We start from the raw sequence: 576716 nt of genomic DNA on the forward strand, positions 1-576716 counted from the left end.
CTTATGACCACGTGATATTTCAGTTTTTCTTTTTTATAAAATTTGCAAAAAGTTTCTACATTTTTTTTTTTTTTTCTGTCACTATGGAGGATGGGGTGCAGAGTGTACATTAATGAGAAAAAAAATGAACGTCTTTTGAATTTACCAAATGGCTGCAATGAAACAAAGAATAGATGATGAATTATTTAAAGGGGTCTGAATAATTTTCATACCCACTGTATATGTAAGATATGTCCACCTAGCTTTGTCCAAAATATATGTTCGAGGTTGTCTACATTGATGGCCTATCCTTATGCACCCCAGCTAATTAGCCAGTCTATGTGCCACCACCGGCAGCAGTCGGCTGGAAATGCAACGTTCTGGAGCCCTGTCTCATGATGGCGGTCGGGTACTGCACATTCGCCTCCTATTGATTTGAATGGGAGACAGACGTAGTATCTGGCAATGTCCACTATTAGTTGACGGGGCAGCTCCAGAACTGAGCATTTCCGGCCATCTGGTCTGGGAACAGTTGATCTGTAGGGTGTCGGACCCTGATGGATTAGACATAAGGATAGGCCATCAAAGTTTAAGAAGTGGACAACCCCTTTAAATTTAAAAATCAATTGGTCTGGATTAAAAAATTATACAGTTTTGTGTCTATAACTCCCATATAGGCCAATGTGTTGTACAAACAATTCCGGTGTGCAGTCTATTGACGTTATTGTCTTCTATACTCTGTCACTTCTACAATTTGTGTATAAAGTATTTTTATTTTAGAGATGTGGAAGCGACACAAAACAATAATGCAAACTGCACACAACCATATAGCCCTGTGTGCGAACAACACATTTTTAAAATTTTGATTTTTACCCTAGATATCCATGATTAAAATACTGCAATTTTCGTTTTGGCCACTAGATGTCACCAGAGTAACCACTTATCTCTTCACAGCAGGCTGTAGAACAAGATCTATGTTGATTAAATAAGGTTTGAAATATTTTTTTCCTTCCATTCTTAATTGAGGCCTTTTATAATGAAAAGAAAAAAAAATCACTGATAAAATACTTCAGTTTTCACACTGGCCATTAGATGAAATCCCTCAGACCTTGTGATATCAAAATCTGAGTTATTGTGTGGCCATCTAGTGGCACTTGTGAAAACTGCAGTATTAGATTTATTATATACTAGCTGTACGACCCGGCTTCGCCCGGGTTAATAACTGCTGTTAACAAAATAGAATGTATTAACAAAAATGTATTCTGCACACAAAAACCACAAAACAAATAGAAATGTAATTATAATGTCTGTCTCCCCCTCTGTGTATCTCTCTCTCTCTCTCTCTCTCTTTCTCTATCTCTTTGTCTGTCTCTTTCTCTGTCTGTCTCTGACTGTCTCTGTCTCTTTCTTTCGCCGTCTGTCTCAATCTCTTTATCTCTGTCTCTTTCCCTATGTCTGTCTTTGTCTGTATCTTTACCTGTCTTTGTCTGTCTCTTACCCTGTCTGTCTGTTTCCCTGTGTCTGTCTGTCTCTTTGTGTCTGTCTATTTACCTGTCTGTTTGTCTCTTAACCTGTCTGTCTCTTTCCCTCTCTTTCCCTGTCTGTCTGTTTCCCTGTGTCTGTCTCTTTGTCTCTTTACCTGTCTGTGTCTGTCTCTTAACCTGTCTCTCTCTTTCCCTGTCTGTCTCTTTCCCTGTCAGTCTGTCTCTTTGTCTGTGTCTGTTTTTTTGTGTCTGTCTCTTACCCTGTCTGTCTGTTTATTTCCCTGTATGTGTCTGTCTCTTTCCCTGGCTGCATTGTGACATGCCAACATTCCAATTAAGTGTGTGGCTGCGCATTCTTCTGAAGCTCTGGCTGCATTGTGGCTCCCAGTTCCATTCGCATTAATGGAGGCAGGTTTTTTGGTGAATTACTGTAAAGCACACCCACATACATACATACACACATTCAGCTTTATATATTATACCGTATATATATATATATATAATAATAAATATATAAGGAAAATATTTTTGCAAATCTTTGCAGAACACTGTAACACAAAATCAAACTTTGAAACATAATTTTGGATCCCTTATTTATTTGTGCCCTACATGGAAAATCGATAGCATGCTGCAGTTTTAATATTGGCCACTAGATGTCACCAAAGTAGTTTAGTGCTTCCTTTACTGCCTGCTGTGAAGAGTTCTGTTGATGATATTTAACCAGATGAATCGCGCACAGTAAGGACCAAACAGCCACCGAGTTGTACGATAAACTGACATTTTATTTTTGTACAATACTTTTTTTCTTTTATATACGATACTGAAAAAGAGTTAGAACTTCAAAGCCTTAAAAATGGGCGCGCTGTACACTGCACAGCATTGATCTAGTCCCTGTATTAGTTTGTATATACAGAAAGCGTCTCCAAAAGTTTTTGCACACAACCCTCATCACAAAGTCATGTAATTCTACCCTCTGCCCCTGTGCAAAGTACTCAAACAGAAAAATCGATTGCACAGAATCAATAAAGTGTAAAATATAATATATAATCTCTATATCCCCTCCCCCCCTCCGCGCGTACAGTAAAAGCAGCGTTCAAGTTCAGTAAATTTTCTATACTTCGAAAACGTGTAATACATTCACAAATTATTGGTGTGAAGCGGAAACGTCGCCGCTGTCACCGTCTCGGCTTTATTTACATCCATGTAATAGAAAGTACATTGGTCTTTATTTTCATATAGCATTTCTGAAACACTAACAAAATGACAAATCTTCAGATTTAACCCAAAAACATTTTTTTTTTTTTTGAAAAAATTTTTTTATTTTTTTTGCCTGCATCAGTGTTACACTTTTTGTACATTTTCTTTCCTACTTTATATTTTGGAATTAATCTTTTAAACAAATTTCAAATAAATTCTGATCTGGAATCTTATTTATTTATTTATTTTTTTTTTTTTTTCAAACCTCTTAATAAAAAAAAAAAAAAAATTGGGGCAACTTGTGGTTCCAAAGACTTCATTAATTTAGGATTACAAACAAAAACACAATTGTAATAGGCTTAGCAAAGACTGGCCTGTTGGCAGGATGGAGGAGAGGACTAGTCCGCTCTGCACTTTGCGATCAGCAGATGAAATGCTGAAGCTCTTTCATGCAACGATTAGCAATGTGGGAGATCTGAAACCTACAGCCTGTCTTATGTCCTTATTCTATGTTGTTGACTGCAATCTATTGTTCTCGGTTATCAGCCAGCAGTATTGCGTTACTCCCTGTTATATGCCCCCTCTTATGCTATGTGTATAAGAGCATGCTTAAAAAGCAAACTCTAAGACAATTAGGTCATGACTCATGAGCCCAAAATGGCCACTTTGGTGAGTTTGCCAATCCCTCCCTCTGTGCCCAGGACTAACGCGGTAATATCAGAATGTTTGGCAACTATAAAAGATGGAGCAGAGTAAAACGGGCTTTACATGCGACATCGCTAGCGATGTTGCGAGCGATAGCACCCGCCCACGTCAGTGGCGCATCACGGGGTGATCGCTGCCGTAGACAACAATATCGCTACGGCAGCGTCACACGCAATTACCTGTTAACCGACGTCGCTGTGGCCGCTGAACAATCTATCTCCTTTAAGGGAGCGGTTCGTGCGGCGTCACTAAGCGGCCGCCCAATAGGGGCGGAGATGAGCGGCTGGAACATCCTTCCTCATTGCCGGCAGCCGCAGGTACGATGATGTTCGTCATTCCCAGGGTGTCGCACATAGCGATGTGTGCTGCCGCAGGAACGACGAACAACCTGCGCTCCAAACGAGGAACGATTTTTTTAAATGAACGACGTGTACACGACAAACGATTTGACACCTTTTTGCGATCGTTACTGATCGCAGAAAGGTGTCACACACAACGACATCGCTAACGAGGCCGGATGTGCGTCACCAACACCGTGACCCCGACGATATCTCGTTAGCGATATCGCAGTGTGTAAATGGGCCTTAAGGCTATGTGCGCACGTTGCGTACAGTCACTGCAGAAATTTCTGCAGCGATCTGAAGAGCACACGTGCGCTTTAAATCGCTGCAGAAATGTCCGTATTGAAAAAAAAAAAGCCGATTCCATGCGCTCTGCCTGCAGCTCCTGCCATAGACAGAGCAGGAGCTGCCGGCAAAGCGCACGGAAGAAGTGACATGTCACTTCTTAGAACGCAGCGCTTCGGCAGTAGCCGAAGCGCTACGCTCTAAAACGCCACGTGCGCACGGCCCCTGCACAATCTCCATAGACTGTGCAGGGGACGCAGGACGCATGCAGTTACGCTGCGCTACAAAGCGCAGCGTAACTGCATGTATTTACGCAACATGCGCACATAGCCTAACACGTGAGTGCAGGATCAGACTACAGAAGGTTTGCTTGTGATTAGCAATGAGTGAGCACTATCATGCTCGGGTGCTTGGTACTTTTTAAGATCAGTTGAATGCTCAGATGGCACAACTAGAGTACCAAAATATATTGGAAGGCAAAGGGCAACTCGAGCGTTTTTCCAAAAGATCTTCTAGAAAAATGCTTGACTTCCCTATTGACTTCAGTTATGATAGGTACTCTAATCGAGCCTGCACAAGCGTCCAACTGCTTGTTACGAGTACTGAGCACCCGAGCATGGTAGTGCTCGCTCATCACTAGTTACGAGTACTGAGCACCTGAGCATGGTAGTGTCCGCTCATCACTAGTTACGAGTACTGAGCACCTGAGCATGGTAGTGCCCGCTCATCACTAGTTACGAGTTCTGAGCACCTGAGCATGGTAGTGTCCGCTCATCACTAGTTACGAGTACTGAGTACCCGAGCATGGTAGTGCCCGCTCATCACTAGTTACCAGTACTGAGCACCCGAGCATGGTAGTGCCCGCTTATCACTAGTTACCAGTACTGAGTACCTGAGCATGGTAGTGCCCGCTCATCACTAGTTACGAGTACTGAGCACCCGAGCATGGTAGTGCCCGCACATCACTAGTTACGAGTACTGAGCACCTGAGCATGGTAGTGCCCGCACATCACTAGTTACGAGTACTGAGCACCCGAGCATGGTAGTGCCCGCACATCACTAGTTACGAGTACTGAGCACCCGAGCATGGTAGTGCCCGCACATCACTAGTTACGAGTACTGAGCACCCGAGCATGGTAGTGCCCGCTCATTACTAGTTACGAGTACAGAGCACCCGAGCATGGTAGTGCCCGCTCATCACTACTTGTGTTCTGCATCCATGAAGACGTACAGGTCTGCAGAGAGGCTGTAGATGAAAAATGGATAGCGATATCTAATCAAAATAATTCTGGTAAATTGTTGTTATTTTTGATGCGTCGGACCAGTAGAACTAGTAGCAAACTTTTCACATGTTCTTTAAGATCCTGAAAAAAATAAACCTCTTTTTCCATCAATTTAGCCCTGTGGGGGCGGCTGTGTGTAAATTAGCACAGGATTACTTGGGCATCTGTTTCGGTTTTATTGTCCTCCTGAGTCAGTGAGAGTAATTGAGTCTTAGTTGCTATGAGCAGGTCTGGCCGCCCGTGCCATCTCGCCAGCTTCATCCACCTATAGTACACATTAGTGATGCCCAATACCTGACGTCACAGTATGACGGGCGGCAGCACAAAGCCAATATGCGGTTTTCTTTTTTTTAGTGTTCGGTTTTTTGAGGCAGCGGATGGTAGTGCTCATTATGGGCCGTCTCCTCCGCAGGCGTCTTCAGGTGAATTATCTGCGTCTTCGGTGGCCTCGTTCAGACCTTCTGTTGTCTTTGTGAGAAAATGCCTCTTAAACCGGGCACCGGTCCATAAGTAAAGTGCAAAGTGGTCCAAGAGCAGTGACAATACGCACAGGGAGAGGCCACATTAATTTTGGATACATTAAACTGCTCTGACCTTGGAAGGGAAATGTATCCGGGGAATATAATAAATGATCTTTTCTATATTGGTTTCTCTATATAAAGTGGAATCATTTTGTAATTACTTTGCATTACTGGTCTGTCGGGTGCCGTAGGAATGGAGCAAGGACGAGCAAAAAGCACCCAGCTCTCTGGCAGTCCCATAGGCAAAGGGAGTCTTGAGGGCCCCGCGGATTGCTGGGGGCCCCACAGATCCTGACGTAACTAAAAGCTAAACAAATCACAGATTTCTAACTTTTTAACTTTCTTCTTGCCTATTTGTATGACAAATATATCATTGCAGGAGATTATACAAGCAGATCTGTCACCCAGTTTTATGATATAAACTGCAATCCTAATTCTTTAGCCCTTAGACCAGATGCAGCTGGTGTGTTCACTATGAAAATTTGGAACGACAGTATAATTTTTCACGTTTGGTCTGATTGGCAGCTCCTCACTTTCCCTCCTGCTGCGACTTGTTCTGCGCAGAGTATTCATCAGTCTCTGGCTATAGCATGACATCTCTGCCACCAACTCATAAAATTATCATTTTAATATCTTAAAATCCGTAATCAAAAATGTCCTTATAATTCAAAGTAAGGACACCTGGCTCATCAGGTCTAACTATATTTAGCATATAATGTATGCCGCTTCGCAGTACCTCAAAAAAGTATTCACACCCCATAAACTTTTGTACATTTTTTCACTTTACAACCACAAACTTAATTGTAGTTTATTGGTATTTTATGTGATATAATAACACTAAGTAGCAAGTGTTTGTAAAGTGTAAAGGAAATAATTAATGGTTTATTAAATATTTTAAAAATATAAATTTGAAAATTGTGAGGTGAATTAGTATTCAGCCCCCCTGAGTCTATATTTTGTAGGACCACCTTTCTCTGTCTTTTGGGGTCTGTCTCTCCAGCTTTGCACGTGTAGAGGTGACATTGTTGCCCCTTCTTCTTTGCACACTCTATCTCTGTCAGTGAGATTGGATGGAGACGTCTGTGAACAGCAATTTTCATGTCTTGTCTCAGATTCTCGCAGGGATTTCGTCCTGTCCTGTGACTGGGCCACTCACACACATGACTATACACTGATCTAAGCCCTCCATTGTAGCGCTGGTAGAATATTTAGCGTTGTCATCGAGCTGGAAGATGAACCTACACCCCAGTGTCTAACATCTTAACCTCCATCATTTTTACTGTATTTAGCTCCATCCATCTTCTTATCACCCCTAACCAGATTCCCTGCCCCTGCTGAAGAAAAGCCTCCCCACAGCAGGATGCTGCCACCACCATGGAGCAGAAAAAAAGCAAAAAACAGAACCTACAGGGAAAGGCAAAAAGCCTAAAGGCTAGAGGACAAACTTCAGGACATCTTCACTAGGAGCAGAAACTATTATCAAAGGGATAGGTTAGCTAGAGACTGTCTTCCTATATCCCCCCCAGGCTGGACGCCATAGGCGTCCTGAAACAGCAATCATCTCCCACACCTGTCTGAGCGACAGATGCAGAATCAGACTAACTACCAGCACTAGCCACCAGAGGGAGCCCAGAAATAGTCCCGGGAACAGCACCATCTCTGATGATATTCACAACACATGGGCCTCTCGGCTGCTTCTTTCATTAAAGCTCTCCTTGGGATGTCTGTGTCTGTGGACGGCCGTTTCTTGGTAGATCTTGCAGTTGTCATACTCATTCCATTTTTGGATGATGGATTTAAGTGCTCTGAGATATTCAGAGATTGGTCTACTATTTTTTTTTTTCTAACCTAACTCTGCTTTACTCTTTTTCCACTTTATCCCTCACCTGTCTGGTGTGTTCCTTGGCTTTTATGACACTGTTTGATCCCTAATGTTCTCAAACAACCCTCTGAGGCTTTCACAGAACAGCTGTAGGTGACTCAATGAACTAATTATGTGACTTCTGGAGACAATTGGTCACTCAGGATTTTATTTAGAGGCAACAGATTACAGAGGGGCTGAATACAAATGCACCTCACAATATTCAGATTTATATTTATAAAATATTAAGAAAACCAGGTATCATTTCCTTTACACTTCACAAATACTTAGCATTGGTATCACATTACATCCAAAAAATTAAAATGGGATTTTATGTGGAAAAGTTCACAGGGTATGACTGCTATTTCAAGGCACTGTATATTCTGAAATATGGTGATAAATCTGATTTAAAGGGGTTATCTCAGCAGGTAGAGGATAAATGTAAGATCAAGGGGGAGGGGGTCAGATCTTGAAAATGTGGGTTTCCTTCCCATTTGAATGCAGTGGTAATGCACATATATGACCACTGCACTATTTACTCCTATGGACGTGTTATAGTGCACATGTGCCCTCTGCTCCCCTAAACAGTGATTTGAGCAGTTGTTGAGTATATGCTTTTTGGGGGGGATATTGCTAGAATGTATATGGGGGTACATGTAGCACTGTGTTTGATGGGATTTGTAGGGGGATCGGCAGCAATCACGGGTCTCGGCAGCAATCCCTGGTCTCAGATGTAGATTTATTTGCATCCTGTAGTTGTCACTAATGGGGGGAGCAGATGCCTATAAGAATCCCTCCAGTGCTGCACAATGACTATTTCATGCCTTGTAGCTGGAGATGGGGTGGCTACATCTGAGACCCTCATTATGTGGTCAGGATCCTACAATCAGGAGCTGTGATAGAAAAGTAACTATAGAAAATGAAAATCAATCACCGCTGCGATCACTGAAAAAGGCTCCAGGAGAAAACGTAAAATCCTCGGCCGGCATTGTAATCCAGATTCAATGACAAATTCAGCCGTCTCAATAACAATTTGCAAGAGAGGGAAAAAAAATCTAAATACAGTTGTCTTCCTCGTCTTCTGAAATTGTTACCACGGTAACCGCTGCAGAGACAAATGGTGAAATGCGCAAAGCAGCGAATGCAATTTCAATGTTAATCTCGGTTGTTTAAGAAACAGAACCTTCCAATATACGAGCTGACCGTTCGGGGCGGCCGCCAGATAATGTCACACCGCCTCATAGCTCCGCGCTGCACAGCGCATTTCATCTTTAACGTCTTCTGCTAAATGAGAAATATTTCAAGAAAATGAGTGATATCCTGGGGGGAAAAAAATCCTATTTTTCTCTGATCACTTTTTTTTTGCGAAAAATCAGAACCCAAAAGTAAATATCAGAACAAGAAGAAGATCCATCTTTCATTAAATATTCTTGACGTGTTTAAATTACTGGAATATAGAAATGAACATGGAATTACAGAAAAAGTCACATCACTTTCTACTGATCCTGAGTTACATCCTGTATTATACTCAAGAGCTGCACTCACTATTCTGCTGGTGGAGCCATTATGTAATTATTTTATTAAAACATCAGATGACTATACAGTGTCTAAATAAAGACTGCATTTCCTAAAATGCGTAGTATACTGTGCAGATGCTGAACAGCAGGAAATAAGAGATTTCCACTCTAATTCCTGCAGAATATTGAGGCTGGAATAAGTTCAGAGTAAGTAATGTCATGTATATACACAGTAACTGCACCAGCAGAATAGTGAGTGCAGCTCTGGAGTATAATACAGGATGTAGCTCAAGATCAGTAATGTATGTACACTGTGACTGCACCAGCAGAATAGTGAGTACAGCTCTGGAGTATAATACAGGATGTAACTCTGGATCAGTAATGTATGTACACAGTGACTGCACCAGCAGAATAGTGAGTACAGCTCTGGAGTATAATACAGGATGTAACTCCGGGTCAGGATAAGGCTAATCAAGCTATGAAGACCGACCATAAGTAAATCCAAAACGCATTGCTTTTTGTACTTTTGTGTGTGTTCTATTTTCTGTGGAATTTATAATAAAGCTTAATGGAATTTTGTTGGACTGTGGGAGCTGGATTTCCTTTACTTTCAGTATTATAGTAGTTATATTGTTGTACATAGAGGCAGTATTATAGTAGTTATATTCTTGTACATAGGAGTAGTATTATAGTAGTTATAATCTTGTACATGGGTGGCAGTATTCTAGTAGTTATATTCTTGTACATAGGAGCAGTATTATAGTAGTTATATTCTTGTACATAGGGGCAGTATTATAGTAGTTATATTCTTTTACATAGGAGCAGTATTATAGTAGTTATATTCTTGTACATAGGGGCAGTATTTTATATTCTATTTATAGATTCCAGCCTACAGAGTTGATTGGGGGTCCTGTATTAATGACATTTCAGAATATTTATAATCGGGACTTTATTACGTTAGCGTTAGGCTTAGTTCAGTTGTTAAAGATAGGGTTAGGTCAGAAATTAGGTTTAGGGCGGAGTCACACTTGCGAGTAACTCGGTGAGTCTCGCATCGGCATCACCTGGCACGGTCTCGCTCTCCCCTGACAGGACTGGGTCGGATGCATGTATTTCTATGCAGCTGAGACTCTCCTCTCTGGAGAGTGTGCAGCCGCGCAGGGTGATGCCGATGCGAGACTCCGGCCTTAGGGTTAGCTCCTGGGTTAGGGTTAGGCCAGGGTAGTTACATCAGACCTCATTGTGCTGATCAGGACAGTCATGGACACTTGTGATTTTCTTTTGTAAATTCACTACATCAATGAGAAAATAATATATAAACGTGAATCTTATAGAGAATCTCAAGCGTCTTGAATCTACCCTCAGCTTTTATGCCCCTTTTTCTTTCCATCTTTATACCCTACTACAATGTTGTTGGTGACAATTTAGCCTTTTTTTTTCTAATCTCCTATAACCCCCTGAACATTTCCATTTGGAGTCAGATCCCCACGATCAGATATTGATGGCCGATCCTAGAAATAAACTGGCAAAAAAAAAAAAAAGTCTGTGTCAGACAAAGCAAATGATAGTAACAGAAACTGCAGTTAGAACAATCGTGGACTCTTCCACGGAGTCACTAATCTCTGCAGACGGCGCTCACCGTCATATGTAGACCCCACATGTTCACAAATTTTCACCCTTTGTTTTATAGAAGAAAAAAAAAAGACCTAAAATAGACAAAAGATAAAAAAAAAAAAAAGCAGCCTACAACTTTCTGTCTGTTACATTGTTACTAAAGATCTGAATTAATTTTATTCAAAATCTTCCACAGAAGCTTCAAAGCATGGAAAAATATCCTAGTAATAAACAAAGCCAAAAGGGTAAAACAGATCACATGCCGTCGAATAGCTAACAGTCCTCGGTGCTCCATCTTGCCACAACATAAAAAATATACAAAGTTTTTATAAACATTAATGAACTCGATTTCACCCTGAAAATAAATAAATAAATAATTCTGAAGTCTTAACATTCATTGAAGTTCATAGGAAGTTCGGGGAGAGAAGAGGAAGCAGAGTCCGTACATCGGTGGGAAAGAGATCTGAACAGAGTTCGATTCTTGGGACTGAAGCAGAGGACGACGGCTCCGGTGGTGACGGTCCACTGATTCGTTGCGTCTTCCGGCTTTTATTTCTGGTGCGTTTTTTGGGTCATAAAATTATTTTTGTATTGAAAAGTAAAAAAATGATAAAGGGCGTACACTTCATCAAATATCTTCTGTGCCATTGCTCCTTCCGTCTGGTGTTCCCCACCAACATCGTCCTATTGAATAATGGTGCGCCTGCCCTTTTAAGGGGCTTTTTTTTTATTTAAAATAAACCATTATTATGATGTCCCATAAAAAAAAAAAAATTATATTGTAGCCAAAAAAATCTATATAAGTGTAATTATGCAAAAAAAAAAGACAAAAATGAGCCCGAAAAATTCTATATAACTTCTATAGTTAGCCATTAAAGCGCACCAATCACCAGGATTTTCCTATACAACATAAAGCCTATGCTATACTGGCACTATCAGGCTGATTCTCTACATACCCTTAGTGGTCAGCTCGGATGTATAGGTTTTGAAACACAAGCAAGTAAAGTTTGTAAAATGAGCAACTTTTTTTTGCCGATCAGCTGATAGCTGGGGTGGGTATTCATAGTGATTCCTGCCCTCGTGCCTGTCCGTCCACCCCCTATCTGTTATTTATGCTAATTCTATTATAGAATCGTTTTACTAAGTGACTAGAAGGACCTGTGCTGATGTCATACCCATGTGACCATTAGGGGTGTGGCCTCAGCCAACAGAAAAATAATGTTGTTTCCTGGTAACAGCTATGTTGGCTGATGCCCCGCCCCTTCTGGTCACATGGGTATGACATCAGCACAGGTTCTTCTAGTCAGTTAGTAAAATGATTCTATAATTAGCATAAATAACAGGGGGAGGGGATAACTATGAATACCCCCCCCCGGCTATCAGCTGCTGCCATTCAAAAAGCTGCTGATTTTACAAACTTTACTTGCTTGTGTTTCAAAACCTATACATCCGAGCTGACACCTAAATGTATGTAAAGAATCAGTATAGCACTGGCTTCAGGTTACATAGAAAAATGCTGGTGATTGGTGCACTTTAAGATATCACTGCTTGATTAGTTTGCCTTTTTGTGGCATTATTATTATGTTATTTAGAAAAAAAAAAATGCTTTTAAATTTAGCTCCTTATTGGTCCAGTTGGTGATTATTTAATATGTCCGCCCCAGTTTTTGGCACTATGGGTGAATTAAGGGTCTTCTGTGTGCATCCGGGCATTAAGTCATGGGCCACTTACTAACCACTATGACCATGACATACTGTAACGTCTATGGCCCTGGTGGTCCGCAACTCCGATCGAGGGGGGATAAGTTGCTGCTCATTTTTGCCAGCAGCGGCCACTAGAGGTGAAATGTAGTATTGCACGTGGTGATTTCCCCATTTAATACATGAATGGAGTGGATCTGTCACAGTGGGCGCCACTGCCTGTTTGCGGCTATGTGAGTTAATTAAATATGTTGTCTTATCTCAATATTACCCTTCAGGCCGTGGATTAATGCCCGAATAATCAGTCCACCCTATTGAGCACCCAGCTTTCCTAGAATCCCGAGCAGCAACTTTGGCTGATCAAGACCCAGGCCAGGGGGAGTTGGTTAACACATTAAATTATCAACCAAATGTTTTTGTTATTTTTTGGGCTTGTCCATTTTATGCTGAGCCCCCCAGATCCAGGTCCTATTCCCCTAACCCCACCCTGTACACGTGAGATGACCTAACGAGCTTTCCTCCATGTTTTAATGAAGTCAAACTAATTAAACTCAATTAAGTCTAGACATTTAAAGTGTTTTCCATAAGGCATACGTCTCTATTGTTTTATTATATATATATATTTATATGTATAAAAAAGGGAAATATTAATTCAGCGTAACATCTACATCTTTAATAAATACTTTCTTATCAATTTCTTCGTAAGTTAAGAAAATATTCTTCTGTTTTGTAATTTTTTTTTGTATAGAAGTCAAAATATGACTTGCGTTTCCTTCTAGATAATTTTTTATGTTCTGTATAAAAAGCATATACAATGTTGAGGCAGTGCTTCATGGCGGTTTTTTTTTTTTCAGGAACCAGAAGAGCAGCTCGTGTGCTTCCACGCTCTCGATACGGTAAAATCCGCTTTGGGAAGAAACATTATTGGTTTTATAAAATTGCACCAAATGCTCAGCCTCAGGCTAATGGTAAAACAAACACTCTAGAATCTCAGAATCCGCATTGGGTTTCCTACGTGTCTCGCCTCGTCACGTGTCAGTCAATAGGCAACATTTATCCTACATTTGGCACTGAACTTTGCCATTGATCCAGCAATTGGCAAAAACAAAAAAAAATGTCTTAGAAGAAGGAGATCTGTCTGATATCATTACCAATTATAAAAATATTTAGACAGTAAGCTCACGTTGAATTACAAGGTCCACTGTGGTTGGAAAGTTCTTCAGGAGCGAGACGGCCATCTCGTGCTCCATATGTACAAAGCTGTGTCCGTTCACCTGGAATGGAAAGGAAAAGTGTCAAAAACGTCCCACACGTCATATCTCGTTATTTATATCCTATCGATCTGATCTCCTAATTACCCACTGATCTCATAGATATCGTCTATACTAAATCATCAGGTACCAGGACTGTCTGGTGGAATGAAACCACTAAAACAATGGTCCGAATTGACTCTAGACCAGAGCTGGGCAAAGTGCGGGCTGAGGACCGAGACAGGTGAAGGGCTGAAAACCGTGGTCCATGGGCCGCACCGTGTCATCTGCAACCTGACATCACCGCTATCCGCATTCTGGGACTGTGTGGGAGCTCATGCTGTATATAGGGGAACTGTTGGGGGCATTCCACTGTATATAAGGGGACTGTGTTGGGGCTCATACTGTATATAGGGGGACTGTGGGGGGTCCTCAGTGTATGTAGGTGGACTGTGTTGGGGCTCATAATATAGGTGTACTGTGTGGGGGATTAAACTGTATATAGGGGGACTGATACTGTATACAATGGGACTGTCTGGAGGCTCATACTCTATATAGGGGGACACTGGGGGCTCATACTGTATATATGGGGACTGTGGGGGCTAATACTGTATATAGGGGGGACTGTGTGGGGGCTCATACTGTATATAGGGGGGACTGTGTGGGGGCTCATACTGTATATAAGGGGACTGTGTGGGGGCTCATACTGTATATAGGGAGACTGTTTGGGGGCTCATACTGTATATAGGGACTGTGTAGGGGCTCATACTGTATATAGGGGGACTGTGGAGGCTCATACTGTATATAGGGGGACTGTGGGGGCTCATACTGTAAATTGGGGACTGGTGGTTAATACTGTATAAAGGAGGGGCTGTATGCAGGCTCATAGTGTATATAGGGGGACTGTGTGGGGTCTCATAGTGTATATAGGGGGACTGTGTGGGGTCTCATAGTGTATATAGGGGGACTGTGTGGGGGCTCTTACTGTATATAGGGGGTCTGTATGGGGGCTCATACTGTATAGTGGGACTGTGTGGGGGCTCATACTGTATATAGGGGGACTATGTGGGGGCTCATAGTGTATATAGGGGACTGTGTGGGGGCTCATAGTATATATAGGGGGACTGTGTGGGGGCTCATACTGTATATAGGGGGACTGTATGGGGGCTCATACTGTATATAGGGGGACTGTGTGGGGGCTAGTACTGTATATAGGGGGACTGTGGGGGCTCGTACTGAAAATTGGGGACTGTGGTGGTTAATACTGTATACAGGAGGGGCTGTATGCAGGCTTATAGTGTATATAGGGGGACTGTGTGGGGTGTCATACTGTATATAAGGGGTCTATGTGGGTTCTAGTACTGTAAATTGGGAAAGTGTTTGGGTCTCACTCTGTAGGGGCTATATGAGGGTTCATAAGTATATAGGGGGTTGTATGTTGACTCATACTGGATATAGGGGCTATGTGGAGGCTTATACTGTATATAGAGGGCTGTATATGATCTCATACGGTCTATACGCGATGTCCACATATTTTATTCTGCTTAATATTAAGTGATACGATTAATATACAATTAATGTTAATATTGAGTAGGATTAATTTCAGGCTATTGGTTCGGCCTCCACATCAGTCACGTTCTCTCATGTGGCCCCTTGGAAAAGTGAATTGTCCACTCCTGTCCTAGGCCAATGGACATCAAAGATTGTGAAGCACTAAACCCAGGGAATATGGAAGACTAAGCAGCAACAGCACATCAGGGATGGTGGGGACACAGGAGATAGTCCCTGGCATCCAGTGGTTTAGAGCCAGTACTATCTGGGGGAGGGAAATAAACTGCTGGAAACCAGAAACTGTCTGAAGTGTGTTAGGACAGGACACTAGAGGCTGGATCACTGAATAACAGCTGACCTCCTGGACCAGGAGAATTAATAATAATAATACAAAATTTATATAGCGCTGTTAATTCCACAGCGCTTAACATACAATGGCATCACTGTCCCCATTGGGGCTCACAATCTAGGTTTCCTATGAGTATGTTTTTGGAGTGGGGGAGGAAACGCACGCAAACACAGGGAGAACATACAAACGCCTTGCAGATGTTGCCCTTGGTGGTATTTGAACTTGGGACCCCAGCGCTTAAGACTTCAGTGCTAACCACTGAGCTACCATGCCGCCCTGGCAAGAACTCACTGGATACTGAAAGTTCAGCTCCATTATCAGTCCAGTAATATTTCTATATCTTCTGCATGCCTGCTATAGCCGAGCTACACTAATACTGACTTATCTATATGTAATTGTGTATGTTGTGTACAAGATATCAGAATTCATGAAAAGGAATCATTGGGCTCAGGACGCATAGAAGCATAAAAGCAAATGTGCAGCCAGCAATATTAGTTACGTACTTTGCTCATTGAGATTTATTTTTTTTAGTGCTAATTGAAACCAGCCTGAAAAGTCTACTATCTATCCATCCATCCATCATTTACAGTGACATGCAAAAGTATGGGCACCCCTACTCAAAATTACTGTTATTGTGAAGAGTTAAGTTGAAGATGAAATGATCTCTAAAGTTAAAGATGATACATTTCCTTTTGTATTTTAGGCAAAAAATTATACATTTTGATCTTTTACATTTGTAAATTAACAAAATAAGGAAAATGGACTGATGCAAAAGTTTGGGCACCCTGGATGGTTAGTACCTAGTAGCACTCGCTGTGGCCAGTATCATAGCTTGTAAATGCTTTTTGTAGCAGCCAAGAGTCTTTCAATTCTTGTTTGAGGGTTTTTCATTCATTCTTCTTGCAAAGGTTTTACAGTTCTGTGATACTCCTGGCTCGTCTTGCATGCACTGCTCTTCCTTAGAGACGTCTTCTACACCATGTGCAGAATTATTAGGCAAATGAGTATTTTAATCACATGATACAGTACTTGTTATACATGTTGTCCTACTCCAAGTTGTATAGCCTTGAGAGCCAACTACCAATTAAGTAAATCAGGTGATGTGCATCTCTGTAATGAGAAGGGGTGCGGTGTAATGACAAAAACACCCTATATAAGGTGTGCTTAATTATTAGGCAACTTCCTTTCCTTTGGCAAAATGGGTCAGAAGAGAGATTTGACGGGCTCTGAAAAGTCCAAAATTGTGAGCTGTCTTGCAGAGGGATGCAGCAGTCTTGAAATTGCCAAACTTTTGAAGCGTGATCACCGAACAATGAAGCGTTTCATGACAAATAGCCAACAGGGGCGCAAGAAGCGTGTTGGGCTAAAAAGGCGCAAAATAACTGCCCATGAATTGAGCAAAATCAAGCGTGAAGCTGCCAAGATGCCATTTGCCACCAGTTTGGCCATATTTCAGAGCTGCAACGTTACTGGAGTATCAAAAAGCACAAGGTGTGCCATACTCAGGGACATGGCCAAGGTAAGGAAGGCTGAAAAACCACCACCTCTGAACAAGAAACATAAGATAAAACGTCAAGACTGGGCCAAGAAATATCTTAAGACTGATTTTTCAACGGTTTTATGGACTGATGAAATGAGAGTGACTCTTGATGGGCCAGATGGATGGGCCAGAGCCTGGATCAGTAAAGGGCAGAGAGCTCCACTCCGACTCAGACGCCAGCAAGGTGGAGGTGGGACTGGTATGGGCTGTATCATCAAAGATCAACTTGTGGGACCTTTTCGGGTTGAGGATGGAGTGAAGCTCAACTCCCAGACCTACTGCCAGTTTCTGGAAGACAACTTCTTCAAGCAGTGGTACAGGAAGAAGTCGCTATCGTTCAAGAAAAACATGATTTTCATGCAGGACAATGCTCCATCACATGCATCCAACTACTCCACAGCATGGCTGGCCAGTAAAGGTCTAAAAGATGAAAAAATAATGACATGGCCCCCTTGTTCACCTGATCTGAACCCCATAGAGAACCTGTGGTCCCTCATAAAATGTGAGATCTACAGGGAGGGAAAACAGTACACCTCTGGGAGCAGTGTCTGGAGGCTGTGGTGGCTGCTGCACACAATGTTGATCATAAAAAGATCAAGCAACTGACAGAATCTATGGATGGTCGGCTGCTGAGTGTCATCAGAAAGAAAGGTGGCTATATTGGTCAATAATTTTTTGGGGTTTTGTTTTTGCATGTCAGAAATGTTTATTTCTAAATTTTGTGCAGTTATATTGGTTTACCTGGTGAAAATAAACAAGTGAGATGGGAATATATGTGGTTTTTATTAAGTTGCCTAATAATTCTGCACAGTAATAGTTACCTGCACAAACAGATCCTCCTAAGATGGCCAAATCTAAAAAACCCCACTCCAACTTCCAAAAATATTAAGCTTTCATATTTGAGTCTTTTGGGTTGATTGAGAACATAGTTGTTGATCAATAATTAAAAAAATCCTCTAAAATTCAACTTGCCTAATAATTCTGCACACGGTGTAGTTCTGTGAGATTCCTGGCTCATCTTGCATTCACTGCTGTTTTGAGGTCTAGCCACAGATTTTAAAAGGCCATTGCAAAACCTTCAGCTTGCGCCTTTTGAGGTTGTCAATTGTGGAGTTTGACGTGTGTTTTGCCTCATTATCTATTTGTAGAATATTAGTTATTTAATAAAGGATGAACTGTTTTTATACTGAATTGAGTCCTTGCACTTCACCTCCGCCTTTTTTGTTTTCTATTTGTTTAGTGTGTATGGGGACATTATGCATTAGACTTAAGTATAGGCAATTTTATTTATTTATTTTTGTTTTGTTTTGCATCACATTGTCATCCGTGGATGCATTTTCACCATCCGTCATCAGAGTTTTCATGGATGGATAAAGAAATATATAAATTACAAATCTTCTCCTATACATCGCAATGTTAAACACGTACAACACACGGATTGTACACTGATGCCCTCCGTGTGCTGTATGTGTTTTTCACAAACCCACAGACTTGTGTTGGTCTTTTTCATCCGTGATACCGGAAATAAACGGACATGTGAAGAGCAACATAGGTTATAATGGGTATGTGTGGCATCAGTGAAAAATGTTGATGCAGCAAAGACATCTGAATATTTAGATACAGCTGCAGTTTGAGGCCTTAAAATCAGCAGCGCTACAAACAGGAGCAGTGTAGCCCAAAACGTAGATACGTACTAAATGCTGAATGTCTCCTTGATGAAATCCAGAGACGTCACCTCTAATGACACAAGAACACAAGAAAAAGGCAGATGCAATGTTCCCAAGCATCTAAATTTTCACAGACGTTATAGAATTCTATTCTGTAAAGCGAGGAAAAAAAACTGGAACTTTCCAGGCCTGTTGATCAGCGTGTTTGAAAGAGCATGTGCTTAAGCATCCACTGACAAGAACACCATGCCTACAGTGAAGCACAGTGTCGGCCGGGTGATGTCTACACTGAGGCAAAGGGGGTGGCTCAGGTGTGGCGATGCCTACAGTGAAGCACGAAGGAGGCTCAGGGATGCCTACGGTGACGCAATGTGGGAGCTCAGTGATGCCTACAGTGAAGCACAGCGGGAGCCCGATTGATGTCTACAGTGAAGCACAGTGGGGGCTCAGGGTTGTCTACAGTTAAGCACCGTGGGTGCTCAGTGATGCCTACATGGAAGCACTTTTATAGTGCTTGGTGATGTCTACAGTGAAGCAGGGCGGGGCCTTAGTGATGTCTACCGTGAAGTACTTTGAGGGCTTGTTAATGTCTACAGTGAAGTATGGTGGGGGCTAGGTGTTGCCTATAATGAAGCATGGGAGTGGCTCAGTGATGCCTACAGTGAAGCATGATAGTGGCTCAGTGATGCCTACCGTGGAGCACAGTGGGTGCTTGGTGATGAGTAAAGTGATCCACAGTGGGGCCTTGGTGATGTCTACAGTGAAGCATGGCAAGGGCTCGGGGATGCCTACAATGAAACGCGGCGGAGTCTCAGTGATGCCTACAGTGAAGCATGAAAAGGGCTCAGTGGTGCCTACAGTGAAGCATGGCAGAAGATCTATGATGTCTAGAGTGAAGGATGGTGGGGACTTAGTGATACCTACAGTGAAGCAAAACAGGGGCTAAGATGACTACAGTGAAGCGTACTGAGGGCTCAGTGATGTCTACAGTGAAGCATGGCAGGGGTCAGTGATTATCTAAAAGATCTGTTGCACTCAGGTAAAGGGAAGGAGAAAAAACAAGTATGTAGATGGTGAACATTGGAATAAGTATATGCATGTTTCCCTAAAATGCTGCAAAATTTGCCCCCAAAACCATAAATCTATAAAATCACTCCAGAGGAGGGATGGGGGGGGGGAGTTTTTTAAAAGTTGCAATTGATGAATCAGCAAAAAACATCTGGAAACGTCAGACCCGTTCACAATGATATACATAAAAAAAGGTAAAAAAAACCCCAAAAAACAGACTTTATAAAAGATGCAAATTAACAGAAGAATAATGCACAAATGTAACAAAAAAAGAGCAAAAAACACTCAGGGCTGATTCATCATTTTCAAAATATTTAAGTCACTTTAGTTTTTGTCTTGTGCTTTTCACTGACATTTTTGAGCCAAATTCTTCAAAATGTCAAATGAATTTTTGCGTAAAGTCAATTATTGTCTATATTTTCATCTTTTATCTTTAAACGCACATTTCTAAAAATTTGAAAAAACTGCGCAAAAAAAATTCCGTTGTACATAAAAGCCCTACCGGTTTCCATTTTGCGATAAGTTTTATGACTTTTCAAAAAGTCACAGGTGCTGAATCAGACGGAAATATCTGTAAACCCTAAACTCTGCCCTTGATGTCAAGCATAAAAAAAGTAGATTTTTTTTTTTAAAAATGCAAATTAAAAAAATAAGATGGAAATGAAAATTGGGCAAAAAAACACACCAAAAACTAGGCAAAAAATGGTGCAAATGTAAAAGTGAATTCCACCGTTTGATTGGAGCTGCGTTCGATGTTTTGCGGCTTCTGCTGGATACTGCAGTTCTCCTATGAACGTAAACTGTTCCGCAGGACCGGCGGCTGATCAATGGAGGGTGGGGGGCGGCCACCGATTTCATATTGATGACCTGTCGTATGAATAGGTCACAATATTCTGCTCCCGGACAAGCCGTTAAAGGAGTCAGCATGAATCTGTCCGTCACTCTGCACTGATACATTGTAGCAGGAGGGGAGCTGCTTTTCTTATTCCTGAGACTTTTTTATTTTTGTGATATTCCGGACTACAGGATGCCAGATTAAAGGCTTTCGCCGGAGCTCTTCAAATCCATAGAATAAATGGACCTAGTAAAAAAATGACTTTAAAGATGTGACTTTCTCAGGCAGGGCAGTAAATTAGACGCTGGTCTTTGCTGCGTCCTATATGCGCTGCCAAGAAACTGCAGAGCTCGGGCCGGCTGTTTAATGGCTGTAAACGGATTTAATATGCGTTACTGCTAAGCATAATTGGCAGAATAAGGTGGTCGGATCGGATACTGCGGAGGAGCCTTCTGCCGCGCGCTGATTTGCATACAGTATTTTACTGTATAAACAGTGCCGGGCGTCCGCCTTAGGAAAGCGCACCGCATCCAGGGGGAGACGCGCTGTTCAGCCTTGAAGGTCGCGCTTATTTCACGGTTCACCTACGCAACGGAACAATATACCACTTACATCGACGGAGAGAACTTTTCAAAAGAAATAATGAGCTCAGGCGTAAAAGCCGCTCGTCTCCGCTTAAATGTTATTTCCACGTAACCTTGACACATTTCAAAAGGAACGCCATCAGTCAGCCATGTTACCTAGCAACTAAAACCCTCGCACCGTCCTGTTTTCTGAGGATTTATAAAGACGGAACACGTTCTGTGTTTACTAACACACAAATAAAGAGATTAACCCCTTCTGGGGGCTCACCTTAACCACAAATCAAAATGTGCTTTCTAATTTTACTGTGAAATTATTTTGCGCTCATGATGTTTTCTAATATATCTGCATAGGTGTGAGGGCGTCTTTTTAAATCTCATACACAGATAGGAGTAGTTATTTGAAAAATTGTGTCTTCCTACAGTCACCACTAGAGGGAGCTCACTGCACAGTTTTTTTACATTGGGCTCCATAATAACACAGTATGCAGAAGGCTCCTGAGCACCCTCTACTGGTGACTTGCAGTACATTGGGCTCCATAATAATACAGTATGCAGCAGGCTCCTGGGCTCCCTCTAGTGTTGGCTGATATTATGGAATCCAGTGTACTAACACAGTATGCACAAGGCTCCTGAGCTCCCTCTACTGGTGACTGGCAGTACATTGGGCTCCATAATAACACAGTATGCAGAAGGCTCCTGAGCTCCCTCTACTGGTGACTGGCAGTACATTGGGCTCCATAATAACACAGTATGCAGAAGGCTCCTGAGCTCCCTCTACTGGTGACTGGCAGTACTTTGGGCTCCATAATAACACAGTATGCAGAAGGCTCCTGAGCTCCCTCTACTGGTGACTGGCAGTACATTGGGCTCCATAATAATACAGTATGCAGCAGGCTCCTGGGCTCCCTCTAGTGTTGGCTGATATTATGGAATCCAGTGTACTAACACAGTATGCACAAGGCTCCTGAGCTCCCTCTACTGGTGACTGGCAGTACATTGGGCTCCATAATAACACAGTATGCAGAAGGCTCCTGAGCTCCCTCTACTGGTGACTGGCAGTACATTGGGCTCCATAATAACACAGTATGCAGAAGGCTCCTGAGCTCCCTCTACTGGTGACTGGCAGTACTTTGGGCTCCATAATAACACAGTATGCAGAAGGCTCCTGAGCTCCCTCTACTGGTGATTGGCAGTACATTGGGCTCCATAATAACACAGTATGCAGCAGGCTCCTGGGCTCCCTCTAGTGTTGGCTGATAGTACACTGGATTCCATAATAACACACTATGTAGCAGGCTTCTGCCCTCCTCTAGTTGTGGCTGGCAGTACGTTGGGCTCCATAATAACACAGTATTACAGAAGGTTCCTTAGCTGTGTGGTGGCTGGCAGTACATTGGGCTCAATAATAACACAGTATGCACAAGGCTCCTGAGATCCCTCTCCTGGTGCCTGGCATTACATAGAGTTCCATAATAACGCAGCATGAAGAAGCCTAATGAGCTTCCCCTAGTAGTGGCTAACAGTACATTGGGCTCCATAATAACAGTATGGAGAAGGCTCCTGGGCTCCCTCTAGTGGTGGCCGGCAGTACATTGGGCTCCATAATAACACAGTATGCAGAAGGCTACGGGGCTCCCTCTAGTGGTGGCTGGTAGTGCACTGGATTCCATAAGAACACAGTATGCCGAAGGCTCCTGAGCTCCCTCTAGTGGTGCCTGGCATGCAACCAGAATTTTATATATTTTATTTTTATAATTTTTTCCTCTATATTTAATTTGGCATTGGCTGGGTGATCTCAATAAATTACATTTGTTCTCCCTCAATATTTGTATTACCTTTTTCTCTAAATGTGTATTTCCCAGACCATTTGACATTTTGTTGGCTTCTCTGCCCCTTCATCTATATGTGGAAATTTCTCAAAACACACTACAAACATTTACATTAGGTGTTGAAAACTACTACTCCCATGATGTCACACAGTACTGGATGCAAAAACTGAAAACATCCTTTCCAGCGCTCCATGGATGTAAATGTAAACTATGTATAGACTATACGTGTGAATGCAGGTACTTTGTGTACACACTGGCTAATTCTATGTGCCCACTGGCCAATTCTATGTGCCCACCAGCCACCACAAGGCGACCTTTATTGATGGAACCTCAACTCTTTCCATCAACATGACTTTCCTGACCAAAAGCCTTTAAATTTTATAGGTCAGGTAGAATCCAGCGTCAATTAAAAACAACTTAGGGGTTCATTTACACTGCGTTTTTTTTTTTCTTACAGCCAAAAACGTCAATTTTTCAAGCAGATGATGCTCCTTATTTTGCCATTTTGTATCGCTTTTTTTTGTTTTTAAAGATGTTTTTGGTTTTTTTCCTTAGTGCTTTTTCACATTTTTTCTGTTTCTTATTTAGTTGGGTTTTTTTTGCATTTTTGTCACCAAATATGAACAGCAGGTCATTGTTTCCATTGAGTAGGACGATTTGAGCCTTTTCTCAATGCAGCAGCAGAAAAATATGCAGTTTGAACTGAACATACCTCATACTGATGGCCACCAACTTCAGGAGTTACTACCTCCACGTGTAACCTACAAACTGAGCGGCGCCTCCTAACAGCTCCTACTGGAGGGGGGTGACTGCCTCTGGTTTGGTCACTTTCCCCTTCCATCAGTCTAATGCCTGCTTTACACGAGTCGACCGATCGTGCGATTTCACGATCGATCGTACCCGCCCCCGTCGTTTGTGCGTCACGGGCAAATCGCTGCCTGTGTTGCACAAAGTCGTAAAACCCCCCGTCACACGTACTTACCTGCTGAGCGACCTCGCAGTGGGCGGCGAACATCCTCTTCCTGAAGGGGGAGGGACGTGCGACGTCAAACAGCCGCCGGCCAATAGAAGCGGAGGGGCGGTAAACATCCCGCCCACCTCCTTCCTTCCACATAGCCGGCGGGAGCCACGGGACGCAGGTAAGCAGTGTTCATCATTCCCGGGGTGTCACACGGAGCAATGTGTGCTACCCCGGGTACAATGAACAACCGGCGCCATTTTAATTAAACAATTTTTTTAAAACTGAGCGACGAGTACACGACTCACGATTTGTGAGCAATACTGCGTCGCTTGGAGGTGTCATTTTATGAGCATTGGCTCATTTTGCCAATAATCCAGCCCATAATGTTACCTCTAGGTCCTAGTACAGGAGTTACCTTCAACTTGCAGTTTCAGAATGGGGCCCATTATTTTTGAGGGGTCTCGGCCCACCCTTGCATACACTCACCATGTATGCTCACCCAAGCCCAATATACCAATGCACTATCCTTCACATCTTAGGTTGGGACGGACAAGTCTTGGCAAAACGCTGCCTAAATGTGAGAGTTGTGGAGTCATTTCCGGATGGACCGGAGACGAGGTTTACATTTTCCCTTGTAATCGTTGGTAAGTATGAATAAATCCAGAGAAGTAAGTAAGGAGAATCCTACCTGTAGGATCTTATCCCCGGGCCGGAGCACACCGTATGCTGGTCCATCAGGTTGAACCCTAGTAACAAAGATACCCTATAAGTCAGAAGTAACAGAGGTTAGGAGTCTTTCACTAGTCCTCTACACTGAATACTACTCAAGCTTGATGCCTCTGGGTGTCCAGCAAAAGAAATGGAGACTGCGAATATCAGAAGATGTGATGTCAGGAGAAGGGTCAATGACACGGACACGATACACGATGGCGGCCTTCACTGCACACAGATGGTCATTCACATGGGACTACCATGGACTGATGATCATATGACATATCAGTTCCCATCCCCCATCACCATGCGTGTGGATCCTGGCTCAGTAAATGCACTCAGACCCAGGATTTATGTAACCATTCACTCTTAGGGACCACATATAGGGTCATTAATGGCTATGTCCACCTTTGTAGCTTTTAGTATTGTTATAGTGCACCAAGCATAAAAAATAGATAATTTTGCAAGTGGTTTTACTTTAATATGACCTACCGTTTTGTATAGACAGCTCCTATGCAGACCTATGTGTCTCCATGGTAACAGACTACAAGGAGCCCTGTGTAGTCTGATCCTGAGGGCATGTGTGATTCTTCTTTTCTTGATACATTACAGGCTGTATAAGAGGAGGCAGAGTATATCCAGCAATGCAGGATGGTAGGATCTGACTACACAGGGTTTGTTTGTGGTCTGTAACCTTGGCAAAACATGAGTCTGTAGAGGAGCTGCAGTCACAGTTAAGCAGACTATCAATGTTGCTTGATATTTTATTTCTGTTGCACTGGAATAATAACAAATTGGATGCAAACACTTAAGGAAAAAACATGTCCAAGACATCAAAGAAAGACGTGATCCAAAAACAATCATATTGAAAGTTACTTTCTATGGTGTGAAGCCTGCCCTAGAATAGGGGCGACCTGATCACTCTACTAAACATAAACCCGTCCTTAATCTTTAGATTCCTTATCTGCAAACCAGGATCATAAGGGTACTGTTTCCTTAAGGGGAAGGACGACTGAACCGGCCATATTGATTGTACAGGTTGACTGATCGTGTCCCCTAACCTTCACCAACTTTCTTCTTATAGAACTAATTATAAACCTGTTGAGTTGACAGATTCGTAAAACAAAAACAACTGCAAAAACATAAAAACACAAAACAAAAACAACACAAAACACAGTAGCTCAGAAGAATAAGAACCTGAAAAAGAAATCTGCCTTCTTTGGTTCTGCTGAACAACCATCTAAGGAAGGGGAAAGGAGAGAGTCGCTCCGCTCGAAGGGTTTACACCCGCTGTTGCTGGAGCTTATAACATCTGATCATGGGGGTCCCAAGGGTAAGACGCCCACGGTCGGATATCAGTCTATCAGTCCAATCCTACTCGTGAGTCATCCATATGCTGTGACCCTTTTAAGAGGCTCATGGGAGTTAATATCAGGCTGCAGAATCAATCAAAACGACTACTATGTGGACCACAGGGTGTTTTTATGGGAACTTGTTACGGTCTCCACTTACACGGGTGCAGGGGTCTCCAACATGGAAAGGAAGTAGTGAAGGGGCAAAGTTTACGACCCCATGTTTGAATCGTTACAATTTACGCTTCTCTATTTAGGGTGGATACACCACGCATTTCGGACACTATCTGCTAATGGTAATGATGAAGTTCTTTACCTGCACATACAACAGCAGGATCCCTTTAAGCATCAGGATTAACCCCTTAAGTGTCCAGGTCTGGGAATACAATGAATACTCGTGGTGGTGATACAGTGACGCCCCCACTCACCTTATCAGACGGTTTGAATGGGTTCCCTTGTCCACTTAGTCCACCGCTGATACTGAAGCCGAGGCCGGGGTTCTTCTCTATCCTCACACAGTACTGGGGAGAGATGGGGGAGATAGTCACACACAGGGGTGGAGAAGAAGAAGCCTCAAGAGGACACGGGAACTTACCACACCACAAATTTCACTAGATGTAATGGTCTGGAAAACTCTTACATCACTCCAAATCTCCGCCATAAAGGGAGAGGATGGAGCCCTGTTTTCACCAGACTCTGAGGCTCCCCCTAGTGGTGGCTGCAGGAGGCCAGAATCTTCTCATTTATCGCTGTGTGAATTATAGCAGGAGATTTGGAGCTCAGTGCTAGCTCCCTGACAATGGGATTTTGGATTTCCCATAAATACAGTCATGGCCACAAGTGTTGGCGCCCTTGAAATTGTTCTAAAAAATGAAATATTTCTCCCAAAAAATTATTGCAATTACACATGTTTTGTTATACACACTTTTATTTCCTTTGTGTGTATTGGAACAACATATAAAAAGAGGGGAAAAAAAAGGCAAATTGGACAGAAACTCTAAAAATGGGTCGGACAAAATTGTTGGCACCGGCCTCAACTTAATATTTGGCTGCATACCCTTTGGCATAAATAACTGCAATTAATCGCTTCCTATAACCATGCACAAGCTTCTTACTCCTCTCACCCTTTGAACGTGCAGTTGCACACTGCAGTCACTGCTGAGCGCTGCATGCATGTGCACTGAAGTTCATCTGTGGGCGGAGTCAGCACACAATGGGGTCCCATCCTACAGATGAAGAGAGGAGCCGCAGCACCACCCAGCACAGTGTATGGGCCCCCCAGAGGATTCATTTATGTTTGTGGGGTTTAGAATTGTTATTTTCTTACAAAGAGCTCCAAACTCCCTGTTATGGGTATAATTTTTAAAAGATAAAAAATTTAATACCTATGACCACCACTAGGTGGGGCTCACTGTACTGTTATTGATTCTAATGTATAAACAATATGCAGAGAGCTCCTTGTTGTGAATACATTTTCCAGTTTGGGACTCCCTCTTGTGGTCAGTGCTGGCGGTGCAGTTGATTTGTGGAATGAAATCCACACACCTGTAGAGGACTGGCAATCAGGGTCAGACTGGGACTATATAACTGAGTAGTTTTCTCTTGTTACTTGCCGGTGCTCAATGGTCTTCTGTGTGTTAAGGATATTCTGTAACTAGCCCTGCTCACAGCTAGAACTTCTCTCAGATAAGTGGTCTTTGTACCTCTGCTGTTTGTTTTCCACTTTCTTGTTTTTTCTGCTTAATACTAATGCTTGATTCCTATTTTGTCTGTGTGGAGTTCTTTGTGGAATGGGATCATTCCCTGCTGGGAGTGTTTGTATACTTAGCTCAATGATTCTGCAAGGTATTATGTTTGTCATGCTTGGTATTAATTCAGTCCCTCATCTGTATTAGTGCTTTTGGATCCCAGTAACATTTGAGTGCTGATACAGTAGGGGAGAGGTTGTGTGACCTCAGTATTTTTCCATAGCAGAAGTGCTGGTGTATATTAGAGTTTTTACGGCTGCAGACAGTTGCTCCTTCCTATCCTCTCCTATAAAGATAGTTTGGGCCTCACCTTTGCTGAATCTGTCTTTACTGGCTTTGTATTGTGTTTTTCTATATCACTGTAGCCTTTACATGTAGGGGGCTATCTATCTATCTTTGGGGACTGCTCTGAGGCAGATTAGCTTTCTTATATTTCTATCTGTGAGAATATTTAGTTCTCCGGCTGTGTCGAGACGACTGGTCATCGTAGGCTCGTCCCACAGCTACTTCTAGTTGTGTGTCAGGATTAGGTCTGCAGTCCGTTAAGGTTCCAGCCACTCTGTTACTATTAAGGGATTCTGCATTTTTTGATCCTCCCCGGTCCCTGAATCATAACAGCTCCCCCTAGTGGCAGCTGCTGGTATTAAGAAAGTTTTCATTTAAAATGATGTAATCACTGGGAATTAGAGGCGCCGAATTACCAAACAGTATAATAAGAAATTCAATCGATCTATTTTGTGGGTGCACATTCAGCCAAAAATGTATCTCTGGACTACGCTACTATTCTACAGGAATATCTTTAAAAAAAAACCCAGAAACTAACAGACAATATAAGAATTAAGTCCAAATATGATAAAATACTTTTTAGGGTTGCAGACATAACAGATTTTTGTGGCAGAATTAAAAAGATATGAAAGCATAAATCAAGAGAAAACTGTCAATTTTATGGGATTTCCTATAGTATCATCAGGAGGTAATAAAGCGGATTGCCTGAGTCTTAAGTGCGGTCAGTGTCTTTGCCCTGGACGGCTGATTTATGGCTTTGATAAAGTGTGTGATTACACCGCACAGCTCGCAGCATCTGCCCCTTATATTAAATAAAGATATAACGACATCATATACGTATATAAAATCAAAAGCAATGGCATCTAGAGAGGGAAACGTGAGCGGCCGAAAGGAAAAACGGAAGGAAAAACAGCAAAAAGAACAAATAAAGGGAAAGTAAACAGCATGTTTTCGTTATGTGTAGGAATGAAATGTTCCTACCTGCTCGGGATATCCGTCCATACTCCTCTGTCCTTTAGTTTGTATCAAGCAGCGTCCGGACTGAGGGCCTCTTTGTGCGGCTGGGATCTGGATGGGCAGTGGAGATTGGTACTGCTGAATGGTCACTTTGTTCATGCCACCGTCGTAATGCGGCTGCTCCCTTGACCGGTGCTGCAGGCTCTGCGATCCCATCAGCGTCTGGATATGGCTACCTGCCTGTGGGTAATGTAACCCGTTAGGCAAAGCTTCAGGAAGCTGAAAAGAAGCAATTGTTACAGTACATCTCACTCCGTTCCCATAGAAGAGGACCTCCCGTGTGTATGACCCTGACCGGCATCCGACCCTGCACACCTCTATCAACGACAGAAGACCCCCTATCTTTGAATGTAATGGAGGCTATGCTACCTGCAAAATAATTGGCCCAGGAAACACTCAAGAAGGACCTGAGCCATAGCTGGTTTTTCACCCATCCCAATGTTGGGTTTTTGCTGAAGCGACCTCTGTAAATGGAGGGGATTTCTTATTTTATCAAGGTAAATTTGTAATACCAGTGAACAGGATTGTAATTAGGGGTGCAAAGTCCTAATTCCATCCACAACCAATGGAAAGAGGCATGAAACCCCATCCATGGTAAGTCCTAATATCAAGGGGACAATCAATGGAAAAAAACAAGAGATTTCCTAAACAAAGTAGAAAGTTGAGGCCCTTGGGGTTCTTAGGAACATTGATCCAACTTTTTGGGTTGGCCTGGAGACAGAGAGCTGGTTACTAGTGGTAAGCGAGCTTGTTACCAGATTGAGCCTTCAACATCGGAGTTTGAAAATGCTCGAGTTTTCCGTTGACTTCTGTTTCGGTACTCGAGTTGCGTCGGAGGAACTTGATGCTCGATCATATAACGAGCATTGGCGAGCACGCTCACCTATCACTACTGGTTACCTTTAAAGGGAACCTGTCCCCAGATTTGGCGACTATAGGCTGTGGCCATCACCGGTGAGCTCTTATAGATACAGCATTCTAGAATGCTGTATATAAGCGCTCAGGCTGTGCTGTAGAACGTAAAAAACACTTATTACACTCACCTAGGGGGCGGTCCGGTCCGATGAGTGTCACTGCTCTCTGGTCCGGCGCCTCCTCTCTGCGGCGATCTCTGTCCTTCTTCTCAGCCCAGTGTGCATGACACGTCCTATGTCATCCACACAGACCGGCATTGAGGTCCTGGACAGGCGCACTTTGGTCTGCACTGCTGAGGACAGATCAAAGTACTGTAATGCGCAGTCGTGAGGAAAGATTACAGACCGCTCGCACATTCGTACTATAATACTTTGATATGCCCTGAGCAGAACAGATCAAAAAGTGCGCCTGCAAGGACCTCAATGCTGGCCAGGGTGGATGACATAGGACATATCATGCACACGGGCCTCAGAAGAAGGAGGATGGTGATCGAGGCAGAAAAGATGTGCAGAACCGGAGAGCAGCGACACCCACCGGACCGCCCCCTAGGTGAGTATAATAACTGTTTTTTACGTTATACAGAGCGACTTGAGCACTTAATACAGTATTCTGGACTGTGGTATATAAGGGCTCAATGGTGGTTGGTGCAGGTTATAGTCCACAAATCTGGTGACAAGTTCCTTATAAAGGAGTTGTCCTATAAACAATATTTATCCACAGAATAGATGATAAATGAATGGTCGGCTGATGAGACTCCTACCATTCCCAAGAATAGTGGTCCCAAAGTCCCCTACGTATGGGACAATAATGAGCATGTACGACCAGCACTCCTATGTCCAAATGAATGGAGCTATTGTCATACATGCTCACTATCAACCTGAAGAACGGGGGTCTCAAAGTCGATATGTGAAAGGAGCAACAGTGAGCATGTGCGACCAGCACTCCTGTGCATGGGGTTGCCGCACATGCTCACTGTCGCTCCATTCACACAGGCGACGACAGGACCTCACATTGTAATATTTGTGAGGGTCTCCAGGAAAGCATACAATTATCACTGATCTATAGGTGATATAGGTTATTTAAAACATTCTGTAAAACTAGTGACCCCCCTGTGACTGGAGAAGGTGGTACGGGATAAGGTTTAAAGGGACCCTGTCAGGTCCAATATGCTCCCAGAACCACGGGCAGTTCTGGGTGCATATTACTAATCCCTGCCTAACCGTCCCTGTATACACTCGCATAGATAAAGAGATCTTTAGAAAAAGTATTTCAAAAGATCTTATATCGTATGCTAATGAGCGAGGATGTGCAGAGTCAGAGGATGGTCGCACATCTCCGCTGCCATCACCGCCCAACTCTGGATTTCGGGTCAGTGCGTATGACCCCGGAGTTTGGGTCATGCGCACTATGAAGCCGGGTCTACGCGTCCTGGCTTCAAACTGAAGTAGTGCGCATGACCGAAACTTGGGGGTCATGCACACTGAGCCGAAATGCAGCGTTGGGCGGCGATGACAGCGAAGAGGTGATCATCCTCTGAAGATGCGCATTCATTAGTATGATAGCACGCACACAGGGGTGTACAAACATGCTAATGGAGCCACCTAACCAGGGGAACTAACACCCAGGGGACTAGTCCCCTCACTCATTAGCATACAATATAAGAGCTTTAGAAATACTTTTTCTAAAGATCTCTTTATCTATGCTAGTGTATACAGGGACTGTTAAGCAGGGATTAGCAATATACACCCAGAACTGATCGTGGTTCTGGGTGCATATTGATCCTGACAGGTTCCCTTTAGGGGTACTTTGCACGTTGCGACATCGCTACTGTGATATCGTCAGGGTCAAATCGAACGTGACGCACATCCGGCGCCAGTAACGACGTCGCAACGTGTAAAGCCTAGATGCGCCGATAAACAATCGCAAAAGAGTCGAAAATTGGTGATCTGTGTAGTGTCGGACATTTCCATAATGTCGCACCAATAGGAGATACGATGTTGTTCCTCGTTCCTGCGGCAGCACACATCGCTGTGTATGAAGCCGCAGGAGCGAGGAACATCTCCTACCTGCCTCCACCGGCTATGCGGAAGGAAGGAGGTGGGCGGGATGTTTACGTCCCACTCATCTCCGCCTCTCCGCTTTTATTGGCCGCCTGCCGTGTGACGTTGCTATGACGCCGCACGACCCACCCCCTTAGGAAGGAGGCGGGTCGCCGGCCAGAGAGACGTCGCAGAGCAGGTAAGTGCGTGTGAAGCTGCCGTAGCGATAATGTTCACTACGGCAGCTATCACAAGATATTGCATGTGCGACGGGGGCGGGGACGATCGCTCTCGGCATCGCTAGCGATGTCGCGATGTGCAAAGTACCCCTTAATTGTAATATTGACCCAACTATTAACATTAGAAATTATCTACAAAGCTGGAACTCTGTTCGTAAATGGGAATAATGTTTTTTTGTGGAGTAACTTGGGAGTAAAATCAGTAGCACATCTGACCCCATTGCAGCGATGAAGGTGCCGTATGTGTTACCACCCAAGATATTACCATCCATGAAGGCAAATCCCACTTTATGCATTAGTTGATGTTGTTTGTGCTATTTTTGAAGATGCCTTTGAATAGACCGGGCACTTGATGTATTTCAGCCTGCACACAATCTGCAGTGAATTAGAAGGACTTTTGTATTGTACGGGGGCTGCACCCTGAGGGTCGGAGTGAAGCTATTAATTCGGATGCCCGCTGATGGTTCTCAGCGGCAGCGTTACAGTATAGACCTCATGCAGTCAGTGCATTACATGGGGCGATGCACTCATGTGCCACCTGTAATTAGATTGGTCACGGCTCACGCAGAGCCAGAATAAATAAGAAAAAGAAACACAACATGGAGAAAATCCTGCACACAGCACCATAGCGCACAAAACTGGGTTTTCATTGCTATGCAGATTGTTTTGCAATCTGTCCTCTATCGGGTGAACTGATTTTGTTATTTGTTTTCGTAGAATTAAAGCATTTTTTCAGCTTTAGCAAATAAGCGATATTCTTATTATAGGGTCTTCCAATATTAATGCATCGGTCCTGGCCATGGGATGGGTGCACAGATATAAGGCTGCACAGAACTCTTATGGGGGGCGCTGCTTATTAATCGTACCTTTTTAGCGACCGTTTCTGGTGGTACGTCTCTTCGTCCCAGTGGATACGGATTCCACTGACTGATGGATATATCTTCTTGCCCGTTGTCTAGGATGTTGCTCTGCTGCGATGGAGTCTGCGAGTGAGAAAAAATAACCAGTCACCGACTGCAGAAATATATCAATAAGAAAATCAGAAGGAACGTATAAACCAAGGCAATATATAGGTACTTCATCAGTACTTACCAGATACGTAGAAAATATAGATAGAGAGATAGATAGAGAGAGAGATAGAAAGATAGAGGGATAGATAGATAGAGGGATAGATAGAGGGATAGATGGATGGATAGAGGGATAGATAGAGGGATAGATAGAGGGATAGATAGAGGGATAGATGGATGGATAGAGGGATAGATAGAGGGATAGATAGATAGATAATAGATAGATAGAGGGATAGATAGATAGATATATAGATAGATAGAGGGATAGATAGATAGAGGGATAGATAGATAGATAGAGGGATAGCTAGATAGAGGGATAGATAAAGGGATAGATAGATAGAGGGATAGATGGATAGAGGGATAGATGGATAGATAGATAGAGGGATAGATAGATAGATAGAGGGATAGCTAGATAGAGGGATAGATAGAGGGATAGATAGATAGAGGGATAGATAGAGAGATAGAGGGATAGATAGAGGGATAGATAGATAGATAGAGGGATAGATAGATAGATAGAGGAAAATAAGTATTTGGTGATTTGTTGCACTGCCGATTTTGCAGGTTTTCCCACTTATAAAGAATGGAGAGTAATTTTTATTATACATACACTTTCAACTGTGACAGACAGACCCCCCCCCCCAAATCCCAGAAAATTACATTGTATGTTTTTTAAATACTCAAATTGCATTTTATTGCATGAAATAAGTATTTGATCATCGACCAACCAGCAAGAATTCTGCCCTCACAGACCTGTTAGATTTTCTCCTACTCTGGACTCATTACCTGTATTAACCTCGTTACCTGTATATAAGACATCTGTCCACACTCAGTCACTCTCCAACCTCTCCACCGTGGCCAATGCCAAAGAGCTGTCTAAGGACATGAGGGACAACTTTGTAAACCTGCACAGGCTGGGATGGCCTACAGGACAATAGTCAAGCAGCTTAGTGAGAAGGTAACAAATGTTGGTGCAATTATTATAAAATGGAAGAAACACATGATGATTGTCAATCTTAGTCGGTCCCAACCACACCTCACATCAAACCTGTCAGACACACCAGTGGGATGGTCAAGCTGGAGTAGGGCCACCCACCTAGGGGTCAGGCAGACTGGTGGGAGGGAGGACATGAGTTGAATAGTAGCCCTCAAAGAGTGAGGAGCGGGGAGTAGTAGCTCCCGAGGAGCTAGACCGAGGTTGGGTCGCAGACGGTGGTCCGGGACCATAGGAGTCGGGGACCGGTAGCAGTGACATTGGAAAGGGGTGCGACGGACATAGTCTTGGAGGACTGTCGGCATCAGCAAGCCCAATAAACGGACCGATACTGAGCTTGACGGGGTACAGGACCCTAGGTCAGGAACCGATTAAACGTCCTGATAATTAACCTGGGAGGGAGAGTATCTTTATGATCTTCCCTAAAAGCTCAGAGATTGAAGGCATCAGCACAACGCGGGGGATAGGGTTCTCCATATAAAGCAACCCAACTGAAATCCCAAGTGCCAGCCATCAAGAGGCCCCAACAGCTCCACGCCAAGGGGCCACAACAGACAACTAAAATTGTGCACGGAGGCAGGATCGGGATTACCAAGTGAAATTGGAGGGAGCGGACACCTGGACGGGCTCCCCGTAGCGACTGTGATGCACAGAGACTTTGGTTTACCTTCAGTGTGAGTGTCTACTTTATAATCCTCATCCAGCACCACGACTACCACAGTGAGTACCCTGGTCCCCTGCACTCCCAAGCAACTCATCAAACACCCCAGAGTCCGGGGCCTTCTCTACCTGCGGAGGGACTGACACCTTGCTGCCCCACACCATCTGCTCCAGTACTCCCTCCAGCAGTGGCGGTACTCCCATTACCGCAACCTGCAGGTGGCATAACGAACTTCTCTCCTGTAAATACCTCCTTTTCAAGGATCGGAGTGCTAGCCGAGCCCGGGTCCGAACCCCTCGAGCCACGACCATCCCGGATCCGAGCACCCCGGTCTACGACGGGGCGGCACACCGTCATGGATTAAATTCCTGCAAGGCACAAAAAGTCCCCCTGCTCACTCCAGCACATGTCCAGTTTGAAATTTGCCAATGACCATCTGGATGATCCAGAGGAGATATAGGAGAAGGTCATATGGTCAGATGAGACTAAAATAGAACTTTTTAATATCAACTTCACATGCCATTTTTAGAGTAAGAAGAAAGGAGAGTACAACCCCAAGAACACCGTCCCAACTGTGAAGCATGGGGATGGAAATATACTTTGGAGAGGCTTTGCTGTAGAGCGGACAGGACGACTGCATCATATTGAAGAGCGGATGAATGGGGTCATGTATTGCGAGATTTTGGCCAACAACCTCCTTCCCTTAGTAAGAACATTGAAGATGGGTCATGGCTGGGTCTTCCAGCATGACAATGACCCGAAACATAGCCAGGGTAGCTAAGGAAGAAGCATTTCAAGGTCCTGCAGTGGCCTAGCCAGTCTCCAGACCTGAACCCAATAGAAAATCTTTGGAGGAGCTGAAACACAATGTTGCCCAGCGACAGCCCCGAAACCTGTAAGATCTGGAGAAAATCTGTATGGAGGGGTTGCCAAAATCCTTGCTGCAGTGTGTGCAAACTTGGTCAAGGTTTCTACCAAATATTAAGTTCTGTTTTTCTATTGTATCAAATACTTATTTCATGCAATAAAAAGCAAATTAATTATTTATAAATCAGACAATGGGATTTTCTGGATTTTTTTTTAATCTGTCTTTCACAGTTAAAGTTACAATATCTACAATAAAAATGACAGATCTCTCCATTTTTTGTAGGTGGGAAAACTTAAAAAAAAAATCAGGAGAGGATCAAATACTTATTTTCCCCACTGTAGATAGATAGATAGATAGATAGAAGGATAGATAGATAGAAGGATAGATAGATAGATAGAAGGATAGATAGAAGGATAGATAGATAGAAGGATAGATAGATAGATAGAGGTATAGACAGATAGAGGGATAGACAGATAGATAGATAGAGGGATAGATAGATAGAGAGATAGATAGAGGGATAGATAGATAGATATTGGGATAGCTAGATAGAGGGATAGCTAGATAGAGGGATAGATAGATAGATAGATAGAGGGATAGATAGATGGATAGATAGAGGGATAGATATATAGATGGATAGATAGAGGGATAGATAGATAGCTGGATGGATAGATAGATAGATAGAGGGATAGATAGATAGATAGATAGATAGAGGGATAGATAGATGGATAGATATATAGAGAGATAGATAGATTTGACACAAATCTTTATAAATATCTATAATTCTGTTTTGGTTTTTTTTACAGCTTTCCAATAAATATTGTCCCATGGAGTAACGGCTACATTATTCATCTACTATAATGAACCCCCATCTATGTGCTGAATCACAAGGCGAGGAGCGAGTCGCACCTCACACCCATGTGTCATTCGGGGAAGGTTATTTTTAATTTCTGGTAAATTTGCTAATGATTCAACACCTCCCCCCACATGACTGTGAAAAAACTCGATAAAAAGCATTGAAGAACACGTCCCTCTCTAATATCCAATAAATCTGGAAACAAAAACCTGAAATACTTATATCTCCAACATGACCACAGACCCAAATATCTGCATTGGTGTAGATAGGGGTTGAATAGTTTTGCAAGGCACTGTACTCCCTGCAGCACCATTACATTACATCTCCTGGGTGGCAGAATGTGACCTTAAATAAAGCATTAAGCAGGACCTGATCGGGTTCATGATGATCCGTGGTAAGGAAATACAAGGGCTAAGTAAAGGGCTGTTGTGACCCGTGAATCTGAGACGAAGGACTAACAGCCCCTGAGCCGCTAAATTACTGCTCGCTGATTCATCCCATTCCCAATTACAGATGACAGCGGCAGCTTCTGCCTCCTACACAGGATTATTACAACTTGTGTCACGCTGAAGTTTCATCTTTCCCGACCAGAAGCATTTTTATGGCTTTTCAATTTACAATATATCCTCACAAGTCATTTTTAGAACAGGTCGACATAGTGAATGATTCTGACACAGAGCGACAAATCCCCTGCACAGACACATCGTTAATATTACACATGCTGCATGCAGCCACCACTAGGGGGAGCTCAATACACGCCTTTGTCCTTGCCACCAACCTCCTTCATCCCAGCACAGGAATGGCAGCACCTTCATTTCTCCCTTTTTCCATCCTTAGTAGAGATTATGGACTGCACAGGGCTTCATTCACATAAGGACAATATGTGAAATCATAAAAAGCAAATCATTGGCCTGGAAAATGCCACCAACCCCCATTATCTCAGAATACAAATGTCTGCAGCTTCATTATCCCTTCCCTTGCATGCCGCACCATCACTCATAAGCCATGTGTCCAATAGAATAATCCAATAATTTGTCCTTCAGTTTAGATTATGTAACCAACCTTCATTATTATAGGAAGGGGCCAGGATAGGGGACAATATTATAGGAAAGGGCCAGGATGGGGGATATTATTACATGAGTGGCCCATGATGTGGCCATTATTATAGCAATGGGCCAGGATGGAAGATATTATTATAGGAAGAGGCCAGGATGGGGGACATTATTACATGAATGAACCAAGATGGGGCCATTATTATAGGAAGGGGCCAGGATAGGGGACAATATTATAGGAAAGGGCCAGGATGGGGGATATTATTACATGAGTGGCCCAAGATGTGACCATTATTATAGCAATGGGCCAGGATATTATTATAGGAAGAGGCCAGGATGGGGACATTATTACATGAAGGGACCAAGATGGGGCCATTATTATAGGAAGGGGCCAGGATGGAGGACATTATTACATGAAGGGCCCAGGATGTGGCCATTATTAGAGGATTGGGCCAGAATATGGCCATTATTATAGCAAGGAGCCAGGATACAGGACAATATTATAGTAAGGGGCCAGGATGGGAGACATTATTATAGGAAGGGGCCAGGATGGGGGACATTATTATAGTACAGGGCCAGGATGGTGAACATTATAGGAAGGGTCCAGGATGTAGAAAATTATTATAGGAAGGGATCAGGATGGGGAATATTATTATAAGAAGGAATCGGTATGGTGTACATTATTATTGGCAGGGGCCAGGATGGAAAATATTATTATAGGAAGGAACCAGGATGGTATACATTATTATAGGAAGGGGCCAGGATGGGGAATATTATTATAGATAGAGGCCAGGATGGGGGACATTATTATATGAAGAGCCCAGGATTGGGTCATTATTATAGTAAGGGGCCAGAATGGGGAACATTATTACATGAGTGGCACAGATTGTGGCCATCATTATAGCAATGGGCCAGGATAAGGTCCATTATTACAGGACAGGGGACATTACTACAGGATGGAACTTATTACTACAGGGGCCCATATATCTGACCAATATACTGGTGGTGGCCCTTGTTCAAATCTTACCCCGGGTCCCATGGCACTCTAGAATCGACACTGACCCCATTGCTTGTAGAGATTATGGCCTGCACAGGGCACCATCAATCATAATAAGCCCTTATTCATGCCACCAATCTCCTTCATCCCATGAGAGGAATGCCTGCAGCATCATTACCCATACTTCCGCGTTCCTGGTGGAGAGTATGGCCGCTAAATCCTTTCTTCCTATTACAAGGGTTATGTCATTTTGCACAAATTCACACTTTTTGCAAGCAGAATAAATATGGAGGGTGAGTATGTGCTCTGGCACCAGTCTATAGGCTTCCTATGTATACTCAATTACCAATATTCCCACGCAGAAGAGGGTCCGGATCACAAAGTTATTAGGCTTCTGACATACAGTTCACCTTCTCTGGCATCTGTTACTAAAGCGTGAGAGAGCGCTAGATATGAGGGCATCTTGGTGAAAACGTCCTATTAAGTGATAGACCCCATTGTTCCTGTCCTGGGTCTCCTCTCCCCCGTTTATAAGATTTGTCCTACTTGACCCAATATGAGATTCCTATACATGGCTATGGTGGTTCTTGGGCATCTGAATAGAAATCTAAAAGACTGGTCAGCACATCCTATAGGTGTGAGCAGGTGCAGCTGAAAATTCAATATAATTACAAAAGTATACAGCAGCACTCTGAAAAGCTACAATATGCAAGCATTGAATATGGGAATTTTGGTACTGCATTACTTCTATTGGAACTATGTTTAAATTGGCCAATGCACGTGAGCCCAACAGCCAACGACAAGGCGTATCTCTTTGCCAGAGCCTTAAACTAATATGCCTCTATTGAGGTTAAAAAACCTACAAATTATGGGCAGGTAGTATCCAGCTAAAATGGAAATGGAAACGCCGTGGCTGAAAGGCGCAGTGCTCAGTCACAAAGGAATGGAATACTAATATAAAAGACTGACCAGCACATCCTATAGGTGTGAACAGGTGCAAGCTGAAAATTCACTCCAGGGCATTTCCATTTTAGCTGGATCATACCTGCCCATAACTTGTAGGTTATGGGCAGGTATGATTAGTATGGGGTCAAGGCAAAAAGATACGCCTTAACCAAAAATATACGCCTTGTCATTGGCTGTTGGGCTCCCATGGATTGGCCAACTTATAAGCTAAGTATCTCATTTTTTTAAACATAGTTCCAAGAACAGTAATGCAGAACCAAAATTTCCATATTCAATGTTTTCATATTTTAGCTTCTGGGCATCTGAGCTCCTACACATTTGGTTGGACAGATGACATAAGAGTGATACATTGATGATACATTAGCTTTGATCACGGGCTCCATACTGTAACAGACAGACCACAGGTACATTTATACAGAGGTTAATACGAGTATACAGTGTAACTGTTTACCATGACCTGGGGGTCTCTGGGGGGGTATAATAAGCTACACACATAGACACACAGTGCAGAGACAAAGAGGGTCCAGGGAAGTAAGTCAGAATTCTGATTATATACATATAATATACACTCCTCAACAATGAAATTGCAATAGCAAGAAGGAAAAGTCATGGAGTTGTAGAATTCCTCATGACGGATACACGTCTTACTGATCTGCAGATGATGAAACAATTTTTTAAACATCTCATTTTACTCAGTCTGGAGTCTGAGCCACGAGCAGAAATCCCGGCACTTCCAGCCTCAGCTGTTATCACTGAGGTTATTAATGGTTGTCTGAGGAGGGTTCTGCTGCACAGAAAACACTTGGACAAATCATCAAGATCCTCCGCTGGCAGCTTCTGCGTAATCACCGACCTATGACGTCTCTGATGCACTCAATGGAGACAAGTCCAGAGACGCTGCAGCCAGGGGAGCAGGTTTAGGCCACACAGGCTGCTCACAGAGCACCAACCATATTCAGTCTGGTGTTATGTTGAAAAATGGCTCGTGGGAGACTTTCTGGTTCCCTTCATGGCATGGCCAATGTGGTCTCCAGGCCAATCTTCGCCTTTCATTGCATCTAAGACAAAAGCGGGACTCATTGTTGAAGAGAAAAGACTTCCAGTCCAGCCTCCATGGCTTTCGTGCTCTGCACCATGATGGCCTTTGAGAGTGGTGGCATGAGGTCAATGGACCTCTAGCTGGATGTCTGGCTGATAGGCCCATGTCATGCAAACGCCTTGTGATGGTTTGTCTAGACTCTGTTTAATGACTTAGTATGTGATGTTTGATGTCACTTGTAGTACATAATTAGATCCCTACATTCCTCCAGTCTTCAAATTTGACGAGACCTTGTGGTTAATGCCATGAAGATCCATTCATGAGGGAACGTCACACCAGTTCTACTCCCGGGATTATGATGTTTGGTGGCATAATGTACAGTAACCAAACTTCTCTAGTCTTTGTTCGAGGTAAACTAGCAGCTCGGAGTTACATTAAGTCATAAAACCAATAGTACGGCCATGTCTCCAATGTGTCCAAGAACCCGGTTTTGAACATAAGAATCCCAGGCCGCATTCTGTAACCTAAACATGCTCCCATGGCCTGAAGTATCTCCAGACTTGTCTCCCATCGAGCACATCTGGGACATCATTGTTCGATGATTACACAGGAGCTGCCAGCAGTGGATCTTGATGATTTGCCCAAGTTCATTCAGCACGGTAGATCAATCCTCCAATGACTATTAATAAAGTCACTATCAGCAGCCAAGTCTATAAGTGCCAGAATCTCTGCATGTAAATCAGACTCCAGGCTGAAGACATCTAGACGTGAAAATTTGTTTTCCATATTTTCATCATTTGCAGATCATAACGTCTGCTTTCTTGGTGTTGCAATTTCAATGTTGAGGAGTGCATATATGTATAATATCACCTATCCAAAGAATATGGGGAAAATGCATCATTCTTGGGGGACCTGCAAGTCCCCCATTAGCACAGCTTGATGGCACAGTAGAAGTTTAAGAGGAGCAGCGGCTGAAATTGGACTCTGTTGCTTAGTCTGTCTGTCTGTCTATCCATCTATCTCCGCAATATAAATATCCATCTAAGCACTCTGCAGAAAATGAACATAGATGTAGGTCACATTTTTCTATTTATTAATGATTGCTGCTGAACTGAAGCTAATTAGGCAGTATGCTTTCAGTCCGGCTAATGGAGGACAAAGATAGAGTCCAATTTATCCAAAAATGCCTGCAGAGAAGATTCCACGTGGCTGGACGCCAATGCTCCACGTCTTTCCCAGAGTAAGAGGATACAGCTTAGAAGGAAATTAACTTTTAATGTAAAAATATATATTTTTTGTATGTGTTGAGGTATTGTCAGTATGTTTGTGCACTGTCCTACTATCCTTAAGATACCGATGTACTTTCACACTTTTGAGTTATCTATCAGACATTTTTATTGTGCAGAGTATTCTGGATATTAGAAATTCTTGAAAAAATAAAAAGTTTCCAAATATTAAAAGTTTGCTAAAAGTATTTTTCACTTTAAGACAAGTAGTTCCCAAAAGCTTTGATACTTGTAAAATAACAGTCACCTAAAGACCTGTCCCAGGTCACCCTCCAAAGCTCCTGGGAGGTGCTCAGACGCTGCTCCTGTCACCGTGATTTTGGCTGCAGTAGTGACGTCATGCTGACAGTTCACATCAGCTCTGCAGCCAATCAGTGACCTCAGTGGCTTGAGCAATCTGAATAGGCAAAACCGCTAAGCTGACTGGTTGGCTGCAGCGGAGAGGTGCTTTGCCAATGTGTTGTCACTCCTAAACACAAAACACAGGAATTGGAGCAGCAGTGAAGAACAGTCACTGTACCCAGGAAGGCTGAGAACCTGCCTTGTATGGTATTTTACAATTATGAATGCTTTTGGGACCACTTTTCTTACAGCAGAAAACCCCTTTAATGCTACTGGGCCTTGGTGCAGCAGATATTTAGCTCACCCTCCATAATATCTCTTCTTTCGCAGCCCCTATACTGCACATATTCTTATATCACAGAGACAATGTGAATTCATTGCCTACACTAAGGCGGGCTTTGCACGTTGCGACATCGCAGGCCGATGCTGCGATGCCGAGCGCAATAGTCCCCGCCTCCGTCACAGATGCGATATCCTTGTGATAACTGCCGTAGTGAACATTATCGCTACGGCAGCTTCACATGGACTCACCCATCCTGCGACCGTCGCTCTGGCCGGCGACCCGCCTCCTTGTTAAGGGGACAGGTCGTATGGCGTCACTGCGACGTCACACGGCAGGCGGCCAATAGGAGCGGAGGGGCGGAGATGAGCGGGATGTAAACATCCCGCCCACCTCCTTCCTTCCGCATATCCTACGGAAGCCGCGGTGACGCCGGTAGGAGATGTTCCTCGCTCCTGCGGCTTCACACACAGCGATGTGTGCTGCCGCAGGAGCGAGGAACAACATCGGACCGTCGCGTCAGCGTAATCATGGATTACGCCGACGCTGCACCGATGATACGATTACGACGCTTTTGCATTCGTTAATCATATCATCGAGCCTTTACACACTACGATGTCGCATGCGATGCCGGAAGTGCGTCATTTTCAATTTGACCCCACCGACATTGCACCTGCGATGTCGTAGTGTGCAAAGCCCGCCTAAGTCTCTCTCACTGTGAGCCAAGCATTGACGCATAGCTGTAGCCTCTAATCAATTTTGCTTACAGTCAAATAAAACAGGGCATATAATTACCCCCATAGCGGTACCTTTAAAATATATAAAATTTAGCAAGTACTTGAGTTTTGATGTACTTAAATTACTGATATAATCTAGATAGCTGAATGTCCCAAGTCAAAATGGGAGGGGGATTATACACTTTGAAAATCTGTTACTGAGTATTGTAAAATCTTATTTCTCTCATTCGCTCTTCTATGCCGCCTTAGTGGCAGCTACTGATCATGTTAAGTGTCGTTATTAGCAATATATCTACATATTAAATTAGTAGCTTAGTTTAAAATATTTAACAACAATTATGGGGTGAATGCGGATCCCATGGTTTTTCCTGAAATAACATGGTATCTGCCAACAAAGAAAAATCTAAACACGCCTATACACACTATTATATGGTGGGTCTGGCCTACTGAAAATCTAATGTGAATGAGCAGCTTAAGCTTCTGATCACATCTTTGTGGTGGCCTCTATTTATAATGGCTGCCATGCCACTTTTCCACATCCATTGATTCTAAATACAAACAAGCCCCCGGCCCCAAAAAATTAACTTCTAAATGGGGAGAATTAGGGTTCAACCTTTTTGATGGCAAGAATAGCACTTTGTGATGCTGTATTTTTGTCATGAAATGTTAGGGAGTAGTCAACAGAGCATCCTAATGCATTTGTGAACAAAATCTTACTTCAGTTACACCTATTCAGCAACTCAACAACTTAGGAACTCTCTACTTACTAGTCTCAAAAGCTTTAAAGCACTGTCCCCAGGAGCAAGCTTCATATTTGGTCATTAAACAGAAGCTTACATTAAAAGAATATGCTACAACAATGAGGCAAATTCAGCCCCCATGGATGTCCCTAAAATCATCACTACATACAATCTAGGGTATATACTGTCCCCATGGCGGTCCCTAAAATTACCATGTGCAACAGTGAATAGCTGATACCTTGCACAATAAATCTGTCAGATGACCTCATTGTATGATATTGTTATGTGTAAGGATTTACAAAAAAAATTGGACGAATATGTTGTAATCACAGTGAAATAAAAAATTACAAAGTTTTAATATGTCATCTCTAAAATCTCCCTTTGCTGTTTCCAAATAGAAAAAATATTTATAGTCAGAAGCTAATTTATATGTCATAAACCTTTCTCGTACCAAAACCCTACAGTGGAGTAAATAGCAAATGATCACAATGCTGCTCACTAGCAGACACAAATGATCTTATTTGCCATATATCTGACTTTAGGCAATGTTTTGCAGAATTATTTAGGTCTACGCTCGTTCAGCAATATACTTACGTAGTAGAGAGGTATATCTTGGTAGTTAGCTGAGTGAGGCATGGTATAAGTCATGCTTTTGCCATCATGCATTGCTGGGAGGTTTCCAGTGTGCAGCATGCCAAGGCTTATGGTGTTGTGCTTATAAGCAGCATTCTGAATGGAGGAGACAATGGGGTGACAGGGTATGAACACACATGCTGCACTTCAAACTACACAAACAAAGCTAAAAGAGTTAACAGAGGTGAAGCACATTCTGGGTTAGACATTAGCAAACAAGGATCATAACACAATGATACATAACAATAAGACTGATACACTTACAGAACTGACATAGAGAGATCCATTCTGTTTAACTGCCTGGAAAACCACAATGCAGGATTTAGTGTATACTGATGAAAACTCACACTCACATTACAGAAAAAAACAGTCCGGTTATAAGAATTATATGGAAAACGTAATATAACTAATAAAGCAAAGCTTATCCCAAATTCTAGTAGTGATATATTCTCCATTTTCCTATTACACAAAACAGTTCATAAAAAACATTCCAGTACATAGGGGCAGTATTATAGTAGTTATATTCTTGTACATAGGAGCAGTATTATAGTAGTTATATTCTTGTACATAGGAGCAGTATTATAGTAGTTATATTCTTGTACATAGGGGCAGTATCATAGTAATTATATTCTTGTACATAGGGGCAGTATTATAGTAGTTATATTCTTGTACATGGGGGCAGTATTATAGTAGTTATATTCTTGTACATGGGGGGCAGTATTATAGTAGTTATATTCTTGTACATAGGAGCAGTATTATAGTAGTTATATTCTTGTACATAGGAGCAGTATTATAGTAGTTATATTCTTGTACATAGGCGCAGTATTATAGTAGTTATATTCTTGTACATAGATGCAGTATTATAGCAGTAATATTCTTGTACATAGGAACAGTATTATAGTAGATATATTCTTGTACATAGGGGAAGTATGACACTAGTTATAATATAGTCCATAAACATCCACTAATATTTGAAGCATTTGTCTCGTGTGTGTGTGTGTGTGTATATATATAAAACTAGCCTTAAAATGATAAACGTACATATTAGATAAGACAAAGTAAGTTGTTCTGTCTCTGTCATTCCTTCTTATAATGTAAGTCTTTCTCATCTGTCATGGTCTCCTTCCAGGTTACTGTTATAGTCAGATTGAAAATAAATCATCTTCATATTCAATATACATGTGTGATAATAGTAATGATATAGTAAACATTGTGAAGTCTCCGCAAAGCGTTACTTATTGTATTATCATTGTGCTTGTTAGATACTTTTTATTCCCTATGAGACAGTGCTGAGCAGTTTCTTCTATGTAACTTCCATTGTCGGGCGATGACTAATACACAGCTACATTACATAAAAACTTGTGTTGGGCGACCAGTAATTTGGCCTGTAATATATCCCTTCTGGTATAATATGGCACGGCATTGTCAGCCCCAAGAAGACAGAGAGCGACTATTTCATCAATCAATCTGACTGTGGACTGGATGGAACAACCTTACGAGAAGTCACAGGAATGAGTTGCAGAGACCCCCGACTGATCAGTTCATCACCCATCAACAAATTGGTGGACCCTTTAGTCGAATGTTAGATGTTCGTACTCCTATTTCCTTAATGTCACTTACACAAAGTCCTACTGGGAAATAATGTATTCGCAGTCACTGAAACATTGTTATTCCTTTAACCATATTTGTAAGATGCTTTCTTATGAATTTAGGGGTTTTGCAGTTTGGCAACATCTATAAAGTTACAGGTTTGAGACCACCGAGGTAAGTGCATTAGACTAAGTGGTTGACATGACCGCCGTAAGTGGTGGAATACATGGAGTCATCTCCAGTTATGGCATCATACCCCTGGTGTCCATATGTTCTCTTCAATAACATATAAAACTTTGGCCCTTATCTGCTACCAAATTAATTGCTTTTAGGAGCCCTGGACAACATACATCTTCCAAAAAAAACAAAAACGTTGAAAAATGTATCTGAACTTCTCGAAAGAACAATTACAAGAGCCTATTGTCATTGGATTTCCAGTAGATCCACCAAAGTAATCAATATCTTAACCTGGAATGATTACTTAAAGGGAACTTCCCAACTTGAGAGGTTTTCACCTATCCGTCAGATAGGTTTCAGTTTACTGATCACTGGGGTCTGACCACGGGGGCTCTCATTGCAAGAATAGGCTCTAAACTGTCCCATTAGAGTAGAGTGATACTAGTGGAACAAAAGTTCAACCCCCAGCAACCAGAAAGTTAGTTCCATTCCCCTGGATAGGTGATAAGTGTTACGTCACCACCGGAGTCCACTAGAGCGACTTCTGCTCCGATCGCCAGGCGACGCCGTGTTCCTGGCGTGGATAGTGCTGGTGATGGGAGAGGAGTCGATGCCAGCGGCGCTGGTGGGTGCAGGCTCCGCTCATCCACTGGTCTGGGTTTCCTTGGGACCTGCAGTACCACTGGCTGACTGTAGGTGGCCTGTGTCTTCCAGCTGAAGTTACCATCATTCAGCTACAACCAATGGGAAGACACCACACCCTTAATTCCCCTCCTGTCTGCTGACCACTGCCAGAGATAGTTCTGTATTCCTGGTTCCTGTCCCACCCTATTCTGTTTAGTGATTCTGGTGTTCTGACTTCTGCTTGTTTCCTGATTACCCTCCTGCCTGCTGCTTATGTATCTCGCTGCCCAATCGGGATTTGACCTCTGGTTTCTGATTACATCCTTGCCTGCATAATTCTGTCCCTGTTTTGCATTTCCCAGTTCAACCCTCCCTGGCTACTACTCTCATCGGACTGTAGCCTTCCACAGGTAGTGATCACCTTGGGCCCTGTGTAATTCCAAATTCCTGTGTAGGGGTTAAAGGGTTTCAGGGTTCTAGGAGTCCTGCTTGGCGAGTGGCTTCCCTCTAGCCTGTCGATTACAGCCCATCTGAGTCTGTGGATCCAGGCAGGCGTTACAATAAGTTGCCAAGCTGGGAATACCCAATTAACCCCTTAACGACCGCGGGCCGTAAAATTATGTCCTAGCGGTCATAACGTTGCTGCCGGCGGTCTCCTGGCAGCAGCTTGCTGCGATCGGCGCACATCTCAGCTGATTTTCACAGCTGAGATGTGTGCCTGCTAGGCACGAGCAGAATCGTTATCTGCTCATGCCGTTTAACCACTGTAATGGCGCTGTCAATATGTGACAGCGCCATCATAAACGCGATCGCGGTAAAGTTTTACTTACCGCCCGATACCGGAAGTCACACGTGACATGATCACGTGACTTCCGATGGTTGTCATGGTAGCACAGGGTCATGTGATGACTCCTGTGCTAGACATGAACTACTTTCACTTTCGCTTTCCACGGAGGCCAGGGAAGCAGAAAGTGCACGTATCTGCTGTTTACAGCTGTGTAGCTGTGATCAGCAGATAGTGCAGAGCAATCGGATTGTTGATCGCAATAGCCCCCTAGGGGGACTAGTAAAATAAAAAAAAAAGTAAAAAAAAAAGTTTTAAAAAATTAAAAAATAACAAAAAAACATAAAAGTTCAAATCACCCCCCTTTCGCCCCATTGAAAATTAAAGGGTTAAAAAAATAAAAAATATACACACATTTGGTATCGCCGCGTTCAGAAACGCCCGATCTATCAAAATATAAAATCAATTAATCTGATCAATAAACGGCGTAGCGGAAAATAAATTCCAAACGCCAAAATGACGTTGTTTTGTCGCCACAACTTTTGCACAAAATGCAATAATAGGCGATCAAAACGTAGCATCTGCGCAAAAATTGTACCATTAAAAATGTCAGCTCGAGTCGCAAAAAATAAGCTGTCACTGAGCCTCAGATCCCAAAAAATGAGAACGCTACGGGTCATGGAATATGGCGTAAAACGTGCACCACTTTTTTCAGACAAACGTCCGAATTTTTTTTAACCCCTTATATAAAAGTAAACCTATACATGTTTGGTGTCTACGAACTCGCACTGACCTGAGCCATCACACCCACCCATCAGTTTTACCATACAGTGAACACAGTGAATAAAATATCTCAAAAACAATAGTGCTATCACACTTTTTTTGCAATTTTTCTGCATTTGGAATTTTTTTGCCATTTTCCAGTACACTATATGGTACAACCTATGGTTTCATTGAAAAGTACAGCTCGTTCCGCAAAAAATGAGCCCTCACATGACCATATTGACTGAAAAATAAAAAAGTTACGTCTCTTAGAAAAAGAATGGCGAAAAAAAAAACGGAAAGCGAAAAATCGTCCGGTCGTGAAGGGGTTAAAGGGATTGTTCATAAACAACACTGATCACTTATCCACAAGATATAATAAAGATCTGATCTATGGGGTTCTGGCTGCTGGAAGCTGCACTTGTCTTGAGAATAGGTCCTAGTTGTCAACAAAGTGTTAGTGAGCATGTGCGACCACCACTTCTATATACAGTTAATGGAGCGGTGGTCGCACATCCTTTACTAATGCATAATTCCACTTGAGGGAATTGACCCATTTTTATATACGACATTACACTGTTGATTGTTACCTAACAAAAACAATATAATGATAATGAACATGTGAAAATATGAATACGTTGCATTAATGAGACATACCCTGTCCAGTCTTCTCGCTTCTATGTGTCTGAGCAGTTGCTGTCTCCAGTCTGGCGGCATTTTATTACAGATATCGTCTACTTTTCCCTGATTCTGCCTTTGCTTCATGTCGCTGTCGGAGGTTTTGTCGCCATAGTTGACCAAGTTGTAATCAGACGGTATTTTTTCTAGCAATGCTGCCATGGTTGGCCTAGCAGAAACCGGACGGGTCTGAGCAGTCCCATAGGTCTCAGTGCTGTAGCTTCTTGCAGACAATGGCCGTCTTTGCGTGAGAGTTTTCACTTGGTAGCTGTTTCCTTGAGACTTCATGTCTGGGTAGGAGCTGTGATCATCCTCGTAACGACCATTTCTCTTCAGAAACTGAGATTCAGCCACCGACATGCTGCTTTGTCGTTCAATAGCCCCAAGGAACGGAGGCCTGCCATACCGGTCAGTCTGTGGAAGTTCATGTGGCTCGCTCACCCTTCTATACATTTGCATCTCTGTGGCACTTGCCAAAGAGTCTGCCCTTTTCAAGAATCCTGGCCTTGATCCTTGACTTGTAAACTGAGGAGGAATGGAGTCTTCATTGACCGAAGGTTGAGAAAAGGAGAACATCTGTTCCATGGGTGGGTATCCTCTGTAGGCTCTCGGGCTGATCAGATCTTTTACCATGGTCTTCGCTTGCTGAGAGGAGTAGTCAGGGTTGTATGAAAACGGAGGAGGTACTCTCTTCTCTGGCTTTACTTCGACTGCACCTGTTGGGTTAAAACTTTGGTCAAACTGGTAGACTTTCTTGGTGGAAGGCTTTTGTTGTTGCCCTCTGCTGGTTCCGTAGCCTAACATTTCATCATCGAGCATTGGCACCGACTGACTACGAGACATACTGTGCTCCTGTAACATACCCAAGTCTGGTCTGTCATGGCTTCCTTGCATGATGTTTCTTGGATCATAGTTTTGTAAGGGTATGTTGTACACTTTGAATGCCCCGATATCTATTTCATCTATACTCTGAGACTTTTTGAACCTGCCCGTCTTCAAGTCCTTCATTAACGGTGAGAGTCTTTCGGTACTTTTGCTCACTGATATGGTATTTTTGGCAGACTCAGGACGGCAATGGCTATGTGGAAATACATTTCCCATGTTCCGGTTAGAGCTGGTGTCATGAAACTCCCATGATGGGCCTGAAGAGAATGTGCTTGGGTTTTCTAATGACTGTGGCTTATGTTCTTTCCGTTCCGGCAATGGACTATTGACGGGGGTGGTTTCAAGTTTAGAAGGAAATGCTGTCCTGTCTTCAAATGGACTTGGAGTCCGAGTCCAATTTTGCCAAGGATTGCCTGGTGAAGCATCTGCTTCTTGAGAGTTTCTCTGTGATGGCTGCTCCAACTCCAGCGGTATTCCAATAATTCGGTCTTGCCTGATTAATGGCCGCCTTCCATGTGATGATGTGCTCCTTGATTTTGATGACAGCATTGGGTTACCTCCTGCGTTCTCCACTGTGTTTTCTTCGGCCACAAATCCGGTGTTGTCATAGTGCGAGCTGTTGTTCCAGTTTTCGGTGAACGAGTCATTGAGGTTCTGGCGGTCATTGCGCTGCGGAAGATTTCCTATAGGAGCTGTCTCTCGCTGGCTCAGCAATGGCTTTGTTTCAAGGGGTTGTGGGAAGGACTGAGTCAGTCTACAAAACACAGAAGCAAATATGTATCAGTTCCCATTGTGGTGTTATTATAAGATTAACGAGTCAGATATAACATGCTAGATTATAGAGAATACTATTCTATCTCCCCGCCACTCTTATCTGTGTGGCCATAGCTGATATTGCTTCTGCACAATATTTTTAAAGGGTTGTTCTAGCAGAGGAGCAGCACTGATGCCATCCTATTGACAGGTTCCGGCCAGGACATGCGCACAGCTGGCATGAACTGTGCATCGGTCCTATTCATTAATATAGGATGCATGCACGGCATTGTTCCTAATCAGATAAGATGCTGGTGAAGCCGGCAGGTAGAAGGTTTCAGGGGCCACTCACTACTGATGTCCTGCAAATCATTTTGCACAGCCCTAGTACATTAGACAGCCAGTATAATGCTCCTGACCTATTCATTTGACTAGGATGCATGCACCGTACCTGCTGAGAAATTCGATCTAAAGACAGGACATAATCAATACCGCTTACCTCCCAATGTGGAAGGGAGAGGCGCCGGAGCAACCCTTTAATTGTGAGTGTAAGGTCTTCTCTTGACCTGCTGTACATTTATAGCACTTTCATGGTGTAGGTTTAGGAGCTGAGCATCTACAGAGGGGGGTCGTCCATTTTTTCAGCCATGATCAGAGCTAGTCCTATCCTAGCTGTTAGAGCAGAGTCGCTCGCTCTAATGGCCAGGATCAGAGCTAGTTCCTATCCTAGCTGTTAGAGCAGAGTCGCCCACTCTAATGGCCAGGATCAGAGCTAGTTCCTATCCTAGCTGTTACAGCAGAGTCGCTCACTCTAATGGCCAGGATCAGAGCTAGTTCCTATCCTAGCTGTTACAGCAGAGTCGCTCGCTCTAATGGCCAGGATCAGAGCTAGTTCCTATCCCAGCTGTTACAGCAGAGTCGCTCACTCTAATGGCCAGGATCAGAGCTAGTTCCTATCCCAGCTGTTACAGCAGAGTCGCTCGCTCTAATGGCCAGGATCAGAGCTAGTTCCTATCCCAGCTGGTACAGCAGAGTCGCTCGCTCCAATGACCAGGATCAGAGCTAGTTCCTATACCAGCTGTTAGAGCAGAGTCGCTCGCTCTAATGGCCAGGATCAGAGCTAGTTCCTATCCCAGCTGTTACAGCAGAGTCGCTCGCTCTAATGGCCAGGATCAGAGCTAGTTCCTATACCAGCTGTTACAGCAGAGTCGCTCGCTCTAATGGCCAGGATCAGAGCTAGTTCCTATACCAGCTGTTACAGCAGAGTCGCTCGCTCTAATGGCCAGGATCAGAGCTAGTTCCTATCCCAGCTGTTACAGCAGAGTCGCTCACTCTAATGGCCAGGATCAGAGCTAGTTCCTATCCCAGCTGTGAGAGCAGAGTCGCCCACTCTAATGGCCAGGATCAGAGCTAGTTCCTATCCCAGCTGTTACAGCAGAATCACCTGCTCCAATGGCCAGGATCAGAGCTAGTTCCTATCCCAGCTGTTACAGCAGAGTCGCTCACTCTAATGGCCAGGATCAGAGCTAGTTCCTATACCAGCTGTTACAGCAGAGTCGCTCGCTCTAATGGCCAGGATCAGAGCTAGTTCCTATCCCAGCTGTTACAGCAGAGTCGCTCACTCTAATGGCCAGGATCAGAGCTAGTTCCTATCCCAGCTGTGAGAGCAGAGTCGCCCACTCTAATGGCCAGGATCAGAGCTAGTTCCTATCCCAGCTGTTACAGCAGAGTCACCCGCTATAATGGCCAGGATCAGAACTAATTCCTATCCCAGCTGTTACAGCAGAGTCGCTCGCTCTAATGACCAGGATCAGAGCTAATTCCTATCCCAGCTGTTAGAGCAGAGTCACCTGCTCCAATGGCCAGGATCAGAGCTAGTTCCTATCCCAGCTGTTACAGCAGAGTCGCTCGCTCTAATGGCCAGGATCAGAGCTAGTTCCTATCCCAGCTGTTACAGCAGAGTCATCTGCTCTAATGGCCATGATCAGAGCTAGTCCTATCCTAGCTGTTAGAGCAGAGTCGCCCGCTCTATTGGCCAGGATCAGAGCTAGTTCCTATACCAGCTGTTAGCGCAGAATCACCTGCTCCAATGACCAGGATCAGAGCTAGTTCCTAACCCAGCTGTTAGAGCAGAGTCGCTCGCTCTAATGGCCAGGATCAGATGTAGTTCCTATCCCAGCTGTTACAGCAGAGTCACCCGCTATAATGGCCAGGATCAGAGCTAGTTCCTATCCCAGCTGTTAGAGCAGAGTCACCTGCTCCAATGGCCAGGATCAGAGCTAGTTCCTATACCAGCTGTTAGAGCAGAGTTGCCCACTCTAATGGCCAGGATCAGAGCTAGTTCCTATACCAGCTGTTAGAGCAGAGTTGCCCACTCTAATGGCCAGGATCAGAGCTAATTCCTATCCCAGCTGTTAGAGCAGAGTCGCTCGCTCTAATGGCCAGGATCAGAGCTAGTTCCTATCCCAGCTGTTACAGCAGAGTCATCTGCTCTAATGACCAGGATCAGAGCTAGTCCTATCCTAGCTGTTAGAGCAGAGTCGCCTGCTCTATTGGCCAGGATCAGAGCTAGTTCCTATACCAGCTGTTAGAGCAGAGTCGCTCGCTCTAATGGCCAGGATCAGAGCTAGTTCCTATCCCAGCTGTTAGAGCAGAGTCGCCCACTCTAATGGCCAGGATCAGAGCTAGTTCCTATCCCAGCTGTTAGAGCAGAGTCGCTCACTCTAATGGCCAGGATCAGAGCTAGTTCCTATCCCAGCTGTTACAGCAGAGTCGCTCGCTCCAATGACCAGGATCAGAGCTAGTTCCTATACCAGCTGTTAGAGCAGAGTCGCTCGCTCTAATGGCCAGGATCAGAGCTAGTTCCTATACCAGCTGTTACAGCAGAATCACCTGCTCCAATGGCCAGGATCAGAGCTAGTTCCTATACCAGCTGTTAGAGCAGAGTCGCCCACTCTAATGGCCAGGATCAGAGCTAGTTCCTATCCCAGCTGTTACAGCAGAGTCGCTCACTCTAATGGCCAGGATCAGAGCTAGTTCCTATCCCAGCTGTTACAGCAGAGTCGCTCGCTCCAATGACCAGGATCAGAGCTAGTTCCTATACCAGCTGTTAGAGCAGAGTCGCTCGCTCTAATGGCCAGGATCAGAGCTAGTTCCTATACCAGCTGTTAGAGCAGAGTCGCTCGCTCTAATGGCCAGGATAAGAGCTAGTTCCTATCCCAGCTGTTACAGCAGAGTCATCTGCTCTAATGACCAGGATCAGAGCTAGTCCTATCCTAGCTGTTAGAGCAGAGTCGCCTGCTCTATTGGCCAGGATCAGAGCTAGTTCCTATACCAGCTGTTAGAGCAGAGTCGCTCGCTCTAATGGCCAGGATCAGAGCTAGTTCCTATCCCAGCTGTTAGAGCAGAGTCGCCCACTCTAATGGCCAGGATCAGAGCTAGTTCCTATCCCAGCTGTTAGAGCAGAGTCGCTCACTCTAATGGCCAGGATCAGAGCTAGTTCCTATCCCAGCTGTTACAGCAGAGTCGCTCGCTCCAATGACCAGGATCAGAGCTAGTTCCTATACCAGCTGTTAGAGCAGAGTCGCTCGCTCTAATGGCCAGGATCAGAGCTAGTTCCTATACCAGCTGTTACAGCAGAATCACCTGCTCCAATGGCCAGGATCAGAGCTAGTTCCTATCCCAGCTGTTAGAGCAGAGTCGCCCACTCTAATGGCCAGGATCAGAGCTAGTTCCTATCCCAGCTGTTACAGCAGAGTCGCTCACTCTAATGGCCAGGATCAGAGCTAGTTCCTATCCCAGCTGTTACAGCAGAGTCGCTCGCTCCAATGACCAGGATCAGAGCTAGTTCCTATACCAGCTGTTACAGCAGAGTCGCTCGCTCTAATGGCCAGGATCAGAGCTAGTTCCTATACCAGCTGTTACAGCAGAGTCACTCGCTCTAATGGCCAGGATCAGAACTAATTCCTATCCCAGCTGTTACAGCAGAGTCGCTCGCTCTAATGACCAGGATCAGAGCTAGTTCCTATCCCAGCTGTTAGAGCAGAGTCACTCGCTATAATGGCCAGGATCAGAGCTAATTCCTATCTCAGCTGTTAGAGCAGAGTCACCTGCTCCAATGGCCAGGATCAGAGCTAGTTCCTATACCAGCTGTTAGAGCAGAGTTGCCCACTCTAATGGCCAGGATCAGAGCTAATTCCTATCCCAGCTGTTACAGCAGAGTCGCTCGCTCTAATGGCCAGGATCAGAGCTAGTTCCTATACCAGCTGTTACAGCAGAGTCGCCCGCTCTATTGGCCAGGATCAGAGCTAGTTCCTATACCAGCTGTTACAGCAGAGTCGCTCGCTCTAATGGCCATGATCAGAGCTAGTCCTATCCTAGCTGTTAGAGCAGAGTCGCCCGCTCTATTGGCCAGGATCAGAGCTAGTTCCTATACCAGCTGTTAGCGCAGAATCACCTGCTCCAATGACCAGGATCAGAGCTAGTTCCTAACCCAGCTGTTAGAGCAGAGTCGCTCGCTCTAATGGCCAGGATCAGATGTAGTTCCTATCCCAGCTGTTACAGCAGAGTCACCCGCTATAATGGCCAGGATCAGAGCTAGTTCCTATCCCAGCTGTTAGAGCAGAGTTGCCCACTCTAATGGCCAGGATCAGAGCTAGTTCCTATCCCAGCTGTTAGAGCAGAGTCACTCGCTCTAATAGCCAGGATCAGAGCTAATTCCTATCCCAGCTGTTAGAGCAGAGTCGCTCGCTCTAATGGCCAGGATCAGAGCTAGTTCCTATCCCAGCTGTTACAGCAGAGTCATCTGCTCTAATGACCAGGATCAGAGCTAGTTCCTATCCCAGCTGTTACAGCAGAGTCGCTCGCTCTAATGGCCAGGATCAGAGCTAGTCCTATCCTAGCTGTTAGAGCAGAGTCGCCTGCTCTATTGGCCAGGATCAGAGCTAGTTCCTATACCAGCTGTTAGAGCAGAGTCACTCGCTCTAATGGCCAGGATCAGAGCTAGTTCCTATCCCAGCTGTTATGGCGGTGTCACACGGTACGATATATCGGGCGATATGTTGTCGGGGTCACGGATTCTGTGACGCACATCTGGCATCGTTCGACATATCGTAGCGTGTGACACCTCCGAACGACTGTGAATGAGCAAAAATACTCACCTTATCGTTGCTCGTTGACACGTCGTTCATTTTCAAAATGTCGGTCCTCCTTCTGTGCTCCGGTTGTTCATCATTCCCAAGGCAGCCGACGTCGCTCCGTGTGACACCCCGGGAATGACGAACACAGCCTACCTGCGGCTGCCAGCAATGCGGAAGGAAGGAGGTGGGCGGGATGTTATGTCCCGCTCATCTCCACCCCTCTGCTTCTAATGGGCGGCCGCTGAGTGACGTCGCTGTGACGCCGAACGTCCCTCCCCCTTCAGGAAGAGGATGTTCACCGCCCACAGCGAGGTCGTTTGGATGGTAAGTACGTGTGACGGGGGGTAAACGACTTTGTGCGACATGGGCAACAAATTGCCCGTGTCGCACAAACGATGGGGACGGGTACGGTCGCTTGTGCAATTGCACGATAGATCGTCCCGTGTGACGCCGGCCTCAGAGCAGAGTCGCCTACTCTAATGGCCAGAATCAGCTGATTTTAACTTCAATCAAAAAGAAGAGTCAGTGCAAAATAGATATTAAAAAATGGGGGAATTGCTGTATTTTTTTCATTCTCCTCCGGAAAGAGTCAATAAAAGGTAATCAATAAGTTATATCTACCACAAAATGATGCTTTTGAAATGCACAACTACTTCCGCAAAAATACAAAGCCCTCGTGAAGCTCTCTCGGTGGAAAAAAAGAGGTGGCGATGAAAAGTGGAAACACGAGGTTTGCCAGGGATTAATGCCGATCCTGGACACATCCCTCGCTATATACCTGCTCCGGGCTGTTAATGTGCCCGCATCAATAAGCGTAGTTGAGGATTTGACAGACCTGTTACCCCACAATGAGCTATTTACAGCCTCCTTAGCGGTAATCTGCACTTTCACACGCGCATTAGATGATCCAGAAGACGCTTGGGAAGGTGAGTAGTCGGAATAGGTCCCCGATGACACGCTGTTATGATGGTGCTTATCCATCTCTGACTCATCTGTGGACTCTGTAGATATAAAAAACGTGGTGTAATGAGGACGCGTCAGGCAGGTTTTGGGAACCTCTCATTGGGAAATTCCATTATTTGTCTCCATAGAGGTTCATACAGAAGAAGGGAAAGAGGGAACAAAAGCAAATACGGTATATTAGGCTTCTTCTGGTTAGATCTTCCCATACATAGGTGTTTTCCAGGATTAGAAAAGCACAGCTGTTTTCTTCCACAAACAGTGCCACATCTGACCACAGGTCATGGCTGGTATTGCAGGTTAGCTCCATTCACTTCAATCTCACTGAGCTGCAATACCACAGACAACCATTGGGCAGGTGTGGCGCTGTCCTTGGAAGGAAGCGGCTAGGATTATCTGATACTATACTAATCTTTTAATGTGGCGTTAAATGCTATGTTTGTATAAAGGACTTATTCAATAAGGGGGAGATTTTTTTTTTTGCATGGGGCTGATTATATCCTACCCACTCTTTTCCAATACCATGAAGGATACTGATGTTTCTGAAATCGTTCTTAGATATCATGTCCAATTCTAGTTGGCATATATCTCCTCTCCATGATGGCGACTTTGCTCATATCCCCCAAGTATAGACAAAGTATTCCTCAAGAATTGGATCTACTGGGATAGTTAGGTCAGTCTGAGTAGATCACACAGAAGATCTAATTTTATAGAATATATTAATATTTTTAATATTTTTTAATGTTTATAGTTTAATGTTTTTTAATTAGCTTAGAACATTAGATTTATGTGCCGTGGGACACCATTGGGAAAACTGGGGAAAGGAGACAATAAATGGAAGCGTCACCATTCCTGAAATCCGTCATAAATATAAATCTGACCGGGCACATAAAATAATTGTACGTCTTGGTTCACACAATCTTACTCATCTCTCCTCGTTTATGACGTGGTTGAGGGTATCTGAATATAAACAGAATAATATGGTATAAATAGAATTCAGGCGTATCCCTGATGGAGTTGAGGTCGTTGGCTTTGTTCCGGGCTTCAGTCTGAATACGGAAAGATTGTCGTGATCGGGGACCAAGATATGGCGTGAACCGGCCCAATGCGGGCTTTACACGCAACGACATCGCTAACAAGATGTCGTTGGGATCACGGAATTCGTGACGCACATCCGGCCTCGTTAGCGACGTCGTTGGGTGTGAAACGTACGAACGACCGTTAACGATCAAAATTACTCATCTAATAGTTGATTGTTGACCAGTCGTTCCTGTCCCGATTATCGTTGCTGTTGCAGGACGCAGGTTGTTCGTCGTTCCTGCGGCAGCAAACATCGCTATGTGTGACACCGCAGGAACGAGGAACATCACCTTACCTGCGGCCGCCCGCAATGAGGAAGGAAGTAGGTGGGCGGGATGTTCGGCCTGCTAATCTCCGCCCCTCCGCTTCTATTGGGCGGCCGCTTAGTGACGCCGCTGTAACACCGAACGAACCGCCTCCTTAGAAAGAAGGTGGTTCGCCGGCCACAGCGACGTCGCTAGGCAGGTAAGTAGTGTGACGGGTCCTAGCGATGTTGTGCACCACGGGCAGCAATTTGCCCGTGACGCACACCGACGGTGGTGGGTGCTTTCACCAGCGACATCGCTAGCGATGTCGCTGTGTGTAAAGCCCGCTTAAGAGTTTTTTCGCCAACATTTATTTTTCCTGACTCCATAACAAAGCAAGTGGAGCCCAATATATGTAGACAATTCTGCTTATTTAATGGGGAGAAGCAGCAGCAGATCTCTAGTTTAGGTAAAGTATTGGTCAAGCTCAAATCCAACATGCCCAATTCTTTGTGTTTTCTGACTTCTGCACAAAAAGACTGACGGCAAAACTGCAATGTGAACAGGTACATAACTGAACATGACATAAAATGACAAAAAAAAGAGACAGTTGCACACTGAAATGCTAAAGCATGAAAACCATAAAGATATACATTACTGCTAAAGGAAATCTACCGGTAACAAAAAAATGAGATATTAAGCATACAAAAATGGCCATTTGAATATCTGCCCAGTAGCCACGTCAAGACTTACCTCGTATACTGAGTACCTACTCTGAAATGAAGCCTCTTTCTGGGTTTAAATCCTTCTGTCTATGGGCAAATAGGAACCTGCTATGAATAAAATCACCTGTGGCTAGTGGGGAGGGGTGCACGGTTAGAAGGCAAGACTCCCATTAAGCTAGACAAAAAGACTGATGATCTAGATTAATGGGGGTCATACCTTCTGACTGTAAACCCCTCCCCCACTAGCTAAGGTGATTCTATTCTCTATACCATGTTTCTACTTGCCCATACACCGGAGGTTTAAAAACCCAAATAGAGGCTTCAGTTCAGAGTAGGCACCCAGTATAAAGGACTGCCTTGACGTGGCTACTGGGCAGACATAAAAATGGCCAAATGCTAAACATATCAATTTTTTCTTAGATTTCCTTTTGCAGTAATGCATATCTATATTCTTACATTCATGGTTTTCATGCTTCTGCATTTCAGAGTGCAACTGTCTTTTTTTGTCATTCTGATTTCTGCAGTCATGGGAACATTGGATCGCCACTATAAAGATTAGACTGTTGGCCAATCCTACTGAAAAAGGCCAATTTGACCAAACTTTGTCTCAAGAAGTTGGGAACAATTAGTCAAATTTCCTGATTTTAAGGTCACAGGAGCTGGGCTAACTGTAGATGCATTTTGACCAGAATAATGGACACCTCTGAAAATTAGACATCATCGATGTATCCAGTGTAGTGATTGGAAACTTGTGAGCCTCAATGCAAAAATTTCAACAGGGCTCCAACTAAAATTAATAGTATTGGACTTCTCAGGAGGACCTTCTGGGCCCCATAGGCTCCTAAGCCAGTGTGCGACTGTAAGCCCCGCACCCACTATAGTTATGCCCCTGGATGTACTTTGCGATAAATGTACCTTTCTTATCTTTTCCCAGTAGCACCAGTTTTGGTGGATACAGTGGGGTCTCGATCAATGATGGACGCAGTTCAGCCATGCGCATTTCAGCCGGGCGATGTACAAAGGGCTCCTGAAAGACAAAAATGGTTCTTAAAAGGGCAAGGCGCTCAGTCTGGGGCCTAAAATTACCTGGCAATGAGACTAAGGAACAATTGGCAGAGGTCATAACGAGCTTTTATCCCACTAATGTAAAAACCCTTACATATAAGACTGGATACGGAATTCATTACCATCTCGCAAAAAAAACCTTAAAGCAGTAACAAATTGCTCTGAGAATTTTGAGCTCACGCATTTTAATCCCCAATTCATACTTAGTCTGCATTCACATGTTGCGGGTGCAGTGTTGTTTTTTTGTGGGTAGGGTTGCAACATCTTTTTCCACGTTTTAGGAAAAAACACAACGACTGAATGCTGCCTCGTAGTCTGTATCATTACTCGAGGGAGGAGAGGTACCTCTGATCTTTCTGAGTGCTCTTCCTTCTCCTTTCTCTTTGGGACTTCTAGGGAATAACTTCGGATATTTCCAGCGTCGGATATCTGGGTCTTTTGGAATTCTTTATGTTCCCGAGTTGAAACCTGAAAATAAAGTCAAACAAGTAGAAGTGAAGTTTGCAAAATGTAGTCAAGTTTCACATAGGTCAAAAAGTTGAGTAAGAAGATGACACCATGTAAAATCCTCATAGGAAACTGGATCCTTCACTGGAACGGTGACCAGCAGGAAACCAAGTGGCCGGTGGTTAAATTGGCTACACTGCCCCACTATGCTCAGGGCCCGTCATTAGAGTCATTTGTGCAGTACGTGGCTTGTGTTTTTAACACACAAAATATTTTGTAATCACCTCGGACTTCATGTCTTTTGTCGACATCGGCCACTTATGTTCATATTTTTCCTTGAGATTCTGCTCTGCGGCTGGTGGGGGGATGGAGTTTTCCAGGGACGAGCTGTGACTTCCTTTCCCGACCATGTTCTGGACTGACTTCACCATATTTTTTAGATCTTCTGGGTACGGCGTTGGGTATCTCTTCAGATTGATTTCGACCTGAATTTGGAAATAATCAATAGCAGTAAAATGAGGTTTCTTTTTTTGAAAGCCAGAAGCATCGTGTCACCTACTACATTCCACCAGAAGCGAGCCAATCCCTACCGACGCCAACACTAAATCATTGCTGCGGTTTTATCCAATTCATGCTTAGGCGAATCAAGAGCCTCAAAATAAGAAAAAAAAATATGCAGCGTTCCTTCTGAGAGGAAACTTTCTATTGGGATAAGCTGGAGGTAGGGGGATCACAAGGGTCCATTAAGATTTTGAAATTACCAATTGAAAGACCACGTTTCACTTCTAACATGTTATTAAAAAAATAAAAAGACTCGCTTTCTCAATCAAAGGGGTTGTGTAAGATTATAAAAAACTATTCTGCTGCTTAGTTCCATGTATTTTTTGTAAACTGCAATACCAGAATAAACCTGTCGATAAGAGGGGTGCTGTTTCTAGGAGAAAAAAACAACAACAACAAAAAAACCCCAAAACAATCAAGTCACTCAATCGTCACTACAAAAATGTGTATTGTTATACATGTAACCAAAAGCCTTACAACATGTACTGAATCTTAGATCTTTTGTCAAATGATTCATGTTGAACTGGAGACATGATGCAATAGCAACTGCAAAGAGGAATACATTATTTTATTTTCACCTCTCCCATGTGGACATATTAGCAATTAAAGTATTTGACATCTAATGAGTTGACTTTTGTTAATTCCCAGCGAGTGTTCTCACATAAACACTGAGAAATCTGCTCTAAGCTGTGGTGGGGGGTGTGTTCTTTTTCTGGTGTGTTGCTGCCTGCTTATGATTGGTCAGCGTCATACAGGATGAAGAAGTACACGCCCCCAGGAAAGCTACCTGATAACACACATTTGAATGTAACAAACCTTAACTCATTAGGTGCCAAATACTTTGATTGCTAATATGCTATACCTATAATCTGCCTATTCAGCTATGCTGCCACTATTATATTGTGTGTCCAGTTCAACATGAAACATTTGGTGAAAGATTCTGTGTAAAAAAAAGTTAGAACTTTGTAAAAAATAAATAAATAAATTGGTTTGTGCTGCTAGTTTCCGAGACCAATCACTTTTCTATTTTTCCAATAGGGCAAATTTATTTGGGCATCCAATTCCATCAGCCACAACAGTGGTCAATGGCCATGGCACAGGAGTGGGAGAACCTCCTCTGACCCATTGGCATTCACAGATTTCCTTTTGATTTGTTGACCTGACACAACATCATTATTGTGGATAATATCAGGTAAGAGGCGACTTTTTGCTCCCCTACGGCGGCTACAGACCGACGGAATGGGATGTGCAAATTGTTTCGCAACAACTCTATAAATGACCATTGTAAATATGTAAGGAGTGAAGTAAAGGGTGATAAAGCCGAGCAGCTCATCAATACATTGCTGCACAGGTCACTCCTACACATCGATTTATAGTTGAGTCTGAGTTTTATTGTTGGTATTTAACAAATGTCAAATCTGACGGAGGATTTAATGCAGAAAGACTTTCCTTGTTGTGAGGGAATAATCATGAGCCTTAAAGGCACATTGTAAATATATGACCATTTGAGCAATACCCACAAGACCGACCCGACCTCCTGCCTATGTGCCTGACTTCTTTACCAGTATTGATTGGTAAACTACACTGCTAAGGGCCTGTGCACACAGTGCATTTTTTGAGAAATCTGCACCAAAATCTACATGCCTATCCTGAAGCCAGCAAAGTCTATATTTCTGAAGTGCTGTGCAGATATTGCTTTTTTTTTTCCTTGCAGCTTTGGTGCAGATTTTGGTGCAGAAAAAATTTTGCAGCATGTGTCAATTGTTGGGGCTTTTTTCCTTTTGTTTTTTAGCCCTGTGAGCCATTGAATTCATTAAAAAATGCACTGAAAAAAAACTCACCAAAAACAGATGCATTTTTGTGTTTTTCTGACAAAAAATTTCTGCACCAAATCTGCAGCGTGTGCATATAGCCTAATAACGGCTTTTACACCTCTGCATGTCACATCCATGACATTATAATTCCCATAGTAAAGGAATCCTGTTATTTGCGGGAGATTTGTGAGCTCTACCCAGAGTCCAGGAGGTCTCCCCTTTTACTCAGAAAGCCTCAAGGATATTCCAAGAGAGTTGCTTACAAAAATGTCAACATTTCTGACCTTCCGATTGGACAGCTGAACGATGCCCCAAGCTCATTAAGATGTGTCAGGCTCATAGCGACTCTGTCACCAGGTTTTTTCCACTTAATCTGAGAGCAGCATGATGAAGGAAATGAGACCCTACACCCTGCAATGTGTCACTTACTGAGCTGCTTAGTGTTGCTTTTATAAATCACTGTTTAATTAGCAGGAGATTATCATTAGTCCAGCAGCTGCATTGATTTTATTAAATTCTCAGCAAGTGACACATTGCTGGAATCAGGGCCTCCGTCTCTACATTATGCTGCTCTCAGATGAGGGAGCAAAAACCTGGTGGCAAATTCCCTTTAATGAATTTGGAACATCATAATGCCTATCAAGATTGGCTATGTACAAGCCAATGGGGGCGTCATTTAGTGGCCTGTTTAGATTCCGATCAAAGGTTGATATGCTGTGAATGATGATTTAATGTTGGCATAAACGATCTAATCACCCGACACATGAATTGTGATGCTAGTCACTTCTTACGGATAGTATAGACGGAAGGGTAGTCAGACAAGCCGGGGTCAGGAAACAGGAGGGCACGACAGGACTCATGGAGTAAGCATAAACGCAGTAAAGTCAAAGGCCAAGTCAGGATTCCAGGAGAGTATGTATTAGATTTAGGGAGCAGACAGAGACGTGGTCAGGTAATGGTCCGAGGTCACAAGCCAGGAGGTAACGACAAGAACAGGGAGCGGGCAGAAACGTGGTCAGGGAGCAGACAGTGACGTGGTCAGGTAGTGGTCCGAGGTCACAAGCTAGGATATAACGACAAGAAAACGGAGTGGGCAGAAACATGGTCAGAGAGCAGACAGAGACGTGGTAAGGTAACAGTCCGAGGTCAGAAGCCAGAAGGTAATGACAAGAAAAGGGAGCGGGCAGAGACGTGGTCAGGGAGCAGACAGAGACATGGTAAGGTAACAGTCCGAGGTCAGAAGAGAGGAGGTAATGATAAGAACAGGGAGTGGGCAGAGATAAGTTAATGAACCGTGCAGGGTCAAGAGATTTAGATCAGAACACAAGCACAAACACAAGCCAAGAGCACAACTGTAGAACCAGAGAGTACGACTGGCGAGGTTCTGGGAGACCATGCCCAGTAATGAAACAGAGCAATTATCAGGAAGGTGGAACACCTGAGTAATCAGCACCTCCCAGAACCTGCATGGAATCCTGCGCTGTCAATCAACCTGAGCTAGTGCTCAAGAAACACAGCAGAGCATCTCCAAATGCAAAATGCTCTGCACAAAGGAAACACGTCACCATTGGCTCTGAAGTTCTAGAAGGCGCGGCAGAGCATCACGTGTGTGCAAGATGCTCTGCACAGAGGAATCATGACACGAATGTTCTGCATATTTACAAAACAGATTATGCGCTCGTCTAAATTGTCTTCACTTTGGCACATAAATCGTCGCTCCTAATGAATCCCCACCCCCGTTATCTATTGATCGTGCAGATCTTTCTAATTGATCATTTCAGTTCCGTCAGGTGAAGCATCGGCAGTGATAATCATTACGGTGTTATAAGTATGGCAGGTGTACATCGCTCGTCACTCCATCAGGATGTATTCCGCCTGAAGAGCTCAGTAATAAGTCTCAAAATCCTCAGATTAATGATATATTTAAGAAAACGAGGCACGAAGGCAGAGTGCGCCGCGTCAGATTGCCTGAGACACACTTGAGAAATTAAGAAATGTTAAGGGCTACGTGACATTGCATATTGGAATCCAAATTAGATTTTTTTTTAAATTTAGTTTAATTATTTTTTGGTTAAAAAAACCCCAGTATAATCAAACTAAGAAAAAAAAAACTGAAAAAGATTCTGAAAAGTTTTAAAGAAAAAATTCAAAAAAGTTTCAATAAAAGTTTGGTAAAGTTTACAAGATCCTGAAATGTTATTGTCCACAGTATCTTACAATGTAGATGGAATAGGAGGAGCGGTACCAGGCGCAATACTACTATTGTTATAGCGGGGGGGTTACAAGTAATAATTTATCATACATGTCAGTTTTGCCGTATCCTTACCTGCGGATGCCAGACACCGTCCTCATTTTTCTCATATCAACGATAGCGCCATATAATGCCATATGCCAACCTAGTAGCACCACTCACAGTTAGGCTGCTTTCACACTACGTTTTTTTAACATGCGTCATGAACGTTTTTTTTATTGCAAAAACGGATCCAGTGCAAATGTGATTTCATTTCAATGCATTTGCAATGGACTCGCGTCAACATGCGTTCACCTGCGTTTGCGTGCGTTATAGTGAGGATCCAGCGACTTGCAGTTTTTTAACTATTTTCAAAAACGCTACTTGTAGGGTTTTTGAGCTGCGTCCAAATACTTCAAACTGCTGGATCCTGACTATACTGCATGCAAACGCATGTGAACGCTGGCGTGCTGATAGACAGGATCCTGCTTGGCCAGAAACCAGCCTTGCGTGATCACAGTCTCTCTCTTTCTCTCCTCTCTCTCTTCTCTCATCTCCCTCCTCTCTCTTCTCTCTCTCCTCTCTTATCTCTCTCTCTTCTCCCCCTCTCCTTTTCTCTCTCCTCTCTCCTCTCACTCTCTTCTTCCACGCTCTCTCCTCTCTTCTCTCTTTCTGCTCTCTCTCCTCTTGCTCTCCTCTATTCCCCTCTCTGCTCACGCCTCTCTTCTCTCTCCTCTCTTCTTTCTCCATTCCTTTCTCTTCTCCTCCCTCCTCTCCTCTCTTCTCCCTCCTCTCTTCCCCTCTCTCCTCTCTGCTCTCTTCTCTCTCCTCTCCTCCCTTCTCTGTCCTCTCTTCTCTCTGCTCTCTCCTCTCTTTTCCTCTCTTCTCTCTCTCGCCTCTCTCCTCTCTTTTCCTCTCCTCTCCCTCTCCCCTCTCCTCTACTCTCTTTGCCTCTCTCCTCTCTTCTCCTCTCCCCTCCTCTCTCCTCTCCCCTTCTCTCTCCTCTCTCCTCCTCTCTTGTCCTCTCGCCTCCCTTCTCCTCTCTCCTCCTCTCCTTTTCTCTCCTCCTCTCCTCTCTTCTCTCTCTTCCTTCTCTCTCCTCTCCTCTCTCTTCCTTCAGTCTCTAGCTCTCTCCTCTCTCTCTTCCTTTCTCTCTCTCTTTCTCTCTCCTCTCTCTTTTGCCCCCGCTGCGTCTGAATTCCTAGTCTGTCACGTTCAGTTCCCCTCACTCCCGATGACATGACTCCAATGCCCGCCCATCAACTTCAAGTGACAGGATCCGGCAAAATAACACTTCCGTTTGCATGCGTTTTTCTTTGTAAAAACAGGATCCACTTTTACAGTAAAAAAACGTTCATGACGCATGTTAAAAAAACATAGTGTGAAAGCAGCCTTATTCTTTTCATTGTGCAAACGTTGCTGCCTACACAATAGGTCACAAAAGGTGACGTAACGCTAAAGTACTACCGCCATACACCATTCATGTAATACCAATAAAACAATGCCAGGTACTGAAATAATAAAGACCTAGTGCTGAAATAATAATGCCACACATTATATAAGTAACATCGAGATGTGCTGAATTAATACTCTGATACAAAGTATAAATAATGCAACCACAGACGGTATTATTAATAATATCATACAATGCCCAAATAATATTGTCATAAAGTGTATAAGTAATAAGTGGAGTAAGTAATACTGCTATACAGTGCTCAGAAAAGAATAAAACAACCCAGTCATGTATAATTAATAATACCATACAATGCACAACAAAAGCGGTCAGATTGTATATGAATAAACCTGACATACAGTGCTCACAAACATTCACCACACTTAATACAACATGCAGTTTAGAGTAAATGAAAACTACATATATGTCCACCTCTATAGAGGCAAATCCATAATGCATCATCAGCATAATCATTATGTAGATACACAAACCCACACATTCACTACATACAGGCATACACACAAGATCCCTGCACGCACACGCAAGATCCCTGCACGCACACGCAAAATCCCTGCACGCACACGCAAAATCCCTGCACGCACACGCAAAATCCCTGCACGCACACGCAAGATCCCTGCACGCACACGCAAAATCCCTACACGCAAAATCCCTGCACGCACACGCAAAATCCCTGCACGCACACGCAAGATCCCTGCACGCACACGCAAGATCCCTGCAGGCACACTTACTGCACATTCACTACATGCACACAAATACAAAATCCATGCACTCGTGCAAGCACAAATAGGTGAACTCACTAAACACAAGAACGTACATATACTACACACTAACTACAGGCATAGACAACACATGCGCAAAGGCATGCACACACACTACATAGAGGCATGCACACACACTACATAGAGGCATGCACACACACTACATAGAGGCATGCACACACACTACATAGAGGCATGCACACACAATCCCTGCACACTTACTGTACAGTCACCACATACAGGCATACACACAAAATGCATGCACTCATATGAACACTAAATACAAGCTTCTACATATTCTACACATTCAGTACATACAGGCATATACACACACACAATACCTGCACTCAGGTACGCACATATATGCACACAAGCATGCACACTCATTTCACACAGGCATACACACAATCTGTGCACTCATGTACACTCACTACACACAATCTGCGCACTCACTATACATGGTCATGCACACATGCTGCACAGTCCCTGGACTCGTGCACACACACACACACTCCCTGGACCTGGACTCGTGCACACACACACACACACTCCCTGGACTCGTGCACACACGCACACACACACACTCCCTGGACTCGTGCACACACACACACACTCCCTGGACTCGTGTGCACACACACACACACACACTCCCTGGACTCGTGCACACACACACACACTCCCTGGACTCGTGTGCACACACACACACACTCCCTGGACTCGTGTGCACACACACACTCCCTGGACTCGTGCACACACACACACACTCCCTGGACTCGTGCATACACACACACACACACACACACTCCCTGGACTCGTGCACATGTGTCGCCCTGGGCAAGCCAGGGGACACAGGTCACACACCACCACACCCTACATCCCAGGTAGGAACATCTAAGCTAACCAAAAATCCTTGTTGCCTTCCTCCAGAGATTGATGATACACACCAGGGGGTGGGCCAGGCGGTTGGCTCCGCCCACCGAGGAGTTCACAGCTCTGGAGGCGGGAGGAACCAGGCAGTTGAAGAGAGTCTAGTCAGGGAGGAGGAAGTGGAAGGAGTGGAGGAGTAGCCCAGACAGGGCTAAAGTAAAGAGCTAAGTGAAAGTGAAGGAAGAAAAGTAGTAAAGGAGGAAAGCAGGAGTGGTGACAGAACAGAAAGAATGTGCAAAGCCTGAAGAGTCCAGCTGTGTGCAGGACAGGTCAGCAAGGTCAGCAACGGCGGTGACTGTCTGGAGGGGGACCGTTTGGAAGTTCCTGGAAGGACCCCGTAGGCTTTGTGCCCGGCGGTCTGGAGCAGTGCTCCGAAGGACAGTCAGCACCAGGGCAGGGGCCTCTCGGACCCCGGCAAGGCTTGGAGTCGCCATAATTTGCCGAATCCGTCAGTGAAGGGGACGTAGATCCCCCAACAACCAAGTCCCGATTGAAGGTAACAGCCCAGCCAGTGTAAGAGAGACACTGCCACCGCCAAGGCACCAGTTTCTTAGGGCCAGCGCCTGCGGGCAAAGAGTAGAGCTCCTCCGGCCCAGCTTGAAGCCGGGGAGCGGGTTACCGGTGGGGACCCATCGCAACCAACAAGTACACAAAGGTGCTAGGAAAAGGGACATCACCGTCACCTACCGGGAGAGCAAGTGCAGCCGTCCGTGGGACCGTCTTACCAGCCGTTTGGTTTACCGTAAAAACTGTGTCAACGTCTCAGGCTGAGTGAGTACCACAGTGCCGCAAGGCACAGCGCTGCCCCCGCGTCCCTGCGCCCACCAGGCCCTGCACCTCCCAAGCCATCACCGGGCCCCGGGATCACCAACCCCTACCCACAGAGGGGCAACACAACACCTGGCTGCTCCGCATCACCATCCCCGGGATCCCCATATAGAGCAGCGGTGGTGAAATCACCACAACCGTGGGTGGCGTCACGGACAATAAACAATCCCCACACCCAACCAATCCCTTTCACTCACGGGCGAGGAGTGCCGCTCGAGAAACCCCCGGGATCCGGCCCACCGCTCGAGCCACCACTGAGCAGCAGCCGCCGGACCCGAGCAGAAGGGGTGAGCGTAGTGTGCTGACACCCTCCTCCCCGCCCGCGACAACTTGGCGTCACGAACAGGATCTTACCGCTCTGCCGTCTGGTAGAGGTGCGCCTTGTTACCGCCGGAGGTATCCGGCAGAAAAATTTCAGAAGCCGCCATCTTTGGCGCGAAAAGTTCCCGCTCGAGCGTCTTCTCGAGTAGTAGAGGCGCGAAGGCCAAAACCCCGCCCCGAGAGAGGAGGGGCCGGAAAGAGCTAAGGGGGACGCGATGGCGGCTGGACGCATGTAGCTGCAGCTATAAAAGCAGGGACGCCAGGACTCTGCAGCAATACTGGGTTCCTGGAAGGCACGATTGCCAAGATGTACGATCCAACTCTCAACGAGGAAGCCCCCGCGCCCGGCACGGCGACGTGGTTGAGGGACCGGACCGTCCCGCTGAGTAACCGTCTGCAGGCTCATATGCAACTCCTCCTGGAGGAGTGGGAGACCGACATGGCGGACGTGGTGGCTGCTATGTGGAGACGCGAGGCAGAAGAGGATTTGGAGGAGCGTGTAAGCGACCCACGCTCCTGTATTCCTGAGGGATCGGCCGTTGGAGCTGAGGGGCCCGGCCGGCTTCCGCTCACCCTACCTCTCTCCCTGCTACCCGTAATAGCTGCTGCCGCCCCACCATTAGGCCCGCTACCTGCCCAACCGGTAGCGATACCCTGCCCAGCCGCTCCGGCGGACCAGCCGGCTGCAGACGTCCGGGACGTCCCTGAAGTACACCAAGGGGAACCGCTGGAGCCGCGGCCCCATAACAGCATGGTGCCAGAAGTCCCAGCAGTGACTGGGCCAGACCCTGAGCCTGGAACCGTGGCCTGGATGAAAGCCCGGGTGATTCAGTTCCACCAGCGTCAACAGGAACAAATCCTCCAGATGATGGAGCAGTGGACCAGCGAGGTGGAGATGCTGACTACGACTACCCCGATGTACGGAGGGGGAATGGATGTAGCAGAGTCGACTGGTGACCCACGTCCCTATGTCCTACCTGGACCAGCCGCTGCGGCTGAGGGGCCCGGCCTAGTCTCGGCCTATGCATCGCCCTTGCCGTTACTTATGGGGCGCCTCAGTATGAGCTCGCCTACTCTGCTGCTCCATGCTACCGCAGAAGGGGCTGAAGTGTTGGATGCTGGAGGCCAGGAGGCTGCGACAGCTGGCGGCAACCTGCCTGACGCAGGAACAAGAGGTGATGACTCCTACCCCAGCCACGGGTTTGCTGTTGAGTTTGAAGAAGCAAGTGAGCGTTCCCGCTATGTAGGAGGCCCCGTGGTTGTCCATACCCCGCGTACCGGTGGAAATGGGTACCGGGTGCCCCTGTCACCGCAGGCATGTCAGTGCATGTTTGATGTGCTGGTGGCAGAGGATGGGTCCGCCTCAGCAGAAAAGTACGAGTAGGGCAGCGGATGCCCGTTGCACCGTCCCCGTTGGGACCACCACTTTGTTTGTTTAAAAGTTTGAAAGAATGATAAGAAAAAGATGATTACCGAAGTTTAACCTGATTTGCTTTGTGATTTGCAACCGGCTGGAGCCGGCACTGTTGTCCCCGTAGGGACCGTTTAAAAAGTTATTTTGCATGGGAACTATCCATGGACAAGCCCGTGAACTTGCAGGGCACCCACAAACGTTAAGTGGCTTGTAAATATGTTGTTTGCCGTTACCGTTTTCCGCAATGCCGCCTCCGGAGAGGCAGGTTGGAGGGAGGGCCCTCAGCAGAGCAGGCTGGGGCCCAGCCACCAAAGGAACCGGTGGCTACCCTCTGGAGGGAAGGACAGATCCCGCTCGGGTACCGTGTGCTGGACTGTGGGTCAAGGGGTGCTGCCTGGGTTTTAGGGGCAGCATCAGGGCCAGGTTGCTTGGGTGGGAGAGAGCGGAAACCGTAACCGTAAACCGTTATGCAACGTTTAAGAAATGTGCCTCCCGTTTTGGGAAGAGTTATTAAAAATGTACATATGTTATTTTACCATGTTATCTTTTACAGAAAAATAAAACCGGTGTTGGACGGCAGCCCGCGGACGGTCTGCATTTTGCTAAGGGGGAATGTGTCGCCCTGGGCAAGCCAGGGGACACAGGTCACACACCACCACACCCTACATCCCAGGTAGGAACATCTAAGCTAACCAAAAATCCTTGTTGCCTTCCTCCAGAGATTGATGATACACACCAGGGGGTGGGCCAGGCGGTTGGCTCCGCCCACCTAGGAGTTCACAGCTCTGGAGGCGGGAGGAACCAGGCAGTTGAAGAGAGTCTAGTCAGGGAGGAGGAAGTGGAAGGAGTGGAGGAGTAGCCCAGACAGGGCTAAAGTAAAGAGCTAAGTGAAAGTGAAGGAAGAAAAGTAGTAAAGGAGGAAAGCAGGAGTGGTGACAGAACAGAAAGAGTGTGCAAAGCCTGAAGAGTCCAGCTGTGTGCAGGACAGGTCAGCAAGGTCAGCAACGGCGGTGACTGTCTGGAGGGGGACCGTTTGGAAGTTCCTGGAAGGACCCCGTAGGCTGTGTGCCCGGCGGTCTGGAGCAGTGTTCCGAAGGACAGTCAGCACCAGGGCAGGGGCCTCTCAGACCCCGGCAAGGCTTGGAGTCGCCATAATTTGCCGAATCCGTCAGTGAAGGGGACGTAGATCCCCCAACAACCAAGTCCCGATTGAAGGCAACAGCCCAGCCAGTGTAAGAGAGACACCGCCACCGCCAAGGCACCAGTTTCTTAGGGCCAGCGCCTGCGGGCAAAGAGTAGAGCTCCTCCGGTCCAGCTTGAAGCCGGGGAGCGGGTTACCGGTGGGGACCCATCGCAACCAACAAGTACACAAAGGTGCTAGGAAAAGGGACATCACCGTCACCTACCGGGAGAGCAAGTGCAGCCGTCCGTGGGACCGTCTTACCAGCCGTTTGGTTTACCGTAAAAACTGTGTCAACGTCTCAGGCTGAGTGAGGACCACAGTGCCGCAAGGCACAGCGCTGCCCCCGCGTCCCTGCGCCCACCAGGCCCTGCACCTCCCAAGCCATCACCGGGCCCCGGGATCACCAACCCCTACCCACGGAGGGGCAACACAACACCTGGCTGCTCCGCATCACCATCCCCGGGATCCCCATATAGAGCAGCGGTGGTGAAATCACCACAACCGTGGGTGGCGTCACGGACAATAAACAATCCCCACACCCAACCAATCCCTTTCACTCACGGGCTATGGAGTGCCGCTCGAGAAACCCCCGGGATCCGGCCCACCGCTCGAGCCACCACTGAGCAGCAGCCGCCGGACCCGAGCAGAAGGGGTGAGCGTAGTGAGCTGACACCCTCCTCCCCGCCCGCGACACACACACACACACACACTCCCTGGACTCGTGCACACACACACACACTCCCTGGTCTTGTGCACACACACACACACACTCCCTGGACTCGTGCACACACACACACACTCCCTGGACTCGTGCACACACACACACACACACACACACACTCCCTGGACTCGTGCACACACACACACACACTCCCTGGACTCGTGCACACACACACACACACTCCCTGGACTCGTGCACACACACACACTCCCTGGACTCGTGCACACACACACACTCCCTGGACTCGTGCACACACACACACACACACACTCCCTGGACTCGTGCACACACACACACTCCCTGGACTCGTGCACACACACACACACACACACACTCCCTGGACTCGTGCACACACACACACACACACACACACACACACTCCCTGGACTCGTGCACACACACACACACTCCCTGGACTTGTGCACACACACACACACACTCCCTGGACTCGTGCACACACACACACTCCCTGGACTCGTGCACACACACACACTCCCTGGACTCGTGCACACACACACACACACACACTCCCTGGACTCGTGCACACATACACACACTCCCTGGACTCGTGCACACACACACACTCCCTGGACTCGTGCACACACACACACACACTCCCTGGACTCGTGCACACACACACTCCCTGGACTCGTGCACACACACACACTCCCTGGACTCGTGCACACACACACACACACACTCCCTGGACTCGTGCACACACACACACTCCCTGGACTTGTGCACACACACACACACACTCCCTGGACTCGTGCACACACACACACACACACTCCCTGGACTCGTGCACACACACACACACTCCCTGGACTCGTGCACACACACACACACTCCCTGGACTCGTGCACACACACACTCCCTGGACTCGTGCACACACACACACACACACACTCCCTGGACTCGTGCACACACACACACACACACACTCCCTGGACTCGTGCACACACACACACACTCCCTGGACTCGTGCACACACACACACACTCCCTGGACTCGTGCACACACACACACTCCCTGGACTCGTGTGCACACACACACACACACACACACACACACTCCCTGGACTCGTGCACACACACATACACACTCCCTGGACTCGTGCACACACACACACACATTCCCTGGACTCGTGCACACACACACACACATTCCCTGGACTCGTGCACACACACACTTATACTGTGTATGGAAACAGCTTCTAAATGTATTCTGTGTCCTGTGACTTTATTCCGGCTTTCATGTCCCTCACACCATCAGATCCGGTATCTCCTTCCTCTAGGAAACCAGTCACAGCTTGATGCTGTTAGTTCAATGCAGCAGATATTTCCATACTGTGACATATATACATGGCAAGACTCATTATACAGGGACGTATGAGCCCCAGACTGGATGCGCTCCTCTCTGTGGGGAAATGGGCTAATCTGAGATTTTCTTGGTTGCATTGGTAATTTCTTACAGCAAGAACTACATTTGTCTGGACTGTATAGAATAAAACCAGGAGCCATGGAAAATGTGTGTCCTATTTATAAATGCAATGCGTCCGTTCACACACAGAGAACATTGCTGGTCTCGAGAATGAAAAAGATGGCGGGATACTAGATATGGCACCATCTATGAGTCGTGCCTCTATAAAGGGTCTGCTATGGATGATCCCTACTTGCTAGAAGAGATTCTTGTGAATTAGGCTAGTTTCACACTTGTGTTGGGTTGAATCCGCTGGGTCTGTTGCTGCGTTATTTTGACGCATCCGTTATTTTTGTGGTGTCAATGGATGCAACGGATCCGTTATTTCACAGGAATCCGTTAGCTGATTCCTGTGAAATAACGGACCCGTTGCATCCGTTTGGCGTCCGTTAGGCGTCTGTCTAACGGAATGCGTCGGCTGTTTTTTTTTTTTTTTTTCATTTTTTTCATTCTGTGCATGCTCAGTAGAAATTAGCAGAATCCAGCAGCGGATTCCGTTGTAAAACACTTTGCAACGGAATCCGCTACCACAGGGAGCCATTATAAATTTTAACGGATGCAACGGAATCCGCTGCTCGGCGTAATTTTAACGCAAGCAATTATCGGCGGAAGCAACGCAGCGTCGGCCAATGGAAGCAATGCAGGTACTTTTGGCACAATCCGTCATCCATACAAGTCTATGGGAAACAGCGGAATCCATTAACGGATTCCGCTGTTTTCCAAAAGGGCGGATTGTGACTGAAGGAAAACAACGCAAGTGTGACAGTACCCTAAGGCTACATGCGCACACTGCTTTTTTTGCTGCTTTTTTGGCTGCAGTTTTGTCAGCTGAACTTTCTGACATCTGACTTCCCAGCAAAGTCTATGAGAAGTCAGATTTGTCATGCGCACATTGCAGTTTATTTGTCAGCGTTTTTTTTGTCAAAAGTTTGTGACAAAAAAAATGCAGCATGTTCATTCTTCCTGCGTTTTTGTCAACATTTGTCACCCATTGAAATCAATGAGGGCATCAAAAACGCAGGAAAAATGCATGCTAATCAAAAGTGGTGCATTTTACCTGTCTTTTACCTGCGTTTTTGGTACCAAAAACGCAGGTGATTTGTCAGGAAGTGAGGTCAGGCAAGTGGTCCCGTCCTTTCCTCCATGTGTTCCCCGAAGTACCGCTGTCCCCAGGGGAGATGATGTGGAGGACGGGACCATCAGCAGCGGCGGCAGCGAGAGGCAGCGAGAGGGAAAAATCAATGTTTTCAGCTGCCAATGTCCATCCCCCTCTCGCTGCCGCCGCCGCTGATAGTCCCGTCCTCCACGTGTTCCCCGAAGTACCACTGTCCCCAGCGTGCACGCACAGGGGAGATGATGTGGAGGATGGGACTATCAGTGGCGGCGGCAGCGAGAGGGAAAAATCAATGTTTTCAGCTGCCAATGTCCATCCCCCTCTCGCTGCCGCCGCTGATAGTCCCGTCCTCCACCTGTTCCTCGAAGTACCGCTGTCCTCGCACAGGGGAGATGATGGACCCCTCTCACTGCCACCGCTGATAGTCCCGTCCTCCACGCTCCTGTCAGCTCCACGCAGTAGCGCAATCAGCTGAGCTGTCACTGAGGTTACTCGCGGCCACCGCTGGATTCAGCGGTGGCCGCGGGTAACCTCAGTGACAGCTCAGCTGATCGCGCGGCTCTCTTCAGTTGCTGCGTGGAGGTGACAGGAGCGGCGGTGTCTGCTGCTTCTCCGGTCACCTCCATGCAGCAGAGCTGGACGCGACGCTGGACCATCCTGGATTACAACGGACATGGAGGGCTTTGTTGTGGGTAATAAATTGGTAATGAGGGAATGTGTTTGTGTTTTTTATTTCTAATAAAGGATTTTTTCGGGTGTGTGTTTATTTACTGTAATTTACAGATTAATCATTGAAGGTATCTCATAGACGCCTGACATGATTAATCTAGGACTTATTGGCAGCTATGGGCTGCCATTAACTCCTTATTACCCCGATTTGCCAACGCACCAGGGCAAATCGGGAAGAGCCGGGTACAGTCCCAGAACTGTCGCATCTAATGGATGCGGCCATTCTGGGCGGCTGTTGACTGATATTGTTAGGGTGGGGGGCTCCCCATAATGTGGAGCTCCCCATCCTGAGAATACCAGCCTTCAGCCGTATGGCTTTATCTGGCTGGCATTAAAATTGGGGGGGAACCGCACGCCAGTTTTTTTTAATTATTTATTTATTTCTAATTTTTTTTTTTCAATTCAACAAGCTTTATGGGCTTGTTTGAACTGAAAAATACATGAAACAATTGTTGACAAAACTGCAGCCAAAAACGCACCAAAAAAAGCAGCAAAAACGCACCAAAAAAGCACCTACATTTTTTGTGACATTTCCAGGCTCTCTCTGACAAGGTGCAGTTTTGGCTGCAGTTTTGGCTGCAGTTTTGGCTGCAGTTTGTGAACACGAAAAAGAAGCAGCGTGCGCATGTAGCCTAAGGCTCTGATCGCAGCCAATCTTTGAAGCTCACAGCAAAGGGAAACATATAGGAAGTGTTTAGTTTCCCTGCAGCGCCTCAACAGGAGAACTAAAGTATTACATCTTCTCCATTCATATCTATGGACTGACTATATGATACAGGACAGGTGCTGTATGGCGAGGCGTGTGTGCTGCAATGGATAAGGGGGTTGTATGGCATTATAAAACTATGGCTGCTGTCTTCCAGAAACAGCGCCACCCTTGTCCACAGATTGTGTCAGATATTGCAGCTGCACTCAGTTGAAATGAATGGGGATGAACTGCAATACCCCACACGGCCCATGGACAAAGGTGGCGCTGTTTATTGAAGAAAGCAATCATGATTTCCATTGCAGTGTAAACACAATACTTGTGCATAAACATTCAGCGGCTGCTGATGTCAGATTTACCCTTGAACTGACCTTGACTTTTCCCGGAGCTTCTTCTTCCTCTTTTTTGTCTTCAAACTCGAATGCCACCGTCATTCTCTGCTGTCGCTGCTCCTCCCAGAGCGTGGGGTTAAAACTGTCACTGTCAGACTGGAAATCTGCACGAGAAGCAAACATTGACTCTCTCACATGTGACTGACAGATAATGATTAGGACTGTCACAAACAGATTGCCGTCTCCCAACCTTTGCTGGCCCAATTATGAGCGAAACACTAGATGGGAAAAAAAACCACTTCCTACCATATGTTCTCATCATTAGCCTCAGTCAGTTGTTAACCTCGCGGATTAATATTAGTCAGCAACATATGGATACAGATTATATCACATTATTGCTATGGGCAGAAAAAGTCGCCAGCAAATATCACTCCTTGGTTTGTCCTCTACTCCCAAGGTCAGACAAAGCTTTGGTGGCGTGAGTTGCACACATGCCCTGAATCAATGCCCCCTTTGAAACAATTTTTATAAATGGCAAATTTTGGGTGGAGGCCCTATCAGGGGCGGGCAGAGACCGATGAGGGCCAAATGCAAAAACAGAATGTGGGCCCTTTGCAGTGCACTGGATGATAATAATGCACTGCTGGAGGTGGCAGTGGCCCCTTCACCTCTAGGGTCCGCGTGTAGCTGCAATGTCCTATCGGGACCTGAGCAATTTGTACAGATTTTGCATTGGGGGTAAAGTGACGCCTCTGGGTCAAAGTGTCAACATTTATACCATCCCCAAAGTCTCTTGATTTTTCTACAACAAACTTTTTGGGTTGAAAATTAGCGAGATTTACACAAGTACGCGTCCCATCTAATTTGAACAATATCGCTACGGCAGCGTCACACGCAATTACCTCTTCACCGATGTCGCTGTGGCCGCCGAACAATCTCTCCTTTAAGGGAGAGGTTTGTTCGGCGTCACTAAGCGGCCGCCCAATAGAAGCGGAGGGGCGGAGATGAGCGGGCGGAACATTCCGCCCACCTCCTTCCTTCCTCATTGCCGGCGGCCACAGGTAAGGTGAGGTTCCTCGTTAGCGATGTGTGCTACCGCAGGAACGACGAACAACCTGCGTCCTGCAACAGGAACGATAATTGTGATTAGAATGACGTGTCAACGATCAACGATATGGTGAGTAATTTGGATCGTTAACGGTCATTCGTGCGTTTCACACGCAACGACGTCGCTAACGAGGCCGGATGTCCGTCACGAATTCCGTGACCCCAACGACATCTCATTAGCGATGTCGTTGCGTGTAAAGCCCGCTTTAGGCTTTCATTGCATATTCTAAGTCTGTAAGGTGTGGGTCTCACCCCTGGGACCTGTACCACCCTAGCATGGAGGTCTTCACCCCCATCTTTTGGTCACTGAATGGAGAGGTGGTCATGCATGTGCATTTTTCTCAAAATACTTCTAAGGCCTCCTTCACACATCAGATGTGATGTTTTGCACTGATGAGGAGCAATATCCCAAAACACTGGGTCTATAAATTGAGATTTTGGTTTGGTTTAATTAAATCCTAAGTCATATGACAAGGCTTGTTAAAAGGTTGATATTGACTTTTAGGATTGCTACTTCCACTACGTGGCACTAGAGTGCAAGTCCTCTTCCTTTCTGAAGAGGCAAGTTGCATATCTAATTTCCCAGAGGAGCATTGCAGGTGTTTAATTCTCCTCATACTGGTATGTCAGATCTGACATGTCACTCAGACCTCAGATCCCCTGTAACTAGTGATGAGCGGGCACTACCATGCTCAGGTGCTCGGTACTCGTAACTAGTGATGAGTGAGCACTACCATGCTCAGGTGCTCGGTACTCGTAACTAGTGATGAGTGAGCACTACCATGCTCGGGTGCTCAGTACTCGTAACTAGTGATGAGTGAGCACTACCATGCTCGGGTGCTCGGTACTCGTAACTAGTGATGAGTGGGCACTACCATGCTCGGGTGCTCGGTACTCGTAACTAGTGATGAGCGGGCACTATCATGCTTGGGTGCTCGGTACTCGTAACTAGTGATGAGCGAGCAATACCATGCTCGGGTGCTCGGTGCTCGTAACTAGTGATGAGGGGGCACTACCATGCTCGGGTGCTCTGAATACGTAACTAGTGATGAGCAGGCACTACCATACTCGGGTGCTCTGTACTCGTAACTAGTGATGAGCGAGCACTATCATGCTTGGGTGCTCGGTACTTGTAACTAGTCATGAGCGGGCAATACTATGCTCGGGTGCTCGGTAGTCCTAATGACCAGGTCAGACGCTTGGATAGGCTTGACTTGAGTACGGACTATAATGGAAGCTGAGAACCAAGAGGAACAGAGTCTTTAAATTCGCTTAATAACGAGCCCATACAAGCAAAATTATGTGAATATTAGATATTTTATTGTATTAAAGTGCTGTTGGGTACAAAAATATATAAATACATATGGACCAAGGGAGCGGTGCTGAAGGGGAAAGAACCCCACGTGTCCCAGAGAGGAGGGAGGAAGATTCCTCAGCAAAGATCTTTAGAGGGTTAATGAGGGGTGGCTAATAGCTAAGAGTAAGGCTGCAGCACAAATAGTGGGAACGAATATACAGACTGTACAAGTGTTTCCCCAAATACAAGCAGCACAACTCACCTCCTCAAGTCTATTCAGATCACTGCACCACCGGGGTAACCACGTGGGGACCAGCGTCTCAACACGTGTTTCGCGTGTAGCTTCGTCGGGAGACGGGTCTCCCGACGAAGCTACACGCGAAACACGTGTTGAGACGCTGGTCCCCACGTGGTTACCCCGGTGGTGCAGTGATCTGAATAGACTTGAGGAGGTGAGTTGTGCTGCTTGTATTTGGGGAAACACTTGTACAGTCTGTATATTCGTTCCCACTATTTGTGCTGCAGCCTTACTCTTAGCTATTAGCCACCCCTCATTAACCCTCTAAAGATCTTTGCTGAGGAATCTTCCTCCCTCCTCTCTGGGACACGTGGGGTTCTTTCCCCTTCAGCACCGCTCCCTTGGTCCATATGTATTTATATATTTTTGTACCCAACAGCACTTTAATACAATAAAATATCTAATATTCACATAATTTTGCTTGTATTGGCTCGTTATTAAGCGAATTTAAAGACTCTGTTCCTCTTGGTTCTCATGATATATGAGTTGTTGCTAATGATTGATTTGGTGATTTTCCATGCGCCTGCATGTCTCAATATAATGGAAGCTGATGGGAAACTCAAGCATCTTTCATTGGCTTCCATTATATTCAGTACACAGGTTGTGTGGCGCCCCTGAGGCTCTGGTCGCCACAGGGTACTTCAAACCAATTACGGTGTGGTATCTATCTCAGGTAAGGGGGTGTTAATCACTGGTGTTCCACATTCACACACTAGACACAGCTCAGGAGCCTTCACACAGGGTGGGGTGGCTCAGGGTAGGCAGGGAGGTGGTTATACGAACATGGACTTCCCGGTCACTGAAGCCAGCCTCCTGGGGGGCGGGTTCCACCTGGAGTAGAAAAAGGCAGAACACACGCACTTCAAAAACAGACTCGTCAGGACCATAGTTCTGGCAACACATCTCTGGAGAACTTGGACTTTACTGGGCCCAGGGACTTTGAGCGGGAGCTCAGCCGGGGTACCTAACTGTGGAGGGGGAAACCCTAGAAATAGGACTCTCACTCCTTCTCTCTCAAAACACCGGTGGTGACCCTTTACCGGATCTGGGATTGATTGGAGCCCATCACGGCAGTGACCAGTGTCACCGGGCTGGCAGCTGAAGGTGTGAGTAAACTACACCCTGAACCTGTAGAGACTGTGTTGGCTCGTCCTTACCGGCGCCACCGCCCAGCGCTTAGGCACCAACTGCCATTACTACCCTCATCAACCACCTAGGGCCCGCTCCGCTTGTGGGGAGCGACACCATCCCGGCTGCCCCAAAGAGGAACCCAGCAGTGGCGACTACTACTGGCCGCGTACCACAGGTGGCATCATGATAAACATTTCCCAATACTCCGCTTCCCCCGTCATTTAACTGTATTTCTCGGGGCAATGGAACCGGGCAAGGCCACCCTGTGACAATGCCTGACCCGACCCGAAACGGCCCAGCGTTGAGTAGGCTGACCACCTGCCCTGTGGGGCGCTACACTTGCATCCGTCAGAAGCATCCAACCTGCTCCTTTCAAGTACCGAGCACCTGAGCATTTAGTGCTCGCTCATCAGTACTAAGGAGCATTGGCAGCTGTAGAAATCGTTACCTTCGTCCCCACGTGGCTGCTGCGGGAACATGTAATTGGTTAATACTCTCTGCTTGGTTTCAGGATGAGCCTCCGTCTGTAGAGGAATGAGAGCTTTGGACTGAAAAGAAAAAAGGAGAAGTTATTGGTCACGTTCAATTCTAAACCTTCCTATCTCTTTACTGTGGAGAGATTCATCCTCAATGGGGTGACCTAAATTAACAATTACCAATCGTTGCTAATATTATTTGATAAACCTATAGATAGAGCATAAAACGTGTCCTAATTAAAATTTGGAGATGGCACTCCGATGTACAGTCTCTACAGTATTGTGATGGAGTAAAAATAACAACACGCAAGCAGTCCATGTGAAAAGAGACGGAAGGCACTCACCAGATATGCGGTAAAAAAAAGCTGTTTTATTCGACCATCAGGTCAGGGGGAAAGGCGTAAAGGAGGTGAGTACACACAATCAGTCGGACAACGGCTGTTTCACGTCTTTACAACCGACGCTTCCACAAGTCCATGCGATGGACTCGTGGAAGCGTCAGTTGTAAAGACGCGAAACGGCCGTCGTCCGACGTATTGTGTGTACCCACCTCCCTCATGCCTTTCTCCCTGACCTGATGGTCGAATAAAACAGCTTTTTTTACCACACATCTGGTGAGTGCCTTCCGTCTCTTTTCACGTGGACTGTATGGATTGTTGTCTTTTTGGAATGAGCACCGTGGCCAGAATGCAAAGAAATTTACAAGCCATATAATGCGTGTATAAACCTGAAATAGGAAGATTGAGCGGTTAGCTCGCTGACTGGTGCCAGTGTTTCCTCCTTTCTTTGTTTTGTCTTAACAACACGCAAGCAAGATGTCTCCACAACATGTATACATGGCTGCCTCTTACTTAATAACAAGTATATTACTTTTCCCAGTATATAAAGGGGTTTTCTAAAAATTACAAACACTACATCTAGGGGCTTCCAATCTACCCAATATCTACTGCTAAATTCTGTAATGTTTCATAACCTCTGAGCCATGTTTATGCCTGCAGTCAGGAATGTATATAGAGGTACACCTATATCTCTAATCTCTGTATCCTCATCTATACCTGTATCCTATATATCCTCTTGATGTACAGCGGGGGAAATAATTACTAACCATGTCACCAAATTTCTAAGTAAATATATTTCTAAAGGTGCTATTGACATTAATTTTTTTTACCAGATGTTGCTAACACATCTAATCCACAAAGGCAAAGAAATCAAACAATAGATGTCCATAAATTAAGTTAACTGTAATAATGAGGGAAAAAGTATTGAACAAATGAAGAACGAGAGAAGTCATGATACCAGCTGAGATCTATCAGTAATTAGAAAGCAATCCTGCCACTTAGTGAAAAATTATCTCAGCTGGTTCAACTGATGGTCTGTACAAAAGGTGTCTCATTACCAAGGTGCCACACAAAAAACATCTCATGATGGGTAAAACCAGTGAGCTGTCTCAATAACTTTATTATTGCAAATCCTTACTAATGGCATTGGTTTCAGAAGAAATTCTAAACTTTTGAAGGTTCCAGTGAGCACTGTCGAGGCCATAATCCAGAAGCGAAAAGAGAATAATTTCACGATAAACCAAGCATGACCAGGTACTCCCTGTAAGAGTTCAGACAGAAGAGTGAAAATAATTATCAGAGTTGTCCAAGAGCCAAGGATCACTTGTAGAGCTACAGAAAGACCTTGAATCAGCAGGTACAATTGTTTCAAAGAAAATAATAAGTATTGCACTCCCCCTCCATGGCCTGTATGCATGCTCCTGTATGCACGCTCACCATGCAGGACTCCCCTGCTGGACAAAAAGCAGGTTCAAGAGAGTTTAAAGTTTGCTCAACAACATTTAGACAAGTCTGTGAAATACTGGGAGAATATAGTCTGGTCAGATGAGACCAAAATTTAACTCTTTGGAGGCCATAATACACACCATGTTTGGAGGCCAAAAGGGAAATCAGCTCAAAAACACCAACAGCAGTGAAGTGTAGAGGTGGGAGCATCATGGTGTGCGGCTGTTTTTCAGCATACGTCACTGGCAAAGTTCATATAATTGAAGGCAGGATGAATGGACAAGTGTACTGAGACATTCCTGATACAAAATCTGCTGCCGACTACCAGGATGATGAAGATGAAACAAGGGAGGACATTTCATCAGACGATGATCCCAAACACACAGCCAAGGAAACTGTCAACTGTTTTCAGAGAAAGAAAATAAAGGTACTAGAATGGTGGAGCCGATCACCGGAGCTGAACCCAATAGAAAATGTATGGAAGGAACTAAAGGTCAGAGATCATAGAAGGAGCTAAAGCTTCAGAGCTCTTGTGTGGAAGAATGGGCCAAAATCTCATCTGAGCAATGCAGGCGACTAGTGTCTCCATACAGGAGGCGTCTGGAAGCTTCATCATCAACAAAGGCCTTTGTATAAAGTAAATCTCAGTAAGCATATTCGATACTTCTTGCCTGTGTAATTTCCCATTATTACATACAGTATAAACCTAATTTATGGACATCTAAGGTTTAATTTATTTTCCTGTGTGGATTGGATGGGTTGTTACTGACATCTGGTGAGAAATTCATGTGAATAGCAATTTTAGAAATATATTTACTTACAAAATGGGTGACCTGTTCAAATACCTACTGTATTTCATCCGTGGTATCTGTATTCTATGTATCCTCCTCTATATGTGTATCCTATATATACGCTCATCTTTATCTGTATACCATACATGAATATTTTACCTGATTGTCAGAAAGCCACAGAGCAGCAAGTTCTTTAAGTTTCGTAAAGCTGAAGGGCAAATTCTTTAACCTGGAAATAAAAATCCCAAAAATACAATGGTAGGAGGCTTGCACCTGACTGGACGACATTGGAGTCCCTGCTCTCCATACTGGTTCTGACGCCACCTTGAAGCATAAGTCCTACAGCTGTCACTATGAATCTCATCTGCATACAGCACGGCGCTCAGCTATATACAGCACGGCGCTCAGCTACATACAGCACGGCACTCGGCTAAATACAGCACGACACTCGGCTAAATACAGCACGGCGCTCAGCTACATACAGCACGGCGCTCAGCTACATACAGCACGGCACTCAGCTACATACAGCACGGCGCTCAGCTACATACAGCACGGCGCTCAGCTACATACAGCACGGCACTCAGCTACATACAGCACGGCACTCAGCTACATACAGCACGGCACTCAGCTACACACAGCACGGCACTCAGCTACATACAGCACGGCACTCAGCTATATACAGCACGGCACTCAGCTACATACAGCACGGCACTCAGCTATATACAGCACGGCACTCAGCTATATACAGCACGGCACTCAGCTATATACAGCACGGCACTCAGCTATATACAGCACGGCACTCAGCTACATACAGCACGGCACTCAGCTACATACAGCACGGCACTCAGCTACATACAGCACTCAGCTACATACAGCACGGCACTCAGCTACATACAGCACGGCGCTCAGCTACATACAGCACGGCACTCAGCTATATACAGCACGGCACTCAGCTATATACAGCACGGCACTCAGCTATATACAGCACGGCACTCAGCTATATACAGCACGGCACTCAGCTATATACAGCACGGCACTCAGATATATACAGCACGGCACTCAGCTATATACAGCACGGCACTCAGCTACATACAGCACGGCACTCAGCTACACACAGCACGGCACTCAGCTACACACAGCACGGCACTCAGCTATATACAGCACGGCACTCAGCTACATACAGCACGGCACTCAGCTACATACAGCACGGCACTCAGCTACATACAGCACAGCACTCAGCTATATACAGCACAGCACTCAGCTACATACAGCACAGCACTCAGCTACATACAGCACAGCACTCAGCTACATACAGCACAGCACTCAGCTACATACAGCACGGCACTCAGCTACATACAGCACGGCGCTCAGCTATATACAGCACGGCACTCAGCTACATACAGCACGGCGCTCAGCTACATACAGCACGGCGCTCAGCTATATACAGCACGGCGCTCAGCTACATACAGCACGGCACTCAGCTACATACAGCACGGCACTCAGCTACATACAGCACAGCACTCAGCTACATACAGCACGGCACTCAGCTACATACAGCACGGCGCTCAGCTACATACAGCACGGCGCTCAGCTACATACAGCACGGCACTCAGCTACATACAGCACGGCACTCAGCTACATACAGCACAGCACTCAGCTACATACAGCACGGCACTCAGCTACATACAGCACGGCGCTCAGCTACATACAGCACTCAGCTACATACAGCACGGCACTCAGCTACATACAGCACGGCACTCAGCTACATACAGCACGGCACTCAGCTACATACAGCACGGCGCTCAGGTACATACAGCACAACGCTCAGCTACATACAGCACGGCACTCAGCTATATACAGCACGGCACTCAGCTATATACAGCACGGCACTCATCTACATACAGCACGGCACTCAGCTATATACAGCACGGCACTCAGCTACATACAGCACGGCACTCAGCTATATACAGCACGGCACTCATCTACATACAGCACGGCACTCAGCTACATACAGCACGGCACTCAGCTACATACAGCACGGCACTCAGCTACACACAGCACGGCACTCAGCTACACACAGCACGGCACTCAGCTACATACAGCACGGCACTCAGCTACATACAGCACGGCACTCAGCTACACACAGCACAACACTCAGCTACATACAGCACGGCACTCAGCTACATACAGCACGGCACTCAGCTACATACAGCACGGCACTCAGCTACACACAGCACAACACTCAGCTACACACAGCACGGCACTCAGCTACATACAGCACGGCACTCAGCTACATACAGCACGGCACTCAGCTACACACAGCACGGCACTCAGCTACATACAGCACGCCGCTCAGTTACATACAGCACGGCGCTCAGCTACATACAGCACAGCACTCAGCTACATACAGCACAGCACTCAGCTACATACAGCACGCCGCTCAGTTACATACAGCACGGCGCTCAGCTACATACAGCACAGCACTCAGCTACATACAGCACAGCACTCAGCTACATACAGCACAGCACTCAGCTACATACAGCACAGCACTCAGCTACATACAGCACAGCACTCAGCTATATACAGCACGGCACTCAGCTATATACAGCACGGCGCTCAGCTATATACAGCACGGCGCTCAGCTACATACAGCACGGCGCTCAGCTACATACAGCACAGCACTCAGCTACATACAGCACAGCACTCAGCTACATACAGCACAGCACTCAGCTACATACAGCACAGCACTCAGCTACATACAGCACGGCACTCAGCTACATACAGCACGGCGCTCAGCTACATACAGCACAGCACTCAGCTACATACAGCACAGCACTCAGCTACATACAGCACAGCACTCAGCTACATACAGCACAGCACTCAGCTACATACAGCACAGCACTCAGCTATATACAGCACGGCACTCAGCTACATACAGCACGGCGCTCAGCTACATACAGCATGGCGCTCAGCTACATATAGCACGGCGCTCAGCTACATACAGCACAGCACTCAGCTACATACAGCACAGCACTCAGCTACATACAGCACGGCACTCAGCTATATACAGCACGGCGCTCAGCTACATACAGCACGGCGCTCAGCTACATACAGCATGGCGCTCAGCTACATATAGCACGGCGCTCAGCTACATACAGCACAGCACTCAGCTACATACAGCACAGCACTCAACTACATACAGCACGGCACTCAGCTATATACAGCACGGCACTCAGCTACATACAGCACGGCACTCAGCTATATACAGCACGGCGCTCAGCTATATACAGCACGGCGCTCAGCTACATATAGCACGGCACTCAGCTATATACAGCATGGCACTCAGCTACATACAGCACTCAGCTACATACAGCACGGCACTCAGCTACATACAGCACAGCACTCAGCTACATACAGCACGGCACTCAGCTATATACAGCACGGCACTCAGCTACATACAGCACTCAGCTACATACAGCACAACGCTCAGCTACATACAGCACGGCACTCAGCTATATACAGCATGGCACTCAGCTACATACAGCACAGCACTCAGCTATATACAGCACGGCACTCAGCTATATACAGCACGGCGCTCAGCTATATACAGCACAACGCTCAGCTACATATAGCACGGCACTCAGCTATATACAGCATGGCACTCAGCTACATACAGCACTCAGCTACATACAGCACGGCACTCAGCTACATACAGCACAGCACTCAGCTACATACAGCACAGCACTCAGCTACATACAGCACGGCACTCAGCTATATACAGCACGGCACTCAGCTACATACAGCACTCAGCTACATACAGCACAACGCTCAGCTACATACAGCACGGCACTCAGCTATATACAGCACGGCACTCAGCTATATACAGCACGGCGCTCAGCTATATACAGCACGGCACTCATCTACATACAGCACGGCACTCAGCTATATACAGCACGGCACTCAGCTATATACAGCACGGCACTCAGCTACATACAGCACGGCACTCAGCTATATACAGCACGGCACTCAGCTATATACAGCACGGCACTCATCTACATACAGCACGGCGCTCAGCTACATACAGCACGGCACTCAGCTACATACAGCACGCCGCTCAGTTACATACAGCACGGCGCTCAGCTACATACAGCACGGCACTCAGCTACATACAGCACGGCACTCAGCTATATACAGCACGGCACTCATCTACATACAGCACGCCGCTCAGTTACATACAGCACGGCACTCAGCTACATACAGCACGGCGCTCAGCTACATACAGCACGGCACTCAGCTATATACAGCACGGCACTCATCTACATACAGCACGGCGCTCAGCTACATACAGCACGGCACTCAGCTATATACAGCACGGCACTCAGCTACATACAGCACGGCACTCAGCTATATACAGCACGGCACTCATCTACATACAGCACGGCGCTCAGCTACATACAGCACGGCACTCAGCTATATACAGCACGGCACTCAGCTATATACAGCACATCGGTCAGTTTTCACTTTTTTTTATAGTAGGACTCATTTAAAAGAAAGAAGATCCTAATGTTACAGCCTACAATGAGGAATGCGCGGTTAATTGCTGAAATCTGTAAATGAGATGGAGGATGGGATGAGGTTCCCTCAGATGTGCTCAGTCCTTCACAACAACATGGCGGTTTAATTTCCCTTGTGCACTATTTAATGGCCACATTATGACTGTACCTGTTATCACTCAGATTCAGGACTCTCAGTTTCTGCATTTGGCCAATTTCTTCAGGGAGAAACTCCAGCTTGTTGGACCGCAGTGACATCACCGTCACATTCTTACAATTGCCAATCTAGCGTGAAAAGATAATAACAGACATTCAATTCATTGCTACTTCCAGGATCTCTGCTGGCTGTCAGTGAATGAATCATTGTCTGTTATGCTCGGCAGCATCTTGACATTTTGTTTCAAAATATCACAGAGGGAAAATGTATCATGCTGGAGTCCAGTCTGTGTCCCTCCCAGAGGCCGAGGCGCCATAATGGCCCCATACTGGTATACATGTCCCCATAATGGCCACATCCTGGTCTATATGTCCCCATAATAGCCCCATCTTGGTATACATGTACTCATAATGGCCCCAGCCTGGTTTATGTCCCCATCCTGGTACATATGATATTCCCAGGCGCCGCACAAAAAAACCCTAAAAACGATTATACTCACCTTCCCCCTGGTGTCCTCCTCTGATGATGGCATGGCACAGCGCATGATGTCACGGTCATGTGCGGCGCCCCCACTCACAGTACGGTCAGCTGCCTGGTGCTGGCATATTCTCTGCCTCCCATGCCCTGGATTATGGGTGTGGGGAGCAGTGAATATTAATAGGCTTAGTTGGTGGCTGGCACATTGCAGTGCATGGTCCCAACGGGTCTCTGTGCTGCGATGCATTTCAGCTGGATGTGTGCCTCCAATGAACATCCAAATGAAATAGGCACTAGGACCAATGGCCCCCCTGTACCTACGGGCCAGGTCACAGTTACAATCGCTGTAACCGTGATCATTATGCCCCTGCATATTTTTACTTGCGAAAATGCTGCTTTGTTTCTGCAAGTGTCTGCACCAAATTCCGCAGTAGCAGTCTGTTCTGATTATTGTTTTTGTTGCATTTTCACCTTTTTTGAATGCAGGTTTTTTGGAGCAGATTTTAAAAGTGTTGTTTTGTACAAACTATGGGATTTTACATGAATTTTTCAAGTTCCCAGTAGAATCCTATATAACAAAAATGGACCAAAACAACCCTGTACAGATTACCAGATGGATTATTTGCATAATGGGCATGTGTTCTTACTCATGGGTGGGACCAAAGGCCTATAATTCCTTGTATACACCCCTGAGATACAAATCCAGTAGTCCAGGCAAGGTTATATAGTTACATGTGAAGTATTAAACCTATTGAAAGATAGGCCAATATTAGGTACTGGAAACCCCCTTTAAATAATAGGGCAACCAATAAAATGCCAGCATTAAACAATTAGATACATATTAACAGATTTCTATATTTTCTCCACCATGATTTTAAAGATACTTTAACTCAAAGGAATACATATATCATCAACAAACAGAAATCAGAGTATATTGTATCAAAATAGTTTTATTTTGCAAAAAATATTTTTTTTAAAAAAACATTTATTTACTCCAAATCACTAAATAGTCGGATTTTTTTAGAGCCGACTATTGGCTGATGAATTGTATAAATAACCAACCCTCCTGCCTCGACTTCAGCCTCCTGATGAAAAGGTTTGTCTTGAAACGTGCGTCGAGGTTCTGAGGGTTTCTTTGACCTTATACTAGGCAAGTATGGCACAGTAATTTATGCTATATTTAACTAAGAGCCTCTGTTATAAAGCGATTGATTTAGTCGTGTTTGGGTATAGTGGATATTCACATCCAGCCCGAGTAGACAAGTCAGTGAATAGGCTGTGTCTTTCCTCCCTATTAACCCCTTGTACTTCTTACAAACTCCATAGCTATAATCTAATATTTCTAAGGGGGAATCTATATGTTTGTAGATGAGATCCCTCCTATATTGGTTTTTACAGATTTATATGAGAGTTGAATTTGTTCCTTTGGGGATTGAATATTTATATACAGAGGCTATTATATGTATTTATTGATGTAATATCTATTTATTAATATAATATATGTATCAGTGTTGTTTTCTAATATTGGTGAAAGGGCAGAGGTGATGCTTTAATGATATAAACTTTTGATATATTTTCTTTATGAACTAAGTGTAACCTCCTTCTGCTCTCCTAATAATTTTTGCGGGTCAAAGAATCCCCTTTGTCTATGTGTTTTTTTCTGGTGATGTTTTTCTTGATGTTGTGATGTTTTTAGTGATTTGGAGTAAATAAATGTTTTTTTTAAAAAAATATTTTTTGCAAAATAAAACTATTTTGATACAATATACTCTGATTTCTGTTTGTTTGTTGATGACAGCATTAAACAATGCCTGGAGTGATATCTCCATTGGAAAGGAAACATTCCCCTCTCCCACCCCTGAGTCTCTAATTTGTTTGCTGCAATCACAATGATTTTTTTACAAAGTTTTTTAACTTTTCAAAACTTTCCAAAAACAACATCTACTAGAAAGTTCCTGAATTTAGTGCAAACACTGAAGCCACGGCCCGGACCTCAGGGATCCTCAGGGATCCAGCTCTTATATGTCTTTTGCTTCCATGTCTTCCAGGTAATTTGGAGAACATTTTTTATTTCTCACCTCCCGAGGAAGTTCTGTCAGGAAGTTCTCGTCCACGGCCATGGTGCGGAGACTGTGCAGGTATCCGATGGTGGGGGGCAAACTCTCCAGTTCATTACAACTGCAATCAAACTCTTCTAACAAAGATAAACTGAAAGTTTAGAAGAAGATTTATTCAGCAACTCCTGCGGCAATACGCCGACCTCCACATGTATCACGACCAGACGGCACAATCAGGACACTCATTCAATCAGCACTCATCTGTTTAACATTTAATAGATATTTGGGGATTTTTGACGCCCTTTTAAAGTTTAGTAGAAGTATAATGACGGATGCACACAATGCCAGTTCAATATAGATTTTCTGTTGTGGATTTTTTTGCACATTTTGCTGTGAATTTCCCATTTTTAAACCCGCACAGCAGGCAAATTTTTGCAACGTGTGGATTAGGATGTGGGGATGCAGCAGGAAATCTGCACCGAATCCGCAACGTGTGCATCCGGCCTACCAGTTCAGTCGTAGACGTTATATTATTTAAGATGTGCTGCTGTGATACCATAATTTCCCACGGAATCAATAAAGTGCATCGTATCGTATCGTATCGTTATAGGTTTTTTTTTCCCTAGAAACAGTGCCACCTTATGGCTGTGACTGGTATTGCAGCTCAGATCTTTGACAAAAGTGATAATAAGCCCTCATCTAACAAAGCCTCGGATATCTGTAGCCCCTCTAAATTTGGGCATTCACAAGCTACACTAACAGACAAGACACATTCAATTGCCTTAAAGGGGTTCTTTAATTTAGAAATCAGTTTTTCAGATAAGAGCATTTCTAATTACTAGATTCTTACGAGGCGACCCAGTAATTTTATTACGCACGCTCGGATGCTTTATTTCTCCTCTGGGGGAGTTGTAGGGAAGTTAAACATTTGCTGTCAGGCTTCCATAGAGATCACAGTCTTATTATTTTTGGTAGACACTTTTACCAAAAAGGGATTCTCCAAAAATCCATAGTGGAAGTGCAGTGATTAATGTCTGAAAATAAGGGGGGATATAATGACGATTAGCAAATCAGTTCCCATAACGGCAGCAGAAGTGTGTGCTGATCAGTAGACAGTATCTGTAGCGCCCCCTGAAGCCATCAGGGAGCTACAAGGTTCTGCATCCCCACCAGGATGCAGGGCCTACCCCCTAGGGCACCGAAGACCAGTGCCGGTCACACACAAAAACTCCAGGTAATCCCAGTTTTCCCCAACAATCCCCTATACAATGGTACATGGCTAGGGTTGGACCAATGGATGACTGCCTAGAGGTGGAGCCAGTCCAGTCCACTAGTTGACCAGGCCGGAGGGGCGGACTGAGGACAGACAGTCAGTATAGAGTAGAGAGTCGAGGAGTGAACGTGGACAGGAGGAGAAGCACTGACGCGGGGTTGACAGTAACCTGGTACCCAGGAGGGTTGTTGCTGGTGGAGTACGGTGGAGTACTCCTGGAACTACGCACCAACGGGGTACAGGACCCTAGGACAGGAAAGAGCTCCAAGCCGGCCTGTTAACACCTGCACAGCGAGGGGACCATCAAGGACCTCACTGACCCTAAGAATCCGAGGACTCAGAAGCACAGGGAGAACCGGGGACAGGACCAGAGACTCCAACTCCACAGGGGTCACTCTATCGTCAGGAGGACAGAAGCGGACAAACCACCGGATGGGGACCCCCAGTTGCTCTACGCCACGGGGACCCATTAACCAGAGACAGTTACAGGGAAAGAAGGTACCAGATTACTACATTGGCACTGGAACGAAGGGATCTAGAGGTGAAACCAGCCGGCCTTGGGTAACCAGTTACCACCAACAAGCAGTGAGTAAAGACCAGTTGCATTAAATTACTGTGTGGACTACCTTCTTCTGAGGCCCGTTATATCACCCATCCTCTGGGGCCCGGCCCTGCTTGTGGAGGGCCTACCATCTAGGCTGCAATTAACACAAGCCCCAGTAGTGACATTCTGCAGCAGCGGCTCCATACCTATAGCCGCAACACCGCAAGTGGCGTCACGTATGAACACTAATCTAATCCCCTGTAAATCACCTCATTACAAAAAGGGCTCAGGGCACAGAACCGGGCAACGGCCACCACCGTGACATTCCCAAGATAAACATTGCCCGGGACCGAGTACCCCATATCCCTGGACGCGACATATCCTTTTAGGCTATTATCGTAGTGAGGACAGGGCAAGACCACGATACAGACATAAAAATAACTGGGAACTGCTAATCTCGGCAAAGTAATGAAAGAACTGCAGAATCAGACTGTGTTTATCTTGGTGGAAGAAAGTGACCTGAATTCTCCTACGATTATTAGTGATGGCCATGCCTTATGCGATAGACCAGTGTGATTAAGTGACTGGGAATAGAATAACCTTAAGAAACCCAGATGGTGGAAGTGATGACAGCAGCAGGAGAGGAGTGTGTTGATTATGGAGGAGACAGTGACCTGACTACTCCAAGGGGGGGGCAGCAGCATGAGGTGGGCCTGGAGAGAGCCCCAGTCAGGTAATAATAATGATAACAGCAGGAGACAAGTGGGCTGATTTTGTGCTGATTTTGTGGAAAATAGTGACCTGACCAATCATGTACTTATGTGACTCGGGTGCACGGCTACAGATATATAAAGGATATGGAGGGGCAAGGTAAAGAACACATTTACCGCGTGTTTAATTACTAACAAATACTGGAAGAAAATCAACCGATATTAAATTATCACCGAGACTTAGTCAGCCCATATACACGAATAACATGGGAGTAACAATAGAGACAGATCCAAACAGCAAAGCCACACAAAGGGAGCATTTATTTTTGATGTATGAATTCAGGAGCGCTCAATGCCCAAAAGCAAAAGCAATTCAAGTTCCACTGAAAGCTTAAAAAAGAATCCGCTGTGACTTTATATCAAATAATGGAGCGCTTCTTCTGAATTTCTGCCGTGGCATCTGAAAGGAATGTGGGGAAATCCAGCGTCTATCGCTTCACATTCCAAGACGCAAGATGCTGCAAAAAGCTTTCATTCCTCTCTATCTTAATACTCAGCCTTCATCTATTGTATGTGCTCAAAGGCAATCAGAGCAGTGACATGATCACCAGCAAAATAGAGAACATGTCTAATGTGCCCAGATGGCTGCGATGCATTTATCAATCCATCTATCCATCCATCCAGATCCAAAAAGCAAAGGCAGCACAACAAATTCAATGCAAAAAAAAATTAGCCCAATGGCTAATAAAGTCCACACTTTCATGCATTGAATTTGGAGCGCTGCCTTTGCTTTTTTGGATTTATATGTGGCAATTTTTTGGATGGTTGGGGGGGGGGTTGCACCCGGTATTTGAAAATGTGATGCAGTTCTACTTTATCTCTCCCTCTATTATCCATCCCTGCATCTCTCCATCTAACCATCTCTTCATCTCTCCGCTATCCATCTCTCCGCTATCCATCTCTCCGCTATCCATCTCTCCGCTATCCATCTCTCCTCTATCCATCTATCCATCTATCCATCTCTCCTCTATCCATCTATCTATCCATCTCTCCTCTCTCCATCTATCTATCCATCTCTGCTCTATCCATCTCTGCTCTATCCATCTCTCCGCTATCCATCTCTCCGCTATCCATCTCTCCGCTATCCATCTCTCCGCTATCCATCTCTCCGCTATCCATCTCTCCGCTATCCATCTCTCCGCTATCCATCTCTCCGCTATCCATCTCTCCGCTATCCATCTCTCCGCTATCCATCTCTGCGCTATCCATCTCTGCGCTATCCATCTCTCCGCTATCCATCTCTCCTCTATCCATCTCTCCGCTATCCATCTCTCCTCTATCCATCTATCCATCTATCCATCTCTCCTCTATCCATCTATCTATCCATCTCTCCTCTCTCCATCTATCTATCCATCTCTGCTCTATCCATCTCTGCTCTATCCATCTCTCCGCTATCCATCTCTCCGCTATCCATCTCTCCGCTATCCATCTCTCCGCTATCCATCTCTCCGCTATCCATCTCTCCGCTATCCATCTCTCCGCTATCCATCTCTCCGCTATCCATCTCTCCGCTATCCATCTCTCCGCTATCCATCTCTCCGCTATCCATCTCTGCGCTATCCATCTCTGCGCTATCCATCTCTCCGCTATCCATCTCTCCTCTATCCATCTCTGCTCTATCCATCTCTGCTCTATCCATCTCTGCTCTATCCATCTCTGCTCTATCCATCTCTGCTCTATCCATCTCTGCTCTATCCATCTCTCCGCTATCCATCTCTCCGCTATCCATCTCTCCGCTATCCATCTCTGCGCTATCCATCTCTCCGCTATCCATCTCTGCTCTATCCAGCTCTACTCTATCCAGCTCTGCTCTATCCAGCTCTGATCTATCCAGCTCTGCTCTATCCAGCTCTGATCTATCCATCTCTGCTCTATCCATCTCTGCTCTATCCATCTCTGCTCTATCCATCTCTCCTCTATCCATCTCTCCTCTATCCATCTCTCCTCTATCCATCTCTCCTCTATCCATCTCTCCTCTATCCATCTCTGCTCTATCCAGCTCTTATCTATCTATCCATCTCTCCTCTATCCATCTCTCCGCTATCCATCTCTTATCTATCTATCCATCTCTCCTCTATCCATCTCTTATCTATCTATCCATCTCTCCTCTATCCATCTCTCCTCTATCCATCTCTTATCTATCTATCTATCCATCTCTCCTCTATCCATCTCTTATCTATCTATCTATCTCTCCTCTATCCATCTCTTATCTATCTATCCATCTCTCCTCTATCCATCTCTCCTCTATCCATCTCTTATCTATCTATCCATCTCTCCTCTATCCATCTCTCTTCTATCCATCTCTTATCTATCTATCCATCTCTCCTCTATCCATCTCTCCTCTATCCATCTCTTATCTATCTATCCATCTCTCCTCTATCCATCTCTCCTCTATCCATCTCTCCTCTATCCATCTCTCCTCTATCCATCTCTTATCTTTCTATCTATCTATTTATTAAGATAACAGGAGCATCAGAGACTTCATCTTTTTTATACTCACTTTCCAATTGTATTTGGTAGTGCTACAAGTTGATTGTCATCTATTTTCAAAGTTGTGAGTTTTTTCAGCAGACCTATTAAAAGCAAAACAATAAAGTTCAGGGAAAGTCAAACTAATTATCAGCGAGGAAGAAAAGGTAAATAAACATGAAACCTGCCCTTTAGCATGAGTGACCGATGTGCTTTGTGTGTCCGCAGCCCTAAGTCAAGGTTCATTACTGGACGGGTGGAAGGATCTTATGCTGTTCTACTGTTACGTGGGGTAAAGGGTGCAAAATAATTTTTCTTCTGTGGGCACTGTCAATCCACAGTACACTACAGGGTCCACTGGAGAGTTTTACTGCCTTCATGTGGATTTAATAGGGGTTGATCTCCTATAATATCCAGAGCGGAGAACAGCCACAATAATCATCTGCCTCTGTCTCTGGAGGACTGCACACATCCATATTACATTTCCAAGTCATTGTGTTTTTAATGGGGATTGTGTAATGCTTCATTTGTCCTGTGGAGGCAGTGCAGGGAATATAAGTGTTTTTGCACTGATCGCAGTTGATCATTAGAGGTCGTTGCACTAAGATATATGATCAATGTATAGAGAGGAATCACGTCCAAGTAGTATTTTCAATGGAGCTTTGAATGTGGCGAGGGGAGGCAGTATGATCAGAACAAGGGAAGTATACGGCTAATGTGCACACATTACAGATTTGGTTACAGACAATCTGCACCTAAATCTGCATGTTCTGGCAGGAAAATCGCTGCATAAAAAATATATGCTTTTGCAGCGATTTCCCATGTTCTTTTGTGCAATTTACAGCGTTTGTTTATGCATTTTTTTGTGCGTTTTTCATTGCTTTCAATGGTGAAAATGACACAGAAAGAATTGACAAGCTGCAGATTTTTTTCTGCAAGAAAATCTGCAAGGAAAAGATCCTGAACATGTGCACACTTCAGAATTCTCATAGACTTTGCTAGCATCAGGATATCCTTGCAAATTTCTGAAAATCTTCAAGAAAAAGATGCATCAAAAAACGCGGCAAAAACACACTGTGTGCACCCAGCCTAACACAGGTATATTTAAAGGGAAATCTGCCTCAATGACATAACTTCTTCAGCCTTCTCTTAACTTCTCATATTAATTTTCGTTTTTTATCTGCACTCACTGCAAAAAAAACCCAAGTAAACATATAAATCTAAGGCAGGCTTTGCACGTTGCGACATCACAAGCCGATGCTGCGATGTCGCACGCAATAGTCCCCGCCCCCGTCGCAGCAGCGATATCTTGTGATTCCTGGCGTAGCGAACATTATCGCTACGCCAGCTTCACATGCACTCACCTGTGCTGCGACGTCGCTCTAGCCGGCGACCCGCCTCCTTCCTAAGGGGGCGGGTCGTACAACGTCAGAGCGACGTCACACGGCAGGCGGCCAATCAAAGCGGAGGGGCGGAGATGAGCAGGACGTAAACATCCCGCCCACCTTCTTCCTTCCGTATAGCCGCCGGCGGCAGGTAAGGAGATGTTCCTCGCTCCTGCAGCTTCACACACAGCGATGTGTGGTGCCGCAGGAACGAGGAACAACATCGTACCTGTCACGGCACCGGCATTATGGAAATGTCGGAGAATACACCGATGATACGATAACGACGCTTTTGCGCTCGTTAATCGTATCATCTAGGATTTACACACTACGATGTCGAAAGTGATGCCGGATGTGCGTCACTTTCGATTTGACCCCACCGACATCGCACGTGCGAAGACGCCCTTACAGTGTCACTATCATCTCACAGCTGTCTGGCAATTTATTTTTATTTTACTTCCTTATATAGCGCCAACATATTCCGCAGCGCTGTACAGACACTGTCATCACTCTGTTCATTGGGGCTGACAAGCTACGTTCCCTATCTGTATGTCTTTGGAGTGAGGGAGGAAAGTGGAGCCCCTGGAGGAAACCCACACAAACACGGGGAGAACATACAAACTCCCTGCAGATGATGTCCTTGGTGAGATATGAACCAGATCCCCAGCGCTGATCCACAGCACTCATTCCATCCTTACCTATTGAGTCAGGCAAGTGTTGCAATAAATTGGAGGAAAGGAGAAGATCTTCCAAGGACTCGCAGCCGGACACCTCCATTTCTATGCTCTCGATCCGATTCTTCGACATGTCCAGGTAGATGAGCTGTTTCAGTTTACCTATAGACTTGTGAGACACACAGAATTTTTTTAGCCGGCCATAGGTCTGGGTAGTATATATTCACATTTATAGTTTCATCGTTTTTAAGGTTGATGGTGGTAGACTCGAGTCCATCAAGTTCAACTTACAGTCTAAAAAGTGGATGATGGTGGTAGACTCGAGTCCATCAAGTTCAACTTATAGTCTAAAAATTGGCTCCAGAAGAAAGCAAAAACCCCATGCGAAAGCCAAGGTAAAGCAGACAACGGAGGGTTGCAGCCTGCCGTTGTCTGCTTCACCTGCACTGGTTATCAAATATAAGGGGAACCAACATCATTTTCTTATTTTATTTATATCTGTATCCATATTTGCAGGGAAATTGCCCCCGTTTTACTTCCTTTTGAAGCCCCTAGCTCTTGAACATTTTACAGCACCAAAGTTTGGGTCCTTATTTAGTTATATGGGTTCGGTTCAAGTTCAGGTCCCAAACCGAACTTTTAACGCTCATCCCTAGTTATAATGTAATTCACAGTTGTAATAGAAAGGACAGTGCTGGATCTGTAAACAGACAGAAAGATGACCAATCTATCTATCTAGAGATAAAAAAAAAAAAGTTTCTATGAAAAGATGGGTGCAAAGCCCCAAGGCTATCAATAACATTTCTTGTATACAAATGCTTGAAAAATGCTCTGCTATTTTGAGCCAAAAAGTCCCATGGGCTATATAGACAGACAGACAGACAGACAGACAGACAGACAGACAGATAGATAGATAGATAGATAGAGCCCAATAAACCGCCAGCAGAGGACTCCACTGTGTCAGCCACATGCTGCACTTCTCCTACATTAGTCAAGCGAAGGTTTTAAACACCCAAATCAGCACGGACACAATATAAAATGATTACCCCAGGCATCGTCTGAAGAGAATTGTTATCTATCCACACTTCTTTCAAATTCTGTATTAGTTCCAGGCCCTCGGGCTGCAAGAGATGAGGAACCCTGGATATTACATGTTTATACAACAGACGTCAGTAAATACATGAAATACAAACAAGTTCGATATTAGTGTGGACAAAATTACATTGTAGCTGTATTATAGTAGTTATATTCTTGAACATAGGGGCAGTATTATAGTAGTTATATTCTTGTACATAAGAACAGTATTATAGTAGTTATATTTTTGTACATAGGAGCAGTATTATACTAGTTATATTCTTGTACATAGGGGCAGTATTATAGCAGTTATATTCTTGTACATAGGGGGCAGTATTATAGCGGTTATATTCTTGTACATAGGAGCAGTATTATAGTAGTTATCTTCTTGTACATAGGAGCAGTATTATAGTAGTTATATACTTGTACATAGGGGCAGTATTATAGTAGTTATATTCTTGTACATAGGGGCAGTATTATAGTAGTTATATTCTTGTACATAGGGGCAGTATTATAGTAGTTATATTCTTGTACATAGGAGCAGTATTATACCGTAGTAGTTATATTCTCGTACATAGGGGCAGTATTATAGTAGTTATATTCTTGTATATAGGGGCAGTATTATAGTAGTTATATTCTTGTACATAGGGGGCAGTATTATAGTAGTTATATGCTTGTACATAGGAGCAGTATTATAGTAGTTATATTCTTGTATATAGGGGCAGTATTATAGTAGTTATATTCTAGTACATAGGAGCAGTATTATAGTAGTTATATTCTTGTACATAGGGGGCAGTATTATAGTAGTTATATTCTTGTACATAGGGGCAGTATTATAGTAGTTATATTCTTGTATATAGGGGCAGTATTATAGTAGTTATATTCTTGTACATAGGAGGCAGTATTATAGTAGTTATATTCTTGTACATAGGAGGCAGTGTTATAGTAGATACTTTTGTTGTGCATAGTGTGATTTATTACAATTATTTTATGCTTGTACAAAGGGGGCAGTACTAGTTCAGGTGGCATTATTGGATATACAACACAATTCCACACAGTAAGTAATATACTAGAGAAACCAATATATATATATTATATATATATATATATATATATATATAATATATATATATATATTATATATATATATATCGTATATATTTTATATATATATATATATATATATATCTATATCGTGTATATATATATATATATATATATATATATATATATATATACGGGTTCCTAACTAAAATATTAACTTCTTAACCTATATGAAGCGATACTGTTGTCCCCCCTATAGTACATGATGTTGGAGCTTCCTGGCTACCTTCTTTCTTTCTCCTTTTGACATGTACTTACAAACTATGGCTAACGTATATATACAGTATGTTTTCAGTAGAAGGAATGCCCATCCACCATCTCAGGGCACAAATGATCCAGTACTGTTTCCAGAACAAGATAATCACTTGTCTTCTTACCAGCTCACTGAACTCATTATTGCCCAGGTCAAGTCTCTCAAGTTGGGCCAGCTTGCTCATTGACCTGAAAAGCAAGTGAGAAAAAGGATGAGTTATGCAATACCATGAAATATGCCATTTTAAGCAAGATTCAAGTATATAATATACATGTATATACATACACATACATACAGTTGGTAAAAAAAAGTATTGGACACGTCACCAATTTCTAAGTAAATATATTTATAAAGGCATTGACATGAATTTCTCACCAGATGTCAGTAACAACTCATACCAAGTCCACAGGCAACGAAATCAAATTATAGGTGTCGATAATTTAGTGATGTGTAATAATAAGAAATGACAGAGGAAAAAAGTATTGAATACATGCAGGACAAGAGGTGAAAAAAGCCATGGAATGTAATGACACCAGCTGAAATCTATCAGTAATAAGAAAACAATCCTGTCACAAAATGAAAAATAATCTCAGCTGGTTCAACTGATGGCCTATAAAAAGGTGCCTCATTACCAAGGTAGCACATAAGGAAACATCTCATGATGGGTAAAATCAGTGAGCTGTCAATCTGATTGTTGTAAAACAGGAATTTCTAAACTACTGAAGGTTCCAGTGACTGTTGGGGCCTTAATCCAGAAGGGTAAAAGACATAATTTCACCATAAACCAACCACGACCAGGTGCTCCCCGTAAGATTTCAGGTAGAGGTGTCAGAAGAACCAAGGACACTTAAGGAGAGCTCCAGAAAGACCTGGAATCAGCAGGTACAATTGCTTCAGAGCAACAATAAGTAATGCACTCCCCCTCCATGGCCTGTGTGCACGCTCCTGTACGCACGCTCACCACGCAAAGCTCCATTGCTGGACAAAAAGTAGGTTCAAGGGCATTTAAAGTTTTCTCAACACCATTTAGACAATTCTGTGAAATACTGGAGAATATAGTCTGGTCATATGAGACCAAAATTGAACTCTTTAGAGGCCATAATACACACCATGTTTGGAGGCAAAAGGCAAATCACTCCAAAAACACCAACAACAGTGAAGTGTGGAGATGGGAACATCATGGTGTGTGGCTGTTTTTCAGCATACGTCACGGGCAAACTTTATGTAACTGAAGGAAGGATGAATGGACAAATGTACCGAGACATTCTTGATAGACATATGCTGCCATCTACCAGGATGATGAAGAGGAAACGAGGGAGGACATTTCAGCAGACGATGATCCCAAACACACAGCCAAGGAACCTCTCAACTGGTTTCAGAGAAAGAAAATAAATCTGCTAGAATAGCCAAGCCGATCACCGGAGCTGAATCCAATAGAAAATGTCTGGAAGGAACTAAAGCTCGGAGATCATAGAAGGAGCTGTGATCTGCAGGATGTAAAGAGTGCTTGTGTGGAAGAATGGGCCAAAATCCACCTGAGCAATGCAGGCGACTAGTGTGTCCAACCAGGAGGCATCTGGAAGCTTCATCATCATCAACAAAGGCTTTTGTATAAAGTATTAAATACTTTTCAATAACATGTTCAATACCATGTGTCACTTCTCATTATTACAAATCACTTAAGTTATGGAAATCCAGTTATTTAGATCACTTATATAGCGCTATTAATTTCACAGCACTTTACAGATTATCACTGTCCCCATTGGGGCTCACAGTGTAAATTTCCAATTAGTCTTTGGAGTGTGGGAGGAAAGCAGAGAACCCAAAGGAAACCCACGCAAACACGGGGAGAACATACAAACTCTTTGCAGATGTTGTCCTTGTTGGAATTTGAACCCAGGACCACAGCGCTGCAAGGCTGCAGTGCTAACCACTGAGCCACCATGCAGTGCTAACCACTGAACCATCTATAGTTTGATCTCTTTGCCTGTGTGGATTGGATGGGGTTGTTACTGACAACTGGTGTGGAATTTACACCATTAGCACCTTTAGAAATACATTTACTTAGAAAATTAGTGAGGTTTTCAATACTTATTTCACCCACTGCATATACACTCACAGAGCTAAGCATAAATAAGTACACCCCTTTAAAATAGAAGAATGAATGCAAGAAGAATTTGTAATATTCTGACAAGACTGAGTTTCATATATTTTTTTTAATCCATAATATGAAGGAAAGGCTAAAAATTGAACATTCATTGCAAAATATTCAGTTTTACTCAAAGTAGTTGATGCAAAATGAGTACACCCCACATCAAAACTGCAACATCTAGTATTTTGCATGACCTCCATAATTTTAAGGACAGCACCACGTCGTCTCGGCATGGCATCGTCTCTTTCAGAGTCCGGATGCTGGATGGAGAGGGATGACAACTTGTCTCCTCAGAATTCCCTGTAGGTTGTCAGTTGGGCTGAGATCAGCAGACACTTCTCCACTGAAGACTTGGTGCTGTCCTTAAAAATCATGGCGGTTATACAAAATATTAGATATAGTAGTCTGGACGTGAGGTCTGCTCAATGTTGAATCAACTAATTATTTCACAGTCATCCTTATATGATTTTCCATTGAGGGGGAGCTCATTCTTTAAAGGGAATGTCTGCAAGTTTTTGCTGTGTAGTCTGGGAGCAGCATGATGTAGGGGGCAGAGACCCTGATTCCAGCAATGGGTCACTTACTGGGTTATAGTTGCAGTTATGCTAAAATTACTGTATTTTCTGCTTCAGATCTACCAGTTCTCTAAATGCTGAGCTCTGTATAACCCTGCCCCTACCACTGACTGCAGCTTTCTGTGTGCACTGTGCATAGGCAGAAACCTGCCAATTAGTGTAGTAAGTTTACACAGAGCAGGAGGACTACAAGGCACAAGACAACTAATCCTGTAGTGATAATCTCCTGCTGATAAAACACTAATTTTATTGAAACAACACCACACATCCCTACCGCAGTAAGTGACACATTGCTGGAATCAGGGTCTCCTGTCTCTATATCATGCCCTTCTCAGATTAGATAGCAAAAAATTTGACAGATTACCTTTAAGCTGGGTTCACACACAACGACAACGACGTCGCTGTTACGTCACCATTTCCTGTGACGTAACAGCAACCTTACATGATCGCTAGTTGGCTGTCAAACATGTAATTTTAAGCAGCGACGGAGCAGCGATCATAGCGACCTCGACGGTCGTTGGGACGTGTCACACGCGTCGCTGTGCGACGACTCAGACCTTGAAAAAGGCGTGGTGTTTACCCCTAGACATGTTTTGCGTTGCCTCTTTTCACGCCCCTCTGTTCCGATTGGTGATCGCTACAGCGCCTTTGTGTTGCCTTTTTCATGCCCCTTTGTTCCGATTGGTGAGCACTACAGCGGCGCCTGATTGGGTGACCGTGCCAAACAAAGGAAGACACAAAAAAGAACGACACACCAGACAGAGACGCTACTACCTGGAACAAAGAATAGAACTTAAAGAATTAAATCACTGTAACGCCTTCGGCAAGTTACCCAATCGGAACGCTGTTGTAACTACCAATCGGAGTCGTGGTGGCGTTGTAAAATACACCGCAAAAACACGCCCTTGTCCTGCCTTCAGTCCTACGTCACTGCCTTCAGCGTCGTCGCGACCGTCGCTCTGCTGCGGTGTCAAACACAAGGATGCATGGGACGCAGCGGGATAGCAGCGATCAAAAAATGACCTGGAATATTCAAGAGCGAGCAGTGATTTCGCAGCAGGGGTCTGATCGCTGTGTCACACACAGCGACATCGCTGTTAAGGTCATTGCTAGGTCACAGAAAATGGTGACTTAGCAGCGATGTCGTTGTCATCGTCGCTGTGTGTGACACCACCTTTAACACTAGAACTACTGGACTCGGGACACCTATATAGAAATACATAGAAGAAACAGAAGTTCCAGGCGGCACACAATCCTTCAGGGTGCACGTGTCCAAGGAAGGCATCCACAGTATATAGAAATACATGGTGCAAAGTAGTCAAAATGACTACCTCAGAAGTTCTAGTGGGACTTGTGCATTTAAGATTGCAGGAAGGTCGCTCAGATGGCTGGTCGTCCATGTTGTAATACAATGGCTAAAATCTACCACAAAGGAAAGAGCTCAAACAAAGCAACTCTCATCTGTGGCTTATAAAGGGTGGTCCCGGGCAGGCGGTCTGCTTTTAAAACCCATGTAGAAAATATGGACAAGAGTTGTCTTCATGAGACATCCCCTTTATGTATAAGGGCCTGGTTAGCCCATATCCCTATTGTAAGGCCATTGTTACATTATATCTGTGCATTTATCCATATTTCACTATTTGGGTTGCGCAGTAGTCAATAATTCATACCCGGCTCTGCTGTTTGGCCTCTACATACCAATCCTATAGAAAACTGTACATGAAACAGATCAAACTGATCCAAGATCAAAGGCAGAGAAGGGATAAAGCGATCACAGCCGTCCCCCGACTGCGGCGCTGCCTTTGTGCAGTAGTAGCTGCGAGTGGATGAGTAGAGAAGGTCAGTATAGGATTATAACAACGTGAGAATGTGACGGCGAAACGAGATTCTGCAGGACGACAGATTAGACGGCCACGATAACAATAAACTTTACAAAGTTTCCAGACATCAGCATGAGGACGTTTTGATATGTTTAAAGAATAACCGAAGTTTTGATTTTTATTCCAGAAATCAATAGTGCATGTGAATATAAGCAACTTTGTAACATATCTCATCAGACAAATCTGCTTTTTACTCAGCCAGAATTGATCAGTCATTATGGAAAAAATTCTGAATTCTGAGCTAAAATCTGAATTCAGTGCAGACTTTTCCATTACTGAGATAGGAGACGGCGACTGGTGCTGATGAGATTCTATGTAGATAGAAGAGGGAAGAGGGGCAGAGCTCTGCTTCTAGATATTCCCTCTGTCTCCAGCTCCTCCCTCTGTCTCCAGCTCCTCCCCCTGCCTCCAGCTCCTCCCCCTGCCTCCAGCTCCTCCCCCTGCCTCCAGCTTCTCCCCCTGCCTCCAGCTTCTCCCCCTGCCTCCAGCTTCTCCCCCTGCCTCCAGCTTCTCCCCCTGCCTCCAGCTCCTCCCCCTGCCTCCAGCTCCTCCCTCTGTCTCCAGCTCCTCCCCCTGCCTCCAGCTCCTCCCCCTGCCTCCAGCTTCTCCCCCTGCCTCCAGCTCCTCCCCCTGCCTCCAGCTCCTCCCCCTGCCTCCAGCTTCTCCCCCTGCCTCCAGCTTCTCCCCCTGCCTCCAGCTCCTCCCTCTGTCTCCAGCTCCTCCCCCTGCCTCCAGTTCCTCCCCCTGCCTCCAGCTTCTCCCCCTGCCTCCAGCTTATCCCCCTGCCTCCAGCTCCTCCCTCTGTCTCCAGCTCCTCCCCCTGCCTCCAGCTCCTCCCCCTGCCTCCAGCTCCTCCCCCTGCCTCCAGCTTCTCCCCCTGCCTCCAGCTTCTCCCCCCTGCCTCCAGCTTCTCCCCCTGCCTCCAGCTCCTCCCTCTGTCTCCAGCTCCTCCCCCTGCCTCCAGCTCCTCCCCCTGCCTCCAGCTTCTCCCCCTGCCTCCAGCTTCTCCCCCTGCCTCCAGCTCCTCCCTCTGTCTCCAGCTCCTCCCCCTGCCTCCAGCTCCTCCCCCTGCCTCCAGCTTCTCCCCCTGCCTCCAGCTTCTCCCCCTGCCTCCAGCTCCTCCCTCTGTCTCCAGCTCCTCCCCCTGCCTCCAGCTCCTCCCCCTGCCTCCAGCTTCTCCCCCTGCCTCCAGCTTATCCCCCTGCCTCCAGCTCCTCCCTCTGTCTCCAGCTCCTCCCCCTGCCTCCAGCTCCTCCCCCTGCCTCCAGCTCCTCCCCCTGCCTCCAGCTTCTCCCCCTGCCTCCAGCTTCTCCCCCTGCCTCCAGCTCCTCCCTCTGTCTCCAGCTCCTCCCCCTGCCTCCAGCTCCTCCCCCTGCCTCCAGCTCCTCCCCCTGCCTCCAGCTTCTCCCCCTGCCGCCAGCTTCTCCCCCTGCCTCCAGCTCCTCCACCTGTCTTCCTATTCTTGTACATAGTAGCAGTATTATAGTAGTTATATTTTTGTACTATAGTAGTTATATTCTTGCACATAGGGGCAGTATTATAGTAGTTATATTCTTGTACATAGGGGGCAGTATTATAGTAGTTATATTCTTGTACATAGGAGCAGCATTATAGTAGTTATATTCTTCTACATAGGGGGCAGTATTATAGTAGTTATATTCTTGTACATAGGAGCAGTATTATAGTAGTTATAATCTTGTACATAGGGCGCAGTATTATAGTAGTTATATTCTTGTACATAGGGGCAGTATTATAGTAGTTATATTCTTCTACATAGGGGCAGTATTATAGTAGTTATATTTTTGTATGGGGAGCAGTATTATAGTAGTTATATTCTTGTATATAGCGGCAGTATTATAGTAGTTCTATACTTGTACATAGGAGTATTATAGTAATTATATTGTTGTACAAAGGGGCAGTATTATAGTAGTTATATTCTTGTACATAGGGGGGCAGTATTATAGTAGTTGTATTCTTGTACATAGGGGGCAGTATTATAGTAGTTATATTCTTGTACATAGGAGGCAGTATTATAGTAGTTATATTCTTGTATGGGGAGCAGTATTATAGTAGTTATATTCTTGTGCATAGTGGGCAGTATTATAGTAGTTATATTCTTCTACATAGGGGCAGTATTATAGTAGTTATATTTTTGTATGGGGAGCAGTATTATACTAGTTATATTCTTGTATGGAGAGCAGTATTATAGTAATTATATTCTTGTACATAGGGGCAGTATTATAGTAGTTATATTCTTGTACATAGGGACAGTATTATAGTAATTATATTCTTATACATAGGGGACAGTATTACAGTAGTTATATTCTTGTACATAGGGGGCAGTATTATAGTAGTTATATTCTTATACCTACGGGGCAGTATTATAGTAGTTACATTCTTGTACATATGAGCAGTATTATAGTAGTTATATACTTGTATATAAGGGGCAGGATTATAGTAGTTATATTCTTGTATATAGGAGGCAGTATTATAGTAGTTATATTCTTTTACAAAGGGGCAGTATTATAGTAGTTATATTCTTGTACATAGGAGCAGTATTATAGTAGGTACATTCTTGTATATAGGAGCAGTATTATAATAGTTATATTCTGGTACATACTGTGCATGCAGTATTATTGTAGTGCTATTCCTGTGCACATGGAGAAGTACTATAGTGAGTTCAGTCTTAGTTTTCGAATTATAATTCCTATCCAAATTACAGTATGTACAGATTGAAAAATCACCGGAATATTTCTCCAGATGTGAGCATAGCCTTAGGAATGTTTACTGTATAGCTGATGGTAGATGTAATTATAATTACTGCTGCTCATCCAGCAGAAACACAAAACGAAAACAAATAAAAAAAAAAATAAGAAGTAAATATGGATCAAAATGTGGTTTCAGGTTGTACAAAATATAACAGCTACATTGACTTAATAATTCTTACATGTCGCGCTGTTTTAGTAATGTAGAAAGATGCTGCATTTATAATAAATGTAGGAAAATGTCTTTGCAGCATCGGCCAGTAACTCAGCTTTGCTGTAAAACCTGTTGCTATGGAAACTTTCAGTTCGGAATCCTAAATCTTAAGATCTGTCACATTGACAAAAGCAATCCAAATATCTCAGCTGGGAGCCTATGTCACCTGTAGACCGAGGCGGAAATATTCCATACGTCTATATATTGTATGGCTTCACATTAGTCATAGTGATGGTTAAACATCGCCCCTTCCTCACATCAGCCATAGTCACTGTCAGTCCCAAAATCGTTCCTGGTGTAGTGTAATGGTCAAATAAACACGGTACCAAACACCAATCAGTATGTGGTTAAAAATGATCCGAGAACAATTACAGCAATAACAAACTTTTTTTTTTTCTCTTCAGATTTTCAAGAAAAAATAAAAAAAAACTGTCACTTTTTTCTTTGATCTGTAACTTTTTTGTTTTTCTGTCGATGAAGCTGAATGAGGATTGTTTTTTCTTTCTATTTTTTTTTGTTTGCTTTTCGGCGTTTATTATATGTGTAAATAAATTTTATATTTTAATAGATCAGACGTTTTCGGATAGGGAGATACCAAATATGCTTTTTATTCTCTCTTTTTAATTTAAGCATACAGGGTTTTTGGGGTCTTTTTTTTTAATATTTGTTTTTTACTTTTCATTGTCTTAGTCATTTCAGGGGAGCTGATGGCACCCCGTGATTGCATTGAACGGTGATCCATGAGCACCATACTAGCACCCCAGATAGACTGCACCGCTTAAATGCCGCTGTTAATGTTTGATAGCAGCATTTAAAGGGTTTTTATTTTTTTTATTATTATGGACCTAAGAACTAACAAGTAGGTATTTGCTAACTACCTGTCACGTCCCCACCATAGTCCGCTCCTGCGTCTTCTGCTTCGGTCACCAGGCGCCACTGTATTTCCTCCGTGGGTGAAGCTGGTGATAGGGGAGGAGTCGTGCCAGTGGCTCTGGTATGTGCAGGCTCCGCCCATCCACTAGCCTGGGTTTCCCTGGGACCCGCAGTACCACTGGCTGACGGTGGTGGCGTGTGTCTTCCAGCTGAAGTTACCATCTCTCAACTACAGCCAATGAGAAGACACCACACCCTTCTTATTCCCCCTCCTGTTTGCTGGTCGCTGCCAGATATAGTCTTGCAGTTCAGTGCTTGTCTCTGGTTTTCACCCAGCTCTGTATATTGATTCCTGTGTTTGACCCATGCCTGCTCGCTGACTACTCTCCTGCCTCCTGTATTTGTACCTCGCTGCCATCTCCGGTTTTTGACCTTAGCCTCATTCCTGACTACACTCTTGTCTGCCGATTTTGTCCCTTTTCTGTATCTCCTGTTTTGACCATGCCTGACGACTACTCTTCTTGGGATTGCAGCCTTCCACAGGTAACAATCTCCGGGGCCCTGTAGTAATTCCAAATCCCTGTATAGGGCTTAAAGAGTTTTGGGGTTCTCGGGATCCTGCTTAGTGAGCGGCTTGCCTCTAGCCTGTCCTTGACAGCCATCCTGAGACCGTAGTTCTAGGCAGACGTCACACTACCTACCTGTTGTGCCCGACGCAGAGCGTTCATAGACCTCTCCTGTCAGTGAGTCTGTGGACTCCACTGATGTCAACAGCTTCTCTTCTGCTCTGTTGAATGGATGTTACTGCAGACGTCATGCTGACTGGTACTAGTCTTCCCGATGCCTCCCTGCGGAGAGCCAGCGGTCAATCAGCATGATGTCGGCAGTCTCCCCCAGTCGACAGAGCAGGCCAGAAGAGGAACAGGTTCTCTGACAACATGAAGCAGCAGAATCACCAGAAGGAGCAGTCCGTGACCTCTGTGACCCAGTTGCTGGGTAGAACAGATAGGTAGTTACAAATTATCACCCGCCTGTTGGTTCTTAAGTTCATAGTTAAAAAATAATATTGTTCCGGACAACCCCTTTAAGTGGTTAAAGAGCAGAGATCACCGCTGACTCTATTCTCTGTTGGTAGAGGTAGGTGCTTGCTGTATAACACAACAGGCAGTCGATGAGTTTGGAGCGGGCTCAGCTACTGAAGCCGCACAATACAACTAAACACAAAATAATCTGTATGTATGATGGCTGTCGAGAAGGGGTTAAGCTCGGCCATCAGCTTTAGGCTAGTTTCACACTTGCGTTGAACGGCATCCGTTGCATTGCGTTGTGTGACGGATGCAACAGATGTGTTGCATATAATGGCACAACGGATGCAATGGATGCTGCAAAACAACGGAATCCGTTTTGAATTATTTTTTTTTTTACAGTTTTACCGGCGGCAGACTATTGTGAACAATCAGCCGATCGCTCACAGCAGCCGGTCGCCGGGTGATCAGCCGATCGCTCACAGCAGCCGGTTGCCAGGTGATTAGCTGATCGCTCACAGTAGCCGGTCGCCGGGTGATCAGCTGATCGCTCACAGCAGCCGGTTGCCAGGTGATTAGCTGATCGCTCACAGCAGCCGGTCGCCGGGTGATCAGCTGATCGCTCACAGCAGCCGGTCGCCGGGTGATTAGCTGATCGCTCACAGCAGCCGGTTGCCGGGTGATTAGCTGATCGCTCACAGCAGCCGGTCGCCGGGTGATCAGCTGATCGCTCACAGCAGCCGGTCGCCGGGTGATCAGCTGATCGCTCACAGCAGCCGGTCGCCGGGTGATCAGCTGATCGCTCACAGCAGCCGGTTGCCGAATGATCAGCTGATCGCTCACAGCAGCCGGTTGCCGGGTGATTAGCTGATCGCTCACAGCAGCCGGTCGCCGGGTGATCAGCTGATCGCTCACAGCAACCGGTTGCCGGGTGATCAGCTGATCGCTCACAGCAGCCGGTCGCCAGGTGATCAGCTGATCGCTCGGGCCGCCAAGAATGTATGCGGGGGGCTAAGTTCGGGGTGCGTGGAGCCGAGCAGGGGCCATGGCGCTGAGGAAAGGAGAGTGTGTGTGCGTGCGTGTGTGTGTGTGTGTGTGTGTGTGTGTGTGTGTGTGTATACATGCGGAGTGGAGTGCGGGAGGGGGCGGAGCCAAGCGGGGAAGTGTAGGTCTCCCTGCACACGTAGCCAGGGTAAATATCGGGTAACTAGGCAAAGCACTTTGCTTGGTTAACCGATATTTACCTTGGTTACGGGTGCAGGGAGCCAGAGAAAGCATGCGCAGTGAAATCCTAAGGATTCCGCTGCTCAAACAAACGTTACATGCTGCGTTCCTCCCACTGGGCGGAAGCAACGGAGCGTCACCTAGCAAAAGCAACGCAGGTCCTTTTGGCACAATCCATCATCCATACAAGTCTATGGGAAACAGCGGAATCCGTTAATGGATTCCGCTGTTTTCCAAAAGGGCGGATTGTGACGGAAGGAAAAAAACGCAAGTGTGAAAGTACCCTTACCCATAAACTATAATACACAGGTCCGTTTTGGTCAGGTTACAACTAACCCTTTGGTCATCTGCTTCTAGACAATCTCAACAGCTTTGAGCATGTATCAGATGGGACAATCACAGCAGATTTGGGACTGTCGGCGGCTATCTCCCATCCCCCCTCGTGGATATTGACACCTGACAATCGCCGTAGACCTTTTGATATATGATGGCAATAATCAATGTTTGCTCTTCCATCACAGCTTTTCTTTATCTGCTTTTGTTATGCTGCTTTGTTTATAGATGAATAAATCATATGTTTAATTTCCCTTCCGTAAAAATGTTCCCATCAACCCTTCAAAAATCAACACGGAAATATGCCGAGATCTGACAGGACATTAACATTATGAGGGAACTTGATGAGATCGTAAAAGAAAGTGAAAAAGCTGAGCGCACAAGGGTCGATATGGAAAGGCGAGACAATAAAGATATATAACAGCGTTTAAGTGCCGGGGTAAAATCCTGACAAAGCTCCTGAGATCGTTCACCAATTAGGGTTTTATGATTGTTATAAAAATGTAAATGACCTTCTAAGAGTCAAACACTTTATTATTTTCCAAAAACTTGGCTCCTCGGGTTCTGAGCAAATACAACAGCAGGAACTGGGCGATCCGTCATCCAGACCTAAACTACACTGGAGGATTCCTGTGGAGCAGCCGAGACTGTGGCTGAAGATCTCCGATGTGTGGACTATTCCACAGCATGACCAGACACAAGACAGCTATCAATTACCCTGTATACATGAATAAAAGCTATAATACAACACTGTGCACAAGAATATAACTGCTATAATATGGCCTCTATGTACAAGAATATAACTACTATAATACTGCCCCTATGTACATGAATATAACTACTATAACACTGCCCCCATGTACAAGAATATAACTACTATAATACTGCTCCTATATACAAGAATATAACCACTATAATACTGCCCCTATGTACAAGAATATAACTACTATAATACTGCTCCTATGTACAAGAATATAACTACTATAATATTGCCCACTATGTACAATAATATAACTACTATACTACTGCCCCTATGTACAATAATATAACTACTATAATACTGCCCACTATGTACAATAATATAACTACTATAATACTGCCCCTATGTACAAGAATATAACTACTATAATACTGCCCCTATATACAATATAACTACTATAATACTACCCCTATGTACAAGAATATAACTACTATAATACTGCCCCTATGTACAAGAATATAACTACTATAATTCTGCTCCTTATGTACAAGAATATAACTACTATAATACTGCCCCTATATACAGGAATAAAACTACTATATTACTGCTCCTTATATAAAAGAATATTGTTTTTTACCTAGGATGAATAATATTCACAGAGACATAATGACGCGCAGCACAGATCTATACTTTTGCACGCTGCGCTATGTTCTATGATTCTGGGCCCCCTTTAAATTTTGTAACTAATCTTTCCAATTGCTCTCTGATAAATGAGTCTAATAAAACAAGAGAAGACGTGGCAGCCAGAGAAGCGTCTTAATCTAATTAATCTTCTTGTGGGTCACACTGTAAATAGAATATCCTCAAACAGAAATGGGAAATTGATTAGATGCTTGAGCTACAACATGTCCATCACCGCAAATGATTTATAAGGGGGTCACCTGCAAGGTCAACGAAGAAACCAATTCCTAAAAAGTCTCTTTATGCCAATTTTTCAAGTAGAGTCCTGCCTGTGAAAATGACATTTTATACCTAATGGGAATCCATACACGAAAATCCACTGTCTGAAATCTTCTGGATTTCCATGTAATAACATGTAATGAGATTCTGGGTGACAACGTTTAGCCCCCGTGGCACCTCCAGATTTGCTCCTGATTGGGGAGTATTTTAATGGTCTCACTGAGAGCAAAAAAACAAACAATGTTACCGTATTGACTTACTTTGGTAACGTTTTCAAATGATTTTCTCTTAACTCCAATATTCGCAATTTGCTTAGCCTGCAAAGAAAAGAGAAACACTGAGTTATACAAAAATACAAACCCGTGTCTGTACAAAGAGGTAAGAAGGATACAAATGTAACAAGAATGAAAAGAATAGTACAAAATCTTCTATACAAAGTGAACGGCATATGTGGCTTATAAAATGAGGATTTATACCATAGACAAGTATAGAAATTAGAGTTGAGCGCGGTTCGTGGTTCGTGGTTCTCCAGTTCGCGGCTCGAGTGATTTTGGGGGCTGTTCTAGATCGAACTAGAACTCGAGCTTTTTTGCAAAAGCTCGATAGTTCTAGATACGTTCGAGAACGGTTCTAGCAGCAAAAAAAACAGCTAATTCCTAGCTGGCTTTCCACTGTAATAGTGTAATTCACTCTGTGACTCACACTATTATGAAATTTCAATGTATAGTGTGCGGGAACAGCACATTCAGATCACTGCTGTATGTATAATGGCGATCGCCATTTTTTTTTTTTTCCTTGTCTTCCTTCCCTAAGCGCGCGCGTGTAGTGGGGCGGGCCAGCATGTCAGCCAATCCCAGACACACACACAGCTAAGTGGACTTTTAGCCAGAGAAGCAACGGCATGTGTGATAGGATGTCCATGTCACATGTCCCTGCATTATAAAAACGAGTATCTGCCCGTCCGGACGCCATTATCTCTTCTGCGTCCTTGGTGTCAGACATCACTGGCGCAGCTCCTATCGCCGATACAGCTGTATTACGCTCCATACACAGCGCTGGACAGCTTAGGGATAGCACTTTCTATCAGTCCTTTTAAGGGCTCATACCGGCAGGGTCAGAGCCATAGGTGACAGGTCCTGAAAACAGAGTTTAACAGCTACACAAGATGACAGCGTCTGTGTAGCTAAGGTCAGGGATTTCCTCGCTGCATTTCCCCATTAGGAGGGATAGAAAGGCAGGCTTCCATTCCTCTACCCAGAGACCCACAACCCTGCCACTGTACCCCTCCTGCCCTTTGCACACTCCAACTCATTGTTACTAAGCCATTATACTAGCAAACACTGAGTGAACTTAGTGGCATCCTAAACGTGGCTATTGGACTTCTGTATAGTCCCACTAGTGCACATATATTTGCAGCACGTCTACCTGCATTGCACACTCCAACTCATTATAACTAAGCCATTATACTAGCAAACACTGAGTGAACTTAGTGGCATCCTAAACGTGGCTATTGGACTTCTGTATAGTCCCAGTAGTGCAAAGATATTTGCAGCACGTCTGCCTGCATTGCACACTCAAACTCATTATAACTAAGCCATTATACTAGCAAACACTGAGTGAACCTAGTGGCATCCTAAACGTGGCTATTGGACTTCTGTATAGTCCCACTAGTGCAAAGATATTTGCAGCACCTCTGCCTGCATTGCACACTCCAACTCATTGTTACTAAGCCATTATACTAGCAAACACTGAGTGAACTTAGTGGCATCCTAAACGTGGCTATTGGACTTCTGTATAGTCCCACTAGTGCACATATATTTGCAGCACGTCTACCTGCATTGCACACTCCAACTCATTATAACTAAGCCATTATACTAGCAAACACTGAGTGAACTTAGTGGCATCCTAAACGTGGCTATTGGACTTCTGTATAGTCCCAGTAGTGCAAAGATATTTGCAGCACGTCTGCCTGCATTGCACACTCAAACTCATTATAACTAAGCCATTATACTAGCAAACACTGAGTGAACCTAGTGGCATCCTAAACGTGGCTATTGGACTTCTGTATAGTCCCACTAGTGCACAGATATTTGCAGCACCTCTGCCTGCATTGCACACTCAAACTCATTGTTACTAAGCCATTATACTAGCAAACACTGAGTGAACTTAGTGGCATCCTAAACGTGGCTATTGGATTTCTGTATAGTCCCAGTAGTGCAAAGATATTTGCAGCACGTCTGCCTGCATTGCACACTCAAACTCATTATAACTAAGCCATTATACTAGCAAACACTGAGTGAACTTAGTGGCATCCTAAACGTGGCTGTTGGACTTCTGTATAGTCCCACTAGTGCAAAGATATTTGCAGCATGTCTGCCTGCATTGCACACTCAAACTCATTGTTACTAAGCCATTATACTAGCAAACACTCAGTGAACTTAGTGGCATCCTAAACGTGGCTGTTGGACTTCTGTATAGTCCCACTAGTGCACAGATATTTGCAGCACGTCTGCCTGCATTGCACACTCAAACTCATTATAACTAAGCCATTATACTAGCAATATATGCTGCCAGTTTAAGGGCCGTAGTTGCATTGTCAGGGATATTTATTCTTTATTATTCTGCTGTTAATAAAGCTAGACCACCGCTGCAATCTACACCACCTCTCAATTTTTACTTACCACCATTTTCAGTGCACAATCTTTTCGCAATCAACATGAGTGGCAAAATGACAGATGCTGGTGGAAAGGGGAAGAGGCGTGGTGGAAAAGGAAAAAAAGGGTTTGTCCGTGGGGAAGGTGGCAAAGCTCCATTATCATCTGCTGAAGATAGACCATCTACCAGCAAAAGTAAGATGTCTACTACTTACCGTAGACAATCCGATGTGCTCCCTTTTTTACGGACACGAACAACAGGAACAAAGGTAGATGATGGCCAAAAAAGGAAAATGCTTGAATGGATCTCAAGTGGTCCAACAAGTGCCCTCTCAGCCACTTCAAGTACCGCAATCCAAAAAACACCAGTCCTCTGAGTTGTCAGCCCAATCAAACTTGCTTTCTCCCAGCTCTGAAGTCTCCATCAGCCCTGCACAGTATGGTGGAACTGAGATGGCTGAGTCTGCAGAGCTCTTCAGTCACACTATAGCCTGGGAATCAGAGGTCTGCTCCCAAGCTACAGTGAGTACAGACCAGGAAATGGTCTGCAGTGATGCCCAGAACCTTTGTGACTCTGATTCAGGCCGTGAGGACCAAGTTTCTGAGCATAATGTTGACCCTTTGTCACAAACTGTAACACCTGTGGTTATAGACAATGAGGAACATACTGATGACGATGAGACGCAGATACCAGATTGGGATGACAACTTAAATATTCGGTTAGGGCAAGAAGAGGCTCGGTCTGAGGGGGGAGGGGAGTGCAAACACAACAATTGATGATGAAGTTCTAGATCCCACCTACTGTCAACCCCCAGTCAGGCACTCGAGGAGGTCAACAGAGGCGGTGGAGGAGGATGCAACCGACGACGAAGTTACCTTGCGCCTTCCTGGACAGAGTCGGAGCACTGGTAGCACGTCTACAACTGCATCATCAGCCACCACTCTGCCTCTGAGCACTAGTCGGGGGGGCTCAGCAGGTCGCATGCCCTCTAAGCCTTGCCTAGCCTGGTCCTTTTTTGACATAGAAAAAGATCGCCCAAATTATGTGATGTGTAAAAATTTGTCGAGATTCTGTTAGTGGAGGTCAAAACCTCAGCAGTTTGACAACTTCTTCCATGAATCGTCACATGAATAAATATCATAGGTCCCGGTGCGGAAGCTCACCGTGCTGCAATGCGGCCTAGTGGAGCGAACCATCCACGGCCTGCCCCTTCCAGTGCATCTGCGCGCTCTTCATCTTCTAGGACTGTGGGGACAGCTGTCACACCTGGTTTTCCACGCACAACTTCCACCACTGTAACCGCAACAGGCAGTTTGCTTGGTAGGTCATCAGTTGGTTTGGAAGGGGAAACAAGTGAGTGTGTACAGCTCTCTCAGACATCGATAGCACCAACGTTGGATGAAGGCAACATCATGTCTCCGCCTGCACTTTCCTCACAAACCTGCATTTTTCCAGGGACACCCTACTCAACACCGGTCTACAACACAGCAGCCAGATCTCTGTCCCTCTGATGTGGTCAAATAAAAGGCCATTTCCTGCGACCCATGACAAAGCTAAGAGGTTGACTCTATCCCTCTGTAAGCTCTTGGCTACCGAAATGCTGCCTTTTCCGCCTAGTGGACACACAGGATTTTAGAGACCTTATGTCTGTCGCTGTGCCCCAGTACCAGATGCCTAGTCGCCACTACTTCTCTAAGAAAGGTGTGCCCGCGCTACACCAGCATGTCGCACACAACATCACCGCTTCCTTGAGAAACTCTGTGTGTGAACGGGTGCATTTCACCACAGATACTTGGACCAGTAAGCATGGACAGGGACGTTACATGTCGCTGACTGGGCACTGGGTAACTATGGTGATAGATGGTGAAGGGTCTGCTGCACAAGTCTTGCCGTCCCCACGACTTGTGTGTTAATCCTCTGTCTGTCCAAGTTCCGCCACTGCTTCTGCCTCCTCCACCTCATCTGGGTCTTCCACCTCCGCCCCAAGCCTGCCTGGTCAGGCCACCAGCGTTCTCACTGCGCAGAATGAATCACGCACCCCTCATTACTATTCTGGCAGCAGAGCGCAACGGCATCAGGCGGTCTTTAGCTTGACATGTCTTGGGAATAAGAGTCACACAGCTGAGGAGTTGTGGTCAGCTCTGCGGTCTGAGTTTAATAAATGGTTGTCTCCACTCAACCTGCAGCCTGGTAAGGCCGTGTGCGACAATGCTGCAAACCTGGGTGCGGCCCTTCGCCTGGGCAAGGTGACACAGGTGCCTTGTATGGCTCACGTGTTGAACCTTGTTGTCCAGCAATTTTTAACACACTATCCCGTCCTAGATGGCCTTCTGCACAGGGCACGAAAACTGTCTGCTCACTTCCGCCGTTCAACCGCCGCAGCTGAGCGACTTGCATCGCTCCAGAAGTCTTTCGGCCTGCCGGTTCATCGCCTGAAATGCGATGTGGCGACACGCTGGAATTCAACTCTCCACATGTTACAGCGACTGTGGCAGCACCGCCGAGCCCTGGTGCAATACGTCATGACGTATAGCCTGGGCCAACGAGATGCAGAGGTGGGGCAGATCACCCTGATGGAGTGGTCTCAGATCAAGGACCTATGCACCCTTCTGCACAGTTTCGACATGGCGACGAATATGTTTAGCGCTGACAATGCCATTATCAGCATGACAATTCCAGTCATTTACATGCTGGAGCACACGCTCAACACTATTCGGAGTCAGGGGGTGGGACAACAGGAAGGGGATGAACTACAGGAGGATTCATATGCGCAAGGGACAACAACATCACCAAGGTCCAGACGTTCATCATCACCAACGCGGCAGGCATGGGACCATGGGGGACAGGGATCAACAAGGGCACATGGTAGCAGGCGAAATGTTGAGGAAGGTGCAGGAGAACATGAAGAAATGGAGGACGAACTGTCCATGGACATGGAAGACTCAGCGGATGAGGGAGACCTTGGTCAAATTTCTGTTGAAAGAGGTTGGGGGGAGATGTCAGAGGAAGAAAGAACGGGTAGCACCTCTATGCCACAAACACAGCGTGGACTTGGTCCGCATGGCTGCGCAAGACACATGAGTGCCTTCTTGTTGCACTACCTCCAACATGACCCTCGTATTGTCAAAATTAGAAGTGATGATGACTACTGGATTGCCACACTATTAGATCCCCGGTACAAGTCCAAATTTTGTGACATAATTCCAGCCATAGAAAGGGACGCACGTATGCAGGAGTATCAGCAGAAGCTGTTACTCGATCTTAGATCCGCTTTTCCACCAAACAACCGTGCAGGTGCAGGGAGTGAATCTCCCAGTTGTAACTTGACAAACATGGGACGGTCTCGTCATCTTCAACAGTCTACCCATACCAGTAGCACCGTATCTGGTGCTGGTAACAGCAATTTTATGGAATCTTTTCATAATTTTTTTAGACCCTCCTTTGCAAGGCCACCAGAGACAACAAGTCTGACACATAGTCAACGGCTGGAGAGGATGATACAGGAGTATCTCCAAATGAACATCGATGCCATTACTTTGCAAATGGAGCCTTGCTCATTTTGGGCTTCAAATCTTGAAAAATGGCCAGAGCTCTCCACTTACGCCTTGGAGATTTTGTCGTGTCCAGCTGCCAGCGTTGTCTCTGAACGTGTCTTCAGTGCTGCTGGGTGTGTGCTGACAGATAAGCGCACGCGTCTGTCCAGTGACAATGTGGACAGACTAACGTTCATCAAAATGAACAAGTCATGGATCCACCAGGAATTTACTACCCCTGTGTCATCCTGGGGAGAGTAAATGCTTGTGGATTTGGAATGTGCTTGATGCAAATCTAGCTGTGAAGTGTACAACTAGGGCACAAGTGCTGCCACTGAATGGGTGGGTGTGTGTGGGGCACAATTTTTGGAAAAAAGGGAGACTCCGCTTGGAGTAACCCTTGCTTACATTGTTTTTAAAAGGAGCCAAGATGAACAGAGCTGGGATCAGGAAAGACTTAGCTACCTACCCCGGTGTCATCCTGGGGACGGATAAGAATGGCGTATTTTTGAATGTGCTTGATGCAAATCTAGCTGTGAAGTGTACAACTGGGGCACAAGTGCTGCCACTGAAGGGGTGTCTGTGTGGCCCAATTTTTGGAAAAAAGGGAGACTCCGCTTGGAGTCACCTTGCGGTGTTTTACATGATTTTAGAAGGGTATGCCATGCCTATATCTGTGTCTCGTCCTCTTTTTCCTCGTAACGCTGTTTTGTTTTCACATGAGAAATTGTCCTTGTCACTTTCCCATGTGTTTGTGTTGTGTTGTGAGTTGTTTGTCACCTTTTGGACACCTTTGAGGGTGTTTTCTAGGTGTTTTTATGTGTTTGTGAATGCCTGCCATTGTTTCCTATGCAGTTTGAGTTCGGTTCGTCGAACGTTCGACGAACCGAACTCGAACGGGAGCTCCGTTCGGCGAACCGACCTCGAGCCGAACCGCGACCGGTTCGCTCATCTCTAATAGAAATACATGGTGATTGAAAAGACAGATATGAGATAGACATGAAAGTATTGATAGATAGATAGATAGATAGATACAGTAGATAGATAGATAGATAGATAGATACAGTAGATAGAAAGATAGATACAGTAGATAGATAGATAGATAGATAGATACAGTAGATAGATAGATACAGTAGATAGATAGATAGATAGATAGATAGATACAGTAGATAGATAGATAGATAGATAGATAGATACAGTAGATAGATAGATACAGTAGATAGATAGAGGGATAGATACAGTAGAGATATAGATAGATAGATAGATAGATAGATAGATAGATACAGTAGATATATAGATAGATAGACAGACTATTCATCTATCTATCTCTCTATCCCTCTATCTATCTACTGTATCTATCTATCTATCTATCTATCTGTTTACAGATCCAGCACTGTCATCTAATATATAAAGCTGAGTGTATATATGTGTGCATGTGTGCATTTGACTTATTTGACCCAGGGAATGTCGTACACTATGTTTTGAGGGGAAATTGTAACCACTCAAATATTAACAGTTATTTGCAAAAAAAGACCCAAAACGCTTACTTACTGTTTGGATGTGTGAGGTAATATATTGGCTATTTTGACAGTTAGTCTGGATATTTATCAGGTGGCCTATAGCAACCAATCACAGCTCTGCTTCTATTTTGCTACAGTCATTAATAGAAGCTATGATTGGTTGCTATAGGCAACAAAGGACATTCTTAGTATAAGACAGCTTATGTGTCAGTTAATATGATTTCAGTGGTGAGAGGGGAAGTGGGAGAAAGACAAAGAGAGGGAAGGTGGGAGGGAGGGGGAGGAGGAGAGGGAGAGTGGGAGAGAGAGAGCGAGAGAGAGAGAGTGGGAGAGAGAGGAAGAGTGGGAGAGAGGAAGAGAGGGAGAGAGGGAGAGTGGGAGAGAGGGAGAGGAGGAGTGGGAGAGTGGGAGAGAGAGAGAGAGAGAGTGGGAGAGTGGGAGAGAGGAAGAGAGGGAGAGTGGGAGAGAGGAAGAGTGGGAGAGAGGGAGAGGAGGAGTGGGAGAGTGGGGGAGAGGAAGAGTGTGGAGAGAGTGATTGTGGGAGAGAGGAAGAGTGAGAGAGAAAAGAAGAGTGGGAAACAGGAAGAGTGGGAGAGAGGGAGAGTGGGAGAGAGAGTGCAGGAGAGAGGGAGAGCGGGAGAGAGGAAGAGTGAGAGAGAGGGGAGTGGGAAACAGGAAGAGAGGTAGAGTGAGAGAGAGGGAGAGCGGGAGAGAGGAAGAGTGGGAGAGTGGCAGAGAGAGAGGGGGGAGAGAGGGGTAGAGAGGAAGAGTGGGAGAGAGGAAGAGCGGGAGAGAGGAAGAGGGATGGAGAGTGGAAGAGAGAGAGGGAGAGAGAGGGAGAGAGAGGGAGAGTGGGAGAGAGGAAGAGCGGGAGAGAGGAAGAGCGGGAGAGAGGAAGAGGGATGGAGAGTGGAAGAGAGAGAGGGAGAGAGAGGGAGAGTGGGAGAGAGAGGGAGAGAGAGGAAGAGTGGGAGAGAGAGAGGGGGAGAGAGATGGAGAGTGGGAGAGAGAGAGGGAGAGAGAGGAAGCGTGGGAGAGAGAGGTAGAGAGGAAGAGTGGGAGAGTGGTTGAGAGAAAGAGAGGAGAGTAGGAGAGAGGGAAAGTGGGAGAGAGGGAAAGTGGGAGACAGGGGAAGTGGGAGAGAGGGAAAGTGGGAGAGAGAGAGAGTGGGAGAGAGGGCGCTAGAGGAAGAGAGGAAGAGTGGGAGAGAGGGAGGGTGGCAGAGAGGGCAAGAGATAGAGAGAAGGAGAGTAAGAGAGAGACAGAGAGAGGGAGAGACTTAGTTACTATCCCAGGCAACACCGGGTACTTCAGCTAGTTTCTATTATAAATTTTTACTAGAAGCTTCTAAATATTGTAGCATCAAAAATGGCATCAATGATCCTATTATGATAAATTTAGCCACTGAGTAGAAAGCAATACTGTAATGATCAGTGTGAAAATAGCTCATACTAAATGTCACATAGAAAAAAAAAACAATTGTCATACTATCACAGAGATCAAAATTAAGAATCAGCTCACCTTCCAAAATTGGCTGGAAGATACTCAAGAAAGGCATCATTAAGGTACAGCTGAGTTAAATTAAGAAGCTGCGTAAAGCCATCCGGTAGCCTGAGAAAATGAAGCAAACGAAGGTTATCAGATATAACACAAATATTCAGCATCAGAGTCAGTAACTGCTCCTATATTCATAATCCCTGTACTGACATCACTGTGTGCATTTTCTCTGTGCTGTGACATCACTGTGTGCATTTTCTCTGTGCTGTGACATCACTGTGTGTATTTTCCCTGTACTAACATCACTGTGTGCATTTTCTCTGTGCTGTGACATCACTGTGTGCATTTTCTCTGTACTGTGACATCACTGTGTGTTTTATCCCTGTACTGACATCACTGTGTGCATTTTCTCTGTGCTGTGACATCACTGTGTGTATTATCCCTGTACTGACATCACTGTGTGCATTTTCTCTGTGCTGTGACATCACTGTGTGCATTTTCTCTGTGCTGTGACATCACTGTGTGCATTTTCTCTGTGCTGTGACATCACTGTGTGTATTATCCCTATACTGTGACATCGCTGTGTGTATTATCCCTGTACTGTGACATCACTGTGTGTATTACCCCTGTACTGTGACATCACTGTGTGTAGTATCCCTGTACTGTGACATCACTGTTTGTATTATCCCTGTACTGTGACATCACTGTGTGCATTTTCATCTGTGCTGTACCATGATATATATGTTCAGTGCAATCCATGATTCATTATCAGAGAAGGGGGGTGTCTTACTTTGAGATAGGATTCACGCTGGCCTCTACTATTGTTAAACATTTACAGCATTTGATATTATCTGGAAATTCTTGTATACCTGGAAGAATAAAGAAACATGATATGAACATTAGAAGGATCAAACACCGTCTTATCAATTGCAAACTATTATATGAATTTCCTGCGTGCCGGTCCCCTCACATCACATACATTAGGTACTTGCGGCTGTAATATATTCTGATTGTTGTCACAGTTGATAGAAGAACAGAATTAAAGCACAATACAGATTTTGATTGTTTGGTAAAAAATAAAAAATATCTCAATTTTTTCTGTATATTTAGTGTGTTAAATACATTTTCAAAATCCATCTCCCTGTCAGTGAATGGAAACATTCCTGTTTTTTCCCCTAGTGTCTGAAAAACTTCCTTTTTATATCCAAGTGGTACAAGTGCAAGATTGAAAGAATCCGGCCGTTTAGTGATCAATTTCCACATATCTCTAGTTCCACAAATGGTGAGAAAAACGGTTATCGCTACTGTTACAAGTGCACGATCAGACAGATTATCCCAGCTCTCGAGTGCACATGTCCCCAAATGTTTGGCTTCTGTGTCACTGAATGTCTAGACAACGTTGCTAAGTTCGTGAGCACAGCTTTGGAGATGCCTTGGTGGCATTATTGGTGGCCACACAGCTTTCCCAGAATGGCATTATTAAGAGGGAAGATGTAGTCACGTTGTATCGCAATCGTACCATTTACATTAATCTGTTGGAGGCATTTACATGGTTAAACAGCAATAATCTGGGCTTATTGAGGTCACTGTAGGTGCAACAGACTTTTTTTTTGCTAGGTAGGGTGCGAGGTTGGGCTCCTCCATGCACCCTCTGCACCCACAAATTTACACCATATTGTTACAAAAGGCTTAAAGGGGTTGTCCTCTACTTTTACACTGATGGCCTATCCTTAGGGGTACTTTGCACATTGCGACATCGCTACTGCGATATCGTCGGGGTCAAATCGAAAGTGACGCACATCCGGTGCCGGTAACAACGTCACAACATGTAAAGTACCCCTTAGAAGAGGTCATCAATGTCTGATTGGACGGGGTCCAGCACCATGCACCTCCGCCGATCAGCTGTTCTTGGTCCCGGTGGCGGCAGCAGGCAGCCGGAAATGCTCAGCTCCGGCGCTGCTCCATATTTTGCTAATAGCTGCGGATGGGCACTGCACATTCGCTTCCCATTCATATCAATAGGATGGAGCAGCACCGGAGCTAAGAATTTCCGGCTGTATGCTGCCACTGCCAAGAACAGACCAAGAGCAGCTGATCGGCGGGGGTGCATAGTGCTGGACCCCGGCTGATCAGACATTGATCACCTATCCTGAAGGAAAGCCATCTATGTAGAAGTAGTGGACAACCCCTTTAAAGAAAGAGACAGAAAAATAACTAAATCCATCCACTTCGGCTCTGATTTTATAGAGTGGTTAGAGACTTTTGGGATATTTAGAAAGGAAAGGTGCAATAGTGGGAGAGAAAGTGGGAGAGAGGGAAAGTGGGAGAGAGGGAAAGTGGGAGAGAGGGAAAATGGGAGAGAGGGAAAGTGGGAGAGAGGGAAAGTGGGAGAGAGGGAAAATGGGAGAGAGGGAAAATGGGAGAGAGGGAAAATGGGAGAGAGGGAAAATGGGAGAGAGGGAAAATGGGAGAGAGGGAAAGTGGGAGAGAGGGAAAATGGGAGAGAGGGAGAGAGAGGGAGAGAGAGGAAGAGAGGGAGGGAGGGAGAGAGGGAGAGAGAGAAGGAGAGTGGGAGAGGGAGAATGGGAGACAGAGGAAGAGTGGGAGAGAGGAAGAGTGAGAGAGAGGAAGAGCGGGAGAGAGGAAGAGCGGGAGAGAGGAAGAGCGGGAGAGAGGAAGAGCGGGAGAGAGGAAGAGCGGGAGAGAGGAAGAGTGAGAGAGAGGAAGAGCGGGAGAGAGGAAGAGCGGGAGAGAGGAAGAGCGGGAGAGAGGAAGAGCGGGAGAGAGGAAGAGCGGGAGAGAGGAAGAGAGGAAGAGCGGGAGAGAGGCAGAGCTGGAGAGAGGAAGAGAGGAAGAGCGGGAGAGAGGAAGAGCGGGAGAGAGGAAGAGCGAGAGAGAGGAAGGGCGGGAGAGAGGAAGGGCGGGAGAGAGGAAGGGTGGGAGAGAGGAAGGGCGGGAGAGAGGAAGAGCGGGAGAGAGGAAGAGCGGGAGAGAGGAAGAGCGGGAGAGAGGAAGAGCGGGAGAGAGGAAGAGCGGGAGAGAGGAAGAGCGAGAGAGAGGAAGAGCGAGAGAGAGGAAGAGCGGGAGAGAGGAAGAGCGGGAGAGAGGAAGAGCGAGAGAGAGGAAGAGCGGGAGAGAGGAAGAGCGGGAGAGAGGAAGAGCGGGAGAGAGGAAGAGCGGGAGAGAGGAAGAGCGGGAGAGAGGAAGAGCGGGAGAGAGGAAGAGCGGGAGAGAGGAAGAGCGGGAGAGAGGAAGAGCGAGAGAGAGGAAGAGCGGGAGAGAGGAAGAGCGAGAGAGAGGAAGAGCGAGAGAGAGGAAGAGCGGGAGAGAGGAAGAGCGAGAGAGAGGAAGAGCGGGAGAGAGGAAGGGCGGGAGAGAGGAAGAGCGGGAGAGAGGAAGAGCGAGAGAGAGGAAGAGCGGTAGAGAGGAAGAGCGAAAGAGAGGAAGAGCGAGAGAGAGGAAGAGCGAGAGAGAGGAAGAGCGAGAGAGAGGAAGAGCGAGAGAGAGGAAGAGCGAGAGAGAGGAAGAGCGAGAGAGAGGAAGAGCGGGAGAGAGGAAGAGCGAGAGAGAGGAAAAGCGAGAGAGAGGAAGAGCGAGAGAGAGGAAGAGTGAGAGAGAGGAAGGGCGGGAGAGAAAGAAGGAGAGAGTGGGAGAGGGAGAATGGGAGACAGAGGAAGAGTGGGAGAGAGAAAGAGCGGGAGAGAGGAAGAGCGGGAGAGAGGAAGAGCGGGAGAGAGGAAGAGCGGGAGAGAGGGAAAGTGGGAGAGAGGCAAAGTGGGAGAGAGGAAGAGTGGGAGAGAGGGAGAGAGGGAGGAGAGGAAGAGTGGGAGAGAGGAAGAGTGGGAGAGAGGGAGAGAGAAGAAGAGAGGGAGAGAGGGATAGAGGAAGAGAGCGGAAGAGAGGAAGAGTGGAAAAGAGGAAGAGAGAGGAAGAGAGGAAGAGAGGGGAAGAAAGGAAGAGTGGGAGAAAGTGAGAGTGGGAGAAAGTGGGAGAGAAGGAGAGTGGGAGAGAAGGAGAGTGGAAGAGGGAGGGAGAGTGGCAGAGAGGGCGAGAGATAGAGAGAGGGACAGTTGGAGAGTGGGAGAGTGAGAGAGGGAAAGTGGAAGAGACTTGGTTACTATCCCTGTCAATGCCGGGTACTGCAGCTAGTTTCTATTATAAATGTGAAATACATTATCATGATAGATGACAAGGCATTTTGACTAGAATCTTCTGAATATTCTAGTATAAAAAATTCTATGCTATGCTCACTGAGGTAGAGGGATAAGAAAACAAGAGGGCAAGAGTGTGGCCTGAGATTAAATCTGCACCCAGTTTATGATGTGTAGATTTCCCTTCCAATCCCTTGGAGATAAGTGGCTCAGGTTGTGTCTCTCGCCTTCTTTTCTTCGTCCTCCAAAAGCCTTGAGCAGAATATTTCCTCGGCGTGCCGTTCTGTCTACGGCCATCTTTAGGCTTTCTTTTGCTTTAAGCCAGATATAACCAGTCTCGGTTAAGTGCCTGCTCTTATAATTTCCATTTGCAATTCCTTAGTAGGCTGCAATTACAGTGAGCGGCGGTGGCCTGAATAATCCCCTTCGACTTCACATGTATTTTGTTAGGATTGATCGTTGTCTAAAAATATCCGCATTAAAATTTAGAGCGTGCCGACTCATAGCCGGGTAAAAATAAGGCCGTGTGTAAAGAAGAAAAGGACAGATTAATCCATTATTATGACACAGCGGAAGAGGAGCAGGAGACGCCGGAGACGCCGCGGCTCTGCCGAAACGATGCTGCTATCTGGATCCTGCGCTAAAATCAACATCTTCTCTTTGTTCGCAGAATGATGGTTGTTCAATCAAAGCCAAGATTAGATCAGCAACTAATTAAAAGTGGGACTATTAATTATCTCAGCTATTAGAACTAAACAATTATATTTCCTCCTCTGAACTGCCGGCTGCAATGTCTGCTACATGTGTTGTATCAGGGAATCATTATCTCCCAGGATACAAGAATGATTTACTTTGTATCAGGGCTGAAGTGATACATTATATCATCTAATGATACAAAACAAGGACCATAGAAGAAGCCTATTAATAAGAGCAAAATAGACAATTGTGCAAGGCCCTTACTTCCTGGCAGCATTGAATTGCAGTATATGGCAGCATTATGTGTTTATAACCCTTTATGGTGAGCATATCATCAAAGACCTGTCAGTCCAGGACAGAGGGTGGGGAGAAGCCGCCGGAGACCCGTATGTTCAGCTATAGGCTATGTGCCCACAGGAGATTAAACCTGCGGATTTATCTGCGGAAAATCCGCGGATTTTCTGGTTTTCCAGATAAATCTGCAGGTTTCAGCATGTACAGACACCCCCCATGTTATCCTATGGGATATGGGGAGTGCTGTGTCCATGCTGCGGATACGTGCGGCTGCGGAATGTGCTGCGGATGTTCCGCAGCCACACGTAATTGCATGTCAATTCTTTCTGCGGAGTTACCTGCGGAAATCCCGGCCCTCCACTATGGAGATAGGGCCGGGACTTCCGCAGGTAATCCGCAGGAATGTCCGCAGGTTTACCATAGCTATTTCGCTGTACTACCGCAGCTATAAATATCTGTGGATTCCGGCCAGCAGCTGCGGGAAACCTGCAGCCGTACCTGCGGATATATCCGCAGCTTTGAGCTCCCGTGGGCATATAGCCATACAGGCGTGTCCACAGCACCACAGGTAGAAAAAACTTTTCATCAGGTAGGAGGAAAGCAGGTCAATTCAAGGGATTTATTTGGCCAAATCATACCAAAATAGCAGACAGCATCCCATGGGGTATTTTCAGTGTGGTTTAATTCATCAGAATAAATGTGATGTTTCGCCCTACAAATGGGCTTTTTCAAAGTTTCAAGCTTGAAAAAGCCTATTTGTAGGGCAAAACATCACATTTCTTTCGGATGAATTAAACCACACTGAAAATACCCCCTGGGATGCTGCCCGCTTTTCTGCATGTTCAGTTATTCTACAGGGTGGCCCGGTTTGTTTTCCGCTTCATTTCAGAGTCAAACATACCTGGCTGAGATAATACCGCTGCTCACAGATTGGGCAGCATGTATCAGCCATCAGGTTCCCTTTGGCTATGTGCGCAGGCTGAGTATTTGGTTGCAGAAGCTTCTGCACCAAATCTGCATCTCTTGGCAGAAAAAAACAAGTATTTTTGAGATGCTTTTTTGAGGCGTTTTTCCTTTGTTTTCAGTGTTTTTTTGATACGTTTTTTTGCCTGTGTTTTTCATGCAAAAACACTAAAAGAATTGACATGCTGCAGTTTATTTTCTGCACCAAATCTGCAAGGGAAAAAGAAGCAAAACTTAATGTCTATCCTTATGCCAGCAAAGTCAATGAGAATTCTAAAGTGTTGTGACAATACAACCCAAAAATGCTTAAAAACGCATCAAAAACGCAGTGTGTGCACATAGCCTAAATGTTAGTTTTCTATGAAACATTGCAGCACTTCAGTATAAGACATAGCCAGTTGCAATAAAGCGCCCATACTCCAGATGCACACCTAGATTCTCACTGTAATCTATGGATGCCAGATTTTATATGCAATTTCTCATAATCCGTCAATTGTTTTCTAATAATCTTACAAATCTGTAATAAATTGTCAGCATTTGTTGTGCACTTATAGGAGATTTCATGTCGCCTGGAATATGGAGATGACAGATGAATGTTATCTTCAAAAAATAGTAAGCTGGTCTGACACATTGACAGGACGCACACTGACAGTCCGTCACATAAATGACAAGGGGGAACGTACCATTTTTACTGATATCCAACTCTTTCAGATTCACTAAGCTGGCAATGGTTGCTGGCAGATTGGAGAGATCGTTGTCAGGCATGCTAAGCTTCCGCAGAGCCTGACAACTGAACAATTGCTGAAAAGGAAACACATGTAAAGTTAGTGCAAGGGAAGGAGCACAGGGAATGGGATAAGTCACAAAGCAACATTTCATGTATTCAGCCAGTCATCCTTTATCTGTGGTTTTCTGAAGGTAGCGGAACTATAAGTGCCAGCATGCCCTCACAGCAGCTCTCTGCTCTATAAAATGGCAATAAGACCTTAAAATAGGAGCTGACACTGCCAATATTACCAGTATCAAGTGCCTACTGGGAACAGTCAGAGCTTCAGCCGATAGCGGCAATGCAGGAAGCGAAGTCATAGAAGGGGGCGCTATTAAAGGGAACCTGTCACCAGATTTTTCCCTATTAAACCAAAAATATCGCCTTCTGCAGCTCCTGGGCTGCATTCTATGAAGGTGCACATAGTTGCCGAAGTTTCGCGCAGGCGCAGTTAGCAGAGAGGCCACTATCGCGGGCCTGAGCAGAAACTATCCCTTTCATCATGTATTTGTGCAGGCTCGAGATTAGGCCCGCGATAGTGCCCTCTGCTAACTGCGCCTGCACGAGACTTTGCCAGCAGCGTGGAGGATGACGGGGCCGTCGTCATCCATGCAAATCAAGACTGGGGGACGGCAAACAGCGGCAGGAGGGGGGACAGAAGGTGAAATAGAGCCCACCCATCTGGACAACCAAACTAATTTGCATGCGAAAAGGTAATATTTTATAAAGTTGTTTTGGAGGTCTGAAAGGGGGGCCAGCAACAAGGTGCACCTTCATAGAAAGCAGCCCAGGAGCTGCAGAAGGGGATATTTTTGACTTAATAGGGAAAAATCTGGTGACAAATTCCCTTTAAGGACATGAAGATTGATAGAAAAAAATCGAAAATGGCTCCAAACTCCTCTATTGCACCCATTATTTGGGCAACGTCTTCTGTATAACCCAGTAACATAGTTAAATTCCGTGGTCTTACAATGAATCAGTCACCACCTTTATGTATAGAGGAATGTAGGCACTGACTTATTAAACAATTTTTGTCAAAATTCTGAAGTGAAGCTGAAATAGTGAAACTCATAGTTGCCCAAAAGTTTTGCAACTTTTGGAATTCTGGAAAGCAAAAAAAAAAAAAAGCAACTTTCCTGGAAACTTTGTGAGCCAGTATGGGATGGGGCAAATTCATAACAATTTACTACACAAAAGTGTCAAAAAATTAAGACCACTCCAGTCCCTGACTAGTATAGATTTGTTGCAGTTGTGCAATAGAAAGATGTGCCGAATTTGTTTGGAGGCGTGCACAGTGCCAGTCTTTAGGACTCGATACATTAGTTTATTAGTTGCATCGTTAGAGTCCCCTCAATATAATGCACAGCCCCAAATCCCATCGTATAACATTTGACATTTCATAAAGGAGCGTGAGTCTGAGATCACTTCATATTACTAAAATGAAGGGGTCAAAAAAGCACAGTAATCATCTCAGTAATTCCAACCCTTGGTTTAAGAGATCAATGGGGGTCTCAGGACCTGAATCCCCACCAATCAAAACTTCTTACATATTATGGCTTCAAATGATAACCACACCTGGAATCCGTGCAAACACCTTGTTTACTTCTGATCTTAAAGGGTTGCTCCATACTTTTCCATTTCCATATAAAGGCCTGAGGCCGAAACGTCAAAAACTGTTTACGGACTGTTTTACACCTATTTCACTGAATAAAGAATATAAAAATATCTATTTTCTTATTGGGGTTCTATGAGTGCCGGAGTTCTTTTTCTTTTTTATTCTAATTTTCTCCTGAGCACCTACTTGGTGATGCGGGGTCTCTCCAAAAAACTTTTCCATTGCTGAGCTGTCCATAGGATAGGTCTGCAAAATCAGATCTTATCATATTAAATGAGTGAGGGTCTGATATCTGAGACCCCAATGCCGACAGCAGCCGCATGTTCAGCCGCACAGCTCTGTCAGCTGTATAGTGGCCGCTGTTGGGTATTGCAGATCCACAACTGATCAGGACCGCTGATCTGTGGAGGTGTCAGGTATCAGACCCCCAACAACCCAATATTTATGAAGTCAGGAGGAGTCGGATAGGTTATAAATAAAAAATTATAGTTCCAGCAAAGTAGATGGGATATATAGAAATCTCCTGCCCACTTTGCTTTTTTTTACGCTGCGTAAACTTCCCTGCAGTGCGTTTTTTAAAATCTGCAGCATGCCAGTTTCTCTTGCAGGTACACTGAGTTTTCTGTGCAGATTTTCCCTATAGACTTGCATTAGATGCGGAAAATCCGCAGGTAAAAATTGCACGGCAGAAACAAATCAAAAACCCATGTAATCTACACCCAGGAAGATCCATAAAGTTTTAATCAAAGCTACATACTAGGAAGCTTAAAAAACAAAGCAGCTTTATTTTAAGGCTATGTGCCCACGGGACAACGTACCCGCGGACTTTGCCACAGGTATGTCCACAGTTTTCCGCAGCTGCTCCCCAGAATCCGCAGTTATCCATTGCTGCGGGATTCGAGCATTTTTGTTGCGGTAAATCTGCGGGACAAGTGCGGAAATACCTGCGGAATTCCCACCCTGTATCTCCATAGTGGAGGAGCGGGAATTCCGCAGATATTTCCGCAGGAATAATTGACAGGCAGTTACTTGCGTCTGCAGGAAATCCGCAGCATATTCCGCAGCTGCACATACCGCAGCATGGACACAGCACTACACAAATTCCATAGGATAATATGGGGAGTGTCTGTACTTTCATAAACCTGCGGATTTATCTGTAAAATCCAGATAAATCCGCGGGTTTTCCATGGCAAAATCCGAGGGCACATAGCCTTAAGGATGACAAATAAAAAATAGACAAAAAAAACGCAACGTCAAAAACGCATGTTAAAAAAACCACAATGAAAAGCTGCAAGTAACATAATTTATGTAACAGGTGCAGAAATTCTGCAATATCAAAAACTCATCATTGGAACGTAGCCGAATGGATCAGTTCTGCTAAGAGTGATCCGTACAGTGGCAAGGTGAGAAGAAGAGACCGCACTTCTCCGCTGTGCTGGAAATCTTTTTATTCAATAACGTGCAGGATAAAAGGCTGGAGGTAACCTGTACGTCAGCTCCTAGAAGAGGACGACGGACGTTTCGCCTATTGATTAGGCTTCCACGGGTCCACCAAGTGGACCCGTGGAAGCCTAATCAATAGGCGAAACAGCCTTTTATGCTGCACATTATTGAATAAAAAAGATTTCCAGCACAGCGGAGAAGTGCAGTCTCTTCTTCTAACCTTGCCGCTTCATGGATCTTGCTTTGTGATGGGCAAACCGCGCTGGATTTGGACAGATCACGGCTTGCCTCCCGGCACATGCGATACCGCAGGTAACACGCAGTGGTGCAGGACCAATCTTCCTCATTTGTTAGTGATCCATACAGTACTTCAGAAAGTGTTCTCTAAACTACACCGAGATCCAAAGCAGTAAAGGTAAAGAGTCCCAACCACTGAGTGATATGTTACATGATCCTCAGCACACGCAGAATACAGTATACAATATATCCCCCATGTGCAGCACATAATCGCTCCTCAGTTATGAGTGTCACTTTTAAAAGAAAATTCAAAATTATCCTTTGTTTTTTTCCCAAGAAAGATTATGACGGTGCAGCATTGTGGCTGTACTAGGGCCTGCTGCTCGCTGCGCTACATCCCTAATGAGAGCCGCAGGCGGCAGCGCGTTGGAAGAATCCATTGTGTAAAAGCTACCTCCATAATGACATACTGATAATTCACTGTTACCTAACCAGGTTCCAGATAGACATGTAACTGCACTTTGAGGCTTTGTGCCCACAGTCAGTGTTTGGTGAGTTTTTGACGCTGCAAATACATAGCGTTTTACAGTCCCAGCAAAATGGATGGATTTATAGAAATCTCCTGCCCATGGCGCTTCTTTATTACTCAGAGTAAACTGATCTGCATTGTGTCTCAAATCTGCAACATGTACATTTCTCTGAAGCTGAGTTTTATGTGCAGATTTTCCCTACAGAATTGCCCTAGATGCAGAATAAAACGCAGGTAAAAACTGCACGTGTTTTTAGCGCTTTTCTGCTGTGGAGACATATCAAAAATGCATGTAATCAGCACATATAAATAAAGTTTTGTCAACGCCAAACACAGGAAGTATCGAAAACAAAGCTGTATTGTTTAAAACTTGACATACAGAGAGAAGGCAAAAAAGACAATATCAAAAATATGATAAAATGCTTGAAAAATCTGCATACAAAAAAGCAATGAAAAAATGCAAGTTACCTAATTTATATAACGGGTGCAAAAATTTTGCAACATCAAAAACTCACCAAAAGTTCATCATGTGACCGCAGACACGTTTTTTTATGCAGATTTGGTGCAGTTTGTTGCCCAAATCTGCGTGTGTCTCCTTATCCCAGCAAAGTCTATGGGAATTCTGAAGTGCTGTGCGCACGTTGCTTATTTTTTCCTTGCAGTTTTGGGTGCAGAAAAAAGAAGCAGCATGGCAATTGTTGGCGCATGCTATTCAACCCTTCCAGGGAATGATTTCACACAAAAAAAATGCATGTTACAAAAAAGCACCAAAAAACACATGCGTTTTATTGGTGCGTTTTTCTGCAAAAGGGTGTATTTTTGGTGCAGAAAAGTTCTGCATCTAATCTGTGCACATGGAAAATTTTTCAGAAGTCATAGAGACATTTCAGAATTTTATATTGGCAGAGGCCAGGATGCCGAGAACTCAACTGATCGCTAAACAGAAGTGTTCAGCCAAGCGCTGCCCTGACTCAAGTCAAGACGGTTCATAGACTTTCCCGCTTTTCTTAGGCTAGGGCCCCACGTTGCGTTCTCCTACTTGCAGTTTAGAACGCACGTTTTGGGCTTAATTGATTTGACCAAAGTTGCCTTTTTCAGAAATTTAGCGCAGAAAACGCATGATTATTTATCGCGTTTTAGATGCGTTTTCAGCGCTTTTTACCTGCTTTTCCACCTGCGTTTTGATAGATGCGTTTTGAACATCATGACACTGCTAAATAAAGTTTAAATAGTCAAATTCAATGAAAAAATTGGAAAAAAAGAAACAAATCTATATTTTTGTGAAAAATAATTAAAATAGGTTAATTTAATGAAATTATAGTGGTAATATGATATTTAATGGAAAAATTGCAATAATTTATTAAAATTCTTATTTTTAATTGTCGGACTATGTGTGTGTGTAAAGGGACATATGAAATCATTATTTTGAAGTCCAAAACGCATGTTTTCTGCACTGGAAAAGCAGGTAAAATGAAGGAATTTGCTGGAATCTTGGTTTTTGCCATTTGTCATTGACTGCAATGTTAGCAAAACGCACCCAAAATGGCAAAAACAATTGACATGTTGCTTCTTTGAACGCATGGTTTTTGCCACAAAATATGCAAATTAAACGCAGCGTTTTAAAACGCAAAGTGCGGTCTAGAAATCCACATTTTCCATAGACTTTCTGTAAAATCAAAACGCACGCCTTTTGGCATGAAAAAGGTGCTTCTCAAAACGGACCTAAAAAGCACCAAAAACGCAGGTAAAAACGCAAAGTGGGTCCCTAGCCTAAAACTGCTTTTTCAACTGCAGCGTTTTAATGCCAAAATGGATGTGTTCTGCTTTTCAAGCATAGTCTATGGGAATTTGGGTTTCTTGTCCGCACTATGCTGTTCAAAATGCTGCCTTTTTGTGGCAGAAATTTGGGCAAAAACTCTGCTTTTCAGTTCAAAACGCAAATGGCAAAAACAATTGACATGTTGCTTCTTTTAGGCTATGTCCGCACTTTGCGTTTCCACCTGCGTTTCAGCTGCTTTTTAGGTCCGTTTTGAGAAGCGCCTTTTTCATGCCAAAAGGCCTGCGTTTTGATTTTCCAGCAGTCAATGGAAAATGGTGATTTTCAGACCGCACTTTGCGTTTCTAAACGCTGCGTTTAATTTGCATATTTTGTGGCAAAAACCATGCATTCAAAGAAGCAACATGTCAATTGTTTTTGCCATTTTGGGTGCGTTTTGCTAACATTGAAGTCTATGAGAAATGGCAAAAACCAAGAATCCTTCAAATTCCTGCATTTTACCTGCTTTTTATGTGCAGAAAACATGCGTTTTGGACATCAAAATAATGATTTGATATCTCCCTTTACACACACACATAATCCGACAATTAAAATTAAGAAAAATATGCATTTATTGCTATTTTAGCGATAAAATGTATATTACCGATATAATTTTATGAAATATATCTATTTTCATTATTTTTCCCATTAATATAGATTTCATCCTTTTTTTTCTCTTCTTTTCATTCTGTTTGACTGTTTAAACTTTATTTAGCAGTGTCTTGATGTTCAAAACGCATCTGTCAAAACGCAGGTGGAAAAGCATGGAAAAAGCGCTGAAAATGCATCTAAAACGCGGTAAATATGCATGTGTTTTCAGCGCTAAAGTTCTCAAAAAGGCAACTTTGGTCAAATCAATTAAGCCCAAAATGTGCATTTAGAACTGCAAGTAGGAGAACGCAAAGTGCGTTCTTAGGCTATGTGCCCACGGGACTCTGTACCCGCGGATTTTGCCGCAGAAAACCTGCGGATTTTTCTGGATTTTCCAGATAAATCCGCAGGTTCTAGCATGTACAGGCACTCCCCATGTTACCCTATGGGACATGGGGAGTGTCTGTGTCCACGCTGCGGAAAGTGCGGCTGCGGAATCTCCTGCGGAGATCCCTCAGCCGCACCTAACTGCATGTCAATTATTCATGCGGATTTACTTGCGGAGATCCCGGCCCTCCGCTATGGAGATAGAGGCCGGGATGTCCGCAGGTAAATCGCGTGAATCTCCGCATGTTTCCCGCAGCTATTCCGCTGGAAACTCGCAGCTAAAAATAGCTGCGGCTGCCGGCGGGCAACTGCGGGAAACATGCGGCCGTACCTGCGAATATATCTATAGCCTTAGCCTAAAAAGCAGAGTTTTTGCCCAAATTTCTGCCACAAAAAGGCACCTTTTTGAACAGCATAGTGGGCACAAGAAACCCAAATTCCCATAGACTTTGCTTGAAAAGCAGAACACATCCATTTTGACATTAAACGCTGCAGTTGAAAAAGCAGCGAAAAAGCAGGTAAAAAGCAAAGTGCGGACACAGCCTTAGGCCCGTTTCACACGTCAGTGAAAAACAGTGACGTTTTTCATTGGCGTGTAAAACACGCACATGTCCCTGCGTGTACCGTGAATCACGGCACACGTGGGTTGTCTAAGTGCAATCCGGGCTCCGTTATCCGTGGCCCGTGATTGCACTTAGAAATCAACCCACCTGTGCCCGCTCCCGCTGTCCTTGGTGCTGATCGCTCCCGCGGTGCAGCATCCGGCCGGCGGTGACCCCCGCAGCAGCTGCTTCCGGGTCGGCTGTGTCGCGCATAATGAATATGCACGACAGTAATCAGCCGGCTTAGAAGCAGCAGGGAGGACGGGCTGCAGAGGACATCGCTGGACGCCGGGTGAGTTAAAATGTTTATTATTTTAAATGCACGTTTTTTTCTGGCACGTGTTTCACGGATCACACCACTGCGTGGTCCGTGGAACATCAGTGATGCCAGAAAAAAATGGATATGTCTCCGTGCGGCAATCACACACACGCGGGTACGCCGCACGGAGACACGTGCAGTGACAAATCACTGACGTGTGAGCAGACCCATTTATTATAATGGGTCTGCGTATGTCAGTGATTCTGGTATGTTTAAAAAAAAGCACAAACGTACCAGAATCACTGACGTGTGAAAGGGGCCTTACACTTTTCTCTTATTTTTTGGTAATCACTCATGCTCACCTGAAGAACTCCAATAGAATAGGGATTCCCAGGAATAGAGTGTCCCTGTGAGACATGGGATTAATTGCATTGCGACTTTCCTCATCATCTCACAGTTTTTCTATGGGAAAATAAATAGCAAATTTGCTAACTGCAAAAAATAAATGAATCCAAATGCAACATGACAACTTTCCCCAGTTGCACATTTCTCTCCGGTCTTGATAGTTTTTGCTACAATTTATCAATGCAGGTAAAATAGATGATCACTCTTCAATCCGGCTGAATGTTTAGACTAGATACAATTGTTGCAAAACACAGCTGTGAGAAATATTCCACCAACCTCTTGTAACCAATAGGCTATGTGCGCAGGTTGCATTTTTTCATGCGTTTATGCAGTGTTTTAAACTGCAGCATAAATGCATGCGTTCTGCGTCCCCAGCAAAGTCTATGAGAATTTAGCAAATTCCATGCGCACGTTGCGTTTCAAAATCGATGCGTTCTAAAAAACAACATGCCACTTCTTTTGTGCGTTTTGGATGCTTTTCCCACTCTGTCTATGGCAGAGCAAGCATCCAGAACGCATGAATTCTGCATTCACAATGCATCCAATATGCAGCGTTTTGGCTGCGTTTTGAAACACGGTGACAAAACGCTGCAGAATATTTGTCACGGCAGAAAGCAACGTGCACACGTAGCCATAATGTTCCCAAAAAAGGTGAACAAAACAAAAACTATTAACGAAATTGTCATTGTATGTATACAATATTTTATGCCGCTACTCTAAATAACAACTAAAGATCAAGAATATTGAGTGGCCGCGCTCCCAGTAGGTAGATAAAATGTTCAGGTTCAGGTTGTCACCAACTCAGAAAATCCGAAGAGCCGACCAGACCGAGCTCAACCAGCCATCCCCCGACCATAGGACTGAGACCACCGAGCATAGATATTCTGTTCTAGAACCATCTAGGGAATATAAATCAGGATATTTGTGGCACTTTATAAGGGGAACAATCAGGCACTAAAGTTCAGTCTTTTATATTAAATGTTAGATTACCCTTGCTGTCATAATACAGCAGGCAGCCGGGACAGACATGGAAATTCATTGTCACAGCTGTTATCCAGAAAAACTGAAAAAAATGTCATGGCACAGTATGATACACAGATCAATATATACTCAGACCTAGAAAATGAAGTGCTCTGAGGCTCATATCTACCGTGTAATTATAATATAGCACAACACATGCTCTACAGAACAGAACGGAGCATTGCTGATACCATGGGTGGTGGAGGGGGCAAGACATTACTTAGGAGTATTTACAGTAAAGGAGAAACTTTAATTGTTTTGAATTGATTAGAAGTTGATGGAAGAACATCATATTTTTTATTTAAATGCCACAGCTTTTTGTTATATTAAACTTTCCTGGAGGCAGATGTATTGGAAATACACTAACTTATGCGTACAATGGATGTGTATCCTGACTAGTGATGAGTGGGCACTACCATGCTCGGGTGCTCGGTACCCGTAACTAGTGATGAGCGGGCACTACCATGATGGAGTGCTCAGGACTCGTAACTAGTGATGAGTGGGCACTACCATGCTCGGGTGCTCTGTACTGGTAACTAGTGATGAGCGGGCACTACCATGCTCGGGTGCTCAGTACTCGTAACTAGTGATGAGCGGGCACTACCATGCTCGGATACTCAGTACTTGTAACTAGTGATGAGCGAGCACTACCATGCTCAGGTGCTCATAACTAGTGATGAGCGGGCACTACCATGCTCCGGTGCTCAGTACTCGTAACTAGTGATGAGCGGGCACTACCATGCTCAGGTGCTCGTAACTAGTGATGAGCGGGCACTACCATGTTCGGGTGCTCAGTACTCGTAACTAGTGATGAGCGGGCACTACCATGCTCGGATACTCAGTACTTATAACTAGTGATGAGTTTATGTGTACAATGGATGTGTATCCTGACTAGTGATGAGTGGGCACTACCATGCTCAGGTGCTCGGTACACGTAACTAGTGATGAGTGAGCGCTACCATGCTCGGGTGCTCGGTACTCGTAGCTAGTGATGAGCGGGCACTACCATGCTCAGGTGCTCTGTACTGGTAACTAGTGATGAGCAGACACTACCATGCTCGGGTGCTCAGTACTCGTAACTAGTGATGAGAGGGGACTGCCATGCTCGGGTGCTCAGTACTCGTAACTAGTGATGAGAGGGGACTGCCATGCTCGGATACTCAGTACTTGTAACTAGTGATGAGCGAGCACTACCATGTTCAGGTGCTCGTAACTAGTGATGAGCGGGCACTACCATGCTCCGGTGCTCAGTACTGGTAACTAGTGATGAGCGGGCACTACCATGTTCGAGTGCTCAGTACTCGTAACTAGTGATGAGCGGGCACTACCATGCTCGGATACTCAGTACTTGTAACTAGTGATGAGCGGGCACTACCATGCTCGGTACTCGTAATTAGTGAGGAGCGAGCACTACCATGCTCCGGTGCTCATTACTCGTAACTAGTGATGAGCGGGCACTACCATGTTCGGGGGCTTGGTACTCGTAACTAGTGATGAGTGGGCACTACCATGCTCGGGTGCTCGGTACTCATAACTAGTGATGACCGGGCACTACCATGCTCGGGTGCTCAGTACTGGTAACTAGTGATGAGTGAGCACTACCATGCTCAGGTGCTCAGTACTAGTATCTAGTGATGAGTGGGCACTGCCATGCTCAGGTGCTCTGTACTTATAAATAGTGATGACCGGGCACTACCATGCTCGGGTGCTCAGTACTGGTAACTAGTGATGAGTGGGCACTGCCATGCTCAGGTGCTCTGTACTAGTATCTAGTGATGAGTGGGCACTGCCATGCTCAGGTGCTCTGTACTTATAAATAGTGATGAGCGGGCACTACCATGCTTGGGTGCTCAGTATTCAAAACAATCAGGTTGGATGTTCGGACGGGTGCCAAGTATAATGGAAGTCAATAGGAAACTCAAGCATTTTTATGGAAGCTCTTGTGGAAAAATGCTTGAGTTTCCCATTGACTTCCATTATGCTTGGTACTTGAGTAGACCCTGAGTACGGCAGTACTCGCTCATCGCTAATCTTGTTTTTGGGCATCTAGAAGAATAATAAAGCTGTCATTAAATTCTGGACCCTGTAATGTTGATAAGATGTTTGTGCTAGCTCTGCCATCAATGATAATGATGTGACTCAGTCTACACAGTAAAGCTGAAAAGCGAGATGCAAGAAACAACATACTGCGTGTGCTCTAGTGGCCATTGTGAAACTGGAACATGTTGTTATATTTCACACCCATAATAAAAAAAAGTAAAAGCCATATAACAAAAGAAAACAATAAAAAGAATCTTAAATGATGATAATTTGTCTTTAATGAAGTATGAGCTCCGTCTGACTGCTAAAGACGGCGAGAGTTACGCTTTCGTAGCTATTTAAAGCAGTGAAGAATCAATGAAGATTGAAAGTAATCACAATTACCAGCAAATTCTCAGCTAAATTATTTTTCAGAGGCCATGAAAGGCTTATTGTAAGTAATCTGGGCAGTTTATTAGGCAGTAAACTGGATCGATCATTATTTATTGGATAGGAGGGCGCAGGCATGAAATCACGGCGAGGCTTTGTTCACATCACATTTCTTTTACTTAATACCGTTTTTTAGGAATAGCGCAGACGACTGCATTACTCTGAACAACAATATACAGTCAATAATATAGAGATACGCTTTATTTTTAAACATTTTTCGGCCTTGATGAACACTGCTGTATAGTGTCCTACATACATATGTAATGTTTACATCGGCAGAAATGTATGTCTGATCATCATGTCAGCAAAATAATAGTTCTTTTTTTAATAATATTTTTTTTTCTATAGCGCTGACATGTTCTGCAGCAAATTCAGAGGGCACTTGTACAAAAAGATAGGACATTACAGAGCAAACACACAATAAAGCATACCAAGAGGAGTGAGGGTCCTGACCGCAAGTTTACAATCTATTATTTTATATATACAGCACCATTCATTATATTCTGTGCCACTTCACAAATCAGAGGGGATAGGTGCAATCAATAGACAGAGAAACACATAATTCTACAAGTTATACAATAGGAGTAAGGCTATGTGCGCACGCTGCGTTTTTTTGATGCTGCGTTTTTTTATGGCGCGTTTTTGGCCGCTAAAAACGCACAAACGCATAAAAACGTACCCGCAGTAAAAACTTGCAAAAAACGCATCATTTTTATCGTGTTTTGCTGCATTTTTGATCTCTGCGTTTCTCTGCGTTTTTCCAATGCATTGCATGGGGGGGAAACGCAGAAAAACGCAGGAAAGAATTGACATGTCCATATTTTTTTAAGCTCAAAAACGCAGCTTAAAAAAAAAGTTGTGTGCGGACAGCAAAAATTAAAACTCATAGACTTTGCTGGGGAAGCAAAGTCATGCAGTTTGGAGCCCAAAAACGCACCCGGAAAATGCGCAAAAACGCACTGTGCGCACAAAGCCTAGGGGTTCGGAACATAAAGATACGAGGGATACAAGAGCAAAAAAGTGTTTGTATTGTATTTCCCAGACATCACTATTATAAATAGGGGGATTCGAGTAAAGCTGCACTGTGACGGGGTCCTTCTCCCATATCACACAATCAACAGAGCGAAAGATGGATGACCAATCCAAAGAACATTTATTACAAGAAAATCAGACAGTGCATAACATAATCCACCAAACGGAGGGTAAAATAGTCCATAAACACGAATATAGTCCAGTAAGTGATAAATGTCCAGGTCTCTCTGAGAAGCTGCAGCTTCCCCCCCCCCCCAGAGGATCAATCTAAGGCCTCTTCTCCACTGGCGTTTTTTTTCTCCAAATCCCATCACTTGAAAAAACGGATTGCAATCTGTGTAATGATTTCCTATGAGGCTGTCTCCTTTTACCCGTTTTTTTATGACTCTACACGGTTTCACCTTCAAAAGAACCTAAGGCCTCTTCTCCACTAGCGTTTTTTAAATAACAGCGATACTCAGCTCAAAATGTGAGTCGAGTATCCTTCGTTTGATCTGCGTGTGATATGCGTACAGTGTGTGTTTTTTTCCTCACATAGCATCCATATGACATGTGAGCGTCATGCGAGTGCTATGTGAGTTTTTAGGTAAGCAGTGTAGGGCTGGTTAAGGGAGAAATCTCCTGTAAAACCAGTCCTGGCCGGGGTTACCTGCACTCAGCTCCAGAGCTGTAACCTGAGCTCCAGCGATCTGCCTGATCTGTTTGCAGCTGTGCTGACCTGAACAGCAATCGCCGGGGAATCCATCACTCGGCGCTCACTGTTCAGGCTGCACTCCGGAGCTCAGGTGACAGCTCCGGGGTTCAGTGCATGTAACCACGGCCAGGACTGGTTTTACAGGAGATTTCTCCGGGACCAGTCTGACGCGGTATGCAAGTGTCAGGATCCGTGTGACATGCGCATGCCACCCGGATTCTGACTTGCATGGGGGTGAGAGAGCTGAGAATCGCATCAAATTGCAGCATGCTGCGATTTCAAGGAGAGCCCGTGTATCGTCTGAGAAAAACAGGGAAATGGAGACAGCCTCATAGGAAACCATTTGCAAGATTGCAATCCGTTTCTCAATGCGAGGGAATTTGCAGGAAAAAAACGCTAGTGGAGAAGAGGCCTAAGGCTGGAATCACACTTGCGAGTGTAAAATCAGTCCGAGTCTCATGCTAGAAAGTAGCATGAGCTCTGTCCGAGTGTTGATCAGTGTGCAATGCAACAGCAATGCGATTCTGTGATTTTTCGCTTGATTGTAGTCCGTGTGCAATCCATGTTTGATGCGTATGTGATCCGTTTTTATTCTCAGCAGCTATGTCATCTGTCATTCAGCTCTGCTACATGGCTGCTGAGTGCTGACAGCAGACACAGACAGAGCCGCACGATCAGAATGAAGTCGGATGAACTTCACCTGACTTCATAGTAATCCCGCGGCTCTGCCTGTGTGTCATGGCCTGATTTTCGGTCACTGGTGAAGGTCTCACCGGTGACCGCAAATCCCCTGAGTGACTTGAGTGATCTGCGTTATCAGCGGTGCCATCACTGAGGTTACCCGCGGCCACAGCTGAAGTCCTCCCGCTGAGTTATGTGGCCGCGGGTAATCTGAGTGATGTCATAACTGATAGCGCGACTCAATTCAGTTGCTGCGGGGAGCTCACAGAGAGCTGTCAAGGTCTGTGACTGCTTTCTGTCAGCTTCTGATGTAGCAGAGCTAAAAGCGTCGTGGGACCTCTGTGGATTACGTCGGACCTGGAGGGGTATTTGGGGATTTGAATAAAGTGGTGAAAGAGGGTGGTTTGTTTTGTCATTTATTTCAAAGAAAGAATTTTTTCGGGTGTATGTCTTTATTTTCTTTAACTTATAGGTTAATCATGGAAGGTATCTCGGGGAGATGCCTGCTATGATTAACCTAGGACTTAATGGCAGCTATGGGCTGCTACCATTAACTCATTATTACCCTGATTGCCACCGTAACAGGGCAATTCGGGATGAGCCGGGTAGAGTCCTGAGACTGTCGCATCTAATGTATGCGGCAATTCTGGGCGGCTGCTAGCTGATATTTTTAGGGGGGAGGGCTCCCCATAACGTGGTGCTTCCCATCCTGACAATACCAGCCTCCAGCCGTATGGCTTTACCCTGGCTGGTATGAAAATTGGGGGGGACCGCACGCCGTTTTTTTTTAAATTATTTATTTAATTTACTGCACGATATAAACCCACCCACCGGCAGCTGTGATTGGTTACAGTGAGACAGCTGTCTCTCAACGTGGGGGTGTGTCTGACTGCAACCAACATAGGCGCCGGTGGGCTGGGAAAGCAGTGAATACTAGATGGAATAATGAGCCGCCGGCTTTTTCAAAAGAGAAAAAGCCGCCGGAGCCTTGTGACAGCCGTGCAGCGCCGCGCTTGTGATCAGGGATCGTTGAGTATGAGAGTGGGGGGAGAGGGATAGACCGACAGAGAGAGAGAATAGAGACCGAGAGAGAGAGACCGACAGAGAGAGACAGACCGACTGACAGAGATAGAGATTGACCGACATCGAAAGTGTTGTGTCCCATGAATGGGAACAACCTGTTGTTTATATTTCTTCATTGCATATTTTTCCTCCTATCAGGAAATTCCTTTATTGTTACTAGGTAGATTAGACTGTATGAAGTTTGTCCCTATGTTCCTCCCTTAGTTGGCTTCTGTATAGAAAGCTCCTCCCTTCTCCTTCAGTTTAGTCTAGAGAGGAACCATTGCTGAAGACGTCTACAACCCTGTACAGATTATTCCTTGTCACCTGCCTTTACTTTGTACTTAATACAAGATTCTAGAAGAAAACTACAGCGTTTCTCCTTGTCTTCCTACAAGTCATCGTTTGGGCTGAGTTGAACTATCTGTTGATGCTTTGAAGAGTGAGTACAATCATACAGTTATCTAAGGGACTGATAATTAGAGCAGTTGGATTCACAGCTTCTAGGAAGAGACAGAATAGAAAGACCTCACTCATGTCCAGTGTTTTCTGCAACATGCGATAAATGTATTTAGAAAAACGCATGTCACTAGGATGGTGTGTGTGCTGTCCGTGTGACATCCATTTTTTTCCACGCACCCATAGAGTTTCATTGGGGAGACACGCGCGATAAACTCACCAAAACGCAGCATGTTGCGATTTCTTTCTCAGTCCGATATGGACTGAGAAAAAAATAGCAGATGGGAGCTGCATCATTGATTAACATTGGTCCGAGTGCAATACGAGATTTTCGAGTTAATCGCAAGTGTGACTGCAGCCTAAGGCTATGTGCGCACGTGTGCGTAATTCATGCAGTTACGCTGCGCTTTGTAGCGCAGCGTAACTGCATGTGTCCTGCGTCCCCTGCACAATCTATGGAGATTGTGCAGGGGGCGTGCGCACGTGGCGTCTTAGAGCGCAGCGCTTCGGCTGATGCCCGAAGTGCGCGTTCTAAGAAGTGACATGTCACTTCTTCCGTGCGTTTTGCCGGCAGCCCCTGCTCTGTCTATGACAGGAGCTGCAGGCAGAGCGCACGTTCTCTGCCGGCACCATGCGCTTCAGAACGGAGCTTTTCAGCTGCGCTCTGAAGCGCACCTTTTAGGTGCAGTGCAGAGCGCACACGTGCGCACATAGCCTTACTCCTTCTCTCTTGAAGTTCTCAAACAGACTGACTAATCTCCCAGGTAAACAGAGAGTTTCAGTGGATTCCAAACCCCCTCCCCCACACCTAGGGACAGAAGCACTGCAGGGGGATATAACCTGACTTAACAGGACAAACAATATATCGAACAGACAGTCCACCACTCCCAAAACATGAACCCACACAAAATGGTACATAATCCACAATATCACACCATCACATGCACAAACCGGTCAGTAGACACTATCCGCATGCGTACAGATATACAGTACTACTAGGTGCATAGAGGGTGGGGAATAGATTCTGAGGAAAATTAAGGAAGGAAAAAACTGAGCAGTTAGTTTGTTGCAGTTATGTTATAGGCAAGTCTAAAGAGATGTGTTATTAGGGCAGACTAAACTTTGGATACTGGAAATTAGTTGCATTGTCTGGGGTAGTGCATTCTAGAGAACTGGTGTAACACAAGAGAAGTCCTGGAGACAGGAGTGGGACCTTTGGATTATAGAGGATGTTAATCTTAGATCATTACCAAAATTGGGTAGGGTGATAGACAGAGATGAGGGAGAAGATGTACGATAGTGCAGAACTGTGGAGAGATTTCTGAGTGATAAATATATATTGTACTCTGTATTGGCTGGGCAACCAGTGCAATGACTGGCACAGGGTGGAGGCATCAGTATAGCAGCAGGACAGAACTATGACCCTGGATGCTGCATTCAGAATAGGTTGGAGAGGGGTTTAATAAGAGGGAGACCAATAAGTAGAGTTGCAATAGTCCAGAAGGGAATGAACAGGAGTAACAGTAAACGTTTTTGCAGATTAAAAGGAAATGGCAGATTCTGGAGATGTTTTTGAGGTACAGGTCACATGAGTGAGTGAGTATAGGGAGTGACGATCCGAGTCAAATATAAATAAGTTAGTGAGCGTGCAGCTTTGGAGTTATGGTAAAACTACTAGGGATGATCGAATACCTCAAATATTCGGCTTCATGAATATTTTCCGAATAGGTCGCCGCTATTCGACTATCCACGAATATTCGGTGCGCAATGTAAGTCTATGAGAAACACGAATTACAACTATTCGGAACTATTCGGGCTTCCCATAGACTTACATTACGCATCGCATATTTGCATATCGGCGACCTATTCGGAAAATAATCGCAAAGCCGAATATTTGAGGTATTCGATCATCCCTAGAAAACTACATATGGAAACGGAAATAACAGGTAGGTTAGTAGAGGGAGGAAACACAAGGGAGATTCAGTGTCAGATACTAGGACATAGAGACAAAGCACAAATAAGCACTGTCAGGGCAAAGGCTCACACTAATGGTCCCCTACAGGAAACCTGTCAGACATCACTATTCCTGAGTGTCGATACAATTTGTAAAGGGTCCGTACAGCACCTAAAATGGCCTTTCTAAATATCTATCTTTACACCTCAACTACTTTTGTAAGCTGCTTTATTATACATTACCCTACACTTCCCTTTATCCAGTAAATTCCTAATTTATTTATTTTTACTGCGCTTCCTGTGACATTTCATTTGAGAAGAATCTCAAATGTGAAGTCACAGGAGGCTGGGGCTGCACTCAGTCCCCACAGGCCTATCGCCTCACGTAAAACAGGACGTCATCAGGGGGCAATGATGCAGTTACTCACTATTGTTTTGTATTGCCAACCCCTCTGAAGACATCCTGCATCCATAATGATAGATGCTGTGGGAAATGTGAGTGCAGCGCCCGCGCTCTGCTTTTATCTCCGGCGCCGTAGCTTCTGTAAAAGAAGACGTCATCATGGGAGATATAGAACAGGGGAAATAGAAGCAATGAGTGATACCAGCGCCACCCGCTGATGATAGTTTGTTTGAGGGCAATACTGTGGGGTGGTGCTGGTGACAGAAGCTATGGTGGCAAAGATAGGAGCAGAGTGCCAGCGCTGCACTCACATCTACCACATCGTCTGTCTTTATGGATGCAAGATATCTTCAGAAGGGGCAGTGATGCAAGAAACTAGTAACTGCAGCTCCGTCCCCTGATGACATCCTGTTCCAGGTGAGGAGATAGCTGCTGAGGGGAGTGAATGCAGCCCCAGCCTCCTGTGATGTCACTTTTCAGACTCCTTTTAAACGAAACGTGCAGGATAAGGAGAAGTGTAGGTAATTGTGTAATGAACCAAATACCAAAATTGGTTAGGGTGTTCAGATAGATATTTGGGAATAGCATTTTATCTACCAGACCAACCCTTTAATGCCCTGAAATGTAAAGGCATATATCTCAATAATTATGTAAATATAAATAATATATATATATATAAAGACATTTTAAAAGTTTTGAATACTGTTATGCAGAAATGTTTTAAAATGTATTTCTTAAAGGGGTTTTCTCCATGAACAAAGTTAATTTTAATCAATAGATCTTGGAATAATAATAATTTCCACAATTGGATGGTATATAAAATGTTCCTGTGCTGAGATAATCTTAAATATGTGCCTCTGCTGTGTGCTGTGTAATGGCTTTATCTGACCGTATGATATGGTCTGACTATACCACATTCAATTGAGGGTCTTATTAATTTTCCAAGATCTATTGATTAAAATTAACTTTGTTTATCGAAAAACCCCTTTAAATGTAAAGTTAAGCAGCTTTCTAAATAGTCTTCATTAAAAATGTCTACCAATTTGCTTCTCCAGTGTCTGTACAACCAGCTATAAATACTATACATGGCAGCTACCGGACCGATGATCAATCTGCTGAGATAAGTGCACGGCTGGGGGCTTCAGCCTGTAGCCGTATACTTTATCTGTGTTGCGTATCATAATATGTGGGGACCCTATGCCAATTATTTATTTTTATTTTTACACCACGCTAGGGACACACACAGCATATGTGATTGCAAGCAGTCACACATACTGTCATATAGGGTGAGGGCACTGTCTGACTGCAATCAATCAGAGATGCTGGCACTGCCGGTGTGCAGGAAATGCAGTGCATATGCATGAAGGATAATGAGTAGGGATGATTGAATACTGCAAATATTCGGCAACGCGCATATTCGCCGAATAGGTCGCCGCTATTTGACTATTTGTGAACATTTGATGCGCAATGTAAGTCTATGGGAAACCTGAATAGTTGCCGAATAGCAACTATTCGGGCTTTCCATAGACTTACATTGCGCATCAAATATTCGCATAGCGGCAAAGTATTCGTCGGATATTTGCGAAGCCGAATATTGCCGAATATTTGTGATATTCGATCATCCCTAATAATAAGCATCCCCAGAGGAAGTAGTACGAGCAGCCCCGGAAGAAGCTTTACAGCCGCGCAGGACACTGGTAAGTATAATGCCCCTTCTTTTCCCTTTTTATTCTTTATTTTTTTGTTATTTTTTTTTTTTATTTCCTAGGTGGCCATATTCGGATTGGTATCCGGAGTGACTTGAGAACCCCGGGCTTGGTACTTTTGAGCCCGAGCGGATCTGGACCGTTACAGTCCGGGTCGGCCCATCAAGTCGTGAGCTCTCTCACTCTTTTTTATTTTAATATCAGGACTCTCTGAAATGGCATTTAACACTGAATATACCGTCCTCATCAGGTCTAACACATCCATCTAATATTGTATGGAGTTGATACTGTAAAATTTGGTCACATATTTGCTTGAACATCTGTCCCATAAGAACAAAAATAATCGAGTTTCTTTGCACCTTGGGGTAATTTTGTCTTGTTGGGTAAGTTCGTTATCAATGTGGCGCAAATCATTCAATATTATAACAAAATCGTGCTTTCTATTTGCAGACGATGAAATTGGGAAAATAAATGAAATTTCTGCTACATCCTGATCTCTTTCAACCCGGCATTATTTTATGTCCAAACAGAAAAAAAAAATCTTCAAAGCAAACGATCCAGCTCCTAAAAATGTATAAAACATGAAGGAGGCAAACAATCAGGATGGAAGATAAGAGTTTCCTGCCGTGGAGGAAACGCTGATTTGTATGCAGTGTCGTGTAATGTTTATTCAGAGACATGTAAATAAATTAGAAAAACTTGCTGCGCCCTCCATATGTGTTAGTGTTTAGATATTAGATTTTGTTTTGTCGCAGGCTTCAGCCGTGATGGCCAGCAGAGGAGATGGGGACCTGTGGGTGCCCCGGGGACTGTGGCCGCCCCGGGGACTGTGGCCAGGTAATGACAGTGCAGAATGTAAGATGTCTCTTATTAAGCGGAGAGGAGGTCACCTTGGAAGTTGGTTTCGTGTCTTGTCGGCATTTTATTTTTTCTATCTGCGCTGTGGCTTCAATTCAGCATAGACGAGGGCTTACAAGTTTAATTACCTGGAGGCAAAAAAAGGAGCAATAATTTCATTTCATGGCGAGATTGTACTTCAGGGAACACTTTGGGAATGTCATGTGTATAGGGACAGGTTCTGGGCTAGTTCTCACCTTACATAGAATCATAGAATCAGAATGGTAGAGTTGGAAGGGACCTCAAGGGCCATAGGGTCCAACCCCCTGTGAGTGCACGTTTTCCTAAATCATCCCACATATATGTTTATCCAGTTTCCACTTGAAGATTTCCATTGATAAAGAGCTCACCACCTCCTGTGGTCACCTGTTCCACTCCCTGACTGCCCTCACCACCTCCCGTGGTCACCTGTTCCACTCCCTGACTGCCCTCACCACCTCCCGTGGTCACCTGTTCCACTCCCTGACTGCCCTCACCACCTCCCGTGGTCACCTGTTCCACTCCCTGACTGCCCTCACCACCTCCCGTGGTCACCTGTTCCACTCCCTGACTGCCCTCACCACCTCCCGTGGTCACCTGTTCCACTCCCTGACTGCCCTCACCACCTCCCGTGGTCACCTGTTCCACTCCCTGACTGCCCTCACCACCTCCCGTGGTCACCTGTTCCACTCCCTGACTGCCCTCACCACCTCCCGTGGTCACCTGTTCCACTCTCTGACTGCCCTCATCACCTCCCGTGGTCGCCTGTTCCACTCCCTGACTGCCCTCACCACCTCCCGTGGTCGCCTGTTCCACTCCCTGACTGCCCTCACTGTCAGAACGTTTTTCCTAATCTCTAATCTGAATCTCCTCCCTTTGAGTTTCACCCATTGCTTCTTGTACTTTCTTGTGCTAATGAGAATAGGGTGGTTCCCTCTGCACTGTGACTACCTTTCAGATATTTGTAGACCGCTATTAAGTCTCCTCTCAGCCTTCTCTTTTTCAAACTAAATATCCCTAGTTCTTTTAGCCGTTCTTCATAGGGCATGGTTTGCAGATCTTCTACTGCTACTGGCTGCTCTTCTCTGGACTTGCTCCAATATATGGATGTCTTTCTTGAATTGGGGCGCCCAGAACTGTACATAGTATTCTGTACACAGTATATAGCTTACCATCTAGACCATGCACTTTAAACGGATTTTTACCTTTTGGCACTGGTGGGGTTAATGCACTTTCTTTTGTAGCAGCAGACTGGCGCAGTTGGCGGCAGTTAAGCAGTTGCCGGCCGGGATATAAGCCCTCTGCTTCCTGGACTTGTTGCTGGTTATTCATTCAGTTGGAGCTAGCCAGGGAGTATAGTGGACCTGTCTTACTGTTGCTATTATGTGATTATTGTAAGTGGTTTCTTCTACCTCCTTTTTGGTTATACCCTTACCCTTATTCCTTGGTCACCCCCTGGTGCACATTATTGGTGTGTATAGGTTTTTGTTTACCCCCGTCTGTTTCTGTGTTGGTAGATAGTTGGGCCTCATCTGGGTCATTCCCCTGGGTGGGGAGGACTTAGTTGTTAGGGCTAAGACAGGAGACAGGGCTACGTTGGAGGCTCGACCCTGACTACCTCTAAGTCTACCGTTGGGATAAGGGACAGCGCAGGGTGCCAGACTTAGGGTCAGCCTAGTAGCCCAAGTTTCTATCTATACTATCCCTTTGCAGGGAGGTTTCTGGTAGGAACATAACTTTAGTTGGTGCAGGTCTGTTGTCGCACACGGGCCCTGGAGCTTGGGGGAACCGCAACGTCCGTTTAGGCCATAAGAAGAAAAACAATACTATGAAAAACGTGATATTTGGGGGCCCTTTCTGGAGATCTTCCATTAGGGGCCGTGTTTTTCAAGTAAAGCCCCCTCTCTGGAGATGTGTTATGTCAATTGATGCATCTTCTATATTTCCAGGCTCAGACACAAAGTTCTTGCAAACTACTCTGATGATAGAGGTGATGGAATTACGAGGTTCTGTGGATGATGTACCTAAAAGGGCAGATTCACTAATCCGGTCCAAATCTTAGTGCAAACTTGGATAAGACAGCTGCTGCATCTAATTAATTTAAAAACTGACCCATGGTGGTTAAAAAAATGTACTAAACCCCTGCCTATCCTCTGTACAGCTGCATGTGCCTCCAATGGTCACGTTCCATCTGAGCCAGTGAAAAGTCTCCTAGCTTTTCTGTCCTTCTCAGGCAGATTGTGACCACTCTCTATCATCTGATTGGCTGCAGGGGTTACATGATGCTCTTAGTTGGAACCTCAAGCCAGGAAACTGTTGGGGGACACTTACAGCAGTATAGAGGAGCATCAGGGGTTCGGTAGGTGAACCGTGAATATATAGTGAAGGCAAAAGGGCCAACAAGTGCTAAGCATCTCTGGGAACTCCTTTAAGACTGTTGGAAAACCATTTCCGGTGACTACCTCTTGAAGCTCATCAAGAGAATGCCAAGAGTGTGCAAAGCAGTAATCAAAGCAGAAGGTGGCTACTTTGCAGAACCTAGAATATAAGACTTATTTTCAGTTGTTTCACACTTTTTTGTTAAAGGGAACCTGTCAGCAGAAATTTCGCCCAAAACCTAAAAGATTCCCCCTTTGCAGCTCCTGTGCTGCATTCTAGCAAGGTTCCTGTTGTTATTGTGCCCCATGTGAGACCAAAATAAAGACTTTTATAAAGTCTTATCTTTTTGTATAGCAATCTTTTTTTATAGTCACGGGGGCGGGCTTTCTGGCGTCCGTTATTCTCCCTCCTGGTCCTTTATGCCGTCCCCCATCGCTCCTTTCCATACCTGATGACGCCGCCCAGTGCTCCAGCGGTCCCCGCGCATGCCCAGTGCCAGTCTCACGGGACCGAGCACTGAGCACTGTGTGACCGCGGGTGATGTGTTGTGCGGGCAAGAGATTATGGGCGGGTACTTGCTGATAAAATCTCAGCGCCGCCCATAATCTCTTGCCTGCGCAACGCGTCACCAGCGGTCACACTGTGCTCAGTGCTCGGTCCCGTGAGACTGGCACCGGGCATGCGCGGGGACCGCTGGAGCACTGGGCGGCGTCATCAGGTATGGAAAGGAGCGATGGGGGACGGCATAAAGGACCAGAAGGGAGAATAACGGACGCCAGAAAGCCCACCCCCGTGACTATAAAAAAAAGATTGCTATACAAAAAGGTAAGACTTTAAAAAGTCTTTATTTTGGTCTCACATGGGGCACAATAACAACAGGAACTTTGCTAGAATGCAGCACAGGAGCTGCAGAGGGGGAATCTTTTAGGTTTTGGGCGAAATTTCTGCTGACAGGTTCCCTTTAAGTATTTCATTCCACATGTGTTAATTCATAGTTTTGATGCCTTCAATGTGAATGTAAAATTTTCAGAGTCATGAAAATAAAGACAACCCTTTGATTGAGAAGGTGTGTCCAAACTTTTGGTCTGTACTGTATATATTTTAATTTTGGGATCTGCACGAGTGCACGTACCCATTTTTAAACAGTTCAAAGAAGTAGACAATCCCTTTAACATCTGCCATTTTTCATAGGAATCTCTGCTGAACAATGCATTTGGTGCATATTGAAATATTTTTAAGCCATAATGTCAAAAATTAAGAATTGAAACACTTTGCACCCAATGGGAGCCAGAATCTGAGCTGAGGCATTGATAATAGTAAATTTGCTCTAACATTTTGATAAAACAGATAAATCCACAAAAAAAATCAGTTTGAAGCAGTCATTGCATGAATCTAGACCAGAATGGACCATGAGTTATAGCTAGGTTTTCCTAAACACATGTACAGTACAGACCAAAAGTTTGGACACACCTTCTCATCTCTAGAACAACTGTTAAGAGGAGACTTTGTGCAGCAGCCTTCATGGTAAAATAGCTGCTAGGAAACCACTGCTGAGGACAGGAAACAAGCAGAAGAGACTTGTTTGGGCTAAAGAATGGAATGGACATTAGACCAGTGGAAATCTGTGCTTTGGTCTGATGACTCCAGATTTGAGATCTTTGGATCCAACCACCGTGTCTTTGTAGAAAAGGTGAACGGATGGACTCTACATGGCTGGTTCCCCCCGTGAAGCATGGAGGAGGAGGTGTAATGGTGTGGGGGGTGCTTTGCTGGTGACACTATTGGGGATTTATTCAAAATTGAAGGCATACAGAACCAGCATGGCTACCACAGCATCTTGCAGCGGCATGCTATTCCATACGGTTTGCGTTTAGTTGGACCATCATTTATTTTTCAACAGGACAATGACCCCAAACACACCTCCAGGCTGTGTAAGGGCTATTTGACCAAGAAGGAGAGTGATGGGGTGCTACGCCAGATGACCTGGCCTCCACAGTCACCAGACCTCGAGATGGTTTGGGGTGAGCTGGGCCGCAGATTGAAGGCAAAAGGGCCAACAAGTACTAAGCATCTCTGGGAACTCCTTCAAGACTGTTGGAAAACCATTTTGGGTGACTACCTCTTGAAGCTCATCAAGAGAATGCCAAGAGTGTGCAAAGCAGTAATCAAAGCAAAAGGTGGCTACTTTGAAGAACCTAGAATATAAGACATATTTTCAGTTGTTTCACACTTTTTTAAGTATTTCATTCCACATGTTTTAATTCATAGTTTTGATGCCTTCAATGTGAATCTACAATTTTCAGAGTCCTGAAAATAAAGAAAACTCTTTGAATGAGAAGGTGTGTCCAAACTTTTGGTCTGTACTGTATATATTGGCCAAAGCAGAGTGGCTTGTTGGCTCCTAGGGAAAATGGAACACCGGCTCTAACCTTGGTAGTCGGAAAGTTACCATCCAGGCTTCTTAATCATGAAAGCTTAAAGGAAGCAAGTCCGAGTGATGCCAATACTTCCTTAAATTTAGTCTGAATTGCAGAGCCTAAAGTCTACACAGGGTACCTGCAACATGGAGCCACCACAGTACAGTGTCCATACAGCAGTGAAGGCCAAATATTAAAGCAACAGATTAGCCGTGGCACATACTTAATCTAAAGCATTGTCCGCACAATCCATTATTACCAAATCAAAAATGAGTCAGCTACAGTTCCCGGTATTACCACACACCTCAGACTGCGCAGCTCTCCAGTCTCCACCTCTAACAGGAGTGATAAATAAAAGCAGGCAATCAGGAGCCACTCACATGTCTCCCTGTGTCATTATGTACTACGTGGCTACTAAATTGCCAGCCATTTATAATCAAGCTTAACCTCCACAAATCTGCCATGATGGACCTCCAGACACCCTGTATTTATAGGATCATACTCCCGAGGAGCCTTGTATAAGAAGTTCTCCAATCTGCATGGCCATCATAGATCTGCTCCAGAGATCTCCGATCTGTGGCTCTCTAGTTGTTGAAGGACTACAATATTTTTTCTTTAAAGACCAAGATTAGAAATTCCAAATTAATATGATGGATGAAAAGTTCACTCGATAATTATATATTTAAAGTTGAAGGCTACAAATATTGAATATGACGCAGCCAACATCTGAGACATCAGTTTCCATCATTTCAAGTCAATTATTTTGACCTCCTTTTCATGGAGGTCTAGAGAACACCGTTTCTCCTTGTGGAGACTAATAGGCTACTGCTCCCTGGAGATAAAAAAGTAAGCACCTTCGCTCCTCCAGGAAAAACAAAGCAATGTCCACCTTAGGCTAGGGCCACACGAGCGTATGGCATCTGATGTGAGAGCATCGGATGTGATATACTAATGACACTCGCCTCCCGCGTGACCCAAGGGTCATGCAATCCTGCGTTCAGATCACAGCTGCAGAGGAGAGGCAGGGATTATTGTCAGCTGATGCGATTATCGCACTGCACTCCGGGGTCATCCAAGTGCAGTCCGATGTTTCACTTGCACCCATAGGCTTGTATGGGTACAAGTGAACAGTTACTTGCAGCATGCTGCGATTGTTTTCTCAGTCCGATTAGGGGGAAGAAAAAAAAAACCACAGATTGGAACGGCCTCATAGAGTAACATTGGTCTTTTGGATTTTTTTATCGCATTCCACTAGTCCAATTTTACTCACCGTGTGTCCTAGCGCTAATGGAGGCATCTACCCTGTAGCTCAATGTGTTATCTTTTTATGACTATGGATAAGAGCATGACCAGCTTCTCTGGACTGACAGGTCAGCGTCTTTTTTGGTAGGAGAGTAGCCACCTCCAATAAGTGACACTACAAAAAGGTTTTTTTCTTCCCCTTTGGTGGGAGAGACCATTTTAATTATTGGTTGGGCAAAAACTTGGCCACGTAATTGATCTACAAGTATGTCTGGAAGAAAGGACGGAATTATTTATTACCTTGGGTAATTCTTCAATTTGATTGGCATCCAGGTAAAGTTCTTCCAATGTTCTTTCAAAGCTGAACACCTCCTTTGGCACCTGCTGTAGGCTGCAGTGGGAGTAATCCAGAACCGATATTATCTCCTCTTCTCCTCGAAAACATCTGCACGGGACGAGCCGCCCGATGATCTTCCTCTTGGTCGTCATCTCCAGGCACTGTACTGAAAAGCAAACAAATAAAAATGTTACTTTTTGCTTCTGTTCCATACATGGTACAGGGTGGCTTTATTGTCTTCTAATAGTTGATATTTATAGTATATTGGATGTACCACACACTACATGTCACTGATGGTCACATGTAATTTCAGCCTGGATGCTGTGGATGGCAGATGCCTCGGTGGATCATGCAATTATCGGGGGTGCAGACGTGGCACATCCACCCTCCTGCATATCTATGCAGGCTGAGCAGAAGACCTTTGTCACATCAACACACTCTTCTTGCATAATGATGGAGAAAACATTACTCAGCCATGGTGTGTAAGCCTATAACACTGCATAACACAACAGGTGAATGTGCTAATTTTGCTACCGTAAAAAATATCGCGTTGCACTGGCAGCAATGTTAATCAATGAGGCAGTGCTGATCTGCAATTAGTTTTCCTCAACTGTTTTCGGCCTGAGGAAAAAAATCTCAGCATCCTGTGTATGGCCGCCGTGTAAAACGGCTGAGGCTCGCCAATGCAAATCTATTTTTATAATATGAACATCCCCTTTAAAAACCAGTTAAAGCGTATGGCTTTACATTAATAAATAGCTATCCTTCAAAGAAACAGAGGGTTCCGAGTCTGAAACTTCCAGATCTATGCCAGCATCAATGAGTTGTCCGAAACGTGTTTTGATATCAATATCATCAATATTAGATTGGTGGGGGTCTGACACATGACTCCCCCACGGCTCTTCTGTTCGCTGTTTGTTGGACTTACACAGTGTATGGAGCTGGAAAACCATAGCAAAGAACATTATGTAGTGCCTTTACTCAGCGCCGATTGAAGTGAATGGGATCTGAGCTGCAGTACTGAAATCGGCCATTACATGGTGTACAGAGCTGTGAGGAGCTGCAGTACTGAGAATGGCCACTACATGGTGTATGGAGCTGTGAGGAGCTGCAGTACTGAGAACGGCCACTACACAGTGTATGGAGCTGTGAGGAGCTGCAGTACTGAGAACGGCCACTACACAGTGTATGGAGCTGTGAGGAGCTGCAGTACTGAGAACGACCACTACACGGTGTATGGAGCTGTGAGGAGCTGCAGTACTGAGAACGGCCACTACACAGTGTATGGAGCTGTGAGGAGCTGCAGTACTGAGAACGGCCACTACACGGTGTATGGAGCTGTGAGGAGCTGCAGTACTGAGAACGGCCACTACACAGTGTATGGAGCTGTGAGGAGCTGCAGTACTGAGAACGGCCACTACAAGGTGTATGGAGCTGTGAGGAGCTGCAGTACTGAGAACGGCCACTACACGGTGTATGGAGCTGTGAGGAGCTGCAGTACTGAGAACGGCCACTACATGGTGTATGGAGCTGTGAGGAGCTGCAGTACTGAAATCGGCCATTACATGGTGTATGGAGCTGTAAGGAGCTGCAGTACTGAGAACGGCCACTACACGGTGTATGAGCTGTGAGGAGCTGCAGTACTGAGAACGGCCACTACATGGTGTATGGAGCTGTGAGGAGCTGCAGTACTGAGAACAACCACTACACGGTGTATGGAGCTGTGAGGAGCTGCAGTACTGAGAATGGCCACTACACGGTGTATGGAGCTGTGAGGAGCTGCAGTACTGAGAACGGCCACTACAAGGTGTATGGAGCTGTGAGGAGCTGCAGTACTGAGAATGGCCACTACACGGTGCACAGAGCTGTGAGGAGCTGCAGTACTGAGAATGGCCACTACACGGTGTATGGAGCTGTGAGGAGCTGCAGTACTGAAATCGGCCATAACATGGTGTACAGAGCTGTAAGGAGCTGCAGTACTGAGAACGGCCACTACATGGTGTATGGAGCTGTGAGGAGCTGCAGTACTGAGAGCGGCCACTACACGGTGTATGGAGCTGTGAGGAGCTGCAGTACTGAAATCGGCCATAACATGGTGTACAGAGCTGTAAGGAGCTGCAGTACTGAGAACGGCCACTACACTGTGTATGAGCTGTGAGGAGCTGCAGTACTGAGAACGGCCACTACACGGTGTATGGAGCTGTGAGGAGCTGCAGTACTGAGAACGGCCACTACACGGTGTATGGAGCTGTGAGGAGCTGCAGTACTGAGAACGGCCACTACAGGGTGTATGGAGCTGTGAGGAGCTGCAGTACTGAGAACGGCCAGTACATGGTGTATGGAGCTGTGAGGAGCTGCAGTACTGAGAACGGCCACTACACCGTGTATGGAGCTGTGAGGAGCTGCAGTACTGAGAACCGCCACTACACAGTGTATGGAGCTGTGAGGAGCTGCAGTACTGAGAACGGCCACTACAAGGTGTATGGAGCTGTGAGGAGCTGCAGTACTGAGAATGGCCACTACACGGTGTATGGAGCTGTGAGGAGCTGCAGTACTGAGAACGGCCACTACATGGTGTATGGAGCTGTGAGGAGCTGCAGTACTGAGAATGGCCACTACACGGTGTATGGAGCTGTGAGGAGCTGCAGTACTGAGAACGGCCACTACACAGTGTATGGAGCAGTGAGGACCTGCAGTACTGCGAATGGCCACTACACGGTGCACAGAGCTGTGAGGAGCTGCAGTACTGAGAACGGCCACTACATGGTGTATGGAGCTGTGAGGAGGTGCAGTACTGAGAACGGCCACTACATGGTGTATGGAGCTGTGAGGAGCTGCAGTACTGAGAACCGCCACTAGACGGTGTACGGAGCTGTGAGGAGCTGCAGTACTGAAAATGGCCACTACATGGTGTATGGAGCTATGAGGAGTTGCAGTACTGAGAACCGCCACTAGACGACGTACGGAGCTGTGAGGAGCTGCAATACTGAGAACGGTCACTACACAGTGTACGGAGCTGTGCTGTCCGGACTCCTTATACCAGGGGTGGGGAACCTTTTTGCTGCCAGGGGCCATTTGGAAATTTCTGCCAACCTTCGGGGGCCGCACAAAATTATCAATGTGAAAATGAACCAACTATATTTGGTCAAACAGTTAATTAACTCACCCCTATTGTGGTGGCCGGAGCGGCTTCTCTTTGGTGCAGCTGTGATGTTCGGTGATACTTATGTTGCTTCTATCTTTTCCAGGTTTGTCTCGGTCTGGAGCGCAGGCAACTCTTTGTGATAATAAGATTGGTAGACTATATACATCACACAACAGACACAGGGACTGGAGTATATAAATCACAGGACACATACATCACTGAAGGGGCTGTTGGCATATACATCACATAGGAGACGCAGGGACTGCTGTATATACATCACATAGGAGACGCTGGGTCTGCTGTATATACATCACATAGGAGACGCTGGGACTGCTGTATATACATCACAAGAGACACCTACATCACAGAAGACACTGGGGGCACATACATCACAAAAGGGGCTGGGGACATTTATATGCTCCCTCCTGTGATGTATATGCTTTCAGCCCCTCCTGTGAGGTATATGCCCCCAGCCCCTCCTGAGAGGTATATACCCCCAGCCCCTCCTGTGATATGTACAGCCCCAGCATCTCCAATGTGATGTATATACCCGAGTGTGTGATGTATATATCACAGGAGGGGTTGGGGCATACACATCACAGGAGACACTGAGGCATATCCATGACAGGAGGGGCTGGGAGCATATACATAACAGGAGATGCTGGGGAACACACATTACTAGGTCACAGGGAGGCATAAGCATTGCTGTGGGGCACACACATCACTAGGGCGGCACAGAGAGCACTAGGGGGGGCACAGGCATCACTAAGGGGGGGCACACAGACATCACTAAGGGGGGCACAGAGACATCACTAAGGGGGGCACAGAGACATCACTAAGGGGGGGCACAGAGACATCACTAAGGGGGGGCACACAGACATCACTAAGGGGGGGCACACAGACATCACTAAGGGGGGGGCACACAGACATCACTAAGGGGGGGTACACAGACATCACTAAGGGGGGGGGGCACACAGACATCACTAAGGGGGGGGCACACAGACATCACTAAGGAGGGGGAAGGGGCACACAGACATCACTAGGAGGAGACTGGGAGGCACAGACATCACTAAGGAGGGGGGCACACAGACATCACTAAGGAGGGGGAAGGGGCACACAGACATCACTAGGAGGAGACTGGGAGGCACAGACAGAACTTGCAGAGCACAGACTTCACTAGGGGGTACACTGCACTTGGGGTGGGAAGGAGCACTGGAGAGAACTCAACAGTGGGGGTGATCCACATCGCTGGGGAGTCTGCACACAGCACTGCAGGGGGCACGCTGCACCGGACAAGGGGCAGAGAGCGGGCAGCACACAGCACGTGGAGCTGCACGCTGCTCCGGAGAAGGGGCAGAAAGCGGGCGGCACACAGCGCCGGGGAGCGGCAGCACACAGGACGTGGAGCTGCACGCTGCACCGGAGAAGGGGCAGAGAGCGGGCAGCACACAGCACGTGGAGCTGCACCGGAGAAGGGGCAGGGAGCGACAGCACTGATTGAGGCACGCTGCATGGGAGAAGGGGTGTAGAGCGGGCGGCACAATGCAGGAAACGATGAAGCTGCTGTGGGACTAAACCCGCCCACAAAGTCTGTGCTGAGCATGCTGGCACCTGCCAGGAAAAGAGCTCATTGGTTCGCGCTAGCAGCGCCTGTGAAGCCTTAAAGGGCCGGCGCCCGATAAGATCACAGCAGTGGCCGGAGCACTGCCACCCCCGGGAATCTGCCCAGGGGCCGCACAAAAGGTCTTGGCGGGCCGCATGCGGCCCGCGGGCCAGAGGTTCCCCACCCCTGCCTTATACCGTGTACATGCAGAGGTGGAGAGACCTAAATACAGTTGATACAGAGTGTGTCGGACCCCCGCCGATCTGATATTAATGCCCTATCATAAAGACAGGTCATCAATTTATAAGTCCTCGACACCCCATTTAAAGCCATGTTCACACTTGCGTATAGCGTTGCATTGCCGCTTCTGTCAAGGCTTAATCCCACCTCCCAGTATAGAGTTATAATACCTAAAACTTAACCTTTAAACCCCAACAATATAATATAAATGATTCCCAGTCTGAGTCTATAATGCCCATTGGTGGCATTTAGATCTCCTGAATGATGGATCTGGAGATCCAATATGATCCTACAGACAAATCCCTGATACGCGGAACAATACAGATCCCTCCGCCATCCAGTGTGCGCTAACGCTAATTGGGACTATTAATATTTCTTTTCTAATTATTGTGAAAGTGCAGGAGTGCTTATATAACTCTGTATTAGCTGAGAAGGATATGGACAGGATTTACTAAGGGGATGTCTAATTCACAGGCATTTTGTTGTTTTGGGGGGAGGAGTGTGTTATTTGCTCAGTGCCGCTAGTCTTCATTAGTGATTGTTCTTCTCGTCTGACATTTCTCACCCGACCTTCTAAACTATGACTAATTACAGCAAATCATCGCCAGAGCTAAAGAAGCCTGAAAACTGTGATTAGAGCCAGAATAAACTGCATCAAATGAAGCCAAAAGAGCGAGGTCAGACGGGGACATCAGTGAATGCCGCATCAGCTGCCTCAACTTTACTGCCAAGTTTCAAAAGGTTCAAAATGGCCGAAACAGTCCAACGAAGGTCATCACCTAACTTTTATATTCCGGAATGTCCAGTCATCACACCAGCTTCCTACAGTCCTCCCACCTCTGGAGTAAGCTCCCACCAGCTCCCCACAGTCCTCCCACCTCTGGTGTAAGTGAAGCGCCCCTGAGGCTTTAGTCGCCACAGAGGGACTGCAACTCAGCCAGAGGTGCGATATTCCATCTCGGGTAAGGAGGAGGTCCACACCGGTTCACATAGAAGCTCCAGGCTCAGAAACACCTCATCAGATATGGCAGAGGGCGTGATTATTTATACCTGAAGCCAGGCTGGGGGGGGTGGAGTCATAGGATTGGGAACACAATAGTACAAGTGGGAACACAATGTGAACTGGGGAGAGAGAAAGAGGAACAGAGGAGGAGCTAAGACCCGCGGCCTGGAGCAGGTACCGCTCGGCCCGGGGACCGACAGAAGGGGTGCTAGAGCCCACGGGAATTAACCTTCCGTGGCCTTGTTCCACACATAATCTACAGGTGGAAGGACTTGGTTGCAACTCGGGAATTGGTCCCTAGTCTAGAGGAGAAGAACCTGCGGTTCTTGTAAGTACCTCCTAACTAGAGGCAGCGCCCAATACATCAATGTCTGATGCTTCAAGGAGCCTTGTACATGATAATGTCCAACCCAGAGACTCATCGACCCCTAATCATGGGGGTCGGATATGAACTACCTCCTAGTGGCATCTGCAAGAGAAGTCTCTTCTAGATAGTGCCAGGTAGCACAAAAAGCAGCACCATGGGGCGGACACTGCAAACATCACTACGGGGCAGACACTGCAAACATCCCCACGGGGCGGACACTGTAAACAGCCCCACGGGGCGGACACTGTAAACAGCCCCACGGAGCAGACACTGCAAACAGCACTACGGGGCGGACTCTGCAAACAGCCCCACGGGACGAACACTGCAAACAGCCCCATGGGGTGGACACCGCAAACAGCGCTACGGGGCAGACACTGCAAACAGCCCCACGGGACGAACACTGCAAACAGCCCCATGGGGTGGACACCGCAAACAGCGCTACGGGGCAGACACTGTAAACAGCTCCATGGGGCAGACACTGCAAACAGCCCCACGGGGCAGACACTGCAAACAGCACTACGGGGCAGACACTGCAAACAGCCCCACGGGGCAGACACTACAAACAGTACCATGGAGCGGGCACCGAAAACAGCGCTATGGGGCGGACCCTGCAAACAGCCCCACCGGGTGGACACTGCAAACTATCCCACGGGGTAGACACTGCAAACATCACTACGGGGCAGACACTACAAACAGCGCTATAGGGCAGACACTGCAAACATCACTACAGGGCGGACACTGCAAGCAGCGCAACGGAGTGGACACTGCAAACAGCGCAACAGAGTGGACACTGCAAACAGCGCAACAGAGTGGACACTGCAAACAGCGCAACAGAGTGGACACTGCAAACCGCTATAGGGCAGACACTGCAAACAGCGCTATAGGGCAGACACTGCAAACAGCGCAACGGAGTGGACACTGCAAACAGTGCTATGGGGCAGACACTGCAAACACCACTACAGGGCGGGGACACTGCAAACAGCCCTACGAGTCGTTGTGGAGGTCGTAGTAAGGAGATTGCTGTCGGTGGGAAAAACAAAATAATAATCTTGTCTTTCTGACAAATTTTAATGGCTAATACAAATTAATAAGTTATGTCAACATTGTAGCTTTTGAGACTCCTCAGGTCTCCTCGTCAGGCATGCTTGTAGTAGTGGGAGTCGTATGACAGCAGCGGAAGAGCCACAGTTGGACCATTGATTGCCATTAGTCATGGCGGGATCCTGATCACCTGCACATTGCTTTATGTCTCTGCATCACTTTCTATGGAGCGCACCATGACATTCTTAAGGGCCAGATGCTGAATGGGAGTATACATTTACTGCATTCATCTCACCTGAAGCAATTATGGCGGCGTCTTAAGAGCCCCTCTCTCCTCATTGTAAAGCTCTTGGAGTAGATGTTACAAATTAGCATGACAGGATTGCAATCTCTCCCTAAGACATGATGTAGGACTAATCATAGACACTTCACCTAATGAAAATCGCCCCGGAGCATTGATGTGAACTCCGTGTACCTGTCGCAGCGCACAATGATGTCCCCGGTGACAAGTCGCAGGATAATTGCATGACTCAAATACTGTAAGGAAATCACAGGGACGATGTGAATGGAGCAGGTGCATGATCTATACTTACTATGGGAAGTTAAAAAGCATTGTGCTCCATAATGTCATCTCGGCAATGAGTAAATCCCTTAACCCATTACTCCCCTGCTCCAACTCTAAAAAGGAGAATGAAGGTGGTTAGCAGCTGAGACTGGCCACCTCTGATAGACTGCGGAGGTGGCCGGTATCCTAGGCAACGAACAGTAAATAGAATGAAAAAATCCTTCTGTTCTTAAGAATGGGGAGGATTTTTAATAAGAGGTATATCGCAAACTTCCTTGTTTTTACAAGTACTTTGTACCCATGTAATAAGATGAGACAATCCCTTTAATTCCAGCTTTGAATATTTCTGATCGCTGCTATCATTCAGGGCCTCCCTGGTTTCCGGTTGGCCTTTTCCCTTGTGGAGTCTCATGGCAGCGCACATTGGGTGCTCAGTAATGTGATGGCTGCGGTTATCCAGCCTTTACTGATTAGTTTAGTTTACCCATTTAAGTATCACTGTCTTTTTCCACGTCATCACACTCGAAGAAGCTGCGTGAAACGCGCGTCGGAGTGTGAGGAGGAGTAGTGTGATACAACCACCATTGCTCCTGGTCTGTATTTTTTTCTTCATGATCTAGTGTTTATAGGTACATCCAAATCCTATACTTTCCTACACCTCTTATATATTTATATATATTTATATTATATTTATAGTACCACTGGTTATTCTATAATGATGACAGTTCTGTCTACTTTATCCTAAACCCTATTAATTTACTCCTTCTACTTGCAATGGCTGCCTGTTTCTACATGTATTTTAATTCTTTTTAGGCCATGTACACAATGTGGGGGTTTTTTTTATGTGGTTTTTGGTGCAGTTTTGTCACAAATCTGCATGCCTATCCTTATTGCTTATTTTTTCCTTGCAGGTTTGGTGCTGAAAATAATCTGCAGCCTGTCAATTCTTGGTGAGTTTTTGCCTGCGTTTTTCAGCCCTTACACCCATTGACTTCATCATGAAAAATACATGGAAAAACATGCAAAAAACGCGGCCAAAATGCAAATTTCTGAACCAAATGCCCTTAGGTCATGTGCTTACGTTGCGTAATTACATGCTTTTACGCTGCGTTCTGCACCGAGACATAAAAGCATGCGTCCTGCGTCCCCAGCATAATCTATATAGAGTGTGCAAATTCCATCCGCACGTTGCTTTTTTAGAACGCAGCGTTTGGCATGCTGCCAAATCGCTGTGTTCTAAAAAGTAACATGTCAATTGTTTTGTGCGTTCTCTGTCTATGGGAGAGGCAGCATCCAGAACACACAAATTCTGCAGGAATTCTGCAGCCACCAAACTTTCAGAACGCAGCTTTTCAGCTTCTGAATCGCACAAGCAGTGACTTTACGCTGCGGTGCAGAACGCACTTACGTGCGCACATAGCCTTAAGGCCCCGTCACACACAGAGATAAATCTTTGGCAGATCTGTGGTTGCAGTGAAATCATGGACATATTGTTCCATTTGTACACAACCACAAATCTGGCACTGATTGACCACAATTTCACTGCAACCACAGATCTGCCGCAGATTTATCTCTGTGTGTGACAGGGCCTTTAGGGTATGTTTCCACGTTGTAGTTTTGTGTTCACCCTGTGGCCACAAAAACACAGCGTGTGGCCACAAAAACACATCAAAAAACGCATTTTTGGTGCGGTGTTTTTATCACTAATGGGTGAACAACACAGGGAAAAACACAAAAAGAAGTGACATGTTGCAGTTTTGTTGTCATCAGAGAACTGCAGCCCAAAAAATAAGCAACGTGTCCACAGCAAAACTGAAATCTCATAGACTTTGCTGGGGAAGGAAAAGCATGCAGTGTATAATGACATAAAGTCACTACAAACTGCCCCAAAAACGCATCAAAAACTGCAGCGTGCGCATGGGGCCTTATATAGTATTTATTGATCTTATACATTTTTCCATGGGCAGCTTAGTTACATTGTATCCTGTTGTTCTTCAATATCCTGGATTTAACTAATGTTTTGAACAGTCACTTTGTAACCAGTAAAGTATTTTTGTTTTATTTTATAATCTCTAATTACTTTTTTTCGGATTTTGGATAGTCGCTTTTTTTAGTTAGTAATTGGCGATAGGGACTAAGGGGACTAAGGGGGTACTTTACACGTTGCGACATTGCTAGCATCGGCTAGTGATGTCCAGTGCGATAGCACCCGCCCCCGTCGTATGTGCGATATTGTGTGATAGCTGCCGTGGCGAACATTATCGCTACGGTAGCTTCACACGCACATACCTAGTCGACGACGTCGCGGTGAGTGCCGAACAATCCCTCCTTCAAGGGGGAGGTGCGTTCGGCGTCACAGCGACGTCACTAAGCGGCCGGCCAATAGAAGCGGAGGGGCGGAGATGAGCGGCCGTAACATCCTGCCCACCTCCTTCCTTCCGCATTGCCGGTGGAGGCAGGTAAGGAGATGTTTGTCGTTCTTGCGGCTTCACGCACAGCGATGTGTGGTGCTGCAGGAACGACAAACAACAGCAGCAGCTGGAGCGACATTATGGAAATGAACGACGTGACACAGATCAGCGATTTTTGACTGTGTTGCGCTCGTTCATCGTCGCTCCTAGGGTTTACACATTGCGATGTCGTTACTGGCGCCGGATGTGCGTCACTAACGACGTGACCCCAACGATATCTCAGTAGCGATGTCGCAACGTGTAAAGTACCCCTAAGAGCAAGTGACCAATTCACCTGCAGCGCCACCACAGGACTGAAAAAAGTATTGCACAGTAAGAGGTATAATCAGTGGGCTGTGCCTATGAAGCGTGAACGTGTTGGGTTTTCCGGAGCTCCAGCTAATTAAGGTTGTTTTATATAGGCCTCATTAACTCAGAATTTCTCCATTAGAGGACGGCTTCGGCAGACTTACCCTTTAATTTGCACTAGTTTTATAAATGGTCCTGGGCTGTGTTTACCAGAATTCTGAGTAGGACATTTCTCCTCCGCGGCCCCCGGCTGTTATCATTATTTAGAAGGTGTAAATCCGGCTCCCGCGTTATTCGGGCATCATTCAGGAAGGGATAATGTATAGTTTTATGTGTATTAGTGTTTCCTTTGTTTGCATCGCAGCCTTCACAAATAATAATAAACTGTGTAAAGGCTTTTTAAATTATTGTGCGCTGACATGTTTACTGTCCCGGAGATGCCGCTATTTAATGCGCGGAGAGGAGAGGATCTTGTTACAGCAAAGTTTTACTGTGTATCCATACATCAACTTTACAGCTCAGAAAAGGCGAATACTCTGCCGCCACGGAAATGAAACAAAGCCAGGCAAAATAAATTCATGGGAAACTTTATGCCGTGCCTTCCTTCAGCTTGGTAAATTGTGCACATAGCAGTGCCGGCTGTATGAGATGTGTCGAAGCGGAGTCTGGTACATAATTAGTGGCAATGCCATTATTTCTTGTAAATATGTAGAAAAATTCCCAAAAAGTAGCACTGTCACTCATGCTAGATGTTAAGGCTATGTGCACACTAGAAAATGGACTATTCTTAAGAAAAATCCGTACCCTCTGGCAGAATACCGCACCCGCGTTTTTGCCGCGTTTTTTCCTGCGAGTTGGTCCCTGCGCTGTTTTTACCATTATCTATGGCAAAAACCACAGGTACCTGCAGAAAAGAAGTGACATGCACATTTATTCCACAGCAGAAATTCCGCAGGTAAATCCGCAGGTATGAAAAAAAGCGCAGTGTGCGCACAGCATTTTTTTTTATACCTATAGGTTTTGCTGAGGAATGACTGGAGAAATGTTAGACATGTTTTCTGCAGCAAATCCGCGGTAAATCCGCAGCGTGCACACATGGCCTTATAAAACCAGAATTTGCACAGTTAAATAAATGTATTAATTTGTTTGTGCCAAAACTTTGTAAAAAAAAAAGTGCAAATATTTGTTGTATTTTGGGGCAGACCTGAGTGCACTTTGATTTTCCAAATTTTGTTTTAGACCAACTTTTTAGATACTTTTTATACCTAATTTTAATAAGGTGGAGTTAAACAGAGAGAAGGGACGTGGGTTAAAAGAAAAGGGTAATGGCTTCAGATGCATTACCATGCTCCAAACTAGATGAAAAATAGGTGCAAAAATGTGTCACAAAGTAAGCTAAACAAGAGGTGGTGTAATATTAGATAAAAGTGCAACCAATTTAGGCTATGTGCGCACGCTGCAGATTTTACTGCGTATTTGCTGCAGAAAATGTGTCTAACGTTTCTGCAGTCATTCCCCAGCAAAACCTATAGGTATAAAAAAAAAATGCTGTGCGCACACTGCGTTTTTTTTTATACCTGCGGATTTACCCGTGGAATTTCCGATGCGGAATTAATGTGCATGTCACTTCTTTTCCGCAGGTACCTGCGGTTTTTGCCATAGATAATAGTAAAAATCTGCAGGGACCAACCTGGGGAAAAACCGTGGCAAATCTGCACCAAACCGCGGCAAAACCGCATGCGGATTTTGTTGCGGTTTTGGTGTGTTTTTTGCGGGATTCTTTCGGGGGTCCGTTTTTTCCTTAAGAAAAAGTCAATGTCTAGTGCGCACATGGCCTTACACAGGACTGCAAGTAAACCATTCAGGGTCATAGTAAAAAGAGTGTCTCTACACTTAGGCTATGTCCGCACGTTGCGTCGGAGTACCTGCAGTTTATTCTGCACGTTTTCCTTCCCTTGGTTTTTGACCAAATGGCTTTTGACCATTTTTTAGCGCTAAAAACGCATGCGTTTTTACCGCGTTTTTAGTGCGTTTTTACCGCATTTTTAGTGCGTTTTTAGCGCTTTTTACCTGCGTTTTCACCTGCGTTTCTGCAGATGCGTTTTTGAGATCAAGACACTGAGAAATAAAGTTGAATAAGTCAAAAAGAATGAAAAAAGATTAAAAAAGTATAAAATTAACTTTTAATAAAACTATATGGGAAATTATCATTTGTAATGAGAAAATAGTGGTTATGCACATTTTATCAGAAAAATAGGTGAAGTTTCTAATTTTTTAACATTTAAATTTTCGGTTATTGTGTGTGTGTAAAGGAACATTAGAACCCATTAAATTTTGTCCAGAAAAGCATGCGTTTTTGGAGCCAAAAACGCAGTGGAAAAGCAGGTAAAAAGCATGATAAACGTAGGAATTGTGATTTTGGTTGCGTTTTGCCATTTCTCATTGACTCCAATGTTAAGGAAACGCTGCAGAAATGGCAAAAACAACTGACATGCTGCTTCTTTTTCAGCATGGTTTTTGACCACAAATATGCAAATTAAACGCTGCTGAAAAAAAGCAAAGTGCAGACAGGATTTCTGCTTTTCCCATAGACTTTGCTGGCAATCAAAAACGCATGCATTTTAGCGCAAAAACGCTGCTGCTAAAAACGCTGCAGAAACGCGGAAAAAACCGCAACGTGCGAACATAGCCTTAGGGAGTCCCGACATGTCCATGCAGGGCTGGGCTGGCAATTCTGGCACATGCTAGATGGGCCGGTTTGGCAGGGGGCTGCATGGCCCACTATGCTTTCAACAGTATCCACATACTCATAATGCTGGTAACCACTGTAGTAGAGAGGACATTACAATTAGTTCCCAGGAAAGCTCCAGTCTAAACAAACTATCAATCGCCCAACCAACGAGCAAAACGGTGCGGTCTGCACAGAAGATCATCGCTCTCAGCACCTGTCTAAAAGGACCTGTGCTGCCGAGAATAATGGCAGCGTATATGTACCGAACGATTTATGACAGGATATTAAATAACCACCGGTTGGTAAATATTTACCCATCATAAGAAGACACAAACACGTCTGGTGTAAATGCACCCATAGAGCAGATAATATTTATGGATTTTAGATGCAGAAACATTTTAAATTTCAGTTTAGAAAATCCATAGAAAATACGCGACAAGTGAACCTAGATTCTTCAATGAGCTTAGATCAAGTTCGTATGTTACGTATTTGGAGCAGATTTTCTAGGCAGATTTGAATCCCGGCATAATATATTACCAGCTAAGAAGATGAGATTTCACCAAATCTTACTTATACAAAGTGTTTTATTTTGTAAGTAAATTGAACTCTGGTGCAGATTTTTAAATCCATCAATTATACAGATTCAGGGTGGATTTCACCTTTTGCAATGAAAATGGCGAATCTGCACCAAATCCACAGCGAAATACGTAGCAATACCAGCAGTCAAATGTGCATGCACCTGCTGATTTGACTGCAGAAAAGCTGCGGAAAAATATTCACCAAAGATCCGTGTGAACGTAGCCATACAATTCTAGATATCATTTCACTGTCAGACATATGAGACTGTATGAAAAGGAAAATATAATTTTACTGCAGCTTTGGAAGTGATTGGAGGATAAAACCCAGGATCAGCACAGGATCAGTAATGTATGTACACAGTGACAGCACCAGCAGAATAGTGAGTGCAGCTCTGGAGTATAATACAGGAGGTAACTCAGGATCAGTACAGGATCAGTAATGTAATGTATGTACACAGTGACAGCACCAGCAGAATAGTGAGTGCAGCTCTGGAGTATAATACAGGATGTAACTCAGGATCAGTACAGGATCAGTAATGTAATGTATGTACACAATGACTGCACCAGCAAAATAGCGAGTGCAGCTCTGGAGTATAATACAGGATCAGTAATGTAATGTATGTACACAGTGACTGCACCAGCAGAATAGTGAGTGCAGCTCTGGAGTATAATACAGGATCAGTAATGTAATGTATGTACACAGTGACTACATCAGCACAATAGTGAGTACAGCTCTGGAGTATAATACAGGAGGTAACTCAGAATCAGTACAGGATCAGTAATGTAATGTATGTACACAGTGACTGCACCAGCAGAATAGTGAGTGCAGCTCTGGAGTATAATACAGGGGGTAACACAGGACAAGTAATGTAATGTATGTACACAGCGACTGCACCAGCAGAATAGTGAGTGCAGCTCTGGAGTATAATACAGGATCAGTACAGGATCAGTAATGTAATGTATGTACACAGTGACTGCACCAGCAGAATAGTGAGTGCAGCTCTGGAGTATAATACAGGATGTAACTCAGAATAAGTACAGGATAAGATAACACTTGCAAAGTATTTGGAAACATAGATGATTAGTCAGGCTATGGAATACAATGGGTGCAGGTCCCACAGGGGTACAGGTGAATGCAATATTTGCATATAGCTATGCCCCCAATGTTATGGCTCGCTCACCGTGTACAGCATCTGATGAGTCTCTCATGTGAGCGTGAGTTGAGTGTCATTCACTGTGACCTGATTCTTTCACATGTGAGAATCGGATCCCAGGTGCGGAGAAGATGGAGAGATTAATTTCTCCACCTTCTCTCGTCTGTCTCAGTGTATATTGGGCTGCACTCAGATGATCAGCGCAGTCCGATGTTTCACACTCCTCCATTGACCTGTGATATACGCTGCCGCTCACAGCATGCAGCGATTTTTATTTGTTTTCTCATGCTGACTTGGAATGAAAAAAAATGCAAGTCGACACCACCGCATAGTATAACATTAGAGCGAGTGCCTACCAGTAAAACATCGCATAGCACTCGGCCAAGTTGTGCGGTACCTATACGCTAGTGTGAGCGAACCCCTACTGATGGGCTCTCGCCACCCCAATCCGGCACTGAAGGGTTCATATATATTATTTAGCCCAATCCACCAAGATCGATCACACAAACTTACTGAATATTTTACAAAAGTAATCTAAGGAATACTGGAAAACTCTAATGTTTCCCTTGAAATCTGGGGTAAGAGAGCGTTGTATTCATGAAGAATAGCAGCATTGATTCATTGCTGTAGGATTGACAGATTTGCAGTGAAACCCATTTGAGCAGCGAGGCCTCGGCAGAGATCAAACTGGGACAAGCCTCTCTCCATTCAACGCCGACCTATCATCGGGCGCCACTCTTTAATATGACAGCGCTATTACAGTGATCGATATGCTGTATTATTTGTTTCCCTCTGTGCTATGCTCATTTTAGATAATACCTTTTTAGATTCGGTACCTGTGCCGTACTAGAAGCAGACGTCGCTGCTATCGAAGATTTAAAGGGGAATTCAATATTACCTGATGGCACCAAGAACCATCTTAAAGGTAATGTGTCATGTACTTATCTTTTAATAATAACTAATTATAATTTTATTTCTGCAGCACTTTACAATTCGGAGACAGATGAACAGGAGGGAGCAGATTCTGATTAAAATTTAGAAAGAAGGAAAAGGGGAGAGTTACATTAGTGCGTTAGGGTGATCGACCTGTCTAAAGGGACGTGAAAGCACGATTCAAAATGTGGGGCATAGCCATTAATCGGATCATCTAAGGTAGTGCATTCCAGAACAGTGGGGCAGCACGAGAGAAGTCTTGGAGATGGAGGTGCGACGTTCGGATTATAGAGGATGTGAGTCTGAGATCAGTTACAGAATGGAGAGCACAGGTAAGATGAGAGACAGAGATGAGATGTTGGGCAGTGCAGAACTGCGGAGATCTTTGTGGGTGAGATATGTACGTTTATATTGTATCCTGTAGCAGATGGGTAACCAGTGCAATGACTGGCATGAGGTGGAGGCATTGGTGAAGTGCTGGACAATAATATGACCCTGGCTGCCCCATTTGAGGAGAAAGTTTGGTTAGAGGGAGACAGATCAATAGAGAATGGCAGTAGCCCAGATGAGAATGAATAAGAGTGACAGTGAGTTTTTGCAATATCAAAGTTATAATGGTTGAATTCTAGAGATGTTTTTAAGATGCCGGTAACAAAATCAAGTGAGTGATCGAATATAGGGAATAAAGGAGAGTTCTATCAATTGTAACCCCATATACCGAGCGCCCCGTTGGTAAGTTATGGTTAAACCACCCAAAGCAATTATGTTCCGCCCTGAACCCCTCAGGGCACTACTAGGTACTGTATCCTGACTAAGATGCAGGGCCTACCCCTAGGGACCTGGAAGACCAGTGCCGGTACCAACAAAACACATATCATCCCCAGTTTCTTACTCCCCATTAGGGATGACTGACTAGTCCGGGACCCAATGGATGGCCGCTCAGAGGTGGAGCCAGTCCAGTCCACTAGAAGGCAGCCCGGTGGGAGGGGACAAACAGACACAAACAGACACTGAGACGGGGAGTCCAGTATTGACAGTTGAAGGGGACGGACATGTAACAGTGTCCTAGGGAGCAATGGAGAGTGGTTGCCACGGAGGGTACAGCCAGGTACCCCTTGAACCAGAGCACAGACGGGGCACAGGGCCCTAGGTCAGACGGCAGCTTCAGGCAACCTGACAAACACATGCACAGTGAGGGGACCTTCACGGACCTCACTGACCCAAGAATCCAGGGGCACCAGCAGTAAAGATTGAGCCAGGGAGCGGACCGGAACACCAACCATACAGGGTTCGCACTGCCCGCCGTATGGACGAGAGACTGCCGACAGACAGTAAGGGACCCGCTCCAAGCTACGGGATCCCACCAACCAGTGAGAGGTGACGGGGAAAGAGACTACCAGGTCACCACACTGGCACTGGGACAAAAGGGACCAGGGGTCTGAACCAGCCATCCTCAGTGCTTGAACTCAACATCACCGTGAGTAAAACAGAAGTTGCACTCCATCCCCACCATGTGGTCTCCCTTCTTTCTGCGCCGGATCCCACCATTCACTCCCTGGGGCCCGGCCCTACTTGCGGAGGGCCTAACACCAGGCTGCCACCACCATCAGCCCCAGAGGTAACAGACTGTGCAGCGGTGGTTCCATCACCATAACCGCAGCCCGCCAGTGTCGTCATGATACAAACAAACTCTTTCAATTCCCCTGTATATATTCCCCATTAAAAGCATCCCCAGGGTCACGGAACCGGGCATGGGCCATTACACAACTGTGACACAGCATCCCCTTACATATACGGCCCGGGACCTAGTACCCCATACCCTGGGCGACACAATTATGATATCAGGTATTGGTAATTTAGAACAGGAGAAGACATGAGAAACTCAGTCTTTGAGAGATTCGGTTTCAGAAGAAGGACATGATGTTGGAGACAGCAGACAGACAATCCCTAGTATTTTGTATTAATTGGGGGTGATTTCAGGAGAAGAGGTAAAGTCTCAATAATTAAATTCAATCTGTACAAGAGAAAAAAAAGGGTTTTTTTGTATGTTGCAGCATATTATAATTTTAAGAGCTTTTGTATGTCGACTATATGGAAGGTACACACCACTATCTATAGAGCCAATACAGTAAGGTGGAGAAGGGTGTTTGTGCTTTAGGGCTGTTGAAATGAATGAGCGCTAATGAATAAAGATGTGTCCGTAGACTGATACAGTCCATAAGAGGTGATGGAATCCAACCCCACTAAGCTCTATAGAACACATAGGGAGAACACACACAAGGGAAAGTAAACAAATAACGTATCTCCAGATGACTCAGGGAGAGGAACAGCAACAACAAAGTTTCTCCAGATGAATACAAGCCGGCTGCTTGCACTCAAGACTTGTAAAGGGTTGTTAAACCTATCCACCAGCGGGGAGCAAGGGGGAATGAGAGTATTTAAAGCCACAAAGGAAAGTGCTGATGATTAATAACTGAAACGGTGAGGAAATCCACAGGCTCATAAAGAGAAAGGGATTAACCCAAACCAAGGTATTAGGCTATGTGCGCACTTTCCGTTTTCACCTGCGTTTCAGGTGCGTTTAGGGTCCGTTTTGAACTGCAGCGTTTTTGTGCCCAAATGCATGCGTTTTGGTTTTCCGTTAAAGACAATGAGAATTCATGATTTCTTGTCCGCACTTTGCGTTTCAAAACGCATCTCAAAATTTGCATAAGTTTGGTCAAAAACCATGCGTTCAGAAAAGGACCCTGTCAATTGTTTTTGCCATTTGTGGTGCGTTTTGTTAACATTGAAGTCAATGAGAAGTAGCAAAACGCAGGTAAAATCAAAATTTAAGCGTTTTACCTGCTTTTTCAGTGCAGAAAACATGCATTTTGGACATCAAAATAATGATTTGTTATGTCCCTTTACACACACACATAGTCCGACAATTAATTTTAAGAATAATATGCATTTATTGCTATTTTATCGATAAAATGTATATTACCGCTATAATTTTATTAAATATATCTTTTTCCATTTTTTTTCCCCATTAATATTGATTTTTCCATTTTTTTCTCTTTTTTTCATTCTGTTTGACTGTTTAAACTTTATTTAGTAGTGTCTTGATGTTCAAAACGCATCTGTCAAAACGCAAGGGAAAAAGCATGCAAAAAGCGCTGAAAACGCATCAAAAAGCGGTAAATACGCATGCGTTTTCAGCGCTAAATTTCTGGAAAAGGCAACTTTGGCTAAATCAATTAAGGCTAAAACATGCGTTTACATCTGCATGTAGGACGACGCAAAGTGCGCACATAGCCTAAGGGCTATACGCCGCAGATGGCCTCCTTCTCAGGTCAGAGTCAGGGTGCCCACTGTCTCTCTGTTGCCCAAGGCTCACTCTGCGGGTACAGTTCCACCTCGGCGCCGTTTTCAGCATTTCGCTCAATCCTCCGCTGTGTTATGAGTGGCAGTGCAGGCGCCAGAGTCTAAAGGGGGCTTTACACGGTAGCGATATCACTAGCAATTTCTAGCGATAGCGACCGTGTAAGTACCCGCCCCGTCGCGCATGCGATTGTTTGTGATCGCTGCCGTAGCGAACATTATCGCTACGCAGCGTCACACATACTTACCTGGTCATCGTCGTCGCTGTGACTGCCGAACAATCCCTCCTTCAAGGGGGAGGGACGTTCGGCATCACAGCGACGTCACCGCAATGTCACTAAGCGGCCGGCCAATCAAAGCAGAGGGGCGGAGAGGAGCAGGACGTAACATCCCGCCCACCTCCTTACTTCCGCATTGCGGCAGGTAAGGCTGGTTTCACACTACGTCTTTTTAACATCCGTTGAAAACGTTATTTTAGCGGAAGTACGGATCCAGTGCAAATGCGTTTTCATTTCAATGCATTTGCAATGGACTCGCGTTAACATCCGTTCACCTGCGTTTGCGTGCGTTATAGTGAGAATCCAGTTACATAGTTACATAGTTACTTAGGTTGAAAAAAGACCTAGGTCCATCTAGTTCAACCTTCCTCCACCAGTTGTACATTTAGTCACTAAGTCATTTATAACCAACAATGTTTTGTGTACTGAGGAAATCATCCAGCCCTTTTTTAAAAGCTGTTATAGTATCTGCCATTACTACCTCTTGTGGTAGGGCATTCCACAGTCTGACCGCTCTAACTGTAAAGAACCCTTTCCTATTTTGGTGTCGGAATCGCTTTTCTTCCACTCGCAGTGAGTGCCCCCTGGTCCTCAGTATTGTTTTCGGAAGAAATAAGTTATGTGCCAGTCCTTTATATTGACCACACATGTATTTATACATATAAATGAGATCTCCTCTGAGACGTCTTTTTTCTAAGCTAAACATATCTAACTTTTTCAATCTGCCATCATATGGGAGGCCTTCCATTCCTTGTAATAGTCTAGTTGCCCGCCTTTGAACTGACTCTAACTTCTGAATGTCCTTTTTAAAATGTGGAGCCCAAAACTGGATCCCGTATTCCAGATGTGGCCTTACAAGTGATTTATAGATGGGTAACAATACGTTGGGATCACGGGATCTAATCTCTCTTTTTATACACCCTAGAATCTTGTTTGCTTTAGCAGCTGCTGCCTGACATTGAGTGCTGCTGCTCAGCTTATTTGTAATGAGAATACCCAAGTCCTTCTCCTGTTCTGTAGTCCCGAGTTTACTTCCATTTAATGTATACGCAGCTATAGGATTACTCCGTCCTAGGTGCATTACTTTACATTTATCAACATTAAATCTCATTTGCCAAGTATCTGCCCATTCTGACATCTTATCCAGATCTTTTTGTAATATTGTACTATCCAGGTCAGTTTTTAATATCCTACATAGTTTGGTGTCATCGGCAAAGACTGACACTGTACTATCAATCCCATCCACAAGGTCATTAATATAGAGAGTAAAAAGAATTGGTCCTAGCACAGATCCCTGCGGCACCCCACTGCTGACTATAGCCCATTTAGAGAATGTAGCATTTATGACTACTCTTTGTTTCCTATCTTTTAGCCAATTCCTTACCCAGTTGCATATTGTGTCCCCTAGTCCTTGCTTCTGGAGCTTTAGTATAAGGCTATTATGTGGTACAGTATCAAATGCCTTTGCAAAGTCCAAATAAATCACATCAGCTGCATTACCAATATCCAGGTTTGCACTTACCCCCTCATAGAACCCCAACAGGTTGGTTAGACACGACTTATCTTTCATGAATCCATGCTGTTTGTCAGTTATCATATTATTTTCTGCAATATATTTTTGCATGTCATCCCTTAAAATGCCCTCAAAAACTTTGCATACTACTGATGTCAGGCTTACTGGACGGTAGTTGCCTGGATCTACCCTCTTACCTTTCTTAAATATCGGTACCACATCAGCAATCCTCCAATCCTGAGGCACCAACCCTGTTACAAGTGAGTCTAAAAAGATGAGATACAGCGGTCTGTCGATTACGGAGCTCAATTCCCTCAATATTCGTGGATGAATGCCATCTGGCCCTGGGGATTTGTCAATGTTTAATTTACTCAGACGTAGGCGTACTTCATCTTGTGTTAAATTAATTATATCGGGTGGTGGACTTTGATTTTTCACTTGTTGAATGATCCCTGGTACAGTCAGTTCCTTGGTGAATACAGATGAGAAATGCCTATTTAATATCTCAGTTTTTTGTTTGTCCTCTATAACTAACTTGTTATTATATTTTAAGGGTCCGATACTATCCTTTGTTTTACTTTTGGCATTAATGTATTTATAAAAGATTTTGGGATTTATTTTAATGTCATTGGCGATTTTTGTTTCAGTAGCTAGTTTTGCTTGTTTGATTTCTTTTTTGCATTGCCTATTGATATCTTTATACTCCTGCAATGCTATTTCTGTATTCTCAGCCTTTAAGATGTTAAATGCCCTTTGTTTTTGTTTTATTATACTTTGTACAGTCTTATTTATCCATAGTGGTTTCTTTTTATTCCTGGACATTTTATTACCAGAGGGTATAAGTTTTTTACAGGACTCTAGCAGTATATCCTTAAACTTACCCCATTTATGTTCGGTATCCCCAGTTACCATGACTCTGTCCCAATCTACACATTTAAGCTCTTCCCTTAATTTGTTGAAATCAGCTTTCCTAAAATTCCAGGTTTTAGCATACCCCCTTTGAAATGTTCTATTGAATATTATGTCGAAGCTTACCATATTATGATCGCTGGTGCCCAAGTGCTCCCGGACCTGTAGATTTGAAATTGTATCCGGTCTGACTTGCAGTTTTTTAACATGTTTCAAAAACGCTACTTGTAGCGTTTTTGAGCTGCGTCCAAATACTGCAAATTGCTGGATCCTGACTAAACAGCACGCAAACGCAGGTGAACGCTGGCATGCTGATAGACAGGATCCTGCTTTTGTACTGAGCATGCCCAGAAAGTACTGAGCATGCCCAGAAGCAGTCTCGCGTGATCTGTCTATCTCTCTACTCCCTCCCTCACCCTCTCTCTATCTCTGTCTTTCCCCCTTCCTCCCCCTTCCTCTCTCTCCCACCTGAGAGCTGCGGACACTCGTAACCAAGGTAAATATCGGGTAACCACTTCTCTTAGTTACCCGATGTTTACGTTGGTTACGTGTGCAGGCAGCCCTGCTCCTAGCAGCTGCAGACACTCGTAACCAAGATAAATATCGGGTATCCAAGGCCGATGTTTACCTTGGTTACCAGCGTCTGCAGCTGTCAGAAGCCGGCTCCCAGTCTAGTTCCCCTCACTCCCGATCACATGACTCCAATGCCCGCCCCTAAACATCCAGTGCAGGATCCTGCAAAATAACAGATGCGTTTGCATACGTTATTTGCTGTAAAAGCAGGATCCGTATTTCCGCTAAAATAACGTTTTCAACGGATGTTAAAAAGACGTAGTGTGAAACCAGCCTAAGGAGACGTTCCTCGCTCATGCGGTGTCACACATAGCGATGTGTGCTGCCGCATGAGCGATGAACCACAACACTAAACAACCCTTACCGATTTTTGACTTTGGGACGACCTCTCCATGGTGAACGATTTTCACCATTTTTGAGGTCGCCTAAGGTCACTGGTAAGTATTACACGCTGCGATATTGTTAATGACGCCGGATGTGCGTCACTAACAACTTGACCCCGGCGACCAAACATTAACGATATCGTAGCGTGTAAAGCCCCCTTAAGGCCATGTGCGCATTTGCCGGTTGTTTTTGCCATTTGAGTTTTGAACTGCAAAGCTGAGTTTTTGCCCAAATTTCTGCCACAAAAAGGTACCTTTTTGAACAGCATAGTGTGTAAAAGAAACTCAAATTCCCATAGACTTTGCTTGAAAAGCAGAACACATCCATTTTGGCATTAAACGCTGCAGTTGAAAAAACAGGTAAAAAGCAACGTGGACACATAGCCTTAGGGAAAAAAGCGGGCATGTGCGCATGCATGGGCCAAGTTTTTTTCTATGTCTGGCTTTTTGGCCACTCACATGTGCATGACGTGGCATCTCCGGATTGGCCGTTGCCTGCTTGTAGACGTCAGCTACACTGATTGGAGTGGAAGCTGAGGCTAGGAGGTACTTAACTGATCTAGGGACGCTGCGGGCGCCGGGACGGTGCTCAGTCTTTACTTGCCTTGCGGCGACAGGGTCTTTTAGGCAGGTTTCTCTACTAATCCACTACTTAATAATTATAGCCGGTGTCAGCGCTGGTAAAGCGTACGGATTACCGCTATCCTCCCCTTCCTATCCCTAGTAACTGCGCAGGCTAAGTGAACTGTTGCTAAATCCTTTCTTATTTAATGGCAGTGACAGTGCTGGTGAAGCCACTGTTATCTTTGGGTCTGCCTCACCTCTAACTGTATAACAGCGCTGGTTAAGCGAACTGTTATCTTTTACCTTTTACTTTGTTAGGCAGCAGTGCTTGTTAAGCTAGTGTTACATCAGCACCAGAGTCCGCTCCATCGACTTCTGCTTCAATCACAGTGTTCCTGCCATGGATAGTGCTGGTGGTGGGAGAGTAATCAGTGCCAGCGGTGCTGGTGGGCGCAGGCTCCGCTCATGGGATCTGGGTTTCCATGGGATCTGCAGTACCACTGGCTGACTGTAGGTGGTGCGTGTCTTCCAGCTGAAGTTACCATCATTCAGCTACAAACAGTTCGTAGACACCACACCCTTCTTATTTCCCCTCCTGTCTGCTGACCACTGCCAGAGATAGTTCTGTATTCCTGGTTCTTGTTCTGTATGCATAGTGATTCCTGTGCGCTGACCTCTGCTTGTTTTCTGACTACCCTCCTGTCTGTCGTTTTTGTACCTTGCTGCCAGTCCCGGATTTGACCTCTGCTTTGTTTTCTGATTACACCCTTGCCTGCCGATTCTGTTCCTGCATTGCATTTCCTGGTTTTAGACCCTGCCTGACTACCACGGACTATAGCCTACCACAGGTGGTGATCTCTGGGGCTCTGTGTAATTCCAAATCCCTGTATATGGGTTAAAGGGTTGCAGAGCTCTCGGAGTCCTGCTTTCGAAGCGGATTTCCTATAGCCTGTCCATTACAGACAGTCTGAGTTTGTGGCTCCAGGCAGGCGTTACAGTTAGCTGTAGTCCTGAACCATATGATTTGTAGCAGGTGCTACAGCGCAGGTGTGCGTGTTGTGACTCTACTTTGGTTTTGCGAATTGGCGCTTCATTCTCAACTGTGGTTTGGTCGCCTTGACCTCACAGAAGTGTGAGTGTGCAAATAACACTGATTTTTTTGCGCCCTTCTAATTTAAACCCAGTTTTTCTGAAGTCTGTTGTTGTCCGTCCAGCTCTCAGGGCTCTTAGCAGCTATATCCATCCATAGCACCATGGACCCCGGGTTGAGCTTAGAATTGTATTTTTCCATCTTTTCTCTAAGCTGCCAACCCCTAACATAACACAGGGAACGTCAGAGAGCAACTTGTATAGCCAATTCTGCGCCCTTCTACAGGCAGATACTACAGGACTATCTGTCAAGCATAATACTAAAGGATAACTGAAGTGAGCACCAATATGTATATATGTATACAGAATGCAAGCCAAAAAATACATACTCAATAAAGATGAAGGCTGCACATCCAATAATATGATAATGGTATAGTGCTACAGGCATGCTGACAATTATAATGAAAAATGCAATTTGCTAACTGGAAAGTGAACATGTGAATCATGAAATGCATACTTGCCGAGACTATTAGGATAAAAGAGATATTTAGCAATTGCATTGATTAATGTAACCGAGCCCCAATACCTCGCCAAGGTATATCTCTATATTGGGGACCCTAGCTCTGTGACCCTAAAGCGGGATTTACACGCTACGATATTTCTAGCAATTGCTAGCGATATCGTACGCAAAAGCACCCGCCCCCGTCGTGCATGCGATATCGTGTGATTGCTGCTGCAGGGAACATTATGGCTACGGCAGCGTCACACGCACTTACCTGGTCGTCGTCGTCGCTGTGACTACCGAAAAATCCCTCCCTCAAGGGGAAGGTGCATTCGGCGTCACCCCGACGTCACTAAGCTGCCGGCCAATCAAAGCGGAGGGGCGAAGATGAGCGGGCGGGACGCAGGAAAGGTGAGGTTCCTCGCTCCTGCGGTGTCACACACAGCGATGTGTGCTGCCGCAGGAACGAGAAACAACATCTTTAAACAACCATTAACAATTTTTGGTTTTAGGACGACCTCTCCATGGTGAATGATTTTCACCACTTTGAAGGACGTTTAAGGTCGCTGGTCAGTCTTACACGCTGCAATACCGTTAATGACGCCGGATGTGTGTCACTAACGACGTGACCCCGACGATAAAACATTAACGATATCGTAGCGTGTAAAGCCCCCTTTACTCTCTGTCATCTCATTGCACAGAGTTAGGGTCACAGAGCTAGGGACCCCAATATAGAGATATACCTTGGCGAGGTATTGGGGCTCGGTTACATTAATCAATGCGATTGCTAAATATCTCTTTTTTCCTAATAGTCTTGGCAGGTATGCATTTCATGATTCACATGTTCGCTTTCCAGTTAGCAAATTGCATTTTTCATTATAATTGTCAGCATGCTTGTAGCATTATACCATTATCATATTATTGGATGTGCAGCCTTCATCTTTATTGAGTATCTGTCAAGCATGACATACCCTTGACAGTAGCCCCCACTTCTACGAGTGGTCTCCAGACACTCAGGACCAGGCTTATCCAGTTAGGAAGCAAGAAATGAATGAACCAACTTTGTGGCGTTCACATTCAATGCTGGAACCCATATCCTTTCTTCTGGATCGTAACCCCTCTAGTGCAACAACGACATAGAAAAAGGGAGTCAACATTCTTAGCTATTTGAAACTCTAAATTGCCATCAACTATGACTGGGGCCAGCGGCAAGGGGGGAGGCACCAATGGTGCCACATATTTTTTGAGCAGTGACCTGTGGAACACTTTGTGGGTCCTAAGAGCCTGAGGTAACTCCAGATGAAATGCTGCTGGGTTAATGAGGGAGCTAAGAGGGTGGACTTGTAACGTCTCTCCCTATGAACATATATACACCGGTTCATCCATTCTGTTTGTATTATCCTGTCATTCAAAATTGTCCTGAGGAAGGGGACTGAGACCCTTGAAACAAGTAGACCTGTATATGCTTTTTGAAAAAAGGGCATGGATTAAAAAGCATCTGGTTCTTGAATGGTGATAAGCGCGGCATGAGACCCAACTTTCTACACTAACATTGAAACTGGGTTAATGACGGCAGTTATTTTATAGGGACCAAAAACCTATATTCCAACTTCCAGGAAGGAATCTTCAACCTAATATTCCTGGTAGACAACCACACATAGTTATTTACACTTAGGTCCGGACCTGGCGAGTGTTTTTTGTCGGCCATATGTTTGTATCTGTCTCCAATCAACTTCAAATGACTCTGAACCCCTTACCATACAGAAGAGAGGTTGCAACCCGAAGCAACCCTTACCACTAAAGTTACTAGGTTGTGGATGAAACGATATGCACCATACAATGGTGACTTGCCAGTAGACTCTGATGGTGATTGTGTAAAGCAAATTCGGTCAAAGGTAAGTAAGATGCCCAATCCTCCTAGTTCATGTCATGCTAGGTACGGGAACGTACCAAACGAATGGCGAAATGGAAGGGAAACCCTGTTTCTAGGGAAGGGATAGATGGTGATCCTTGACAAAACCAACCACTGGCCCCTGGCTTCCCTCACCACCCTAGGTAGGTTCTGCACCTATGCACCGAGCAGGATACCTGAAACTGGCTGACCCTGAAATAGGTCCTAGGTGGAGAACGATGTGATGAATGCTTAATCAACCCCACTAAGCTCTAAAGAACACACAGTGATAACAAAGGGGGTAAAGTATATGAATTACTTATCTTCAGATGACTAAAGGCCCCGTCACACTAAGCAACATCGCTAGCAACATCGCTGCTAACAAACAACTTTTGTGACGTTGCTAGCGATGTTGCTGTGTGTGACATCCAGCAACAACCCGGCCCCTGCTGTGAGGTCGTTGGTTGTTGCTGAATGTCCTGGGCCATTTTTTAGTTGTTGCTGTCCCGCTGTGAAGCGCAGATCGCTGTGTGTGACAGCGAGACAGTAACAACGAAATGTGCAGGCAGCAGGAGCCGGCTTCTGCGGAGGCTGGTAACCACAGTAAACATCGGGTAACCAAGAAGCCCTGTCCTTGGTTACCCGATATTTACCTTTGTTACCAGCCTCCGCCGCTCTCACTGTCAGTGCCGGCTCCTGCTCTGTGCACATGTAGCTGCAGGACACATCGGGTTAATTAACCCGATGTGTGCTGTAGCTAGGAGAGCAAGGAGCCAGCGCTAAGCATTGTGCGCTGCTCCCTGCTCTGTGCACATGTAGCTGCAGCACACATCGGGTAATTAACCCGATGTGTGCTGTAACTAGGAGAGCAGGGAGCCAGCGCTCAGTGTGCGCTGCTCTCTGCACGTGTAGCTCCGTGCGCTGGTAACCAAGGTAAATATCGGGTTGGTTACCCGATATTTACCTTTAGTTACCAAGCGCAGCATCTTCCACGCGGCGCTGGGGTCTGGTCACTGGTTGCTGGTGAGCTCACCAGCAACTCGTGTAGCGACGCTCCAGCGATCCCTGCCAGGTCAGGTTGCTGGTGGGATCGCTGGAGCGTCGCAGTGTGACATCTCACCAGCAACCTCCTAGCAACTTACCAGCGATCCCTATCGTTGTTGGGATCGCTGGTAAGTTGCTTAGTGTGACTGGACCTTAAGGGTGGTGTCACACACAGCGACGACGACAACGACGTAGCTGCTACGTCACCATTTTCTGTGACGTTGCAGCGACATCGCTGTCGCTGTGTGTGACATCCAGCAATGACCTGGCCCCTGCTGTGAGGTCGCCGGTCGATGCTGAATGTCCAGCTTCATTTTTTGGTCGTCGCTCTCCCGCTGTGACGCACACATCGCTGTGTGTGACAGCGAGAGAGCGACGAAATGAAGCGAGCAGGAGTCAGCACTGGCAGCTGCGGTAAGCTGTAACCAGGGTAAACATCGGGTAACCAAGGGAAGACCTTTCCCTGGTTACCCGATATTTACCTTCGTTACCAGCATCCGCCACTCTCACTGCCAGTGCCGGCTCCTGCTCTCTGCACATGTAGCTGTAATTAACCCGATGTGTACTGTAGCTAGGAGTGCATGGAAGCCAGCGCTAAGCGGTGTGTGCGGCTCCCTGCTCTCTGCACATGTAGCACAGTGGCGCATGTCGTTATGGTCGCTGCTGCTTCTGCTGTGTTTGACAGCTAAGCAGCGATCATAACAGTGACTTACAAGGTCGCTGTTGCGTCACAGAAAATGGTGACGTAACAGCAACGTCGTTGTCGCTATGTGTGAACTCAGCTTAAGGCCTCTGCCACACTCACGTGAAATTCACGCACGTGCCGAGAGACACGTATTTCCCCTGCGTGTTGCGTGCAGGTAAGTACGTGTCTCTGGTACGTGCGGGCCACGTGTGTTCTACGTGTGCTATCCGCGATAGCACACGTAGAACCGGTAATTTACATACTCACGTGGTCCTTCCTGCTGTCCGCGCTGCTGTCCGTGGTGCTGATCCTCGGTCTCCAGGCCTGCCGTCTCCCCGCTGCTGCTGCTGCCAGGCAGTGAAGTGAATATTAAATGAGAATAATGAGCGGCGGTCGGCAGCAAGAGGCAGCAGCGGCAGAGACAGGAGGGCTGGAGAAGGCGAGTTAAGGTTTTGTTTTTTTTTCACTGACACGTGTGTTTTCTACGGCGCGTGTCACACGGGACCGCATCCACACTACACCCGTGTGGTACGGGTGCGGGCCGTGTGACACCCGTGCTGCGGGAGAAAACACTGACATGTCAGCGCTTTGAAAAACGCACACACGTACAAACGCACACGGACACACGTTCCGTGTCCGTGTGCGTTTGTACGTGTGTGCCTGCTACAATAGGGTAGCATTGCTTAACGTGTCTCTGTGCCGCCGGTACGTGTAAAAAATGACAAACACGTGCCGGCGGCACGGATGTGTGTCACAGGCCTAAGGGAGACGAAGAGCAACAACAAAGTTTCTCCAAATTATTACAAGCCGACTTCTTTCACTCAAAACCTGTAAAGGGTATTAGACCCATCACCAGCACAGAGTAATAAGGGGGAATGAGGGTATTTAAAGACACAAAGGGAAGTGCTCATGATTAAAAGCTGAAAGGCTGAGGAAATCCTCAGGGACCTAAAGAGAAAGAGATTAACACCAAGTAGGGGAAAAGGGAAAGTCAGGGAGCAACTTAAGTAGCCAAATGCTGCGACCTTCTACAGCCGGACACCACAAGATTGTCTGTGTAGCGTGACACACCAGTGACACCTAGGGGTGTGGTTTGATTTTCCGTAGGCCCCATTATAAAATCTTTATCATGAGCAAAGACTTCACATTGCATAGGCTGTATAGAGATCGCTATCGATACTAGTACTATTGAACTAGGAAGGTGCTAATACATTTGCAAACACCAAATAATTTCCCCTCACTATGATAAGTGTTGCAAATAAATAACAATGGAGTAAAATGTTACATTTAATGTAACAAATAGCTAGGTTTGACCTTAATATCCTTTTGTCTTTGGGATCACAGTGGTAGAGATGACCACGTTTATTTGGAGGCTTTATGCCAAGGCTAGATTAAATGCAAAAACTGGCAATTTTGACCGAACACACCACAAAGGTTCATATAATGGAGTGTTTGGTTCATATCCAACCCTGGCTGCACTGTTCTGAAATGGACACGGATGTAATAAAGCTGCCACTAAAACAAGCAGAAACTAAAATCCAGGCTACATTGTCATTAAATGAGAGAATAAAAGATAAATCTCTGCAGCCGGAAGAAAAAAGAGCAAGGAGCGGCGGTGAGGCTCAGTGATGGGAATGAATATTGACTTGAACACAAGTAATTTCTAAACTGCAGCAAGAAGTAAATGAGCAAATGTTCCATGTAAACCCGAAGTCTGGAGAGCCTGGATGTCTGATCTGTGACCCAAGACTGCATGTGATCAAAGGGAGAGTGGGCAAGTAGTATACTGTACTGCTGCAAAAAAAGAGCGCTACCGTGTAAGAATGAGTGCTATAGAGAGGGCAAGTCTGAGAGAGAGTGCTATAGGGAGGGCTAGTGAAAGAGAGAGTGCTAAAAAGAAGGCTAGTGTAAGAGAGAGTGCTATAGAGAGGGCTAGTGTAAGAGAGAGTGCTATAGAGCAGGCTAGTGTAAGAGAGAGTGCTATAGAGAGGGCTAGTGTAAGAGAGAGTGCTATAGAGCAGGCTAGTGTAAGAGAGAGTGCTATAGAGAGGGCTAGTGTAAGAGATAGTGCTATAGAGAGGGCTAGTGTAAGAGAGAGTGCTATAGAGAGGGCTAGTGTAAGAAAGAGTGCTAGAGAAAGGGCTAGTCTAAGAAAGAGTGCTAGAGAAAGGGCTAGTCTAAGAGAGAGTGCTATAGAGAGGGATAGGGTAAGTGAGAGTGCTATAGAGAGGGCTAGTTTAAGAGAGAGTGCTATAGTGAGGGCTAGGGTAAGAGATAGTGCTATAGAGAAGGCTAGGGTAAGACAGAGTGCTATAGAGTGGGCTACGGTAAGAGAGAGTGCTATAGAGAGGGCTAGGCTAAGTAAGAGTGCTATAGAGAGGGCTAGGGTATGTGAGAGTGCTATAGAGAGGGCTAGTGTAAGAGAGAGTGCTATAGAGAGGGCTAGTCTAAGAGAGAGTGCTATAGAGAGGGCTAGTGTAAGAGAGAATGCTATAGAGAGGGTTAGGGTAAGAGAGAGTGCTATAGAGAGGGCTAGTCTAAGAGAGAGTGCTTTAGAGGGGGCTAGTGTAAGAAAGAGTGCTAAAAGGAAGGCTAGAGTAAGAGAGAGTGCTATAGAGAGGGCTAGGGTAAGAGAGAGTGCTATAGAGAGGGCTAGTCTAAGAGAGAGTGCTATAGAGAGGGCTAGTGTAAGAAACAGTGCTAAAAAGGCTAGTGTAAGAGAGAGTGCTAGAGAGAGGGCTAGGGTAAGAGAGAGTACTATATAGAGAGCTAGTGTGAAGGAGTGCTTTATAGAGAGCTAGTCTAAGAGAGAGTGCTATAGAGAGGGCTAGTGTACGAGAGTGCTTTATAGAGATCTAGTGTAAGAGAGTGTGCTATATAGAGAGCTAGTCTAAGAGAGAGTGCTATAGAGAGGGCTAGTGTAAGAGAGAGTGCTTTATAGAGAGCTAGTGTAAGAGAGTGTGCTATATAGAGAGCTAGTGTAAGAGAGAGTGCTAAAGAGATGGCTAGTGTAAGAGAGAGTACTATATAGAGAGCTACTGTAAGACGGACTTAAGAGAATACTACTAGAAGGGCTAGTGCAACAGAGATTGGTAGCAGGAGGGCTAGTTTAACAGAGATTGGTAGCAGGAGGGCTAGTGCAATAGAGATTGGTAACGAGAGGGCTAGTGTAATGGAGATTGGTAGCGGGAGGGCTAGTGCAACAGAGATTGGTAGCGGGAGGGCTAGTGTAACGGAGATTGGTAGTAGGAGGGCTAGTACAATAGAGATTGGTAATGGGAGGGCTAGTGTAACGGAGATTGGTAGCGGGAGGACTAGTGCAACAGAGATTGGTAGCGGGAGGGCTAGTGTAACGGGGATTGGTAGTAGGAGGGCTAGTGCAATAGAGTTTGGTAATGGGAGGGCTAGTGCAACAGAGATTGGTAGCGGGAGGGCTAGTGTAACGGAGATTGGTAGTAGGAGGGCTAGTGCAATAGAGATTGGTAACGGGAGGGCTAGTGTAACGGAGATTGGAAGTAGGAGGGCTAGTGCAATAGAGATTGGTAGCGGGAGGGCTAGTGTAACGGAGATTGGTAGCGGGAGGGCTAGTGCAACAGAGATTGGTAGCGGGAGGGCTAGTGTAACGGAGATTGGTAATAGGAGGGCTAGTGCAATAGAGTTTGGTAACGGGAGGGCTAGTCCAACAGAGATTGGTAGCGGGAAGGCTAGTGTAAAGGAGACGTGTTCCTTTGCTTAAGCCAATACATGTCCGGGCCCATCTGAAGATTTCTAGAGAGCATTTGGATTATCCAGAAGAGTATTGGGAGAATGTCATATGGTCTGATGAAACCAAAGTATAACTGTTTGGTAGAAACACAACTTGTCGTTTTTGGAGACAGAATGCTGAGTTGCATTCAAAAAACATCTTACCTACTGTGAAGCATGGGGGTGGCAATATCATGCTTTCGAGCTGTTTCTCTGCAAAGGGACCAGGACGACTGATCCACGTACATGAAAGAATGAATGAGGCCATGTATCGTGAGATTTTGAGTGCAAACCTCCTTCCATCAGCAAGGGCATTGAAGATTAAACATGGCTGGGTCTTTCAGCATGATAATGATCCCAAGCACACCGCCCGGGCAGTGAAGGAGTGGCTTCATAAGAAGCATATGAAGGTCCTGGAGTGGCCTACCAAGTCTCCAGATCTCAACCCCATAGAAAACCTTTGGAGGCAGTTGAAAGTCCGTGTTGCGCAGCGACAGGCCAAAAACATCACTGCTCTAGAGGAGATCTGCATGGAGGAATGGGCCAACATACCACCAACAGTGTGTGCCGACCTTGTGAAGACTTACAGAAAACGTTTCACCTCTGTCATTGCCAACAAAGGATATAGAACAAAATATTGAGATGAACTTTTGTTATTGACCAAATACTTATTTTCCACCATAATTTGCAAAAATAAAAAATCTTGTCAAATTTCCTCTTTATAAAAGGGGAGAACTTGCACAATTGGGGGCTGACTAAAGACTTATTTTCCCCATTGTATATTATGCAACAATGTGGATTATTGGCAAAACTAGAGACATTGTAGCAGTCCTATTCCTTTGCATATTTCAACTTAGGCGCCATCAGATCGCAAGATCCGATACAGAGCTGATACTGTAACAAGAGGGAAAATGTAATAACCCGCACACAAACAACTGCTCATTGTTAACGTCTTTTAGACGAAAGTCATTTCTGTGTAGTAAAGTCGAGAAGGTCGGTGTTGCCACATTTGATCTCACCAAATGCATGTGTGATTGCGTCTCTCTCACAATGTGCGGGTGGGTGCGGGGGTTGTTATTGCTACATTTAAATCGATCGCTCTCTTTGGAGGTTCTGTATTCCATCCTCATTCTGCTGGCTCGACGCTTTATCAAGCCAATTTCCAATGAAGCAAGGAACATATAATGAGAGGAGATTGTGTCATATCCTCACCTGGTTCCTCTAACAAAGCTGTTAAGGTCTAAATAAAATAAAATTAATTGCATTGGAAAAGTTAATGCAACAAATTGGAGTGTGGAGTGGCAGCTCGCTTAATAGAAGAAAAATGAGATTATTATACGAGCTGAAGAAATGGCACAAGCAGAGCCCCGTGCATCATAGAGGAGGGAAACCGCGCCGCACTCCTCCGGGGACGGTGATAGCACAACAACGCCAATACCAGACAGAGCCGAGAGACAAGAGAGGTGATGGCCGCTGTGAGAAGAAAGACGGGCTTCTTATATTCAAAAATTACAGATTATACCTTCATTGACATCATTCATAGGGATGACACTATTATTCAAGAAAAAGCCAATAGCAGCCACAAGTGATATAAACTATAATGACACACTATGAAGAAAAAGACATGGATCACACATCCCAAAAAATACAATGATCTAAGGCTCTGTGCGCACTAGTGCGTTTTACCCGCGGATTTGCCCGCGGATTTGCCGCGGAAATTTCTTGAGAAATGTCTGCAATCTTTGTGCAGACATTTCCCAGCAAATTCTATGAGAAAAAAAAATAGCTGTGCGCACGCTGCGGATTTTTCTCAAGAAATTTCCTTGAGAAGAATTTCTCGAGAAAATTTCTTGAGAAAATCAGCATGTCAATTCTTTTCCGCAGGTACCCTGCGGATTTCGGCAGTGAAGCCTGCAAAATCCGCAGGGAACCACCCGCGGGAAAATAGTGGCAAATTCGCGGCTATTCCGCGGCCAATCCGCATGCGGATTTGGTGCGGATTTTTTCCGGAGGTCTGGAAATCTTTCACTCCCAGAAGTTTCTCAAGAAATTTTCTAGAGAAACTTCACATTTCTAGTGCGCACATAGCCTTAAGCCGTCAGGCAAAAAATTAAAGAGAACTTGAGGTTCTTTGTTACCATTCTGATCAGATTGTATTAAGCCCACTGCCACTTCACGGCGAACTTCTTGAGTGGTTCCCTATACTAAACCTTATAGTGCGGCACTGTGCACTAACCACTGCTGCAGCGACAAAGCACCAGCAGGGCAGGTGACCTGGTGCCTCACAGCACCCATGCTGCAAGGCGAAGCCCTCGTGGCTCCAGGACCCACTGCCCCACTGACACGACACCACCACAACAGCAGCCACCGCACAATACCAGCACACAGTGAGAGGAGCTGCGCATTCACCTCTCACACACATATTGGAGCCAGTGAGAGGTGAGTGCACAGCTCCTCTCACTGTGTGCTGGTACTGTGTGCTGGCCGCTGTTGTGGTGGTGTCGTGTCAGTGGGGCCTGGAGCCACGAGGGATTCACCTTGCAGCATGGGTGCTGTGAGGCACCAGGTCACCTGCCCTGCTGGCGCTTTGTCGCTGCAGCAGTGGTTAGTGCACAGTGCCGCACTATAAGGTTTAGAATAGGGACCCACTCAAGGGGTTCGCCGTGACGTGGCAGTGGGCTTAATACAATCTGATCAGAATGGTAACAAAGAACCTCAAGTTCTATTTAATTTTTTGCCTGATGGCTTTAGATCATTGTGGTTTTTGGGATCTGCAATCCATGTCTTTTTCTTTATACTGTGTTATAAACTTTAATGACTGAATACTACCACTATATATAACAATATAACTGTAATAATACTGCTTTCTATGTACAAGACTAGTGTACAAATACTATAATACTGCCCTCTATGTACAAGAATATAACTACTATAATACTGCTCCTATGTAGAAAAAAAAACTACTATAATACTGCTCCTATGTACAAGAATATAACTACTATAATACTGCCCCTATGTACAAGAATATAACTACTATAATACTGCCCCTATGTACAAGAATATAACTACTATAATACTGCTCCCTATGAACAAGAATTCAACTACTATAATACTGTGCCCCTACCTACAAGAATATAACTACTATAATACTGCCTATTTTTACAAGAATATAACTACTATAATACTGCTTCTATGTATAAGAATATATCTACTATAATACTGCCCTCTATGTACAGGTGACAGGTTCCCTTTAACCTTTTCGGACTGACGAGAGTTCTGTAGCTGTTCAATAATAAAATTAATCATACAAATTACAAATTGACCAATAATTGTGCAGAGAGTATATGTATAATAATATAACTATTTGAATTTAAATTGTATAAGTATTGCGGCTTCCTTTATGTATATGTCCCTTTAAAAATCCTTGAGTATTAAAACCTAGACTACTTTGAAGCTGAATTTCTCCTATGGAGTCTTTTCTGTCAATGCAATGTTTTCATTTAGACATGCACAGATATAAATGATGTAGTTCCAGAGTAATTCAATGACAGCTGCACAAATTAGAGCACGTGGTAAGACCAGTAGATGGCGCTAGAGTGCTCTCCAGTAACACACGCTCCCCTATGATTAATCTGCCCTAGATTCTTTTAAGGCAATTAGCGGAGTGCTCTTATTACCTACGTTCAGATTTTCATGCAGAAGATTTTAATTTTTTTTTCTACAATTGAAACAGCAGATTTTGGAATGTGAAGGATTTAAATAAACCTCAGAGGCTGCAACAATGATGGGACTATTTAAGGCCAATTACAATGTGTAAACCATATATCTTATGGTGACATTGCTGAATATTCCCGTCCTCGTTTTAATTACCAGCTGAAGATGCTGTTTTGCCACCCGTATGTTCTGCAATATCTGAATTAATAATTTCTCAGCAGTGTAATTTTATCCAGCGCAGTATTATAAATGCATATTTTCCACTGTGTGGTAATTTTAATCATGCACTACATAAACCATTGTAATGGAGAATCATTGCTGAGAATTTCACTGGAAGTACAGGCCGATGCGTCTATTGTCAAGTGCAAATTGTCTCTTCAGGGAGGAAGGAGATGAACTCTAGCGCCACCTATTGGACGTAGCAATCTAAAAAGTCAATAGTGGCCCTTTAACGAGCCTTGTCATATGACCTAGGATTTACGCCAGATCAGAACCTCAAATTGCAGACATGGTGTTTCAAGATGCTTGTCCCTCGTCAGTGCAAAGTATGAGATCTGATCTGGCTCTATGAGAAGCTATAGTGGGGAGCACGGGGAAGACTATTCTCCTTGCGGAGACCTCTATTGTCAAGTGGCATTTATGAGACACTCCAGGTAAAACCAACTCTCAACTTGGTGGTCTTTCTTTACTGATCAGGGCATCCATAGGTGATGCCTGGAAACTGTGGTGTCTGTGCACGTGTAGCCCACCCAGGAATCTGTATAGGGAATACCTGTAATAGTCATATCTAGTACAGGTTCTTACTCAGGTCTTTGCCCCTAGGACTGGAGAGGAGTCGAGGGCAGGGCTGGAGCTGAGCTCGTCTTCACCTGGGCACAACGTTATACACCGGCCAGTGTATGGTTGGCATCTTTGCACCCCTTTGTCAGCCAACACCTGGACTACTTGCCCGTCTTGCTCTCACTGTAAGAAGCATTATATTCTAGCAAGAGCAGCCTGCTAGAAGGCACCCCTGGATATTAAAGGGAACCTGTCACCAGGTTTTTTCCTTATAAGCTGCGGCTACTACCATTAAGGTCTTATATACAACATTCTAGAACACTGTATATAAGAGCCCAGGCAGCTCTGTAGAACATAAAAAATACTTTTATGATACTCACCTAAGGTATCCGGTCCGGTGGGTGTCTCTACTCTCGGTCCGGCGACTCTTCCATCTTGTGCCATCGCCGTCCTCTTGACAAGCCCCACGTGGATGATGCATCTACGTCATTCACATAGAGGCCTCCATTGCTCTCCTGCGCATGCGCACCTTGAGCTGCTCGGCTGACAGCAGATCAAAACACTGTAGTGTGCATGTGCGGACGGTCTGTGACCTGTTCTCGCGCCTGCGCATTACAGTAGTTTCTTCTGTTCTCAGCATGGCAGATCAAAGTGCGCATGCGCAGGAGCGCACTGGAGACCTCTGTGTGAATGACGTAGGACATGTCATGCACATGGGGCTGGGCAAGAGGATGGCAATTGCTCTAGAGGAGGCGCCGGACTGAGAGCAGCGACACTCATTGGTCCGGAACACCCCATAGGGGAGTATTATAAAGGTGTTTTTTTATGTTATACAGAGTGTCCTGTGCTCTTATATACAGTATTCTAGAATGCTGTATATAAAGGCTCATTGGTGGTGGCCGCCGCTCTTAAGGCAGAAACCTGATGACAGGTTCCCTTTAACAAGGATATTTCCATTTACTTAAGCCAAGATCTTAAAAATGATGACAAAACAATCCATATTAAAAAAATTGCTACATGATGCTTATTCTTCATTTACATAAGACCTCTTTACCCGTCTTTTAGTTTGTACTTGTGCATATATCAGATTTCCTATCAATATACGTTTCCACGGAAACCTAATAATACACAACCAGTTTCCATGGAGATGTTTTTGAAAAAGATGACAGTTAGTATCCAATTGGCAGAACAGCCAGAAAAAGGGAGGTAAATGTATCCAGCCCTCGCAATAAGGAAAATCCAAAAATATAAAATATCACGTTTTATTGTTCACATTTTAAAAAAGTAGAAATAAAAAACAAATGTGGACCCGGTCTACGCGTTTCAGGCTGATTCAGCTCTTAATCAAAACAAGGAAAGTCTCCATATGAATGAAAATATACACAGAGACTAAAGCAAGAGCGTGGGTGTAGACGAAAAGTGGAAATTCATTACATGCTTTTCAACAGTTTTAGGGGTAAAACTGCTGGACATAGTGCAAAAATGTCATGCAACTCACAAATAAAGAAACGTTTAGGAACTTTTGGCGCTTTTAGGGCACGTTCCCACGTCCTCTGCACCTAATGATATCAATACCAGGAAGTTTCAAAACAGAACAGCTTTATTTAAAGGATGACACACCAAACAGAGACCAAAAACGCAGCACCAAAAATGCAACAAAAATGAAATGAAAAAAGAAAAAAAAAACACACAAAAGTAAACTAAGGTGCGGAGATGAGTCAAAAACTCAAGGAATCCTGATCAAGGGAACGTGGCTTTATGCTTGTCCCAGCTACCGTATGTCAATTAAGATTTTTTTGTAAAGGGGCATGTCTGAGTGCAGACAGCAAATTCATCCAAATTATGCCACAAAAACAAATTGTAGGGGTTGGCGTGTGGACTGTAGATGAGGCAATTTCAGTTCATCCTTGCATTAAGCACGTTCTGTCCTTTAAATTGGTCTTTCCACAGTGATACATTAACTCTGACTTTGCAAAACATAATGACCCTTCTCCGCTATATAAAAGATTCCGCAGATGCCATCTACTGCAATCAGTAGTTGGCGTTAGAGTGCTCCTTTAAAAGGGGCTGTGCTCCATAACTAGTAAGAAGGCCAGACTGAACTCCAAAACTAGCAAGAAGGCCAGGCTGAGCTCCATAACTAGTAAGAGGCCAGGTTGAGCTCTATAACTAACAAGAAGGCCAGGCTGAGCTCCATAACTAACAAGAAGGCCAGGCTGAGCTCCATAAGTAACAAGAAGGCCAGGCTGAGCTCCATAACTAACAAGAAGGCAAGGCTGAGCTCCAAAACTAACAAGAAGGCCAGGCTGAGCTCCATAACTAGCAAGAAGGACAGGCTGAGCTAAATAACTAGCAAGATGGCCAGACTGAGCTCTATAACTAACCAGAAGGCCAGGCTGCGCTCCATAACTAGTAGGAGGCCAGGCTGAGCTCCATAACTAACAAGAAGGACAGGTTGAGCTCCATAAGTAACAAGAAGGCCAGGCTGAGCTCCATAACTAACACGAAGGCCAGGCTGTGCTTCATAACTAACAAGAAGGCCAGGCTGAGCTCCATAACTAACAAGAAGGCAAGGCTGAGCTCCAAAACTAACAAGAAGGCCAGGCTGCGCTCCAAAACTAACAAGAAGGCCAAGCTGAGCTCAAATACTAGCAAGAAGGCTAGGCTGAGCTCCATAACTAGCAAGAAGGACAGGCTGAGCTAAATAACTAGCAAGATGGCCAGACTGAGCTCTATAACTAACCAGAAGGCCAGGCTGCACTCCATAACTAGTAGGAGGCCAGGCTGAGCTCCATAACTAACAAGAAGGCCAGGTTGAGCTCCATAAGTAACAAGAAGGCCAGGCTGAGCTCCATAACTAACACGAAGGCCAGGCTGTGCTTCATAACTAACAAGAAGGCCAGGCTGAGCTCCATAACTAACAAGAAGGCAAGGCTGAGCTCCAAAACTAACAAGAAGGCCAGGCTGCGCTCCAAAACTAACAAGAAGGCCAAGCTAAGCTCAAATACTAGCAAGAAGGCTAGGCTGAGCTCCATAACTAGCAAGAAGGACAGGCTGAGCTAAATAACTAGCAAGATGGCCAGACTGAGCTCTATAACTAACCAGAAGGCCAGGCTGCACTGCACTCCATAACTAACAAAAAGGCCAGGCTGAGCTCCATAACTAGCAAGAAGGCCAGGCTGAGCTTTAGAATTAACAAAAAGGCCAGGCGAAGCTTCATAACTAGCAAGAAGGCCAGATTGAGCTCTATAACTAGCAAGATGGTCGGGCTGAGCTCCATAATTAACAAGAAGGCCAGGCTGAGCTCCATAACTAACAAAAAGGCCAGGCGGAGCTTTATAACTAGCAAGAAGGCCAGGCTGAGCTCTATAACTAGCAAGAAGGCCAGGCTGAGCTTCAGAACTAACAAAAAGGCCAGGCAGAGCTTCATAACTAGCAAGAAGGCCAGGCTGAGCGCCATCAGTAGCAAGAAGGCCACGCTGAGCTCCAAAACTAGAAAGAAGGCCAGGCTGAGCTTCAGAACTAACAAAAAGGCCAGGCAGAGCTTCATAACTAGCAAGAAGGCCACGCTGAGCTCCAAAACTAGAAAGAAGGCCAGGCTGAGCTCCATAACTAGCAAGAAGGAAGGCTGAGCTTCAGAACTAACAAAAAGGCCAGGCGGAGCTTCATAACTAGCAAGAAGGCCAGGCTGAGCTCCATAACTAACAAAAAGGCCAGGCGGAGCTTCATAACTAGCAAGAAGGCCAGGCTGAGCTCCATAAGTAGCAAGAAGGCCAGGCTGAGCTCCAAAACTAGCAGAGCCTCTACAGCTCCCACATTTTTTTATTTTTTTTTTACATTTTGATATATCTGACTTTTATGCACGGGATATGCCATGTATGTTTATTTTTTATCTCTTTATTTTTGAATATTCGCTGTGTTAGTGAAATTGACATTCTCTTATGAAGCGCAGCAGCAGCAACCAATCTATCTGAATGCCACTGTCAATGACTGACATTGGCATCAAAATGGTTGCTGGGGTTGTCCGGCTTGGGAAAAAAAAAGTCTCCAGTCGCTCTATGTGACTGCTGCCTGCTGATCATGATAGCGTCTATTGCTCACCCAGTAAAGATCTCCTGGTATTCCTTGTGCTATTCTTCCATCACGTGACCACATGTATGTGACCACATGTATGTGACTTGTATGCTTCCACTCACTTGCTGACTAGTCCCACTCAGCTTCCTTCAATTCATTACTATTGGAAAAGGCCAAGCACATCTAGTTGATACATGACTAGCACAGGGAATACTAGAGAAACATGACAGTTTTTTCCCAAGCCTGGACAACACTTTTAAACAGCAGTCATCAACAGTAGCTATGGTCGCTGCTGCTACAGATGGATGCATAACATACACTAGAGCTATTATATACTATGTCAAGAAAGGACGAAACAATGTCCAACAATCTAGAGACTGCAGATTTCCCAATATCTCACAATCTGGAATGAAGTAAATATATATATATATATATATATATATATATATATATATATATATATACACACACACACAAAGACACATACACGGGGCTTCGATGCCAGATTGAGGACGATACATTAGCCGCACACTATAGATAATACAACACTTGATACAATGTAGCAGCGAGGGAGCTGAACGCTGCTCCGCTGAGAGGTTTCTTTGCCAAAAAATCTTTGGAGTTTGTACACGCTGTTAAAAAAAAAACGGAGAGACGTACTTTACCTTTTCTCGGCAATGGAGAACAGAGGGGGTGATTTTTAGAAGCGCATTATTCTCTGTTCTTCACAGCGTGTGTGTATGTGTTCTGCAGCCAATGATAAGATTCCCTTGGAGTAATGCGGCACTAAAAAGCCTACAAAAGAATATTGTCCGTCACGTCCCCGGATGGCACCGACCCAAACATGCCAACCACAAGTGTGTGGGAGGAGATATTATTATAGTTACTTCCTTTACTGTATGGAGGTATCACTGAAGGCGGAATTACAGGGTATTTACCCTAAAATCTAGGTCCTTAAAGTCCCCATTTTCTTTAGAACTGGCTCTTCCTGATCTGGATACGGAGATCATCAGCTGCCTCACCCATGCTACATTTACTTATGAGACTCACACAGGTAGATTTACTGCAGCTGCATCCCCTTCCTCCCCCTTACACATTACTACAGGCAGATTTTTTTGTGATTGATCAGTCACAGAGAACTTGCAGACAGAGAAGTGTAACATGAGTTCGAAGAGAGAGAGCTGCCAGTTCTCCACTAATAACTTACAGTGGGTTAAATAAGTATTGAACATGTCACCAATTTTCTAGGTAAATATATTTCTAAAGGGGATAGTGACATGAATTTCTCACTAGATGTCGGTAGCAATCCATCTAATCAACACAGGCAAAGAAATCAAACCATAGATGTGCATTAATAATATGTATTAATGAGAAGTGACACGGGGAAAAAGTATTGAACACACTTGCTGAAATATATTTAATACTTGGTACAAAAGCCTCTGTAAGTGATGAAGCTTTCAGACGCCTCCTGTATCGAGACACTAGTCACCTGCATTGCTCAGGTGGGTTTTGGTCCATTCTTCCACACAAACACTCTTCACATCCTCCAGGTATCTTCTCCTTCTATGATCTCTGAGTTTTAGTTCCTTCCATATATTTTCTATTGGGTTCAGCTCCGGTGATCGGCTCGGCCATTCTAGCAGATTTATTTTCTTTCTCTGAAACCAGTTGAGAGTTTCCGTGGCTGTGTGTTTGGGATCATTTTCTTGCTGAAATGTCCACCCTCGTTTCATCTTCATCATCCTGGTAGATGGCAGCAGATTTTTATAAAAAAAAAAAAAAAAAAGTCTCTGTATATTTGTCCATTCATCCCTCTTTCAACTATATGACGTTTGCCAGTGCTGTATGTTGAAACACAGCCGCACGCCATGATGTTCCCACCTCTACACTTCACTGTTGGTGTTTTTAGGATGATTTTCCTTTTGGCCTCCAAACAAGTTGTGTATTATGGCCTCCAAAGAGTTACATTTTTCTCTCATTTGACTAGACTTTATTCTCCCAGTATTTCACAGACTTGTCTAAATGTTGTTGAGCAAAGTTGAAACACTCTTGAACCTGCTTTTTGTCCAGCGATGGAGTCTTGCGTGGTGAGCGTGCATACAGGCCATGCAGGACAGTACATATTGTTTTCTTTGAAACAATTGTACTTGCTGATTTCAGGTTTTTCTGTAAATCTCCACAGGTGGTTCTTGGCTCTTGGACAACTCTTCTGATATTTATTTTCCCTCTTGTCTGAAATCTTGTGGAGAAGCACCTGATCGTGGATGGTTTATGGTGAAATTATTTTCTTTCCTCTTCCGAATTATCACCCCTAATAGTCACTGGAACTTCAGTATTTTAGAAATTCTTCTGTAACCAGTGGCATCAGTATGTTTTGCAACAATAAGGTTGTGAAGATCTTGAGACAGCTCACTGTTTTTACCCCTCATGAGATGTTTCTTGTGTGGCAACATGGTAACGAGACACTTCTTTATAGGTCATCAGTTGAATCACCTGATATTATTTTTCACTAAGTGGTAGGATTGCTTTCTAATTATTGATAGATTTCAGCTGGTGTCAGGACTTTCCATTACCTTTTTTCACCTTTCTGCATGTGTTCAATACCTTTTCCTTGTATCATTTCTTATTATTACATATAACTTAATTTATGAACATCTATTGTTTGATTTCTTTGTCGGTGTGGATTGGATGGGTTGTTCCTGACTTCTGGTGAGAAATTCAAGTCAATGGCAAGTTTAGAAAAAGATTTACTTAGAAAATTGGTGAAGTGTTCAATATATCTATGACATTTCATATATAGACATGTACTGTTGTGAGTATAGAATTCTACTTTCATACCAAACCTTAAACTGGCAATACACATTAGATGAAAATGGGCAGATGAGAAAACAATCATTGGCTAAACGATTGTCATCACTCCTGATAACCACATACACACTTTTGATTACATCAAGCAATGGCGCTGTTCGATGCAATTATGCATGTCCAGGGTCATAACCGATTACTGTAATAACATTCTTACAATACACCAATAAGGTGAGATCTTGTAATCGAGATTATAGCACATTCGCAATTCCTCATATTTCCCACTATAGCCGTCACCAAACGTTGCCACAAGATTGAGACATGTTATATCAACTGGATGGAGCATGCCTGGACTACGAATGTGTCTACCTAACAATCGTCACCTGGAACAAAGGTAAGGTAAGAAAAAGCGAGGGGGTGTGCACAAGACATCTGTTTCAGGCAGTCAACAACATCTATTTTTCAATCAGAAGACACTTCAGGGATTTATCTTTTTCTCTTGAATTTTGTAAACTTCAGTTATCTTTTTTAGTATTTTCTTGGTTAGCATCATTACATTTGCTTTCTGTACATTTTTATTTCATTTAACCATAAAGAAGACACTAGTGTTTTCTTAAAGGGAACCTGTCACCAGATTTGGCCCCTACAAGCTGCGGCCACCACCAGTGAGCCTTTATATACAGCATTCCAGAATGCTGTATATAAGAGCCCAGGCCGCTTGGTAGAACATAAAAAACACTTTTATAATACTCACCTAGTGGAGCGGTCCGGTCTGATGGGTGTCGCTGCTCTCAGGTCCGGCGCCTCCTCTCTCGGGTCAGGGGCCTCCTCTCTCCGGTCCGGCACCTCCCCTCTCCGGTCCGGCGCCTCCCCTCTCCGGTCCGGCGCCTCCCCTCTCCGGTCTGGCACCCCCTTTCTCCAGTCAGGCGCCTCCTCTCTCCGGTCAGGCGCCTCATCTCTACTGCGATCTCTGTCCTTTTTCTATCCAGCCCAGGCGCCTCCTCTCTCTGGTCTGGCGCCTCCTCTCTCCGGTGAGGCGCCTCCTCTCTCCGGTCAGGCGCCTCCCCTCATCGGTCAGGCACCTCCCCTCTCCAGTCAGGCGCCTCCCCTCTCCAGTCAGGCGCCTCCCCTCTCCGGTCCGGCACCTCCCCTCTCCGGTCTGGCACCTCCCCTCTCCAGTCAGGCGCCTCCTCTCTCCGGTCAGGCACCTCATCTCTACTGCAATCTCTGTCCTTTTTCTATCCAGCCCAGGCATTGTGGTCCTGCGCAGGTGCACATTGATCTGCCCTGATGAGGACAGATCAAAGTACTGTAATGCACAGGCGCGAAGAAAGGTTAAAGACCGCCCGCGCATGAGCACCACAATACTTTGATCTGCCCTGAGCCAGACAGACCACAGTGCGCCTGCGCAAGACCCAAATGCCGGCTAATGTACAAGACGTAGGACGTGTCATGCACATGGGCCTCAGAAGGAGAATGGCGATTGCTGCAGAGTGGAGGCGCCAGACCGGAGAATAGAGTAGGTGCTGAACCGGAGAGCAGCGACACCCATTGGACCGGACCGCCCCTTAGGTGAGTATTATAAAAGTGTTTTTTAGGTTATACAGCATGGCCTGGGCTCTTATATACAGTATTCTGGAATGCTGTATATAAGAGCTCAGTGGTAATGACCGCAGCTTATAGGCACCACATTTGGTGACAGGTTCACTTTAAACAAAAATGCAGAGAAAATGTTCAAAAATAGGCATGTTACTTTTTATCCCTCCCACTGACATCTTTAATGCCTGAAGAATGGCCAGCTCAGTTTTTTTCTTATAAGCTTTGCATTTTTGGAAACCTGAAGCTGTTAAAAGAAGCTCAAAAGCCTAAAACATATGAACAAGTCGTTGTTACATAGAAATAAATAAGAAGATTCCTATTATATCATGTTATATCAATATGCGCATGCGCGAACTCCGGCGCCATTTAAATGAAGACAGAACTACTGTGGCAATAACAGCAATGGCAGCGTGGCAAGATATTCAAATAAAGGGGGCAAGCCAGGAGGACGCCGGAGGAGGAGGAATAAATACCAAGGACCTGACCCGCAGAGGTCCGGCCCCCATTGCACCCGTCAATCAAAGTGCAGGGCATTTCTGCAACTTTGATTTAAAATATTTCTGCAACCAAGCATCGGATCTTTCTATAACAGGTATACCTGGATTCAACGTCCTAGTGCCAGTATGGCACTGCCTTTACCTCTTATAGCAAGATCCTGCTGGTTGGTTCTCTATAATGAATTGGGCCTTATATGCAATAAATAGATAATGTTTATTTGGGACTAATTGCCACTTTCTATCTAGGCAAAATCTGACATTCACTGTGTATAGAATGCTTTTATGTGGGCACTGTTCAGCATTATTTTGGAACGCTTTGGCCTTTTTATCCGGTCACAGTGAAGAACTATTTATCCATGTAATACTCTATGACAGTACGTAGCTAGTATTCATTGTGAATACATCCAGATTCGCCCTTTGAGGATCCTCGCCTCATTTATAAGTACATTTCAGGCTTTTCATTTCATTTGGTGAGAATAAGGGCTGTAATTTGTGCTCACATAACCCATCGCCAACATACACGCTCCAATATGGATGCCACAGCTGGCGAGGATGTTTTCATATACTCCCAATACACGCTGAGCAAACTTATCATTATAAAAAGCTGAAAGTTACAGAGCTGTGAAAACACTAATTTGCATGTCTGCTATATACACTCAGCGTGTGACAACTGTCACCGTTAAAGCGAAATCGTCATGAATTTAGCATAAAAAATCATTTAGTTCAATGTTGCCATCTCCTTTCTTTCCAGGGGTTTATGAGTTTCAGAGATATCTTATTGTTCATATCAAAACCCCCAGTATTCCTCAGATAACTGTTACATAGAGTTAAGTGAATCCGCTGGATAAAGGTCAAACTTGTGCTGAGTTTTTGGAAATCCGCTGGACCTGGTCAATTGAAGCAATTTGCAATTCACAGTAAAAATGCCCACCACAATCTAATATATAAAGCTGAGTGTATGTGTGTGTGTGTGTGTGTGTGTGTGTATGTGTATGTGTATGTGTGTGTGTGTGTATGTGTATGTGTGTGTGTGTGTATGTCTGCTAAAGGAATCCGCAACCGGAAAATTTAACCCCGCGCTTTACAGTTACTCTCCAAAAAAAACCTGCCTCCATTAAAGTGAATGGAGCTGCGAGCTAGAAGTTATTAATAGGAGCTGTGATTGGCTGCTACAGGCAACAAAGGACATTCATAGTATAAGAAGCTTATGTGAGAGGTAATAAGATGTCGGTGGGGAGACAGATAGAGACAGAAAGAGACAGATAGAAGCAGATAGAGTAAGAGGCAGACAGGGAAAGAGACAGAAAGACAAAGACAGACAGGAAAAGAGACAGAGAGAGACAGACAATCAAAGAAACAGACAGAGGCAGACAGACACAGACAGTGAGAGAGACAGGCACAGACAGACAGAGAAAGAGACAGACAGGGAAAGAGACAGAGGCAGGGAAAGAGACTGGGAAAGAGATAGGGAAAGAGACAGACAAGGAAAGGGCAAGAGACAGGGAAAGAGACAGGGAGAAAGACAGAGACAGACGGGGAAAGAGACAGACGGGGAAAGAGCCAGATGGGCAAAGAGACAGACAGGCAAAGAGACAGATAGACAGACAGAAAGACAGACAGACATAGAAAGACAGACAGAGACTGGGAGAGAGACAAAGAGACAGTTACTATCCCGCGCAACGCCGGTTACTACAGCTAGTTTTATATAAACCTGAAAATTGCAGCATCCAGAGAAGGCTTACATGACCTCAAGTGATGACACAAATAATTCTTTGCATCTACCACAATGCAACGTATGGCTCAGACAATCACAAGAGATTATCGTAGCCTGTATAAAAGCCAACACAGGGAATGCAGCAGCTATTTTATGGTGAATCTGGATAATGAGAGTATGTCACTGCTCAACAATGGAGGTAAAATAATGAAGATACATTACAGATGGTGTATGACAGAACAACGGTAAAAAATCAGCTACTGTCCTTATATTGTTAGGTCAAGTTGACATTACTAAGCTTGTGCCTCAGATAAAGAGCTTGAAAGGGGTTCAATACTATCATAGCAAAGCTCAGAGTGTAAAGGCCCCGTCACACACAGAGATAAATCTTTGGCAGATCTGTGGTTGCAGTGAAATCATGGACATATTGTTCCATTTGTACACAGCCACAAACCTGCCACTGATTGTCCACAATTTCACTGCAACCACAGATCTGCCGCAGATTTAGCTCTGTGTGTGACAGGGCCTTTAAGGCTATGTTCACACAATGGATCTTTTATTCCATTTTGAGGTCACAAAGATGCTCCTAAATTCATGCATTTCCTTCCCCAAGAAAAGTCTATTAGATTTCTATTTTGCTGTCCACACAGTGCATCTTTTTTGGCTGCATCTTGGCTGTGTTTTTGAACATGCAGCATGTCAATTCTATTTGCATTTTTCCAGCATTTTTGAGCCCTTCCAGTCAATAGATTTGACTTAAAAAACACAATGGGCAAAATGCGGCAAAACCACATGCATTTTTTTATGCGTTTTTGCTGCGGGTGCATTTTTTGTGCGCCAAAAAAAGGCTGCGTCTTAAGATGCACTGTGTGAACATAACCTTATACGTGTTTTCGGGACAGGTGGAAGCTTTGCGGTACTAGCAATTCCCGATTAATCAATAAGCTGTGAATCTTATTTTGGGGGAAATATTGCCAAGGAAGTTGAATTTCAAAAGATGTGATCATCTCTAGTGTCATATGTCATAGCTAAAGTCAAAAGGACATGGAAAGTTTTATTCATAAACAAAATTCACAATCTAATTGTTTGGAAACTTTTTAGATATAATCTTAGCTACTTTAGTGCATAAATATATCAGTGAGAACACAGAAGAAACAGTTAAACATTCCTGGGTGTAATCAGTGAGTCCAGTCTTGTATGACAAGAATTCTACACATTCAGGCTATTATGCTGAGCGGGCAGCATTTATAGTGACTATATTCTTGTACATAGGAGCAGTATTATAGTAGTTATATTCTTGTACATAGGGGGCAGTATTATAGTAGTTATATTCTTGTACATCGGAGCAGTATAATAGTAGTTATATTCTTGTACATAGGAGACGTATTATAGTAGTTATATTCTTGTACATAGGCGGCAGTATTATAGTAGTCATATTCTTGTACATAGGGGGCAGTATTATAGTAGTTATATTCTTGTACATAGGGGCAGTATTATAGTAGTTATATTCTTGTACATAGGGGCAGTATTATAGTAGTTATATTCTTGTACATAGGCGGCAGTATTATAGTAGTTATATTCTTGTACATAGGGAGCAGTATTATAGTAGTTATATTCTTGTACATAGAGGCAGCATTATAGTAGTTATATTCTTGTACATAGGGTCAGTATTATAGTAGTTATATACTTGTACATAGGGGGCAGTATTATAGTAGTTATATTCTTGTACATAGGGGGCAGTATTATAGTAGTTATATTCTTGTACATAGGGGGCAGTATTATAGTAGTTATATTCTTGTACATAGGCCGCAGTATTATAGTAGTTATATTCTTTTACATAGGGAGCAGTATTATAGTAGTTATATTCTTGTACATAGGGAGCAGTATTATAGTAGTTATATTCTTGTACATAGAGGCAGCATTATAGTAGTTATATTCTTGTACATAGGGTCAGTATTATAGTAGTTATATACTTGTACATAGGGGGCAGTATTATAGTAGTTATATTCTTGTACATAGGGGGCAGTATTATAGTAGTTATATTCTTGTACATAGGGGGCAGTATTATAGTAGTTATATTCTTGTACATAGGCCGCAGTATTATAGTAGTTATATTCTTTTACATAGGGAGCAGTATTATAGTAGTTATATTCTTGTACATAGAGGCAGCATTATAGTAGTTATATTCTTGTACATAGGGTCAGTATTATAGTAGTTATATACTTGTACATAAGAGCAGTATTATAGTAGTTATATTCTTGTACATAGGGGACAGCATTATAGTAGTTATATTCTGGTACATAGGAGCAGTATTATAGTAGTTATATACTTGTACATAAGAGCAGTATACTTCAGTGTAACGAGACTCAAAGCTGTTGTCACTTCCCTTCATCAACTACTATTGGAAATTAAAGCGGTTCTGCAGTGAAAACAAGTTGTCACCCTTCCTTAACCCGGGTGATAATTTATTGATTGGGTGGGTACAACAAATGGAGCCCATACCGATAGGAAGATTGGGGAACTTATCCCTTTTTTAAAATGGGGCGTGACAACGGGTATCCGACTGCTGCTCAAATATTTCACTATTGGGCTGCTGGAATCAGTTGAGCGCAGTGTTCAGCAGTCCCAAAGGGAATGAATATAATAGTGGTTGAACATGCGCCCAGCCACTTCATTCTAAGGGGGACAAAAGTTCCCCAATTAGCCAAGACTAAGCTCATTTAAGAGGTCAGATGCCACTGAAATTCTGTTCTATCATAGAAAACATGTATTTTGGGGAAAATTTGGGCATGACTGGGGCAGAAGATATCATATACGTCATGAGCATAATCCAAAGTATATATGAAATTACTCATCATGTGTTGGTATAACATAATGTTTTGAGCCGTGCTATGATTTAAGTCAACATCAACTCTTAACTATCTTCGCTCTGAATGATGATGATCTGCGCAGCTACGTAACAGCGCGCGCTCATTAACTCTGAATTACATCGCAGCCTCATCATCTCATATCTGGGTTGGTACATTGGGTAATCTATGGCTGAAAACTTCTGTGAGCCTTCATACACAGAGTCAGGCACGAAGCTGCCGAACTGACTCACAGCCATCTACATCAATTATTTCTTACTGCCTAGGAGTAATTTAGTGTGAAAACACTAACTACATATAGAGATTGGAAATGAAAATGAGTGTTACTCCAGGGTTTGGCGATCAAGCAAACCTTGAATATATATATATATATATATATATATATATATATATATATATATATATATATATATATATATACATATATATATATATATATATATATATGGATGAGTGTGTACCCAAGTAGCTTTGTTGAGGATAAGAATTGAGTAACCAAAAATACTTAATTAAGCCATCTCATAGACTCAGGTATATAGTTTAGTAGATGTAAACTAACACACATATTTATGCATGCTTTTGTTTCTTACTAACATGTGTATATATATATATATATATATATATATATATATATGTATATATATATATATATATATATATACTGCATATTTAGTGATTTTCCTTAATACAGTATACCAGGACATGTAATTTTAAAGATGGCTGCCACATCCTGTCTACACCCAAGATGATGAACAAAAGAGAATTCCTAAAGCTTGGACTGACCAATCCAGCAGAGATTATGCAAATTCCTATACGTCTTGAGTCCAGCCTGCGATACTTGATTGGACTATATTTTGTCTACACCCTTCACTTCTGTAAATCTATAAAAAGTTTCAAACAATAAAGGGAGCCAGAAGCTTAGGCATCTGTCATGGAGATAGTTATAACTGACTTGTACTCTGTTATTTAGTCTCGTGTGCACACATGACATTATAATTTGGAACAGCAGTCAGATCCCGAGAGACCGCTTGATTCTCATCATCATCATCTCAACAGCTTTACATAGATCCCAATAGTTCCAATAAAAGCTACAAGTATATGGTATATTGTATCATTTAAAAGGGGGCTTTACATGCAAGGACATCGCTAACAAGATGTCGGTCACGGAATTCGTGACGCACATCCGGCCTCGTTAGTGACGTCGTTGCATGTGACATGTACGAGCAACCGCTAACGATGCAAAATACTCACCAAATCGTTGATTGTTGACATGTCATCCATTTCCCAAATGTTGTTCTGTGTTCTGGACGCAGGTTGTTCGTCGTTCCTGAGGCAGCACACATCGCTACGTGTGACACCCCAGGAACGAGAAACATCACCGTACCTACGGCCGCTGGCAACGAGGTGGGCGTGACTTTCATTCGCTGCTCTCCGCCGCTCCGCTTCTATTGGACGCCTGGCGTGTGATGTCGCTGTGATGCCGCACGAACCGCCCCCTTAGAAAAGAGGCTGTTTGCCGCCTACAGCAACGTCGCTAGGAAGGTAAGTATGTGTGACGGGTCCGAGCGATATTGTGCGCCACGGGCAGCGATCTGCCCATGACGCACAAACGACGGGGCGGGTGCAAACATCTGTTTTTTTTTTTAAATCAGATCTTTTTTTATTAAACAACTTAGAATCAATACAGAGAAAAAAAACCCCATCTGTTTTTTAATGCAATATCTACATAGGTGTATAGAGGCTCATTTCCAACAACCACCACTCCAGTGTTCTAATGGTACATTGTGTTTCCTAACTGTGTTAGAAGGCTAATGGATGTTTAGAAATCCCTTGAAAACTCTTGTGCAAGTATGTTAGCACAGCTGAAAACAAACAGTTTTGCTGATTAGAGAAACTATAAAACTGACCTTCCTTTGAGCTAGTTGAGAATCTGGAGCATTACATTTGTTAATTCCATTAAACTCTCAAAATGGCCAGAAAAAGAGAATTTTCAAGTGAAACTCGATAGTCTATTCTATTGTTCTTAGAAATGAAGGATATTCCATGCGAGAAATTTTCAAGAAACTGAAGATTTCCTACAACGGAGTGTACTACTTCCTTCAGAGGAGAGCACAAACAGGCTCTAACCAGAGTAGATAGAGAAGTGTGAGGCCGCGCTGCACAACTGAGCAACAAATCAAGTACATTAGAGTCTCTAGTGTGAGAAATCAATGCCTCACAGATCCTCAACTGGCAGCTTCATTAAATAGTACCCGCAAAATGCCAGTGTCAATGTCTAGAATGAAGAGGTGACTCCAAGATGCCGGCCTTCAGGGCAGAGTGGCAAAGAAAAAAGCCATATCTGAGACTGGCTAATAAAAGGAAAAGATTAATATGGGCAAAAGAAACAGACATTGGACAAAGGAAGATTGGAAAAAAGTGTTATGGACAGAAGAATTGAAGTTTGAGGTGTTGGATCACACAGAAGAAATTTTGTGAGGCGCAGAACAACTGAAAAGATGCTGGAAGAGTGCCTGACGCCATCTGTCAAGCATGGTGGAGGTAATGTGATGGTCTGGGGGTGCTTTGGTACTGGTAAAGTGGGAGATTTGTAAAAGGGATTTTGAATAAGGAAGGCTATCATTCCATGCCATACCCTGTGGACAGCGCTTGATTGGAGCCAATTTCATCCTACAACAGGGCAATGACCCAAAGCCACCTCCAAATTATGCATGAACTATTTAGGGAAGAATCCGGCAGCTGGTATTCATCTGTAATGGAGTGGCCAGCCCAGTCACCAGATCTCAACCCTATAGAGCTGTTGTGGGAGCAGCTTGACCGTATGGTACCAAAAAGTGCCCATCAAGCCAATCCACTTGTGGGAGGAGGGAAGCATGGGGGGGTAAATATCTCCAGATTACCCCCGCAAATTAACAGCTAGAATGCCAAAGGTCTCCAAAGCTGGAATTGCTGCAAAGGAGCATTCTGTGCCGAAAGCAAAGTGTGAAGAGAAAATTATTATTTCAAGTAAAAAAAAAATCATTATTTCTAACCTCGTCACTGTCTGGACGATATTCTCTATGCATTACGCAACTCATTTGATAAATAAAAGTATGATTTTTCATGGAAAAGACAAAATTGTCTGGGTGACCCCAAACTTTTGAACTGTAGTGTATATACTGTATATAAAACACATATTACAATGCTGAAATACAGGACACTACTGAACTGCCTTTATGCTTGTAGGCCCCACTAGGAGATCTCCAATTCTTTTTCAGGACATCTTCAATGAAAAACCGGTCCTGATTAGTGGTGAGCGGGCACTACCATGCTCAGGTGCTCAGTGCTCGTAACTAGTGATGAGCGGGCACTTCCATGCTCGGGTGCTCCATACTTGTAACCAGTGATGAGCGAGCACTACCATGCTCGAGAGCTCAGTACTCGTAACTAGTGATGAGCGGACACTACCATGCTCGGGTGCTCAGTACTTGTAACTAGTGATGAGCGGACACTACCATGCTCGGGTGCTCAGTACTCGTAACTAGTGATGAGCGGGCACTACCATGCTCGGGTGCTCAGTACTCGTAACTAGTGATGAGCGGGCACTACCATGCTCGGGTGCTCAGTACTCGTAACTAGTGATGAGCGGGCACTACCATGCTCGAGAGCTCAGTACTCGTAACTAGTGATGAGCGGGCACTACCATGCTCGAGAGCTCAGTACTCGTAACTAGTGATGAGCGGGCACTACCATCCTCGGGGGCTCGGTCACTAGTTACGAGTACCGAGCATGGTAGTGCCCGCTCATCACTAGTTACGAGTACTGAGCTCTCGAGCATGGTAGTGCTCACTCATGACTAGTTACGAGTACTGAGCACCTGAGCATGGTAGTGCCCGCTCATCACTAGTTACGAGTACTGAGCACCTGAGCATGGTAGTGCCCGCTCATCCCTAGTTACGAGTACTGAGTACCCGAGCAGGGTAGTGCCCGCTCATCACTAGTTACGAGTACTGAGCACCCGAGCAGGGTAGTGCCCGCTCATCACTAGTTACGAGTACTGAGCACCTGAACATGGTAGTGCCCGCTCATCACTAGTTACCAGTACTGAGCACTCGAGCATGGTAGTGCCCGCTCATCACTAGTTACGAGTACTGAGCACCTGAACATGGTAGTGCCCGCTCATCACTAGTCCTGATACTACTGCCCTGATATCTGATGGTTTGTTACAATGTATTAGTACATGTAATACTTTATGAAGACAAGTTAAAGGGGCTGTCTTTTGGCAATTAGGAGGTGTACTAATTGGGGACATCCAGACGGAAACTTAATCAATATAAACCTACAGCTTCTCTTCTAGGGAAGGTCTAAATCCAAACAACCAAACCAAAATCCCAGTGACCAATCCACAATTAAGCAAGATGGTAAAGAGGGCCACTGGTAAAGAAAAAGACCGAAACAAGTACTTGGTGAAATACAAAAATAATTTATTATAATAGTTGTGAGCAAGGACAGACAGTGATGGCGACCAAGGTGACAATGTCGGCAGACACAGAGTTGTACAAATGCCACCTGATGATGTTATAAAGCTGCTAGTCCACAAAGGGTTAATGTGACATCCCATTAACCAAAGGGTGAAAGGGTTATATAATAAATAACTGGTTACAATCACACAAGTGCTTTCTCCCTATACAGGCCAAAGACATGTCAGCAATTTAACATGTTAGCAGAATAATAACTTGAGACATGTTGGAGGAGTACTAGCAGGCAAAAGCAGGTGGCGTTGGGCAGGGCCTCGGCGCGCGTTTCACAGGGCGTGGCTTCGTCAGGAGGGATTCTGGTTAAACAACTCGTACCATATTTGTTTAATCATGGGCAAAAAAGTCACTAGGAACTGTGTACACATTACAAATAGAGAAACATGGTAATTGATTTTTTATTTTCTTTCCTATGGTTACATGCTGATTTTTTTTTGCCATAGGGAATCATTGAAGGTGCATTTTGGTTTTACCACATCTTGGCACGACTGACTCTGGGGACTTAATCTGCTGTATTGTTACAGTTTTGTTATATTAAGTAGAAATATGTCACGGTTATAAAAAACAATATTCTCCGCCTGCACGCATAAAAACAATATCTTCTGAAATGCAGCTTAAATTTTTAAGCCTGTGACAAGCTATAGGAAAGTAGCTGATTGCCGTCTTTAATCTCCAAAGCAGAAACATGGGTGTCGGGGTGTTTTAAGGGCTTAGGCACACATTACTTTTTTGCTGCTTTTTATTTTTTTTCTTTATATGTGTAATTTGTCTCCATGAGATTTCTGAAACATCATTGGTTTTGTTGGAACTGTAAAAAGCTACTTTTAATTTGCATTAAAAAAACACTGTGAAAATACAATGTGTGAACATAGCCTTATAGCTCTAGTGCAGGCTTCCATTATTAAAGTGAAAGCATTCACAGCAATGGAAGAGCAAGTAATGGAAGAATTTCTTATCCAGATCTAGAGCCTTTTCTTGCTTTTAGTGAATAGAAACATTCATTATTTACATCCAGAATCAGATGGCGGAACTGGTGTTACAAGAAATAAGTCCCCGATCCCCCCACACCCGGCAATGAACCCTAACCATGAGGCTACCTGACCTGTACTGTTGGCATACTGAGCAGCTATATATATTTATATTTTTTTTACAGGATGCAGCCAGACCCTTTCTGTTATAGGCCTTGCATATTAGAGTCCTGTCCCTGTATGGTGCACAGATGGGGTACGGCTTCGCAGCCCGCTTGATCTAATAGTATGGGCGTCACCTAATAGGCTGCGGGCTTGTGTTTGTGCATCTGCATGTGTGAACAGCGCTCTATGTAAGCCATCAGTGTGCAGTTGTGACGCCCCTGACTCTATCAGGGTGTCACAGGGAACTGCACCCCTGTCTCTTAGTCTATGTGCCCACGGGGACAGTGTCCTGCGGTTATATCCGCAGGACATTTCGCAGGTGCTCCCAGAAAACTGCAGCAAAACTTCTCTCTGTTTCCATGCTGCGGATGTATTGCAGAATGTCCTGCGGATATGGTGCGGGCATTCTGCATTGAGGATACAGTACCATGGCTTCGGCACTGCATCCTCAATGCAGAACAAGTGCTGCAGTGATCGTGGCGTTCATATTACTTACCTCCATCATGCAGCACCTCGCTTTCCTGCGGCCGGGTCACTCTGTCAGCGTCTGGTGCACTGTGCTGGAGAAGGTGGGCGGGCCTGAACTAGCTCCGGCTGTCACATGACCGGAGCTCGTGCAGGTCCCGCCCACCTCTTCCTTCCTGTACCTGGATCGACTGCGCTCCTGTGCACCGGACGGAGAAAGTGACATCGTTGTCTTCTATCAAGGCAGGTAAGTATATGGGACCCAGCAGAGAAGTCCGCAGGAATAATTCCCATGCTGCTGATTTTTACACAGGGAAATCCACATTATTTCCGCTGCAGAAAAAAACGCAGCGTGGGCACAGCTGTTCCCAAATGCCATAGAAATGGCTGGGGAGTAGCTGTGCTGCAGATTGTTGAAAAATCCGCGGAATTTCAGCGACAAATCCGCTGCAAATTCCGCGCATTTTCCGCAGCGTGGGCACATAGCCTTATGGTGCAGAACTCACCCTCCATGGTTCTGGGTTCTTACAAACTGGCATCAGCACTCAAATCCTAACCACACCTCACACCACACCCTGTCACACCCACCAATGGGTGGCCTAGCTGGAAAAGAGCCACCCGCCTAGGGGGTCAGGCAGACTGGTGGGAGGGAGGAAGTCAGTTGAGTAGTAGCCCTCAGAGAGTGAGGAGCTGAGGGAGTTGGAGCTCCATGTGTGACCTTAGTTGGGTCGCAGACGGTGATCAGGGACCAGAGGAGTCGGAGACCCGGTTGCAGGGTATTGGAAAAGAGTGTCCTGACTTAGTTTTGGAGAACAGTCGGCACCAGAAAGTCCAGTAACACGCACGGCGGGTTAAAGGACCATAGATCAGGGAGTAGCTTCACGTAACCTGATAATTCACCTGTGGAGGATAGTCTCTTTATGAACTTTCCCCAAGAGCTCAGAGATCAAAGGCACCAACACAACGAGGGGGATAGGGCTTTCCAGCTTATGTGGCCTACAGAAATCGAGAGCACAGCTCCACTATATCATTATAGGAAGCCGGACCCCGACAGCTTCAGGCCGAAGGGTCACTTAGGAAAATCTACATAATTGTGCATGGAGGCAGGCTCCGGACCACTAAGCAGTACCAGTCGGGACGGACACCCGGACTAGCTCCCCAGAGTGGCAGACTTGGTTTACTCCTGTGTCAGAGTCTGCTTTATGATTGCACCAACGTCTACACAACCTGAGTGAGTACACTGCACACCCTGCGTCCTGCCTGCCTCCATAGCCTACAGAACGCTATCTGCCACTTATATCCAGAGTCTCGGGGTCTCCCCTACCCGTGGAGGGATCACCATCTGGCTGCCCCACTCCATCTCCCCCGGGTATTCCCATCGGCAGCGGCAGTACTCCCCTTACCGCGAACCATGGGTGGCGTCGCAAACTCTCCCTTGTAAATAATCCCCCCTTTACGTCCGGAGACCCTCGAGCCACAGCAACCCCGTATCCGAGCAGTTCGACTGCTGCAGGGGTGGCACACAGTTTTATCATGCAGCAATCGCCCCCTACATTTTTTTGGAAGTGTGTGTGATTTGCTCCTCCTGCACCTGTGATGCCTCCACTTAGAGGGGGCTTAGCTGCATCCTGCTAGATACTAGTTTTTGGCCTGGGCGATGTACAACTGCAACCCCATCTTTGCTGTAAGTAATGCTTAATTTTTGGAGGATATTTATTCCTCTTTTTGTTGCTATTTTTCATACTGAGCAGCTACCCTTTAGAAGTTTCCATATTTTTGGATATTTCTTGACCTAAACTATATCAGATTATCACAAGATCTAAAAGATAAAGAGAAACAAATCAAACAAATGAGTCAAAAATACTAAACTTTGAAATTTAGGAAAGTATCTACTATCACTGTGAGAGACAAAAGTATGGGGATCTTTAGGGTTTGCAGATAATTTGAAAGTGGAATTAGTGTCTGGAGGTTTCAGTTAATGGGGTGACAATCAGGTGTGAGTGGGCGACCTGCTCTATTTAAAAGAACAGATCTATTAAAGTCTGATCTTCACAACATATTTTTGGACGTGTTTCATGCACAAACAACAAAGATTTCTGAAGACCCCTGAGAGAAGTTGTTAATACTCACCAGGCTTGAAAACCTTACAAGGACAATCTCTAAAGAGTTCAGACTCTACCAAACCAGTCAGACCGATTGTGTACAAATGATGGAAATTCAAAACTCTTATTACGCTCCCAAGGAGTGCTCAAATATTAAAAATCACTCCAAGAGCAAGGCGTATAATACTCCATGAGATCACAAAGAAACCCAAGGTAACCTCTAAGCAACTAAAGGCCTCTCTAACATTAGCTAATGTTAATGACTCCACCATAAGGAAAACACTGACAAACAATGGTGTGCATGACAGGATTTCAAGGAGTAAGCACCTGCTCTCCGTAAAGAACATTACTGCCTGTTTGCAGTTGGCTAAAGATCACCAGGAGAAGCCAGAAGGCTATTGAAACAATGTTTTGTGGACAGAGAAAAGAAAAATAAAGATTTTCGCTTAAATGAGAAGTGTTGTGTTTGGAGAAAGGAAAAAACACTGCTTCACAATATAAAAACCCCATGTGAAACACGGTTGTGGTCTGTTTTGCTGCTTCTGGGCCAGGATGGCGGCCATCATTCATAGAACAATAAATTCTGAATATCAGAAAATTCTAAAGGAAAATGTCCAGACATCTGTCTATGAGGTGAAACTCAAAAGAACGGGAGTCATACAGAAATAAAAGGTAAGAAGAATAAAAGTAAAGTTTGTAAAGGTCCTGACCTTAACCCCTTCAAGATCGAGGACATATATTTACGTAATTAGCTATGTCCATTTTTACCTGGGTTATAATATTTTACCTAGGTGGAAACATGTGGAATCAGAAGGGGTTGTCCTAGCTGTGGACACCCCATTTAATCTTGCAGAAAAACAGATGTTTCACCTGGAAGTCCACGGGGCTGATTGTAAAGTTCCTGCAGTTTTGCAGGTGCATGCGATCGTAGGCTAAAACAGAATTTGTATAGATAGCCATGCTAACTTTTGAAAAGTGTCGAGACTGGCAAAAAAAACACAAAAATGTGTGCATTTGCTGGACTAGGCCTCATGCGACACAATAGACTAATTAACCTCATAGTCTGTGTTTGATAATGTCATGACAGCACTAGGACTCATGCGACATCATAATGTGCATCACCCCACCATGTCATGACATCATGTGAGGCTTAATCAGTGTCCTATGACATCACGTGAGGCTTAGTCAGTGTCCCACAACATCACGGGAGGCGTAGTCAGTGTCCCATGATGTCACAGAAGGCTTAATCAGTGTCCCATGACTTCACGGGAGACTTAATCCGTGTCCCACAACTTCTCATGAGGCTTAATCAGTGTCCAGTGTCCCATGACATCACAGGAGGTTTAGTCAGTGTCCCACTATTCACATTAGGCTTAGTCAGTGTCCTATGACGTCACGTGAGGCTTAATCAGTGTCCTATGACGTCACGTGAGGCTTAATCAGTGTCCCATGACGTCACGGGAGGCTTAGTCAGTGTCTCACAACGTCACATGAAGCTTAATCAGTGTCCCACAATGCCACGTGAAGTCTGGAGAGCTCACTTTTTTGTTTTTACGTAGTTTTTTTGTATTCAGTACAAATGGGGTGTGGCCCTCCCTCTTGGTGAGCTGGACATTTCATTCTGTGAATCCCTCTGACTGTGTGTGTCCTGTTGGGACCCGGTCGCTCTCAGCCCTTAGCCACATTGAGGCCTATTTTAGACCCATGGTAAGGTTTTAATATTAGAGAGTGTAGGTACTATCCCAACTGGGTACACCTTGGCGTTGGTGGGATAGCTTTATGCTTTTTTTCATCAAAAACAGTGTTTACTAAGTACCCTATGTTTATATGCACTATGCTTTTATTTAGTTACAGCAGGGTATGTTTTCACAATTTTTCCCTTGGTTTCTCAGTGTCCAAATCTCATAGACCTTTCTGAACTTCCAAATTGGTGAGGCGACCTTATTCTGGTGACGTATGAGGCATTAATTGAGGTCTACACCCTGCACGATTAGTACTTGTCAGCCCCAGCTCCTCATCTGCTGCCACTAGTCTTCTGTATGTGTGCCCGCTTTCATATATTTAGTTTGTCAGACAAGCATTTTTGCATCTATTGTGGTTGGTGGCCAAACCAAATGGCATCGCTGGCCTTGTAGCCCCCGGTTGTGCCCCACTGCGCTCCAGTGGCTAGCTCATATTCCTCAGTTCTCTCTATTGGAACCACCAGCACTCAGCTGATGTCGGCAGGAAAAACTACAGCCAACCACATATATGAACTACAGCGACCACTACAGGGGAAATATGGTATTACAAGACGCACATTCAAAGAATGGAGTACCCTTTATTACATGGCTGTGCTAAGAACACCTAAGTGTGGGACGTTCTTCCTTAGTAGCGCCCCTCTTTATCATGAGATGACTCAATTCTCTAAATTAACATTAACCTACAATCACGGTGAGGAGACTCCACTCATCTCCATATCCGTGTATATTAAGTGCATTCACACCGTCAATTTCTCCTACTATACTAGATCCGCCCTGACGGTTCCTTACAATTTTCCTTTGTAACAATGTAACACATTCGAGGTTTGTATCCGTAATGACAGAGTATAGACGTACAATTCACAACTGCTATTATGAGCACAATGGCGGAATATGTTGGAGAACTCTTATTGCGTCACAAGCGATCAACAATGAAGGATTTGCGCAGGAAATTATCCAAAAAGGAATATGGATCCTGAAGAGATAACTACTAGAATATCCAGTGATAAATGTTATCGACAATGCAAAAGAAGAGCTTGTAATTACTTACATACAACCACAACTCCACGTGTAGAATAATTTCTATGTCATACACCATAAACAATAAGTCAATAAGTACCATGCAGGTATTGACTGATTTCTTATGACCATAGATTCCTACTTGGCATTTTTTTATTTTTCAAATTTACAGCTACTGCCACTAACATTAATATGCACAATTAAAATGTGGGAAAGAATTTAACTCTGAGATGTTTTTGTATATCTGGAAAAATATTAAGTGGTATAATACTGCCCTCAATGTAGAGGAAAATAACTACTATAATACTGTCCTCTGTGTAGAGAAATATAACTACTATAATACTGCCCTCTATGTACAAGAATATAACTACTATAATACTGCTCCTATGTACAAGAATATAACTACTATAATACTGCTCCTATATACAAGAATATAACTACTATAATACTGCCCCTATGTACAAGAATATAACTACTATAATACTGCTCCTATGTACAAGAATATAACTACTATAATACTGCCCCTATATACAAGAATATAACTACTATAATACTGCCCCTATGTACAAGAATATAACTACTATAATACTGCTCCTATATACAAGAATATAACTACTATAATACTGCCCCTATGTACAAGAATATAACTACTATAATACTGCCCTCTATGTACAAGAATACTGTGAGCCCTCGCGGGCAGGGTCCTCTCTCCTCCTATACCAGTCTGTTTTGTACTGTTAATGATTGTTGTACGTATACCCTCTTTCACTTGTAAAGCGCCATGGAATAAATGGCGCTATAATAATAAATAATAATAATATAACTACTATAATACTGCCCCTATGTACAAGAATATAACTACTATAACACTGCCCTCTATGTACAAGAATATAACTACTATAATACTGCCCTTATGTACAAGACTATAACTACTATATTACTGCCCCTATGTACAAGACTATAACTACTATATTACTGCCCCTATGTACAAGACCATAACTACTATAATACTGCCACTATGTACAAGAATATAACTACTATAATACTCCCCCTATGTACAAGAATATAACTACTATAATACTGCCCCTATGTACAAGAATATAACTACTATAATACTGCCCCTATGTACAAGACTATAACTACTATAATACTGCCCTCTATGTATAAGAATATAACTACTATAATACTGGCCCCTATGTACAAGAATATAACTACTATAATACTGCCCCTATGTACAAGAATATAACCACTATAATACTGCCCCAATATACAGGAATATAACTACTATAATACCGCCCCTATGTATAAGAATATAGAGAAAGGAACAAAAACCGCTCACCACTGCAGAGACAAGCCTGAATATATCCTCCTGTTAATGTCCTTTAGTCCGGCACGGATTACAGCAGCAAGCTGAGTAGGTAATGGAACAAAACAATGGAAAAGATCCAGCTGGACTCCAAGGGGATGAATAAAAATGCTTCTTTATTTGTAACTTGATTAAAAATAAATATCCATATTTCAAGTGAAAACACCGGCTTGTGCACACTGATGAATGGCAGATGTATGCCACAATGCGTTTCGGCGGGACGCCTTCCTCAGGTCAACGTGTCCGTATGTATAAGAATATAATACTATTATACTGCCCCTATGTACAAGAATATAACTATTATATTACTCATATGTTCAAGAATATAATACTATAACATTGTGCCCTTTGCTCAAGAATAAAGGTACACTTTATTACTATCTCACTTATGTGAAATCCTAATTCATATGATTTTGACACTGAATGACCCCTTCGGTAGAATGCAGATAAAAGCTTTCTGAGGAGAATGCCATTTCTGTGTTATGGAGCTGCTTTGTGTTGTTTACATCTGATCCTTTATAAAGCGATGCTGAATGTATTTCTGGCTGTACCTTTATCTATCCCTAGTTTTGTAATTATGATTAATTTTAGAAGTTGTGATTATGTCCTGTATATTCTGTCTTGGTGTGTGGATGGTGGGAGGATGATTGGGGGGGGGCAGTGATATTATTATACCTGTCGTCTTGTGACTTGATATTATACTCGTGTTCTTGTGACTTCCATTATCAAATCCAGTTATCTGCCTTTCTATCCTGACACCACCGGGATGAATTGTTTGCTGTCATTTCTAACTGTGTCTTCCAACTCGTACTATCAAGTAAAAATCAATATGTGCTATGTCTGCCAGCGTCTCCTGTTAGTGTCCATAAAGTATTATAAATGATCGTGTGTTATTGTCCGGGCTATACAACATCTGAAGCCAAACGTCAAAGAAATGGCTAAATATCAACCAAAAGGCTGAGGCTTCCATGTAACTGATCAGAAAGGATAAGCCATTAATCACTTGTAATGTATTGATGTACAGTATATACGGTATTCTTTTCTATGTCTTAAATCCCCCATAGCAGCCATCACACAGGACATTCATGGTGGTCTTGATCTGGCTGCTGTAGATGGACAATATTAATAGTAGGGGCTAGATTTTATCCTGCTTTGTAACAAGCCCATAAGATTAGTAGAAAAAAATGGTTAAACGACAAAAAAAAATAGCGCTACATGTTCATAAGCACGATGTCCTGTAATGGCGAGCGCTGGGACCAGGATTGTGGGGTGACCAGCAGTATCTAGAGTGTGTCCTTTTCATATATTTGCCACAATTTTCCCCAACCTTTCCTAAAAATTTTATCTAACATTTGGCATTATTGGTAAATCTGCTAGGCTTATTTATTTATCACTTCTTGTTCACAAATTTGCCAAATAATACTGCCATACATCATCCATAAAACAACACCAATACAAAACCCACATTATAGCAGGCTCGGGATACATTGCCCACATAATACTCAAATAATACTCCCATACATCAGCCATAAAACAACACCAATACAAAACCCTCACTACAGCAGGCTCGGGATACATTGCCCACATAATACTCAAATAATAGTCACATACATCATCCATAAAACAACACCAATACAAAACCCACGCTATAGCAGGCTCGGGATACATTGCCCACATAATACTCAAATAATACTCCCATACATCATCCATAAAACAACACCAATACAAAACCCTCACTATAGCAGGCTCGGGATACATTGCCCACATAATACTCAAATAATACTCCCATACATCATGCATAAAACAACACCAATACAAAACCCTCACTATAGCAGGCTCGGGATACATTGCCCACATAATACTCAAATAATACTCCCATACATCATCCATAAAACAACACCAATACAAAACCCACGCTATAGCAGCCTCAGGATACATTGCCCACATAATACTCAAATAATAGTCACATACATCATCCATAAAGCAACACCAATACAAAACCCACACTATAGCAGGCTCGGGATACATTGCCCACATAATACTCAAATAATACTCCCATACATAATCCATAAAACAACGCCAATACAAAACCCTCACTATAGCAGGCTCGGGATACATTGCCCACATAATACTCAAATAATACTCCCATAAATCATCCATAAAACAACGCCAATACAAAACCCACACTATAGGAGGCTCGGGATACATTGCCCACATAATACTCAAATAATACTCACATACAGTGACTATGTACTGCAACTTTCAGTACCCAAATAATTAAACAGGGCCCACATGAAGTAAGTTTGTGAATACTGTCCTTATACACAAGGGCTGCCCATGGAGCACCATGATACATTGTACATATAATACTGCTATATTACTATATGGCAGTATTATATGTACAATGTATCATAGTGCTCCATGGGCAGCCCTTGTGTATAAGGACAGTATTCACAACCATAGTTCAGTACCCATATAATTATCCTAAACATTGCCTACATATTCATCTTATACAGACAGACCATGTTTTACCAACATGCACTGTATGCATAATACTGCCATATAGTGCCCAGATAATATTGTTATTGACAGCCAAACTTCAGTATCCAAATAATGATCCTAAAACATGGCCTACATACAGCCGTTACTTACAGAATCAGCACATGGTATACTGCCATACATTATACACATAATGCTGCCATGTAGTGATCATGTAATACTGCTATGCACAGTCCATATAATACTGCACAGGTCTGGAGTTACTTGTGATATACGTGGTATACCGTAGGTTGGGTAAGGGGGATTTATTGATGGTCATGGAGTTTAATAATATTCCATGTGGTCAAGATTGAGGAAAATAATGTGTCCTTAGACTAAATAGAACAAGGTCTCCTAGTAAGAGCCCAAGATAGACAGGGGTGTGTGAAAGTGTGTGAACCCTGCAGAATATATCTTTCTGGTAATTGTTAAAAGGAACCTGTCACCAGATTTTGGGCCTATAAGCTGCGGCCACCAGCACCGGGCTCTTATATACAGTATTCTAACGTGCTTTATATAAGAGCCCAGGCCGCTGTGTACAACATAAGAAACACTTTATAATACTCACCTAAACGGTTGGTGTCGCGGTGCAGATGGGTCGGATGGGTGTCTTCGTTCTCCGTTACCGGCGCCTCCTTTTTCAACCAACTTTGTCCTCTATCTTCTGAAGCCTGCGTGCATGACGCGTTCTACGTCATCCACACTCGCCAACACTAGGGTCATGGGCAGGCGCACTTTATCTGCCCTGAGGAGGCAGATCAAAGTATTGTAGTGCGCATGCACGGACCCTCAATGCCGGCTATTGTGGATGATGTAGGACACGTCATCCACACTAGCTTCAGAAGAAGGAAGACAAAGATGTCTGATAGAGGAGACGCCGACACCGGAGAATGGAGACACCCATCTGACCAGTATAGGTAAGTATTATAAAGTGTTTTTTACGTTCTACACAGCGGCCTGGGCTCGTATATACAGCAGGTTAGAATGCTGTATATAAGAGGCCACTGGTGGTGGCCGCAGCTTATAGGCCCCAAATCTGGAGACAGGTTCCCTTTAATAAGTCCTGCACATCGGCTTGGAGGAATTTTAGCTCAGTCCTCCCTATAAACCAGCTTTAACTCTATGTTGGGTTTTCTTCCATGAACTGCTTGTGGGGTGGGGAGACAGAAGCCGGCGCTATTAGGCGCAGGCTCGCTATATCACTACAGCGCCCCCATGTGATGAGATATGGGGGTCCTTTATTCTATATGGAGCACTATGAGGGATGCATTATTTTATATGGAGCACTATGGGGGATGCATTATTCTATATGGAGCACTATGGGGGATGCATTATTCTATATGGAGCACTAGAGAGGGTGCATTATTCTATATGGAACACTATGGGGGGTGCATTATTCTATATGGATCACTATGGGGGATGCATTATTCTATATGGAGCACTATGGGGGATGCTTTATTCTATATGGAGCACTATGGGGGATGCATTATTCTATATGGATCACTATGAGGGATGCATTATTCTATATGGAGCACTAGAGAGGGTGCATTATTCTATATGGAGCACTATGAGGGATGCATTATTCTATATGGAGCACTAGAGAGGGTGCATTATTCTATATGGAGCACTATGGGGGGTGCATTATTCTATATGGAGCACTATGAGGGATGCATTATTCTATATGGAGCACTAGAGAGGGTGCATTATTCTATATGGAGCACTATGGGGGGTGCATTATTTTATATGGAGCACTATGGGGGATGCATTATTCTATATAGAGCACTAGAGAGGGTGCATTATTCTATATGGAGTACTATGGGCGATGCATTATTCTATATGTAGCACTATGGAGGGTGCATTTTTCTATATGGAGCACTTTGGGGTTGCATTATTTTATATGGAGGACTATGGGGAAGTCTTATAATATATGAAGGACTGTGGGGGGTGCATTATTTTTATGGAGGGCTATGAGGGGGCCTTTATACTATTTGGAGGTTGATGAGGGAGCCTTTATAGTTTATGGAGGGATATTTGAGGGCCATTATACTTTATGTAAGCAATTATACAGTGTGAAGGTTTATGTGGGGTCTGTCATACTGTGTGGGGGTCATTATATTGTTTAGAGGGCTAGTGAGGCCATTATACAGTGTGAAGAGGTGTGGGGCCATACTAACTGTAAGAAGGGCTGTGTGGGGGTCACAGTTGGCGATCATGCTTTGCCAGGGTAGTTGAGGGGGGTACAGTAGGGTCATCATACTGTGCGTGTGGAGGAATTCACTGTGGGTATCATACAGTGTTTGGGGGGCACTTTTGTGACAATCTGAGGGCCTCAATAAGAGGAAAATTCCTTTGTAAGGGCAGCAAAGTTGTGAGGCATGCTCTTCTGTCACCCAGCTGATGGGACCCCAGAATTTATGCTATGGGGTCCTATTATTTCTTTGTACGCCCCTGGCTGCTGCAGTTTAATGTTATGCATGACCACTGCGTGTTAAGGGTGCTGTACACGCTGCGACATTGCTAGCGATAGCACCCGCCCCTGTCGTTCGTGCGACATTTGGTGATCGCTGCTGTAGCGAACATTATCGCTACGGCAGCGTCACACGCACATACCTTTTCAGCGACGTCGCTGTGGCCGCCGAACAAGGGGGAGGTGCGTTCAGCGTCACAGCGGCGTCACTAAGCTGCTGGCCAATAGAAGCGGAGGGGCAGAGATGAGCGGCCGGAACATACCGCCCACCTCCTTCCTTACGCATTGCCGGTGGACGCAGGTAAGGTGATGTTCCGTGTCACACGTAGCGATGTGTGCTGCATCAGGAATGACAAACAACATCGCTACTGACCAGACAACGATTTTTGGTAAATGAACGACGTGTCACAGACCAACGATTTTTAACTCTTTTGCGCTCGTTGATCGTCGCTCCTTGGTGTCACACGCTGCGATGTCGCTACCGGCGCCGGATGTGCGTCACAAACACCGTGACCCCGACGATATATCGTTAGCGATGTCGCAGCATGTAAAGCACCCTTTAGACAAATTTATGATTTGCAACTTGTCTGTAAAGTCATAAAAAAGTAGCAAGCTCTTTCCAGTAAGGGTGTGGTGCAAAGCAGACAGAAATCTTAAGATAATAAGTTATGCAAAATGTATCCATCTATCTTTATATTTACCTACGTAAGTATTTTTGGCTTCTTGTTAAAATTCCCATTTAATATTTCACCTGTCAACATTGGCATCATCTGAAGGCAGCGGAGCGGAGGATATGATGCGGTCTCGGCAGAGGGGATAATTACATTTTGCGACCTTTCAGCTGCGCTACAACAACACATTACAAGTCAAGAGTTTCTATAAAAAGAGGCGACTAACGATCATCGGTGTCAAAATACCTGCAATAAATAAGTCTCTGAAGGAGCAAAGTCCAAATCAGATGCAAAGTCCAAAATGTGTGAGTCCAGATGATTATATTTTATAAACAAATAATATATCCAAGAAGAGGAAAGGCAGTGACAGAATAGCAGGAGCGGGGTTGGGACCTCCAATGGGAACACTTAGGTAATGTCAGATTAGTATTTCCTGCAAATCCCATTCATAGCAATAACACAATGTAACCTGCAATCGTCACTTCATCTGGACGCATCAGAGGTCGGGTCCTAATAATGTGGCTTTCTAGTTGCTTTTGAATCAGGGAAAATGCCTCAAAAAATGTCCATTGTGTGGGATCCTCATCTAACATCCCCCCCCCCCCCCAAAAGGGAGAGCAGATATAAAGAGAAAGAGGGTTTCTTACTGGAATCCTGTTGATTCCAATGGGAGTTGTGTAATACTTCATGTCACCTGTGATGGCGCTGCAGGGACATTGATCATTGACTGCCAAGTTGCCCCTATAGAAGCTCAATAATTGGGGTCCCAGAGGGCAGAACACTTGGTGATCAGCTTTTCAGGTTATTTCTCTAGTATTCAGCCTGTTTTGTCATATTTCCAGGGAAATCTATTTATTATATACTTCATATGTATTTGTCTACCTCCTAGACGCTGAAGAGAAGAAGCCACTCCGTGCTAGGAATAACAGTAAAAATCCCAAAACATCAAACGTATGTGCAGTCTGTCCTTTCAATAGTAGATATCACAAAATATCATGTTTTAGCTCCATATGAGATGTTTCTCAAGATCATGTGAGTCGACACTGGTGATGGTTCAGCCCAAAATTGTTGGATGGGGCTGAGTCCCGGGCTCATAATCTCCATTATTGGTATTGGATGGGGCTGAGGTCCGGGCTCATAATCTCCATTATTGGTGTTGGATGAGGCTGAGGTCCGGACTCACAATCTCCATTATTGGTGTTGGATGGGGCTGTGGTCCGGACTCATAATCTCCATTATTGGTGTTGGACGGGGCTGTGGTCCGGACTCATAATCTCCATTATTGGTGTTGGACGGGGCTGAGGTCCGGACTCATAATCTCCATTATTGGTGTTGGACGGGACTGTGGTCCGGACTCATAATCTCCATTATTGGTGTTGGACGGGGCTGTGGTCCGGACTCATAATCTCCATTATTGGTGTTGGACGGGGCTGTGGTCCGGACTCATAATCTCCATTATTGGTGTTGGATGGGGCTGTGGTCCGGACTCATAATCTCCATTATTGGTGTTGGACGGGGCTGTGGTCCGGACTCATAATCTCCATTATTGGGGTTGGACGGGGCTGTGGTCCGGACTCACAATCTCCATTATTGGTGTTGGACGGGGCTGAGGTTCGGGCTCACAATCTGCATTATTGGTGTTGGATGGGGCTGTGGTCCGGACTCATAATCTCCATTATTGGGGTTGGATGGGGCTGAGGTCTGGGCTCATAATCTCCATTATTGGTGTTGGACGGGGCTGAGGTTCGGGCTCATAATCTCCATTATTGGTGTTGGACGGGGCTGAGGTCCGGACTCACAATCTCCATTATTGGTGTTGGATGAGGCTGTGGTCCGGACTCATAATCTCCATTATTGGTGTTGGATGAGGCTGTGGTCCGGACTCATAATCTCCATTATTGGTGTTGGATGAGGCTGTGGTCCGGACTCACAATCTCCATTATTGGTGTTGGATGAGGCTGAGGTCCGGACTCACAATCTCCATTATTAGTGTTGGATGAGGCTGAGGTCCGGACTCACAATCTCCATTATTGGTGTTGGATGGGGCTGAGGTCCGGGCTCACAATCTCCATTATTGGTATTGGATGGGGCTGAGGTCCGGGCTCACAATCTCCATTATTGGTGTTGGATGGGGCTGAGGTCCGGGCTCACAATCTCCATTATTAATGTTGGAAGGGGATGAGCTCTGGTCTCACAATCTCCATTATTGGTGTTGGATGAGGCTGTGGTCCGGGCTCACAATCTCCATTATTGGTGTTGGATGAGGCTGTGGTCCGGACTCATAATTTCCATTATTGGTATTGGATGGGGCTGAGGTCCGGGCTCACAATCTGCATTATTGGGGTTGGATGAGGCTGTGGTCCAGGCTCACAATCTCCATTATTGGTGTTGGATGAGGCTGAGGTCCGGACTCACAATCTCCATTATTGGTATTGGATGGGGCTGAGGTCCGGGCTCACAATCTCCATTATTGGTGTTGGATGGGGCTGAGGTCCGGGCTCACAATCTCCATTATTAATGTTGGAAGGGGTTGAGCTCTGGTCTCACAATCTCCATTATTGGTGTTGGATGAGGCTGTGGTCCGGGCTCACAATCTCCATTATTGGTGTTGGATGAGGCTGTGGTCCGGGCTCACAATCTGCATTATTGGGGTTGGATGAGGCTGTGGTCCAGGCTCACAATCTGCATTATTGGGGTTGGATGAGGATGTGGTCCAGGCTCACAATCTGCATTATTGGGGTTGGATGAGGATGTGGTCCAGGCTCACAATCTCCATTATTGGTATTGGATGGGGCTGAGGTCCGGGCTCACAATCTCCATTATTGGTGTTGGATGGGGCTGAGGTCCGGGCTCACAATCTGCATTATTGGGGTTGGATGAGGCTGTGGTCCAGGCTCACAATCTCCATTATTGGTGTTGGATGAGGCTGTGGTCCGGGCTCACAATCTGCATTATTGGGGTTTGATGAGGATGTGGTCCAGGCTCACAATCTCCATTATTGATGTTGGAAGAGGTTGAGCTCTGGTCTCACAATCTCCATTATTGGTGTTGGATGAGGCTGTGGTCCGGGCTCACAATCTCCATTATTGGTATTGGATGGGGCTGAGGTCCGGGCTCACAATCTCCATTATTGATGTTGGAAGAGGTTGAGCTCTGGTCTCACAATCTCCATTATTGGTGTTGGATGGGGCTGAGGTCTGGTCTCACAATCTCCATTATTGGTGTTAGGTGGGGTTGGGGTCCGGGCTCATGTTTTCCCCCTCCATGTCTGTATGGAGTTTGTGCACTGGGCACAGTCACGGGGATTAAAAAAACCTCCTTCCCCAAACTGTGCCCACAAAACTGGAAGTTACATTTATCTAAATTATTTTGAAGCTTTAAGATTTCTCTTCACTGGAACTAAGTGGCTGAAGCCGAGCCATGATAAGAGCCCAGAGCATCGTCCTCCTCCACCATCTGTACAACAGGAACAATGCAGTCAAGGGGTAACTTCCTCCATTCACCAAACCCAGACTCCTCCATCAGATGCCAGGGTCAAACTGCAACTTGGAGGGCAACGTGCCAATTAAGTCTTGAAAAGTCATACCCGGTTGGATTTTTCGACTTGTCACGATCACAGTACCTTGCGCGTCGCAATGTTACCCCATTCACCTGTGCTATGCTGCAATTTAGCAGCGGTAACAAGTAATCTCTAAACCTGTGTCGCAAACAAAGTAGCCATGTACTAATTACTGAGTGTTAATAGTTTTTTGGCTGTTGACATACAATATTAATCTATACCAATGATATACAGATATTAGGACGGCAGAATTGATATTACTCATCATCCTCTGCTTTGCAATCTGCTCTTGGCCATTAGGCATTAGGTATAATGTGCGGCAGCATTGTGTTAGGAGGAATCTGGGATCACTTGTCAGGCTGCATTCACACGCTGCAGATTTGGTTGCATCTATTCATCTATATGGAGGAACATTCTGCAAGAAAATCTACAGCGGATCCGCACCTTGTGCATTGTCCGTAAAGCTTTGCAAACCTGAATGACATAATTACATCTCTAGCTGTTTCGTGAGGATGATTTCACACGTACCGCTCCGAGGAAAATGAAAAGATTTGATATTGCAATTTTTTTAGGAAATGTTCTTTCACTTTTTAATAATCTGAAGTTTTTTGGGGCATTAAAAACTGGATCAAAACAGTGTATGTGAAACCATCTTTATAAGGACACAGAATAACACCAGCTTTACTGAAGAATATAATACAAACCTGATGAATTAAAGGGAATCTGTCACCAGGTTTTTGCCACCCCATCTTAGAGCAGCATCAAGTAGGGCAGAGACCCTGATTCCAATGATGTGTCACTTACTGTGCTGCTTTCTGCAGTCTTGATAAAATCCATTTTATCGGCTGCATATTTACCAGTTCCCTGAATGCCAAGAAATGTTTAACCCCCGCCAACACCACTGATAGGCAGTTTTCTATGTGCACTGTGCATAGGCAGAAAGCTGCTAATCACTGATGTGTAATCAAAAACAAACAGGAACAGAGTATATTGTACCAAATATTTATTTTTGAAAAAAATTCTTAAACATTTATTTATTCAAAACTCATTAAAAACACAAAAACAAATCACTTGAAAAAAACATAATGGAGGAATTTTTGACTATACACTTATTGATAGGACAGGTGAAGGAATACACCGCTCAGAATTATTAAATTTATATAAACTATATAAAAAAACCACCAACACCCTCCCCAATAAATAAATATATTGCACCAATGGAATTGAAATATATGAGAACCTCTATTATTAAATATTTATTCTTATTTATAATAAATTATTTATATATATATTTTTGTAGAATATTTATTGAAAAATAGGAATGAAATTAATAAATCAATTGATTAGTTAGGGATAAAATTTATACAGAGGTGCTCATATATTTCAATTCTATTAGTGCAATATATTTATTGGGGAGGGTGTTGGTGTAGCTCAATTTGTATTTTTTTATATATCTAATACATAAAGCTGAATGTGTGTATGTGTGTGTGTGTGTGTGTGTATGTCCGGGATTGGCATCTGCACCGTCGCAGCTACAGCCAGAAAATTTTGCACACTCACACTTCTGGACCCCGAGAGCGTCATAGGCTATGTTTTGAGGGGAAATTTTAACTCCGCTCTTTACAGTTATTCACCAAAAAACCTGCCTCCATTAAAGCGAATGGAGCTGGGAGCCACAGTGCAGCCAGAACTTCAGAAGAATGCGCAGCCACGCCCTTAAATGGAATGTCGGCGTGTCACAATGCAGCCAGGGAAAGAGGCAGACACAGACAGGGTAGGAAACAGACATAGACAGGGTAAGATACAGACACAAAGAGACAGACAAAGAGACAGACTGACAGGGAAAGAGAGGGAAAGAGACAGACAGGGAAAGTGACAGACAGGTAAAGAGACAGACACAGACAAAGAGACAGACAGGGAAAGAGAGGGAAAGAGACAGAGAAAGAGAGAGAAAGAGACAGGGAAAGTGACAGAGATAGATAGACAGACAGACGGAAAGAGATTGAGACAGACGGAGAAAGAGACAGAGACAGTCAGGGACAGACAGGGAAAGAGACAGACAGACAAAGATAGAGAGAGAGACAGAGAGATATATACAGAGGGGGAGACAGACAGAGAATGGGAGAGAAACCCAGAGACAGTTACTATCCCAGGCGTTAATATATTCTATTTATACATTCTATTCCGGGAATGTTAATACATTCTATTTTGTTAACAGCAGTTATTAACCCGGGCGAAGCCGGGTAGCACAGCTAGTTTTATATAAATTTAATAATGCTGAGCGCTGTATTCCTTCACCTGTCCTATCATTAAGTGTATGGTCAAAAATTCATCCATTATGTTTTTTTCAAGTGATTTGTTTTTGTGTTTTTAATAAATAAATGTTTAAGAATTTTTTTCAAAAATAAAAAATAAATATTTGGTACAATATACTCTGTTCCTGTTGTTTTTGATTATATAATCTTTTGAGTTAAGTTACCACTAATATTATGATGGGAAAATAAAGGAATTTTTTTCAATATGTATCTAATCACTGATGTGGACAGGGTTTTACAAGAGCTCATTAGTATGGAGGACTACATGGCAGCAGGTTTACTAATTGTTTAATGATAAAATCACAGTTTTATCAGCAGGTTAACAAAACTACAGCAAGCAGCCCTGAAACTGACACTGCTGGAATCTGGGTCTCTGTCTCTACATCATGCTGCTCTCAGGTTCGGTAGCAAAACCTAGAGACAAATTCTCTTTAGAAGGCACCATGAAATAGAAATGTATAGATGGATATATAGAAAGATCTGTACGAATAATGATTAATTTGCCCCCATAGAAACAATGTATCTTTCTGCAGGATGCAGGCAGTGGTGTGGACCTGGTCCTGGCCAGATTTTCCGTCCAGAGCCGTGTACATGGAGGATATATACAATGTGCCAATAGTTGCTCTATGAAGGCGCGCACACCGGGGGATTCGCAGTCTGCTGTCATTCCTCAGCGAGCAGAAAGCATCCAAGGAACATATTGTTGTAGTTGCGGAGCCAAATATTCCCACTCACGAGTTCACAATTGTTCTTATGTATCATCCCTCCATCTGACTGTGGTACAATGTGATAATGACAACAGATCTATAGAGAATAAACTTTTCCTGCAAAGTTATCCAGATAGTGGAAAACATCTGAGCAGTAACTGTCAAGGGAGAAATTTACATATACAGATAATCTTATTACATTTGAACAACCAACCTATAGCCCAGGCTACCTTCACATTACCAGTCACCACTGATCATTACCTTCACCCACAGATAGATAAAAAGATACTAAACCTCCATTCAGATCACTACAATAATGCAACAAAAATGGCAATGACTGATGCAGAACATCGGGGAGAAAATCCAGGATGTCAATCTGATCATATGACATAGATCATGCAGTGTAACCACACTCATCCTCCACAGGGTCACTCTTTGGAGTTTCATTTACTGTAATCCATCAGCAGTCTGTTACAAGTCAGAACAATGGTATTTTAGCAAAGCTTTAATGCACCACTATCTGGATTATTCTGATACTATCAAACAATAGGTGACTATGCTGAACTGCCACAATAGGTGACTATGCTGAACTGCCACAATAGGTGACTATGCTGAACGGCTACAATAGGTGACTATGCTGAATGGCTAGAATAGATGACTATGCTGAACGGCTACAATAGGTGACTATGCTGAACGGCTACAATAGGTGAGTATGCTGAACGGCTACAATAGGTGACTATGCTGAACGGCTGCAATAGGTGACTATGCTGAACTGCTACAATAGATGACTATGCTGAACTCCTACAATAGATGACTATGCTGAACTCTTACAGAGGTGACTATGCTGAACTGCTACAATAGATGACTATGCTGAACTCCTACAAGAGGTGACTATGCTGAACTCTTACAGAGGTGACTATGCTGAACTGCTACAATAGGTGACTATGCTAAACTGCTACAATAGGTGACTATGCTGAGCGGCTGCAATAGATGACTATGCTGAACTGCTACAAGAGGTGACTATGCTGAACTCCTACAAGAGGTGACTATGCTGAACAGCTACAATAGGTGACTATGCTGAACTGCTACAATAGGTGACTATGCTAAACTGCTACAATAGATGACTATGCTGAGCGGCTGCAATAGATGACTATGCTGAACTGCTACAATAGGTGACCATGCTGAACTCCTACAAGAGGTGACTATGCTGAACTGCTACAATAGGTGACTATGCTGAATAGGTGACCACTGATGCTACCTGTTGGGGTGATTATGTAGAAAAGTGGTAACCCGCTTCCAGAGCTCTACCCATCCATGATGGGCGATGGATGCACAATTTTTACTTTTAACAACCATTGGCTAGAGTTTGCAAAATATGGCCGACTATCAGTGTAGTCTTACCCTAAAGGGTGCTTTACATGCTGCGACATCACTAGCGATCTCGTTAGCGATGTGACCTATGTGCGATCTCGGCAGATCACATCTGCGATCTGGCGTGTCACATCACTAACAAGATCTCCAGCGATGTCGCAGCGTGTAAAGCACCCTTTAGGCAGGGGTCACACAAGCATATAAAAGAAATCAGTCCCATCTCATCCATAAAAGTGGGGCGATTTTTTTTTTTCTCCCCACTTGTCATCCGTGTGCTGCCCGTATACAATCCATTTTTTTTACTCAGCAGCTATTAATATGTTACTGGCGCATGTACAGTTTTCTATCTTACAGAATTGTAATGTATCCATAACAATCGGATGGTGTACTGATGCTCCGTATGGCATCAATTTTTTTTTCAGAGTGAAATTGCAGCATGCGGAATACAGCTGAGAAAAAAACGCAGATCTGCACTGCATCATTGAATAACAGTTGTCCAAGTGCTGTCCGTTTTTTTTTTTAATCAGATTAGACCCTTCCGATTTATACACTCGAGTGAGTGAGCAGTCAATGGCTTGTGCAGACGACCTTATGGTTGGGCCGAGTGCGATCCGCCAAAAAATTAGATCGTACTCATGCCAATGTCATTCAATGAGGCGGCGCACGTGTCCAATTTTTTCCTCGCACCCAGTGGTTGGAAAAAAAAAAAAAAAAAAAAAAAATCGCAGAATGCACAATTTGCCTTTAAGTATCAGATGAAAACTTTTTTTTTCTCCACCTCTGAAAAAACGGATCCCACCATTGGCCTCAGGATGTGATGACGAATGTTCCCATTCACTGACAGCAAGCAGATATGTACTGAATGTCTATTATATAATTATATATGTGGCACAGCACACCTGGCAGCATCCAGATCCCACACGAGGCCGCGGCCTTGGACACTGCAGCGCTGTATATACAGTTTATTATTAATCTTGTGTTCCGCAGTTTATTTTTGCCATCTTGTAGCCATTCACATGAAACATTGTTGCTCTGTACATAAATTAGAGCTAATTCTAATTAAATCCAAATATATATCACATACGCTGCATTCCCCCGGGTTGTTGTGCTGCATTAATTGGCATCTGGCTGTGATATATGCGCTGGGCTTTCCATTAATATTAGCAGAACGGTTCTGAGCTGAAAAAAAAAAAAACCTGACAAAAAGCCTATTGATTGCATGATTGCATGTGTGATTCGTGCTCCGGTAATTGTCAGCACCTATAGCGATATATGTACAATGGTTAGTAATAAAGGATGGCGGCCAGTGCACAATACGAGTCTGTGTACAAAAGATGAGCATTAAAGGAAACTCATAACTGGAACGATACTGACAACAAGGTCCTATGGTCTCAATATTTAGGGGGCTTCAACTAACCGGTACCCAGTATGCATTGACAGCTCGATTCGTCCACCCATGGTCGAAACGTAGAGTCACTATACTCATCTGATAGTTTGATAAACCAAAAAACTGCAAATAACTTTATACATAATTATATTACCTTAGTTCCCCCCAAAAATCACTCCATCTGCCGCCCACTGTGTCCCATCTGTATAACCTGCTCTCTATTGTCAAGTGTAATCCGTCTCTAGCAGCAGAGATCCCGTGATGGATTCCAAAGAGTGGGGCAAGGGTTTACCTCTCTATAGGATGTGAGGTGGGTATTTTTCTCTCTACTAGAAGGGGAGGAAGGGGGAAATAATGTGCTCTCTACAGGGAGTAAGGATGAGTCTTTGCCTCAGTGAAAGAAGTGGGTATAGGTCGTTCTACAGGAAGTGGTGGAACTTTGTATCTCTTGAGGAAGTGGTACTGTGTATTTGTCTCTCTACAGGAAGTGGGCATGGGTCATTGCTTTTCTTCAGGAAGTGGGTGCGGGTCTTTGCCTTTAATCAAGAAGTGGGAGATCTTTGCCTTTCTACAGGAAGTGGGGGTCTTAGCATTTCTGCAGTAAGTGGGTGCAGTCCTTTGAATGATCGCGGGTATTTACCTTTCTACAGGAAGTGGGTGCGGATCTTTGTCTTTCTACAGGAAGTGAGCGCCGGTCTTTGTCTCTACAAGAAGTGGGCGTGGGTCTTTGTATCTACAGGAAGTGGTAGCGGGTCTTTGTCTTTACAGGAAGTGGGCACTGGTCTTTGTCTCTACAGGAAGTGGGTGTGGATCTGTCGCTACAGTAAGTGGGCACTGGTCTTTGTCTCTAGACGAAGTGGGCGTGGGTCTGTCTCTACAGTAAGTGGGCGCTGGTCTTTGTCTCCACAGGAAGTGGGCGTGGATATTTGTATCTACAGGAAGTGGTAGCGGGTCTTTGTCTTTACAGAAGTGGGCACTGGTCTTTGTCTCTACAGGAAGTGGGCGCTGGTCTTTGTCTCTACAAGAAGTGGGTGTGGATCTGTCTCTACAGTAAGTGGGCGCTGGTCTTTGTCTCTACAAGATGTGGGTTCTGGTCTTTGTCTCTACAGGAAGTGGGTGCGGGTCTTTGTCTCTACAGGACGTGGGCATGGGTCTTTGTCTCTACAGGAAGTATGGGAGGGTGTAGAGTATCTATAACTTGTTTCTCCTAATATCCTGTTCCACAAAATGCATAACAGTGAGGGAGGCTTTCAATTTTGGAGAATGGCAGGAGCAATGCCAAGCTAAGGAGTGAGGAAAAGGAAGTTTTAGCCATAAATAGAGTACTTGCAGAATAATTAATAATAATAAAATACATAATGTAAACCACCCCTTCAAATTTACAAGATGGCAAGTTACAGAATATGAGAATAGTTCCTGGACTAGAGTCTTGTTTGTGCACTAAACGCAGTAACCTTGTTGTGGGAAAAAGGGCTGCAATTTGATGCCTTACTGTAGATTTTATGTGTAAAATGATAGGTACACTTTACGATGATGGTCCAGTCTTCCAAAAATCAGCGGGTTCAGCTGACTTTAATTTTATGTGTACAGATGCCTTTAGGATGCATGATTTTTCACATGTTTTGATTGTTTTCATCCCCTTTCTGATGAGGGCAGAGGAAAGGTTAAAGACTGCCCGTGCATGCGCACTATAATACTTTGATCTGTCCTGAGCAGGGCCTGGGCAGGACCACAATACCGGATAGCGTGGATGACGTAGGACGCGTCATGCACACGAGCCTCAGAAGGACGGTTATCGCCGCAAAAAGGAGGCTCCAGACCAGAGAGCAGCAACACCCATCGGATCCCCCTAGGTGAGTATAATAAAGGTGTTTTTTACGTTATAAAGCACGGCCTGGGCTGTTATAGACAGTATTCTGGAATGCTGTTTATAAGAGCTCAGTGGTGGTGGCTGCAGCTGTCACCAAATCTAGTGACACGTTCCCTTTAAACTATATTGTACCCATTTCCTAATGATACTGAACTAAAGAAACCAAGGACAATGTTTATAATGGAGCTAAGAATAGAAATTATGTTATGACAATTTGTATCATTGGTGGAGAAAGGTTGAACTAGATGAACCGAGGTCTTTTTTCAACTTATGTATCCATGTAACTATGCAATAATAACTTGCCAATCTGCAGCTGCGTTTGGTACTCCGTTCTCAGGACAGTAGACACCAGGGTTGCCAGCCGTCCACAAAGTCCTGGACAGTCCTTAAAATGGGGCACTTTCTTTTTGCCCTGTCCATGGAAAAATTTGAGGCATAGTTGATTTTTGAAGCTGAAGAAACTTGATGAAGATTATTTTGGCTGTAATTATCAATATTTTAGTTTGCAGTAAATGTGGCTGATGTCTTCATATCAGAACTATGGGCTGTAGACATGAATCTCTTAGGCTATGACCACACTTTGCGTTCTCCTACTTGCAGTTCAGAACGCACGTTTTGGCCTTAATTGATTTAGCCAAAGTTGCCTTTTCCAGAAATTTAGCGCTAAAAACGCATGCGTATTTACCGCGTTTTAGATGTGTTTTCAGCGCTTTTTCCATGGTTTTTCCCTTGCGTTTTGACAAATGCATTTTGAACATCAAGACATTGCTAAATAAAGTTTAAAGGGAACCTGTCATCAGGAATTTGGCTTTCAACCTAAACGTTTCCCCCTCTGCAGCTCCTGGGCTGCATTCTAGGAAGGTTTTTGTACTTTTTGTGCCCCTTTTTAAACCAAAATAAACACTTTATAAACGTGTACCTTTCTGTTTGAAAATCTTGTTAATTTTCCATGGGGGCGGGCCGTGTGGCGTCCGTTGCTGTAGCTTACGCCGTCCCCCATGCTCCAAATCATGCCTCATAACGCCGCCCACTGCGCCGAGGTCCCGTGCACGCCGGGACACCTAGTGACGTGGTCGCAGGCACGAGAGTATGGGCGGCGCTGTGATTGCATCGCAAGTGCGCGCCCATACTCTCGTGTGCGCGCTCTCCCCTCTGTACGTCGCTCAGATCCTCTGCTTCTCCTGTGCCCCGCTCCTCCCATCTATTTCCTGCTGCAGGGTACGATGGGAAGGAGGTGACGTCGGGCCGGCGCAGAACGCTGGAGGCAGTGGGGGAAAGGGCGGGCACGAGAGTATGGGCGGGCACTTGCGATGCAATCACAGCGCCGCCCATACTCTCGTGCCTGCGACCACGTCACTAGGTGTCCCGGCGTGCACGGGACCTCGGCGCAGTGGGCGGCGTTATGAGGCATGATTTGGAGCATGGGGGACGGCGTAAGCTACAGCAACGGACGCCACACGGCCCGCCCCCATGGAAAATTAACAAGATTTTCAAACAGAAAGGTACACGTTTATAAAGTGTTTATTTTGGTTTAAAAAGGGGCACAAAAAGTACAAAAACCTTCCTAGAATGCAGCCCACGAGCTGCAGAGGGGGAAACGTTTAGGTTGAAAGCCAAATTCCTGATGACAGGTTCCCTTTAATCAGTCAAACACAATGAAAAAAGAGAAAAAAAAGCTAAACATACATATTTATGGAATTAATAAAGAAAATAGTCATGTGTCATGAAATTATAGCGGGTTTTATAATATTTATTCTTAAAATAGCAATAAAATCATAATTTTCTTTAATTTCATTATCGGACTATATGTGTGTAAAGGGACATATTACCGTAATCCATTATTTTAATGTCAGAAAAGCATGCGTTTTTGAAGTTAAAAACACACTCTTTCTGCAGCTAAAAAGCAGGTAAAACGCAGGAATTTTGATGGTTGTTGCTTTTTGATACTTATTGACTTCAATGTTAGCACAACGCAGCAGAAATGGCAAAAACATTTGACATGCTGCTTCTTTGAACGCATGGTTTTTGCCACAAATTATGCAAATTAAATGCAGCATTTTAAAACGCAAAGTGCGGTCTAGAAATCTACATTTTCCATAGACTATTATGGAAAAGCAAAACGCATGCCTTTTGGCATGAAAACGCTGCAGTTCAAAACGGACCTAAAAAGCAGCTGAAACGCAAAGTGCGGACAGGAAATCTTCATTTTCCATAGACTATCATGGAAAACCAAAACGCAAGCCTTTTGGCATGAAAACGCTGCTGCTCAAAACGCTACAGAAACGCAGGTGAAAACGCAAAGTGCGGTCATAGCCTTACAATCATAACGATATATTTTGATTTTTCTATGTGTCTGTAAAAATATTGTATGTCTGTGATTTTTGATAAGCTGTTCATAAAAAATATGAAGTCAAGTGGGCGACCCTGGGGGGCAACTTCTGCAAAAAAAGGTGCAAATATGAAGTGCAGCATATTATGTGACTGGCACAGGGAGAATGATAAATCCCACCTACCTGTGAGATCAGCCACTGACAAGGCAGATTTACTATTCTGGATCCTGGCAGAGCTGAGTATTAGCTCATTATCCAGTGCTAGAAGAAACAGATAATTAGGATTTGTACAATCCTGGTAGAACACGCCTCAAGGACTTGAGCGGGGATTTTTGGCCGTAGATGGGAACGCTCTTAGCTTAATATGCAACATAGGTTCTGTATTAACGGAGCGACTCTGAGTTGCATCCTCTTAGCTCTTCATGGAAAGCTTTGCAGAGAACGTGGAGTAGTCCTTGACTTGAATTTATCTAATTACCCAGCGATCATATTTATAACTGGCGTTTAAACAATATACCTTATCCGCATTAATACTAGTGGTGTATATCCGGTGGCTTCCCCTCACAGTAAGATATTACATCAAGCGCTGTATTCCTAATATACCGAGTAGCCACGTAATAAAATACAATAAGGATGGTATCATGGAAAATCTGGACTCAGATCTGATAAATCCATAACTGATTTTCCCTACCAGGATAGGGCAGTGAAATCAGAACAATTTTGCACATTTCCAGTATGCTGTGGGTTTTAACGTCTGATAATCTGCATATCATATGCTTGCTATTTGTGGATTCAAACCATCATGTCAAGCTACCACTAGAGGGCGCCGGAAGTCAGGTAGGAAAAGAACTCCTGAGTGTGGTTAGACAGAAGCCCACTAGAGGTCGCTAATACAAGAGCAGGGATAATTGATCAGTCAGGTTCTATGCAGGGATGTCATGTCTGTACCGAGGAGAAGACAAGCCAAAGTCCAAGAACAGAGCCGAGGTCGGATACCGGGAGAGCAAGTAAGCACAGGGGAAAATGAGGGAAACACGGGACAGGACAGGAGACCGCAGAACAGGGAGGTATGGAGGAAAGGTTGGGTAGGAGGGACGGAGGGACGGACGGGCAGGAGGAACGGAGATCAGGACAGGTCGGGGGGACGGAGGTCAGGTCAGGTCGGGGGGATGGAGGTCAGGTCAGATCAGTTCGGGAGGGTCGGAGATCATGACAAGCTGGGGAAATGGAGGTCAGGTCAGGTTGGGCACAGGGATGGAAGTCAAGTAGGGCAACGGAGGTCAGGACAAATAGTACCGGTAGCAGGACAAGAAATAGATAACTTCTCACAGGAATGGAGTACACAGCAGAGCCAGAAATATCACTGGCAGTGTTCCGGAGGCAGCAGCAGCAAGATATGGTGGCGTGACCCCCGGAACAAGGCCAGACTGAACAGGCCCCTCCCAAGCTACCTAAACCCCAGAGGCAGGATACATGCACAGGCTCAAGAACGACAGAACCATGCATGAAACATGACACATCATTTTCGCCGCCTTTCAATGAAAATCTACATTTATCATCATCTGAGTGCATTGAATAGGATGACAAAGGAGTTCCATCCCCCAGATACGAACTAAACATATCTCTATTCATTGACATATTAATCATAACGAATAATGGAAGTGGAACCGTGATCATGAAATCCAGATCCAACCACTACATTAATGTTTAAAGTGTCTTATGACTAAGGGCCGTTTCACACAAACGGCATTTCGCCGGATTACCGGATCTGACACACTCCAGTACATTACAGTACAATGGCATGGCGGGAACCTCCAGTCACTTGCTGTCATGTGATTGGAGCTTGCCGCGATGCCATTGTACAGTATTAACATTGTACTGGAGTGTGCCGTAGCCAGTAATCTGGCAAAATGCCGGATGTGTGAAATGGCCCTAACCACAAGTCCTTCAATCATTGCTTACCAAATCAGTGGTTGGAAATCAGCTGAAAGAGTTCAGTGCTGTTCAGTTGGGCATCAGAGGTGGGTGAGGTTGCTGACAATAAACACCTGCTGAGATAGGGGATACAAGTGGCAGGTATCATGGGTGCAGGAGTGGACATACCATTGGTGCAACCAGGGTCCCATTGGGTCTGGGGGGGTTCACTTCAAAAGCAGCTTCTACCACAGTCACATTAGTTCATTACAAAGGGCCCAAATACTGTTCTTTCATAGGGGCCCTCTTCTGCGTCCGCCCCTGCATGGACGTGTCCTATCATAATGAACAGGACATGAGCAGGACACTTCTTATCCTGCACCCGCCTCGGCAGGTGTGTGGAGTTTTAACGTCATAGCCACCCTCACCTCCGACGCTGTCGGAACATTTTAAGGACGGCTAATCTATAAGAACACTATGAGCTATTTAAAGTACTTTTCTCTAGGAGTTTTAATAGTCTTTCTTTACATTATAAATGTTGAACAGAAATGTAACGGAACGCATCGTCACAAGCCGCATAAATAAGTGCACAGATATGAAAAGCTTCTATAGAAATTATTTAGCTACATTGTATCTCACCCCCCATGAAGTCCCTGTAAAGTGCTGCATACCCAGAGGTCCCCTATAAATAACCCCGTACATTCCCCAGCACAAAGCCAATCTCTGCACTTCACATAAAACTCTATTCCATTGTTCCCTGAGCAAAATTAATTCTGCACTCCTCTCTGAAAGGCTGCCTGTGGCTCCGCGTGCTGCACACAGCAATTAAAGGTATGATTGCAGATACCACTCCAGTGGTAAATTGCTTATTCATTTTAACAAAGTAACCTGCATTAACATGTAAAGTGCTTACAGTAAAGGGGGGGGTATGTACAGGCAGAGATATTTTAGAAATTCGGATTGCATGTAAACATTTAGAATCTGAGATATCGAGAGCTCCAGTCACTACTGATAATCAGACCGTGGGTGCTTTAAGGGGTAAATTCACACAGGCAGACCTGCTGCAGATTTCCTCTGGAATTTGCATATAGAAAATGTGCAGCAGATTTTAAGGCCATGTGCGCACTAGAAACTGACTTTTTCTTAAGGAAAAAACACCCTCTGAAAGAATCCTGCACCTGCAGTAAAAAAAAACGCATCGAAATCCGCATGCAGTTTTGCTGCAGTTCGGGTGCGGAATTTCTGCGTATTTTCCGCAGATTGGTCCCTGCGAGTTTTTACCAATAATTAATGGCAAAACCGCAGGGACCTACACAAAAGAAGTGACATGCACATTAATTCCACAGTGGAAATTCCGCGGGTAAATCTGCAGGTATAAAAAAAACGCAGTGTGCGCACAGCATTTTTTTTTATACTCATAGGTTTTGCTGGGGAATGACTGCACAAATGTTAGACACATTTTCCGGCAGTAAAATTTGCAGCGTGTGCACATAGCCTAAAGGCCGCTTTACACGCTGCGACATCGCTCAAGCGATCTCGTTGGCGTCACGGAATTTGTGACGCACATCCGGCCGCTTTAGCGATGTCGCAGCGTGTGACACCTATTTTGAATTGTCGCAAAAACGTTCATCGGTGACATGCCCCCCTATTCTCGATTATCGCTGCTGCGTGTACGATGTAGTTCGTTGTTCGTTGTTCCTGCGGCAGCACACATCGCTATGTGTGACTCCGCAGGAACGAGGAACATCTCCTTACCTGCGTCCCACCCGCAATGAGGAATGAAGGAGGTGGGCGCGATGTTACGTCCCGCTCATCTCCGCCCCTCCGCTTCTATTGGGCGGCTGCTTAGTGACATCGCTATGATGCCGAACAAACCGCCCCCTGAGGCCTGCGCCACACATCCGTGCCTCCGGCACGTGTTTGTCATTTTTTACACGTACCGGCGGCACGGAGACATGTACAGCAATGCTACCCTATGGTAGCAGGCACACACACGTAAAACCACACGGAACGTGTGTCCGTGTGCGTTTGTACGTGTGTGCGATTTTCAAAGCGCTGACATGTCAGTGTTTTCTCCGGCAGCACGGGTGTTACACGGCCCGCACCCGTACCACACGGGTGTAGTGTGGATGCGGTCCCGTGTGACACGCGCCGGAGTAAACACACATGTCAGGGAAAAAAATAAAAAACATTAACTCACCTTCTCCAGCCCTCCTGTCTCTGCCGCTGCTGCCTCTTGCTGCCGACCGCCGCTCATTATTCTCATAGAATATTCACTTCACTGCCTGGCAGCAGCAGCAGCGGGGAGACGGGAGGGCTGGAGACCGAGGATCAGCACCACGGACAGCAGCGCGGACATCAGGAAGGACCAGGTGAGTATAATAATTACCGGTTCTACGTGTGCTATCGCGGATAGCACACGTAGAACACACGTGTCACGCACGTACCAGAGACACGTACTTACCTGCACGCAACACGCAGGGAAAATACGTGTCTCTCGGCACGTGCGTGAAATTCACGTGAGTGTGGCAGAGGCCTTAGAAAGGAGACAGTTCGCCGGTCACAGCGACGTTGGTAGGCAGGTAAGTAGTGTGACGGGACTGAGCGATGTTGTGCGCCACGGGCAGCGTTTTGCCCATGTCGCACAACCGATGGGGGCGGGTACCCACGCTACCGATATCGCAGCGTGTAAAGCGGCCTTAAGGCTATGTTCACACCACACAATATGACAACACTGTGTTTTTTGCCACATTTAAAAGAAAAAAAAAAAAGGAAAGATATTGCAAGAAAAACTCAGCACAATTAACAATGTAAATATTCCATTAATTTGTCAATATTACATATGGGCCTCACATAGCGCAGTCACTGGGTTCTTTGTGATGAGAATTTTGGGGTCAGAAATGCAAAAAAATGAAAGAAAAACATAATATTCAGAGCGGATTGCTATAGTATATTTTGCAGAAAAAATGCAGCGTTTGCGCACATTTCTGATTGGCGAAACGGATCAAAATTATCCATAAGGTTCGTGGAAAAACAAACTCTGATAAAACTCGGATCCAAAACACTGAGGACTCAGCCAAGATCTGTTGCAGACTGAGCAAAGATTTGTTGCAGATTTTCCCAATTAAATTTAATGAGGAAGAAGAAGTTTGCAATCAATTCCTGGAGCTGCACATTTTGCACCAATAAAATATGTAAGTGTGGATAATTGTATGTAAAAAGATAAGCCCACTCGTGAGCTTGGGTCTGTGCCAGCCCAGTGTCTCGCCAGTCGCTCTATGCCAGACTCCAGTCATGATGTGACCGGTGCAGACACTGACAAGCTGCAGTGGTCTCATGTATCGACAGGTCATCACCAGAGGACAGGATGTAGAGACTGGAGGAGGGCAAGGGGTCAAGCAAATGCCAAGAAGTTACTGAGCTCACAAGGTGCACTAGTGCCATATGGAAGAGCCCACGATCCACTGTCCTGCAGATCAGCACAGTTTGCAAATTGATGTCAATGAGGCAGTTTCTTCAGTAAGGCTACAAGCGCATGCTGCATCTTTTTGTGTTCACAAACTGCAGCCAAAATGCAGCCAAAACTGCGCCTTGTCAGAGAGAGCCTGGAAATGTCACAAAAAACACATGTAATTTTAGGTGCGTTTTTGTGACAAATGTTTACAAAAACGCAGGAAGAATGAACATGCTGCATTTTTTTTTGTCACAAACCTTTGACAAATAAAACGCTGACAAATAAACTGCAATGTGTGCAAAGCAAATCTGACTTCTCATAGACTTTGCTGGGAAGTCAAATGTCAGAAAGTTCTGACAACAAAACTGCAGCCAAAAAAGCAGCAAAAATGCAGCAAAAAAAGCAGCGTGCGCATGTAGCCTAAGGCTATGTGTCCACGTTGCTTTTCCCTACTTGCAGTTCTAAATGCACGTTTTGTCCTTAATTGAATTAGCCAAAGTTGCCTTTTGCAGAACTTTAGCGCTGAAAACGCATGCGTATTTGCCGCGTATTTGATGCGTTTTTAGCGCTTTTTGAATGTTTTTCAAATGCTTTTTGACACATGCGTTTTGAACATCAAGACACTGATAAAGTTACAACAGTCAAACTAAATGAAAAAAAGAGAAAAAAAAGGGGCACATAAATATTTGTACGAAAAAAAAGAAAATAGCAAGATTTAATAGAATTATAGCGGTTATTTAATAAAAAACGGAAATATAGCAATAAAATTATAATTTTCTTTAAATAAATTGTCGGACTATGTGTGTGTGTAAAGGGAGATATGAAATAATTATTTTGATGTGCAAAAAGCATGCGTTTTAGTAGTCCAAAACGCATGTTTTCTGCACCTAAAAAGCAGGTAAAACGCTGGAATTTTGATGTTTCTTGGTTACTCCCTGCTTCTCATTGACTTCTATGTTATCTAAACGCACCTCAAGTGGCAAAAACAATTGACATGCTGCTTTTTTAAACGCATGTTTTTTGTCAAAAAATATGCTAATTTGACGCAGCGTTTTCAAATGCATGGTGGGCACAGGAAATCCCTATTTCCCATAGACTTTGCTGGGAAATCAAAACGCAGCCATTTGGGCACTAAAAAGGTGCAGTTGAAAACGCTGCAGAAAAGCATGAAAAAAACGCACCGTGGGCACATAGCCTAAGAGCTGTATGATACCGTGCAATAATTTTTAATTTTGTTTTTAAAAATTTTTTAGTTTTTTTTTTTTTTTACTTTCAGCCTTTTTACACTATGAAAATCAAATTAGCTGATTTTTTGCAGCAAATCCGTTACGTGTGAACGTGGTCTAACAAATCTTAGTTCCAGTCCTGCCCCCCTCACAGATTCTTTCCCCTCTATATTTTGGGAGGAGCGTTCTCCTCTGCTCACCATCCTTCTCTGCAAAGTGTATTTGGACATAGAAGTGACAACTGATTTGAGGATTATTCGGTAACAATTTGGTTGTCACTGTCCAAGATCCTAAGTCACATGACCCATCAAACTGTTACACAAGTCATGTATGCTGTTATCCAGCAGGGGGCAATAGTGAGCTTGGAGAGGAGAGATGGGAAATGTCAGTATTTCCCAATGGGGGTCTATGCGTCATCTCTTCCTTGAAGAGTTTTCCTGCAGTTCTTAAAAAGTGAATATAGTGTCTAAAAAAACAAAACGGATCTATAGGGGTCCAGGAGCCGAGACCCTTATTTACCCTTTAACTTGACTGCCTTTTTCTATTTTTTCTTGGAGAATATTTATAAACTCAAGCAGAATAAAAATAAATGGTTCCCACAATTAAACTCCCAGCGTAGCTTCTGCATTAGGCCCTGTGCCCACAGGAGAAAGTAACCGCGGATTTTGTCGCGGAAAACCCGCAGATTTTCTAGATAAATCCGCAGGTTTACGCAAGTACAGACACTCCCCATATTATCCTATGGGATTTGGGGAGTGCTGTGTCCATGCTGCGGTATTTGCCCCTGCGGAATATGCTGCAGATTTCCCACAGCCGCACGTCACTGCATGTCCATTATTCCTGCGGAATTATCTGCAGAATTCCTGCCTTTTTACTATGGAGATGCAGGGTGGGAAATATGCAGGGTGGGAAATCCGCAGGAATTCCGCACAAAATCCGCACTGTTTCTGCAGGTTTACTGCAACAACTCCGCAGATATACTGTATCAATGGATAGCTGTGGATTCCGGGGAACTGCTGCGTGAACCTGAGGAAATACCTGCGGAAAAGTCCACAGGTACGATCTCCTGTGGGCACATGGCCTTAGGCTACGTTCCCACAATGAGCTCTGCTGAGTTTTTGATGTATCAGATTTTCTGCATCATTTCTGGTCCTTTTATGTAAATTAGGTTACCTGCGCTTTTTACATGTGTTTATAATCCATTTTTGCCTCTTTTAGGTATACTTAGCTTAAATAAAGCTGCTTTGTTTTTTATACTTCCTGGTATTTGGCTTTGACAAAACATCATTACATAAAACTCATCGTACCCGCAAGTGAAGTTGACATGCTGCCGATTTCAAACTCGCAACGCAGCACGGTTTATGCTAAGAAAAAAAAGAGGCGCAGTGGGGAGAAATTTCTATAAGGCTGCTTTCACACATCCGGTAGGTGCAGAGCCCGCCATTCCGTCTCTAAAACCTATGCAACGGATGCAGCAAAAAGCCGCATCCTTTGCATAAGTTTTTTAAATGCGGCCCGTCCGTTTTTTGTTGCTTGCGGCATTCTACTGAGCATGCACAGTGGCAAAAACCGCATGCGGCGGCCGGATGCGTTTTTTGCCGCATCCGGCGTCCATAGGCATGCATTGAAAAATGCGCCACATCGGCCGGATGCGGCGCGATGCGGGTATTTTTGCCGCACAAAAAAAGTGCCAGGCAACGTTCCATCCGGCCGCCGCATCGGCTAAATCTGCCGCATGCGGCAAAAACCGGACGGAACGCAAGCCCATGCGGCACAATGTGGCACTAATTAAAGTCTATGCAGGAAAAACGCAACCGGCAGCAAAAAAAAAAAACGGTTGCGTTTTTCCTGCAAAGTGCCGGATTGTGCCGCACAGGAAAAACCGGAGGTGTGAAAGCAGCCTAAATCCCATCCACTTTACTGGAATTGGAAGACGCTGCGCTTTTGAAAAAGAGAAAATACACCGTCCAAAACTCATGGTGTGCACACAGCCTTAGTTGTCTGTAATCCTAAAACCTGGCCCCTTTAAAAGATGAGAAAATGTCAATTTTCCCACAAAAATGTATTTAAGATTTTTTTTTTGCTCTCTTTTTACCATATTAAAGGCATCATCCAGCATTACAAAAACAAAGGCTGCCTTCTACCAAAAGCATCCACATATATGTCTACAGGTTGTCAGGGATCGTAGCACAGTTCCATGGAAGTGAATGGCACAGAGCTGCAATACCAGTCACAGCCTGTACACAAAGGTGGCAGTAATGTTTATAGAAGAAGCTCCCATATTTTTCTAATGGTGTCCAACCTCTTAGGCAATGCTGCTCTGTGGTCCCATACATACAACCACATTAGGGATCCATGTAACACAGGTCCCTCATATTGTGCTCATGAACATCAATGGGGCCCTGCATATAAAAACATGATCATAAACAGTGAATTATAATGCAGGATGTGCCATCAAATGTTGGGCTGAGGTTTTCCCCTCTGGCTTTGGGGGCAGGAGATTCCCACTGATGTTACAAGGTGCTATCGAAGCCTTTTTCCCTCCAATACCCCTGAGAACAGGGTGACGTCCCCCTATAATACATAGGTATATGAAAATAACAGCGATGACATTTTGAGATCCCTGCGCCGCACTGTAAATCCCGGCTCCGGCTGTAATGAAAGTGTTAATTCTAATGGATTGTTTATGGCAGCGAGCGCTCGGTACAGCCATCTGTGATCTGACATTTGCATAACCCAATGTAGGTTACAGATTGTTGGCTTTTAAGAATTTCGTCATTAATGTATTCCCCGGTGAGACGATCAGTTTGCTTTATAATTTGACCACACTTTGATGTATAGAGGAGCCCAGTATAAATGTGGCTGGACAACGTGCATCAAAGGCGAAGTCCTGATGTCTTTCCCATCTGACCCTGCGCCATCTATCACCAGCATGGCTGTGGGGTACATTACTTTTGGAGACAGCTCTGCATCTGTCCAGAGGTTGGGGCTGATCCTGCAACTTCAGCTCCTTTTTTGAGTGCGACTGAGCTGCAATACCACATATAACCTGTGGACAGGGGAGGCGCTGATTTTGCAGAAAGTCTACACATTTAGATACTGACCATAGGTCCCCCCCAATCAGCTACTATCAGGAAAGGAATCCGGCTTCCTTTACCCATAATCCTGCTCCTGACTCAGGAAGACTGGGGCCGGCCGTGGTGATGTCAGGTCAACTGGATGTTGATATGACATCACCGGACATCAGAAGTCACCGAGCCTGGGTCACGCGAAGGGGGTGGGCGGACCACAACAGCACCGCTCACAGGCACTATTGGCAACACAAGGTATTTGTGAGAAACCTTTTTTCTCAACCTAATATTGATGTGCCTATGAAAACTAAGTAGCAGTGGTTAGCCCTGCACTCTTGTGGTGACTCAGTGGTTAGCACTGCAGTCTTGTAGTGGCTCAGTGGTTAGCACTTTAGTCTTGTGGTGGCTCAGTGGTTAGCACTGCAGTCTTGTGGTGGATCGATGGTTAGTACTGCAGTCTTGTGGTGGCTCAGTGGTTAGCACTGCAGTCTTCTGGTGGCTCAGTGGTTAGCGCTGCAGTCTTCTGGTGGCTCAGTGGTTAGCGCTGCAGTCTTCTGGTGGCTCAGTGGTTAGCGCTGCAGTCTTCTGGTGGCTCAGTGGTTAGCGCTGCAGTCTTCTGGTGGCTCAGTGGTTTGCGCTGCAGTCTTGCAGCGCTGGGGTCCTGGGTTCAAATCCAACCAAGCACAACATCTGCAAGGAGTTTGTATGTTCTCCCTGTGCTTGCGTGCGTTTTCTTCGGTTTCCTCCCACTCTCCAAAGACATACAGATAAGGAATTTAGATTGTGAGCCCCAATGGGGAAGTGCTGCCAATGTATGTAAAGTGTTGTGGAAATAATAGCGCTATATAAATGAATAAATATTATTATTATTATTATTATAAGCCCCCCCTTTAGGGAACCAATCATCAGGTTTTTCCTATATAAACTAAAGCCAGTGCTATACTGGCACTATCAGGCTGATTCTATACATACCTTTAGTGGTCAGCTCGGATGTTTAGGTTTTGAAATCCAAGAAAGGAAAGTTTATAAAATCAGCAGCTTCTTGAGTGACAGCAGCTGAGGATCAGATAATATCTGGGGGGTATTCATAGTTATCCCCACCCCCTGTTAGAATTAGCAGAAGTATTATACAAACGATTCACTTTTAAACTTGCAGGACCAATATGACATCATACCCATGTGACCAGCTGGTATCAGCTTTGTTGGCTGAGGCCCCACCCCTTCTGGTCACATGGGTATGACCTCACACAGGTCCTGCTAGTGAAAAAGTGAATCATTTGTATAATACTTATGTTAATTCTAATGGGGGAGGGGATAACTCTGAAACCCCTCCCCCTGCTATTATCTGATCCTCAGCTGCTGTCACTTAAGAAGCTGCTGATTTTATAAACTTTACTTTCTTGGATTTCAAAACCTAAAGATCCTAGCTGACCACTAAAGGTATGTATAGAATCAGCCTGATAGTGCCAGTACAGCACTGGCTTTAGGTTACATAGGAAAATCCTGATGGTTGGTTCCCTTTAAGGCTGCTTTCACACATCAGTTTTTTGCAATCAGGCACAATCCGGCAAAAACGTGAAAAAACGGATTCGGCCTCTCTTGCCGCCGGATCCGTTTTTCCCCCCATAGACTTCTATTAGCGCCGGATTGTGCCAGATGGCCTGGCGTTCCATCCGGCTTTTGCCGGATCCGGCAAAATTTGCTTGTCCGGTAGCCGGATGGAACGCTGAAGGGAACGTTTTTTGTCTCTGGGGAAAAACCGTATTGTGTTTTAGAATGGAAGCCTAAGGACGCCGGATCCGGCGTAATGTGGCAAAAAACGGATATGGCCGTCGGATCCGTTTTTTGAACTGAGCGTGCTCAGTATCACAACGGATCCGTCAAAAACTGAAGGAACTGATGGAAAAAACTGATGCAACTGATCAGTTTTTTCGCCGGATCCGTCGCATCAGTTTTTTTGTCGGATTGTGCCTGATGCCAAAAAACTAATGTGTGAAAGCAGCCTAAGTATTTGGTGCAGAAATTTCTGCACCATTTTTGCTTCCCTTGGCAGGAAAAACACTGAAAAAAATTATTTAAAATAAAATATAAAAAGATTAATCTGCACCAAATCTGCAAGGAGAAAATAATCAGCGTGTGGTTGAGACTCCAGCATTCTCATTCACTTTGCTGGCTTCAATAAACCCTTCAGGTTTGGTGACAAAACTAGCAGAAAAAATGTTATAAAAAGCAATGTGCGTACACGACCGTACTCGCTAAAAACAGAGGGCGCTGCAGATTTTTCAGAGTTTTGGCCACTCATTGGAGCAGTTTTCTGTTCTGGTCAAGATCATAGTTAAAAATTAAAATAAAAATTCCCCAATAGGCACTGTGCAATCCGATCCACCCACGAGCAGATGAGGAGCGCTCTGACTTCTTTACAATAAGGGTCACAGACACTTTATTAACCACCAGAAATCTAAAAATATATTTTTTAATCTTTGGCATTGACGGTGATTCTCTACCCAGAGCGATCTCTGTCATGTTGGGGTAAATGAACATGGAACCTGTCACGCTCCCCAGCTCCCGTGCCACGCTCCACGGCTCCCCTGCCACACTCCCCGGCTCCCCTGCCACGCTTCCCCACTCCCATGTCACGCTCCCCGGTCCCCCGCTCCACAGCCTCCATGCTCCCTCACCTGCGTCCTCCAGGCAACCCGGTCCCCGCTCCCGGCGCCCGTCTGCGACGCTGAGCCAGCCCGGCACTCCTGCCTCCTGTGCACCGCTTCCTGCTCTGGCTTCTGGCAGCCGGGCCTCGCGCATGCGCATTAGGGCGCGCGCGCGGTCATTGACCCTCTCTTAAAGGGCCAGCGTCCTCCAACAGGATATTGAAGATTCAGGTACAGGGTATATAGGGGGTTCCTTTCCAAGTGGGCGGGGCCTGTTCTTCATGTTTGCTAAGCTAGGAGTCAGGTCCCCCTGTGCCTTGTCCCGTACTTACCTATCTCTCTTGTAGAGCCGCTCCTGTCTCACCAACCGGTCCTGACGGTTCCAGAACCCCGAACGGTGACTGTCCGCTATCCCGTCAGTCCCTACCGTCTCCGATCCCTGGATCCGTGTGGTGGCCAACCTCCTCGCTAAACTGGTTCCGGACTTTGCCTGACATCATCCCGGCCTTCGAACCTGAGCTCCGTCACCCGGACTACCTTCAGAGACTCCGTGGTCCCAGGGACTTCTTCACTCCACTCCTCTGAACGGACTGTCCTGCTACCCGTAGTGCTCCGGCTACCGGGCACCTTGCCCTCGGTGGGGTGCTCAGTCCAGTGGATCCACCTCCTGGGCATACCCGTCCTCCTGGTCCTAACAGAACCCCTTTTTCCTGCAGCCTCCCTCTAACAGCCGGAGGAGAGCTGCTGCAGAAAACTGTTCTCCAAAGGATATGTCCGCACTTTACGTCGTCCTACTTGCAGTTCAAAACGCACATTTTGGCAGTAATTGATTTTGCCAAAGTTGCTTTTGACCATAAAATAGTGCTAAAAACGCTTGCGTATTTACTGCAGTTTTGCCGTGTTTTCAGCGCTTTTTACATGCTATTCCATTGCGTTTTGACAGATGCGTTTTGAACATAAAGACACTGATAAATAAAGTTTAAACAATCAAACACTATGAAAAAAGGGAAAAAAATGGGACGCAACTATAATTTTTGAAACATTAAAGAAAATAGTTATATTTCATGAAATTATAGCGGTTTTATAATTTTTAACGGAAATATAGCATTAAATAAATATTTTTCATTATTTTAATTGTCGGACTATGTGTGTGTGTAAAGGGACATGTTATTCCATTATTTTAATGTCAGAAAAGCATGCGTTTATGTAGTCCAAAACGCATGTTTTCAGCACCTAAAAAGCAGGTAAAACGCTGGAATTTTGATGTTACTTGCTTTTTGCCATTTCTCATTGACTTTAATGTTAGCAAAACGCAACCAAAATGGCAAAAACAATTACATGCTGCTTCTTTGAACGCATGGTTTTAGCCACAAAATATGCAAATTAAACGCTGCTTTTGGAAACGCAAAGTGCGGTCTAGAAATCCACATTCTCCATAGACTTTGCTAGAAAATCAACACGCATGCCTTTTGGCATGAAAAAGGTGCAGTTCAAAATGGACCTAAAAAGCACCTGAAACGCAGGTGGAACGCAAAGTGCGGACACAGCCAAAGTGTCCGGGTATTTCAGGGAGCATTAATATCACTGGGTACATGACCTCTGCTCCGTAAAGCGGGTAACAGCCTTAAATCTCCATATTTCAGAACAGCATCCCCTATTTTAGGGCAATAATGCAAAAAAACCAAAACAGTGGACCCAATAGTTTTCCGATGTTACTGGTCAGAATACTGTGGATGATGGGTGAGTGTCCTGGCTGCAATGCTGATGTCCTGGCGGGAGTCCCTGTGTCTTTAATGGTAATTAATTCCTGTAATCTGATAATCCAGGGAGATTCATAATCCAGTGTTAGCCACATTGTTATGACTTTTCTGCCTTTGATTCCAGATTGAACATTTTTCCTTCATGCCAAATTGGTTTCTTACGGTCTTCAACATTTGCTGCCCATGGCTGTCACTTAGAAATGTCAGACCGTTTAGTTATTTCCTTGGGTTAATTTCTTTTGACCATGAAGAATGATCAGAATTGCTGAATATTGAAATCTATGTTATTTAAGTATCAGCAAAACTTTCAGTCCTGAACAGTGAATGATACCAGCGACAGGACATGGCCCGAAAAGAGAAAGGGCAGTTCCGGGGTCAATCAGCTCCCTGTGCTCGGCGGCCGCAAAAAAAAAATGTAAAAAAAAAATTTTTTTGTTTTTTTTGCTGCCAGAAGGTGCCGCCCCCCACAACCTGCCGCCCCAGGCACCGGACCACGGGTGCCTAATGGTAAATACTGCCCTGCATAGGAGCAGTATTATAGTAGTTATATTCTTGTACATAAGGGCAGTATTATAGTAGTTATATTCTTGTACATAGGAGCAGTATTATAGTAGTTATATTCTTGTACATAGGGGCAGTATTATAGTAGTTATATTCTTGTACATAGGGGCAGTATTATAGTAGTTATATTCTTGTACATAGGGGGCAGTATTATAGTAGTTATATTCTTGTACATAGGGGGCAGTATTATAGTAGTTATATTCTTGTACATAGGGGCAGTATTATAGTAGTTATATTCTTGTACATAGGGGCAGTATTATAGTAATTATATTCTTGTACATAGGTGCAGTATTATAGTAATTATATTCTTGTACATAAGTGCAGTATTATAGTAGTTATATTCTTGTACATAGGGGCAGTATTATAGTAGTTATATTCTTGTACATAAGGGTAGTATTATAGTAGTTATATTCTTGTACATAGGGGCAGTATTATAGTAATTATATTCTTGTACATAGGTGCAGTATTATAGTAATTATATTCTTGTACATAGGTGGAGTATTATAGTAGTTATATTCTTGTACATAGGGGCAGTATTATAGTAGTTATATTCTTGTACATAGGGAGCAGTATTATAGTAGTTATATTCTTGTACATAGGTGCAGTATTATAGTAGTTATATTCTTGTACATAGGGGCAGTATTATAGTAGTTGTATTCTTGTACATAGGTGCAGTATTATAGTAGTTATATTCTTGTACATAGGGGCAGTATTATAGTAATTATATTCTTGTACATAGGGGGCAATATTATGGTAGTTATATTCTTGTACATAGGGGCAGTATTATAGTAGGCACATGTGTCACTTCCTTTCTCATACTCCTATTTTTTAAAAACAATATTTTTCAGGAGAAGTCACATAGAAGCACAGATTTTTTTTTTCCCTCAATAAGCAAAGACCACATCAGTGGTTGCTGGATTTGTACTTGCCACCAGAAAAAAACAGTTATTAGACTCAAAAATATCCAGATTCTATAGAAATAATGACCATTTATCATTGTGAGGTGAGGCAGAGCTTCACCTTTATACAATAGTAGCTTTGATCTGGAAACAACCTGAGATGACACATGTGGTAACCGATACCAATAATGTGAAATATACAAAGTAAATGCCAGCTGCTTATATAAATATTTGTCTTCCACACACATGAAATAATGAGAAACAGAAAAAAAAACAATAAAAAACCTGTTTAACAAGGAAGTGAAGGTAATTAGATGATTAGTGAATCGGAGTAAATATAAAGGCCGCTGGCTGTGCTGCAGGAATGTTTCTAGGACACATAGAGGATCTTCAGAAGAGGAGTTTACAGCAATGAAAGTATTGTTTTAAAAGATACAAAGTTGCAAATCCCCAAATTAGTGCTTTTTATCCCCCTTACAGATCCAAATCCTCTGTGAAATCTAATGGATTAAGATCTCTTCCTTAATTATCCAGTGGGGGGGCTCATGGGGCAACTAATGAGCAACGAGCACTTTGCCTCCCCCTAGTGGTGGCATCAGGAAAACAGAATATGTTCTTTAAGGGTACTTTCACACTTGTGTTAATTACCTTCAGTCGCAATCCGCCATTTTGGAAAACAGCAGAATCCGTTAACGGATTCCGCTGTTTCCCATAGACTTGTATGGATGACAGATTGTGCCAAAAGTACCTGCGTTGCTTCCGCTGACCGACGCTGCGTTGCTTCCGCCGGGCGGAAGGAACGCAGCATGTAACGATTTTTGAGCAGCAGAATCCTTCATTTTTTCACTGCGCATGCTCATTTTTTTTTTTTATTTTTTTTTTAAATCACAGAAACTTTATTTTGTCTCTCGGTGGCCGAACGATCAGCTTTTGAGAGCACTTCAGCTGAGCGCCTGGCAGCCGGCTTTTGAGAGCGATCAGCTGAGTGCCCGGCAGCTGGCTTTTGAGAGCGATCAGCTGAGTGCCCGGCAGCCGGCTTTTGAGAGCGATCAGCTGAGTGCCCGGCAGCCGGCTTTTGAGAGCGATCAGCTGAGTGCCCGGCAGCCGGCTTTTGAGAGCGATCAGCTGAGCGCCCGGCAGTCGGCTTTTGAGAGCGATCAGCTGAGTGCCCGGCAGCCGGCTTTTGAGAGCGATCAGCTGAGTGCCCAGCAGCTGGCTTTTGAGAGCGATCAGCTGAGTGCCCGGGAGCCGGGTGATCAGCTGATTGTTCACAATAGTCTGCCGCCAGTAAAACTGTAAAGAAAAAAAAAAAAAGCTTTCCGTTGTTTTGTACGATCCATTGCATCCGTTGCGCCACTATATGCAACGCATCCGTTGCATCCGTCACACAACGCAATGCAACAGATGCCGTTCTGCGCAAGTGTGAAACTAGCCTAAGTGTGAAAATTAAACTTATTCTCTATTTTTTCATAGATGCATGGGAATAATGCAAATATTAGTTTAAAAAGTTTACTACTACATACATAAAAGGTATGTAGTTTCTCGCTGTAACCTTGAATTCTCCCTATCTGCACAGTGAAAAAATCAATATGGCTGCCACGGTAAATGAGCCCAGTGTCCTGATGGTCGGTGATTCTGGACATTCAATGTAGAGTCATTTGCAAACAGAAGGGATCACTGCAGGACTAAAATAAATGAACTTTTTCACCTGTTCCTTTGACTTGCAGCCAGTTGGAAAACTTACAAGGTCTCTGTTTGCCTAGAGATATGGAACATCAATTATGTATTCTGGAAAGGCATCAGCTGGCTGCGGGGTACAGCCTGATTCTTGTGCGGAGCCAGATCCTGGACGATAATTGTGACCTGCTTTAAAAGCCTACACATAGGGAGTAAATCCTCCATAATGAATGATTTGGACTGTCCGGCAGTAATATCTCAGATTAGATGGCCGGAGATTTTAAGGTTATCTGGTTAATGAAAAAACAATGAAACATCAGATGTAAGAAGGCGCAACTGAGAAAATGCAAGAGGTAATAGAAAACTTGTCAAAATTATGGAATGTATGAGTTTATATAACCAGAGCTGTAAGTCTGATTATGTATCATCTCATACCTATTTATCTAACTAACACCTAATAGATCTGTCTTTGTACTTATCTGGTAAATATAGCTCTACTACTGGTGATGAGTGGGCACTGCCATGCTCGGGTGCTCAGTACTCGTAACTAGTGATTGATAAGAGGGCACTACCATGCTCGGGTGCTCTGTACTCGTAACTAGTGATGAGTGAGCACTACCATGCTCGGTAGTTGTAACTAGTGATGAGCGGGCACTACCATGCTCGGGTGCTCTGTACTCGTAACTAGTGATGAGCGAGCACTACCATGCTCGGTAGTTGTAACTAGTGATGAGCGGGCACTACCATGCTCGGGTGCTCGGTAGTCGTAACTAGTGATGAGTGGGCACTACCATGCTCGGGTGCTTGGTACTCGTAACTAGTGATGAGCGGGCACTACCATGCTCAGGTGCTCAGTACTCGTAACTAGTGATGAGTGAGCACTACCATGCTCGGGTGCTCAGTGCTTGTAACTAGTGATGAGTGGGCACTACCATGCTCAGGTGCTGAGTACTCCTAACTAGTGATGAGTTAGCACTACCATGCTCGGGTGCTCAGTGCTTGTAACTAGTAATGAGTGGGCACTACCATGCTCGGGTGCTCAGTACTCGTAACTACTGATGAGCGGGCACTACCATGCTCGGGTGCTCGGTACTCGTAACTAGTGATGAGCGGGCACTACCATGCTCGGGTGCTTGGTACTCGTAACTAGTGATGAGCGGGCACTACCATGCTCGGATGCTCTGTACTAGTAACTAGTGATGAGTGAGCACTACCATGCTCGGGTGCTCAGTGCTTGTAACTAGTGATGAGTGGGCACTACCATGCTAGGGTGCTCAGTGCTTGTAACTAGTGATGAGTGGGCACTACCATGCTCGGGTGCTCAGTGCTTGTAACTAGTGATGAGTGGGCACTACCATGCTAGGGTGCTCAGTGCTTGTAACTAGTGATGAGTGGGCACTACCATGCTCCGAAGCACTTTACTACGTAGGCATTATATCAAGTCAACATTTTCATGCTAACTGACACTCAGCACTGAATGACTGTAAACTAAGTCCAGGCACTCGGTGCACCCTTGGTACGGCCAAACGTGCACTTTCCCTCCTACTTGTTTTCCATCTATCGCCACACTTCTCTGGTTTATAAAGCCAAAGCTGTCAATCAAATAAGAAGTGGGGAGGGCACAGATAGAGGGGGGGGGAAATGTAGGTGGAAAGGTGTACATAAATGTTTGGCTACACCAAGGGTGCACCGAGCATCTGGACTTGGTTTACACTCATTCGGTGCTGACAGGCTCACTTTCAATTGCAGAAATTGAGGCATCACCCGGGAATTCCTTCATATGGGCAACTTGTCGATGAAGTTCTATGAATCCTGCCCATCTTTTGGGATTTCTACGATAAAAGATTGACACTAACTTCTGGCCAAAAAGGGGATTCGTCATTATAATCCACCACCCAGGCCTGTTTTAGGCTATACAAAGCTGTAATATGGCACCGATACAAATATATGGATTCTTGTGTGGCGCTCCTGAGGCTTCAGTCGCCACAGAGTAGTGCACCCAAATTGGAGTGTAATGCTAAACCCAGATCCTGAGGAGGTCAGTCCCACTTTCACCACTTACTCACTGAAATACACACCAGGTTGCCCTGTTCCCACTGGGAACTGGGCTAGGGTCGGGTAATTAAGGGGTCGCCAACAGAGTGGTATTTACAGGATGCAAACAGGGGCCCCAGTCCCACTAGTTTAGGACCTGGGAGGGGGAAGTGCAGCCAGCAGGGGGAGTCAGGAGCCAACACAACAGTTAAAGAGTTCTCCAGCAGGAGAGGAAAGGAGCAGATGTGTTTCACAGGTGCTCCATGGGAAGGAGGAGAAGTTCACACAGTTGCTGTGGGGAGATTACATCTGCTCCTCTCGGAACCGGCACCACACAGGGCGGCAGGACCCTAGGGAAGATCATACTTCATGTTGGTTTTCCAGAATCTGCCTGGATGGGGACAGTTTCAATCTTCCCTGGTCACACAGCGCCCAATAGCACAGTGCCAGAGAGGATGAGGTGCCTCGCATAAAGCCGGACCACACATCGGAACCGCGGCACCTGCATATAGGGACAAGAGTACTACTCGTGAAAACCTGGGTCCCCTCGTAGCTTAAAGCCAGGGGATCCACAGAAAGGCGTTACAAGGAGAAACCCATCAAACACCAAACCGGGCTGACCTCTACAGGGATTTGGGTTCGACGGAGCCCAGCATAGCAAGTGACCGGTATTACCTGGGTGAGCGTACACAGCACAAAAGTGAGTACACAACCTGGAACCACAGCCTTAAGGGTGCTTTACACAGTGCGACATCGCTAACGATATATCGTCGGGTCACGTCGTTCGTGACGCACATCCGGTGTCGTTAGCGACATCGCAGCGAGTGACACCAAGGAGCGACGATCAACGATCACAAAAACGTCACAAATCGTTGATACGTCGCTCCTTTTCATAATATCGTTAAAGGTGCATGCCGCTGGTTGTTTGTCGTTCCTGCGGCATCACACATCGCTATGTGTAACACTGCAGGAACGACGAACATCTCGTTACCTGCGTCCACCGGTAATGAGGAAGGAAGGAGGTGGGCGACATGTTCCGGCCGCTCATCTCTGCCCCTCCTCTGCTATTGGGTGGCCGCTTAGTGACACCGCTGTGACGCCGAACGCACCTCCCCCCCTTGAGGGAGGGATTGTTCAGCGGTCACAGCGACGTCGCTGAACAGGTATGTGCGTGTGACGCTGCTGTAGCGATAATGTTCGCTACGGCAGCGATCACCAAATGTCGCACGAACGACGGGGGCGGGTACTATCGCTAGCGATGTCGCAGCGTGTAAAGCACTCTATAGACTCTGTCTATTTATTACCGGTACTGCCGCTCCGTGCCTCAGCATTTGCCATTACTACTCCCCTCATCATCCTCCCAGGGGCTGCTTCACCTGTGGGGAGCGATACCATCCATAGCTGCTACCACCATTCACCCCGGAGAACAGCGACAGCAGTGGCGGCCGTTCCCTGGCCGCGTACCACAGGTGGTGTCATGACATTGACCTCACTACTACCCCCAACATCTCTCCCCTACTATTTTCTGTACGCCTCGGGGCAATGGAGCCGGGCGAGACCGCCCATGACAATGACACTCAATGGCCCGGCGACAAGTAGGTTAACCGCCTGCCCCGTGGGGCGCTACACTCAACCCCCTTATGCCTCTGAATTAGATGCCATATGTACAGAGGTTAATTTTTTTTTTAGTACCATACATCAGAGGATGGCGGACAGGCTCAATGCTTACAACTGTGAGGGTATGTGCGCACGTTGCTTTTTACCTGCTTTTTTGCTGCTTTTTCTTCTGCGCTGTTTAATGCCAAAATTGATGTGTTCTTCTATTCAAGCAAAGTCTATGGGAATTTGGGTTTCTTGTTCACGCTATGTTGTTCAAAATGCTGCCTTTTTGAGGCAGAACTTTGGTCAAAAACTCAGCTTTGCAGTGCAAAACCCAAATGGCAAAAACAATTGACATGTTGCTTCTTTGAAAAGCTGAGTTTTTGACCAAAGTTCTGCCTCAAAAAGGCAGCATTTTGAACAACATAGTGTGAACAAGAAACCCAAATTCCCATAGACTTTGCTTGAATAGAAGAACACATCCATTTTGGCATTAAACAGCGCAGAAGAAAAAGCAGCAAAAAAGCAGGTAAAAAGCAGGTAAAAAGCAACGTGCGCACATACCCTTAATTATGCTAAATTATATAGTATCACGTTACTAATAGTAAAAACGAAACACTAACTATGATGAAACAAAAAAACAAAAGTACAAAAGCTCAAACTTTTTGCCTTCTTCGGCCGATGCTGTGACTTTAACACAAGACGCCTCTTGGCAAAAGCTTTCTCCGTTAAATCAACCCTTTATGACAAAGGAGAGCTGCAAATAGGACCATCTGGTCACATCAGATTTAGGGAATTTATCCAAGAAATTTAATTTGAGTGAAATAAAGAGAAATCCATAACGCCAATTATGATCATGGAGAAATGACTCGGAATGCAAAGCGATGGAACGCAGATTCATTCTCCTTCACGTTCTCCCCAAGAGCAAAAAGACAGAAACAAATAAGTGATGAGCTCATAATGACGTTTGCGTGAATGGTTGGGACATAAAGGTATTTGTTTCATGCCTTTTTACATACCGCCATGATGTTTTGTTTTCTTTTTAAAATATTTGATACTTCACGCCAAAATGTGAACCGCGCCCCTCATATCATTGTTTCTTACTTTATGTGTATCAAATAGTGTGAGACACTTAAAAGTTGATCAATGTTGCAAAAAGTGCAAAATTATGAGCACAAGCACAAAGGGAAGTGTCCCCCTGTATGATCTGACTTTATGGCGCTATTATCTTGGCACTATATAATGACACTAATACATAGGTGCTATATAGCAGTATTATGTGGGCACTGTATAGTACAATCTTTGCATGCTACGTTATGTAAAGACTATATGAAAGCATTATGTGAGCAGTGTATAGTACTCTAGTATGACACTATAAGTACTATATAGCAGTATAATGTGTGCACACCATAATATGGTTATCTTCTCATACATTGGCACTCCTGGTAAGTGCAAAATGGAAATATGAAATGCATAATATAAGGTCCTGTTATCTTTTCCAGTTACAATGCAATACACATTATTGCAGTAGCATGTAAGAAATGTATGGAACTATTATCTTTTCCACTATTATGTAAGCACTATATGTCAGTATTATTTGTTCACTCTACGGTACTGTTATTTTGTGTTGCAACCATATTCTGTATATACTGTATTGACGCTATATATAAGCATGGTATCGTACTGCTATCTTTTAACTTTAGGACATGTAAGCACAATATGGCCGTATCATGTGGGCGTATATGAGCCCATTATGTAAGCATTGTATGGTACATCTAACCTTTCCCTTCATGACTCTATTATGTAAGCACTATATGTCAGTATTATATGGGCACACTATGATACTGTTATCAATTAGGGTTATTATAACACTTATGCATATACTGTATTGGTGTATTATGTAGCACTGTATAGCACTGCTATATTTTCCCTATATGACTTATGTAAGCACTATATAGCAGTATTATGTGGCCACTCTGACACTGTTATCATTGAGGGCTATAACACTATTATGTAGAGACTGTATTAATGCATTATGTAGGTATTGCATAGTATTGCTATATTTTTTCTATATGACTATTATATAAGCATTATATGGCAATATTATGTGTGCTCTCTGATACTTTTACTATATAGGATTGTAACACTACTATGTAGAGACTGTATTGGACAATTATGTAGTCATTGACTAGTACAGTAATCTTTTTGCAGTATGACACTATTGTACAAGCACCATATAGCCGTATTATTTAGACCACTCTATGGTACTGTTATTTTTTTAATAATAATAATAACAATAATTTTTATTATATTATTTATTACCATCATTATTATTATTGATAATACCAATGATTTATTATTATTATTAATAATAATCTAATAATAATAAAAATATTATTATTATTCATAATAATACTAATAATATTTATTTTGTATTATTATTAATAATAACAATAAAATTAATTATTATTATTATTATTATTATTATTATGACACTATGGTACTGTGTGGATTTATTATAAAAGGCACTGTATTGTATTATTTATACCATCATATACACTGTTATTTTACTTTTCACAAAACAATGGGAGATACACAAAGGGCCACAGCACGTTTTGCTTAGCGGTCTCCAGCCACATCATTTTCTGGCATTGGACAGAGGGTTTAAGAAGAAAAAAAACTTTTTTGATCTTACCCCCAACAATAATGTACAAATAGATCCTGTAACGCACCTCGTAGCTGTTCACGGAGGTGACCGTGCCCTGAAGAGCTCACGTCTATTCCTCGAGCCCATTTCAAAACTATTCTCATCACCCTTTAATTCAAGAAGTCTCCGCACAGAACATAAAGCTGTGCAGATATTAGTAAATCAAAAGTTATGACAGTGACAACAGCGAGTGCAGCCATATAGTGGAAAAAAAAATGGGAATCGTCATTTGTTATACTGTCAGAACGATGGCGTTCCATTGATTTCCGAGAAAGTAATTCAGTGGTGACAACATCCAAGATGGCTGCGCTTTCTGCTGTCACTTTTGCAAAATAACTTTTCCAAACTTTGGCAGCTGCTGTTTGATTTTCTAATATATGACTACTTCTTTACATTACCGGTGGTAAACACCTTTATTTTTATCAGTTTAACTTAAATTCTGAAAAAAAGTGAGAAAAAAAAACAACAACACATTTTTTTGTTTTCTTTATACATTTATTATGTGAACCAACCCCCTCATTGGACAAAGTGACAGAGTATCCACTGCTGATACATTTTACAAAAGCAGTCAAAGTTTGTAGGGATCAAGCCAACTTACACTCTTCTTCCGGTCTTTTCTTCCCGGGGGCCAGCATCTCCTGCACTGTGGAGTTTCCTTGATACGGTGCAGGATCTTTACACATCCTGAGGTTCTCCATTCTAGAAGAAATGCAGATCACCCGGCATCAGTGAAGGTCCAGTAACATTCAGCGCCCTCCATACAATCAAAACCGCCCAGTCCTCCTACACCAAGGTTGATCCTATACATAGAGGCTTGGACACATTAGTCATTCTTGACCAACTTGTTCCAAAAATGTTACTGTGCGGGCTTATAAAGGAGGTCCATCAAAATGAGTCCTGTCTGAGGAGTAAATATGGTTATCAACGACTTGGTCGAGGTTTACTAGAGGTGTTTGTTTTAAATCCTATATGTACACTGGAGATCAAAATTAGAGGACAACACACAATTTCCTAAATGTTGCGGTCATTGTGTCATCCTGTCATTGTGTCGTCCTATGTGATTATATCCTAGCATGAAGAAACTTGCACAATTTTCCACTTATTTCATACATTGAATTTATTGTAAAGCAAATAATGTTAATGAGATAAATGAAAAAGATCACGGATCTGTCAGGCTGCCAGCAGGGGGAGCTGGAGTCCTGCAGGGAAAGACACTACACAAAGCTGAATGAGCAAGGAGGGGAACTCCCAGTGTGTGCTGATGCAGTGTCTAATAGCATCAGCCGGACAGCTGAAGCTGTGGAGCATGCGGGGGATGGTCAGACGGGTCCGGGTCATACACAGTACGGGCAGCAGGAAGACCAGAGGAACTAGCAATGGAGGAGTTGAGATCAGGCCGAGGTCGGTACCAGAGGAAACAACCGAATGGGTAGGTAGGAGAGGGGGATACAACCGGGGCTATTGTGGGAAGGAAGGAGGTGGGACAGAGGAATGGCAGAACGACTAGGGGACAGAACACAGACAGAGGCTTAGGGCACAGAGAGGGAACGGATCAGGATCACACTTACAGGGACCAGCACTCACGGGCAAAGCAGTGCTAAGCTTATAGCCAGCGCTGGTTCACTGGAAATGTCAGCTTTGAAGGCATCCAGGCTCCGGAAGTGAGGCCTGGGAGAAGGCTCCGCCCCCTAGCCATGTGGACGGGGAGGCGAACCATGACCGTATCACACTTAGAGAACACTTTCAGATATCTGTAAGTTATTGGCGTTAATCTGGCACCTGGTGCTAATTTCCTTAATTATCTCACAAACCCTATGTAACTGGCACCTAACTTTCCAGTTTGCACTGACTTTCCTAGATTAGTGTGCCATTCCAAAGTGACTGAAACCCTCCGGCAGCAGGTTGTCCAGATGAAGGCCAAAAGGGTGACCCTCTCAGCCATAGTAAGAGCTGTTGGTCATTCCAAGTCTGTGATTTCGAGAATATTGCATCTTTACAACATCACAAACTCTTTCAAGTCTCCCAAGAAGGCTTTTCACCTTGAAAGGCAAATGCAAGAGAGGACAGGATAATGAGGAGAATTTCCATGGGTAATAGTTTCCACACTGCAGCTGGAATTGCTCGCTAGTTCAGCACTGAACAGGGTAAGGATCTGTCTGGTCATACACTGTCACGGCGTTAAAGAGCATTAGGACTGAAAGCCCACTCTGCAGTGACCAAACCTCTCATTAGCAGAAAGAATCACAAGGCTAAACTCACCTTCGGTATATATGTTGTATAGACAGAGAAGAAAATGGCCACAGTTCATTTTAGTGATGAAAGCAAGTTTAATTTATTTGGGTCTGATGGGAAACATTACGTTTGGTCGACAAATTGGGGAAAGACTGAACCCAAAGTGTGTTAAGAAGTCAGTGACAGGCGGTGGAGGAAGGGTCATGGTTTGGGGAATGTTTTCTGCAGCAGGAGTTGGACCTGTCATACAGTTACATGGCAGAGTGAATGCAAGTGTGGATCAGAACCTTCTCCACAACACATGGTTCCTTACTTGCATTCATCACTCAATCAGCAGCAATTTTCAGGCAGGACAATCCTACCTGTCACACAGCAAAATGGGGAAAGCAGTTCCTGGAAACAGAAAACAATGAAATGGCCAGCCTGATCTAAACCCAATAGAAAATCTATGGAAAATCCTTGGTGACAAAGTTATGGCCAAGAAACCTACAACAGTCAAAGAACTGTGGAAGAAACTGGAAGAAAAATGGACCAAAATCCCCCCAGAACAGTGTGAGAGACTAGTGATGTCCTGTGGCCGCAGATGTGCTGAAGTCATTCACAGCGACGCCCGGTGCACGTCCTACTGATTGTGACTGTTGTTACCTGCAGAACATTTACTGATGATGTCTCTCTGTGCTACAGTCATTGCCGCTCTCTAATTATCATCATCACGATTTGTGCAAAAAAAAGGGTTCATGTTGATAAACTTTGGATTGTTTGTAAAACACTATTTTAGTGGCATGGTGGACCCCTTACACAAAACCGGAGCATGGTCATCAATGGAGATTACATTATTTCTGAAAAAAGCAAATGATCAAACATTGTGCTCTAACTTTGATCTTCATATCAATATTTTAGTGTTAGGACTGCCCCTACAGAGATTGCCGTGGAGTGGCGTGGTGGCTCAAGAAATTGCAATTTTTTGCCAAAAATCTCATATTTATAATAAGTACAGTTGGAATTTTTTAGTGCTGTAGTGCACATTTAGTGCTAGCTTTTTTGTTTTTTCTTCGTTGAATTGGTCGGTGGCTGACCCCCACTTTGCTATGCACCTCAATTTGGGATGTATTCCACCTGTCTAGATTTTGGCGATTGGTGACTGTTCACATTCAGTCATCAGGCTTTGTCCACAGGCTATTTACTTCATGCAGCATTTGCTTGGACCTGTCCCGCCCACAGCCATGATTCAGTCATGGGTACGGGATTGAAATAGACCAGGTGAGTGCTGCTGAGAGCAGTTCTGAAATTTCATATGTGAGGCCGTTTGGCACATTTTCTAAAAATATTTTAGTGTTAGGACTGCCCCTACAGAGATTGCCGTGGGGTGGCTCAAGAAATTGCAATTTTTTGCCACAAATCTCATATTTATAATAAGTACAGTTGGAATTTTTTAGTGCTGTAGTGCACATTTAGTGCTGGCTTTTTTGTTTTTTCTTCTTTGATCTTCAGTGTAGAGAGATGAAGTGCAGATGCTCATTGACCAAAGGGTGCTTTACACGCTGCGACATCGCTAACGAGATATCGTCGGGGTCACGGTGGTTGTGACGCACATCCGGCCTCGTTAGCGAGATCGCAGTGTGTGACACCTCTGAGGCACCGCAAACAATCGCAAAAGAGGGAAAAATCGGTGGTCATGGAGAGGTCGTTCTAAAACAAAATATCGTTTTCTGCTCAGTAGCGATGTGGTTCGTCGCTTCTACTGCATCACACATCGCTGCGTGTGACACCGCAGGAGCGACAACCACCACCTTACCTCCGTCCACCGGAAAAGGAGGAAGGAAGGAGGTGGGCGGCATGTTCCGGCCGCTCATCTCCTCCCCTCCTTTTGTATTTGGCGGCGGTTCAGTGACGCTGCTGTGACGTCGCTGTGACGCTGAACAAACCGCCCCCTTAGAAAGGGGGCGGTCCGCCGGCCACAGCGACGTCGTAGAGCAGGTATGTGCGTGTGACACTGCCGTAGCGATAATGTTCACTACAGCAGCAATCACCACATATCGGCCGTACGACGGGGGCGGGTGCTATCGCGCTCGATATCACCAGCAAATGCTAGCGATGTTGCAGCTTGTAAAGCACCCTTAAAGTTGAGCAACCCAATTACATAGTGATTAAAACCATGGAAGAAAAATTACCATGGGCACTAACCTATGGTATTTCCTCCAAGCAATCTACTTGTGTAGCAGATAAGAGTGACCGGGTGAGATTGTGCCGATAACAGGACGCGTCTGTTCGGACTGACTGCCCTCGTCTAGTAAAGGCAACCAAAAACAGTCCAACATGGATGAGTATGATGATCCAATGTTGCTCAATGCTTCTCTTAAGATTTTAGTCCTGTCAACACAATGACCCCATAAAGATACTCCAAACTAATGCTTTGTATGTTAATAAGACCACTGACCGACATGGTCTATTTATTTCCATCCTTGTTAGACTAGTTGGTTCCCCCGGATATTTTTCTCTTTTTGTTCTCCTCAAGACATAAACACCAAAAGGCTTTCAAAAAACATCAGGAATTAAGAAGATACTATGCCCAACATTTTTTTTTTCATAACTGTGCTGGCGATCTGCTAGTTAGTGGGTGACTAGTCCTGGGGGGGTTATTTTCCCCAGACTAATTATTACACCCCTGTGTGCGAGAGTAACTTGATGGGCAAGAGCAACAACACACCATAAAAAATAGTTTTTTGACATATGAAGAAAAAGTCCAGGTCACTCTAAAACCAACACTCCGGAGCAAAGGAACCAATGGTAAGTGTGGAGAAAGTCTTGAAAGGAGGAAAATCCAGCTTCACGGTGTATGGATGAAATAGAAATGTATTGAAAGTCCATCAAAAGGTAAAATACAGACCTCAATGTCAATAGATGAAGAACTACGCGTTTCAAATAATAAACATTCTTAATAATGATCATCCAAAATGCGTAGTTCATTAATATGTCTGTATTTCACCTTTTGGATGGACTTTCAATACATTTCTATTTTATCCACACACCGTGAAGCTGGATGTTTCGCCCTTTAAAGACTTTTTTTGCCATATGCAGAAATCAATCTATTATATAAAGCTGAGTGTATTTATGTATTGTATGTATATGTGTGTGTGTGTGTATGTGTCCGCTAAAGGAATTTGCACCGTCGCATTTTCAATCACAAAATTTTGCACTCCATTTGACTCAGGGAACGTCATAGACTATGTCTTGAGGGGAAATTATAACCCCGAGCTTTACAGTTATTCGCCAAAAAACCTGCCTCTATTAAAGTCAATGCAGCCAAAACTTCAGAAGAATGCGCAGCCACGCCCTTGAATGAAATGTTGGCATGTAACAATGCAGCCAGGGAACGTCACGTTCCCACCAGAGTCCGCTCCTGCGACTTCTGCTCCGATCGCCAGACGACGCCATGTTCCCACCATGGATAGTGCTGGTGATGGGAGAGGAGTCGCTGCCCGTGGCTCTGCGGAGCACAGGCTCCATTCATCCACTAGGCTGGGTTTCCCTGGAACCTGCAGTACCACTGGCTGACTGTAGGTGGCGTGTGTCTTCCAGCTGAAGTTGACAACGTTCACCAGCAGCCAATGGGAAGACACCACACCCTTTTTATTCCTCCTCCTGTCACATGACCACTGCCAGAGATAGTTCTGTACTCCTGGCTCATGTGCTGTTTGTATGTTGATGCTTGTGCGCTGACCTTTGCTTGTTTTTTGACTCCCCTCCTGCTTGTCGTTTTTGTACCTTGCTGCCAGTTCCGGATTTGACCTCTGCTTTGTCTCCTCAATAATCCCTTGCCTGCTGATTCTGTTCTTGTTTAGCATCTCCTGGTTTTTGACCCTCCCTGACGACCACGGACTACAGCCTACCACAGGTAGTGATCTCTGGGGCTCTGTGTAATTCCAAATCCCTATATAGGGGTTAAAGGGTTGCAGAGTTCTTGGGGTCCTGCTTTGTGAGCGGCTTTTCTCTAGACTCCCCTTACAGCCAGTCTGAGTCTGTGGCTCCAATCAGGCATTACAGGGAAAGAGACAGACACAGACAGGGGAAGAGACAGACACAGACAGGGAAAGAAACAGACAGACAAGGAAAGAGACAGACAGACAGGGAAAGAGACAAAGAGGCAGACAGGGAAAGACATACAGAGACAGACAGGGAAACAGAGAGAGAGACAGAGACAGACAGGGAAAGAGACAGACAGACAAAGAGAGAGATAGACAGAGACTGGGAGAGAAACAGAGAGACTGTTACTATACCGGGCAACGCCAGGTGCTACAGCTAGTAAGACAATAAAAATGGATTGTCAGGGCATTAGAGAGCAATAAATACATGGTGACGGTTTGGGGACCTTGGCAAGCAGTAAGGTTCCCTTTAACTCTCATGAAGGACAGTACCAATGGTCGGTTGTAAATACAGATGTGTCCTTCCTGACCTTTTTGACTCAACATATCGCGAGATAACCAGCTTAGAAAAAAAACCCTATGATTTCACTATATCCTGTCGGGATCTGCTTATTCTTTGTGTCTTCATTTGTCTTTACAACCGTGTAGATACATGTGAATCGCAGCTTGTAAAGGGTTTTGTTAGCCGGTTACTATTGATTTGGTTTTCTGGAGAAATTTGAGTCCCTAATGAAATTTGTGTAAGAGAAAGGAAGACATATCTGTATGTAGTGGCAGAAGTAATAATTAAGGTTACCATAAATGTTCCCCACAAAATTCCATTCATGGTGGATTTCATGAGTCATTTTGCAAATATCTTTCAAAATTGCCATTGCTTGTCCGAGGAGACAGAGCGGTTTATCTATAATGTTTTGTCAGACATGTGACCTAATAATTTCACTATTTTGCCATCTGGGCTCCTACAAAGCATTGCAAAAAACCTGCAGAATTGTGAATAGAGTGTGGTAGTTGAGCAAAAAAAAAATAAATAAATAATAGTAATTAAAATAAGTTCCAAATTTTGTGCTAATTAACTTAATCTCTGTTTATAGCAAAGGCATCTAGAGCTACAGATGAACTGAGTAAAAGGGACCTTTCACTCAATTCATGTTGCCCAAACCACGGGCAGCGTGAATCACAATTGCAGCCAGGCATTTCCATTAATAGGAACAAAATTGATCATTTACAATCATATTAACAAAACTAAATTTTAAACTAAATCTTAAATTGTGGTTTCCTGCTGCCTCCACTAGGGGGCGATTGGTGATTGGCTGCATACATTGATATGATTGAGTTCATAAATCGTTTACAATAGTCTCATAAGCTCCCCCTAGTGGTGGCTGCAGATAATAAAATATGTCTCATTGAAAGAGAACCTGTCACGTTATTCGTGCAGCCCCAACCACGGGCTGACTACCCAATTGCAGACAGGTATATTTTTCTCTGAAATACACCGATGCGTCAGAGAAAACATCATTTAAAGAATTCTGGAACTGTAGGGAGAGCTGAGTCTAGTCTGCCACCGCCCCGGAAGCTCCAAGTGATTGACAGATCTTTCCTATGTATTTATAGAGAGACCTGTCAATCACCAGGAGCAGTGTGGGGAAAAGCCAACTGGCTCATTATATTAGGTTTTCTTTGAAGCATCGGAGCGCATCTTGCACCATCTCTGAAGTACTGATACGTTTTAGACAATAGTATACCTTGCTGTAATCGTGCATATTAATCATGGCTTGGGCATCATGAATCAAGTGACAGGTTTCCTTATCAGAAATGTCAGACTCAAATACACTGAGGTCCAAAGTTAAAAACTTGGACAAAGTCGTGCGCCATCCTAGTCACAGGCCCCACTTTGTACTCTATATAAAATAATGTGCCCCACATAGTCTTCTATACAGAATAATGGGCCCTACATTGTCTTCTATACAGAATTATGTGTCCCACATAGTCCTACATACAGAATAATGGGTCTCATATTGTCCGCTATACAAAATAATGGGTCTCCTATAATACTCCATACAGAGTAATAGGAACCATACAGTCCTCCATACAGAATAATGGGCCCCACATAGTCCTCTATACAGAATAATGGGCCCCATATTGTCCGCTATACAAAATAATGGGTCTCATATAATCCTCCATACAGAATTATGTGCCCCATATAGTCCTCCATACAGAATAATGGGCCCTATATTGTCCTCTATACAGAATTATGTGCCCCACATAGCCCTCCATACAGAATAATGGGCCCCACATAGCCCTCCATACAGAATAATGTGCTCCACATAGCCCTCCATACAGAATAATGGGTCTCCCATAGCCCTCCATACAGAAAAATGGGTCTCCCATAGCCCTCCATACAGAATAATGGATCCCACATAGCCCTCCATACAGACTAATGGGCCCCACATAGCCCTCCATATAGATAATTGGCCCCACATAGCCCTCCATATAAAATGGGCCCCACCTAGCCCTCCATACAGACTAACGGGCCCCACATAGCCCTCCATATAGATAATTGGCCCCACATAGCCCTCCATATAAAATGGGCCCCACCTAGCCCTCCATACAGAATAATGGGCCCCACATAGTCCTCCAAACAGATTAATTGACCCCACAAAGTCTTCTATACAGCATAATGGGCACCACATAGTCCTCCATACAGATTAATGGGCCACACTAGTGGTCCATATACAATAATGGGCACCTGGCATTGCGGGCCCAACAAAAAAAAATCAGTGTTTGCCAGATGTTGACGTATGTGCCTTAGAATAATGAATATTTGATTGTCTGTAGCCACCACTAGGGGAGCTTATGAGTGTACTGCAAACTGTTGATACAATGAGCTCAGTCATATAACTGTTTGCAGTCAAACATTAAACTCCCCCTAGTGGAGGCTGCAGACAACCAAAATTTAAGATTTTAATTTAGGATTTCCTTTTTGTAATTTTGTAAATGAGATTGAAAAAATATTATTCATATATATATATATATATATATATATATATATATATATATATATATATATATATATATATATAATCTCATTACCAATTCTCTTCCGTTTCATGGAAATACACCAACCTTGATCTCATGCCAGAAAACTGGTGAACACGGTATATTGAGCTAGATCTGCAGAGTACTATAAGAAGCATCGATAGAAAGGGAATTGAAAAGCCCATATAACCCCGCTGTCACCACTCACCGCTGCCTTCTATGTGTATCTCTCCATAGAGAACAATTAGCCCTTTTCCACTTAAAGTCTGTGCTGAGCTCAGCAAGAAGCTGAACACAGATCAAAGTTTGCGTTCTGTGGACAAAGAGGAAATGTGCTGGAAGCCCTCAGGAGTAAAAGGTGCAGCAGAAAGCTGCACAAAGTTTTCTTTTTCTACTTCAATCTTTGATGATGATGTTCCAGGGTAGTAATGTAGACTACGAAACACGACAAAAATACCAGAAAAAAATAATAAAAAAAAAAAGTTTGTTGTTGAGAAGTAAAACTGTATTACACGTTAGGGATCCACTTCCTTTGAGTTATAGTCGAAGAATAACGCTATGAAACCTCCTTATTTCTGCAAAAAGTAAAAAATACAACTGGATTGCTGAATCTTTCGGGGCAAGGGTCAGGCCACTTAAATGTTTTTCCTAAAATGTAAGGCTCATCTCATATCAGCGTTGGGTATTCTGTCAGCACGAAGTGCTAGAACAATGACAAACGTAGCAGAATTTCACTAGACTCCATTATATGTCAAAGGGGTGTTTCATTCATCGTTTGGATTAAAGGGATCCAATCACCAGGATTTTCCTATATAACCTAAAGCCAGTGCTATACAGGCACTATCAGGCTGATCCTATACATACCTTTAGTGGTCAGCTCGGATGTTTAGGTTTTGAAATCCAGAAAAGTAAAGTTTATAAAATCATCAGCTTCTTGAGTGACAGCAGCTGAGGATCAGATAATATATGGGAGGGTGTTCATAGTTATCCCCTCCCCTTTTTAGAATAAGGGTCAGCACACACAGCAAGTAATACGGAGAGAGTGGACTGCGATAAAAAAAAATCGCATTCCACTCAGACCATTATTACTCTATGGGCCCGCTCCTATGAGCGATTGTTTTTCAGCCCTAATCGGACTGAGAAAACAGTTGCAGCATGCTGCAGGTAGAATGCGATCCTGTTTCACTCGCACCCATTCAAGTCTATGGGGCGAGAGAAAAATTGCATTGAACTCACATTACGTCGGTGTAACGCGAGAGCAGTGTGATTTTCGCATCAGCTGGCAACGGAGGAGATAGGGAGATAAATCCCTCCCTCCCCTCCTCAGTGCCGGCCCTCCCCTCCTCAGTGCCGGCCCTCCCCTCCATAGTGCTGGCCCTCCCCTCCGTAGTGCTGGCCCTCCCCTCCGTAGTGCTGGCCCTCCCCCTCCACAGCTGTGGTCTGATCGCACAATCGGACCACAGTCGCATGACATTTGCATGACACTCAGCTCCCGCTGTGCTGCGAGTGTGAACCGAGTGTCATGCGAGGACTAGCACGAATCCCCGTGTGACCTCAGCCTTCTAGTAAGTATTATACCATCGATTTAAATTTTGACTTGCAGGACCTGTGCTGTGGTCATACCCATATGAGCAGAAAGGACGGGGCCTCAGCCAACAAAGCTGATACCAGGAAGCAACATTTTCCAATTTGCTGAGGCCCCGTCTCTTCTGGTCATATGGTTATGACCTCAGCACAGGTCCTGGAAGTCAAAATTTAAATGCTTATTCTAATGGGGAGAGGATAACTATGAATACCACCAGATATTATCTGATCCTCAGCTGCTGTCAATCAAGAAGCTGCTGATTTTATAAACTTTACTTTCTTGGATTTCAAAACCTATACATCCGAGCTGACCACTAAAGGTGTGTAGAGAATCAGTCTGAGAGTGCCAGTATAGCACTGGCTTTAGGTTATATAGAAAAATCCTGGTGATTGGTTCTCTTTAAGTGTATGACTATTCCGTCACAGCATCCATTATTAGTGAGTCCATTAAGGATCACCTTTTTTTAGGTCAAATTCACAGTCTTTTGACTCTGTTCTTCCCTGTTGAACTGTGTGAATGTGAAATTCTAAGATTATATTGTTATGGGGGAGCATTTATATTCTTTCTTATAGCAGTTTTTACATCTGTATGCCCAATTCACATAAGATTACAATGATCATTTAGAAAACCCCTCCACAAGGTAGATCTCAACTGCCATAGTCTGGATGATAGTTGTTTGTGATAGACAAATCTTTAACAATTAGATGCACATTTTTGTGACAAATTACAGCAAATTACCCCTTATCTAGTAGTTTGTTAAATAAAATCAACTTGACTTGTTTATACATCTTATAGAGGTTTCCCCTTGGATCTAAAGGTCTTCCCAAGTTCAACAAGCAAAAACAAAATGGTGACTCCAACTTAAGTCATGTATCAAAGTTCTTCCAAGGCCCCGTTACACGCAACAGCATCGCTAACGAGATGTCGCTGGGTCACGGAATTCGTGACGCTCATCCGGCATCGTTAGCGACGTCGTTGCGTGTGACACCGACCAGCGACCACTAACGATCCCAAATACTGCAAACATCGTTGATTGTTGACACGTCGTTCATTTCCCAAATATCATTGCTCGTTTGGAACGCAGGTTGTTCGTCATTCCTGAGGCAGCACACATCGCTACGTGTGACACCCCGGGAACGACGAACAACACCGTACCTGCATCCTCCGGCAATGAGGTGGGAGTGACTTTCATGCGGCTGCTCTCCGCCCCTCCGCTTCTATTGGTGGCCCGCTGTGTGATGTCGCTGTGACGCCGCATGAACCTCCCCCTTAAAGAGTTTGTTTGGCGGCCAGAGCGATGTCGTTAGGAAGGTATGTGCGCGTAACGCATACCAACGATATTGTTCGCCACGGGCAGCGATTTGCCCGTGACCACGAACGACGGGGGCGGGTGCGATCGCTAGCAACTTCGCTGCGTGTAAAGCAGCCTTTAGACTTAGGTTTGCCATTCCTAAGGCAGTATCGACTTCCCATAGGTTTGTAGACTTGGAGGACTGGAACTTTCCAAGTTCCTAAGATCTACTGAGTCAGATATGATTTCTCATATGAAAACCAAAATCCAGTTGACTTAAACTTACTACCAGATACAATTTAACCTCCACAGAACTTCCAAGAACGTTTGTAGATTAATGGGCTCTGAATAACGAATAATATAAAATAGTGGCGAGTTCAATGAGGGTCTCATGGTTTCAGGTATCCAATGGTTAGAAATACTGCATGCGCTCGTGATTCCCTTTTACAGTCAAGTGCCGTTAAATTGGTTGGAGTATTCATGACCCTTATGTCTGTATCCTTGATTTCCCGTCATCCTCTGCCACCTTTTGTGTCCGATGTTTCCAATAGCAAGTGTCTCTTCCAGTGATCATGTCCAACATAAATAAGGTTAGAGCATTTTAGAAGGTCCAGCTTGATGTATTCCAGGATCTTTAGTTCTTTTTGTCTTTCACAGTATCCGATCTTCTCCAACAATCAGTGATTTTAATATTTGTTATTTTATGTTCCTTATTGAAAAACCCTTTGGAACCCAAGATATTTGATCCTTACAGTCATTGTGAATACTCTGATACCATAGATGGAAAACATGCTGAGATGTTGGACATAAATTGACATATCCCCCCACATATAAATTTAGGGGGTTACTTTCTAGAACAAGTTTCTTATCTTAAGTCAATGTTCGAGGTTAGAATAGACGATTGAGTTCTCCGGTGGGAATATATAATTTGTAATTCAATAGATCGAAGCCTTAAAGCCGTGAAATCCAGCAATTTTCCTTGGGCAATTTCTAACGATCGCCATCAATCAATAACTGCAAAGATCCGTTATCTTACATAATATCTAGTGAAAGCAGGATACGCTGTATGTGTCCTCTATACATCTCCACCATGCGCTGACAGTCACACGTAGGTGTTAGTTCTACAATATATTACAATAATGTTAGATCAACAGGGTTTTAAGACATTAATTCACTGCTTTTGAAGCAACTTTTTAACCATGTCCTCTGAGGTTTCTATGGGTCTATGCTGTCTTCATGTGAACCCCTGCAATTATCCATAGATAGTATAACTTTTGTTTAAAATGACATATTATGGTCTATAATCATATTAGCTAACCTTTTACAGCCACTTGCTGATGCTTGTGGTGCGCAAAATGTATTGCAAAAATCGTGCACCCATTTACCCATTCAAATCGGAGACCTGAGGAGGACGACGAGCAGCAGATGAGCTTCCCTGAGACAGTTTCCTATACTTTTTGCAGAAACTCTTTGGTTATGCAAACCGATTGTTGCAGCAGCTGTCCGGGTGGCTGGTTTCAGACGATCTTGGGATAACCAGGGACTGGGGCTCCTAAACTGGCCCTCAGGTTAGGGGGGTCTAGTTGTCCCTGATCCCAGAGATACATCTAATGGTGATGATGCCTGGACCACTTTCCTTGCTCTGCTCCTGCCCTGATCTAATACCCCCTCTCCCTCACCCCAGGGGAAGGCTGGGACAGGCGTGGTAGAACCCACAGATAAAGACAAACAGGGGAAACCAAAACTTGATCACACAGCAGGCTCACAGAGATCTATTAGACAAGAAGTGATAAGGAGGAAATTAAGAGTAGGGAGGAATCCAAGAGACAATGTGAGAATTCCACAAAAACTTCACTCAGAGAGCAATACAATCTCCAGCAGGACTGGGATGCAACAACATATGGACCGGTGTAGCTAAAGCTATAGTTGGCATGGGAAGACAGGCTTCTACATCTTAAAAAGGTGAGCAGTAACTGTGATAGGTCGCCGACAACAACTCATGCAAGCCTGATCACTAATGTGAACACATCTTGTCGATGCCTGAGCCTGTCTGTCTAACTAAGAAGCACCAAAGGAGGCATAGTGAGGAGTGTCACTGCAGTGTGAACAGTGTCAGATGCCACCATGATACTCAGCGAGTATAGAGCATAGAGCCAAATATCGTGTGACATGAAGATGTTGGACGTGGAGGTCCTCGGCTGGTGTGGTTACACGTGGCCTACAGTTGTGAGACGATTGAATGTAGTTCTCTGAAACGCTTATGGTATAGAAATGAACATTGAATTCACAGGCAACAGCTCTGGTGGACATTACTGCAGTCAGTACTGCACGCTCCCTCAAAACTTACAACATCTGTGGCATTGTGCTCTGTGATAAAACTGCACGTTTTAGAGTGGCCTTTCATTGTGGCCAGCCTAAGGCACACCTGTGCAATAATCCTGCTGTCTTATCAGCATCTAGATATGCCGTACGTGTGGGGTGAAAGGATTTGTCTACATAGAGATTTAGTCAAATATGTGAACAATATTTGAGAAAAAGAAAATGCCTTTTGTGTACATAGAAAAAGTTTTAGATCTTGGAGTTCAGAGCATGAACGATGGGAGCAAAAACAAAAGTGTTCCGTTTTGTTCAGTGTATAAATGTTAAATTGTCACCCTCTTATGATTGTAAGAAACCAGCCTTGTGGTCACGTAAAGGACTAGTATACGATTATCAACCAACCAAGTTGGGATCAGCTAGAAATCTGCCACTTGACATGTTTGTGTGCCGCCCCAGCGCAGTTGGGGTGCTTGGATTTGGGGTGGTCATGGCTCGAGGGGTCCGGACCCGGGCTCGGCTAACACTTCGATCCTTGGAAAGGGGATATTTACAGGTGAGAAGTTCGTGACACCACCTGCGGGTTGTGGTAATGGGAGTACCGGGGCAGATGGTGTGGAGCAGCAAGGTGTCAGTCCCTCCGCAGGTAGGGAAGGCCCCGGCCTCTGGGGATTTTTGGTGTGGGATGTTTGGGAGCGCAGGGTGCAGGGGAGCCAAGGTACTCACTGTGGGTAGTCGTGGTGCAGGATGAGGATTATAAAGCAGACACTCACACTGATGATAAACCAAAGTCTCTGTGCATCACAGTCTCTACAGGGGAGCCCGTCCAGGTGTCCGCTCCCACCGATGTCACTTGATAGTCCGGACTCTGCCTCTGTGCACAATTTTAGTTGTCTGTTGTGGCCCCTTGGCATAAAGCTGTTGGGACCCTGCTACCTGTGTGTAGGGCAGCTGTGCTCTTGATGGCTGGCACTTGGGATTTCAATTGGCTGCTTTTTATGGAGAACCCTATCCCCCGCGGTGTGCTGATGCCTTCAATCTCTGAGCTCTTAGGGAAGTTCATGAAGATACTCTCCCTCCCAGGTTAATTATCAGGACGGATAAACCTGCTCTCGACCTAGGGTCCTGTACCCCGCCGTGCTCGGTACCGGTCAATTCTTTTGGGGTTCTGATGCCGACAGTCCTCCTAGACTATGTCCGTCGCACCCTTTCCAATGTCACTGACACCGATCCCCGACTCCTGTGGTCCCGGACCACCGTCTGCAACACAACCTTGGTCTTGCTCCCTGGGAGCTACTACTCCCAGCTCCTCACTCTTTGAGGGCTAACAAGGGCTAACACTGTTCTCACTCAGTCCCTCCCACCAGTCTGCCTGACCCCTAGGTGGGTGGCCCTACTTCAGCTTGACCATCCCACTGGTGTGTCTGACAGGTTTGATGTGAGGAGTGGTTGGGATTTGTAGTGCTGATGGTGTGACATCGGTTATTGGGAACCTGGAACCATGAGGGTTGGGTCTTGCACCCTGGGGGACAGGATGCAGTTTCCTGTAGCACCCTGATATAGTCAGGGGCGCTACATTTGCATAAGCCGAATGCATTTTGTGGGACAAGTCTGTAGAAAATAGGACAGTCGGAAGCTCTGGTCCCAGAAGCCTTCATCTGTCATTATTCTGCAGGGCAAATGCAGAACCCAAATATTCACTAATAATTTTATACTGTACATTTGTTATTTATGCAGTTAGTAAATATAATATTTAAATATAGAAATTATTTTTAATTGCATAAATCAACCTGTTATAGAGTAATGTGCAGACTGAGTTTTTTTTATTATTTTTTTCAGCAGGTCCACTTCAATGGATGATTGAAAAATCATTTACAAAACGCTTGAAGCTCCCTTCCAATTTATTTCTATTACGAACCACGTTGCTGTTTACATGTTCGGTTTTCGGAGCCTTTTTTTTAACTTTCAGGTTTTGAAAAGCGCATAATAGGAAAAAAAAAGTGCCCATCTTTAAAGCGGCACCTCATGGAATCTGCTCCAAATTTCTCAATGACTAATCAAATAGTGTAATAAAAAAACAAAACACCACAGTGGACCACATTTGTGCCTACCTAAAGAAGCAGGATAATGCAGAAAGAGGCTACAAAGGGCAGAAAGTCACTCTGCCTGCCTCATAAAAGTCCTTGGCTCTGTCAGGGGCTCCGTCTGGATCCCTTTTTTCAGGGCTTCAAATGTAAACCCTAAAAGAGCCCCTGATGTGTGACAAAAACGCAATGTGAACACGGCCTAACGGCGGCTGAAATAATTGCAGTTTGCTTATTGTTGACTACATAGCAGTTCCGGCACAGGCAAACAGTCAATAATGCGCAAACCATTGGCAATGACTTTTTAATAGTACAGATGAATGCTTCATGGGACCCCGGCCACAAATACTAGTATAAAAGACAAGTGGAGTGTCACGGCCCTGACTTGCGGTGTGGCTCTGTGCCGAGACCTTCTGTTAGGTTCTCCTGCGTGCAGTCACATGTTATTCTCTGCCCTGTGAGGGGCCGTTCCCTGTACCGGGTTGTTCGCCGGCTGTGGGAGGGGCTTACTTACACACACTGCTTCCGGGCTGTTGCTCTCCTTTATCTGGGGGAGTTCATGCCAGGAGTGGCACCAGTCACATTCTCTGGCTAAGTTGCGGTAAGTGCCTGTCTCCTGGTTAGTGACTGATCTTGGTTCTCGACCCCAGACTTGCCTCTGTCTACTCCCCTCCAACTCCTCCGTTCCCATCTGGCTCCTGACCCTGCCCTTCTCCCCTGACCACTCTCCTGCCTTCCCCTTGTGTTTATACTTACTCTCCTGGTACCCGACCTCCAGCTTGTCTGACGACCTCTTTCCTGTCTGCTCCTTGGGTCTCTTCGTGCCCTCTCGGTTCTGACCCCGGTCTGTCTGACTTCTTCCAGTCTCTAAGTATCCCCAGTGCCACCTAGTGTACTGCCTGATTACTGTATCACTCACTCCTCTGTGAGAAGAATGTTATATGGAGTAGATGCTGAGAGCAACCATCAAATCACTGCAAACCTAGCTAAAATGTAGCTGAATCAAGCAATGCATTTTATGAGAGTATATTGAACCTGTCACCATGGAGGTTATGGTATGGATCCGTAGCTGTAGTCCCTTATATACCATAACGTTTCTGTAGAGATTCTATGTTCAAGTCATGTTAAATCTAATGTGAACTCCATGTGCAAATCAGACCAAAAGTGCACTGGGCCGTGTTAATGTACTTGCACTGACACGCCCCCAGTGCACATTCAGACTGATTTGAATATGGCATTTACACTGGATTTCTTATGACTAATCTAGAGCCCCTGAGACTGGTCTCTACAGGGTATATCATTATATCCTTTCCGGGCAGGAAGAGGTTAACCCGGTAAGTGTACACACACCTCACATAGCTCATCTAAACACAGTCAGGAAGTGACTCAGCCAGTTCCTAGAAGAAACAGGCACTAGGGGAACTCCAGGTCACCATAACAACAATCTGGATCCTTGCAAAGGTGGGGGGGCAGGAGTAGGAGTAAGTTACAGAGCAGACAGGAAGTCGAGGTCAGTTCCAGTCAGACAGAGACAGAGCAGACATGCTGTAGAGAAGCTCCCTGAGTGGTTGCTGCCAGGCACCCCTCAGGGAGGCAGAGCAGAACCATCTGGGATCTAACACTGTACCGAACTCTGCAGGAGTCTCCTGCAGAGGGGAGCCAGTCAGACGGGGGCTAGTAACACCTGGGGGGATGGGACCCGGTACCAGTAATCATAGGATAAAGGAGTACAGTTGCCAGGGAGAGTACGGTGTGAGTTCTCACGGGACTGAGCACAGGCGGGGTACAGAGCCCCAGTTCAGGAAGATGCTTCAAGCTCACCTGATAACAATCTGCCCGGTGAGGGGACCATCAAGGACCTCACCGACATTAGTGTCCGGGCACAGCAGCAAAGAGGGAACCTGGGAACGGGGACAGAGGTCCCACCCGAGAGAGGTTCAAGCTGCCTGTCATACGGGTCAAGACAGAGAGTGAGAGAGAGAGAGCAGGAGGGGATCCCAAGACGCTTCAGGCCACGGGAACCCACCAAGTACAGAGTTGTGCACGGAGGAGAAAGCCCACTGATTACCAGAGGGGACCGGAACTCTGACCTGCCCGGGATCGACCGGAGTCTCCGACGGCGAGGACAAGCACCTGGGGCGCGATATCATCTTACCCAGAAAATAAAAGCATCTGGAACCTGCACCCTCTGTGAGTAAATGCCGCTGCCCTGCGCTCCCGTGGACTGCCGCCCAGTAATCATGCTCTGCCTGTGGGGAGCGATACCATCTTGGCTGCACCCAACACCTGCCCCGGAGACAGACTATGCAGCGGCGGCTAATTCCTGGCCGCACACCATGGGTGGCACTGCAAAGCATCCCCCATTCCCATCCAACACCGCCCTGGGAGAGGAAAAGGAGCAGGAAGGGTCTGAAGCGGAGGAGGCCGAGACCCAGTCGCCATTGCAACATGCAACATGCTTCCTAGGGACCCGTCGCCCTCCTTCCATCCCCATTTACACTGGACACCTGTTTGTCTTTTCATGTAGCCGACGGGGCCACGGAGCTGGGTCAGGCCAGTCACAGCAACCCCAAGAAACCACTGGACTGGCGACGAGTACGCTAAGGACCCGTGGGGCACTACAACTGGCACAGCGGATATCTATAAAAATAAAACAAAGGGGTTAATTTTATATTAGGGGTGAGGCTCCAGCACTGCTTCTATTAGGCTAGGTTCACACACTGCGTTATTTTGACGCTGCGTTTTTGTGCGTTTTTTGCGGCAAAAACCGCACAAAAACACACCCGCGGCAAAAAAAAACGCGGCAAAAACGCGCGCGTTTTGCCGCGATTTGGTGCGTTTTTTTGCTGCGTTTTGCTGCGTTTTTGCTCACTGCGTCTTTATGCGTTTTTTATCAGTGAACAAAAAAAAAGGTCTGATGTCATTTCCTTCTTCAATGTGTTCTTCATTCTCCACTAGTGTATGCAGAAGAGCAGACAGCTGCAGAACTACAAGGCTCAGCATACTCCATCCAATAGTGTATGCAGGAGAGCAGACAGCAGCTGCAGAACTACAAGGCTCAGCATGCTCCATCCAGGACTCTATGCTTGAGGGAGAGTCAGGGGGAGCAGACCTACAAGGCTCAGCATCCTCCATCCAATAGTGTATGCAGGAGAGCAGACAGCAGCTGTCGAACTACAAGGCTCAGCATCCTCCATCCAATAGTGTATGCAGGAGAGCAGACAGCAGCTGTCGAACTACAAGGCTCAGCATCCTCTTTCCAGGACTGTATGCAGGATTTCTTTGCCCCCCCCAATCAAAAAAAATGACGAGGGTTTCGCCATATTTTTGTATGCTAGCCGGGTACAGCAGGCAGGTACGGGCTGCCCCCAACCCCCAGCTGCCTATTTGTACCCGGCTGGGAACCAAAAATATAGGGAAGCCCTTTTTTTTTTATTTCATGAATTTCATGAAATAATTTAAAAAAAAAATGACGTGAGCTTCGCCCAATTTTTGAGTCCAGCCGGGTACAACTAGGCAGCTGGGGATTGGAATCCACAGTGCAGGGTGCCCATGCTTTCTGGGCACCCCCCGCTGTGAATTGCAGTCCCGCAGCCACCCCAGAAAATGGCGCTTTCATAGAAGCACCATCTTCTGGCGCTGTATCCAACTCTTCCAGCTGCCCTGATGCCGGGTGGCTCGCTGGGTAATAATGGGGTTAGGGCTAGCTGTATAGCTGGCCCTGAGCCCGAAATTCATGGTGTCACGCCAATATTAGACATGGCCACCATGAATTTCTAGTAAAGATAAAAAAAAAAACACAACACACAGAAAAATATTTTTATTAGAAATAAAACACAATTAGTGACTCCATCTTTATTGAAATAAAGAACCCCCCCTCCGCAGTAATCCTGGGTCAGGGTCCCGCGCCGTCCAATCCGGATCCAATATCATCTGATCGGTTTGCTGGAAGGCAAAGCGATCAGATGATGTGTCAGGATCAAGTGCCTGAATCACATCACACATCAGCTGATTGTATAAAAGCCGATTATACAATCAGCAGATGCATCAGTGCAAAAAAAAAAAAAAATACTCACTTATGTGCTGATTACCGGCAGCTCCTGGAGCGATGGGGCGGGAGTCTGATCCCGTCCGATTGCTGCAGCAGCTGCCGGTAATCAGGGATGAAGTCTCCTGAAGCATCCGCTGATAACCGGCTGGGCGCCGGCGTCAGCCCGAGACTTACGATCAGCTGATGCGTCAGGTGACTGCATCAGGTGATCCATCGCCAGGTCCTGCATCCTGCAGGCATACGTACCCGGGGAGACTGCACACACCCGGAGCGGCGGGACCGGCTGCAGACAGGTGAGTATAATTTTTTTTTTTTTTCTACTGTTCACTTTTGTTTTCGCAGCCGCTTCCACCTCCTGCCCGTACATGACACCGCACGGCAGCATACATGCACAGGACCGGAGGTGGAAGCGGCGGTGACGGTACCGGGAGGATTCACGCTTCTGTATTTACTGACAGAAGGAATCCTCTTCCTGTACATGTCACTTTACTACCCACCTCCTGCGTTTATAGCTGCGTTTTTGGTCTTAGAAACGCACCTAAACGCACCAAAACGCAGCTATTTGCGTTTCTCATTGCGTCTTTCAACATCCCATTGCACTCAATGGATGAAAAGCGCAGTGAAAAACGCGGGAATAATTGACATGCTGCGTTTTTGTGGCACCACAAAAACGCAGCTGAAAAAAAACGCTGTGTGCAGACAGCAAAAATGAAAACTCATAGACTTTGCTGGGGAAGCAAAGTCATGCAGTTTTCTGAGCAAAAACGCACCCGAAAACTGCGCAAAAACGCCACGAAAAACGCACTGTGTGAACTTACCCTTAATGTACATACGTGAGAGAATATGAGATGGACCCTGACTGTCATGCAATTCCTCCACAATTCTCAATAACGCCATACTGATAAATCAGGACTGATGTGTCTAGTAGGTTATGCTGAGACATATGGTTCCCTTACACTAATACTATTATCTCTGTTCCGTATACTCTGTAATTGTGATACATTAATACAAGACACACAGTATTATTTTTGTATTAAGACACAGCTAGGGAAATTAAGTTTCCCAAAAGGACGAGATGAATGAGAATTCCAACGGTGCCAATAAAATCATTTACATACCTCTTTAAGCTTGGAGACTCCAGGCTGGCAAAGATGCTTTGAAAAAGCCTGCCAACATCAGAAAGCAGCTGCACTACAGATCACAAAACTGCAAACATGCTTACAGCAGGGGAAGAAAGGCGTGCAAATGAAGAGAATATCAAATTCACGGCTTGTTTGCTTCTGTTGCTGTGGACCTTGTTTGTCCTTTCTACTAACACAAAGAGCCTTAACAAAATTGTCAGCAAACGTCTAACCTGCTGAATCCCTTTAATGGCCAAATGGGACATTTTTAAAGAGATCAGACTTACTATCCTCTTTGGTTTAGTATATAGAGGATGTGTCCTGTGTGGTGTAGTATATGGAGGATGTGTCCTGTGTGTTGTAGTATATAGAGGATGTGTCCTGTGTGGTGCAGTATATAGAGGATGTGTCCTGTGTGGTGTAGTATATAGAGGATGTGTCCTGTGTGGTGTAGTATATGGAGGATGTGTCCTGTGTGTTGTAGTATATAGAGGATGTGTCCTGTGTGGTGCAGTATATAGAGGATGTGTCCTGTGTGGTGTATATATAGAGGACATGTCCTGTGTGGTTTAGTATATACAGGATGTGTCCTGTGTGGTGCAGTATATAGGTGTGTCCTGTGTGGTGTAGTGTTGTGAATGTTAGTTATGTCTTGGCTGCTGGGAGGCTCCCTCTGGTGGCCAGGAAGGGTTTGGACAGAGACCAGGTGTGTTGTGCAGTGGGTGTTTTCTTTCCTAACTCTCTGCTTATATAAGTCCTGGTCTGATTGCAGGCTGTTGCCGGATGTCAGTTGTTCTTTGTATCTCTAGCCTGCTTAATCCTGCTCTACATCACATCCACTCCAGATAAGTTATTGCTCTTTATTTATTGCCTGGTTCTTTTGCTTATCTGGGGTTGTCATTTGTTGTGGTTGGTTTCAGTTTATTTCCTTCCAGGGATTTTCCCCCTCAGTGGATTGTTGAGGAACTCCCTGCAGTTCTGTGTGGAGTATAGCTCCTTTGGGTCCATGTGTTTATGGCTTGTTGAATTTGTTATAATTCTTGTTTTCTGTTCATTGGTATGACAAGGGCACCTGGTATAGGACAGAGTTCAGATCTGAGGGCCTTTTTGTACTATCAGGAAGTTGGTATTTTGCAGGGTTTTTCTCTGGCTACCATCAGTCCCTTTCCTGTCCTTTCCTATTTTAGTCAGCGGGGGCCTCACCTTTTGCTAATCCTGTCATCTACCTGTGTATTGTGTTTTTACTATATCACCGCAGTCTTTGAATGTGGGGGGCTTGCTATTCTTGTCTATTTTCTGAGGCAGAGAGTTATTCATCTTTCCTACCTTTAGGATAGTTAGTTCTCCGGCTGGGTTCGCGGTGCACAGGATGTTAGTTCACCCCTCGGCTACTTCTAGTTGTGTTGGTTAGTAAGGGGATGGCGGCCAGATTAGTTGCCAATGCTCTTGTCACCTTTTTGCCAATGATTTGTGGTGATCTTCCATGGTTCCGGATCATAACAGTGTAGTATATAGAGGATGTGTCCTGTGTGGTGTAGTGTGTATATATAGAGGATGTGTCATGTGTTGTGTAGTATATAGAGGATCTGTCAGCTCTCCTGTGTGGTGTAGTATATAGAGGATGTGTCCTGTGTGGTGTAGTATATAGAGGATGTGTCCTGTGTGGTGTAGTATATAGAGGATGTGTACTGTGTGGTGTAGTATATAGAGGATGTGTCCTGTGTGGTGTAGTATATAGAGGATGTGTCCTGTGTCGTGTAGTATATAGTGGATGTGTCCTGTGTGGTGTAGTATATAGAGGATGTGTCCTGTGTCGTGTAGTATATAGAGGATGTGTCCTGTGTGGTGCAGTATATAGAGGATGTGTCCTGTGTGGTGTAGTATATAGAGGATGTGTCCTGTGTGGTGTGGTATATAGAGGATGTGTCCTGTGTGGTGTAGTATATAGAGGATGTGTCCTGTGTCGTGTAGTATATAGAGGATGTGTCCTGTGTCGTGTAGTATATAGAGGATGTGTCCTGTGTCGTGTAGTATATAGAGGATGTGTCCTGTGTGGTGCAGTATATAGAGGATGTGTCCTGTGTGGTGCAGTATATAGAGGATGTGTCCTGTGTCGTGTAGTATATAGAGGATGTGTCCTGTGTCGTGTAGTATATAGAGGATGTGTCCTGTGTCGTGTAGTATATAGAGGATGTGTCCTGTGTGGTGTAGTATATAGAGGATGTGTCCTGTGTCGTGTAGTATATAGAGGATGTGTCCTGTGTCGTGTAGTATATAGAGGATGTGTCCTGTGTGGTGCAGTATATAGAGGATGTGTCCTGTGTGGTGTAGTATATAGAGGATGTGTCCTGTGTGGTGTGGTATATAGAGGATGTGTCCTGTGTGGTGTAGTATATAAAGGATGTGTCCTGTGTGGTGTAGTATATAGAGGATGTGTCCTGTGTGGTGTAGTGTATATATAGAGGATGTGTCATGTGTTGTGTAGTATATAGAGGATCTGTCAGCTCTCCTGTGTGGTGTAGTATGTAGAGGATGTGTCCTGTGTGGTGTAGTATATAGAGGATCTGTCCTGTGTGGTGTAGTATATAGAGGATCTGTCCTCTGTGGTGTAGTATATAGAGGATGTGTCCTGTGTGGTGTAGTATATAGAGGATGTGTCCTGTGTCGTATAGTATATAGAGGATGTGTCCTGTGTGGTGTAGTATATAGAGAATGTGTCCTGTGTCGTATAGTATATAGAGGATGTGTCCTGTGTGGTGTAGTATATAGAGGATGTGTCCTGTATGGTGTAGTATATAGAGGATGTGTCCTGTGTAGTGTAGTATATAGAGGATGTGTCCTGTGTGGTGTAGTATATAGAGAATGTGTCCTGTGTGGTGTAGTATATAGAGAATGTGTCCTGTGTGGTGTAGTATATAAAGGATGTGTCCTGTGTGGTGTAGTATATAGAGAATGTGTCCTGTGTCGTATAGTATATAGAGGATGTGTCCTGTGTGGTGTAGTATATAAAGGATGTGTCCTGTGTGGTGTAGTATATAGAGGATGTGTCCTGTGTAGTGTAGTATATAGAGGATGTGTCCTGTGTGGTGTAGTATATAGAGAATGTGTCCTGTGTGGTGTAGTATATAAAGGATGTGTCCTGTGTGGTGTATTATATAGAGTATTCCAGTATCATCTCTATGCCGATGACACACAGATCTACCTCTCTGGCCCTGACATTACCTCTCTACTAACCAAAATCCCACAATGCCTGTCTGCTATTTCATCCTTCTTCTCTGCACGATTCCTAAAACTTAACATGGACAAAACAGAGTTCATTGTCTTTCCTCCTCCTCACTCATCTCCTCCAACAAGCCTTTCCATCAAACTTGATGGTTGCTCACTCACCCCAGTCTCACAAGCTTGTTGCCTTGGAGTAACCCTCGACTCTGCTCTATCCTTCAAGCCACACATCCAAGCCCTCTTCAACTCATGCCGATTACAACTCAAAAATATCTCCCAGATCCGTGCTTTCCTTAACCAAGAATCAGCAAAAACATTAGTGCATGCCCTCATCATCTCCCGCCTCGACTACTGCAACCTCCTGCTCTCTGGCCTCCCTTCCAACACTCTTGCACCCCTCCAATCTATCCTAAACTCTGCGGCCCGCTTAATCCACCTCTCCCCTCGCTACTCCCCAGCCTCGCCACTCTGCCAATCCCTTCACTGGCTTCCCATCGCCCAACGACTCCAGTTCAAAACATTAACCATGACATACAAAGCCATGCACAACCTGTCTCCTCCCTACATCTGTGACCTAGTCTCCCGGTACCTACCTGCACGCAACCTCAGATCCTCATAAGATCTCCTTCTCTGCTCCTCTCTTATCTCCTCTTCCCACAATCGCGTACAAGATTTCTCCCGTGCACCCCCCATACTCTGGAACGCTCTAACTCAGCATATCAGACTCTCCCCTACCGTGGAAAGCTTCAAGAGGAACCTCAAGACCCACCTCTTCCAACAAGCCTACAACCTACAATAGCCCTCTGTCCAGTAGACCACTGCGCAACCAGCTCTGTCCTCACCTATTGTACCATCACCCATTCCCTGTAGACTGTGAGCCCTAGCAGGCAGGGTCCTCTCTCCTCCTGTAGACTGTGAGCCCTAGCAGGCAGGGTCCTCTCTCCTCCTATACCAGTCTGTCTTGTACTGTTAATGATTGTTGTACGTATATCCTTTTTCACTTGTAAAGCACCATGGAATAAATGGCGCTATAATAATAAATAATAATAATAATAATAATATAAAGGATGTGTCCTGTGTGGTGTAGTATATAGAGGATGTGTCCTGTGTGGTGTATTATATAGAGGATGTGTCCTGTGTGGTGTAGTATATAGAGGATGTGTCCTGTGTGGTGTAGTATATAGAGAATGTGTCCTGTGTGGTGTATTATATAGAGGATGTGTCCTGTGTGGTGTAGTATATAGAGAATGTGTCCTGTGTCGTATAGTATATAGAGGATGTGTCCTGTATGGTGTAGTATATAGAGGATGTGTCCTGTGTGGTGTATTATATAGAGTATTCCAGTATCATCTCTATGCCAATGACACACAGATCTACCTCTCTGGCCCTGACATTACCTCTCTACTAACCAAAATCCCACAATGTCTGTCTGCTATTTCATCCTTCTTCTCTGCACGATTCCTAAAACTTAACATGGACAAAACAGAGTTCATTGTCTTTCCTCCTCCTCACTCATCTCCTGCAACAAGCCTTTCCATCAAACTTGATGGTTGCTCACTCACCCCAGTCTCACAAGCTCGTTGCCTTGGAGTAACCCTCGACTCTGCTCTATCCTTCAAGCCACACATCCAAGCCCTCTTCAACTCATGCCAATTACAACTCAAAAATATCTCCCAGATCCGTGCTTTCCTTAACCAAGAATCAGCAAAAACATTAGTGCATGCCCTCATCATCTCCCGCCTCGACTACTGCAACCTCCTGCTCTCTGGCCTCCCTTCCAACACTCTTGCACCCCTCCAATCTATCCTAAACTCTGCGGCCCGCTTAATCCACCTCTCCCCTCGCTACTCCCCAGCCTCGCCACTCTGCCAATCCCTTCACTGGCTTCCCATCGCCCAACGACTCCAGTTCAAAACATTAACCATGACATACAAAGCCATGCACAACCTGTCTCCTCCCTACATCTGTGACCTAGTCTCCCGGTACCTACCTGAACGCAACCTCAGATCCTCACAAGATCTCCTTCTCTGCTCCTCTCTTATCTCCTCTTCCCACAATCGCGTACAAGATTTCTCCCGTGCATCCCCCATACTCTGGAACGCTCTACCTCAGCACATCAGACTCTCCCCTACCGTGGAAAGCTTCAAGAGGAACCTCAAGACCCACCTCTTCCAACAAGCCTACAACCTACAATAGCCCTCAGTCCAGTAGACCACTGCGCAACCAGCTCTGTCCTCACCTATTGTACCATCACCCATTCCCTGTAGACTGTGAGCCCTAGTGGGCAGGGTCCTCTCTCCTCCTATACCAGTCTGTCTTGTACTGTTAATGATTGTTGTACGTATATCCTCTTTCACTTGTAAAGCACCATGGAATAAATGGCGCTATAATAATAAATAATAATAATAATATAAAGGATGTGTCCTGTGTGGTGTAGTATATAGAGAATGTGTCCTGTGTGGTGTAGTATATAGAGAATGTGTCCTGTGTGGTGTAGTATATAGAGGATGTGTCCTGTGTGGTGTAGTATATAGAGGATGTGTCCTGTGTGGTGTAGTATATAGAGGATGTGTCCTGTGTGGTGTAGTATATAGAGGATGTGTCCTGTGAGGTGCAGTATATAGAGGATGTGTCCTGTGTGGTGTAGTATATAGAGGATGTGTCCTGTATGGTGCAGTATATAGAGGATGTGTCCTGTGTGGTGTAGTGTGTATATATAGAGGATGTGTCAGCTCTCCTGTGTAGTATATAGACGATGTGTCAGCTCTCCTGTATGGTGTAGTATATAGAGGATGTGTCCTGTATGGTGTAGTATATAGAGGATGTGTCCTGTATGGTGTAGTGTATATATAGAGGATGTGTCCTGTGTGGTGTAGTATATAGAGGATGTGTCCTGTGCGGTGTAGTATATAGAGGATGTGTCAGCTCTCCTGTGTAGTATATAGAGGATGTGTCAGCTCTCCTGTGTAGTATATAGAGGATGTGTCAGCTCTCCTGTGTGATGTAGTATATAGAGGATGTGTCAGCTCTCCTGTGTGATGTAGTATATAGAGGATGTGTCAGCTCTCCTGTGTGGTATATATGCCCATGCATAATTATCAGGGATATAACCTGAGAGCTCGGACTTTGCAGGTGGCGCCGATAGTGTTCATCTAAGCGTGACAAAATATAATGGTATATACAAACACATGTAAATGGTTTATAATTAGAAAGGATGGAAAGTGCACAGAAATCCTAATTAACAGCAGACATCCTCCCCTATACATTTCATTGTCTTAGCATCTGACCTAGTGTCTTCAATGACCCAGAACATAAAAAGAGCTCATAAGCCCAGATAAAAGCAGGAGAGAAAATGTTGATTGCTGCTATGCAGGAATGTCATATCTCTATTTAAGCCCAACACCTCCATACGCCGGCATGAAGTGATATTTACTCTACGTGACACATTTAATGCGAGTTTTGGAGCTGTTCCACTGTATCCTAGGGCGCGATACAATGCCAAAAACATTGTACAAGATGCAAATGCCATTTCAATTAGTCTTCCATTAAACCTGTCACCGTGGGGTTTTACAAGCACCTGGGCCTCGGCGCTGAACATACAACGTTTCACATATTTTTGCTAAATATATTGTATCCATGCAATTTACAGCCGAAATAATGTGCCTGATGTGCTGGAACGGGAGTATAAAGTAAAATTATGGCCAGTGACCTGAGAAGACGCGGACCATTAGTCTAAGCACCACACTGAGGGAGATACAGAAGCTCGATGACATCTCATTGATGATGATTTATAAAACTATGGTGGAAAATGAAAAGGTAATATATATAGGTCCGCCTCAATGATGGAGGGTGATATAGCTACATCTTCTACATTAATGCTGGTTGAAGAGTTAAATCTTCCATATACTGGTCATATGATGATCATTTTTTTTAGGGTTGTCCTACATTTTAGATGACTTTTGGTTGCATGCTTGGCCTTGGGGTAACTATCCATTTTTGATAGCTGTTGACTGGAAGTTTGATCTCAGGATTGCCAGACATTTTCTTATAGCTGTTAGCCAATTGCTTTTTAGTAGGGTAACCATACATTTTAGATAGCTGATGGCTGAACATTTGATTTTAGGCGGTTCATACTTGTTGGATAGCTGTTGGCAGAACACTTGGTCATAGAGTGGCCTTTCACTTTATAGAGCTGTTGGACGAATGTACGATCAGAGGTTAGCCATGTATTTTACATAACTGTTGGTCAAACTCTTGGATTTTGGGTGGCCATACATGTTAGAAAGCTATTTGTTCAACTCTTGCTCAGTATGGTGGCCATACGTTAGATAATTCTTCATCGAACGCTTGGTCTTCAGTTGGCCATACATTTTAGATAACTATTGGTCAAACTCTTGGATTTTGGGTGGCCATACATGTTGGAAAGCTGTTTGCTGAACTCTTGATCAGTAGTGTGGCCATACATGTTAGATAATTCTTGATCAAACTCTTGGACTTCAGTTGGCCATGTATTTTAGATAACTATTGGTTAAACTCTTGGATTTTGGGTGGCCATACATATTGGAAAGCTGTTTGCTGAACTCTTGGTCAGTAGTGTGGCCATACATGTTAGATAATTCTTGATCGAATGTTTGGTCTTAAGGTGGTCATGCATTTTAGATAACTGTTGGTCAAACTCTTGGATTTTAGGTGGCCATACATGTTAGAAAGCTGTTTGCTGATCTCTTGACCTTTATGGTGACCATACATGTTAGATAATTCTTGATCGAATGCTTAGTCTTCAGTTGGCCTTAGATTTTAGATAACTTGGCCAAACTCTTGGATTTTGAGTATACATATTAGAAAGCTATTTGCTGAACTCCTGTTCAGTATTGTGGCCATACATGTTAGAAAAGTCTTGATCGAACGCTTGGTCTTCAGTTGGCTTTTTAAGTAGCAGTGGCTGGACTCCTGCTGCAATAAAGAATCAGGCATATTGAAAACCAACTTGCTCAGTCCCTTCTGTCCCTGATGCCTTAAGATAGTGTACCAGTTTATCTGATTTGTATTAGCACCTTTAGATACCACACTGAAGGCTAGTTTTGACCTAAAGACCTCCATACATGTTAAAATCAGACTAACCTACTGTTTTCGATGAGACCAGCCAACTCTAATGTATATACCTTGTTTTTCCTTGTATAGCTGATGTCAGGGAAAGAAGGAAGGAAACGCACATGGTAAGTTTGGCCAACATTTAATGAGCTAATGGAGAGAGAAAAAAGTACCACCCCACTACTGCATAATGTGAACATGTACAAAAGACCCCTTCTTACAGTTGTAGCAACATTAAAAAGCAAAGAAGAAAACGGATTTAATATTTTTCCCACCATTGCTTCCTGAATTGAATTGGAAGGAAAGTGGCACTACTGTAAATCGCACCCAAGCATCTCCTAAAGGCCGCTTTACACACTACGATATCGGTACCGATATCGCTAGCGTGGGTACCCACCCCCATCTGTTGTGCGACACGGGCAAATCGCTGCCCGTGCCGCACAACATCGCCCAGACCCGTCACACATACTTACCTGCCCGGTGACGTCGCTGTGACCGGCGAACCGCCTCCTTTCTAAGGGGGCGGTTCGTTAAGCGTCACAGCGACGTCACAGTAACGTCACTGAACCGCCGCCCAATAGAAGCGGAGGGGCGGAGATGAGCGGGACGTAACATCCCGCCCACCTCCTTCCTTCGCATTGCGGCCGGGAGGCAGGTAAGGAGAGCTTGCTCGTTCCTGCGGTGTCACACGGAGCGATGTGTGCTGCCGCAGGAACGAGGAACAACTTCGTTACTGCTGCAGTAACGATAATTGGGGATGGACCCCCATGTCACCGATGAGCAATCTTGCACGTTTTTGCAACGATGCAAAATCGCTCATAGGTGTCACACGCAACGGCATCGCTAATGCGGCCGGATGTGCGTCACCAATTCCGTGACCCCAACGACTTTGCATTAGCGATATCGTAGCGTGTAAAGCCCCCTTAGCAGTGAAAAACAGACAAGTCATGAAACCTTTTATTTTGCAGCCTTGTTCATTTGATTGGATGAGTCCAAAATAGAACTTGTCTCTGTTTTCATCACTTTTGCAGACCATTAGTCAGCAAAAAAAAGGACACTAATATGTGAATAGCCTCAAAGTATAATATATATGTGTGCTGTCAGTGAAAAATGTACGACACACAATGATGCCGTGAATCAGCCTGCATTATCATCTAAAAAAAATAGTTTTAGGTATATATTTTGGCGATTGTTGCTTTAAAAACAATATAAAATAAAATAAGAAAAACTTCAAAAACAAATATAGTCCATGTGCTCATCAAAGGAATTGATTGACAAAGAAAGTCTTACCCTGACTATACCGAGTAGACTTATTAGACACTGACATATCCCTGAATATGTCCCTCCGGTGGAAACTGCACCGTGATGACTCGACCACATCACATCAGTGCAATGATAGGTTCAAACTGCAGAAATGGAAAATGCGAAAATACTATTTACTCCGAGGCGAGAATCATCGGGACAACAAACTGCTCATATGTTCGGTGGACACAGCAACCCTCAAAATGAACTCTCAAAGTATCTATCTACACACACAGTGCTCAGCATAAATGAGTACACCCCTTTGTAAAACTGGTATTTTAATCAATTTCACTGAATACAATAAAAATTTGCAAAATTTTGACAAGACTTGAGTTCCATAGAATATATGTTTTAGCCCATAGCATGAAAGTAAGGCGGGCTTTGCACGTTGCAACATCGGTAACAATGTGTTACCGATGCTGCAGCGATAGTCCCGCCCCCATCGCACGTTCGATATATAGTGAAAGCTGCCGTAGCGATTATTATCGGTACGGCAGCTTTACACGCACATACCTGCCGTGCGACGTCCCTCTGGCCGGCGACCCGCCTCCTTCCTTAGGGGGCGGGTCGTGCGGCGTCACAGTGACGTCACACGGCAGGCGGCCAATTGAAGTGGAGGGGCGGAGATGAGCAGGATGTAAACATCCCGCCCACCTCCGTCCTTCTCATTGCAGCCGGGAGGCAGGTAAGGTGAAGTTCATCGCTCCTGCGGCTTCACACACAGCGATGTGTGCTGCCGCAGGAACGAGGAACTACATCGTACCTGTCGCTCCCCCGGCATTATGGAAATGTCGGAGGCTGCAGCGATGATACGATGACGACGATTTTGCGCTCGTTCATCGTATCATCTAGGATTTACACACTACGACATCGCAAGTGACGCCGGATGTGCGTCACTTTCGATTTGACCCCACCGACATCGCACCTGCGATGTCGTAGTGTGCAAAGCCCGCCTAAGACTAAAGCCTGCTTTACACCTTACGATCTCACATACGATATCGTATGCGATCGTACACGCCCCCATCGTATGTGCGGCATGTTCAATTTGTTGATCGTGTCGCACAAACGATTATTTCCCATCACACGTACTTACCTTCCATACAACCTCGATGTGGGCGGCGAACGTCCACTTCCTGGAGTGGGAGGGACGTTCGGCGTCACAGCGACGTCACGCGGCAGCCGGCCAATAGAAAGGGCGGAGATGAGCGGGACGTAAACATCCCGCCCACCTCCTTCCTTCCGCATTGCCGGCGGGAGCTGCGGGACGCAGGTAAGATCTGTTCATCGTTCCCGGGGTGTCACACACTGCGATGTGTGCTACATCGGGAACATTGAACAACCTGACATACAATTTTTAGCTTTTGAACGACGTGCATGCGATGAACGGTTTTTCGTTCAATCGCAATCGCACGTAGGTTTTACACGCTACAATATTACTTACGATGCCAGATGTGTGTCACGACGTGACCCCGCCGACACATCGTAAGATTTATTGAAGCATGTAAAGTCCGCTTAATAATAGAACTTTTATTACAAAATATTATGTTTTACCCAAATTAGTTGATGCAAAAATGAGTACACCCCACATCAAAACTGTGACATCTAATATTTTGAAGGATTTCCATGATTTTTAAGGACAGCACCAAGTCTTCTCGGCATGGCATCTTTCTCCATTCTTCAGGTTGAGCTATTTTAGAGCCTGGATGCTGGATGGAGTGGGATGATGGCACCTTGTCTCTTCAGAGCTTCCCATAAGGGTTCAGTTGGGCTGAGATCAGGAGACACTCGGCCACTGAGTTTTGCATCGTCATTTTGCAAAAGTGCTCGTCCACCATGAGCCCGGAGTGATGGAGCATCTTCCCTGTCACTATAGAGCATTGTCGCGGGCGGGGAGGAGGGTGTCAGCACACTACGCTCACCCCCTTCTGCTCGGGTCCGGCGGCCACTGCTCAGTGGTGGCTCGAGCTGTAGGCCGGATCCCGGGGGGGGTTCTCGAGCGGCACTCCTCGCCCGTGAGTGAAAGGGGTTTGTTGGGTGTTGGGATAATGTCCGTGACGCCACCCACGGTTGTGGTGATGTGTAGCACCACCGCTGCTCAATGCGGGGATCCCGGGGATGGTGATGGGGAGCAGCCAGGTGTTGCCCCTCCGTGGGTAGGGGTTGGTGATCCCGGGGCCCGGTGATGGCTTGGGAGGTGCAGGGCTTGGTGGGCGCAGGGACGCGGGGGCAGCGCTGTGCCTTGCGGCACTGTGGTACTCACTCAGCCTGAGACTTGGACACAGTTTGTACGGTAAACCAAACGGCTGGTAGGACGGTCCCACAGACGGCTGCTTTGCTTTCCTGGTAGGTGACGGTGATGTCCCTCTTCCTTGCACCTGTATGTACGGATGGTTGCGATGGGTCCCCACCGGTAACCCGCTCCCCGGCTTCAAGCTGGGCCGGAGGAGCACTACACTTTGCCCGCAGGCGCTGGCCCTCAGAGACTGGTGCCCTGGCGGTGGCGGTGCCTCTGTTGTACGGGTTGGGCTGTTGCCTTCAATCGGGACTTGGTTGTTGGGGGAATCTACGTCCCCTTCACTGACGGATTCGGCAAATTTGGCGACTCCTAGCCTTGCCGGGGTCCGAGAGGCCCCTGCCCTGGTGCTGACTGTCCTTCGGAACACTGTTCCAGACCACCGGGCACACAGCCAACGGGGTCCTTCCAGGAACTTCCAAACGGTCCCCCTCCAGACAGTCACCGCCGTCGCTGACCTTGCTGTTCTGGCCCTACACAAAGCTGGGCTCTCAGGCTTGCACACTCTCCGCTCTGTCACCACTTCTTGCTTTCCTCCTTTTCCACTTTGCTTTCCTTCACTTTCACTTCTCTGTTGTTTACTCTAGCCCTTCACTGGACTTCACTCTTCCCCTGCCCGGGGCTATCTTGTTTACACAAGCTCACCCTGAGCTCCACTCCTCACTCCTGCTCCTCCATGAGCTTTCCTGCCTGGTTTTCCCGCCTCCAGAGTTGTGAGCTCCTCGGTGGGCGGAGCCAACCGCCTGGCCCACCCCCTGGTGTGCATCATCAGACTCCTGGAGGAAGGCAACAAGGATTTCTGGTTCAGCTTAGGTGTGCCTACCTGGGATGTGGGGTGTGGTGGTGTGTGATCTGTGTCCCCTGGCTTGCCCAGGGCGACACAGCATGATGAAGGAAATAGGAAAAATGATCCGGCACTGATTCTCCTTTTAAGATAAAATCTCCAAAGTCTTTATTAGAAATATTAAAAACATCGTGAAGGCCGAGTATGAATCTTTACATGGAAACTTTACGCGTTTCGGACTACACCATAAAAACAACTAGAGTCCTTAATCATAAGTCACTCTAGTTGTTTTTATGGTGTAGTCCTTCATCCACTAACCGGTTGGGACTCACCGACGGATCCGAACCGCAAGGTCCAGCAGTCCGGGCAACAGGTGAGCTGAAGAATTTTTCTTTCCTACTATAGAGCAGGACATCTGTGAATTCATGGTCCCATTAATGAAACGTGGCTCCAGACACCAGCAGTGCTCAAGTACCCCCCCATAAAGACACCGGCACCACCATATTTTACTGCAGAGAGACACCATATTGAAAATTGTTCTTGTATTTAGTGAGATATTGATGCAAATTATACTTTTCTAAGGGGTTATACTTATTTATGGTGAGCACTGTACTTGTGTATATATATATATATAGATATTATATGGATAGATAGATATAGATATAGATATTATATGGATAGATAGATATAGATATAGATATATATATATATATATGTCTTATCTAGACCAGATTGAGCAGAAATATCAAATTAGAAGTACCGTAATTAAAAAATAAAAAGCATGAGTGGCAAAAAAAAAATAAATCTGTTCCTCCGCTGTCCTACTTCTGCATCGGGTACACTGCAATATAAAAGACTGAACTGACTTATTCCCAAAACATATTTTATGTTTACTCTATATGTGGTTCTTTTTCATTTATATAAAATGGAATGCTTGATAAGTATATACGAGTTGACTCCATACAATATTACTATAAATTAGCAGCAAAGCAGCAATAGTAGTATAATTTAAATACTGTACATCATATCATATACAATATATACAGTTGAAACCAGACGTTTCCCTCCGCGCTCTAAAAAGACACATCTACAGGTTTTTCTCAATATCTGACATGAAATCAGAATAAAGCTTTCCTGTTTTAGATCAATTAGGAACCAAAATTATTTATATTCTTCAAATGCCAGAATAATGAGAGAGAGAGAAGGTTTTAAGTCATGATCCCACCCTTTCCTCTACTTCATAGGGCCTCTGCCATTTAGCCAGGAACTTGCTCTCCACAGTGGGGACTGTGGAGACCCGGGGGTCAGTGGGTGCTTTCGTCCGCTGGCCCGGCCGCCTTTAGAAAGACAGCATGGGCTCTCCAGGGCTCATCCCAACTGAACACCCGACCTCCTTAACCGTGGGCGGAATACTACTCAGACAACACAGGGTGAGGGAATCACAATATTAAGACTTTATTGGATCCCCAAACAATTAACGGCATATAGCACATAACCAGCAAAATCACAGAATGTACCCGGCCACAGTTTCTCACCCTTCCACTGGCTCACCAGGGATTAGAATGTCCGTGCCTCAGAGCTTCCAGGGCTACTTACTCCAATCCAGCAGCACCCCGCTTTCAGCAGGCACCCACCGAGAATAGAATAACCCCAGATTTAGGAAGCTGGCTGAGGACCGCAAATCCTGTAGTCAGGTGACGGGATTGTCCCAAGCTGGATTCCTTCCTTAGGGAGTCCTTGATATCTCAGCCGAATCCTTACATTTGATGCTGAAGTTCATATAGTATTATAATCCAGGTTTGGTTATGGCTTGCCAATCGGATCCGCAGATCCTAGATTAGTATTATGAAGCAAGAGTCTAGCCGGGCAATGGACAGTCCTCCTTCTTATACCCCTGAGCTCTCCATTCAAACCATTGGGGTCTTCACGATTGGTGGATAAGACTGGGCTCTTATTGGCTAGATTTCAAGCCGTATACAAAATATCCCTAGTAGTAATGGTCTCTGGCAGAGATGAGGGAGAGACAGCTAAGTTACATCACATCCAGCAATACACATAGTAATACAATGGGAGGTTCGCATAATTGATTTGTCTGGGTATCTGACCTTCATTGGCCAAGGCAATTACATGAGTCAACAAGAACTTTAACACTAGACTCCTAAGAGTCTTGTAGAAACAATGAGGGGCTTATCCCCCGTTTATAAAACAAACTATCCTCATGTCTGGCTGAATTTTAAGAAACTTAACCCATGCTAGGCACTGACAGAGTCCATGTTGTCACAGGGACCATTAACCGAACCCCAGGCTTCAACTGCCTTGCTTGAGCAGACTTATTATAAATCAATGTCACTCCGGGCAAAAAAGGACCCCTGGCGAGCGACACAACACAAAGGGAACAGCAGGGAAACAATACAATGGATGGGCCTGGCGATAAGTAAAGTGAAGCGGGGTTCTCATGATCAAGGCCGGTATCTGCCGCTGTGGTATCTCCCAGCTCGAGTCTGGTCATGTTAGGGGTTAATGTCTCCCTGCCTCGTTTTGGTTTCCGGGACGCTATATCTGGGTGTTGCACCTCTGGTTCTAGTCTATCTCTCATAGTGTGTGTAGCTGGCTCTGTTGAGGTACCCGATCTGTCCTGCCGTGTACCCTCTCCCACCTCACCTGTGTCTGTCCTCTCCCGGCCCCGTCACGCTTGTAATACATTTGTTTGTAGTTTGGACTTCCTGGTACTTGGCTTATGCTCCCGTCCCTGTCTTGACTCTGTCTCTCCCTTTGGCTTTCTCTATTACCCTTCGGCTCCTGACCCCTTTGTTTGCGTCTGATTCTGAGTTTGTTCACCCCTCATACATTGATTTGACTTCCTGTTGCTGACTCGGCACTCTGACTAGTCTGCTGCCACCTTGTGGTGACTTTGCTGTACTACTCCAGGTCAAGTCTTAATACAGCGTGACATTACTTTGCTGCCACCTTGTGGTGACTCCGCTGTACTACTCCGGGCGACATCTTGGTGCAGCGTAATAGGGGGTCACCTCCTAACACTCACTTGAGGCTGCTACATTCACTCCCTAACGTCTCTAGATGGGTCCTCTCCCCCCACTATCCGTGCGCCGTCACGTGCCTTGGGCCTTGCTAGCCTTGAATGTGCCCTGACTAGTGCCAATGCCAGCAAGACGCTAGTCTCACTACTACAATAAAACAACAAGAGGAAGATAAGACAAAGAGGTGAAAGACACAACAAACAGATCTGTACAACTACTCCAGTTGGAAGCTTCTCAGCTACAACAGTAACAACAATTCCGCTTCTCCAGAGCTGGGCTCCTTCAAAGTGGTCAGTTATAGTGTGAACGAAAGCCGTCATAGGAGAGAGTGAGGATTGGGTTTATATAGCGGAAGGGCGTGGCTGCAACTGGGACTAACAGCTAAAAGTCAATCTCAGCAGCAAAGAAAGGAGACTTTAACCCCTCCAGCACTAAATGGAATTAAAAATGCTCCTACTCAGGATAAGAGAAGAGTGGATTCTAAAATAGATCTGCGATCAACCAAACTCTGTGATCTTCTAATGCCCGATCCCCCCAAAGTCTCAGCAGGGTGCGACACACTTGTGACAACTCTGGAATAGATATCCAGTGCCCTGAGATGTTCCTTCACAATTAGTATCACTTGGGTAACCCTCTCCTGCATCTGGACCACATGTTCTATTATGCTTTTATATGGTGTTGCTTCAGTTTCCCGCGTCTCCTTTGCTACATCCAGGAGGTCACAGAGATTTCGGCCATACAGCAAACAAAACAGGGAGAACTCCATTGAAGCTTGTGGGTCATCTTTAACAGAGAACAAGAGATAGGGTAGAAGATAGTCCCAATCCTGCCCATACTTTTCTACCATCTTTTTTAACATGGCCTTTAAGGTTTTGTTAAACCTTTCTACCAGGACATCCGTCTCTGGGTGATATACCGGACTGTGGAGTTGTGAGATTTTCAAGGCCTTACATAACACATGACTTTCGACATAAAAGGTGCCCCTTGATCTGTTAATATTTCCTTGGGGAGGCCTATTCAGGAAAACGCATGAACCAACTATAATACAATACTCTAAGGGGGGCTTTACATACTACGACATCGCAGGTGCGATGTCGGTGGGGTCAAATTGAAAGTGACGCACATCCGGCGTCGCAGTCGATATCGTAGTGTGCAAATCCTTTTTCATACGATTAACGAGCACAAAAACGTCGTTATCGTATCATCGGTGTAGGGTCCGACATTTCCATAATGCCGGTGCCGTGACAGGTACGATGTAGTCCCTCGTTCCTGCGGCAACACACATCGCTGTGTGTGAAGCCGCAGGAGTGAGGAACATCTCCTACCTGCGTCCCGGCTGCAATGCGGAAGGAAGGAGGTGGGCGGGATGTTTACATCCTGCTCATCTCCGCCCCTCCGCTGCCATTGGCCGCCTGCTGTATGACGCCGCACAACCCGCCCCGTTAGGAAGGAGGCGGATCGCCGGCCAGAGCGACGTCGCAGGGCAGGTAAGTGCGTGTGAAGCTGCCGTAGCGATAATGATCGCTACGGAGCCATCACAAGATATCGCTGCTGCGACGGGGGCGGGGACTATTGCGCTCGACATCGCAGCATCGGCTTGCGATGTCGCAGCGTGCAAAGTACCCCTTATAGAAGGAGTTTCTTAAAGATACTGTGCAGCATAATCCATGTTCACATATACTGGCGGACTTTATCAGGAGTCCTATAAAATCCATTGCTATTTGATTTGAATGGTACTTTAATAATTGGCAATGAAACCATGAGACTGTGGAAGTGGACCACTGTAGAGGTCATCTGGCATGCAGGGGCAGCGTCTGATAATATTTTTGGCTCCAAAAGAGGCACTAGGGTTTATTTTCGAGGGATGTATTACATTTTGTATTGGTGTTAGTGATTGGGTCGATTGTTAATGAAAAATGAATATCCACCCCTCTGTGCTGGCATCAGTGATTGAACTGTAATAATTGCAAATGAATGTTCACCCCCTTTCCCTGCCCATAATCCCACCCACCCCTCTGCCGGCGTCAGTGACTAGAACTTGTGTTAATGAAAAAAATGAATGCCCACGCCTCTGCGCTGCATCAGTGATTCAATCAGACTGCCATATTACTGCTTGAGGATCGCAGCGCAATGCTCACACTGGCCGGCGACTATTCTGACAGCGTGTCAGCGTGTATTTTGTATTGAGGAGAGCAGATGGCCAGTCTGAGGATTGCGCTGCGATCCTTGAACTACAGTAGTAAGTGCATCTGAATCACTGATGTCGGCACAGAAAGACAGGCGGGAATATGGGAGGGAAAAGGCGTGAATATTCATTCCATTAACTTGCCAGAACGTGACTATAAACTTCAGGGTTTACAGCAACACAAGGGGGTAACGTACACCAATAAATGTCACATATCCTGAAAGGGCTACCCAACCTATTTCAGAATACTGGTAGCATGATGATCTGCAACTAGGGCTTATTTTTGGAGTAACGCTTACATTTTAAGCATATTCCAAAAAGGCTGAAAAATCCTGCTAGGGCTTATTTTCGGGGTAGGTCTTATGCTTAGGTGAAACAGGGTGTATATATATGTATATATATATATATATATATATATATATATATATATATATATATATATACATACATATATATACCGTATATGTTATAATATATATAGTAAATAATAGTATATGAATATATATATATATATATATATATATATATATATTATATATATATATATATATATATATACACTTACACAGATCTGTAGATATATTTATAATTATCCACATCAATAATAAATTCTGCCTGGTATGGACACTGCTTCTAATATTATTACTAATGATATTACAGTAACAATAATAATCATCCTTCCTCTCCACTACCTCCCTCTCCTCTCAGCTGAAGACTTTGCATCTTTCTTCAAGCGGAAGATTGACAACATCAGAGCAAGCTTTGGCCCACATTCGCCACAGCCCCTCATCATAGCTACTCATCCCTCTTCCTCCAAATCCAGCTTCTCCACCATGACAGAAAACAATCTCTCCACTCTACTCTCAAGATCACATCTAACCACCTGTGCACTGGACCCGCTCCCATCCCACCTCATCCCCAACATCACCGCAGTCCTCATCCCAGCCCTTACCCATCTCTTTAACCTATCACTAACAACTGGTGTATTCCCCTCATGCTTTAAACATGCCTCTATTACACCCATCCTCAAAAAGCCCTCCCTTGACCCATCCTCTGTGTCAAACTATCGCCCCATATCCCTTCTCCCCATGCCTCAAAACTACTGGAACAGCATGTCCATCTTGAATTGTCCTCATACCTCTCCTCCTGCTCCCTCTTTGACCGGCTTCAATCTGGCTTCCGACCACATCATTCTACCGAAACTGCCCTAACCAAAGTCATCAATGATCTACTAACCGCCAAAGCCAAGCGACACTACTCTATCCTCCTCCTCTTGGACCTGTCCTCTGCCTTCGACACAGTAGAACATTTCCTCCTACTACAGATTCTCTTATCTCTGGGCATCACAGACTTGGCCCTATCTTGGATCTCCTCATACCTAACCGACCGAACTTTCAGCGTCTCCCATTCTCACACCACTTCCTTATCTCGCCCCCTATCTGTCGGTGTCCCCCAAGGCTCAGTTATTGGACCCCTGCTGTTCTCCATCTACACCTTCGGCCTGGGACAGCTCATAGAGTCCCACGGCTTCCAGTATCATCTCTATGCCGATGACACACAGATCTACCTCTCTGGACCTGACATTACCTCTCTACTAACCAAAATCCCACAATGTCTGTCTGCTATTTCATCCTTCTTCTCTGCACGATTCCTAAAACTTAACATGGACAAAACAGAGTTCATTGTCTTTCCTCCTCCTCACTCATCTCCTCCAACAAGCCTTTCCATCAAACTTGATGGTTGCTCACTCACCCCAGTCTCACAAGCTCCTTGCCTTGGAGTAACCCTCGACTCTGCTCTATCCTTCAAGCCACACATCCAAGCCCTCTTCAACTCATGCCGATTACAACTCAAAAATATCTCCCGGATCCGTGCTTTCCTTAACCAACAATCTGCAAAAACATTAGTGCATGCCCTCATCATCTCCCGCCTCGACTACTGCAACCTCCTGCTCTCTGGCCTCCCTTCCAACACTCTTGCACCCCTCCAATCTATCCTAAACTCTGCGGCCCGCTTAATCCACCTCTCCCCTCGCTACTCCCCAGCCTCGCCGCTCTGCCAATCCCTTCACTGGCTTCCCATCGCCCAACGACTCCAGTTCAAAACATTAACCATGACATACAAAGCCATGCACAACCTGTCTCCTCCCTACATCTGTGACCTAGTCTCCCAGTACCTACCCGCACACAACCTCAGATCCTCACAAGATCTCCTACTCTGCTCCTCTCTTATCTCCTCTTCCCACAATCGCGTACAAGATTTCTCCCGTGCATCCCCCATACTCTGGAACGCTCTACCTCAGCACATCAGACTCTCCACTACCATGGAAAGCTTCAAGAGGAACCTCAAGACCCACCTCTTCCAACTAGCCTACAACCTACAATAGCCCTCAGTCCAGTAGACCACTGCGCAACCAGCTCTGTCCTCACCTATTGTACCATCACCCATTCCCTGTAGACTGTGAGCCCTCGCAGGCAGGGTCCTCTCTCCTCCTATACCAGTCTGTCTTGTACTGTTAATGATTGTTGTACGTATACCCTCTCTCACTTGTAAAGCGCCATGGAATAAATGGCACTATAATAATAAATAATAATAATCCTTCTTATTATTATATAATAAACTGAACATTGTCAATAATTGCTGTCTCATAGTTTTGCTAATACTTTAGATTTTTAGCAACTACAAGATGGCATTATCAATATTTTTTTTATTATTATTATTATACTGTGAAAAAATAAATTATGCACTGTAATTATACATTAGGGAGCTTCATACGCCTTAATTAATAAATCTTGTAAGTATTGTGCTTACTAGACAGCGCTCAAAATTTCTATGCAGTTTCTTAGCAACACAAAGCACCAGCATGGGGTGACACTGACAGATCCATGCACCTGAGTGCTGTCAATCTCAGGAGAGCAGAATAAGAAACATAAAACACATTCTTAGAGAATAATCACGTGTGAAAAGTCCTCTTCAAAGGGATTGTCTTAAGGTACAGTCACACTAAGCAACATCGCTAGCAACATCGCTGCTGAGGCACAACTTGCTAGCGATGTTGCTGTGTGTAACATCCAGCAACAACCTGGCCCCTGCTGTGAGGTCGCTGGTTGTTGCTGAATGTCCTGGGCCATTTTTTAGTTGTTGCTGTCCCGCTGTGAAGCACAGATCGCAGTGTGTGACAGCGACAGAGCAACAACTAAATGTGCAGGCAGCAGGAGCCGGCTTCTGCGGAGGCTGGTAACAAATGTAAATATTGGGTAACCAAGAAGCCCTTCCCTTGGTTACCCGATATTTATCTTCATTACCAGCGTCCGCCGCTCTCACACTGCCAGTGCCGGCTCCCTGCTCCCTGCAGACGTAGCTGGAGTACACATCGGGTAATTAACCCGATGTGTACTGTGGCTAGGTGTGCAGGGAGCCAGCGCTAAGCGATGTGCGCTGGTAACCAAGGTAAATATCGGGTTGGTTACCCGATATTTACCTTAGTTACCAAGCGCAGCATGCTTCCACGTGTAGCGTGCCAGGTCAGGTTGCTGGTGGGATCGCTGGAGCGTCGCAGTGTGACATCTCACCAGCGACCTCCTAGCAACTTACCAGCGATCCCTATCAGGTTGTATCGTTGTTGGGATCGCTGGTAAGTTGTTTAGTGTGACTGGGCCTTTATGTCGACAAGCCCATCAATATGCCCCATTATAGTTTACGGATGTCATGGGGGGGTGGGGGGGGGGGGGTCTGTCACTTATAGGCAGGCCTAAGCAGCTGACCAATGATCTTAATGGCTGCCATGTAAATTTCCCCTTCCGAAAACAATGTGTGGCTAGCCATGTCTTTTCTGAGCAATACAAATAATCCTCTGATGGTTTTGCATAGTTACCAGTATTCTTGTTGGTAACTTCTGAACGTTTTCATTTTCATTCTGCTCCCGTAACCGCCCAATTGTAAACAGAACTTGTACAAACCCCATCACTTTTTGGCAATTTGATGGGTTTTAGTTGCGTAAAATTGGGCCAGGACTGGTAAATTCAGGACAGTTTTCCTCCATGGGTTTGCGGTATGATTACCATAACAGCCTCATAACCTTAATAAGCTAAAAAATAATTTCTGACCATCATGTAAAAATATTAAAATAAATAATAGTTCATAATAAAAACATAATAGTCCTACGAATAAGCTTTTGACCATCATGAAACATTTCAGCCTGCTCGGATTCACCGGAATGGCCGTTCTCTTCCATGAAGCCGTGGCATGACTACTATTTTGTGGTTTCATGGTGTCGTCGTGGGGCCGGTGTGGCTGGTACATTTTATGCTCTTACTGTATTTTCCACATATCCATGGCTGGAGCAATGTGCTTCCTCCGCCAAGACAAGAGAGTGGAGGAGAAGTCCTGACCTCTTTAACGCACATTTACAGGCATGTGTCAAACGCAGCGAAAACCTTGACAACAGTCATTACGGCGTGCACTTTTGTTTCCATAGAAACCAACACCAGGTAGCAGCTGAACAGCGTCTGAATGCTGCTCCAGATGACTTAAAATTCAGCAAGCATTAAAATACCAATACTAACACCGAGGCGAAACAAAGAAAACCACAAAAGACCGGTATAGAAAGCCGGACTCTGCACTGACTCGATGGGGTGATTAATATTATAAAGCAGTGCCACATGACAACAAATGTATCCTTATCAGATTGCATGAATTTAGGTGTGGACATAAGATGTCTTGCAACAACAGTATCATGATTGAAAAAGGCTGCACTCCCAAACTGTTGAAATTAGTAAGGAAAACGGCTAGTGATGTGCGGGCACTGCCATGCTCGAGTGCTTGGTACTCGTAACTAGTGATGAGCGGACACTACCATGCTCAGGTGCTCAGTACTCGTAACTAGTGATGAGCGGACACTACCATGCTCAGGTGCTCAGTACTCGTAACTAGTGATGAGCGGGCACTACCATGCTCGGGTGCTCAGTACTCGTAACTAGTGATGAGCGGACACTACCATGCTCGGGTGCTCAGTACTCGTAACTAGTGATGAGCGAGCACTACCATGCTTGGCTACTCAGTACTTGTATCTAGAGATGAGTGAACACTACCATGCTCGGGTGCTCTGTACTCGTAACTAGTGATGAGCGGGCACTACCATGCTCGGGTGCTCAGTACTCGTAACTAGTGATGAGCGAGCACTACCATGCTTGGCTACTCAGTACTTGTATCTAGAGATGAGTGAACACTACCATGCTCGGGTGCTCTGTACTCGTAACTAGTGATGAGCGGGCACTACCATGCTCAGATGCTCAGTACTCATAGCTATTGATGAGTGAGCACTACCATGCTCGGGTGCTCAGTACTCGTAACTAGTGATGAGCGAGCACTACCATGCTCGGGTGCTCAGTACTGGTAACTAGTGATGAGCGGGCACTACCATGCTCGGGTGCTCAGTACTCGTAACTAGTGATGAGCGGGCACTACCATGCTCAGGTGCTGAGTACTTGTAACTAGTGATGAGCGGGCACTACCATGCTCAGGTGCTGAGTACTTGTAACTAGTGATGAGCGGGCACTACCATGCTCAGGTGCTGAGTACTCGTAACTAGTGATGAGCGGGCACTACCATGCTCAGGTGCTGAGTACTAGTAACTAGTGATGAGCGGCCACTACCATGCTCAGGTGCTGAGTACTTGTAACTAGTGATGAGTGGGCACTACCATGCTCGGGTGCTCAGTACTCGTAACTAGTGATGAGCGGACACTACCATGCTCAGGTGCTCAGTACTCGTAACTAGTGATGAGCGGACAGTACTTACGAGTACATGCTCAGGTGCTCAGTACTCGTAACTAGTGATGAGCGGACACTACCATGCTCAGGTGCTCAGTACTCGTAACTAGTGATGAGCGGACACTACCATGCTCAGGTGCTCAGTACTCGTAACTAGTGATGAGCGGACACTACCATGCTCAGGTGCTCAGTACTCGTAACTAGTGATGAGCGGACACTACCATGCTCAGGTGCTCAGTACTCGTAACTAGTGATGAGCGGACACTACCATGCTCGGGTGCTCAGTACTCGTAACTAGTGATGAGCGAGCACTACCATGCTCAGGTGCTCAGTACTCGTAACTAGTGATGAGCGGACACTACCATGCTCAGGTGCTCAGTACTCGTAACTAGTGATGAGCGGACACTACCATGCTCGGGTGCTCAGTACTCGTAACTAGTGATGAGCGGGCACTACCATGCTCAGATGCTCAGTACTCATAGCTATTGATGAGTGAGCACTACCATGCTCGGGTGCTCAGTACTCGTAACTAGTGATGAGCGAGCACTACCATGCTCGGGTGCTCAGTACTGGTAACTAGTGATGAGCGGGCACTACCATGCTCGGGTGCTCAGTACTCGTAACTAGTGATGAGCGGGCACTACCATGCTCGGGTGCTCAGTACTCGTAACTAGTGATGAGCGGGCACTACCATGCTCAGATGCTCAGTACTCATAGCTATTGATGAGTGAGCACTACCATGCTCGGGTGCTCAGTACTCGTAACTAGTGATGAGCGAGCACTACCATGCTCGGGTGCTCAGTACTGGTAACTAGTGATGAGCGGGCACTACCATGCTTGGGTGCTCAGTACTCGTAACTAGTGATGAGCGGGCACTACCATGCTCAGGTGCTGAGTACTAGTAACTAGTGATGAGCGGCCACTACCATGCTCAGGTGCTGAGTACTTGTAACTAGTGATGAGTGGGCACTACCATGCTCGGGTGCTCAGTACTCGTAACTAGTGATGAGCGGGCACTACCATGCTCAGGTGCTCAGTACTTGTAACTAGTGATGAGTGGGCACTACCATGCTCGGGTGCTCAGTACTCATTACTAGTGATGAGCGGGCACTACCATGCTCGGGTGCTCAGTACTCGTAACTAGTGATGAGTGGGCACTACCATGCTCGAGTGCTCAGTACCTGTATCTAGTAATGAGTGAGCACTACCATGCTTGGGTGCTCAGTACTCGTAACTAGTGATGAGCGGGCACTACCATGCTCAGGTACTCTGTACTCGTAACTAGTGATGAGCGAGCACTACCATGCTCGGATACTCAGTACTTGTATCTAGTGATGAGTGAGCACTACCATGCTCAGGTGCTCAGTACTCGTAACTAGTGATGAGCGGGCACTACCATGCTTGGGTGCTCAGTACTCGTAACTAGTGATGAGCGGGCACTACGATGCTCAGGTACTCTGTACTCGTAACTAGTGATGAGCGAGCACTACCATGCTCGGATGCTCAGTACTTGTATCTAGTGATGAGTGAGCACTACCATGCTCAGGTGCTCAGTACTCGTAACTAGTGATGAGCGGGCACTACCATGCTTGGGTGCTCAGTACTCGTAACTAGTGATGAGCGGGCACTACGATGCTCAGGTACTCTGTACTCGTAACTAGTGATGAGCGAGCACTACCATGCTCGGATACTCAGTACTTGTATCTAGTGATGAGTGAGCACTACCATGCTCAGGTGCTCAGTACTCATAACTAGTGATGAGCGGGCACTACCATGCTCGGGTGCTCTGTACTCGTAACTAGTGATGAGCGGGCACTACCATGCTCGGGTGCTCTGTACTCGTAACTAGTGATGAGCGGGCACTACCATGCTCGGGTGCTCTGTACTCGTAACTAGTGATGAGCGGGCACTACCATGCTCGGGTGCTCTGTACTCGTAACTAGTGATGAGCGAGCACTACCGTGCTAAAGGGTGAATCCAGGGCTATACCAATAGACGCTGCGTCATTAAAAAATGTATTTACCTAATTGTATATACTGTATTTCCAACAATCCCATGAAGTGCATCTCTCCTCAATTGGTGCGGCCTCCAGGGGAATGTCCATCCTGAACCTACTGGATCATAATAAGAAGTCCTGAAGACTGACACACAGACAGTGAAGAACCAGAATGTTTCATGTCTATTTTTTGGGGAAAGCAGCCCCGTGACAGATGAACTCAACCATCGTCTGAAGACTGCAATGAAATAATAACATATCCCTATTTCCCCAGATTGCCCGAGACATTAGATCCGGATGTGACTTTACATCATCTGCCGGTGAAGGAGCTGCGGCCAATAAAACTGACATAAGTGGGAAATATTGTGTCTCTGCCTCCATCAAGAATATCTGCTCCCAGTGAAGCGCCTGTACCTTGTGTGACATCAAGTTAACTAACTCTTTCATATATTACATAGACCGCTGAGGGTTACAGAGGCGACGTCCTGATGAGAAGATGCTTCCTCCAGAAAATCACGTCTTTGGGACGATGGATCTTGCTATCTTCTAGATTTTCCGTCAGATAGGGAAACACAATACAATCCTCTCCAAAAGAATTGTGAGTTTATCTTCGAATAGAAAAAATGATACAAGTTGCAAAATTCTTTAATATTTTATGCAGAAATTAATCAGTTATAGGATATTTCCAGTATGCTTGAAATACAAGCCCTGGGAGACAAACTTCACAATGTATTAGGGCCCCACTTTCTATGGGACCCCAGCAATTGTATTCTGAGGTTCAGATTGTCTAATGCCCTTTCATGAATTGGCAGTCATGTGACCAAATCTCTCTTAGGCTAATTTCACACATTCAGCATTTTGCCGCTTTGCCGGATCCGTCACGCTCCAGTACAGTGCAATACAGTACAATGACATCGCGACATGCTCCGGTCACATGACAGGATGTGACCCATCACTTTTTATCCTCATGTTGCTTTTAAATCCAAAATTTTGTGCTAGTTAATTTATCTCAACTTAATATCATATCATAGTTCATAGTATCATATCATAGTTTTTAAGGTTGAAGGGAGACTCTACATTATCAAAACTCAAAACACCTTATCTTCTCCATAGATATTGTGCCGCGCCTGCAGCAGTTCGAACCGCTTGGATCCGGGGGTGATGATTACTCGTGGCTCGACGGTCACCGGACCCGGGGGCTTAGGTGCCACACTCAAGTGAAAAGGGGGTATTTACAGGGGAATTGATATAGTTTGTGACGCCACCTGTCGTGTGCGGTAATTGGGGGTACCGCTGCTGCCGTTGGGAGTACCCGGGGTGATGGAGTCGGGCAGCTAGGTGACGTTGCCCTCCACGGGTAGGGGTAGGCCCCGGGACTCTGGATGGTGATGCGGGGACACAGTGCAGGGGTCAGTCGGGTACTCACTCAGGAATGAAGCAGACGCTGACAGCAAGGTAAACCAAGTCTCTGAATGCCGCTGCCTCTCAAGGGGAACTCGTCCGGGTCCCATCCCCTGCAGTGTTGCTGGTGGTCTGTAACCTGCCTCCTGGCACTAGATTTTAGAATGTCTGTTGTGGTCCGGTAGCTTGGAGCTATACGGGCCCCACTCCCCACTGTGGCTAAGTGGAGGAGCCTGCTCTCAGGGCTCACGCTTGGGATTTCAGTGGGCTGCTTGTCTGGAAAGCCCTATCCCCCTCGTTGTGCAAGTGCACCGATTCTGGAGCTGGTGGGAACAGTCCATGAAGGCTCCGTTCTCCTCAGGTTAACTGCTGGGTTGCATACAACTTCTCCCCAACCTAGGGTCCGTGTACCCCGTCGTGCCTTCGGTCCTGAACCGGTGATAGGACCAGGCTGCTGACCGTCTTTCTTGACAGGTCCCAGGCACCTAGCCTCAATCCCCTGCGACCGGGGGTCCAACTCCTCTAGGTCTAGACCACCGTCTGTGACCTAGTTTTCCTCTCCTCAGGGAGCTCCAACTCCCAGCTCCTCTCTTACCGGGAGCTACTTCTCTTCTCCCTCTCTGACTTGACCTTGACACCTCCCACCTCCCTGTCTGACCCCTAGGTGGACGACCCTATTTCTGCTTAAGCAGCCCATTGGTGTGCCTGACAGATGTGGTGCAAGGTGTATCTAGGATTTGTGAATGCGGATGGAGGCAACACTGCGGGATAGAGACCCAGAACCATGGGGGGTTGAATACTACACGGGAGAATAGTTTGTGCAGTACCCTGTGACAACCTGAATAGTCCAGGGGCATCACAATATCACATGCAGCCACCACTACAGAGAACTCCCTGCATTCTGCTTTGTAATTCAATTTAATGGATACAATGTATGTAGTCTGATTCTGAGCTCCCTCTAGTGGTAGCTGCAGGCAGACACAATTTTATAACTTTACTCTGTCAATGCAGGCGACTCAGAGCTCTGTAGCAAAAATAATGTAAGCTATTAAGACACATTAATAAGTTAGTCACAACATTTTGGACTTAATAGAGATATTCACTTTAATAAGGAATAATGAACACAAGTGAATATAACAGCAATAGTAAGTATACCAATAGGGCCATATTACACATAGACACCCTGGGTTCATATCATGATGGCCCATTTTGTGAACACAAACTCTATAATATCAGAAGCAAGAAGGAAGACAAGGAATATTAGATTGTAAAATTAGAAAAAACTTTAGTACATGAAAATGCCAAAGAACAATAAAAAGTACAAGAAAAAACAAGGATTGGGAGCAATAATTACTAGTAGTACAAAAAGATCATATGTACATAACCACTCGGACTGTAGAAAAATGCTAAAAATAGCAGTATTTAGGGGGGTCCATATTAGATTCATAAATATGAAGTCCAATTTATGAAGAGACTGCAAATGTGGACAATTTCATCAACCAGTACATAATGAATCTTAAAGTGCCAAAATGCAGTTAAACGTACAGTTGTTCAAGCTAGACATAAATTAGCTGCTAGAGTTAATGGACAAAAGAAAAGACCACCCATCAGACCTATGAAGGATGAGCCAGATCACCTGTTAAATCCCATATAGATTGTCAGAGGTAATAATGAGGTGAAACTGCACATACCTATATGATGGAAAACGTGGAGGCCACAAGGAGGGCACAGTTGCAAGGTGCAGAGTGATATGAAATGTGAGGCCCCGACGCCCGTTTTGCGGTGTCCCAACATAGCAATTTGTGAGGTGTCCCAAGGTGAGGGGTCTTTAAATCCCCCGATTTGTAGGTGAACAGAACTCCCAGCGCGCGCCACGAACAGCACATGCACAGATGGCAGATATTGCCAGCCAGCGATGTCCAATGCCAATGATACAATGAAACTTAGATATCTGAATCTGAGAAGAATACAGTACATGAAGAAAATTAATGCAAAAAATGAAAAAGGGACATAAAAAACATAAACAAGAAGGAAAACTTAACAGAAAAATAAAATAAGACCAAGGAGGGAAATGCCTGACAAGAATTGAACGAATACAGAGATGGTAACGTGACATGTCAATCATAGCAATTAGGTCAAACTGAATAAATCTGTAACACTATTAAATGAGTGCGGAAAAGCGTGGGGTGGTGGGCACAAAAGCGGAGGATAACTGACCGTCTCGTTTAGACCCTTTGGGACCAACGTGTCACAATCCATTTGGATTCGTGTTGAGCCAAAATTTTCTTGAGGATACCTCCTCTCATACCACCATGGGATGGCACCAATTCCCCAAACGCGCAAAGATTTGGTATCACATCCATGGAGCAATCTAAAGTGGCGCAGTAAGGTTTTAAGAAGGGTAACATCTTCCACTGACCTGGCTGCGCCAATGTCCCAGACATGCTCCCTGACCCTAATGTGGAGATCCCGAGAAGTGAGGCCCACATAGGTCAGGGGGCATGAACAGGTGGCCAAGTATACCACATATGATGTACCACAGGATATATAGTGTTTAATTGGATAGATATTTTTATTGTCTGATGAATGAAAGAACAAATATATCAATTTAAGAGCCACTTCTTTTTGTGCCTCCTGAAATTATTCATCTCAAATTCAGCTAATTTCCACATCGGTCAAAACAAGACTGGCACCTAGTTCACTGAAGGATCCGATAACAGCTGCCTATTGAAGTGCATAGAAAGGAGGAGGCGAGAGGAGCACAGTGAGAAAACAGGTAGCGGAAGACAGACAGATCATTTCTAGTAAATGTTTTAAGTCATTCCAGAGCTGGATTCACAGCTACACTGCTCAGTACTGCTGTGTAATGTCCTCAATGTGGTTGCTGCTTTTGAATATGTGCTATATAGAGACGCGACCAGGAAGCCCTCATGACTCTGTGTGTACTGTGAGTGGGAGACATCATAGCTACTGGTCTCCATCTGTTAGCTCTGAGATGGCTGAAAATTAAACATGGAGACTGCAGAGGGGAAAACTTGTGAAAAATGCAGCATATGTATCTGTGCCGCCCCCGCGTCAGCAGCCAGGCTGCTCGGATCCAGATTCGAATCCGCGGTGGCTCGAGGGTCTCCGGACCCGAGGGTTGGGGTCGCGCGGCCACTCGGAATAAAGGGGGAGTATTTACAGGGGATGATGTGGAAAGTTTGTGACGCCACCCGTGATACGTGGCAAGATGGAGTACCACCGCTGCGATTAGGAGTACCCGGTGGCGATGGTGTGGGCAGCTAGGTGTTTAACCCCTCCACGGGTAGGGGGATGCCCCGGGACTCGGTGATGGTGACAGGGAGGTGCCGTTCGGACGGTAAGGGTCACTTGTGTACTCACTCAGTCCAATAACGCTGACAGCGACAACTGAGGTAAACCAAAGTTCTGGACACCACTGCCGCTTGGAGGGAGCACGCCTGGATCCCGTTCCCGTTGGTGTTGCCTGTTAGTCTGTGACCTTTACCTTGGCACCTAGTCTTCTATTTGGTCCCTTTAGCCTGCCCCTTGTCATGATCCCCTGCGACCGGGGTCCAGCTCCTACCAGGCTCAGACCAACGTCTGCCACCTAGTAGTCTCAATGAGCCCAACTCCTGACCTCTCCTCTCGAGAGTCACTTCTCAACTCACTGTCTCCTGACACTCCTGACCTCCCCTTAACCAACCCCCAAGTGGGCGACCCTATTCCCTTCAGGCCGGCCACTGGTGTGTCTGGTGGATGTGGTGCACAGTGTTCCTAGGATTTTGATTAGCTTGTTCTTGGCAACACCAAAGGTCAGGGACCCGTAACCAAGGAGGAGGTGGATACCGTACAGGAGGGCAGATTGCACAATACCCTATGACGACCTGATAGGCCAGGGGCGTCACATATCATGTGATGGCCAGAAATAGTTTAATTTCTCATGTATACACATGACAGCTTATTCTGTGCAGTCACCTGAAATGACAGGCAAGCTTTAAGATAAGGATTCGCATAGAAGAAGACTTCTTTAAACTTAAGAGCCTGGCGCCAATCACCACCATTGCAACAGAATGTAAATTGTCCCCGTCCTTGATACATTGTCTGTTTGTGTGTCTAGTTCTAAGCTGCCTGCGCTAGGAAAAGTCTAACTGATGAATGGAAACAACATTACAAGTCGATCCTAAACCCGTTTATCACCTTCTGGCAAGAAGCGCAGCGGAGAACTCTCAGCAGCAGGACTCCTGGTGCAGCTGCAATCCCTGATTTCCTCTCGATGTTCTTCTTATTGTTTATGTGTGGGATTAATTATTCATTACATAGCAGCAATCACGTTACATCAAATCCAGACACAAAAGTGGAATCATGTTATCCCAAGGAGATTTTCATAATAAGAGCTGATCAAGTTTCTCCGTTTTCTCAAGTTGTTTAATTGGACTCGCTGGGGTCTTATTAGGATGTTAATAAAGTCAGATGACAGACTGACGTGCTCAGGACGCCTGGCATCCACGACAATGTCACTCCGTCCAACATACCCACACCGCTGCATGGTTACATGGACCAGTGACTACACCGAGATCTTCATCAGAAGAGAGGGGGGGAGCCAGAAATGCTGCCACGAGTGATACCGCCTGTCTATACCACGTAATGATTTATGGCTAAATCAAAGAGCTATTCCAGAAGGCCTCCATGGACCACAGAAACAGATGCAGCATTGCTTACCGATGATAACCTCATGTTTTATTCATTCTCTGGTTTTGTTATTTCACTAGTTCTAGTTTATAATTGTGCTCTATTACAATTCACAGATCTGCAAACCAATAGTGGAGCTAGAATTGATCTGCTGAGTTCACAAATAGAACGTCACACTGCAGTGAAGACTGACACATAGAAAATAACGGGAGGAAGCAAAGACCAGCAAATCTGTGTAGGTCATAGCAATGCAAGATCTGTGGAATGCTTGTGGACAGCTGTCTGTCTATCTATCTATCTATCTATCTATCTATCCATCCATCCATCCATCCATCCATCCATCCATCCATCTATCTATCTATCTATCTATCTATCTATCCATCCATCCATCCATCTATCTATCTATCTATCTATGTATCTATCTATGTATGTATCTATCTAGCTAGCTATCTATCTATCCTTCTATCTATCTATCTATCTATTCTATATGATCTATCTATTCTTCTATCTGTTATTATCTATCTATTCTATATGATCTATTATCTATCTATCTTTCTATCTATTATCTAGCTATCCTTCTATCTATCTGTCTATCTATTCTATATGATCTATTTATCTATCTATTATCTTTCATCTATTCTATATGATCTATCTATCTATTATCTATCTATTCTATATGATCTATCTATTCTTCTATTATCTATCTATTATCTATCTATCTATCTGTCTATCCTATTATCTATCATCTATTCTATATGATCTATCTATCTCTATCTATTCTATATGATCTATTTATTATCTATGTATCTATTCTATATGATCTATTTATTATCTATCTATCTATCTATCCATCCATCCATCCATCCATCCATCCATCCATCCATCCATCCATCCATCCATCCATCCATCCATCCATCTATCTATCTATCTATGTATCTATCTATGTATGTATCTATCTAGCTAGCTATCTATCTATCCTTCTATCTATCTATCTATCTATTCTATATGATCTATCTATTCTTCTATCTGTTATTATCTATCTATTCTATATGATCTATTATCTATCTATCTTTCTATCTATTATCTAGCTATCCTTCTATCTATCTGTCTATCTATTCTATATGATCTATTTATCTATCTATTATCTTTCATCTATTCTATATGATCTATCTATCTATTATCTATCTATTCTATATGATCTATCTATTCTTCTATTATCTATCTATCTATCTATCTATCTATCTGTCTATCCTATCTATTATCTATCATCTATTCTATATGATCTATCTATCTCTATCTATTCTATATGATCTATTTATTATCTATGTATCTATTCTATATGATCTATTTATTATCTATCTATCTATCTATCTATCTATCTATGTACTTCAAAGTTGTTGATCCCTTCAGAATTTTACATATTTCTGCAAAAATATGACCTACAACTACATCAGTTTTTCACACAAGTCCTAAAAATAGACAAAGAGAACAAAATGAAACAAATGGATGAAAAGCATTAGACTTTGTATCAATTTCTTCATTTAAAAAAATGACAATGTCACGTCTTTGAGTGTGAGACATAAGTGAACCTTTGCTATCAGTATCCTGCGTGTCCCTTTGTGCAGAAGTAACTGCGATTCAACATTTCTAATGCATAATGCATTGTGTTCACTATTTCTTTCTGTTATGGAATATTCAACTATGATGTAATATGTATATGTACTAACCAAAAACCGAATTCAGATACCAAGGTAGAATATGATCATCATATACCGGAAAATTTTCTTTACCTTAAAACCATACATTTTATTGACACATATGTCACAGAGTACATACATACATTAATTGTGATAAAAAATTATGAGAGGAAAGGTGGGAAAATATATATATCCTATTCTCGCCCTTCCTAACATACGGGGATCAGCGTCCTAATTGATCACGATGCCCCCGTTCCTGACGTCCTAGATTCCGTGCATCCAGCCCTTATTCCCAGGGTTTCTGATCCTTAAAGGAGTTGTCCGACATTAGCTTAACAAAAATTTTTGAGTTTATCTGTGCTGTAATGTCATATAAATCACACCTACATTGTTATTTTTTGTTTTCTAACTTTTGTTCCTCTTGAATTATCCCTTTATTCTCGGCAGCTCCTTGTTTACATTCAGCTCCAGCAAACTGACCACTTCCTGTGCTAAACCTCAGTCAGAGCTGGCACCACCCACCCCAGTGTCCAGCCCCACCCCAGTGTCCAGCCCCACCCCAGTGTCCAGCCTCGCCCCCTGCCCGCCCCCTGCACACACATTCCCTGTCAGTATTCTTCCCCAGCACCTGACCTGGTATCACTACAGCATTGCAAATAACAGCCCCACATCGGGCTCTGCACCGCACAAGCACACATATGGCTCTGCACCGCACACGCACACGCACACATGGTTCTGCACCGCACACATATGGCTCTGTACCTCACACGCACACATATGGCTCTGTACCGCACACGCACACATATGGCTCTGTACCGCACACGCACACATATGGCTCTGTACCGCACACGCACACATATGGCTCTGCACACGCACACATATGGCTCTGCACCGCACACGCACACATATGGCTCTGTACCGCACACGCACACATATGGCTCTGTACCGCACACGCACACATATGGCTCTGCACACGCACACATATGGCTCTGCACCGCACACGCACACATATGGCTCTGTACCGCACACGCACACATATGGCTCTGCACCGCACACGCACACATGGTTCTGCACCGCACACATATGGCTCTGTACCTCACACGCACACATATGGCTCTGCACACGCACACACATGGCTCTGCACCGTACACGCACACACATGGCTCTGCACATGCACACATATGGCTCTACACCTCACACGCACACATATGGCTCTGCACACGCACACATATGGCTCTGCACATGCACACATATGGCTCTGCACCTCACACGCACACATATGGCTCTGCACACGCACACATATGGCTCTGCAACCCCCTCCATCCCCATCCCCATCCCCATCGGGAACACATGTGGAGTACATACTTACCTGTCCTCGGTCCCCGCCGCTCCTGCACGTTCGTGCGCTGTCTGTGCTCTCTTCAGCACAGTAGTTACGTCACCACTGTGCTGAAGAGAGCACAGACAGCGGGAGGGACAGTGATGAGAAGCTGCGCTGCGCTGCTTCTCATCAGCACTTTCAAATGTACCGGCATCGGTGATCTGTGATGCCGGTACATTTGAATGTGTGATCCTGAGCAGGGGGCCTGGTGCTGGCGCTGACACCACAGCAGCTGCCGCCAGGCCCCGCCCCCAGGTCACGGACCCCACAGCAGTGCAGGGGGAGGTTACTGCAGAGTAAAAGAGGTGCGGGGGAATGTGTGGGAGGGTGCAGGGAAGGGGGGCGGGGCTCATCACACTGTAGACACCCAGCAGGGAGGCGACAAGCTGTTCCACATTTGCATGTCAACATGGCCCTGCCCATGTTGACATGAAATGACCGGCAGCAGCAAAATCGCGGCAGGAGCGATCACATGACCGCTCTGAGCCGGGGGAGAGGGGCTGACAGCAGGGCAGGTAAGTGGTCTCTATCTACTTACCTGCCCCAATGTAGCCCAATAGGGAAATAAAAAAAAAATGTCAAAGAAGCCGGATAACCCCTTTAAACACCAGAGTCGACAAGTTACTTTCAAGTCCTCTGAATCACATCAAGATGGTAGTCCCCAGGTAGCGATATGTACCTCTTCTGGGCGTCCGTGATGAACGGATGAATAGTGACGAACATAGTCCTTTTTCTGTACATGACTCTGTGCACAAACTATCCCTGTGGGCTTTATCTTTGGTGTTGCACCTTACCCACTGATATACAGATACACGGGACATACTCGAGAGTGAGTGAAGGGTCAGCATAGGACGTCAGTCGGCGAGGAACGGGGGCGTCATGATCAATTAGGATGCGGACCCCCGTATGTTAGGAAGGGCGAGAATAGGATATATATATTTTCCCACCTTTCTTCTCATAATTTTTCATCACAATTAATGTATGTATGTACTTGTGTCAATCAAATTTATGGTTTTAAGGTAAAGAAAATTTTCCGGTTTATGATGAATATGTATATGTAAAACTGGTTATTGATAAAAAAATGTTTCTGTTTTTTGTCATTTAGGCCGAAAACACACTTCCGCATAAAAAATGTACGTGTGGCACGGTCCGTTTTTCGGGTCCGTGTTCCGTTTTTTATGGGTGTTTCTCCGGTACGTTTATCATCCGTGTGATGACGTATGCTATCCGTGTGTGCGTGTAAAATGTCCGTGTGTGCGTGTAAAATGTCCGTGTATGTGTACGTGGAATGTCCGTGTGGAATGTCCGTGTGTGTGATGTAAAATGTCGTTGATACATGTCGGCTCACAGCAGACAGAGTTGCGTGATGAGAATGAACTCGGATGAACTTCATCCGACGTCATTGTCATCCCGCAGCTCTGTCTGGGTGTCGCGTACTGATTAGCGGTCACCCGTGAAGGACTCACCAGTGACCGCTAATCCCCTGAGTGACTGAATTGAGCAGCGCGATTAGCGCTGCTGTCACTCAGGTTACCCGCAACTAGCTGGATCCTCCCCCCGAGACCGCAACTCACCTGTGACTTCATCGCTGTCACTCGGGCGACTTGCTGTCACAGTTGGAGGATCCAGTGGTGGCCACGAGTAACCTGAGTGACAGCTCTGCTGATCGCGCTACTCACCTCAGTTGCTGCGTGGAGGTGACAGGAGCGGCGGTGTTCTTCTGCAGCTCCTGTCACCTTCATGTAGCAGAGCTGGAAGCGACGCGGGACCTCCGTGGATTACGCCGGACATGGATGGGTATTTGGGGCACAATAAATTGGTGAACGAGGGTATTTGTTATTGTTTATTATTTCAAATAAAGGATTTTTTCACTGTGTGTGTTTATTAACTTTAACTTGCCGGTTAATCATTGGGGGTGTCTCATAGACGCCTCCAATGATTAATCTTCGACTTATTGGCAGCTATGGGCTGCCATTAACTTCTTATTACCCCGATTGCCAACGCACCAGGGCAAATCGGGAAGAGCCGGAACTGTCGCATCTATTGTATGCGGCAATTCTGGGCGGCTGCTGGCTGATATTGTTAGGCTGGGGGGGCTCCCCATAATGTGGGGCTCCCCATCCTGAGAATACCAGCCTTCAGCTGTATGGCTTTATCTTGGCTGGAATAAAAATTGGGGGGGACTGCACGCCGTTTTTTTAAATTTATTATTTATTTCACTGCACAGTATAGACCCGCTCACCGGCTGCTGTGATTGGGTGCAGTGAGACAGCTGTCATTCAGCGTGTGGGCGTGTCTCACTACAACCAATCATAGGCGCCGGTGGGCGGGGGAAGCAGGGATTAGTAGATTGATTAATGAACGGCCGGCATTTTCAAATGAGTTGAAGCCGCGTATTTTCGGCACAGCTGTTACTCGCCGCGCTGGTGATCGGGGATTGGTAAGTATGAGCCGGGGGAAGAAACAGACCAAGCGCCAATGTAAGTATGACTGAGAACAGCAGAAAAAAAGGTAAGTATACTGACTTTAATAAAAAATAAAAAAAATAGATCGCTCGTTTAAAACCGCACACGGATGAAACGTGCTGAACACGGACATGCTCCGTGTGCCGTCTGTACAGGCACGGACCCATAGACTATAGCGGGTCCGTGCCTGCGTGCTGCCGGCCAAAAACGGACATTTCGTCCGTGTAGAAAAGCGCACACACATACTTACGACACGCACACACGTTCCGTGTGATTTTACTTGTGTTTGCCATCTACCATAGAGTAACATTGATCTCTGTGTCTCCGGTACGTGCAAAAACGTACCAAACACGTACCGGAGGCACGGATGTGTGTTACAGGCCTTAGACAGTATGTTTGACAAAGGCTACCATAACCGAAACATCACCATCTGACTGTCCATTTCCTTGCATCAATTTTATAAAATTATTCTGTTAAGCATATTTGTGTGACGCCCTGGCAAAGCCAGGTTGTCACAGAAAGAGTTAATCCTCCTTGGTAACCTGATCCCACACCAGTGCAGCAGGACAAACCACCTCCCCCAGTGTAAGAGCAAAACAGAGCAGGAGGGGAGGGACTGGAGCAGAGTGTGTGGAGAGAGAGACAGGAGAGGAGTCCGGAGTTGTAGCTCCCGGGCTGCTACAGAAGCGTGCTCCAAAAGGGCCGGGACAGGCTGTTAGTGAGGAAAGGGCCAGAGGTAGCCGGGGTAGGGTAGCGGCCCGCCGGTACCAAGGGTGACCTGGATCACTGCAGGGGAGTGGACTCCCCGTTCCCGGCTGAGGAGAAAGAGAAAGAGTGGAGAAAGAGGCACCTGACTGCAGGGAAAGAACAGGGGCTGCTGCACCGTGTGTGGGACACTAACACCCTCCGTACCGAAGGCTGCGGACTCCGGCATTTCTTGGATTTTGCTATTTTTCTCCAGAGCACCACCTACAGTCGAGCCAGGCCTCCTCTTTCTCTCATATCTTAAGGATAGGCCATCAATGTTAAAGTAGTGGACAACCCCTTTAAGATCAGGACTGACTAACTTGGCCATTCAAAAACCTTAACTGTATTCTTTTTAAACCATTCTTTTGTAGAAAGACTCTTGTGCTTCAGGTCGCTTTCTTGCTGCATAATGAGCCATGTTCACTTGATATTCAGCTCATAGATGGATGGTAGGGGCATTCTCCTTTATAATTTGCTGGTATACTTCAGAATTTAATCCCATCAATGATGGCTGCTGTTCTAGCCCAAAAGCTGTAACACAGGCCTAAAGCATGATACTGCACCCTCAGACGGTATGAGGTTTCCATGCTGTAGCGCAGTGTTTTTCTTTCTACAAAAATAACACTTATCATTTAAACCAAAAAGCTTTATTTTGGTCTTATGTGTCCACAAACATTGTTTCAATAGCCTTCTGGTTCATGTAAGAGTGGCCTTTAGTTGCTTAGAGTTAACCTTGGGTGCCTTTCTGACCTTACAGAATATTATACGCCTTGCTTTTGGAGATCTTTGTTGGCTGACCATGCCTAGGGTGGTTAATACTGGTCTTGAATTTTCTCCACTTGTACACAATGTGTTTGACAGTAGATTGATGGTGTCCATACTGTTTAGAAATGGTTTTATCACCTTTTACAGCCTGATGAGCATTAACAACTTCTCCTCTGTGGTCTTCCAAAATCTTCTTTGTTCATGCCATGATATATTTCCAAAAACGTGTTGTGAAGATAAGACTTTGATAGATCTCTGCTCTTTAAATAAAACAGGTCGCCCACTCACACCTGATTGTCACCCCATTGAATGAAAACACTAGACTCTAATTTCACCAAGAAATTATTTGCTAATCCTAAAGGTTCACATACTTTTCCCACTATCAGACATGTGATATTCGATAATATCCCTCAGTTTAAAAATGTAAAACATGTAATATTTTGCACTTATGTGTTTGGTTCTCTCTAACCACTTTTAGGACTTGTGTGAAAATGTGATGTACTATTAGGTCATATTTATGCAGAAATATGGAAAGTTGTGAAGGGTTCACAAACTTTCATGCACCACTGTAGATTTTCTGCCATTTATTACAGAACCTGGAATCACAATATTCATTGTGTATATTTCAGAGCTGGAGAAGCCTCTTTACAAACATGTCATCTCTTAAAATCCTTCTGAAAAGAGCACTTTCCTGCTAGAGAACAGAAGCGCGTGACCTGTGGCTGGTGGAGTGTCTGTCTATGGAGAATGCCGGGGAATAGGCAGTAAATACACAGGACGCTTTATCACTAAAGATCAGACAGTGGCAGCGTTCCCTGATACAAACGAAGGTGAACCGTCCAACATGTCCGGCTATGAAAATGACACTTTCTGCAGTCAAAGAGGGTCAGCGTTTTCCATCACTGCGCTCCTATCAAATGTCAACACAATGGTAAGACGAATGGAAATATAACCATGGCAATGAGAAAAAAAGACATCCAAAAAAACAAGAAATGGGTGAGGAAGTAGAATTAGCCATGAAGAAAAAAATGACTCCATATCATTTGGTTAAAAAGCCTGTGCTCATTAATTTTTTATTATATCTTTATAATTTAGACCTCTGTTTTATCTAATACACAACTCTAAATCCGCTAAATAGATGAAGATTGAAATTATAAAATTGTGGTTGCCTGCAGTGACCACTAGGGGGAGCTTATGAGTTGAGTGTATACTGTATGTGCATTGAAATCAATAATAAAACAGTATGCAGTGAGTGCCCTCTAGTGGTGGCTTCATGAAGACTGAACTTTATTATTTACTTCTAACCCAACTTGTTCATAGAGGTTTCCAAGTCTTGCACCAATGAGGGAAACAATTTGGGTTATGCGAGTTGGAATACATGACTCTGATCTTAAAGAGGTATTCTTGTTAATTAAATACACCCAAAAAGTGTGATTGATGGTTTAACAGGTGGGACTTTACAAATCCTAAAAACAAAGAAGCCCTGGAGAACCTTGTATGCCATAAAAGTTAAAGACGTTGTCCACTACTTTAACAATTATGGTCTATAGGTCATTAATGTCTGATCGGCCGGGGTTCGACACCCTGCACCCCCACCGATCAGTTGTTCATGGTGCCGACGGCGGCAGCAGGTGGCAGGAAATGCTTAGTTTCGGAGCTACCCCATTTTCTGATAGCGGCCGTGGCCGAGTACTGCACATCCACCTCCTTTTCAAATCAATAAGTGGAAGCTGCGCAGTACTCGGGAGTAGCTCCAGAACTGAGCAATGGCACCCACCTCCTGCCACCGGTGGCACCGAGCACAGCTGATCGGCTGTCACGGGTGTGTCACGGCTGAGAGACAGTGCTGTGGTGTCAGTCTGAAGAAGGTCACAGAGTTTGGCTGTGCAAACTGCTCCCTGACTTTCTATTATTCCTGCTTGATTTTCATCCCTTTCTATTTAGGACCCTGCGCCTGTCAGCTGCTTTTCATCAGTACTTCCCTTGTGTCTATATATACCTTCACTTCCGATTACTCGGTGCTGGTGATAGTTCATTTACCTTTTACAAGTCTCCAGTGCAAGCAGTTGGCTTGCATACATCTGGAGAATCTTGTTGGTTGTTGCAGTTCCTCTCCCTGAGTCAACTGAAGATAAATTGTTTGTTGTTTTCTTATGTTTGTTATCCCTGTGTGTCCTTTATTGCCTAATGGGGTTGACAAAGGGCTCATCCCATCCAATCCCTACCTAGGGCCCAGATCAGGGTCAGCCTAGGATCCGGTATCCAGCTCAATACATAAATGCGGAACCTATCTAGGGCGGTGAGGGATCCCAGTGCTCAGCGGTAGGCTTGGTCAGGGGGGTCAACATCTCCCCCTTCCCTTGACTTAGGGTTTCCCTTCCCTTCCCTTGGTAATTCCGTGTACCTAGCATGACATCAGCTGGGGTTCCCGGTATTGGACTCTGGCTGATCAGACATTGATGACCTATCCTAAGGCGGGCTTTGCACACTACGACATCGCAGGTGCGATATCGGTGGGGTCAAATTGAAAGTGACACACATCCGGCGTCGCAGTCGATATCGTAGTGTGTAAATCCTTTTTGATACGATTAACGAGCGTAACAGCGTCGTTATCGTATCATCGGTGTAGGGTCCGACATTTCCATTATTTGAATATAAACAAGACCAAAGACCAAAGGGAAAAATGATGTATAATCATTGTATAATTATCAAGAAATTCTAATTATTCCCCAAAATAAGGATTAAATATCCGGAAAAACTCCATCTATATACTTGCAAAACAAAAATGTGTCTCCAACACATAAACACAGGAGTACTTTTTCCATAAAATGTCAATTTTTATTAAAGATATAGAAAAAACACACAATTAGTTTAAAAATACAATAATCATCATGTGAGGATACAAAAGGAGGACCTCTACCTACGACCGCCCCCCACAATAGTGTATGTGTGCGCCCAATAATTAAATGCAAACAGAAGGCATATCACATTTAAAATAACAGCAGAAACAGTTAAACCCATTAGTTCATGATACGGGATCTGCTGCCTGCAAGTAAACAGTGAGTCGCTAACAAAGTTGCCCAGGGAAAGTATCAGACTTATACAATCTTTCAATGAAGTCTAAGGCTATGTGCGCACAGTGCGTTTTTCGCGGCGTTTTTGCGCATTTTTCGAGTGCGTTTTTGGCCTCAAAACTGCATGACTTTGCTTCCCCAGCAAAGTCTAAGAGTTTTCATTTTTGCTGTCCGCACACAACTTTTTTTTTAAGCTGCGTTTTTGAGCTTGAAAAAAAAAAATGGACATGTCAATTCTTTCCAGCAAAACGCAGAGATCAAAAACGCAGAAAAACGCACCAAATCGCGGTAAAAACACATGCGTTTTTGACGCGTTTTTCGACGCGGGTGCGTTTTTGTGCGTTTTTAGCAGCCAAAAACGCACAAAAATGCAGCGTCAAAAAAACGCAGCGTGTGCACATAGCCTAAAGCATGATTAAAAGCTTACCCATGTGTGGACAGGAAAGAAGAAACGGGCGCAGACAGTGGCGGGAAGGAAAGTAGCTCCCAGTCCCAGTTCCATTATTTGGCAGCAGCGACAGGTACGATGTTGTTCCTCGTTCCTGCGGCAGCACACATCGCTGTGTATGAAGCCGCAGGAGCGAGGAACATCTACCTCCGTCACCGTGTCTCACGCCGCCTCTGCGGAAGGAAGGAGGGGGGTGGGATGTTTACTTCCCGCTCATCTCCGCCCCTCCGCTTCTATTGGCCGCCTGCCGTGTGACGTCGCTGTGACGCCGCACGACCCGCCCCCTTAGGGAGGAGGCGGTTCGCCGGCCAGAGCGTCGTCGCAGGGCAGGTAAGTGCGTGTGAAGCTGTCGTAGCGATAATGTTCGTTACGGCAGCAATCACAAGATATCGCACCTGCGACGGGGGCAGGGACTATCGCTGCAGCGTCGGTAACACATTGTTACCGATGTCGCAGCGTGCAAAGTACCCCTAAGGAAAGGCCATCAATGTAAAAGTAGTCGACAACCTCTTTCAGTTAGAAAACCTTTTTAAGGACATGTCCTTTAAAGAAATGTTCTAATATACAGCATTAACTATTGAATCTCTGCAAAGACCTGGGATCCATCAGCAGTGACTAAGGGTAGCCATACACATTAACGGGGTTGTCCACAACTCAAACAACCTTCTCAATCACCTTTTAGTCCCATGTAAAATAATATTCGCCCACACTCGCTTCTGGTGCAGGCGCCGTTCCAGCGATATTGGCTGCTGGACTCCCAGGACTCTCATGACTTTGTTATGTCACACGAGCCCTACAACCCATCAGTAGCCACTTCACTATCTCTCCCTTCAGACAAAATGGGAGACAAGTAATGGTGAATGTACTGCTTCATGAATTCAAGAATCTGCCTAAAACATTTTCTAGTCTTGTAAAACATTCTGACAACCAATTCAACAATTGTGTACGCTGATAATCAGCAGAACTGCGATTGCAGCTCCTGGCTATAATCTAGACTGGAATCCTGCATGATAAGTAACACTAGATAGTTACCAAATTACTAAACCTTTATTTTTATGCAAATTTTGAAATGGTGCTCAGGAGGACTGCACATAATCAGAAATTGGATCATTAATCAAGCCCTGGCAAATAAGCTTTCTGCACATTGAATTGTTTAGCTAGGATTCTGATGGAACCTCCAGCTTAGTCATGGGTGAAAGTGTTGGCACCCTTGATAATGTTCCCGAAAATTAAGTCTTTTTTTTGGAAGAAAATGTTCTCCCAGAAAAGTATTGCAATTACGCATGTTTTGTTAAGCACGTTTATTTCCTTTGTGTGTTTTGGAACAACGCAAAAAATAAAGTGAAAAAAAAACCAAATTAGAAATAATTTCAAACAGAACTCCACAAATGGGTTGGACAAAATTGTTTGCACCTTTTCCAAAATTGTGCATTAACAGCTTTGTTTCTAGCATGTGATGCTCGTTCAAACTCACCTGTGGCAAGTAACAGGTGTGGGCAATATGAAAATCACACCTGAAACCAGATAAAAAGTGGAGAAGTTGACTAAATCTTTGCATTGTGTGTCTGTGTGTGCCACACTAAGCATGGAGAACCGGATGAGGAGAAGAGAACTGTCTGAGAACTTGAGAACCAAAATCATTTAAAAATATTAATCTCAAGGTTACAAGTCCATCTCCAGGGATCTTGATGTTCCTTTGTCCACAGTAATGAAGTCCAACATAATCAAGAAGTTTACAACCCATGGCACTGTAGGTAATCTCACTGGACGTGGATGGCAGAGAAAAATTGATGACATTTTCCAAAGTAGTATAGTCCAGATGGTTGCTAAGCTTCCCCAATCAAGTTCCAAAGAAATTCAGGCTGTCCTGTAGGCTCAGGGGGCATCATAGTCAGCACTATCTGTCCACATCTGAGTGAAATAAAACGCTATGGAGGAGACCAAGGAGGACCCCACTTCTGACACACAGGTACAAAAAAGCTAGACTGCAGTTTTCCAAAATGTACATGATTAATCAAAATCTTGGGAAAACATCTTTTGGACAAGGTAGACGAAGATAGAGCTTTTTGGTAAAGCACATCATTCTACTGTTTACTGAAAATCGAATGAGGCCGACAAAGAACAGAACACAGCACTTACAGTCACATATGTTGGATGTCAGAGATGTTTTGGGGAAGTTTTGCTGCCTTTGGCACTGGGGGCCTTGACTGTGTGCAAATGATCATGAAATCTGAAGATTACCAAAAGATTTTGGGTAGCAATGTAGTGTCCAGTATAAGAAATACAGGTTTGCGTTCTAGGTCAGAAGTCTTCCAGCAGGACAAGGACCCCAAACACTTCAAGAAGCCCCAGAAATGGATGCAAACAAACCACTGGAGAGTTCTGAAGTGGCAGCAATGAGTCCGAATTTAAGGGGTACTTTGCACACTACGACATCGCAGGTGCGATGTCGGTGGGGTCAAATTGAAAGTGACGCACATCCGGCATCGCAGGCGACATCATAGTGTGTAAAGCCTAGATGATACGATTAACGAGCGCAAAAGCGTCGTAATCGTATCATCGGTGTAGCGTCGGCGTAATCCATAATTACGCTGACGCGACGGTTCGATGTTGTTCCTCGTTCCTGCGGCAGCACACATCTTTGTGTGTGAAGCCGCAGGAGCGAGGAACATCTCCTACCGGCGTCACCGCGGCTACCGTAGGATATGCGGAAGGAAGGAGGGGGGTGGGATGTTTACATCCCGCTCATCTCCGCCCCTCCGCTCCTATTGGCCACCTGCCGTGTGACGTCGCAGTGACGCCGTACGACCCGCCCCCTTAATAAGGAGGCGGCTCGCCGGCCAGAGCAACGTCCCAGGGCAGGTGAGTCCATGTGAAGCTGCCGTAGCGATAATGTTCGCTACGGCAGCTATCACAAGGATATCGCAGCTGCGACGGGGGCGGGGACTATCGCGCTCGGCATCGCAGCATCGGCTAGCAATGTCGTAGTGTGCAAAGTACCCCTAAGTCCCATTGACACCTGTAGAGAGATCTTAAAATTGCTGTTGGGAGAAGAAAAGAGAAGACGCCTTCAGAAATTAAAGACCTGGAGATGTTTATAAAGAACAGTCCAAAATTTCAGGTGACAGGAGGAAGAAGCTTGTGAACGGTTATAGGAAGCAATTGATTGCAGTTATTGATTCCAAAGGCCGAGAAACCAAATACAGTGGAACCTCGGTTTACAAGTAACCCGGTTTGCGAGTATTTTGCTATACGAGCAAAGCTTGCTGTAAATTTGTAACTCAGTTTACGAGCAATGCTTTGTTGTACGAGCAAATACTCACCGCACACACTTCCGGTTCCGTACTTTAACCGCGCTCTGACCCGCTCGTGCAGTCCGCACAAATATGCACAAACACACACAAACACACACAAATACAAACGCAGACACACATATGCTCACCTTACCTTCCGTTCCCTCGCCGGCCTCCTGGTTCTTGTAGTTCGCCGATACAGGACGTGTATCTGGTAACCATCGCGACAATGGAGGAACTTCCGCTGTCAGTCGCTACTCAAAGGCAGAGCGCTGACCAATCAGAGGCAAGCGGCTCCTGCCTTTGACGTCAATGCGCTGGGAGCGGAAGGTCCGGCATCGGTCGCGATGGTTACCCGATACACATCCTATACCGGCGAACTACAAAAACAAGGAGGACGGCGATGGAACGGAAGGTAAGGTGAGCATAATATGTGTGTGTTTGTGCGTGTTTGTGCGTCTGTGGAATGGCACAATAGGGGACATTGAACAAGTTGTGGAACGAATTGTCTGAGCTTCCATTATTTCCTATGGGAAATCTTGCTTTGCTAGACGAGTAACTTGGTTTACAAGCACACTCCCACAACGGATTGTTCTCGTAAACCAAGGTTCCACTGTACTAAGCTGAGGGTGCCAACAATTTTGTCCAGTCCATTTGTGGAGTTTTGTATGAAATTACATCCATTTTGCTTTTTATTACCTCTATTTTTTGTGTTGTTACAATACAGACAAAGGAAATAAACATATATATAACAAAACGTGCAATAATTTTCTGGGAGAAATACTTGATTTTCTGGAACAATTTCAAGGATGTCAACACTTTTGGCCATGACTACATACTATTGTATAGGAATGCATCATTGCATATTGACTCCTACCTGACTCTTATTGGACCCCACTGGAAATACTGACATACACTTGTTCATTGGACAGTAAGCTGAATGGCACTCCTGACTAATCCATGTGAATGTGACCTTCTGCCTACAAAACTGCAAGGGGCAAAATTATACTTTTTAAGGGGTCAGGAGGATTCTCGGAAAGCTATCTTACCCTTTCTCCTATGGGAGTAATGACAGTCACAGTAATTGTCTCCAGGAAAAAAAAAGTAAAATAAATTAATAAATGCTCTGTATATAATCGGTCCAAATTGAATGGGACCCAATTGTCATTTATTATGATCTGAGATCTCTGGACCATAAATCTTTATAAAAAGAGGAGAGAAAAGAGGTTAAATAAAACACGACATACTCACCTGTCCTTGGCTCTCATCATATCCCTATGCAGTTGTCACATCTCCCCGATCTACTCCACTCCTCGGTTCCTCCGGGGGTGAGGCTGGTGATCGGCCTCATAGAGTGGAGGAACGGAGACCGTGGCGTAAAGACTATGGACAGCCCAGGTCAGGGGAGTATAATGCACTTAGGCTGCTTTCACACATCAGGTTTTTGCAGTGAGGCTCAATACGGCTCAAAAACCTATGCGACGGATGTGGCGAAAAAAACGGATCCGTTGCATAAGTTTTTCCATGCGGCCCGTCCGTTTTTTGACGGATGCGGCTTGATACTGAGCATGCGCAGTGCAAAAACCGCATCCGGCCGCCGGATGCGGTTTTTGCCGCAGGACGTCGCATCCGACGTCCATAGGCTTGCAATGTAAATCGCGCCGCATCCGGCATGATGCGGTTTTTTTCGCCACACAAAAAAAAACATGCCAGGCAACGTTCCATCCGGCCGCCGCATGAGCTAAATATGCCGCATCTGGCAAAAAACGGACGCAACGCAAGGTCATGCGGCACAATATGGCGCTAATGCAAGTCTTTGCGGGAAAAAACGCAACCGGTGGCAAAAAAAGGTTGCGTTTTTTCTGCAGAGCGCCGTATTGTGCCGCACTCCAAAAACCGGATGTGTGAAAGCAGCCTTAAAGATTTATTTCTTATGGTCAGTAAATTGAACCTTTATTAGGCTATGTTCCCACGATCAGGAGCCGTTGAGGTTTTTGACGCTGCACCATCTCTGCACTTTAGTTTACTTGCATTTTTTTAATGGCGCCTTTGACACTGCATTTTTATTGCTTTTTTGACGCTGAATTTTTTGTGTCTAGTATCCTCCTTTATATTTAGCTGTTTTGTTTTTGAAACTTCCTGGTATTGACATCATAAGGTGCGAATTACATATGTTGTTGACACATTTTTGTTGTGTAAATGCAACAAAAACACGTGTGCGTTTTTACCTGCGGAATTTCCGCATCTAAAAGCGCAGAAGACTGAGCGTACCCGCGAGAGAAATTGACATGCTGCGGATTGGAAAAACGCTACACAGATGAGCTTACGCAGCATAAAAAAAAAGCGCAGCCGACATGAGATTTCTATTTCTCCCATACACTTTGCTTTTGCTTGTACTGTATAACGTTGCGTTTTCGATATAATGAAAATATAAAGAGTCAAAAATGCGAGTAAAACTCATCATGGGCACGAACCTGAAATAAGGGCGAAAAATCTGCTCTGATCATGTCCAACGGAGATAAAGTACCACATTCAGGTGGGCACAACCAGGACAAAAGGGGATAATGGGAGTGCTAGCAAAACAGCCCATCACTCCCGTGCCGTGACCGCAGGGCGCCGATGGTTTGCTGTGACAGCCTGGTTTCTACTAAGGACCCCCATTCCTGTCCATGGCCGGCGCTCATAGGAGACTGTGATTTACAGCGTGTTATAGTATTACTGTATGTAGCAAAAGTGGACAGATGATCACAGGTTCAAGTCCCCTAGGGGACTAACAAATAGAATAAAAGAAAAAAATTATAAAAAATATGAAAGAATAATAAAATCTAAAAGTTCAAATCATCCCTCTTTTCCCCATTAACAACTAAGAAAAAAAATGATAAAAATACACATATTTGGTATTGTTCATAAAGGTCCGATCTATCAAAATACAAAACAAATTAATCCAATCAGTAAATGGCGTAACAAAAAAAAAACCAAAATCCCAGAATTGCAGTTTTTCGGCACAAAAAAATGTAATAACCGATGACAACAACAAAATGGTAGGAATAAAAACAGCGGCTTAAGGCCATGTGCGCACTAGAAAGTGACTTTTTCTTAAGAAAAAAACGGACCCTTGAAAGAATCCCGCACCCGCGGCAAAAACCGCGGGAAAACTGCACCCGCGTTTTTGCCGTGGTTTGCCACGGATTTAACGCAGATTTTTCGCAAGTTGTTCCCCGCGGATTTTTACCATTATCTATGGCAAAAACCACAGTTACCTGCGGAAAAAAGTGACATGCACATTAATTCCGCAGCGGAAAATCCGAAGGTAAATCCGCAAGTATAAAAAAACGCAGTGTGCGCACAGCATTTTTTTTAAACCCATAGGTTTTTCTGGGGAATTGACTGCAGCAAATCCGCGGAAAATCCGTGGCAAAATCTGTGGTAAATCCACAGCGTGCGCACATGGCCTTAGACACAAATAACAATCCCTCACATGGCTCCAGATCCCAAAACTGAAAACATTACGGCTCCGAGAAAATGGCGACACAAAGAAAATATTTTTTTTTACAACTCGGTGAATTATTTTTACCACTTGAAATTAAAAAAAAAATATTCACGTTTGTTATCTCCGTAATCGTACTGATCTGGAGAATCCTATTACCAGTTCCGTTTTAGCATAAAATGGATATAGTAAATAAAAAAAGAAAATAACAGAATTGAGTTTTTATTCCCCTATTTTATTATATTTTGATTTTTTTTCCCACTTTTCAATATATCACATTATAAAATGGATGGTGTCATTCAAAAGTTCATCTCATCCCACATAAAAACAAGCTCTTATACGACTACATTGACAGAAAATAAAAGTAAAAAAAGGCTCTTGAAAGAAAGTAAAAAACAAAAGTGCAAAACAAAAAAAAAACAAAAATTGACCAGGAATTGAGGGTCAGGATAGGTCTTCACTATCCGATTAATAGGCATCTAAAAACCCATGAGCTGTTTTCAACTCCAGTGGTTGCTGGGGCCGGATATAAACAGTGGTCAGAACTGGAACGGTGCAGCGCTATTCACCATGTAGTGGCCGTTCTTGGGTTCTACAGTTCAAGTCACATTCACTTCAATAGGAGGTGACCTGCAGCACTGGAGAATAGAGCTGCAAATTGTAAGGATCTCCATATGTTGTGTCTCTGGTAATACCTGATCAGTAAAGGCCCCGTTACACGCAACGACGTATCTAATGATATATTGCCGGGGTCACGAATTCCGTGACGCACATCCAGCATCGTTTGCGACGCCGTTGCGTGTGACACCAACAAGCGACTGTTAACGATGGAAAATACTCACCAAATCGTCCATCGTTGACACGTCATTCTTTTTCAAAAAATAGTTGATTGCTGAGGACGCAGGTTGTTGGTCGTTCCCGAGGCAGCACACATCGCTACGTGTGACACCTCGGGAACGACGAACTACAGCTTACCTGCGGCCGCCGGCAATGAGGAAGGAAGGAGGTGGGCGGGATGTCACGTCCCGCTCATCTCCGCCCCTCTGCTTCTATTGGGCGGCAGCTTAGTGACGCCGCTGTGACGCCGCACGAACCGCCCTCTTAGAAAGGAGGCGGTTCGCTGGTCACAGTGACGTCGCTAGGCAGGCAAGTCCGTGTGACGGGGCCTAACGATATTGTACACCACAGGCAGCGATTTGCCCGTGACACACAAACGACTGGGGCAGGTACGCTCGCTAGCAATATCGCTGCGTGTGACGAGGCCTTAAGGGTGTCTGGTTTCGGACTCACATTCATGTTCTGGCTCTGTTCACTATTTACATCTGACAACCAGCAGAATTGAAAACCACAGATCAGCGAGGGTGTCGGTGTTGGAGTCTCACAAATCTTATATTTGATGCCCTATCTTAAAGGGATTTCTCCCACGATCAAAGTTAAATTTAAAGTTCTTTTGAATCAATAGATCTTGAAATAATAATAACAATTTCCACAATCAGATGTTATATATCATGTTCCTGTGCTGAGATAATCTTATATATGTGCCTCTGCTATGTGCTGTGTAATGGCCGTGTCTGACCGTACAGGACATGATCAGATCACATCTCCTGGACAGGGGAGGATGCAAAACAGACAATACAGATGTTACAGCACCGGATTATAGATGATTCTTTCTGTGAGGCAAAACATTTCCGTGCCTATTTTTAAAAAATGTTTTACCTCAAAGAAAGAATCATCTGCGATCTTGTGCTGTAATGTCTTTGTACTCTTTTGAGTCCTCCCCGGCTGTAATATCTGTATACTTTTTTATGTCCACCCTCCCTGCCCAGGAGCTGTGGTATTATCAGACCATGTCCGTGTACGGTCAGACACGACCGTTATACAGTACACAGCAGGGGCACATGTGGAGACCCGGGGGTCAGTGGGTGCTCTCGTCCGCTGACTCAGCCGCCGAAAGACAGCATGGCCCAGGGCTCATCCCAACTGAATATCCAACATCCTTAATCGTGGGCGGAACAATACTCAGATAACACAGGGTGAGGGAATCACATAATTAAGACTTTATTGGATCCCTAAACAATTAACGGCATATGGCACATAACCAGCAAAACCACAGAATGTAACCGGCAACAGTTTCTCCCGCTTCCGCTGGCTCACCAGGGTTTAGAATGTCCATGCCTGAGAGCTTCCAGGGCTACTTACTCCAAACCAGCAGCACCCCGCTTTCAGCGATCACCGACTGAGAATAAAATAACGCCAGATTTAAGAAGCTGGCTGAGGGCCACAAAGCCTTTAGTCAGGTGATGGGATTGTCCCAAGCTGGTTTTCTTCCTTAGCTTGTTCTTGATATTTCAGCCGAATCCTTGCATTCGATGCTGAAGTCCATGTAGTATTATAATCCAGGTTCGGTTATGGCTTGCCAATCAGATCCACAGATCCTAGATTGGTATCATGTAGCATGAGTCTAGCTAGGGAATGGACAGTCCTTCTTCTTATACCCCTGAGCTCTCCATTCAGACCATTGGGGTCTTCACGATTGGTGGATAAGACTGGGCTCTTATTGGCTAGATTTCAAGCCGTATATAAAATATCCCTAGAAGTAATGGTCTCTGGCAGAGACGAGGGAGAGACTGCTAAGTTACATTGCATCTAGCAATACACATAGTAATATAATGGGAGGTTCGCATAATTGATTTGTCTGGGTATCTGACCTTCACTGGCCAAGGTGATTACATGAGTCAACAAGAACTTTAACACTAGACGCCTAAAGGTGGGTTCACACATAGCGACAGCGACAATGACGTCGCTGTTACGTCACCATTTTCTGTGACGCAACAGCGACCATGTAAGTCGCTGTTATGATCGCTGCTTAGCTGTCAAACACAGCAGACACAGCGGCGATCATAACGACACGCGTCGCTGTGGAAGCGATGCTGCGCTTGGTAACTAAGGTAAATATCGGGTAACCAACCAAACTGCTTCTCTGGTTACCCGATATTTACCTTGGTTACAAGCGCACACCGCTTAGCGCTGGCTCCCTGCACTCATAGCCATAGTACACATTGGGTTAATAAGCAAACCTTTGCTTATTTCCCGATGTGTACTCTGGCTGTGTGCAGGGAGCAGGGAGCCGGCACTTGCAGCGTGAGAGCAGCGGACGCTGTAACTAAAGTAAATATCGGGTAACCAAGGAAAGGGCTTCCCTTGGTTACCTGATGTTTACCTTGGTTACAGCTTACCGCAGCTGCCAGAAGCCGTCTCCCTGCTCCCTGCTCGCTTCAGTTCGTTGCTCTCTCGCTGTCACACACAGCGATGTCTGCGTCACAGCGGGAGAGTGACGACCAAAAAATGAAGCAGGACATTCAGCAACAAGCGGCGACCTCACAGCAGGGGCCAGCTCGTTGCTGGATGTCACCGAAAATGGTGACTTAGCAGCGACGTCGTTGTCGCTATGTGTGAACCCAGCTTAAGAGTCTTGTAGAAACAATGAGGGGCTTATTCCCTGTTTATAAACAAACTATCATCATGTTTGGCTGAATTTTAAGAAACTTAACCCATGCTAGGCACTGACGGAGTCCATGTCGTCACAGCACATATATAAGATTATCTCAGCACAGGAACATTTTATATAATATCCGGTTGTGGAAATTTCTATTATTATAAAATCTTTTGTTTAAAATTAACTTTGTTTGTGCAAAAACTCCTTTAAGGATAGATCATTAATATCGTAAGCTTGGAAAACCCCTTTTAGTGTGGGTCCACAGCTAAAATCCACACTAGTGTACAGTACCGGGCATGAAAATGACATTTTACAAATTGCACCCTCACACTATGAACATTTCTTTCATGCATATTGCCCTGCGGTGCGCACTCTTAAATCTGCAGCATGTCAATTTCTGTTGTGGAGTTTTGCCACGGATTTAACCCCTTTAAATGTTAAAGGTTAAATATGCAAATTTTGCTGTGGATTTACAGCATAAATCACGCGGTTATAGAAGCTCGTTGGTGCATACAATCAGAAGGATAGCAGATCCACCTCAGTTTTCCGTTTGCTCCCCCGTGTGACTGTCAAGCAGGTGTATAAATCCTCCTTGTTTCCACTGCAGATATTTAGCACAACCGTGTGAAAAACTGTCACCCGTGAGAGCGCGCTCTAATGCGATGCTATTTCTAGGGCATTATATGTACAGAACACGGAGGCAGCTGTTGCCATGGTAAATAAAAGTCTTTTTACCGAATGCCATGGATGGATTCTATGCAGTGTTACTGTATCTGTTCTGCACAGTTTCCTTTCATGTTTCCCAAGGTTAAGAAAGTCACAAGAGTATATTACATCCTGAATGATACATGGACGCCAGACTTTGATATTTCAATTAAAGGGATTGAATATGTTTATTAGGAATGTGAGTTCAAATTAAGAAATGTAAGATGAGATTGGAGGAAACATAGTGAAGGATGGGAGCTGGTAAGTAGAGACCCCCAGTGTGGGGAGCCTGAGGGGCCACAGAACGTGCGCTAATCCACTTCATAATGTGTTGACTTCTCCTGTTTTTGAGCCCATTTGTGTCAGATCCAGGACCCATTTGTAGATCCTCTGGGGTCCTGTCTGATCTTGCATATGAATGTGTATGGCAATGGTAATGGGGACATAATGATGCTGAATGAAGCTGTAATAAGACATGCATATGGATTTATGGTAATAATAGAAACCGACAGTATACAAAGGCGACTGGTGGTGACAACGAGCAGATAAGATAATAAATGTGTAGCCGGGGTGCGGGGAGGGGAATAGTTTACAACAGACTGTGGTCAGATTGTTTTTCAATTGGTCATTCAAAATCTGCTGCATCTAAAAACTCTGGTGTATCCCATAATCCAAAAACTCTGGTGTAACCCATAATCCAAAAACTCTGGTGTATCCCATAATCCAAAAACTCTGGTGTAACCCATAATCCAAAAACTGTGGTGTATCCCATAATCAAAAAACTGTGGTGTATCCCATAATCCAAAAACTCTGGTATATCCCATAATCCAAAAACTGTGGTGTATCCCATAATCCAAAAACTCTGGTGTATCCCATAATCCAAAAACTCTGGTGTATCCCATAATCCAAAAACTCTGGTGTAACCCATAATCCAAAAACTGTGGTGTATCCCATAATCAAAAAACTGTGGTGTATCCCATAATCCAATAACTCTGGTATATCCCATAATCCAAAAACTGTGGTGTATCCCATAATCCAAAAACTGTGGTGTATCCCATAATCCAAAAACTCTGGTGTATCCCATAATCCAAAAACTGTGGTGTATCCCATAATCCAAAAACTCTGGTGTAACCCATAATCCAAAAACTGTGGTGTATCCCATAATCCAAAAACTGTGGTGTATCCCATAATCCAAAAACTCTGGTATATCCCATAATCCAAAAACTCTGGTGTATCCCATAATCCAAAAACTCTGGTGTATGCTATAATTCAAAAACTCTTATGTATCCTATAATCCAAAAACTCTGGTGTATCCTACAATACAAAAATGCTAGTGTATCCCATAATCCAAAAATTCTGGTGTATCCCATAATCCAAAAACTCTGGTGTATCCCATAATCCAAAAAATCTGGTGTAACCCATAATCCAAAAACTGTGGTGTATCCCATAATCCAAAAACTCTGGTGTAACCCATAATCCAAAAATTCTGGTGTAACCCATAATCCAAAAATTGTGGTGTATCCCATAATCCAAAAACTCTGGTGTAACCCATAATCCAAAAACTGTGGTGTATCCCATAATCCAAAAACTCTGGTGTAACCCATAATCCAAAAACTGTGGTGTATCCCATAATCCAAAAGGTCTGGTGTATGCTATAATCCAAAAACTCTGGTGTATGCTATAATCCAAAAACTCTGGCATATGCTATAATTCAAAAACTCTTATGTATCCTATAATCCAAAAACTCTGGTGTATCCTACAATACAAAAATGCTAGTGTATCCCACAATCCAAAAATGCTAGTGTATCCCACAATCCAAAAATGCTAGTGTATCCCACAATCCAAAAATGCTAGTGTATCCCATAATCCAAAAATTCTGGTGTATCCCATAATCCAAAAATTCTGGTGTATGCCATAATCCAAAAACTCTGGTGTATCCCATAATCCAAAAACTTTGGTGTATCCCATAATCCAAAAACTCTCGTGTATCCCATAATCAAAAAACTCTGGTGTATCCTATAATCCAAAAACTCTGGTATATCCCATAATACAAAAACTGTGGTGTACCACAAATCTCAAAACGTTGGTATGTTCTACAATAAAAAAAAATCTTGTTTATTGTATGATCTATAGCCCCAATTAAATGCTATAATCTGTTTATCCTCTTACTTCACTCCTCTAGGGTTTCCTCTAATCCAAAAAATTATGTTTTTTTCTGCAGCTCAAAAACTCTATTGTTTCCTGCAATCCAAAAATTCTGGTGTATCCTACAACTCAAATACTCTTCATAAATCCTTTAAAAAGAACCAGATTTTCCCCATATAAAGTATGGCCACCACCATCAAGGCCTCTGTTACAGCATACACACAGTGTGTATCACAGTCTGCACACCTGGTTTCTGGTGGTGGTTACCCCTACTAGAAAGGAAAAGGGGCAGAGAGGGCCAGTCATCTGGAGCGGGGGTGTCCAAAAAATTAAGGCACCCTTTGTTGGTAGGAAGGGGAACCTAGGATGCATGTAGGTAGGCCCCATTCCATGTATAGAACAAAACCATCTGTACTAACTTTGTGAATCCTCCCTCCCATATCACCCCCTAGTACGGGTATAGTGCTCACTGACATCTACACTATATGTGTTTGATATGTCCATGTTTTTATGCTGTATGAGAGGATACTGGAAGTGTTTTTTTTAAGAATATACTAATAAAATATTGTTTTAGAGGTAATTTTTGGTGGTGTCAAAGTACTGTAGTGCACATGTGCTGATAAAAGACAAAGATCGCCCATGACCTGGAAGTAACGCCAGCGCATGCGCTCTATAGTACTTTGCTCCTCGGCAGGGCAGTGAGAAGTGCACTTGCGCAGGAATGCGATGAGGGACACTGTGGGGATGATGTAGGACAAATCATCCATATGAAGTAAGCTGGAAGACGATGATCATAAGAGGAGAGGAGGTACCAGATCAAGACCCGAGATTCGAGACAAGACCCGAGACTCCCACTGTGCATTTAATAACAGCTCTTTTATGGCTCTCCAGAGGGGATTTGGGACTTTTCTTTCTTTACAGCAGTCTAGTATGCTGTAAAAGAGGCCTTCATGGTGGTGGCCGTACTTACTATGGGGAACCTGGTGACCGTTTACCTTTAACTCAAATGCGGAGGTGTTTGTTATAATCCAGTTACCCTGTATATCACATAATCCAAAAAGTTTGCTATATTTTATAATATAAAATAAAGGCCCCGTTACACGCAACGACGTATCTAACGATATATCGCCGGGGTCACGGATTCCGTGACGCACATCCGGCATCGTTAGTGACGTTGTTGCGTGTGACACCAACGAACGGCCGTTAACGATCAAAAATACTCATCTTATCGTTGACACGTCGTTCATTTTCAAAAAATCGTTGATTGTTGAGGACGCAGGTTCTTCGTTGTTCCCGAGGCAGTACACATCGCTATGTGTGACACCTTGGGAATGACAAACTACAGCTTACCTGCGGCCGCCAGCAATGAGGAAGGAAGGAGGTGGGTGGGATGTTACGGCCGCTCATCTCCGCCCCTCCGCTTCTATTGGGTGGCCGCTTAGTGACGCCGCTGTGACGCTGCACGAACTGCCCCCTTAGAAAGGAGGCGGTTCGCCGGCAACAGCGACGTCGATAGGCAGGTAAGAACGTGTGACGGCTCCTAACGATTTTGGGCGCCACGGGCAGCGATTTGCCCATGACGCACAAACGACGGGGGTGGCTGCTTTCACCAGCGATATCGCTGCGTGTGACGGGGCCTTAACTCTGGTGCATTAATAAATAATACAAAAAAATCTGATATATCCTAGAATCCTAAAATGTCTGGCACATCATCAATCCTCAAAATCTAGTACACTCTATAATCCAAAATACTTGTTTATCATAAAATCCAAAACCTGTACTAAATACTAGAATCTAAAAACATTTGTGTCGCCCTGGACAAGCCAGGGGACACAGGTAACAACACACACCCCCACCCCCAGCAGTTCACAGCAGACATTCCCAAAGTGACCTGCTTTCTGCCTTGGGCTCAGACTGACACACCAGGTGGGCGGAGTCAGGAGATGGAGACGCCCACCCTGGAGTGAGCTGGACGGAGGCAGAAAACAAGCCCCAGTCAAGTCCTAGGAGAGGAAGAGAGAAGGTCTGCAGAGAGACAGACATAGCCAGGGGCCTAGGTTGGAGCCTAGGGCCTCGTCCAAAGAGTCCGGCAGACGCTAAGTGCCGTCTGCAGGGAGCCGGGGAGACAGCTGGTGGAACCGCAGGTAGCCGGGGCTGGGCAGTGGCCCCCCGGTACGGAGTCGGGGAGCCAGCTGGAAGCCGGAGTGCAGGACAAGGGTGCACGGAAGTAGAAGAAAGGACTTACACCACCAAACTGGGTCAGGGGAGAAACAACAACCGCAGCCGTCTGAGGGTACCCGTCCATCCAGCCGAGTGTTTTACTAAGAACTGTGTCAGTGTCTCAGGCTGAGTGAGTACCACAGTGCCGCAAGGCACAGCGCTGCCCCCGCGTCCCTGCGCCCACCAGGCCCTGCACCTGACACCCCATCACCGGGCCCCGGGATCACCAACCCCTACCCACGGAGGGGCAACACAACACCTGGCTGCTCCGCATCACCACTCCCGGGATCCCCATATTGAGCAGCGGTGGTGCTACAAATCACCACAACCGTGGGTGGCGTCACGGACAATCTCCCCAACAAAACCCCTTTCACTCACGGGCGAGGAGTGCCGCTCGAGAACCCCCGGGATCCGGCCCACCGCTCGAGCCACCACTGAGCAGCAGCAGCCGGACCCGAGCAGGGGGGTGAGCGCGGTGCCGGCACCCTCCTCCCCGCCCGCGACAACTTGGCGTCACGAACAGGATCTTACCGCTCTGCCGTTGGGTAGAGGTGCGCCTTGTGACCGCCGGAGGTATCCGGCTGAAAGATTCCAGAAGTCGCCATCTTTGGCGCGAAAATTTCCCGCTCGATCGTCTTCCCCGAGCAGGAAAGGCGCGAAAGTGGAGCCCCGCCCCCTGAAGAAGGAAGGGCTAAAAAGAAGCTAAGGGGGACGGGATGGTGTCCGGCCGCATGTGAACAGCGGCTGTGGAAGCAGGGACGCCAGGACTCTGCCAGCATTTGGTTCCTGGAAGAGGCCGCCGCAGTGATGCACCGACCCGTTACCCCTGTTACCGGTAGCGGAGCCCGCAGCGTCTGTGGGGGAGGACCCAGACCTGGGGTCCCCAGGCCTCACCTTTGTCACCACCCTGCCACCGGCCCCGGCAGTCCGCCCGGCCGCGACGGAGATGACGACAACTCCGGCAGTCCGCCCGGCCGCAACGGCAGCGAAGTACCGGTCCCGTTGACCAATCTGGAGCCGTTCCTGGACTGGGGTCAAGGGGTGCTGCCTGGGCTTTAGGGGCAGCACCAAGGCTAGGTTATTTGGGTGGGTGACTGAAGGACCCGTTGCCGTTACTACCAGTGTTTAATGTTTGATATGCCTCCCGTTGTGGGATGATGTTATAAAGTGTATGTGTTTATTCTTTTTTCACATTTTTGCAGTTTAAAAGAAAAATAAAACCGGTGATGGACGGGCAGCCCGAGGACGGTCTGCATTTTGCTAAGGGGGAATGTGTCGCCCTGGACAAGCCAGGGGACACAGGTAACAACACACACCCCCACCCCCAGCAGTTCACAGCAGACATTCCCAAAGTGACCTGCTTTCTGCCTTGGGCTCAGACTGACACACCAGGTGGGCGGAGTCAGGAGATGGAGACGCCCACCCTGGAGTGAGCTGGACGGAGGCAGAAAACAAGCCCCAGTCAAGTCCTAGGAGAGGAAGAGAGAAGGTCTGCAGGGAGGCAGACATAGCCAGGGGCCTAGGTTGGAGCCTAGGGCCTCGTCCAGAGAGTCCGGCAGACGCTAAGTGCCGTCTGCAGGGAGCCGGGGAGACAGCTGGTGGAACCGCAGGTAGCCGGGGCTGGGCATTGGCCACCCGGTACGGAGTCGGGGAGCCAGCTGGAAGCCGGAGTGCAGGAGAAGGGTTCACGGAAGTAGAAGAAAGGACTTACACCACCAAACTGGGTCAGGGGAGAAACAACAACCGCAGCCGTCTGAGGGTACCCGTCCATCCAGCCGAGTGTTTTACTAAGAACTGTGTCAGTGTCTCAGGCTGAGTGAGTACCACAGTGCCGCAAGGCACAGCGCTGCCCCCGCGTCACTGCGCCCACCAGGCCCTGCACCTGACACCCCATCACCGGGCCCCGGGATCACCAACCCCTACCCACGGAGGGGCAACACAACACCTGGCTGCTCCGCATCACCACTCCCGGGATCCCCATATTGAGCAGCGGTGGTGCTACAAATCACCACAACCGTGGGTGGCGTCACAGACAATCTCCCCAACAAAACCCCTTTCACTCACGGGCGAGGAGTGCCGCTCGAGAACCCCCGGGATCCGGCCCACCGCTCGAGCCACCACTGAGCAGCAGCAGCCGGACCCGAGCAGGGGGGTGAGCGCGGTGCCGGCACCCTCCTCCCCGCCCGCGACACATTGATATAGCCTATAATCACAAAATTCCATTACATCATATAGTGGAACAGACAAGACACGCAGGTACGGTTCTCCGCACCTTTTCTTCTCCGCAATTGAAATTTCTTTAATCTTAGCAAAATTTCTATGAAGACTTCATCAAAACTTTTCCAAAATCTTTTCCATGACTGTTGGGTAAAGAAACATGTTTCCATCAAGGAGGTTAAGTGCCCCCTGAAGAAAGCCAGCGTTTTCTGATTTCCTTTACCAATGTAATCTGCTATAAGCTTACCAATCAGCACCCGGCCTAAATGAGGTTTATAGATTTCTGCAGTAACAAGACTGTTGTATCGAGTGAAGAACTTTCTCTAAGTATTGACTATTCCTAAAACGTTTAGATATCTGAGGATTGTGTTCCAGGTATGATTCATGCCGCATATTCACCAGTGACTTTTCATGAGTGGGTGGTAGACCTCTACACAATTATTAATGTCCTTCTATCAGCAGAAATAATTCATATTTGCAGATGGCTCTCAGTGTAATTATATTTCCATTTAAAGTATATTTTTATTTTTTACATACACATGTATTATTAATAGAAAGAAAAGTACCGGCCTCAAAAGAAGATCCGTATTGGGATCCAGTCTGGTTACTGTCAGATAAGGCGGCTTTCACACTACGTTTTTTTAACATGCGTCATGCACGTTTTTTTGCTGTAAAAGCGGATCTTGCTTTTACAGCAAAAAAACGCATGCAAACGCAAGTGTTATTTTGCAGGATCCTGTCACTTTAAGTTTATGGGCGGGCATTGGAGTCATGTGACCGGGAGTCAGTGGAACTGAACGTGACAGACTGGGAGCCGGCATCTGACAGCTGCGGAGGCTCGTAACCAAGGTAAACATCGGGTAACTTGCTTGGATACCCGATATTTACCTTGGTTATGAGCATCCGCAGGTGCTAGAAGCCGGGCTGCCTGCTCCCTGCACACGTAACCAACGTAAACATCGGGTAACTGAGAGAAGCGCCTTGCTTAGTTACCTGATATTTACCTTGGTTACGAGTGTCCGCAGCTCTCAGGCGGGGGAGAGAGAGGAGAGGGAGGATGAGAAAGGGAGGGGGCGAGACAGAGAGGGAGGGGGAGAGAGGGAGGTGGAGAGAGACAGAGAGGGAGGGGGAGAGAGGGAGGGGGAGAGAGGGACTGATCACCCGAGCCTGGTTTCTGTGCATGCTCAGTAGAGCAAGCAGGATCCTGTCTATCAGCATGCCAGCGTTCACATGGGTTTGCGTGCAGTATAGTCAGGATCCAGCAATTTGCAGTATTTGGACGCAGCTCAAAAACGCTACAAGTAGCATTTTTGAAAAATGTTAAACTGCAACTCGCTGGATCCTCACTATAACGCACGCAAACCCATGTGAACGCATGTTGACGCAAGTCCATTGCAAATGCATTGAAATGAAAACGCATTTGCACTGGATCCATTTTTGCGTTAAAAAAACGTTCAGGACGCATGTTAAAAAAACGTAGTGTGAAAGCAGCCTAACACATTTATGGCAGGTTGCAATTTTCGCTATCATCGTTGGTTTTCGACACTCTGAGCTGATTTATTCTATGATATAGTGTTATACTGGTCAATGATTTGATATTCTGTCACAGAGGTTCAAATCCGCTGCCTAGACGTAGAATGAAATCATACAATTCTGATGGCAGACGTCACTAGAAGAAGCTCAATAATGACACAGTATGAAGTAAGCTCCCCCTAGCGGTGGCTTCAGGACGTCCAAATTTCGTGGTCCAAGGAAAAAAAAAATTGCATCATGTCTGAGTTTGATCTTCACTGGACTGGCCGATTGGAGAAGATGGAGTATTTATTTTCTATCTTCTCCTCATACGACAGAATCGGGTCACACTATGCTGACACTCAGATCAGAGTATGATCAGAGTGTGATTTGCATGATCGACCCAATTCTCTCGGATGAGAAGATATATGGCCGTCTGACCCTGGCCTTTGGTTGCAAGATATTGGACAGAATAAAGGCCCTGTTACACGCAACGACGTATCTAACGATATATCGCCGTGGTCACAGATTCCGTGACGCATATCCGGCATTGTTAGCGACGTCGTTGGGTGTGACACCAACGAGCGGCCGTTAACGATGGAAAATACTCACCAAATCGCCCATCGTTGCCACGTCATTCATTTTAAAAAATCGTTGGTTGTTCGTCGTTCCTGCGGCAGCACACATCGCTATGTGTGACACCACAGGAACAAGGAACAACACCGTACCTGCGGCCGCCCACAATGAGGAAGGAAGGAGGTGGTCGGGATGTTCTGCCCGCTAATCTCCGCCCCTCCGCTTCTATTGGGCGGCGGCTTAGTGACGCCGCACGAACCGCCCCCTTAGAAAGGAGGCGGTTGGCCGGCCACAGCGACGTCGCTAGGCCGGTAAGTCCGTGTGATGGGTCCTAACAATATTGTGCGCCACGGGCAGCGATTTGCCCATGATGCACAACCAACGGGAGCGGGTGCTTTCACCAGCGACATCGCTAGCGATGTCGGTGCGTGTAAAGCCCCCTTTAGTTAGAGATGCCAGGTGAGCATATCACAGCCACTCTATTCTCAAGGTATGATAAAAAAAAATAGCTGAGCACAGAGCAATACTTCACGTCTTCCATGTCATGAACTTTGATTACAGCAGCAGAGCACATTGCAAACAGCTGTTCCGTACAACGTCTACTGCCTGCAATAGTAGAACCAGGGAGCAAGTTCCTTATTCTGTTGATCAGTGGGGATCCCAGTAGACCACCTTGATCTGATAGTTATATCACTAGAGATAAGTGGATCCATAGATGTTCAGGATTGGCCAAAAATTAGTGAAAAGTTCAGTTTGGGACCCAAACTTGAGCCGAACATCACCCTGGAACCAATATAAGTCAATGGGGACCCTGACTTTGATGTAGTAAAATGGTTGTAGTAGTAAGGGCTAGGGGGCTGCAAAATAGGGGTAAGATGACAATTGCCTTGCAAACAATTGTGGACAGTGAATAAATTAAGAAAAAAAAAACAAAAAAACGACATGGAGTCCCCCCCATTTTTGAAAACCAGCCAAGGTACAGCAGGCAGCCGAGGATTGATATTACCACCCTGCGAAGATCCATGGCTATTTGGCCCTTCCCAGGCTGAAAATAGCAGAAGTGGAGCTTCCAGTAGCTGCTCCATTTCTGGCACTTTCCCTGCCTCTTTCCAATTTCCCTGGGGTAATACTTTTAGGATTGATGTTCAGCTGTGAATTGATAGCTGGCATCAAGCCTAGGGGTTTGTAATGGAGAAGCGCCTATCAGACACCCAAATACTAACTTGGGAAGTAAAGAGTTAAAAAAACACACACAGGAAAAAAAAAGTTTATGTGAATAAAGATTCACAAGCACTCCCTTATTTATCAATTAATTAATTTTAAAAATCCTCAAAGTTCCAATGTAATCCAAAGGTGTAATGTCCCAAGACGCCCATCGAATCCTATGAAGCTTCGTTCTGAGAACATTTTGAAAACGAGGCTTCATAGGTCAATGGCAGCCCAGAATTTCTGACGCTCATGCCTGCCGCCGACTGTCAGTGACTTATGGAGCCTTGTTCTCTGAACAAGGCTCCATAGGAAGCGATGGGCGTTGAGGGATATAACACCATTGGATTATGTTGGAACTTCCAGGATTTCTTTTTACTTAATAAATTGGTGAATGAGAGAGTGTGGGGGGAGTCTTTATGCAAATAACTATTTTTTCCTTGTGTGTTTTTTTTTTAACTGTACACTTATTGGGTTAGTAATGGGGGAATCTGTTAGGTGCCTCTCCATTACTAACATCTGCGCTTTATGCTAGCTGACAATTAACAGCTGGCATCAACCCCATAAACCATTATTTTGATTTCCACTGCACTAGGGCAATCGGGAAGAGCTGGGAAAAGCACCAGAATTGGCATATCTATTGAGGTGGTTGCAGGCTGCTATTTTTAGGCTGGGAAGTAAACAATATCCATCGACCTTCCCAGCCTGAAATTACCAGTCCCCAGCTGTCTGCTTTACCTGCGCTGGTTATCAAAAATTGGAGTGACCGCACGTTATTTTTTAGAAATTGTTTATTGTTTGTTCACAGCAGTGTACATGCATATTCCCCATGCCGAAAAGCTTGTGAATTGACTGTACTGCAGTCCTTCAATAAACTTGAGTCAGTATCTGAACTCAAACTCAGACTTCTGTAAACAGTCCATGTTCGAGTTCAAGTACACTAGGCATCCGGTACGAACCCCAAACTTTATAGTTCGGGTTTGCTCATCTCTAGTTATCAACTATTAACTGGATAGACTGGAATAAACTTTTTAAGTGGCTGTATTGGAAAAGATACATTTAATGATTTTGTTCGATTCTACCACCTTAATATTCTGGGTTTCAGCTTTGCTTTAGCCTTTCAAAAGGTACCAGGACCGTCCTACAGTAGGACACACTCACTGCACAGACACATGTCTTGATACTCTTCTTAGCTTTCTGCTCAGGGACATCAGATAGGCTTTGGGGGATGTAAAAGTTAGGATTAAACAAAGAATAATTGAGTCCAAAGGCGCATATATCATTGGTGGCACATGTACCGCCGCACAGAGGTCCAAAAGGTAAGGGGACCACTACTACCTCCAAAGCAGGTGGTATTGTGCATTATGATGAGATATTGGACTACAAGGCACCCATATATTGTTTTTGCACATGGGCACTTCTCTGTCTGTGTCCACCTCGGAGTCCAAATAAAACCGCAAGTTCTGCAAATGGAAACTGAGCTCTCCTTTATCAGCACCCCTGCTTTATAACAAGAAGGAAGCTCCCCCCAAATCAGAGGCTGGGCATGATGAGTTTTGATATGTTGTTGTGAGCTTAGCTGATGGTAATCCATCTTTTGATATATTGCATGTTTTTGTATTCCTTTGCATGTATTTGTCATTTTCATTTCAATAAACTGTATTATTTAATTTAGCCATTGTGTTAATTCAATTAGTCTTGTATCTTCAAATATATTATAAAACAATGGCCAAGAATGTTCTGTCACATCCTCATAGAAGGCTCCATAAAGCCTGCAGTCTTAAAAGTACCACATTATAGTGATCCATTAAAGAGTATGTTATCCTTCAGTAGGTGTATATACAATAATAATACTACTACTACTATTACTACTACTACTACTACTACTACTACTACTACTAATATATATATATAAAAAAATATATATATTTATATATATATATATATATATATATATACAGTATGTATGTATGTGTGTATATATATATATATATATATATATATATATATATATAGAGAGAGAGAGAGAGAGTTGTAGGCACTTGCATTGTTATTATTTATTATTACAGCGCCATTTATTCCATGGCACTTTACATGTGAAAAGGGGTGTACATAGTATGGACAAGTACAATATTCATAAACAAAACAAGGCCCAGACTGGTACAGGAGGAGAGAAGACCCTGCCCACGAGGACTCAGATGCAATGGGTACGGATATAGTACGTGAGGGTACAGATGGTCGTGTGGTGCTATAGCGAACTGAGGGTTATTGTAGGTTGAAGGCTTGTCGGAAGAGGTGGGTCTTCAGGTTCCTTTTGAAGCATGTCAAGGTAGGAGAGAGTCTGGTTGTCGTGGCAGAGCATTCCAGAGTATGGGGGAGGCACGGGAGAAATCTTGGATGCGGTGGTGGGAAGGGGAGATGAGAGGAGTAGAGAAGGAGATCTTGTGATGATCAAAGGTTACATGCAGGTGAGTACTGGGAGACTACGTCACAAATGTAAGGAGGAAACAGGTTGTGGATGGCTTGGTAGGTCATGGTTAGGGTTTTGAACTGGAGTCATTGGGCAATGGGAAGCCAGTGAAGGGATTGGCAGAGAGGAGAGGTCGGGAAGTAGCAGGGGGAGAGGTGGATTAGTCGATCAGCATAGTATAGAATAGATTGTAGGGGTGCAAGACTGTTAAAAGGGAGGCCACAGAGCAGGAGGTTCCAATAGTTCAGGCGGGAGATAATAAGGACATGCACTAGGTTTTTTTTGCAGCTTCTTGGGAAAGGAATGTACGGATCTGTGAAATATTTTTGAGTTGGAGGTGGCAGAAGGTGAAGAGGGCTTGGATGTGTGGCTTGAAAGAGAGAACAGAGTCTAGAGTTACTACTAGGCAGCGATCACATTGGACTGGGGAGAGTGGGCAGCTATTGAATTGCCTCCAGATTGGTGGGGCTCTAGGTTCTGAGACCCCCACTGATCGCACGCAAGTGCCCCTTGACATGTGCAGCTTAGGCGTCAGTAGCGCACAGAGTGGAGTATGAATTTAATCGAAAGCTCTGTGCCCACACTCAAGTTGGTGCCCTACTGGCCTGAAAGAAATTAAAGTGCCTACAACATACAAAAAAAAAACCCTGTTTAGTTGCTCTTTACAGTATGGACATAAAAAGAGGAATACAAGAAAAAGATAAACAGATGCACCTTCACTGCACATCGATGTAATGTAGCACTATAAGCATCAAAGATCAGAGAGCCAAGGACAGAAAGGACATAGGACCTGAGGTTTAATCAAGTATTGCAGATGCATCATGAATGCATCAAAAACTCCTGTGCACTTTTCATGCTCTTTCATGTACATTTGATGAGCTGAGTATGCTTCCTTCATTAAAGTGAGCAGAGTTACATCCACCGCATGAAAAGACACCTCCTGCTGCTCAAATATGGGGACAAACTGACAGCAACAGCCTGAAAAGTAATTACAAGAGACACCGGCTTCCCACCGAGAAGAACTTAAAGGAATACTAATCTCAGCGTTTCTGCTGCTTAGATTATATGCAAGAAAGTAAATGCAAATAGAATGCGGCTCATAAATAGCCCCAAGCCATGCAGAACCGCTAGAAGAGCCCGCCCAGCCCAGGATAGCGGCTCCTCCATTGATACCATAACATGAAATTTTTATATCATTCCAAAAATAGACTCTAAGAAATCTTCTGTCAATGCCCTCGGACAACGGAGAGCATCGTTAAGAAGCCGGTCATAAATCATTCTGGAAACCTGCTGGTTGTAAATTCAAGGGTTCTGTTCTGCTCTGGTCCATGTCCTGCAAACAGCGGCCATATATGTTAAATAAGAAGCCATAAGCAAGCGAGCAAAGCCACCTACCCATTCTTAAGTGTCATTCACATTTTAGCAAATTATCAGCTATCCACAAAATCGGAGACAACTTGCTGGTCACTGGAGGTCCAACCACGGAGACCCCCACTAATGCTGAAAAGGGCTTTGAAGCGCTCCTGAGATATGATCTACTCTATTTAGCCAAATGAGCATGGTCCCAAAGAAGACTCCCATAGGGAAGAGTCGGGGACTAGGCCCACTTGGCTAAAAAAACAACTAGATTTATATACTGGAAAGAAAGGACCATATCTTAAGAAAAACATCACCAGGAAATACATATTTCTGACAAGTGACAGGTAGAAATGAGCGAACCCAAGGTTCTGTGTTCGTAGAGAACACAGAGTTGAGGTTCGGAGTTCTGCTGCTTTACATTTGAACATCACTGGCGTGAGCATCGCTGTGCTCGGGTACACTCAGCCCAGTGTGAGCATCGCTGTGCTCGGGTACACTCAGCCCAGTGTGAGCATCGCTGTGCTCGGGTACACTCAGCCCAGTGTGAGCATCGCTGTGCTCGGGTACACTCAGCCCAGTGTGAGCATCGCTGTGCTCGGGTACACTCAGCCCAGTGTGAGCATCGCTGTGCTCGGGTACACTCAGCCCAGTGTGAGCATCGCTGTGCTCGGGTACACTCGGTGCTCAACCCAGTGTGAGCATCACTGTGCTCAGGTACACTCAGCCCAGTGTGAGCATCGCTGTGCTTGGGTACACTCAGCCCAGTGTGAGCATCGCTGTACTCGGGTACACTCGGTGCTCAGCCCAGTGTGAGCATCGCTGTGCTCGGGTACACTCGGTGCTCAGCCCAGTGTGAGCATCGCTGTGCTTGGGTACACTCGATGCTGAGGCCAGTGTGAGCATCGCTGTGCTCAGATACACTCGGTGCTCAGCCCAGTATGAGCATCACTGTGTTCGGGTACACTCAGTGGTCAGCCCAGTGCAGGCCCCTTGCAGTGTTTGATCGGCTTGCCCTGGAGGTAATAACAGCGTGATCAGATTTAGTGAGCACCAAACAAAAAATGGAAAAACTCTGCCTCCCCTCTCGCAGAAGTAATCTGCTTATGGCTGGCTGCATGTGCGCGGAGACCCAAACTGCCCAATCAGTGACTTTCATTGGGATTCAGGTGACGTCCAGGTCCCAAATCAAACTTTATCTAAAGTATGGCTGAATCCACCAAATTTCCATGGGTCCGCTCATCTCTAGTGACAGGTCCTCTTTAAGCCTCATGGGCCAATTACCAGCTACTAATACCATGATGGGAAGGGTTATGAAATGTTATTATCGCCATGTCATGTGATACTGCCCTAATGTTGAATGCTGTAGTACCCGTTGCCTTGTAATTTCTGCATGAAGATATAAATGGGGATATGTGGACAAGAAGTCTAGTGAGGGAAGACAACAAGGAGATCTATTACACAGCGGCACCTATGTTCTGTTACACCGTGGCACCTATGTTCTGTTACACCGTGGCACCTATGTTCTGTTACACCATGGCACCTATGTTCTGTCACACAGTGTCACCTATGTTCTGTCACACAGTGGCACCTATGATCAGTCACACAGCGGCACCTATGATCAGTCACACAGTCGCACCTATGTTCTGTCACACAGTGTCACCTATGTTCTGTTAGACCGTGGCACCTATGTTCTGTTACACTGTGGCACCTATGTTCTGTCACACAGTGGCACCTATGATCAGTCACACAGCGGCACCTATGATCAGTCACACAGTCGCACCTATGTTCTGTTACACCGTGGCACCTATGGTCTGTTACACAGTGGCACCTATGTTCTGTCACATAGTGGCACCTATGATCAGTCACATAGTGGCACCTATGTTCTGTCACACCAAGGCACTTATGGTCTGTTAAACAATGGCACCTATAATCTATCACACAGTGGCACCTATGATCTGTGACACAGTGGCACCTATGGTCTGTACACAGTGTCACTGTTACGGTTGCTGCGAGCACTGGAGACTATGTCCAGATTTCTTGCTACTGCACATGTGCGAGCGCTGGAGACTAAGTCCAGATTTCTTGCTACTGCACATGTGCGAGCGCTGGAGACTAAGTCCAGATTTCTTGCTACTGCACATGTGCGAGCGCCGGAGACTAAGTCCAATCTTGGAGCCATTGCACATGTGCGGGTGACATCATCGCTGACACGAGGTCACATGTCTCTGACACCTTCTATGCCAATTGGTCGCTGGTCATGTGCTTGTGACGTCTTGCTCGGTGATAGGCCAGCATGATGTCACTCCTGTCGTTCTGGCAGCGGATTGGCTCTGGTGTCCTCCATCTTGGATGAGGCACAGAGTCTATATAAGACCCTGACACACGCCGCATGGTGCTCAGTCCTCTTGGTTCATGCATATGAGTAGACGCTCTGTGCACGTTCCTCTAGGCATTCCTCTGTCTATGCTAGGTGAGCGCTACCGGCAGGGTAGCGTTCTTATACCTTACAGCTTCGGCTGCTGTCCGTATCCTTACCTCTTAGGGGAGCGGACATAGGCAGGTGCCTGAGGCACATGGTCTGGCTGGGCCTTGTGATTCTACTCGTAGGTGGACGTTGCCGCTAGGGTAACGTTCCTTATACTGCGTCTGGCAGTTGTTCGTATCCTCGCACACTAGGGGAGCGAACAGAGGTAGGAGCTTTGTGCGGCTTACGCTGCTGTTCGTCTCTTTTGCACCACTAGAAGAGCGGACCTAGGCAGGTGCCATATCTAGTGGTTCGTGTCCTCGCACACTAGTGGAGCGAACGCAGGTAGGAGCTTTGTGCGGCTTACGCTGCTGTCCGTCTCTTTTGCACCACTAGAAGAGCGGACCTAGGTAGGTGCCATTTCGCACACATTGCCTTTGTCTCTGTGATTATTAACAGAGAGATCATTCCACACACCCTCCAAGTAAGGGAGGAATTGCTTTACTTACTTATTATATCCTTCTGTGAGTTAACAGAGGTATTGCACTCTGCCATAGTCTGCAGCAAAGTCTTTGCACGGTGGACCCTGACTGTCTGATACTCCTTTCGGTTATTATCAGACAGCCCCCCGTAACAGTCACCTATGATGTGTCACTCAGTGGCGGCACCTATTATCGAACATGGGGTTGTTATGGTCAGAAAATATTGATGACCTATCCATAGTATAAATCACCAATATAAGATTGGTGTGAGTCTGACACCTGGCACACCTGCTATAATAGTCAGTTATATTATTGTAGATAATGCCAACCATCTACTAGGGTACCATATGTAGAAATGTATCTATGGAACACAGAAGTAGTATCACCATATACAATTTGAATAAATTATAGTTTGCATATAAAATACCGCACAGAGGTAGGCTGCTACATAGGGGTAATCTAACAATAAATAATGTTAGTACAAATAATGTAAACAGTCCAAGAAGGTATATAGTACGAGGGTGTACATGCAGAAAAAACACCACAGTATATAACAGCAATAGACTATATTGGTAAAGTTTACATAAAAGATGTTTTAGCCTCTATGAAGGCAAAGTACCCCAAAGATATTTACAGCATATCACCAAAGAATGCCTAAGGGAAGTCCCCAGCATAACACACAACCAACCGGAAAGATGTTATAATAAACCCTTGATGGTTGGCATTATCTACAATAATATAACTGACTATTATAGCATATTATTGTGTCATTGTTATATTTATTATGTCACTTTCTGTATTGCACTTGTTTGGCTGCACCAATACAACCCACTGTTAATGTATATCGCTGTGTTATAGCTACACATTTTGTTACCCTGGGTACTGTATTATCTTGGTTGAATATTGCATGGCTCCCCTCTTTTGGCAACAGAGGATAGTCCAACCTTAACAGAGGTTGGGACATCTTTTTGATATAAAGCTTTTAGGCTTTATGATTTTTTAAATGATTTTAAGTGTGTGATCCTGTGTTCTATCTTTGTAATAAAGTACCTTTTTATACTAACCTGGTGTATCCCTCCTAAATGCACACTTCCTTTTCTCCCTTTGGCATATAATGTATTAAGTGTGCTGAGGTGAACCCATCTATTGTTATTGGGTAAAAATTATCCCCCCAGGTGGTGCCCTCCCCCCTCTGTCTCTGACCTGCAGATTAGATCTGACACCTGGCACCCCCGCAGATCAGATCTGACACCCGACACCCCTGCAGATCAGATCTGACACCCGGCACCCCCGCAGTTCAGATCTGACACCCGGCACCCCCGCAGATCAGTTCTGACACCCGGCACCCCTGCAGATCAGATCTGACACCCGGCACCCCTGCAGATCAGATCTGACACCCGACACCCCTGTAGATTAGATCTGACACCCAGCACCCCCGCAGATCAGCTGTGACAAGTTCTGTCTGTGGCTAGATGTACACACACGGGATGAAGATGCACTGAGCAGCTCTATTCAGCATGTAGTGTCTGCTAACTCTTTAATTAGGGGTAGGACAACCCCTTTCATTTTATGAATTTTGATGTTAATTAATTATGATCTCAGATACAGAGGCCCAATTATTCATATGCTACTATGGCAAAGGGGGCTGCATTGTTTCCAGGAACAGCATCACTTTTATTCACAGGCATTGTCTGGTATTACATCTCAGCTCTATTTACTTGCAATTGCAATACCAGACGACCCTCCCCACCCCCCTCTTTTCCCTTTTTCTCCTGGACAACCATTTTAGGGATGTAATCGGGGGTCTAGATTGGAGAATGAAGCCATAATCCTTACTTTCAATAGAAATGAGAAATTAGATTTTACTTTCCCCTTCCATATTCTGATGGAGTATACTGTCTATTTCCTCCATTACAGATAAATACACCACTGAGCAAAACCAATTTCATGAACAATGACTTGACTGACATTTTTAGATTGTGGGAAGTAACCAGAAGCTAAACATACATTGGAATAGTCAGAACGAAGCCGAGCACTCGCTGTGCCAGCCTGCCCTGCCACCTGTCATTGAGATTGCACAGTTTCACCAGTTGTAGACTATCCTCTGTGATAGATACATCACCTGCACATACCCACCTAAAAGGTAACAGTATAATGAAAATGTATCAATGTGGAGTCCAGTCTGTAAAGATGAAGAGTATTGACCAGACTGGATACAACTGTATCAAAGAAGCTACTACAATGTCATAAAGACATTAGGGTGGCCTGCGATGGATCCGGAGAACTGGTGGATCATCTATTTGTCCCCAGGTAGCCAATTGCTATTTAAATAGAAATGCTCATTGCCCGGCCACTGACAGACCTGCTTGTCTCTAACAATGGTATCACTGACTCCTAAAGTTTGCAATATTTTTCCTTAGCTCCATTATTTTCCAGAAAAAGTCCAGTAAACATACCTAACATGAAAAGGTCAATTCTGATGACTCCTAAACTTTGTCATTAAACATAAAAAACCAAGCAATGGTACAGTATGACAAATACTGCACAGCAAAAAGTGAAAAGGGCCAATCACCATTATCTGCAAGTTCAGGACAGGAAAAGTTTATAACTATTTTGATCTCCACTTTGTGCCATGGAAAAATCCCCAAAGTGATATTATATATATATATATATATATATATATATATATATATAATATATATATATATACACACAGCGTACAGACCAAACATTTGGACACACCTTCTCATCTCTAGAACTACTGTTAAGAGGAGACTTTGTGCAGCAGCCTTCATGGTAAAATAGCTGCTAGGAAACCACTGCTAAGGGCAGGCAACAAGCAGAAGAGACGTGTTTGGGCTAAAGATCACAAGGAATGGGCATTAGACCAGTGGAAATCTGTGCTTTGGTCTGATGAGTCCAAATTTGAGATCTTTGGATCCAACCAACGTGTCTTTGTAGAAAAGGTGAACGGATGGACTCTACATGGCTGGTTCCCACCGTGAAGCATGGAGGAGGAGGTGTGATGGTGTGGGGGTGCTTTGCTGGTGACACTGTTGGGGATTTATTCACAATTGAAGGCATACAGACCCAGCATGGCTACCACAGCATCTTGCAGCGGCATGCTATTCCATCCGGTTTCCGTTTAGTTGGACCATCATTTATTTTTCAACAGGATAATGACCCCAAACACACCTCCAGGCTATGTAAGGGCTATTTGACTAAGAAGGAGAGTGATGGGGTGCTACGCCAGATGACCTGGTCTCCACAGTCACCAGACCTGAACCCAATCGAGATAGTTTAGGGTGATCTGGACCGCAGACTGAAGGCAAAAGGGCCAACAAGTGCTAAGCATCTCTGGGAACTCCTTCAAGACTGTTGGAAAACCATTTCCGGTGACTACCTCTTGAAGCTCATGAAGAGAATGCCAAGAGTGTGCAAAGCAGTAATCAAAGCAAAAGGTGGCTACTTTGAAGACCCTAGAATATAAGACTTATTTTCAGTTGTTTCACACTTTTTTAAGTATTCCATTCCACATGTTTTCATTCATAGTTTTGATGTCTTCAATGTGAATCTACAATTTTTAGAGTCACAAAAATAAAGAAAACTCTTTGAATGAGAAGGTGTGTCCAAACTTTTGGTCTGTACTGTGTGTGTATATATATATATATATATATATATATATATATACTGTCTGTATATATATATATATATATATATATATATATATATATATACATATATACAGTATATAAAAAAAAGAAAGGGGCCCATTGTCACGCTCCCCGGGTCCTCGGCTCCCCTTCCCGGGTCCTCTGTTCCGCTCCCCGGGTCCTCAGCCCCGCTCCCCGGCTCACCTGCCACGCTCCCCGCTCTCCAGCCTCCGGTGCCCGTCCTTCCCAGGCCCCCTGGTCTCCGATCCCGGCGCCCGACGGCTTCCCAGGCCCTGGCCGGCTCCCCTGCGTCCTCCTCTCAGCTTCCTTCCCTGGCTTCTGGCACCCGGGCCGCGCGCATGCGCATTAGGGCGCGCGCGCGGTCACTGACCCTTTCTTAAAGGGCCAGCGTCCATTAACAGGAAATGAGGCTAAACAGGTACAGGGTATAAAGGGGTTTATTGTCCAAGGGGGCGGGGCCTGATCTTCGTGTTTCCTAAGCTAGGAGTCAGGTCTCCTGGTGTCTCTGTGCATATACTCACCTATCTCTCTTGTAGAGCCGTGCCTGCCTCGCCATCCAGTCCTGCCGTATCCTGAACCCCGAACGCTGTCCATCTGCCATCCTGACAGTCCACACCATCTCGGATCCCTGCGGTGACCCGTCATCTCGCTCCAAAGGTTCCGGACCCCGCCTGACATCATCTCGGCTTCCGAACCTGAGCTGCGTCACCCGGACTACCACCCTTGACTCCGTGGTCCCAGGGACTTCTCCGCTATACTCGTGTGCACGGACTGTTCTGCTGTTTATAGTGTTCCAGCTACCGGACTCTTTACTACCATCTAGGAGTTCGGCCCAGTGGATCCACCTCCTGGGTCTGCCCGTCCACCTGGCCGTGACAGTAAGATCAGGCCATGGATCCCGCTGCAGCACTAGCAGCCGTACAGGAGGAACTCCAACGCCAGCGTGAAGTCCAGACCCGCATGCTGCAATTCATGTCTTCTGTGGACGCCCGCCTGAACACGCTACAAGCGGCAGTTACGACTTCAACATCCCGGGCTTCCACTAGTCAATCCACGGATCCAGCTCCTGTGGCGACTTCTTCAGATACCACCAGACTTCGGTTGGCTTCACCACCCCGGTACGCCGGAGACCCCAAGACCTGCAGGGGATTCTTAAACCAATGCTCCCTCCATTTCACGCAGCTGCCGCATTTGTTTGCCTCCGACCAAGCCAAGGTCGCCTTCATCATGTCCCATCTAGAGGGTGAGGCACTGGCGTGGATGAACCCCTTGTGGGAGAAGGGGGATCCTGTGACCACGAACATCCAGGACTTCCTGCAGGCATTCCGTGGTACCTTTGATGAGCCCGGACGCGCCTCCGCGTCTGCTTCGTCTCTTCTCCGGTTACGTCAGGGGACTCTGACGGTGGGTCAATACGCGATCCGGTTTCGCACCCTGGCCTCAGAACTCGGGTGGAACAACGAGGCCCTAACCGCCGCCTTCTGGGAAGGACTCTCAGGGCGAATTAAAGACGAGCTGGCGGGTCGTGACGTACCGACCACCCTGGATGCCCTGATTGCCCTAGCGACTCGAGTGGACATTCGCTTTCAGGAGCGATCCAAGGAAGTGTCCCGTGAGAGACGTCCGGTACGGCATTCCTCTCCTCCGCAGAAACCCTCCGTACTTCAGTCATCGACAGCTGGGGCTCCCGTCCACGAGCCCATGCAGATCGACCGAGTGCGTCAGTCTGAACAACGTCGAGCAGAGCGGCTCGCCAAGGGTCTCTGCTTTTACTGCGGTGAGGGCACACACCTGCTACGCTCCTGTCCAGAGAGGCCGGGAAACTCCAAAGCCTAGGGTTGGTAGGAGAGGCCACCCTAGGTGCTGGGACTCTCTCTGACCCGGTTACATGGACAGTGCAAGTGACAACGGGAGAGACGCGGTTCACGGCTGATGCCTACCTCGATTCCGGGGCAGCAGGCAATTTCATCCAGCAGGCCACGGTGGACAAGTACCGGGTGCCTGTTATTCCACTCGACAAGCCCCTAGTGATTGCCTCGGTGGATGGGAGACCCCTCTCTGACACCATCTCCTGGATCACCAGGCCGGTCGAACTGCGTATCGGTGCCCTTCACACCGAGAACATCGCTTTCTACGTCCTCCCACACATGTCCCACCAGATCCTGCTGGGACTTCCATGGTTGCGGACACACGAACCATCAGTTAGCTGGGGCACTGGCGAAATCACCCGATGGGGCTCTTCGTGTCATGAGAGGTGCCTAAAGTCCATACAACCCATCCGACGACCTCCGGTTCCAGAGAACCTACCGGGGCTGCCCTCGGCCTATTGGTCCTTTGCAGATGTCTTTGATAAAAAGGAATCCGAGGTACTGCCGCCACATCGTCCATACGATTGTGCCATCGATCTGCTCCCAGGAACAACACCACCACGAGGACGGATATATCCTTTATCTCCAGCCGAAACAAGGGCCATGTCTGCTTACATCTCAGAGAGCCTGGCAAGGGGGTTCATTCGGAGATCCTCCTCTCCTGCTGGAGCAGGTTTCTTCTTTGTCAAGAAGAAAGAGGGCGACTTACGCCCATGCATAGACTACCGGGGTTTGAATCAAATCACCGTAAAAAACAAGTACCCTCTGCCGCTCATTCCCGAATTGTTTGACCGGCTTAGAGGAGCTCGTGTGTTCACCAAGCTGGATCTTCGGGGTGCTTACAATCTGGTACGCATCCGCTCTGGTGACGAATGGAAAACCGCGTTCAATACGCGCGATGGACATTATGAATACTGCGTGATGCCCTTCGGCCTGTGTAACGCTCCTGCCGTCTTTCAAGAACTGGTGAACGACGTGTTCCGGGACCTTCTCTACATCTGTGTGGTAGTGTATCTAGATGACATCCTTGTCTTCTCTCCGGACCTCCAAACCCACAGAGAAAACGTACAGCTGGTTCTACAAAGACTGAGAGAGAATCGTCTGTACGCAAAGCATGAGAAGTGTGTCTTTGAGCAGTCTTCTCTCCCCTTTCTGGGGTACATCATCTCTGATACTGGACTGCAGATGGATCCCAAGAAGGTCTCCGCCATTCTCAACTGGCCTCCTCCTTCTGGACTGAAGGCAATCCAACGCTTCCTGGGATTCGCCAACTACTACCGCCAGTTTATCCCTCACTTCTCTGCCTTGACTGCTCCTCTCTCCGCTTTGACTAAGAAGGAGGCTAATCCAAAGGACTGGTCACCTGCGGCTGACGCCGCGTTTGGCTCTCTGAAGCGGGCTTTTGCTTCCTCTCCTGTACTTCACCGTCCGGAGTTAAACCGCCAGTTCACCTTGGAGGTGGATGCCTCCTCCTCAGGAGCCGGAGCAGTGCTCATGCAAAAGTCCTCCTCCGGGAAGATGGTGACTTGCGGATTCTTCTCCAAGGGCTTCTCAGCGCCTGAACGCAACTACACCATCGGTGACCGAGAGCTCTTGGCAGTCAAACTGGCTTTGGAGGAATGGCGCTACCTCCTGGAAGGTGCAGTGTACCCCGTGATTATTTACACGGACCACAAGAACTTGGAATACCTACGGTCCGCTCAGCGTCTGAACCCACGGCAAGCCAGGTGGTCCCTATTCTTTGCCAGGTTTGATTTCCAGCTTCACTTCCGACCCGCGGACAAGAATGTACGCGCTGATGCCTTGTCCAGGTCTTTCATGCCCATGGAGCAGGAGGAAGAGACTACCCAACCCATCATTTGTCCTAGTAAAATCATTCCGGTGGCCCCTGTCACCCTGGCCCAGATACCGCCCGGGAAGACCTATGTCTCCGAGGTAGACAGGAAAAAAGTGTTACACTGGGGTCATGCCTCGAAAACAGCCGGTCATGCTGGTCAGAAAAAGACATGGGGTGCGATTGTACGTCATTATTGGTGGCCATCCCTTCGCACGGACGTCGCTGCTTTTGTATCCGCCTGTTCCTCTTGTGCCAGGAACAAGACGCCCAAACACCTCCCATATGGCCGTCTTCTGCCTCTGCCGATACCCTCAGTTCCGTGGCAACACATAGCAATGGACTTTATTACGGACTTGCCATTGTCCTACGGACACACAGTCATATGGGTCGTGGTGGACCGGTTCTCTAAAATGGCCCATTTTGTCCCTATGGCTGGACTGCCCTCTGCTCAGGAACTCGCGGACGCCTATATACAACACATCTTCCGCTTGCATGGCTTTCCATTACACATCGTATCCGACAGAGGAACTCAGTTCACCTCCCGCTTCTGGAGGGCTCTCTGTAAACATCTGGGAGTGACTCTGGACTTTTCATCTGCATACCATCCTCAGTCTAATGGCCAGGTAGAGAGGGTCAATCAAATCTTGACCTCTTTCTTACGTCACTATGTTAACGCCCATCACGACGACTGGTCCGCTCTTCTTCCTTGGGCTGAATTCTCCCACAACCACCACTTCAGTGAGTCGTCCTCCAGCTCTCCCTTCCATGTCGTTTACGGACTTCAGCCTTCCATCCCATTGCCTGTATCCCCTTCTTCGGATGTCCCTGCTGCAGATACAGTAGCCCGTGACTTTGCAACCATTTGGGACTCTGTCAAAGCGTCCCTTGGGCGTGCTTCCCTGCGGATGAAAAGACACGCAGACAAGAAACGTCTGGACCCTCCGTGTTTCTCTCCTGGAGATCTCGTCTGGCTTGCTTCCCAGTACGTCCGCCTGAAGATACCATCATACAAGCTGGGTCCTCGCTACATTGGGCCGTTTAAGGTCCTCAACAAGATCAATGAGGTCTCCTACAAGCTACAACTCCCGGCCACGATGAGGATACCCAACTCATTCCACGTCTCCCTGCTCAAGCCGGTTGTCCTTGGTCCCTTCTCCGCTGCTGCCAGTCCGGCTCCTCCACCTATTGCCGATGACGACATCTATGCGGTAAGGGATATCGTGGCCATGAAGACCGTACGAGGTCGACAGTTCTTCCTGGTGGACTGGGAAGGGTATGGTCCTGAGGATAGGTCCTGGGAGCCCAGGGAGAACGTAGGCACTCCTCTGATCCGTGCCTTCATGTCCCGGTTGCGGGGAGGGGGGCGTGGGGGGGGGGTACTGTCACGCTCCCCGGGTCCTCGGCTCCCCTTCCCGGGTCCTCTGTTCCGCTCCCCGGGTCCTCAGCCCCGCTCCCCGGCTCACCTGCCACGCTCCCCGCTCTCCAGCCTCCGGTGCCCGTCCTTCCCAGGCCCCCTGGTCTCCGATCCCGGCGCCCGACGGCTTCCCAGGCCCTGGCCGGCTCCCCTGCGTCCTCCTCTCAGCTTCCTTCCCTGGCTTCTGGCACCCGGGCCGCGCGCATGCGCATTAGGGCACGCGCGCGGTCACTGACCCTTTCTTAAAGGGCCAGCGTCCATTAACAGGAAATGAGGCTAAACAGGTACAGGGTATAAAGGGGTTTATTGTCCAAGGGGGCGGGGCCTGATCTTCGTGTTTCCTAAGCTAGGAGTCAGGTCTCCTGGTGTCTCTGTGCATATACTCACCTATCTCTCTTGTAGAGCCGTGCCTGCCTCGCCATCCAGTCCTGCCGTATCCTGAACCCCGAACGCTGTCCATCTGCCATCCTGACAGTCCGCACCATCTCGGATCCCTGCGGTGACCCGTCATCTCGCTCCAAAGGTTCCGGACCCCGCCTGACATCATCTCGGCTTCCGAACCTGAGCTGCGTCACCCGGACTACCACCCTTGACTCCGTGGTCCCAGGGACTTCTCCGCTATACTCGTGTGCACGGACTGTTCTGCTGTTTATAGTGTTCCAGCTACCGGACTCTTTACTACCATCTAGGAGTTCGGCCCAGTGGATCCACCTCCTGGGTCTGCCCGTCCACCTGGCCGTGACACCCATGATGTGGGACATACATATTATGAAGGGGTGGGGGACTTATAAATACACAAAAGGGTCACAGGATGGAGGAAATATATTCCAGGAAGGGGCCAGGGATGGGGGACCCTTTTCAGCCCATTTTGTACTTGTGCATGGACAGGTAATACTTCACTTACATAAGGCTTGATTTTTTTTCTCAATATTGACCTCGTCCAACATGCTCCATCACATCGTCCTCATTGAAGGCCACTCTCACCCAACCAACTAACTGCTTCAACAGCGCAATCAAGTCTTATCTGGCAGGGTAAGTGCACAGAACAAAAGTAATAGGGGCTCCCATTTGTGACCTGCCTTCATTTATAGCTGCAGATTGTACTGTTATTGGATTGCCTCTGTTCTTATACAGTCAGTCCTGACAGTACTAGCAATTTGTGTCCTTTTTTTTTTCTTTTTTCCTTTCCCACAGTACAAGCGTGGGAGGTAAATTCTGCCTGAAAGTTGGCGGCATGAAACATTTATTCCATAGACTATAAAATCTGAAAGTATCATGTGCAACAGAAAGAATGGCTCCTATATGTGTAACATAAACTACAGTGCTCACAAGGTCGCAGAGAGCATATAGATCACGTATGGGTGAATACACTGAGGCCAAAGATGGCGCATACTGCAGGAGGCCTGACCTGGATTTCCAATAGCTATAGCGTCATAGAACGTTCCAAACTACCAAAATCCAGCAGTTGGCTATTTGGTAATGTGTCGCCCGGGGATCAGGGGGTACTCAAATCCGGGCCACAGGGTCAATTCTGTGGGTATCACGGTAGCGTGACCCGGTCTGATCCCAGGCTCCACAGTAAAAGGGGGTTTGTTAAGGGAGATTGTCCGTGACGCCACCCACGGTTGTGGTGATTGTGGACACCACCGCTGCTCTTTATGGGGATCCCGGGAGCGATGGTATGGAGCAGCTAGATGTTAGTCCTCCCCTCCGTGGGTAGGGGGTTGGTTATCCCGGGGTCCGGTGATGGGGTAAGCAGGGAGAAGGGCGCAGTGCTGCGGTGCGGTGCCTGAGGGCTCGGGCGTACTCACAAGTAGTTCACACAGAGTCACTGGTAACTAGGAATTGCCGGTGTCCGCAGCCTTCGGTACGGGGTGTTAGTGTCCCACACACGGTGCAGCAGCCCTTGTTGTTCTTTCCCTGCAGCGAGGTGCCTCCCTCTCCACTCTCTTCCTCCTCTCCTCAGCCGGGAACGGGGAATCCACTCCCCTGCAGTGATCCGGGTCACCCAGGTACCGGAGGGCCACTACCCTGCCCGGCTACCTCTGGCCCCTTCCTCACTCGCAGCCTGTCCCGGCCCTCTCGGAGCACGCTTCACTTTCAGCCTGGGAGCTACAACTCCAGACTCCTCTTCTGTCTGTCTCTCCATACACACTGCCTAGCCCCTCCCCTCCTGCTCTGTCTTGTTCCTACACTGGGAGAGGGTGGTTTGTCCTGCTGCACCATGTGGGATCAGATTACCAAGGAGGATTAACTCTTTCTGTGACAACCTGGCTTTGCCAGGGCGTCACAGTAAAACCCTCAAAAGGATGCAAATCACATGATAACTACAGTCTACAGACAGGCAACATATAGACATATAGCATAAATATCTCCCAAAAACATGTTTTTATTTATCTTTCAAAGCTTCTCATCTCAGGAGCCAATCATAGAATGTCAATTTCTGATATACAAGTCATTGGGTATGGTGGCTGCATGGAGAGGCCTCCACGCTCACCTGACCTGACCCCATTGGACTTCTTTCTGTGAGGTCACATCAAACAGCCGGTGTATGCGACCCCTCCACTAACATTGCAGGACCTACGACGACGTATCACAGATGCTTGTACAAACGTGTCCCCTTCCATATTGCACAACGTGCAGCAAGATACAGTATGCTGTGCAGAGTCCAGATGTGCATTGCAGCTGACGTTGGCCACTTTGAGCATCAAAGTTAAATGAGCGCCATATGCGTGACCAGGATTCAATGTTTTGGGGGGGGTTATGGGTTTCATATCATAGCATTTCTGTATGCAAGGTGTCGAATCGTATTGAATTGATGATGCTCTACAACTTTGTAATTTACTTTTTTTCTTTATCTCGTTCCGTTTTCGAGATAAAAATGTTAACTCCGTTGTTTTCCACCAGGTGGCGCTATAGGTGGTTTCATTGCGTAGCGCATAGCTACTTTACTATACCTAGACACCACTTCTATGCCTATAGCTGCCGCCGTTCTCAAGTTAATGCCAGTGGAGTGGACAGGATATTGGAAGACACACTGTATGTTGATTAGCATTTGGGAAGCTAATCAGAGAATAAGAAGGATAATTTACCTGCCACTGACAGAGCTGAATTCCCTGCAGTAGTCGCTGTCGTGCTGTCTGCTGGACCTATAGAAGTATAAGGGGTCTAGGGGATGCAGACACATCCACATCTGGGGTCTGTGGACCTGGAGAGGACAGACCACTGGTGCAATCTGGGGCCCAAGAGGTTAGGGGGAAACAATCACCTCCAAAACTGGAGAAATTGTGCATTTTTGGACTGTAAAGGACCATATACTGCTCTTGCACAGGGGCCTCTTCAGCCCTATATCCGCCAAGGCTATAGATGTAAGTGCGGCACAGCAGATCAGCAGTGCTATATGTGTAGAGCAGGGGGTGATTACATATTATAATAGCTGCAGTATATGGCAGTAACTATAGATACAGCTATTGCATTTTATAATGAAGACTGCATACAAAACTGCTGTGGGGGGAGGGGCTGTAGAACAAGAGCTTCTACCTTCACCTCTGCTGTACGTCTCCAACTGCTCATTATTACAGGTCCTATCTTCATTATTACAGGTTACTATTCACTATTATATTATATCATCAGGGAGCATTGCCCCATTAATCCACAGCGGAAATAATAAACTAATTTCTCAGGCTGCGTTCACATGTTGCCACCATTTCCATTGCGATTGCAACAAAAATAAAAACATAATGCGACTGCAATGTGTGAACACAGCCTAAGGGGTACTTTGCACACTACGACATCGCAAGCCGATGCTGCGATGCTGAGTGCGATAGTCCCCGCCCCTGTCGCAGCTGCGATATGTGGTGATAGCTGGCGTAGCGAAAATTATCGCTACGCCAGCTTCACATGCACTCACCTTGCCCTGCGACGTCGCTCTGGCCGGCTACCCACCTCCTTATTAAGGGGGCGGGCCGTGCGGCGTCATAGCGGCGTCACACGGCAGGCGGCCAATAGAAGCGGAGGAGCGGAGATGAGCGGGACGTAAACATCCCGCCCACCTCCTTCCTTCCGCATAGCCGACAGGAGCCGCGGTGAAGGAGGTAGGAGATGTTCCTCGCTCCTGCGACTTCTCACACAGCGATGTGTGCTGCCGCAGGAACCAGGAACAACATCGGACCGTCGCAGCAAGGTAATTATGGTTTTCGCCGACGCTGCACCGATGATACGATTACGACGTTTTTTCGCTCGTTAATCGTATCATCTAGGCTTTACACACTACGATGTCGAGAGCGACGCCGGATGTGCGTCACTTTCGACATGACCCCACCGACATCGCACCTGCGATGTCGTAGTGTGCAAAGTACCCCTTAAAGCTAGGGATAGATAGCAATGTTAGTCACAAGATCGCTCTGTGCCACTGCTATGTCACTCCATGATACTGGTGAATGGGGTTAGCCTGCGTTCACATGTCCTGTAATCATCTGTTATCACGGAGCAGTTAGAGATCCGTTTGCAAAAAAGTTGTGTAAATACAACTTTTTTTGTCCGTTGTTAGATAACGTCGGCCGGATCCATTTTTACCATGTGTAGTCTATGGACTACAGATACGTTAACGGATTGCTATTTATCGTCCATTTTTAACGGATTCGTTAAGGAGACAACAGATCCGTTACAAATGCAAGTACAACAGATGACTAAATAGCAATCCATTAACGGATCCGTTGTCCATAGACTCCCATGTTAAAAAAGGGATGTGGCAGAAATCCCAACGGATCCGTTCTAAAAGATGACTAATACAGGAGATGTGAACTCAGCCTTACGATGCGATCCGTATAGTACTGTGACCGTGATGAGCAAGTCACAAAAAGTTTATACTAGCTGGAATTTTTGTCACTTGCTTATTGCGGTCACGGTACCACTTGGGTTGCAATGTGACCCTATTTACTTGCATTATTCTGAAATAAGAGCAGTGCACAGTCGTGTAACCCCAGCCTAAACGTTATTGCTTATCCCCAGGGCAGGTGGTACTGTGCAGATCATTGGGGGTCCCAGCAATAGGAGAAGCTGAGTGCTGTACTTGACTATCTTTGGCGGCGCGGTGGCTCAGAGGTAGCGCTGGGGGCCTGGGTTCAAATCCCACCACGGACAACATCTGCAAGGGTTTGTATGTTCTCCTAGTGTTTGCGTGGGTTTCCTCCAGGTTCTCTAGTTTCCTCCCACACCCCAAAAACATACAGATAGGGAAGGTAGATTGTCATTTTACATTCTGCAGGACTACTGATGTTCTTTGCAGTATCTTTCCTGTGAGATTAATAAGCGGGGTCCAGAGTTGGGGGTCTTCTTTTTACTTTTATTGTACATTGGACCTGGGATAAAAATAAATAAAACATTTCCTTACTGTTCCTAATGGGACAATCCCGCTAAATATACAATGAGATCTGCCAGATCACAGTAAGGACCGCACAGCACAATACTATATTTTCATATATTCTGCTTAGTGCGTCGCCGGAAGGAATAGAACAGCTGCCACTAAACAAGTGGAGTACATTCTGCTATACCGTCACACAACGAGTTTATTTATAAAGCGTAACATACTGGCTGCATTGTCAATTAAGCATCGATTCCACTAGAAAGATTTCAGAGCTGGCAGTGAGCGCTCGGCGGAAAATATTTGCCATTTTTAATACTATATATTGCACAAAGGTCGCAGCTGTATCTTGTGTTCTGTGTTACTGTATAAAGTTGGTTATCAATTTATTGTGACCAAGGATCTTCTCTGTCCGACCAAGGATATACTTAGTCCGACCAAGGATCCGCTCAGCCTGATTAAGGATCCGCTCAGCCTGATTAAGGATCCGCTCAGCCTGATTAAGGATCCGTTCAGCCTGATTAAGGATCCGCTCAGCCTGATTAAGGATCCGCTTAGCCTGATTAAGGATCCGCTCAGCCTGATTAAGGATTCGCTCAGCCTGATTAAGGATTCGCTCAGCCTGATTAAGGATCCGCTCAGCCTGATTAAGGATCCGCTCAGCCTGATTAAGGATCCGCTCAGCCTGATTAAGGATTCGCTCAGCCTGATTAAGGATCCGCTTAGCCTGATTAAGGATCCGCTCAGCCTGATTAAGGATCCGCTCCGCCTGATTAAGGATCCACTCAGCCTGATTAAGGATCCGCTCAGCCTGATTAAGGATTTGCTCAGGGTGATTAAGGATCCACTCAGCCCGACCAAGGATCCGATCAGTCCGACCAAGGATATGCTCAGTCCGACCAAGGATCCGCTCAGTCCGACCAAGGATCCACTCAGTCAGACCAAGGATCCGCTCAGTCCGACCAAGGATCAGCTCAGCCTGAGTAAGGATCCGCTCAGCCTGATTAAGGTTCCGCTCAGCCCGACCAATGATCCGCTCAGTTCGACCAAGGATCTGCTCTGTCCAACCAAGGATCTGCTCTGTCTGACTAAGGATCTGCTCCGTCCGATCAAGGATATGCTCAGTCCAACCAAGCATCCGCTCAGTCCGACCAAGGATCTGCTCAGTCCAACCAAGAATCCGCTCAGTCCGACCAAGAATCCGCTCAGTCCGTCCAAGGATCCGCTCAGTCCGACCAAGAATCTGCTCAGTCCGAACAAGGATCCGCTCAGCCTGATTAAGGATCTGCTCAGCCTGATTAAGGATTCACTCAGCCCGACCAAGGATCCGCTCAGTCCGACCAAGGATCCGTTCAGTCCGACCAAGGATCCTCTCAGTCGGACCAAGGATCTGCTCAGTCCAACTAAGTATCCGCTCAGTCCGACCAGGGTTCCACTCAGTCCGACCAAGGATCTGCTCAGTCCGACCAAGGATCCGCTCAGTCCGACCAAGGATCCGCTCAGTCCGACCAAGGATCCGCTCAGTCCGACCAAGGATCCGCTCAGTCCGACCAAGGATCCGCTCAGTCCGACCAAGGATCCGCTCAGTCTAACCAAGGATCCACTCAGTCCAACCAAGGATCCGCTCAGTCCGACCAAGGCGTTCAGCCTGACCAAGGATCTGCGCAGTCTGAAAAATTATCTGCTCATATTGCAATAGCAGGAAAATAAATTGAATGATGGTTTGGAAAATGTATTAATATATCACATCCTTATGTCGGTCTATATTTATTTACAAACTCAGCAGCATAAGTAATGAACTTAGTAGTAGGATCTGGTCAGTCTGACCAAAGATCTGCTCAGTCCGACCAAGGATCTGCTCAGTTGGTCAGCAGTCACACGCCCATGTGGGTGTGGGTAAAGGGCTTGTCATATTTAAGGCATGCTCATCTAAGTCCAACCCGCAATTTTTGCAAACCACAGCTCAAACCTTTGCTGCGGATTTGCAGTGTGCTGCGGATCCATGTGAGAGATGTCAGGTTAATCCAGAGGTTTTTCTGTGCAGAATCATCAGGAACAGGAAGAATCCTACTTATTCCTGCAGAATTCTCGTTCCATATTTTCTCTTGCATGTAAACAAGGTGGTTGAAGCGTATTCATGTGTATGAAACGCATATTGTGGTCAAGTTTAATGTAGATTTATGATAACAGCCATAGGCTGGGTCTGCACATGGATTCCACCACAAATCAATGATGAAACTGCTGTGAAATCTGCATGTGGATTCAGTTGAAGATTTTACTGCTGATTCACGGCAGATATCACACCATCCACAATGAAAAGTGGGAGATCTGTGGTGAAATTGGACAACAGAAATTGATGTTTGGGATTTCAAAATCTGCACATCAATCTCCATGCAGACAATTTGATGAGATTGGGTATGAGATTTGTAAAATTTGATCTTCATACCTGTAATCTACTGCAGCTTTTCTCCCATTTGTGCACTTAAAGGGAATCTGTCAGCAAGTTTTTGCTGCCTAATTTGAGAGCAGCATAATGTAGGAGAAGAGACCCTGAATCTAAGGATACGTCACTTAGTTTACTGGGTGCAGCGGTTCTGACACAATCAGACATTTTAGATTTAGCAATGCAGCATAGCTGTGACAGCTGTCCCCACCCACATCAGACTCTCTATGTACAATGTCTATAGACAGTGAGCTGCTAATCACAGCAGGGAATTACCAGACTACCAGGCAAGAGGCAATGTAGCTAATCTAGTCTGAGCAATGATAATCTCCTGGTGCTAAAATAAACATTGCAGATAAACATTAGTGAACAGTGTGATAACAGATGCATTGCTGAAATCTTTGCATTATCCCCGGTCTTTAGATTAGATAGCAAAAACCTGCTGACAGATTCACTTTAATAGTTAGCTGCATGCCCTGTGTGACCACATACACAGGACACATTCATAGTCTGGAATAATGGGCAGAGTAGCATAGGAAGGGTGCTACGACTGTTTTGCATGAGTACATAAAAACTCCATGGACACCACTGTTAATAATGAAGGTGCGCTTCCAATGAGTACACCCAGACCTATTGAAAACCATAATGATTATTGCAAAAAGTTTATTAGATAATCTGAGAACATAGTCATATGCCCCACCTTGTAAATTTGGTGCTGATCATGCGGATATGGCAATGTTTACGTGAGTTGTCATGTGATTGCAGCAGTCAATTGGTGGTGTCAGTATAGTCAACTCTTTACAATTGCTCCCAATTTTTTAGGCACAAGAAGTGTGGGGTCCAGTGATCGACAGCAGAGAATGTAAGATAATTTGTAGGTTTTGGATCACTAAAGAATTGTTTTACAGTTTAGACACCTTTTAATCTAGTTATTTGGCTGAATCTAGTAAACCCCTTTAGCCTCTTGATCTCTTTAGACTCCACATTCTCGACAGCATCTGCTCACCACAATCCTCAGCAGATCCTGCTCTCTGATCCAAGAAGTATTGTGGAGCTGCCAGAAAGCTGCTTCTTCATCTGCTTGACCATGTATCTCTGCCACATCTTCTCACTTGTGATGTTCTGTCATTGGCTTAGAAGCAATATGGAATTGTGATATTTATGAATAGTTATTTCATAGTTGAGCTCCAATATTCACATGAGGACTCTTTACAATAAAAGACAAAAATGAACTAAATCTCATGGAAGCTTTATACTCTACTGACAAGATACATGCCATTCTCAGAAAGTTCCAAATGTCAGAGCAGTCAAAGTTGGGTACCTCGTATGTATACAGTACCTCGTATAACTGGTGAGACGATACGAATGACTGATATAGGCATCACCAATACTGTCTGGGGCATGAGTGGAAAACCCATATCACACCGGCTGGACCTGGCACAGATATGAATGTAAGGCACAAGCTGCGTTATCCAGTAGCCGGGGCTGGGCGGCGTCTGTGACACAATGTGACTTTAACAGCAAGATTGCACTGACTGCTACAATCTGGTTTCCAGACACACCATCACTTTTTTGATATAACTGCTATTGGTGATCTGTGTATGGCACTAATATGGGGCCCTGTGGATGTAACTGTTATGGGGTCTCGTATATGTTCCTGTTATGGAGCTTTGTTGATGTCACTGTTATCAGGTTCTGTGGATGTCATTTTTGTATGATCCTTCAGATGTCACTGCTATGATGGTCATTTGGTTGCCTTGTCTGGGGGGTTCTTCTAGATGTTAGTTTTGAGTATTCACTTGCTTCAACTATTATGGTGGAGAGTTGGTTGTCGCTTCGATGAGGGTTATGTGGACGGTACTGTAATAAGGGTTGTGTGTTTAGTGTCGGCATGACTGTAAAGAGGGGTCGTGTGTTTGGTGATAGCAAGACTAATGAGGGGTCGTGTGTTTGGTGATGTCATGACTAAGAAGGGGTCATGTGTTTGGTGATGGCATGACTAAGAAGGGGTCATGTGTTTGGTGATGGCATGACTAAGAAGGGGTCATGTGTTTGGTGATGTCATGACTAAGAAGGGATCATGTGTTTGGTGATGGCATGACTAATGAGGGGTCGTGTGTTTGGTGATGGTATGACGAGCTTTGCGGCTAATATAGTTATGAGGATCCTGTAACTGGTACAGATATGGGAGCCTCTCGTTATCCTGTTATGGAGGTTTTGTGGCCAGTAGTTTCTACCACTGGGTCATGATGCTGGTACTGTAATAAGTAGTCATATAACTAGCATTGTTTTGTTGGACCAGTAGCTGGTACTATGATAAGGAGTCATGTAACTAGCATTGTTATGGTGGACCAGTAGATGGTACTGTGATGAGGAGTCATGTAACTAGCATTGTTATGGTGGACCAGTAGATGGTACTATGATGAGGAGTCATGTAACTAGCATTGTTATGGTGGACCAGTAGATGGTACTATGATAAGGAGTCATGTAACTAGCATTGTTATGGTGGACCAGTAGATGGTACTATGATGAGGAGTCATGTAACTAGCATTGTTATGGTGGACCAGTAGATGGTACTATGATGAGGAGTCATGTAACTAGCATTGTTATGGTTGACCAGTAGATGGTACTGTGATGAGGAGTCATGTAACTAGCATTGTTATAGTGGACCAGTATATGGTACTATGATGAGGAGTCATGTAACTAGCATTGTTATGGTGGACCAGTAGATGGTACTGTGATGAGGAGTCATGGTGAGCCAGTAGCTGGTACTATGATGACTCATGTGATTAGCATTATGACTTATGAGGGTCACGTGGCTAGCACTGCATAAAGGGCTCATGTGGATAGCATTGTTATGAAGGTCTTGTGACTGGGACTGCAATAAGAGGTCATGTAGCTAGCATTTTTACAAGTATCCTGTAGCTCGAAATGATAGGGATCGTGGCTAGCTTTATTATCAGGTCATGTGATTTGTTGTCATTGAGTTCAGCTGGAAACTGGAGAGACAATTGCATTATACATGGAGAGACATTTGTATGGTACATGTTACAATAATAAGAAATATATGATTGTATCTGCTGCTGTCGAATCTCTCACCAATACAGAAACTTAGTTATTATTTACTGTTTGACCTTTCTATGGCAAAGCAATAGAATCATTGCCTTCAATTTGCCTGTAGCCATCTTGTAAAAAAAAAGTATGAAAAACATCCCGAACATGTCACAATAATAAAATGTCAAGGCCACAGGAAAGATCACATATAAGGTGCAGCCAGACTTATCTTCACCAGGGGCAAAAGTTCAGTGCCCTAGCCTAGAAGACTATGTTCACACGTTGCTTTTTTGCTTCTTTTTCTCTGCCGCAAAAAAGCAGCTTCCAAAAAGCAGGTTTTGCTGCTTTTTTGTTGCATTTTTGCTGCGGTTTTTTAGCTTTGATTTTGGTGTGTCATTTGTCTACAGTACATGTTTAAATAAAGTTAGCTTCATTCACCACAAAAACATCAAAAATGTATCAACACGCAACATGTGAACCAGCACTGCGGGCACATTACTGGTTGCACCTCCTGGCTACACCCCTCTGTATGAAACTGGAGGCACAAATGATTGTTTTGATGAAGTTTACAGGGGTTCAGTGCGCCCTAGAATAATACATCTACAATATATGAAATGTGACCACGAATGAGGGTTTAGTTTTTGCAGTATACGTATTATTCAGCAACAACTTTAGTGTACATGCATACATACAGCAGGTGAAATAAGTATTGAACACATCAACAATTTTCTAAGGAAATATATTTCTAAAGGTGCTATTGACAAGAATTTCTCACCAAATGTCGGTAACAAGCCATCCAATTCGCAAAGGCAAATAAATCAAACCATAGATATTTATAAATTTAGTGATGTGTAATAATGAAAAAATGACACAGGGAAAAAGTATTCAACACGCTTACTGAAATTTAATATATACTTTGTACAAAAGCCTTTGTTGGTGATGAAGCTTCGAGACGACTCCTGTATAGAGACACTCGTCGCCTGCATTGCTCAGGTGGGATTTTGGGCCATTTTACCACACATACACTCCTCACATCCTGCAGATCCCGTCTCTTTCTATGAACTCTGAGCTTTAGTTCGTTCCATACAATTTCTATTGGATTCAGCTCTGGTGATCGGATCAGCCATTTTTTATTTTCTTTCTCTGAAATCAATTGAGTTTTCTTGGCTGTGTGTTTGGGATCATTTTCTTGCTGAAATGTCCACCCTCGTTTCATCATTATCCTGGTAGATGGCAGCAGATTTTTTATTATGAATGTCTCAGTACAGTTGACCATTCATCCTTCCTTCAATTATATGTATTTTATAAGTGTTGTATGCTGAAAAACAGCCGCACGCCATGATGTTCCACCTCTACACTTCATTATTGTTGTTTTGGGGGTGATTTTCCTTTTGGCCTCCAAACATGGTGTGTATTATGGCCTCCAAAGAGTCCAATTTTTCTCTCATCTGACCAGATAATATTCTCCCAGTATTTCACAAGTTTGTCTAAATGTCGTTGCGCAAAGTTTAAACAGGCTTGAACCTGCTTTGTGTTTAGCAATGAAGTTTTGCGTGGTGAGCGTGCATACAGGAGTGTGTATACAGGACATGGAGGGGGGAGTACATTACTTTTCCTTTAAACAAATGTACCTGCTGATTCCGGGTCTTTCTGTAGCTCTCGGCAGGTGGTCCTTGGCTCTTGGACAACTCTTTTGATAATTCTTTTTTTTTAAACCATAACTTTTTATTAGTAATTAATGTCAGATGTTACATCATATTGTCATCACATTATCAATAATTCTTTAGAATCCTCTGTCTGATATTTGGTGGGAGCACCTGGTCATGACCAGTTTATGGTGAAATTTTGTTTTTCCCCTTTCTGGAAATGGCCAAAACAGTGTTCACTGGAACCTTAAGTAGTTTAGAAATTCTTCTGTAACCAATGCCATCAGTATTGTTTGCAACAATAAGATTGTGAAGGTCTTGTGATAGCTCACTGGTTTTTCATCTCATGAGATGTTTCTTGTGTGGCACCTTGGTAATGAGATACCGTTTTATAACCCATCATTTGAATCAGCTGATATTATTTTTCACTAAGTGGCAAGATTGCTTTTTAATTACTGATTGATTTCAGCTGGTGTCATGACTTTCCATTACTTTTTTCACCTCTCTTTCGTCATGTGTTCAATACTTTTTCCCTGTGTCATTTCTCACTATTATACATAACTTAATTTATGGACATCTATGGTTTCATTTCTTTACCTGTGTGGATTGGATAGGTTGTTACCGACTGGTGAGAAATTCATGTGAATAGCTCCTTTAGAAATACATTTACTTAGAAAATTGGTGATGTGTTCAATACTTATTTCACCTGCTGTACATGCACAGGCTTTACTACTCATCATTTTTTAGGGTGGTAATACAAAATTGCAATTTACATAAACAGCACGTTTGTTTTTTATTTACTACATCTGTATTTTTTAACAACTTTATTAACATTCATAGAACAATTTTTGTGTCCCAATACAGGGCAGCATCCTATAGATAGTAATTTTAATAAATATTGGATTGTGTTAGGAAAAACTAAAATACGCCAAATAAGCAACGCCTAAAACAAGACATAAAGAGGAAATGTACTGGCAGCCACGGGGGCCTTTTTTTTTTTAGGTCTGTGACTCTGAAGTCACTCCTCCCCAGAAATTGCACAGGATCTTATTGTGGGACCACAAAGTATGCCCCTTGCCATTGCGGTCAGTGGACCCTAGAGCTTATCACTAAGGATGAGAAAATACCTCAAATATTTGGCTTCGCAAATATTTTCCGAATAGGTCGCCACTATGCAAATATTTGATGCGCAATGTAAGTCAATGGGAAGCCCGAATAGGTCCGAATAGTTGTTATTCGGGGTTCCCCACAGACTTACATTGCGCATCGAATATTCGCAAATAGTCGAATAGTGGCGATTTATTCGGCAAATATTCGCAAAGCCAAATATTTGAGGTATTCGATCATCCCTACTTATCACCCAATTCAACTTCTCACCCAATGTGCGGCAGGGAAACATGATCTGCCTGAACAGTTGCGAGAGACAGATCTAAAAGTGATCACACCATGGAAGAAGTTAAGTCATAAGAAGAAGCCAAGTTGGACCTTTCTTTTCTCCTTGGCCTTTATAGCAGGAGATGACTGGAATACCATACAACATGACATTTGCTAATACTTTAGTGTCATTAATTTCTATGCAGTATGTTTGTCAATGAATTAAAGATACAGTAAATTAAATCTGGACTGTACAAACAGCAACAGTGGCGGACATAAAGTTGGCGCAGCCTGTGTGGCTGCACAGGGTCTCAAGAGGTTGGGGGGCCCATTTTTTCCTCTAAAACAGGTGAAATTGTGCTTTTTGCGAGCTCTTGGGCTGCAAAGGGCCCAAATATTGTTCTTGCACAAGGGCATGTTTCTGCCTGTGTCCACCAGTGAACAGCAGTGAACCTCATGAGCATCACAAGTGTATCCAATGTTAAGGAGAAGATACCCAAACCTATGTAGTTTCATAAAATGACAGAAAGTCCCAAAACTCCTCAGTTTATGATCAGTAATTTCTGTTATATAAACAATGAAAAGCTACAGGTACATTTATCTATATGTGACAATGCTCCACTCATGGCACTTGGATACAAGACACTTCTGCACCACATATTTCCTAATTGTCGTCCAAGTTCTGTATATCCCTCATGATAACAAGAAAGTGATGATCAGCGAAGGCCGACATCTAATATTTAATTTACTTATGCACCTATAGTAAACATATCTATCTATCTAACTATCTATCTTCCTACCTACCTTCCTGTCTAGCCATCCATCCATCCATTGGTGGACACAGAAGGGAGAAGGGCCCCTGTACAAGAACAATATATGGGCCATTTGCAGTCTAAGGCCTAAGACACACGGCATGAAAATCGGAGCGAGTGGAATGCGATAAAACATCGCATTCCACACGGACCAATATTAGCCTATGTGTCAGCACCCATGAGCGATTATTTCCTCAGCTCTAATCGGACCGAGAAAACAATTGCAGCATGCTGCAACTGTAATGCGTTCCTAGATTCTCTCGCACCCATTCAAGTCTATGGGGCGAGAGAAAAATCGCACTGCACTCGCAGTACACCGGTGTAACGCGAGTGCAGGGCGAGAATGGTAATAGCCGGCAATGGAAAAGGGAGATAAATTCCTCCCTCCCCTCCTCAGAGCCGTCCCTCCCCTCCTCTGAGGGGCGGCCCTCCCCTCCTCAGAGGCGGCCCTCCCCTCCTCAGAGCCGGCCCTCCCCTTCTCAGAGCCGGCCCGCCCCCCGCAGCTGTGGTCCAATCGCACGATCGGACCTCAGTCGCAGTGACTCTCGCATGACACTCGGCTCCTGCTGTGCTGCCAGTGAGAGCCGAGTGTCATGCGAGGATCATAGTAGTGAGCCATGTGGCCCCGGCCTAATAGCTCCTCATAAAGCTCAATTCCTCCAGCTTTGAAGTTGGATGTAGGCCCCCTTACCTCTTGGGCCCCTGTGAGGCTGCAGCAATGATATGTCTGCCTCTGTATCTATCTATCTATCTATATTACACTGGGACAGACACGTACAACAAAAGGCCCCATACAAGAACATAATATGGGCCCCTTGCTCTCCAATACATTATAAATAGTCCATTTTATGTAGTTTAAACAATTTCCTTTTATCTATCAACCATGAAATTGATTAGCTCAGTCAAGAGCTAATATGAAGGTGTCAGAGGGCCCCCCTAACCTAATGGGCCTCTGTGTAACTGCAAAGGTCGCACATATGGTACGTCTGGCCCTGGTGTCATACCCATCCATCAGCAATTCTGTCTCATTTCTATTTATATCATATCCACCACAGGCTCCACATATGTATTTACCATTTGACATCTCATTAATTATATACAAGCATTCTTCATCTTTAATGCACCCGTGCCAATATACGTTGCCATTGTAAAATTACTGCCAAACTCCTGAAATTGACTTTACATTCCAATCCGCACGATCTTTAAGAGCGCTGCTGCCCCCGAGACACCAAGGATTGATCATCTCCTTTGCATATACATCGATTGTCCAAATCTGTATTCCAAAAATAGATGCACAGACCCAATGGGATTAAGGTAGCCGGATGCATCTGCGGTGTAAATGAAGCTGTGGAGTGGGATGCGGGCGACCATACAGGGGGCCACAGTTATCAGGATCGTGAAAATGTTTAGTTATACAAGAAAAAAGATATAATAAGTCACCGGTTTGTCATTAGATCCATGAAGTCTCTTAACACTTTTCATACTCGGGGTAAAGGGGCGAGCAATATTTTTTGCCTGGGGAAGTGATGTATTATAGACAAATGTATGCAAGAATGAGATCACGCAAGATGTAGGGTAAGAAGAATGAGCGTGACCAATATCTTTGCCCATAAGGGATGTGATATTGGGGTTCATTTCCACGGTACCCCATTATATAGCATTGCCACATCTGTTGCCATAGGTAAGTTCATGATCAATATACCGAATCTCTATGTAATGGGGGTGTCCTCAGCAATGCACATATAACAAGAGGCTCTTCTGTATTCAGCACCACTGTCTGGACAGCTCCTCATTGAACCTCCCATCCTGTACCCATCCCATCCACATAGCATCAAACCCCCTGGAAAGCCATCTCCAGGCAGAACTGCAGCCTCTGCTGCCCAGATACAGTCCTGATGTGAGACAGTCACTGTATTATTATCACACAGAATCAGACACAAAGGCATGGTAGTCTGAGAACAGAGGATACTCAGTAGCCGGCAATATCCTCATCCGCTGAACGATTAACCGTAGGGTATACTGCCCATCACACATATTTCACCAAATCTTGGGGTCCCCAGGGTGCATGCACTCCCCAAGATCTTGGAGACACAGACTGTAGGCTCTCGCTTCTTACAGAACACACCAAAGACCCTCTAACTGGTAAACTGATACATTAGAAGAAAATTGTCTTTATAGCACAGAAGTGACGGAGCCCAGCATATTGGGGACCACTCATTATAATGCCTGGTGCCACTTCAGACCTAGGCAACATCTGGACAGATCACATACAATATTACAGGACATGCAGTACCCACCACATATCTCTCAAGATACATAGTCACGACTCGCAGGGGGGCATGCATTGCACTGTGCGCGCCCCCCAGACTGTGTTACCACCTGGATAGCTGCCTCTTCCCTATACCAGAAGCCAGCTATAAGACTTATTGAAGGAACATTGTGATAGAGATCCCTTAGGGCCACCACACATATCCCCAGATGTATTAGATCCCAATGAGGTATATATTGTACATTGCGGTGTGTGCCCCTTAGAAATGGGTGATATCTGGGCACAAGCCCTATTTCTTCAGCAGCCTCAGGTACATTGGAGGGATGATAATATTGTTACAAGATACTGGGGGCTGTACATATTCAGCAGTGGCCAGGGGGCACCTGGGCTGAATCCCCCACACATCCAGGACCTAAAGACCTCCACATCATCCTATTGGATGGATGGCAACAGAATACAGAGAACCAACAGAAGCCACTGCAAATTGCTCAAGAGTCAAAAAATGTGCATGCACCTCAATGTGTGACCCCAAGACATGGGTGACAGTAGGGTTAATCCCTCATCCCTCCCTCATCTACAGACCAATAATACCCTATTAATACATTAGATAAAATCTCTAGTGGTCACCCCACATCTCAGGGTCCATCCTGACACAGGTATTGCAGTGTTAGCCCCTAGACCTGGGCAGCAGCCCCCCTAACCCCTCCAATATCAAACAAGTGCATACTCACACAGGAAGGGTGAGAGCAGATTAGGGAGCCAGTCTCCCACTCCACAGTGCAAGGAATGCTCCTCAGACTTGGCTGCCACCTGGACAGCTGCCCCCCAACCTCCTCCAGGACCCGCCACTTATATACTCACATTGGAGGGATGATAAATTGCCCATTAGTGCCCGGTGCAGCTCTGCTATTCCTAGTGTTCTGGTGGTCCTCAGGGTGTGTAGATGGGGGTCTACAGGGTGTCCTTCAGGTGCATCCACGGGCTAGCCCCCATAAGGAAGAGGAGTGGGACAAGCTGCAGCCGAGCTCCAGAGTAACATGGCATGACACCACCTAATGCCAGCTGCCGAGAGTGGGGGTCTCATCCTCTGCCGCCTCCATCCAGGTGCATCACTGCCAGGCTCCAGAGCATGTGTGCCCGGGTACAGGGGGTCTCCAGCAGCCACAGTGCCCGGGCAGCGGTAACAGCAGCAGCAGCCTCATTCACTGCTCCCAGCCTGTGCAGCCCCTCCTGCCCCCGCACCAGCCGCCCCCACACTGGTGACGTCACGCCGCCCACCTCCCCTGCACACACCTAGGGGGCTTCTGCTTCTACAGAGGGTCTCTCCCTCAGCTCCTGCCGCAGCCCCGGCTCATTGCAGACGAGTCTTCCTCCTCCAGAGCTTGGAGCAGCTGCAGATGGTCATAGACAGCTCGTCAGCCTGGCTGGGGATTACACAGGGGATATTATATATACTGTGCACTATATGGCCATGTATATCTGCAGCTCGTCAGCCAGGCTGGGGATTATACAGGGAATATTATATATACTGTGCACTATATGGCCATGTATATCTGCAGCTCGTCAGCCTGGCTGGGGATTATACAGGGGATATTATATATACTGTGCACTATATGGCCATGTATATCTGCAGCACCTCAGCCTGGCTGGGGATTATACAGGGTACATTATATATACTGTGCACTATATGGCCATGTATATCTGCAGCTCGTCAGCCTGGCTGGGGATTATACAGGGGATATTATATATACTGTGCACTATATGGCCATGTATATCTGCAGCTCGTCAGCCAGGCTGGGGATTATACAGGGGATATTATATATACTGTGCACTATATGGCCATGTATATCTGCAGCACCTCAGCCTGGCTGGGGATTATACAGGGGATATTATATATACTGTGCACTATATGGCCATGTATATCTGCTGCTCGTCAGCCTGCCTGGGGACTATACAGGGGATATTATATATACTGTGCACTATATGGCCATGTATATCTGCAGCACCTCAGCCTGGCTGGGGATTATACAGGGGATATTATATATACTGTGCACTATATGGCCATGTATATCTGCAGCACCTCAGCCTGGCTGGGGATTATACAGGGGATATTATATATACTGTGCACTATATGGCCATGTATATCTGCTGCTCGTCAGCCTGCCTGGGGATTATACAGGGGATATTATATATACTGTGCACTATATGGCCATGTATATCTGCAGCTCGTCAGCCTGGCTGGGGATTATCCAGCCTATATTTTTATGCTGTGCACTATATGGCCAAGTATATCTGCAGCACCTCAGCCTGGCTGGGGATTATACAGGCTATATTTTTATACTGTGCACTATATGGCCAAGTATATCTGCAGCACCTCAGCCTGGCTGGGGATTATCCAGGCTATATTTTTATACTGTGCACTATATGGCCAAGTATATCTGCAGCTCCGCAGTCTGGATGGGCATTATACAGGGTATATTATATATACTGTGCACTATATGGCCAAGTATATCTGCAGCTCCGCAGGCTGGATGGGGATTATACAGGGTATATTATATATACTGTGCACTATATGGTCATGTATATCTGCAGCTCCTCAGCCTGGCTGGGGATTATACAGGGGATATTATATATACTGTGCACTATATGGCCATATATATCTGCAGCTTCTCAGCCAGGCTGGGGATTATACAGGGTATATTATATATACTGTGCACTATATGGCCAAGTATATCTGCAGCTCCTCAGCCTGGCTGGGGATTATACAGGGGATATTATATATACTGTGCACTATATGGCCATATATATCTGCGGCTCCTCAGCCTGGCTGGGGATTATACAGGGTACATTATATATACTGTGCACTATATGGCTAAGTATATCTGCAGCTCCTCAGCCTGGCTGGGCATTATAAAGAGTATATTAAATATACTGTGCACTATATGGCCAAATATATCTGCAGCTCTTCAGCCTGGCTTGGTATTATACAAATAAAAGTACAGTATATTAAATATAGATATAATAATACTGATCGACATTTCTATTATGCCAATAGATTAAAAAATATAACACAACCAAAAAATGACACATGGACTGAAATTATTTTCTAGATTGGAAAACCCTATTCTATAGTGAAAGAGAAGGGGAAGCCAGCACATCTGAGAGTGGCATGCATCATATAAAAAGTGCAAATTCACAGATTTAATCCAACTTTTTAGCAAATAATTGATCAATTTTTTGAGCCACCCCTGCCACGTCACGGAAAATCTAAATCTATATTATGTATTTCATGTGCCATGCGGCCTCCTAGATAAATTAAAAGCAGAACCATATTGGAGCACACATACCTGTAACCTATATATAACCGCTTCCATGTCGCAAAAAGAGGCAACTGCGGATAAAAGGCCAGCCCAGGTCCCAGCACATGCAGCATTGTTTAGAAAATAGGTACTTTAAAAAGATGCGAGAGAGGAATATAATACTTTAATTCCTAAAAACCTAGATGCCTCATCACAGCCTGAGAAACTAGCTATGCCTTACAGAAAGAAATGAGGAAATCTACCTTGCCTCAGAGAAGTCCCTAAAGGAGTAGATAGCCCCCGACATATAAAGATTATGGTGATATAGAAAAACACAATACTCAGATAGGAAAAATAGATTTAGCAAAGGCGAGGCCCAACTAACTTGATACAAAGAAAAGGAAAAGAAACTGATTGTGGTCAGTACAAAATTCCTGTAGAAAAATACCAATCTACTGATCGTAAAATTGGCCCTGGACGTCGAACGACCTCACCCCCACTATATCAGGTACTCTTGTAAATAATGGGAGAACAAAATACCAAAAAGCACAAAAAATAAAAAACTGCAAATAAGCAAGTTAGACAGGGAGAAACTCCCTTATCCTGCAGGAGAGCTAGCAGAGGGGGAATCCCCATGCTCACAACACAAGTGAAACCAAACTCCACCTGCAAGAAAACAGATACAAAAACAAGGCAAAGAAAAACAAACACCCTAAGGTGTAAATCAGGGAGCAAGGAAAATACTGACAACTTATCTGCAGAAGTCTTGCTCAGGGATACAGGGAAGGACAGAACTCCAAACCAGGAACAGAGACTGAGGAAAATACAATTATAATCGTCACCAGCAAGGCAAAAAGTGATCTCCTATATAGACCAGACTTGTCTGCAATAGGACTTCCCTAATTCCCAATTAACGCCAACACCTGTCTGCGTCACAGGCTCAGATTCAGCTCCACTACCACTCCTAGCCACCAGAGGGAGCTCCAAAACAGCACCCACACAGACGACATTGACAACAGATTATGCAGTGTGAGGCACGGCAGAAGCCATGATCTCACAGAACTGCATGTGTTGTACTGAGGGTCAGTGCAGTGGAGGCCGGAGATGAGCATCGGGGGAACGGGAGTAAGGTGAGTATGTGTTTTTTTTTTCATGTGCATGAGATGTTTACATGTAAGTAGGAAACTATGTGGGGGCTGATAATGGATATAGAAGGCTACTGAGGCTCATAATGTATATAGGCGGCTATGTGGCACCTTATAATGTATATAGGTGGCTATGTGGGGCTTATAATGTATATAAAAGGCTATGTGGGGCTTATAATGTATATAGGAGGCTATGTGGCGGCTCATAATGTATGTAGGAGGTTTTGTGGGGCTCATAATGTTTATAGAAGGCTATGTGGGGCTCATAATGTATATAGGCAGATATTGTCATCACATGGCAGTGACATAATGTTTCACTATAGCAGGCACACCGATGTAAGCTGCCGATTTCGTGTGCCAGCTACAGAGGCAGAGGCTACGGGATGTGGGAATTAGGGAAGGTGAGTACAATGTAGTTTTGTTTTTTTTTTAATACGTTAGAGGCAGAACGGGGAACATATATACCAGGATGCGGGTCATATTTATAAGGAAGGGGCCAAGAATGGGGGACATACATACCAGGATGGGAACATAGCTAGCATTTAATGATTTATTCTGGCCTGTGGAAAGAGGATAACTTGATTTTTTGGGCATAACCCTTTAAGTCCTTTTGCAGCAGCCTAGTATAGCACCTGTTTGTTTTTGTGCCAGCTTTGACAATTCTAGAGTAGAACTAGGCATGGGCAGATTGTACTGGGGGTGTGTCAATATAAATGAACTGCCTCTTCTACGTGCATTGACACACCCCCAGTGCACTTCCAGCCAGAGTTCCATATGTCTTCTGCACTACTTTTCTCATTACTGACAGCAGATCAATACAAAAATGGTATTATTCTTATTGGAGGACAAGCAATATATAGTATAGGGGATGAGGTTTTACCCCTCTTGCTGTACAGGCTGGTGCAACAAGATAGTGTATAAAATGTAGCATTCTGTTTTACTTTTAGCATGATGATGATACCCTCCAACTATATAGAAGGAAGCGCTATACATCTCTATTGTGGCAGTAAACAATGTCCACATTTTTGTACTTTTTCAGTTACCCTCACCAGTTCCCTGTAGGTCATAGAACGTAGAATAATATGATACCTTGATATCTGTGATCTGATATTTTGTTTCAGAGAAATCCTAAAAATTCTTATCTGCAAATAAGCTGTTAAAATCTATGTGCCGGACTTAGATCTGCATGAAAATCTGCCTGCAGAGCTTATTTTAAATTAAAGGGGACAATACTAGTGTAAGAAATATAATGACTGACAGCCTGCTGTCATAATCACTCAGATTTGCAGTGAGATCAGAGCTAACACTCTACAGCACAAGTGAACTTTGTCACACTACAAACACATTTGCAGCTGCAGCAGTCCTATCATTAGCATATAAGAGAAATGTGGATTTCTTTGCGATAAGACAATGGATCACAAATAAGAAAGTAACATTTTGTCTTTCTAGGACCTGCATGCCCATATAGACATTTTAGGAGGGTTGATTCTATTGGAAGATTAACTTTAAAAATGGGAAGTGCTTACTGGGAGCAGGAGCAACATCACCAGAAATTGGTGTAAATTGTAGTAAAACTCTGTCAGCTCACTGCTGTGGCACATGGATAGCTGGACCAATTATATTAATTTATTCATTTTTGTATTTATTTATTTGACACTTTTTTTACTTATGAATTTAGTCCTGGAATAAAATGTAGTAATTGTTATTATTAACTTATTGCATTTTATTCTAGCGATGTTTTCATTAAAAACATTACATGAAACACTGGTCCTCGTAAATTTCCTCATGTATCACTGCAAGTGGCAGGAAAACATACCGTAACTGTACAACTAGTTCACGGAAAATCCAGCAATCCAGTCCATGGAAAATTTTTCTTAAAATCACAATTTTTTTGTAACTTCATAGTAAAAAGTCCATGACAGGGTCACACATACCCATGTGAATAAAAGATTGTGATTTTAAGAAAACATTTCCGTGGACTGGATTGCTGGATTTCCCTGTAGGCTGTGAGCCCTCGCGGGCAGGGTCCTGTCTCCTCCTATAGACTGTGAGCCCTCGCGGGCAGGGTCCTCTCTCCTCCTATACCAGTCTGTTTTGTACTGTTAATGATTGTTGTACGTATACCCTCTTTCACTTGTAAAGCACCATGGCATAAATGGCGCTATAATACTAAAGAATAATAATAATAATTTTCCGTGAACTTGCTGTTTAAGCCTTGCCGCCTTCCTTTATCCGTGCACGGTCCTGGATTATACGGTCTCCTATCTGAATGTGTGAGCAGGTGAGCCGGACAAAATCTTTTTTTGTTGCGTAACTGTACAACTACCAGGGACTAGGACACAAAAGAACTGCAACTGACCAGAGCAATATTACTACTATGGAACCACTAGATACAATGGAAATGACACCAAAATATCCGATAATTTCTTAAATAGGAGTTTAGCTGTAAAGGAAAAACCCTCAATATATTTTGGGAGGTCTACACATTTGAGTAGGTTTTGCATTAATTATCTTCCACATTTTTGGTCAGACTCAGCACCTGTAGCTCTAGCATTGATTCTCATTGATCTGTTTGTCCATGTGTCAGGACTGATTTTCTATAGAGTATTACATAAAGAATACAAAATATCACTTCATTTCGAATAGGACTCCTGCAAAGTCTACTTTTAAATCTCATTAGAAAATCTTTCCTAGAATCTGTTTTCCAGGAGATTGCGGGATTCATATCTCAATCGGAGCTGCTTGTCAACTGACATTACTCCTGAAGTACCTACAAAGCGTGACGCAAGAGCTAACATGTCAGTCCAATTCATAAATCACACATGAGAGATGTGCATGTCTGGAAATCAATCTGCACGTTTCAGCAGCACATACAGTACAGTATATACAGTTAGGTCCAGAAATATTTGGACAGTGACACAATTTTCGCGAGTTGTGCTCTGCATGCCACCACATTGGATTTGAAATGAAACCTCTACAACAGAATTCAAGTGCAGATTGTAACGTTTAATTTGAAGGTTTGAACAATAATATCTGATAGAAATTGTAGGAATTGTACACATTTCTTTACAAACACTCCACATTTTAGGAGGTCAAAAGTAATTGGACAAATAAACCAAACCCAAACAAAATATTTTTATTTTCAATATTTTGTTGCGAATCCTTTGCAGGCAATCACTGCCTTAAGTCTGGAACCCATGGACATCACCAAACGCTGGGTTTCCTCCTTCTTAATGCTTTGCCAGGCCTTTACAGCCGCAGCCTTCAGGTCTTGCTTGTTTGTGGGTCTTTCCGTCTTAAGTCTGGATTTGAGCAAGTGAAATGCATGCTCAATTGGGTTAAGATCTGGTGATTGACTTGGCCATTGCAGAATGTTCCACTTTTTTGCACTCATGAACTCTTGGGTAGCTTTGGTTGTATGCTTGGGGTCATTGTCCATCTGTACTATGAAGCGCCGTCCGATCAACTTTGCGGCATTTGGCTGAATCTGGGCTGAAAGTATATCCCGGTACACTTCAGAATTCATCCGGCTACTCTTGTCTGCTGTTATGTCATCAATAAACACAAGTGACCCAGTGCCATTGAAAGCCATGCATGCCCATGCCATCACGTTGCCTCCACCATGTTTTACAGAGGATGTGGTGTGCCTTGGATCATGTGCCGTTCCCTTTCTTCTCCAAACTTTTTTCTTCCCATCATTCTGGTTCAGGTTGATCTTTGTCTCATCTGTCCATAGAATACTTTTCCAGAACTGAGCTGGCTTCATGAGGTGTTTTTCAGCAAATTTAACTCTGGCCTGTCTATTTTTGGAATTGATGAATGGTTTGCATCTAGATGTGAACCCTTTGTATTTACTTTCATGGAGTCTTCTCTTTACTGTTGACTTAGAGACAGATACACCTACTTCACTGAGAGTGTTCTGGACTTCAGTTGATGTTGTGAACGGGTTCTTCTTCACCAAAGAAAGTATGCGGCGATCATCCACCACTGTTGTCATCCGTGGACGCCCAGGCCTTTTTGAGTTCCCAAGCTCACCAGTCAATTCCTTTTTTCTCAGAATGTACCCAACTGTTGATTTTGCTACTCCAAGCATGTCTGCTATCTCTCTGATGTATTTTTTCTTTTTTTTCAGCCTCAGGATGTTCTGCTTCACCTCAATTGAGAGTTCCTTAGACCGCATGTTGTCTGGTCACAGCAACAGCTTCCAAATGCAAAACCACACACCTGTAATCAACCCCAGACCTTTTAACTACTTCATTGATTACAGGTTAACAAGGGAGACGCCTTCAGAGTTAATTGCAGCCCTTAGAGTCCCTTGTCCAATTACTTTTGGTCCCTTGAAAAAGAGGAGGCTATGCATTACAGAGCTATGATTCCTAAACCCTTTCTCCGATTTGGATGTGAAAACTCTCATATTGCAGCTGGGAGTGTGCACTTTCAGCCCATATTATATATATAATTGTATTTCTGAACATGTTTTTGTAAACAGCTAAAATAACAAAACTTGTGTCACTGTCCAAATATTTCTGGCCCTGACTGTATATACAGCGGTGGAGAAGTCTTGTTCCATTGACTGAAGATCTAAAAAATTAGGGCCATGAAAGGCAAGCAAAAAAAAAAGTCTATGAGTTGTTGCTCATCTTTAGGTGACTAACTGTCCAAGTCCCAGTTGTCCAGTGATATAGTGCCATGGTCCTTGGACTTAAGCTGTTTAACAACCCAGTCTCTAATATTAATGGGTCTGGCACTTAATGCCAAAGTCCCTTGTGCCAAGTAATTAATACCACAGACCCTGATGCCCAGTGGTTAATGTCACAGTTCCTGATGCTCAGTGGTTAATGTCACAGTTCCTGATGCTCAGTGGTTAATGTCACAGTTCCTGGTACCCAGTGGTTAATTCATCATAACCAACAAACTATCTCACACCACTAAAAATATAACTCTTTATTAGCTATACATTAAAAATTACATAGACCCTAATGCCAGTGTCCAAATCACAGGCAGATTAGCACAAGAATGGGAAAAGGGAAGGGAAAATCCAGCTCACCCACCGACTCATTTGAAGTAAGAAATGTCAGTTGAACCAAACGTGGATATCCAGAAATGAAGAAAAAATTCCAGTTCTAAAATTCTAAAAGTTTATTAAAAAAAAATGGCTATTATAATAATGAAGAAAGCAACGCGCTTCAAACCCTGCAATGCGTCCTTTTTCAAGGTGAGACAATAACTGTCCGTAATAAAGACCATCCCTAACCACGGAGGTTGGCACCCTAAACAAACCATTTAATGCTTCAATGTCCATTTCTCCTGTCAGTGCCCTGATATGTAACCTAATAACATAAAAATGATAATTGCCACAATTTCACCACTGTTTGCTTCCTCAGGATGCAGATAGCGGTGAGTACAATGAGGTAGAGGATGGATCCGCCGGCTCCTTCTTCCACCATTCACCATGTTTGATAGGGACAGCAGATGAGATGATGTCACTATATCATGTCTGCTGTGCGGACCCTCAGTGCAAAACAGCAAAGACCAGAGCAGAGCACTGGGGAATGGGAACAAGGTATTTTTATTCTTGCTTTTTTTAATATATGTGTGAATGTGTGTGGGTTCAGACCAATTGGGGAGCTGTGTGGGGGCTCATACTGTATTTTGGGGGGCCATGTGTGAGATCATACCATTTGGTGAGCTGTGTGGGGGCTCATACCTCATACTGTATATAAGGGGGCTGTGTGGGGGCTCATACTGTATATAGAGAGGGCTAGTGGGGGTTGATATTGTATATAGGGAGGGCTATGTGTGAGTTTATACTGTATATAGAGTTGCCTGTATGGGGGTGTTACGTCACCACCGGAGTCCGCTCAAGCGACTTCTGCTCCGATCACCAGGCGACGCCGTGTTCCTGCCGTGGATGGTGCTGGTGATGGGAGAGGAGTCGATGCCAGCGGCACCGGTGGGCGCAGGCTCCGATCATCCACTGGGTTGGGTTATCTTGGGATCTGCAGTACCACTGGCTGACTGTGGGTGGCGTGTGTCTTCCAGCTGAAGTTGACAGCGTTCAGCTACAGCCAATGGGAAGACACCACACCCTTCTTAGTTCCCCTCCTGTCTGCTGACCTCTGCCAGAGATACTTCTGATTTCCTGGCTCCTGATCAGCCCTATTCTGTTTTGTGATTCCTGTGTGCTGACTTCTGCGTGTTTTCTGACTACCCTTCTGCCTGCTGTTTTTGTACCTCGCTGCCCGATCCATATTTGACTTCTGCTATGTTTTCTGATTACATCCTTGCGTGCCGATTCGGTCCCTGTTCTGCTATTCCTGGTTTGACCCTGCCTGACGACTACTCTCATCGGACTGCAGCCTTCCACAGGTAGTGATCTCCAGTGCTCTGTGTAATTCCAAATCCCTGTATAGGGGTTAAAGGGTTTCAGGGTTCTGGGGGTCCTGCTGGGGAGTGGCTTCCCTCTAGCCTGTCCATTACATCCCATCTGAGTCTGTTGATCCAGGCAGGCGTTACAGGGGGATTATACAATGTGGGAGCTGTATGGGGTCTCATTCTGCACAGCCTTGTTATCTGGTTGCTTGCTTCTCGTCTTCAGACACGCACTGCGCATGCTGAGAAGACTCCTGCAGTTCCGGTCATGCGCAGTGTGCGTCTGTAGACGAGAAGCAAGCACAGGCTGCGGGAATGGTAAGTGCGCACGCGAGGGACCTCCAGGAGCTGACGGTGACATTGCTCTAGTAAATCCATGGTATCACGCCCACAGGGACGTGAAACCACGGAAAACATGCAAACGCCCACAGGGCGATGCGACGCACATGGGGCTAGAGTCCCTGCTCATTTACATACAGAACATATAAGTAATAAAACATATTTTTATACATGCTCATTACACACTATTACAACACAGGGATGGATAGGAAGGGGTTACTAGCACACACATCACACTGCTACTAGGTTAGAACACAAATTACATGACAGGTTCCCTTTAAGAGATCCCGGTCATTTGTGTCCATTATTACATTTCCATGGTCTCCAGTGTTCACAAACTTAATCACCTAGTCCCTGATCATCAGAGGTCTAGTTCACAAGTTCTTGGTATTCGGTAAGTCACAGATTAGATGTCTCAGTCCCGATCATTGAAATCCTTGATGTCCAATAATTTAGTCCCAGAGGCCAACCCATGAGGTCAGGAATTTCCAGGTTTGAGGACTCCATGGTATTCAATGATTTAGTGGTCAGCAGAAATATAATATTATGTACTAGCTATATAATTAACCATTTTCTGCTATTAGTAAGGGGGTCCCAAGCAAGTGAACGCCCTTTGTAGCACCTATATGCCTTCATATGGGTATAAGAGAGACCCCTATCCCATTGCCTTCATATGGGTATAAGAGAGACTCCCACCCCATTGCCTTCATATGGGTATAAGAAAGACTCCCACCCCATTGCCTTCATATGGGTGTAAGAAAGACTCCCACCCCATTGCCTTCATATGGGTATAAGAAAGACCCCTACCCCATTGCCTTCATATGGGTATAAGAAAGACCCCTACCCCATTGCCTTCATATGGGTATAAGAAAGATCCTTACCCCATTGCCTTCATATGGGTATAAGAAAGACCCCTACCCCATTGCCTTCATATGGGTATAAGAAAGACCCCTACCCCATTGCCTTCATATGGGTATAAGAAAGACCCCTACCCCATTGCCTTCATATGGGAATAAGAAAGACCCTTACCACATTGCCTTCATATGGGAATAAGAAAGACCCTTACCCCATTGCCTTCATATGGGTATAAGAAAGACTCCCACCCCATTGCCTTCATATGGGTATAAAAGACTCCCACCCCATTGCCTTCATATGGGTATAAGAAAGACCCTTACCCCATTGCCTTCATATGGGTATAAGAAAGACCCCTACCCCATTGCCTTCATATGGGTATAAGAAAGACTCCCACCCCATTGCCTTCATATGGGTATAAGAAACCCCCCCACCCCATTGCCTTCATATGGGTATAAGAAAGACCCCCACCCCATTGCCTTCATATGGGTATAAGAAAGACCCCCACCCCATTGCCTTCATATGGGTGTAAGAAAGACTCCCACCCCATTGCCTTCATATGGGTATAAGAAAGATCCTTACCCCATTGCCTTCATATGGGTATAAGAAAGACCCCTACCCCATTGCCTTCATATGGGTATAAGAAAGACCCCTACCCCATTGCCTTCATATGGGTATAAGAAAGACCCCTACCCCATTGCCTTCATATGGGAATAAGAAAGACCCTTACCCCATTGCCTTCATATGGGTATAAGAAAGACTCCCACCCCATTGCCTTCATATGGGTATAAAAGACTCCCACCCCATTGCCTTCATATGGGTATAAGAAAGACCCTTACCCCATTGCCTTCATATGGGTATAAGAAAGACCCCTACCCCATTGCCTTCATATGGGTATAAGAAAGACTCCCACCCCATTGCCTTCATATGGGTATAAAAGACTCCCACCCCATTGCCTTCATATGGGTATAAGAAAGACCCTTACCCCATTGCCTTCATATGGGTATAAGAAAGACCCCTACCCCATTGCCTTCATATGGGTATAAGAAAGACTCCCACCCCATTGCCTTCATATGGGTATAAGAAACCCCCCCACCCCATTGCCTTCATATGGGTATAAGAAGGACCCCCCACCCCATTGCCTTCATATGGGTATAAGAAAGACCCCCACCCCATTGCCTTCATATGGGTATAAGAAAGACCCCCACCCTATTGCCTTCATATGGGTATAAGAAAGACCCCCACCCCATTCGTTAAGTACCTTCCATTTCAATTTCCCTGTCCTTTAAGGATTTAGGTCATAAGTTCCAGTCCCCGAATGATTGTGACATTAAATATGTAGAGTGAACACTTGTGATCATCCAGTGGATAATTCTCCTCTGATTCCGCTTCTCCTGAGCCCCTCCACCACTCGCTCGTGTGAACTCACAGCAATTCTGTATACTCATGTCTTCATTAAATGGTGGACAGAGACAGTCTCCCAGGCGAGGGACAAATTTAGGTTTTCCTAAAATACTACAATCAGTTTACTGCTGCTCTCCGCCTCTCCAGCAGGTAATATAAAATGTGGAGCAGAATGGAAACCAGAGCAGAATCCTTGTAAAAATGAACACATCGACCTGAAGATTCATAACTACATACAAGATTTATAAGCTGGAGGGATAAGTCCGCAGCTCATAGAAAATTCATGCAGCTGCATTTTTTCTTCTCTTATTTTTCAGGACGTAAGGTCACGAATAGTACATCACCATCATTAATGATTTTACAGATAGCTGCTTGCAGATAGTATAGGCCTAGCACTTGTCAGTATACATGAAATTATCATATTCCGGTATTTCCCAGCATGATGTAAAGAGATCTAATGTGACTTGGAAATGACAAATGTGCATTGGAAGCAAATGCACAGATACATCAACAAGTGAGATAATTTCTAATTGAAATTTTATACATTTGCTTGAAAGCATCTCCATCTACATGGTGTAAAAGATAGATAGATAGATAGATAGATAGATACATAGATACATAGATAGATAGATACATAGATAGATAGATAGATAGATAGAGGGATAGATAGATAGATAGATAGATAGATAGATAGATAGATAGATAGATAGATAGATAGATAGATAGATAGATACATAGATAGATAGAGGGATAGATAGATAGATAGATAGATAGAGGGATAGATAGATAGATAGATAGATAGATAGATACATAGATAGATAGATAGATACATAGATAGATACATAGATAGATAGATAGATACAGTTGAAACCAGAAGTTTACATACACTATCTAAAAAGACACATCTGCAGGTTTTTCCCCTTCACTCTCTATACAGACACATCTGCAGGTTTTTCTCACTATCTGACATGAATTCAGAATAAAACTTTCCTGTTTTAGGTCAATTAGGAACAAAAATTATTTATATTTGCCAAATGCCAAAATAATGAGAGAGAGAGAGAATGTTTTAAGGCATTTTTCTTACTTTCTGCAAAGTCAAAGGTTTCCATACATTAAGACTACTATACCTTTAAACAATATGGGACAGCCCATATGATGATGTCATGTCTTTTGATAGGTTTATTGGCAACATCTGAGTTAATTAGAGACACACCTGTGGATGTATTATAATGCACACCTGAAACACACGGCTTCTTTGTGTAGCATCATGGAAAATCAAAAGAAAGCAGTCAAAAACTCAGGAAGAGAATTGTGGACTTGCTGAAGTCTGGTTTATCATTGGGTGCAATTTCCAGATACCTGAAGGTGCCTCGTTCATCTGTACTAACAATATGTAAGAATAAGCAAGATGGGAACGTCCAGCCATCATACCACTCAGGAAGGAGGCGGGTTCTGTGTACCAGAGATGAACGTGCTTTGGTCAGACATGTGCATATCAATCCAAGAACAAAAGCAAAAGACCTTGTGAAGATGCTGGCGGAAACTGGTAAGATTGTGTCATTATCCACAGTGAAACCAGTACTGTATCAACATGGGCTGAAAGGCCACTCTGCCAGGAAAAATCCATTACTCCAAAAGAAACATAAAAAGCCAGATTAATGTTTGCTGATGCGCATAGGAATAAAGAACTTAATTTTTGGAGACTTGTCCTGTGGTCTGACAAAAATAAAATTGAACTGTTTGGCCATGATGACCATCGTTACGTTTGGAGGAAAAAGGGAGAAGCTTTGAACCCTAAGAACATCATCCCAACTGTGAAACACGGGGGCGGCAGCATCATGTTGTGGGGTTGTTTTGCTGCAGGAGGGACTGGTGCACTTCACAAAATAGATGGCATCATGAGGAAAGAAGATTATGTGGCAATATTGAAGAACATCTGAAGATATCAGCTAGGAACTTAAAGCTTGGCTGGATTTGGGTCTTCCAAATGGAAAAAAATTTCAAAGCAACTGCCAAACTGGTTACAAAGTGGCTTACGGTTAACCAAGTCAATGTTTTGGAGTGGCCATCACAAATTTCAATCCTTTTGAAAATGTATAGGAAAAGCTGAAAAGTGCGAGCAAGATGACCTACACACATGACTCAGTTACCCCAGTTCTGTCAGGAGGAATGGACCCAAATTCCACCAATTATTTTGAGAAGCTTATGGAAGGAGATCCAAAATGTTTCACCCAAGTCATACAGTGAAAAGGCAATGCCACCAAATACTAATGAAATGGATGGAAACTTTTGACTTTGCAGAAAGTAATCAAAATGCCTTAAAACATTCTCTCTCTCATTATTTTGGCATTTGGCAAATAGAAATAATTTTAGTCCCTAATTGATCAAAAATGGGTTTATTCTGATTTCAAGTTAGATATTGAGAAAAACCTGCAGATGTTTCTTTATAGAGAGCGGAGAGAAAAACCTGCAGAAGTGTCTTTTTAGATAGTGTATGTAAATTTCTGATTTTAACTGTAGATAGATAGATATCTATAGATATTATAGAGAGATCTAACTATATGTGTTTGCATATATCAGTGATGCATGTGAATAAAGAAAAAGAGGAGGGAGATGCAGCTGCAGTTTCATAACCTCTATAGTTCTTTTTTTCAGTGTTTTTATAATGCATACAGTACCAGCAAAAGCCAGTTTCAGAAATCTCATATGCACGCTTGTTTTTTTACATCACTGAATTGAAAAACTGCAGCATTTTTGCAAACTGTAGCGTGTCAGTTCTTTCAGCATTTTTACACCCATAGAAAACAATAAGAAAAAGCAACAAAAAAACCCACAACTATGTGTTTTCTAGACGGTTTTGGTGAATAAGGATAACTAACATGTACTGTAAACACAAATGCCACATATAAACGGCACCAAAAATGCAGCAAATAAGCATCAAAACCTACTTTTTGTAAGCAGCTTCTTTACTGCCAAGAGAAAAGGTTTTTCCTGCAGAAAAAAAAGACTGCTAAAATGCTCCTGGGCCCTAATGAAAAGTCTGTACCAGGACCTCCACCTACCAGATGCCATTTATTTAGTAATGGGCTTGGACCCCTCAGCACACCCCATAGTGAGAATTCTATGTCTTTTTTTCAATGTCCCCAGTGTTAAGAAACATATACTTAGGGGTACCTTACACGTTGCGACATCGCTAGCATCGGCTAGCGATGCCGAGCGTGATATCACCCGCCCCTATCGCACATGCGATATGTGGTGATTGCTGCCATAGCTAACATTATCGCTACGGCAGCTTCACACGCACATACCTGCTCGGCGACGTCGCTGTGACCGCCGAACAATCCCTCCTTCAAGGGGGAGGTGCGTTCGGCATCACAGAGACGTCACTAATCAACCGGCCAATAGAAGCGGAGAGGTGGAGATGAGCGGACATAACATCCCGCCCACCATCTCCAATCCGCATTGCCGTCGGGACGCAGGTATGGAGATGTTTGTCGCTCCTGCGGGTTTACACACAGCGATGTGTGGACCTGCAGGAACGACAAACAACATCGTACCTGCGGTCGACCCGACATTATGGAAATGAACGACGCTACACAGATCACCGATTTTCGATGCTTTTGCGATCGTTTATCGTCGCACCTAGGATTTACACGGTGCGATGTCGCTACCGGCGCCGGATGTGCGTCACTAACGACGTGACCCCGACAATATTTCGGAAGCGATGTTGCAATGTGTAAAGCCCCGCTAAGTCCAGCAGCAGCAGCTTGTTGATGGCTTCCAGAAAAATTAGCTGAATGTATGAGTGAAACAAGCAAAGATATATGAAGATACAGAATATAACATAGGTGTTAAATATGCAAAGCATAAATATAACAAGCATCATAGTTTACACTCCATGTAAGATCTGGCATGCGTGCTCGCAGTGACACTTATGTAGCACATTGCACTCAGCACAGGCCTCCACAGCATTGTCTAGCTTTCGTAGCTGGAGGCTGTATGATTTCTACACTGGCCTAACTTAATAAAGAAATCTCTCTTGGCTTGTTCCCTGAGATCCATCACTGTAGAGCACGATCCTTGGGGTCCTGTGTGATGCTGGGGTATAATAAAGCCAGAGACGCTAGGACTTTTATTAAAAAACGGAGAGAAAACAAAGTCGGCATTAATTATTCAGACATAATAAAAGCTACGGGTCAAGCGAAGGCACAAACACACTGCAAACATCAGCATCCATTTATATGGGGGGGGCTAGTGTTAATTATATTGTTTACATCCTATAAATGGGGAGAAATTTAAAGGAAAACACCAGTCAAAAAGAAATATCGGAGAGTCATTATCTGACTCCAGCCAACACACTGAATTCACGGTTACGTTTTCTCGTCTATATAGTAGTAGCCTGTGTCTGCAATTTTGATGATATAAATAGGGTAATAATATACTAGAGAAGAACAAATCGAATAGAGGAGGGTATAATTCCATTGATAATTCCATTTGCGCTGCCTCCTGCCCAATTCTCTGGTCCTCCTCTATCGCCACCTACTAGGCCTCACAAAGCCATGGCTCTGCAAGAGGCCTGGTCAATGGCATTGTGTGTAGTGAAATAAGCAGACATGTACATACACGGTGCAGCAGCAGACTGTGATTACTGAATACATCAACTCCAGTATTGCTATAGACATTACAAACGTAAGGTACGTAGTGTTTTTTGATCAAAGAGCGTAAAAGCCATCCAACCACATATATTTTTGTAAGGATGGTCCCTCAACTTTTTTTTCCTACCTCTCAATGTGCCAAAACAGCCTCATCTGAACGGGGAGTGAAAAGTGAACAAGGCCTTGCTCACAATTAAAACCTTGTGTGGGAAAGATGGATAGATAAGAGTGTTGCACCCTGGAGGGGACCACACACCCCAATATGTACTACAACGAATAAAAAATATAGTGCCCACACACCTGGGCACGTGATGTAAGAGGATGTCCAGGGCCCTGCCGCCCCCTGAAGATATTGTGACGCATATATGTGTAAGTGAAATGTTATTTATCTGTGTGTTTCCAGGTGTAATGTTTGGTAATGTGGGAATGTCAAAATGCCCTGTCATGTGTGGTAATGTCGCAGTACTGTCAGCTACCACTAGGTGTCATTGGCTCTGGGCTCCTTTTTTGGGAAGGGAGGCTCAGACAAGAGGTATAGTGGCAGAACTGAAAGGGTTAACCAGATAGAACCCGGCCCATCGTGAAGGGAAATATAGTGAAAGACGTTTCCTGGTTTTAGGCAGATAGGGAAGAGAGAGAAGTGGAAGAAGTAGGTGCAGCAGAGTGGAACAGTGTGGTGTGGAGGAGAACAGGCGAAGATTGTGCAGGAGAGTCAAGGAGACAGAAGCAGAATGTAACTTCACAGATACAGTGAGTAAATCCACAGGAAGAGCGGAGAGCGCCCCTGACTAGGCCGGACTCTGTTAATAGTGCAAACAGATGGAGGAGTTGGTGTTGACCGGCAGGTCCACCTCCACAGTGGAAATTAAGGCTTTAGGAGTCTTCTCGTTTATACAGAGTTGGGGCATTAGCCTAACCAAGGAGATAGATGGTTGTAAAGACAGGGGAAACACAAAGTGCCCATCCCCCACCTCGCTGGTGATTGGTTTGTAACCTGAAGGTAATGCCTGTTGAAGATTGCAGTATCAAGCCTGTAAGTAGTAAATGGAAACGGTGTTTTGCACAAGTGTACAGTAAAGCCGTTGGAGTTTTAACTGGTTGTGGACTCATATCGAGAAACGCTGAGTATGGCATCGCACAGTGTGAACGGGATCCAGAAAGGCCGGCTGAAGCCTTGGACATCCAGCTGAAAACAGGTACCAGTACCACCTCCCCACCCACTGCACACACCACCCTGCCCACAGTGTCTGTACTGTACCAAGGTCGGTTGAGGACTGCATGCCTCGCCCACGACTACCGCCCCTGGCTGCGTTACAGTGGTACTAAAGGTGTGCGGGCCCTAGTAAGGCCTAGTCTGTGACGTTGTAAGGAAGTAGCCAGTATAGATAAGATAGAAGATGCACACAGTTAGGGGTACTTTGCACGCTGCGACATCGCTAGCCGATGCTAGTGATGCCGAGCACGATAGTCCCCGCCCCCGTCGCACATGCGATATCTTGTGATAGCTGCCGTAGCGAACATTATCGCTACGACAGCTTCACATGGACATACCTGCCTAGTGACGTCGCTCTGGCCGGCGACCTACTTCCTTCCTAAGGGGGCGGGTCGTGCGGCGTCACAGCGACGTCACACGGCAGGTGGCCAATAGAAGTGGAGGGGCGGAGATGAGCGGGACGTAAACATCCCGCCCACCTCCTTCCTTCCGCATAGCTGGTGGACGCAGGTAAGGAGATGTTCCTCGCTCCTGTGGTGTCACACACAGCGATGTGCGCTGCCGCAGGAACGAGGAACAACATCGTATGTCCTATTGGTGCGACATTATGAAAATGTCCGACACTACACAGATCACCGATTTACGACGCTTTTGCGTAAGGGACATGGCTATATCAGGAGTAGTGTTGAGCGAGTAGTTAACTATCCGTACTTGCTATGCTGTTAGCGAGTACTGTCTGCTACTCACATATTCGTTACGAGTAGCGGACGCAATATGTCAATGGGAAATACTCGCTAAGTAGTGAGTAACACAAAAGCTATACTTTTCGTGCGAGTATCAAATAGTACGGCTTTTGGGTTACTCTCTACTTAGTGACTATTTCCCATTGACTTACATTGCGCCCGATACTCGTAACGTATATGCGAGTAGTGGACAGCACTCGCTAACAGCATAGCAAGTACAAGTAGCTAACTACTCGCTCAACACTACTCCTGATATAGCCATGTCGCTTACCTCATGTGCAGGGCATTGCAGCTTAGGTATCCATGGTTACGACCACTAGCTACAAGCTATCACTATATGTGTGGTCGTAACTATGGATACCTAAGCTGCAATGCCCTGCACATGAGGTAAGCAACATAACTAATCAGGAGAACTATATTACATTTGTAATTGGAGATATTTGCTATTATTCTTATTATTACATCTGCTTCATATTGGGATAGGATCTTGTAGATGGGACACCCTTTAATAAGACACTTTCCTTTCACATCAAGTACATTTTATGGAAATCGAATTTCCCGCTTCACATTAGAGTGATTCAGTATAATTCGCTCATGTCTGTGGGTCACCGGGTTGGTAATCTGAGGACCCCGCACTCACCCATCACTGGAGCTGCTTCACGCGGCATCCACCATCATGTCCAGTAGCCACAATCCACCGTCCTCTTGTGGTCACCTTTAACCCTTGCACTGCTGACACATGGTGGCTGCAGGTGAGGTGATTTCAGTACCCAGCGCCATGTTGGTCCGCTGAGGTGCGCTCCCTGGAATCATCCTGCGGCTTCTCTTGTTCTTCTCATGGACGTCTGCCGTAATAGCTGGTGCTTGAACTTGTGTTGTCCATTTTTTGTCATTGGCTTTAAATCTTGTGTTACGCCACCTCAGCACTAAACCTTGTATATCTCTTATTATTGAGGCGTGAAAGTGCGTGACTGAACCCGTGTGTGTAATCCGCCATATTGTACTGACGCACACACACAAAATGACTGCTCTCCAGAGAGAAACACCCGACTGACAGGAAGGAGATGACGGTCGCAGTCATTGCTCCATCTGCTGAGGTAAAAAGAAAGCTGAGTTCTCATTGGCTGCTCTAGTCTAAGGTTAAATAAAAGCAGATCTCTAATTGGCTTCTCTGTTAAACGAAAACTGGACTGATTGGCTACTTTGGTAAAACGTTAGCTGAGCTCTGATTGGGTAAAATGAAAGCGGACATTCGATTCGTTGTTATGGGCAACAAACACTTTTGCGATAAGACTTTTACTGAATGACGCCTAGAGTGCGTCATTAGGCCCTGTGCGCACAGTGCAGTTTTTGCTGCGTTTTTAGTGCAGTTTGTTGCCCTAACTGCATGCATTTCCTTCCCCAGCAAAGTCTATGAGAATTCAGAAAGGCTGTGCGCACGTTGCTTCTTTTTTGCCTGCAGTTTTGGGTGCAGAAAAAAGAAATAGGCTATGTGCGCACAGTGCGTTTTTGCGCGTTTTTGGCCTCAAAACTGCAGGACTTTGCTTCCCCAGCAAAGTCCATGAGTTTTCAATTTTGCTGTCCGCACACAACTATTTTTTTAAGCTGCGTTTTTGAGCTTAAAAGAAAAAAAAATGGACATGTCAATTCTTTCCTGCGTTTTTCTGCGTTTTCCCCCCATGCAATGCATTGGAAAACGGCAGAAAAACGCAGAGATCAAAAACGCAGCAAAACACAGCTAAAAACGCACCAAATCGCGGTAAAAACTCATGCGTTTTTTGACGCGGGTGCGTTTTTAGCGGCCAAAAACGCACAAAAACGCAGCGTCAAAAAAACGCAGTGTGTGAACTTAGCCATAGAATGTCACTTCTTTTCTTTTTCCCTGCGTTTTTCCATTGAATATAGTGAAAAAACGAATGGGCAAAAACGCACCGAAAACACATCAAAAACACATGCGTTTTTTTATTCATTTTTCTGCTAGAGGTGCGTTTTTGCAGAAGAAACAAAACTGCAGTGTGTGCACATAGCCTTAGCTGGTTTTCCTGGCCCGCTCCGGGCCTTGTGTACAGAGCCGCCTCCTGTACTGTCCTTTTACCTTTTCGGCACTTTATATTGTATTTGCGGCGGATATATTGTACAAAGCTGCCCGGAGCCCAGGATTTCCATCTCCTGCGCTGCTAATGATGGAAGATTTCTGGATTTCTATAGTACACAACACAGAACGTGCGGCAGTTGTTTGTAAAAACTCAGAAATCCGTAACTTTAATCTTCTGCCCGAACAATGTCTCCTTATCATGCCCTAAATTACCAGCTTCATCCCAGAGGAGGCGGCACAAAGCGGCAGCTCCGGCTTATCAGTATTTATACACCGAAAAGAACGAGGAATTACAGAGAAACCGCAGCCCCAGTGTCTGAATGTGGGGACATCATCCGTGCCGTGTACTTATATTCTTAGGCTGCTTTCACACATCAGTTTTTTGCCATCAGGCACAATCCGGCAAAAACATGAAAAAACAGATCCGGCGTCTTTTGCCGCTGGATCCGTTTTTTTCCCCCATAGACTTTCATTAGCGCCGGATTGTGATGGCCTTCACTTTTCATCCGTTTTTTGCCGGCAAAATTTACTTGTCCAGCGGCCGGATGAAACGTTGAAGTGAACGTTTTTGTGTCTGGCAAAAAAAAAACGGATCAGCGCCATACGGCGTGTTTTATAATGGAAGCCTATGGACGCCGGATCCGGTGTAATGCGGCAAAAAACGGATCCGGCCGCCGGATCCGTTTTTCTTTTTTAACTGAGCATGCTCAGAATCACACCGGATCTGTCAAAAAACTGAAGGAACTGATGGAAAAAACTGATGCAACTGATCGGTTTTTCCGCCGGATCCGTCGCATCAGTTTTTTCGTTGGATCATGCCTGATGCCAAAAAACTGATGTGTGAAATCATCCTTATACATAGGAGCAGTATTATAATAGTTATATTCTGTATTATAGTAGTTATATTCTTGTATACAGAGGCAGTATTATAGTAGTTATATTCTTGTACATAGGAGCAGCATTATAGTAGTTATATTCTTGTACATAGAGGAAGTATTATAGTAGTTATATTATTCTTGTACATAGGGGCAGTATTATAGTAGTTATATTCTTGTACATAGGGGGCAGTATTATAGTAGTTTATATTCTTTTACATAGGGGGCAGTATTATAGTAGTTATATTCTTGTACATAGGGGCAGTATTATAGTAGTTATATTCTGTACATAGGGGGCAGTATTATTGTAGATATATTCTGTACATAAGGGGCAGTATTATTGTAGCTAAATTCTTGTACATAGGGAGCAGTATTATAGTAGTTATATTCTTGTATACAGAGGCAGTATTATAGTAGTTATATTCTTGTACATGGGGGGCAGTATTATAGTAGTTATATTCTTGTACATGGGGGGCAGTATTATAGTAGTTATATTCTTGTACATAGGGGCAGTATTATAGTAGTTATATTCTTGTACATAGGAGCAGTATTATAGTAGTTATATTCTTGTACATAGGAGCAGTATTATAGTAGTTATATTCTTGTACATAGGGGGCAGTATTATAGTAGTTATATTCTTGTACATAGGGGGCAGGTTATAGTAGTTATATTCTTGTATATAGGAGCAGTATTATAGTAGTTATATTCTTGTACATAGGGGGCAGTATTATAGTAGTTATATTCTTGTACATGGGAGCAGTATTATAGTAGTTATATTCTTGTACATAGGAGCAGTATTATAGTAGTTATATTCTTGTACATAGGGGGCAGTATTATAGTAGTTATATTCTTTTACACAGGGGGCAGTATTATAGTAGTTATATTCTTGTACATAGGGGGCAGTATTATAGTAGTTATATTCTTTTACACAGGGGGCAGTATTATAGTGGTTATTTTCTTGTACATAGGGGGCAGTATTTGCTTCCCCTTTATAAAGTGATGTGCGACATTCTATGTGATTGCTGATATAACAATTTTTGTAGCTTTATAATACTGCATGTCTTGTCTTATGTAGTAGAAAAACATATAAACTATGATATTTATAATTTAGTGGCATTTACCACAATCTACGGGGGTGATAACGATTTGGCTGGAAATAGACGTTGTGGAGTGATATAAGAAATGGGATCTCATTTTTACTGTTAAGCCCACAGGCTCATCCAAATACGAGTCTGAGCCTATCCTTAGTCTTTATTTATCTGTTCCCATAAAACGTAACCATTCTGCCTGCATCACCCTGCAAATCTCCCCATTCTCTCAGTAAATCCCGGCACAGGTAATACATACAGACATGATTGCAAGCTCAGGGAAGCTCCTGTTGATTGTACAGCTATCGTCACCTGCAAAGATGAAATCCCCTGCCAATACCCTTGTTTGCTTGGGAGTCTGAGAGGAAGAGGTGAAGATACTACCTCAAAGATGGAGTCTATCTCTATACAGCTGGTGAAATAAGTATTGAGCACACTATCAATTTTTTAAGTAAATATATTTCTAAAGGGGCTATTGACATGAATTTCTCACCAGATGTCCGTAACAACCCAATCCAATCCACACAAGCAGAGAAATCAAACCATAGATGTCCATCAATTTAGTGATGTGTAATAATGAGAAATGACACAGGGAAAAAGTATTGAACACACTTACTGAAATGTATTTAATACTTCATTCAAATGCCTCTGTTGGTGATGAAGCATCTATATGGATAGACTAGTCGCATGCATTGCTCAGGTGGATTTTGATTTCAGGTCTTTCTGTTGCTCTCCACAGTGTTTCTTGGCTTTTCGGCAACTCTTGATAATTCCTTTCACTCCTCTATTTGAAATCTCGAGGGGTGCACCTGGTCGTGACCAGTTTATGGCGAAATATTGCTCTTTCCACTTCTGGATCATTACCCCAACAGTACTCACTGCCACATGCAGTAGTTTATAAATTATTCTCTAAACAATGCCATCAGTACGTTTTGTAACAAAATTGCAAAGGTTGAGGCAGCTCTCTGGTTTTACCCATCATTGAATGTTTCTTGTGTGACACTCTTACGGCTGGAGTGAGTGTGGATCCACTGGACCACAGGGCCTGGAGGGCTGTGACTAAGTGCCTACCAGGTATTCACCAGAGCCTCTTATGGTGAGGTTGGACTTGACTGCCGGTTGACACCAGGTACCACTCCAATTCAGTCCCCTGGTCTGCAGTAGCTGACCTGAACAGTAGCAGGCGAGATAGAGTCAGAACCATAGGCAGGAATGTGGACTGGCAGCAGATGAGACGGAACCAGAGCAACAGGTAAGATAGGTGCAGGAACGAACTTGGGTACAAATAGGACCATAAGTTCAGGTACAAACCGGCTGGATTGGATCAGGTTCTGGTACAAACTGCATGACTAATAGAGGCAGGACCTCAGACAATACGGGTATAGGTACACGGACCGGGTAGCTACTGGAAATGGAACACTGGCTGGGGTTCAGGTTATGGTACAGGCAATGTCACAGGTACAGCGAAAAAGGAACAAGGACCTGATAGTATGACCAGTACACATGGGATAAACTAGCAACCAACATTGAACAGGGATCTCCCAGAAGGGGAAGGTGCCTTAAATAGTCAGTACTTCTCAGTAATAGGCTAAGGACACATTAGGGTGTGCACACGCTGTCCCTTTTAAGTGAGGGGGAGCACGAATGTACATGGTCTAAGGCACCTGCCAGGAAGACTGTGCGTCATATGCAGGTCCTGACGTGTGGAGACACCGAACAGAAGGGGGTTCCCTGAACAGATCAAAAAGCGGAACAGACACAGAGGAGCAGCCGCAGAATTGAGCATGTGGGCAGCCGCGGCAGTGAGTACGTCGCCGTCTCAGCCAGGTGGAAGGAGCGGACAAGGGTACAGATAGTAACAAAACACCTGATATAATTTTTGATAAGTGGCAGGACTGCTAATTACTGATAGATTTCCGTTGGTGTCATGACTTTCTATGGTTTTGTACCTCTTTCTTCATGTATTCAGTACTTTTTCCCTGTGTGATTTCTTATTATCACACATAACTTACTTTATGGACATCTTTGGTCTGATTTCTTTGCCTGTGTGGATTGGATGGGTTGTTACTGACATCTGCTGAGAAATTCATGTCAATAGTACCTTTCGAAATATATTTGCTTAGAAAATTTGTGACGTGTTCAATACTTATTTCACCAGCTGTATGTACATGGGAAAGGAATCAATCACAGGGACTTGTGGGTCACTAAAAGGGTCAGTAACAGGTGAGGTTCCTGTCACTTTTGGTACACTCCCTCTACAGTGTCTTCTCTGTCCCCATGGAATGTATAAAGTAACCTTAGAAATTTCTGCCCAATAACGCAATAAAAAATGGTTGAGTAGCGGAGTGATTATTAACAACTGATGAATGGCAAGTGCTTAGAATTAGAATTAGAGCTTAGAATGTGCAATCAGTGTAAGATCAGAAAAAATAACCATGGTAACAAATCAGTCAATCATTTCCAGAAAGTCAGCACTACTTGAGATTATGTAATTTATAACAAGAAAGGGGCAATACTGTAAGTATGTCTACTGAAATTACAGGAGCAGACCAGAAGGCGGTATTATCTGTGCTTATATACCTTTTAAAAAGTTCAAGAATTTGGAGGCAATAATGTTAGTGCCTACATCCTTTACAGGAAGAAACAGGGAAGAAGCACTACCTGTGTTTGGCTCCGACAGCTATATACCATGGATGAGGATTGCATCAAAATGCCCGGACTGGCCTGCGGCTCTCCTGACCTAAGCGTGAGAACTGCATAGAAATACATGAAGGCTCGAGTCGGGAGAGCCGCCAGCCAGTGTGTGCGTCCGAGTTATATGGCCTAAATATTATTTACGTGGAGGAAAACAGGAGGCATTACTACTTTATTTATAGGGAGAGAGAGATGGACAGCACTATCTGAGTTCACTGCATTTAATAGAGAAAACAGGAAATAGTACAGCACTTGGTTGTAGCACTATCTATGAGTACTGTATTTAGTTTGTAGAGGGAAACTGGGATCCAGTACTATCTGTATTGACAGACTTTTGTTGGAGGCTAGAAAAGCAGTACTATTTATGCCTATATTATTTACATGAACAAACATAGATACAGTACTATCTGTATCTACATCATATACTAAAAAGACATGGAGACAGGACAATATATACAGTTAGGTCCAGAAATATTTGGACAGTGACACAATTTTCGCGAGTTGGGCTCTGCATGCCACCACATTGGATTTGAAATGAAACCTCTACAACAGAATTCAAGTGCAGATTGTAACGTTTAATTTGAAGGTTTGAACAAAAATATCTGATAGAAATTGTAGGAATTGTACACATTTCTTTACAAACACTCCACATTTTAGGAGGTCAAAAGTAATTGGACAAATAAACCAAACCCAAACAAAATATTTTTATTTTCAATATTTTGTTGCGAATCCTTTGCAGGCAATCACTGCCTTAAGTCTGGAACCCATGCACATCACCAAACACTGGGTTTCCTCCTTCTTAATGCTTTGCCAGGCCTTTACAGCCGCAGCCTTCAGGTCTTGCTTGTTTGTGGGTCTTTCTGTCTTAAGTCTAGATTTGAGCAAGTGAAATGCATGCTCAATTGGGTTAAGATCTGGTGATTGACTTGGCCATTGCAGAATGTTCCACTTTTTTGCACTCATGAACTCCTGGGGAGCTTTGGCTGTATGCTTGGGGTCATTGTCCATCTGTACTATGAAGCGCCGTCCGATCAACTTTGCGGCATTTGGCTGAATCTGGGCTGAAAGTATATCCCGGTACACTTCAGAATTCATCCGGCTACTCTTGTCTGCTGTTTTGTCATCAATAAACACAAGCGACCCAGTGCCATTGAAAGCCATGCATGCCCATGCCATCACGTTGCCTCCACCATGTTTTACAGAGGATGTGGTGTGCCTTGGATCATGTGCCGTTCCCTTTCTTCTCCAAACTTTTCTCTTCCCATCATTCTGGTACAGGTTGATCTTTGTCTCATCTGTCCATAGAATACTTTTCCAGAACTGAGCTGGCTTCATGAGGTGTTTTTCAGCAAATTTAACTCTGGCCTGTCTATTTTTGGAATTGATGAATGGTTTGCATCTAGATGTGAACCCTTTGTATTTACTTTCATGGAGTCTTCTCTTTACTGTTGACTTAGAGACAGATACACCTACTTCACTGAGAGTGTTCTGGACTTCAGTTGATGTTGTGAACGGGTTCTTCACCAAAGAAAGTATGCGGCGATCATCCACCACTGTTGTCATCCGTGGATGCCCAGGCCTTTTTGAGTTCCCAAGCTCACCAGTCAATTCCTTTTTTCTCAGAATGTACCCGACTGTTGATTTTGCTACTCCAAACATGTCTGCTATCTCTCTGATGGATTTTTTCTTTTTTTTCAGCCTCAGGATGTTCTGCTTACCTCAATTGAGAGTTCCTTAGACCGCATGTTGTCTGGTCACAGCAACAGCTTCCAAATGCAAAACCACACACCTGTAATCAACCCCAGACCTTTTAACTACTTCATTGATTACAGGTTAACGAGGGAGACGCCTTCAGACTTAATTGCAGCCCTTAGAGTCCCTTGTCCAATTACTTTTGGTCCCTTGAAAAAGAGGAGGCTATGCATTACAGAGCTATGATTCCTAAACCCTTTCTCCGATTTGGATGTGAAAACTCTCATATTGCAGCTGGGAGTGTGCACTTTCAGCCCATATTATATATATAATTGTATTTCTGAACATGTTTTTGTAAACAGCTAAAATAACAAAACTTGTGTCACTGTCCAAATATTTCTGGATCTAACTGTACCTACATCATAACCATTGAGATCCATGAAAGCAATACTACTTGAGCCTGTGTCATGTAAGGCTGAGACAGGAAGGAAAACGATCTGTCTAAACATTATTGGAAGAGAGAGAGAGGGATGCAATACTATCATTCCTTACAGAAATTACATAGAGAGAACTGTCATGCGGTGTTCAGGCCCAAACTGATTAGGTGTCACGGCAGCATCAGGCTCTGTTCACACTGCAGAGCCTGACAGACAACCTAATGTCTACTAGTTGTTCAGCCACAGCTGGGCGTTGGCTGTTTCATGTGCTATGTTCCTCAGTCCTGCAGGGGTTAATTCCTGCTGAACTGGAGAACTCTGCTAAGACCTCAGGTTGCTAATTACCAATCACAGCCATCTCTTTCCTATAAAAGATTCTGGACCTTGCTATTCATCGTCGATATTAGCTTCAGCAATTCCGGTCTTAGTGGTGATCCAGTTCATGGTGATCTGTAGTTGCGATATTGAGTGGTGTGGAAGTTTCCCAGTTGTACATTTACTTCCTTCCTGTTTCTTTATCCCCCTCCTGTACACGTATAGTTTCTCCTTTGTGTTTGAGTGCAGCGTGTACGAGTTTTCGTTCTCCTTTGTCCGTGTCGCTTTTTGTGGGGTTTCGTTACAGTGTCTCCATCCCGCCTCAAGGGTGGGGGAGAGAGGAAATAAGTTCAGGGTTCGGACAGGAGTCAGGGTCATGCTGGGGGCTCAGACCTTGCTACCATCAAGCCTACCTCTGAGATAAGGGACAGTGCAGGGTCTCAAATCTGAGGAATAGTATAGGGACCCCTGTCCTGTCATTTCATACCTTGTGACAGAGACAAGGAGACAGTACTATCTGTACCTGCAATACTTTTTTTTATGACAATTAGATGTACTGCTTCCTTTAGGTGAGGTAACTCCACATTATAAAGAAACCTAAGCACAGATATGTGCTCCTTACTGTTGATAGTTGCTGATACACATTGCCCCAGGTGTTTTATATATGTATTCTGAAAATTATGGGAGAAGTAGATAATAATATAGAAATAAAATATTTTTTCACCAGATCTCTTTAAGAACACAGAGAATACAACGTTAATCAATAAGATAATGTATCTCTTCCCTCGGAGCGTGTTATTAATGTGGTAAGCCGGTTAGCGTGTGTGTAGGATCTGTATAGCAGCCTGTTCTTTCAGCCCGTCTCCGCAGATGTCACATGCATCTCTATGAATTCCCAACAAAACAACTTGATTTCCATAAGTAGAGGTTTACCGCACAATACCCGATACACAAGACGGATACGAGGAGTCTGCACAATACCTGCATACCTGCTCCCAGCAACAAGAGAAAGACATTATAGAAACATAATAGGAAATATGCTAACAGGCCTGAAGGATCATCAGATAATGGGTAGCTACAGGGTGCAAATACATAATGCTCATAGTGGGGAGCAGAGCCTGCGTTGGTTGGTACAGTATGTAGTGGCTTGTATTATATTCTTTATGGTGTGTCATGTATTACCCAAAATCATACATACTTATTGTTTTAAGACTGCCAAATAACACTGCCAATCCAGAAACTAGTGAGGAAGTGACGTATAAACTCTGGGTGCCCAACTAGCTTCATTGGCTATAGTACTGACTTCATGTATCTGTATGTAAACCATACAGGCACAGATTGTATTGTTTCCTTGTCTCCCCTTGTAAATAACATAGGCACAGATAGTACTAACTTCATGTATCTGCATGCAAACAATATAGGCATAGATTGTATTGCCTATTTGTCTCTCCATGTAAATAACATAGGCACAGATAGAACTGATTTCATGTCTGTTACGTCACTGCCGGAGTCTGCTCCAGCGACTTCTGCTCCGATCGCCAGGCGACGCCGTGTTCCTGTCGTGGATGGTGCTGGTGATGGGAGAGAAGTCGATGCCAGCGGCACCAGTGGGCGCAGGCTCCGATCATCCACTGGGCTGGGTTATCTTGGGATCTGCAGTACTGCTGGCTGACTGTGGGTGGCATGTGTCTTCCAGCTGAAGTTGCCAGCGTTCACCTACAGCCAATGGAAAGACACCACACCCTTCCTATTTCCCCTCCTGTCACATGATTACTGCCAGATATAGTTCTGATTTTCCTGGCTCCTGTTACGTCCTATTCTGTTGGTGATTCCTGTGTTGACCTCTGCGTGTTTTTGACTACCCTTCTGCCTACTGTTTCTGTACCTCGCTGCCCGACCCGGATCTGACCTCTGCTACGTTTGCTGACTACGTCACTGCCTGCCAATTCTGTCCCTGTTCCGCAATTCCTGGTTTGACCCTGCCTGACTACTACTCTCATCGGACTGCAGCCTTCCACAGGTAGTGATCTCCAGTTCCCTGTGTAATTCCAAATCCCTGTATAGGGGTTAAAGGGTTTCAGGGTTCTGGGGGTCCTACTTGGTGAGTGGCTTCCCTCTAGCCTCCCCTTTACAGCGCATCTGAGTCTGTGGATCCAGGCAGGCGTTACAATGTCTCTGCATGTAACATAATAGACACAGATTGTATTGCCTCCTTGTCTCTCCATGTAAAAAATATAGACACAGATAGTACTGACTTCATGTATCTGCATGCAAACAATATAGGCACAGACTGTATTGCCTCCTTTTCTCTCCATGTAAATTACATAGGCACAGATAGTACTGACTTCATGTCTCTGCATGTAAACAATATATCAGTAAACAGAATACCATATTATTGGTTCCAGTATACATTACCATATACAACCTACAAAAAGAATACTGAAACTCATATTAAAACAATAATTTTTATTTTCAATAATAAAAATTATTGTTTTAATATGAGTTTCAGTATTCTTTTTGTAGGTTGTATATGTAAACAATATATACATACAGTGCCTACAAGTAGTATTCAACCCCCTGCAGATTTAGCAGGTTTGATAAGATGCAAATAAGTTAGAGCCTGCAAACTTCAAACAAGAGCAGGATTTATTAACAGATGCATAAATCTTACAAACCAACAAGTTATGTTGCTCAGTTAAATTTTAATAAATTTTAAACAAAGTGTGGGTCAATTATTATTCAACCCCTAGGTTTAATATTTTGTGGAATAACCCTTGTTTGCAATTACAGCTAATAATCGTCTTTTATAAGACCTGATCAGGCCGGCACAGGTCTCTGGAGTTATCTTGGCCCACTCCTCCATGCAGATCTTCTCCAAGTTATCTAGGTTCTTTGGGTGTCTCATGTGGACTTTAATCTTGAGCTCCTTCCACAAGTTTTCAATTGGGTTAAGGTCAGGAGACTGACTAGGCCACTGCAACACCTTGATTTTTTCCCTCTTGAACCAGGCCTTGGTTTTCTTGGCTGTGTGCTTTGGGTCGTTGTCTTGTTGGAAGATGAAATGACGGCCCATCTTAAGATCCTTGATGGAGGAGCGGAGGTTCTTGGCCAAAATCTCCAGGTAGGCCGTGCTATCCATCTTCCCATGGATGCGGACTAGATGGCCAGGCCCCTTGGCTGAGAAACAGCCCCACAGCATGATGCTGCCACCACCATGCTTGACTGTAGGGATGGTATTCTTGGGGTCGTATGCAGTGCCATCCAGTCTCCAAACGTCACGTGTGTGGTTGGCACCAAAGATCTCGATCTTGGTCTCATCAGACCAGAGAACCTTGAACCAGTCTGTCTCAGAGTCTTCCAAGTGATCATAAGCAAACTGTAGACGAGCCTTGACATCATGCTTTGAAAGTAAAGGTACCTTACGGGCTCGTCTGGAACGGAGACCATTGCGGTGGAGTACGTTACTTATGGTATTGACTGAAACCAATGTCCCCACTGCCATGAGATCTTCCCGGAGCTCCTTCCTTGTTGTCCTTGGGTTAGCCTTGACTCTTCGGACAAGCCTGGCCTCGGCACGGGTGGAAACTTTCAAAGGCTGTCCAGGCCGTGGAAGGCTAACAGTAGTTCCCTAAGCCTTCCACTTCCGGATGATGCTCCCAACAGTAGAGACAGGTAGGCCCAACTCCTTGGAAAGGGTTTTGTACCCCTTGCCAGCCTTGTGACCCTCCACGATCTTGTCTCTGATGGCCTTGGAATGCTCCTTTGTCTTTCCTATGTTGACCAAGTATGAGTGCTGTTCACAAGTTTGGGAAGGGTCTTAATTAGTCAGAAAAGGCTGGAAAAAGAGATAATTAATCCAAACATGTGAAGCTCATTGTTCTTTGTGCCTGAAATACTTCTTAATACTTTAGGGGAACCAAACAGAATTCTGGTGGTTTGAGGGGTTGAATAATAAATGACCCTCTGAATAAACTTTTCACCATTTAAAAAAAAATAAAAAAAGAAATAACATTCTTTTTTGCTGCATTTCACACTTCCAGGCTGATCTACAGTTCAAATGTCACAATGCCAAGTTAATTCCGAATGTGTAAACCTGCTAAATCTGCAGGGGGTTGAATACTACTTGTAGGCACTGTAGATTGTATTGTCTGCTTGTCTGTTCGTGTAAATAACATAGCCACAGATAGAACTGACTTTGTCTCTGCATGTAAGCAATATAGACATAGATTGTATTGCCTCCTTGTCTCTCTGTGTAAATAACATAGGCTCAGATAGTACTGACTTCATGTATCTGCATGCAAACAATATAGGCATAGATTGTATTGCCTCCTTGTCTCTCCGTGTAAATAACATAGGCACAGAGCTGATTTAATTTCTCTGCATGTAACAATATAGGCACAGATTGTATTGCCTCCTTGTCTCTCCATGCAAATTACATAGGCACAGATAGTACTGACTTCATGTACCTGCATGTAAACAATTTAGGCACAGATTGTATTGCCTCCTTGGCTTTCCATATACATAACATAGGCACAGGTATTAGTAAATCATGTATCTACATGCAAACAATATAGGTACAGATTGCCTCCTTGTCTATCGATGTTAGTACCGACATGGAAGACTGAAGAATGTGAACTAGTCCCTATAACATTGTGGTTTGCTTTTGCAGATGACTCTTGGAGACGTCTGTCGGAATCTGGGGATCGGGTTTATAGCAGAATTTAGAGAGGGTTTTATTTCGGTAGCTCCCATTAACACTTTTCCTGCAGAACGACTGCTGAGGGAACCTCTCTTATTGCTGCGGAGTATAAAACATGTTTTACCAAAGATACACTCTTATGCTTCATTTGAGAAATAGCCTCATAAACTTCCATAAATGTCCTTATGATAATTTTATGTTTAAACTGCAGCTAAAATAATTTTCGGAATCAACAGAGACGAAAAATACATAGCGGAAGAAGCTTAATCCTCACCATGATACTGCCGTGTGGGCGTTTGTTATTTTGGGTGGGTTCAATGGACATTAATGTCTCTTTTTTCATTTATCTAATTGGGACACTTTTTACACCTAGGGGCAGAACTTAGTAGGGTATTACCATCTCCAAGATCCTAATCCAATATGTAGTAGGTGTAATAAAAATATTAGCAAATGCCTCCAATTAGAAATGTAGTACAGTTTTCCTGATTAGCTATGTCACTTACCTCATGTGCAGGGCATTGCAGTAACTTAGGTATCCATGGTTATGACTACTCATATTGTGACAGTTAGTTGCTAGTGGTTGTAACCATGGATACCTAAGCTGCAATGCCCTGCACATGAGGTCAGATTTATATCTAATCAGGAGAACTATACTACATTTTTAGTTGGAGTCGGAGATATATTCTATTATTATTATTATTATCATACCTACTGCATATTTAGATAGGATCTTGGAGATACGAATACCCCTTTTAAATGTCCAGGGATTGACTGCGACTTACATCAGGGGTGATCTCCAAATTCTTGATGTATCAATATAAGGAGTGGAAGTTGTTGGTTTTGCTTAGGCTTATAAAACATTTTGTGACATGTTTTATGATACTCTTACACCTTGAAAAATGAATTATCCTAAGGATATGGATATCTTTTGGGGTTTACACAATCCCCTCTCACAAATGGATGTTTCTGATTGGATTGAGAAGGTGCTAAAATGCCTGTAAATTCCCAACTCCACAATTGCTAACTATGCAAGAGGATTTGGTTATCATCTCAGTTGTTCTACCGCAGGGGTCCTCAACCTGGAGCTTGGGAGCCACATGTGACTTGTGGACCCGTGATGTGTGGTTAGTGGCTGTTTGCCAGCTTGGTGCGTTAGCATCCGGGCCTAGCAAACGTGACGGTACTGTGGCTATGGCTCAGGTGTGACATCACAGCAGGGATGGGTCAGGTGTGGGGTCCCAGCAGGGATGGCTCAGGTGTTGCGTCCCAGCAGGAATGGCTCAGGTATGGCGTCCCAGCAGGAATGGCTCAGGTGTGGCGTCCCAGCAGGGATGGCTCAGGTGTTGCGTCCCAGCAGGAATGGCTCAGGTATGGCGTCCCAGCAGGAATGGCTCAGGTGTGGCGTCCCAGCAGGGATGGCTCAGGTGTGGCGTCCCAGCAGGGATGGCTCAGGTGTGGCGTCCCAGCAGGAATGGCTCAGGTATGGCGTCACAGCAGGAATGTCTCAGGTGTGGCGTCACAGCAGGAATGGCTCAGGTATGGCGTCCCAGCAGGGATGGCTCAGGTGTGGCATCACAGCAGGGATGGCTCAGGTGTGGTGTCACAGCAGGGATGGCTCAGGAGTGGTATCAGCAGGAATGGCTCAGGTGTGGCGTCACAGCAGGGATGGCTCAGGTGTGGCGTCACAGCAGGGATGGCTCAGGTGTGGTATCACAGCAGGGATGGCTCAGGTGTGATGTCACAGCAGGAATAAGTCAGGTGTGGCGTCACAGCAGGAATGACTCAGGAGTGGCGTCCCAGCAGGGATGGCTCAGGTGTGGTATCACAGCAGGGATGGCTCAGGTGTGGTATCACAGCAGGGATGGCTCAGGTGTGGTGTCACAGCAGGAATAAGTCAGGTGTGGTGTCCCAGCAGGGATGGCTCAGGTGTGGTGTCCCAGCAGGGATGGCTCAGGTGTGGCGTCCCAGCAGGAATGGCTCAGGTGTGGCGTCCCAGCAGGGATGGCTCAGGTGTGGCGTCCCAGCAGGGATGGCTCAGGTGTGGCGTCACAGCAGAGTTGGCTCAGGTGTGGCGTCGCAGCAGGGATGGCTCAGGTGTGGCATCACACCAGGAATGGTCAGGTGTGGCGTCACAGCAGGGATGGCTCAGGTGTGGCATCACAGCAGGGATGGCTCAGGTGTGGCGTCCCAGCAGGGATGGCTCAGGTGTGGCGTCGCAGCAGGAATAGCTCAGGTGTTGCGTTGCAGCAGGGATGGCTCAGGTGTGTCGTCGCAGCAGGGATGGCTCAGGTGTGGCGTCCCAGCAGGGATGGCTCAGGTGTGGCGTCACAGCAGGAATAGATCAGGAGTGGCTTCAGCAAGGATGGCTCAGGTGTGGTGTCACAGCAGAGTTGGCTCAGGTGTGGCGTCGCAGCAGGGATGGCTCAGGTGTGGCATCACACCAGGAATGGTCAGGTGTGGCGTCACAGCAGGGATGGCTCAGGTGTGGCATCACAGCAGGGATGGCTCAGGTGTGGCGTCGCAGCAGGGATGGCTCAGGAGTGGTATCAGCAGGAATGGCTCAGGTGTGGCGTCACAGCAGGGATGGCTCAGGTGTGGCGTCACAGCAGGGATGGCTCAGGTGTGGCGTCACAGCAGGAATGACTGAGGAGTGGCGTCCCAGCAGGGATGGCTCAGGTGTGGTATCACAGCAGGGATGGCTCAGGTGTGGTGTCACAGCAGGAATAAGTCAGGTGTGGTGTCCCAGCAGGGATGGCTCAGGTGTGGTGTCCCAGCAGGGATGGCTCAGGTGTGGTGTCCCAGCAGGGATGGCTCAGGTGTGGCGTCCCAGCAGGAATGGCTCAGGTGTGGCGTCCCAGCAGGGATGGCTCAGGTGTGGCGTCACAGCAGGGATGGCTCAGGTGTGGCGTCACAGCAGAGTTGGCTCAGGTGTGGCGTCGCAGCAGGGATGGCTCAGGTGTGGCATCACAGCAGGGATGGCTCAGGTGTGGCGTCACAGCAGGGATGGCTCAGGTGTGGCATCACAGCAGGGATGGCTCAGGTGTGGCGTCCCAGCAGGAATGGCTCAGGTATGGCGTCACAGCAGGAATGGCTCAGGTGTGGCGTCACAGCAGGAATGGCTCAGGTATGGCGTCACAGCAGGGATGGCTCAGGTGTGGCATCACAGCAGGGATGGCTCAGGTGTGGCGTCCCAGCAGGGATGGCTCAGGTGTGGCGTCCCAGCAGGGATGGCTCAGGTGTGGCGTCCCAGCAGGGATGGCTCAGGTGTGGCGTCCCAGCAGGGATGGCTCAGGTGTGGTGTCCCAGCAGGAATGGCTCAGGTATGGCGTCACAGCAGGAATGGCTCAGGTATGGCGTCCCAGCAGGAATGGCTCAGGTGTGACATCACAGCAGGAATGGCTCAGGTGTGGCATCACAGCAGGGATGGCTCAGGTGTGACATCACAACAGGGATGGCTCAGGTGTGGCATCACAGCAGGGATGGCTCAGGTGTGGCATCACAGCATGGATGGCTCAGGTGTGGTGTCACAGCAGGGATGGCTCAGGTGTGGCATCACATCAGGAATAAGTCAGGTGTGGTGTCCCAGCAGGGATGGCTCAGGTGTGGTGTCCCAGCAGGGATGGCTCAGGTGTGGTGTCCCAGCAGGGATGGCTCAGGTGTGGTGTCCCAGCAGGGATGGCTCAGGTGTGGCGTCCCAGCAGGAATGGCTCAGGTGTGGCGTCCCAGCAGGGATGGCTCAGGTGTGGCGTCCCAGCAGGGATGGCTCAGGTGTGGCGTCACAGCAGAGTTGGCTCAGGTGTGGCGTCACAGCAGGGATAGATCAGGAGTGGCTTCAGCAAGGATGGCTCAGGTGTGGCGTCACAGCAGGAATAGATCAGGAGTGGCTTCAGCAAGGATGGCTCAGGTGTGGTGTCACAGCAGGGATGGCTCAGGAGTGGTATCAGCAGGAATGGCTCAGGTGTGGTGTCACAGCAGGGATGGCTCAGGTGTGGCGTCACAGCAGGGATGGCTCAGGTGTGGTATCACAGCAGGGATGGCTCAGGTGTGGTGTCACAGCAGGAATAAGTCAGGTGTGGCGTCACAGCAGGAATGACTCAGGAGTGGCGTCCCAGCAGGGATGGCTCAGGTGTGGTATCACAGCAGGGATGGCTCAGGTGTGGTGTCACAGCAGGAATAAGTCAGGTGTGGTGTCCCAGCAGGGATGGCTCAGGTGTGGTGTCCCAGCAGGGATGGCTCAGGTGTGGCGTCCCAGCAGGAATGGCTCAGGTGTGGCGTCCCAGCAGGGATGGCTCAGGTGTGGCGTCCCAGCAGGGATGGCTCAGGTGTGGCGTCACAGCAGAGTTGGCTCAGGTGTGGCGTCACAGCAGGGATGGCTCAGGTGTGGCATCACAGCAGGGATGGCTCAGGTGTGGCATCACAGCAGGGATGGCTCAGGTGTGGCATCACAGCAGGGATGGCTCAGGTGTGGCGTCCCAGCAGGGATGGCTCAGGTGTGGCGTCGCAGCAGGAATAGCTCAGGTGTTGCGTCGCAGCAGGGATGGCTCAGGTGTGTCGTCGCAGCAGGGATGGCTCAGGTGTGGCGTCCCAGCAGGGATGGCTCAGGTGTGGCGTCACAGCAGGAATAGATCAGGAGTGGCTTCAGCAAGGATGGCTCAGGTGTGGTGTCACAGCAGAGTTGGCTCAGGTGTGGCGTCGCAGCAGGGATGGCTCAGGTGTGGCATCACACCAGGAATCGTCAGGTGTGGCGTCACAGCAGGGATGGCTCAGGTGTGGCATCACAGCAGGGATGGCTCAGGTGTGGCGTCGCAGCAGGGATGGCTCAGGAGTGGTATCAGCAGGAATGGCTCAGGTGTGGCGTCACAGCAGGGATGGCTCAGGTGTGGCGTCACAGCAGGGATGGCTCAGGTGTGGCGTCACAGCAGGAATGACTCAGGAGTGGCGTCCCAGCAGGGATGGCTCAGGTGTGGTATCACAGCAGGGATGGCTCAGGTGTGGTGTCACAGCAGGAATAAGTCAGGTGTGGTGTCACAGCAGGAATAAGTCAGGTGTGGTGTCCCAGCAGGGATGGCTCAGGTGTGGTGTCCCAGCAGGGATGGCTCAGGTGTGGCGTCCCAGCAGGAATGGCTCAGGTGTGGCGTCCCAGCAGGGATGGCTCAGGTGTGGCGTCACAGCAGGGATGGCTCAGGTGTGGCGTCACAGCAGGGATGGCTCAGGTGTGGCGTCACAGCAGGGATGGCTCAGGTGTGGCGTCGCAGCAGGGATGGCTCAGGTGTGGCATCACAGCAGGGATGGCTCAGGTGTGGCGTCACAGCAGGGATGGCTCAGGTGTGGCATCACAGCAGGGATGGCTCAGGTGTGGCGTCCCAGCAGGGATGGCTCAGGTGTGGCATCACAGCAGGGATGGCTCAGGTGTGGCATCACAGCAGGGATGGCTCAGGTGTGGCGTCCCAGCAGGGATGGCTCAGGTGTGGCGTCCCAGCAGGGATGGCTCAGGTGTGGCGTCCCAGCAGGGATGGCTCAGGTGTGGCGTCGCAGCAGGAATAGCTCAGGTGTGTCGTCGCAGCAGGGATGGCTCAGGTGTGTCGTCACAACAGGGATGGCTCAGGTATGGCGTCACAGCACGGCTGGCTCTAGGATGAGACAAAGGTTAGGAACAGACGACTGGTGCTAGGATACAACAGTATCACACTGGGACCTGACAACTAGCAACGCACTATAGGCAACGTTACTTAGGCACCTCCTGTCCAGTGAGGTGGGCTTAAATACCTTTAAGGTAATAGGTGACCTCAGGAACAGCTTCCAGGTAATGAGACACTGGCCCTTTAAGAAAGGGGGCCGTGGCTGCGTGTGCATCCTACGGGCAGACACAGAAGCAGTGCGCGTGGCCTGAGTGGAAGAGGAGGCTGCGGCAGGGCCCTGAGCAGGTGAGGAGAATGTGGAGCTGCTGGGCAGGTGAGAGGGAGGACGCCCCCGCCGGAGTCTGAGAGAAGGGGCGCATGAGGAAGCCACGCCGGAACTGGGCAGGGGAGAGCAGTGCCCCCGCCGGGGCCTGGGAGTGGGGACGAGTGGAGGTACCACGCTGGAACTGGGCAGGGGAGAGCAGTGCCCCCGCCGGGGCCTGGAAGTGGGGACGAGTGGAGGTACCACGCTGGAACTGGGCAGGGGAGAGCGGTGCCCCCGCCGGGGTCTGGGTGCGGGGACGAGTGGAGGTACCACGCTGGGACCGGGAGCAGGCGCTACATTTCATTACAAATGTCACGCTTATCGATAATGGCCATGACATTCCTTCAAGACTTGTAGACATTAACAATACGCACGCTATTAGCGATCAATTTCTAATGATACATTTACGAAACTGCCGTTTTGCAGCCAATCACTGTCTGACTGCTACACGGGACCCCAGTGATATGAAAACGTTCCATCGGGACATTCGGTTTCATGATCTGGGGCAACTTGTGCCATTGTCTCCATTTCATAGACGCACGTATCCTATTCGCAGGACACAACTTTATTTCAACTTTTCCTAACGTCGAGCTCAGAAGTGTTTTCTTTTAGCTTAACAAGCGCATCAAGAGCGTTTAATTGATCGTTCACAGGAAAGTTCTGCTCGTTATAGTATAATTAAATCTTTCATTTGCATAATCAGGTTCCCTGTCATACATCGCCCTAGGAAGCATAGGACGTTTTGCACTTTCATGGATGAAGCTTTTGCCGGAGTTTTGTTTTGACTCTGCATTTTATCATCCATTATATCCAATAGATAATATGAAATCTACTCTGCTGTGTCAGATCAATGGGTTAGTGAGAGCTGGAGCCGTTTTGAAGGGGATTCCCGGAGTCACAGTCATACCCTACTGCACCAATTTAAAGAAAAAAAATCATTAAAGGACTTTTTTTTTTTTAGGTTGAATGTATTTGGGGCTAAAAATTAATTTTTGCTATTGGATTCCACTAAAGGTTTTGTACATTTGACTTTGCTGGCTGTAAAATGAGTTGACTTAAAATCTGTTAATGAGCTCATATTGAAGGAGAATTTGGATTTTTTTTTACCTATTTTGTTATTTTAGCTTCTCTCAGCTGATTGATGACAACATCAAAGTTCAGCTCAACTTTGATGTGGTCTGTGGTCATACATCAACACAGAGGAGTTGGAAAAATAAGCCAAAAGGATTTAAAGGGAACCCGTCACCTACTCACCTCCAGGTCAGTCTGATGGGCGTCTCTGGCTCTCTGCTATATCCTTGCGCTCTCCATCCTCATTATTCCTTTGTGTGGATGAGGCGTCTTACGTCAGCCACACAGTGCCCTCCTTTGCGCTCTGTGCATGTGTAACACCCCACAGGGTCTTGGGGAATACTCGTCACCGGGCCGGTGAGGGTCAGGGGATGTCACGGGTGGCCCTGCCCGGTTTCGTGACCCCGAGGTGTCCACAAAAGGGGAATGGAGGATGATGGTGGGATGAGAAGGATGAAGGGGTTGAGGAGGTTGGGAGCAGTAATTGTCTCATGACGCCACCTGCAGTATGCGGCCAGGGATTAGCCGCCGCTGCAGTCGTTGTCCTCAGGGGCAGATGGTGTCACAGCTAGCATAGTTCAGCTTCCCGCAGGTGAAATTAGGCCCCAGGGAGGATGATGGAGGTAGTAGTAGCCGTTAGCGCCGAAGCGCGGGAGCGATGGAGCCAGCAATGAAGGGCTGACACAGTAATTGCGGTTCAATGTCTTCACTCATTGTCCATGGACTGCCCGGAGGTGCCGGTCTCCGCCGTGATGGGCTGCAGCCGATCCCGGATAAGTTAGAGGTAGCCACCGGTGTTTGAAAGTGTCCTTTCCTAAGGGATGCCCATTCAGAAGTGAGGAACCTGGGCTGAGCTTTCTGCTCCAAGCCACAGGCTTCGTGAAGAAAGAATGAAGAAAGTGGAGTCGTGTCGCCAGAACTGTAGTCCCGACTTGACTGAAGATTGTGTAAAGGTTTCTCCTACTTCTACCCCAAGTGGTGCCCTCCCCAGGTGGTTGTCCTACTGACTGGGAAAGTCCCATGCCTCGTGATGGCCACCACCCCCCCAGCCTACCCTAGTCCAGTCCCCAGTGAGAAGGGGATCGCAAGATTACAGCAGAGAGCCAGTGATGCCCATCAGACTGGAACGTATTGAAACGCCCTGCAGGTGAGAAGGTGACATGTTCCTTTTAATTACTCAATGTCAAAAGGATCTCACTAATGGATTCTCTTTTAAATCGTTCTACAGCCAGAAATGTACAAGGAAACAAGTAGCTTAAAAAATAAAAAAAATGCTAATTTCTTTTTTTAATGAAACCCAATTGCAAAAATTATTTAGCCAAAATTAACTTAAGTAAAATGCACAGTGTCGTCTCCTCTCTGTTTGTGCAGTTGAGTTCCTCGTTGCAGAGGTTATACCCGCTCAGTTTACCTAAGCTCATAGGAAGCAGCAGAGAGCACCTAGGAAAGGAGACAGTTGTTGAGCGGTGACGTTCCTGATTTCACCGCTCCTCAGTCGTCGGGTCTCGCGGAGCACACAGTGAGTCGGGAGTGGATGCAGCTTAAAGTCTATGGAGCCTCATTCTGATGCTCTATAGCTTTCAGTCTACGATATTGTGGAAACCGCTGGACTATGTTGGAGCTGGGAACGTAGCTTTCTAATAAATTGGTGAACTTCGGACAGTCTTATTTTTAGTTCTCTCTTTTTCTGTCTTTTAGATTTCCATTTGTGGACTACGTCTGAATCTCTTCTGGACTACGTTAGACCTTCATCTTTTTTTTGTTTTATTTTTAAATAAATTGGTCAACCAGGGAATGTGCTGGGGAGGGTTTTTTCAAATAAACTATTTGTGTATGTGTTTTTCTTTTTACATACTGGGTTAGTAATGGGGGTGTCTGATAGACCTCTCTCCATTACTAACCCCTGGGATTGATGACAGCTCATACTACACATCTGACATCAACCCTAAAGACAATGACCGCGATTGACACCGCAACGGGGCAATCTTGAAGAGCTGAGGCGAAGCACCAGATTTGGCGCATCTAATGTGATGCACCACTTCTGGGGTGGCCCAATAACTATGGACCCTCCCAGTCTGATAATACCAGCCCCCAGTTGTCTCCTTTGCCTTTGCTGGTTCCAAAAATAGGGGGGACCCCATGTCATTTTTTTTAAATGATGTATTTATTAAGTTAAACCAGGCTAAACAACCTTTAGTGCCACATGAAAGACACTAAAGGGTGCAAGAGTATACTTTGTAGGGAGGATGGAACATTATTTGCATTATATGCATTGCATATATGCATTATATCCATCTGTCTATATATAATTGCTTTATTTTTTCTGACAACTTGCAAGAATTTACATAGAGTATTTTACATTTTAAAAGTTGATGTTAAAGATGCATTGCATCTATTGCTGTGCAGCCAGGGCAGGGCCGATATCCGAGACTGAGGCACGGTGAGGTCAGACATGGGTGAGCTGGATTTTTACAAATTGCATATGGATGGCGAGAAAAAAAATCAAACACTTGCATGACATACGGAGTGACATATGAAGAACACACGAGTATCAGAGCAATTATTTATATGCTGATGTGAGCAAACCCTTAAAGGAATCTTTCAACAGCTTTTTGTTATGTAATCTGAGGACAGCATACTGTAGGGGTTAAAAAAACAAAATTCAACTGTGCCTCTCTTATCAGACTCTGTGCTATTGTTTACATAAGCCAAAGGCTTTTTCACTTGGTGATTATCATTGCTGTGAGTAGCCATGTTGTCCAACAAGGCCCCTCCTGTGATTGACACTTTACTGTCAATGTACAATGTCTATGCAGAGCCTGGTGTGGGCGGGGACAGCTCTTTCAGCTCTGCTGCATTGCTAAATCTAAAATCTCTGATTATATCAGAACAGCTACAGCCAGTAATCTAAGTGATACATCGTTGGATTCAGAGTCTCTTTGCCTACATGATGCTGCTCTCAGATGAGGTAGCAAAAACCTGCTGACATATTCCCTTTAATAGGGTGCTAATAGTAATTATTTATATAATATATATTTATATAGCGCCAACATATTCTGCAGCACTTTATAACTCATAGGGGACATGTACAGACAATATGAGACAATACAAAATACAATAAATAAACAGATACCAAGAGGAGGGAGGGTACAATATATGAATCAGTGCTTGTATATGAGGCCGCCTTGGTTTCCTTTGCAGCACTGGGAGCACAGTGGGATTGGAGGGAGGTGTCTGCGATCATCTGATTTCTGGTTATCCCTTATGTCTAGGCACTGAGGGACACAGACAGCGGTGGCGGGGGGGGGGGGCGGGGGGGGGGGACGTGAATCATGTGCAAAAACCCGCCCGGATATTATCTGGAGAGATGCACACGTCAATCAAAAAGTGGATGAATTCTCAAACTTCATAAACTTGGATTTCACAGCCTAAACACCCGAGCTGCCCTCTAATGGTATGTACAGCCTGTGCCTGATAGTGCCAGTACTGCACTGGCTGCACCTTATATACCAAAATCCTGATGTTTGGTTCCCTTTAATAGGTAAATATTCTGCAGACCGCGTCCTCCTGGTGTCAGTGTTTGTAGCTTATTGAATATTCTCCCTCCGTTACCCTGTTAGACCCTATTTCCTACGGTACACAGCGTCTCATTAATAATGCAGGTTGTGGGTGATGACAGGCAGTACTGGGTCAATGAGATACAAACGTCTCCGAAAATGTAAAGGAAATTCTCTCTTGCAACAATGTATCCAGTGAAAACGCTCAGGCCACAGGTTAAATAAGGGAATCGCATTGCAGACGTGGTACGGACACGATTTCATCCCGTCCCCGCGTATCACTGTTTAATATCCAGTGAACCCTGTGGCGTCTCCTGCAAAATCTTAACACGTATAAACCTCGGCCAGTAAGTGTAACCTGATGCGAGCGCTCGCCGGCATCGCTCAGTCATTGCAGCTCAGTGTCAGAAAAATGTCATCAAGACGACATTGATGGTTTGAGATAAGAAAAAATACAAAGGGGTTGTCTGCATTTATTTCCAGCAGCAGCGACACTCCTGTACATAGGCTGTGTCAGGCATCGCAACGCAGACTATGTACTCAAATGGTTGCAATACCAGGCACAGCCTGTAGCAAGAGTGGCGCTGTGTACTGCTCTTTTTTTTCTAATCTGGCTTTGTGTTTGTGCCTTTGTAACGTTTCCACATTCACTTCAGTGGAGCTGAGCTCTAATGTCAGACACAACTTAAGTTGAGCAAAAAGATTTGAAGGACCCTGGTCCAGTGGGCACATCGGTGTTCTGTAGCCTCGAGACCAAACCCTGCAAATATACTACTGGTAGGCCCCTCAATGTCACCATGTTACAGCGTAGGCGCGTATGACTTTGCAGCAGCCTATGAAAGAGAACCTGTCACCTCTTTTTTGGCCTATAAGCTGTGGCCACCACCACTTTATAATACTTACCTAACGGTCGCGCAGTTGGCCATATGGGCGTCTCTGTTGTCCGTAGCCGGCGCCGCCTCTTTGTTCTCCTTCTCTAGCCGCGGTGCATGACGTGTCTGACCTCATACACACTCGCCAGCAGTCAAGTCCTGAGCAGGCGCACTTTGATCTGCCCTGAGCAGGACAGATCAAAGTATTGTAGTGCGCCTGCGCAGGACCGGCGAGTGTGTATGACGTAGACGCGTCATGCACCGCGGCTTCAGAAAGAGGACGAAGATGGACGAAAGAGGAGTCACTGGCACCGGACAACGGAGACGCCCATTAGGCCCACCGTGCGACCGTTAGGTGAGTATTATAAAGTGTTTTTTATGTTCTCATAGCGGCCTGGGCTCTTATATACAGCAGGTTAGAATACTGTATATAAGAGCCCGGTGGTGGTGGCCGCAGCTTATAGGCCAAAAAAGTGGTGACAGGTTCCCTTTTAATCAGAAGATTCTGTAAATATTTTTGCCCATTGAGTAGGCACAATCCATGCACAAAAAACAGATGATGGAAATGTGTATACATAAATAATTTAGTCCGGGAATTAGACCTTCCTAAACATTCTGCAGAACTTTTAGGCTCTAGACTCAAGGAACAGAACCTGCTCGCTCCTGGTACCTGTTTGTTATGGGGGTAATGTGACAGAGAGAGGTCTCCCCTATGTCAGGAGTCAGAAGGTGGCAGCAAATTGCTGCATGCATGCCTGCGCTGGTTGATCTGCTTTGCTTTCCAGGTAGCTGAGCCAACTTTCCTTGTACTGCCACTGCTAGGGTTTAGCAGGTCCTTTTGCCTTTCTTGGTTTTCCAACCTGAGTTGCCTCAGCTGTTCTGATTCCTCCACTCCTCACAACTATAAGTACCCAGCACTTTGCTTTAGTAGTTGCCAGTGATAGCTTTCTATTCAGTGGCCTGGCTTGTAGGAGTCAGCAGTGGAAAGAGAAATCACTTTAGACTTCATCCTGGAAATTGCTGCATGGAAGTTTGTTTGGCATATTCATTATCTTCCTTTTGATTTCTTTCCCTTTTTTACCCACCTGTTGTTTTGATTGGTTGTTATGTGACACCACTTATTTCCTTTGTCTGTTGTTTATCCTTTCTGCCTTTATCATGGAGTTGGACTCGTGTTCCCACTGCTCTGCTCATTAGACAGGGCCATGATTAGGGTAAGACAGTTATAGGCACATGATTGCCGCCTAGGGTGAAAGAACCTGTCTAGGGACGTCAGGGAGCTCAGGGTTGCTCAGTGTGACAGGGGTTACCCTTCCGGTGGTTCCCTAGAGGCAATGGCTCTCACCCCATCCTTCTCACTGTGCGTTGTTCAGCCTCTTGGTGGAGCATCACAACCAGGGACTTCCCTGTTGTGGTACCTGGTGCCTATTGCCAGCAAAGTTCAACCTCACCACCAGAGACTCTAGTGAAGACTGAGTAGGCACTTAGTTACACCCCTCTAGGTAAGCTGAGTTCAGGGTGCAGTGAGGCTACACCCCTTCTCCCGAACCTATTAGCGTGACACTGTTTTTCATGGTACAAAAGCAGATAAAGGGAATTCCTTCCATACTTTTCTCAAGACGGTGATCTACTGTATTGCAGTGATGTTTCTCAGCTGATGGAAAGAATTAACATTGAGTACAATGTGAGTGAATAGAGACTCTTTATTGATTCACCCCAAAAAAGTCTGAATGCTACTCCGGCTCAATGGCCGCAAAACTTTATTCTTAAGAAACTTAACTATGAGGATCAAGGATGGTCGATATGTGGTGATCTGAAAGTTCTCTCTTTGCTCCTTGGGCAGCGAGGAGGATACATGTAGTTCCCATGCTTTTTGTGTGAATGGGACAGTCGAGATAGGACTCATCAGTGGAGCCAAAAAAGTTGGCCAACGAAAACATCTTCACAACCTGGACTCAAGAACATAGGCGCGGAAAATTTAGCGGATCCCAGTAAAGTACTCCAGCCACTGCTCCACTGATGAAGCTGTTTGTGAAAGCTCTACCGAAAGAAGCAGAGACTTCTAAGTACAGGCGTGCAAAGTTTCAGGGACTGTGTGACGCAAAACTGAAGGAAGGAATTTTCGTGAATCCAGCTATTTGTAAATTCATGAAGACGCCATGTTTGAAACAAAAATGAAACCTGTAGAGATAAGGGCTTGGGATTCTTATAAAGAAGTCATGAAGAAATGTCTAAGTAACATCAGATCCAAAATTCAAGTCCATCTTGCAGAATGTGGAAACATCTTAAAGACTTGGGTTCTCTGATGAATCTGGAGTTACAGTTTTTACTTTGGACGACTTTCCTGAAAACCTTGGTGCTGATAGTGAAAAGCAATGAGAAAGATTAAGGATGTCAAGGAGATGGAACAATGATACCAAGGCAAATGGAAGGTGAAGATGATGGGGACGATACCAAGGTAGGTCAAAGGTGAAGATGATGGGGGATGATACCAATGTAGATGGAAGGTGAAGATGATGGGGACGATACCAAGGTAGATGGAAGGTGACGATTGGGGACGATACCAAGGTAGATGGAAGGTGAAGATGATGGTGGACGATACCAAGGTAGGTCAAAGGTGAGGATGATGGGGGATGATACCAATGTAGATGGAAGGTGAAGATGATGGGGACGATACCAAGGTAGATGGAAGGTGACGATTGGGGACGATACCAAGGTAGATGGAAGGTGAAGATGATGGTGGACGATACCAAGGTAGGTCAAAGGTGAGGATGATGGGGGACGATACCAATGTAGACGGAAGGTGAAGATGATGGGGACGATACCAAGGTAGACGGAAGGTGAAGATGATGGGGACGATACTAAGGTAGATGGAAGGGGAAGATGATGGGGGACGATACCAAGATAGATGAAAGGTGAAGATGATGGGGGAGGATACCAAGATAGATGGAAGGTGAAGATGATGGAGGACGATACCAAGATAGATGAAAGGTGAAGATGATATCGACGATACCAAGGTAGATGGAAAAGGGATCGAGAGAAAAGGAAAATAATTAATTTCCAATAAAGTTGCAGAATGGATGTTCAATACATTTGGATAAATAATACTGTGCACAGATTTGTCTTGTTCATTTCGCTTGTACATAATTTTACTCGTGTTTTGTGCAAAATCTGTGATGGTAACAGAGTTTTTTTGAAATCCAGAAACAAGAAAACATGAGAATCACTCATTGGATTTGAAAAATTTTTCATAAACCCAAATTTTACATACCTGTGTAATAAGGAGAAATGACAGATCATTCCAGAAATACTACGGTAGAAATTACAGCACTTTGCAATCTGCTTGTTTTTTTGTGTTGCGGAACTTGGTTTCCATGGTGACGGTGCGCGGCACAGGCTGTTTCCTTTTATAAAATGGCAAGGTATTCTGCTACTAAAAAGATGACGGCATTTTATCCTTTTCCTCTCTTCTCAAAGAATGAGGGGTATACTGGTGGAGACGCCGAGAAGAGGGAGGTGACATCTGCCTGTCTTTCCTGGCCACTTCCAAAAACTGCAGCATAAAATAAGGAGGAGCCCTGAGTGACTCCACGTGATCCCTGGCGGCATAGCCAGCTTTCTGTTTAGCAGCCAAGGCCATATACTGTGTATGTGTGTATATATATGTATAATAATATATATATATATATATATATATATATATATATATATATATATATATATATATGTATGTGTATATATATTTTTATAAAATATATAAAAAAAAAAAATATATATATATATATATATATATATATATATATATATATATATATATATATATAAAAAAATATATATATATACACATACACACACACACACACACACACACACACACACACTATAACTATATATATATATATATATATATATATATATATATATTATACAGTGCCTACAAGTAGTCTTCAACCCCCTGCAGATTTAGCAGGTTTGATAAGATGCAACTAAGTTAGAGCCTGCAAACGTCAAACAAGAGCAGGATTTATGAACAGATGCATACATCTTACAAACCAACAAGTTATGTTGCTCAGTTAAATTTTAATAAATTTTCAACATAAAAGTGTGGGTCAGTTATTATTCAACCCCTAGGTTTAATATTTTGTGGAATAATCCTTGTTTGCAATTACAGCTAATAATCGTCTTTTATAAGACCTGATCAGGCCGGCACAGGTCTCTGGAGTTATCTTGGCCCACTCCTCCATGCAGATCTTCTCCAAGTTATCTAGGTTCTTTGGGTGTCTCATGTGGACTTTAATCTTGAGCTCCTTCCACAAGTTTTCAATTTGCGTTAAGGTCAGGAGACTGACTAGGCCACTGCAACACCTTGATTTTTTCCCTCTTGAACCAGGCCTTGGTTTTCTTGGCTGTGTGCTTTGGGTCGTTGTCTTGTTGGAAGATGAAATGACGACCCATCTTAAGATCCTTGATGGAGGAGCGGAGGTTCTTGGCCAAAATCTCCAGGTAGGCCGTGCTATCCATCTTCCCATGGATGCGGACCAGATGGCCAGGCCCCTTGGCTGAGAAACAGCCCCACAGCATGATGCTGCCACCACCATGCTTGACTGTAGGGATGGTATTCTTGGGGTCGTATGCAGTGCCATCCAGTCTCCAAACGTCACGTGTGTGGTTGGCACCAAAGATCTCGATCTTGTTCTCATCAGACCAGAGAACCTTGAACCAGTCTGTCTCAGAGTCCTCCAAGTGATCATGAGCAAACTGTAGACGAGCCTTGACATGTCGCTTTGAAAGTAAAGGTACCTTACGGGCTCGTCTGGAACGGAGACCATTGCGGTGGAGTACGTTACTTATGGTATTGACTGAAACCAATGTCCCCACTGCCATGAGATCTTCCCGGAGCTCCTTCCCTGTTGTCCTTGGGTTAGCCTTGACTTTTCGGACAAGCCTGGCCTCGGCACGGGTGGAAACTTTCAAAGGCTGTCCAGGCCGTGGAAGGCTAACAGTAGTTCCATAAGGCTTCCACTTCCGGATGATGCTCCCAACAGTGGAGACAGGTAGGCCCAACTCCTTGGAAAGAGTTTTGTACCCCTTGCCATCCTTGTGACCCTCCACGATCTTGTCTCTGATGGCCTTGGAATGCTCCTTTGTCTTTCCCATGTTGACCAAGTATGTGTTGTTCACAAGTTTGGGGAGGGTCTTAATTAGTCAGAAAAGGCTGGAAAAAGAGATAATTAATCCAAACATGTGAAGCTCATTGTTCTTTGTGCCTGAAATACTTCTTAATACTTTAGGGGAACCAAACAGAATTCTGGTGGTTTGAGGGGTTGAATAATAAATGACCCTCTGAATAAACTTTTCACCATTTAAAAATAAAGAAAAAAAAAGAAATAACATTCTTTTTTGCTGCAGTGCATTTCACACTTCCAGGCTGATCTACAGTCCAAATGTCACAATGCCAAGTTAATTCCGAATGTGTAAACCTGATAAATCTGCAGGGGGTTGAATACTACTTGTAGGCACTGTATATATAAAATGGTGTTTGTTATTCTGTGCCAGGCTTAGTAGCACAAACAGCGCCCTCCCTGTCCACAGGTTGTGTGCGGTATTACAGCTCAACCCCATTTACTTTAATGGAGCTAGAATGCTTTGCACAACCTGCGGACAGGAGATCGGGCATATCAACCACCCATCAGTGCCTCCATTGTTAATCAGCTACCCTCCGACCATATTGGACCTCAGAAGGGAATCTAATGACCAGTGAGAAGACCTGAGCAAATGGCTAGAAAATCTCCAGTTCAGGCAAAGCCAACATTTTCAGGATTCTGTTTACATGAATCCAGTATATTCGTGGCATGCCACCAGTTTGCTGCCTTTCCTGGACATTTTCCTAACTCTTGTGCGGTCTGTGGAGCAAGAGGGGGGATCAATGATCTACGTCTACCCCTATGTCACTGATGAACTTCAGATCTGAAGATCTTGGAGAACCATGAAAGCTACAGCTACAGCATAAGAAGTTATTTTTTTTTATTATTTTAACCCCTTCTCAGTCCTCTACTTTGTAACACCCATGCCGGCCTCCCCGCACTGTCCTGCACCCCTCCCCCGGCGAAAATGTCAGCATCCTCATCTGTCCGAGCATCCTGCGGCAGCGGTCCTGTCTCCCAGTGTATCTGTGCACCTTGCAGGCTTCCGGCCTCTACCCAAAGGGTGCGCCAGCAGCCATGCCCCTTTAATTAAAGGGCCAGTGTCCTTCTAACCCGGAGGTGCCTCTCAAGGCCAAGTCGACCTGTCATTGGCTACAGCAGAACAAAGTGAAGGTTCTGGAGAGGCCATCTCAGTCTCCTGACCTCAATATAATTGAGCCACTCTGGGAAGAACTCAAACGCACAGTTCATGCAAGTGTAGCACCCAGGGATATGGGGTACTCAGTTCCGGGTAATGTCTCTCTTGGGAATGTCACGGTGGTGGCCGTTACCCGGCTCTGTGCCCTGGGCCCTTTTTGTAATGGGAATATTTACAGGAGAGAATAAGATAATGTTCACTTATAACGCCACTTACGGTGTTGTGGCAAAGTGTTAGGAGCCGCCGCTGCAGAATGTCTCTACTGGGGCTGGTGGTATTGCAGCTAGAATGGTAGACCCTCCGCAAGTAGGGTTTTGCCCCAGAGGCTGTATGTTGCAGTGGGCATCGGAAGAAGGTAGTCCACACAAGTATTCAGTGCAACTGGTTTACTCACTGCTGGTAGATGTTAACTGGTTGCCCGAGGCCGGCTGGTTTTGCTTCCAGGTTCTGTTCGTCCTAGTGCCAGTTTGGTTCTCTGGTACCTTCTTCCCTTGCACCTGTCTCTGGTAAGTGGGTTCCCGTGATATAGAACACTGGGGGTCCCCGTTCTGTGGTTTGTCCGCCTGACGGTAGCGGGAACTCTGTGGGGTTGGAGTTTCTGGTCCTGTCCCCGTTTCTCTTAGCTACTGAGTCTTTGGATTCTTTAGGGTCAGCAAGGTCCTTGATGGTCCCCTTTGCTGTGCCGGTGTTAACAGGTCGGCTTGAAGCTCTTTCCTGTCCTAGGGTCCTGTACCCCGTCAGTGTGTAGTTCCGGGAGTACTCCACCGTACTCCACCGGCAACTACTTCTCCTGGGTACCAGGTCACAGTCAACCCGAGTCAGGACGTCACTTTGCTTCCACCTTCATTCTCCTGCTGTCTGACACTTTCTGACTACTCTCCACAGTCTGCCCCTCCCACCTGGTCAACTAGTGGACTGGAATGGCTCCACCTCTAGGCGGCCATCCATTGGTCCCACCCTAGCTAAGTACCATTGTATGGGGGAAATGTTGGGGAAAACTGGGATTACCTGGGGTTTTGTTGGTACCAGCACTGGGTTCTGGGTCCCTAAGGGGGTAGGCCCTTCAGCTTTGTGGAGATGCAGAACCTTGTAGCACCCTGATGGTTTCAGGGGTGCTACACAAGAAAGCCCAGGAATTTACAGGAACTAGAGGCTTTTTGCCAAGAAGAATGGGCAGCTTCACCATCTGAGAAAATAAAGAGCCTCAGCCACAACTACCACAAAAGAATTCAAGCTGTCATTGATATTAGAGGGGGCAATACACGAACTGGGGTATGTGAACTTTTCATCAGGGTCATTTGGATGTTTTTGATTGTCATTATTATTTAAAAAGAGAAAACACAGAAGTTTGACAATAAATGGCTTCCCCCTTATCACTAACCATGAGTGTAACAAAAGATTTTGTGCTATCATATTCTCTGAAAAAAGAACAAGAAAGCAAAAAATATGCCGGGGAATGTAAACATTTTAGAACAACTGTATATAACCATGTACATGTAGTTTGTGGAAGGCGTTGGATGATAGGCAGCAGTCACACCCTGGACACACGGTTAAAGGGGTTATTCGGCTTAATTTGCTTTTTTTTATTATTACCCTATTGGGCTACATTGGGGCAGGTAAGTAGATAGAGACCACTTACCTGCCCTGCTGTCAGCCCCTCTCCCCCCGGCTCAGAGTGGTCATGTGACCGCTCCTGCCGCGATTTTGCTGCTTCCGGTCATTTCATGTCAACATGGGCAGGACCATGTCGACATGCAAATCTGGAAACAGCATGTTGCCGCCCTGCTGGGCAGCTACAGTGTGTGGAGTCCCCGCCCCCCTTCCCTGCACCCTCCCACACATTCCCCCACACCCCGTACTCTGCCCACAACCTCCCCCTGCACTGCTGTGGGGTCCGTGACCTGGGGGAGGGGCCTGGCGGCGGCTGCCGTGGTGTCAGCGCCAGCACCGGGCCCCCTGCTCAGGATCGCACATTCAAATGTATCGGTATCACAGATCACAGATACCGATATATTTGAAAGCCCTGATGAGAGGGAGCGCAGCGCTGCTTCTCATCACTGCCCGTGCAGTCTGTGTCTGACAGGACAGCGGTGACGTCACTACTGTGCTGATATGGCTAGAGCACAGACAGCGTGCGAACGTGCAGGAGCGGTGGGGACCGAGGAAGGATAAGTATGTATTCCCTACATGTGTTCCCTATGGGTGTGAGGGGGTCGGTGCAGAACGATGGTGGGGGGGTCGGTACAGAGAGCGCCGTGTCTGTGTTTGTGTGTGGTGTGCAGAGCCCGATGTGTGTGGGGGGCGCAGAGCCCGATGTGGGGCTGTTATTTGCAATGCTGTAGTGATAACAGGTCAATGCTGGGGCAGAATACTGACAGGGAATGAGTGTGCAGGGGGCGGGCAGATGGCGGGGCTGGCAGGGGGAGGGGCTGGACACTGAGAGCGGGCGGTGTCAGCTCTGACTGGGAGGTTTAGCACAGGAAGTGGTCATGTTTTCTGGAGCTGAATGTAAACAAAGAGCTGCAGAGAATAAAGGAATAATTCAAGAGGAACAAAAGTTAGAAAACAAAAAATAACAATGTAGGGGTGTTTTATATGACAATACAGCACAGATTAGCTTTCCAAAAATGTTTGAGTTTATTTCGGACAACTCCTTTAATAGGAGGCGTATTGCATTTTACCTCTTGTAGTTGGAGTTTTGCAGCTCTGAAATATGAACTGTTGATGGGATAATAGATCAGCTGCAGTATATTCTGCATTCCTTCCCTTCAGGACACTTATTTTGTTTCCTTATTTTGGACTTGACCTCAAATTTCTTTCCAAATCTGCCGCTGTTCCTTTCTCCAAATTGCTCACAAGGCTTGCCAACAGCTCCGCGTTTGATGAATTGATCTCAATTGGTTTGCAAGTCTGATATTCTTTGCTCAAGAGAACAAAATCAATTTGTTATTTTATGGAGCCGGCTTATTTATTTATTTATTTTTTTTTTTACTAAAGGAGGTGTTTTACAAGTATGGTTTCCTAATAATCCCCAATGAGTGATGGAGCTTCGATTCTGCTCACGTCCTGATTTACCAATCCAAGGTGACCAAAATTCAGCTCGTTTCTCGCTTTCATAAAATGCTTAAGGATACTTTACACGCTGCGATATCTGTACCGATATTGCTAGCGAGCGCTCCCGCCCCCGTCGGTTGTGCGACACGGGCAAATCGCTGCCCGTGGCACACAACATCGTTAACACCCGTCACACGGACTTACCTTCCCTGCGACGTCGCTCTGGCTGGCGAACCGCCTCCTTTCTAAGGGGGCAGTTCGTGCGGCGTCACAGCGATGTCACGCGGCATCTGTCCAATAGCAGAGGAGGGGCAGAGATGAGCGGCCGGAACATGCCGCCAACCTCCTTCCTTCCTCATTGCCGGTGGACGCAGGTAAGGAGATGTTCGTCGTTCCTGCGGTGTCGCACATAGCGATGTGTACTGCCGCAGGAACGACGAACAACATCGTACCTGCAGCAGCAAAGATATTTGGGAAAGGAGCGACGTGTCAATGAGCAGGGGCGTGCTAACATGCTAAGCGGGCAAACTAGTCAAGGAAAAGGAACGCCCTTGTGACTAGTCCCCTCACTCATTAGGATATCATAAAGGATCTTTAGAAAAACTTTTTCTAAAGATTTCTTTATCTAAGCTACTATAGGGACAGTTAGGCAGGGATTAGCAATATGCACCCAGAACTGCTTGTGATTCTGGGTGCATATTGGACCTGATAGGTTCCCTTTAATTTGCAAAAACACTAAAATACATTAAAAAAAATTCCCTTATTTTACCATAAAGGGATTATGTTTACAGATCATTTTTACTACAACTTGTTGCCACATTTGAATTTCTATTACAATTTTAAGTACCGTACATTACAGTATATGGGCATGTAAATGTGGTCGATCAATACTACAATTCGGATCCGCACACAACAATCCCCCATACAGCTGTGTTGTAGAATAAAAAAAGGTTATGGTTAGTGGTAAACAAAGGGAAAACAAAAGCGCAAAATAAAAAAAAATCGCCCAATTACTAGTAGTTAATGAGCTTCACTTTGTACAGAAGCTCGTATCCATACAATATGCACAATCAGGTGAGAATGTGCAGAAAGAACGCAAAATGATCGCAATGTTTTATAAACAAATAAGAAAATTCCGACTTCTGCGCTTCTTGGACAATCCCCTTCTTACATGAAGCAGCGCCCTTCAAACCAGCGGCCGTCGCTCCGGATTATTAGACATACTGGATTATCGATCCGTGATAGATATGTGTAATAAACTCACAAGCAACGTAAAATAAAGAGGCCGATGTTCTATTTGGTCACATTAATAGACGTAAGGTCTGGACTCGGCGTATCTGGTTACATAACAGATTGGTCTGATCGGTGACATGGACGCTGGGCATGAATCAGACATTGCAGCGATTCCCGTGGAGATATTATTTACAAGCTGTTAATGGATTTTACAAACAAGTTGACAAAGGAATAAATCTCCGATCCTGATTGTCCTATGGGAGCTGTAAATGTCCAAAACGGTAACACAGACGTCTGTACTATCTGACCTCAATCACAGGAAATCTATACTATAGCTGCGCGCAGTAATGGTAGAACGCAAGAATTAAAAATGATCTCCAGAATTAAACTCATTTAAAAAATAAATAAGTTAGAAATAAAAAATATAAAAATAATTAAGTTTACAACCAGTACAAATAATAGTAATAATATAATAATAATAATAATAATATAATAATTAATAAAAAAAAATATTCTCGCCCTCACCTGGTCGCTGCTCGTCTGTGTAATTTCCTCAGCACATTGTAAATGGCAATGTAGTGGCCAAGCAGGACGCCAATAAACCCTAAAAGTGACAGTATCTTCAGTTTTTGTTTAAAGCACCACTCCCGCATTTTTTAGTTCATCACTGGAGTGGTACATTGAATGCCCCGGTCTTATACACACCGGCTACCGTCTTAATCTGTTTTCAGGGTCATTTTGGTTGGTCTCCTGTGATTTGTGACCTGCCGGAAGCTTCAGTGTTTCATGGAGCCGGAAGTCAAAACTCAATACAAGTCTATGAGAGCCTCATCATGGCCTCATCTTGGCCTCGATCTGGTCTTTTCTCGGTTTTGTTCTGGCCTCGTTCTGGTCTAGTTCTGGCCTCGTCCTCGTATTGTTCTGGTCTTATTCTGGCCCCGTTTTAGCACCATTCTGGCCTTGTTCTGGTCTCATCTTTGCCTCGTTTTGATCTCAACCTGGCCTCATTCTTGTCTCTTTCTGTCCTCGTTCTGTCCTCATTCTGGTCTCATTCTGGTCTCGTCCTTACCTCGTTCTGGTCTTGTTCTGGCCTTGTCCTGGCCTCGTTTTGGTCTCATTCTGGTCTCGTTCTGGTCTTGTACTGGCCTCATTCTGGTCTTGTTCTGGCCTTGTTCTGGCTTTGTTCTGGCTTTCATAGAGAAGCATTGAGCACTTATAATGTAACTTCTGACTTTCTGACAGTCAGAAGTTACAGGCATAAGATGGCACTGCGGGATCGGAGAGCTCCCAAAAAAGGATGATAACACACAAAGTAGCAGGGGATGGCAATGGGCTCCAAATTGATGCCAACCTTTTGAAGGCCTTTAAAATGCTATGAATGCCACTGACAGGGAACAGGAGCCTTATCTTTATGTACATGGTTTCTTTTTCCTTATGGAAAAAAAGATAGTTGTGGTAAATATGCTTAATAACGTTACATGCCTCGTTAAAGGGTCTGTGACATAAAGGACATATAAGGCAGCTACTTCCAGTAGGTGGCACTAGAGAGCCGGCCATCTTCCTCCTGGTGGAGAACAGTGCAAACAATGTAATACGTCATGTCCCCTATGGTGGCGCTGCAGGATGAGTGAACACTTGCTGCTACAGATTATAGCTGATCTCTGGTGGGATAGGGATCAGAAACTATTATAAGATTAATATTATAAAAATCTTCATGCAAAAATCAATGAGACAAATAAGGCAGCCCCCTTTTGGGTAATTCCTGCAAGATCCTGTGCCCCTATTCAAAATCTGCAGCTTTACGCCCCTCTATTATGGGCTGTTTATAGTGGTGGTATCTCATTAAGTGCTGGATGGTCTTCTTCAGGCACAAGTAATTGATTAATGTGGTTTGTAAATGGCAGGAGATGTGCAATGGTAGCGGATGGAGACCACAATAGTGCACCCACAGCGTAATAACCTTTACTTCAAGGCAATCTATTAAATGTCAATTAAAACAAATAAAAACAAAATGTATCAGGCTGGAAACCGCTGCATTAATTGCTATGGTGATGGAGAAAAGGCAAGAAGAATATGATAGTATTTCTACAAACCTCAGCTTATGGGAATTACAGGTCAGGAGAGGGGCTTACATTGTAGGTCACGTTAAGTAAACATTTATTTCACACAAACCAGTACAAACTCAGATTTTCTCCCCTCAATACTTGTAAGATAAAACTGTTTATGATGCATATACGAATAAGTCCAAGAACGATCTCGTTTCTATAGCGCTTTACCAGTATTCTGCCAGCACTATAGGGACAGGAACTTCCTTTCCCTCATTCCCTGCATGCACTGCTCAGGCCATTGTCCAATTGCCTGACTACTCTGAATTGTGTCTGAACGACAGTTCAGATCTATTTTTTGCCTATATGCAGTGTGACAGACAGAAGAGTAGGAGCAGAGAAATAACGACTTAACCCGTTTCCTGTAAAGAGAAAAACTCTTCCTACTTCTTGTGGAGAGAAAAAAAAGCTATTTCCACGTCATCCAAAGACAAAGCCTTGCTTTCACTCTGTTACAATAACTATGGGAGAGTGGGGAATCAGGGCTCCTAATCTGTCCCTCATGCTAGGAGGCCCTATACTATCCGTAACCTCAGGGATACTACTTATGGTGGAGATGCCTGAGTCTCCTTCCTGATCCTGCTCCTGACCAGTCTTGATCTGTATCTGTGAAGCCCCTCACCTGCAGGTCGCCTCAGGGTCTTCACGTGCTGGGAATCTTCTGGCAACAGGTATGTCAGGTTAACTTCAATAGGAATTGTGACGCCACTCTCGGTTTTGCGGTCAGGGTGATAGGGGACCGCCACTGCTGTTTAACGAGCGTCTGGGGCTGATGGTGTTTGCAGCTTGGTGTTATGGCCTCCCAAGAGTGAGGCTGGCCCCAGGGGGCTCGGGTGTGTGTGCGTAGTACCACAGGTCGCAGAAAAACTCACACACAGTCCAGAAATGTCTTTCAGGGTTTTTACTCACATTCAGATGCTAGAGTGAGGCAACCCGGGCGATGCTATGAGGAGCCAGGTGGAACCAGGTATCCTTCAGGCTGATCCAGGGGTGACTGTCAACTCTCTTTCCTAGCCCTTCTTGTTTCGGATGATCCCTGACTTGGAGTACTGCGTTAATCACCCAGGGAAGTCGCAACTGCCTTTCTCCCCTTTCTGGCCCATTTGCTGGCAGCGTGGACTAAGTAAAGATGGCTTCTTGCCCTATCTCACTTATGGGCCCCCTCGTTGCTGCTGATGCTGCGGACTCTGTGTAGGTTGGTGAGGCACATTCAGCACCCTCACCAGCAGGTTTAGCAGACCGATTCACTGGATTGCTGCTCTAGAAACCTGTTTCCCCGTGCAGGCCTGGTCTACCAGGAGTCCCCTTACTCGGTCACCTCGCTTCTTCCTGAGGTGCCTTTCAGTCTGACTGTGTGGTAACCGAACTCCCCCCGCAGACAGCCACTACACGTGCAGGGTCTGACTAGTGACACCGCGCACGTCCACCTTCTGCGACTGCACATTGCGCTTCTTCACTTCAGACTGGTTCACTACTACCTCCCCTCTGTGCCTGCCACTACAGCCTAGCAACCAGCTTCTCCACCGCACCACTAGCTGAGATGTGGAGGCCACGCCCCCTCCTGGGTCTGCCCAGGGGTCCCCTCTATGGTGTGTGTGAGAACTAGCCACTATGTGTCTGTGTGTTCACACCCTATTCAGCCTTTGGGATTACCTATTTGTACTGACCCAGCATGGGTGCAGTACTCAGTGGTGCCTGACCAGGTCAGGGGCGCCACATATCCCTCTCCCCCTCCTCTAGGAAGGGACAGGACAGGAGTGTAATGAAACCCACGGATAAAGGCAGACAAAATAAAAAACTAAATTATGTCACACAGCATGCACACACAAAGGTTAAGACTATAAGAGATTTAGGAGGAAAACAAGAGCAGGTAGGGAGCTACAAAACAACAGTGGTAAACTCCACAACTGCTCCAAGCAATAAGCACAACTTTCACCAGAAAGTCTGAGACGCAACATCTCACACACTAACAAAGACAAATTATAGCTGGCATAGGTGGAAGGATTCAACCAGCATAAATAGGAGGGGAGCAGATGTGATAGGTCTTCGCAAAACATGTGATCAAAGGAGTAAACAGATTAGGAGACATCAAGCTCTTGCTGGCCTGCCTAAGAATCAGCACACAGCAGCTTGATGCCCGTGTCTGCCTGTGTTGATCCCAGCTAGTGAGTTGTGCAGTGGCAGTCAAAGGAGAAGGAGTGGAGCAGCCATGTCTGAAGTGTAGCGCTGAAGAGCAGGACACTAGTCAGACCCTGCACCTGTAGTGGCTGCTGGCGGGGGAGAACATTACTGCAGGTCAGACTGAAAGACACTTGAAGAGAGAGAGCAGTAAGGAGTTGAGTACAAGGACTCCTGGTAATGAATGCACACACAGGGCACAGGTCCCTAGAGCCAGACATCCATTTACTGGTCTGCTAAATCCTGCAGGCGGTGGGGACTAGAGGTTCCACGCCAACCAACACAGAACCCGCAGCATCAACAGCAACGAGGGGGCCCATAAGGAGGATCGAGCCTGGAGCTTTCTTATCTTTGGTCCACGCTCTCAGCAAACGGGTCAGAAAGGGGAGAACAGCAGTAGCAACTTCCCTGGACGTATCCCACGATATACTTCAAGTCAGGGGTAGTCCAAAACAAGGTGCTAGGAAGGCGAGTCAGCAGTCACCCCTATATCGGCCTGAGGGATACCTGGTTCCACCTGGTCCATCATAGCATCGCCCGGGCTACCTCACTCTACCAGTAAAAAGTGAGTAAAACCCTGAAACACATTGCTACCTGTGTGTGAGTTCTTCTGCGACCTGTGGTACTACGCACAAACACCCGAGCCCTTGGGGCCGGCCTCACTCTCGGGAGGCCATTCCACCTAACTGCACATCCCATCAGCCCCAGACGCTCGCTAAACTGCAGTGGCGGTCACCCCTCACCCTGACCGCAATCACCGAGAGTGGCGTCACGACTCCTATAGAAGTTAACCTGACATACCTGTTGCCGGAAAATTCCCAGCACGTGAAGACCCTGAGGCGACCTGCAGGTGAGCGATGGGGCTTCACAGACACATCCCCATTTCCTGTAGAGAGAGAGAGAGAGACACATCCCCATTTCCTGTAGAGATATAAAGACACAACCCTATTTCCTGTAGAGAAATAAAAGCATGCCCCTATTCCTTTTAGAGCAATAAATCCATGCCCTATTTCCAGTAGAGATATAAAGCCACATCCCCATTTCCTGTAGAGATAAAAATCCACGCCCTGATTACCTGTAGAGACATAAAATACGCCCCTATTCCTTGGAGAGCAATAAAGACATGCCCCTATTTCCTGTAGATATAAAGACACCTCCCATTTCCTGTAGAGATATAAAGCCATACCCCTATTTCCTTTAGAGATATAAATCCACACCCCTATTTCCTGTAGATATAAAGCCACACCCCCTGTAGATATAAAGACACGCCCCCATTTTCCTGTAGATATAAATCCACACACCCATTTCCTGTAGAGATATAAAGCCACACCCCCTGTAGATAAAGACACCCCCCCCCATTTTCCTGTAGATATAAAGGCATGCCCTCATTTCCTGTAGAGATATAAAGCCACACACCCCCATTTTCCTGTAGATATAAAGACACGCCCCCATTTTCCTGTAGATATAAAGACACGCCCCCATTTTCCTGTAGATATAAAGACACGCCCCCATTTTCCTGTAGATATAAAGACACGCCCCCATTTTCCTGTAGATATAAAGACACGCCCCCATTTTCCTGTAGATATAAAGACACGCCCCCATTTCCTGTAGATATAAAGACATGCCCCCATTTCCTGTAGATATAAAGACACGCCCCCATTTCCTGTAGATATAAAGACACGCCCCCATTTCCTGTAGATATAAAGACACGCCCCCATTTCCTGTAGAAATATAAAGACACACCCCTATTTCCTCTAGAGATATAAGGACATGCCCCTATTTCCTGTGAAGACACAAAGCCCCGCCTCCAACTTCCTGTGAGCTGTCAAGGCATATGTGCTGCTAGAGAGATAACAATTAACAACAGGCTGTAAACAGCAATGAGGGGATTTTTTTGGTGGGGGCTAAGAGCATAATTTTTAGATCACATTTTCTATGAAATGAGATCAAGATTTCTGAAATCCCAGTGACCATGTAAGCTTCATATCAATTCTATTATTCTATGTTCCCTGTATGTATTACAGTCAATGAGTTTTCTCATTTGTAACCTGAGTTACTAACTATCTTTTTATTCTCAGAACCTTGAAACACCAGAAATGCAGCAAAAGTCTCTAATAAGCGCAAAGTTGTATAAGCCACAAGCAGAATCATCTTCTAACCTCTGGTTGAAGAATTTCCATAGAAAGAGCCATATACATTATACACATAAAAAAATGAAAGTCGGTAAAAAAAAAAGGGAAAATATTTTGAACTTTAACACATGTTAAAAAAAGAAAAAAGAATTCTGATTTATATGCCCTCTTTTTTTAAACAGACGTTCCGGACTTTTCCCTAAACAATAGAAAAGTACATACTGTATATAGAAGAAAAAAACACACTATACTTGACTCTGTTACTTCAACAGAATGTAGTATCAGTTCAACAATAAAGTAAAAGATGCTATTTTATTCATAAAGGTTTAAGGTTAAATATTTCAGGCATCTGCTCCCCTTCATCAGGCCAAAAACAAGACACCTACAGAAGTGTGTACATCCACAGTATATATGACTTTATATGGAACATTACTGACATGCCATTAAAAGAAGACTCTATGGATATTACTTCCTAATTCAAAAATCTTGATCATGGCAAGGGAATTGGAGCCCACTACCTGAACAATCATATCAACATGCTGTAATCTAAGCGGTCCTTTATCATAAAAGGTATGTGATTTATTCAGGAACACAACTATTTCTCTTTCTTAAACATAATCTACAAACAAAACTAAGGGTACCGCAATGGGGGCGAAGTTTGTGCCAAGTTTCTCATATTTATTTGTGAGCCTTTTTCAACACCCAATATTTCTATTCAGTTTATAAAAAGGTTTATTGATAACATTTTTATTATTTGGAAAGGGGGTCAAAAATAAATTATGGGAGTTCAGCAACCATATCAATAACATTTAAGCCCTCTATTTTACATACAGTTAATCCAAGTCAGAGACTGAATTTCTTGATGTTGTAGTATCATACACTACTGAACACCGACTGATCAGCAAAATATTTTTAAGACTCTAGTTAGCAACAGTTCTCTTGATTTTTCCAGCTCACACTACAAAAAGTGGCTCCATAATGTACCCGATGGACAGTTTAAATGTATATGTAGGAACTGCACCTCTAATGCTGACTGTTGTGAATGTCAGTTATGCTTTTGCTGCTGTGAGGCTCTCTCTTGTGGCCAGGAATGGTTTGGACAGAGACCAGGTGTGCTGGAGCAATGGGCGTTTCCATTGCTAACTCTCTGCCTATTTAAACCTTGGTCAGCTAGCAGTCTGAGCCGGATGTCATTTGTTCTTTGTTCACCAGCCTTCTCATCTTGCTCCAGACCACATCTTCCCTGATAAGTGCTTGGTTCTTTCTTATGTTGTATTGTTCTTTTTGCTCTTATCTGAGTTTGTCATTTGCTGTGGTTATTGTCAGTTTATTTGCATGCAGGAATCTTCCCTTTCAGTTGCTTAGCTGGGAAGCTCCCTGCAGCTATGTTAGGAGTATTGCTCCTATAAGTCCATGTGTTTGTTGCTTCTTGAATTTCGAATGGTTCCTGCTTTCTGTTCATTGGTAAGACAAGATTGCCTGTTTATAGGACGGAGTTCAGATCTAGCGATCTGAGGGCTTTTTGTACTATCAGGTATTTGGATTTTTGTAGGGCTTTTCTCTGACCACCATCAGTCCCTTTCGTATCCTGTCCTATTTAGTCAGTGGGGCCTCACCTTTGCTAATCCTATCATCTATGTGTGTATTGTGTTTTCCTATATCACCACAGTCTTTGAATGTGGGGGGCTTGCTATAACTTTGCGGTCTATTTCTGAGGCAGAGAGTTATTCATCTTTCCTTCCTTTAGGATAGCTAGTTCTCCGGCTGGGTTCGCGGTGCATAGGATGTTAGTTCACCCCTCAGCTACTTCTAGTGTTGATGGTTAGTAAGGGTATGACAGCCAGATTAGTTGCCAATGCTCTTGTCACCTTTTTGCCAATGATTTATGGTGATCTTCCATGGTTCCGGATCATAACAGCTTACTATCACAAGCAAAGTAATATCTTGTGCAGACACTTTAATGCCAAAGGGTTCTTCAAGATCCTGATTAGGAATTCCAAGAAAAAAGCAGGTGATTTAACACAAGATTGCCTGCAACCCAATATTGCCCTCCTACATTCACATTTTTTTTTCTAGATATTGTTGAAGGGACAGCACCAAGTATAGTGTTTTTTCTACTATACAGTCATGGCCAAAAGTGTTGGACCCTTGAAATTGTTCCAAAAAAATGAAGTATTTCTTCCAAAAAATGATTGCCATTACACATATTTTGTTATAAACATTTTGATTTCCTCTGTCTGTATTGTGTGTATTGGAACCACACAACAAAACTGAGAGATAAAAGCAAATTGAACATAATTTCACACAAAACGCCAAGAATGAGCCGGACTAAATTGTTGGCACCTTTCAAAAATTGTAGATAAACAACTTTGTTTCAAGCATGTGATGCTCATTCAAATTCACCTGTGGCAAGTAACAGTTGTGAGCAATATGAAAACCATACCTGAAACCAGATAAAAAGGGGAGAAGTTGGCTCAATCTTGCATTGTGTGTCTGTGTGTGCCACACTAATCATGGAGAACAGAAAGAAAACTGTCTGAGGACTTTAGAACTAAAATTGTTGGAAAAATATCAACAAGCTCAAGGTTTCAAGACCATCTTCAGAGAGCTTGGTGTTCCTTTGTCCACAGTGCACATCATAATCAAGAAGTTTACAACCCATTTGTTACGCTCAACGAGGTTGCAGCGAGCAGGAGTGGACCTACTGGACCACAAGAGGAACTTAGGCTTACCCAGATGTGGGTGGGGCTTTACTAAGCACTTACCGAGTATTCTTCAGAGCTCTGATAGTGAGGATGGGCTTGGCTGTCAGTAGACGCCAGGTACCACTCCCAGGGAAGTTTCCGGAACTGGGGCAGCTGATCCCCGGGTTCGTGGTGGATGCAAGGACGGGCTCAATTGTGGACAGGTAAAGTCCACAGGAGCAGCTGGGATGGTGAATACAGACAGGGCGGCCGGTGCATGCAGGTACTGACAGGTATGGGAAGGTGAGCTAAGGTTCAGGTAACGGGCACAGGATACATGTGAACTAACAACTAACTAGCAAGCAGACAAGAACTAAACTAACTAACCACGTTGCTCAGGCACCTTCCCTAAGGGGAGGATACCTTATGTACCTAGTGACTCTGCAACAATTTAAAGGGTGCCAATACTTTTGACTATGACTGTATATGTACCTGTTTGATGTACTCTGTCCTTTATGACATTTACTTTTTATCTAATGTATCTTTATGACATTTCTGTAATCTAAAATGCACTTTACAAATTATTTTTGACCTAAAATGACATTTATAATGGTTGTATGGCCATATAGGACTTATATCATGTCCATGTGAGGTAATATGACCATTATTGAAGTCTTTGTGATTTAATATGACCTTTATCCGATCTATATGACCTAATCTGACCTTTGTGGCTTCCATATGACCTAAAATTACCTTTATGATGTCCTTATGATTTAATATGACCTTTATGGTGTCTATATGACCTCATATATCCTCTGGATGCTGCATGATGCCTTTATGACGTCTAATATGAGTAACGCGTCCGTTGTTTGTCTCCATGAGATAACACCTTAAAGATCTAATGTCTTATTCCAAAAAGTTCAAAAATGTGTTCTGCGTCGGTTTCACATCTGAACCTTGTATTATTATTGCTATAAAATTAAATTTATTTTCATTCCTTAATAAAAGGAAGATGTTATCGGATCCTGACAGTGAGCTTGGTTGTAGATAAGCCTCTAGGGTATCCGCCATCCTATTAAATACAGACAATAAAGAGGCTTCCTGTGAATGGCGCAGATGATTTACTGACGCTTCCTGCAATAAATTTATGAGGTTCCTTGAAAACTCAAAACATAAAAAAAAACCCAAAACAGATATAATTGCTGGAAATCAGAGACTTCGTTTATCACAGACCTAAATGGCAATCGATCATCTTCAGATAAATCAGTACAAATCAGATTCATTACATTACGTTGTAGATTTGGTAAATTTGCAAGAATTGGAATTTATAAGACGCCTTACGAGGCACGGAGCCATCAATCTGATTTTATCATATGTCTATTATAAGCAACGCAACATAATGAGAATGTGTCATGAATATCTTGCTTTATGGGGCTTGTTAGCAGTTGAGACTGTATCATTTAGCAGAACGAGTATTGACTATGCTCAGTGATGGCTTATAGTCATCTGTAATGATCTTCTCATAACAGTCAAATGTGAACGCCGCCAGAAAACCAAGCCACCAGACTCCCAACCATGAGGAAACCGGAGAGTGTTTCGAAGAAGCCAAAATCTCCAACCAAATCCAGTTAACCAATGATTTCTCTCCAAATAAGAATCATCTCTAGAAATAAGAGAAATTGGGAAACACAGATCTTGGTGCAGAGAAAATATAAAGTGACATTTTGGACCAGTTTCTAAAATTTTGGAGTTATCTTCCCCAAAGTGTTTTATCAGTGGCTTTAGAGCTGGACATTTTGGAAGGGATTATATCAAATCTATGTGTTATGCACGTACATATTCCATCACAGGTAAATAAAGCCCATCTCTGATCTTCAGCACCTGACCCAACTGGTTCCTATACCGACTTAAGGTACCGTCACACATAGCGACGCTCCAGCGATCCCACCAGCGATCTGACCTGGCAGAGATCGCTGGAGCGTCGCTACAAATGTCGCTGGTGAGCTGTCAAACAGGCAGATCTCCACAGCGATCAGAGATCAGCCTCCAGCCACCAGCGACCCGTGTAACGACGCTGTGCTTCGTTACCATAGTACACATCGGGTTACTAAGCAAATCGCTTTGCTTATAGTTACCCGATGTGTACCTTGGTTACGTGTGCAGGGAGCAGGGAGCCGGCTTCAAGAAGCTGCGGACGCTGGTAACGAAGGTAAATATCGGGTAACCAAGCAAAGCCTTTTCTTGGTTACCCGATATTTACCTTGGTTACCAGCGTCCGCAGAAGCCGGCTCCCTGCACATTCAGTTCGTTGCTCTATCGTTGTCACACACAGTGATGTGTGCTTCACAGCGGGAGAGCAATGACCAAAAAATGGTCCAGGACATTGAGCAACAACCGGCGACCTCACAGCAGGGGCCAGGTCGTTGCTGGATGTCACACACAGCGACATCGCTAGCAAGGTCGCTGCTACGTCACAGAAAATGGTGACTTAGCAGCGACGTAGTCGCCGCTGTCGTTGTGTGTGACATGACCATAACATTCCCAGCTGCACAGTTCCTGGGGGCACTTAACATAGGCTGGAATAACCCTAGACGCAACACCAGGAGACTGCAACTCGGACCTGGCTACCTGAAAGGCCGTCGTGTTGTTCCTCATACCTGTTTAGGACATAGAGTGATATTGCTGAGCACTATAAACCAGAATAGGTAAAGCATGCAGAGATAGGTAAGGTCCCAAAGGGTGGAAACATTGAACACATGCAAAAGGGGAAAAAGAGGAAATATCTACTGAAAGAAAGAATAAATTCCTACAACCTAACTATAAACAGGATAGAGGAGTAGGTGAGACAAGTGAAAAAGCCTAGAGAATAAACCAAGCTGGTCTGTATCTGACAGGCAACGATCCTTAGCAGTGACGCTGGAAGTCCTAGCTGGAGCCACATAGGAATTAATATAGCCAACAAAGAATGGCTGGAATAGGAAAGTATAAAAAGCCCTACCCAGGATGTGATAACCCAGAGACAATAAGCAATTGAAAACAGGTGATAACCGCACACCATCGGAAGTGAAGCAAAGGTACAAGTAAATAGACCATCAGCATTTAGACAGGGATTGACCAGGCTGCGGCTCAGCAAGAAAGAAAACTGCCCTAGCAGCACAAGGTCACTGGATCAAGTCCTGAAGCATGACAGTATCCTTATTAAGAGCCCAGATTCCCACTGGGCATAGTGGATGGACATAATATTGGCTAAACATGAATGTAGTTTGTATCAGTATAGGAGGCTGCTTTGCCCAATACGGATATACTGCTTCATAGGGTTTTTCTGATGTAGAGTACTGAGCACCCGCGCATGGTAGTGCCCGCTCATCTCTAGTTATGAGTACTGAGCACCTGAGCATGGCAGTGCTCGCTCATCACTAGTTACGAGTACAGAGCACCCGAGCATGGCAGTGCTCGCTCATCACTAGTTACGAGTACTGAGCACCTGAGCATGGTAGTGCTCGCTCATCACTAGTTACGAGTACCGAGCACCTGAGCATGGTAGTGCCCGCTCATCTCTAGTTACAAGTACTGAGCACCTGAGCATGGTAGTGCCCGCTCATCTCTAGTTTCGAGCACAGAGCACCCGAGCATGGTAGTGCCCGCTCATCACTAGTTACAAGCACAGAGTAGCCGAGCATGGTACTGCCAACTCATCACTAGTTACAAGCACAGAGTAGCCGAGCATGGTAGTGTCCGCTCATCACTAGTTACAAGCCCAGAGTAGCCGAGCATGGTAGTGCCCACTCATCACTAGTTACAAGCACAGAGTAGCCGAGCATGGTAGTGCCCACTCATCACTAGTTACAAGCACAGAGCACCCGAGCATGGTAGTGCCTGCTCATCACTAGTTACAAGCACAGAGTACCAGAGCATGGTAGTGCCCACTCATCACTAGTTACAAGCACAGAGTAGCCGAGCATGGTAGTGCCCACTCATCACTAGTTACAAGCACAGAGTACCAGAGCATGGTAGTGCCCACTCATCACTAGTTACAAGCACAGAGTAGCCGAGCATGGTAGTGCCCACTCATCACTAGTTACAAGCACAGAGTAGCCGAGCATGGTAGTGCCCACTCATCACTAGTTACAAGCACAGAGTAGATGAGCATGGTAGTGTTGTGCATCACTATTGAACACCATTAGAAAAATCTGCAAGAAAACTGCAGCATAAGTTGATATGCTGCAGAATAAAAGTTCCACAATGAATCTACACAGATGTTTTCCACAGTGTGCAGCAGACGTAGTAAAATCCACTTTGTGGCTACTTTAATACAATAATGATTCTCTGCGCTGAATGTAAGGATGTACTGGATCCCAACCCGTAAAATGCATGACACTTTATGAGTAATATTTGCACAGAATTGCAAATAGGGTTTAGTCACAAGGTTGGTGTTCCCCTTTATGTGATTACAATGAGCTCTGTGACGAGCTGAGACCCCAGTAATGTAGTCTCTATATACGCCCACTAAGGGTGGAAACACATCTATGCGAGTAAAATCGGTCCGACTGGGCTGAAAAATACTCGGCTGATTTTAGTTCACGTTAGGTGCGAGTGCAACGCAAGTACGATGCTTTTTCTGAATAAATTAATGATTTTACTAGCGTGTGTAATGCGTGTGTAATGCGTATTTTTTACTATGTCATCTGCCATTCAGCGCTGCTACATGGCCGCTGACAGCAGACACAGACAGCCATGTAGCAGAGCTGAATGGCAGATGACAGCAGACACAGACAGAGCCGCACAATCAGAATGAACTCGGGTGAACTTAACCCGACTTCATTGTCATGCTGCGGCTCTGTCTGTGTCGCGTCCTGATTAGCGGTCACCAGTGAAGGGCTCACCGGTGACCACTAATCCCCCGAGTGACTGAAGTTAGCAGCCCTCTCTCATACTCACCGATCCCCGGCGCTGCGCTGCACTGCACGGCATTCACACTGCTCCGGTGGCTTTTACTATTTTGAAAAAGCCGGCCGCTCATTAAACAATCTCGTATTCCCTGCTTTCCCCGCCCACAGGCGCCTATGATTGGTTGCAGTGAGACACGCCCCCACGCTGAGTGACAGGTGTCTCACTGCACCCAATCACAGCAGCCGGTGGGCGGGTCTATACTGTGCAGTGAAATAAATAAATAAATAATTTAAAAAAATGGCGTGCGGTCCCCCCCAATTTTAATACCAGCCAGATAAAGCCATACGGCTGAAGGCTGGTATTCTCAGGATGGGGAGCTCCACGTTATGGGGAGCCCCCCAGCCTAACAATATCAGCCAACAGCCGCCCAGAATTGCCGCATACATTATATGCGACAGTTCTGGGACTGTACCCGGCTCTTCCCGATTTGCCCTGGTGCATTGGCAAATCGGGGTAATAAGGAGTTAATGGCAGCCCATAGCTGCCACTAAATCCTAGATTAATCATGTCAGGCGTCTATGAGACACCCTCCATGATTAATCTGTAAGTTACAGTAAATAAACACACACACCCGAAAAAATCCTTTATTAGAAATAAAAAACACAAACACATTCCCTCATCACCACTTTAATAAGCCCCAAAAAGCCCTCCATGTCCGGCGTAATCCAGGATGCGCCAGCGTCGCTTCCAGCATGAAGGTGACAGGAGCTGCAGAAGACACCGCCGCTCCGGTCACCTCCAAGCAGCAACTGAGGTGAGTAGCGCGATCGGCTGAGCTGTCACTGAGGTTAATCGCGGCCACCGCTGCATCCTCCAACAGTGACAGCAGGTAACCTCAGTGACAGCTCAGCCGATCGCGCTACTCACCTCAGTTGCTGCTTGGAGGTGACCGGAGCGGCGGTGTCTTCTGCAGCTCCTGTCACCTTCATGCTGGAAGCGACGCTGGAGGTCCGTGGAGTACGCCGGATATGGAGGGCTTTTTGGGGCTTATTAAATTGGTAATGAGGGAATGTGTTTGTGTTTTTTATTTCTAATAAAGGATTTTTTCATGTGTGTGTGTGTTTATTTACTGTAACTTACAGATTAATCATGGAGGGTGTCTCATAGACGCCTGACATGATTAATCTAGGATTTAGTGGCAGCTATGGGCTGCCATTAACTCCTTATTACCCCGATTTGCCAACGCACCAGGGCAAATCGGGAAGAGCCGGGTACAGTCCCAGAACTGTCGCATATAATGTATGCGGTAATTCTGGGCGGCTGTTGGCTGATATTGTTAGGCTGGGGGGCTCCCCATAACGTGGGGCTCCCCATCCTGAGAATACCAGCCTTCAGCCGTATGGCTTTATCTGGCTGGTATTAAAATTGGGGGGGACCGCACGCCATTTTTTAAATTATTTAATTATGTATTTCACTGCACAGTATAGACCCGCCCACCGGCTGCTGTGATTGGGTGCAGTGAGACACCTGTCACTCAGCGTGGGGGCGTGTCTCACTGCAACCAATCATAGGCGCCTGTGGGCGGGGAAAGCAGGGAATACGAGATTGTTTAATGAGCGGCCGGCTTTTTCAAAATAGTAAAAGCCGCCGCAGCAGTGTGAATGCCGTGCAGCGCAGCGCCGCGCCGGGGAACGGTGAGTATGAGAGAGGAGGGGAAAATGACCGACAGACTGTGAGAGAGGGACAGAGATAGTGACGGACCGACAGAGAGAGAATAGAGACCGAGAGGGAGAGACCGACTGACAGAGAATAGTGATTGACAGACATTGTGAGACATCGCTCGTTTCCAGTGTTTTAGGAAACATGCGAGAAATGTATTTAGAAAATCGGATGTCACTAGGATGGTGTGAATGCCCTCCCGTGACATCCGATTATTGACACGCTCCCATAGACTTGCATTGGAGAAACTCGCAGTAGAAACTCGCAAAAAAGCATCATGCTGCGATTTTTTTCTCAGTCCGATTTGGACTGAGAAAAAAATCGCAGATGAGAGCTGAATCATTCACTAACATGTGTCCGATTCCAATGCGAGATTTTCTCCATCGCTCTACTGTGAGAAACTCGCAAGTGAGAAGCAGCCCTAATGGTAGCCGGCACACTACTGGGACCAGTTAGGAGTAAGTGTCGTTTCTGTTGCTTAGCAAAGCTGACAGTATTGTAACAAGGACTGTGGGAATATGGAGGCCATCACTGCCGCGTCTCCAGAGAGCAGTAAACGCCGTGATATATGGCTTAATCAATGAGACTGATATGTAAACACATAGGTGCTTTTCAAAACCCAACGCAGAAGCTATAACAGAATCCTCCCGTCTATCGATTGTTGTGAACATCGCACACATTTACGGCTGATGCAACAATTTATCACAAATGTTTTAGAGCTGACACATGAAGGGGCTGTACAGGATTAGGAAACATGGCCGACTCCTTCCAAAAAAAGCCCTATGGTTTTTTTTATGGATTGTGTCTTGAATTTTAGTAAAGCTAAACTGAAGAGAATAGAGTTCAGCAGCACTTCCACATACAACCTGAGGACAAGTGTGGCGCTGTGTTTGGTAGAAAGCAGGACATTTTTCAAATCTTGTACAATCCCTTTTGGGCTGCATCATTTATGTGCTCTAACTAGTGATGAGTGGGCACTACCATGCTCAGGTGCTCAGTACTTGTAACTAGTGATGACCGGGCACTACCATGCTCAGGTGCTCAGTAATCGTAACTACTGATAAGCGGGCACTACCATGCTCGGGTGCTCTGTACATGTAACTAGTGATGAGCGGGCACTACCATGCTCGGGTGCTCAGTACTCGTAACTAGTGATGAGTGGGCACTACCATGCTCGGGTGCTCAGTACTCGTAACTAGTGATGAGCGGGCACTACCATGCTCAGGTGCTCAGTAATCGTAACTACTGATAAGCGGGCACTACCATGCTCGGGTGCTCTGTACATGTAACTAGTGATGAGCGGGCACTACCATGCTCGGGTGCTCAGTACTCGTAACTAGTGATGACCGGGCACTACCATGCTCAGGTGCTCAGTAATCGTAACTACTGATGAGCGGGCACTACCATGCTCGGGTGCTCTGTACATGTAACTAGTGATGAGCGGGCACTACCATGCTCGGGTGCTCAGTACTCGTAACTAGTGATGAGCGAGCACTACCATGCTCGGGTGCTCAGTACTTGTAACTAGTGATGACCGGGCACTACCATGCTCAGGTGCTCAGTAATCGTAACTAGTGATAAGCGGGCACTACCATGCTCGGGTGCTCTGTACATGTAACTAGTGATGAGCGAGCACTACCATGCTCGGGTGCTCAGTACTCGTAACTAGTGATGAGTGGGCACTACTATGCTCGGGTGCTCAGTACTTTGAATTACTGGATGAGCGAGCAATTGAAGTCAATGGCGAACTGGAGCATTTTTCCAGATGTTCTGGAAATTGCTTGAATTTCCTATTGACTTCCATGTTCTTCCTGATAACTCTTCGAGTTCATGAAATAAATGGAAATAAGGGATCCACATAGATTGAGTGGACGGATAATGGTCCATATTCCCGTTGTACATTTCATCATGACCACCACATGCAATGGCACTAAATTAATTGCTTTGTCAGAGAGCAAGACAATTGAGATCCACCCAGAGATGAGTCTACATTGTATCGATCCTGAAACGTCCCCTCTATAATATTTGTCTCAACCTTATAATAGACGTTTCGTCCACTGAGACCAATAAGCAACACGTAAAAAGTTCAGAGGAAGCTACAGAATCAAACATGAGCTCATCGAAGGCTCAAACAATCTATACGTCCGGCCGAATGTCACAGATACCACCAATGTAAATTGTGAGCATCAGTGGGAGCCACCACGGGGTCCACAGAGTGGATGCTCAATGAGAGCAGAGACGATGGATCGGTGACACATTGTATCTCAGGGGTGACAACAAACAACTTTATTTTATGGTATATTGTTTTATTAATTATTTACAGAGGGACGTTCTTTCATTTATGATGTTCTCCATGGACCTTCCTTCTGAGTTTGTGTTTCATGGCGGTCAAAAAACAAAGCCGAGCTACAGCATGAACAGCAGCCTGAGCCAATCATAAGACAGGAGATGTGCCTCAGAATAACTCGCATACAGTGGCATGCAAAAGTTTAGGCACCCCTGGTCAAAGTGACTGTTCTTGTGAAAAGTTAAAGAAGTTGAAGATGAAATGATCTCTGAAAGACATAAAGTTAAAGATAACGCATTGCCATTGTATTTTAGGCAGAAATATATATTTTCATTGTTTGCATTTTTAAATTAACGAAAAAGAAAGTTTGTGCACCCTGCATGGTGAGTATATAGTAGCAGTGCCTTTGGCAGGTATAACAGCTTGAAAACGCTTTTTGTAGCAGCCAAGAGTCTTTCAGTTTTCCTCCTTTCTTCCTTGGAGATATCTTCCAGTTCTCTGAGATTCCTAGCTCATCTTCCAGTTCTGTGAGATTCCTGGTTCGTCTTGCATGCTCTGCTCTTCCTTGGAGAGGTCTTCCAGTTCTGTGAGATTCCTGGCTCGTCTTGCATGCACTGCTCTTCCTTGGAGAGGTCTTCTAGTTCTGTGAGATTCCTGGCTCGTCTTGTATTCACTGCTCTTCCTTGGAGATGTCTTCCAGTTCTGTGAGATTCCTGGCTCGTCTTGCATGCTCTGCTCTTCCTTGGAGACGTCTTCCAGTTCTGTGAGATTCCTGGTTCGTCTTGCATGCACTGCCCTTCCTTGGAGAGGTCTTCCAGTTCTGTGAGATTCCTGGTTCGTCTTGCATGCTCTGTGTCGCGGGCGGAGGAGGGGACGCCGCGCTCTCCCACTGCTCGGGTCCGGCTGCCGCGGCTGCTGCGGCCTGCTGCTGCTCGGTGGCTCGAGCGATGGGCCGGATCCCGGGGACTTGAGCGGCGCTCCTCGCCCGTGAGTGAAAGGGTTTGGTTTTTGGGATTGTTTATTGTCCGTGACGCCACCCACGGTTGTGGTGATTGTGTGGACACCACCGCTGCTCTGTATGGGGATCCCGGGAGCGATGACAGGGAGCAGCAAAGTTGTTGGTTCTCCCCTCCGTGGGTAGGGGGTAGTTGTCCCGGGGCCCAGTGATGAGGTGGGTGATGAGGGATGGCGGTGCCGGTGCAGGGCTTGGTGGGGTGCAGGGACGCGGGGGCAGCGCTGTGCCTCACGGCACTGTGGTACTCACTCAGCCTGAGACGATGACACAGTTCTCGGTAAAACACACGGCTGGAAAGACGGTTCCCACGGACGGCTGCAGTTACTTTTCCCCAGTGGTTGACGGTGACTGTCCCTTTTCCTGCACCTAAGATGATGTTGGTAGCGATGGGTTCCCACCGGTAACCCGCTCCCCGGCTTGGATATGGGCCGGAGGAGCCCCTCTTTGCCCGCAGGCGCTGGCCCTGAGAAACTGGTGCCTTGGCGGTGGCGGTGTCTCTCTCTAACGGTTGGACTGTTGCCTTCAATCGGGACTTGGTTGTTGGGAGACCCAGAGGTCCCCTTCACTGACGGATTTGGCAAATTCACGGCGACTCCTAGCCTTGCCGGGATCCGAAAGGCCCCTGCCAATGGTGCTGGCTTCTCTTCGTATACCGCTCCGGTACCGCCGGGCCACCACCCGTCCACGGTCCTTTCGGCAACCTCCAAGCAGCCTCTCCTGCAGACGGTCACCGCCGTCTGCTGACCTTGCTGTCTCTCGGTCTGGGGCACACACCCGGACCAACTTCAGGCTTTCTCAACTGTCACTTTCTCTTCCACCTTTAACTCCTCTCTCTTGCTCCTTTACCACTTCCTTCTCCTTCAGTAACTGTTCTCTATCTCCCTGGTTTTTCCGCCTCCATGACTGTGAACTCCTTGGTGGGCGGAGCCAACCGCCTGGCCCACCCCCTGGTGTGGACATCAGCCCCTGGAGGAAGGCAACAAGGATTTTTGTGTAGCTTTGGTGTACCTATCTGGGGTGTAGGGTGTGGTGGTGTTATGACCTGTGACCCCTGGCTTGCCCAGGGCGTCAAACTCTGCTCTTCCTTGGAGAGGTCTTCCAGTTCTGTGAGATTCCTGGTTCGTCTTGCATGCTCTGCTCATCCTTGGAGAGGTCTTCCAGTTCTGTGAGATTCCTGGTTCGTCTTGCATGCTCTGCTCATCCTTGGAGAGGTCTTCCAGTTCTGTGAGATTCCTGGTTCGTCTTGCATGCACTGCTCTTCCTTGGAGAGGTCTTCCAGTTCTGTGAGATTCCTGGTTCGTCTTGCATGCTCTGCTCATCCTTGGAGATTTCTTCCAGTTCTTTGAGATTCTAGCTTGTCTTGTATGCACTATTCTTTTGAAGTCTAGCCACAGATTTGCAATGATGTTCAGATAAGAGGACTGTGAGGACCATTTTAAAACCTTTAACTTGTACCTTTTGAGGTCGTGTATTTTGGATTTTGAAGTGTGTTTAGGATCATTATCTATTTGTAGAAGCCATCCTCTTTTTTTCTTTTTTTTTCTCTTCTTTTCAACTTAATTTCTTTTTTACAGATGGTGTTATGTTAGCATCAAGAATTTGTTGAAATTTTATTGAATCCATTCTTCCCTCTACCTGTCAAATGTTCCCTGTGCCACTGGCTGCAACACAACCCCAAAGCATGATTGATCCACCCCCATGCTTAATGATTGGTGAGATATTTTTCTCCTGAAATTCTGTGCCCTTTTTTCTCCACACAAAACTTTGATCATTGTTTCCAAAGTGTTCTATTTTAACTTCATCGGCCCTCAAGACTTGTTTTTAAGATGCCTCAGTCTTGTTTAGATGTTCTTTTTCAGACTTCTGACTCTGAATTTTATGGTGAGGATGCAGGAGAGGTTTTCTTCTGATGACTCTTCCATGAAGGCCATATTTATGCAGGTGTCTCTGAACAGTAGAACAATGTACCACAACTCCAGAGTCTGCAAAATTTCCTAAAGGTCTTTTACAGTCAAGCAGGGGTTCTGATTTGCCTCTCTAGCAATCCTACCAGCAGATCTCACAGAGAAGTTGCTTGGTCTTCCAGACCTTATTTTGACCTTCACTGTTCCTGGTAGCTGTCATTTCTTAATTACATTTCCAACTGAGGAAAGGGCAACTTGAAAACACTTTGCTATCTTCTTACAGCCATCTCTTGCTCTTTGGACCTTCACCATTTTCATTTTCAGAGTGCTAGGCAGCTGCTTAGAAGAACCCATGGTTGCTATATTTTTGACATAAGATTAGAGGAGACTGGGTTTTGATAAAGCTGTGAAATTTGCATCACCGTCCTTTCCTAACAATGATGGTGAACAAGCAATAACCCCAACAGGATAATTAAGGTCTAAAACCTTGGTCAAAGATATATGAACAGAGAAATCTCCAAAGGTGTCCAAATTTTTGCATCAGCCCATTTTCCTTTTTGTAATTTTTAAAATGAAAAAGATGAAAATATTTTTGTTTACCTAAAATATAAAGCAAATGTGTCATCTTTAACTTTATTTAATCTTTAACTTACTTAACTGTTCACAATAACAAAAATTTTGACCAGGGGTGCCCAAACATTTGCATGCCACTGTATCTTCTAGACATTATACCTAAAGCGGGCTTTACATGCTACGACATCGCTCAAGCGATCTCGTTGGGGTCACTGATTTTGTGGCGCACATCCAGCCGCATTAGCGATGCCGTTGCATGTGACACCTATGAGCGATTTTGCATCGTCGCAAAAACGTGCAAACTCGCTCATCGGTGACATGGGGGTCCATTCTCAAATATTGTTACTGCAGCAGTAACGAAGTTGTTCCTCGTTCCTGCGGCAGCACACATCGCTCCGTGTGACACCGCAGGAACGAGGAAGCTCTCCTTACCTGCCTCCCGGCCACAATGCGGAAGGACGGAGGTGGGCGGGATGTTACGTCCCACTCATCTCCGCCCCTCCGCTTCTATTGGGCGGCGGTTCACTGACGCTTTGTGACGTCGCTGTGACGCTGAACGAACCGCCCCCTTAGAAAGGAGGCGGTTTGCCGGTCACAGTAACGTCGCAGGGCAGGTAAGTAGTGTGACGGGTCCAGGCGATGTTGTGCTACACGGGCAGCGATTTGCCCGTGTCGCACAACTGATGGGGGCGGGTACGCACGCTGGCGATATCGGTCATGATATTGCAGCGTGTAAAGCGGCCTTAAGTGTAGTCCCACATCCCAGGTTTCCCTTGCTTGCACGCCTTCTGAGCAGTCCTATGTTATTTGGCTCAAGGAGCAGAGCTAATGCAAATGTATTCACAATGTGAAAAGGGAGAAGTGATAGGTGGCAGGGACGGATAACTAGGAGAGGGAGCTCAAGAGGAGAGTGGTCGAGAAGTAGATTCAAGATGCCTAAGCTTAAGGAACTACTAATAGCCTTGAAAACAAAGATGGCAGGACATTGCCTGGGACAGAAAAAGAGCCCCACCCATTGTGGGTAGTACAGTGGAAAAAGTGCGCAAAGTCAAACCCTGTTTGATCAGAAGCTGGGGACTAAGCAAAGCTACGTATTTAGTGGTGCCTACTTCCAGTGGGTGTACCGAAGAGACAGAGCCTGGCCTTCCCTGGAATCTGATAGGGAACGGGTGGTGACTTTGAAGAAATGAGCGGAGTAGGCCCCACTTTGGACGGTGTGGTTGAGAAGATGGAGACGACTCCCCCCAACAGGCCCAATCGGCTCCATTTCCAAAGCAGATGCCAAGGGAGACCACTCTTTGAGCGAGGCTAGAGAAGAAAGTTGACTGAGTGGCAACCGACTGGGGAAGCGGCCACTGCCAGGTAGGCTGGTTGTGAGGCTGGGGATCAGCAAACCCAGATACAACGGCTGGTGAGCAACTTGGCGGGTCAGAGTCTCGCGGAGACTGAATGTCAGTGGACCAGAGATAGACCGGGAGTGGAACCAAGCATATCACCTTGCGGTGAGATACCAATCGCTGGCAACAGCAGTTGAAGTCAACCACTTTGAATTGCTGCACGGTCGTGGATATATCCAGGAATTCGGGACCGAGGACTTGCTGTTGAGCGTGGTCCAAGGTCCGAGAGATAGCAGGGGGCACAGTAAAGAATAGTACCCCAGAGAGAGATTAAAGAAGGCCATGTCTGTGATACCATTGTGAAGAATACTGGCTGGCCAAGTGAACCCTGGTGTTGCGTGTCTCACTACTCATCTACGTCGACGACTGGCAGCAGGGGTGATGGACACTGGACTGAAGCAGCAAGTAAGTATCATGAACCCCACCCAAAGCCATTTCCTCACACAAAGTCTCCATGGCGAAGGAGAGCGGTGCCGGTTTCCTTCTTCAGTAGTGCGGTATCACCCTATTGCTTTTTTGTTCCTCAATTGTTTTCCTGATTACTGAAAAAACAAAGCTGTGTTTTGATCCTTTTACCATGCCTTACTCAGCCTAACGAATCCTATTGCTACATTACACACAGAAGAGGAAACCTTTAGTTCTGCATAGGACTGGTATAGGTCAGGGCTGTGCTCAATGCTGCAGCTGCTGTCCCCATCCTGAAAAGAAGCATCATCAGTGACATCCATTTTAGGGGCTGTACTAGTTTTTACTCTACTGAGCAAGTGTGGCGCCCCTGAGGCTTCCGTCGCCACAGGTCATTGCACCCCATCAAGCGGTGTGATGCCCCATTCTGGGAGAGGAAGAGAGTGAACTCCGGTCCCCTGGTAAATTCACACTACACCCATTGCTAGGGACACACAGGACCAGGGAAAGTGGCAGGCAACCCTCCCATGCTGCATGCTGAGAGGGGCTGTAAGACCCATCCCTGCTCCCATAGGGTGGTAGCTTAGCAACTGGGGAGGTGGGAGGAGCCACCAGAGAGCAGATAGAGAAAGGAAGGTCAAGTTAGTTTCAGTTTACCTCAGGGAGTGAGAGAAGCAGCATGTAGTTGGAGGAGAAGAACGAGAGAAAGGAGGGAGGAGGAGGCCTGCTGAGGCAGGCAAGGAGGAGAAAGAAGAGAAGGAAAGAAAGGGTCGCAGGGCCGCGGGTAGTCCTGTAGGTACCACGAGCTGTCCTTGTTGGATACCGAAGCCGAGGGCCCAGAGGCGCTACGAGTAGCTGCAGGCTGCGGTGGCCTGGTCCACAGTGACATCGGTGGAGTGATTAGCTGCGACAGGGGACGGTCCCTAGAGACTGGAGGAGTGAAAAGACAATCTCCAAACAGTAAAAACCGAGGCCCAGGGACGTTGTAAGCTCCCAGGGCCAGAACCCAGAGCAGCCCTTCAGAAAAGGGGTAATCAGCCGACAGGTGACCCCCAGCCTGGAGGCTGTAATGGAGGCCAAGCCAAGTCCATCTACCTAAGGCAAGGCTAGTGAAGACAGCAGAAAAAGAGACACTAAAGAGAGGGAACCGGATTTCACACTCTGAATCACCCAGAAGACGGAGGTCCCTGACAGCGGTCCCAGCAGTCCAAGGGTTCTGCCTGCCCTGACAAGAACTGTGAGTAACAGAACTTGAACTGCACCCTTGAAGTGGTCTCTGTTATTTCAGCTGCATAGACACTCACAAGCACTAACTGTGCCCCGGGCATTGCTCCACCTGTGGGGAGTAGTACCACCATTGCTGCCATATCACCATCCCGGAGGCCTCACACAGCAGCGGCGGCTTAATAGCCGCATACCACAGGTGGCGTCACGAACACAAACTTTATTCATCTAGCCACATATTCTACTGACACCCACCAGGGCCACGGAGCCGGGCCCAGCCACCACTGACTACCACCGGACTAGTCCGGCCCGGCACCGGGTGTCCCATAGCCCTGGGGTGGGCGAGTCAACATTTGGCGTCACGAACAGGATTTCGTGCCCGGTCTAACCGGGTACTGTGCGCCTGAAGAACCGTGTGACAGACTGTGTACTTTACTGAGAAACCGCCGCCATTAGCGCTGCTGAGCGCGGGAAGAAGGGGGGCGTGAAAGAAGAAAGGGCGCGAAGAGAAGCCCCGCCCCCTTGTCCAAGAAAAGAGCGCGAAGCAGTGCCCGCCATGGAAGGCGGAGGAAGAAGAAATGGCGACTAGATAAGCTGGCAGGCTGGCAGAGAGAGTCTAAATGCCAGACCAGCAGATAAAGAAAATGTACCTTATCGCAGCGAAGGTGATGCAGCAGATCCGGCAAGCGACGCGCGGAGCAGCGACCGCCAGAACACCGGAGATGCTACTGAGGGGTGAGTCATTTAATGCCCCTGCCGGCGCGGGTGCCCCAACCCCCGCTGCCATGCCCGCGGTCCCTGGAGAGACGCCCGGCACGGCGACGCCGATCCAGGCCGCAGCCACGCCAGGTGCGGCCCGCCAAGATTTTGCCGCCGGAGCGGCGCCCATCCACACCGCAGCAGCGACTCCAATACAGGCCGCCGCCATGCCAGGCGCGGCCCGCCAAGACCAGCAGACGCAGACTGTGCTGACCGCTGTCTACCTGCTGCCAGGTGGGGAGCCAGAGAAGAATCCCTACATGTAAAGAAGTAAGAAGCAGCTGAACTGTACATAGCCCCTAATTCTTTTTGAAGAAGTCCCTCGTGTTTTGCCCCTTATTCTTTTCGAAGATGACACCCTTTCCTGCTGTACTGCCCCTGATGCTTTTTGAAGACGTCACCCCCCCATGCTATGTGTTACCGGGCCACTGAACTGGAATGTGGGCCCCGGTGGAAGTGTATGTGTTGTGTCCTACCAGGCCATTGGACTTAGTGGCTGGTATGTTGTTTATGTGTCCTATGTAACCAGGCCATTGGACTTAATGGCTGGTTGATTTGTCCCATTAGTGTTAATTGAAAGAAACGAACTGCCGGGCTACTGGACTTGTTGTAGCCGAAAATGTACATAGTTGCACCCGTTGTGCCCCCTACCAGAATTATGGGGGAAGTGCCCAAACCGTGCAATGAACTGGAAGTGCACATATAGTTTCTTTATAAGAAGTTTGCAACGTTAAAGAATTTGTGCCTCCCATAAAGGGAAGAAATGTTTTATTGTTTTATGTTTTTGCATACCAAAAATGTTTTGCAGTTTCTCCATATGTTTTTGTTGTTTTTCAGCCCGAGGACGTGCTGGGATTTGCTGTGGGGGAGTGTGGCGCCCCTGAGGCTTCCGTCGCCACAGGTCATTGCACCCCATCAAGCGGTGTGATGCCCCATTCTGGGAGAGGAAGAGAGTGAACTCCGGTCCCCTGGTAAATTCACACTACACCCATTGCTAGGGACACACAGGACCAGGGAAAGTGGCAGGCAACCCTCCCATGCTGCATGCTGAGAGGGGCTGTAAGACCCATCCCTGCTCCCATAGGGTGGTAGCTTAGCAACTGGGGAGGTGGGAGGAGCCACCAGAGAGCAGATAGAGAAAGGAAGGTCAAGTTAGTTTCAGTTTACCTCAGGGAGTGAGAGAAGCAGCATGTAGTTGGAGGAGAAGAACGAGAGAAAGGAGGGAGGAGGAGGCCTGCTGAGGCAGGCAAGGAGGAGAAAGAAGAGAAGGAAAGAAAGGGTCGCAGGGCCGCGGGTAGTCCTGTAGGTACCACGAGCTGTCCTTGTTGGGTACCGAAGCCGAGGGCCCAGAGGCGCTACGAGTAGCTGCAGGCTGCGGTGGCCTGGTCCACAGTGACATCGGTGGAGTGATTAGCTGCGACAGGGGACGGTCCCTAGAGACTGGAGGAGTGAAAAGACAATCTCCAAACAGTAAAAACCGAGGCCCAGGGACGTTGTAAGCTCCCAGGGCCAGAACCCAGAGCAGCCCTTCAGAAAAGGGGTAATCAGCCGACAGGTGACCCCCCAGCCTGGAGGCTGTAATGGAGGCCAAGCCAAGTCCATCTTAACAAAGGCAAGGCTAGTGAAGACAGCAGAGAAAGAGACACTAAGAGAGAGGGTACCGGATTTCACACTCTGAATCACCCAGAAGACGGAGGTCCCTGACAGCGGTCCCAGCAGTCCAAGGGTTCTGCCTGCCCTGACAAGAACTGTGAGTAACAGAACTTGAACTGCACCCTTGAAGTGGTCTCTGTTATTTCAGCTGCATAGACACTCACAAGCACTAACTGTGCCCCGGGCATTGCTCCACCTGTGGGGAGCAGTACCACCATTGCTGCCATATCACCATCCCGGAGGCCTCACACAGCAGCGGCGGCTTAATAGCCGCATACCACAGGTGGCGTCACGAACACAAACTTTATTCATCTAGCCACATATTCTACTGACACCCACCAGGGCCACGGAGCCGGGCCCAGCCACCACTGACTACCACCGGACTAGTCCGGCCCGGCACCGGGTGTCCCATAGCCCTGGGGTGGGCGAGTCACATGTGCTGGTTGTCCTTTCCAACGCATTCTCAGTATGCTTTTCCTCTTCACCGTGCAATGTTCCTTTCAGTGCGCACTGACATTGCGATCCATTTTCGTCAATTCTAAAGAGAAGCGACGAGCCAGTTAAAGAGTGCACTGTCAGTGTGCATAGAAAAGGAGAGAACACGTCAAGCAGGGAAAGCAAAAACCATCTCCACCCCCGCAACAGCAGTCACTGATGACTTCCCGTTTGAGTTTGGTGACATCTGCTTTGTGGGCTGCCTGGCTTCTGCTCTTCCTACTTACCACATTCTCACCTTTTCAGTGCACACTGACAGTGCACTCATCACTTCTCTTTAGAGCTTGAATGAGAGTGCAATGTCCGTGCGCACTCAAAGAAATATCACACAGTGAAAAGGGAACAGACTGAGCATGTGTTAAAATTGACAACCGGCACATGCTCAGTAAAGCAGGGACTTGCCCTGATCCAGAAATGACTGTCACTGATGATGCTTTGTTTTAAGGTGGGAACAGCAGCAGTGACCGCATCCTTTGCCCCCTAATGACGTCCTGTTTGAATATTTGAGAATTCATTGTCTTGAGACTGTAAGACAAATGTCTGCAGCTCTGATTACTGTAAGAAATCAATACGAAATATAGGGGAAGTCTCCAATTAAACAGATGTAGTGAATATAAGGAGAAACATATCTACGGCCTATTAATAATGTGCTGTAAAGATGAAGAGAACATGCACTGAACATGAGGACAAATTATAGGTTTTACCCAGCGCATTTCACTAACAGCGTTTCACCCACTCATCAGATAATAATCTACTTATAGCACATGAGATAAGCGGAATTTAGTGCTAATTGCATTCAGAAGATGATGGGAGATGGAGACCATCGGCCTCTGCTCACAGTCATTTCCCTGACAAATCTGCACCTACTGAAAGAGTTTCCTCTAATTGAGTCAAGATGAAAACTGTAACTTGGCCGACATGGTGTGAAAAGCTGGAGAAGATATCTACAAAGATCCTGCTAATATCAGTCTCTATATGCAATAGGGGGCAGTATTATAGTAGTTATATTATTGTACATAGGGGCAGTATTATAGTAGATATATTCTTGTACATAGGGGGCAGTATTATAGTAGTTATATTCTTGTACATAGGGACAGTATTATAGTAGTTATATTCTTGTACATAGAGGGCAGTATTATAGTAGATATATTCTTGTACATAGGGACAGTATTATAGTAGATATATTCTTGTACATAGGGGGCAGTATTATAGTAGTTATATTCTTGTACATAGGGGCAGTATTATAGTAGCTATATTCTTGTACATAGGGGACAGTATTATTATAGTAGTATATTCTTGTACATAGGGGCAGTATTATAGTAGCTATATTATTGTATATAGCGGCAGTATTATAGCAGTTATATTCTTATACATAGAGACAGTATTATAGTAGTTAAATTCTTGTATATAGGGGACAGTATTGTAGTAGTTATATTCTTGTACATAGGGGCAGTATTATAGTAGCTATATTATTGTATATAGCGGCAGTATTATAGTAGTTATATTCTTATACATAGGGGCAGTATTATAGTAGTTATATTCTTGTATATAGGGGGCAGTATTAGGGTCTGTGCGCACGTTGCGTATTTATAAGCGTTTACACAGCGTTTTGAACTGCAGCGTAAACGCATGCATTCTGCGTCCCCAGCAAAGTCTATGAGAATTAAGGAAATTCCATGCGCATGTTGCATTTTGAAACGTAGCGTTCTAAAAAGCAACATGTCACTTATTTTGTGCATTTTGGATGCTTTTCCCTCTCTGTCTATGGGAGAGCAAGCATCCAGAATGCATCAATTCTGCATTGAAAATGCATTCAAAATGTAAGTACGCAAGTACCCTTATAGTAGTTATATTCTTGTACATAGGCGCATTATTATAGTAGTTATATTCTTGTACATAGAGGCAGTATTATAGTAGTTATATTCTTGTACATAGGGGACAGTATTATAGTAGTTATATTCTTGTACATGGGGGTAGTATTATAATAGTTATATTCTTGTACATAGGGGCAGTATTATAGTAGTTATATTCTTGTACAAAGGATTAGTATTATAGTAGTTATATTCTTGTACATAGGGGGCAGTATTATAGTAGTTATATTCTTGTACATAGGGGTAGTATTATAGTAGTTATAGAGTTATAGTCTTGTACATAGAGGCAGTATTATAATAAATATAACTACTATAATACTGCCCCTATGTACAAGAATATAACTACTATAATACTGCTCCTATGTACAAGAATATATCTACTATAATACTGCCCCTATGTACAAGAATATAACTGCTATAATACTGCCCCTATATACAAAGTTATAATTTTGTACATAGGGGCAGTATTATAGTAGTTATATTCTTGTACATAGGGGGCAGTATTATAGTAGTTATAGTCTTGTACATAAGAGCAGTGTTATAGTAGTTATATTCTTGTACATAGGATTACTATTATAGTAGTTATATTCTTGTACATAGGGGGCAGTATTATAGTAGTTATAGTCTTGTACATAGAGGCAGTATTATAGTAAATATAACTACTATAATACTGCCCCTATGTACAAAATTATGAATTTTTATATAGGGGCAGTATTATAGCAGTTATATTCTTGTACATAGGGGCAGTATTATAGTAGTTATTTTCTTGTACATAGGAGCAGTATTATAGTAGTTGTATTCTTGTACATAGGAGCAGTATTATAGTAGTTATACTCTTTTGTATATAGAGGCAGTGTTATAGTAGTTATATTCTTGTATATAGGAGCAGTATTATAGTAGATATATTCTTGTACATAGGAGCAGTATTATAGTAGTTTTTTTCTTGTACATAGGAGCAGTATTATAGTAGTTGTATTCTTGTACATAGGGGCAGTATTATAGTAGTTATACTCTTTTGTATATAGAAGCAGTGTTATAGTAGTTATATTCTTGTATATAGGAGCCGTATTATAGTAGTTATATTCTTGTACATAGGATTAGTATTATAGTAGTTATAGTCTTGTACATAGGGGGCAGTATTATAGTAGTTATATTCTTGTACATAGGGGTAGTATTATAGTAGTTATAGTCTTGTACATAGAGGCAGTATTATAGTAGTTATATTCTTGTACATAGGGGCAGTATTATAGTAGTTATATTCTTGTACATAGGGGCAGTATTATAGTAGTTATATTCTTGTACATAGGAGCAGTATTATAGTAGTTATATTCTTGTACATAGGGGCAGTATTATAGTAGTTATATTCTTGTACATAGCAGCAGTATTATAGTAGTTATATTCTTGTACATAGGAGGCAGTATTATAGTAGTTATATTCTTGTACATATAGTTTCATCTCCTGGGTAATTTTGTTGTTGTCTTGTGGCCTCTTGTCAGTGATCAGAGTTTATATCTCATTACATTTAGGTGAATTTTTATTTTTTTTATGTTTATATGCTCTTTGATTATTTAGTAAAATATATATCATTGATGATGATGATGCATTATTTGGACATTTTTGTTTTACATGTTACAAAGTGACAATAACGCCTTGATTATTTGCAATTGATGGACTTCTTCGATGCACTTTGCATTAGTCTTCACCCCCCTGGTTTGCAGATGGTGACGGGGAGGATTGTCTCTGCTTACCGCAGCTTTTCCTGGTCGGGTTTTCTAGACGAAGCAGAACTGCCATCCAGTTTTCCAGGACTCCGTAAACTCTTACTTAGTTGCCATAGAAACTGGTTTCTCGGATTGGCATGGGAAGTAAGGAGGGAATCTGTTAAGCTGGCGATGAGGACGATCTAAGTACTTTGCTCATCAGTAATAAGCGACGTATCTGCTTTAGAAAATCCTCATTGCTTATTAATTTCACCTCGCTGGGAGTGTGGACTCAGCAGGTTCTGGGAACCGACATTTAGGTTTTCTCGAGGTAGAAGAAAAAGAAATCGAAAGGAAGGATCCTGCGCACACTCTGCGTCTATGTGTCCTTATGAGCGCTGGGGGCCCTATAGCTGAGGAGCCCCATTGTGGCTGCTAGATTTACAAACCTGGTGGTTTACAGAAAGTAATTCCCAGATTGTGTGTCCGAAATTTCAGGATAACACACCACCATAAGCCCAGCGCAGGCAGGACGGTATACAGAGATAATCGTGGGCAGGCAGGACGGTATACAGAGATAATCGTGGCCAGGCAGGACGGTATACATAGATAATCGTGGCCAGGCAGGACGGTATACAGAGATAATCGTGGGCAGGCAGGACGATATACAGAGATAATCGTGGGCAGGTAGGACGGTATACAGAGATAATCGTTGGCAGGCAGGACGGTATACAGAGATAATCGTGGGCAGGTAGGACGGTATACAGAGATAATCGTGGGCAGGCAGGACGGTATACAGAGATAATCGTGGGCAAGCAGGATGGTATACAGAGATAATCGTGGCCAGGCAGGACGGTATACAGAGATAATCGTGGGCAGGCAGGACGGTACACAGAGATAATCGTGGGCAGGCAGGACGGTATACAGAGATAATCGTGGGCAGGCAGGATGGTATACAGAGATAATCGTGGCCAGGCAGGACGGTATACATAGATAATCGTGGGCAGGCAGGACGGTATACAGAGATAATCGTGGGCAGGCAGGACGATATACAGAGATAATTGTGGGCAGGCAGGACGGTATACAGAGATAATCGTGGGCAGGCAGGATGGTATACAGAGATAATCGTGGGCAGGCAGGACGGTATACATAGATAATCGTGGGCAGACAGGACGGTATACATAGATAATCGTGGGCAGGCAGCATGGTATACAGAGATCTTGGGCCTGCAGGACAGTATACGGACATAATCGTGGGCAGGCAGGATGGTAAACAGAGATAATCGTGGGCAGGCAGGACGGTATACAGAGATAATCTTGGGCAGGTAGGATGGTATACAGAGATAATCGTGGGCAGGCAGGATGATATACAGAGATAATCATGGGCAGGCAGGACGGTAAAATAAAAACATGGACACTCAGCATTTTAGACAGACAGATTTGTGGGCAGACAACATTGTAAATATAATTGTAAATATTCAGAATCATGATTAGGCAGGATGGCAGATGGACAAAGTGATTGACAGAATCATGGACAGGCAGGACAGTAGGCAGATGCCGTTATTGACATTCAATGGTAGTCAGGATAGTAGACGGCCAGAATCATGGGCAGGCGGGATGGAATAAATGTAGTAGCAAGAGTAGGCAGTATGGTAGACTGAACTATGGACAGGCAGGATGGTAGATAGATAGAATTATGGGCAGGCAGATGTACAGTAGCATGAGCAAGCAGGATGGTAGAAGCATGAGCAAGTAGGATGGTAGGCAGGCAAAATTCTGGGTAGGCAGAATGGCAGAAGCATGAGCAGGCAGGATGGTAGACAGAATCATGGGCAGGCAGAATGGTAGTAGCATGATCCGATGGTAGAAGCATGAGCAGGCAGGATTGTAGAAGCATGAGCAGGCAGGATGATAGAAGCATGAGCAGACAGGATAGTAGGTAGATACAATTATGGACAGGCAGGATGGTAGAAGCATGAGGAGGCAGGATGGTAGAAGCATGAGCAGGCAGGATGGTAGAAGCATGAGCAGGCAGGATGGTAGAAGCATGAGCAGGCAGGATGGTAGAAGCATGAGCAGGCAGGATGGTAGAAGCATGAGCAGGCAGGATGGTAGAAGCATGAGCAGGCAGGATGGTAGAAGCATGAGCAGGCAGGATGGTAGAAGCATGAGCAGGCAGGATGGTAGAAGCATGAGCAGGCAGGATGGTAGTAGCATGAGCAGGCAGGATGGTAGTAGCATGTGCAGGCAGGATGGTAGAAGCATGAGCAGGCAGGATGGTAGAAGCATGAGCAGGCAGGATGGTAGAAGCATGAGCAGGCAGGATGGTAGAAGCATGAGTAAACAGGATGGTAGAAGCATGAGCAGGCAGGATGATAGAAGCATGAGCAGGCAGGATGGTAGAAGCATGAGCAGGCAGGATGATAGAAGCATGAGCAGGCAGGATGGTAGAAGCATGAGCAGGCAGGATGGTAGAAGCATGAGCAGGCAGGATGGTAGAAGCATGAGCAGGCAGGATGGTAGAAGCATGAGCAGGCAGGATGGTAGAAGCAGGAGCAGGCAGGATGATAGAAGCAGGAGCAGGCAGGATGGTAGAAGCATGAGCAGGCAGGATGGTAGAAGCATGAGCAGGCAGGATGGTAGGCAGAATCATGGGCAGATAGAATAACTGATGGACAGTATAAAGGTCAGACCGCACCGTGTGCATGTAAGATGATGGGAAGACAGAGTGGTGGGCAGGTAAATTGCAGGCACTATGAGGTGCTGGTAGGATGGCACACAGCATAGAGACTGGGCATGATCTCTAGTGAGCATACAGGATGATTGCCAGATGGTTGGAAAAATTAATGAGAAGTTGCCGGCAGCCTACCATGTGTTTTTAGAGCTTGGTATGGGGTGTAGCTGGCAGCCCCCCACAATGTGGCCGTGCGGACGGCTCCTGCCCTGGCACCGTAACACCTTATTCTGGCAGTGACCCTGGTGTTTAATTCCACAGAACCAACTTATTATTTTTTCTAAGATAAAATCCACACATAAAACCTGCGATCTGATCACCTTTCCATGTAGCTAATGAGCGGCCCGGCCCTTTGCACAGATTCATCTGTGATTAATTAAGAACTCCCCAATTCATTAAACTTTTAACAGCCCAGAGGGCGCCGCTCCCCGCGGCAATCCTCCGATCCTCGGCCCACACAGTTTTCACATTGCCGATTTCAGTGGAGACTGTAAGAAATTGATATGAAAACTGAAAACCTCGCAGATGTTACAGAAATCGAGATTCAGTAGTGGAGCCTGATTAATGCCGCCATCTCCTCAAGCGGAACTGTACTGACGGCGTACGTGGGCATTAAATAAAGAAATGCATGACGGATAGCGCAGCACATCACCAGTACAACTGTGCTGCACAAACATAGGGCCGGGTCAGAGGAGCCGCTGCTGGGCTCACGCTACAACAATAACGGCCCCATCAGGTCAGCAGAAGAGAACGCAATGTGGAGCTGGTGCTGGAGCCCATCACTCGTCCCCGTCACCACGGTCTGACGCCTCTTCTTTGGTCTCTATGTAGATTGCTGAAGGAAGTCAGTGATCCCACATTGGGACTTACATCTGTTAGAGGTGTATTAAAAACTTTGTTGCAGCACTATGTATGTGTAGAGTATAGTAGTATTATGTATGTGTGCATGATAGTAGTACTATGTATGTGTAGGGTATACAGTAGTGGTACTAATATAGGTGCACGATAGTAGTACTATGTGTTGTGAATACTTTTTCCAGTTTGGGGTTCCCTCTTGTGGTCCATGCTGGTGGTGCAGTTGATTTGTGGAATGAAAGCCACACACCTGTGGAGGACTGGCAATGAGGTATTTCTGATTGGACTATATAACTGAGCAGTTTCCTCCTGTTACTTGCCGGTGCTCAATGGATATCCTGTGTGTTAAGGACATTCTGAAACCAGCCCTGCTCACTACCAGAACTCCTCTCAGATAAGTGGTCTTGTGCTTCTGCTTATTGTTTCCACTTTCTTGTTGCTTTTTCTGCTTTGATACTATGCTTGATTCTTATTTTGTCTGTGGGGAGTTCTTGGTGGAATTAGATCATTCCCTGCTGGGAGTGTCTGTATAATTATCTCCATGATTCTGCAATGTGTTTTGTCATGCTTGGTATTAATTCAGTCTCTCATATATATTAGTGTTTTTGGATCCCAGTAACATCTGAGTGCTGATATAGTGGGGGAGAGGCCGTTTGGCCTCAGGGCTTTTCCATATCAGTCGTACTGGTATTTACTAGGGTTTTTACGGCTGCAGACAGTACTCCTTCCTATCCTTTCCTATAAAGATAGTTTAGGCCTCACCTTTGCTGAATCTGTTTTTCTAGCTTTGTATTGTGTTTTCCTATATCACCGTAGTCTTTACATGTGGGGGGCTATCTATATCTTTAGGGATTACTCCGAGTCAACTTAGCTTTCTTATATCTCTATCTGTAAGAATATTTAGTCCTCTGGCTGTGTCGAGACGACTAAGTCATCGTAGGCTCGTCCCACGGCTACTGTTAGTTGTGTGTCAGGATTAGCTCTGCAGTCTGTAAAGGTTCTACCACTCTGTTACCTTTTGGGTTTCCGCATTTTTTGATCCTCCTCGGTCCCTGAATCAAAACAACTATGTATATGTGGTATGTAGGTACAATATATGTGTGCAGTATAGCGTTCTTATGTATGTGTGCAGTATAGCGTTATTATGTATGTGTGCGGTATAGTGGTGTTATGTATGTGTGCAGTATGCAATATAATAGTGTAAAGTATGTGTGCAGTATATCGGTATTATGCACATGACATTCCCTCCTCCATAATTCTCCCACTGCATCTGAGATCTGATGTCTCAGCACAAAGGGGACGATGACATCACTACAGCGCGTTCACTGTGCAGACATGTGCAGTTCTGCAGAACGATCAAGGCTCGCCACGGAGACCGGAGCAGTTGGAGAAAGAGGAGAAGTGAGTTGTTTGTTTTTATTTGTTTTATTATTATTATTATTATTATTATTATTATTATAATAAATCAGAGAATTCACTGTGTTTGCCATAATACCATATGAAGGACTACAGGGTGTGTATTATACTAAATGGAGGACTATGGTTGGTATATTATACTAAATGGAGGAATAAGGTGGGTACATTATGCCATATGGAGGACTAAAGGGGTGCATTATACTATATGGAAGACTATAAGGGTGCATTATACTATCTGGAGGACTATGGGGGTGCATTACAGTATCTGGAGGACTATGGGGGTGCATTATATTAAATGGAGACTATGGGGGGTGCATTACACTATATGGAGGACTATGATAGTGCATTATACTATATGAAGGTGTGCATTATACTATATGGAGGATTACGGGGTGTGCATTATACTACATGGAAGTGGAGGATATGAGGACTATAGGGGTGTATTATACTATATAGAGAACTATGGGTGTGTATTATACTATGTGGAGGACTATGGAGGGGCATTATACTATATGGAGGACTATAGGAGTGCATTATACCATATGGAGGACTATGGAGCGTGCATTATATTACATGGAGGATTACAGGGTGTGCATTATACTATATTTGGAGCGGAGGATATGGAGGGCTATAGGAGTGTATTATACTATATAGAGAACTATGGGTGTGTATTATACAATGTGGAAGACTATGGAAGTGCATTATACCATATGGAGGACTATGGAGCGTGCATTATATTACATGGAGGATTACGGGGTGTGCATTATACTATATGGAAGTGGAGAATATGGAGGGCTATAGGAGTGTAGGCTATAGGAGTGTATTATACTATATAGAGAACTATGGCTGTGTATTATACTATGTGGAAGACTATGGAGGAAAAAAAAAAAAACAAAAAGCAGCACCAAATGTGCACTACAGCACTAAACATTCCAAACTGTACTTATTTTAAAAATTTTGAGATTTTTGGCAAAAAATTGCAATTTCTTGAGCTGCTTCGCCACGTCACGGCAAATCTCATTTGAAGCAGTCCTACACTAAAATATTTTTATAAAATGTGCCATACGGCCTCACATATGAATAGTAGAACTGCTCTCAGCAGCACTCACCTGGTCTATTTCAATCCCGTACCCATGACTGAGTCATGGCTGTGGGCGGGACAGGTCCAAGCAAAGACTATGGAGGTGCATTATACTATATGCAGGACTATGGAGCGTGGATTATATTATATGAAGGATTATGGGGAGCATTTTACTGTTTGTATAAGTAGTAAATCCAATGAGGTCTCCAAATAATTTCTGATTAAGGTCAGTTTATTAATGTGCAAACACACAAAAAGCAACAACATAAATGTTTTTTTAGAAAAAAGCAACAAAGGTGACGTTTCGACCCTTCTCCAACAGTCGCTGTAGGAAAAAGAAAAAAGATATAAATAGTGTGAAAGTGATACACAGCAAAATACATGAATTACAACCCTGACTGTACAGAATACATCTAGTTTATGTCATATTCACAGAATATACGGAGTTACTAAACAATATGAGTCTGATGATAAAATAGGATAGTAACATATATGTCTGTATATGATGTTTGATGTATATCTATACAGAGAGTTTTGCTGTTTGTAGATGTTATTATCCTATTTTATCAGTATCAGACTCATATTTGGTGAATATGACATAAATTAGATGTATTCTGTACAGTCAGGGTTGTAATTCATGTATTTTGCATTATATTGCTGTGTATCACTTTCACACTATTTATATCTTTTTTTCTTTTTCTACAGCGACTGTTGGAGAAGGGTCGAAACCTCAACTTTGTTGATTTTTTCTAAAAAAAAAATCATTTACATTGTTGCTTTTTGTGTGTTTGCACATTAATAAACTGACCTTCATTATAAATGATCTGTAGAGTGCGGTGGATTTATGATTATTGGATGATATCCCACTCCACTGACAGCTCCTACTCTGGGCTGAGAAGAACAATACACTCCATTATACTGTATGGAGGGCTGTGTGGGGGTCACAGTTGGGGATCCTACTGTGTTGGGGTCACCATACTTTGCTTGTAGTTGAGGGGGTACAGTAGGGTCATCATACTGTGCGTGTGAAGGAAATCACTGTGGGGTATCATACAGTATTTGGGGGGCACTTTTGTTGACACACTTTGAGTGCAATGAAAGCAGAATCTAGAGGCTTCAATTGGAGGATGACACAAAGTCATCAGAGAGGATGTATCCCCCTCCTGGTCCCCACCCTGCAGTTACCATCACCCCTGAGGAGCAATGAACGTCATGTGAGCTATGAAGAGACCTTATTCCTGGCTCAATAATGGTTAAAGACCCCTGCAGTCAAGATGTCTATCACTGCTATAATACTGCCCCTATCGGCCTGAGAAATAATACTGATTAGTAATTACGCTCCTAACACTATTACTTAATGCACAGGAATGTAGCTATATTCTGTGTATGTGAAAGTGTAAAAAAGTATAAAGATTGTGGAGCTAAGGGGCCGCTGACTCTTCACTAACTTCTGTGGTCCATTAGTTCAAGTAGCAAACAAAGGAAGAGCAGTGGCAGCAGTGATGGGTGGCTGTCCAGGGGTAATGTACTAACTGGGAATAGGGTATCACGAGGGTACCACGACAAAGAGGTTAATACTACAGGCTGTGCAGATTTTCCTTTATCCAGCGCTGCTAGGGTTAAGTAGATCCTCGGGTCTCCTGAACTCAGAGTGTAAGCATTATTCAGCTGTTCTCTATTGCTAATTAGCTCTGCTATAAAGACTTCCCTCCTAGTCCAGGTAACCACTGGTGATAGTGTAACGGGGTGCCAGGGGTGCCTCGGGGATTGTAGTCGTGGCCCCTTTTATCAGGCTTACCCCTGGTTCCGCCGTCACTTTGGGGACAGGAGATGACTTGGTGGGGCAGAGTGTGGTGGTGCAGATGTCGCTGTCAGTTGTACAAAGACTCTGTAGACGTGGATCAATTGAACCAGCAGGCTTGTTTATTGAGCCCTTCTCCATCACAAAGGCAAAAACACAGCAGTTGACTTCACACTTCCTTTGCTAGGGGGAAAAAACCTGTTCCCGGCGTCTCCTCCAGTGGGGATGTGCCCGGCTAATCCACTTCACCTGGCTCCCACTACGGCTAACACAGACCGGACCCACACCAGTACTGCTTCACACTTGAGGTTACACCTTCTCCTCTTCTCTCCGGCTTTCCTATTCACCCAGCTCCCACACTCTGCCCCTGGCTGTTCCTTCTCTCCCGTCCCGGACTCAACTCCTTCTGGCTCAAACTTTTTTTTTTAACAACTCTCCTCTCCCTCCCCTTTCTGCTGCCGGCTCCTCCTTTCCTCTGCCCTGTTTCTGTGGAGACAGCCGTCCCACCCGGCCACTAGGGGAACCCACTTAAAACAGCATAATTACAATAAAACATTTTTATTACATAGCATCAATATTAACCACAACACTACACCTCCTTGTAAGGGGTCTGCCCACCCCTTACATGCCTCCCCTCTTTAAGCCTAAGCCTCCCGGCAAGGCATAAACCTAAAAACCACATTTAAATAACAAAGTCATTTTTATAAAACTACAAACATGTCCACATTAGGGCATACGCGAAGGACGCACGAGTCTGGCGCCCGGAGTCCCTCCTGGGAGCTCCCGGTCTTAGAAGATAGCGTGCCCGGAGGCCTTCAGCAAGCACTCCCGGTCTTTGCAGGGCTTCTGCCCGGAGGCTTTTGCAGCACTCCCGCTCTTAGTAGGCAGGAACACTAAACAGCAAAGTCTTCTTTAACAACACGGAGGGAACCCCTGGCTCAGTCCAGCGTCAGGCTCCTTCCGGGCTCAGCAGCTTGAACAGGTTGTAAACGGTAAAACTTTTCCGGCTCTTAAACAATGCCGGTATTCAACATAAACATGTTCATCACCTCCGGTCTTACAGGTCACTCAGGGTGGTAAGCTCGTTGCCATTCAGCCCGCTGAGCCCTCACGTAATCAGACAGGGACTGACCTGGCAAGCGGCGCAGTCTCCGGAAGGGTTCATAGTTGACGGGTGGCTCCGGTGTTTCTGTCTCTGGTCGTGTCTCCTCAACCCCCGACGGGGGTGATGGGGTCGCTGAACGGGACGGCTGGGGACTGCCCATGACAATCACCGGGTGAGTAACTAGGCTCTGTTGAATTGCCAGCACCGCCGGGTTCCCCTTCTCTGGGTCAGCGCTCGGTTCGGTCACGACTACAGGTGATACTGCTAGTGTGCTTCTCGGGCGGGAAATCTGAGCCGGTACCGGTCTTTGCTGTGTACGCCGCCGGTATTGGCACTCTTCCCACTCAATTTCCTGCTGCCACTGGGCAGCCTCTTGAGTAGTGGGCATCCGGGTCACTCCTACTGCGAATAGGCCCCGGCATCCCACTCCTCTCTGGAACCTCACCTTTTCTCCCGGGTATAAGGTATGAAGGTGTTGTGGTAAGCCCTCAGTGTCCAGGTTCACCCGGTTGTAAAAGTAATGGTCACCGGTCTCCTCATCCTCGATGAATCCGTAACCCTCCTTCTGGTTAAATTTAACCACGGCGCCCACGGCACACTGCCGTTCAAACTCCTCGCTGAGGGGCCCGGCCATCATCTCGCGGGCGACGGTCTCGGCAAGTAACCTCTCCTGCACCGGGTCGGGTTCAGGCGATGGGGACTTTCGCTGTGTCAGGGGCGACGGGGACAGTGGAGATGCTGGGGAAGGTGGAGGCGGGCCTTCTTTTCCCGCTCTTGGGTACACTCCACCCCCAGTCTCGCACATCACATCAACCCGGCCAAGGCGGTTCTTCTTTCTTCCTGTAACACCGCCCACTTCACATGTCTTCGTCGGCATCATCCTGGGGCCAGCACCTCCCCTCTTTGGGCGGAGTACTCCGTACTTCTTTTTCTTTACAGGCCAGCACCAGGCTTTTCTTTTGGCGCCAATTCTTCGCGCACTCTCAATGTTCATGGAGACGGCGGCCATCTTGCCGCCATCTTGTGCCCGGTCCAACGCCTTAGGCACCACTTCTTCCCACCATGGGATCGGGAACCTTCGCTGAAAGTCCGGATCCTGTGCCCTAGGCACCACTTGGTCTCCATCTTCTTGGTTCGGGACCCCTTGCATATAATCCGGATCCTGCCGACTACGCCACATGTAACGGGGTGCCAGGGGTGCCTCGGGGATTGTAGTCGTGGCCCCTTTTATCAGGCTTACCCCTGGTTCCGCCGTCACTTTGGGGACAGGAGATGACTTGGTGGGGCAGAGTGTGGTGGTGCAGATGCCGCTGTCAGTGGTACAAAGACTCTGTAGACGTGGATCAATTGAACCAGCAGGCTTGTTTATTGAGCCCTTCTCCATCACAAAGGCAAAAACACAGCAGTTGACTTCACACTTCCTTTGCTAGGGGGAAAAAACCTGTTCCCAGCGTCTCCTCCAGTGGGGATGTGCCCGGCTAATCCACTTCACCTGGCTCCCACTACGGCTAACACAGACCGGACCCACACCAGTACTGTGGAACCCACTTAAAACAGCATAATTACAATAAAACATTTTTATTACATAGCATCAATATTAACCACAACACTACACCTCCTTGTAAGGTGTCTGCCCACCCCTTACAATAGTTTCTGCTTTTCTTGCCTCTAGAGGGAACCTGTGAGCTGAGGACCAGGAAACCATTCAGAGAACATTTGCTGCGTGAAAGTTCTGTTGCTTTCCCTTCGTTAGTCCTCTTTGGTTTTTCCCCTCTGGTCCATTTCTCATTATTACCTCTTGTTGTTTGGAGTGCCTTGTATGATTGCTGTTTATTTTACCCCTGCCTGTCTTATCCTCTCTGTGTCTTTAACCTAGGACAGATAAGGAATAACCTTTGGAACACCATTCTAAGTCTGAACTGGGTGCAAAAACTGGGTGAACCCTCCCCAACCACACCTATTGCCAATCCATATCATACGCATAAATAGCCTGGGTCTCAGCTTCCCATACACGGTAAGTTTTTTAACTGCATGAGAGGACACACACAAGCTAGGGACCCCAACGTAGAGAAATACTTTGGCGTAGTGTTGGGGCTCTATTGCATTGATCAATTCAGTAGCTAAATTTCTCTTGATTCATATGTTCATGGCAGTAATGCAGATTCCATTTTTCACATTTTCACTCTTACATATAGCTATTGGATTTTTCAAGTCAGTATTCACACAGCAGTTTCTGCTATTTCATGTATTCCCCTTACATAGTCACTGGTGTGCATACTTTAACCTAGGACAGGACTAGCGTTCCCGCTGCCCTGCACACTATAAAGGGCTGAGTCCAGGGAAAGAAAGGGATAGGCACATGATCGGTGACTGGGTGAAAGAACCCGAATAGGGACCTTAGGGAGTGCAGGGATCAGGCTCAGGTGAGTTTAGGAGGTGACCCTGCTCCCCTTCCCTAGCGCAAGGGCCCACCATTGTAACGTGTACCCTGGGTGTTACGTCACTCACCGGGGGTTTCTGTGTACCTCGCAGAACCCCGGTAGTCACGGCGTGACATAGTGGGGACCCTAACTGTCCCTTATCCCAGAGGTACTTCTGAAGGTAAAGAGGTTTGGACCGCCAGCGTAGCCCTGACTCCTGATCAGCCCCAGGTCTCCTGAAACATTTATTGCATATTGACAGTATCTAAGAGGTGCTAGTTCCATTTTTAGTGCTTTCCTCTATCGGGAAGGTAGCGGTGCTCTTCTAACGATTTTGCTATTCAGAAAAGAGGAGATCAAGCATTCATATCTCTCTTATAGGCTGTGCCAGACACTGAAAAATTGAGTATTTCCCGTCCCCCATTGTTTATAATGGATATAGGCCGCACTCCTGCATGGCCACTCCCTCACCTATTCCGGACTAGTCTACAGGAGCCAGGATTCACCGATTCTACCAAAATATGGCTGCCCCGGAAATAACCACACACAGTATGTAACACTAATCTCCTTCATGTCATGGAAAATACAGGAGACCACACGCTATCTCATGTCTGTGAGCAGATGGTTGAGGGTCCCACATAATGGCATCGCAGGACGCATGTGGCTCCCCCACAGGTCTCGTGGGCACAATATGGGGGAAACTCCAGAAACTCCTGATGATCCGATGATACATAGTAACAACTTCAAGAATATAAAACTTCCAGATCGACAAGAGCAGAAGCGCTGATCGCTTCCTGGAGCGCACAAATATTTTGGTTTGATGATAATAAGTGGAGGATTTATTTAATCTCTTGTTCGTCTTCCTTCCGGTACAAAGCATTTTCCTTTCTAGAGAAACGAGACAGATTCTCAATGTGTTGCACAATGGCACATTTCCTCTGTAATTAGGACACTTGCTGAAGATGCAGCTTTCACAAAAGCCTTAAAAACAAAAGTGTTACAATGAAACGTCATCCGACCCACCATCCCTGCGGCGTCCTGTGCCGGATTTAAAGCCACAGACAAGTCTGATGTTAAAGGAGAAACTACTGACAAAACTCTATACCTGTATTCAGCCATGAGCCATGGGCCATCCCACTCTGCTGGGACCCTTTAGCTTGTGTTAATATATATTCCAGCTCCCAGAACCCCAACAAGTGTTATTTTTTGTAATAATGTCTTATATGTGCCTGATAACTTTAAAGTAAAACTACACTGGAGAAGCAAAATCATTCCCTGCACCTGTCTCGGACGAGTCCCGCCACCAGAAGCGGTCGATCCGCTCGGATCCGGGTATCACTACTCGTGGCTTGAGGGCCTCCGGAACCGGGGTCTCGCCGGAACGTGATGGGGGGTTTCTTTACAGGGGAGTTAGATAGTTCGTGATAATAGGGAGTACCGCTGCTGCCGTTGGGAGTAACCGGGGTGATGGAGTGGGGCAGCTAGATGACGTTACCCTCCACGGGTAGGGAAAGGCCCCGGGACCCCAAATGGTGGGATGGATTGCAGGGGAGCTCAGGCTTGCTGGTAGCAGGGGTTAATCAGGTACTCACTCAGAAGGAAAGCAGATGCTGACAACGTAGTAAACCAAGTCTCTGGGTGCCGCTGCCTTCTTGGGGGAGCTCGTCCGGGTCCCGTCTCCTGCAGCACTGCCTGGTGGTCTGTGGCCTGCCTCCGGGCACAGTATTTTAGAGTGTCCAAGTGGCCCTTCAGCTTGGAGCTTTCCAGGCCCCGCTCCCTACTAAGAGTACCAGAGGAGCTTGCGCTCAGGAGCTCACGTTTGGGATTTCAGTGGGCTGCTTTGCTTGGAAAGCCCTATCCCCCTCGTTGCACTAGTGCCCTCGATCTCTGAGCTTCGTGGGAACAGTCCATATAGGCCCTGTCCTCCGCAGGTTAATTGCCGGATTGCTTGAAGCTTCTCCCCGACTTAGGGTCCATGTACCCCGACCAGCCTTCGGTCCCAGCTGGCTATCCTCCAAGACTAGCCAAGCACCCGGTCCCAATCTCCCGCGACCGGGTCTCTGACTCCTCTGGGTCTAGACCACCATCTGCGAACTAGTCTGCTTCTCCTCTGGGAGCGCCAACACCCAGCTTCCTCGAGCTCCTCACAGCTCAAGGGCTTCCACTCATTTCCTCTCACTTTGCTCCCCAGGAGCCGACTCCCTTGTCACCTCCCACCTCCCTGCCTGACCCCTAGGTGGGCGGCCCTATTCCAGCTTAGCAGCCCACTGGTGTGCCTGACAGGGTGTGGTGCGAGGTGTGACTAGGATTTGTAGATGCTGGTGGAGGCAGTACTGCAAGATGGGAACCCAGAACCATGGGGGTTGAGTCTTGCACTGGGAGATGAAGAGCGTGCAGTACCCTGTGACGACCTGACTAGTCCAGTGGCGTCACACACCCTTTTATCTTGTCGATATTCTTTTGCCAGGAAGTTATAAACACAGGTCTAAAGAAAACACCCAGGAGAGGCAGCAGAGCATGCATATAACAAGCTCAGCCCACCGAACACCCAGGAGAGGCTGCAGACCGTGACCTATGCAGTAGCATGCATATAACAAGCTCCAGCCCACCGAACACCCAGGAGAGGCTGCAGACCGTGACCTATGCAGTAGCATGCATATAACAAGCTCCAGCCCACCGAACGCCCAGGAGAGGCTGCAGACCGTGCCCTATGCAGTAGCATGCATGTCACAAGCTCCAGCCCACCAAATAGCAGCAGGACTGTATCTGGGCAGCAGAGGCTGCAGTTCTGCCTGGAGATGGCTTTCCAGGGGGTTTGATGCTATGTGGATGGGATGGGTACAGGATGGGAGGTTCAATGAGGAGCTGTCCAGACAGTGGTGCTGAATACAGAAGAGCCTCTTGTTACAACTAAAAAAAATTGTTTAGAAGTCCTCAGTGGTTGATACCTTTTAATGGCTAACTGAAAAGATGGTAATAATTGCAAGCTTTCGAGACTACTCAGGTCTCTTCATCAGGCATGGTATAACACAAAATCTGAAGAGTCACATATTAAACAATTTTTTTTATCTCTACTGGCTAACACGGTACAAAGATATATTTTACTTGTTACAACTAAACCTTTTCACAACCCTGATAGTATAACTATGGCTCCCCGTATGGTCGCCACATCCCACTCCACAGCTTCATTTACACGGCAGATGCATCCGGCTACCTTAATCCCATTGGGTCTGTGCATTTATTTTTGGAATACAGATTTTCTGATGAGTCCAAATTTGAGATCTTTGGATCCAACCACCGTGTCTTTGTAGAAAAGGTGAACGGATGGACTCTACATGGCTGGTTCCCACCGTGAAGCATGGAGGAGGAGGTGTGATGGTGTGGGGGTGCTTTGCTGATGACACTGTTAGGGACTTATTCAAAATTGAAGGCATACTGAACCAGCATGGCTAGCACAGTATCTTGCAGCGGCATGCTATTTCATATGGTTTGCGTTTAGTTGGACCATAATTTATTTTTCAACAGGATATTGACCCCAAACACACCTCCAGGCTGTGTAAGGGCTATGTGACTAAGAAGGAGATGGGGTGCTACGCCAGATGACCTGGCCTCCACAGTCACCAGACCTGAACCCAATCGAGATGGTTTGGGGTGAGCTGGACCGCAGAGTGAAGGCAAAAGGGCCAACAAGTGCTAAGCATCTCTGGGAACTCCTTCAAGACTGTTGGAAAACCATTTGGGTGACTACCTCTTGAAGCTCATCATGAGAATGCCAAGAGTGTGCAAAGCAGTAATCAAAGCAAAAGGTGGCTACTTTGAAGAACCTAGAACATAAGACATATTTTCAGTTGTTTCACACTTTTTTAAGTATTTCATTCCACATGTTTTAATTCATAGTTTTGATGCCTTCAATGTGAATCTACAATTTTTAGAGTCCTGAAAATAAAGAAAACTCTTTGAATAAGGAGGTGTGTCCAAACTTTTGGTCTGATCTGTATATGCAAAGTAGATGATCAATCCTTGGTGTCTCGGGGGCAGCAGCGCTCTTAAAGATCGTGCGGATTGGAATGTAAAGTCAATTTCAGATCTTTGGCAGTAATTTCACAATGGCAACGTATATTGGCACGGGTGCATTAAAGATGAAGAATGCTTGTATATAATTAATGAGATGTCAAATGGTAAATACATATGTGGAGCCTGTGGTGCAAATAGATGGATATGATATAAATAGATATTAGACAGGATTGGATGGATGGATGAATGAATGGATGGATGGATGGATGGAGGGATAGACTTTCTGGGTTGGTGACCCATTAGTTAATGTTTCACATTTCCCCTCGGCCATTTACAGACCTAGCGCTTACATTGTATTACAGTATGTGACAATTTAATCACCACGTCTATGTGAAATTTCCAGGCAGCATTATATTTATCCCAGCAACCTCCCCCAAGACATTTTCCGGGGGCACTACAAAGTATGTTCCAGTCAACCCATCGCACCGCCGCCGCGTTCACCGCCTGGAGCCGGCTTAGCTGTCATATTTTTCTTTAGTTGACATCAGTTAATAATAATGACTTTCTGCTGAAGTTCTGCATCTCATGAAATCTCTTCAATGTGACAAATAACTTTACGTTTGGATCTGGGGAGTTCTGGTGTCCGGGAAACATTTCTGTAAGAAAAATTCTCATTATCTAAAAATCATAAGTGCAACCTCTATACAGAGAATCTATAGACTGAGAGGTGATATACAGAGGTGCTATAGACTGAGGAGTGGTATACAGAGGTGCTGTAGACTGAGGTAGTGTATACAGAGGTGCTATAGACTGAGGCAGTGTATACAGAGGTGCTATAGACTGAGAGGTGGTATACAGAGGTGCTATAGACTGAGGCAGTGTATACAGAGGTGCTGTAGACTGAGGCAGTGTATACAGAGGTGCTATAGACTGAGAGGTGGTATACAGAGGTGCTATAGACTGAGGAGTGGTATACAGAGGTGCTGTAGACTGAGGCAGTGTATACAAAGGTGCTATAGACTGAGAGGTGGTATACAGAGGTGCTATAGACTGGGGGTGGTATACAGAGGTGCTATAGACTGGGGGTGGTATACAGAGGTGCTATAGACTGGGAGGGTGGTATACAGAGGTGCTATAGACTGAGGGGTGGTATACAGAGTTGCTATAGACTGGGAGGGTGGTATACAGAGGTGCTATAGATTGGGAGGGTGGTATACAGAGGTGCTATAGAGTGAGGGGGTGTTAAATAGAGGTGCTATAGACTGAGGGGTGATATACAGAGTTGCTATATACTGAGACAGTGGTATACAGAGGTGCTAAAGACAGGCAGTGTATACAGAGGTGCTATAGACAGAGGCAGTGTATATAGAGTTGCTATAAACTGAGGCAGTGGCATACAGAGGTGCTATAGACTGAGGCAGTGTATACAGAGGTGCTATAGACTGAGAGATGGTATACAGAAAAGCTATAGACTGAGAAGGTGGTATACAGAGGTGCTATAAACTGAGGAGTGGTATACAGAGGTGCTATAGACTGAGGCAGTGTATACAGAGGTGCTATAGACTGAGGAGTGGTATACTGAGGTGCTATGGACTGAGGCAGTGTATACAGAGGTGCTATAGACTGAGAGGTGGTATACAGAGGTGTTATAGACTGAGGCAGTGTATACAGAGGTGCTGTAGACTGAGAGGTGGTATACAGAGGTGCTATAGACTGGGAGGGTGGTATACAGAGGTGCTATAGAATGAGGGGGTGTTAAATAGAGGTGCTATACAGAGGTGCTATAGACTGAGGGGTGGTATACAGAGTTGCTATAGACTGGGAGGGTGGTATACAGAGGTGCTATAGATTGGGAAGGTGGTATACAGAGGTGCTATAGAGTGAGGGGGTGTTAAATAGAGGTGCTATAGACTGAGGGGTGATATACAGAGTTGCTATATACTGAGACAGTGGTATACAGAGGTGCTAAAGACAGGCAGTGTATACAGAGGTGCTATAGACAGAGGCAGTGTATATAGAGTTGCTATAAACTGAGGCAGTGGCATACAGAGGTGCTATAGACTGAGGCAGTGTATACAGAGGTGCTATAGACTGAGAGGTGGTATACAGAAAAGCTATAGACTGAGAAGGTGGTATATGTCAGGGCCAGGCGGTCGGGCAGACCCAGGAGGTGGATCCACTGGGCCGAACTCTAAGATGGTGGTAAGGAGTCCGGTAGCTGAAGCACTATGGGCAGCAGAACAGTCCGTGCAAGTGAGTGTAACGGAGAAGTCCCTGGAACCACGGAGTCACAGATGGTAGTCCGGGTGACGTAGCTCAGGTTCGGAAGCCGAGATGATGTCAGGCGGGGTCCGGAACCTTTGGAGCGAGATGACGGGTCACCGCAGGGATCCGAGAAGGTACGGACTGTCAGATGGCAGACGGACAGCGTGCGGGGTTCGGGATTCAGCAGGACCGGATGGCGCGGCAGGATCAGCTCTAGAAGAGAGATACGTGAGTATGGCAAGAAGACACAAGGAGACCTGACTCCTAGCGTGGAAAACACGAAGATCAGGCCCCGCCCCCTTGGACAATAAACCCCTTTATACCCTGTACCTGTTTAGCCTCATTTCCTGTTAATGGACGCTGGCCCTTTAAGAAAGGGTCAGTGACCGCGCGCGCGCCCTAATGCGCATGCGCGCAGCCCGGGTGCCAGAAGCCAGGGAAGGAAGCTGAGAGGAGGACGCAGGGGAGCCGGCCAGGGCCTGGGAAGCCGTCGGGCGCCGGGATCGGAGACCAGGGGGCCTGGGAAGGACGGGCACCGGAGGCTGGAGAGCGGGGAGCGTGGCAGGTGAGCCGGGGAGCGGGGCTGAGGACCCGGGGAGCGGAGCAGAGGACCCGGGGAGGGGAGCCGAGGACCCGGGGAGCGTGACAGTACCCCCCCCCCCCACGCCCCCCACCCCGCAACCGGGACATGAAGGCACGGATCAGGGGAGTGCCCACGTTCTCCCTGGGCTCCCAGGACCTATCCTCAGGACCATACCCTTCCCAGTCCACCAGGAAGAACTGTCGGCCTCGAACGGTCTTCATGGCCACGATATCCCTTACCGCATAGATGTCGTCCTCAGCAATAGGAGGAGGAGCCGGACTGGCAGCAGCGGAGAAGGGACCAAGGAAAACCGGCTTGAGCAGAGAGACGTGGAAGGAGTTGGGTATCCTCATCGTGGCCGGAAGCCGCAGTTTGTAGGAGACCTCATTGATCTTGCTGAGGACCTTAAACGGCCCGATGTAGCGAGGACCCAGCTTGTAGGATGGTATCTTCAATCGGATGTACCGGGAAGCAAGCCAGACCAGGTCACCAGGAGAGAAACACGGAGGGTCCAGACGCCTCTTGTCAGCGTGTTTCTTCATCCGCTGGGAAGCACGTCCAAGGGACGCCTTGACAGAGTCCCAAATGGTAGCGAAGTCACGGGCTACAGTATCAGCAGCAGGGACATCCGAAGAAGGGGATATAGGCAATGGGACGGAGGGCTGAAGTCCGTAAACGACATGGAAGGGAGATTTGGAGGACGACTCACTGATGTGGTGGTTATGGGAGAATTCAGCCCAAGGCAGAAGCGTGGACCAGTCGTCATGATGGGCGTTGACATAGTGACGTAAGAAGGAGGTCAAGATTTGATTGACCCTCTCCACTTGGCCATTAGACTGAGGATGGTAAGCAGAAGAAAAGTCCAGAGTCACTCCCAGATGTTTGCAGAGCGCCCTCCAGAAACGGGAGGTGAACTGAGTTCCCCTATCGGACACGATGTGGGATGGAAAGCCATGCAAGCGGAAGATGTGATGTATATAGGCTTCCGCGAGTTCCTGAGCAGAGGGCAGTCCGGCCATAGGGACGAAGTGAGCCATTTTGGAGAACCGATCCACCACGACCCATATGACTGTGTGCCCGGAGGATAATGGCAAGTCCGTAATAAAGTCCATCGCTATGTGTTGCCACGGAACTGAGGGTATCGGCAGAGGCAGAAGACGGCCATAGGGCAGGTGTTTGGGCGTCTTGTTCCTGGCACAAGAGGAGCAGGCAGAGACAAAAGCAGCGACGTCCGTGCGAAGGGATGGCCACCAGTAATGGCGTACAATCGCACCCCATGTTCTCTTCTGGCCTGCATGACCGGCTGTTTTTGAGGCATGACCCCAGTGTAACACTTTTTGCCTGTCGGTCTCAGAGACATAGGTCTTCCCGGGCGGTATCTGGGCCAGGGTGACAGGTGCCACCGGAATAATCTTGCTAGGAGAGATGATAGGTTGGGTAGTCTCTTCCTCCTGCTCCATGGGCATAAAAGACCTAGACAAGGCATCAGCGCGTACATTCTTGTCCGCGGGTCGGAAATGGAGCTGGAAATCAAACCTGGCAAAGAATAAGGACCACCTGGCTTGCCGTGGGTTCAGTCGCTGAGCGGACCGCAGGTATTCCAGGTTCTTGTGGTCCGTGTAGATAATCACGGGGTACACTGCTCCTTCCAGGAGGTAGCGCCACTCCTCCAGAGCCAGTTTGACCGCCAATAGTTCTCGGTCACCGATGGTGTAATTACGTTCAGGCGCTGAGAAGCTCTTGGAGAAGAAACTGCAAGTCACCATCTTACCGGAGGAGGACTTCTGCATGAGCACTGCTCCGGCTCCCGAGGAGGAGGCATCCACCTCCAAGGTGAACTGGCGGTTTAATTCCGGTCGGTGGAGTACAGGAGAGGAGGCAAATGCTCGCTTCAGAGAGCAAAACGCGGCGTCGGCCGCAGGTGACCAGTCCTTTGGATTAGCCTCCTTTTTGGTCAAAGCGGAGAGAGGAGCAGTCAGAGCCGAGAAGTGAGGAATAAACTGGCGGTAGTAGTTGGCGAATCCCAGGAACCGTTGGATTGCCTTCAGTCCAGAAGGGGGAGGCCAGTTGAGAATGGAGGAGACCTTCTTTGGATCCATCTGCAGTCCAGTACCCGAGATGATGTATCCCAGGAAAGGGAGAGAAGACTGCTCAAAGACACACTTCTCATATTTGGCGTAGAGACGATTCTCTCTCAGTCTTTGTAGAACCAGCTGTACGTTCTCTCTGTGGGTCTGGAGGTCCGGAGAGAAGACAAGGATGTCATCCAGATAAACTACTACACAGATGTAGAGGAGGTCCCGGAAAATGTCGTTCACCAATTCTTGGAAGACTGCTGGTGCGTTACACAGGCCGAAGGGCATCACGCAGTATTCATAGTGCCCATCGCGAGTATTAAACGCGGTCTTCCATTCGTCCCCAGAGCGGATACGAACTAGGTTGTAGGCACCCCGAAGATCCAGTTTGGTGAACACACGGGCTCCTCTGAGCCGGTCGAACAATTCGGGGATGAGCGGCAGAGGGTACTTGTTTTTTACGGTGATCTGATTCAAACCCCGGTAGTCAATGCATGGGCGTAGGTCACCCTCTTTCTTCTTAACGAAGAAGAAGCCTGCTCCCGCAGGAGAGGAGGATCTCCGGATGAATCCCCTTGCCAGGCTCTCTGTGATGTAGGTAGACATGGCCCTGGTTTCGGCTGGAGACAACGGATATATCCGTCCTCGAGGTGGTGTTGTTCCTGGGAGCAGGTCGATGGCGCAATCGTAGGGACGGTGTGGCGGAAGTACCTCAGACTCCTTCTTGTCAAAAACGTCTGCGAAGGACCAATAGGCCGAGGGCAGTTCCGGTAGGTTCTCTGGAACCGGAGGTCGTCGGATGGGTTGTATGGACTTCAGACACTTCTCATGACAGGCAGAGCCCCATCGGGTGATTTCGCCAGTACCCCAGCTGACTGATGGTTCGTGTGTCCGCAACCAGGGAAGTCCCAGCAGGATTTGATGGGACATGTGTGGAAGGACGTAGAGAGCGATGTTCTCGGTGTGCAGGGCACCGATACGCAGTTCGACCGGCCTGGTGACCCAGGAGATGGTATCAGAGAGGGGTCTCCCATCCACAGAGGCAATCACTAGGGGCTTATCGAGTAGAGTAACAGGCAGCTGGTACTTGTCCACCGTGGCCTGCTGGATGAAATTGCCTGCTGCTCCAGAGTCGAGGTATGCCTCAGCCGTGAAGCGCGTCTCTCCCGTTGTCACTTGCACAGTCCACGTAACCGGGTCTGAGAGAGTCCCAGCACCTAGGGTGGCCTCTCCTACCAACCCTAGGCTTTGGAGTTTCCCGGCCTTTCCGGACAGGAGCGTAGGAGGTGTGTGCCCTCTCCGCAGTAAAAGCAGAGACCCTTGGCGAGCCGCTCTGCTCGACGTTGTTCAGACTGCCGTACTCGGTCGATCTGCATGGGCTCGTGGACGGGAATCCCAGCTGTTGATGACTGAGGTGCGGAGGGCTTCTGTGGAGGAGTGGAATGCCGTACCGGACGTCTCTCACGAGACAGCTCTTTGGAGCGCTCCTGAAAACGAATGTCCACTCGAGTTGCTAGGGCAATCAGGGCATCTAGGGTGGAGGGCACGTCACGACCCGCCAACTCATCTTTGATGCGACTCGAGAGTCCTTCCCAGAAGGCGGCTGTTAGGGCCTCATTATTCCACCCGAGTTCTGAAGCCAAAGTGCGGAAACGGATGGCGTATTGGCCCACCGTCAGTGTTCCTTGACGTAAGCGGAGAAGGGATGAAGCAGACGCAGAGGCGCGTCCCGGCTCGTCAAAGGTGCTGCGAAAGGCCTGCAGGAACTCTTGAAGATCCTTGGTCATAGGGTCCTCCTTCTCCCACAAGGGGTTCATCCACGCCAGTGCCTCGCCCTCTAGGTGAGACATTATGAAGGCGACCTTGGCTTGGTCGGAGGCAAACAAATGTGGCAGCTGCGTGAAATGAAGGGAACATTGGTTTATGAAGCCCCTGCAGGTCTTGGGATCTCCGGCATAACGAGGTGGTGAAGCCAAACGGAGTCTGGAAGCATCCGAAGAAGCTGCCACGGGTGCGGGAGCCGTGGATTGACTAGTGGAGGCCCGGGATGCTGAAGGCGTAACTGCCGCTTGTAACGTGTTCAGGCGGGCGTCCACGGAAGTCATAAAGTTCAGCATGCGGGTCTGGACCTCACGCTGGCGTTGGAGTTCCTCTTGCAAGGCCGCTAGTGCTGCAGCGGGATCCATGGCCTGATCTTACTGTCAGGGCCAGGCGGTCGGGCAGACCCAGGAGGTGGATCCACTGGGCCGAACTCTAAGATGGTGGTAAGGAGTCCGGTAGCTGAAGCACTAGGGGCAGCAGAACAGTCCGTGCAAGTGAGTGTAACGGAGAAGTCCCTGGAACCACGGAGTCACAGATGGTAGTCCGGGTGACGTAGCTCAGGTTCGGAAGCCGAGATGATGTCAGGCGGGGTCCGGAACCTTTGGAGCGAGATGACGGGTCACCGCAGGGATCCGAGAAGGTACGGACTGTCAGATGGCAGACGGACAGCGTGCGGGGTTCGGGATTCAGCAGGACCGGATGGCGCGGCAGGATCAGCTCTAGAAGAGAGATACGTGAGTATGGCAAGAAGACACAAGGAGACCTGACTCCTAGCTTGGAAAACACGAAGATCAGGCCCCGCCCCCTTGGACAATAAACCCCTTTATACCCTGTACCTGTTTAGCCTCATTTCCTGTTAATGGACGCTGGCCCTTTAAGAAAGGGTCAGTGACCGCGCGCGCGCCCTAATGCGCATGCGCGCAGCCCGGGTGCCAGAAGCCAGGGAAGGAAGCTGAGAGGAGGACGCAGGGGAGCCGGCCAGGGCCTGGGAAGCCGTCGGGCGCCGGGATCGGAGACCAGGGGGCCTGGGAAGGACGGGCACCGGAGGCTGGAGAGCGGGGAGCGTGGCAGGTGAGCCGGGGAGCGGGGCTGAGGACCCGGGGAGCGGAGCAGAGGACCCGGGGAGGGGAGCCGAGGACCCGGGGAGCGTGACAGTATACAGAGGTGCTATAAACTGAGGAGTGGTATACAGAGGTGCTATAGACTGAGGCAGTGTATACAGAGGTGCTATAGACTGAGGAGTGGTATACAGAGGTGCTATAGACTGAGGCAGTGTATACAGAGGTGCTATAGACTGAGAGGTGGTATACAGAGGTGTTATAGACTGAGGCAGTGTATACAGAGGTGCTGTAGACTGAGAGGTGGTATACAGAGGTGCTATAGACTGGGGGTGGTATACAGAGGTGCTATAGACTGGGAGGGTGGTATACAGAGTTGCTATAGAATGAGGGGGTGTTAAATAGAGGTGCTATAGACTTCGAGGGTGGTATACAGAGGTGCTATAGACTGAGGGGTGGTATACAGAGTTGCTATAGACTGGGAGGGTGGTATACAGATGTGCTATAGACTGGGAGGGTGATATACAGTGGTGCTATAGACTGAGGGGGTGTTAAATAGAGGTGCTATAGACTGAGGGGTGATATACAGAGTTGCTATATACTGAGACAGTAGTATACAGAGGTGCTAAAGACAGGCAGTGTATACAGAGGTGCTATAGACTGAGAGGTGGTATACAGAGGTGCTATAGACTGAGAGTTGGTATACAGAAAAGCGATAGACTGAGAAGGTGGTATACAGAGGTGCTATAAACTGAGGAGTGGTATACAGAGGTGCTATAGACTGAGGGAGTGGTATACAGAAAAGTGATAGACTGACAAGGTGGTATACAGAGGTGCTATAAATTGAGGAGTGGTATACAGAGGTGCTATAGACTGAGGCAGTGTATACAGAGGTGCTATAGACTGAGGAGGTGGTATACAGAGGTGCTATAGACTGGGAGGGTGGTATACAGAGGTGCTATAGACTGAGGGGTGATATACAGAGTTGCTATAGACTGAGACAGTGATATACAGAGGTGCTAAAGACTGAGACAGTGTATACAGAGTCGCTATAAACTGAAGCAGTGGTATACAGAGGTGTTATAGACTGATGGGGCTGTATACAGAGGTGCTATAGACTGGGGGGTGGTACAGAGGTGCTATAGACTGATGGGGTTGTATACAGAGGTGCTATAGACTGAAGGGGTTTTATACAGAGGTGTTACAGACTGATGGGGTTGTATACAGAGGTGCTATAGGCTGAGGTGTGGTATACAGAGGTGCTATACAAAGAGGTGGTAGTATATAGAGGTATTATAGACTGTTGAGTGGTATACAGAGGTGCTATAGACTTGAGGGGTGGTATACAGAGGTGTTATAGACTGGCGGGGGTGGAATACACAAGTGCTACAGAGAGAGGGGGTGGTATACAGAGGTGCTATAGACTGAGGGGGTGGTATACAGAGGTGCTATAGACTGAGGGGTAGTATAGTGATTGAAACTTGGAAATTAAAATTCCTCCTTTTGTTCTTCAGCCTCCTGAAACCGCTAATTACCTCCTCCTCTGCTGTATTATACCCATGTTGTGGCTTCTCCTCTTTCTCTCGGAAATTGTTAAAATGTTTTTATTGATTTTAGCAATAGGTACATGAAAAAAATGTCTTTGAACTGCAGAAGCCGAGAGGTCTAGAGGAGGGCTGGAAAAATATCACAATGGAAAGAACTGTACAGAGGAAAGGAGTCTTAATTTGGAAGACGTCTGAAAGACCCATTTTCCAGAACTTAACAATGAATTTAATTGCATGCCTGTACTAAAGAAACTGCAGCAGCCTGCACCCAGCACGAAAATCAGGAGCAGAAACTGCAGCAGCCTGCACCCAGCACGAAAATCAGGAGCAGAAACTGCAGCAGCCTGCACCCAGCACGAAAATCAGGAGCAGAAACTGCAGCAGCCTGCACCCAGCACGAAAATCAGGAGCAGATGTAATAGCACAAAACAGGGGGGCAGCTGTGCCAGGTATACGGAAGACGTAATACTGCCCCCTATGTACAGGAATATAACTACTATACTCCTGCCCCTATGTACAAGAATATAACTACTATAATACTGCCCCTATGTACAAGAATATAACTACTATAATACTGCCCCTTATGTACAAGAATATAACTACTATAACACTATCCCTATGTACAAGAATATAACTAACTACTATAATACTGCCCCCCTATGTACAGGAATATAACTACTAGAAAACTGTCCCTATGTACAAGAATATAACTACTATAATACTGCCCCATGTACAAGAATATAACTACTAGAAAACTGTCCCTATGTACAAGAATATAACTACTATAATACTGCCCCATGTACAAGAATATAACTACTATAATACTGCCCCCTATGTACGAGAATATAACTACTATAATACTACCCCTATGCACAAGAATATAACTACTATAATACTGCTCCTATGTACAAGAATATGACTACTATAATACTGCCCCCTATGTACAAGAATATAACTACTATAATACTGCCCCCTATGTACAAGAATATAACTACTATAATACTGCCCCTTATGTACAAGAATATAACTACTATAATACTGCCCCTATGTACAAGAATATACGTACTATAATACTGCCCCTATGTACAAGAATATAACTACTATAATACTGCCCCTATGTACAAGAATATACGTACTATAATACTGCCCCATGTACAAGAATATAACTACTATAATACTGCCCCTATGTACAAGAATATACGTACTATAATACTGCCCCATGTACAAGAATATAACTACTATAATACTGCCCCATGTACAAGAATATAACTACTATAATACTGCCCCTATGTGCAAGAATATAACTACTCTAATACTGCCCTATGTACAAGAATATTACTACTGTGAGACTCATGTGGGATTAGTGGATGAGGGCAGGTATATCTCACCCCGGTATCGGTCCTATGTGACTTAGCCTGGTTAGGATCACCTGGCTGCTAATGGATTAATGGGAGGTGAAGGACTGATGTAAAAGGAGTCTGAGAAGTTGGGGGAGGCTGCACCAGCAGGCAACACAGTAAGGCTATGTGCACACGTTGCGTACAGTTCACTGCAGAAATTTCTGCAGCGATCTGAAGAGCACATGTGCGCTTTAAATCGCTGCAGAAATGTCCGTAGTGAAGCCGATTCCATGCGCTCTGCCTGCAGCTCCTCCCATAGACAGAGCAGGAGCTGCCGGCAAAGCGCACGGAAGAAGTGACATGTCACTTCTTTTTACGCAGCGCTTCGGCAGTAGTACAAAGCGCAGCGTAACTGCATGTATTTACGGAACGTGCACACATAGCCTTAGCCTGTCTGTGTAGGAGACACTTGTAAGGTAGAGCAGTGCCTGATGTCTGTATGGTTTAGCTGGAAGGGAGAAGCCCTCCAGTTGGTAGTCAGGATTTCACCGTGTATAGGTAGCGCCGGACAGGCAAGGATTTATTTTGTTGGTGTTTTTCTTTTGTTTATGCTTCACTGCAATAAACCTGACCAAGCGTCAGTTACACCTTGAATTCGGCTGTCTGCCTGAGGTGAATACGTGCCCTTTGAACCCAGCAAAGGCGATCCCGGAGCGTATTATCACATTGTGGTGGAGAATGCGGGCAGCACGTTAAAGCGCATCATAATGGATGACGTGGTGAAAGCGCTGGTATAATCCGCAGCTGTGCAGCAAGAAGCTAATCGCTTGATGTCGGCACAGTTGAAGGAACTGGTGGAATCGACGGTTAGAGACCGCCAACTTTTGCAGCAGGTGATGCAGCGTCTGGCGACCGTACCTGAGAGTAATGTGGAGGCTGACCAGAGGGTGATTCATGTGAGTCGGTACTGGCAGAAACTGACCACAGAGGATGATGTGGAAGCTTACCTGACCACGTTTGAACGGACGGCGGAGCGGGAAAAGTGGCCAAAGGAGCGATGGGCCGGCTTGCTTGCCCCGTTTTTGGCAGGTGAAGCCCAAAAGGCCTACTTTGATCTCGAGCCTGAAGCAGCGCATGACTTTGATAAACTAAAAGCCGAGATCCTTGCTCGGCTGGGAGTGACGACGGCCGTGCGAGCACAGAGAGTTCACCAATGGACTTATCAGCCCGATAAACCACCACGGTCACAGATGTTCGACCTTATTCACTTGACCAAGAAATGGCTACAGCCCGAGGTTTTGACAGCGCCAGAGATGATACAAAGAATTGTCCTCGAGAAGTACCTAAGAGCTCTACCGCCATCTCTGAGAAAGTGGATAAGCCATGGAAACCCCACGACAGCGGATCAGCTAGTGGATCTAGTGGAGCATTATTCCTTGGCAGAAGGACTTATGGACGATGCTACACATCCTCCCTCTTCCCCTTCTCGACGAGGATCTGGTAAGACTGTTCCAGGGTCATGGGGAGGAGGAAAATATCCTAAGGCAGTGGAGGAGGAAAACAGGACTGCTGGCCCTGTGAGGGCTAAGGTGCCAAACTATGGTCTTAGCAAGGGGCCCGTGAGGTGTTTCCGCTGCCAGGAGGTGGGCCACATTGCTGCGAACTGCCCACTAACTGCAGAACCGATGCAGTGCGATGTCACGGTCTTTGAAAAACGCAGGGCTATGGTTGCACGGGTAGTGTGTGTTGCTGCATGTCAAGGCAATATGAAAAAACACCTGTGTGAAGTGTCCATTGATGGCAATACTGTTGTTGCGCTGTTGGACTCGGGGAGTGTGGTGACTCTGGTAAAGGCCAGTCTGGTGGCAGTCCCGATGGGACCGTCAGATAAATTTTCTGTGACATGTGTGCATGGAGACACCTGCTCGTACCTCACAACGGTCTCCTGCATTACTACGCCCTATGGGTCTGTGCATCATCAGGTGGGACTAGTCCCAGAGTTATTACATGATGTCATTTTGGGCAGGGATTTTCCCCACTTTTGGCAGTTGTGGGAGAACCAATTAGTACCCCAGGGTAGCCGCACAGATGATCCTTCTCCCACACCTTGTGTGGGCCCGGAGCCACTAGAGGATGCCCCACAAGAGGGTTCAGAGGAGGAATCCGCTGAAAATAACCCCCAGTTCCCCTTTTCAGTTCTGGCAGGTGATTCTGATGAACCCGGGGCAGAGGCGGACACTGGAGGCTGTCCCCCTTCCTCTTGGCTGAATTCGGATGTCCAGAAAGATGACTTCCAAAGTGAGCAAATGAGAGATCCTACCCTTTCTCAGGCTATCAAAAATGTTAAAATGATAAACGGGGTGCAGGTGGATGCAGGTACTAGGCTGTCTTACCCCTACATGGCACTGGAGAATGACTTTCTCTATCAGATAGAGAAGAAGGGGGATGACACAGTACAACGATTGGTTGTGCCGAGAGCCTACAGGCGGAGAGTGCTGGACCTGGCACACGGACACGTGATGGGGGGGGACACCTGGGGGTCCAGAAAACTACCGAAAGGATATTACACTGTTTTGTTTGGCCAGGCATGCATCACGATATTCGCACCTATTGTGAGTCTTGTCCCGACTGCCAATTCTCTGCACCTAGGCCCCGTTTCTGTAGCCCCTTAGTACCTCTGCCTATCATCGAGATCCCATTTGAGAGAATTGGGATGGATTTAGTTGGACCCCTCCCCAAGTCTGCACGAGGACACCAGCACATCCTTGTCATCTTGGATTATGCCACTCGTTACCCCGAGGCCATCCCTTTGCGTAACACGGCCACCAAGACCATTGCCAAGGAGCTGGTCCATGTGTTTAGTCGGGTTGGTGTCCCAAAACAAATACTCACAGACCAAGGAACCCCCTTTTATGTCCAAAGTAATGAAAGAACTCTGCAGGCTGTTACAAATAGCACAGTTACGCACCTCCGTGTATCACCCTCAAACGGATGGACTGGTCGAACGGTTTAACAAAACCTTGAAACAGATGCTCCGTAAGGCGATAGACAAGGACGGGAAGAACTGGGACTACTTACTCCCGTATTTGCTTTTTGCCATCCGGGAGGTGCCCCAGTCTTCCACCGGGTTCTCTCCTTTCGAGCTTCTGTACGCCCGACGTCCCCGTGGACTGTTAGATGTCACTAAAAAAACCTGGGAGGGACAGGTCACCCCGTTCAAAAGCGTAATAGACCATGTAACCCAAATGCAGGACCGTATTGCGGCTGTGATGCCTATCATTAAAGAGCATATGATACAGGCTCAAGGAGCACAGAAAAGGATTTATGATAGGGAGGCCAAGATCCGTACTTTTGCACCCGGAGATAGGGTGTTGATCCTGGTCCCCACGGCAGAAAGCAAATTTCTGGCAAAGTGGCAAGGCCCCTTTGAAATTATGGAACGGGTGGGTGAGGTAAACTACAAAGTGTACCAGGCTGGTAAAAGGAAGCCTGAACAGATTTATCACGTGAATCTGATAAAACCCTGGAAGGACCGTCCAGCTCTGTCAGCAGGTCTGGCCCTTCCGGTCTGCAAGCAGACCATACCGGATGTCGGGACTGCGGAGACTCTGTCGGAGCGGCAAAAGACAGACGTCAAGCAGTTTGTAATCAACAATCACGAGTTTTTCTCGGAAAAGCCCAGGCAGACCACTCTCATTAAACATGACATCATAACAGAGCCTGGAGTAACAGTTCAGGTAAAACCCTACAGAATACCGGAAGCTCGGCGGGAAGCTGTCTCCCGAGAAGTGAAGACAATGTTAGAGTTAGGTGTAATCGAGGAATCGCATAGTGCCTGGTCGAGTCCGATTGTGTTAATACCGAAACCAGACGGCTCCATTCGATTCTGCAATGACTTCAGGAGACTAAATGCGGTCTCCAAATTTGACGCCTACCCTATGCCACGGGTCGATGAATTAATAGATCGGCTTGGAAAAGCCCAGTATATCACGACCCTAGACTTAACGAAGGGCTATTGGCAGATCCCGCTAACGGAGGCCGCGAAAGAGAAAACTGCGTTTTCTACACCGGAAGGTTTATACCAGTATGTGTATATGCCGTTTGGACTACACGGGGCGCCGGCAACCTTTCAAAGGTTGATGGACCGAGTCCTGAGGCCCCATAGGCAGTATGCTTCTGCGTATTTGGATGACAGTCATATACAGCCTGGACTGGGAGACGCACCTCCAGAAACTACAGGCCGTGATTGAGGACCTGCGGGAGGCGGGTCTAACAGCAAACCCCAAGAAATGTCATATCGGGCTGGAAGAAGCCCGGTATTTGGGATATGTAATTGGGAGGGGAATTGTTAAACCCCAGATTGACAAGATACAAGCCATTCAGAGCTGGCCACAACCAGTCAACAAGAAGCAGGTGAGAGCTTTTTTGGGAATAGCCGGCTATTACCGACGGTTCATTCCCAATTTTGCGGCTACCGCTGTTCCCCTGACGGATCTTACCAAAGGGAAAGACTCTGTCATGATCAAATGGACCTCGGCAGCCGAAGAAGCCTTCCATAACTTAAAACTAGCTCTTGGCTCTCAACCTGTGCTAATGACTCCTGACTTCCGCAGCGAGTTCGTGGTCCAACCGGCGCTTCTGATGCCGGTATAGGGGCTGTATTGTCACAACTGAAGGACGGAGAGGAACATCCAGTCCTTTATCTTAGTCGGAAACTTAATAAGCATGAACGCAACTATGCCATAGTGGAAAAGGAATGCTTAGCCATTAAGTGGGCTCTAGAGTCCCTTAAATATTACTTGATTGGAAGGAAGTTCCGGCTGATCACTGACCATGCCCCTCTCAAGTGGATGCACTTGAATAGGGAACGGAATGGCCGAGTGACCCGGTGGTTCCTTGCACTTCAGGCCTACCGTTTTACAGTGGAGCACCGCCCGGGGGTGCGGATGGGGAATGCTGACGCCCTGTCTCGTGTGCACTGTTTTGTGGGTGCCGTTTCTCAGCCGAGGTGGTCTGAGCAGAGGGGGGGGATATGTGAGACTCATGTGGGATTAGTGGATGAGGGCAGGTATATCTCACCCCGGTAACGGTCCTATGTGACTTAGCCTGGTCAGGATCACCTGGCTGCTAATGGATTAATGGGAGGTGAAGGACTGATGTAAAAGGAGTCTGAGAAGTTGGGGGAGGGTCTCCATCTGGGCAACACAGAACGCCTGTCTGTGTAGGAGACACTTGTAAGGTAGAGCAGTGCCTGATGTCTGTATGGTTTAGCTGGAAGGGAGAAGCCCTCCAGTTGGTAGTCAGGATATCACCGTGTATAGTTAGCGCCGGACAGGCAAGGATTTATTTTGTTGGTGTTTTTCTTTTGTTTATGCTTCACTGCAATAAACCTGACCAAGCGTCAGTTACACCTTGAATTCGGCTGTCTGCCTGAAGTGAATACGTGCCCTTTGCACCCAACAAAGGCGATCCCCGAGCATGTTATCACACTACTATAATACTGCCTCCTATGTACAAGAATATAACTACTATAATACTGCCCCTATGTACAAGAATATAACTGCTATAATACTGTCCCTATGTACAAGAATATAACTACTATAATACTGCTCCTATGTACAAGAATATAACTACTATAATACTGCCCCTATGTACAAGAACATAACTACTATAATACTGCCTCCTATGTACAAGAATATAACTACTATAATACTGCCCCTATGTACAAGAATATAACTGCTATAATACTGTCCCTATGTACAAGAATATAACTACTATAATACTGCTCCTATGTACAAGAATATAACTACTATAATACTGCCCCTATGTACAAGAACATAACTACTATAATACTGCCTCCTATGTACAAGAATATAACTACTATAATACTGCCCCTATGTACAAGAATATAACTGCTATAATACTGTCCCTATGTACAAGAATATAACTACTATAATACTGCTCCTATGTACAAGAATATAACTACTATAATACTGCCCCTATGTACAAGAATATAACTGCTATAATACTGCCCCTATGTACAAGAATATAACTACTATAATACTGCTCCTATGTACAAGAATATAACCACTATAATACTGCCCCTATGTACAAGAATATAACTGCTATAATACTGCTATGTACAAGAATATAACTACTATAATACTGCCCCTAAGTACAAGAATATAACTACTATAATACTGCCCCTATGTACAAGAATATAACTACTATAATACTGCTATGTACAAGAATATAACTACTATAATATTGCTCCTATGTACAAGAATATAACTACTATAATACTGCTCCTATGTACAAGAATATAACTGCTATAATACTGCTATGTACAAGAATATAACTACTATAATACTGCCCCTATGTACAAGAATATAACTGCTATAATACTGCTATGTACAAGAATATAACTACTATAATACTGCCCCTAAGTACAAGAATATAACTACTATAATACTGCCCCTATGTACAAGAATATAACTACTATAATACTGCTATGTACAAGAATATAACTACTATAATATTGCTCCTATGTACAAGAATATAACTACTATAATACTGTTCCCTATGTACAAGAATATAACTACTATAATACTGCCCCTATGTACAAGAATATAACTACTATAATACTGCCCCCTATGTACAAGAATATAACTACTATAATACTGCCCTCTATGTACAAGAATATAACTACTATAATACTGCCCCTATGTACAAGAATATAACTACTACAATACTGTTCCCTATGTACAAGAATATAGCTACTATAATACTGTCCCTATGTACAAGAATATAACTACTATAATACTGCCCCTATGTACGAGTAATGCTCCTAAGATCTCTTTTTCCGGTGCGAGTTTCTATAGTGATTACATTCTGGAGTCCTGATCTAACCTTGACTGCTGTTTGAGTAATATGAGAGATCGATAGATTATTATTGGCTACATAATGATATCTTGGAAAAGAGAAATGTTTCACGTCCTGAGCAGCGGTTTTAACCTTTCATGTGCTGGGATGAGCTCCAAAGTATAAAACCAGAGATGCCTGGTGTCCGTTTTTAAAAATTAAAATTTAAATTAAAAATGTTGCAAAATTTGCCTTTCATAACCTCTTTGTGTCTATTACTAGATGCAAAATGAGCTAACTAAACATCTGTCAGTAAGCTCGTTGTGACCGAAGTTTTATATAACACTTATCTTCCATCTTTTGAGTTCCTCAGCTGATTCTCACGTTTAGTTCATGGTTTAGAGGAGCTAAGTAGAAGGAAGATACGAGTTATACACTCTCCATCACAACAAGCTCACTGAAGGTGTCTCAGTTGACACCTTCAGTAACACAGAGGCTAAAAAAAGGACAATGTTGCAAAAAATGTTTTAATAATATGGCTGACAGGAGGTGAGAAGAAGGAAGATAAGAGTTATACACTCTCTGTCAGAACGAGCTCACTGAAGGTGTCTCAGTTGACCCCTTCAGTAACACAGAGGCTAAAAAAAAGGACAATGTTGCAAAAAATGTTTTAATAAAATGATTTTTACTCAAAAATATATTCATTTAAGTAAATGAAGACAAAATGCCCCCAGAGACGTCCGTATTGTATGAAATCAGTGGCCCCCCGGCAGCTCTGACCGCACTATGGCTGCGGCGTCCTGATATTTCGCTTGTTGCTGTGTTGTACATGGAGGAAAAACATAACGATTATCTTTTTTTGAAACATAAAAGTTTCCATGGAAACCTCATTATTTGCCTAAGATGCAGCTGTTTACATTGTGTCAGATGATATTAAAACAATATATTTTCAATAACGCGGGATAATTATAACGGCCATATAGCGCTTAACGCCGAGCGCCACCGTCATCTGCTTCTCAAAGGAACCAAATAGAAGTCGTGAACGAAATGTTTTCTCCCAAATTCCAGCTGACGCCGAATCTTTTCGCCCTATGGGTCAGGGGTTGGGGATTTCCGCTACTAACTTTTAGCGCAATTATAAGTGACAGCCCCCATTGGCAGTCAATACATGGCTCTCGGCGATTTCTATAGGCGCCCAATGGCATAGGAACCTGCATTAGAATAATACATTTTTAAAATTTTCCTCTCTGCCACCCCACCGTGACCCTATGCCTTGTATATTCTTTTCCATCTGTGTCTGTCTTCACTAGACACTTTGGCATTTGATTTATGAAACAGCAAGATCAGGATGAGCAAACTTTCTTAATTTCCTAATTAATGGTAAAATTAATTACCAACCAATATTAAAGGAGAAGTGTCCTCCATGTGCCAACGCTCCTTCCAATTGTGCTGCAAAATCCCCATCCTCCAGAAGGAAGAAACCTGTATCCCCAGCGCCTGTAATAGGGGTTAACCTGTAAATCAATGGTTAAACCCCTTTTTTTGGGGTCATCAGGAACTTTAAGAAAGCTGCACAAATGGGCCAAGTTATGGTTATTTTATTTTTTTTAAGTTATTCCATTGTCTCTTCTTTTATAACTTTTTTTATATTCTGACAACTGTTTATAGGAATTTTTAGTCTCGCATTAGTTTTTAATAGCTGAATATTATAAGTTATCTTAATTGTCTATATTCATTATTTTGTATCTATTTTTGTATGCTTTTTTTCTTTGATAATATAGCAGAAGACTGGGTGAGATATGCAATGTACTTTTCTAAAATAGATTGGTATCAAAAAGACAAGTTCCGTTATCTGAAGAAAAATTGAATAACTAGGTCCATAGTAACCATGTAGCATATAGCATGGAGGTTCCCCATTAGCAACAGAACAACCTACATAGAAGCTCCATAATCATTGTCCATATAATCCTATTTAAATTAAATACCAAACAATGTTTTCTTTATAGAAATCTTTAGAAAATTTATTTAAATGCGATTTAGTAAAAATCCCGATAAGGATATAAGCAGCCTTGGATGTCACCTCTGCACCTCCCGAAGAAGCGATAAGCGAAACGCGTTGAGGTGCAGGGTGGTGTGTCAGGCTTGAACACAGGAGTGTTCCTGGTGGGTCATAGTACCTTTACATACTTTGGATCTTTGCCATCCTCCTTGCTGAAAGGACGGTCTCTTTTGCATTGCACATATTTGAGCGATGGCTCATGCTCACAGGACAGCCTTGTATTATAATCATTTGAGTCCTGTTCCATGCTCATAGGACAGCATGCATGGTGATTCTTATATTCTGCATGGGTCTTTATAAGTTCACAGTGTATGGTTATGACATGATATTTTGTTTGATTGTTATTTAATGTACCTCAGTGCGCTGTTAACTGTATTATGTGGAACTGACATACTAATACACTGCAGCTATGTTGTTTCTGTGGGCTGTGCCATGTACCTATCTCAGCCTGTTCTGTACTGACACACTTCCCTGACTGGCTTTGCACATGTTTTTAAGCACATTTTTGTACTATGTGTTGCACTTTCTTTGTGTCCCTGAAAAAAACTTTTTACTAAATCGCATTTAAATAAATTTTCTAAAGATTTCTATAAAGAAAACATTGTTTGGTATTTAATTTAAATAGGATTATATGGACAATGATTATAGAAGTTCCGTTATCTGGTGGGCATGGAAACTACCAAACTTATGATACTTGATTTTTATGTAGCTTTCCCTTTGATGTATGGCTATGAAAGCAAATGTAACCCTGGGAGGGGCAGACACTATTGCATATTGATCCTTGAAGGTGATTTTTAGCTATCTCCTTATATATGAGAATAAAATCTGCAACAAGAGCAGATTGTCATGATCCAGGACTGGTATTCTCTGCTCCAGAGTTTCCCAGACCCGGCCTGGTCATGTCAGGGGTTAACTCCCATCAGCTTCGTTCTGGTTTCAGCAGACACTATATCTGGTCTCTGCAGCAGGATGCCAGTGCTGGTTATAGTTTTGCTCTGCAGCCTGTGACTGGCTCTGGTGAGATTTCCTGTTTGAGCTGACTCCTTGTTACCGTGCCCTGACCTGTACTCTCCCCCATTCGTCCATCTATCCCAGTCCCTGGCTTGCTACTTCTGTCAGTTGTTTGTATTTCCCTCTGCATACCTGATCTCCTGGCTTCCAACTCTGTTCTGTTTTCTGACTTGATTTTGATCCTCCCTTTGCAGTGACTTGACTTTCCTGGCTAGACCCTGACTACTCTATTGCCCCCTGGTGGTTTGCCTGTTAACTGCCTGCTGACGTTACTCTGCTGTACTTCAGCTGCCTTTCTGTTACAATCTTACTTTGACTCTCTTTAACTACTCTGCTGCCACCTTGTGGTAAATATACTGTACTATGTCTTACTAGCCCTTTGTACAGCATGACACAGATGTCTCCGGCTACCTTGATTGATGAATAAGAAATTCTCCTGTCACAACCCCCTTTATGACTATAAAGGCAAATGTAACCCTGGGAGGGGCAGACACTCTTGCATATTGATCCTAGAAGATAATAAGTAATCTTAATTGTCTATATTCATTATTTTGTATCTACTCATTTATATATGCTTTTTTCTTTGATAATATAGCGGAAGATTAGGTGAGATATGCAATGTACTTTTCTAAAATAGATTGGTATCAAAAGGACAAGTTCCGTTATCTGGGGGGCATAGAAACTACCAGACTTATGATACTTGATTTTTTTTGCAGCTTCTCCTTTGAATGTATGGCTATGAAAGCAAATGTAACCCTGGGAGGGACAGACACACTTGCATATTGATCATTGAAGGTGATTGTGAGCTGTTTCCTCATATATGAGAATAAAATCTTCAATAAGAGCAGATGTCTCCAGCTACCTTGATTGATGAATAAGAAATTCTCCTGTCACTACCCCCTTTCTGGCTATAAAAGCAAATGTAACCCTGGGAGGGGCAGACACTCTTGCATATTGATCCTTGAAGATGATAAGTAATCTTAATTGTCTATATTTATTATTTTGTATCTACTTATTTATGTATACTTTTTTGTCATTGATAATATAGTGGAAGTCTGGGTAAGATATGCAATCTACTTTTCTAAAATGGATTGGTATATAAAGGACAAGTTCCGTTATCTGGTGAGCATGGAAACTACCAGACTTATGATACTTGATTTTTTTGCAGCATCTCCTTTGAATATATGGCTATAAAAGCAAATGTAACCCTGGGAGAGGGACTCTATTGCATATTGATTTTTGAAGGTGATTTTGAGCTGTCTCATATATGAGAATACAATCTTTAATGAGAGCAGATATCTCCGGCTACCTTGATTGACGAATAAGAAATTCTCCTGTCACTAACCCCTTTATGACTATAAAACCAAATGTAACCCTAGGAGGGGCAGACACTCTTTCATATTGATCCTAGAAGATGATAGGTAATCTTAATTATTTATATTCATTATTTTGCATCTACTCAATTATGTATGCTTTTATTTCTTTGATAATATAGCAGAAGTCTGGGTGAGTTATGCAATCTACTTTTTTATATCAAAAGGACAAGTTCCGCTATCTGATGGGCATGGAAATTACCAGATTTATGATATTTGATTTTTTTTGCAGCTTCTCCTTTGAATGTATGGCTATAAAAGCAAATGTAGCCTGGGAGGGACAGACACTTTTGCATATTGATCCTTTAAGGTGATTTTGAGCTGTCTCCTCATATATGAGAATAAAATCTTCAACAAGAGCAGATGTCTCCATCTAAATTGATTGATAATGAAGAAATTTTCCTGTCACTACCCCCTTTAAGGACCTGTTATCCCTTCTGACATGTTTCTTTTACCAAGTGGTTGAATTCCCTGCAAAACAATAACTCTCTAACACTTTCCTTTTATCGCTATGCTCGGCTGTTCCTCTTTTGTTCTTCCTGGAAATAAAATACTTATTTGCTATCTGGGTATTTCCAATCTCTCTCATCGAAGGAGTATATCCCAAGACATATACAGTGTGGAGGGACCCCCCCAGTTGGTAATACCTGGTGATTAATTTACATTTCCAGGAGGAATTGCAGAGTAACAGCAGAATGCGGAGGTGTGTAAAAAGGAGATGTATTTAATGAGGTCCACCTTGTGGTGTTCTGTTTGTTCTACATAATAGGGGGCATGGATGGGGTCGCTCTAGCCAGCGGGTATTATTATAGGGGGGATACGGCTCTAGCAGTTTATGATGGGGCCCCTCTGCATGACACAAATCATTCTTCAGTGAACATATAGTAAATAATTCATGTAAATTTTAATGTTTACTCCTCAATAATAAATGCAATGAATTCCCACTCGGCTCTCGAGATGATAATAAAATCCTCATAAGAATGTTGCTCACATGCATCCGGGCCCCGTGTGTAAAGGTGACATATGAAGTAGTATTTAAATAAGATTACAATAATTGCTAAATGCCAAACTGACCGCACTCCGCTATACAGCGCACTAAGTAGGATCAATGAATATGTGTGACTGCGGGCGGCCAATATAATCAATACACATAATCAATAATCCTTCTCCTAATGACTCGGCGGACGGCGTCTGATCAACTGTTACAAGAACAAAGAAATATGTAAAAAGGGAGGAACATTGTTGTCTTATGAATAATCAATATGGCGGAATCGCGATAGGTGGAGGCTTTAAACTCATAAGAGGCCGGCTACACGGAGCCAAATCTGATCCAGATTATGACTGAGTTCACGTGAAGTTGGGAATGCTGTGAAAAAAAAAAGATTAGATTCTGTTACACTATGTCAGATTACATTAGATTACATTAGATTAGATAACATTAGATTAGATAACATTAGATTAGATCAGATTAATGACGGATTATATGTAGTGATGAGCGGGCACTACCATGCTCAGGTGCCCGGTACTCCTAACTAGTGATGAGCGGGCACTACCATGCTCAGGTGCCCAGTACTGGTAACTAGTGATGAGCGGGCATTACCATGCTCAGGTGCTCTGTACTCGTAACTAGTGATGAGCGGGCACTACCATGCTCAGGTGCTCAGTACTGGTAACTAGTGATGAGCGGGCATTACCATGCTCAGGTGCTCTGTACTCGTAACTAGTGATGAGCGAGCACTACCATGCTCGGGTGCTCAGTACTCATAACTAGTGATGAGCGGGCACTACCATGCTCGGGTGCTTGGTATTTGTAACTAGTGATGAGCGGGCACTACCATGCTTGGGTGCTCTGTACTGGTAACTAGTGATGAGCGGGCACTACCATGCTCAGGTGCTCAGTACTGGTAACTAGTGATGAGTGAGCACTACCATGCTCAGGTGCTCAGTACTGGTAACTAGTGATGAGTGGGCACTACCATGCTCGGGTGCTTGGTACTTGTAACTAGTGATGAGTGAGCACTACCATGCTCAGGTGCTCGGTACTCGTAACTAGTGATGAGCGGGCACTACCATGCTCGGGTGCTTGGTACTTGTAACTAGTGATGAACGGGCACTACCATGCTCGGGTGCCCAGTACTCGTAACTAGTGATGAATGGGCACTACCATGCTCGGGTGCCCAGTACTCGTAACTAGTGATGAATGGGCACTACCATGCTCAGGTGCTCAGTACTCGTCAGTAGTGAGATGAGCGAGCACTACCATGCTCAGGTGCTCCGTACTTGAAACGAGCAGTTAGAACATTTTTCCAGAAGATCTTCAAGAAAAAGGCTCGAGTTCCCCATTGACTTCCATTATACTCAGTACACAAGTCGCGCCCATCCGAGCATCCAACCTGCTTGTTTTGAGAACCGAAAGTCACGCTAGGTACAGAGTAAGTACCAAGCGAGCAGGCAAAAGGGAAGGGGACCCCTGACCAAACCACCCTAGATAGGTTCCATACCTATGCGCCGAGCAGGATACTTGACCCTAGGTATCCCTAGTGCTGGACTCTAAATTGGGGAACGGATGGGATGAGCTCTTAGTCAACCCCAATGAATGTTAAAGGAAGACATAAGGAGGATACACAGGGGGGAAAATACATGATCTACTTATCCACAGATGACTCAGGCAGGAATTCAGTAAGCTTCAGCAATGAAACCACAGAGAAGTACAAGCCACCTGCTTGCACCCAGAGCTAGAATGAACTGAATAATATCACCAGCATCAATCCAGTGAAGGAAGGGGTATTTTAGCACCAAGAGAATACTGATAATTAGCAGCTGGATGGAAGTCAAGATCCTGCTGGGTGCAAAAGGGGCAGAGATGAAAACCCAGCAGTAAAGCTACCTATACCAATGACTACTGACGGCAGGAACAATAGAAAGTCAGGGAGCATTCTGTGCAGCCAGACACTGTCACCTTCTATTGCCAGAAACCACATGACTGTCTGTCACCCATAACACACCCGTGACACCGAACACCGGAGCATGGTAGTGCTCGCTTATCAATAATTAAACTTTATTAAATATATAGAGTTGAATTAGATTGGATGACACTGGATTAAATTGTAGTAGATTAGATTAGATTAGATTAAATCAGATCAAATTACACTAGACTAAATGAGAATAGAGTACCCCATATCTGACTGAATTTGACAAAATCAGATTATATTAGTACAGTATTAATTACATTAGATTAGAACATATCAGATTAAATGATATCACATTATATTAGATCAGATTATATTAGTCTGGATCAGATAATAATACAGTAGATTAGGTCAGATTGGTTTACACAGAACAGATTAGATTTTATTAGACTACAACACATTAAATTAGATCACATGAAATCAGAATAGACTAGAGAAGATTTGATTAGATCACATTCAAATAGATCATATTGGATTAGATATTATACTAGATTAGATCAGATTAGATTAAATCTGATAAAATAATTTAGGATCACACTAGATTAGACTAGATTAGATTACACTGTGATGCCCTGGAGAATTCAGGTAGTCACAAATAGGCCCCTGCATAACATCACTCCCACATTTAGGAACAGCAGCCAACCATTAAACCCTAGTCACCCCCCCTTAGGGACAGATAGACACACCAGTGGGCGTGGCTAGGCGGTTGGTACACGCCCACCCAGGGGTTTAGATAGCCCAGGGCGGGAAAGTAAAGCAGTTTCTGTTTGAAGTTCAAGTTGAGAGGAGCTGGGGCTAGGTGTAGTCCCAGCAGGAGGAAAGAGAGTTCAATTTGAAGGTGCCCGGCTAGGAGCCCTGGTGCCTTGGCTATGAGGCAGACGTGGTCTCTGTCAGCAGGAGACGGGAAGACAGCTCGGTGGAACCGAGGTGGACCGGGCCAGGGTTGTAGCCCGCCGGTACCGACACGGGGAACCGACCCAGAAACCGTAGCACAAAGGGGGGTACTCGGACCCTGAAGCCGGAAACCAGAACCGACTGGACCGGTTAATTAACCGATTGAGGCCAGGACTAGAGGTTCTGTCCCACCCAAAGTCCCTCATAGAAGACAACAGCCCACCGATAGGGGATAAGTGGTCACCGCTAAGGCCCAGAGATCCCACAGGCCTGCGTCTGCGGGAACGGCTCCTTAGGCCACATCCAGCCGGGAGCGGACTCCTACGTTACACACAGGGAAGTCATACACTAAGAAAACAGTGCAGGGAAAGGATAGAGACCACCAGCCGGGTGTGGGACCCCGAGTACATCTGGCCGTGGCACCGGCCACCACCACCTTGGTTTACCAGAGACTCGTGTGTGTTATTTGCCAAAAGTGAGTACACCGACACTCCCTGCGACCGTCACTTTCCCTGCATCTGCACCATCGGGTCCCGGGGGCACCATCCCTGCCCACGGAGGGGTTAACAGCTTGCTGCACAACATCACCCCCGGGTGCCCCGCAACAGCAGCGGTGGTGTCCCACTTCACCACACACCGTGGGTGGCGTCACGAACTCATAACGTACATATACGTTCCTGATCCACAACCCCTTTTAGTTGAAGGGTCCGGAGACCCTCGAGCCACCCACAGAAGGCCCGGATCAGAGCAGTGCTGGCTGCTGGCATGGGGGCGGCACAACACCATACCAGATTATGTCAGATTAGATTAAATCAGATTAGATTACGCTCCATGGCTTCATAGCAGCTTAGATTAGATCAAATTAGAATAAATCAAATCAGATTGGATTATAATAAACTAAACTGAATTAGGTTAGATGAGAGCAGATTAGACTAGATTACATTAGATTAAATTACATTTTCACATCTCAAGAGAATTGACATTATTGGTCCAATACATATTTGGATGAAAATAAAAGCAAAAAATGACCCCCCAAAAAATGAGGTCCTGTAGGCCAATTATGATAATGCAATGTGTGAACTCTTTGGAATCTGCCTGTAGATCAATGCCAGGATTCTGCACCATAAAGCCGCTGCCTGCAGAAGGGAATATGTAGGAAGTTAGTGGCTTGCTTAGTTTACCAATATATAAGGCCATTTTATGATCTGTTTAGTCCATATTAATGTCATTTTCAGCCGGATCGGCCAATACTACCCTACAAATTACATGACGTTGTGTAAGAAAAGAGACTGATGTGTTTACATGTATGGATTTACCCATGACATAAGATTTGACAGTTTATACATCTCCATAAATCGAATACATATACAATGCCTTGCGAAAATATTCAGGCCCCTTGATTTATTCAACCTTTTCCCACATTTCAGGCTTCAAACAGAAAGATAAACATTGTAATGTTCTGGTGAAGAATCAACAACAAGTGGACACAATTGTGAAGGTGAACGAAATTTATTTCTTATTTTAAACTTTTTTAAAAAAAAAAAACCCTGAAAATTGGGGCGTGCAATATTATTCGTCCCCTTTAAGTTAATACTTTGTAGCTCCCTCTTTTGCTGCGATTACAGCTGCAGTCTCTTGGGGTATGTCTCTTTCAGTTTTGCACATCCAGAGACTGAAATTCTTGCCCATTCTTCCTTTGTAAACAGCTGGAGCTGAGTGAGGTTGGATGGAGGCGTTTGTGAATAGCAGTTTTCAGCTCTTTCCACAGATTCTCGATTGGGTTCAGGTCTGGACTGTGACTTGGCCATTCTAACACCTGGATACGTTTATTTGTGAACCATTCCATTGTAGATTTTGCTTTGTTTGGGATCATTGTCTTGTTGGAAAACAAATCTCCGTCCCAGTCTCAGGTCTTTTGCAAACTCCAACAGGTTTTCTTCAAGAATGATCCTGTATTTGGCTCCATCCATCTTCCCATGAATTTTTACCATCTTCCCTGTCCCTGCTGAAGCAAAGCAGGCCCAAACCACGATGCTGCCACCACCATGTTTGACAGTGGGAATGGTGTGTTCAGGGTGATGAGCTGTGTTGCTTTTACGCCAAACATATCGTTTGTCATTGTGCCCAAAAAGTTCGATTTTGTTTCATCTGACCAGAGCACCTTCTTCCACATGTTTGGTGTCTCCCTGGTGGCTTCTGGCAAACTTTAAACAACACTTTTTATGGATATCTTTGAGAAATGGCTTTCTTCTTGCCACTCTTCCATAAAGGCCAGATTTGTGCAGTGTACGACTGATTGTTGTCCTATGGACAGACTCTCCCACCTCAGCTGTAGATCTCTGCAGTTCATCCAGAGTGATCATGGGCCTCTTGGCTGCATCTCTGATAAGTCTTCTCCTTGTTTGAAATGAAACTTTTGAGTAGACTTGGTAGATTTGCAGTGGTATGATACTCCTTCCATTTCAATATGATGGCTTGCACAGTGCTTCTTGGGATGTTTAAAGTTGTGGAAATCTTTTTGTAACCAAATCCGTCTTTAAACTTCTCCACAACAGTATCACGGACCTGCCTGTTGTGTTCCTTGCTCTTCATGATGTTCTCTGCGCTTTATACAGAACACTGAGACTATCACAGAGCAGGGGCATTTATACGGAGACTTGATTACACACATATGGATTAGATTTATCATCATCAGTCATTTAGGACAACATTGGATCATTCAGAGATCATCAATGAACTTCTGGAGAGAGTTTGCTGCACTGAAAGTAAAGGGATCAAATATTATTACACGACTGAATTTTATTTTTTTTTTAAAAAAAAAGTTTAAAATAAACAATACATTTCGTTCACCTTCACAATTGTGTCCCACTTGTTGATTCTTCACCATAAAATTTTAATTTTTATCTTTATGTTTGAAGCCTAAAATGTGGGAAAAGGTTGAAAAAAATCAAGGGGGCCGAATACTTTTGCAAGGCACTGTACATAGGAGTCAGTTTTGCTAAAGCCAAGAAGATGTGTAAACTCTATAGAGAATTGTGCCTGAACACTAATGTCAGTAGGCTGCACCTACAGCTGCACCATTCAGGTAATGTCACAAATTACTTATTATAGGAAGGTTCATAGGAGCTGCCAAATTGTGCAGCCAGTTCATGGGCACTTTAGGTCTTTATCCAGTGGGCACCATTGTATATTACTAGATGGAGCAAATCCAAGTGACACTAAAGAATTTCTTATGTCATGTCATTGAAAATGGCACTTTGCTGCCCCCTACAGGCACACACAAATCTTTATCAATAACTGGATCAATATTGGCTAAATTTCTCAATGTGATGTTATTTTGTATTTGTCTAACTCCATTTTTCAGAGACGATCTCCTCCTTTTGACATAATACCATCAGCCCCAACATCAAGAATCCTTCCACTGCCGAATACGCAGCCCCGGGGAAAGTTTGGAGATTTAAGATGCTTGTTATCGTAAAACCCATCACATTTGCATTTCAGGCTGTCATTATTTTACAATTCTACCAGGAAAAAAAAGTTCTTTCACCCGGAGCGGAGGCTCCATACGCATTGCTGTGTCACACACTAAGGATTTAATGAGCCAAAGTTTCTAAGAGTGTCGGTGAAAGTTAGCTACGACCAACGGGAAATTTGGGGATATAGTAAAGTGCATCTGCACATGAGAAGTGGCTTCATTTGTGTCCTAGTGTCCTATCTGTCTGCAATGTCACAAGATGTAAAACCAGAACATATCAGGATTCCCTCAACATTATGGGTTTAGGTCCAACTCCATTGGAAACCCACCAACGGGGCGGATATCCATTGCACACTGGTGGCCAATATGGATTAAGACCGTAGAGTCCACGGTCATCTCGGCGTCAGGATCTGTGGCATTCTGCCTGCTAACTTCTCAGATGTCTATGATCAGCGCAGGCAGACTTGGGTATTGGCCCACAGACTTCTAGTTTGTAGACAAGCTAGCAAGAGTTAATCTCTGCAGGTCTGCTTGTTAGTCTTCTTTGATCACATGCTATGAGAGAGCCAGTCATGTTCGCTCTCCTCTTATTTATGCTGGCTGGACAATTCCATTAATGCCAGCTATTGTAATGCTACCACCAGGGGGAACAGGTACACAGGAAAGATGTAGAGGTCCTAAGTGTAATGCGGCGTCTGCCCACTAGATGTCACTAGTATCTAGACGGGGAGGTAGCAGAATGGTCGTACACGCCGAAAGTCAGAGCTGGGAGGTCATGTCAGTGCAAAGGGGGATGAGGAGCCGGAGTCACGTGGAAGTCTAAGGTCAGTAGCCGGGAGGTAACGTCATGTACAGGTGGGGAGCAGAACCGTAGTCAGAGAGCAAGCCGAGGTCAGAAGCCAAAGGGGAACGAAAGTACAAAAGGGGGGGAAGCGGGACTGAGGGAACAAGACAAGTGGAGAATCAGGAAGTCAGGGAGCACAGACAAGACGGACAGAGCGGTAGACAGGGAGAGGAGTCAGGAAAGCGGGACGAGGGTCAGATCGAAGTCACAGGAACCAGAAGCGCACACTGCAGACCAAGAACTATCACTGGTAAAGTTCCGCTGGGACCAGCCCAAAGATAAAGCAAGGCGATTACCGGAACAAGGCACCAAATAAGCCCTGCCCACCGGTAAGGACCCAGGGAATACAAACAACTGAGCAATAGACAAAACCCAATGGCTCTGCAAGGAGCAGTGCCAAAGGTGAATCGTGACAGCTATAGCATCTCTATACTGGTCTGGTGAGGTGTTGTGATCCAGATTTACTGGTTGTTGTAGTACTTAATTGCTGTGAGTGGTTGTGGTGATAAGCCTTGTTGTCCTTTTGTTGTTGCTTTACTTCTATTGCTTTTCACTTTAGTTTCGTACTGTCTGTTTCTGTAGGTTAGCAGAGTGTCTGAGTTTTATTTTTTCCCTGTCTGTCTTTGTTTGTATTGCCATCACACTCCTGATCCTTCCTTCCCTTGGAGGGTGGGAAGACAGTTTAATTCAGGTTAGGAGAATAGTAAGACACCAGACTCCGGCATCTCCACCAATAGGGGTAATCCAGTGGTTAAAGATAGTGTAGAGTCCCCTAACGTGATGGATAGAATTGGAGCCCCCTGTCCCTCGCTATCCTGCAGTAGCGCCCCAGCAGCGGTCGAACCACTCGGATTCGGGTGTTACTATTTGTGGGTCGAGGGTCTCCAGACCCGGGGGCTCAGGGTCACTCTAAAATGTGATGGGGGCGTTATTTACAGGGTATTAGATAGTTTGTGACGTCAACCATGGTGAGCGGTAACTGCGAGTACCGCCGCTGCTGTTGGGAGTACCCGGGGTGATGGAATGGGGGCAGCTATATGACGTTACCCTCCACAGGTAGGGAAGGCCCCGGGACTCTGGATGGTGGGATGGATTGCAGGGGGGAGCGCAGGCTCGCTGGTTGGGAGCAGGGGTTAATCAGGTACTCACTCAGAAGGAAAGCAGACGCTGACAACGTAGTAAACCAAGTCTCTGGGTGCCGCTGCCCTCTTGGGGGAGCTCGTCCGGGTCTCCGTCCCCTGCAGCACTGCCTGATAGTCCGGAGCCTGCCTCCGTGCACAGAATTTTAGTATTGTCCAAGTGGCCCGTAAGCTTGAAGCTGTCCGGGCCCCACTCCTCACTTTTTGGTGTGAAAGAGCTGTGCTCTCAGGGGCTCACGCTTGGGATTTCAGTGGGCTGCTTTGGTTGGAGAGCCCTATCCCCCTCGTTGCGCTAGTGCCCCTGATCTCTGAGCTTCGTGGGGACAGTCCATAAAGGCCCTATTCTCCGCAGGTTAATTGCTGGGTTGCTTTAAGCCTCTGTCCAACCTAGGGTCCAGTACCCCGATGTGCTTTTGGTCCCGGACCGGCTATTGTACTTGAGCTACCGACTGTCCTCCAAGACTAAGTCCAGGTACCCAGTCCCAATACCCTGCGACCGCGTCTCCGACTCCTCCGGGTCCAGACCACCGTCTGCAACCCAATCTTCTCCTCTCTGGGAGCCACACACTCTTTCCTAGCTCCTCACTGCTCGAGGGTTACTTTAGACTAACTTGTCACCTCCCACCTCCCTTCCTGACCTCTAGGTGGGCGGCTCTATTCCAGCTTAGCAGCCCACTGGTGTGCCTGACAGGGTGTGGTGCGAAGTGTGATTGGGATTTTGGATGCTGATGGAGGCAGTTCTGCAGGTTGGGAACCCAGAACCAAGAGGGGTTGAGTCCTGCACTAAGAATAAGGAGCGTGCAGTCCCCTGTAACGCCTTGACTAGTCCAGGGGCGTCGCAGTATCATCCACCTTCTGGCTTTCCAGATGCAAAACTACAATTTTCAGCATGTCCTTGTAATTTTGTAAAGGCTGCACTGGCCCAGGTTGGACACCAGTCTCTTACATCCAACAAACATGCACCATTGGACGGCTTCAACTTATTGTCATGGTTTTTGAGCCAAGTTGAGATGCCATGTTTATGGGTTCCTGCTGAAAGTAGCTATTAGATGATGGGTAGACTGTGGCCATAAATGGACCCACAGCTGTAGCCAAATTCTCATAATTTGAGCAGAGAAGGCATTCGCCACCACCATTACACCACAAAAAGCCGAAAGTTTCCTCTTCCACATATGGCACATGATAGATTAAAGGCAGTAAATTTTGCCTTGAGCGTCCCAGAGCTCTAAGTCACAGCTCTGATTAGTATACCATATATTTCCATGGACGTTTTAGCCATGGGATAAATTTAATACAAAACTAGTAATTTTACATCCTTTTCCAATTATTGTCCATTGATCCATCACATTATTTGATGCAAATGATCCACAACTTACAAATGGCCAGTCTTTTGACTTTCTGTGGCAGAATTTTTAGGCCAGTATTCAGTCGAAACCTTAAATGTATAGTTTGATCTTTGACCAAGGAGCAAACCGTCATTATGTGACTGCTGGATAGTGACGAACAGGGTGTTCCTATACTGTTCCTCATGCTAGGGCTATCCCTGACCTCTGGATTACCCCTGAAGGTGGAGACGCCGGAGTCCCATGCCTTACTATTCTCCTGACAAAATCTAATCTGTTACTCATCCCCAGGGAAGGAAGGGACAGGAGTGTGATGGAAACACAGATTAAAATAGGCAGGGGAAAACCAAAACTCAGACTCACTGCTAACTCACAGGAATAAACAGTAAGAGACAAAGGAAAAAAGCAAGAGCAGGAAGGTAGCAACAAAAAAGACAACAAATGTTAACGCCACAACCGTTCACAGTAATAATGCACAACAACCGCCAGTAAGTCTGAATCACAATACCTCACCAGACCAGTATAGAAAAGCTATAGTTGGCATTATTACTGGAATAGTCCAGCCAGCATATATAGGTAGGGAGCGAACGTAGCTGATCACCCACCGCATGTGATCAAAGAAGACTAACAAGCAGCCCAGCAGAGATTAACTCTTGCTAGCCTGCATTATCTGTGGTTTATCTCCTGCGTCTCCCTGGGCTGATTGCAGACATCAGAGAAGTTAGCAGGCAGAGTGAAACAATCTGTAGTTTCCACAGTTCCTGACGCCACCATGACAGTTGGCAATGCGTGCAATAATCTCCTTGTGAGACAACCATTTCATTGGTGCATCCTGTGCAGCCGCACAGGAACCCAAGAGGTAAGAAGGCCAATTTCTACCTCCAAAGCAGGTGGAATTATGCATTGTGATGAGTTTTTGGACTGCAAAGTATTCATGTACTGTTATTGCACAGTGGCCTCTTCTGTCTGTGTCCACCAGTGATCGACCATCTGGGTATTTGTTAGAAAAGGGCCAAAATTGTAGACCGATGTATTATAGATCTATTTCAGTTTTCAGTAGGATTGCCTGATCAATATGGAGACCTCCTAGCTGTATATCGACACCAGGTTTAGGATGGGGGGATATTAGGCATGCTTGATTTCAACATACCTAATCCTTTCCTAGAGATAAACCTTTGTCAGAGCTTGATATTTCAGTACACTGTACAGTATATGGGAGACGTATGGCACATAAATGAAGAGCAAGATACATGTTTGTTTGCTATCTGATCACTCTATTCTCCATAGCTTTAGGCTTGTATAATGAAGTAGTATGGCTACTCACTTGTCCAAGCTCCAAAATTGGGCTTTGTACCCTTCTCTTATGTCCGGCTTCCTCTGTGCTAGTATATCGGGTGTGCCACGGCTGACAGACAGTCCTGTGGTGTCCAACTATAGATGGTCATAGCGTTTGCCTTCGCAAACTGCTCCCTGGCCATCTATTATTCCTGCTTGGTGTATTTGCTATCCTACGTATCTCCTCTGCTTGGTTTTCATCCCTTTCCCTTTAGGACCCTGCGGCGTTCCTCAACCTTTCAGTTGTTTTTCAGCAGCACTTCCCTTGGTGTCTTTATATACCCTCATTTCCCCTGACTTTGTGGTGGTGATAGGTCTATTACCCTTAACAAGTCTTCAGTGCAAGCAGTCTCCTTGTAGTCAAACCTTCTTGCTGTTTGCAGTTCCTCTCCTTGAGTCATCTGGAGATAAATTATTTGTTTACTTCCCTTGTTTGTTGTCTCCTTTAGAGCTTAGGTGGGTTGACTAAGTGCTCATCCCATCTGCTCCCTACCTAGGGCCTATTTGAGGGTCAGCCAGGGTCAGGTATCCAGCTCGGCGAATAGGTGCGGAAGCTATTTAGGGTGGTGAGGGCTAGGGTCACCATCTCCCCCTTACCTAGACCCAAGCCTTCCCTTCCCCCATTTGATTGGTACTTCCCTGGACCTGGTGTGACAACTAATGCATGCTGTGTAACTAAGGTATCCTGACAAACACCTCTATCATCAGCCAAGGCCTTATGTGGCCAGCTTAGGTAGCTAGACATCGCCAGAGTATTCAGGAAGTATAGCACCTAGTTACCGCCTCCTTTTTAGGAGTTTGCAGCAGCTTCTACTTGACTTTGCTGCAGTTAGGTATTTATTTATTGCCTGCAATCCAGCAACAATTAATCCAAGATCAGTGCATTAATCGAGGGGCTATTGGACTCACAAATCTTATACTCCAGCTGCAAGATACCAGATTGCTTACCCGTCCCAGCTGCATCTAGTGCTTCCAGCTTCACTTTCCTGTCTGCCGTCCTACACACCCTGCCATCCTACATACCCTGCCCTCCTACATACCCTGCCCTCCTACATACCCTGCCCTCCTACATACCCTGCCCTCCTACATACCCTGCCCTCCTACATACCCTGCCCTCCTACACACCCTGCCATCCTACATACCCTGCCCTCCTACATACCCTGCCCTCCTACATACCCTGCCATCCTACATACTCTGCCGTCCTACACACCCTGCTGTCCTACACACCCTGCCGTCCTACACACCCTGCCATCCTACACACCCTGCCATCCTACATACCCTGCCATCCTACATACCCTGCCATCCTACATACCCTGCCATCCTACATACCCTGCCATCCTACATACTCTGCCGTCCTACACACCCTGCCGTCCTACATACCACATACCCTGCCCTCCTACATACCCTGCCATCCTACATACCCTGCCATCCTACATACCCTGCCATCCTACATACCCTGCCATCCTACACACCCTGCCATCCTACATACCCTGCCATCCTACATACCCTGCCATTTTTTTTTTTTTTTTTCCAAAACGTTTTTTATTGATTTTTCAAATTTGTAAAAACATGACAAGTATCATTGCAAAAGAAGAACATTCGTCTGACAAAATGTGACATAGAGGTGGGTGATACCCCAATTTGGAGTTCCATGTTGCTGTTCGATTTAAGATAGTATACAGTAACATTAAACCAAAACATAGGTAATGAAATATAATATAACATATGCAATACAATTCGTTAAATCTCTGTGTCGTCCCTGAATGATTTCAATTTTGCTAGCGTGTCTTGGTATTCCCAATCGTCTCGTCTCCCCCTCCCGCCAGAGCCCCCTCCTAGGTGATTCTCAGTTTACCCAGGCTGTCCTGAATATCGCTCAGGATATACCACTCCGAGTGAACAAAAGGTGCCATCAGGTTAATTATTTCTCCCTGTGTGAATTGGCTTTCAATAAAATGTCTCCATCTCACAAAAAACTTGGCTGTCAACCCATCTTTATCCCTCTCCGCTTCTAGTTACCCTGCCATTTTACATACTCTGCCCTCCTACATACCCTGCCATCCTACATACCCTGCCATTTTACATACTCTGCCCTCCTACATACCCTGCCATCCTACATACCCTGCCATTTTACATACTCTGCCCTCCTACATACCCTGCCATCCTACATACCCTGCCATTTTACATACTCTGCCCTCCTACATACCCTGCCATCCTACATACCCTGCCATTTTACATACTCTGCCATCCTACATACCCTGCCATCCTACATACCCTGCCATCCTACATACCCTGCCCTCCTACATACCCTGCCATCCTACATACCCTGCCATCCTACATACTCTGCCGTCCTACACACCCTGCTGTCCTACACACCCTGCCATCCTACATACCCTGCCATCCTACATACCCTGCCGTCCTACACACCCTGCCGTCCTACATACCCTGACCTCCTACATACTCTGCCGTCCTACACACCCTGCTGTCCTACACACCCTGCCATCCTACATACTCTGCCGTCCTACACACCCTGCCATCCTACATACCCTGCCATCCTACATACCCTGCCATCCTACATACTCTGCTGTCCTACACACCCTGCCATCCTACACACCCTGCTGTCCTACACACCCTGCCATCCTACATACTCTGCTGTCCTACACACCCTGCCATCCTACATACTCTGCTGTCCTACACACCCTGCCATCCTACATACTCTGCCGTCCTACACACCCTGCTGTCCTACACACCCTGCCATCCTACATACCCTGCCCTCCTACAGACCCTGCCGTCCTACAGACTCTGCCCTCCTACATACCCTGCCATCCTACAGACCCTGCCGTCCTACAGACCCTGCTGTCCTACATACCCTGCCCTCCTACATACCCTGCCATCCTACATACTCTGCCGTCCTACACACCCTGCTGTCCTACATACCCTGCCGTCCTACATACCCTGCCGTCCTACAGACCCTGCCGTCCTACAGACCCTGCTGTCCTACACACCCTGCCGTCCTACAGACCCTGCCGTCCTACACACCCTGCCGTCCTACACACCCTGCCGTCCTACAGACCCTGCCGTCCTACATACTCTGCCGTCCTACACACCCTGCCATCCTACATACCCTGCCGTCCTACAGACCCTGCCGTCCTACAGACCCTGCCGTCCTACACACCCTGCCGTCCTACAGACCCTGCCGTCCTACAGACCCTGCCGTCCTACATACTCTGCCGTCCTACACACCCTGCCGTCCTACATACCCTGCCGTCCTACAGACCCTGCCGTCCTACAGACCCTGCCGTCCTACACACCCTGCCGTCCTACATACCACATACCCTTCCATCCTACATACTCTGCCGTCCTACACACCCTGCTGAACTACACACCCTGCCGTCCTACATACCACATACCCTGCCATCCTACATACCCTGCCATCCTACATACCCTGCCATCCTACATACCCTGCCATCCTACATACTCTGCCATCCTACACACCCTGCCATCCTACACACCCTGCCATCCTACACACCCTGCCATCCTACACACCCTGCCATCCTACATACCCTGCCCTCCTACATACCCTGCCATCCTACATACCCTGCCATCCTACATACCCTGCCATCCTACATACTCTGCCATCCTACATACCCTGCCATCCTACATACCCTGCCATCCTACATACCCTGCCATCCTACATACCCTGCCCTCCTACATACCCTGCCATCCTACATACCCTGCCATCCTACATACTCTGCTGTCCTACACACCCTGCTGTCCTACACACCCTGCCGTCCGACACACCCTGCCATCCTACACACCCTGCCATCCTACATACCCTGCCATCCTACATACCCTGCCATCCTACATACCCTGCCATCCTACATACCCTGCCATCCTACATACTCTGCCATCCTACACACCCTGCCATCCTACATACCCTGCCATCCTACATACCCTGCCATTTTACATACTCTGCCCTCCTACATACCCTGCCATCCTACATACCCTGCCATCCTACATACCCTGCCATCCTACATACCCTGCCATCCTACATACCCTGCCATCCTACATACCCTGCCATCCTACATACTCTGCCGTCCTACACACCCTGCTGTCCTACACACCCTGCCATCCTACATACCACATACCCTGCCCTCCTACATACCCTGCCATCCTACATACCCTGCCATCCTACATACCCTGCCATCCTACATACTCTGCCATCCTACACACCCTGCCATCCTACATACCCTGCCATCCTACATACCCTGCCATTTTACATACTCTGCCCTCCTACATACCCTGCCATCCTACATACCCTGCCATCCTACATACCCTGCCATCCTACATACCCTGCCATCCTACATACCCTGCCATCCTACATACTCTGCCGTCCTACACACCCTGCCATCCTACATACCCTGCCATCCTACATACCCTGCCATCCTACATACCCTGCCGTCCTACACACCCTGCCGTCCTACACACCCTGCCGTCCTACATACCCTGCCCTCCTACATACTCTGCCGTCCTACACACCCTGCTGTCCTACACACCCTGCCATCCTACATACTCTGCCGTCCTACACACCCTGCCATCCTACATACCCTGCCATCCTACATACTCTGCCATCCTACACACCCTGCCATCCTACACACCCTGCCATCCTACACACCCTGCTGTCCTACACACCCTGCCATCCTACATACTCTGCTGTCCTACACACCCTGCCATCCTACATACTCTGCTGTCCTACACACCCTGCCATCCTACATACTCTGCTGTCCTACACACCCTGCCATCCTACATACTCTGCCGTCCTACACACCCTGCTGTCCTACACACCCTGCCATCCTACATACCCTGCCCTCCTACATACCCTGCCGTCCTACAGACTCTGCCCTCCTACATACCCTGCCATCCTACAGACCCTGCCGTCCTACAGACCCTGCTGTCCTACATACCCTGCCCTCCTACATACCCTGCCATCCTACATACTCTGCCGTCCTACACACCCTGCTGTCCTACACACCCTGCCATCCTACATACTCTGCCGTCCTACACACCCTGCCGTCCTACATACCCTGCCATCCTACATACCCTGCCGTCCTACACACCCTGCCATCCTACATACCCTGCCGTCCTACAGACCCTGCCGTCCTACAGACCCTGCCGTCCTACAGACCCTGCCGTCCTACACACCCTGCCGTCCTACAGACCCTGCCGTCCTACAGACCCTGCCGTCCTACATACTCTGCCGTCCTACACACCCTGCCGTCCTACATACCCTGCCGTCCTACAGACCCTGCCGTCCTACAGACCCTGCCGTCCTACACACCCTGCCGTCCTACAGACCCTGCCGTCCTACAGACCCTGCTTAAAGAATGTATGTCTGGAACACCAATGGTGTGAACAGGGTGCAAGACTCAAAAATATACAACTAAACAATAGGATAAAGAGTTGCACACCAGTCACAATGTATAGGGGAATAATGAAAAGCATAACTGCTATATGAATACTAGACTGAAAAATACAATGGACTATCTGAAATAAGTGAAAAACATGAAAAGGGTATCTGCATAACTGCTATGAAAAATAGAAATGAGAGATATTTAGCCATTGTATTGATCAATGCAAAGGAGCCCCAAAACCAAACGCCAAGGTAATCTCTATTTTTGGGGTCCCTAACCTATGTGTAACCTCACCTGCAGTTAAAAAACTTGCTCTGTATGGGAAGCAAGGGACCAAGCTATATATATGTGTGAAATAAGAGACATGGCTATGGGTGGGGCAGGGTTCTCAGACAAAAAGTGCATACTAACTAAAGAATGTATGTCTGGAACACCAATGGTGTGAACAGGGTGCAAGACTCAAAAATATACAACTAAACAATAGGATAAAGAGTTGCACACCAGTCACAATGTATAGGGGAATAATGAAAAGCATAACTGCTATATGAATACTAGACTGAAAAATACAATGGACTATCTGAAATAAGTGAAAAACATGAAAATGGTATCTGCATAACTGCTATGAAAAATAGAAATGAGAGATATTTAGCCATTGTATTGATCAATGCAAAGGAGCCCCAAAACCAAACGCCAAGGTAATCTCTATTTTTGGGGTCCCTAACCTATGTGTAACCTCACCTGCAGTTAAAAAACTTGCTCTGTATGGGAAGCAAGGGACCAAGCTATATATATGTGTGAAATAAGAGACATGGCTATGGGTGGGGCAGGGTTCTCAGACAAAAAGTGCATACTAACTAAAGAATGTATGTCTGGAACACCAATGGTGTGAACAGGGTGCAAGACTCAAAAATATACAACTAAACAATAGGATAAAGAGTTGCACACCAGTCACAATGTATAGGGGAATAATGAAAAGCATAACTGCTATATGAATACTAGACTGAAAAATACAATGGACTATCTGAAATAAGTGAAAAACATGAAAATGGTATCTGCATAACTGCTATGAAAAATAGAAATGAGAGATATTTAGCCATTGTATTGATCAATGCAAAGGAGCCCCAAAACCAAACGCCAAGGTAATCTCTATTTTTGGGGTCCCTAACCTATGTGTAACCTCACCTGCAGTTAAAAAACTTGCTCTGTATGGGAAGCAAGGGACCAAGCTATATATATGTGTGAAATAAGAGACATGGCTATGGGTGGGGCAGGGTTCTCAGACAAAAAGTGCATACTAACTAAAGAATGTATGTCTGGAACACCAATGGTGTGAACAGGGTGCAAGACTCAAAAATATACAACTAAACAATAGGATAAAGAGTTGCACACCAGTCACAATGTATAGGGGAATAATGAAAAGCATAACTGCTATATGAATACTAGACTGAAAAATACAATGGACTATCTGAAATAAGTGAAAAACATGAAAATGGTATCTGCATAACTGCTATGAAAAATAGAAATGAGAGATATTTAGCCATTGTATTGATCAATGCAAAGGAGCCCCAAAACCAAACGCCAAGGTAATCTCTATTTTTGGGGTCCCTAACCTATGTGTAACCTCACCTGCAGTTAAAAAACTTGCTCTGTATGGGAAGCAAGGGACCAAGCTATATATATGTGTGAAATAAGAGACATGGCTATGGGTGGGGCAGGGTTCTCAGACAAAAAGTGCATACTAACTAAAGAATGTATGTCTGGAACACCAATGGTGTGAACAGGGTGCAAGACTCAAAAATATACAACTAAACAATAGGATAAAGAGTTGCACACCAGTCACAATGTATAGGGGAATAATGAAAAGCATAACTGCTATATGAATACTAGACTGAAAAATACAATGGACTATCTGAAATAAGTGAAAAACATGAAAAGGGTATCTGCATAACTGCTATGAAAAATAGAAATGAGAGATATTTAGCCATTGTATTGATCAATGCAAAGGAGCCCCAAAACCAAACGCCAAGGTAATCTCTATTTTTGGGGTCCCTAACCTATGTGTAACCTCACCTGCAGTTAAAAAACTTGCTCTGTATGGGAAGCAAGGGACCAAGCTATATATATGTGTGAAATAAGAGACATGGCTATGGGTGGGGCAGGGTTCTCAGACAAAAAGTGCATACTAACTAAAGAATGTATGTCTGGAACACCAATGGTGTGAACAGGGTGCAAGACTCAAAAATATACAACTAAACAATAGGATAAAGAGTTGCACACCAGTCACAATGTATAGGGGAATAATGAAAAGCATAACTGCTATATGAATACTAGACTGAAAAATACAATGGACTATCTGAAATAAGTGAAAAACATGAAAATGGTATCTGCATAACTGCTATGAAAAATAGAAATGAGAGATATTTAGCCATTGTATTGATCAATGCAAAGGAGCCCCAAAACCAAACGCCAAGGTAATCTCTATTTTTGGGGTCCCTAACCTATGTGTAACCTCACCTGCAGTTAAAAAACTTGCTCTGTATGGGAAGCAAGGGACCAAGCTATATATATATGTGTGAAATAAGAGACATGGCTATGGGTGGGGCAGGGTTCTCAGACAAAAAGTGTATACTAACTAAAGAATGTATGTCTGGAACACCAATGGTGTGAACAGGGTGCAAGACTCAAAAATATACAACTAAACAATAGGATAAAGAGTTGCACACCAGTCACAATGTATAGGGGAATAATGAAAAGCATAACTGCTATATGAATACTAGACTGAAAAATACAATGGACTATCTGAAATAAGTGAAAAACATGAAAAGGGTATCTGCATAACTGCTATGAAAAATAGAAATGAGAGATATTTAGCCATTGTATTGATCAATGCAAAGGAGCCCCAAAACCAAACGCCAAGGTAATCTCTATTTTTGGGGTCCCTAACCTATGTGTAACCTCACCTGCAGTTAAAAAACTTGCTCTGTATGGGAAGCAAGGGACCAAGCTATATATATGTGTGAAATAAGAGACATGGCTATGGGTGGGGCAGGGTTCTCAGACAAAAAGTGCATACTAACTAAAGAATGTATGTCTGGAACACCAATGGTGTGAACAGGGTGCAAGACTCAAAAATATACAACTAAACAATAGGATAAAGAGTTGCACACCAGTCACAATGTATAGGGGAATAATGAAAAGCATAACTGCTATATGAATACTAGACTGAAAAATACAATGGACTATCTGAAATAAGTGAAAAACATGAAAATGGTATCTGCATAACTGCTATGAAAAATAGAAATGAGAGATATTTAGCCATTGTATTGATCAATGCAAAGGAGCCCCAAAACCAAACGCCAAGGTAATCTCTATTTTTGGGGTCCCTAACCTATGTGTAACCTCACCTGCAGTTAAAAAACTTGCTCTGTATGGGAAGCAAGGGACCAAGCTATATATATATGTGTGAAATAAGAGACATGGCTATGGGTGGGGCAGGGTTCTCAGACAAAAAGTGCATACTAACTAAAGAATGTATGTCTGGAACACCAATGGTGTGAACAGGGTGCAAGACTCAAAAATATACAACTAAACAATAGGATAAAGAGTTGCACACCAGTCACAATGTATAGGGGAATAATGAAAAGCATAACTGCTATATGAATACTAGACTGAAAAATACAATGGACTATCTGAAATAAGTGAAAAACATGAAAATGGTATCTGCATAACTGCTATGAAAAATAGAAATGAGAGATATTTAGCCATTGTATTGATCAATGCAAAGGAGCCCCAAAACCAAACGCCAAGGTAATCTCTATTTTTGGGGTCCCTAACCTATGTGTAACCTCACCTGCAGTTAAAAAACTTGCTCTGTATGGGAAGCAAGGGACCAAGCTATATATATGTGTGAAATAAGAGACATGGCTATGGGTGGGGCAGGGTTCTCAGACAAAAAGTGCATACTAACTAAAGAATGTATGTCTGGAACACCAATGGTGTGAACAGGGTGCAAGACTCAAAAATATACAACTAAACAATAGGATAAAGAGTTGCACACCAGTCACAATGTATAGGGGAATAATGAAAAGCATAACTGCTATATGAATACTAGACTGAAAAATACAATGGACTATCTGAAATAAGTGAAAAACATGAAAATGGTATCTGCATAACTGCTATGAAAAATAGAAATGAGAGATATTTAGCCATTGTATTGATCAATGCAAAGGAGCCCCAAAACCAAACGCCAAGGTAATCTCTATTTTTGGGGTCCCTAACCTATGTGTAACCTCACCTGCAGTTAAAAAACTTGCTCTGTATGGGAAGCAAGGGACCAAGCTATATATATGTGTGAAATAAGAGACATGGCTATGGGTGGGGCAGGGTTCTCAGACAAAAAGTGCATACTAACTAAAGAATGTATGTCTGGAACACCAATGGTGTGAACAGGGTGCAAGACTCAAAAATATACAACTAAACAATAGGATAAAGAGTTGCACACCAGTCACAATGTATAGGGGAATAATGAAAAGCATAACTGCTATATGAATACTAGACTGAAAAATACAATGGACTATCTGAAATAAGTGAAAAACATGAAAAGGGTATCTGCATAACTGCTATGAAAAATAGAAATGAGAGATATTTAGCCATTGTATTGATCAATGCAAAGGAGCCCCAAAACCAAACGCCAAGGTAATCTCTATTTTTGGGGTCCCTAACCTATGTGTAACCTCACCTGCAGTTAAAAAACTTGCTCTGTATGGGAAGCAAGGGACCAAGCTATATATATGTGTGAAATAAGAGACATGGCTATGGGTGGGGCAGGGTTCTCAGACAAAAAGTGCATACTAACTAAAGAATGTATGTCTGGAACACCAATGGTGTGAACAGGGTGCAAGACTCAAAAATATACAACTAAACAATAGGATAAAGAGTTGCACACCAGTCACAATGTATAGGGGAATAATGAAAAGCATAACTGCTATATGAATACTAGACTGAAAAATACAATGGACTATCTGAAATAAGTGAAAAACATGAAAATGGTATCTGCATAACTGCTATGAAAAATAGAAATGAGAGATATTTAGCCATTGTATTGATCAATGCAAAGGAGCCCCAAAACCAAACGCCAAGGTAATCTCTATTTTTGGGGTCCCTAACCTATGTGTAACCTCACCTGCAGTTAAAAAACTTGCTCTGTATGGGAAGCAAGGGACCAAGCTATATATATATGTGTGAAATAAGAGACATGGCTATGGGTGGGGCAGGGTTCTCAGACAAAAAGTGTATACTAACTAAAGAATGTATGTCTGGAACACCAATGGTGTGAACAGGGTGCAAGACTCAAAAATATACAACTAAACAATAGGATAAAGAGTTGCACACCAGTCACAATGTATAGGGGAATAATGAAAAGCATAACTGCTATATGAATACTAGACTGAAAAATACAATGGACTATCTGAAATAAGTGAAAAACATGAAAAGGGTATCTGCATAACTGCTATGAAAAATAGAAATGAGAGATATTTAGCCATTGTATTGATCAATGCAAAGGAGCCCCAAAACCAAACGCCAAGGTAATCTCTATTTTTGGGGTCCCTAACCTATGTGTAACCTCACCTGCAGTTAAAAAACTTGCTCTGTATGGGAAGCAAGGGACCAAGCTATATATATGTGTGAAATAAGAGACATGGCTATGGGTGGGGCAGGGTTCTCAGACAAAAAGTGCATACTAACTAAAGAATGTATGTCTGGAACACCAATGGTGTGAACAGGGTGCAAGACTCAAAAATATACAACTAAACAATAGGATAAAGAGTTGCACACCAGTCACAATGTATAGGGGAATAATGAAAAGCATAACTGCTATATGAATACTAGACTGAAAAATACAATGGACTATCTGAAATAAGTGAAAAACATGAAAATGGTATCTGCATAACTGCTATGAAAAATAGAAATGAGAGATATTTAGCCATTGTATTGATCAATGCAAAGGAGCCCCAAAACCAAACGCCAAGGTAATCTCTATTTTTGGGGTCCCTAACCTATGTGTAACCTCACCTGCAGTTAAAAAACTTGCTCTGTATGGGAAGCAAGGGACCAAGCTATATATATGTGTGAAATAAGAGACATGGCTATGGGTGGGGCAGGGTTCTCAGACAAAAAGTGCATACTAACTAAAGAATGTATGTCTGGAACACCAATGGTGTGAACAGGGTGCAAGACTCAAAAATATACAACTAAACAATAGGATAAAGAGTTGCACACCAGTCACAATGTATAGGGGAATAATGAAAAGCATAACTGCTATATGAATACTAGACTGAAAAATACAATGGACTATCTGAAATAAGTGAAAAACATGAAAATGGTATCTGCATAACTGCTATGAAAAATAGAAATGAGAGATATTTAGCCATTGTATTGATCAATGCAAAGGAGCCCCAAAACCAAACGCCAAGGTAATCTCTATTTTTGGGGTCCCTAACCTATGTGTAACCTCACCTGCAGTTAAAAAACTTGCTCTGTATGGGAAGCAAGGGACCAAGCTATATATATGTGTGAAATAAGAGACATGGCTATGGGTGGGGCAGGGTTCTCAGACAAAAAGTGCATACTAACTAAAGAATGTATGTCTGGAACACCAATGGTGTGAACAGGGTGCAAGACTCAAAAATATACAACTAAACAATAGGATAAAGAGTTGCACACCAGTCACAATGTATAGGGGAATAATGAAAAGCATAACTGCTATATGAATACTAGACTGAAAAATTGATCAATACAATGGCTAAATATCTCTCATTTCTATTTTTCATAGCAGTTATGCAGATACCATTTTCATGTTTTTCACTTATTTCAGATAGTCCATTGTATTTTTCAGTCTAGTATTCATATAGCAGTTATGCTTTTCATTATTCCCCTATACATTGTGACTGGTGTGCAACTCTTTATCCTATTGTTTAGTTGTATATTTTTGAGTCTTGCACCCTGTTCACACCATTGGTGTTCCAGACATACATTCTTTAGTTAGTATGCACTTTTTGTCTGAGAACCCTGCCCCACCCATAGCCATGTCTCTTATTTCACACATATATATAGCTTGGTCCCTTGCTTCCCATACAGAGCAAGTTTTTTAACTGCAGGTGAGGTTACACATAGGTTAGGGACCCCAAAAATAGAGATTACCTTGGCGTTTGGTTTTGGGGCTCCTTTGCATTGATCAATACAATGGCTAAATATCTCTCATTTCTATTTTTCATAGCAGTTATGCAGATACCATTTTCATGTTTTTCACTTATTTCAGATAGTCCATTGTATTTTTCAGTCTAGTATTCATATAGCAGTTATGCTTTTCATTATTCCCCTATACATTGTGACTGGTGTGCAACTCTTTATCCTATTGTCTACAGACCCTGCCGTCCTACATACTCTGCCGTCCTACACACCCTGCCATCCTACATACCCTGCCGTCCTACAGACCCTGCCGTCCTACAGACCCTGCCGTCCTACACACCCTGCCGTCCTACATACCACATACCCTTCCATCCTACATACTCTGCCGTCCTACACACCCTGCTGAACTACACACCCTGCCGTCCTACATACCACATACCCTTCCATCCTACATACCCTGCCATCCTACATACCCTGCCGTCCTACACACCCTGCCGTCCTACACACCCTGCCATCCTACATACCCTGCCGTCCTACAGACCCTGCCGTCCTACAGACCCTGCCGTCCTACAGACCCTGCCGTCCTACATACCCTGCCATCCTACATACTCTGCCGTCCTACACACCCTGCCGTCCTACACACCCTGCCATCCTACATACTCTGCCGTCCTACACACCCTGCTGTCCTACACACCCTGCTGTGGCGCCCCTGAGGCTTCCGTCGCCACAGGTCATTGCACCCCATCCAGCGGTGTGATGCCCCATTCTGGGAGAGGAAGAGAGTGAACTCCGGTTCCCTGGTAAATCCACACTACACCCATTGTTACGTACATACTGGGACCAGGGAAAGTGGCAGTTACCCCCCCATGCTGCATGCTGAGAGGGGCCGTAAGACCCATCCCTGCTCCCATAGGGTGGTAGCTTAGCAACTGGGGAGGTGGGAGGAGCCACAAGAGAGCAGACACAGAGAGGAAGGTCAAGTTTAGTCAGTCTACCTCAGGGAGTGAGAGAGTGAGCATGTAGTTGGAGGAGAAGAACGAGAGAAAGGAGGGAGGAGGAGGCCTGCTGGAGGCAGGCAAGGAGGAGAAAAGAAAGAAAGAAAGAAGGAAAGAAAGCTCCAAGTCAGTCAGGAGCAGAGCAACTGAAGGAGACGCTTCCTGGTGAAGACCCTGGGACCCAGAGGTCCAGGTGACACCACGTAGGAACAGAAGGAGTCGCAGGGCTGCGGGTAGTCCTAGAAGTATCACGAGCAGGCCTAGAGGTACCAAGGAGAGAGGGCCCTAGAAGTGCCACGGGTAGTTGTAGGCTGCGGTGGCCTGTTCCACAGTCACATCGGTGGAGGGACCAAGCTGCGACAGGGGACGGTCCCTAGAGACTGGAGGAGTGCAAAATCATCTCCAAACAGTAAAAACCGAGGCCCAGGGACGTTGTAAGCTCCCGGGGCCAGAACCCATAGCAGAACCTCTAGAAAAGGGGTAATCAGCCGACAGGTGACCCCCCAGCCTGGAGGCTGTAGTGGAGGCCAAGCCAGGTCCATCCTAACAAAGGCAAGGCTAAGGAAGACAGCAGAAGAAAGATACACTAAGAGAAGGGCACCGGCTTTTACTCTCTGAATCACCCAGAAACGGCGGAGGTCCCTGACAGTGGTCCCAGCAGTCCAAGGGTCCTTGCAGCTGTGACAAGAACTGTGAGTAAAGAACTTGAACTGCACCCTTGAAGTGGTCTCTGTTATTTCCGCTGCATAGACATTCACAAGCACCAACTGTGCCCCGGGCATTGCTCCACCTGTGGGGAGCAGTACTACCATTGCTGCCATAACATCATCCCGGAGGCCTCACATAGCAGAGGCGGCTTATTAGTCGCATACCACAGGTGGCGTCACGAACACAACCATTAACAAGCAAGCCACATATTCAACTGACACCCACCAGGGCCACGGAGCCGGGCCCAGCCACCACTGACTACCACCGGACTAGTCCGGCCCGGCACCGGGTGTCCCACAGTCCTGGGGTGGGCGAGTCACTGCCATCCTACATACCTGCCGTCCTACACACCCTGCCATCCTACATACCCTGCCGTCCTACATACTCTGCCATCCTACATACCCTGCCATCCTACATACCCTGCCGTCCTACATACTCTGCCATCCTACATACCCTGCCCTCCTACATACCCTGCCCTCCTACATACCCTGCTGTCCTACACACCCTGCCATCCTACACACCCTGCCGTCCTACACACCCTGCCGTCCTACACACCCTGGTGTCCTACACACCCTCCTGTCCTACATACCCTGCCGTCCTACAGACCCTGCCGTCCTACACACCCTGCCATCCTACCCACCCTCCTTTCCTACATACCCTGCCGTCCTACACACACTGCTGTCCTACACACCCTGCCGTCCTACACACCCTGCCGTCCTATATACCCTGCTGTCCTAAATACCCTCCTGTCCTACATACCCTGCCGTCCTGCGACTGACTGATCCAAGTTCTGTCCAGTAAATCTAGCTCCGCTGCATTTTCGCCTCCAGTCCGTGCTGTTCACACTCACCTACAGCTTAGAAAATCCACTTTACCAGGTGAACCCAAAACAAGAACAAAGGTCAAGATCACTTTATTTAAGGCTTCCTGGAAAGCTGAGGGGAATCCTATCAGTTTTCTTACCCATGACGACAAAGCTGCTGTGATTGACCGTCGCCCCTGTCACACACTGATACAACAGAAGCCATAAATGTAATAAAATCCTGGAATATTATCATGAATGACAATAACACAATATGTTTACAATTCAAATTGTTTCCAAAAAAATGTATAAACTGATTTCTGCGTAATGTCATCGACACGAGAAGGGAGCGGGTCACACAATCGCTATTTGGTCCTCTTGATTGATGCCATTTTTGTGCCACGTCATAAATATTGTCATCCCAAGGTCACCCCGCGGATCATTCCACTAATATCCGGAATACACTTGTCTGAAAGTCTACGTTGTGCGAGGGGAATTAGAGCCGCTCCCGTGGGATGCAATTGACATTTCATACATAGGAGATAGCGGCAGATAATATCCAACTATCTTAATTAAATCTAATTGCAGTTTAGATGAACATGACAAAAATGTGATGAATGAAGAAGACACCAACCATAAGGAACATCATCGTCTGGATATCACAACGAGGGGTTTTGGGGGTTTTCTTTTACAAACAAAATATGTTTGCGTCTTGATCTCTTCAGCATAGAGGAAGACGCCATCCAGACATGCGGTGGTCCTCACGCCGTGGAGGTTAAGGGACCCTCGACCTGGCAGATAATGAATGGAGAGGAGGCCATGTACACAGCGATCATCAATCACTGATACGGGAGTTACGGAATTATCTTAGTGCGCAGGCACCACCCATCTATATGCATTATTCACCTTACTGCAACAGCGGCTGCAACGCTGGTATTGGGAACCCCTCCACATAGATTTGAGATCCACAGGTGGGATAGACATCCATCAGACATTTGGATAACATATCCTCCATTAAGATTTCCCCTGCAGACACACAGATTGATAGTAGTGCACTGCTCATCACTAGTTACGAGTACCGAGCACCCGAGCATGGTAGTGCCCGCTCATCACTAGTTACGAGTACTGAGCACCCGAGCATGGTAGTGCCTGCTCATCACTAGTTAGGAGTACTGAGCACCCGAGCATGGTAGTGCCCGCTCATCACTAGTTACGAGTACCGAGCATGGTAGTGCTCGCTCATCACTAGATACGAGTACAGAGAACCTGAGCATGATAGTGCCCGCTCATCACTAGTTACAAGTACTGAGCACCCAAGCATGGTAGTGCCCGCTCATCACTAGTTACAAGTACTGAGCACCCAAGCATGGTAGTGCCCGCTCATCACTAGTTACAAGTACCAAGCACCCGAGCATGGTAGTGCCCGCTCATCACTAGTTACAAGTACCAAGCACCTGAGCATGGTAGTGCCCGCTCATCACTAGTTACGAGTACAGAGCACCCAAGCATGGTAGTGCCTGCTCATCACTATTTACGAGTACAGAGCACCCAAGCATGGTAGTGCCCGCTCATCACTAGTTACGAGTACAGAGCACCCGAGCATAGTATTGCCCGCTCATCACTAGTTACCAGTACTGAGCACCCAAGCATGGTAGTGCTCGCTCCATCACTAGTTACAAGTGCCGAGCACCCGAGCACGGTAGTGCCCGCTCATTACTATTTACTAGTACTGAGCACCCGAGCATGGTAGTGCTCGCTCAGCACTAGTTACGAGTACAGAAAACCTCAGCATGGCAGTGCCCGCTCATCACTAGTTACGAATACTGAGCACCTGAGCATGGTAGTGCCCACACATCAATAGTTACGAATACAGAGCACCTGAGCATGGTAGTGCCCACTCATCAATAGTTACGAATACAGAGCACCTGAGCATGGTAGTGCCCGCTCATCACTAGTTACTAGTGCCGAGCACCCGAGCACGGTAGTGCCTGCTCATCACTATTTAGTAGTACTGAGCACCCACACCCAAGCACGGTAGTGCCCGCTCATCACTAGTTACTAGTACTGAGCACCTGAGCATGGTAGTGCCCGCTCATCACTAGTTATGAGTACAGGGCACCCGAGCAGGGTAGTGCCCACTCATCACTAGTTACAGACTGCTCCGGAAGACCCGGTGCTTGTTCAGCATGTAAGTGCTGCAGCCAATCCGTTGTCCTGTGCTGTACTTCTTTCATCATCATCAGTGATAGCAGCCATGATGATGATACTACAGCACAAGAACCATAAGTCGATTGATTGGATGCAGCGGTCCCATGCTGACTGCTTTTAAGCAAACACTAGGACTGCTGGAGCTTCAGTGCCCCAAAAAGAGGAGTATAGGTAATATTTGCCACCTCTATCATGCCTTTGCAATTAATTTTGCAGGGGTTTTTTGTATCTTTTACACTTATTTTTATTTATGCCCATTGGGGTTTCCATTTTGGATTGTGTTCTACAGAACCTGTTGTAATGGAGAATTAACCACAATGTGCAGTTGTAATCCTCTCACTTTTGGGTAGCGGTGTCCTCTGGATGAACCGCACTCCGCCGCTGCGTTCCTCAGCTCCACAGTAACGAGTTTAGTTCTGCTGTTATCGGTGTCCAAATTTATTATCTTTTATTCATTAATTTTCTTACCTGTTTCATGTTGGGTACCTGTGCGCTCGGCACGCCGCGGTGTCCGGGGAATACGAGGCGAAAACTTCAAAGAGATTCCACAAATGAGATACTCACATTAGCAACGGCCAATGATGACAGCGTGTAAACATGTGAACTATAACTGTCCTCCTGTCGCAGCGACTTCTCCGGGGCGAGGGAGGTGAACGTTTTACCCCAAGAAGTCGTTTCAATTATAGAAATTAAAAGGGAATAAATTTCGATTAAAAACAATTTATCAGGACACGGACAATCTATATGGTAAAGACTGTCATGATGTGACTACAGGATAGTGAGGGACAGGTGATCCTATACTGTCCCTCACACTAGGCTATCCCTGACCTCCGGATTACCCCTGAAGGTGAAGATGCTGGAGTCCTGTGCCCTACTATTCTCCTGACCAAATATAGTCTGTTCCCCTCCCTCCAGGGAAAAAAGGGGCAGGAGTGTGATAGCAACAGAGATAAAGCCAGACAGGGATAACAGAAACTCAGACACACTGCAAACTCATAGGAACTAATAGTAAGAGACTCAGGAGAAAAGCAAGAGCAGGAAGGTAACAATAAAAATACATCAAGGGTTAACACCACAACTGCTCAAAGCAATCATGCACAACAACCACCAGTAAATCTGGATCACAGCACCTCTCCAGACCAGTATAAGTAAGCTATAGCTGGCAATAATGGAATAGTCCAGCCAGTATATACAGGAAGGGAGCGAAAGTAATTGGCTCCACAGTCTGGATCACAACACCTCACCAGACTAGTATAGGGAAGCTATAGCTGGCACTAATGGAATAGTCCAGCCAGTATATATAGGAGGAGAGCAAATGTGACTGGCTCTCCCACAACATGTGATCAAAAGAGACTAGCAAGCAGCCCAGCAGAGATTAACTCTTAGTAGCCTGCCTAAGTCTGTGGGTTGAAGCGCGCATCTACCTGCGTTGATCATAGACATCAGAGACGTTATCAGGCAGAGTGCTATAATTTGTAGTGTCCACAGATCCTGATGCCGCCATGACAGTTGGCAATGCGTGCAAAAATCTCCTTGTAACAGAGGCTCCACAATCTACATAGGCAGTCATGTCTATAAACTTAGCTATGGAGGAGCTCGGTTAGTATCAAGGTTCCCAATCTTTTGGAGGTTGTGAAAGACACACACGAGAAGGAGACCTATAGATTGGTCATGTCATATATTAATATTCCTAAAGGCTTTAAGGGACATGGTCACATTGAACCTGTTGTCTTATCTGTGAGCAGGACAGTGCAGGCAAGGAGGAGCTTTTATTCAAAATTAAAGGGTCAAGTGGGCAGTCCTATTGATGTCATTCATCAGCTATGAATCAGTGAGTGGGACCGCCCACTGGACTACCAGGCTAAGAAACAGCAGGTTAAGTGTCAGGTGGGCGGTCCTATTGGTGTTATTCTTTAGCTGTCAATCAGTGAGTGGGACCGCCCACTGGACTCCCAGGCTAGAAAAGAGCAGGTTATGGGTCAGGTGGGCGGTCCATGTCCTTAGATCCACCTCTGTACAATGATACCCACAGCTGGGGAGCCACACGCGGGGGCCAGAGAGCCACACGTGGCTGCCATGAACTGTCAATGGACTTAAATTGGATTGGAAGCTGATTTATAATATGTCAGTGAAAAAAATAGATGAAAGGGAGAAAGTTGACAATGGGGACCTGAAAGACTCGGGAATGAGCATGGGGTGACTGCCAGCACCGGACGTGTAAGATTCCTGACAGCTGACAGCTTCTCTGATTGCATCAATGGATAAGTGAAAACTTTAAGACTTTGTTAAACCCCTTTAAGGAACATCTTCTCGATAGTATCCTCCAGCTATAAGTGGGAACTGCCCCCTATATATATAGCTCAGGTAGCTCAGGGGGTCTCCGCTATTCTTGATTTGGTCCTGATTAATAATATACTATAATTTGTAACAATAAAGTTGAGAGATTTCACAAATCCTTTATTTTATTTATGGGCAAAGGGAAAAAAAATAGAAAAAGTCTCAGGTGCTCGTCTGCCAAGTGTGTGTATAGCCGGCGGCACATTCCCGGTGTCAGAGTCAATGATGAGCTCCATATAATATTATCATCCCACGGTAAGGCTCCTGCTACAAGGAGAGAAGCCAGAAGACATTTCATTTGTGCAACTTCAAAGGGGAAAACTTATAGAACGAGGGAGTATTTGGGGTTCATTTACTTATGTGGGACTTCATTAAAAGCCTTTTCCCTGCAGTTTATTGCAGCTCATTTTGCTGCATGTTTACCCAAGAGTAAACCTTACAGCAACAGCCGGGCCCCTATAGAGCCTATTTCCATACTGTATATATTTCCATATTATTACAGCAAGTTTTTTTTAATATTATACTGTTACTAGCTGTAGCACCCAGCATTGCCCGGGATAGTAGGTATCGCTCTCCCTGTCTGTCTGTCTCTCTCTATCTCCGGCTGTCTCTCTCTATCTCTCTGTTTGTCTCTGTATCTCTTTGTCTCTGTCTGTCTGTCTCTTTCCCTGTCTGTCTCTGTATTTTTTTGTCTGTCTGTCTCTCTGTCTCTTTTCTGGTCTGTCTGTCTATCTGTGTGTCTGTCTATGTGTCTGTCTCTGTCTGTCTCTTTGTCTGTATCTGACCCTGTCTGTCTCTTTCTCTATCTGACTTTCCCTGTTTGTCTGTCTGTATTTTTCCCCATCTGTCTCTTTCCCTGTCTGCCCAGTCTGCCTCTCTGTCTCTTTCCCTGTCTGTCTGCCTTTTCCCGTCTGTCTGCCTCTTTCCGTGTCTGTATCTTTCCCATCTGTCTCTTTCCCTGTCTGCCCCATCTGTCTGTTTCTTTTTCTGTCTGTCTCTGTCTGCCTTTTCCCCTGTCTGTCTGTCTGCCTCTTTCCTTGTTTGTCTCTGTCTTTTTCCCTGTCTGTCTCTTTCCTTGTCTGTGTGTCTCTGTCTGCCTTTTCCCCTGTCTCTCTGCCTCTTTCCATGTCTGTCTCTGTCTCTTTCCCTGTTTGTCTGTCTCTGTCTCTTTCCCTGTCTGTCTCTGTCTGTGCCTATGTCTGTCTATGCTGTCACGGCCGGGCGGTCGGGCAGACCCAGGAGGTGGATCCACTGGACCGAACTCTAAGATGGAGGTAGGGAGTCCGGCAGCTGAAGCACTGAAGGGCAGCAGGATAGTCCGTGCAAGTGAAGACAGCGGAGGAGTCCCTGGGACCACGGAGTCACAGAAGGTAGTCTTGGTGACGTAGCTCAGGTTCGGAGGCCGAGATGATATCAGGCGGAGTCCGGAACCTCTGGAGCAAGATGACGGGTCACCGCAGGGATCCGAGATGGCAGGTGCTGTCGGATGGCAGACGGACAGCGTGCGGGGTTCGGGATACGGCAGACTGGATGGCGAGGCAGGTACGGCTCTACAAAGAGAGATAGGTGAGTACAGGCACATAAACACCAGGAGACCTGACTCCTAGCTCAGGGAACACGAAGATCAGGCCCCGCCCCCTTGGACAAGAACCCCCTTTATACCCTGAACCTGACTAACCTCATTTCCTGTTACTGGACGCTGGCCCTTTAAGAAAGGGTCAGTGACCGCGCGCGTGCCCTAATGCGCATGCGCGCGGCCCGGGTGCCAGAAGCCAGGGAAGGAGGCTGCGAGGAGGACGCAGGAGAGCCGGCCAGGGCCTGGGAAGATGTCGGACGCCGGGATCGGCGACCAGAGGACCTATGGAGGACGGGCACCGGAGGCTGGGACGAGGGGAGCGTGGCAGGTGAGCCGGGGAGCGGAGCTGAGGACCCGGGGAGGGGAGCCGAGGACCCGGGGAGCGTGACAGTACCCCCCCCCCCCACGCCCCCCTCCCCGCAACCGGGACATGAAGGCACGGATCAGAGGAGTGCCCACGTTCTCCCTGGGCTCCCAGGACCTATCCTCAGGACCATACCCCGCCCAGTCCACCAGGAAGAACTGCCGACCTCGTACGGTCTTCATGGCCACGATATCCCTTACCGCATAGATGTCATCATCGGCAATAGGTGGAGGAGCTGGACTGGCAGCAGCGGAGAAGGGACCAAGGACCACCGGCTTGAGCAGGGAGACGTGGAACGAGTTGGGTATCCTCATCGTGGCCGGGAGCTGCAGCTTGTAGGAGACCTCATTGATCCTGGTGAGGACTTTAAACGGCCCAATGTAGCGAGGACCCAGCTTGTATGAAGGTATCTTCAGGCGGACGTACTGGGAAGAAAGCCAGACGAGGTCTCCAGGAGAGAAACACGGAGGATCCAGGCGTTTCTTGTCTGCGTGTCTCTTCATCCGCAGGGAAGCACGTCCTAGAGACACCTTGACAGAGTCCCAAATGGTGGCAAAGTCACGGGCTACTGTATCTGCAGCAGGGACATCCGAAGAGGGGGATACAGGCAATGGGATGGAAGGCTGAAGTCCGTAAACAACATGGAAGGGAGAGCTGGAGGACGACTCACTGATGTGGTGGTTGTGGGAGAATTCAGCCCAAGGTAGAAGAGCGGACCAGTCGTCGTGATGGGCGTTAACATAGTGACGTAGAAATGAGGTCAAGATTTGATTGACCCTCTCTACTTGGCCATTAGACTGAGGATGGTATGCAGATGAAAAGTCCAGAGTCACTCCCAGATGGTTACAGAGAGCCCTCCAGAAGCGGGAGGTGAACTGAGTTCCTCTGTCTGATACGATGTGTAATGGAAAGCCATGCAAGCGGAAGATGTGTTGTATAAAAGCGTCCGCGAGTTCCTGAGCAGAGGGCAGTCCAGCCATAGGAACGAAATGGGCCATTTTTGAGAACCGGTCCACCACGACCCATATGACTGTGTGCCCGGATGACAATGGCAAGTCCGTAATAAAGTCCATTGCTATGTGTTGCCACGGAATCGAAGGTATCGGCAGAGGCAGAAGGCGGCCATGTGGGAGGTGTTTGGGCGTCTTGTTTCTGGCACAAGAGGAGCAGGCAGAGACAAAGGCGGCGACGTCCGTGCGAAGAGATGGCCACCAGTAATGGCGTACAATCGCACCCCATGTTCTCTTCTGGCCTGCATGGCCGGCTGTTTTTGAGGTATGACCCCAGTGTAAGACCGTTAGCCTGTCGGTCTCCGAGACATAGGTCTTCCCAGGTGGTATCTGGGCCAGAGCGACAGGAGCCACCGGAACAATCTTGCTAGGAGAGATGATAGGCTGGATAGTCTCTTCCTCCTGTTCCATGGGCATGAGAGACCTAGACAAGGCATCAGCGCGTACATTCTTGTCCGCTGGTCGGAAGTGGAGCTGGAAGTCAAACCTGGCAAAGAATAAGGACCACCTGGCTTGCCGTGGGTTCAGTCGCTGAGCGGACCGCAGGTATTCCAGGTTTTTGTGGTCCGTGTAGATAATCACGGGGTACACTGCTCCTTCCAGGAGGTAGCGCCACTCCTCCAGAGCCAGTTTGACCGCCAGTAGTTCTCGGTCACCGATGGTGTAATTACGTTCGGGTGCTGAGAAGCTCTTAGAGAAGAAACCGCAGGTCACCATCTTCCCGGAGGAGGATTTTTGCATGAGCACTGCTCCGGCTCCTGAGGAGGAGGCATCCACCTCCAAGGTGAACTGGCGGTTTAACTCCGGTCGGTGGAGTACAGGGGCGGAGGCGAATGCTCGCTTCAAAGAACAAAATGCGGCGTCTGCCGCAGGTGACCAGTCCTTAGGATTAGCCTCCTTTTTGGTCAAAGCGGAGAGAGGAGCGGTCAAGGCAGAGAAGTGCGGGATAAACTGGCGGTAGTAGTTGGCGAATCCCAGGAAGCGTTGGATTGCCTTCAGTCCAGAAGGCGGAGGCCAGTTGATGATGGCGGAGACCTTCTTGGGGTCCATCTGCAGTCCAGTATCAGAGATGATGTACCCCAGAAAGGGGAGGGAAGACTGCTCAAAGACACACTTCTCATACTTTGCGTACAGGCGATTCTCTCTCAGTCTTTGTAAGACCAGCTGTACGTTTTCTCTGTGGGTTTGGAGGTCCGGAGAGAAGACAAGGATGTCATCTAGATAAACAACCACACAGATGTAGAGAAGGTCCCGAAACACGTCGTTCACCAGTTCTTGGAAGACGGCAGGAGCGTTACACAGACCGAAGGGCATCACGCAGTACTCATAATGTCCATCGCGCGTATTAAACGCGGTTTTCCATTCGTCACCAGAGCGGATGCGTACCAGATTGTAAGCACCCCGAAGATCCAGCTTGGTGAACACACGAGCTCCTCTAAGCCGGTCAAATAATTCGGGAATGAGCGGCAAGGGGTATTTGTTTTTCACGGTGATTTGATTGAGACCCCGGTAGTCTATGCATGGGCGTAAGTCTCCCTCTTTCTTCTTGACAAAGAAGAAACCTGCTCCAGCAGGAGAGGAGGATCTCCGAATGAACCCTCTTGCTAGGCTCTCTGAGATGTAATCTGACATGGCCCTGGTTTCGGCTGGAGATAAAGGATATATCCGTCCTCTAGGTGGGGTTGTCCCTGGAAGCAGGTCAATGGCACAATCGTATGGACGATGTGGCGGCAGTACCTCGGATTCCTTTTTGTCAAAGACATCGGCAAAGGACCAATAGGCCGAAGGCAGCCCCGTTAGGGTCTCAGGAACCGGAGGTCGTCGGAGGGGTGGTATGGACTTTAGGCACCTCTCATGACACGAAGAGCCCCAACGGGTGACTTCGCCAGTACCCCAGCTAACCGATGGTTCATGTGTCCGCAACCATGGGAGTCCCAACAGGATCTGGTGGGACATGTGTGGGAGAACGTAGAGAGCGATGTTCTCGGTGTGAAGAGCACCGATGCGTAGTTCGACAGGCCTGGTGATCAAGGAGATGGTATCAGAGAGAGACCTCCCATCCACCGAGGCAATCACTAGGGGTTTGTCGAGTGGCATGACAGGCACCCGGTACTTGTCCACCGTGGCCTGCTGGATGAAATTGCCTGCTGCCCCGGAATCGAGGTAGGCATCAGCCGTGAACCGCGTCTCTCCCGTGGTCACTTGCACTGTCCATGTAACTGGGTCAGAGAGGGTCCCAGCACCTAGGGTGGCCTCTCCTACCAACCCTAGGCTTTGGAGTTTCCCGGCCTCTCTGGACAGGAGCGTAGCAGGTGGGTGTCCTCACCACAGTAAAAGCAGAGGCCCTGGGCGAGCCGCTCTGCTCGACGTCGTTCAGACTGCCGCACTCGGTCGATCTGCATGGGCTCGTGGACTGGAATCCCAGCTGTTGATGACTGAGGAACGGAGGACTTCTGCGGAGGAGGAGAATGCCGTACCGGGCGTCTCTCCCGAGATAGCTCTTTGGAGCGCTCCTGAAAACGTATGTCCACACGAGTTGCTAGGGCGATCAGTGCATCTAGGGTGGAGGGCACGTCCCGACCCGCCAACTCATCCTTGATGCGACTCGAGAGTCCTTCCCAGAAGGCGGCTGTTAGGGCCTCATTATTCCACCCGAGTTCTGAAGCCAAAGTGCGGAAACGGATGGCGTATTGACCCACCGTCAGTGTCCCTTGACGTAGGCGGAGGAGTGATGAAGCAGAGGCAGAGGCGCGTCCTGGCTCGTCAAAGGTACTGCGGAAGGCCTGTAGGAACTGTTGAAGATCCTTGGTCATGGGGTCCTCCTTCTCCCACAAGGGGTTCATCCACGCCAGCGCCTCGCCCTCTAGGTGGGACATTATAAAGGCGACCTTGGCTTGGTCGGAGGCGAACAGATGTGGCAGCTGCGTGAAGTGAAGGGAACATTGGTTTATGAAGCCCCTGCAGGTCTTGGGATCTCCAGCATACCGAGGAGGTGACGCCAAACGGAGTCGGGAAGCATCTGAAGAGGCTGCCACTGGTACGGGAGCCATGGCTTGCCTGGCGGGGGACCTGGGTGCCGCAGGCGTCATTGATGCTTGTAATGTGTACAGGCGGGTGTCCACGGAGGTCATGAATTGCAGCATGCGGGTCTGGACTTCACGCTGGCGTTGGAGTTCCTCTTGCAGGGCCATTAGTGCAGCAGCGGGATCCATGGCCTGATCTTACTGTCACGGCCGGGCGGTCGGGCAGACCCAGGAGGTGGATCCACTGGACCGAACTCTAAGATGGAGGTAGGGAGTCCGGCAGCTGAAGCACTGAAGGGCAGCAGGATAGTCCGTGCAAGTGAAGACAGCGGAGGAGTCCCTGGGACCACGGAGTCACAGAAGGTAGTCTTGGTGACGTAGCTCAGGTTCGGAGGCCGAGATGATATCAGGCGGAGTCCGGAACCTCTGGAGCAAGATGACGGGTCACCGCAGGGATCCGAGATGGCAGGTGCTGTCGGATGGCAGACGGACAGCGTGCGGGGTTCGGGATACGGCAGACTGGATGGCGAGGCAGGTACGGCTCTACAAAGAGAGATAGGTGAGTACAGGCACATAAACACCAGGAGACCTGACTCCTAGCTCAGGGAACACGAAGATCAGGCCCCGCCCCCTTGGACAAGAACCCCCTTTATACCCTGAACCTGACTAACCTCATTTCCTGTTACTGGACGCTGGCCCTTTAAGAAAGGGTCAGTGACCGCGCGCGTGCCCTAATGCGCATGCGCGCGGCCCGGGTGCCAGAAGCCAGGGAAGGAGGCTGCGAGGAGGACGCAGGAGAGCCGGCCAGGGCCTGGGAAGATGTCGGACGCCGGGATCGGCGACCAGAGGACCTATGGAGGACGGGCACCGGAGGCTGGGACGAGGGGAGCGTGGCAGGTGAGCCGGGGAGCGGAGCTGAGGACCCGGGGAGGGGAGCCGAGGACCCGGGGAGCGTGACATATGCCTATATCTGTGGGTCTCTGTACCTATTCTGTGTGTCTCTGTCTGTCTGTGCCTATGTTTATCTGTCTCTATGTCTGTCTGTCTGTCTCTGTCTGTGCCTATGTCTGTCTCTTTCCCTGTCTCTCTATCTGTCTCTCCACAGAAATAATATTACCTCACACATAAGCTTGTTATACTAACAACGTCATTCTTGCATATAGCAACCAATCACAGCTGCTATTAATGACCTATAAAGACCTAATTCCCAGCTCCATTGACTTTAATGGAGGCAGGTTTTTTGGAGAGTAACTGTAAAGCGCAGAGTTAAATTTTCCCCTCAAAACATAGTCTATGACGTTCGCAAAGTCACATGAGGCGTCTGTGCAAAATTTTGTAATTGTAAATGAGACAGTGCGGATTCCTTTAGTGGACACACATACACACATATATATATATACATACAGACATACACACGTACACACATACATACACTCAGCTTTATGTATTAGATAACAACCTGAATGCAGAAGTTCCTTTATCTTTAAGGAAAACGGATAAGAATATGGAGTCGCACAATACTTGACCCTGTGACCAAAGACGGCTTTCTGGAGCTTCCAAAATAAGTCACTATGGTATAACTTCTTGTCCAAGCGTAAAGGGTTAATCACAATTTTGGCACTTATATCAGGCTGTCCGTGACTGCTTTACCCTCTGAATTGTATGGAGAGGTGTCTGCTCTTCTATAGTGCTGCCCAAATTGGGAATATTTCAGATAGGAAGGTCAGCTCTGGAGCAAACTTCTGCTTCATAGTAATATCACTGAAAAAAGGCAACACTATTCTCACATAAGGAGAGAAGATTTTGATATCCAACCTCTTGCTCTTGCACATGCGGCTTCCACAGGTGGAATAAAGTCATAATAGAGATAAGTCGGCGCATGCGCAGAATCTTTGCTCTTGTGTTCGATTTTTTTGTTGCACCTGAACTGATTGCAAAAAAACAGGAAATAAATTAAAGATTAGAACATGTGAAGCCCAAAATCAACTGCTCCTACCCCCCCCAAAAAAAGGCAAATGTGCGCCAGTTTTTAGCTCCATATTAAATACGATACAAAGGACAGAATTGATAAAAAGTGACCAGGCAGGCTGGAAACGCCGAATGGACACTTGAGCCTTCATTTACATAAAGTGTAAAGTTTTTCAAAGTATTTTTTATTTTCTGACATAATCTGCTATGGATGATTGGAAGTAATCCTGCTTGCTGACAGGCTCCCTCTACATACACAGTTACCATTATTGTATTTACCCGTCATTTTCACTTTTATTTCATAAATCAATAGTTCACTACAAAATAAGAAACTTTGTAACTTATTTATCAGCGAAATCTGCTTCTTTCTCCACCAAGGACTGATCATTCATTTTCAAAATTCTCATTTCACAGGTAAAAATCTGCATTCAGTGTCGGAAGACCAATTGTTACATTACTGAGATAATAAATGGCAGTTAGTGCTTTTTTAATTCTATGGAGAAGGGAGGAGCTAGAAGCAGACACAGACATTCTGCTGCAAGTTCTCCTGATTGTTCTCCATAGAACTTTATGAGCACTGTCATCTCACATGTAAAATCTGTGTTCAGTGACTGAAGACCTATTGTTACATTACTGAGATAACAGATGGCAGTTAGGGCTTTTTAATTCTATGGAGAAGGGAGGAGCTAGAGGCAGACATGGACATTCTGCTGCAAGTTCTCCTGATAGTGCTCATAAAGTTCTATGGAGAACAATCATCTCAGGTAAAATCTGTGTTCAGTGACTGAAGACCAATTGTTACATTACTGAGATAATAGATGGCAGTTAGTGCTTTTTAATTCTATGGAGAAGGTAGGAGCTAGAGGCAGAAACAGACATTCTGCTGCAAGTTCTCCTGATGGTGCTCATAATGTTCTATGGAGAACAATCAGGAGAACTTGCAGCAGAATGTGTGTGTCTGCCTCTAGCTCCTCCCTTCTCCATTGTATTAAAACGCACTAATTGCCATTTATTATCTTAGTAATGCAACAATTGGTCTTCCGTCACTGAATACAGATTTTACGTGTGAGATGACAGTTAGTGCTCATAAAGTTCTATGGCGAACAAACTGTCATCTCACAGGTAAAATCTATATTCAGTGACGGAAGACCAATTGTTACATTACTGAGATAATAGATGGCAATTAGTGCGTTTTAATTCTATGGAGAAGGGAGGAGCTAGAAGCAGACAGACATTCTGCTGCAAGTTCTCCTGATTGTTCTCTATAGAACTTTATGAGCACTAACTGTCATCTCCTGTAATGGTAAAATCTATGTTTTCTAAAGACATATTTTACCCGTGAATTGAGACATTTGATCAGTCCAAGAGGAGATTGTAATATATTTTATTAGTGAAAAGTGCAACTAAGTGTCATATTTTTACGTGTACTAATGATTTCTGAACAAAAAATAAATGACACTAGAAGGGGGCTCCATGATATCTGCACTTGTCTGAGAATCCCTGTAATGAAGCTCAGGGTCTTGCATATAATTGTGAAATCAGGTAGTGAGCGTCCTGCCTATTGGGGTCATTACCTGCGGAGAGGTTTTCACTGTCAGCTTGAGCCCGGTGCTGCCGCTGCAGAATATACACTGATTGGATTATACTGATACATTCTCAGGGCACTGTATGGGAATTTTAATTCCTCCTCCGCTGCTGTGGTCCTTTATTCTGCTTCTAAAAATTAGACTTTTTTATATCTGTAGAATCTACTTCTTATGGAGACCAGAAGAAGGGCTGCAAACATAGGACTTGCAGAAATCTTGCTAATTAAATAACAACTTATCTCCTGGGAGGGATAGACAGCTAATAAAATGGAGTTTTATAGGTCAGGATGTCATTGGTGAAGGTGAGGAGGTTTCAGTCCAACACAAAGCTCAACATGAACTCTGTATGCAGTAGACTCTCAAGCGCCATCTAGTGGTGGCTGCTGGTAGGAGAAATGTTTGCATTTATCTCCATCATTGCAGGGAAATTATGGCTTTGTATCAGACAAATTAATCTCTGAATACATTAACCAAAGAATTGGAACAGATTATTAGAACAAAAAGCAACAAAGAATAACTGCAAATATATTTATTCTGAAAAGAAAGAGATTTCCAATTATCACCGGGAGACGCAGCGGCACATATTATATTACACCTTTAATTACTGCTTTGTAATCACCGAGACTTACATTACGGCATCCAGAAGACAAGTTGTATTTGTTACGTTTGATTTAAATTATGTTTACACGAACTTGTAAAATTACTGTTATTGACTTTGGAGATAGCGCAGACATCAGCAACCAAGAGGATAGAAGCCGCGTCCAGCCATCCACGGTGTGTGAGCAGAATGTAATGCCGCAGGATGGCAGCCGGCACCGGAGCCGCTCACCTTCACTTCAAAGTCACTCTGATCATATTAGAAGTTTTTTCACAGATGAATGGTAATATAATTTACAGATAATAACAAATATGCTGGATACATTGACTCAATGCTCCTGTAAACATTTCAGATGATAGCCTTCCTTGATAATTGCAAACCTCCATTTAATGACATTCTCCTCACATTATTATAGTAGTTATATTCTTGTACATAGGGGCAGTATTATAGTAGTTATATTCTTGTATATAGGAGCAGTATTATAGTAGTTATATTCTTGAACATAGGGAGCAGTATTATAGTAGTTATATTATTGTACATAGGGGCAGTATTATAGTAGTTATATTCCTCTACATAGGAGCAGTATTATAGTAGTTATATTCTTGTACATAGGAGCAGTATTATAGTAGTTATATTCTTGTACATAGGGGCAGTATTATAGTAGTTATATTCTTGTACATAGAGGGCAGTATTATAGTAGTTATATTCTTGTACATAGGAGGCAGTATTATAGTAGTTATATTCTTGTACATAGAGGGCAGTATTATAGTAGTTATATTCTTGTATACAGTATAGGGGCAGTATTATAGTAGTTATATTCCTCTACATAGGAGCAGTATTATAGTAGTTATATTCTTGTATATAGGGGCAGTATTATAGTAGTTATATTCTTGTACATAGGGGCAGTATTATAGTAGTTATATTCTTGTACATAGGGGCAGTATTATAGTAGTTATATTCTTGTATACAGTATATTGGCAGTATTATAGTAGTTATATTCCTCTACATAGGAGCAGTATTATAGTAGTTATATTCTTGTATATAGGGGCAGTATTATAGTAGTTATATTCTTGTACATAGGGGCAGTATTATAGTAGTTATATTCTTGTACATAGGGGGCAGTATTATAGTAGTTATATTCCTCTACATAGGAGCAGTATTATAGTAGTTATATTCTTGTACATAGGGGGCAGTATTATAGTAGTTATATTCTTGTACATAGGGGGCAGTATTATAGTAGTTATATTCTTGTACATAGGGGCAGTATTACAGTAGTCATATTCTTGTACATAGGGGCAGTATTATAGTAGTTATATTCTTGTACATAGGAGCAGTATTATAGTAGTTATATTCTTGTACATAGGGGCAGTATTATAGTAGTTATATTCTTGTACATAGGGGCAGTATTATAGTAGTTATATTCTTGTACATAGGGGCAGTATTATAGTAGTTATATTCTTGTACATAGGGGCAGTATTATAGTAGTTATATTCTTGTACATAGGGGCAGTATTATAGTAGTTATATTCTTGTACATAGGAGCAGTATTATAGTAGTTATATTCTTGTACATAGGGGGCAGTATTATAGTAGCTATATTCTTCCCTGTGGATGCTCCGTTGCTCCATTGTTCCTTGTAGTGTCTGTTACTTTTCTCTGAATTCTGGATTTGGAGATCTTTAAATATTTGTGATTTACTTTCTTCTTGACATTTCTGGAATCAGACAGAAAACATGGGACCTTTAATTGATGTTTAATGTTGATCCATGGAGCGTCTGTAGTAATGAGCTCCATTATATTTCTACATAATCAGATCATAACACGCCGTCTCACAATAATGAAGATGAATAGAGAAAATGACAAACTGTGTTTTTTTTTTTCTTATTGTAAAGATTACAGTGATATACGGGAAACAAAGCGGCTTCATCATCTGGAGCCAAACATACAGTCCGATCAATACCGCCGGGCTGACGTGTGCAGGGAATGAGTTGTGTGCATTAGTGATTGGCTGAGGACGGACGCCAAAGGGACCTGACTGATGGCGGCTCCACGAAGAGGGGTCGTGTGCTGCGTGCCAAGCAGGGGCCCCGGTATGTGCGAGGACAGGGGATGAAGGTGAACCTGCAGTGTCGAGGTGCAAAAAATGAACTATTTGAACCGGGGTTGGGGGGGTCACTAGAAGGGCTGCAAGAGTGCCAGGAAATCCGAATAGTGGAGATGTGCAGTGGTGCATCATGCTAGTGCTATTGTAGCGCCCCTGACTATATCAGGGTGCTACAGGGCCTGTACTCCAGGGTGCAGGGCCTACCTCCCATGGTTCCAGGTTCCTATCAACAGTGTCACTGACATCCGCACTACAAATCCCAACCACACCTCACACCAGGGCTGGACAGAAACACCAGTGGGTTGGTCAAGTTGGAGCACGGCCGCCCACCTAGGGGTCTGGCAGACTGGTGGGAGGGAGGAAGTCAGCTTAGAGTCAGTGAAGTGATAGCCCTCAGAGAGTGAGGAGCAGGGGAGTTGGCACTCTCAGGGAGGCGACAGGTTGGGTCGCAAACGGTGGTCCAGGACTGCAGGAGTCGGGGACATGTATTAGGAACACTGGACAGGAGTGTAACAGACGCAGTCTAGGAGGACTTTTGGCACCAGAAAGCCCAATTACCTTCCCGGAACCGAGCACGGCGGGGTACAGGACCCTAGATCGGGGAGTAGCTTCACGCAACCTGATAATTAACCTGTGGAGGATAGTCTCTTTATGAACTTTCCCCAAGAGCTCAGAGATTGGAGACATCAGCACAACGCACGGATAGGGTTCTCCAAAATACACAACCCACTGAAATCCCAAGTGCCAGCCACCAAGAGCACAGCTGCCATACACACGGGCAGCGTGGCCCCGAAAGCTTCAAGCCAAGGGGCCACCACTGTAAAACAATTTGTGCATGAAGGCAGGGCTCCGGACTTAGCAAGTGATACTGGTGGGAGCGGGACCTGGACGGGCTCCCCCCCGTAGAGACTGCGGTGCCTAGAGACTTTGGTTTACCATCTGTGTGAGTGTCTGCTTATTCCACCTGATCCAGCACCACGGCTACCGCAGTGAGTAATCTGACCCCTGCACCCTGCTTTTCAAGGTCAAGCAAGCTACCCATTCACCAAATCCCAACGGTCCGGGGTCTTCTCTACCTGCGGAGGGACTGACACCTGGCTGCCCCCACACCATCTGCCCCGATACTCCCATCGGCAGCGGCGGTACTCCCCTTTACCGCAACCCTCAGGTGGTGTCACGAACATTCATCCCCTGTAAATACCCCCTTACATTTGAAGTGGCCGCAAGCCCCCGGGTCTGGAGACCCTTGAGCCACAGCAACCCCGGGTCTGAGCAGCTCGACTGCTGCTGGGGCGGCACACTATCATCTGAGAAGGGTCCAAAAGTGAGCGTAGGGCTCATGTCTCACCTAAAGGCCCTGTCACACACACAGATAAGTCTGTGGCAGATCTGTGGCAGATATGTGGTTGCAGTGAAATTGTGGACAATCAGTGCCAGATTTGTGGCTGTGTACAAATGGAACAATATGTCCATGATTTCACTGCAACCACAGATCTGCCAAAGACTTATCTCTGTGTGTGACGGGGCCTTAAGGCAGATCCTCCAAGTGAAAAATCCAGAAGACAAGTTTTTAAGCAGAAAAGACAGAGGAATGGCTGAAGAGATATTGTACATGTTAGATGGGCGGCGGGGTGCGGGTGCAGTAGTGCCAGATGCTGCCATCTTGCTGCAGCACAGCCCTGGGTCAGTTTTTGCACCGCCACCACCTCTCTAATGCAGCGGAAGGGTTGCTGGGACTTGTGATGCAGGGCGCTAACTTGCAGGCTGGAGACCCGAACTTGTTTTTTCTTTAGGACTGTGCTGTTTCTATTTGTCTTAGTTAAAACTGTTATTTAATGTTTTTCATGCCTGTCTCTGCTGCCATCTACTGGTCAGACTTTTCAGCTCCTCTGTTTCTTTTGCCCAGCCCATGGGAGTGTCTGATGAGCCTCTTGCAACACATCCTGGGATGTTCATTCCAGCCAGAGTTTTTGTGAGAGCAAGATCCCTTATAGGAGCTACTAGAAGCAAAGTCTTCTGACCACGTAGTAGCTACAGAGGCAAGCATCACTGGAAGATTTCAATGCCAGGTACTTGGATTACTGCACTCTGCATGTCCTAACCTTTGGAGAAAATAAACCACCATTGTTTCATCTCAGCTTGTGCATGTTTTCACTCTGGAGCGCTCTGGTCCTGTCTGCCCTACCTATAGGAAAAACGAAGGTAAGACTCTCACAACCTCTCACAACTACGCACCTTCCATCGCCTTTAAGTGGAGACAGAACAGTCAGAAGACTGCTTAAGAGCTCAATACCCCGGCTACAGATCCCTAAGAGCCCTGTAACTTCCCATGTAATCTGCCTAGCAACAAGCCTTGTGCACTAGTCTGCCTGCACAGTGCATGCCTGGACAAGCCTAAGGGAAAGCTCTCCCATCTGCCACGTCCTGTGTCACCTCTGCTTGCATTGTAAAGGGACAGTTTATGCACCTGCTGTTTCTCTCCTGCTATACGCCTTCTATAGACTTGCAGTACATTATACCCCATTACTGCACATCGCTGCACTGCGAACCCCAAGTTACTGAAGACACCTTGGGAATCTCATCAGGGAGTCCTTGCAGAGCTGCACAACGATTTTTGGACCCCTATTCAAAAGTCAAGTTTCTTAAAGAGACAGTACACCTTAAATCCAAATGGCTGAAAAAGACCTTGGACAGTTCCCCACTGCTGAAACAGAGCAAATACAATCTGATACTGACCATTATGAAGCCCAGGAGGCAGAGCCCATGCTTTCAGCAGACCAAGTTGTCCGACCGAAGCGCTCTTCCAAACCCACGATAAAGGCCGCTGAAAACTATCACACTATGAAAGATGAGCTATGTGAACACCTGGAAGAACAGTGGGAACGAGTCACCTGTTACATGTCAAGACTTGAATCCTCATCAGGTGATGCCACATGCTTACAAGCCGCTCTGGAACGGCTGAACACAGCTCATGAAAGATACAAGAGACTGTCAACAAGGTACATTACCTTTCTAAAAGACTCTAAAATTGATGAAGCGCTTTCAGACCTGAGCAAGGCAGAAGAGGTGGACAAGGAAAGAGATGCCAAGGTGCAAGATGCCATAGACAAGGCCGAACACCGTATCTCTCACCAGCAAGAAACCAGATCACACCGATCAACCTCATCTAGACGTTCCTCTCGGTCATCCAGGTCATCATCCTCAAGAAGCTCAGCCCTGAGCGACAGGATACTAGAGGCCTGCATAAGAGCAGAAGAATCCAAGGTGAGACGTTCCTTCACAGAAAGAGAAGTAGAAGCAGAAGCCCTTGCAAAAGCAGAAGCCGCTAAAGCAGAAGCCCATGCAAAAGCAGAAGCTGCTAAAGCGGAAGCCAAAAGGGCAGAAGCGGAGGCTCGGATAAAGATTCTTCGGTCACAGATGGAAGAGGAAGTTGCGCTAGCTAAAGTGAGACTACTTGAGCAAGCATTGATCCAAGGTCCTGATCCAGCTGACTCGCCACCACTGGAAGCAGACAATCCAGTTGATCGCACAAGAGACTATGTACTGAATCAGTTACCTGTAGCAACCCCAGTTTGCAGTACCGTCCAAGCCGACAACACCGAAACCTCCAACTTACCTCTACCAGTGCCAGTGCCACCTAAAGCACCCGAGCAAATTAATAACAGTCACCAAGAGGTGCCCTCTCAAACACAGCCACCACAGCAAGATGGCAACCAAGTGTTTCCTGACCCACTTCCACAGCTCAAGCAGCGGTCATCAGAATCTACAGAGGCTAAACCACAGCTCAACCCTGCAGCAACGTCATTTTACCCGGGAACATCTCATCCATTCACGCCAGGCAGCCCATACGCCCCAGGGGCATCACGAGTCGTCGTGGCAACAAGTGGTGAGAAATCAGATATGTCTGAGTTTGCCAGGTTCATGGTGAGCAGAGAGCTAATCAACACTAGTCTCACGAAATTCGATGATCGTGCAGAGAGCTACAGGGCCTGGAAAGCAACTTTCAAGGCAGCAATCGCAAATCTCAACTTCACTGCAGAACAGGAGCTCGACCTCCTGATCAAGTGGTTGGGCCCAGGCTCTACAAACCGTATCAAGAGCCTCAGAACCGTCTATGTGGGACAAGCAGAAGCAGGTCTCGCTGCTGCATGGCAGAGACTGGAACGCACCTTTGGCAGCGCAGAAGCAATAGAGAAAGCCCTATTCAAGAGACTGCAGGACATCCCAAAGATCAACCTTAAAGAAGTCCACAAGCTTCAAGACCTAAGTGATCTGCTCATGGAGCTGGAGCTCGCCAAAAGAGATCCTCGTCTGTCTGGGCTGTGCTACCTGGATACAGCCCATGGAGTGAACCCAATCGTGGTGAAGCTGCCATACAGTCTGCAGGAGAAATGGGCAACGTCAGTCTCAAGGTACAAAAGAATGCATGACGTCACCTTTCCCCCATTTATTCAGTTCTGCAAGTTCATCAACGAGCAGGCCCAGATGAGGAACGACCCCAGCCTCGACTTCCTAGAGTTCAACACTTCGGCAGCTGCAACATCATCATCATCAAGGTATGAAGGTGCCATACACAAACGCAGAGACATTAAGAACACTGTGAGTGTCAGGAAGACTGAGCTACCATCACCTGCAGCACGCACAGATAAACAGAACACCATCTCATCACGAGATAAGTCTTTCAATCAAGAATGTCCCATCCATAAAAAACCGCATTCACTGAACAAGTGCAGAGGGTTTAGATCTAAAACCCTACAGGAGCGCAAGAAAGTCCTCACAGAGCTTGGGATCTGTTTCAAATGCTGCGCATCACTTGAGCACATGGCCAAGGACTGTAAATCCATCGTCAAGTGTGAGGAGTGTCATAGCGAAAAACACCTTTCAGCCATGCATTCAACCCAGCTAGCTAGAGACACAACGGCTGCAGTCACCACCACTCCCACTCCAAGTCATGGCGGGGAGCCCAAGAATCAGACTGACACCACCACAGCCGTCTCCTGCTCATGCTCAGAGGTATGTGGAGAGGGCCAAACACAGAAATGTTGTGCCCGAATATGCCTCATCAAGGTTTATCCCGAGGGACATCCAGAAAAGGCAATGAAGGTGTATGCCATCATAGACGACCAAAGCAACCGGTCCCTAGCAGGAACCAAATTCTTTGAAGCCTTCAGAATTAATGGACCATCAGAACCCTACACCTTGAACACCTGCTCGGGTCGCATAGAGACTAGCGGCAGAAGAGCCCAGGGATTCATTGCTTCTCCTATCAATGGGAAGACTGAAATACCTCTACCAACGCTCGTTGAATGTGACCAAATACCCAGCCACAGGAATGAAATTCCTCCTCCAGAAGCTGCATTTCATCAACCACACCTAAGACACCTCGCTAGTGTTATCCCACCTCTGGACAATAACGCAGAGATTCTACTCCTGCTCGGCAGAGACAATCTAAGGGTACACAAGGTGCGACAGCAGTGTAATGGGCCTGACTATGCACCATACGCCCAGAGACTGGACTTGGGATGGGTAGTCATAGGAAATGTGTGCGTTGATCGATCAGAAATTGATTCCTTCAAGACTTATGTGCATGGAGATGGGCGCACAACCTGCTTAAAGCCATGTCCTCATCACTATGAAGTGAAAGAGAAGTCTCCAGACACAATACAGCTACCTGACATCGCTTCTTCTCTGCATATCGACAACTTGGGAAGATCAGTCTTTCTCACAACCAAGGACGACGATAAAGCAGCCTTGTCAGTAGAGGACAGAGAATTCATCGGAATAATGGACTGTGAGTTTTCTAAAGACAAAACCAACCATTGGGTCTCTCCATTACCCTTCCGATCTACCAGGGTAAGACTCCCAAACAACCGAGCTCAAGCTCAGACCAGATTTAACTCTCTTCAGCGTTCTATGAGCAGCAAACCTGAAATGAGAGAACATATTGTTGCCTTTATGGACAAAATATTCTGCAACAACCACGCAGAACCTGCTCCATTCTTGAAGAAGAACGAAGAGTGTTGGTATCTGCCTTCATTCGGTGTATACCACCCACGAAAACCGAATCAAATCAGGGTTGTCTTCGACTCCAGCGCCAAACATGAAGGCGTATCCCTTAACGATGTTCTCCTCACAGGTCCTAACCTAACAAACAACTTGGTAGGAGTATTGCTGAGGTTCAGAAAAGAGCTTGTCGCCATCACATCCGATATTGAACAGATGTTCCACTGTTTCCTAGTCAGAGAGGACCTCCGGAACTTCCTCAGATTTCTGTGGTACAAGGATAATGACACCAATAAAGAGATGGTGGAATATCGTATGAGGGTCCACGTGTTTGGAAACAGCCCTTCACCCGCAGTTGCAACCTATGGTCTCTGGAGAACCGCATTAGAGGGAGAGTCCGAGTATGGAACAGATGCCAGAGGCTTTGTTGAGAAAGACTTTTATGTAGACGATGGGCTCAAATCACTACCCACCGAGGAAGAAGCTATTGATTTGCTCAAAAGGACTCAAGGCATGCTGTCCCAGGCAAAACTCAGGTTACACAAAATTGCTTCCAATAGCCTGACCGTAATGAGAGCCTTTGAGTCGGGTGATCACGCCCCTGGATTCAAGGACATTGACTTGGGGCTAGACAGTCCACCCGTGCAGAGGAGCCTGGGCATCAGATGGGATCTTGCAGCCGACTCCTTCGGATTCCAAGTAAGTTGCTCAGACAAGCCATTCACAAAACGTGGTGTCCTCTCTATAGTGAACAGCTTGTTCGACCCACTGGGATTTGTGGCGCCTATCACTATACAAGGCAAATCCTTGCTGAGACAATTCTCTGAAACCGTCAAGGACTGGGATACCCCAGTCCCTTCTGACAAACAGCAAAAATGGGAAGCTTGGAAACAGTCGTTGTGTGGGTTGAACAACATCCACATCCCAAGATGTTATCTCAAAATCTCCCTCACCTCTAGCATAAAGAAGGAACTGCACATCTTCTCAGGCGCCTCCACAGAAGCTATAGCAGCAGTTGCATACCTGAAAGTGACAGACCCCAACGGACAAAACTACGTTGGATTTGTATTTGGCAAGGCGAAGCTGGCCCCGAAGCCCGACCATACCATTCCCAGACTGGAACTCTGTGGCACCGTTTTGGCAGTGGAAATTGCCGACTTCATACGACAAGAACTGTGTGTCGAAATAGATGAGGTCCAATACTACACTGACAGTAAGTTCGTTTTAGGTTACATCTACAATCAAGATGATTTTATGTGTACGTCAGTAACCGCTTTGAAAGGATCAGGAGATCCTCCAAACCAGAACAATGGCGTTATGTACCATCTGAACTGAATCCAGCAGATCACGCAACTAGACCTATGTCTATAAGTTCTTTTGCTAACTCTTCTTGGCTTACGGGTCCAGAGTTCCTGCTGAGACAGTCAGAAGAAGGTGTCCAGGAAGCCTTCAGCATCCTAGATCCAGACAACGATCCAGATGTCCGAGCTGAAGTCAATACCCTGGCCACCAGTGCAGAAAAAACTTCCAACCTCGGTTGCCAACGTTTTGAACGTTTCTCCAGCTGGATGAGGCTCGTCAGGACTGTCGCTAGGTTAGTGCATATCGCCAGATGCTGTCGTACTGACCTTAAAACCAAAGACTGTCATGTCTGCCACAAAGCCCTTTCTGCTGAGGACATCTCCCATAGCGAGTCCCTGATAATACGCCACCTCCAACAGAGTGAATTCGCCATAGAATGGAAGTGTCTATACAACAAACAGCAGATTCCATTAAGAAGTCCTCTCGCCAATTTAAACCCAGTCATCGACAGTTTCGGCTTACTGAGAGTTGGTGGTCGTTTAAATCAGGCTCATCTTGGAGTTGCAGAACAAAATCCTCTCATCATTCCCAACAAACACCATGTTACAGTCTTGCTGATCCGACACCACCATGAAAAGACTGAACACCATGGCAGGCAAATTACAGAAGGTGCTTTACGGTCTGCAGGCCTCTGGATTATTGGAATGAAGAGACGTGTAGCACAAATACTACACGATTGTGTGCACTGTCGTAAAGCGAGAGGAAAACAACTGTACCAGCAAATGGCTGACTTGCCTACAGACAGACTTTCCACAGAGCCACCTTTCACCTACGTGGGCCTAGACGTTTTCGGACCATGGATGGTGTCCACACACAGAACTCGCGGAGGCCAAGCAAACAGCAAGCGGTGGGCTGTGTTATTCACCTGCATGAGTGTTCGAGCCGTTCACATTGAGGTGTTAGAGTCCATGGATACCTCCAGCCTAATCAACGCCTTGAGAAGGTTCCTTGCCATCAGAGGACCAGTGAAACAGCTGAGGTCTGACCGTGGAAGCAACTTCGTCGGTGCATGTAGAGAACTGAACATCGACACCAAACCTATCCAAGATCAGCTGGCAGAGAAAGGTTGCACCTGGATCTTCAATCCCCCTCACAGTTCTCACATGGGAGGCTCCTGGGAGAGGATGATCGGGATTTCACGCAACATCTTGAACTCCATGCTAATGGACGTCAATTCCTCAAGACTCACACATGAGACTCTAGTCACTCTTTTAGCTGAAGTCTCAGCCATTATCAATTCAAGACCCCTTGTGCCGGTGACCATGGATCCAGAAACACCAACCATATTAACTCCTACTATTCTCATTACCCAAAAAACTGACAACGCGGTAATGCCCAGCGGAGAGTTCACCCACGCGAACACTTATCAAAAACACTGGAAACGGGTTCAATACTTGGCTGAATACTTCTGGAACCGATGGAGGAAGGAATACCTCACCATTCTTCAAGGAAGGAAGAAGTGGCGACATCCCAAGCCAAACCTCAAGGAAGGAGACCTAGTCCTCATGAAAGATCAGACCACAGAAAGGACTAACTGGCCTATGGGACTAATTACTAGGATACTGCCTAGTCAGGACGGCAATGTTCGGAAGGTGGAGCTAAAGGTCATCAGGAAAGGTGAGACGAAGACCTTTGCAAGGCCAATCCACAAACTTTTTCTGCTTTTGCCCATAGAGAGCGACCCTACAGGATGAACGCTACCGGACCTGAACTTTGAGCCATCCTTCTTGTTTTGAACTCAATTGAGCTTGTTTTTGCATTTAACATGCCTTTCCTTTCAGGTTGCATTATGGACTCAATAGTGAAATCCCCAAAGTGAATTTCAGACGGGGAGTGTGCTGTGTCTATTTGTCTTAGTTAAAACTGTTATTTAATGTTTTTCATGCCTGTCTCTGCTGCCATCTACCGGTCAGACTTTTCAGCTCCTCTGTTTCTTTTGCCCAGCCCATGGGAGTGTCTGATGACCCTCTTGCATCACTTCCTGGGATGTTCATTCCAGCCAGAGCTTTTGTGAGAGCAAGATCCCTTATAGGAGCTACTAGAAGCAAAGTCTTCTGACCACGTAGTAGCTTCAGAGGCAAGCATCACTGGAAGATTTCAATGCCAGGTACTTGGATTACTGCACTCTGCATGTCCTAACCTTTGGAGAAAATAAACCACCATTGTTTCATCTCAGCTTGTGCATGTTTTCACTCTGGAGTGCTCTGGTCCTGTCTGCCCTACCTATAGGAAAAACGAAGGTAAGACTCTCACAACCTCTCACAACTACGCACCTTCCATCGCCTTTAAGTGGGGACAGAACAAGGACCGCTTCCCAGCTGCCAATTGCAGGATGTCCCGGTGCCCTCAAACACCACACACTGACACAGTCATTTTCCTTAAACAACAACAGATCTTTACTGGATACGCTCAATGTCACATACAGCGCTTCATCTCGCCGTAGGCGGGCACACATTTTGAATGTTACTGGGGACATACAACTTCCATTCAGTAATACCTTCACAGTGTACTATTGTTAACCGTCGGGGTTTCCAATAGCAACCGGTATTGCTTTCAATTTGCCGGCCAGAAACTCCCCTGGTACTTGGGCCTTTGAGCCCCTCATCGCCTGACAGAGGGAGGGGGGGGGGGTCTTTGGGTACCTGACTGGGGGTGGCCACCATCCAGGCCGTCCGGATTTCACCTTTTTTGGGACGTGGTTCGTTCAGCCCACCTCTCACCAGGGCCCCACGTGTCCGGTACCAGGATTTGACCCAGTGGGTCAAAATTAATTACAGATATTGGGGGCTTCTCTCCTCACACCTCCCTCAGATGTGGGTTCTCACTCTCCCATGGGGACTCTCCTTATCTTCCCTGTGTGCTCCCCTTTTTGTGTCCTACTCTCCTCCCACACTAACCCTTTCCTGCCAGGGAAGGCACCAGGGAAGTGGCTTTACACAGGGTGGCCACCTAGTGGCCGATTACACACACATTATACAGTACATGAATACAATATAATACACATGGCATACGCCTGGTTTGCAGGTTTGGGGTGGTCCAAACCCTGTACCCCCTCACATACAGATGTAACAAAATTGGATCAGCAAAGCGGCAGATTTGCTTCCACAGTGCTCAAGGGATTGACACACAAGATAGCAGAGTCCTACAATGGAAGGTGATGTAGCAGAATGAGACTGCTGAAACTAATGTAGCAGTGCTGGAATTGCAGAGTAGTATAGCGGGGCTTGATGTAGCAGTGCAGGAACTATGGAGTAGTAAAGTTGTACAGTGGAAGCTGATGTAGCAGAGGTAGAACCATCAAATAGCTAAGGCTTTTAGCAAGCTAGGAATCATAGGATAACAAAGTTCACCATCAGAGGCTGAAATAGCAGAGCAGAAACCACAAAATAGAATTGTTCAGTGGAAGCTGATGTAGCAAAGCAGAAACCACAAAATGGCAGAATTGTTCAGCGGAGCCTGATATAGCAGAGCAGAAACCACAAAATAACAATTGTTCAGCAGAGGTTGATGTAGCAGAGTAGAAGCCACAAAATACCAGAATTATTCAGCAGAGGCTGATGTAGCAGAGTAGAAGCCACAAAATAGCAGAATAATTCAGTGGAGTCTGATGTAGCAGAGCAGAAATCACAAAATAGCAGAATTATTCAGTGGTGGCTGATGTAGCAGAGCAGAAACCACAAAATAGAATTGTTCAGTGGAAGCTGATGTAGCAAAGCAGAAACCACAAAATGGCAGAATTGTTCAGCGGAGCCTGATATAGCAGAGCAGAAACCACAAAATAACAATTGTTCAGCAGAGGTTGATGTAGCAGAGTAGAAGCCACAAAATACCAGAATTATTCAGCAGAGGCTGATGTAGCAGAGTAGAAGCCACAAAATAGCAGAATAATTCAGTGGAGTCTGATGTAGCAGAGCAGAAATCACAAAATAGCAGAATTATTCAGTGGTGGCTGATGTAGCAGAGCAGAAACCACAAAATAGCAGAATTGTTCAGCAGAGGCTGATGTAGCAGAGCAGGAATCATAGAATAGAATTGTAAAGAGGAAGAACGAAGTAGAGGCAAAACTCCTGATCTACCTGAATACTCAGGTGCCATCCCACCGACTGGCACTATATTCTGCCCGTTATTTACCTGCTAATTAGTGCAGTGTCCGGGTGTCTTTTCTGGTGACAGATCTTCTCTAAAAATGGACTCTGGGTAATAAAGTCCTAGAACGTTATCATTATCACTAACGAGGTGATGCAGCTGCATGGCGCTTACATCTGGGAATTACTTTGCAGGCTACACATAAATCCAGCTCCTCTGTTGCTTCATGCCGACCCCCGCGGAGCGAGCAGACGGTCTGAGCGCTGCGGATAACTCGTTACAATCCACAACCATTGTGCTGCTGACCGCTTTTATAACATCAATGAAGCCGGATTCCCACGTTGGGCGCCAACCACAATTTATACACCTAATCGGCATTCATGTCAGCTCCTCATGAATTAGTGAGAAGGTCTGAAACTTTAAGAATTTACATCTCACAACATTCAAGTTGAAAGGAGGATAAGTGAGATTTCAAGAAATAGATGACATTAGAGAAGTAAACAGAATTTAATTAATGGAAGGCAACGCGTCCTACTCGCTTGACGGATGCTAATGACTCGGCGGAGCTGGGGATGAGTCATCCATATTACTATTAATGTGTATCACCCACCGATTACAGATCAGAGGATAAATCCTGTATCTGGAAACGGACTGGACCTGAAAAGATCATCCGGTGGTCCTAGGATTCGACACAATAGGGGTCCAGCAGATAATAACCCAATCTGGTGGAGACTTTGGAGCCAGTCGTTCTCCACTAGGGTTTTTTTTCTTAAGGCACAATTGATAATTAACCCATTAGACCTCATTGATATGCCCAATTTTTGAAGCTTTACCTTCCTTCCATGCCCCAATTGCCCCTCCCCCCTTCCAGTTGGACACCAGGGTTCAGTCTATTGACGACGCACCATTGTGCCATGTACAGGAAACTTTTAGGAAATGCTACTAACATAGTTACATAATTACATAGGTTGAAAAAGTTCCTAGTTCATCTAGTTCCCCTCCTCCACCAATTATATATTTTGTCACTAAATCATTTATAACCGACAATGTTGTGTACTGACGAAATCATCTACCCTGACATAAAAGTTGTTATAGTATCTGCCATTACTACCTCTTATGGTCGGCATTCCACAGTCTGACTGCTCTAACTGTAAAGATCCTTTCCTATTTAGCTGCCGGAATCGCTTTTCTTCCACTCGCAGTGAATGCCTTCTGGTCGTTACTATTGTCTTTGGAAGTTAATAAGTCATTTGCCATCCTTTGTATTGACCTCACATGTATTTATACAAATAAATGAGCTCTCCCCTGAGACGTCTTTTTTCCACCTCTCATCATATTTGCGGCCTCCATTCTTTGCAATAATCTAGTTGCCATCTTTGAACTGACTCTAACTTCTGAATGTCCTTTTAAAAATATGGAGCCCAAAACAGGATCGCATATTCCAGATGTGGCCTTACAAGTGATTTATAGAGGGGTAACAATACGTTGGGATCACGGGATGTAATCTATCTTGTTATACACCCTAACTCATGTTTGCTTTTGCATCTACTGCTTGATATTGAGTGCTGCTAGAAGCGAGTGTAAGAAGATGAGATGCAGTGGTATGTCTATTACTGAGCTCAATTCCCTCAATATTCATGGATGAATGCCATCTGGCCCGGGGGATTTGTCAATGTTTAATTTGCTCAGATGCAGGCATACTTATTCTTGTGTTAAACTAGATATTTCAAATGGCAAACTTTGATTTTTGCCTTGTTCAATAATTCCTGGAACTGTGAGTTCCTTGATGAACACAGATGAAAAGTGCCTGTTTAATATCTCAACCTTTTTTTTGTCCTCTATAATTATCTTATGCTCTTTTAAGGGGCTGATACCATCCGTTTTTTTTTCTTTTTGGCATGGATGTATTTATAACTTTTTGGGGATTTATTTTAATGTCTTTGGTTATTTTTGTTTCAGCAGCTAATTTTGCTTGCTTAATTTCTTTTTTTACATTTCCTATTGAGAATTTTTTTACTCTGAAAGGCTATTTCTGTATTCCCAGCCTTCAAGATTTTGAATGCCCTTTGTTTTTGTTTTATTATACTTTGTTCTGTCTTATTAATCCATAGTGTTTTCTTTTTATTCCTGGACATTTTGTTACCAGAGAGTATAAGTTTTTTTACAGGATTCTAGTAGTATATTCCTAAACATGTCCCAGTTATATTAAGTATCTCTAGTTACCATGACATGGTCCCAATCTACCGATTTAACTCTTCCCTTAATTTGTTGAAATCAGCTTTCCTAAAGTTCCAGTTGTTTGCATTTCCCCTTTGAAATGTTCTATTGAATATCACATTGATACTTTTCATATTATGGTCACTGCTGTTTTTGGACTTGGGAATTTCAACCAGAAAACTGTGCGAACATTCCCTTACAATTTGTAGGAAAAAAATACTCTGTTCTCCATTTGGTTTCCGATTAATTTGAAGCACTTTCTGATGTAGTTTTTGTAATTTGATTGTAATCTGTTCCAACTTCCATATAAAAAAAATATTGGTGAATATTTCGGGGTGTATTCACATTGAGTCTTTTTATTTAATTTTTGGAGTGAAAATAGAGCCTCAAAAACTCAAAACCTCTCAAAAACGTGGAGTTTTTACTCTGTTTGTAATTCAAAAACTTGGCAAAAAACCCTCAGTTTTAACACAAATTGGCCATGTTCACACGGTCAGTATTTTACATTAATTGATGGAGGAAGGTTGAACTGGATGGACCTAGGTCTTTTTTCAACCTATGTAATTTTGTAAGACAAAACCAGGAGTGGAACAATCAGAGGAAAAGAATAAAAGAAACATGGGCACCGCTTCTGCATTTTTCACTCCTCATTTTTGTTTACAAATACTGCATGTGTGAATGTGGCCTTAGAAAGAAAGGAAAAAGTCAGCTCATTCTGTTCATAAGGATTGCATGGCGATTTGATGTATCAGTGTAGACAAAAACACAAAAGTTAGCATCAAAATGTCTAAAATGATCCATCAATACTTTCTCTAAATCTTCACAGTAAGGCTATGTGCGCACGTCGCGTAAAAACATGCAGTTACGCTGCGCTTTGTAGCGCAGCGTAACTGCATGCGTCCTGCGTCCCCTGCACAGTCTATGGAGACTGTGCAGGGGCCGTGCGCACGTGGCGTTTAAGAGCGCAGCGCTTCGGCTACTGCCGAAGCGCTGCGCAAAAAGAAGTGACATGTCACTTCTTTCCTGCGCTTTGCCGGCAGCTCCTGCTCTGTCTATGGCAGGAGCTGCAGGCAGAGCGCATGGAATCGGCGCTCACTACGGACATTTCTGCAGCGATCTAAAGCGCACATGTGCTCTTCAGATCGCTGCAGAAATTTCTGCAGGGCTTGTACGCAACGTGCGCACATAGCCTAAGGCTGCTTTCACACCTCCGGTTTTAGCAGAGACGGCCAATCCGGCTCTAAAACCTATGCAACGGATGCGGCAACAAAACCGCATCCTTTGCATTCGTTTTTGACATGCGGCCCGTCCGGTTTTTGCCGCTTGCGGCAGGCTACTGAGCATGCGCAGTGGAAAAAACGCATGCGACTGGATGCGGTTTTTACATCAGGACACCTCATGCAGCGTCCAAAGGCATGCATTGCAGATCGCGCCACGTCGGCCAGATGCGGCGCGATGCAGTTTTTTTTTTGCCGGACAAAAAAACGTGCCAGGCAACGTTCCATCCGGCCGCCGCATCGGCTAAATCTGCCGCATGCGGCAAAAACCGGATGGAACGCAAGCCCATGCGGCACAATACGGCACTAATGTAAGTCTATGCAAAAAAAATGCAACCGGCGGCAAAAAAAAAAACGGTTGCGTTTTTTCTGCAAAGCGCCGGATTGTGCCGCACAGGAAAAACCGGATGTGTGAAAGCAGCCTAAGGCCGTGCGGCACAATCCGGTGAAAATCGTAAAGAATAGTTCCGGCGTTTATTGCCGCTGGATCCGTTCTTTCCCCCATAGACTTGCATTAGCGCCGGATTGTGCGGCATGGCCTTGCGTTGCATCCGGCTTTTGCCGGATCCGGTGTAAATAGCTAATTCGGCGGCCGGATAGAACGCTGCTTGCAGCGTTTTTTGTCTCCGCCAAAAAAACGTATGGCGCCGTATCCGGCGCCGTGCAGCGTGAGTTTCAATGAAAGCCTATGGGCGCCGGCATATGACGGCATCATCCGGCAAATGACGGAATCCAACGACGGATCCGTTTTTTTGAACTGCGTATGCTCAGTAGCACAGCAGATCCATTAAAAAACGGAAGGAACGCATGGGAAATACTGATGCAATGGATCCGTTTTTATGCCGGATCCGTTGCATCAGTTTTTTTCCGGATTGTGCCGCACAGCAAAAACCGGATGTGTGAAAGCAGCCTAGCATGATCCACAAAAGAGCAAAAATTAAAATCAATTGTAAGGTGCTGCGGTGTATATATTGGCGCTATATAAATAAAATTATTATTATTAATAGAACCATAAAAATGTGATCACATCCGGCCTCTGCAGATCAGATTTCTTCCATTCAGCCTGCGCCTACGGAGCACAACATTAGGCAATTACCGCTATTTACAGCCTGCTGGATACATGACATTGAAGACACCGGCAATACTGGGGCAATTTCCACCCAATCTAAATCCTGCAGATTTATTCCCAGGCTTGATTCAATTCCTTTAATCCTTATTACTCCCCTTTATAATCTGCATTCTCAGATAAAAGCGGCCGCTTCCTCAGACGGTGAAGATCGCCGCTTAAATAGCAACTTAATCCTGTCTTTTAAATCCTTGTATTAAGAAAGTTTTCTGCGTAAATACAGACATCTAAACACCGAACAAAGGAGTTCAGGAAAATGTATATTTAATAAATCGGGAGATTACATCTTACATAGAGGAGCTCACGCAGGCGAGGATGAAAGCCGCCATCTCCTGCAGGCGAAGAACACTGGAAGAGATAAACAATGTGTCAAGAGGGTCTGCACTTTATTTTTGCATTTATAAATTCATTATTTCATAGTTTCATTAGATCACGATACTTCATCTTGAACGACCTTTTTTTCCACCCTGGATGGAGATTTACTAACTGACACATGATAGCCTGTACTCGGGACTTTTACCTGCACACACCCGGTGGCTTGTACACAGGACTTTTACCTGCACACACCCGGTGGCCTGTACTCGGGACTTTTACCTGCACACACCCGGTGGCTTGTACACAGGACTTTTACCTGCACACACCCGGTGGCTTGTACACAGGACTTTTACCTGCGCACACCCGGTGGCTTGTACACAGGACTTTTACTTGAGCACACCCGGTGGCTTGTACACAGGACTTTTACCTGCACACACCCGGTGGCTTGTACACAGGACTTTTACTTGAGCACACCCGGTGGCTTGTACACAGGACTTTTACTTGAGCACACCCGGTGGCTTGTACACAGGACTTTTACTTGAGCACACCCGGTGGCTTGTACACAGGACTTTTACTTGAGCACACCCGGTGGCTTGTACACAGGACTTTTACTTGAGCACACCCGGTGGCTTGTACACAGGACTTTTACTTGAGCACACCCGGTGGCTTGTACACAGGACATTTACCTGCACACACCCGGTGGCTTGTACACAGGACATTTACCTGCACACACCCGGTGGCTTGTACACAGGACTTTTACCTGCGCACACCCGGTGGCTTGTACACAGGACTTTTACTTGAGCACACCCGGTGGCTTGTACACAGGACTTTTACCTGCACACACCCGGTGGCTTGTACACAGGACTTTTACTTGAGCACACCCGGTGGCTTGTACACAGGACTTTTACCTGCACACACCCGGTGTCTTGTACACAGGACTTTTACTTGAGCACACCCGGTGGCTTGTACACAGGACTTTTACCTGCGCACACCCGGTGGCTTGTACACAGGACTTTTACTTGAGCACACCCGGTGGCTTGTACACAGGACTTTTACCTGCACACACCCGGTGGCTTGTACACAGGACTTTTACTTGAGCACACCCGGTGGCTTGTACACAGGACTTTTACTTGAGCACACCCGGTGGCTTGTACACAGGACTTTTACCTGAGCACACCCGGTGGCTTGTACACAGGACTTTTACCTGCACACACCCGGTGGCTTGTACACTGGACGTTTACCTGCGCACACCCGGTGGCTTGTACACAGGACTTTTACCTGCACACACCCGGTGGCTTGTACACAGGACCTTTACTTGAGCACACTCGGTGGCTTGTATACAGGACTTTTACCTGCACACACCTGGTGGCTTGTACACAGGTCTTTTACTTGCACACATCTGGTGGCTTGTACACAGGACTTTTACTTGCACACACCCGGTGGCTTGTACACAGGACTTTTACTTGCACACACCCGGTGGCTTGTACACAGGACTTTTACTAGCACACACCTGGTGGCTTGTACACAGGACTTTTACTTCCACACACCCGGTGGCTTGTACACAGAACTTTTACCTGCACACACCTGGTGGCTTGTACACAGGACTTTTACTTGCACACACCCGGTGGCTTGTACACAGGACTTTTACTTGCACACACCCGGTGGCTTGTACACAGGACTTTTACTTGCACACACCCGGTGGCTTGTATACAGGACTTTTACCTGCACACACCCGGTTGCTTGTATACAGGACTTTTACCTGCACACACCCGGTGGGTTGTACACAGGACGTTTACCTGCGCACACCCGGTGGCTTGTACACGGGACTTTTACCTGCACACACCCGGTGGCTTGTACACAGGACTTTTACCTGCACACACCCGGTGGCTTGTACACAGGACTTTTACTTGAGCACACCCGGTGGCTTGTATACAGGACTTTTACCTGCACACACCTGGTGGCTTGTACACAGGACTTTTACTTGCACACACCTGGTGGCTTGTACACAGGACTTTTACTTGCACACACCCGGTGGCTTGTACACTGGACTTTTACTTGCACACACCCGGTGGCTTGTACACAGGACTTTTACTTGCACACACCCGGTGGCTTGTATACAGGACTTTTACTTGCACACACCCGGTGGCTTGTACACAGGACTTTTACTTACACACACCCGGTGGCTTGTACACAGGACTCTTACCTGAGCACACCCGATGGCTTGTACACAGGACTTTTACCTGGTCACACCCGGTGGCTTGTACACAGGAAGTTTACCTGGTCACACCCGGTGGCCTGTACTCGGGACTTTTACCTGCGCACATCCAGTGGCTTGTGCACAGGACTTTTACTTGCACACATCTGGTGGCTTGTACTCGGGACTTTTACCTGGTCACACCGAGTGCCTTTCACACGGGACTTTGACCTGGCACAACCGGTGGCCTGTACTTGGGACTTTTACCTGAGCACACCCAGTGGCTTATACACAGGACTTTTACCTTAGCACACCCAGTGGCTTATACACAGGACTTTTACCTGCGCACACCCAGTGGTTTATACACAGGACTTTTACCTTAGCACACCCGGTGGCCTGTACTCGGGACTTTTACCTTAGCACACCCGGTGGCTTGTACACAGGACTTTTACTTGCACACATCTGGTGGCTTGTACACGGGACTTTTACCTGGTCACACCAAGTGCCTTTTACACGGGACTTTGACCTGGCACAACCGGTGGCCTGTACTCGGGACTTTTACCTTAGCACACCCGGTGGCTTGTACACAGGACTTTTACCTTAGCACACCCAGTGGTTTATACACAGGACTTTTACCTTAGCACACCCGGTGGCCTGTACTCGGGACTTTTACCTTAGCACACCCGGTGGCTTGTACACAGGACTTTTACCTTAGCACACCCAGTGGCTTATACACAGGACTTTTACCTGCGCACACCCAGTGGCCTGTACTCGGGACTTTTACCTGCACACACCCAGTGGTTTATACACAGGACTTTGACCTGGCACACCCAGTGGCCTGTACTCGGGACTTTTACCTGCACACACCCAGTGGCTTATACACAGGACTTTTACCTGCGCACACCCAGTGGCTTATACACAGGACTTTTACCTTAGCACACCCAGTGGTTTATACACAGGACTTTTACCTTAGCACACCCGGTGGCCTGTACTCGGGACTTTTACCTTAGCACACCCGGTGGCTTGTACACAGGACTTTTACCTTAGCACACCCAGTGGTTTATACACAGGACTTTTACCTGCACACACCCGGTGGCCTGTACTCGGGACTTTTACCTTAGCACACCCGGTGGCTTGTACACAGGACTTTTACCTTAGCACACCCAGTGGCTTATACACAGGACTTTTACCTGCGCACACCCAGTGGCTTATACACAGGACTTTTACCTGCGCACACCTGGTGGCTTATACACAGGACTTTTACCTTAACACACCCGGTGGCATGTACTCGGGACTTTTACCTGTGCACACCCGGTGGCTTGTACACAGGACTTTTACCTGCACACACCCGGTGGCTTGTACACAGGACTTTTACCTGGTCACACCCGGTGGCCTGTACTCGGGACTTTTACCTGCACACATCCAGTGGCCTGTACTCGGGACTTTTACCTGCACACATCCAGTGGCCTGTACTCGGGACTTTTACCTGCACACATCCAGTGGCCTGTACTCGGGACTTTTACCTGCACACATCCAGTGGCCTGTACTCGGGACTTTTACTTGCACACATCTGGTGGCTTGTACACAGGACTTTTACTTGCACACATCTGGTGGCTTGTACACGGGACTTTTACCTGGTCACACCAAGTGCCTTTTACACGGGACTTTGACCTGGCACAACCGGTGGCCTGTACTCAGGACTTTTACCTGTGCACACCCAGTGGCTTGTACTCCTGATTCCTGGCTACTCACCGTCACTCTATTTCAAGCCTGTAAAATGCTGGGATCAGACCTGCCTCCAATCCCAGCAGACTCCGGTACCGGATGCTGAGCTTGCTCTATCTACGCGATGGGCACAGGGACAAGTCACCCCCAGGGGGCTCAGATAGGCTGTTAGTTTCCAATGAGTTCCAGCAGAATTTTGAATGCAGCTCTGGAAGCAGCTGGATTCCAGAATTAGTAATAAGATAAATGAAGGAGCCACATCTCCAGCTCTCGGTTCACGGCGAGGATGAGAACATTCCGTCCATTTCTTGGTATTTTCCGGCTTTTCTTGCACTTCACCTTCTGATCTCCTCGGTATATTCTGAACTCCCACACATGAGATTTATATTCGGCTTTTCTGCGGGAGCGCCGCGGCCGCTGAGTAATGCCCCCGCTTAGTCATGTCAGGAGCCGTCTCCGTCCTGCGGATTTCTGACAATACAGCGCAGATTTATTCTGTAAGGTTTTATTTTAGGAATCGGCTTCTCATATAAAGCAATCAAATAAGGGGAGACGCCTCATCTGTAAGATGGAGGAAAACATGGCTGCTCTTAAAGGGGATGTCACATCAGAAAACCACAGGTATATAATGTGGCTGCTCTTAAAGGGGATGTCACATCAGAAAACCACAGGTATATAATGTGGCTGCTCTTAAAGGGGATGTCACATCAGAAAACCACAGGTATATAATGTGGCTGCTCTTAAAGGGGATGTCACATCAGAAAACCACAGGTATATAATGTGGCTGCTCTTAAAGGGGATGTCACATCAGAAAACCACAGGTATATAATGTTGCTGCTCTTAAAGGGGATGTTACATCAGGCGATCAGTGAGATATAAAACGTGGCTGCTCTTAAAGGGGATGTCACATCAGAAAACCACAGGTATATAATGTGGCTGCTTTTAAAGGGGATGTCACATCAGAAAACCACAGGTATATAATGTTGCTGCTCTTAAAGGGGATGTTACATCAGGCGATCAGTGAGATATAAAACGTGGCTGCTCTTAAAGCGGATGTTACATCAGACAACTAGAGAGGTATATAACTTGGCTGTTCTTAAAGGGGATGTCACATCAGAAAACCACAGAGGTATATAATGTTGCTACTCTTAAAGGGGATGTTACATCAGGCGACCAGTGAGATATAAAACGTGGCTGCTCTTAAAGCGGATGTTACATCAGACAACTATAGAGGTATATAACTTGGCTGTTCTTAAAGGGGATGTTACATCAGACAACCACAGAGGTATATAATGTGGCTGCTCTTAAAGGGGATGGTACACTAGACAACCACAGAGGTATATAATGTTGCTGCTCTTAAAGGGGATGTTACATCAGGCGACCAGTGAGATATAAAACGTGGCTGCTCTTAAAGCGGATGTTACATCAGACAACTAGAGAGGTATATAACTTGGCTGTTCTTAAAGGGGATGTTACATGAGTCAACTATAGAGGTATATAACTTGGCTGCTCTTAAAGGGGATGTCACATCAGAAAACCACAGAGGTATATAATGTTGCTGCTCTTAAAGGGGATGGTACACTAGACAACCACAGAGTTATATAACGTGGCTGTTCTTAAAGGGGATGTTACATCAGACAATCAGTGAGTTATAAAATGTGGCTGCACTTAAAGGGAATGGTACGTCAGACGACAAGTGACTTATATAATGGGACTGCTCTTAAAAGGGATGGTACGTCAGACAACCAGTAATGGTTATATAACATGGCTGCTCTTAAAGGGGATGTTACATTAGATGACTAGTGAGTTATTTAAGGAGGATGCTCTTAAAGGGGATTTTACATCAGACGATCAGTGTTGCTTTTATAATATGGATGCTCTTAAAGGGGATGTTACATCAGATGACCAGTAAGTTATATAACGTGGCTGCTCTTAAAGGGATGGTACATCACATAACTAGTGAGTTATATAACATGGCTGCTCTTAAAGGGATGTTACATCAGACGACCAGAGATGGTTATATAATGTAATTGCTCTTAAAGGGGATGTTGTTAGATGACCTGTGAGTTACAAAATGTGACCACTCTTAAAGGGGATGTTACATCAGCCGACCAGAGAGTTAAATAATGTGACAGCTCTTAAAGGGGATGTTACATCAGACCACCAGTGATGATTAGGCAAAATGACCAGTGACATAACTGGAAGCTCGTATGCCCCAATGCAAAATCTCCAACAGAGACCCCAACTTTAATAGTGTAATGCGGGCTTCACATGGTATGATCTATCATGCGATTGCACGGGCGATCGTACCCGCCCCCGTCGTTTGTGCATCACGGGCAAATTGCTGCCAGTGTCGCACAAAGTCGTTAAACCCCCGTCACACGTACTTACCTCCTGGACGACCTCGCTGTGGGCGGCGAACATCCTCTTTCTGAAGGGTGAGGAACGTTCGGCGTCACAGCGACGTCACACAGCCACCGGCCAATAGAAGCGGAGGGGCGGAGATGAGAGGGACGTAAACATCCCGCCCACCTCCTTCCTTCCGCATAGCCGGCGGGTGCCGTGGGACGCAGGTAAGCTGTGTTCATCGTTCCCGGGGTGTCAGATGGAGCGATGTGTGCTTCCCCGGGTACGATGAACAATCTGCGCACATCAGATTAAACGATTTATTAAAAATGAGCAACGTGTACACGGTACACGATTTACAACCGATTAAGAGTCGCTCTTAGGTGTCACACGAGACGACGTCGTGAACGATGCCGGATGTGCGTCACAAAAACCATGACCCCGACGACATATCGCACGATAGATCGCCTCGTGTAAAGCCCGCATTAGTCTTCTCATCTGGGCCAAAATGAAGCCTTGGGCCACCTAGGCTTCAGGACCTGGCACAAATTCAACCCCTGCGCCCACTATAGCTTTTTAAAAGGGTCAGATGACCAGTCATAGCTATGACCTGACTGTTCTTAAAGGGGAAGTTACATCAGATAAAGAGTAATAATAATTACACCTGATGGCTCTTGAACTTTTTTTACTGTATCAGACGACCAATGGTTATGTTGAAATGGTGATGATGAGACTCAAGAGGTCTCTTGGGATCTGACTGCTGTTCCAAATTATATTGTCATGTGTGGACGGCGAGAAAGAATAACAATTAGTTAAATCAATTATGACTCTCTCTCTCTCACGACTGGCAAGCCAACTGGAACTTTTAGGACGGAGTCACACTTGCGAGAGACTCACACGAGTCTTGCAGCGCATCACCCGTCATGGCCGCACACTCTCCGGACAGGAGTGTCTCAGCTGCATAGAAATACATACAGCCGATCTGCTCCTGTCAGGAGAGTGCGTGGCAATGCCGGGTGATGTGATACGAGACTCGTGCGAGTCTCTCGCAAGTGTGACTCCGGCCTTAATCTTAGACAAAGCCTTTATAGGACCAGGAAGTAAAGGGTGTAAACAAAAGTATAGTCCAATCAGGTATCGCAGGTCGGGGCTTCAAGGCGTATAGGAATCTGCATATCCTCCCTGGATTGGTCAGTCCAAACTTTAGGAATTCTCCTTTGTTCATCATCTTGGGTGTAGACAGGATGCGGCAGCCATCTTTAAGTTACATGTGCTACATATATTGTATTAAGGAAAAAAAACACTGAATATGCAGTGTGTATATATATATATATATATATATATATATATATATATATATATATATATATATATATATACACACGTGTTAGTAAGAAACAAAAACATTCATAAATATGTATGTTAGTTACATCTACTAAACTATATACCTGAGTCTATGAAATGGCTGAATTAAGTATTTTTAGTTGCTCAATTCTTATCCCCAACAGTTATATAACGTGGCTGCTCTTAAAGGGGGTGTTACATACGTGATCAACAAGCTGACTATGTGATCTCCACCAGGAGCGCTGGGATTCTCTTCCTTCATCTTCACTTTTTGTTGACGACCAGCAGAGTTTAACTTCCAAAATAGTTTTTGCTGAGCCGTAATAACAGTGATAGTCTCATGGACAAAAGTTGAACATTTTATTATTTTACAAAGGTGAACAACATAAAAAAATGAAAGTCGTGCAAAAACGTTTTTTTTTTTTTGCATAATTTCATCCCCCACCAGCAAACAAAGGTAAACAAATGAAAATAAATCCCTATATACCAAACAGCATTGTTGCAAAAATGAGATAAAATGTTACAAACCCAAAGCCGCCTTGGTCTTACTGGAGTCCGGACAATGCAATATTCCTTTATGAGCAGCAAAATATTTACTACAAAGAACCTCAAATACAGAAACAATAAAAACAATAATGAATCCCTCGCTGATGAGGAGCAGCGTCTTCCAGGTGTAAATCAATATTACAATCGTATCACCGTCTGTAGGAGCCGCGCTCCACTTATTGCATTTTTCCGCCTCCCCCCGCGATACGTATAGATCCAGCGCTGCTTTGTTTTATATACTTGTTACCTGTAATTACATTTACCTTCATACACGGCCGGACGCCTACTTCATTGTTTCAGCACTTTTCACCATTTCTGCTTCTGTTCTCTAATAATTTTCTGTTATTCTACAGTCAATGTCATAGTGTATGTATGTATGTGTGTGTGTATGTAAATGCATGTACAGTGTATGTATGTATGTGTGTGTATGTACAGTGTGTACAGTGTGTGTTTGTGTATGTACAATATGTGTGTGTGTGTGTGTGTGTGTGTGTGTGTGTGTGTTTGTATGTGTATGTATGTATGTCTGCTAAAGGAATCCGCACCGTTGCATTTACAATCACAGAATTTTGCACAGACACCCCATGTGACTCAGGGAACGTCATAGACTATGTTTTGATGGGAAAATGTAACCCCGCACTTTACAGTTATTCTCCAAAAAACAGATCTGTTATTTATAGACTCCTATTATGGATAGAAAAAGAGACACATAGAAACACTCAAACAGAGAAAGAGACACACACAGAGAGAAAGAGACACAGAGAGAAAGAGACACAGAGAGAAAGAGACACAGAGAGAAAGAGACACAGAGAGAAAGAGACACAGAGAGAAAGAGACACACAGAGAAAGAGACACACAGAGAAAGAGACACAGAGAAAGAGACACACACAGAAAGAGACACACAGAAAAAGACACAAAGACACAGAGAAAGAGACACAGAGAAAGAGACACACAGAGAAAGAGACACACACAGAGAGAAAGAGACACACAGAGAAAGAGACACACACAGAAAGAGACACACACAGAAAGAGACACACACAGAGACACACAGAAAAAGACACAAAGACACAGAGAAAGAAAGATATACACACAGAAAGAGACACACACAAAAAGAGACACACAGAAAAAGACACAGAAAGAGACACACACAGAAAGAGACACACACAGAAAAAGACACACAGAAAAAGACACACACAGAAAGAGACACACAGAAAAAGACACACAGAAAAAGAAAGAGACACACAGAAAAAAAGACACACACAGAGAAAGAGACACACAGAAAGAGACACACACAGAGAAAGAAAGAGACACACACAGAAAGAGATACCCATAGAAAGAGACACACACAGAGACACACACAGAAAGAGACGCACACAAAAAGAGACGCACACAGAAAGAGACGCACACACAGAACGAGACACACAGAAAGAGACACACAGACAAAGAAAGAGACACACACAGAAAGCGACACACACACACAGAAAGACACCCACACACACAAAGAGACACATATACAGAAAAAGACACACACAGAAAAAGACACACACACACAGAAAGAGACACACACAGAAAGAGACACACACAGCTCTGCTTCAGCTCTGATTGGTTGCTATAGGTAGTGAAGGACATTCTTAGTATTAGGCCGTTGTCACACTTGAGATTGACCCGCGCGTGACTCATGTGAGTCTTGCATCGTATCCCCCAACATGGCAGCTGCTCTCTGGACAGGTGCAGGTCAGATTCATGTATGTATTTCTATGCAGCTGAGACGCACCTGTCCAGAGAGTATGCGGCCGTGCCAAGTGATGCGATGCGAGACTCCCGTGAGTCACACGAGGATCAATCACAAGTGTCACTCCGGCCTAAGACAGCCTATGTGTCAGTTAATATGATATCGGTGGAGAGATGGCTAGAGAAAGACAGAGAGAGAGGCAGACAGACAAAGAGAGAGATAGAGACAGACAGAGAAAGAGACAAAGAGAAAGACAGAGAGACAAAGACAGAGAGAGACAGAAAGAGAGAGGAAGAGAGAGAGAGAAGCAGACAGGGAAAGAGACAGAGAGAGACAGAGCACGACAAAGAGAGAGACGGATAGAGAAAGAGACAGACAGAGAGACAGAGAGAAAAAGAGACACACAGAGAGAGGGAGGGAGCCAGAGGTGGAGAGACAGACAGGGAGACAGTTACTATCCCGTGAAGTGCCGGGTACTACAGCTTGTAAATATATATAAATCCCATCCTCTTTGCTGGAGCTGTGAGACCCTGAGTTTTTGTGCAGTGAGATTATGCAGCCTCAAAAACTCCCCATAATCCATTCTGGGCCCTTAACTTTACTGAGCGGCATTTTTTTCACACTTGTCTAAAACTTTAGCACAGCTCTGTATTTATATTTTAATGGCGTTTTTTAGGGTAACTATTTTATTACCAAAGCTCTAAACCCAGTCCTAGCACAGCTGTCACAGCCTATGCACAGCGCAGTTATTTAGAAATACTATAAAAAAGTATCGTTTATTATAACTTCGTATTAAAAACTTATATTGTTATTGTTCTTTTTTTATTTTTCAACATCTTTCCTAGCAGGTCCAAGTCTCTCCTCTGATAAAATTACAAGGAAAAGAAAAGGTAAATTGCAGTGCACATCATCCCCTGCTGTCACAGCCTATGCAGAGCGCAGCAGGCGATGAGTTTGTCACCAGCTCCTGCGCTCTGCATAGGCAGGAACCAAGATGACGAAGGTCATTATATTTTGCTGAGTACTGTATATCTCACTATCTGCTGAGAGACCAGCCAAGAAGAGGTGGCTTATCGCATAAGTCTTAGCTTATTTGACAGTGGGGGCAGGGGAAATTTTCACCCACATTGAATTTGGTGCTTAGTACAACAGTTCCAAAAGGACTCAAAACTTCAGCATTTTCTGCAAAAATTGTAAAAAGAAGCCCCCAAGATTTTAGTAGAAGGAGCAGAGTGGAAGTGAAGGAGAACATCAGAGGTGAAGGAGAACATCGGAGGTGACGGAGCACATCTCGGAGGTGACGGAGCACATCGGAGGTGACGGAGCACATCGGAGGTGTAGGAGCACAGCGGAGGTGACGGAGCACAGCGGAGGTGACGGAGCACATCGGAGGTGAAGGAGCACAGCGGAGGTGAAGGAGCACATCTGAGGTGAAGGAGCACATCTGAGATGAAGGAGCACATCGGAGGTGTAGGAGCACATCGGAGGTGACGGAGCACATCTGAGATGAAGGAGCACATCGGAGGTGACGGAGCACATCGGAGGTGACGGAGCACAGCGGAGGTGACGGAGCACAGCGGAGGTGACGGAGCACATCGGAGGTGAAGGAGCACAGCGGAGGTGAAGGAGAACAGCGGAGGTGTAGGAGCCCATCGGAGGTGACAGAGCACAGCGGAGGTCACGGAGCACTGCAGAGGTGAAGGAGCACAGCAGAGGTGAACTAGCGCAGCGGAGGTGAAGGAGCACTGCAGAGGTGAACTAGCGCAGCGGAGGTGAAGGAGCACTGCAGAGGTGAACTAGCGCAGCGGAGGTGAAGGAGCACTGGAGGGGTGAAGGAGCACTGGAGGGGTGAAGGAGCACCTCGGATCTCGCGGGAGCAGCGGGCAGAGGAGACTCTGGGCCCGTGTTTTGGTTACATTATGTTCCCACAAGCTGCCAGTACAGATTCTTCTTGGGAATCACAGATTTTATTTTGCAGTCTGCACATACAGTTGCCACATGGCTGCGGCGAGGGGAGGCAGCAGCTGAGTCGTGTCCCAGTTCTGGGCTGGCGCGGTCTCTGGAGGGTGGTGTCAGCTTCCCGGGGAAACAAATATGTCATTCCAGAAATCTGTGTTCATCCGCCGATAACGAGGAATTAGATGTTCCTGAGCGTTAGAAGCAAGATAGAACATTCCCTCCGCCTTATAATTACCGGCTTTCTACATATTAAGCTTCAGTGGATTTTACCTCTCCGTGACTCGACACTGGAAGGGATCATGCACGTAAAGTCATAGGGTACAGTCCCAACCAGCCTGGGGGGGAGCTGAGGAGCAGCGCTGCAGCCCCCCGACTCCCTTGCTAAGCACCAAGGCTCAGGGCGATGCTCCCCTCTCACCACTGGAGGCAGCAGCGGTTACATTCACACCCCAGCCCTGGAGCCTAAGGGGCAATTTAAATCCCTATTAAACACCCATGGTAACTGGGGCTTTGA

At 45.4% G+C, this 576716-nt stretch overlaps 1 protein-coding gene across 10 annotated transcripts; it reads right to left on the reverse strand.

The window, feature by feature from the left end:
* Positions 1–12228: 12228 nt before the first annotated feature.
* On the reverse strand, positions 12229–380923 carry LRRC7 (leucine rich repeat containing 7). 10 transcript variants are annotated; one of them, XM_075320318.1, is made up of 28 exons: positions 380559–380923; positions 262920–263020; positions 156474–156676; positions 129814–129931; positions 123817–123895; positions 123051–123140; positions 114082–114138; positions 101245–101308; positions 99736–99810; positions 98714–98858; positions 96662–96734; positions 91596–91725; positions 89053–89168; positions 84490–84559; positions 81728–81827; positions 77486–77610; positions 61137–61337; positions 60751–60873; positions 60256–60367; positions 57166–57331; positions 49534–51193; positions 45204–45239; positions 44901–45035; positions 33294–33410; positions 29199–29414; positions 26613–26705; positions 24810–24884; positions 12229–13761 (listed from the first exon to the last, which is right to left on the reverse strand). In XM_075320318.1, exons 2-28 carry the CDS (start codon positions 263017–263019, stop codon positions 13654–13656), a joined length of 4587 nt encoding a protein of 1528 aa, XP_075176433.1. In that variant the 5' UTR covers position 263020; positions 380559–380923; the 3' UTR covers positions 12229–13653. The 10 variants fall into 10 exon arrangements, with proteins under 10 accessions (XP_075176433.1, XP_075176431.1, XP_075176434.1 ...); XM_075320316.1 differs by having other exon boundaries at positions 29199–29453; XM_075320324.1 differs by having other exon boundaries at positions 13723–13761; positions 24810–24867; positions 29199–29453.
* Between the last annotated feature and the right edge of the window lie 195793 nt (positions 380924–576716).

This window comes from Anomaloglossus baeobatrachus, chromosome 8, assembly GCF_048569485.1.
Source record: "Anomaloglossus baeobatrachus isolate aAnoBae1 chromosome 8, aAnoBae1.hap1, whole genome shotgun sequence".
In the NCBI taxonomy this organism is placed as follows: domain Eukaryota; kingdom Metazoa; phylum Chordata; class Amphibia; order Anura; family Aromobatidae; genus Anomaloglossus; species Anomaloglossus baeobatrachus.

Coding starts and splice junctions, on each gene's coding strand:
- LRRC7 (XM_075320316.1), bottom strand. CDS start 263,019: ATGGAGAACCTCAGGATGTGTAAAGATCCTGCACCGTATCAAGGAAAC. Junction 81,828..84,489: donor TGTGGCTTTCTGACAATCAG/GTAAAATATTCA, acceptor TTTTCTTTTCAG/TCCAAAGCTCTCATTCCTCT. Junction 29,454..33,293: donor CAGAAACGGTCGCTAAAAAG/GTACGATTAATA, acceptor GCTTCTTTTCAG/CTTCCTGAAGCTTTGCCTAA.